General features: G+C 37.1%; 5 protein-coding genes and 3 pseudogenes across 29 annotated transcripts; 4 read left to right on the plus strand and 4 right to left on the minus strand.

Annotated features, from left to right (window-relative positions):
• Window positions 1–723: 723 nt before the first annotated feature.
• On the minus strand, window positions 724–1,470 carry LOC100436144 (large ribosomal subunit protein uL30-like; annotated as a pseudogene).
• Window positions 1,471–1,794: 324 nt separating this feature from the next.
• LOC100453865 (ATP-dependent RNA helicase A-like) lies at window positions 1,795–8,191 on the plus strand (annotated as a pseudogene).
• A 3,001-nt stretch (window positions 8,192–11,192) lies between these two features.
• Window positions 11,193–22,085, plus strand: CLN5 (CLN5 intracellular trafficking protein). 2 transcript variants are annotated; one of them, XM_009248706.4, is made up of 4 exons: window positions 11,193–11,487; window positions 14,655–14,820; window positions 15,484–15,709; window positions 20,011–22,085. In XM_009248706.4, exons 1-4 carry the CDS (start codon window positions 11,255–11,257, stop codon window positions 20,520–20,522), a joined length of 1,137 nt encoding a protein of 378 aa, XP_009246981.3. In that variant the 5' UTR covers window positions 11,193–11,254; the 3' UTR covers window positions 20,523–22,085. The 2 variants fall into 2 exon arrangements, with proteins under 2 accessions (XP_009246981.3, XP_054385122.1); XM_054529147.2 differs by lacking the exon at window positions 20,011–22,085 and adding an exon at window positions 17,618–20,004 and having other exon boundaries at window positions 11,277–11,487.
• Window positions 22,086–24,827: 2,742 nt separating this feature from the next.
• Window positions 24,828–45,265, minus strand: FBXL3 (F-box and leucine rich repeat protein 3). Its single transcript, XM_009248707.4, has 5 exons — window positions 45,072–45,265; window positions 39,791–40,139; window positions 36,855–36,977; window positions 33,653–33,824; window positions 24,828–27,366 (listed from the first exon to the last, which is right to left on the minus strand). The coding sequence occupies exons 2-5, from the start codon at window positions 40,136–40,138 to the stop codon at window positions 26,723–26,725; spliced, it is 1,287 nt and encodes a 428-aa protein (XP_009246982.1). The 5' UTR covers window position 40,139; window positions 45,072–45,265; the 3' UTR covers window positions 24,828–26,722.
• Window positions 45,266–63,072: 17,807 nt separating this feature from the next.
• On the minus strand, window positions 63,073–339,838 carry MYCBP2 (MYC binding protein 2). Of its 21 annotated transcripts, none has more exons than XM_054529137.2 (86): window positions 339,526–339,838; window positions 309,538–309,613; window positions 300,948–301,163; window positions 291,481–291,634; window positions 286,180–286,376; window positions 283,026–283,268; window positions 282,722–282,793; window positions 280,561–280,657; window positions 276,602–276,675; window positions 276,324–276,462; window positions 274,716–274,792; window positions 273,833–274,037; window positions 273,087–273,251; window positions 270,313–270,471; window positions 264,629–264,833; window positions 257,630–257,775; window positions 256,889–256,990; window positions 246,474–246,581; window positions 238,674–238,793; window positions 237,689–237,770; window positions 230,918–231,035; window positions 225,048–225,252; window positions 224,259–224,412; window positions 219,769–219,941; window positions 218,612–218,737; window positions 218,395–218,522; window positions 213,316–213,407; window positions 210,855–210,989; window positions 209,432–209,515; window positions 208,129–208,225; window positions 204,832–205,024; window positions 204,057–204,331; window positions 200,665–200,886; window positions 199,064–199,255; window positions 196,678–196,884; window positions 195,413–195,544; window positions 193,206–193,384; window positions 190,377–190,519; window positions 188,501–188,601; window positions 187,610–187,828; window positions 185,524–185,749; window positions 184,470–184,588; window positions 183,650–183,737; window positions 181,074–181,123; window positions 177,096–177,268; window positions 175,223–175,367; window positions 169,891–170,106; window positions 164,925–164,980; window positions 163,207–163,322; window positions 159,587–159,684; window positions 158,780–158,896; window positions 157,924–158,064; window positions 147,907–147,981; window positions 145,072–145,296; window positions 144,090–144,222; window positions 140,433–140,555; window positions 137,392–137,547; window positions 122,691–122,792; window positions 116,858–118,501; window positions 115,796–115,965; window positions 114,838–115,082; window positions 112,639–112,806; window positions 109,565–109,722; window positions 108,279–108,478; window positions 106,936–107,085; window positions 102,295–102,455; window positions 101,098–101,254; window positions 100,688–100,912; window positions 98,111–98,176; window positions 96,436–96,675; window positions 96,039–96,137; window positions 90,015–90,095; window positions 87,972–88,238; window positions 86,983–87,266; window positions 85,380–85,476; window positions 84,001–84,120; window positions 81,987–82,088; window positions 81,059–81,187; window positions 80,566–80,698; window positions 78,913–79,016; window positions 77,605–77,793; window positions 75,473–75,580; window positions 74,051–74,260; window positions 70,239–70,346; window positions 69,425–69,590; window positions 63,073–63,905 (listed from the first exon to the last, which is right to left on the minus strand). In XM_054529137.2, the coding sequence occupies exons 1-86, from the start codon at window positions 339,825–339,827 to the stop codon at window positions 63,790–63,792; spliced, it is 14,370 nt and encodes a 4,789-aa protein (XP_054385112.1). In that variant the 5' UTR covers window positions 339,828–339,838; the 3' UTR covers window positions 63,073–63,789. The 21 variants fall into 21 exon arrangements, with proteins under 21 accessions (XP_054385112.1, XP_054385111.1, XP_054385110.1 ...); XM_054529136.2 differs by having other exon boundaries at window positions 96,048–96,137; window positions 137,392–137,571; XM_054529135.2 differs by having other exon boundaries at window positions 137,392–137,571.
• LOC112128680 (U2 spliceosomal RNA) lies at window positions 264,483–264,613 on the plus strand (annotated as a pseudogene).
• Window positions 339,839–339,959: 121 nt separating the features above from the next.
• LOC129049565 (uncharacterized) lies at window positions 339,960–340,043 on the minus strand. The gene has a single exon (XM_055078516.1). The coding sequence runs from the start codon at window positions 340,041–340,043 to the stop codon at window positions 339,960–339,962; it is 84 nt and encodes a 27-aa protein (XP_054934491.1).
• A 51,864-nt stretch (window positions 340,044–391,907) lies between these two features.
• Window positions 391,908–433,161, plus strand: LOC129049689 (uncharacterized). Of its 4 annotated transcripts, XR_008512942.2 has the most exons (5): window positions 391,908–392,332; window positions 392,439–392,488; window positions 397,065–397,120; window positions 428,648–428,839; window positions 432,867–433,107. XR_008512942.2 is itself a non-coding variant. In XM_054529576.1 (4 exons), exons 2-4 carry the CDS (start codon window positions 428,231–428,233, stop codon window positions 432,993–432,995), a joined length of 369 nt encoding a protein of 122 aa, XP_054385551.1. In that variant the 5' UTR covers window positions 424,849–424,922; window positions 427,983–428,230; the 3' UTR covers window positions 432,996–433,161. The 4 variants fall into 4 exon arrangements, 2 of the variants coding, with proteins under 2 accessions (XP_054385551.1, XP_054385550.1); XM_054529576.1 differs by lacking the exons at window positions 391,908–392,332; window positions 392,439–392,488; window positions 397,065–397,120 and adding exons at window positions 424,849–424,922; window positions 427,983–428,293 and having other exon boundaries at window positions 428,648–428,824; window positions 432,867–433,161; XR_008512943.2 differs by lacking the exons at window positions 391,908–392,332; window positions 392,439–392,488; window positions 397,065–397,120 and adding exons at window positions 427,131–427,721; window positions 427,983–428,293 and having other exon boundaries at window positions 432,867–433,161.
• Window positions 433,162–563,014: the final 129,853 nt, after the last annotated feature.

Consider the following 563,014-nt stretch of genomic DNA (forward strand, 5'->3'; position numbering starts at 1 on the left):
GGGCGCCAGGGAGCCATAAGCTAGATTTCTATTAATAGATAACTTTATTTGAAAATTATCTTTAAACGAAAGAGCAAGGGGAAAAAATGGATTTTATCCTTTGCTGGACTACGAAAAAGTAACTTCCATTCAACTTATTTCAAAAGAGAACGTCGATATTGATATGCAATATTTTTAATTGTTTTAAAATATTTAATTGTGTGCAATAATTTTTTTAACTGCTCAGTTCCAAAGCTGGAAGTTGAAGTGATGTTTTTGACAGGGAAGACTAAAGAAGAGACCCCATTGCATCTTCATCGGAGCTGGAGGACAAAAAATATTCTTAGGACACTTAACATGGAGAGTTTGAGATCCAGATACAGCGTGGGTTGTAACTAAGGGCAGTGGAAGCAGGAAGCCTTGGCTAGGATGCCTCTGCTCCTCATGACATTTTGTCTCACACACTTAGCAAGTTCTTAGAAAGTCCAAAACGCCATATGTGTTGCCTAGTTTTCTTATATGATCACATGAAATAAATAGGAAAAATGCATATAATTTGCATTTTATTTGATAATGTTTAAATAAAAGTTACTGTTAATAAAATTTCAGGTAGGATGCTCCTGAGTTTCTTCTGTACAACATCATTCATTGACCAGATATTTGAAGAAAAGTTATTCTTTGTTTTTTTGAGAGCAGGTACTATTTATTAACTGACCAGCTTAGAAAAATAATTACAGTAGACACCTTAGTTCATTATTCTAATAAGCCTGTTGATCTGGTCCTCCCTGTTGCCAGCATCTCCACCTTCTACAAAATGGGTGGTCTTTTTCTTCTTTCCACCTCATGGAGAAGATAATTTGAAGGACCACAGGAAGTTATTTGCTTCTTTGAAGCATTTTCCAACTGTATAGATCTCATGAATCAGATCTTCCATGCAGATGATGCCATATTTACCAAGAGTTCAAGCAATCAAAGCGTTATCTGTCAAAGCAATTCGCTTCTTATTGATTTTGCCATAACCCCGCTTGTAGATTAGCTTATTTACTGACTTCATATTTGTGTACCACCTGCAATATATGGTTCTACAGTCCTCAGCATGTTAATTGAAACCTTGTTAAGCTTCACAAAGGTTCCACTGAAGATCTGACGAAGGCGAAGAAGCTGCAACACCTGTCGGACCTTTGGGCTCACACCACTGATACCTCTGATCCTGATGACAAATGCCAATTTGGTTTTTGCAGGTACATAGAAGTTGCCAGCTTTTCTTGCCATCCTTGCCATTCAAATTTCAGTTCCGCATATCTGCCTATATTCCTTGTGATAGTGCTACGCTTTTTCATAGATAAGCTTCCTCCTTGACTTTCGAAGCATCTTTTGGGCAAACTTCTTTCTCAGGCATTTGATCTTCTGCTCTGCGAAATTTCTTTGCTTTTTCTTAAGGGTTTCTGGTACAGCAGGAACCTTTTTCTTCTTCTCTTTGACACTCTCCATGGTTCCAGTGGGAAAAGAGGAACTATTCTTTTATTATTAAAAGATGAAATCTGCAATATCCAGCAAACATTACTTTCCCTACTGGATCTTTAAATTATTAGTCCCATATTCCTCCGATAAAAATTCACTAAGCCTTTATGTCCTGGGTGCTGAATAAACCCTGCATTTACTTTCAAGAAGAAACCTACCTTTCTTAACCTAGAGGTAGATTGCTGCTCGTAAGTGACAGATGGAGTACTGTAAATCCCCGAGGGTGATTCTAGCCCTTGACCCAGTAGGATATTTACTGTCAATGATGCCTGGATTTAGAAAGAGGACGTAAACATGGTGTCGACACCAGACAGGGCAAAGAGCAACTGCTTGTGGAAAACGCACATGCATCTGTCATCACTGCAGATGAGGAGGAAAAGGAGGACGAGGAGGAAAAGGAGGACAAGGGGTGAATTTGAAAAGCAGGATAACTTAGTGTAGGTCTGAGTGCCCAAGATCAAATCTGACTCCACCCTCACTGCCTTATATGATCCCGAGAAGTTACTCAAAATATATGTATCAACATTTCCTCAGGCTGAAAGTAGGAAGTAGCACCTTTTTCATAGGGTTGTTGGAAAGATTAAAAATAGTAAATGTCATCTGTGTCAAAACCTTGATACTAGTGTATTTCTGTTCACTGAATGGTTTGCACCCCTTTAGTTTCCTTGATATACGTTGATTAAAAAAAAAATTTTGACTGGGACCGGTGGCTCATGCCTATAATCCCAGCACTTTGGGAGGCACAGAGGCAGGCAGATCACCTGAGGCCAGGAGTTTCAGACCAGCCTGGCTAATGTGGCGAAACCCCGTCTCTACTAAAACTACACAAATTATGTGGGCCTGGTGGCACATTCCTGTAATCCCAGCTACTGTAGCCTGGCCTACAGAGCAAGACTCTGTCTCAAAAAAAGAAAAAAAAAATCAACAAAATTGATTAAAATGTCTAATTGGCTTTTATTAGTGACTCATAAAACAGGCAGTTGCTAATCAAAATAGAGGGAGCTTCAATGAGCCTGGCAGACCAGTTAGTTTTCCTAAGGTAGCTTGAACAGAAATAGGGAAACAGGAATACAAAAAGTGAATTGGTTAACATCAGTTTACCTCAGGTTACTTTACTTATAAAGGGTTAAAGCGGAGAGGACTTCCTTATCATGCTGACTTAGGCTGACTGGGCCCTTTCTGATTGCTTGCTGTGAATCTCTTGTTTTTACTAAAAGCCAGTCTATTTTGGGAATTTTCCTGTGTACGTTTCAGTTTGATTACGGTTTGATTACTTAGCACAAGCGACCCCATTTTGGTTCAATCTGTTGCGACCTAATGCAGGGGCTCAGTCCAAAACCATGGCCTATCATACATTTTATTTAACAACACAAATAAAAGAGTTTTTGTTCTGAAGCCAATTTTCTTGAGGCTATTGACAAACCGATCATAACAGAACTAAAAAATATATTCAATAAACAAGTACAAGATTAAAGAATTGTCTAAAAAATGTAATGTAATAAGCAAAAGATTATAAATCCAAATCACTTGATTTAGGATTAGGGTGAGGTGTTCATTATGGCTCCACAGTTTGTTTTTAAGTATCACCTATTAAGTAGATGTCTCACTCTAATCTCTGCCTTCAGTGAATATTATAAATTTTAATTTTATTAAATTCACACTTAAATTATGCTTTTAAAATTATCTTTGGGTCGGGCACAGTGGCTCACGACTATAATTCCAACACTTTGGGAGGCTGAGGCAAGAGGATTACTTGAGCCCAGGAGCATGGACAACAAAGTGAGACTCTGACTCTACCAAAAACATTTTATTTAATTAGCCAGGCATGGTAGCACTGGCCTGTAGACCCAGCTACTCAGGAAGTGAGGTGGGAGGATCGCTTGAGCCTGAGAGGTCAAGGCTGCAGTGAGCCATGATCATGCCACTGCACTCTAACCTGGACAACAGAGCGAGACCCTGTCTCAAAATAAAAATGAAAATAAAATTATCTTTGAACTGAAATAAATTACGCTTTAGGCAAGTGAAATTGTCGAAACTCTGAAAATAGGATGTACATATAGTTGATGTATTTGTTTAGCCCAGTTTATCATGTAAACAACAGGTAAGTATACCCAAGTTTCAGAAACACTTTGGGGGTTCATTAATTTTTGGTTACCTTCAAGATTTTCTTAACCTCTTACATGAAAATTTGTGTCAGGGCCAGGATCAGTGGCTCATGCCTTTAATTCTAGCACTTTGGGAGGCCAAAGCAGGAGGATCGCTCGAGCCCAGGAATTCGAGACCAGCTTGGGAACATAGCGAGACTCCTTATCACTACAAAAAAAAATTAAAATTATCTGGGCATGGTGGTATATTCCTGTAGTCCAGCTACTATAGGGGCTGAGGTGGGAGGATCACTTGAGCTAGGAGGCTGTGGCTGCAGTGACTGTGATTGCACTACTGCGCTCCAGCCTGGGTGGCAAAGTGAGACCCTGTCTCAAAAAGAAAAAAAGGAGTAGGAAATTAGTGTGTCTAGGGCCAGAGCTCTTAGGCAAACTGGTGAAGCCACTTCTCAGAATAATGTTTTTAACGCCTAAAATGAAAAATGAGATTGTAAATGAGAAACTAAAAATTAGCTTGGACTTTAATCTGCCCTCATATTCATTAGCCTGGACTGATAAAACCAGCCTCAAAATTACCAGAAAACAGTATTTCTCTCAAACCACAGTAAATCATAAAGTGTCATAACAACCTCCTTTCTTTTCTACTTAAATTTTTTTTTTTTTTGCCAATTCCTTTATGCAAGTTGTTGTGCGTGTCTCTGTTGTCTTCGTGGAAGGCCAGAGCCACACGGTCCTAAGAGCTGGGAACCAGGAAGCGTAGGCTGATCTGAAGAAGACACTTCAATCACGGGTGATGTTAAAAATTTTCTGTATGCCTGGTAAGGCAAAAGGAAGATGACTCCATCCTATGAAATTAGAGCATTGGGGAACAAAAGTAGGCAGAAATTCTTGTGTGAGGTTCAGGTGGAAGGGTACAATTACACTGGCATAGGAAATTCCACCAATAAAAAAGATGCACAGGGCAATGCTGCCAGAGACTTTGTTAACTACTTGGTTCGAATAAATGAAATAAAGAGTGAAGAAGTTCCAGCTTTTTGGGGTTGCATCTCTGCCCCCACTTACTGATACTCCTGACACTACAGCAAATGCTGAAGGAGGTTTACCAACAACCATGGGAGGTCCTCTTCTGCCACATCTGGCTCTCAAAGCTGAAAATAATTCTGAGGTAGGGGCCTCTGGCTATGGTGTTCCTGGGACCGAGGAGCCAACTTGAAGGATTACTACTCAAGAAAGGAAGAAGAAGAAGTGCAAGCGACTCTAGAGTCAGAAGAAGTGGATTTAAATGCTGGGCTTCATGGAAACTGGACCTTGGAAAATTCTAAAGCTCATCTAAACCAATATTTTCAGAAAGAAAAAATCCAAGGAGAATATAAGTACACCCAAGTGGGTCCTGATCACAACAGGAGCTTTACTGCAGAAATAACCATTTATATCAAGCAGCTGGGCAGAAGGATTTTTGCAGGAGAACATGGATCAAATAAGAAATTGGCAGCACAGTCCTGTGCCCTGTCACTTGTCAGACAACTCTACCATCTTGGAGTGGTTGAAGCTTACTCTGGACTTACAAAGAAGGAAGGAGACAGAGTAGAACCTTACAAAGTAAACCTCTCTCAAGATTTAGAGCATCAGCCACAAAACATCATTTGAGAGCTAAATCTTGAGATTATGCCCCCGCCTGAAGATCCTTCTATGCCAGTTGCACTCAACATTGGCAAATTGGCTCACTTTGAACCATCTCAGCGACAAAACCAAGTGGGTATAGTTCCTCGGTCACCTCCACAATGTAAATGGAATCCTTGGACTAGTAGCAACATTGATGAGGGACCTCTGGCTTTTGCTACTCTAGAGCAAATAAGCTTGGACCTCAAGAATGAATTGGTGTACCTGTTAGAACAGGATCATGATTTGCAAGCAATCTTGCAGGAGAGAGAGTTATTGCCTGTGAAGAAATTTGAAAGTGAGATTCTGAAAGCAATCAGTCAAAATTCAGTTGTCATTATTAGAGGGGCTGCTGGATGTGATAAAACCACAGTTTCCCGAGTTCATTCTAGATGACTTTATCCAGAATGACCGACAGCAGAGTGTAACATTGTAGTAATTCAGCCCAGAAGAATCAGTGCAGTTTCTGTGGCAGAGCGAGTTGCATTTGAGAGAGGAGAAGAGCCTGGAAAAAGCTGTGGCTACAGTGTTCAATTTGAGTCTATACTTCCTTGTCCTCATGCCAGTATAATGTTTTGTACTGTAGGTGTGCTCCTAAGAAAATTAGAAGCAGGCATTCGAGGAATCAGTCATGTAATTGTAGATGAAATACATGGAAGAGACATTAATACTGACTTCCTTTTGGTAGTACTGCGTGAAGTTGTTTCAGCTTATCCTGAAGTTCTCATTGTTCTTATGTCCGCTATTATTGATACCAGCATGTTCGGTGAATATATCTTCAATTGCCCCATCATTGAAGTTTATGGGAGGACTTACCCAGTTCAATAATATTTTCTGGAAGGCTGTCTTCAGATGACCCAGTTTGTTCCTTCACCGAAAAACAAGAAGAAGGACAAGGATGATGGTGGTGGTGAGGATGATGATGCAAATTGCAACTTGATCTGTGTTGATAAATATGGTCCAGAAACAAGGATGAGCATGTCTCAATTGAATGAAAAGGAAACTCCTTTTTTACTCATTGAAGCTCTCCTTAAGTACATTGAAACCCTTAATGTTCCCGGAGCTGTGCTGGTTTTTTTTTTTTTTGCCTGGCTGGAATTTGATTTATACTATGCAGAAGCATTTGGAAATGAATCCACATTTTGGAAGCCATTGGTATCAGATTCTACCTCTGCATTCTCAGATTCCTCCAGAGGAACAGCACAAAGTGTTTGATCCAGTATAAGTTGGAGTAACCAAGGTTATTTTGTCCACAAATATTGCTGAAACAAGCATTACCATAAATGATGTTGTTTATGTCATTGACTCCTGCAAGCAGAAAGTGAAACTCTTCACTACTCACAACAATATGACCAACTATGCTACAGTATGGGCATCAAAAACAAAGCTTCAACAGCAGAAAGGGCGAGCTGGCAGAGTACGGCCTGGATTCTGCTTTCACCTCTGCAGCCGAGCTTGTTTTGAGAGACTTGAAACCCACATGACACCAGAGATGTTCCAAACACCATTGCATGAAGCTGCTCTTAGCATAAAACTTCTGTGTCTAGTTGGAATTGGCCAGTTTCTGGCCAAAGCAATTGAACCTCTCCCTTTGGATGCTGGGATTAAAGCAGAACACACTCTTAGAGAGCTTGAAGCATTAGATGCCAATGATGAGTTGACTCCATTGGGACGAATCCTGGCTAACCTCCCCATTGAGCCTTGTTTTGGCAAAATGATGATAATGGTGTGTATTTTCTACGTGGGAGATGCTATCTGTACCATTGCTGCTGCTACCTGCTTTCCAGAGCCTTTTATCAATGAAGGAAAGTGGCTGGGCTACAACCATCGAAATTTTGCTGGAAACGGATTTTCTCATCATGTAGCCCTTTTATCAGTATTCCAAGCCTGGGATGATACTAGAATGGGTGGAGAAGAGCAGAGATACGTTTTTGTGAGCACAAAAGACTTAATATGGCTACACTAAGAATGACTTGGGAAATCAAAGTTCAGCTCAAAGAGATTCTGATTAATTCTGGGTTTCCAGAAGGTTGTTTGGTGACACAAGTGTTTACTAACACTGGACCAGATAATAATTTGGATGTTGTTATCTCCCTTCCTGGCCTTTGGTGTGTACCCCAATGTATGCTATCATAAGGAAAAGAGAAAGATTCTCACCACTGAAGGGTGTAATGCACTTATCTACAAATCATCTGTTAATTGTCCTTTTAGTAGCCAAGACATGAAGTACCTATCTCCCTTCTTTGTATTTGGTGAAAAGGTTCGAACTCGAGCCATCTCTGCTAAAGGCATGACTTTAGTCACCCCACTGCAGTTGCTTCTCTTTGCCTCCAAGAAAGTCCAATCTGATGGGCAGATTGTGCTTGCAGATGACTGGATTAAACTGCAAATATCTCATGAAGCTGCTGCCTGCATCACCGCTCTCCAGGCAGCCATGGAGGCTCTGGTTATTGAAGTAACCAAACAACCTGCTATCAGCAGCCAGTTGGACCCCGTAAATGAAAGTATACTGAACATGATCTGTCAAATCTCTAGACCCTCAGCTGCTGATATCAACCTTATGATTGGCAGTACATGGTATGGAGATGGTCCAGGTCCTCCTAAGATGGCCCGATATGACAATGGAAGCGGATATAGAAGGGGAGGTTCTAGTTACGGTGGTGAAGGCTATGGCAGTGGCTATAGCAGTGGAGGCTATGGTAGCGGAGGCCATGGTGGCAGCTCCAGCTCCTATCAGGCAGGATATGGTGCAAGTGTTGGTGGAGGCTATAGAGAAGTTTCCCGAGGTGGCTATAGAGGCAACTCTGGAGGAGACTACAGAGGGCCTAGTAGAGGCTACAGATGATCTGGGGGATTCCAGCGAGGAGGTGGTAGGGGGGGCCTATGGAACCGGCTACTTTGGACAAGGAAGAGAAGGTGGTGCCTATTAAGGCTTGGTTATGTCAGTTCCTGTGTGTAGACAGTAAGAAAAAAAAAAGGCATGCTATGTGTTACATTTTTTTCCAATGTTTATTTGCCACCAAAAAGTAAATGCATTTTAACCCACTCTGTGGTTCACTGTAGCTTAAGGAAACCAAGCATATGGATGCATTAGTGATTTTGTTTATATTATGTAAAAGGTAACGATCTATCTTAGAAATACCACAGTTTGTATTTTTCTTTAAGGAGTAAAGATTTGTCTTTAAAAATAACTTGATATTTTCCTGGCTTTCATTTAATACAATGGAAAATAAAGTATTACACGAAAAAAAAAATTTTCTTTAGAGACAGTGTCTCATTATGTTACCCAGGCTGAAGTGCAATGGCTATTCACAGGCACGATTATAGCTCACTATAGCCTCAAAGTCCTGGGTTCAAGCCTCCTGAGTAGCTAGAACTTCAGGTGCATGCCACCTTGCCTGGCTTCCTGCTTTCTTATTCACTGAGAAACTTTGTTCTCTAAAATCATAGATTAGAGACAACTTCATGTTTGAAATTACATCAGTAACAATAAAATATCCCACCTTTGCTTGAAGGACCTCAGTCATTCCACACAGAGAATTGGCCTCAATTTACAACCCAGATGTCAAGCTTCTGATAAGGGGTTTCCAGACACAAAACTCCATCGCTATTTTAATTTCATAGTCTCCAAGGCCATAGGCCCTTCATCCACTTTGCAGTCTAAACCTAGAGCCTGTGTGTTGATAGCAGCAGCAGGCCGTCTGGAGCAGCCACTGCCATCATTGACATACAGCCTTGTTTTGCTTTGAGCCTACCAAAATATTGCTTATTTAAATTTCATCTCAACTCCACACGTCCCCAGAATCCTATCACTCTGTCTGGGGAGATGCCATGTGGTCCAGGCAGTCTTAGGCTGAATGGGCAAGGACCCAAGGGAAACCAGTTAGATTGAAATTCAGTTCTGTCTGTGGGCCGTCAAGATTTAAAAGCCATGGACAAGGGAGAAGCAACCAGTATCGGCCAACGATAATCTATGAGCCCCTTTAGCTTGGGGTGTGGGGTCATAGACAAAAAGAATGGGGTTTAATCAGTGTTCCCATCCAAGGCAAAACCAGACCAGAAGAATGGGAGCTACCAGGAGGCTGAGTTAAGACCAATACTAGGGCCAGGCACGGTGACTACTGCCTGTAATCCCAGCACTTTGGGAGGCCGAGGCGGGTGGATCACTTGAGGTCAGGAGTTCGAGACCAGCCTGGCCAACATGGTGAAACCTCGTCTCTACAAAAAAAAAAAAAATTACAAGTGGCACACACTTGTACCCAGCCACTAGGGAGGCTGAAGCAGGAGAATTGCTTGAACCTGGGAGGCGGAGGTTGCAGCGAGCCGAGATCACATCACTGCGCTCCAGCCTGGGTGACAGAAGGAGACTCCGTCTCCAAAAAAATAAAAAATAAAAACCAATACTAGGAAGTGCTTTCTTACCATGAAAGCTCCCTGCACACAGAGTGAAGAGACAGATGGCAGAAGCAAGACCAGAGGCCTCCACCACTGAACAAGGTCAACCTGAATTTGTTTTTGTAGCTCTGGGAAGTCCTGAACTGAATGGGAGGTTCTACTGTGGCCCTCTAGTGTATGGTTCCAGGATTTGTAAACGCTCTAATTAATGTTTTTTTTTTAAAGCTGTTCTTGCTGATTGCTTTTTAAGCCAGGCTCAAGTGTGGGGCCACAGGGAATCCTTCAGGTGCCCTTCAAATCAGACATTACATTTCAGCTCTCAGGGCTAGAATGCTTCCCCCTCTTATCTTTGGCAGGTCTTTGAAGAAGCCAGTTTAGCCTTGGTAATTTTGAATTTGGCCATAGTATACGGAGGAGAACTAGGTAGCTATCAAAACGCTTAGACAAACGTATGGTAAAATGCAGCCCAGCCTGAACCTCCGCAAAACCCCCAAACCTGGAGCAGCAAGTGGGCAAAGGAGTGCGTGTTTGGGGCAGGGTACTGAGTCCCATCTGTAATCAAGAGACCTGGAGGGCCCAAAGAAGTCAGTGACACCCCCACAAGCCACATACCCTCCAGTGGATTGTGGTGGTCATCTCTGGCTACCGAAACCACCTTGCTTATTCCCATAGCCTTACAAACATTATGATGCTTCACATGAGTTGTGGTTGAAGTGAAGGAGTTGGAAAGTCCCGGTCTAAGGCTCTGCAGAACTGCTCTCTGGTAAAAACAAGTGACTATGGCAAAGCCTTGAATGTACTACGTATAGACTTAAGTCAGTATTTGTGCCTAACAGCAAAGCAGGCCACGACAGGCTCCTCAAAAGCCGGGTAATTGATGCCATTGTTTTCTTGACGTAGTTGAAGAGTCAAAGAAGAGAAGGTGATGCAGAAACTTCTTCCCAGTGAAGTGACAGATCCAAGCAAGGAATACCTGCCGGTGGGGGCAGCGGTAGGGGAGGGGGTGGATTCGGCAGCACTCGGGTAGTGGCAGGGACCACATATTGTCGGTGTTAACCACTGTTATCACTGGCCCAGGTCGAGTGAGGACGAGTCATTTCCCCACTAAGCACTTGGGGAGTGGCAGGGACCACATATTGTCAGTGTTAACCACTGTTATCACTGGCCCAGGTCGGGTGAGGACGAGCCATTTCCCCACTATTGTCCCTTCTTCCTCACTGCACCCCCAGCCCTGCACCCTCAGCCCCAAATACACATTCTCATTCACTCAACGTTTGTTGACACCTAGCGTGGGCCCTGTGGGATGGGGTAAAAGTTCTGTGTTGGGAGGAGCCCCGGTGACAGATTTTTGGTTTTGGTTTGGTTTTGGTGGTGGCTGTTGGGCAGGGACAGGTCAGTTCATAAAAGATGACGCCCCAGGTCTGGATCGAATTCTCCTGGGAGCCAGACCAAAGCACCTTCCTGGACTGCAAAGTGTGGAAGCCGCCGCGGGCCGGGCGCGGGGAGGCGTCACGCGCCGGAACCTGCGCTTGCTGCCAAGCTCTGGAGCTGACGCGCAGGGGCAAGGCGCCCCGCGTCCCGTGCTGGCGGCTCCGCGCATGCTCCTCCCTCCGGCGTCGCAGGCCTCCGGAGGCTCCGGAAGTACTGGGTGCAGCCTGATGGCGCAGGAGGTAGACACCGCACAGGGCGCCGAGATGCGGCGGGGCGCGGGCGCGGCTCGGGGACGCGCTTCCTGGTGCTGGGCCCTGGCGCTGCTCTGGCTCGCGGCGTTTCCGGGCTGGCCCCGGGCCTCGGGCATCCCCTCCCGGCGCCACTGGCCGGTGCCCTACAAGTGAGTGCAGCGGCGCGCGCACTGTCAGGGTTGGGGTCGGCGTTGCCGATGGGGGACGGGGTGCTGGGGCGGGGACCCCTGCGCACGGTGGTTTGTGTCGGGTCACGAGATGGTGCGGGGACAGCGCCGGGTGACGCTCGGAGCGCAGTTGAGAGCAAAGTTGAGGACTGGGGAGTCGCAATCGCTCGTTACGTGCAGCCCTGGGAGCTTTCCTCCCCCCTGGCCACTTGTGGCAGACTCAGGACAGTCCTGAATCGTGGAAGAAGAAAAGGAGAGTAATGTTATTTAATGGAGGGACTTCTGGGTACAAGTAGCCGGTTTCTTGAGTAGTTTAAAAACACTGTCTATCGCATTTATTTATATCATGCACTGTCGTTAGCTATTACTGCGGAACATTTGGTACAATTTACTGGGCGACCAACTCGCTCTGCTTTGAACCTGATCAGAACCTGATCCGAAGTCCTTATTGGGACTTCCCAGTTTTGCCCTCAAAAGTCCCGCATCCCGGGAATCCCCGTCTGCTGCAGTCCTGGTTAGACCGGGAAGATTGTCACCGCTTTTGTCCAGTCTTCAGCCTGGAGGTAGGACGCCGGTCCTAAGTCGGGGACAGAGCCCGCACACCTGGGAGGTCGATTCCAGCCTTTGACAGAGAAGACACAGCCTCCGGCGGTCAGAGATAGCTAAACACAGAGAAAGAAAACATGGTGTTAACATCAGGCAGGAGAAAGACCAGCAGTTTTTGAAAACAGCTATTTTTCTTTAAACCAAAAGCATCATTATTTTAATTCAATTTATAATGGACATAATTTTAACTTACTAGCATAAGTAATCAACAGCTAAAACTGCACACAACAAACCTGAAAAGAACAGCTATTTTGCATGACAGTATGAGTGGGAAGGCAGTATTTCCTCTTTGTGAGGAGCGAGTTTTAGGTTCTGCCTGCTGCGGGTCAAATCTGGCTCCGTCATCACCAGGCATCTTGGGAAAGTTACTCAGAATCTCTGTGCCCACATGCCCTGAGTCAAAAAATAGGAATAGTGGTAGCACTTACCTCATAGGTTTGCTGGAAGGATTAAATCTAGTAAAATGCCAGCTGTTGTCAAACCTAGATAGTGTATTCTGCTCACGGAAAGGTTTACAACACTTTTTTGTTTTGTGTGATATACTACGTGGAAAGAGAAGTTTGTGGCTGAAGCTAGTTTTCTGGAAAATGTTAATAATAAAATGTTTGTAAGAAGTCAGAATTGGCCGGGCGCGGTGGCTCACGCCTGTAATCCCAACACTTTAGGAGGCCGAGGCGGGCGGATCACGAGGTCAGGAGATGGAGACCATCCTGGCTAACACGGTGAAACCCCGTCTCTACTAAAAATACGAAAAATTAGCCGGGCGTGGTGGCGGGCGCCTGTAGTCCCAGCTACTCCTCGGGAGGCTGAGGCAGGAGAATGGCAGGAACCCGGGAGGCGGAGCTTGCAGTGAGCCGAGATCACGCCACTGCACTCCAGCCTGGGCGACAGAGCGAGACTCCGTCTCAAAAAAAAAAAAAAAAAAAAAGAAGAAGTCAGAATTACTCAATAGAACAAGAATTGTAAATCCAAACGATTTGATTTAACATTAGGGCAAGGTGTTGACTATGGCTTTTTAGTGGATTTTTTTTTTAAGTCTCAGATATTAAGTACGTGCCCCCATCTAATCCCCTCAATTGAATATAATATTTAAGTTTATTAAGTTCACACTTAAATTACCTTTGAACTAAAATAGATTTTGCTGTGGGTCAGTGAAATCTCTATGGGATTATGTATTTGTTTAAACCAGGTAAGTGCCTATAAAACACTGTACCCAAGTAGCAGAAACTTTTGGGAGCGTTGTTAATAGTTTCGGTTAGCATAAAGATTTTAACTTCTTAAGTTAAAATAGAAATTTTTGTTGATTTGTTAAGATTTGTTAGATCTGGCTACAGCCTTGGGGATCTAGGATTCTTAGATAGAAGCTGTTGTCGCCACTTCTTTCTTTCCCAGTGCCAGATTATAGGTGACCAGTGTGTCTGTTGAGCTGAATTCAGCTGCAGTGCCCCTCGAGTCCTATTGCTGTGGCCTTCTCCGGTCTTCTTTTCTTGCCTGCATTGTTGAGGTCACCTTCTAACTGATCTCTCATGTTTAATTTGGCCTCTCTCCGTACCCTCTTTGAATTCATGAAATAAGGTTTACTTTATAGCAAATTCAGTCCTATCAGATCTGCTACTTAACATCCTTTAAACCTAGCCCCCCCCCCCCCATTTATAAGGCAGGGAATTCCATGCACATTCTCCTAGTGACAAAATGACAGCCCCTGCCAGTCTCTTCTGTCTCCACTCCTGCGTCGAAGCTTGAATTCCAGTCTTCCGTACCTACTGGAGACCAAATGTGCCAGGCTTGTCTTATAATACTTAACATTTCCTCTGCCTTTCTGTCTTAACCTTCTAGCCAAGTACATTAAAAACCTAGGTCCAGCCTTCATCTCTTTCTTTGCCCTCCCCACCCCATTCATCCCATACCTGGTTAACAATGATTTGTCCTTCCTGTGTGCCCATAGGACTCATTTCTTTAGTCTAGCACATACCACACTCATTACTTGTTCAATGTCTTAACAGCTCCCACCCACAGTTCCGTGAGAAAGGGAACAGTGTTTTAATTTTTGTTTCCCTCCTTCTTACTATAGTTCCCTATATACCTAGTAGAGCCTCAATAAATATTGGTTGAATGAATGTTAATTCGTAAGTAAATATAAAATATATTCTATTACTCATAATTATCTGAATAATCTTAATGTATGGATTGTTTGTAAAACTGAACACATTGGAAAAATGTTCATTTATTCTGTAAACATTTGCAAATGTCTACTATGATCTGGAGCTATAAAAATTTTAAGGCAAGATTCCTGTCTTCAAAATTTTCACAGTAGGATCAGGGAACAGGGAAGCGTGTATTTATCAGAGTGCTTTTAGTTTATCATTTGCTATTAAAAACATTATTGGAAGTTTGTTCACAAGATAACAAAATGTGTGTTTATATTTATTAACTATGGTCCGACCTTTGAATGGTCCCCTAAAAATGTTACCGGATTCTAAAAGATGTGAGAAGAATCAGATTCCTTTTAGAATCTAAGTAGATGGTTTCTTTTTCTTTATTAGACGCTTTGACTTCCGTCCAAAACCTGATCCTTATTGTCAAGCTAAGTATACTTTCTGTCCAACTGGCTCACCTATCCCAGTTATGGAGGGTGATGATGACATTGAAGTTTTTCGATTACAAGCCCCAGTATGGGAATTTAAATATGGAGACCTCCTGGGACACTTGGTAAGGATGCATCTTGGTCTTATAACTTTGGTTAATTCAATGATTTGGTTTTTAAGTTGATTTTTAGGGAGTAATCACTATTTAGATGGCTGACTTTAGATCATGTTGGTGTTTGTCTTAGTACATTTAAAATGAGTAGTCAAAAATAGTTACTATCAGATTTTGTAATCTTGACAACAACAAATGTAATCACCATTATCCATTGTAATATTATGAATCTGAAACCAGCTCCTGTACCTAGCTCCTGGAAGGTGAGAAGAGGCCCAGAAGGGGCAGGGCAGGCAGGAAACACCTCTTGATTTCCATACCCTGTTGTAGTCACTTTTCCAGGTTAACCCATCACCATGTAAGGTCTGTAGAGCTCCTTCCAGAGACTGGCATGGGGGCTCCTCACACTTATTCTAAGCTCTAAGGAAATTACGAGCTTGCCCACATAACATGCAGGCCTTCTATTTGAGATGAGCTGTAGTGGCTAAAGCCGGGGTGGATGAGGGCCTGGAGTTTGGGGCCACAGAGTGGATATGATAATAGCAGCATGGAAGAACAGCTGAACACTTGTTCTACTTGATATGCATTTGTGATGTGCCACATTTTCTCCTATCAGGTTACCTGGACCCATGGTTATGTCACAGTTGCTTTTATACATGTACTGTCTTTACACAGAAAATTATGCATGATGCCATTGGATTCAGGAGTACATTAACTGGCAAGAACTACACAATGGAATGGTATGAACTTTTCCAACTTGGCAACTGTACATTTCCCCATCTCCGACCTGAAATGGATGCCCCTTTCTGGTGTAATCAAGGCGCTGCCTGCTTTTTTGAGGGAATTGATGATGTTCACTGGAAGGAAAATGGGACATTAGTTCAAGTAGCAACTATATCAGGTAAGTTTTGAAAATATAGCAATATTTGATCATTGCATCAAAAACAAAATGAAAGAAATTGTTATACTTCCATTGAAACATTTCAGTAATGTTTTACTTAGAGGTCATTTGTAAAATGTACTTTTGGAACCATTAAACTTTGGGAATTTTTTTCATCTCTTATTTGTATTTTTTATTTTATTTGAATAGGTTTGTGGGGAATTGGTTATGTTAGGTTACATGAATAAGTTCTTTAGTGGTGATTTCTGAGATTTTTGCGCACCCATCACCTGAGCAGTGTACACTGTACCCAATGTGTAGTCTTTTATCCCTCACCCCTCTCCCTCCCTTTCCCCCGACTTCCCAAAGTTCATCATTCTTGTGCCTTTGCATCATCATAGCTTAGCTCCCACTTATAAGTGAGAATATACAATGTTTGGTTTTCCATTCCTGAAGAGTTACTTCACTTGGATGGAATTGGAGACCATTATTCCAAGTTGCTGCAAATGCCATTATTTCATTCCTTTTTATGGCTGAGTAGTATTCCTTGGTATATATACACCACATTTTCTTTATCCACTCATTGATTGATGGGTGTTTGGGCTGCTTCCCTATTTTTGCAGTTGCAAATTGTGCTGCTATAAACATGCATGGGCAAGTATCTTTTTCGTATAATGAGTTCTTTTCCTTTGGGTAGATACCCAGTAGTGGGATTGCTGGATCAAACGGCAGTTCTACTTTTAGTTCTTTAAGGAATCTCCACACTGTTTTCCATAGTGGTTGCACTAATTTACATTCCCACCAGCAGTGTAGAAGTGTTCCCTTTCCCCCACATCCCGCCAACATCTATTTTTTTTAATTTTTTGGTTATGGCCATTCTTGCAGGAGTGAAGTGGTATTACATTGTGGTTTTGATTTGCATTTCCCTGATCATTGCATTTCCCTGAGCATTTTCATGTTTCTTGGCCATTTGTATATCTTCTTTTGAGAATTGTCTATTTGTGTCCTTAGCCACCCCCACCCCGCTTTTTTTATTTTTTTTATTTTTTGAGGTGGAGTTTTGTTCTTGTCGCTCAGGCTAGAGTGCAATGACACGATCTCGGCTTGCTGCAACCTCCACCTCCTGGGTTCAAGGGATTCTCCAGCCTCAGCGTCCCAAGTAGCTGGGATTACAGGCGCCCGCCACCATGCCAAGCTAATTTTTGTATTTTTAGTAGAGATGAGGTTTTGCCATGTTGGCCAGGCTGGTCTCAAACTCCTGACCTCAGGTCATCTGCCCACCTCGGCCTCCCAAAGTGCTGGGATTAAAGGTGTGAGCCACCACTCCCGGCCGTTAACCCACTTTTTGATGGGATTGCTTTTTTCTTGCTGATTTGAATTCCTTGTAGATTCTGGATATTAGTCCTTTGTCAGATGTATAGATTGCAAAGATTTTCTCCCACTCTGTGGGTTGTCTGTTTACTCTGCTAATTGTTCCTGTTGCTGTGCAGTAGCTTTTTAGTTTAATTAAGTCTCATCTATTTATATTTGTTTTTGTTGCATTTGCTTTTGGTGGAACCACTAAACTCTGACCCAAACTATTACTCGTGCAGAACTTCACCTGTAGGTGATGAGTAGCTTATCTCTGATCTTTGAATGTTTCCCTAAAAATGCTCTTTTCCTATTATAAAAATGAATAAAATGATAAAACATTTTGTACAATTAAATTGGTCTTTCTAAACGAAATAGTAAGAGAAATCCATAAAATGCCTGATTAAAGGATATATTAACTATATCTGAAAAAAATTTTAGTGATGATATTTTTATGTTGAAAAGTAATAGCTACTAATATAGACTGGTTCTGGCACTGTTCTGAGTACTGTACATATATCACATCATTCATCATCACAACTTCTGCAGGTAGTTACTATGATTTTGCCTATTTTACAGATGGAGAAACTGAGGCACAGAGAGGTTAAAGTTACACAGCTTAGTAAGTGGGACTCCAACCCTGGCAGTTACGCCCCATTGCCCATTCTCCTAACTACTTTGATACATTGCCTCCCAAAATGTATACGAGACCCTCTTGAGCAGTTTAAATATTTTATCTTTGAGATTTTTTTCTTCTTTTGGATGTATTGGAAAGTTGCTGAAAGTTGGAATTGTTGCAAGTGCTGCATTGTTGGTTAGTAATGAGAAGAGTTCAGCAACCCTTTCATCGGTAACTCCTTATGTGACTTGGGTCACATTTTATATCTTATCGGCCCATTGCCTCATGTGTAAAATGGAGACAATATACCATAGCATTTGAGAAGTAAGGAGCTTGTCCATATGATTTATGAAGCATTACATTATAAATTGCTGTTTCCCAGAACAGTAGAAACATCTGAAATGAAAGCACTGCTGTGATAATAATTATTCAGTGAACCCCAGGACTTGAGGAAGTAATCATGCTTCCTATTTGTATAGCTCTTTACAAATGATTTGGAGGTATGTTAACTCACGGTTCAATGGAGAGGATAAGATACTCATTCTCTACAAATAAGGAATTGAGGCTTAGCCAGGTAACATGACTTACTTGCCTCTCAAGGTCAAAGAGCTGGATGTAGCAGAATCAGGAATAAAACTGAGGTCTTTTAAATGTAACAAGGATCTTTTAGCCGAATGCACCATGTTGTTTCCTAATCCTTCCTGCTGCTTTCTAATCAATGCGCCTTAAACCATACCAACAATACGAAAGTCCATCATTAGCGACTTTCATTCCAGGCCAGTTCACACCTTTCCCCATTTCCACCTACATCGTTATCTGAAAATCCTTTCTTCTGACATAAAGTCAATGATCATATGAATAAGTGATCACTATTTTTTGTTAAATAGTTCATAATATGCCAGTACTTAAATCTTTTAAGTCATCTATTTGCCTTGTGAATAATCCTGTGATTGACAAAATAGTGTTTTGAAGCATTCTTGTCTCATAAGGATAGTGGTGGCATTTGAAAGTTGAAGAATGCTAAGAACAGTATCCCCAGTTCTAATACAACAGGCTTTATTCTGTTCTACAGTTTTAATTCCATAAAATTGATAAAGGCAGTCACTCTATTCATTTTACAGAACATGAAGTATTTATTTTATGGACTCAAGTTGGAGTAACCAAAGAGGTCTGCACACAGTGACAGGATGCAGTGTTTGGGGCCCTGCTCTATTAGGCATTATAAATGCCCAAGATGAGAGTTGTAACCATGCAGAGTAGTGTTTTCTGAATATTTGGAAAGATTCTTCTGGTCTGGTACAAGATGGTAGTAGAGAGGGTTAGCCATCCTGGAGTATGAACTCGGCCTAAAACATTTCCAGTTTAGTTGATTTGTTGAAAGAACTTATGTGGCAGGTGGAGAGGTCATCAGCAGCATCCCAACAACTCCAAGTACAGGGAAGAAAGAGACGTACCAAACACGGAAGGTGGACAGGGTATGGTGCCTGTTCTCATAACAGTAATAGCCAGCCTTCTAGAGCAGCAGCTCCTCAGGCAACCATTCATACTTTATGCGTAGCATGCTTTGCAACAGAGAAGCTCCACATTTCCCACACCTCCATTTTCCTTACACTGTCTTTGCCCATTCTGTTTTTCCTCTTTCGCAGTTCTTTTTGTGCTTTCCTTTTCTCTTTTGCCTCTGAATCCAAGATTTGGTGAGTTGGGTAGAGAAAGAGAGCTTCTGCATTTGTATAATTTCGCTTTGACTATAGCTTAAATGATTACACAATTAGTATATAAGACGACTTCTCCTTATACACCTATTATATCTAATGTTTATAATTCAGAAATATCTTGTGCCTTGAAGAATGGAATAAAATTGGCTGAGCTTGGATTCCTGTTGTGAAATGCAAGGGTGGAAATTCAAAACCATTGTTTACTCACAGGCATCCATAGTCTTAATCAAGTTAGAACATTTTACTTAAAATTAATATGATTAGGCCAGGCATGGTAGCTCACACCTATAATCCCAGTACTTTAGAAGGCTGAAGCAGGAGGATCACTTGAGGTTGGGAGTTTGAGACCAGCCTGGGCAATACAGCAAGACCCTGTGTTGCCCAGGCTGGTCTCAAATAAAAAAAAAAAAAATTAAGAAATTAGTTGGGTTTGGTGGCCAGCGCCTGTAGTCCCAGCTACTCAGGAGGCTGAGGTGGGAGGATCACTTAAGCCCGGGAGGTCAAGGCTGCAGTGAGCTGTGATGGTACCACCACACTCTAGCCTCGGCAACAGAGGGAGACCTGTCTCAAAAAAAAAAAAAAAATTAACATGATTAGCTTTGTTCACTAGGTGACTTTATTTTGTTTTTTTAAACTAGGAAACATGTTCAACCAAATGGCAAAGTGGGTGAAACAGGACAATGAAACAGGAATTTATTACGAGACATGGAATGTAAAAGCCAGCCCAGAAAAGGGGGCAGAGACATGGTTTGATTCCTACGACTGTTCCAAATTTGTGTTAAGGACCTTTGACAAGTTGGCTGAATTTGGAGCAGAGTTCAAGAACATAGAAACCAACTATACAAGAATATTTCTTTACAGTGGAGAACCTACTTATCTGGGAAATGAAACATCTGTTTTTGGGCCAACAGGAAACAAGACTCTTGGTTTAGCCATAAAACGATTTTATTACCCCTTCAAACCACATTTGCCAACTAAAGAATTTCTGTTGAGTCTCTTGCAAATTTTTGATGCAGTGATTGTGCACAGACAGTTCTATTTATTTTATAATTTTGAATATTGGTTTTTACCTATGAAATTCCCTTTTATTAAAATAACATATGAAGAAATCCCTTTACCTAACAGAAACAAAACACTCTCTGCTTTATAAAACATCTTAATTCTACTGCTCTTTTTTCTCCAATCACCAGCATCTGTTTTTCAGGGGGTGATTTTACTTTTGTGAATTCCTTAGCCTTTCTTCCTTGGCGCATAAAGTTAAAATGCACATCAGCAGAATTGCTGCATATTAACATCTCAGGACTTTTTCTCTTGCAAAGAAGCTGAAATTCGTACTATATTGGCCAAAGTGAGCGAGTTAGGTGATCTTGGTTTCAATTTCCGAGCCTTTGTTCATATGGAGGATTATGGTTCATATCAGTTATGTAGGACCTTTGGACCCAAGGTCCTACAGATAGATATGGTTTGCCGAGATTTTAAAAATACCTTCAAAAATAAAAAATACCTTCAGTGACATTTTCATGGTGGGAGCTCTTCTTTCTGGTATGGCAGTTACACTTTTTCACTTAAGTGCTTTAGTTTAGGCTGACTTTACAACTTTTATAACTTTTGGAACCAAGTTTAGTATAGTCTGATTACATTCCATTCACCTAACTTTAGACATTCGTTTAGACACCATAACTGGAGTGGTTGTGCTTCTAGATGTGGCAAATCCAGTGTTAACACATATTTCTGGCTGGGATTTTGGAACTAGCTAGTAACTGGCTGGTGTTCTTTAAGCAACCTAACATCACTAAATCCTAGGATTTAGGGTTGCCGTAAAGATATAAGTTGTGTATGTTTGGCAGGTCACATTGAATGGCAGTGATAATGATTAATCAAAGAACAAATGTCATTCTTGATCTTGCCTAATGTAGTTTATGCGCCAAACTTTCCCGGGTTTTATAGTCACCTAGACTTTAAGCTGATAGCATAGTGCTTCCGCGGTTCTTCCAACCGGGGTATGCAGGTACATGGCTGCAGACACGTTTGGGTAAACAGGCACCTTCTGACTTCTTCACTGTTTCCTGTAGTTCTCCCTCTTCCCACAGAGCTGTCAGCACAGTGGAAGAGGCTGTGCTTCTCCGAGAGAGGACAGGTTTCTGTTAAGATCACCAAGTAGCTGTGCTTAAATTAGAGCCAGACAAGCTTTCAAGGTCCTTTAAGTATTTGATGATCAACTGAACACGTTTCTATTCAAGGAGAAAACACCAGTCAGTAAGAAGATGGAGTAGATATCAGATAAAACAATTCACGTTTAATATGTAAATGTACCAATTATGTGATTCAGTTTCAACTAACATTCAAGTACTTCCTGAGAGGTTAGTACATTATTATTGAGCTCTCATAGAAAGCTTAATCATAGATATAATTAACCTGATCCAAATGAGTAAATTGGACCTTAGAAAGGCTAAGTGATCTTTCTCTGGCTATCCAGCTAGTAGTAGTGAAGTCAGGTCTTGAACCCAGGTTCTGCTGACTGAATTGGATGCACTATAGTACAGGCTTTTTAGCACCAAAGTGTGGTCCTCAGACCAGTGCCTGCCAACCAGATGTTACTGGTCTGTGAGGAAATAAGTACAGATACTGACAGGAAGCTTTTATAAAATTTTAAAGCAATTTGTTGGAGTGTTTTTGTTTCTGTTGGGCCTAATTAAAAAAATTGGCGCTTGTATTTTATGTGTCTTTGGTCTTATTTTGTCTAGGAATTCATTTTTACTGGTTTTTTTTTTTTCAACTGTAGTCCCACAACAGTCTGAAAATAACCCAGTCACCAGATAGCTTCCTAAAATACAGAGGGAGAACTTTCTTTCACGCCTCCTTTTAGCCTGTCTACTCCTGATAATAATGCTAAACATTCCAAATTAATACTGCCTCTTTAACCTGCTAATTATCTTCACAATGTTACAAGAAAACTTGGATCTGTGCATTATCACCATCTAGTGGCTAAACTCGGCAACACCAACTTCTACCAAACTCAGGAAATTGCTCTGGAAAAACTACAGGATTTTGGATTTCCAGAACTGCCTTGAAGAGACAAAGATTCTTGTACCAAGTTTTGGTCAACTGCAAATCAAAGAACTTGGTTATGTAGGAAAAACAAATGAAGATATCTGTACCTGGAACTTTTAAACAAGATTCTAATAGTTATGTGAAAAAAGCATTCAAGATTTTTGGGTAGGCACAGTGGCTTATGCCTGTAATCCCATCACTTTGGGAAACTGAGGTGGGAGGATTACTGAAGGTCAGGAGTTTAAGACCAGCCTGGCCAATGTGGTGAAACCCCGTTTCTCCTAAAATTACAAAAAAAAAAAAAAAAAAAAAGCTGGGTGTGGTGGTCCATGCCTGTAATCCCAGCTACACGTGAGGCTAAGGCAGGAGAATCACTTGAACCCAGGAGGCGGAGGTTATAGTGAGCTGAGATGGCGCCACTGCACTCCAGCCTGGGCGACAGAGCGAGACTCTGTCTCAAAAAAAAAAAGCATTCAAGATTTTTCATTGTTCCTAAGAATCTTAATTAAATGAAGACAGAAAGCACCATAGATTCAGGTAACTACAGGATAGACAGCATTAACATTTACAGAAGTATTTCTTAAGAATTAAACCTGTCAGCTCTACTTACAAGATGTAGAGCTTTCAGGTGAAGATGATTCAAGAACATGCTTTCAAAATAGTAGTTGAGAAACCAAAACATAGCCACGCAGAAATCTGCCAGTTAAGTTTTGCTGCCCTTTGAGCAATATGACTTAATGTGATTTACTTTAATTATAACAAGTACAACTTAAATGCAGTTTCTATTTTGCTATTGTTATAGATGTAGGCTGGGTGCGGTGGCTTATGCCTGTAATCCTAACACTTTGGGAGGCCAAGGTGGACGGATCACTTGAGGTCAGGAGTTCGAGACCAGCCTGGCCAACATGGTGAAACCCCGTCCCTACTGAAAATACAAAAATTAGCTGGTTGTGGTGGCGCACGCCTGTAGTCCCAGCTACTTGGGAGGCTGAGGCAGGAGAATCACTTGAATCCAGGAGGTGGAGGTGCACTCCAGCCTGGCAACAGAATGAGACTCCATCTGAAAAAAATGTTGATGTATAAAATTTATACATTTTTAGTCTGACTAGGGCTTTAGAGTGAATATATCCTCTCATTAATCTGGCACAAAATTAGGTAAGTATACCCACAAAGTGTCATCTAATATATTGTTGCAGGTAGAGGAAAACAGAAAGTGAAAAAATCTACTAAACTTTATTTGGAACCCTCAATATTGGAGGCTCCTTAAAAATCGGAGAAAAAAATCAAGTCTTAGGAAGTCTTATCCAGTTTTATGGTCTGCTGTGGTGGCACTTAATGAATTACCTGGGATTATAGTTCCTGTAAGATGTTTTATTTTTTAAATAAATTGTTGGCAGGCTATACAAAGAGTGATGTTCCAAAACTACACACATGCTTTTTCCCTGTTCACAAAGGCAAACAGGCTGGCCAAAGTGTTTCCAGCATCTTCGTCATATTTACCCTTTATTATCCAAGTAGTTTCCTGCTCTTCAAACCTTCCTTTCAAAATTTTGTCTCCTACTTAAAACAAGTTAGGATTATTTATCCTTTTATTGGACTGATTATTCTAAGGATAAGCTCTTAACTTTTGGAGTAAAAGGCTTTGTGCCCTTTTTAAAGTTGGGTGTCAGCAAGCAGCTGGAATTTTCCTGACTGCCTGGTAAAATTAAAACCAGCCCCACAAACTGGGGTTGGAGTCTGCAAAGATCATTACTATCTATGTGTGGAGTAGAAATTAACTATAGTGTGTTAAAGGACCTAGTGTAAAAAAAAAATTTTTTTAAAGGACCTAGTGGAGGCTTGAACCTTATTCACACAAACTTCTTCCTTTCAGCCTAAACTTTTCCACAAACACAAAAAAGTTCTTAAAATGCACTAAATTGACTTTATCTTCAATCATACCTATTTTTTCTGATATGGTTAAAACAGCCCAAATTACCAAGATAAGTTGAAAGCAAGTAAGACAATGAAAATAATTTCAATAGTTGAAAAACTATTCTAATTTATATAAAGACATTTATCTCTAAAAAGACTGGTTGGGTTCAAGGACCCTTAACGACTGATTCTATGTCTAAATAATGTGTTTTATAAGTTCTCATTCTGAATGCAGAAAGAACCTATTATTTTCTGTATAAAAATTTAAAAATTTATATTTCATGGTAGGTTTTAAATTTCCTATTTCTTTAGGCATCAGAGCTTATTTCAAGAATAGGTTCCATGAGCCTAACCTTGTATCTTCAAAAAAGCGGGTCTATCATAAACATTGTTTAATATTAAATATTATATCCATCAAATATGGATTTGAAACAACATTTTTAAGTTTAAAGTCAAATGTTTGTGTAGTTTTTAAAAAGTAAAATACAACAGCATTAGTAACTTTTTATTCTCAAAGTGATAAAAGCATTTAACATATACTTTACAGTATAAACAAATTAAGTACTATGCATTTTGCTTATAAAGTGACTTAAAGTATTTCAAGCATTATATAATTCAATTTGTACAAAAAGTAAATTTCCAAATACAAGCTTTGGTTAGTAGAACTGATTATGTTCTGTCAAATCCATTTTTCCAAAGTTGTTCAAGGAAAAAAAAACACTTGACTAGCACAGGTAATTCTTGTACAATCAGAGCTTTTTACTATTTAGAAGGAGAAAAATATTACTAGAATTGCTGTTAATTTTCCAATCTAGATAAGCCGTTTTTCTTCTCACTTATATGTTGCTGCAGGAGAGCATATCATCACTTTTGGAAAGCATAAATTATGTAGAAAATCGCCTTTTGCTTTATTCTTAAGAAGGCCATCCGTTTTAAAAGTACACCTAAGACTGTTAGCTTCCTTAACTACTGAGATACTTTCTAAAAGTCACACTACTGAAAAGAGACGCTTCAAGAATTAATGTATTCCATTGGGGTTAAATCACTTCTGATTTCCCTCAGGAGGGTAGTAATATCTACTAGCACTAGTGCCCAGAATCAAAGTTTATATCATCTAAAAAAACTCAACATTTTATAGACTCTACAATGCATGGATTACCTTTATTCATATGAAAGTAATATAAAATGTTACCTAACTTAAATAATATATCAGTTTAACCAAATTAACAATCACAAAACTGCAGACGTTTTTCTATTAGTTTTCCAGTTCATTGAGCAATATTTACTGAAAAATATAATTATGAACTTAAATATATCCTCTTTAAAATCTGCTGTTTATGCTAGACTGTACCAATGGTGCTCCCTTTATGATTTTTAAAAATTCTACTTACATAACTATGTAATTCCAAAATAGAAAAGTGAGTGAGCCATCACTAAAATTTACTGGAAACTAATATTCTTTCATGGAAACAACTGATAAACATTTTAAAGTTCTATATTTATTTAAATTTGGCTTTTTAAAATAGGTAAGCTTTTCATTTCAATTATTGTTTATACTTTAAAGCTAGTTTAAACAAAGATAAAACCAAGAACTAGTAAAGCATTCCTTTACATACAGTGCCTCAAGTGCCACATACATAGTAACATATCACAAAAGAATGTATATGGTTTAGCAGATTACAGAGCAAACCTAAAAATTTATACAAAGCTAAACATTGTCTCCCTTCTGTTCCATTTATTGTCTTTTAATTTGATCTTGGCTCTGTATTATCCTTCTATAATACCACTGTGTGACATTTATCAGTTTTCTAAGTGTTCCGATTACTTATATATACCTTTTTCTTTAAACAGCTTTGTAACATTTGAGAACATTCATCCAATCTTTTCCATTAGATATGATATATTCATTTTTCTCACAAAATGCTCACTTTCCTGAGCTATATTAAACACCTTATAACAGGTGTATGTGTAACTGAAGACCCTAAAATGTCAAGTTTACATTTTTTAAAAAATGCATAGAGAATATAACATTTCAGAAAACCTATTAGTACTTCTTGGATATTACAACATATAGGTTTTGTTTCCTTTAGACTGTAAACTGTTTAATATGTATAACTGGTTATTACTTTCACATCTGAACCACATTAAAAAGAAAAATTCGGAGATATGATTGCTATTACACTAAGGAAACAAATGGAGTTTTCTGACCGAAGCTCATTCATGGGTCTTCCAATAAACAATCTTTACATATACTGACTGAAGATATCAAATTTCTGTGCCACAAAATAGTAGAATTATATCAGAACTACAGCAAATAGAACTTTTATTATAATACATTTGCTTAAAGTTAAGGTGCTATTCATCATGCCCTACATCATGCGGTTTTTACCAAGTGGGCATCATGTCGGGAAACCACACCCTACCAAGATGCTTGGACACTTCCCAGTGAATCTGCTCCAAACTATACTTTTGGTCAGGAATTAGTACTTCTTCCATAATGGATAACTGAGATAGGCGGCCACCACACATCTTCACAAACTCAACAAAGGCACTACATGAGACTTCACATTCCCCTAGTCCAATAGCTGACAAATTTTTGCAACGTTCTGCAATGCGAATTAACTCTTCATCAAGTGGCCGTAATCCATTTGCACACACTACGAGTTCAACCAGTCTAGGGCATGTCATTCCCACACGGCCAAGCACATCTTTGCTTACTGATCTCCCAAAGTACAGATGGGTGGCAGGTATTTCATAGCGAAAGAATGGGTCAAATTCTTCTTCATATAAAAAAAAATACATCACTAAGTTCACTTTGGGTGAATGTCTGATGAAAGCATCCCAGCTGCTCTTCTGAATAGTATGGAAGTGTGTCTGTCCAGGATTCTCACTGACTACATCAATGCGCAAATGTTCTAATCGAACATGTTTTTCAGAAGACAAAGCAAGTAACAACTCATCACTCAATAAGTGGTAGTTCAGGGCTAGTTCTCTTAAGCCATGACACTGATCAGCCACACAAAGGATACCTTGAAAGAAAAAAAGAAATTATTTGCAAGTTTTTGTAAAAGTTTATCTGTTCAAAAATTCCATCAAGTACATGTCCCACAAAAGTTTGTCACAGTTCCCTTACCACAAAACTATATAATTTAAAATTTGTATAGTTGAATTAGAAGGGAAGTCACAAACATTTAAAATCTATTACTAATTTTGTCTACAAGAAAATGAAACCAATTCTAAATCCCATCTATTAAAAAGAAATAAAACTCAGTTAACTCTGTCATTTAAAAAATACACCATCACTAAGGTTAGGGCATTCCAGTAATGCACAGACAGTGCCATATTTTTAAAAAGTTATTACTAACACTAAACTTATAGGTTAAGTAATTACATGACCACTGCAACGGAGGCCAAAGAACATTTTTTGAAGTTCAAAACCTAATCCTAATACAAACAAAGATAGAACCATATAAAACTATGAATTAGGTAATGAAATAAAACATTTACAAACTAGAGATTTCTATCAAATGATCAACAGTCTAATTGCTAATAGTATATAAGCAGCTTATTAAACTTTTAAGAAAAAATACCAAGATATCACTAAATAAGTATGTCAAAAATAACTACTCAATTCACATTAATGGAAATATTCATTATGACTTTTGAAGCTCTAACATACCCAGAAAGCACTTCCCTTAGATGATTCCCTATACTTAGGGTGCTATGCTTTATAACTTACCAAAACTATCATCCTAGCAACAGATGATATTGCAAAGGTCAATGTCTGATCTCTCTATAAGAGTTCTGTTTTTGTTTTGTTTTGAGTCAGAGTCTCGCTCTGTAGCCCAGGCTGGAGTGCAGTGGTGTAATCCCAGCTCACTGCAGCCTCTGCCTCCCGGGTTCAAGCGATTCTCCTGCCTCAGCCTCCTGAGTAGCTGGGACCACAAGCGTATGCCAACACGCCTGGCTAATTTTTGTATTTTTGGTGGAGACAGGGTTTCACCATGTTGGCCAGGATAGTATCGAACTCCTGACCTCAAGTGATCCACCCGTCTTGGCCTCCCAAAGTGCTGGGATTACAGACATGAGCCACTGCACCCGGCCTACTATAAGAATTCTACCCCAAAGAGGCACTTTATATTACCTGGTAAGTAACCCACTCAATCCATTTCTTCCTTATGTTTAGAAACAGGGATAGGAACAACAAAACATACACCATACTTTCATCTACTATTTATTGTTACAAGTATAATATGCCAGGTACTAGATGTTATCCCACAAATAATTTTAAAAATCTGGAAAAGTATTATTTCTACTTTGAAGTGAAGACAGCTAGCTAAAAATAGCAAAGCTGCAATACAAGCACAGGCTCAGTGACTCTTATGTCCATGCACTTAACTACTGCTTAGGAAATGACAAGACAGAGGCCACCAATAAGCTATCGCTTTATAACAGTGGGAAAAGATAGGCATTAGAATTATCAGAAGAGATAAACTGAATTGCCAGAATGAGTCACCAGAAAAGAGAGTAATGTCTCAGTATTCAGCAACCACAAAGTTTCTGTTTTCCGCAAGGTAGGTATATACTTTATTTCTGTTTTGAGATGGAGTCTAGCTCTGCCACCCAGGATGGAGTACAGGGGTGCGATCTTGGCTCACTGCAACCTCCGCCTCCCTGGTTTAAGCAATTCTCCTGCCTCAGCCTCCCAAGTAGCTTGGGTTACAGGCACACGCCACCACGCCTGGCTATTTTATATACTTTGAAATATACTCTAATTACTCAAGGTAACCTAAGCACATCTCCGTTCTGATACCATCTCACGCCAGTTAGAATGGCGATCATTAAAAAGTCAGCAAACAACAGATGCTGGAGAGGATGTGGAGAAATAGGAACGCTATTACACTGTTGGTGGTAGTGTAAATTAGTTCAACCATTGTGGAAGACAGTGTGGCAATTCCTCAAGGATCCAGAACTAGAAATACCATTTGACCCAGCAACACCATTACTGGGTATATACCCAAAGGATTATAAATCATTCTACTATAGACACATGCCCATGTATGTTTACTGTGGCACTGTTCACAATAGCAAAGACTTGGAACCAACCCAAATGCCCATCAATGATAGACTAAATAAAGCAAATATGGCACATATGCACCATGGAATACTATGCAGCCATAAAAAAGGATGAGTTCATGTCCTTTGCAGGGACATGAATGAAGCTGGAAACCATCATTCTCAGCAAACTAACACAAGAACAGAAAACCAAACACCACATGTTCTCATAAGCGGGAGTTGAACAATGAGAACACATGGACACAGGGAGGGGAACATCACACACTGGTGCCTGTCAGGAGTTGGGGGGCTAGGGGAGGGATAGCATTAGGAGAAATACCTAATGTAGATGACAGGTTGATGGGTGCAGCAAACCACTGTGGCACATGTGTATCTATGTAACAAACCTGCATGTTCTGCACATGTACTCCAGAACTTAAAGTATAATAATAATTTTTAAAAAACGCACACACATGGGAAATGGTAACCAACAATTCAAATGAAAGAAATTTTGGAGTATCATTTAATAACTACAAAAGCAGTTGTGGCAGGCGTAATTCTCAAAATGGCCTCCAAGATCCCACACCCTAATGCCTAGCATCTGTGAATTCCATAAGATATCATGCCCATGATTATGATATATAGTACAGCTGCTCATATATGTTAGCAGTGTTAGAAGACACTGCTAGTGGATATGTAAAGTGGTACACAGCAGCTTTGGAAAACAGCCTGGCATTTTCTCAAATGGGGAGTTACTATATGATCACTAGGTATATACCTAAGAGAAATTAAACCATATGTCCACACAAAATTTGTACATAAATGTGCACAGCAGCATTATTCATAAGTCCAAAGTTAGATTTCCATTTATATGAAATGTCCAGAACAGGCAAATCTATAGAGACAGAAAATAGATTAGTGGTTGTCGAGGGATGGCTGGGATGGAGGTTTTGGGGCAACAGCTAAGAGGTATGTGGTTTCTTTTTAGAATAATAAAAGCGTTCTAAAATTGTGGTGATGCGTGCACTACTCTATCAATACACTAAAAATCAATAAATTGTACATTTTAAATGAGAATTGTGAATTATATGCCAATAAAGCTGTTAAAAAATTGGTGATTAGTGGTGGTACTATAAATTCATACAACTCATTTGGAAAAAAAAAACATGGCAAAAAGCACAAAGACCCTTTGTCCTAGGACTTCCACTTCTTAAGAATGTACCCTAAGGAAGAAATTAATACAAGCAAACTGCTATAACCCAATTTTTTTTTTTTTAATCACAGCAAAAAAGGTAAAAACAAGTGTCCAACCTTAGAACTATAATGCAATGTTGGCTTTATAGGGAACTAAGTAACTAAATGTTCATTAGTTCAACCTGATAATTAATATTAAGGAAGCAACAGGCAAACTAACCTAGAGGTCCAGTTACAGACAATTATAACAACTACATGAAATGGAAAGAAAATTGATTAAATGTTCAGTGAGGAAAGCAGAATACAGTCCCTAATTTCAACTTAGAGAAACCGTCCAAATATGCAAAATATAGATAGAAAATATGTAAATATGACATTTCAACTGAAATCTTATGTGGTTATACTCTTCAAATAGAAAGTATTACAAGCGTTCTTTCTTTTTTTTGAGACAGAGTCTCGCTCTGTTGCCAGGCTGGAGCACAGTGGTGCGACCTCGGCTCACTGCAACCTCCGCCTCCCGGATTCAAACGATTCTCCTGCCTCAGCCTCCCAAGTAGCTGGGACTACAGGCATGCACCACCATGCCCAGCTAATTTTTGTATTTTTAGTAGAGACAGGGTTTCACCATGTTGGCCAGGATGGTCTGGATCTCTTGACCTCGTGATCTGCCCGCCTCGGCCTCCCAAAGTGCTGGGATTAATAGACGTGAGCCAACGTGCCCAGCTGTATTAAAAAGTATTCTTTCTCTTCCCTTCCTTTCCTGAAGAACTAGTCCAAAAGTCATTATGAAACCAACTTTGCAAAATTATGACCGTGAAAGAAATCAGACCTAACCGACTCTATCTTGCTTCTAAACCCTTAAGCTGCCCTTGTTCATTCCTGGGCATAGGCCGAGCTAACTTTGGGAAGGAATTCGGTTCATGGTTTGACTCTGAAACAAAACTGGTAACCGCCCTTTCACAAAAAGACCCCTCCTTCTTGCCTGGGGTCCAGTCTGCCTTTGCAGGACTTCCAAACTAGCTACAAGATTAGAAATTACAATGTGGGGGTCATGAAGCCTCTGGCTCCAAGAGTCTGAACCTCCCCAAATTGCTCCTGGCAATAACATCATTATTGTAAAACCTAAGAACAGTGCTTGACATATTTTGCAAACCCTGTGCTAGATGGATCAGCTGACACCATCCAGACTGGTAATCTGGGCCAACCAGTTCTGCCATGGCACCTAGGAACAGAAGACATTAAGAAAACCTAACTCTGACCCCCTATGATTCCATCTCCAAACTGACCAATCACCACTTCCCAAGCCCCTACCTGCCAAATTATCTTTAAAAATTCTGATCTCCAAATGCTTGGGAAGACTGATTTGAGTAATAACAAAACTCTAATCTCCCACACAGCCGGCTCTGCGTTAATTACTCTTTCTTCATTGCAATTCCCATCTTGATAAATCGGTTCTGTGTGGACAACGGACAAGGTGAACCCATTCGGCGGATCCCACAATTAAGTGGGATCAGGCAAGCTTATACTATACTATCAGAACTGTTGTGTATATTTAATAAAAATGAATGAACACAGGATATACCAGAATAAAGAGAACTATGAACTCACAGTTTTACAGAGAAATCAGAGACATAAAGACTCATACAATGTGGTAAATGCTAGCAATAATGTTCAGAGTGTTCTGGAAATACACAGGTGGGAAATCTCAACCAGAAAGGAGAAGTTCCCTTCTTCTCCTATGTTGACAGGTGGGTCAACACAGATCACATCTGAGCTGAATTCTGAAGCCTGGGCTGGCTGGAGTTAGCAAGGTGAAGTTAAAACATTTGAGCAATTATTCCACAGGGTAAAGTGTACTGAGCAACCACAAACAAAGGTACAAACAAAAATCTGTAGTTCCATAGGACCCAAGTAAAAGCTCCACGTGAGTGACCAGCAAGAGACAGGTGGAGGTCAACATACAAAAGGACCTTGTACACTATGAAGCCAGGAAGCATGAACTTTACTCTGAGAGCAGAGCTATACAGTAAATAGAAAAATGTAATCAAGGTCATATAAGAACTAACTGCCAAAGCCTATTCTTAACTTCTGTTTTATAATAGCTTCAGTGGTAATCTGTAAGTGGCAGCGAGGGCTAAGAAAATACAATAGACCTAGCCATTCTCATCACCAGGAGCCTCCTGTGGGAGAAAAAGAGAATGAGCAAGGAGACTTGGGAGAATGAGCAAGCAATCTCCATCTAAAATGGAATCATTTCTTGGGAGAAGGCTGACCTTTGGCGATGGCAAGAAGGTTGGAAGTGTTTTTTTAAAGATCAAAGATTTGTCACTATACCTTAAAGAACAGGTTTCCCAAATAACACAGCTAAAGGATCAGCAAATATGTCAATAGTGGGAGGAGTCAGAAATGAAGCAGCAGACAGTAGTATAATACAGTAGTAGGGTTTATACTCTCTTTTCAATACAAATCACCTGGAATTTAAGTAATCTCAAACTGAATAATGTAGTAATGCTCAGAAAATCCTATGTAAGAGAAACTGGAAAGAGCTTTTATAATGCTCTTCTCGCATTTGATGGGTTCTTGGCTCCAAAATTCAACTTAAGAAAAACATCATCTTGCAAAATCTAAGGCTACCACTTAGTACAACTTAGTTGTACAACTTAGTACAACTCTTCTCCCTCTACATAGTGAGAAGAAAAGCAATTATATGACTGCTCTGACTCAAAACCTACCCTATTAGCTCAACTACAATGAGAAAAAACTCTATTGTAATTAATGGGGCACCTCAGACTGACCTCATACTGTCCTTTCCTCTTTTTTTTCCTGTTCATTTTCTAGCATGTGCTATTCATAAATTTATCAAATAAGATTAGAAAATAAGCTGAAAGTCAGTGTCTAGGCTAGTAACCCTACAGAACTTATGCTATTCTATTACCACATTAAAAATATTTTAGAGATGAAGCAGTCATGTGAATCCACCTTCAAGGTTAATGATCATAGTTTTTTCTAATTTGAACATAGCAATGCATTTTACTAAAATGTGTCCAGCAAAAAAACACAACATACCTGCTGGAGAGACATGAGGACAGCTGCTCATTTTCAACAGCTTGAGTGTATCACTATTGTTGGCCACTAGTACTTTGAGAGATGGATCATCTACTGGAGTATCATCTATCTTAAGCGAAGACAGGGATTTGGAGTTTACGAACACAACTGTCAGTGCAGAGATAAAGTGAGACTGAAAAGCAAAAAAAAAAAAAAAAAAATTATTTCAATTTTTAGAAATGAGAATCAAGGGGTTTCCTAGTACTACAGTTTATCTGAACCATAATGACATATTAATATTTTGTAAATGTTTTAGGGGTGGCACACCTTCACTCTGTTGTTGGGAATATGGTAAAAATAGGTGACTATCTGTCATCTTTGAGAAGAGTCTATTTATGTGTGGGGGAAAAAAGCATTTCAAGCCTCAGGATAAATGTCTCTAAATCAGAGAAACCACTGGTAAGTAAAAAGAAGAATTCTGGAACCCAGGATGAGACTCTCTCTCAGACACTTCATTTTGCCATATCTGGAAACCCTAGTGTTCTATAACACTAAACTGCATTTCTTTTCTGTTTGATAGTTATGACCACTAAATAGTAACTATTAACACCATCATTAAAAATTAATAATTTATTCAAAATCTATGACAGACTCATTTGAGATATGAAAACTCATAGAAAATTTGATTATAAAACAATCAAAATACTTAAAATTCCAAGTTTAAAACTCTGTCAAATGTTATCTACAATATTTTCAAGTCTTCTATTTTATTGTATTTTGATCCACAAAAGCACCAGAGTATCATTCATCATATATGTGTATATGTGTATTTGTATGTATGTACATATGTGTGTATACACACATACACACACACACATATATGTATATATCTGTTGGACAGAATTTGACCTAAAGGAATCAATGTAGGCAAACAGGAATTAAAGCATTCTCAAAGTATGCAGCTCTCAATCGGAGCTAAGATATGAGCTGAAACCACTGGGCAAAGAATCCACGAGAGTGAAGAAAGGCTAATACGTGGTCTAACACATTCCTCTCTACAAAACCAACTTCATGCTCCAGTTAGCTTTATAAATTCTCTACAGGAGTGAAAAAGGATGAGGGCAGGCTAAGAGACAAGAAAGTATAATGAAACATTACTTTTTTTTTTTTGAGACGGAGTATTGTTCTTGTCACCCAGGCTGGAGTGCACTGGCACCTCCTTAGCTCACTACAACTTTGAACTCCTGAACTTAAGCAATCCTGTTTCATCCTCCCTAGTAGCTAAGACTACAGGTGTGAGCCACCATACCCAGCTAACTTTTTTTTTTTGTAGAGATGGGTCTTGCTATGCTGCCCAGGCTGATCTCGAACTCCTGGCCACAAGGGAACCTCCTGCCTCGGCTTCCCAAAGTACTCTGATTATAGCTGTGAGCTACCACACCCAACCAAAACACTACCTTCTTGGTCACAATTCCCTAATTTACTTTTTCCCTACTGTGATTAAATAACTGGCTAACTAGATTTTGATTAAGTAACTATTTAACTACTTAAATGTTCACATTTTTCTCCTAATATTTTCATATCAAACTCAATTATATCTTGTACAAACATATTTCATTTGCAGTCTAATGACTGCATCACTGACGTCTTTCCCCATTTCCCCAATTTAGCTGTGGACAAAAACATTTCTTCTATGTTCTCTTCAGTTCTCTCAGGATTTCCAAAATATTGCAACGCCCTATTTCAATCTTCTACCAAAGCCATAAAAAGAAAAGAAAAAAAGAAAAACAGTATTAAGTATCCTAGACTCACTTAATAAAGGAAGAAGCATTCTTTCCATTAGCTCCATTCATGGTTCCCAAATTAGTACTAGATATATGCATAGTGATAAGAAAAAAAAGAAAATTAGATTATGTTCAACATATCTTTTAATATGGTATACATACATACCAAATGAGTCAGTATGTATATTTGTATTTTAGCTATGGTAGGTACACTAAAAATCAATTCAGATTGTTTCATTTCCTATTTGAAGCTTGAAGGTGGCATTATACCATATACCATGTAACTAGTATTTCTTAGCATGAGTTCCTTTAACCATCTTAATCAGAATCACCTGGACTGCTCACAGGAAGAGGAGACTTAGAATCACCCCGAATTTGAAAAAGGGATAGAAATCCAAAATTTAGGAGGCTATTCAGAAGATTTTTACACATTAAGTCGGAGTACCACGATCATCTAACTTCTGTACTTAGGATCTTAAAATATTAAGATAATCAGATTCTCCTGCCCATTTCCCTTATTTTATACAAGAAAAACATTTTATCTCAAAATATACATATGTAATGAAAATATTTCAAAATCAATTAAGACTTTGACATCAACTGGTGATTTATTTGGTACAGACATTCCACTGAAACAACCACTTGGGTTATATATTCAATTTAGTCATATTCCCTCCTCAATCATCCTAGTACATTAAACTACTAGGTACTTAAAAGGGTGTCTATATTTTAGTTTTCAGTGTCTTCTGGGAAAAAAATATCAAATTATTGTTGGATACTAACCTATTAACCATTAGCTAACATATTCAGACACCTTTACCAGTTGCCTTTCTAAAAATGCACGCTTCTTATTTTTGTATTTTAAGAGAACAGTTGTGAGAGAGAGACACGATCTCTGATTATGTGCAGGATCATGTTAGAACATATATATGAATATATGTTAACTTTTCACCCAAAGAAAGGATGTCTTTAAGTCTGTAAATTAATCTAAACTGTGCTGATACTAACTTTGGTCAAGACTGAATCTTTACAGAACATTTGCCAAAAGATTTTAGAAGCTATACCTGCTCTCAATACTGGCACTCTCTACTTTTCTTTGATTTTAACTTCACCAATCTGCTCTGGAAGCCCCAAAATGAGTATCTATTGTCCCTTTTTTTCTAATATGCTTGACTCTATTTTACTTACTGAATTTCTTTTAATACTTCCTATAGACGCCTCTGTAAATTTCTTTAACCATACCAATTTAGAAGTATGGTGATTTAAAAAAAAAAAAAGCTTAAAAAAATACTATTTATTTTCATTCTAAATAGTAACTGGTTTTCCATTATGTATATATATTACTTTCCTTATACTCACACTGTCAATACAAAAAAAAAAAAGGTTAGACTTTTACTGGATTTCTCAGTAATAGATAATAAAACACAAGGAGCAGATACCTTTGGTAAATCCATAAAGCTTGGTCGAGCAGTTGAAATAAGTCCAAGTGTTTTTAAAGAGCAATTCACAAGTTGCGATAGTATATCACAAGCTGCTTCAGCTGATTCCTTGCTGCTGTCCACCTTAGAAAAGAAACACCGTTTACTCATGAATATTTTATTTTTTTTTACTTTTTTCCCCAAATACCCAGACTTCAAGATTACTCATGTATATATTTATATTTCTCTGTACACATATTCATTTTATAGAAGTATCATTACTAGTTTATTGCATTATAACTTAAAGAATAGTCTTTCAATCATCCACCCTCCACCCTCACCTCCAACTTAGCCTTTTCTGAGTCTCTCTGAAAAAGTATAAGGGCAATTGTCAAGAGAAGACCTAGCTTTCATTATGATGAGACATATTTAATGTTGGCTTTTACAATGATTTATTCCAAAGTGACTGTATAAACTAATGGAGTAAATCAATTTATAGTCTTTAAAAAATAATTATGTATTTGGTAGTGGATCACATAATAGATGTAAATACAGTGTCTATGGTATGCACTAGAAACTGAGTATTTACTCAAAATGTTCAGGTGTATCACAACCTGGGATTCATCATTAATGTTATTAATGGAAAGATGAATGTGAAGTAAAATGAGTGTACTGGACCAGTCAGGTATGAAAATCTAAACTAAATAAGATGTAGCTATTCTCACACATACTTCTGCAAAGACATTTCCTAAGGGAAGGATAAAGGGCCAAAAAAATCCCTCAAGGATGTAAATAGGAGTTCATCCATCAAAAAGTTAGTTGTTTCCTGGGAAGCACCTTAAAACAATAGTTAAAAGGATATTATTAATTTCCAGATTCATATACACTACTTTATCCCAAAAATGTTAAGAGGGGATTGTAAAACTAATGTGCTAATTATATTAGTTTCAGAGCTACTTATAGATAATATGTGGTCCCTGGACTAGCAGCATCAACATCACCTGGGAACTTAAATGGGAACAAATGTTCATACCCAACCCAGTCCATCTGAATCAGAAACTGTGGGGGTGGGACCAGCAATTTTTGGCTTTACGAGCCCTCCAGGTGATTTTGATGCACATAAAGTTAGAGAACCACTCTTCTAGACTAAAAATTCTAACTATAAGCCTCCTTGGTCTATAATCAGTGAAGACTATTAGGAGAGCCCAGAAGAATCCTGTGATGTGACTCTTTTTTGTAAATCGTAATTATTTCCTCAGGAAAATTAAAAAAAAAAAAAAAACCCTAATAAAAATGTTAAACTTTTGCACAAATGATTTTATGAGGGTTATACTAGATACACCTGAATTGTATCACATGGCTGTAAAAGAATAAAAATGACCCAGCAAATCTACTAGGTGGAACTGGACTTTAAGACTATCAGAGGAATGTATTTGTATTATACTCATCTTTGTTTACGATTTACCATTAGAACACTCTTAGACAACTCAAAGATAACTAAAACCAAACAGAAACCTCTTTAAACTTCTTCCCTGGGGGTATGGGGATGACTCCTGAATTTTTGTTTGATCCCCCTACCCTTGCCCCCAGTTAGGATCGCAAGATAATATACTAGACATCCAATTAAATTTCAGGTAAACAACAGATATTTTTTAGTATTAAAGATGTCCCAAACATTAAAAGGGATGTAACTATACTAAGAATTATTCATTGAATATCCAAAATTCAAATTTAAATACTCATCTTATATTTTTATTTGTAAAACCTGGCAATCAGTGGCCTAAGTGCCTTTGTGCATTTTTCTGGGAAAAAAGGCAAAAACATATCCAACCATTCCCATCACCAATTCTCTCCTCCTCCATGGACACACATGGGAGAATAAGCAGGTAATCCCCATCTAAGAGGAAATTACATTCTTCGAGGGAAGACAAGATTTTAGTTATGGCCAGAAGCTCTGGGTTAAGAACTACTGTTTTGCCTAGGTTTGGCCTGGACTGTTCAGCAATTGCTACATCCAGATAAATCAAGTATTCATGCATTGTTTGTTTTTTTTTTCCAGTAAGTTATTTGCTACCACAAAATCTGGTATTTAAAGATTCAGTAAATATGCCCATATTTCATTATTCATCACCCAAACAAAACACGACAAGCCTCACACAAACCACTGTGATTTTTTATTTTTTTAAATAGAGACAGGGTCTCGCTCTGTCACCAAGGCTGGAGTACAGCCGCACAATCATAGCTCACCGCAACCTCAAACTCCTGGGCTCAGGCAATCTTCCCGCCTCAGCCTCCTGAGAAGCTGGGACTATGGGACTACAGGTACCCACATCCAGCTATGATTTCTTAAATTATTCTGGATATCTCAAAAAGCCACCTGCTTCATTTATCTCATCACTGCATGATTTCCAATACCTTCCTTCCAGCAACAAAAAGAAATAAACAGTTCCCTTTGGCATTCTTCCATGTACCTTCTTCTATTTCTCTCTAAAATATATTCATCTATATCTTCTACATAAAGTTTCTATGCTTCCTTTTCATTTGAAGATCCCATTTCAAAAAGCCATCAGTAAGTAACACTAAGTTCCTGTTAGACAGAAATAGCAATTAAGTTCTATTCAATTATAATCTCTCAATTTTTATTTTATTAGATATTTCTTTTTCCTCAAAATCGTTCACAATAATTCAATGTAATTCACGGCTTTATCATGACTTAAGCTTATTTAGTGGCTGCTTTTGCTGTTTTACGAAATTATTAATAATTAATATAGAGTAATTTAGCTCCATCAAATATAATAATTATTTTGTGACAGCTTCTAAGGTATACAATAATTCTAAATTTTTAAGCATTTTCCCTGAAAAAGCAAGTATTTTAAAGGCATGAGAAGATGTACTGGTTTAGGAAACAAAGCCACTAAAAATACTTTATTTTTTAAAAGAAGGATTTAAAATATTACCTTGAAGCTGACATATTGTAGATGGTTTGAATGTCTTTTAATAATCTGTTTGATCAGCTCTGGATGGGTAGCTTTCAAATAAGATGTAGCTGGCTGATTCAGTTCAAATTCAAAACATCTCCACAAGTCAGGCATGTGAAATACCTGGTTCCAGTTGCGGCAAACTTGTGAAGCATGAGCCCGGTCAAGAAGAGGCAAATACTTAAATACTTGGAGAATAATGTCCTGAAGGAGATTACCCCAATCACAAGTCTGAGAATGCTCATTTGTAGTCCTCAGTTTCTTGGATTTCTCTGCAGTTCCTTCTTCTGATGAATTACGGTCACTATCTCTTCCTCCTCGTTTCATCCTATTCCGAAAAATGCATCAGTTTTTTTCCTACTCAACTTTGGAATAGAAATAAACTCAAAATTCATTCTTCTGTCACTGAGATGTGTGTTTATATACACAAACACAAACATGCAGGAAAAACTGGATCAGTAATTCAAGAATACCAAAACAAACTATTATGAAAAATGCCAATGAAGGCCAACAATGGTTTTATAAATTTTATACTTTTTTGGCATATGTTTTTAAACATCTACATTTATCAGTATAATATACAGTACATACTACATGGGAGAAAAATTATTATGATTTTAAACCATGCTAAGAATTTATATTTCAAAAGTTGTGGTGAACTTAACTAAAATGAATATAAAAGGGAACCTACAGCGATACTTTGTAAAGGTTTCTTAAAAGTCATGTAAGGATATTTGTTCTTGAATTCGAGGCCAACTAGGGTCCCAAGAACCTCCAGAAAGGATCTTCCACATTTAATAGTCTATACAGGGGTCCTGTGCTTCTGGCCTGAGGACCAGAACTGGGCCCCATAGTAGGAAGTGAGCAAGCTTTACAGTCTGAACTCCTCCTCCTGTCAGATCAGCATCTACATTCGATTCTTACAGGAGTGAGAACCTTATTGTGAACTGTCCATGTGAGGGATCTAGGTTGTGCGCTCCTTATGAGACTCTTAATGCCTGATGATCCGAGGTGGAACAGTTTCTTCCTGAAATCACCCCCTGCCACGGACAGGCACTGGGCTATGATATGTGTTACTGCCAGACATTTCTTAACTCTGCCTAAAATAAGCAAAACCACCCCTACTATGAATTGTTTGGTCTGGAATGTAGCTGCTTCTTCAAACACATCACTTACTATTGCACTGTTTTCCCCAAGTTGTGTTTCTGAATTATACCTATTTGTTTATTCTATGTATTCTTAGCACTTTCATTCCATTAGTTTCTTTGAAAGATAGATAGTTTTTTCATGGCAAAACAGTATTATGGCTAAAGAGAATGGGCTCTGGAACCAAGCCCCTTGGGTTTGAATTCTGGCTCTACCTCTCACTGGCTATGTGGCTTTGAGCAAATTACTTGATATTCCTGTGCTTCAATTTGCAAAATGAGTTTAATAAAACATAGGGTTTCTGTGAGAAATGCAATACTATTAAGGCTTTTCAAAGGGGAGATTTGACTGTTGAACTGTTGAGATATGACTGTTGTATAGGAAAGCAGTCCAGCATTAACAACATTAAAGTACACAACACGCTAAAAACCGGGGTTACTACCCAGAAGGCAGAGAATGATTCATTCATTCATTCCGTTCACTCATTCATTCCATATGAGGTCTCGCTCTGTCACCCAGGCTGGAGTGCAGTGGCACGATCATGGCTCACTGCAGCCTCGACCTCCTGAGATCAAGCAATCCTTCCACCTCAGCCTCCAGAGTATCTGCATGCAGCACCACACCCGACTCTATTTTTGCTTTAAAACGGAGAGACAGAGAGCGCAAGTGAGCTTGTGTACAAGAAAACATACCCTAGAAGTAGACTCATTGAATTATAGTAACCAACAGTAGACGGCAGATTACAGGTAATTTGTTTTCTTGCAAATATCTTTTCCCTTTTTATGTTTTACACATTTCTTTTACTATCAATGCATTACTCTGTAATTGGACTTTTTAAAAGGTCTTGTTTTGATTTGTTTGTTGGAAAAGTATAGCAGGCTCTAAACTAAATGGCTGCAGACCACTCACTGGTAGTTAGTTTAGAGCCTGTAATACTTTTGCTTCTAGAGAACAGTTCTGGCAGGGTAGTGGTTTCGACCTAAACTTGGGGTCACAACCTTTCAGAAAGATGGCTTGTTGCTCCAACTCTCCTCTGGCCTATCAGCATAAAAGAATTTCTCATTCCTGTGTGAGATGAAGGATATGCATATGCATTACTGTAAAACAAATGTTTCTGCAGACTTTCTCCATCCAGTACCTCGCAAAACTGGTGAAAGAGGATTGAGGGCTGGAGAGTAAAAAGAGAATGGCAGAGGCCTCTGACCTTAATGCCATGAAAGTCAGTCTAAGACGTCTTAGCATATGTGCAATAAACTGCCTATTCTTCACTGCTCCTATTCCCAACTATGTGAATAAAATATATTACGTATACCCTACTGATCAGGGAGAAAACAAGAGAGAAAATAGAATGACAGAGGTGACAGCAAGAAGGTAGTCTGATGGAAGACTGGAAATTATGTGTGACTCTGAGAATAGATTTTTTTTTTTATGTTTAGAGACAAGTGTATAATCTACACTGTAATCTTTAATATTAAGTCTCTTATAATAATCCCTCACTAGAGGCTGAGGTAACACTGTTATTATGACCCATTTTTCTGCTTTAACTTACCCTGAAGGCTTACTTTAATTTTAGTATATAAAATTTGGGTCAAAGAACAAAGTGTTTGCTATCCAAAGCTTATAATTTCTCTTCTGACCACCTAAAACTACTCACGATTTTGAGATACAGAGATTCAAAAAAGAATGACAGTCTTCGCAATTTCTACACCTTATTATAGAATACTGATTGCCTGTTTCTGGAGAACAGTCTTCTAAAACCAGAACTAGACAACTTAAAGACGGAATGATTCATTTTACTTTACAGTATATGGATATATAAACAAAAATAAAATGGTAGCCTTATTCACATAATAGTCTTTGCTAATAAATACTTTGCTGGTCCTAAAAATAGAAACTTTCTTTTGTCTATTATAGTACCGTTTTAAATAAAATGTACTTAAATACCTTTCCAAGTTCAGGTTAAAAAAGTTGACAAAATTTTTTTTAACAGTATGCAACACTAAGGGACAGTATCTCTTGATCTAGATATAAAAACACTGTATGATCACCAAAGCATTTAAGAACTTACCAGTTTACAAATAGCTGAATTAAGTCTGTTAATTGTCATACATAATATGTCTATGTCACAATTATAGTGCATTAAGCAATGGAAAAAAATGTAAGGCCAAATTCCAATAAAAATATCCTCTGCACTATCCTCATTTGTGCATGAAAATAGCATAAGTGAGTGGACACTTAAAATTTTAAATGTCAATTTTTCCAAGTTGGTTTCATTATGTATGAAAAATTTTACACTACTTTAATAGTATCTTATTAAATCTATTTACACATGAAACTCTGCTATACAGAAAATTAAACATCTCAGAGCATCTTCCAGCCTGCAAATAATTTACATCAATGGACCCTATAATTCCTACTTTTGTCAAAGTGAAAACACCTCTTATATTTGAACAGAAGTATGGAGGGCCAAGCTGTACTATAAACATCAATGAGACATTCTAGACTCTAGAAATCTGGAGCACCAAAACTAGGCCTCTTCAGGACTCTGGCAGTTTAATTTCCTGCAAAGTTTCTAGGCCCCAAATAATGCAACTTAGGCCACCACAGCTTTTGGTGAGGGACTGGTATGACTACAAATTGCTAAATAGCAAACTATTGAGGAAAGACCACAGACTAGCTGAGCAGCACAAAGAGTTAGTGAACTAACTCTGTGTTCCATAAACTTTCGAGGTGGGCGCGGTGGGCCACGCCTGTAATCCCAGCACTTTCGGAGGACAAGGCGGGCGGATCGCTTGAGCTCAGTAGTTCGAGACCAGCCTGGGCAACACGATGAAACCCGTCTCTACAAAAAATACAAAAATTAGCAGGGCATGGTGGCCCACGCCTGTAGTCTCAGCTACTAGGGAGCCTGGGGTGGGAGGATCGCTAGAGCCGAGATCGCGCCACTGCACTCCAGCCTGGGTGACAAAGTGAGTCCCTGTCTCAAAAAAAAAAAAAAAAAAAGAACTTTGAAAGAAGCAATCAACTTCATCATTAGGTAAAGACCGGAAGTGAACAGCTAGCCGTGTGCATCGTTGTATTAGGCACTTTTACACTGGGCATGCAGTAATTTTAAATGCCCATTTGTAGTTAATTCTAAAAACCCTATTTTGGCATCAGAGTTCCTTTCTGTTCTGCTTTTACTAATATCAAACTAATATGCATTCTTTGGCTGAACTACAAGAATAAAACACTATAAAGAGGTTAACTCACAACTAAATGGTTAGAGAGCGCACAGTGGCGAAAATCTGTCTACAGGTCATATATATAGATAGATAACTGATAGTTGATGGCATTTTTATAAATATTTCAGAGATAACAGAAACTAAGTTACTTTTTTTTCAAGTTAGAAAAGGAGGATTCTAACTAAAAAATTTGGGTCACTCAACTGGACATCATTAGCAACGACAAAATAAAAATAATCACTCTCATCTCTCAGCTTGGAGATACAGACCATTTACTGCGCTGCTTCCTGACCCCTGTCTGCAAGCCCACCTAAAGGACTGCCCACTCCAAAGGCAGACGCGAAGCCGCTCAACGCAAGTTGACCAAGTTTTTCGCCTGGCTAAGCGGCGGGGGCGTCCCCTCCTCCCTGCGCCACCTCCCCACCAATTGGCTTCCCCTGACATTTCTCGTGCGCCCCACCCTGGGCAGTTTGCTTTGACATTTCAGTGCCTCATTGCTCAAGCTACCAGCACGGGCGTAGCCGACGCCGGGAGAGCCCCACAGAGTGCGAGCTCCACGGTGCCTGTCACCAGCCCCCGCCAAGGGTCATAAAGCCGGGCAGGAGCGCGGCGAGCCCGGGAGCGGCGGCATCGCGGGCAGGCTGCAGGCGGCCGCCGCACACGCACCACGCCTTGTTGACATGTTTGGAAGCAGGCACGGCGGGGAAACGCCCCCAAGCAAGCTCCAAGGTCTGGGTGCCGCGCCCCGCCCGGCACTCCTGAAGAGCGGCCCGCGCGCGCCCCGGACCCCGCGCCCCCTCCCCCCCGCCCCGGCCCGCCCACAGACGGTCCGCGGTCCCTCCCCGGCTCCGCCGTCGCAGCGGGGCTCGGCCTTGCCCCTCCGCCGTTACCTGCTGCCGGGGGCGGCTTCCCCCACACACCACCCCGTGCTCCGGGGACGGCGGCGGCTGCAGGTCCCGCGGCTCTCACATGAGGCGCCCCTGGCCCCCCGCTTCGCGCTCCCGCAGCCGCGGCCCCCCGCGCTCCGCCCGCATCCGAGGCGCTGGTCCCGCGGAGGGCGCCAACGCGGCTCCACCTTTGCGGCTCTGGCTGCCCAGAGAGAAGCTTTCCTTCTCAGTCCCGCGCTGTCTGCGTCCTTGTTCAGGGATCCCCGGCGCCGCGAGAGACTACCTCAGCGAGCGGTGCCACCGCGTAAGCTTCCTGCGCCTGGGCCACAGGCAGCGAGTCTAAAATGGCGCCCAGGGCTCGCGGCCGCGCGCTTCCCTGGCGCGTCCCCGCCCAAGAGGGCGGGGAGGGGGCGGGGAGGGGCGGAGCCCGGCGGGAGTGGGGCCGCGCCCAAGCGGGAGCGCGCGCTGCGGCCGCCCCAGCCTCCTCGCTGTGGGACGAGCCTCTGCTTTCCTGCCAGAGATGTGACTTCCGCTTGAAGGGGATTTTTTTTGTTGTTTTGAGATGGAATGTGGGAGGGCTGAAGCTAGCTATATGTGGAAGAGACTATCTGTGGCTGAAACTGGAAGGTTTGGGGAGGTGGAGCAGAAAAAAGAAAGGAAGGAGTGTCGCCGGAGCCTGCTGGGGACCGCGGCCCGCGGGTGGCCGCCCCGGATGCCTGAAACCGAGGGGTTAAATACGGTCTCCGAAGATCCGCGCATCGATGTGCATAAGTGGTGCTTGAAAGATGCCGAGGAAATGTACCAGAATAGTGACAGTATTAACGCTGGGATTGCAGATGGTTTTTGTTTTTCAAATATTTGTATTTCCCAATATTTCTAAAGTAACTTTTATCATTAGAGTTATTACATTTTAAAAACGACATTTGCTTTATGAAATAGAGTCCTGAAATTTGTAAATAGCTCTTGAAACGCAATGGGGAAAGTAAAGGATTACAAAGCTGCTGAAAAGAAAACCTCTGGTGAATCCTTTTGTAAATCAAGGCATCTTTTTGTGTAACTGCTACCTAGTTGACTTGTTTTCAAGTTTGGGTTTTTTGATGCTGCGTTTTCTTAAAGTTAGAAACATTCTTAGGTGCAATATCATTAAGTTGAATCATGCGCCATTCCTCTCTACACCTCCAAAAAAAAAAGAGAGAAAGTAATTTTCCATTCAAAGTTGTCTTAGAACACTCAGACCCATGTATGAGAGACTGAAAAGCAGCGGTGCCCAGAGAGCTCTCCGTTCTTCCCGTTTTCCCAAGAAATTGAGCTAGGAAGCCATGTGTAAAGTTACACCGAAGTTCAGTATGAGGCGAGGAGTGGTACAGGCTTATGCCTGTAATCCCAACATTTTGGGAGGCCAAGGCAGAAGGGTTGCTTGTGGTCAAGAATTGGAGACCAGCCTGCGCAATATGTCCAGACTCTTGTCTCTACAAAAAAATAAAAGAGTAATAATTTAAAAAATCAGACGGGCTTGGTGTAATCCCGGCTACTACTCAGGAGGCTGAATCGGGAGGATGGCTGGAGCCCAGGAGTAGGAGGTTACAGTGACCTATGATGTCACCACTGCACTCCAGTCTGGGTGAGAGAGTGAAACTGTTTCTATAATAAAATGAATTCAATGTGGGGAAATGCCAGTGTTGTTTGTTCGGTGTTTTTTAAGGGCCTGCCAGCTGTCAGATCACTGAATCAAACTGTACAAAGCCTCTGGTAGCATAAGAATGTGGATTTACCTGAACTGCAACATTTGTTTAGGTCCCTCAGTGACTGGATGATGAGGAACAATAGGAAGTTCTAAGAAGGACAGTGATAATTATTAAAGAAAAACAAATAAGTCAAATACAGGCCCATTTATTTAAAGTTGGGTGAACAGTATAAATGATCAGCAAAATACATTAAACCAATTCAGTAAACATGATGAGCATAGGTTGCATTACGTTAATATTGTATCACATTACAGTTATATCACATTCCAATCATAGTTCTTTTTTTTCTTTTTTCGCCATTATGATCTATTCTCCTCCTGAACAATACAAGGACCTTGGCACACTTGACCTATTGAATACCCCTTTTCTTCCCTGTTACTGGCAAAGATTTTATTTCACCTCATTTTTTTTGAAAAAAGAAACGTGTTTATTTTTTAATCAGTCAGTACTTATTTACATTTATCAATTGTATCATCAAGATCAGTGGCATGGTAGGCGGGAGAAAGGATGAGTGTGGAGCACATTGATCCAACAGGGAAAAATAATTTATTATTGACCCTGTTTGGAATTGCCAGTGCATGTGGTAATAAAAAGCAGATGAACAATTAGTCTCTTTATTATTGTTTTAAATTATCCACAGACAATGTACTCCCTCCACCATGTAGAATGGTGTAGACTATTCCCACACCACCCCAGCCTTGGTACACCAATGATCAGGATAGATTAGATTATGTTGCAGTAGTTCCTTAAATACCATCTTGTAATTCCTCGTTTTTGATGACCTTTACAGTTTTTAGGAGTACTGCTTTAGTATTTTTGTAGAATGTCCCTCAATTGGGGTTTGTCTTAGGTTTTTTTCTTATAATTACATAGGGACTATGGATGTTTTAGAAGGAAAACCACAGAGGTATACAGTACCATTCTCATCACATCATATCAAGGGTACATCTATTAATACGACTTATCCTTGTTGATGTCAACATTAATCAGAGGTTGAGATCAAGTTATTCTACTTAAAGTTACCCTTTTCCCTCTCTTTTTGTACTGGAAGAAAGTCACTATGTGTAGCCAACACTGCAGAATGTGGATTTACCTGAACTGCAACATTTCCTTGAGAGGGGAATGTGTATATAAATTATTAAAATTTTTCTGCCTTGGGAGGTGTATCTACATATCTCTTAATTGTATATGTTTACTTTTCTGTCTGTAATTTCTGTAGATCTGTCTTCCAAGTCACTAATTTAGTCTATTTAGTCTTTGCTAAGACTACCTTTGCCTGCGTTTTTCATTTCTAAAAGTTTTATTTCGTTCTTTTTCATATCTGCCTGATCTTTCTTGATATTCTTTTCACTTTGTAATTTCTTTTTTTCTTAAATCGTTTTAATCCTATGAAATAATTGGGGGTCTAATCATGATATGTGTCAGTGTTTGCTCATGGTGGGTTGTTCCTCATGTATTTTATAATTTTGGATTGTGAGTTCATCTTCTGTACAACTTTAGCTGCAGGAATTTTGCACAACAGGCAGAAGCTGGAAGGGAAGGAGATTGTTAGTGAGTGCTGGAAAGACAATAAGGAATTGTTAATGGAGTCCAGAGAAATCAGGATATCTTTAGATATCTTTCATATAATGATGGCAAGCCCAGGGAAACATTTGTCTATGGCAACATGGAAAGTAGAGAAATGCATTTATTTAATTGTTGGACTTGGCTAAAGAAATTTCCAAGCAGGCTGGGTGTGGTGGTTCACGCCTCTAATCCCAGCATTTTGGGAGGCCAAAGTAGGCGGATTGCTTGAGCTCAGGAGTTCAAGACCAGCCCGGGCAACATGGCGAAACCTCGTCTCTATTAAAAATACAAACAAATAGCTGGGCGTGATGGCATGCACCTGTAGTCCCAGCTACTCAGGAGGCTGAGTTAGGAGGATTGCTTGAACTTGGGGATGGAGGCTGCAATGAGCTGAGACTGCGCCACTGCACTGTATCTCTAGGCTGGGTGACTGAGCGAGACCCTATCAAAAAAAAAAAAAAAAAAAGAAAAGGAAAGAAATCGCCAAGCAGAAGGTTGAGAGTATCTGCTGGTTTCTTTTGGTTGCATATGAAAAAGTTCAGATACCCAGCACTTTGGGAGGCTGAGGCGGTCGGGAGGCTGAGGCGGTTGGATTGCTTAAACTCAGGAGTTTGAGGGCAACATGGGAAAACCCTGTCTTTACCAAAAATACAAAAATTAGGCAGGTGTGGTGGTGCATGCCTGTGGTCCCAGCTACTCAGGAGGCTGAGGTGGGAGGATCACTTGAGCCTGGAAAGTCAAGCCTGCAGTGCAGTGAGCCGTGATCGTTGTGCCACTGCACTCTAGCCTAGGCGATAGAGGGAGACCCAATCTCAAAAAAAAAAAAAAGAAAAGACAAAGTTCAAATAGAACTTAAGTACAGAAGTAACTGTTTAGTTTTTGAGTAGAATTTAGAGGAAAGACAGAGGGCCTGGAACAGTCTTTCCTTCCATCAGAAGGTTCACAGAGTTTAAAAAGACCTTTAGGGAAATGATAAATGCCTGGGTGCTACCAGTAAGACATGGCCTCAGAGTAAGGCTCAGATCAAGAGTCCACCTATTGGACTTTAGAACAATCTCAGGTGGTACCTCTTAGACATCTTAGCTAGTTAAGAGGTCTTTTAAGGATTTTATATGTATGCTTCCTAGACTTCTAAGAATTTTAAAAGCATTGGGCCATAGCGTCTTGAATCTCAGCCCTACCAGAGAGGAATATATCTCAAAGAGATTTATGGGTGTGGCTTTTTTTCTGATGGAGTGAACCAAAGTAAGAGTCATAGGAAACATACAATATGTTTAAGAAAATTGTATTAACAGAAACACTGTGAATTTGAATAAAAGATACAGAGACAGTTGAAAATGAAGAGTCCTTGGGGCTCCCATCTTCTGTCATTTAAATATAGGTCCATAAAACGACTTATCAGCAATCATAGACCATTTCTTATAAAGAAGGAATGATGACTCAGAGTGCGGAGAAAGGACCCCAGAGGGCAGAGCCAAGAGCTACTGAAAATCACTTCCAGGAAGCAGGACTGGGCCTTAATTAAGAAACTGGTTACATGTTTCCAGCTAGATTTCAGAATCACTATGGACAAGTGACTGCTATTGTTTCCTCTTCTCCCCTTTATAAATGGGAGAATTTACTATCCTATGCCTATTTCACCATTGTATATTGGTTCTACATGAGTAGATCACGTGTCTCTTTAGTTCACAAGTCTTTAAGAGGAAATGCACTTGAATATGGGCTGGACTTTGTGATTTGCTCCATCATGAAAATGTAGAGGAAGTAACATTCTAGGACTTCCAAGGCTAACTTATGAAAAGCCTTGCAGTTTTTGTCTGGATGTCTGCATCTCTTGGCATGTTTCTTCCTTAGCAACTCCCTCTTGGAACCCAGTTGCCATGCTAATAAGAAGTCCAAGTCACATAAAGAAGTGTGCTGGTTTACAGCCCCCACTGAGCTCCCAGCCAGCAGTCAGCATCAACTGCCAGCCATGTGGGTGAGCCTTCTTGAGCATCTGTCCAACTTAAGTATCCAGATGACTCCGGCTCAGCTGCTATCTATTTGCAAACACAAATCCAAACTGAGAATCCACCAGCAAAGCTCGGTGAACTTACAGAACCCTGAGAGATAATAATAAAACATTGTTTTAATCCATTAAGTGTGGAGTGCTTTGTCATACAGTAGTAGATAACTGGAAGATAGTTAAATAATAAAGACAAGAGGAAGAATCAATAAGATAGGAAAAATAAATAGAGGAATTAGCAAAAACAAAAGCTGGTTTATACAAAAGGCAAATGAGGTAGACACTTATCTGGTCAAATTGATTAGTGAAAGGAGAGAAGTTGGAAATTAACAAAGTACAGAAATTTTTAAAAGCGGAACTAATATAGCCACTACAGAGATTTAAAATACTAGAAGTATGTTATGAATAATTATTAACTAATAAAATAGAGAGCATAAATAAAATGAATAAATTCTTTTAAAAATAACATGTCAAAATTAGTAACAAGGAGTAGAAAATTTGACTTCATTATAGACATTGAAGTAATTATCAAAGCCTTTTCCTCCCAAATAACCCTAAGCCCATATGGAATTAGAGATGAGCCTTATCAGATTTCTAAGAGTTTAATCCTTTCCTTCTTTTCTTTTTGTTTTATTTCTTTAATTTTTTTCTTGACACAAGGCTATGTTGCTATGTTGCTCAGGCTGACCTCAAACTCCTGGCCTCAAGCAACCCACCTGCCTCAGCCTCGTAGCTGGGATTTTAGGAGTGTGCCACCATGAACAGCATGACCTGATCCCGTCTTATACAATTGAGAAAAAAGATAAAGAAATAAAGTGGTCCAAGTCATCTTAATGAAGCTACTATAATCATGATTCCCAAACCAAATAAGAAAGGAAAACTATAGCCCCATGGCCCACAATGAAAATAAATGCAAAAATGCTAAAATAAATACAGGTTCAACATCTTTAATCCAAAAATCTGAAATCTGTAATGTTCCAAAATCCAAAATTTTTTGAGTGCTGACATGACTTCACAAGTGGAAAATTCCACACCTGACCACAGTAAAAATGCAGTCAAGACTTTATTTCATACACAAAATCATTTAAAATAGTGCATAAAATTATCTTCTGGCTAAGTGTATACAGTGTCTGTGCAACATAAATGAATTTCATGTTTAGGTTTGGGGCCCATTCCTAAAATATCTCATTATGTATATGCAAATATTCCAAAATCTGAAAAAAATCTGAAATCCAAAAGACTTCTAGTTCCAAGCATTTCAGATAAGAGATATTCGACCTTTATTAATCGAATCCAACAGTGTAATAAAACGAAGAAATAAACGAAACCAAAACAAAACAGTGATAATAACGTGCCTGATCCTCTTTTTCCTCTTTTTCTTTTCCCACGGCATATATCACTTCCTAGCTTATTAGGTATTGTATGTCAGTTGTTTAGTGTCCATCTCCCACCTGGAATATAAGCATGGCAAAAACATGAATCTGGCTGGGTGCGGTGGCTCACACCTGTCATCCCAGTACTTTGGGAGGCTGAGGTGGGTGGATCACCGGAGGTCAGGAGTTTAAGATGAGCCTGGCCAACATGGAGAAACCTCATCTCTACTAAAAATAGAAAAACTAGCTGAGTGTGGTGGTGGGCACCTGTAATCCCAGCTACTCAGGAGGCTGAGACAGGAGAATTGCTTGAACCCGGGAGGCAGAAATTGCACTGAGATTGAGCCACTGCACTCCAGCCTGGGTGACAGAGCAAGGCTCCGTCTCAAAAAAAAACCAAAAAAAACAAAAAACAAAAAACAAAAACATGAATCTTAGTCTGCTTGGTTCACCAATCCTAGGCTCCTAAAACATTCTGTAAATGTTTCTTCCAAGGATGAAAGAATGTGGCAAAACAGGACTTATGGTTTATTACGTGGCGTAGTTACCTGGACTTAACCCAAAATAAATCTGTCCTGAGGAATAGGTAGGGACTTAGATGTCACAGAAGAGGGAAGAATCTTAAGAGGCAAATGGGAAGATGATGAGAGAATACAGTCATAAGTTAGTTTGTGAGTCAGAGAACCCATATCATACAAAGAACCCTGTTCTTTTGTGATTCACCAATTTCTTATGTTCCACAGTGAATGGTAAACCTCCTTATAGAAACAGGGGCCATCCAAGCTGGGACAGTCTTTCCCCTGGGAATTTGGAATTAATACCGGCAGAAAGAGAGTAGTCTGTTCCTTGGGTCCTTAGACTTGTAACACATCAACCCAAGAGCTATAGGTGATCTTTTTACCACATGGCCTGCAAAGCAGAGAAAGGTGCTCTGCACTGAGAAAGAAGAAGAGAAAATAGACGCATAGAGAGGAACATGAGGAGAGATGGAGCCAGTGCCTCCAGCCCTGGTTCTGCTCTATTCCCACAGCCTGGAAGAGTTAGCTCAGCTCTCACGTATTTTTTTCTTGCTTTTCAAAGTTATTTCAACTTTGTTTTTTTTTTTTTTTTTTGCTTGCAATCAAAACTCCTTACCATTGCAAATTTGATCTGGAAAGGGTGCTCCTTGGATCTCAAATTATGTTGCTTTTCACTGAAAGGTGTCATGGAATTTGGTCTTGCTGTGTCTTGTGTCCGGGAGTGGGGCCTTGCATCCTCTCCACAGCTGCCCTTTAACCAAAGATGATTCTGCCTAGTCCTAAAGGGGTGCTGGTGGCTGTGGATGGCCCTGTCTTGGATGGAGCCCCAGAAAAGTCACTGGGCATGACTACTGCCCCTTTTGAAAGATTTCTTGTTTTCCAAGTTGACAGATCAACCACAGGGGCTGGAGGCAGGGAACCTAAGACCGATTTATGCCAACTTCCTAGAACGAAATCAAACTTAAAGACATCACTAGAAGAAAGATGCATGCAGTTCTTTCCTGAGGGGCTGACACATCTCTAAAGAGCAGTTAAGTTGGGGAGGAACAGAACTTTTCACCCAAATTTAGTCATTCCTTTGAGTCATACAAGGCAAGGGCCTTATGGACTTAGGGTTTTATAAGGAGCATGTTCCATGTGTACTTTCCCACTCTCTGACCTCTTTTTCCCGAAGCTCTCTTCTTGCAGGTCCTTTAGTCTGGTGTCGCTTCAGCTTCTTCTCAGGCTTTGCAAATTTGAAAGCCTCAAGCCTCCACTGCTCAGTCAAAGCTGCTCTAGAGTGGGATGGAGAAGATGTGGATTGGGTTGGAGCTTAGGTCTCATTCTGCCATTTACAGGATACGTGAGCTTGCACAGGTTACTTAACTTCTTCATGCTTCAGCTTCCTCATCTATAAAATGGGAATAAGGCTGTTCACAGTGGCTAACACCTCTAATCCCAGCACTTTGGGAGGCTGAGGTGAGAGGATTGCTTGAGCACAGGAGTGCAAGGTGGCAGTGAGCTAAGAAAGTGCCACTGCACTCCAGCCTGGGTGACAGAGTGAGACCGTATCTCTAAAATAATAAAATTAAATTAAACGGAATAACAATAATATATACCACATAGGGTTATTGTGAAAATTAAATATGTCAACATCCATAGAACAAAAAGGTCAGTAGCAGGCGCACAGTAAATCCCCAGTAAATGCTAGCTACATCATTGTTGCTATTGTTACCAGTGGAGGGTGTCCAGGTTCTTGGTTTCTTGAACAAACAATTGGACAAAACACACAAAGCAAGGAAAGAATGAAGCAACAAAAGTGGAGATTTATTGAAAACAAAAGTACACTCCACAGAGTGGGAGTGGGCCTGAACAAATGGCTGAAGAGCCCGGTTACATAATTTTCTGGGGTTTAAATACCCTCTACAGGTTTCCCATTGGTTACTTGGTGTACACCCCATGTCAATGAAGTAGTGGTCTGTGATCAGTCTTATTGGTTGTGGGAGGGAACCAATCAGAGGCTGAAGTGAAGTTACAAAGTTAACACTTTATGCAAATGTCTGATTGGTTGTGAAAGTGACCAATCAGAGGCTGAAGTTACAAAGTTATACTCCCATACAAATAAGGACTTGGCCCATGACCAGCCTGACTGATTGTGGGAGGGGACCAATCAGAGGTACTTTCAATTTTTCATCTGCCACGCAGAAAGGAGGGTTGCAAAAGGAGTAGCCTTTGTTCCTTTTGTTACTTAGGTGTGGAAAGTTGGGGGTTTCCTTTTGATTTGGTTCTAGGAAGTCAGCATGAATTGGCCTTGGGTTCCCTGCCTCTGGACTTATTCTCCTGTCTCACTATTACTTTTGGCCCTAACTTGATAAGTGAGGACAGCAGTGGCTGTTTCAATTTTAGGCCTTCATAGCTTCAAGAGCTGTAATGTTTTCTCTCTCACTGGCTCAAGCAGCAGGAACACCACCAAAGGGGCACTAACAGCCTATGTGAAAAATGTTTTTCTTGCCAGGACTGGCTTTGTCCTTGAAAAACAGTAACCCAGGCAAGCACTAAAATGCACTTAACTATTTTCTGGACTTGGCATGCATTTCAAGAAACAGCACACTAGCTGCAAATAGTTCTCTTTTAGCCTTGCAGATAGAAAAAAGATTCTGTTAAATTTCAAATTGCCCCCTCTACTCCCTTCCAACAGAGGATGGTTTCCCATTCATTCTGCCATTGTAACACAGCATCCCTGACAGATGTCTATCAGCCTAGCCTCTGTTTGAATAGCCCCCGTGATGGGCTCGCTAGTTACCAATAATATTTGTTTCACTGCCAAGGATATTTGTTCCACAGGGATTCATTAGAATATTTTTTTGTAGGTGTAACCAAATGGGATTTCTTTGTTATTTTTACCCCTGGCCTTACTTTTGCCTTTAAAGTAAATGATATTAAGCCATGCTCCCTTTTTAGGCACGTGGCATTTTTCCTATATGACATTCAGGTTTAAGGACCTCAGCTCCTGTCATGTCCACTTTGCCAATCAGTTCCATTCTTGTTGGTTAAAACTAAATCCAGAAGAGCAAAAATCTCTTTAGCTGCCTGTTTTTCAAATGTACCCCATATTACTTCACTGTGACACAGATATGATTACTTTTGATCAGGCCCCAAGTTGTGCGTAGGTTTTGAATGTCCACTTGCACACAGTTTACTTACTAAAAGGCATGGACATTGATACAGTTTGGTTTTGTATTCCTGCCCAAATCTCATGTCCAGTTGTAATCCCCAGTGTTGGAGGAGAGGTCTGGTGAAAGAATACTGTATCATAGGGGTGGTTTCTAATGGTTTAGCACCATTCCCCTAGTGGTTCTAATGGTTTAGCACCATTTCCCCCAGGTTGTTTAAAAGTGTGTAGCACCTACCTCTCCCACCCCAGTCAATCTGTCTCTCCTGCTGGCCATTGAAGATGCCCTTGCTTCCCCTTTGTCTTCCATTATGATTGTAAGTTTCCTGAGGTCTCCTCAGAAGCAGAAGCCTGCACAGCCCACAGAAACATGAGCTGATTAAACCTCTTTTCCTTATGAATTACCCAGTCTCAAGCTCTTTATAGCAGTGCGAGAACAGACTAATACAGACATCTTCAGCTTCAGCTGGAGTTATTCTTTCCAGGTGGGCACTTTCACACAGCTCATTAATTGACCCCAATTGACCTTCTACAATTCCATCAGATTTTCTTATTTCCTGTTCACATCCTCCATGTGGACATTTAGGAATTAAACACCATACACACTTGCAGCATTGTTTCATGCTGCCCCTTCTACTTGTCTGATAGATATGACTCTGAGACAAAGTGCACTTTCTAATTGGAGTATTTTGGTGCTTGATTCTTTCATGTAATATCTTGGATATAACCGTGAGATTGTACTTTTTTGTGTTAAAATGTCCAGGTCACATTCTTATGCATGCCCCATGCGGTGGGACATCAATATTGGACCCATTTTTCCATCAGTGCACTTGGGAATTACTGGACCCCTTCTCTTCTGGGCCTTTGCATGAGGTCCCTCACTCTGTGTGTGAAGCCAGTGAATCTCCTACTAAATCCCCTTTCTAGGCACTGGGAACATATTTTTTCTCTTTCTAGGAACTCACCATTCTGGTATTATATGCTGCGCTCCATTAAATCAAAGGTTTTGTATTGACACTACCTTTATTCGTCACCAGACACCAAGTCATTTGTTCCCACTTCAATAATTGAGGGAAGTGACTGATGTATTTGCTGGGCCTTGGAAGGCTGGTCAGTGTTGTTCATCTTCATAAAGCACTGATTGCAATTATTCCTGTTGTTCGAAAGCATTCTGTGCTTCCGTCTTTGCAAGGTTGAAGGGAAATTCTTAGGCCTGCCATTATAAACTAATGTATAATCTGGTCTGTATCCAAGTCATCTTCTATGACATTTTTTCTTTTTGCTGAGGTATAATTTATTTATTTATTTATTTGAGATGAAGTATCGCTCTTGGTGCCCAGGCTGGAGTGCAATGGCATGATCTTGGCTTACCACAACCTCTGCCTCCCAGGTTCCAGCAATTCTCCTGTCTCAACCTCCCAGGTGCCTGCCACCACGTCCAGCTAATTTTTTGTATTTTTAGTAGAGACAGGGTTTCACCATGTTGGCCAGGCTGGTCTTGAACTCCTGACCTCAGGTGATCCACCTGCCTCAGCCTCCCAAAGTGCTGGGATTACAGGTGTGAGCCACCATGCCCTGCCGAGGTATAATATATAAACGGTGAAGTACACAAATCTTAAGTGTACGGTGTGATGGACTGCTACACTGTCTGTGCTTGGGTAAGCACCATCCTGATTATGACAGAAAATACTCCGGTAACCCAGTGATCCCTCATGCGCCATCCTAGTCAATGCCCTCTCAAAGGTAACCACTATTCTGAATTCTATCATCATACATTCTTTTTTTGCCTGTTTTTAGAACTTTATGTAAATGGAATCATACAGTATGTGCTCTGCAAGTCAGCTTAACTAAACCCTTTTCATTGTAAGCCACCTGTTTGTGTGTTAACTCTATCTAGGATTCGATTGTAAACTCTTCAAAGGAAGGAAGTGTGTTTTGTGACTCTTGATTATAGCCTTTATCAACTCTTTCTGAGATTACAGCCATAACTTCCCAACTGTCTTATCCAGGGGTGGTGTTTTTCAAGCCACCTTCTGACCTTCATCCTGCCTCATCTTCCTAGAGCACACATTCGTGCATACCTCTTGCTAAAAAAAAATTCCAATGATGGATGATAAAATCAAACTGTTGAGAATGAGATTCTAGACCAGCACTGTTGATTACAAATGCATGCAAGCCACATATGTATTTTACATTTTTCTAGAAGCCGCTTAAAAAAAAGAACAGGTGGAATGAATTTTAATAATTTATTTTATTTAACCCAGTATAGCCAAAATATTCTCTGTGTAATCAACATAAAAAAGTATTGAAATACTTTCCATTCTTTTTCTCGGTGAGACTCCGTGGCCTCATCTGATAATATTTTGGATAATATTTTGTAGGTTTGTGGAAGACGAACACATCATGATGCTTGTGAAGCCCATTGCATTCCTTTCCTATTGCTGCGGTAACAAATTGCCACAGACCTGGTGGCTTAAAACAACACGTTTACGACTGTGTAGTTCCGGAGATCAGAATTTTGAAATGTACTAACAGCAGAGTGTCAGCAGAGCTGCATTCCCTTTGGAGCCTCCAGGGGATAATCTGTGTTCCCCTTTGCCACCTCCCAGAGGCCACCTGCATTCCTTGGTGCCTGGCCCCTTCCTCCATCTTCAAAGACGACAGTGTAGCATCTTCAAGTCTCTATCTCTGGCCTCTGCGTCTATCCTCACATCTCCTTCTCTGACCGTGACCCTCTTGCCTCTCTTTCCCGTATTAGAACTCTTGTGATTACATGGGTCCATGGGGTCAATCCAGTGTACTTTTCCCATCACAAGATCATCTGTACCCTTAATCGCATCTGCAGAGTCCATTTGCCATGTGAGGCAACATCTTCACACATCCCAAGGGCTAAGACGTAGACAGATTTGGGGGGATGGTTATTCTACCTGCCATGCCTGTGCTGGGCCACCGTAAGCCCTCAATAAATGCTTTGTCTAATGGTTATAAAACCTAGATTAAAGTCCTTAATAACATTGAATTATTTACAGGATTCTGTATTTGTGTTCCATGGCTGTCTCATCCTACCACCTGGCAGAGCGTGCCACACATCTTGACAGACTCTCATGCAGTTCATTCATCAAGCACCTTCTCTGTAGAAGTCATGGTTACTAAACACCCTCATGAGAGTGTACCGTCAAGTGTGGACCTAGACCAGGTGTTCAAGTATTTATTAAATTAACGAAGCCAAATAGCTTACCTGATGCTTCTGAGGAACACGTTAATGCCTCAGTTCTCACCATCATCTCTCCCTGGAATGCCCTTTTCCACTTTTGCTTGTCAAAACTGATCTATCCTGAAAGACTATCTGCGTTGGCTTTTTTTTTTTTTTTAATTAAGATGAACATTGTATGTTTTAAATGAAGATATCTCTGACCTTGCTTGTTACTGGAGAAACTTACTGTAAAATTGATGGCCTTTTCTTTAGCAATTTGATAACATTGTATGGTTACAGCGAGACACTAATCTTTACCTTGGCTTTTTCTTTCATAATTTTTCTTCACTGTAACGCCCTCCAGTATATATCTTTTTGTAGCCTTGTTATTTTTTTCTAAGCCACCCTAAGACATTTGAGAAATGAGGCCATAAGTAAGTCATTTAAAATGTATTACCCTCCTGTGTCAGCCAGGTCCTCTAGAAAGCAGATGCCAAGATTAAGTTATAAGTGCAGAAAATCTCTTGGGGGTAATCCCTATGAAAGATAAAGTGATGAGGGAGCAGGAGTGGGCAGGGAGAGCCATTAGACTGTGATGCAGGTCTGGCATCTAGGAAAGAAGAGAGAAGGAAAGATTGGGTAGGAAAAGCCTCTGACTGCAGGGCAGCTCTAAGGCGGTCTCAGTCAGCCTGAGTTCTTATGCAAGACTGTGCACGCAGGAGTGCTGCTTGGGCAGAAATGGCCAGGCCTGAGAACCCCAGCTGAACTCTATCACAGGCTGGGGCTGCCCTGGAGGAGTGTGACATTGGGTCCTATGTGGGGGTGATTAAAGCTGGAGGCTGTCAGCTAACTGGACTCCTTGAGGTGGGGCCTCCCCTGAAGGGAAATCTGGGTAGAGGTACCTCCCGATGACACTGAACACTCCTGGAGACATATGCTGTCTTGTCCCCTGTGCAACCTTGGCCATACAATAAGTGTCCTGTTACTACACGTTGAGCATCCCAAATTCGAAAACCTGAAATTTAAAATTTTGAGTACTGACATGCATGACACCCAAATAAAATGCTCACTGGAGCATTTTGGATTTCAGATTTGGGATGCTCAACTGGTAATGCAAATATTCCCAAACCTGAAAAAACCCGAAATCAGAAACACTTCTGGTCCCAACCATTTTGTATAAGAGATACTCAACCTGTATTTCATAAATTAGTATTTCTTTTCATAGAACTAGCAGTAATGTAACAATAATAGCATGATGTGATACAGCTTGGGCTTTAAACCCAGAAAGCTGTGAATTCACATCTCAGGACTTTTTTTTCTGAAGCTAAACTACAGCTGGAATCTAGTGTGAATAATTAATTTCTTTAAACAGCCAAAATGGGATTAATAATGCTTTACTCTCAGAGTTGCCGGGAGGATTAAATAAAACGCTTAATTTCAGTGGCTGCCTTTTAGGTGTTGAGTAAATGTCCTCTCCTTTGCTCTCTCTTGAATAGTTTATTGTGGGATAAAGCACTTTTGTATATACCTTCTCATTTGATTTAGATTTGGCATAATTTCTAATAAATTGAGATTTTAAAAGGTATGTGGCTGACTCAAGGCCACCCAAGCAAAAACGAGGCAGAGCCAAGGCTTGAATTCAAAGCTTCTGGTTTCCATCCCAGCACTCCATGCACTATCGGCAGTTTTCAGGAAAATGAGTCGCAGTGTTCCATCATACAGCCAATAGCAGAAACACGTGATGATGTATAGGTAGAATACAGTGACACAGTGGGCAGGGAGATATATTGGGCTGAAAATCTGAAAAACAATACAAATTACTAAACATTCTGAATGAAAAGTGAATAAAGGGAGCATTGCATATATTTTATCAAATAAGCTTATTGAGGTTGGGTGCGGTGGCTCACACCTGTAATCCTAGCACTTTGGGAGGCTGACGCAGGTAGATCGCTTCAGCTCAGGAGTTTGAGACCAGCCTGGCCAACATGGGGAAACCTTGTTTCAATTACAAAAATTAGCCGGGCATGGTGGCTCGTGCCTGTACTCCCATCTACTTGGGGCTGAGGTGGGAGGATCACTTGAGCCCAAAAGGCGGAGGTTGCAGTGAGCTGAGATAACGCCAGTGCACTCCAGCTGGGGTGACAGAGTGAGACCCTGTCTCAAAAAAAAAAAAAAAAAAAAAAAAAAAAAAACCCAAAAAACTCAAAAAACCAAAAAACAAAAACAAATAAGCTTATTGATAAAATAGGGAGATTTTAGGCCTAAACAGTCTAGCCATAATACTAAGAAAAATGGCTTTTCCTAGGCTTGAAAATATAACAGAAAAACAATTTCTTTCCAGAAAGATTCACTGACATCTACCACTGTGATTCTGCTTTCTGTCTCCTACCTTGGATGTTACATGCAGTGTTTGAAGGATGGTCCTTGTGTGTGTAGGATGGTCCTTGTGTGTGTAGGATGCTTGAGCTAAAAATGCCTGCCAAAGCCACCCCTTCCTGTGCTTTGTCATAATTTATTGCTAAGATGTTTAAGTTCTCTGGTTTTGAGATGCTAGAGATCCTGACTAAAAGTGGCTTCCTCATAAATGAAGATAAGTTAAAGTCATTGTGAGTATACATTACACGGCTTTGTTGCTTTTATCCCTTTCATAACTTGAGATGACTTTTTTAGCCAAGCCATCTCAATAGTTTATTTCTTTTCCTCTACAATTTACAAGCTGAGCTGACCAGTTTGCCAGCAAAGTTTGACACAAGATGGTATTCTTCACGGCTGTTAAGTGTCCATAAAGTCTCTTATCTGTGTGGCATTCTCAAGGTTAGTTTCATTCCTGTGGCCTGTGAGTTTAAGTCAAATATACTGACAGTGTCCTCACTGCATTCTCCCCTCCAGTTTTCTTGGGGATAAACCTAGGAACAGCTTTAGTCTCTCTACCTACTTTGTGTTTTCTGGAAACATTTTCAGTCAATCCTAAGCCTGAACACTCATACTTACTGTTCTTTGATCATATTCTAGATTTTCCTACTTAGGTATTTCTCATGCCTTTCTCCACATCTCTGCTCCTTGAAATGCTACTTATTCTTCAAAAGGCAGCTTAAATGGCCTCTTAGCTACACTCCCAACAACAAAACAATAATGATTTATCCTAAATCCTGAAGAATTTGGCTTGGATATTTTTATGAAACTTATTAGAACATTCTGTAAAATAGTTACCTGTGCTCAGATCTGATCTTTATTTTTTAAGTTCCTTCAAGGCAAAGATTGTTTTAAATTTCTCATAAATGCTTAACACAAATGTCATTAAATTTGTCAGTAATTTCTATATTGACAAATTAAGTTCTATATTTCCCACCATTGGAATTTAGAACAAAATGTGATTAAAACTTTTGCTAGTCTTGGCCAGGCACGGTGGCTCACGCCTGTAATACCGGAACTTTGGGAGGCCAGAGGCAAGCGGATCACTTGAGGTCAGGAGTTCAAGACCAGCCTGGTGAAACCCCATCCCTACTAAAAATACAAAAATTGGCTGGGTGAGGTGGCACACGCCTGTAGTCCCAGCTCCTTGGGAGGCTGAGGCAGGAGAATCGCTTGATCCTGGGAGGCGGAGGTTGCAGTGAGCCGAGATGGTGCCACTGCACTCCAGCGTGGGCAGCAGAGTGAGACTGTCTCAAAAACAACAACAAAAGTTTGCTAATCTGATGTATGATGAGTCAACAATCAATAATTTGGCAATTTCATGACTCGAGTGTCAAAAAGATGTATCTAAATACACCGTTGTCTATAGAAAATGAATAAAAAATTAGTGATTTTATTACTTTATATAAAGTTCAAAAAGGGGCTGGGTGCAATGGTTCACGCCTGTAATCCTAGCACTTTGGGAGGCCGAAGCAGGGGGGATTGCTTGAGTCTAGGAGTTCAAGACCAGCCTTGGCAACATGGCAAAACCCCATCTCTACTAAAATTACAAAATTAGCTGGGCATGGTGCTGGTGCATGCCTGTAGTCCAGCTACTCAGGGGGCTGAGGCTGGAGGATCGCTTGAGCCCAGGTGGAGGCTGCAGTGAGCTGAGATCACGCTACTGTACTCCAGCCTGGGTGACAGTGTAAGACCCTGTCTCATAAATAAATAAATAAATAAATAAAAGTTAAAAATGCTGCTAGTTAAAATAGAAGTTGATTAATTTCCTAAATGTTTTCTTCTGTCTTTGGTATGAATACATTTACCTATGAATATATATATTTTTATATATATATTATATAAATATATATATATATTTATGATCTTCTGCTTAGGGTTTAAGATTCCAACATTGCACTTCATTACTATTCTTATTTTCCCTAACAGTTATGAAAATTATGAATGTGTTGTGTTAGTAAATTTCTTTCTGAGGAAAACTGGACTTTTAGACCTTGAAGGTGTTTAAATTTTGTTTCTTAAACAATACCTCCCACAGTGGTAGACTTTATCACTGTATAAAAATGTACAGTGGTTTTATTGACATGTACATTCCAATATGTTTACAGCTGCAAGATAATGAGGCACACTCAGTATTGCACTTCATTAAAATTTCAGGCTCAAACTTAACCTAGAAGTTTAAATGAAATTGCATTTGTAATTTAGTAATTCTTATACAGGACAAACATTGATATCTTTATATACAGTGTGATACTTATTACATTTATATGCTGTCCTAACACAATTTTTTTTTTTTAAATAACAGTCTAGGAAATAAACCAGAATATTCCTCTTTTTATCCCCACCCGTGATGCAATTGTACAGGATTACAAAAAGGCAGTATACAATAAACAATGATTATTTTTCTTTTTTGCTTGAAAGCCAGCATCGTTCTTAGTCCATGGGCATGGCGATTCTTTTATATCAATTACCTATAAATGTCCAATGCTTCACAGGCCAATGACGGTAATGGCCACATGCAAACACCTCACAAGTTTGATGTCATTTGTTCAAAAGAAGATAAACCAAAATAATGGGGAAACTTTTCATAGCAAGAATTATGTACATGGTATTTGGCATCCTTCTTGCACTGTGAATGGTTCATTTTCATGGATGTAAAAATGGTCCCGTCCTTATCCTGAGCAGAATTTAAACTTCACCGCATCCTCTTGGGGGATGAAGGCAACTTTTCTCTCTGTAGACAAAGGATCTGAGTGTTCTAAAAAGTGTGGGCATTTCTGCACACTCCACATCCCAGAGCAAACTCTTCTCCAGTGGGTGGATGAACAACATGGAGTGGACATTCCGTTCCTTCTAACTGCTTGCCTTTGGGACCTGTATAAATTTGAAGGAGGCAAAGGAAAATAATGTTTTAAGAATACACACATATAAACCTCACAGAAATATAAATCACTGATAGGTTATTCAAAGAAATAACATGACTATGGTTATACAAATATAACATTTAGAAATTTTTCTTCTGATCACAAAAGTAAAAAATGTTCACTATAAAAAATTCAACAGAGATATGTATAATGGAAGAAGTGATGGGGTCTCTTACTCACTATATCCTGCCTAGAGAGGATCACTTTGAGCTACAGATCTTTTTCTATTAATAAATGCATCAGATATATCATTTTAAAACAGAGTAATGAACAAAAAAGGTCACAAAACCCCTCAATTTAGTCTGGCAGAACATTATTTTTCTGAATAGAAAACAGGGAGATTTTTGTGTAGAATGTTTTTCTATAAGTAAAAACAAATTTAAGTTTAAAGAAGCCATGTTTTCCCTTTTATTTTTACTGATGAAAAAGCACACACTGGTAAAATGGGAAGGCCAATGATTCCTGTAATTTTTAAAAGTACCTGAAGGATATTAGCAGGAAAATGAAAGTTGATCAGGTTAAAAACATGAACAATATTATGAAATACAATGTGGAAAAAACACTTTGGGGAAGATATGAATTTGTTGATAACAATCAAAGTAGGCCTATAAAATGTACCAAAAACAGTATTTTAAAAAAGAAAATTATTATATTAATGTGCTTCACATCATGGGTTTCATATCATTTAGAAAAGATTTTTAGTTCTTTTAGAAACGAGGAGGCTTACTTTGTCAGGAAAACACACTAGGCTTATACTTGAAAGCAGAGTCCCTATTTAATAGTAGATGAAGGAAAAGGAACTGTGCATTAGTTTTCTACAGCTAGTTTTCAAAATAATAAATGTAAATTCTGATTGTGCTTGAGAGAAAAATATCATGAGATTGGATGGAATGAGCTTACACTGATCAATGAGGAATGACATCTCATTTACTTTACCTTTTCTAGGTTTAAAAACATTTCTGACATAAGAGAAGGAAACCATGATGGATGAAAGGCTAGCATTTGTAAAGCTCTTAACCTGCACAGTATAATACCCAATAAGTGTTGGCTATTACTACTATTACTGAACAATCACAAACTGAGGCCTGATCTAGAGGAATAAAAAGTAAGTTCCGTATAAGAGTAAAACCAAGACATGAGAGTGTCAAACTGAAGACAGCTAATTTCAGAGAAGTCAACTTCAGGTTAGAGCTAACAGGCATGAGAGTGGCAATGAGTGCCACCTCAGACAAATGCAGGCACAGACCCCAGGATGGGTCAGCATGGGAGGATGCCAGAGGTTTGCTAGAAAGTTAATTATTCCTGTTAGAAAGTAGTTCAGTAGCTCCTGCTCCAAATCACACTGCAGTTTGGTGCCCACCCCACCAGTGGGTGGGGGAGAGTGGGCAGGATGGGGACACTCAATGGCAGATCTAGTTCAGATACACAACATATCAATGGTGGTGACACAAACTGCAGCTCTTGGGTTTTTTCAAGGAAAAAATGAGTCATTTACTCAACAAATATTTACCGCATGCCTAATGTATGAAGGGCATTGTTAGGTACTTGGGATTAAAGATGAAAAGTGCATGGCTCCCATCTTCAAGGTGTTCATAATCCAACATGATGGTGAGAAATAAAAATAGTGAAAACACACCTGCAAACATCTGAGTGCTTACTACTGAGGCACTGTTCTAGTATATCAACTACTTAACCGTTTAACAGTCATAGGAGGCAGAAACGATTATCCTCATTTTGTAGATATGAAACTGAAGTAAAATTAATTTTTCTGATTCTTAGATACCTCATCTTTAAAATAGACACAGCAATACCTAACTCATGGGGTGCTGTGAAGATTAAGTATCCTGGCACGAGAAGGTAGTCAATAAATATTTTAGAAAGAAATGGATAGAGGGATTATGCTATGGTCTGGATGTTTTTGTGCCCCTCCAAATTTATATACTGATGTGTTAATGAAAGGAGTTAGTTTGCCTCAGGTAGATAGCAAGGGAAGGGTCCCCAGAGAGCCCCAGGTCCACAAGTCAGTGCCTCATCCTCATATAACATAAAAAGCAGCTGGGGGAAAAAAGTCAAGCTGCAGGCACCGATGAGGGAACTAGCACAGGGCACTGTGCCTAAAGACATGCCCACGGCTGCACAGATAGAAAAACCTTCAATCAGATAAAGGACAAGACCTGGGATAGAAATGCCTTTGTCCTTTGTATAGTCGGGGGCTCTCTCCTTTTGTTGGCATAGGCACAGTGGGCTCCAGTGGGTTCCAGTGGGTTCCTGGGCCAGGGTCCCGGGCCAAGCTGAGTCACGCTGCAGGCCAAGACAGCCCGCAGACTAAGCACATTCCTTTCCCTTTCCAGTCCATAAAAATCCTGGGCCCCAGCCTCATAGGGAGCATCCTGTTTGGGCCACCCTCTCTGCTGGCAGAGAGCTTTCTTCTTTTGCTTATTAAACTTTCGCTCTAACCTCACCTTTATATCTGTGCTCCTTAATCTTCTTGGAGGTAGGACAAAGAACTCCGGGCATTATCTCAGACAATGAGAGACTGTTATATCTTGGTGCACTGCTGAGACTACAACATTAACACCAATGTTATGGTGTTAGGAGGTGGAGCTGTGGGAGGTGATGAGGTCATGGGGTGGAACCCATGAATGGGATTAGTGCTCTTCCTATCAATGAGACCCAGGAGAGGCCCCCTGCCCTTCCACAACAGCAAGAAAGCGCCACCTATGAGGTTGAGAGTGGGTCCTCACCAGACACCTCGACTACTAATTCTTAGATCTTAGACTTGCTGGTCTCCAGAAGTCTGAGAATAAATTTCCACTGTTTACAAGCTACCCAGTTTACAGTATTTTGTTATAGCAGCTTGAATGGATGAAGACTGATTATCTAAAAATATTAGAATTAACAGGGTTGAGAGTGGTTAGAGAATTGCTTCTTCTGTCCTTCTAAGTAAACTGTATATGGTCATCTTCCCTACTCACATCCCTGTGGGATCTCCTTTATTCTACTCCAGTTCTCTAAATGAATGGATGAGTTAGAGGGATGTGTGAGGCTGGGAGAGTATACCTCAATCTCAGTGTATGTTCTTAGGCCAGTTCATTAACCTCCCTAGCCCTCAATTTTCCATTTGATAACATAGGGATAATACCATCTACTTGTAGATTGTAAAAATTGAGCAAATATGTGTGAAGATGCCCAGGACCGAGGTCATTCCTTCTTTCTGCCAACTCTGGCTCCTCCCCTGCCTCCCTCCTGTGATTCCTTTGTGTTGGCTGCCCTGATGCCGTGAGGAAACCTGACCCTCCTCTCTCAGCTACTACCCACCACTGAGTTCTCTGAAAGTGTTTCATTGTTAACTTCCTTATTTTTAGCATTCTTGTTTCTGTTTTTTAACATAGAGGAAACTTTTAGTAAAATCTAGATTTCCCCTGAAGACACTGCTTGCCTTAAATCTTTCTCAACTGGAGGCTGGTTATCTCCCAAGCTCCTCCAGGTCATATGGCTACAATGTGTGACTGGTTTTTCTCTTGGTTCCTATTTCTTTCCAGACCACAACCTACAATGTTCATTCAATAATTGCCCTTCCTCCAAGCTCAAGTCATCTAGAGTCATCTAGAATACTGCCCTTTCCACACTCCCTTCACTTGCTAACCTCCAGCACATTACCCCCTCCCTCCAAGCATGGCTCACATCTCTATTCTGTCCATTATCCTCCATAACCTGGCTTCACATCATTCTGACCTTGCTTCTTTCAAAGCCTGCTACTTCTATTAAAAAAATAGTATTTGAGGAGAAACAGTAAAACAATTTTTATTTGACAATGAGCAAATGGTAAAAAGCAGTCATACTTGAAAAAACCCTATTTATCTTTATTTTGAAATGGATAGTATATGTTTCACATGGTTTAAAATCAAAATGTTAAAAATGATAACACAATTGGAAGCCACTTTCCCTAGTCTCTACCCTCATCTTTTTCTTGCTTTTCCCAATAGTTAATCAATAGTATTAGTTTCTTGAGTATCTTTCCAGGAGTTTCTTTATGTAAATATAAACAAATATGACTAGACAGTCTCATTTTCCATCTTACAAAAGGCAGCATACTACATACTCTGTTCTGCAATTTGCTTTTTTTTTTTTTTTTTTGAAACAGCTCTGTCACCCAGGCTGGAGTGCAGTGGCACAATCTTGGCTCACTGCAACCTCTGCCTCTCAGGCTCAAGCGATTCTCTGGCCTCAGCCTCGTGAGTAGCTCGGATTACAGGCGCCCGCCACCATGCCTGGCTAATTTTTGTATTTTTAGTAGAGATGGGGTTTCACCATGTTGGCCAGGCTGGTCTCGTACTCCTGACCTCAAGTGATCCACCCGCCTCGGTCTCCCATAGTGCTGGGATTACAGGTGTCAGCCACGCCACTCGGCCTAATTTACTTTTTTCATCTGATGTTATCTCCTAAAGATCTTTCCAAATCAGCACACAGAAACACCATCCTCACTCTTTTTTTTTTTTTAACTGATGCATAATATTAGCCACTACCCTACTGGATACTAGCATTGTTTATACATTTTCATTATCATAGCAAAGCTGTAGTTAATAACCTTGTTTATTTGCCCTTTTTTATTGTCCTCACATTTGTAGCTATATCCCTGAAGAAGGAGTGCTGAAGGGTTGATACACTGGTAATTTTGAGAGGCACTATCCAGCTGTTTTCCAGAGAGGTCTATCACTTGCACTCTGATAAGCAGCAGATGGCAGTGTGTGTTTTCCAGCTTTGACAACATGGTATATTGTGTTGTATGTACTCGTGCATGTATTTTCACTAATTTCAGATATATCTTGTGTAAAATTCTCTCCTATGGTTGCACGGACCTCTCCTTCCACTTCTCTAACTTCTGTGAAGCCTGGTATTCCACCTCACTGTTACCACCAGCCTCCTGTCCTCTTCCAGTATTTTCAGCTTCTTTTTGGTTTCATACTTCTTTCCCCTCAGCCTGCTTTCCATAGACAATAATTTCTCCTGTATTCTGAGTGGTTTCTTTAATTCCCTTGACTTTCTGATGCTCACTACACTGCTGATTCCCAGCCATTCTAGATTAAATCACTTGTTCATTTTATGGCAATGGTTCCAGGCTTCCTTAAAAAAAAAAAATCACAGAATCCTTTTAAATGGTTCTGTAATATTGAACTTCATATGACTTTTTAGTGCTGAACAGCCATCTTTTCACCAATCCTTAGTAGACTTCATTCTCACTCCCCAAGAGATTTGCTCCATCACAGCTAACTTCTCACTCACGATGATGAGCTTGCTTCCTAATTCACCCAGAAAGTCATAAGCTTACAAGGATCAAGGAATTCCTCCTGCTTCTTTAGGCTAGTTTGAATTGAGTTTCTGTCACTTGAAACACAGCTTTCATATAATGTTTACATAAAACTATGGTATATAGATAATAATTGTGATTTTAAAATATTAAAAGCATACCTGCAGGACAGTGTGGTAGTTCTTCCTTAGGAATGCTAGTCATTCTTTGAAAATCATCATGACAAGCATTACAAAAATGTGTTGTTCCAAAACAGAAAAAAACAGCCACTGAACAGCAGTAGCGACATTTATATTCCAAAAAGTCTGTGCCATGTTTGGGACACATCTATAGCAAAAGAGAAGAGAAAGACACAAGATCATAGTGAGACTATTTCAATCTCACTTAAGATAGGCATATACATAGACAGCTCCTTAATTCATATTTTGAGGGCCTAGATAACTCTAAAAATTGATTGAAAAACTGATGATACACATGTTTGAAAACTAACAAATAAATATGTGGCTCTGCCCAAAAGGTCTGGACAAAGATCCAAGTTCTAATCCCATTTCCATCATAATCTATCTGATTTAATAAGCAAGCTACTTAATTTCTTTATGAATGTTTTATGGCCTGTCAAACTGAAAATTAATGAAATTAACATCTCTCATAATCTCACAGATGTACTGTGAACATTTCACTGAAGAGGGGAAAACCTAAAAGTTTCACTGCAGGTTTAAGAAACTAATAAAATAAGAAAATTTATTACATTGTTTAACTATGGTGATCATTTCATGGAAGACAAAATTATAAAATAAAAATATCACCCAAAGGAAATAATATATATGAAATAATGTGAAAAATTATACAACATGAACAAATATCAGAAAATACTGAGGAGAAAAGCCTGATTTACATTCCCACCATATTATTGTTTAAAAAATAATACTATTTAACATTTCTAAACTGTTGTTTCTAATAAAATGTTCTGCCTACCTGAGCCCTGGAAACATCAGAACAGGCACCACAAATGAGCTCTCTAGGATCATAATCATCTCCCTGTCCAGCCTCAGCATCGCAGCGAGCTTCACCACCAAAATATGCCTGTGGAGAAAACACATCTAGATTACAGCAGGAAAAAAGAAAACTCTGGCATAGGAGATACAGTATGGGCATAGTGAAAGTAAGATCAAGGGGTTTTAGAAAATACTACTATCTACTAGACCATCCCTTGAAATGCCACGTGCATGCCCATATTGCTTGCTGACTGTATGTAGGGTGGATCAGGGTAAGAAATAAAGCTATTTCTTCTTTCTTCCCCTCCTACCTTTCTTCCCTCCTTCCCTTCCTTCCCTTCTCTTCTCCTCTTCCTCCTCTCTCTCTCTCTGTTTCTTTGAGACAGGCTCTCACTCTGTTGCCCAGGCTGGAGCATAGTGGCACAATCATGGCTCCTGACAGCCTCAACCTCTTGGGCTCAGGCAATCTGCCCAACTCAGCCTCCTGAGTGGCTAGGATCACAGGTGCACACCACCCCACCATGCCCGGCTAATTGTGTAATTATTTGTAGAGACAGGGTCTCCCTATGCTGCCCAGGCTGGTCTCAAACTCCTGGGCTCAGGTGATCCTCCTGACTTGGCCTCCGAAAGTGCTGGGATTATTGGCATGAGCCACATGCCTGGCCTAAAACTATTTTGACTCTCAAATGGATTCAAGCTTAAAGTAGGGAGTTATATTGTCCTGTCAAAACAAAAAAGTATAATATTCCAAATAAATATCAACAGAATATTAAGTAGTAAAAGCTGTGCTTTTTTCAGGGTAAAGTTTGAGAAATTTTTCTCATTTTGAAATATTAAAATACATATCCCCTTCTACTGTTTTAATAAATATGCTTAGCAGTTCCCAATTTATAATACTGTAGAACAAAATATGCATAAAGTAATTAGTATAGAATTATAATTCCAAGGCTAATGGGAAAGAAAAAAGTAATTTTTTTTTCTTTTTTTATTATTATTATTATTATACTTTAGGTTTTATCTTCTGATCACACATTTTTTAAGAAGAAAAGGCCAGCTGGGCATGGTGGCTCACACCTGTAATCCCAGCACTTTGGGAGGGTGAGGCAGACAGATTCCTTGAGCTCAGGAGTTCAAGACCAGCCTGGGCAACATGGCAAAACCCATCTCTATCAAAAATACAAACAAACACAAAAATTAGCCAGGCGTGGTGGTGTGGACCTGTGGTCCCAGCTACTCAGGAGGCTGAGGTAGGAGGCTTGTTTGAGCCCAGGAGGTGGAGGCTGCAGTGAGCTGAGATCATGCCACTGCACTCCAGCCTGGGTGATACGGTGAGACCCCGTCTCAAAAAAAAAAAAAAGGCAAATTTGATAATCCTGTTCAGAATTCTGCTCATAGTTATAAAGTTATGCAATAGGCAGGAACTCAACAGTTTCCAGTACAGACACTTGAATAAATAGAATTTGAATAAATAAAATTATTATGAATAAATAAAATTATCATGATGGGTGATTTATCTGTATTTGCCCTGGGCAGAGGTTAAGTGAGGCCAAGGAACTGGGACAATTTGCATGCACTGATTGTCTCATAGTCAAAAAGCTATGTCCGGATTGGGAATAAACAAACTGAGTCAATATAAATCTATTATCTATACTAGAAAAACAGGTCCAAAGACAGGATCCATTGATGCAGAGGTTATAAACAGTCGGTCATTCACCAGCTAAACCTAACCCTGGAAGTATTTCGGTTTGTCTTGGGGACTGCTTACTCCAGCTGTTTCACTTTTCTATATCCTCTGCTTGGCTTCCTAAACATTTGACTGCTACCCTGTAATAGCACAATATTCATTTATAATGTTTAGTACATGAAACACACAGAAATACTATTTTATTGTTTGTAACAATACAAGCTTCATAAATGTGCACTATTGGGTGTGCATGTATTTATCTGCCTTTCTGGCTATCATCTCTCTACTTAGACATCCATTCATCCTCTGTATTTTCTTTTTGCTACATTGGGGGACTATGCACGTTTCTCATGTTGTCATTCTTTCACTCATTTATTCATTCTCCACTTAATTTTGTATCTAGTAAGTGCAAAGTACCAGAGACGGAAAAATGAAAAAACACAGTCTTTGTCCTCATGGAACTTATCAAGTAGGGCAGAGAGATAAGTGATCCAGTAGTCATAATGCAGAATAGGGAGTACTATGCTAGATGCCTGCAAGATACCAAAATCATGTGGTGGTGGTGTTGATGGAAATGAGATGGGGGCATGTTACAGAGGAGGTGAAACCTGAGCTGAAGCCTGAGGTATGACAAGACAGATTAGGCTCTGCATGACAGCATGTGTGTATGGGGTTGGGGGTGGCAGGTCAGAGTAAAATATGCAGGGGGAGGTAGAGAAGAGCATCCTTTGAACAGCAATGGCTTGTGCAATGGCATGCGGGTGTCAGTGGGTGAGCAGACAGGGCTGAGTTTGGGAAATGCAAGTTATTTGGTATGTGGCAGCAAATGGAGAGCAAATGGTAGCATCTTGGGAGATGAGACTGGAGAGTGAGACTGGGTTACCGTATTATAAGTAGAAGAGTGATCCAATTAGATTTTAGATCTAGAAGTATTAATTAGCAGCAGTGTAAGGGATGCAACAGAGGAATTAGAGGTTCTACACCCGAGCTCAGGAAGAAGGCTACTGTAATTACCAAGGAAAATGATTAGGTTTGCTGGAGATGTAATGGAAAGAAAAAAGGACTCAAGAGAGATCTGGAGACAGAATTGATAGGATAGGATTTTGTCAATAAAGATCAGAGATTGGTAAAGTCATTTTTTTTTTTTTTTTTTTGAGACAGGGTCTCACTATGTCACCCAGGCTGGACTGCAGTGGCACGAACACAGCTCATTGCAGCCTCAACCCCCTAGACTCAAGCGATTCCCCTGCCTCAGTCCCCCAAGTAGCTGGGACTACAGGCAGATGCCAACCTACCTGTCTAATTTTTGTACTTCTTGTAGAGATGGGGTTTTGCCATCTTGCCCTGGGTGGTCTCAAACTCCGGAGCTCAAGAAATCTGCCCACCTTGGCCTCCCAAAGTGCTGGGATTACAGGTGTGAGCCACTGTGCCCGGCCAAGATAGATGAATATAATACCTGACATGTGAATTCTGAAGTATGTGTGAGAGATCCAAATGTCTGGTACACAGTTGGTTATTTGTAACTAAATCTCAAAAATTTTGGGAGGTCATAAACGTATACATGGTACGTGAAGGTATAGATGTAAAAGAGGTCACCCAAGGTAAGGAAGTATTTATTAAGTAGGCAAAAGTGGAGCTCTAGGAAAACAAATATGTAAGGGGTAGGTTAAAAAAAAAAAAAAAAAAAAAAGAAGTAGTTAAAAAAAAAAAAAAAAAAAACCCAGAAAGGAAGGAGGACAGAAAAAGAGTGTGTTGTCCTGGAAGCCAAGGAATTAAGAGTTTTAAGGAAGGCATGGTTAGCAGAGTCAAGTGACAGAAGTTTATTCGAGAAGGAATTGCCCTGGGCCAACAGGTTATTACTGATGGGAAGCAGCTTGTATACAGAAATACTGCATGTTTTGAAAAGTTTGTTCAGGTTAAACAAAGAATCCCCAAACAAGTTAAGTAAACAAGTTTTACTGGAAACATTGGGAAACATTGTACCAAGCTATCTTATTTTTAACTTCAGGCTTAAGATGGAATAATTAGATATCACTGTACAATTTGAATTCTTAATCATATAGGTAAGCTCTAGTTTTTAAAACTTCTCAGTATAATTTATAGCATACCTTTCTGCATTTGTAGCAGACATAATATGCATATCTATTCATTGCATAGCCAGCTGGGTCATTATAAAACCTCACACCAGGAGTTGTGATAGCTTCACTCTTATGCAGACCTTCATATTCCAATCTCATTAAGGCTTTTCTTCTGACATCCTCATAGAGTTCTTTTATTGGATCAAGTAGGTCTTTTAGTACTATGTGATTAATTTTGTTCTGCAATAAAAAATGAACACTTTTTAGCAGAATCATTTATTAATCAACTCAACAAACACTTAGTATGCACCTAAGTGCCACGCATTGTGCTAGAAGATAACCAGACAGCACACATATTCTAAATAAAATGTCATTTGAAAAACATTCTGTAAAATCTTTAGAAGCCCATATTTTTCCAAGAGCAGGGAAAATGGGGCAAACGGGACACAGAGCCTGAAAATTCCATTTTATTAGCTTTATATTTCCTGAGTCTGAAATATATCTCCTGTTGCCCTAGCTATTGTGGAAATAAAGTTACCTTGTTGCCACAAATAAGACACGCTCTGTGTTTGTTTGTGTGTGTGTGTGTGTGTGTGTGTGTGTGTGTGTGATGCTTCCTTGAGAGAAGGCAGACGCCAGGTGACAGAAGTGAACAGGTAGTATTTGCTGTAAAACCTTCATGTATCTATTAATATTTGTAGCACCGTATGATAGGGGAGAGCAAAATACTACAATCTTTTTGATTATTCCTCAGTCTAGCTAGACAATGATTGTGCTAAGTCTTTCCATATTCTACCCTTTATATTAGTTTGCAAATACGAAGATAAGAAAATAGGGAGAGCTTAACAGAACAAAAAGGAGCGATGAATTAATAGGGAAAGTACTGCCACATTCTTCAAAAACAGCTTTTCGTTAATCATTATTAGCTTGCCAAAACAGCTTCCTACTTGCTGACTACCTTTGGTAGAAATGTGTCAAAATGCCAAGAACTTTCTCCTTATTTTAACTAAGCTCTAAAAGAATCTGTTCTAGTGGTACTGAGGGTTCTAATTTCACTGTTTAATGGCAGGTTTCAGTTTCTACAAACACCAGAGGATCATTCTTCTTTTTGGTAGTCGTTGTCATGTTATGTCAACTGAGCTCTCTGGTGGTCTGAGAGTAGAGATGCATGCCCTTTAATGCATCACGATGTTTAAATGAACTTTCTCATGTAATATGTTTAACAGAATGTAATCAGTTTTAAATGGACAATTACTGTTTTGAGATGCATTATAACAGAGAGATTATATTCTCAGGTTCCACATGAATGAGAAGGGAAAAAACTGCTAGGGGCTGGTGGGTAAAACATAAACTGGAGAGGAAACCAAGAGATAGTGACATATGTTTATTTTGAAAGGTGAAAAGAAAGAACAAAAGAAAAAGAAAGTACATGATTTCAGATTCTTTCCATACCTTGCAAATGGGACAAGATATAAATCCAAATGTTATCCTTGGGCCAAGCCATCGATTTTCTAATACTCGCCGACAGCACTGTAAGTGGAATATGTGACTACAATCCAGCTTAAATAAACAAAAGAAAAGGACATAAGCAAATATAATAATGACAGTTGAGTGTTTACATCAGTTTAACAGGGAGATTATTTAATGCAAGGCACTACTTAAAGCAGGTAAGAGAAAAATCAAGAAATTTACTATAATGAAAATTCATTGGGACACTGAAATTGGGACATTATTATTTACTAAATTTCATTATAGTAAATTGGGATACTATTAACTAGGCCTTCGGCTTCTCCTGCTTTTTAATATTCATGTATTAATGCCACCTACATAAAGTAAACCAGGTTAGGAAAAAAAGTAAAATTATTCAATTTTGTATCTCACAGAAAGAAGAAGAAATTACTGATTTATGATTTTCTTTTTTTTTTTTTCCAAAATTAAATATTTTTATTTGCTACAAGCAATTAAGGTTATTTATTTTATACTATCAAATGATGAAAATAGAAAAACCTTCTCTAATTTCTAAGTCAAAGAAATTTAAAACAAAACATTCATAAGTTTTAGCATCTAAATTTGCTCCCTGGAATGAACCATAAGCTATAACAATATCTAGCCCAAGAATTACTATGAAATGTGTTCATAAGAATTAAACTTATTTTTCCTGATGAGTACTAGGTTAATAAGAAAACAGAAATTACAACCAGATTTATTTTTTTCCTAAAGTGACCAAAAACTGAAGATGTAGAAAAACTAAACTGAAAGGCTTACAACTTTGTTTGCTAAAGAACAGGTGGTATTATGTTTCTGTTTATAAAATAATTACTTGGAGATTATTAAAAGAAACATGGAAAACCAAGAAAATTGGCAAAATTAATCAGAACCCATTATCTACAATGCAGAAATAATTACTATTTCTGTATTTCATTTCTGTATGTCTAAGAAGTATGCAAAAATGTTTTTATATAATACATATTTAAACTTTCACATGCTGCTTCAATGAACTTCAACTTTAAATCATAAAGATGTTCTTATGTCATTCATTTTCTGTATTTTCACTTTTTAGTATTATGTAATATGCCAATGAATTGTAATTTATTTGAGGACTTCTTTAATTTTTGGCCTTTAGGGTTCCAAGTTTTTACTGTTTTTTTTTTTTTTTTTTTTTTTTTTTCTTTTATTATTATTTATTATTATTAAACTTTAGGTTTTATGGTACATGTGCGCAATGTGCAGGTAAGTTACATATGTATACATGTGCCATGCTGGTGCGCTGCACCCACCAACTCGTCATCTAGCATTAGGTATATCTTTCTTTTGGAGACTATTATTATCTTGGAATCATGAGAACTGAAAATACAAGCAATGGGCAAAAGTTAAAAAAACCTATTTAGTGCACAGTAACTTATGTATGTATAGAAGTATGTATCATTATGTATAGATCAATTATATAATGTTGTAAAAATACCATTCTGGATTTTGGAAATTAAGAAGAACCTTAGCTACTGGGGGATAATCTAATTATTTTCCCCTGGCTTCTGAACATTTTATACATTCTGTTGATTACAGAGGCTCACACAAATCACAAATTAAAGCTGAGCATACAACATAGAAAGCACAGCATAAAGAGGCAGAATTTGCTCCTCATTAGCCTGGTACATGTATAGATTAAAAGAACACTTCTGCCTAGTGATATAAAAAAAGATGTCAATCAACTGCTTTTTTCTGAGACAGAGTCTCGCTCTATCGCCCAGGCTGGAGTGCAGTGGCGCAATCTTGGCTCACTGCAAGCTCCGTCTCCTGGATTCACGCCATTCTCCTGACTCAGCCTCCTGAGTAGCTGGGACTACAGGCACCCGCCACCGCGCCCGGCTAATTTTTTTGTATTTTTGTAGTAGAGACGGGGTTTCACTGTGTTAGCCAGGATGGTCTCGATCTCCTGACCTCGTGATCCACCTGCCTCAGCCTCCCAAACTGCTGGGATTACAGGCGTAAGCCACTGCGCCTGGCCTCAATCAACTGTTTATTTGACAAATATATTCCCCATCTTAATGTCTGGATACATTCAATACTTTAAAAGCTGAGGCAACCTGTATGGCTGGTGCTGCCGAGAGCGCTTCGGTGAAACATATCATGCACATGTCATCGGCGTCTTGCTTCAGGCTTGTGGCACTTTTGTCACAGCCGTGTAGACAGGGCAGACAGTGCTCTTCGTTTTTAACACCCCCGCATGGATGGCCACAAGGATGCGTCTTACTACAGGCTATCTTAGCATATTCCTGTTAAAGATGAATTACAATGTTACACAAGTATGTAAAAAAGCACACATTCTGGTAATTTTCCTTATTATATAAATTTCCAAAGATTATTTTCCCACAGGAAGTATCTATGCAGACCAAATAACAACAAAGTAAAGTTATTTCTAATATTTGTTTGAATATAAATTAGGCTTCTTAACAAAGTTCTTTTTTTTTTTTTTTGATGCGATTCTTAAAAAATGCCACTCTCTATAAAGGGAATGCTGATAAGTGAATTATAATTTCATATTTGTCATCATGCACAGCTATAAAGCAAAAAGTTCCTGGCTGGGAGTCGTGGCTTACACCTGTAATCCCAGCACTTTGGGAGGCCGAGGTAGGCAGATCACAAGGTCAGGAGTTCGAGACCAGCCCGACCAGTATGGTGAAATTCCATCTCTACTAAAAATACAAAAATTAACCAGGCATGGTGGTGCGCACCTATAATCCCAGCTACTCAGGAAGCTGAGGCAGGAGAATCGCTTGAACCCGGGAGGTGGAGGTTGCAGTGAGCCACGATCGCGCCACTGTACTCCAGCCTGGGCGACAGAGCCAGACTCTGTCTCAAAAAAATAAAAAATAAAAAAAGTTCCCCAATGTATAATTTCCTAGTCACCACTCCCCGCATCACCAAAATGTGGATTTTTTTTTTAAAAGGTACCTCTCACTCTCTGAGCATATCCACATTCTTATTAAATGAATTGAGAAACCAAAAACATTTGGACAACATAGAATATGTTTATATATGTTCAGGACTGAAGAACTCTTAGATGTTGAAAATGTATTTTAAGGAAATAAGTGAATAATGTGTGTAAGAGATAAAGGAAATACAGTTCATAAATTTTTAACTGTTTCTAATACAAAAGCAGATATTAAATACATATGATCATGGTCACTGAGAAACACAAAAAGAGTGTGGTTTGGGCTTGAGAGCCTTATGTGACCCATTCTCCAACTTTGGTAAGGCATTTGATGCTTCACATAGGTAATACACTCATTTAGGAAGCTGGAGTGACGCTGAACTAAAACTCTTATCTGTATGAAGTAAAGGTGTCACAGGGAACATGGACAATGGGATGGCCTGTGTCACTATATACCCACCTGGCAATCTGCATCAGAACAAACACTGCCAACAGCAGATAACTCTGTTCCACTCCTGGAACCACAGAAGCGACATGCTTCTGAGCTACTCGTGGTGGGTTTGCCTAGGTTCAAACAGAAAAATAAAAATCCTTCTTGTGGATATGTTTTCTAGATATTTTAACAGAACTAAATTTTAAAAAGCAAACTAGGTTTGTATCAGTTGCTATCCTTGGGAAATCAGCCTGACAGTTTTAGAACGGAAGGTTTCTAAGTTGTCCTAATTATAAAGTAAATAATGACACACAAAAAAAGAACTTAAAGACCTATCTGAAGCCAAATACATTCTCGACTAATATTTTTTTTCAGCGAAAGAAACAGACTAGACTTCTAGTCGAGTTACCAGACTAAGCAGATGTGACAAGCCCCTGACTCCAAATGTACAATACCATAAAAAATACGATAACCAAAAATTAAATAAAAATACACAGAAGTTAGGGAAATCTTTAACTATCTTTATATAACAAAATCATAAGGCATAGTATAAAGCCTATCATCAGGGTATGAAACTTGAAAAACAGAATTCCTACCTCAGGAATGCTGCAATTTGAAAAGGAATTTAAATATGTTTGAAATACTTAAAGAAGAAACAGAATCAATAAAACAAGAACAGAGCAATAAGAAAAAGAACGTGAAGATTTGAAAATTACAGACCAAGCTGATTTTTAAACACAGATATAAAAATCTAACTATAATTAATATCAATATATTGAATTCAGCAATATTTACAGAAAAATCTATTTAAAAAGGACGGTTTACAAGGATGGTTTGACATTAGAACATTTATTAATGTAATATACAGCACTGACAGATTATAGGAGGAAGAAATCAACTATGAGAAAAGAAGGTCATGCTCTTGCAGCATGAAAAGTCATCCTAGAATTAAATTGATTCCGATTTACATCTAACTCCAACACTGGAAGTTTGTGTCAGTCAAATGGCAGACTGCAGATGTGCTGAAAACTGAGAATTTGTAAGATTCAACATAACTTTGAACTAGGAATATACAAAATTTACTTTAGAAAAACAGCAAAATGAAAACTATGTTTTAGAGATAAAAATACATTTAACATACATAAGTTACTTTTTGTTTTATGCCTATTCATTTTTGTTAATTATTTTATTGCTATCAATGGAAACAGTACCATTCACAAAAACTTCAGAAGCATTAAGTCTACAAAAACCTCTAAATATCATAAAATCATACAACCTTATAATAAATAGAGATCTTAGTGATCATCTAGTGCAGCAATTTTTATTGTGGGGCAACAACTAGCAGAACTAGAAGAGAATTATCAATAGAAATGTATTTTATCTATGGAGCCCCATTAGTTGTGACCCTCTTACTTTATAAATGAAGTCAATGAGTTCCAGAGAGGTTAAGTGACTTGCTGGACACCACACAGCTAGTTAGTGGCAAATCAGGTTTCTTGACTTTTGGTCTAATGCTCTCTTCACCATACAACACTCTATATATTTAGTAAATATATAGATCAATGATGCCATAATTAAACAGCAGAATATCACTCAAAATTATTCACAATTTAATCAGTTGGCATGGTTTAATCTTTTTTGTGGGTTTTAAAGGCATGGCTCAATCTTTAAACCTTTTACCTGTGTGTTCTCGGAATTCCACCATTGCCTTCATTGTTTTAGAATCTGCCAGTGCCATCAACCAGAACAATTTGGTTCTACCACAACCTTCATGAAGGTCAACCTTTATAGCTTCTTCTTCTTCTTTGAAGACCTATTATTTCATTAAAGAACAGGGAAAAATATGCTTATTTATCACTCTGAAAGGAAGAGTATAAAATTTAATTATTCAATAATAATAATGGCTTTCATTTAAGCACCCTAAGAAGTTTTGAATATTTCCAATCTTCTCTTTAATCCTCACAGCAGTCCCTTTTTTATAAATGGAGAAATTAAGTGTTTCTAAGGATAAAACAACTTGCTATTTATAGATGGTAAGCGAGACAGCTGTGAACTCAACCAAGGTCTTTGATTCCAAAGTCCACTTTTTCCCCCTACTACACCAAGCCTCTTTCACACATTTATTTCAAAATTCACTGAACATATTTTATGCTCCAGAGACAAAAATCTTCACCTGTCTTTGATGAGTTTTGGTTCTTCGATGAAGGTGAAGGAATCTGTCACAGTCTGTACATAAATTTCCACAGACATTGCATAAAATGATTGCTGCAGTTTCACCATCATCATGGTTATCACACATAGGCTAAAATTAGACATTTCCACATGTTACATTAGATTAACAAGAAAGTCTGAGACTCTCACACAAATTGAATGTAATTTATTTACAAAAATAAACTGTTATTCTGAAGTCTATTAAGAATTTAGAATCTGACTATTAAACAGAATTATTGCAAATGTACTTAACTATAAAAATCTCTCAAAACTCCAAATCCAATCATTAATGTGCTTTGCAGGTTCAATGATTAATACAATGAACAGGTATACTTTGTTACTTAGAGACTTAAGAAATGTCTGCCCCATTATATATCTAAACATTCTGTATGCCAAAGGAAGAAACTGTTTATTTTTGAAACTTGAACGTTAATAAGAAAATGGTGAAAGGGCCTATATAAAGTTTTCCTTTCTAGTGAACTTAAAGATATCCATCAAACCTACTTAAGTATATATGTGAACAGGTGGTGTGTCATGTTGCCTGTGTTATTGCTTTATTTCCTTCCTACCATAAGACTGATTACATTTTAGTAAAGTATCTAGTCACTGAATCAGACTCTGACTAAAAATAAATTTTGATATGATGCAAACATGACTCAGAGAAGAAGAAAGCTCTTTAATACACTTAAATAAAAGCCCCTAAAGTTTCCATATACTATGAAGAAAGGACTCTCTGAAATAGACTTGTGAGATGAACTTGGCCGACACAATCTTTCAAGAGATCCACTAACTGTTTATGTTGATGTGTTTTTTGTTTGTTTGTTTTTAACCTAAGCTAAAGCTTACTGTAAAGGACAGCAAGATAAATTCTTACAAAACTCTGATCTTACCATTTGTTTTTGTTGTCCATCCTTTCCCATCCATCTCCCCGAGGAGAGACGATCTACGTGGTCCTGATCAAGAACACATAGGGATGCGAGAGCAAGCCAGAGCTGTTGAAAGGGAAGGCTGTTACACCACTGAATTTTTAGGAAAGACTTACGAAATGCTGACTGTGACACATCACAACAGCTCAATAAATGCTGGCTGATTTTGAAAATACATAGATACTCAGTGGCACTCACGTCTTCCTGATGTGGTAGCAGGCATACACGATCACTGCCCTATGTGCCATGTACACAGGAGGCACTCAGATATCTACTGAACAAGTGACTGTTTCTCTGATGAACCACCCTGTCTTCTATCTGACAAATAAAATTATCCTTTATTGGTCTACTATATAAACAACATATGAATAAATGAATTGGCATATTTAATATTTACTGTACTAATGTCTTCTGAATATTTTTCCATTTAGTATCATTAAATGCCAAAGAAGGTGGTACAGCAACTGCTAAATTGTGTACAGTCCCATGAGTAGTCAGGTACACATTAAATCCTTCTAGATAATAAAAGTTCCTCAGAAGTCTTTGTTGCCCCTTGTTACCCCAGAAAGCCTAATACTATACTCGGTACACTTTGTCAGAAATACATACATGTCTAAAAGCTTTAGAAAACCGTTCTCCAAAATAGGGCCGGGCACAGTGGCACATGCCTGTAATCCCAGTACTTTGGGAGGCCAAGGTGGGTGGATCACCTGAGGTCAGGGGGTCACGACCAGACTGACTAACATGGTGAAACTCAGTCTCTACTAAATACAAAAAAATTAGCCAGGTGTGGTGGTGCATGCCTGTAATCCGAGCTACTTGGGAGGCTGAGACAGGAGAATCGCTTGTACCTGCAGGCGGAAGCTGCAGTGAGCCAAGATCGTACCATTGCACTCCAGCCTGGGCATCAAGAGTGAAACTCTGTCTCAAAAAAAAAAAAAATACAACTGTTCTCAGAAATAGTTAAAAATTTCTGAGGCTTAAAGGGTAAGCTTCAGTTTTATATCAAATGATATATCCCCTTCATTAATGAAGAATAGAAAATGACTTAACTAGCTCAACTCTAAGAAGTGCATGTGAGTGTTATTGGATACAGAAAGCAAGAGATGTTAAAATAGGGACAGAAAAATAGGAAAAGAAATAATGCATGCAAGGAGGAAGGGGAATGCAGACTGAAAGAAAGCAATACATGAGTGGTGGGAAAGGATTACTGTCAAAAATACCTATTTCAGGTGTCACAGTCAATAATAGCAAGATAGCATAAATGGACTTTTTCTGCCCTAGAGATACACAGTTTATCTTCTTTTTCAGATTTCTGAGGATTAACCTAAGCAATTTTTACCAGCATTCACTTCTTCCTAATGTTGTCAAACTGCCCTGCTTCAAGGAAATCTCAAATTTCTTGTGGAAGTATATGGGACATGAAATCTAGTAGGTTAAAACTTACTATAAATGTGTCATCTGAAGAATGCAATCTCATTTCCTCAAAGATTTCCACCCTGACCCTGCCCTGGATAAGCACTTCTTGCTTTTTAGAAGTAAGACCTATAAATCCTGTAAGTAAGTTACAGGGCTCTACATTAGGAACAACCAGGCATAGGCAGGGGTCTCGTCTCCAAAGGACCTTCGGTCTATCACGGCATAATGCTGGCACTAAACTTACTGTGGTAAACTACAGTAAATAGATCATTAGAAAGACAACACACAAACAATGTACAATGTAATCAGCCTTTTCTAACCATGTATCCTCGGCTTCCTAAACAATAACAAAAACAAGTGACACAGAAGACATAACAGTGAGAAGTAATGACTAGTTCATAATATAAAAGCCCTTTATACTTTTTCAATAAATACAGTATTTGGTTAAAAAATAATTACGTTGACTTAGTGATTAAAATTTGTTTAAATCGATTACTAAAAAAGAACACGCAATGATACAGACCAAATTTAAAACAAAACAAAACAAAGCAAAACCTACTCTAGTTGTTGCAATACATCTCACTGGAGACCTAAATTCTTCTTCCATCTTGGTCAAGGCAATGATGGTTTCTGCAATAGCATTTTTTGTCACTCGGGACCAAGCTTCTGACAGATGACCCTATTGAGCAGAACAGAATATTTTAATAAGTGACCAGAAATGTATTATCATAGTAAATTCTTTTTTCTTAAATAACATCTCCTATCAAAGGAAATATTTGTTTTTAGTGAGACCATGGAATTTTAGATCATGGGCACAGACTTTTGAACTAAAATTTCTTTAGTTCAATTTCCTATGGAAAATTCAACTTCTAATCATCATTTTGATATTTAAAAATAAATAAATAAAAAAATAAGTTCTCAATACTCTTTTCCTGGAAATCAAAGGCAATTACTCTCACATCTGATAAAAACATAACAGAAATACTAAGGTTATCTATGTTTGAGAAGTTTGTCACTTAGCATAAAATTTACACAGTGAAGCTAACTGCTTTAGATGAGTATTACAGGAACCTAAAATATAAACAGGTTCAAACTGCAACTACCTTTATTTGCTACCTTGATTTGTAATGAACATTCAACTATCATATAATTTAGGTGTTCCTAAATATTACTCCTAAATATTTTAATTCAATGAACACCCTGAGAAAGTCTGTTTGCCACAGAGGTTGAGAAAATATCCACGCTGTTGGGAAAAGTGATAGAACTTCATCTTTCCCCCAGAAAATCCTCCCACTTCTCATATCCACGTGATTTAAGGGGCAGTTCAATTCCTCCTCCTTCTCCAAGCTGCCTTCTATTCCTTCTGACTCTACATTCCACACTATCTTGTCCTTCTCAGGCTGCCCTCCTAGAAATACAATACAATGTGTGGAAAACGACAAGGAGCAACTAATCAGAGCCAGGCATTCTGTAAAGTAACTCCCTGTCCTCCACACTCCCAGATCTCCTTTGGAAGCCACCATCTTAAGACAGAGGGTATAGGACATTAATAAAGAAGAATAAAGGGTTTAAAAACCATGAGGACTGAGGAGAATGAGAAACTTCCACTTTCGAGAGCTCTCTTCCTCTTTTTTTCCTTTAGGTTTTTTGAATCAAGTTCTTTCTTAGGGTCTGAAAGAGCATATTTTATTTTATTAGATTTTAAAGTCACGTAACAATTCCCACACAAATTAACTGCAAAATTTGAAATGAACATGGTTTACATAAATGACAAATTATCACTCACTGAAAAGACAAACAGCATGATAGTTAACATACTAAAAATAGTCTTTAAGTTACACTAATCTACATCTCCTACCAGTTCAGCAGAGTAAGCTGCTTTGTGTCAGCTTCCTGCCGCACTTCACTGCCAAAACAGTCAGAAGAATGGGAACTTACTGCTGCCATATCCTTGATAAGTTTAATGATGATCTCTGAGATCTGGGTAGGGGTTGAGCCCTTCATCCACCAATGACTTTCGCCTCGTCGGAGATAACTACAAGAAAAATTAGCACTTAAAAAGCCAATAAATTATCAGTAGTAGTAACAAATGAAAAAGATGAAAATGTTATTTCAGAATGCAGCATTTTAGATTTTTAAGTGACTGAATCAATTAAAACATTTAAAAAGAAAATTCATCAAACCATTACCCCAAACCCCAAGACAGCAGTTAAGGTGATTTGAGTTCCCCTTCAAGTATTTCTTTGTTTGCACATTATTTCTGTGTGCATCTTTTAGAAGTACAGTCCAGGGACCACACACGACTTATTTCTAGGGCACATGCGGATAATGTGGAGCTTGTGCCAGAATATAAATTCACTGTATCACTAAGCACACTACTATTAGTTCAGCTGACTTTTTTCCTAGCAAGACTACGATGTTATCTGCATATTGTCATGGATTGGCTCTACAAGTAGCACTGTTCAGATGTCTCGTCTCTAATTCTCTACTGTTACACACAATTACAGAATATTCTTACATATATACCTTGGTGCACATGCATGAAAGTTTTAGAAGTAGAATTGGTAGGTCAAAAGATATGCATATTTAAAATATAGTTAGATATTATTAAACAGATATCCAAAAAGGCTGCAGCAATTTATATGAGATAAAAATGCCTACTTCCTCATAATGTTGCCAAAGCATCAAAGATATTTTGCAATTATTTTAATCTACATTTCTCTGATTGGTAGTGAGGTGTTTTCATTTGTTTACTGGCATTTATAAGTTTTTTTCTGTGAACTGACTACTGGCATTTATAAGTTTTTTTCTGTGAACTGACTACTGGCATTTATAAGTTTTTTTCTGTGAACTGACTGTTCTTGTCATTTATTATTCTTATCAATTGTTTGCCTTTTTAAAATTGATTTGTAGTCATTCTTCTATATTATGCTAATAAGTCATTGTCTATTATATAGGTTTAAGTATTTTTCTAAGTTATTTGCCTATATTTTAAAACATTTAAATATTATCACCTATCAAGTAATTTTCATTTTTATATAGTCAAATCTATAAATATCTTCCTATATGACTTTGGGTTCTGTGTTTTGTTTAAGAAGGTCTTATCAAATTGAAGATTACAAAAATATTCTTCCATAATTTGTCCCTGTACAGTTTTAAAAAGAAATGTACATAATGCTTTAATTGACCTGAACTTTACTTTATTCCCCCATGTTTATTTCTTTTTATTGTGGCAAAAAAACATATTAACTAAAACTGAAGTTTAATTTTGTATATGATGAGAGGTAGGTTATTTAGAATTTTTTTTAACGTGGATATCCAAATATTCTGACATCACATATTCAGCCTACTTTCTATTCCCTACTAATTGTGAATGACACTTTTATTATATACATGACATTCTTTTTAGATATTAGCCAGTTGTTTATGGATTTTATTTGGTGAGTAACCTAACAAGGTAAAATTTGAAATTATATCTTAAATTTCTGAACAGTAGCTCACTCTATTCTGTTTTGGTACTAAAATAGAGGCAATAACTAACCTGGAATTGAAAATCATCGGAAGAGTAACTGTTGTAACTCCTTTGCCCACAGTGGTACCAGCTGTTCCAGTGATGGTGGTTCCTTTGGCTTTTAGCTGTACAGTGAGTGCTTTGGCAATGCATCCTAGAAACATGTCCAAGATACCCAGCTTATTCCAGTCTCCTTTCTCTGTTGAGTGAATGATATCACTGATATCTGCTGGGGGGAGGGATTTCACTCCTATGATGCTGGCCAGACGACTAGGGGTTACTTCAGGCAAAACTCTTCTTAGTAAAGAGGTTACCTGGTAAGAAAAATAAAATGAGAGAATTCCATGTAAAGACTAATGTTTTAACGTTTTCTTTTCTTTTTTTTTAAGACAGGGTCTTGCTTTGTTGCCCAGGTTGGAGTGCGGTGGAGCAACCACAGCTCACTGCAGCCTTGAACTCCTAGGCTCAAGGGATCCTCCCAGCTTTGCCTCCCAAAGTGCTGGGATTATAGGCATAAGTCACTGTACCCTGTCCCAGGCTTCATTTTTTAATGTACCTAACTACCATTCTGTAACTTCAAAATCTTTAAGAAAAGAAATATGATTTAAACACTATTTTACATTTTGTGAAGGAAGAAAATATGATATACATACTATTCAAATGGTAATAGTAGTGGTAATTACTAACCCAAGGCAGCACGAAAAAAAATACCTTTTCTTTCTGGTCAGGGCTAAATGACACCATATATTTCATGGTAATATGGTAATCAGTAGCCAGAATACTCTTTTATCACAATACATTAATAAAATGGAACATATTTTACTATTCTATACTCTCACTATAAACAGTAAAAAAAAAAAAAAAAAAAAAGGAGCAAAATACAGGCCCCAAACAAAATATAACAAAATACAAAATAAAAATCTATACTTAGGGTCCTTAGATAATTCTCTTTGCATTGCAACTTTTAACAATGTTTCAAGTAACAAAAGCAATGGAAAGGCTGTAGTGTGATCAGTCACCTGTCTCTGGACTCTAGGAGAGGCTGTGTGAAGCAGTGAGAAGAGATCCTGAAGCAGAGTTAGCTGTTGAGCCAGATACTGCCGGCCAACGTTAGAGCCACTCAGTGCTAAAACCATAGAGAGCAGCTCAAAGCAGTAGGCATCAGAGGAGGCATCTTCATCATTTGGCTGAGAATTGGCATTTTCTTTGCTTGATATAGCATGTTCCCATTCTTCACGGACTCTGGTAGCTTCCATGCGAATAGCTTGGACAATATGAGCACACACCTATTTAAAGTTAACACAGAACATGTAAAAATATAGGGAAAGTTTGATTTACTACTCCTAGCAAAACAAGCAAACAAAGGAATAAGACAAGAATGTAAACTGATACTCAATTTAATACTATTCTCCCAGTTAATTCTCCATCATATGTCATTCTCTTAACTCATCTGAGAAACAAGTAAAGCTAGGGGAGCCACAATAAAAATGGAAATATTTAAATCAACTACTATGTGCAAACTGATTATATACAAGTTATTAATGCCTATGCTTACAGTTTAGCACATCAAAAACCAATCACCATATTTTATCACTGAAGGCACTTTTTCTTATGGTTTACCATTATGTTCATAAGGTGCTTTATAGCTGATAAGATTCACAATACTGAAATTATACATGACATTTTACAATTGAAAGCATCTAAGATTCAGTGAAACACTGCTAGAAAGATAACGCAAAAATAAATTCATGTTGTAGTTCATTGAAAAGAATAGTAGTGTAGAAAGTTAGAATAGGGCCGGGTGCCGTGGCTCACGCCTGTAATTCCAGCAATTTGGGAGGCCGAGGCGGGCAGATCATGAGGTCAGGAGATCGAGACCATCCTGGCTAACACGGTGAAACCCCGTCTCTACTAAAAATACAAAAAAATTACACCTGTAATCCCAGCATTTTGGGAGGTCAAGGCGGGTGGATCATGAGGTCAGGAGATCGAGACCATCCTGGCTAACACGGTGAAACCCCGTCTCTACTAAAAATACAAAAATATTATGCCTGTAATCCCAGCAGTTTGGGAGGCCGAGGCAGGTGGATCACGAGGTCAGGAGATCGAGACCATCCTGGCTAACACGGTGAAACCCCGTCTGTACTAACAAAAAAAAAAAAAAAAAAAAATAGCCAGCCGTAGTGGCAGACATCTGTAGTCCCAGCTACTCCGGAGGCTGAGGCAGGAGAATGGTGTGAACCCAGGACGCAGAGCTTGCAGTGAGCCGAGATCACACCACTGCACTCCAGCCTGGGCAACAGAGCGAGACTTCCTCTCAGAAAAAAAAGTTAGAATAATACATTAATTTAAAATCAATATTTTATTTGACTTTTGAAGTGATATTTTTATGTTATGTAGCACCCCATTATATAAACAATATAGTGCTATTTCCTCACCTGGTTATATTTAAAAATATTAACACTGGTATAGTTAACACTGTTAATTGCTCAGCCAACACACAAAAGAATGGGGGAAAAGAAATATGGGAAATGCAAATTAAATCTGATATAGCTGGGTATTTGACACCAACTAAAAAATCTACCCATAACAAACAGCAGCAAGGTAAGCAAGTTTTCGTAAGTAAAATCTTTAAAATGATGAAGGTATGCCAAAATACTCATTCCTCTCTAAAAAATGGCAGGCACATTCTGCAGGACCTATAAAAGGGAGAGCATAAAAAAGCCTTCATAAATTTTTCAAAATACTTTATACCAAGCTCATCCAACCTGCAGCTGGGGGACTGCATGTGGCCCAGGATGGCTTTGAATGTGGCCCAACACAAATTCATAAACTTTCTTAAAGTATTAGGAGATTTTTTTTCTTGCAAATTTTTTTTTTAAGTTCATCAGCTATTGTTAGCGTTAGTGTATTTTATGTGTAGCCTAAGACAATTCTTTTTCTTCAAATATGGCCCAGGGAAGCCAAAAGATTGGACATCCCTGCTTTATACCCAACAAACAAACAAACAAACAAACACACACACAAAACTAATGAAGACAAAGAAATAGCTATTAACCAACCTGTTTTTGTAAGTTAGTCAGCTTACTCCTGCTGAATATGATTCCAACCATATGTTCTTTCAGGTCAGCATCTGATGTTGCCTTTACATAGAAAAAGAGAAAAAAAAAAGAATGAAGTGGTCTCTTTAAATAAAATTTGTATATTTGATATTTCAAAGTATCTTGAGAAATAATTTTGTGTATATATTTCTAAAGTAAATTTATTTTAAATTGAGGCTTATAATACTAAGACAAAGGATAAAGTTTGAAATAAAAAGAACAAAATCTCAGAACTTAAGAAATTCAGAGAAGTATATTCTTCTTTCACAAATTTCTTTAATGTAGTCAATTTGAGTCGCTTTGATTAAATCTATTTCTAAATGGTAAACATTATTAGTTCACATCCCACATTTAATTGTTTGAAGAACAATCCAGGAAAATAACATTCGTTTAAAAGGAAAGTGTCCTAACAAACCTCTGTGATGATGGTGGTCTTAAATTAAGCTATTGGAACACCAACAGTCATCAAAGAAATGTATCATAAGGAAAAAAATAAAGGCTAAAATTTTATAGGGCTTATTATGTGCACGCTGTTCTTCTAAGTGCCAGATATGTATATATATACATGTGCACACGTACACACACACACACACAAATCTTATTTAATCTTCGCAACAACCCCAGAAGGTAAACTGTAATATTTTGCCTACTTTACAGGTAAGAAAACTGAGGTAAGAAACTCTTTTGTTTAAGAATCAAAAATGATGCTTGGTTTTACATTTCTTAGGATAGAGAGCCAGAAGAGAATGTTCCTTTCGCCCTAACAATGAGGAAAAACCTGATCATCTACAAAACCAAAACTTTTTTTTTGGAGTCCATCAGAATGTTGAGATCAGCTACCAGGTAGAATGAATTCCAAATAAACAAATCCAGTTAGTTGGATACTTCAAAACTCTTCTTTCAGTACTTAACAGAACAAGTAAACAAGCAAAAAATCAAAAACCAGTAAGGCTCTTAAAGACTTGAATATTAAGGCTCTTAAAGACTTGAATATTATTGATCAACTTGAACTAACTGATATTTATAGAAACCCTCAGAGAACAACTGCAGAGTTCACATTTTTTTGAAGTGCACATGGACATTCACTAAAATAGACTACATTATAGGCCAGAATCCAAATCTTAACAATTTTAAAAGGACTGAAATTATATCAAGTATACAGTTTGACCACAATAAAACTGAACCAGAAATTAATAATAGAAAGCTAACAGGAAAATTCCCAAATATTTGGGAATTAAACAAGGTGCTTCTAAATTACCCAAGGGTCAAAGAAGAAATCAAAATGGGGCTGGACACAGTGGCTCACGCCTGTAATCCCAGCACTTTGGGAGGCCGAGGTGGGTGGATCACGAGGTCAGGAGATCGAGACCATTCTGGCTAACGTGGTGAAACCCCGTCTCTACTAAAAAAATACAAAAAATTAGCTGGGCATGGTGGCGGGCACCTGTACTCCCAGCTACTTTGGAGGCTGAGGCAGGAGAATGGCATGAACCCGGGAGTCAGAGCTTGCAGTGAGCCGAGATTGCACCACTGCACTCCAGCCTGGGTGACAGGGCGAGACTCCATGTCAAAAAAAAAGAAAAGAAAAAAAAAAAAAAGAAATCAAAATGGGAATAAGAAAACATTGTGAATTGAATGAAAATAAAAACAGAATACCCCAAATTTGTGAAATGCAGCTAATGTAGTGCTTAGAAGAAAATAATAGCATTAAATACTTAGATGAGAAAAGAAAGGTCTTGGAGTCTATGATCTGATCTTGGACCTTAAGAAGTCAGAAAAAGATGAACAAATGAATACAAGGCAAACATAGCGAAAGAAATAAAGATGTGATCATTAAAAGAAGCAAAAATAGAGGAAAATCAATGAAACAAAAAGCTAGTTATCTGAAGAGATCAAACTGATGAATCTTTAGAGAAACTATTTCAGAAAAAAAGAATGAAGACACACATCACCAAGAGACATCACTACAGGTTCTACAGATATTAAAAAGACATAAGGGTATATTATGAACAACTTATGGCAATAAACCCAGAAACTTAGATGAAATGGACAAACTGCTTGAGTGTCAGAACTACTAAAGCTCACCCAAAAAGAAATAGATAACTGAAACAGCTCTGTTATCTACTAAAGAAAGTGAATTTTTAGAATAGAGCATTTATTTTGCTACTTAAGTACTAGTTAGATTATATATGAGTCTCTTTTAGATAGTTCTTTCATCTTACTCTTGTTTACTTCTTTCATCATTTATTTTTGCTTTTTAAAAACATCTTTATTGAGATATAGTTCACATACCATGCTATTCATCTATTTAAAGCATAGAATTCAATGGTTTTTAGTACATTCAGCTATGTGCAACTATCATCAGTCAATATTACATCATTTTTATTACCTCTAAAAGCAGCACTATATCATGTAGCTACCATCCCCTAGTTTTTTTTTTCACTGAAGGAAAATGAACTGTATACAAGCTAGTATCACATGTTGACTAAAATGCATAGCAATATATGGATTATCTTACTGAATAAAAGAAATGAAGAAAGAGAAACATATAAAGGTACCACTGTGCTCTTGTATGGGTGACAGAGTTAAGACCAGGTCTCTTAAAAAAGAATCCATTCTGATAGAAATTCTCAGCAAACTAGGAATAGAAGAAAACATTCTCCAATCTTATTAAAAACATTCACCTCCAAAAAATCTACAGTTCACATCACACTTAATAATGAATGGTTTATACTTTCTTTTCAAGATCCAGAGCAAGTCAGAGCTATCTGTTCTCATTACTTCTATTCAACATGGCACTTAAGGGCTTAATCAATGCAATAACACAATAATATAAGAAAAGAAATTTAAGGCATATAGTTTAGAAAGGAAAAAACCCAAATTTATTGAAGACTACATGATTATCTAAGAAAACCCCAAAGAGTCTATAAAAAGTTTCTGAAATTAGCGAATTTAAGATCACAGGGTAGAAATCTAATATACAAAAGTCAATTCTATTTTTATATACTAGAAATGAACAATTGGGAAGTGAAATAAAAAATACCATTTACAATAGCTTTACAAATGTTAAATGTTTACGAATAAATTTAATAAAATATGTACAAGATGTGTACAATGAATTACAAAACACTGCTGAAATTTTAAACAGATGTAAAAAAAACCCCTGATACATATCATGTTCACAGATATGAAGACTCAATATTATTGACATGGCGATTCTCCCTAAATTATCAATTTGGTGTTAATTCCAGTCAAAATTCCATCCCCACCCCCCTTTTTTTTTTAAAGAAACAGTCAAGCTGATTCTAAGCTTTATATGGAAATGCAAGAGATCTAGAATAGCCAAAATAACTTAGATAAAGAACAAAGTTAGAATCTGATATCAAGACTTTTTATAAAGCTACAGTAAGAAAGACACTTTGATGGATCAATGGAGCAGAATAGAGTCCAGAAACAGACCTACGCATTTACGGTAAATTGACTATTGATAAATGATAGTCTTCTCAACGAATCGCAGTAGAACAATTGAACATCTATATGCAAAAGATAAGCCTCAATTCTTACACTGTACATAAAAATTAAAATGTATACAGTTCTAAACAAAAGAACTAAAACTATAACATTTCTAAAGGAAAAGAAGAGAATATCTGTATGACCTTGGGTTCTAGACCACACACAAAAATCATGAATCAAAAAAACCAGAAAAAACTGGACTTTATCAAACTTAAAAACTTCTGTTCTCTGAAAGATAAGCCACAGACTAGGAGAAAATATTTGAAAACACATAATTGGTAAAAGACCTGCAAAGATCTGTATGTAAGTGTTCACAGCAGCTTTACTAATAGTAGCCAAACAGCAGAAACAACTCAAATATCCATCAAAAAATGAAAAGAGAAACAAATTACGGTAAATCCACATAATGGAACACTTCTCAGCAACCAAAAGAACGAACCATGGCTATATGCTACAACATGGATAAATCTCAAAAGCATCACACTAAAGTGAAAGAAACAAGACAAAAAGGGTACATTCTGTGTGGTTCCATTTATATGATATCCAGGAAAATGCAACACACCACTGGCAGAATATAGTTCAGTAGTTGCTAGGCTCTAAGTGTGAGGTTGGGGAATTGCCTGCAAAGGAACATGAGAGAAATTTGGGGGAGTGATGTGTTTTAAAACTTGGTTGTGGGCTGGGCATGGTGGCTCATATCTGTAATCTCAGCACTTTGGGAGGCCAATGCTGGCAGACTGCTTGAGCCCAGGAGTCTGAGACCAGCCTGGGCAACATGGCAAAACCACATCTCTGCAGATATATTAAAATCAGCTGGGCACGGTGACGTGCACCTGTAGTTCCAGCTAGGGAGGCTGAGGCAGGAGGATCCATCGAGCCTGGGAGGTTGAGGTTGCAGTGAGCCGTGATCATACCACTGCACTCTATCCTGGGTGACAGAGAGAGACCCTGTCTCAAGCAAAACAAAACAAAACAAACTTGATTGTGATAATGATTTCACTAGTGTACACAAGTAAAAATTCATTGAATGATACATTAAACTGTATCATTGAGGAATTTCTCTATGTAAATTGTGCTTCAATAATCTAACTTAAAAAAAAAGATTCTCTTAAAAATCATGTTATTTCATGGGCACGTACATGACAGTATAACCTTTCCTATTCAACCTTAACTCCTCAACATACACTCTCCCACTGTTAGGCCAGTCTCTCTGATCAGTCCTTGCTCCCATTCTCTCTACTAATTTCATTCGAATCCCTTCATTCTCTTTCAGATCTAACTCCAGTCCAATATCCCCTAAGACGCCTTCTCTGACCACTCCAGGGCACAATGATCTCAAGGTACTCTGAAAGCCTATGTCATTTGCAATTTTCTTCACACATTTAAGATTTCTTTTTGGGGGGTGAGGGGAATGCAGAGGGTTCATAACCAAGAACAGAATGCAAGCTTTTTGAGGGCTTGCCATTCTCAGAATTGTTTCGTACAGAGTTGACATCTGCTAAAATTCAATTGATTTAACAGGGTAGTTACACAGTCTTGTAGTCATTCAAATGAGATCTCCAAAAGATGTTGAAAGAAGTTACCAGCATTTAAGAAATCTTAATTTTTTTCAGACCTCAAACAAAAATAGGACAATGATTTAGATACTACTGTATTAGGAAACACAGGGTGAGACAAGGGAAATCCTTGAAATTTATCTTTCAAAGGGCTGTCAAGGTGATTATTTGTAGCATTTAAAGACACTAGAATATTGAGACTAGTCAGAGTTGACTTCTCTTTTTGGAAATGGATGAGGTACAAAAGTTTTAGGTATAGTGTTTTAGTCAGGACCGAAAAAGTAAAGCAACTGTATTTTTAGAAGAAATTTCAAGAACAGTAACAAAAAGTAGTTATTCTAACAAAAATTTACTAAACGTGTGTGATGCTACCATGATGGATACAAAGACAAATTAGACATGGACTTGGTCTTTAAGAAGCTATGGTTCAGTAGAAGAGATAAAACATCCATGTAGATAAACATAAGAGAAAAATGAAGAAGAGACACATACAGATTATTATGAACTCCAGCAGAGAGAAAACTGCTTTTGTTTGGGGAAATCATAAACAAGTTTCATGAAGAGGATAAATCGTAAAAAAGTTTCATGAAGAAGACAGTACTTTCGAGCTGAACTGTGAAGGACAGGGACAATGGAGGAGGGAGAAGATAATTGATGGGGTACAGCACAGAAATGATTACAAATGAACGCAAAAACCCAAGGTATAGAGCAAATTTGCTGTTACTTAAAATACTAGCTAGATTATACATGAATAATGAATTTCTTTTAGATAGTTCCTTCATCTTTCTGAGAAAAAATACGAACTGCATAAAACTGTTATTACATATCCATCAAAATATACAACAATAAATGAAATATTTCACTGAAAAAACGAATAAAAAAGGGAAATAAATATCTTTAGAATACAAATAAATACATTGTATACTTTTTCTTCTCCTTCAGGTGATGACAATAGTGCTTTTTCCTCTTGTTCTGGTGTAGGTTCAGCATCTCCAGAGATGAGCTTTCCAAATACCTGATGAAGATATGCATGTGAAAAGGAATTAATGACAGGCATTAACACTATATTGGCCAGAGGACTCATTAGCTGATTCCGCAGGTTTTATAATATGCTACTCTTGCTAACATACACCACTATTTTTCTTAATTACAAATGCAACATGTAACTCAGGTGTTTAGGGCTATGAAAAGAAAAAATGGGCAACATTTGTAGCCAGAAATTTCTATAATAAGTTTCACAAAATATTTTGTTACACTCTTAAAATATATTACGGCAATTATCCTGTGCTAGAATATGTCATAAGGACACTCACTTGAGACGTAATCAGTCTGAATACTCGCAGAGTCTCAGCTTCACAGTTCCTCTGCTGGGCCACACTGGCTGAAATCTGGCCAGCTATTTTTGTGCTTTCACCATCTTTCCAGCCCAGGACTTTGACTTGTCGAACTCTCAGTGTATTTTCTGGGCCTTTTAATTCAATTTTTATGATGTGATTATCCCCTCCTGGAAGTTCACTTGTTACCCAGCCAATGTGCCTGGAATCCAGATCAACCTGGTTGAGTAGAAAAGAGGCAGGAACCTGATTCAGGTGGATCACTTTTATCACTGTGCTGGACTTAGCATTGATATTAGCAAGCTCAAATAACAAAGAATTGTACAGAGTAAAGGTTATGAGGTTATTTCACACTGATTTTCTTATTTCAACCAGGTGAAGATAAGTAATATTATTTATAGTTGCTATTACACAGATGAAGAAACCAAGGTTAACACAGGTTAAGGGATTTTCAGTAAATGGTGGAATTGAGAATTAAAATCCAGGCCTGACTACGATATGGCTTCCGAGCAAAATTATATGAGTAAAATAATTACAAATAATTTATATGACTGTACCTTATCTGTATTATCTGTAAGAGGAAACCTCACAAGATCAGAAAAGGGTTCTTTTTTTGTGCATCCTCACATTAAAGTACAATTTAAAGATAAGGGACTTTAAAGTGCAGTTACTTAATATGTTTTACTTTTGAACAAAAATTATATAATATGTAACTTCACACTTGTGATTCCTTATTTCACTAATTTTCATTGAGAACATGATTTTTTTTTCAAGGATTAAATGTTAATATACTGTGAAATAGTTCTTGACACTATTCCCTTCATAAAATAAAAACTGTTCTTATGGCATTTAATAACCAAGAAATGACCTGGGGATTTCTATGTGATTTACATAGACATTAAATTGATATTATTTTAATTAATAATGTCAATTTTCAAAAAGGGGTATTAAGTATAAACAAACACAATCTCATTGAATAGGATTATTTTCCCAAATTCTTTAACAATTTAAACAAAATTTATTATATGTTTAGTCCAAAATCTTAATTGATTCCTTCAATGTGATTTGAAAACAAGCAAGCAAGCAAGCAATTGGCCAACTTTTTGTGAGATAAAGTAGCCAGTGAGGAACAGTTTTGACAAAGTTTCACGAATACAAGTAAGGGAGCTTGAGCACAGTCTCAGACACATGCCTAGATAAAACTTAACTTGTTTCTAGAGTTGGTTTAAACTGACTTGCAACCTGGATATAGCTGCAGTGTTACAGGTGTTATAACAGACAGATTTTTCAGGCCAGAGGACAACAACCTGTTTTAACTCAAAGTATAGGTGAAGTAAGGTTTTAAGTGTGAATGGGATCTGTGATAAATTTTAAGATACCCTGAGTCTTTGTTGGGGAGTAGGGTATGGGAGACTGTAGGTACAATATAATTGCTCATGACTGGGGAACATTTAGGAAAATAGGTGAGATGTCTAGCACAGGGATGGTGGTTACTATTCCTATGTATGGACCACTTGTCAATTTAGTGTTCTGTAAATAGATAATTCCCTATAATACTTTGGTTGTGTGCCAAGGGTGGAATTCAATAGTGAAGGCTGAGAAGAAGAAATTTCTCTCTAGGTAGCAAAACACTTAATGACAAAATTTCAATTACCTGCTTTATTCTGCACAAATCTTCTACTGCTTTGCCAGTTAAGAAGGTCATTGAGGTAACTTTATTCTGAAATAGACAATTCACAATAGTTAATATGCTATATTCCTGCTTCAGAACTTACAATGGTTTCTCATGACCTACCAATACCACATCAACTCTTCTGCCTGTCTCTTATGGTCCTTCCTCATTGACACCACCCCATCCCTCCAACTAACCACGGTTCCTACAACTTCAGTCTTATTCTCACAAACTCCATCTTGAATTGCACATTTCAGCCTCTCTCCAGGTGCTCTCTCACAGCTTGACATTCCCTCTCCTTATTCAAAGTCTAAATATTCAGATTCCATCCTCATGAAGCCTTTCAACAAATCTGCTTGTCACTTATGTCAGACTCTTGTTGCTATATTTTCATTACTTTTGGAAGTATAAAGAGGGAAGGTAACTGAATTAACAAATACTTATGAGTGTCACAATGTACCCAGACTTACAGACTTGAAGTAGGATATACAAGAGGAGGTTCTATCCCCCAAGATACTTGCCAAACTAGGGAAGGCAACATTAATACACAAAATAAATGTCAAACAGTACAAGTTCAATACATGTTCAAACTAGTGCCAAATATCTTAAGGCTGAATAAGTTTTACGCAAAGCACACGAAGAAATAGATTAACATTAATTCCTTGGAGAGCTGCAGAATATGAGTGCTGTAGGCTGATACAACTCAAATCAACAAATGCTGTGTACAAGGCTCTGTGGTAGGCAGGTTGAGGAACACGGAGGTACATAACTCAAGGAAAATATACATACAGGTTGAGTATCCTTTATTAGAAATATTTGGGACTAGAAGTGTTTCAGATTAGGGATTTTTTAGGATTTTGAAATACTCTATTTGCATTATACTTACTGGCTGCGCATCCCAAATCTGAATATCTAAAACCAGAAATGCTCCAATATGCATTTCCTTTAAGTGTCACATCTGTGTTCAAAAAGTTTCAGATTCTGTAGCATTTTGGATTTTCAGATTTGGAACGCTCAACCTATAACATAGAGGAAGCCTGTTAAAAGGAAAGTAGATGTCAGCTTACATGTTGGGAATTTTGAAAATGAATACTGTTATGATTATTTCCTCTTAGAAAAGACAGAAATGTTAAATTGATTGCAATCATTGTTCTGAGGGAAAGTATGTCCTTGCTTAAAATGTACCATGAGCCAAAGATAGCTTTGCACTGAACAGTGAGTTCTAGCTACAAAAATGTTTTGCTTTGCTACACTTGACTTTCCAGTAAGATAAAGTTACACTAGTGGAAATTCTTAGGTCTGAGGAGGAAATAGCTCATATTATATTAGCTAAGCCTCTTTTACTTCCTCAATACCAGGGAGGAATAGAACCTGCACTGATGTACAGGAGTTGGAGGTTGCTCTGATTGCAGACTGGCCTGCATCCAGGTTATCTGAGACCCAATCCTACCACTGTGGCTCTTCCTGAGAAAGGAAATATGCAAATGGCACAGGAGGAGCCAGGCAATGGTTCAAGGAGAGCCATTAATACTGTATCTGCTAGCAAGCCACATCCATTCTGAGGAAAAAAATTCTAAATGAGGTAGAAGAAAGGCAGTCTGGCAGTTAGTGCTATTTCTTTCTTGGTTGTTAATACTCAAGCAAATAGGGCTCTTTTTTCTTGTTTAGTGCCTTTTATAAAAGAATATTTAATTCAGTTGAAACACATGGATGAACTAGGCTAAAGAGAATATAAATTATGATTATTTGGGACAGTCTGAAACTTATTTTTTATTTCATGAGGACTGTGGCAAAGAAGTAGACACTTGAAGATAGGCTGGGTGCAGTGGCTCATGTCTGTAATCCTAGCACTTTGGGAGGCCGAAGTGAGCAGATCACTTGAGGCCAGGGGTTCGAGACCAGCCTGGACAACATGGTGAAACCCTGTCTCTACTAAAAATACAAAAATTAGCCAAGCATGGTGGTGTGTGCCTGTAATCCCAGCTACTCAGGAGGTTGAAGCAGGAGAATCGCTTGAACCTGGAGGCGAAGGTTGCAGTGAGCCAAGATTGTGCCACTGCACTCCAGCCTGGGTGACAGAGGGACTCCATTTCAAAAAAAAAAAAGCTAATTACACCATAGGTCAAAGATTATTATTAAGTGCCACCAGAGTAATACAAAAAAGAACCAGCAGAGGGAAAGAGTAATTTTTTAGAGGAGTTACTTAGAATTTCTCGCTGAGTTTGAGAGACCCTGGGAGAATTGATCAGCAGAGTTTAAGGGGAGGACTTCCAGGTCACGGGAAAATCTTAACCAAGGGAATGGCAGCAGAAAATCGTAGAGTAGACTTTCATTTTGCTTAGCTGTAGCCATAGTATATTTGTAATCAGACCTCTTTTCAGAAATGGAATTCCATAGTGCTCCCAATCATATTAATTTGTTTTTAGACTTAAGATTTGGGGATTATAGCAATGATGTTTGTTTGGTGAAATTCCAGGTGATAAAGCTTGTTGCTGAATTCAGAAATGAGAGTGCATGAATACTGAGCTAAAGAGCCATAAATCAAGTTTGCTTTCTTACCCCAAGATCTCGGGAATTGTCCACGTGAACTGACACATAGCGGGCATTGATTCCTTTTACACAGTTGATGGTGATGTTCTTAGTTTTGTTTTTATCTTCATCTCCTGATTCCCAAAAGGTTTCTGTGGAGCCGTCTGTCAAACTGCCAATCATGGCAGGTCGGCTTGAAGTTTTTATGTCAACAATGCTGGTTAAGTCCTTTAAGCACATTACTATGCATAATTCCTATCAGAAACAAATATAAGTACTTATGATACTTAAAAGCAAATCTTCCGTGATGATGAAACAAACAGGTATAAGATAAAATATAATGGAAGACAGGATCAAATCAATTATGAATAACTTATAGTTTCTCCTTTGATGTATTATTAACTAACAGGACAACCAGGATAATAACTGAAATGACTGACCTGACTCATAGCTTCAAAGCCAGACTGTATACTGATGCTAAAACTCTCTTCACTATCGCCATCATCTGATTTTGACAAAATATTGTTAATGTGATGAAAGACGTTGCTCTGGTGAAGGAACTGGTGATCAGATTGCTTAAATTTGAGACTCCAGCACCTACAAAGGCAATATATAAGCAATATACGAAATAATTATTTTCCAGGAACATCTAAGGAACTCTTAGATGAGTACTCTGTAGCTAATATCTCAAGAAATCTTAATGTTCTAGTAACAGACATTTTAAAAATTCAGGGAAGAAAATCATTCCCATTGTTTTTGTTTTTGAGAAATAAAGGTAACTTCTTTGGAACAAGGTAAATTCTAAGGAAAGTTGACCCATTTTAAATATAAAAGAATTAGACAGATGAAGATCAAGGCTACAGAAGCAAAAAGGGTAATGAATCTGTTGTGTAAACAAGTGGTACACAAACTGTAACAACCCCTCAAATTTATTACTCTTACAATGCCATACTAATTCATCAGGGTATAATTTATCTTGTATTTCAAAAATCTTGTGAGGAGGACAAAGAGAAATCTCTCTTCCACTGGTCTTATCATTAGGAACATGGGAAGCTCAAGCATTCCATCAATCTATTTCTTGTATACATTAATTAGGAGAATTTATTTATAAGTGTGAGACCAGTATGTGAATCTAGTAACAAGGTTCACAGTGTAAAAGCAATGCTAAATTCTCAACACATTTCAAATTGAAATGGGAATCTGTTGAGCATCTGTGATGCTCCTTAAGGTGCTTTTAGGACTGGGTGCATATAACCAGGCTCTGTTTTTCCTAAGATTCTTTTCAAGTCAAAATTCTATTTTGGTTTTTTTTTTTTTTGAGATTTCATTTTCCCTCTCTCTTTTTGGGACATTTAAGTGATTTGAGGTAGGAGAGTGGGGAAAGTGAGAGAGATTGCTACAGTGATAATTTAGGGCACTAAGAAGTACATTAGGCACATTTTACAGGAGGGCAAACAAATGTTAACTAACAGGAAGGACTATTCTAAAAATTATGACTGTAAGGAGGGAGGCACCATCTATATAATGTAGGGATTCTATCTTACTATTTAAAGAGCTTTTTTTGGAGCACTTCATACTTTGAACATTCCATAAACTCTCTTGTCCAATGTACCTAGTATATGTGGATACAAAATTACCTCAGGGCCATTTGCTGTAATGAACTGCCGCTGGGGAGAGACATCATAAGGTCTGAGATGGTCTGCAGCAAGCGGTGAAAGGTGTGTGGTAAAGGATGAGCAGCTTCCCCGGCAATCACTATGTCCGAGAGTGGATGTTCACATACTCTTGTATCTTTCTCCTAAGGCAGAAATGGAAACAAGTTTATCAGTTTGTGTGCTGGAAGGAATCTTCTTCACAAAAGACTATTATGTATACTTAAAAAATGGTCATGTAACAGAAATACAAACAACAAAACCAAATTGTACCCAGAAAGATACAGTAATTTTAACTAATTACGTTTGTATTATTTTAGGGAAAAAAGCTGTAAGTTTAGTCACAAGTAAAATCAGCATGCAAATGAATAAATGTATCAATTCTAGTGTACTCACAAATCTACCTGTAGGGTGAATCCACACGTGTATGCATGTGTATGTGTAGTGTGTGTGCATATACATGTATGTGTATGGATATATACACATACATATATGTAGGTATGTTTTGTGTGTATGTTTACGTATAAAAAATAACATATGTTTAGAAGTTGGGGTGGTCACTAACTCATATAGCATTTTTATGTGAATTAGAAAAAAAAAGCTCCTTTCTAGGCAAATGGACCACAGCTAGGAAAGAGAAGTAGGGGTTGAATTTCATTTCTCATTCCAACCCTCAGATGGCTCCATTAATAATATTAACTATGGAATAACTTTTTATTATTTTGAGTAGGTAACATACATCATAATAAAATATTCAAGAGGTATAAACAAATACCATAAAAAGTCTCCCTGTCTCTATAGCCCAGCCACCTAGGTGCCCTCCCACTGGCAATTTCTATTACCAGTTTCTTGGACTGTCTATAAATATTGTTCATTTACACAAATGGCAGCACTGTAAACAAACTGATCTGTACTCTTTTAACAATAATTTATCTTTGAGATTATTACTTATTAGATATGTATGTAACATATATTATCCCACTGCATAGTATTCTGATGAATAAAAATATCACAGTTTATTTCATCAGTCCACTTCAGAACAGCCATTTAGGTTGTTTCCAATCTTTTGTTTTTATATAACATTCTGCAATGAATCAACTTGTATATTTGTCTTTTCACACATGCATATATGATAAGGAGAACTTCATAAAAGTGGAATTACTGAATGATTTTTAATGTGAATTTTGATAGATCTTACCAAACCATTCTCTAAGAAGCTGCTACTCCATAGCAAAGAATGTCTGTTCTTCCATCTTGCTACCAATGTAAGCCCATCAAACTTTTTAAACTATGTCACTGAGCTAAGTAAAAGATGGTCGCTTTTTGCCTCCTTCTTTGTGCATCTATTGATTACTGATATAGAAGTTCTGGTTTATATTATCTTCCTCTACTGATATAGAAGTTCTGGTTTATATTATCTTCTAAAGAACGTAGTTTTGTTCTTACAGGGAGATAGCAGGCCATCTAGATTCCATGAAGCCTTGGCATTCGACTTTGTTAGACTGGGGTTATTTCAGTTTTGCCCTTGATTTTAGGCACTGCCCTTACTCCTAAGGCATGGTCTGTATTCCTTGAGTATGGTCTTTCCGGGGTTTCAAGGGCATGCCAGGAGTATTCATCACACTCACCCTACCTCTGGTTGGACTAAAACTTCAGAACCCAGGTCTGAAGCTAAGAATCTGTTCATTTCTCAGTTTACAATTCATTTCCACTGCTAGGTCCTCCAGAGAAATTGCATGCCCAGTCTAAGAGTGGCCAGGACCTCAGGGATATTTTTATGCAAAAATTTTAGACTCCCTTTCTGCAGCTCTGTACCACTGGTGCCCTGCTTCCCACATCCCAAAGTTACAGTCCTAAACTTTGATCTCTGCCAACACAACTGACATACTCTGCTTGGGCTCTTTTCCCAATTGTGTGGGGCTTACCTCATGTCCTTTTCTTCTCTCAAGGATTACAGCCCTGTACTGGTCACTGCTCAGAGCCTATGAACAATTGTTTTAAATATTTTGCCCAGCTTTTTGTTATTTACTATAAGAACTAATCCTGACACTGGCTGTTTCATCATAACTATAACTAGAACTCTGCCAAACAACAAGTTTTGAGATGTACTATTATTGCCATTCCATTTAAAATATTTTCTGTTATAATTCCTCTTTGATGCAACTCATTTGGAAGTGTTACTTAATTTCCCTATAAATATTTTTCTTGTTATTGTTTTGTTATCTAATTCTTATATACTAGCAATAAAGACTGAGGACATGGTAGGAAGAAAACCAATTATTTCAAGTTTGTTGAAACTTGCTTTATGTGTCCAGTAAATGGTCAATTTCCATAGACATTTGTTTGTATCTGAAAAGAATGTAAACAACTACATGCAATGTTTTGTATATTCTATCAAGACTGTCAATCATTCAAATCTGTGTACTTTCTGATTCTTTTTCTCTGTCTGACCTATCCAGTACTAAAAAGAGTGTTATGGTACTATACACAAAACAGCCACAAATTCTCTGTCGCTCTTCCCATCAACAGGTGGAGTTTATTTCTCAGTCTTTGAATTTGACTGGCTTTGTGAATTATACTAGCTAATGGAAGGTGGCAGAAGCATGGCATATGAGTTTAGTCTTCGCCATTTTAGCTTTGCAGCTTCTGTGCTCTCTTTCTTGAATGCTTCTGGCATCTGAACAAACTTAGGCCAGCATCCTGGAGGATAAAAGAGCTCAGGGGGTACCACTTGAAGCACACCATGTAACCAAAACAGGAAAGAGCCATTCCTCTCAGTGGAGCCTTGCTGCAATTGCCAACCCACAGACTGTGAGCAAATAAACAACTGTTTTAGTCCAGTGAGTTTTGGGGTAGTTATGCAGGAACAGATAGCTGTTACAGGTATATGACAATCTCACATTGTTAACTGCAGACTGTCCTAGTTTTCCTTGCAGTCTGTCAATTGTTACTTTTTTTAAGGTTACAGTATTAGGTAGATACATATCCAGGATTGATCTTTTATCATTTTGTACATCACCACGACATATCATTACTTTTTACATAGTCAATGTTTTTTAAGATATGCCCTCATATTTACACTTTCTTTTCTCTTCATTGACACTCCATGGCCATTTCTCTGTTTTTATTCTGGAAATGTCTTTGGTCTTGTTCTTCAAAGACGCTTCAACTGGGTTAACAAGTATTTTCTTTCACCACGTTGAAAAAAACCAACTGAAAGCCTTTTAAACAAACTCAGCATTTTAACTTGTAATGTTGCTACCGAAAATTAAGCAATTATTCTCACTGTCCCTCTTTTGAAAGCTAATATTTTTTCCTGTGGCTGCTTAAAAGATCTCTTTCTTTGTTTTTGGTGTTCAGGTGATTCACTATAATTTGTCCACCATGATTTGTATTTATTCTGCTTGGGGTTTACTGGGCTTCTTGACTCAATGGGTTGTTATCTGTAATCAATTCTGGGAAATTCTCAAGTATTAACTCTTAAATACTGTCTCTCTTCCATTCTGTCTTCTCCTTCTGAAACTCCAAGTAGGTAAGTTATACATAGATTTGTCCACCATGATTTGTATTTATTCTGCTTGGGGTTTACTGGGATTCTTGACTCAATGGGTTGTTATCTGTAATCAATTCTGGGAAATTCTCAAGTATTAACTCTTAAATACTGTCTGTCTTCCATTCTGTCTTCTCCTTCTGAAACTCCAAGTAGGTAAGTTAGACATCATTTTGCCCTTCATTGCTCTTAGCAACTTGTATTTTTTATTTACTTTCTCTGTGTTGAAGTCCAGATAATTTCTACAGGTCTCTTATATTTAACCAATTTGTTCACTGACATGCTATAAAATGTCAAACTGATTTTTTTAAAAATATCAATTATAGTTAGATAAATTTTTACGTATTTTCTTTAGTTCTTTATCGAATCTGTCATTCTCTTATAGTTAACCAATTTTTTCACTGACATGCTATAAAATCTCAAAAATAAAAATATCAATTATACTTAGATTAGTATTTACATTTTCTTTAGTTCTTTATCAAATTCATCACTTTATATTTCTTCTCACAATTTCTTCTCATATTTTAAAGTTTCTCTTTTATTTCTTTAAGCATATTAACACATTATTCTACATTTACACAGATAATTACAACCATTGTTGAGGGTCTATTTCTGCTGCCTATTGTTTTTGCTAGTTCTTGCTCATGGTGTCTTGTTTCTTTGTGAGTTTTAAGAATTTGACTATGATAATGTTGCTTGATATCCCTGGAAATTATCCTAAAATGCCACTCACATAATTTCAGAGTGACTGGGAATAAGATAAATGCCACCTAGACTACTCTTTCATTTTACAGACATGGAAACTGAGGCCTACAAGTCATACAACTACAATAGGGTAGAAATGAGGCTGAACTCAGGCTCCTAGTGCCCTAGTTCAATGCTCTGTCCATTATACAGGCTGCCTTCTATAAAATCCAGGTCTCATTATTAATACTTTGCCCATAGCACTAAAATATTCTTTTTGCTTTCAAGTTAGATCTGCGAATGATTTCATGCAAATTATTGGACTATTTGAAGGTGTACTACCAGTTTCTATAAAAATATGCACAATCAAAACAAATAAAAATCTCATTTACTTGTTCTGAATTTTCTTTGTTTGTTTTATTTTCTTCATCTTCTTCTTCCTCTGGTTCCACTGGTGCAGGAGTCAGTGATGCCACAAAATGCCACAGAATATCATGGAGAGAAGTGGTTTGGATGACATTACACAGAAGCCAGTTGAAAGCCTGAAGAAATGACGGTTAAATGAGTTCAAGAATAAAATACATGAGTTTAAAAAGTACTCAGAAATAAAGTACCTCCATCGATTAAGGCTTCAAAGAAAGATACTAGAAAATCTTTTTTAATTAAAAAAAAAATACCTTATAGTTTTACTATTTGTTTTTCTTTTTAAGAGACAGTGACTTGCTCTGTCACCCAGGTTGGAGTACAGTGGTATGATCATGGCTCACTGCAGCCTCAAGCACCCAGGCACAAATGATCCTCCCACCTCAGCCTCCCAAGTAGCCGGGACTACAGGTGTGTACTACCACATCCAGCTGATTTAAAAAATTTTTTTTTGTAGAAATGAGGCCTCACGATGTTGCCCAGGCTGGTCTCAAACTCTTGCGCTCAAGTGATCCTCCCTCCTCCACCTCCCAAAGTGCTAGGATTACAAGCATGGGCTACTATGCTTGGCTCCTTGAAAATCTGACCTTTATTTCACTGAAAGCACACGGAACTTGAAACAGTTAATAATTTGGGGTTTTAATTAAAAAAAAAAACAGGAAAAATAATTTATAAGATATAATACCAAAATACTTTTTCAAACCACATTTTACTTTGAAAATTCTTTTTAATATTAATTTATTCAAGCACATTTTTTCCAACTTGCACCTGGATGAACACAAAGTGTATCTCAAGCTCTAGGCAAGCAACCATTTAGTTAAATATATTCATATAATTCCCATCCATGAAGTGGTAGGTTATTTATCACATTCGATAAAAATACAGATACAGGCCTGTAATATACAGCATCCTATTATTTCCAGAGACCAAAGGCCCAGAGAAGTTATTACTGGTCCACTTACAACTCAAAAGCCCTACTCCTTATCTTCTTTCCGTGATTACTCTGTCATTTCATTCTAATAAAATGACATTTTGAGTGTAAAAAGCTTTTTAAAAAAAGATAATCTCAAGATTCAAATAGTAAAGCAATACAGAAATAAATTTCTTCAGAATGCTTAAATATGAAATTCTAAATTCATTTATATTCATAAACTTTAGAGTCTGATTTTTATAGGAACACTTAATGCTTTTAATTGGCTAATGCCTTTTAATTTCACACAATTTCTGTTGGCAAAAAAGTGGCATCGTTAAATAGAATCATCACATGATTTGTATGATCAATGAAACAGTAATTTCATTAATGTCTTCATACCTCCATAGCAAAAACTCGACAAGCAGATTTCCTTAGGGCCTGTTTCATTGCTATTTCAAGACCTTCTAGATCATGATGTTGTATAACAAAAGCTAAAACTGGCCACTGGAAATTTCGTTCTCCTTTAGAAAGAGAGCTGTGGGCTGAGATTAGCCGAGAAAGCTCAGGAGACGGATGTCTCAAAAGGGAAGAACCAACTTCTATTAAAGAAAAAGAAAATTATTAATTTTCATAGGCAGTGCATATATATTTAAGATAATAATATCTAATATATTCACTTTAGAGCCTTTGTCATTGGTTTTTTTGCACATGACACAAATCATAACAATTTCAACTTTTACTGAGGAAGAAACCAAGGTTCAGAAAGATTAAATATGTTACTCTCTGAAAGTCATATAGCTATTAAGTTGTAGAGGTGGGTTTTGAATCCAGAGCTGAATCTAAAGTTCACATTTTCTAAAACACTCTAAAAGCTAAGTGATTTATATTCTCTCTAAATGAAATCTACATCTCATCTGTATCATTTTCTAAAAGATGGCTTTATAAGAAACATTTCTTAACGGGAGGTCAAAAATATTTGTTGAATGAACCTATAAATTGCTGGGCAATTTTCAATAATGTTTTTCTTAAAAGTCTTCAATAAGATAACTTAATCATCTGACTATAATTTTTAGGCCAAACCTTCATTTTAGCAAGTGATCTCTCTGATAATTTATCACTATATTACCCTGTTCTTCTTGGGTTTCTTTAATTATTCTTGAGGTAGAATCCCCAACTCCAATTTGGGGCTGTTGATACCAACTGGTCCAGATCATGTAACTCTTTTTTTTTTTTTTTTTTAAACTGATTAAGGGCTATTTATATGCCCAAAGTTTTATTATCTACTTAGAATGATGGCAGCTCCAAGAGTTATCAAGCTTCAGTTGGGGTGGAGAGATAACTGTGAATGTGTACGTTATTGGAACTCCTGGTCCACAAAAGTTTAGTGGAAGGGATAATGGTTGTAACATTTGGCTTAGATACCTAACAAGTAAGATTGTAAAGGTCAATTTATTCTCGAACAATCACTGAATGATCTCCAGATTTCCCTTCAACTAAGATGCAAAATTTAGAGATGCACATTTATAGCTGTGTCACATAGAAGGAATGTCAATCACACGTTAGAAATTATCCCATGCCTTTTCCTTCAAAAATTAAATTTTAAAAATTGTATGCAAATAAAACCATTTTCTTTTTTATCTGTAGTAGTCAGATCACTCAATATTCTTTTTTATCCTCATACTTACCAGTGTCTCCACTGTTAACTCTTCTTCTAGGAATGGCTTTAACTCTTGCAGGTAAAATGGAGTGTTGTTTATCATATTCAGAAGCAACAACTGAGTATGATCTTTGGAAGACAGTTCTCTTTGCAAGATCAGTATCAGTTATGGGACTGGTTTCTAAACTGTAGATGGAACAATACAACAGATACAAACTCAGAAGAGCTGAATGAAATGTAACTATACTTATAATGATGCAAAATATGTGACTCAATATTTCATGAGGAGAAACAAAATCAAAGCCAAATTGATAATCTCTCTTTAAATCATAATTTGATCTTTTCAAATGCAGTAACATTTTGACTGATTTCAGCATTGTACCTTAAAACTTACGGTTTTCTTAAATCTACTTTGCATTTTAAATGAAAAAGAAGAGAGGTTTCCAAGCTCTTTTTAGAATCAAAAGCACTGGGGTGGAATTCATGTGTCATAATATTCAGGAAAAACAGTCAGATATAATCACAAGTGCACCAAATAGAAAGAAAATGGCTATGTACACATGAAAACCTAATAAAACAGAAAGCAAAATTTGGTTCCAAAGTTTTCTTTTGGTGTCTTCAGTGTTCTGCGAGGTTTCTCACTCTTGGGAAATGTTGCCCAAAGCCCTTGGAGGATGGCTGCATCAAGGTGTCATGAGAGGTAACAAACTGATTTTTGGCACCAGTGTTGTATTTACACTCTATAAAAGAACTTTGTGGTTTTATTCAGGCTTAAGTAAAGTAACAGCTTTTCTACTTATTAAAGCAACATTTAAAAATACTTAAAAAGTTATTAAGAGAGCTATATAATTTCCTTTATTGACACATTTTATAAAAAAAGAGAAATCTCTTCTCTTTCTTATTTCTCTAAAACAAATTTAGAAACTATTCTTTTTGTGAGCTCCTTTTTCTGTCACCTGAATTCAAATTGGAATATTTTTGCTCACCTTTGGTTCTGGAGTTTTTTCCATCATTCAAGCCAGGTTTGAAATCCTGTGTCCCTTGGTAAAATTATCTATTTTCTAACAGATGGCTAACTGCCTGGGTGTTTTCTTTACTCACCACTTCTCTAAGCTTATGTACATTCTTGTTTGAATAGACTATAAATACTGTACATAACTGATTGGCAGTAAATGTCCCTGGGTGTTAGTATAGGTTGTTTGGTTCCAGAATGACTAGAATACAGGGAAACATTAATTTAATTTACTTTATATATGGTGTTACTATAAAGCACAGACATTTGTTCTGTTTTCAGAGGAAGTTTTCTACTAACTTAAAAAAAAAATTACACAAATTTAAAAAGTGACTTTTTACCAAAAAAAAAAAAATATGCTTGTGAAAGAATTCAAGCAACACAAGAAAATCCAAAGAAGAAAGCAAAGATGACATCTTTAATTGAATGGCTACCCTGGGCCAGGTAATTCCTTGTTAGGCTGTCTTGCCTCCTGTAGGATGGTTAGCAACATCCCTGGCCTCAACTCACTAGGATGCCCACTCAACTAGCCCAGTTGTGACAAAGTTATTTCCAAACATTGCCAGATGTCAACAGAGAGGCAAATATCACCCTCAGTTGAGAACCACTGATTTAATGAATTCATTTATTCATCAACTTTTTTTTTTTTAAACAGACGGGGTCTTGCTCTGTCACCTAGGCGGAAGTGCAGTGACACAATCATAGCTCACTGTAACCTCAAAATCCTAGGCTCAAGCCATCCTCTTGCCTCAGCCTCCTGGATTTTGATCCTAAGGGATAATAATAACCCAATGAGAATCACACTTGTCAGACTAGCCTCAAAATAGTTTCTAACTCTTTTAAAAAGTGTATCTCCTTTAGAAATACTTTATCACTTTTAAAGACATAAAAGGTTTCACTACACTCTGGAGAAAATGTCAAGAGCAGCTTCAAAGAAATTCTGACGAGTAATCCACACAGTTGGGGAGGGGAGAAGTTGCATGTATTTTTAATGAAAAAAAAAAACCAAAAAAACAAAACCTCATTTGGATATATATGTCCTATTGTGCTCATTAAAGTATTTATTATATTCGTTTATAATTATAGCTGTATAGTAGTAACACAGTGGCATGCTCTTTTAATAAGCACATTCTCTTTTCATTCAGCAAATGTCTTCCTTTCCAATGATACCATGTTCACAGTTATTCGTGACTGAAATCTTCATGTCATCTTAAACTTATCTTTTTCATTATCCAGTTAGTCAACAAGTCATACTTTTTTCCTACAAAATATATCTCTTTAATCCATATGTCAGCTTCTCAATTGTCACTGTGAGACTACCTTTGCATTTTTATCACATCATTTCTCCTCTAAAAAAGTTTCAGTGGTACTCTATTTTTTTTTTTTTTTCCTCAAGCTGGAGTTCAGTGGTGCAATCTCAGCTCACTGCAACTTCTGCCTCCCAGGTTCAAGTAATTCTCCTGCCTCAGCCTCCTGAGTAGCTGGGATTACAGGTGTGTGTCACCATGCTCGGCTAATTTTTTGTACTTTTAGTAGAGACACGGTTTCACCATGTTGGTCAGGCTGGTCTCGAACTCCTGACCTCAGGTGATCCACCTGCCTTGGCCTCCCAAAGTGCTGGGATTACAGGTGTGAGCCACAGCGCCTGGCCTCTATTTTCTTGTGTATTATATTATTGTAACAAGTTTCTATTCAGCTTTTTGAGAAGCTCTTTACTCTGATACTACCATACCTAAGTTAGGAGGCACTGTAAACAATAATCCAAGAAGTTTAAGATTTATTTTCAGTGCCACTGCTCCCATGAAAACTCAAAGTAACCCTTCCCTACTCTGATTTACTATAGCATTAAGTAATGTCATATAATGTAATCTTTAATTCCTTCATTAGTTGATCTCTTCTCTCCAACTAGTCTGCCTCTCCCATCAAGGACCTTACCTTAGTCATACATGTATGCTTCTTCTTACTGCTCCAACAGTTAGCAAAACTGACTCACAGATGTATTAAAGAACTTCTACAGGACTCTTTTCTAGTTCAAAGTCTTTCTTCCACCAAACACTAGCTATTCAACAGACAGGAGAGAACTAAAATACCTTGGTGGCATAGACTTCATATTGCTCTCTGGCTCTTCAAATACATTAGGACTTGCATCAGGAGTTACTGATATATACGGGGCAGGTACAGATGTTGAACGTAGATATCTCATTTCATCCTGGAATAGGTTGTCATCTTGATAGCCCACAAAATTTTCATGATGATGCCTGCATTAAATCAAACCCAATAACTTAAAGCATGATGGCAACACAGATCCTCTCCATTTTTAATCTCCTTCATAACAGGAAAAGCAGCACATGTAAATCATAGTTAAAGGCAAAATATTAAAATAATCATAGATGTAGGTAGGTGAAAATAAAAGTCTGATAATTTTATTCATCAACATTCCAGGTACCACAAACATTTCAAATCCAAAATTGAACTAAGTTTCTTTCCTTTTGAGAACTTTTCCATCTTCCAGTGTTTTGGTGAATGAGCCCACCAACCATCCAGTTGCTTAAGCTAAAATATTTCCAGTGTTGCAGTAGGCTTAGCCCTCTACCATCATCATCTTTCAAGCCCATGATATTAGGTTTCCTCTCAGAGCCATTCTCTCTTCTCATTCCCTATCATCACTGCCTTGGTTCATGCTTATTATTTCTTCCACAGACCACTGAAATACAAGTAGTTACTTTTTTGGGTAGGAACATACATAAGATCATATTTGAAAAATATTAGATATATGAAATTTTCTGTGGTTCAGGGTGGAGGGGGTGCCCATTCCCCAGAGAGCTAAAAAGAAAAAAATCTATAATTATGCTGTGTTAGCATTTTTCACATGTTTTACAATTTGATTCTTTCCTTTTCAAAATGAACAAATAGTTGCTAACCTAAGTCCACTGAGTGGTGTGATTCACACTAAAGATCTACTGTATTTGGCATACTGATGATTTCCACCTCAGTCTCAAATGTACTTAGTCTCATATTTTCATTTTTGTTGCTTATTCATTTTATTGTAATAGTAAGCACAAAATTTTAAAAACCATACAACTCTGCTACACAAAGAGGACAATTTCCAAAACGGAACTGTTGGTTGGCAAGCCATGTCAGTGGGCAATATCTAGATTATCTTCATTTGTCAGCTGATGAAAAAAACTTGATTTTGGTATATGAAACGCTCTTTTGGAGTGTCAGCGCATAATGTGTGAAAGCACAGGCTGCACCATTGAGGTCCAATATATGAAAATAGAATACTAACAGGTTTCTCTCTATCTCCAGTAATGCACTTTTATCTAGTCTCCACATTAGCTTCCACATTCCACAGTGATCTTTTAATTGCAAACCAGTTCATGTATTTCTCTGTTTAAAATTCTTCCACTGTTTCCTCTGCTCATGGGATAAAATGCAATCTTAACCTGGGCTACAGGGCCCGACATTACTTGGGTGAACCAATCACTTTGAACGGGCTTTCACATATTTCCTCCAGTAGCCAGTCCTTTAACAACCCGTGATTCCTGAAATGTGTAATGAGATTTCATTTGTGTCTTTACTCACCTGGGTTATTCTTCCAAGAGTCGCTTTCTTCCTGTCACTTGCCTGACAGATTTCTATTTATCCTTTGAGACTCTACTAAAGGGTCAGACCCTCTGGGAAGCCTTTTCTGATTTCCTGGGGAAGATTCAGATACTCTCCATCTTTTATGCTCTAACAGCATCCTACATACATACTTCTTTTGTAGCACTCCTCACATGGCATTTCAAATGTTTCACTAACATGTCTGACTTGACATCCGAGTGTGAGTACATAGAAGCCAGGATTTTAGTATATTCATACATTCAGGGCCTAGCACAAGGCTGGTAGATGCCCAGTTGGTATTCATTTAAATGCTAACAGAACGAATAATTTATGAAATAAAAGACTGCTAAGGAAACACCACTTTCTTTCCACTTCAGCATTTCGCACTAACAGAGTGAAGTCAGCCTACCAAAGAGTAAAAGATAGCTATAGTCTTATTTTCTAAGACATGTTTTGTATTAATAACAACGCAAATTGATGAAGCATTTTTATAGTTTTTTAAATACCTACTACCATAAAGTCATTATGTCAGTCAAGGCAACTCAAAAAATGAATGCCTCGAAGTTTCTTTATAGTACACAACATCTAATAAAGTGTAGGTCAAATACCGAACTACCCTAGATATCAATAAAAATCACTGTTAATCCAAAGGTGATTAAAAAACAACAGCAAAATTTTATTACCTAGCTAATGTCTGCAGGTAGAGACAAGGCATTTTCACAGGAAGATCCTCAGAAATGCCTTCTTTCACACTGGGCAACTGAGATTGGAATGGCTTTGCAGGATGGTAACACAGAATGCTCGGTTCTGCCGCACTGCTCAGGGACAGCAGGAAGAGTGCATTGGCTTTAATCACCTGGTGAGCTTCCATGGTGGGCAAGGCGCGAGGGGTCTTGACTTGCATTGGTTTTCTCCTAGACTGTTTGACCTGGCAAAGAAAAAAATCAAAGAAATCTTTTCTGACTTATATTAAAATCCTTAGTTTCTTAAGCTAAGAATTTTGAGTTTCCAATAAAAATTATTAAACACTTGTAAAGCTATTTTAAGATAATAAGATTATAAAAAACAACATTCACTTCATATTCATCCTAGACTGACCGAGACAATTTTGTATCAAACACAAACTATACTTCCTTTCCTTCTTCAGAAAAATCTAACACCTAACTAGTTAAATCTAAATGTAATTCATTTTTTAAAAAAGTAAATCATTTCAGTTCATGTATTCAGTGAAATTTTTTAGTTAGGTGTGCCACTAGAGTGAATAAAGAAAAGAGAGAGTAGATATGGAATAGGAAAACAAAGGAGCCAAAGAAAAAGAGGAAAAGAGAAAGAAGGTGAAAAGGAAAGATCTGCATAGAGAGAATAACAGACAATTAATAACAAAGAGTTACACAACAAATATCTGTCAATAAGACCTATGTAGCAGAGGTTATCTAGTGTTATTCCAATATATAGTTAATTTTTAAAATTAAAAGCAGCTGACTCAGTACAAATATTAAATTTGTATATGATTTCCACTATAAAAGCTGATCTTTTAATATCAACTATGTGGAATTATCTGATGTAGTAAGATCATAACAAAGTATTTTTATAAAGTGTATCCGTATCATTAAAAGTATAGCTCCGAATGGAGTAAAATACCTTCTCCCTTGCAGCAGCCTGTTTTTCGCGGAGGTATTTTTCTCTACAGCGATCACATACCAGATACCAAGTGCTTCCTCCTATGCCACCATCACCACAGTTACCAGCCCATCCTCCACAAAAATGCCCAATGCTATTGTAACCTTGTCCACCAGCATATCGGCCACAACCTTGAAACAATACCAAAAATAAATATTTAACACTCCAAGTGTCCTTAATAGTTTGATCCTTATTACTCATACATTAATGACAGATTTACCTTCTCAAAGAAAGCAAAATACTGAAGTAGATATCTGATTTTTCAGGCTATTAACTATATCAGAAAAATAGCTTACTTGATCAAAAAGCAATCAATTAAATGATGCCCCAAATATGAGAGACACTTAGTTTCTAATCAGGCAGATTAAATGAGAGATAGAATATAGGTACATTTAGATATACTTAATTATGTCAATAAAATTAGACAAAACAAGTATAAAAGTTCTATAACAATGATATATTTTCAGAAATCACATATTCATAAAACATTTGAGGTATAATATGTAGACAAAGAAAAAAATTAACCAAATTTGTATTAGGTGAATTTGGAATATTAGTCAATGTTACAGAAATCATTACATTTACTGAAAATGCAGTCTTCTGATAAAACAATATCACTTCCATAGGAAAAAGCCTATAGAAATCAATCTAATCTAATTTAATTTGCAATTCTGAACAGGAAAATAGTAAAATCAAAGGAGATGCCCTGTGTGTATGGGCATGCCATTGTTTCTGCTGTGTGAGACAGACACATTAACGGCATAACCTTTGGGTAACACATAGAATTTTTTAAAACATGCTACATGAAAGTGAAATAGCACTAAATGACCTGGCCATCATAATATTAGAATTTCTTTATCTGTTTTTCACAAAACCCTGTACTGATAATGTACTTTAAAAATGACATTCTAAGATACTATAAATTCCCTATCCTTTGACAAAATTCGTAGAACAGCTCAAATGAAGTGATCTGGTTCATTAAAGAAAAAAGTACTTATACCTACATTCGACAGTATCATTTACCTGGGTGAGCTTGTCTCATGTGATAGGTCACCGGGTACGGATGTGACTCCCCACACAGTTCACAGATGGTATCTTTCTCTGGTCCTCCTACTGCCAGCTGGGCCATCTCTCCAAACAAATTACCCCTGGGCCTAACTTCTGCCTTTTCTTTTTTCTTTTTTTCCTTTTTGGACTTCTTATTCTCTTTCTCACACTCTTTCTTTTTAAGAACTGCACAGGAACCAGGACTTGGAAAAATCATATTCTGGGAAGCAGCTTTGATAGTAGCCAAAGAGATGTCTTCCCAAAAAGCCACTAAATGTTGTAAAGTTAAGGGAAGAGGAGATTTAGACTTCATTGTGTGATGCATGGACATTTCAAAAGTGGTCTCGGTTTTCCCATCCTCACATTTTTCATGCAGAGGTGGTTCCTTAAGCATAGACAATACCTTGTTTTTGTTGATGCTACCCATCTTAGATATATCTGGTCCATGGGGTGCAATATTAAACATATTAAGTGCAGATGATATTTCTAAGGAATGTCTATTTTTTAACTTGGTTTCTTTTTCCTCTGTAGGTTGTTGGCTATTTAAACTACTCCTTATAGGAGCATGTTCTTTGGAAAGTTCAGGATGAAACTTTAGGAAAGAAGAACAAGCCATTGCATCATGTACTATGCCTTCATGCCAGAGGAAGGAAGCAAACACAGCTCTGGCACATTCGGCCACAGAAGGAGACATGGCTTGCTTGGCTGGCTCTAAAGGCTTGGATCCATCTCCTTTGAAAAGAAAACTCGATTTTTCTTTTTTGGGTCTGGTGTGTCTATTAGCACATTTTCGACTTATTTTGGGGGATGCTCTCATTTCCTGTTCATCTTTCAGTGGTGCTTTTCCAATGCTAAAATGAACTTTATTTGAACCTTCATCCACACTCTTAAATTCACTGCTGTCATCGCAGGTGCTGTCTGTTAGACTATTTGTTTTTAAAGTACTTGAGGTACAGACTTCGACCACCTCACTGTGGAGGTTTTCCTGTACCACATGGGGAGAGGGAGCTCTATTTTCAGATCCAGGGGAATCTGTAGAATCCTTTGGTACTGATTTCGGTTTTGGTGATGTTGACCGTCCCCTCAAAGGTTCTGTGAGGGGCATTTTCTTTTTGCGGAGGGTATCTGGATCAAGTGTGTAAGAGTCTGATTTGGAACGTTCCCGAGGAGGATCAAGCTTTGTCTTAACAGGAGCAGTACTTTTTTGAGGTAGATTTTTATCATGTGGTGAGGAGGAGCGTGGAGAACTAGCACCCGATGGGCTAGATCTATTGGCTGGGAGAGTCTTTGGCTTAGGAGATGACAACCGAGAACCTGGTCCTGGGGATTCAGCTCTGGAGCTAGAAGGCATCCTCCCATCAGATTTCAATGTCTGCAAGGTGTTATGATTGGGGGACAATGACCTACTATGGGAATCTGACCTCAACTTTGCAGCATCAGATTTTAAGATGAGGGATTCACTAGCAGATAAACCTTCTGTGCCCCTTGGCTTCTTCTGATCAGCAGTAGTCCGGCTCATACGTCCATCAGGTTTAAGTGATCTGCTATGTTTAGAGGACAGCTCTGATTTTCCTGATGTAGAGGCTGGTTTAGAAGATGTTGAGATGTTTCCTCGATCACCTGTATGGTCCATTTTATAGTGAAACTTATTAATAAAATTATAACTTACTGATAATTTAGCCACTAAACACTGAAATTAAAAAACATAGCTACAAAATTTATATTGTTTGTCATACATACTAAAATACTTGAAGAATAAAGAAGGGGGAAATATTTCTAATAAAATTTCTACACATCATTATGCAACCATTACCACCAAAAACTATTTTCATGGATGCAAAACAACAGGTTGAACAAATCCAGTGTGAACTATCGGTGATATCTCAATCTCTGCCCTAGTGCAATAACTAGTTAGAATTTAAATTCAGTGAGGGACTAGAAAGAGACAGAAATTAATCTTTTGGGGAATAAGAAATTATTTAATGTTAAAACTTGTATTTTAAATGTACAGCAGAGCTAAATTTCCAGCAGAGTGATACCTCGCATCCTTAGGGCAACAGTATGGGTTTTGTTGAATTAGAGAACTGAATTTATGCATAGACACAATTATGATTTTTAAGTGTATGCATACATACAATTAGGCTAATAAAGAGTTGCTTAAGAGGCACTCTGTTTTATGATCTGATTAGACTAGTTTATAATGAGCACATGAATGCCCTGAAGCTCTTACTTAATTATTGATAAACAGGTTACACTCCAAAAGTTCAGGAAGCTTAGCTGCTTAGAACTCAGAGCCTGTGTCCCCTTGGAAACCACAGAAACGGTGGATCCTCAGAATGAGTGGTAAAAGTCCGAACTGTGGACCCTCAAAACAAGGAGTCAGGAGAATGACAGAAAAACAGGATGAAAAGAAGAATCATCTTCCTTTTCTAAGGCAAAGCATTAGATATTTCTGCATGGACATTGATTGTTTTTAGCACCCTGCCTTCATTCAGTGTCTCTCCTTCATTCTATTTTATGCTTTTCTTTGAGGCATTAGAGCCAGGCTGTCTGTGACCCAAGTAAATGGTACAAACTTCAACATCACCTTTCCTCCTTAAAATAAAAACTTCTACTCTTAGTGCAAGTGATACCAGTTAGTTGTTAGGAGAAAAGCAATCTGACTGAAGGGTTTCAAGTGGTATAAAAAACTGAAAATCCATAATCCTATCTGGAAGTATTTATATTTTTTCAAAGAGAGTTCCTAGGAAATTAAGGTAGATTTGTTAACTGGTTATAACTGCAGGTTATTATTTTTTAAAAGAAAAAAGGATGTGAACAAATTCAGATGACATAGGAAAATGTTTTTTACGTTTCCGTGCATGTGTTAAGTGTGTAGAGTCACGCTCTAGTTCTCTATGGCTCAGGACAGTAGTGCTGGAGAATCTGCCCCAGTCTTTGTCAAGGGCAGGTATTTTTGTCTGTTACTCTTCCCTGATGTAATACCAAGAATGAATCCAGGAATACAGTAGGTATTCAATAAATAATTGTTGAATGAGTAATATATTCCAATTTTCTTGATTTTTTTCTTCTGCTACTCCCAAGTATTCAGCTTCTCCAGAAGTCTACCTTTTATAATTAAGGCTCCCAAGGCCACAGGACAGAGGTGACATTAGTTATTGATGTGTAAGGGTTAGATGCTTGCAAATTGAGTAATTACGTGGTGAAATAATAAGAGTACGGCAAGTACTTTATATAGGGCACACTGATGAACTAAATGTTTAATTGCAACATGCCAATATTTAGGATAATTTTTCCCGTTCTTTGGATGAATAAAAGTAACTAAAACATAATGCTTTTTAGTTTCTTGCAAAGCTTCATTATTCAGTCATTAACCTCCTTTATCATATTATGTGCTCTGTTTTATAAATACAGTATTAACAGATGGGGCTAAATTTTGAAAAAAGGGTTAAAAAAATCCCAATTTAGAATTCTAACTATCAATGCTGTCTTGGGAGAGCACAGATAAACAGATGTGATCTATGAATAAGTACCCTTCAACTGTTCAAAAGTAGTTTAAAAAATTGCTACCCATCTAATCTTACTGACCTAGTAACAGCATATGGCAAATTTGGTAAACAAATTATATTTGGTAGATTAAACACCAGCAGTCATGGCCATTAATTTTGAGTATGTGATGTTTGGAATACTTGTTTGTTATTAATCTGACAGCTGGAGACATGTTTATCACCTTTATCATCACATTTATTGCAGAAACTGAACCACACATAATGGGAATCTAGACAATTAGTAAGTCTTTTATATTTGGTATCCCTTTCTCCAAAAAATCCATCTATAAACTGAAAGAGGTTTTCTCTCTAATTTATAAAAAAGGACAACTTGTGTAGGATTTCTAACAAATGGGAAGGGTTCGTGACAAAGATTACCTACTCCCTGCGTCAGATGTGTCTTAGTGGCTGACCTGCACAACAGCTGCATGCAAAGGAATGGTGAATACCTGCTGATGCTACCTCTATTCTAGGAATGCATATGCACTTACGATGGTAGGTATTTACTCATCATGAAAACAACCTCTGTGGTTGCCTGAAAAATGGAATCTGCCAAATATCAGGAACACCACTTGTCATATGTGAGCAAAAAAGTTTATTACATAGTGTTAGAAAGAATAGGCATTTGTATATCTTATTATATTTCTAATAGTGGTGAATATTTTCTTAAGATCTGTAAGTAGTGACAGCTAAATATCTGTTGAAGTTTAGGCACATAAATAATGGCAGAAATATTTCTTTTTCAGATGTATTTCTCAAATGATAACTAAATCTTTTTGAAAAATTTATTATTCCAAAATGTATTTTATATATTAAAAAAACCTATGCTTGTTAAGTGGGGTAAGCCCCTGTGCTAATTTATGTTATCTTCTTCATTTGTGTTTCAAATGTTTTGCAGCATGTTATTAAATATTACTAAAAATTGTTATGTTGCGGCTGCTCAAAATATCAACAAATATAAACAAATAGTTTGCTAAAAATCTTCGGACTATACATAATACTTTCACATTCATCTCCTAATTTATTTAATGACTGTACTTTTACATTTAAGTGATAATATGCAAACATTTTTCTAACTTTAAAGGAATCCTGTAGAAATAATAATGACAGGTTAGAAACTTAGGGCAAGCAAATTAAATGTTACTAAACATGTTAAATGGTAAGTATTCATTCACTAAATTACCCATATATTTTTTCATGCCAAAATCATAAGTTATCAGGATCATACTATATCATAATACTATATGCATATATCACATGGCATGATATATAGCATATATCAGGTTACATGATACTATATACTATTACACACAATACTATATACTATATAGCACAGGTTGTACAATACTATTTACTATATTTTTATATTTCCTATTTATATGTTTATACCATCAATTGTATAATGAGAAACATATAGCTGTTTTATCTATTTCTAAGAAAAAAAGAAAATCAGTAATTAGTTGAAAAACTTATACAATATGTTAGGCATTGCTGTAAAAGTTCTTTTTGATAAAATTTTATTTAAATACAAGATTTAAAAAGATTTACAAGATTTAAATTTAATTAAATAATACTTTAAGACAAAATATTTAAGTAGGCATCTGTAGTGTTTCAAAAAACCAAAAACATATTTTTAAATTGTCTGAAATTTTGTCAATTGTCAATAGTTTAAACATTTCTAAGTTTAAAATATTAAAACTTAGTCACTAGGAAAACAATATTAGAAAAATTTATGCCAGGCAGGACAGGTAGGTTTACATATAGATATAAATAGACACACGAGTCCTAATAACTAATTTAAACTTAAAAACTTTAAGTTCATTATCAGTGTTTCTCATAAAAGACTAAAATAGCAAAATGATTTTTATATAACGATAAGTTTAAGACTAAAAAATGTGCTTTATGCCTTGCACATGTATCATCTTTTTCTGATAAAAATGATTTAAAAAATTCCCCGGATTAGGTAATTCTTTCTTTATACCTGTTTTAATTTTAATGATCTCATAAAGTTTTAAAATTAAGTAAGAGTAATGTTTAACCTATAGATGTAATAAACATGCATAGCTACTAGGATAATCTATATTATAATACTGAATAGGATCATCATAAATTACTCAAACATATACAAATGTAAATAAAATGATAAACTTTAATTAAAAAAATGGAATGGCATGAACATGACTGAGATGAACGGAAACATCTTTAATGACACTCCCTATGTTCATTAAGAATGGCCCATCCATGAATGCATGTATACCCACCCTTCAGTTTGTGAGACAGAGATGAGAGAGCAGAGGCAGGCCCAGCTACACCATAATTTTTGTAAATGCGCTCACGAGAAGCAAGGTTGCGAGATGGAGATTCTACAGTGGAAAACATTGGCAAAGAAGCAGCACAGATTCAATGGAAAAAAAATTTAGCAGAGAACACAAGCAAAAACAAAGCATTTCAAATGGTATGCAAGTATAAACTGTTATTTTAAATAGTTTATATTCTGCTATATTTTTCAACAAGTTTACACTTCTCTAAAACTGAAAACAAAGGTTGAATTAATTAATTTAGATTAATATGTGTTAATGTCCAAATTTATTAACTTAAAACTTAGTAAGGCTCATATCTCTGATAAATCAAAATTGAGCATTTCATTTTAGACTTACATTTCTTTGGCTCGGTTTTCTTTAATTTGGTGCTCATTTAAATAAAGATTTACAAGTTTTTTTTTAATAGTGGAAGATAAAGAAATGTTACTTATATTACTTATGGCTTAACCTATTGTCACCTGGTTTCCTGAATGAACTGATTACTATAATTTTCCAGTATGTATCTCAGAATGGACTCAGGGTGACACTGTTTGGCTACTTTTCTGGGTCCATCTTCAGTGCAAACGTTAGTACTAACCCCAGTATTTAGTGTTTGTTTTGTAGATCCTACTTCTGATATCAAATCTCATTTACACAACGTGTCACAACACAAACAAAGCAAAGAAAATTTATAAGTCACTGAAAAAATGTTAGGAACATCAATGATTTACTATGCAGGAAATGAAGTACTTAATTTATCTTTTTTTGAAGAATTAACAGAACCTTTAAAGTGTAGTCTTTTAAAAGCAGTAAGCTAAAAAAATCTCTATCTGAATTTTAAAAAACTCACTGTATTTAAAGTTTTTAACTCATAGCAATTAAAACAAAATTAATCGGTTGTGCTGAAATAAATTCAGGTAGTAAGGAGATAGTTGTCTTAGTATTATTGAAATAAACTAGACACAACACACACTTTTCTTAAAATAAAAAAAGTGCTGTTTTCGGCTGATTCATTATTATGGTCAAGATTAATGATGAATGACCCATAAATTAAGAAGTCATTCAATGTAAAGTATGAGTATATATTACGTGTTAGATACTGTTCTATGCATTGCAGACACAGTGGTGAACAGGAACAAAGTCCCTGCTCTCACAGAGCAGGAGACTCTGTGAGAGCAGGGAGAAAGGAGATATTTAGGAGAAAGGAGAGAGGGAATGAACAAATAAGTATACATCACATCAGGTGCTGAGAAACTTGGGAGTCATATGCCTACAGATGTGTCATTCTCCATGACTGCAGAATACCACTTTGGGAGTGATGCCTAGAAGAGGCCAAAGCCCTAGGACATTTCCAGATGAGGATGTAGAAAGGAGACTAGAATTGAGCAGTCAGTAAGGCAGGAAATATCCGGCAGGCAAATGTATGTGTTTCTAGGAAGAAAGACCAACTCTGTCAAATACTGCTGACAGATTAAGTAAAATTGACATCTTAGAATCAACAACTGAATTTGGCAACACAAAAGTCAAGACTGACTACAGCAGTTTCCGAGGATAGGGACTAAAGCTGGAATGCAGTGAGCTCAAGAGACAATAGGAGGAGTAGATAGCAACACACATGGCATAAAACCATCTTAATCTAAGTTTTAAAAAGTTAAATTTTTAATATTTTTGTACATCCTTCATTTTGAACACAACTATAAACCTCAAAAGATGTCAGGTGCTGCAAAAGGAGCTCTTATGCTATTTAAGTGTCATATAATAAGAAGTTTGCAGCTATTGTTAAAATATCAGTTAGGAGGGTGATACAATTCTTCAAGACACAACCTAGAACGGTGGCAGCCTCTGAATGGAAGAGTTAATTCAGGGGGAATTCAACCTGCCAATATAGGAAGGAATACAATCTCCTGGCCTGGCTGCTAAAAATCTGTGAAGACTCCACATAGCAGGAAGACACAGGAATAGGAAATCAGAAGAATACCATCTTAATTGGAAGCACACATAAAACAGAAATGTGAAAAACTACAAGGAAACTTATAAGATGTTAGAGGTTTAAGGACAAACTCCTGGAAAAAAGTTTGAAGGCAAAATGGCCTTCAAGTCTTTTCAATATATTACAAAGGCTAGAGAGACTGGATTCCTAGGTATGATTCAGAGTGAAAAAAAGAAATATTTTTAAAAATGAAAGTCTAAAAAAGGTTAAGTGACTAAAGAAATTAAGCTGTTGCTGAAAACAACACATGTTCTACACATTAAATTTTTACAAAATCTGCTCAAGTTTAAACATACTTTCATAAAGTTATAGTTAATTTTTATGAAGATTTATACTTTTTAATTTAAAAAAGGGAAGCAATCTATGAGATACATTGATATCTATACACAAAAGAAAAAAGTTGATAGATGTTTTAAAAATCAATTGACAGAAATAATAATGCTTTTACAAAATCCTGTTAATACAGATAAGACAACCAGTTATTATATTCATCTCCACAAAATTTTGATTCTTTTTTGGGTATCACTAAGTTAAAGAGAATAATATTAAAAACAATTTTAAAGAATCAGGATTTTTCTCCAGTGCTCATTTGAAGTTAATGTTGTTTGTTTACTATAGTTTGCCCTTATAAACAACATGGTTCTTTATGGGTCATTTTGTTTTCTTTGTTTTGGATCCCAAGTATTAAATTCCCTGAGTCATATCATTTCCTAGTCATAGAAACTTTGAGTTCATTTTAAATTGTACCTTTTAAGTCTTCTCTAAGTACTGATGATAGTAATAAAACCGTGTAACTTTTCTTTCTAATAAGGAAAGCATTCTCATTTCAGTTTAACAAAGACAAATGGTGGTTTTGCTGTATCAGGACCCTGACCTTATCGCTGGAACCATAAACTAGAAGAATCAAGGCACCTGTCAACACCTGGTGGCAGTACACAAATCTGGAGGTTTTGGGATTTTAAAAGTAGCATATATTATTTTGCTACTTTAGTGCTGAGTCAACAACTAAGCAATGACTGGAAATGTTAAATTTCATGAGTAAAAATCAGTAATACATTATTTTTTAAAAGGATAATTTTTAGCATTAAATTCAGTTTGCTGTTCAATTTGTTGATTTCTTAATATGTTCTATAATCAAGCTGTGACATTCAATAACAATTTGCTAAATTATTGGCAGGCAATGTTCAAAGAATTGTAAACAGGCTATTCAGAAGGACAATATACTGGAAATACATTATATTCAGGAGGCTAGGTGTCTAATCACAATGCATATATCACTGTCACCAATACTCAGAGCAGGTGAGATAATACAGATAAAAAAATTTTTTTCCAAAGACATTCCACTGGGATGCTACAAAATTTGGCATGTAATTGTGCTTCTCATGTTGTTTAGTTCTCAGTCTTGAGGAGGTAGTGGAGCAGTCAGAAATTTTATAATCTTAGTAAACCTACTAGATACAATCTTTTTTTCTCTTTAAGTTCCTTTTTTTTTCTTTCCAACTTTTATTTTAGGTTCAAGGGGGACATGTGTAGGTTTGTTATATGGGTAAACTGTGTGTCATGGGGGTTTGGTGTAAACATAATTTTGTCACCCAGGTAATCAAGCATTACCTGACAGGTAGTTTTTCAATCCTCATCCTCCTCCCACCTTAGATGCAATCTTAACTAAGATATTGGAAACAGCTTGAGGAGGTTTTATAAATAAGTTTTATGACTTATAAATAAATAATATATAAATAAATAATATGATTTATTATATATTATTATATATAATAATAATAAATATAAAAATAAATATAAATAAGTCTTATGACAATGGTCAAATAGCACTGTATTCTGTTCATGCTATACATACCTACATTTATGTACATTTATGTATTTATATATATTTCTTTACATATAAGAAAATCTAATTCTACAGATCTGTCACAAACAATAAGATTTTGCCACATTTATGGTAGAATGATGGGAACAGTGTTGCTGACTTTCCTCAACTTAAGTCCCAGTCATTGCACATTTCTATTTTTCTCTGAATAGAACTTCAGATATTTTTGACAGCAATAGGCTCCTATAAGAAACAGTAAATAGGTCTAACTTTATAGTTGAGGATATTTGAGAAATTAATTTTTAAATTATTTATTTAAAATATATTTAGAAACTAGTTTATTGTCTTATAGACAATATATAAATATATAAATTATGCCTTCAACTTGGCCAAAAGATGTGATTAATCAAACAGTATGCAGATTTAAAAACAGGCATAATTAAGTGTGATTATTATTCCCACTTTTATTAATGCTTCATAGGATTTTTCAGAAAGTGACAGGACTAGGCACAGTGGCTCAAGTCTGTTATCCCAGCACTTTGGTAGGCCAAGGCAATCAAATTGCTTGAGCCCAGGGGTGTGAGACCAGCTTAGGCAACATGGTGAAATCCTGTCTCCACAAAAAAATACAAAAATTAGGCAGGTGTGGGGACACTCGCCTCCAGTCCTTTCTACGCGGGAGGCTGAGGTGGGAGGATCACTAGAGCCTAGGAGGTGGAGGTTGCGGTGAGCCTAGATTGCACCACTGCACTCCAGTGTGGGTGACAGAGTGAAATTGTCTCAAAAAATAAATAAATTAAAAAAAATTAAAAAAATAAAATAAAGTAACAGTGATGATTTGTATATACTCTTAGCTATGGCAGCCATTCTTGACTGACAGCTTTAGATGCAGTATCACTGCATGATCAATACATCTAATATTCTTCTTTGTAGTAAACTTATCAGGAGGAATATGGAATTATGTGAATGGTAAAGGAGCTTAGGACATGGAACAGAAACTAAGATTTATTTACATAAATGTTGGTGTACTAAAAGAATTAGACTAAAGATTTATTTACATAAATGTTAGTATTTATGTAAGACTTATTTACATAAATGTTAGTATACTAAAAGAATTATGCTAATAGAATGAAAGAACATTTTAAACTTAAGGATAAAATAGAAACAAGCTTTTTACTAGACTATGACATTAATCCACATGATCTGAATGTGGAAAGAAGATGGGATACATAAAGTGGATTCCCCCCAAAATACACTGTTTCTCTAAATGACATCTACACATAATTGAACTTGAAGAAAACATACTCATAGCATATTACTGAATATATTCTAAATTTCTAGTAAATATGGTTAAGGAAAATAACACTTAGGAAAAGCGTATCATTTCAGGGTTTGTGATGGCTGAGACAAAAATTCTGAGCATAATTTGATGGGTATATATATCTTAGGCCTTAGAAAGAATAACTTCAAAATATAAGAAGAGACACGTATTGCTTCCCGAGCATTAACTTGAGACACAAGAAGGTTGGATATGCTTTTAAAAGTAAAAATCTTACTTTCCACAAATTGCTTATTAGTTGCAAGGGAAAAATATTAATTATACATCAGAGAAGTCAGGCATTTTGATAAAGTGATTAGCATTAACCATAACCCTTTCCTGCCTCCAGAAATGACATTCTGAGAAACAGACAATGCTTACGTAGCACAAAGACAGCTAAAACTTAAACCAAAAACAGAAGTGCTTTTAGGATAAGATACTTTTTTTTTTTTTTTTTGAGATGGAGTCTTGCTCTGTTGCCCAGGCTAAAGTGCAGTGGCACGATCTTGGCTCACTGCAAGCTCTGCCTCCCAGGTTCACACCATTCTCCTGCCTCAGCTTCCCGAGTAGCTGGGACTACAGGTGCCTGCCACAGCACCCGGCTAATTTTTTGTATTTTTAGTAGAGACGGGGTTTCACCGTGTTAGCCAGGATGGTCTCGATCTCCTGACCTTGTGATCTGCCTGCCTTGGCCTCCCAAAGTGCTGGGATTACAGGCATGAGCCACCGCACCCAGCCAGGATAAGATACTTTTAAAGCACTATTTGGAGAAAGAAGGAGAAAGCAGGTGCCAGCAACTCACTGCCTCAAAATGGGAATACGTGTTAATTAGGGAAAGTAGGGAAACTGTTCCATTGTTTCCTTTATTCTTATGTGGCAGGTAGAGGACGGTTTCCTTAGTTCTCTAACACAATGGTCCCCTAACTTTTTGGGACCAGGGACTGGTTTCTTGGGAGACAATTTTTCCATGAACGATGGGAGGTTGGGGAAATAGTCTCAAGATGAAACTGTTCCACCTCAGATCATCAGGCATTAGATTCTCATGAGGAGGTCGCAACCTAGATCCCTTGCATGCACAGTTCATACTGGGGTTTGCACTCCTATGAGAATCTAATGGAAGTAGAGCTCAGGCAGTAATGCTCTCCCCCTGCTGTACAGTTTGGTTCCTAACAGGCCATGGACCAGTATTGGTCTGCGGCCTGCGGGTTGGAGATCCCTGCTCTAACAAACACTGAGAAATACAGACAATCAGAACAGCCTTGTGATATTGTTAACTACCAGCCTGGCAAAAGTTCATCAGGGATGTTGTTGAGGGATTTAAAGTATAAAATAGCAAGGCTGGACTAAATGACCTCTTGTCTTTCTCACTTCTTGCAGTCTATGTAAGATAACTGAGATGCAGTTGGAAAAAACCACTGGAATGAGTTAGCAGACTTGTTGCGGGAAGTCAGGGACCCCAAACAGAGGGACTGGCTGGAACCATGACAGAGGAACATAAATTGTGAAGACTTCATGGACATTTATCAGTTCCCAAAATTAATACTTTTATAATTTCTTACGCCTGTCTTTACTGCAATCTCTGAACATAAATTGTGAAGATTTCATGGACATTTATCAGTTCCCAAATAATACTCTTACAGTTTCTTATGCCTGTCTTTACTTTAATCTCTTAATCCTGTTATCTTCGTAAGCTGAGAATGTACGTCACCTCAGGACCACTATTGTACAAATTGATTGTAAAACGTGTGTTTGAACAATATGAAATCAGTGCACCTTGAAAATGAACAGAACAACAGCGATTTTCAAGGAACAAGGGAAGACAACCATAAGGCTGACTGCCTGTGGGGCTGGACAGAATAGAGCCATATTTTTCTTCTTGCAGAGAGCCTATAAACAGATGTGCAAGTAGGAGAGATATTGCTAAATTCTTCTCCTAGCAAGGAATATTAAATATTAAGACCCTAAGAAAAGAATTGCATTCCTGGGGGGAGGTCTATAATGGCTGCTCTGGGAGTGTCTGTCTTACGTGGTTGAGATAAGGACTGAAATACGCCCTGGTCTCTTGCAGTACCCTCTGGCTCACAAGGCGGGGAAAAAACCCCACCCTGGTGAAATTGAGGTCAGATCGGTTCTCTGCTCTTGAATCCTGTTTTCTGTTAAGATGTTTATCAAGACAATATGTGCACAGCCAAACATAGACCCTCATCAGTAATTTTAATTTTGCCCTCTGCCTTGTGATCTTTGCTTTGCCCTTTGCCTTGTGATCTTTTTGCCCTTTGAGGCATGTGATCTTTGTGACCTACTCTCTGTTCTTGCATCCCCTCTCCTTTTGATAAAAACCTGCTTAATAAAAACCTGCTGGTTTTGTGGCTCAGAGGACATCACGGTCCTACTGATATGTGATGTCACCGCCAGAGGCCCAGCTGTAAAATTCCTCTTTGTACTCTTTCTCTTTATTTCTCAGACTGGCCAACACTTAGGGAAAATAGAAAGAACCTACGTTGAAATATTGGTGGCGAGTTCCCCCGATACAGACCCTCATGTTCAAGTCCTAGATTTGCCAGCTATGACTTTGGGCAAGTCAGCAAGAATTCTCTCATCTCAAAATGAGAGCTGGATAACTTCTTAGGCTCCTAGAACACTTGAAATTATGCCATCATAAGACATAATGGCTGCTGCTGATGCACATTTCTTAAATAAACCAAAAGAGGAAAGACAATCTGATGAGAAGGATGAGAAGTCTGATTATAAAAAATGAACATTTTGTTTTGTTCAGCTTAAGTAATGAGATATACTCATTACTTAATGAATACATTACATTACAGTACAGAAGTCTGAGAGAATAACAAAGTGAGAGATATAGCAGACCTAATCCTTTCTAAATTGAGTGCAAAATCATGAGAATGCTTTAATAATATTTTTTTAATAAAATGTAATATATGAATAATTTTATACTTTCAACTTGTCAGTCAACAATGCCATCTTTAATTATGAGAATGCTAAATATGTTTCTCAATTTCAAGTTATATTATAGCCAATTGGAGCTAAGTCATCCAACTGAACTCATTTTTTCTTAAAAGGTGGTTTTGTGTTTTTATTCTTGGTACTAGCTAAGATATTATCTTTCAAAACAGAGCATAAAAGTGGATGCCATTTGAGACTCGCTCCTAACTTTAATCAGCATGTCACTTCCTTTTTTTTTTTTTTTTTTTTAAGAGGCAGGGTCTTGCTCTGTTCGCCCAGGCTGGACTCTAGCTCACTGCAGCCTCAAACTCCTGGGCTCAAGGAATCCTCCTGCTTCAGCCTCCCAAGTAGCCAGGAATATAGGTGCAGCCCTTAATGCTTGGCTAATTTATTTTTTTTTAAGTAGAGACAGGGTCTGGCTTTGTTGTCCAGGCTGGTCCTAAGCATTTTACTGCCTAAATATTTCTTCTACATTCTCCCTGCAATTAACCTTAGCTTAAACCCTACTCAGCTTTTCTCTGGACTCTTTGCCTCCAACATTCTCCCTTTATACAGGACCTTTTTCATAATATTTTCAGTTATCTGTCCCAAATGTAAAACTGATCATATCACTCTTTTTATTTAAAATTCTACAGAACAACTTCCTCCATGTGCTCCCTCCATTTATTCACTACACATAAAGTCTAAACTAAGTATGGCTTACAAGACCCTTCATGATCCAGCCCCATCCTCTCTAGTCTAAGACACTGTCACTAGGTCACTTAAAGCTGCACATGCATGAAGTTTCTCAAGTGAACCATGTTCTTGTACAGGGATCAAAGTTGATTCCCATGAATGGTGCCTCGCATGTGATAAATATTTGACATATTTAGCTTTTAATATCTCATATCTTCTCTTTCCTCAAACTATCAACGCAGTCTCTCCATGGTAACTCTGAGCCGGTAACTGCTTCCTATTTTACTTAGAAAAAAGAGCTCCCAACAATATACATTCTTCTTGCTTGTTATGATGGATAACTATTTATGATCCTACTTAGCCAACCTTTCCACTTTGCACTGGACTGTATCCCCTCTTCTTTATTTTATATATATATATAATATTTTATATATAATATTTTATTTATATATTTAATATATTATGTTTTATACATAACTATATATATTATATATTATATCTGTATCTATATATATTAGAGGCAAGGTCTCACTCTGTTGCTCAGGCTAGAGAGCGGTGGCATGCAATTATGGCTGACCACAGCCTTGAACTCCTGGGCTTAAGTTATTTGCCTGCTTCAGCCTCCCAAGTAGCTAGGATTACAGGTGTGCATCACTATGCCCGGCTGATTTAAAAAAAAATTTTTTTTAATTTTTATAGAAACGAGGACTTGCTATGTTGTCTTGGCTGGTCTCAAACTCCTCCTTGCCTGATAAATCCTCACAAGTCCTTCAACACTCTGAGTAGGACCTGCCTCTTTTTTGAATGTTTCTCTAACCACTCCTAGCTGAGCCAGAAGCTTTCTCTCCTATGTTTCCACTGCATCCTGTGACTACTGCTCCTGTTGCACTTAAAACATGCCATCATTTTTTCTTTAACTAGGTTATCTCTTAAAATATTCTAGAAGCCTTCAAGATCAGTGATCTTGGTTTTTTTTTTTTTTTTTTTAAACCTTGCTCATCACCATAACCTAGCACAGAGTAGATACTTAATAAAAGCAGGTGAATAAATGGAAGAATGAATAAGTCATCTAAAGAAAGATGGTAATGAAGGGTGAAATAAACACAGTAGCAAATAAAGAGGTGGGGGAAGAGCGAGAGATAAAAGGTCAAATCAAGCCAGGAGAAAGCAAACAAATGCACTGGGACAAAATGTCTGGTAAGCAACATCAGCATTCTTTGTGGTTTGAATTCCTAGGATGAAGTAAAGGGTGGATGAATAAATCACTGATGAAGCAGCAAAACAAAATACCTGGGTCAAAGCTTTTATGTCACTGAGAAGATGGCTCAGCTCAGTGAAGACAAATTCAAGCCCATGCCTAAAATGATCAGTATTTGTAGGGATGCTGGAGATGTTAGCCCCAAAACTAAAATAAATATGTTGGTTGTTATGACAGATGTTATAGGGTCAAGTGGAAAAGTTTTATTAAACTTTGATATTTGAACCAATGCTGATTCTAATTTTCTAAAACAGGGATTAAATCCCACAGGTCCTCCTTCCTAAATCAAGTGCTTCATCTACATACCTTCAAAGCAGGCAAACAACCAACTGACAAATACACTGCTGAGATTATAATCCAGGGTAGAAATGACTCAGTCTAAGCCTTACAAACAAACCTGGCTTTTAAGCTAACATTCACACTAACATCTGAATGTAGTCTAAATACATTAAGAATTAATCTTAAAACAAGTAATCAAATTATATTGCAAAAATAGACCCAAAAGGAACTGGGAAATCTCATTTGTCCCTTTCTAAATTCCTTCCTGCAGCTCATTTCACACTGAGAATAGACTGCTCTCTTTTAGGGAGGGACTTTTTCCATATTTTCCTCAAAGCATGAGAGGTATTAAGTATTTGCATCAAAAGGCAATAATAATATCAAAAGATAACATTTGTTGTGAATCCCATTTTATAATGAGGTAACAAAAATTCAGACCTGTTAGATAACTTAGAGAGCTAAGTAGCTGGAAGGGAAATCTGAGCTGAAAGTCTTTCCACGACTATGTTTCTAGAAGCTAAGTAAATATAGTACTTTAGTGTGTTCGTATTCTCAAATATAAATAAATAGTCATGCAGATATACAAATGGATTTTGGGGTCACATTTAACATTTTTTTTTGTCCCACATAAGAATGTGACTTATGAGTATAACAGAAAAACTCTTGTTGCAAGGTAACCTAGAGCTATGATATCTGTGCTTGAAAGTACTATGTCTTTTGACATATAGTGTATATTTCATGTTTAAAATTGCTAGGAGATGTCTACTATGTACCCATCAAAATTAAAAATAAAACATTCAAAATAAAACAATTATTTAAAAGTTTCTGGGAGAAAAGCAAATTGTCTTCAGTTTTATTTGCAATTTTTCTACCACAAATAAATAAATAAAAGTTGAAAAAACGAACTATTCAGCCTCTGGAGCAGTAGGTAGAAAGTGATAAAATGTTATGTTAAATGAAGCCATTTGCAATACGGTTTTTCAGTTGCAGAATCTTGCTTGGAATTCAATCAACATAAACCCACAATTATCATACATCATACTGTCACAGTTTAGTTGGCTTTAAACTAAGAGAAAGAAAGAAATTCTCTTCTTTGAAGATGTTCTCTGAGTAAACACTGGAATATCATAATAGAAAACACAAGATCTTAAATTGATGAAATGGTAATCTTAAATACCTATAGTCAATAAAAACTCCTTGAATGCCTGTGATGTGTAAGACACTGTCAGAAGGTACAGGGCACAAAATGAAGCTTTCAAGAGAAATGGGGATAATGAAAATAAGGAATGTAATATTCTTAAAGAAAGCAGACACAGCTATCATTCTCCACTTTGGTCCACTAAAATTTTATTGCCAAATTGCTTACCAGTTCTAAAAACTATATAACTAGTTTTTAAATTAAAAAGTAAATTATAGAACAGTAAAGAAAAATTCTATATACATACTTTTTCATGTCTCTGTGCGCACACACATAAGACAAGGGAAATCTGTTAACTTTTACTTCTGTAACATTCTATTTCACTAGAATAACACTTGAAATAATTTCTATGTATATAAAATCAAATAATTTTGCTAATTTAAAAATTACCAAATATTCTATTTTATGGAATAAAATGTTGCCTGATTCTAAAGAAAAGGTATAAAATTAACTTAATGTGCCAGATTATTTTTAAATTTCCAAAGATAGGTGAAAAAACTATGATTCAGAAAAAAACCCCAAAGAATTACAGATACTAATGCTCATAGAAATGCTAGATGAAGTTAAACCATGTTTATGTGTGTCTTTGTAGAATTTTTCTAGTTAACCAGGATCTTGAGTTATGTATGCCATTTAGGAAATCTTTTTTTCCATTCAAACTACTGTTACATTAAAAAAAAATCAAACTATAAAAAGAAAAATAATCAAGCCGAACAAAGCTAATACTCTAGATGTCAGACCTTGTTTAAATATAAATTTAAAAAATATATATATTAAAGTAGATTTTGCATTATTTACCGAGGTAAGGCTGAATATTTAAAACAGCCTTTGCAGTCAACAGAACTGACCTGAAGTTCTGGCTCTACCATTTTACTATGTATGTTTCTGGGGCAAATCATTTATCCTCTCTAAGCCTCTGTTTCCTTCTCTGTAAAACAGACATAAGAGACAGTATCTCAAATGAGGCTGTATCAAAGTGCTTAAGTACAGTGTTTACTACATAGTGGCGACTATCAGTATAAACAAAATTGAGTAAATATGGCCTTCTACATAATGATTTATTTAGTATCACAAAGGTATAAGACAAAAATGATTCTCATTTTCCTAAATAGCATAGGGAAGTTCACTAAGAATAAGCCATCTTCTAAAGTAGAGGTGATATGCTAGTGGGATACACGGCAGTGAGGATCAGGGAAGAATATCTTGCTTGGGGAGTCTTAACAAATGTTGGCACTCTGTCACATTTAGCTTTCCTAACACGATGTAAAAAATACAATTCTGAATTATTTTAAAAAATTAAAACTATTTTCAGATTCCATACTTTTTTTTGTGATGCTAAAGATTAAGACTTCCATTTTCTGGAATTTGGAAGTCAAAATTTAGAGACGTCCTGTTGCGAATAAAAAGTTTAAAACAAGACCTAAGTAATTTCCATTGTTGGACCATAGGCAAGTAATGATTCAGAAAATTGCTAATGGAAACATAGCTAAGCCATGATTTCAAATTTGCTTCAAGATAGTGGTAAATAAAGTGGTGGTACTGATAACACATATGCATAAAATTATATTGACACAATGTCACCTAGAAACTGTTATTCCCTGGAAGAGACAAATCAACTTTTATTACTGTTTATTGTTTCAAAATATTTTATTAATTAAATTTAGTAAAATAAAAATAGTAATTATGCTTGTTTTTGTAAAGACTTGCAATGATTCTTTAGATAGAACAAAAAGGTTCTCCTTTCTCCTTAGTTCTTTTGTCTGCTACTGCTATGACATATGCAATTTTTCGTTTAAAACTGAATTTGAATATGAATGAATTTAAATTTTCTAGTATAAATTTTCTAACCGACTGATCCTGATTCTTTTCATTTATGTTTTTCCCTTTGTCCTTACCCTTAAAACTTCTTGAAACCTAGGTAGTACTTCTAAATGTAAAAAGTCTGATGCAACACAAAATTAATAAACAAACTCCTCACTTCTTTTTCATTCTTCTAAAATAGTATTTATCATAGAAGGAAAAAACTATTTCGCACATGTGACACTTTCGTTTCTTTGAAATTCTTCTCTTAACATTCAAATTAATATTATACATGAATGAAGATTATAAGCTAGAAATTGATAGTACTTATATTTCCAAACTAATTAATTTCATTAATTAAACTTTCCTAATGGATAGTGGAAACCCAGAAAAGTTTATACTCTTGTGTGCCCTTTACCTAAGGTGGATAAAGTAATGAATAATATCATTTGCTAGCTACATACTATCCTAGTTCTTAATAAAAACTAAACCAGCTAGCATTCTTTTACATGACCCTAATAACAGTTATTAAAGTATTTTTGTAAACAACTTAGACCTAAGTGTGAATGTACTTTACCAAAGCAAAGAGGTTGTGCATTTGAATCCGAACAACGGTATACAAGCTGAAACTTTCATAAACTAGCTCATTCAATTAATGTGTTTATATATTGTATAGCCAACATGAGAACTGAATGCCAAGAAGAGCACACTGTTGTCATACTGGACAGAGCTTTGAAAAGTTTATGTGGAAGGTTCAGGAGGTTATTAAGAAAAAAGAACACTCAGTTAAGTATAATTTTTTTAGGTATCTTTTCCAAACCAATGTGAATTACTATCATGAATGAAGGACTACAGCAATCCTAAAAGACAGAACTGGAATCAAATGATCAATTTAACATATTAGGAACAACAACAAAAAAATAAAAATAAAGACAGGAAACAACAATTTGAGAAAACCGGGAAACCTAAATTGTCATACATTTCATAGATATGAAATTCACTTAGAAAAAGCAAACAAACCTGTCCAAACAAGTACAGTCTCTCTTCTACCCACTGATAGAGTGAAATGGCTTTATCCTTTTGGGATATCTTGAAGTAAGAAAAATCCACTGAAAGTTGTCCCTATATGTGATGCTTACCATAGTCATGCATATGAACTTTAAATCAACTTTAAATGTCTTAGCTGCAGAATGTCTTAGCTCAGAATAGCTTAGATATTCAAAAATATGGGAGGGGATAACATCCTAATTAAAAAAAACCAGTCAGGTGAGTTGATAACTAATTAGTAACTGATAAATAACTCAGAACAAAGCTTCAGAAATGCTTGATGAGGCAGGTAAGGCTGACAGACTTACTCTGAAGCTGAGGCTGCTGGAAGGAAAGGGGCTGTCCGAACACAAATGGGCTGTGTACTAGGGAAGAGGGAGGTTTTGCAGCTTGATCAAAGATGGAAGGAGCTGGGAGATTGGGTCGTGACTGAATGGAATTCAATATGGCACTCAGTTGGTCACCTGCAGTGGGTAAAACAGTCAAAACTACAACTCGTTATTCATTAACATCCAAAATGGCAAAGTAAATGGTGCTTTATGACATTCAGATAGAGTTGAACACTAAATAAAACCATGCCAATTCAGAAATGAGTGAAAATTGGTGACTATTAATCATCCTCAAATTAGGGACCAAATTTTGCAAGCTTTTTTTTTTAATGGAAGCACCCCACCAAATCTTATATAGAAGCCCACCTATAAAAACAAATCCATTTAAATTCATATGTAACATCTCTCATTATGTATGGGAGAACGAAGACTCTATGAAGAATCAGTGATAAATTGCTTCAATATTGAACATATATAAATGAAGATTTAAGTAAATGATGCCTTCTCCATAGTTCCCAACAATGACTAATACCACCCTGCCTCATCGGCAGTATATTTCATGCAGAAAATAAGCAATTAACAGTTTTTCTTTAACAAGCAGAATTAATGGGGCAAAGTATGTTATTAACATAGCAATGTGTTTACATTATAGTTATAAATTAATACTTTCTTTTTTAAGTCGTTACTGCCAAAGAAATTCTACTTTAAAAGCATGAAATCTTTTGCTTAGATGAATAATTTAAAAATCTGTAAGTCCTATATGACAAAAAGGATTATGAGCTACCTAATTTGAATAGTATCTAAAATATCAATTCTAACATTTTTCCTTGTACCAAAAGGTTTTACAAAAATTTTTTTTAAGATAATGAAATAATTTGATGGATAATAACTCCTTATTTGTGAGTATACATTAAATAGTTTAAATGAGGCTGGAGGTGGGGAGAGAGAACTACATCCAGACTAAGTGATACAGAAACTGGAAAATAGTATCTTTCTAGTCATATTTCTGAAATATAATAAAGTTTCATATGTGAAAATTTCAACTGAAGTACCTACAAGGGATAGATTTATGTGGAAAGACCTGTACACGAGCCATATATCTTTTTTTTGAAATAATAAATGAATGCTGTAGATTATAGGAAAAAATTTAGAGATCATGAAGAATTTTCTAAAATACTGTTTTAAGGAAAAAAAACTTACAAAAAAAGCTCTTTGATCTTGGACAGTATTAAGAGTTAAAATGGGAACTACTGTTACAGATAATAAAGTTAGATATAGTTCATCAAGTTTAAGTTTCTTATTATTTCTTTGCTCCATCTAAATATTTTAAAAGCTTGTTAACAAGAGCAGGCTTATTATTAATATTTTTTTAAGGAAACAGGATCCTGTTCTGTTGCCCAGGATGGAGCGTGTGGCTATTCACAGGCACAACTATAGCAGACTACATCCTTAAACTCCTGGCCTCAAGTGATCCTGCTGCCTCAGCCTCCCAGGTAGCTGGGACTATAGGCATGAGCCACTATGCCTGGCATGCTGCATGCTATTTTTGAATGATATGCACAAAATCACATGTTTAAAAAAAGTAATACTTTATTATTTGTACATAATAACAAATTTTCTCGGCAATGTTTGTATCTCTTAAACATTTATATTTATTTTAATGATATTTTAATAAATTATAAAGACTGATTTACTGTGATAGCTATCAGTACAATGACAGACATTTTAAAGACTGAAAGCATACAATTTGTGTTAAACAAGGCTTTAAAACATTACTATATAGAGATATAGTAGCAGTAAGCAAATGCTGAGATTTTAAGAGTTGACAAAGGTAAAGAGAAAGGGACATAAAGAAAACACCCAAGCATTTACACTATGTAAGTACAAAGATCTAGCTTAAATTAATGGAAATCAGGTACCCGAAGTAAGCAAGCAGATAATACCCAATCCTATGGGACAGGCTAATCCAAGGGAGTAAAAAAAAATCTTGTGGCTAGGTTTCCTTCATAAAAATACTTTGTGGAAAGTAATGAAGCTATTCAATAGAAGTAGTTTTATTTTAAACGGAATATTCCCTATACATTTTGTTCACTGTTTTATTTTTTCACTTGTTCTGCAAGTCAGGTATAATGACACTGTATTTGTCCCTTGGAATCAAGTCCTGTGAATTAATTTAAATAAAATTAAAGTAAAATTATTTCCACGTAGGCTATCTGCTCCCTTTTACTCATGACCCAGCTGTATGTTACCTGTGGACAATAGGGCTGATTTTGAAGGAGTCTAGATCAGGTACATAGGAAAGAACAAGAGTGTGTGAATTCACATAAAAATGCAATTTCTGATGAACCTCCAGCATAAATTGTTTCAAAATTAACTATTGTTTGGACAGTCCATGATGCTGGTCTCTTCCATTAATGCAGCCAAAACAGCTGTATATATTTTATATTCATATGGCTTAGGGTTTTCTTCTTTTTACAACTTTCTGGTTTTATTATAGATAGTAAAACCAAACATATCATTTCACATAATTCTAAATTAACTAAGATTACTGGGTTAGAAATTCTAAACCACATAAATTTTATAAAGCTCACGTGTAACATTACTTAAAAATATTATTTAAAAGTCATAGTTTGATTTTAAATGGATCATTTGAGAAAGTTCTTCATTTCTCATTAACATTACCGTCCTAATAAGTGGATGATAAAAATCACATTTTACTAGATTTAGTGAAATAGAATCTTTAGGATATGAAACCAAAATGAGTGTTTTTTAAATAGAAAAAAAATAAGCAAGCACTCTCATAAACTTAAGCCAAAACTGGTTAAAAACAAAAAACAAAAAACAAAAAAAACCAACAATATGAAAAGAACACCTTCGTAAACATTTTGTATTAGCTTTCCATGAACAAATTTTAATTTAATAAAGATTTTTGGGTGAACACAAATAAAAAGTGTATAAAAGAGAAGGTAATAAAAAATATTGAAGTTAGGTAAGTAAAAGACTTACTTTTAAACACCTACCTTTGTTATTTCCGAGTCCATAATCAAATCCTTGGGCACTGCAACTTGCCCCTTTATTAAAAGCTTGCACTGAGAAAGGGCTTGGAGGAGGAGTTTGAGAATTCTGATCCAGAAGAACTTGTTCTACAACAAAAGCCATAGCTGTAACATTAGTTTCTTACATGCTATTCCCTATTCATACAACAAAGAGAGAAAATTGCAAAAGATTTTATGATGGTGAGATCTTAAAATAAGCTCACATCTAGATTTGATCAATTTAAATACCAGTCAGGTCATCTTAACATTAACAAAGCACCTGACAAATCTTTGTTTTTATTTATCAAATACAGAGTGAAATTTAGAAATGAGATATGCTCTTATGAAGCCAATTTACTTTTATTGTGGCAGGATACATTACTGAATGCATACTAATATTTCTGGACCAGGAACTCTTTGTATTTGTAACAAATTTATACAAGAGTATTTTGCAAAACAAAACGGACAACGTATAAACCAGAAATAAAAGTATTTTGCATATTAGTATTAGAATAGAGAAAAAAACTAAGTATCTAGTACCAAAAGGAATTTTCATTTGTTAACTGTTCTAAGTTATGAATGTGAAAATTATGGAAAACTTAACTTTTAACTTATTTTATTACATAAAGATATTTTTCCCAAATAGAAGGATAATAATAAACCATGTTACATAATCAGAGTCTATAAATGTATCAGAATTCTTATTTCAAGCACAAAATGGCAAATGTTTTATCCATTTACAAATGGCAAGATGTGACCTATAAAATATGCAAACTAAATTAATCCCCTATGAACAATCAACTGGGTCCAAGATTCTGTCTGATATAAAACAATACCTTAGTTAAATATCCATATTAATGCCAGCCAAAAAAGGCAAAATAAAGTCTGTCAAGTAAAATCAGGAGGAAAAGGTATTTATTCCATTAAAATAACATCATGAAAAATTAAATATCTCAAGTATATTTTTAAATATCTTATTTTAAAAATATCTTTAAGTATCTTAAATATATTTTCTAAAAGTCAATAGTCCTTTAAACAGAACAGGGAACTACAAACAGGGTGTGGTAGAGTGTTTCCTTCCAACTTGTAAATTGCAATTCTGCTGTACCAGTGGTACTGTATAATCTATCCCTTTACCAGCATTTGTAGACTTGATTTAAAAAACCAATCAGCACTTCCCTTAGGCAACACTCTTCAGCATGCAATATTTCAGCAGTAGAATGTTTCTTCAGAAAAACACCCATGAACAGTAAACTGAACGGAAAAGATAGCAGTGCTTCCCTTCTAGACTAAGAATGGTCTAGCACCCAGAATGAAGTCTGTTTTTAACACAGCAGTAACTTTGCCTACTACAGATTTCAAAGACCAATAGAGAATTTTTACAAAGAGGAAAGCTTTTGTTTTACTCACACGACTTCATATAAACTACCATAGTGCCAAATCTTTGTATTTCCATATTAAATATTATCACCAATGAACAGACTATTTGGGCAGCACATCAACTAATCTTAGTGATTTAAAGGCACTAACTTCATATCATTTCTTTCCTTATCACTCCAGGTTTTATATTAAAATATTAAGATTCACATGATCACCAAATATCTATTTGTGTCTGTATCTATATATCAAGAGTAAAAGTTGATTAACAGATTACAGAGAAAAATTTCAACTTCTTTTAAATGATACTCTAATTTAAGAAGCATTTTATCTTGGAAGAAGCTTCTATCTTCTAAGTTTATAAGAATAAAATTTCCCAGGTTAAAACTTGATCCTTAGCATGGAAGGCATTTTGCATTTTAACAATAAGACCTAACTTACCATCCATTAGCTTTATCTGTTATTTGCTCATTTAGTCTTCATATCAGATTTATGTGGTTATGACTTATAAGGTCGTTTTATAAATGGGAAAACTGAGGCACAGAGATATTAGGTTAACTTGGTCAAGGTCACACGAGTAAAAAGTTGTACAGCTGGGATCAGTACCCTGGCAGTCCTGCTTCAGAATCCACTCTTACATATTTTGTTGTACTGCCAGTTAAAAAATTATTAAGCAATAAGCTAGAAAAGTCCTTTGGAAGTCACCTAAGCTGTTCTCATATTTAACTTATCTTAAATAAAGCTGATCTCCCCTTAGGTATTTTCATTTATATCTGAATATTCCTATATAAAGAAAAATGTTTAAAAATTTATGAATATGTAGTAAATATACAGCAATATATAATAAGGACATGGTAAGTGAAAAAGTCATTTAGTAAATGTCTGATTTACATCAAGCGGAACCCTTATCTTTTTCAAATGAATAGTTCTACTGTCTCAGGACATTATTTTATGACCACATCATCTTAGACTAAAAAAAGTCTATCTGGGAAAAACAAGGAGAGGAGGTAGGTTCTCAAGTTGTGCTCAATGTGTACAGCATGGTGTAATGAGTACAGCATTTAAAACACGAATGAAGATTCTGGCTGAAGTCTTACATCTGCTATGTCACCAGCTGTACAACCATAGACACATTATTTTAAATTCTACGAGCTTGAGTTTCCTACCTATAAATTTAAGATTATATCACCTACCTCAAAGGTGTGTTGTGGGGGAAAAAGGTAGACATCTCCAGAGATACTCCATCATTATTGCAAATTTCAAACCTTTTTTGAATCCATATTTATGGACATATTGCCTCTTAGAATAATAAGTATTATAAATTTATTATCTTTTGAATAAAGATGCATGTTCTCCTATTTATCTAACTTCATCCTATAAATTTTGGGATTTGGCAGACAAGTCCATGTTTGCTTACATACTTATTTTGATGTGCTATTATTTTTATAATTCAAGTTGTATTACAAAACTTCATGAGCAACTAGTATGTGTCAAAACTGTTTCAGAACTAGGAATGCAAAGATAAAAACCATGTGCCTGTCCACAAGGGACTCATAACTGGGTATGAAGAAATAAACATGAACTTCACTATGACACTATTGTTCTAGTGGTGAGCACAATTCTTTAGGAACACAAGAAATTCTTGGCTCTGTTGTGATGAGTTAAAGCATCACACAAGGGATAATGTGGTTTCAACTTCGAAGAACAAATTTTTGTCACCAAGATATCAAAGAGAGGGAGACAAAAAGGAATATATTTTATTAAGTGAGATCAATGTTGAAAAAGGTAAAATAAAATTTAAAGTTGAAAATCTAACAACAGGAAACCCTAAAGACACTATGCATTTATTCAATGCTCTTTCCCTAAGACAAAATGCAATCAAATGAAGTTGCCTGGGAGAAGTACTGAGATTGGTAGTTGGAATACTGAACTTTCATTTTATTATAGAAGGGATAAAATGTTCAGTCCTGGACTGGTACGGAAGAAAGAGGTATAGAAATTTATATTAATGAAATAAAAAGCCTGTTTTATAAAGATGGGTCTACATGTTTTGAATTTTCTTTTAATTTTCTTCTTTAATGTGCATTAAGTACTCACGTATTTTACAAACCAATTTTAACAGTTGCAAGATTTTTTAACTTTTAGTTTTTCTTTTTAAAAAACAAACACACAAAAAACTCTTTAAAACAAAAGCAATACAATAGGCATTAAACTTCTGTATTTGAAAGCTTAATTGGAATAAATCACAAATTTAAGCCAACTTGCCATCTTCATGTCGGAGGTACTGGTTTCCGCCTCTGTCTCTAGCTAAGGACCATGCCTCTCCTTCATCACTCTCACAGAACTCTACCATGCTGTTCTGATCCAGTTGCACCCATGTCCCTTCAGAATTGGTTACCTGGTACATAACAAAAAGCATGATTGATTGGCTTGATTCTTTCAGGGAACTCAGTCTGAAAACCAGTAAAAAGCTTACATGTCTGAATAGTGTAATCATTCCAATACATTTCTACTAAGAAATTAGTTTCTGAAATTAAGGCCACAGCCTGAGGTAAGACAGAAGTCAATAAAAAGTTCTGTAAAATACTGCTTATTTATGAATTTGGTTAAAATAATAACTTCCAAAGCACAAAGATAACCCCTAAATAATTTTAAGAATTACCCAAAAACACACGGCTCATTTTCTTTTTTCTGCATCTAAAATGTCCTAACACAGCCGACTTGCTATTACTTAGGTTGAGAGTATCCATAGTGTAATTTGAAAATGACCCTTACTGAGAAATAGCATGACACACTACATCTTCAAGCTTATCAGCTGAGGCAAATGCCACAGTAGCCTAAAGTGTAATTTTATTTGCTCAGGACTTCAGTGAGACCTACGAATGGGAACAAAGAAATGAAACCTTTTGCATATGATCACATCTCCATACCGATCACATAGAATATTTTAAGTGATGATAATCCATGATGGTATAGTACATTTGTAATAATGAAAAAATATGTGCAAATACCAAACATTTATATACACAATACAAATCATTTGTTAAGATATTGTTTACACAAGGATAATTATGCAAATCATTAGACAGAAGCACAGAAAAATTATGTATTTGCAATACAAGTAAAGATAAAATACATTAACATTGAAAAACCTGTGGTAGAAATGGCAACCTTTAGAAGAGATGCTTTGGTTGTATTACATTAAAAATGAGTATCTTAGAAGTCATGAAGCTACAAGAATCCATACCTCTCCCACTGCTTTGACTCTGTTTCCCAGAACTAACATTCCAATTGGGATACCTCTAAGGTTAGGGCAGCTTCTGATGTTGTGACCTGAAGGTCCCGTCTTCACTACCTTGTACATGCCTGGCCCTCCTCGCAAGAATGGCATATCTTGTTCTTGCATTGTTGCTTCCTGTGGGCAGCAGGAGTTTATGTCTTTGAAAAAGTCATCAGTATTAGTTTTAGATTCCTGAAAATTTGAATAGGAAAGAAAAATAAAATACAATCTATTATCACTTTCAAAGCCTTCCTATTAATAGCTTTTATAGCAAGTCTACAGTACTGTCAATATAAAAAAAAACACATAACTAAAGATAACTGAAGAATTAGTCATTAGCACTAAAGAATCTCAGTTTTTCAACAATGCTATTTAAAATAAAGTTGAAGGCAAGAAAATATAGCAGGAAACCAGTCGACCTCTGGCTTCTGCCCACCACAATTTGACAAATATAATCATCCTTGATTTTACTTTTATCTTTAATGCAATATTTAAATTTAACAGTAGGAAAAATAAAAATTCTATACTATGTGAACCACAAGGGAATAATTTTGAATCATTATTACTGCATTACTGTATATTGTTATGGGTCAAAAAAAGTCTAAATATTCATTTCTTCCCATGTTGAAATAATTATTTATAAATAGAGAAAACAGGTATGAAGAATCTGAAAACTGATCCATAAGCAGAGATGATGAAAAATATGCATTAAAAATATAGCTATATCTTGCTATTTGTTAGTTATGAATGAAATAATGATGCTTACAATATTTTAACAACTTATACTTTCTAATATTGTACAAATAAAAATGTCTTGCTAGATTTGTTAAGCCATTACTATGCACTGATATATTAATGCTAGCAACAGAAAAACAGACTATATTTTTAGTAGAAAGGAGAAATTAAACATGGATTTAAGTAAATATAACATAAATTTATATTATTGAAAAGAGTCACTTCTAAAATGAAAGAACCTTCCCTAAATTTTCTGTTAAATTGTAATGCTGTGATAAAATTGTTTCCTATGTGAATGTAATAAAGAGAAATAATAACCTTTCCATATTTTCTCTTTTTCCCAACTAAATGTAAATAAAGGGTCCACACTGGGTGTTCTCATTGCCATCATTACTCCTTTAAAAGAGATTTAAAACTGCATTTTTACATACAGTAATATGAACTCTATAATTTATTTCATATTCAGATAGAGTAATAGATAACCATAAAGAGACACACATGCAAACATTAGGTTAAAACTGATATTTAATAATGTTATAAATAGAATAAAAATTTAAAAACTAACATTATGCAAGATAAAATTGTATTAAATAGTTCTATCCCTACCAGTAGCCTCATAATGAAGAGATATGTATACATGTTCATATACATAGTAACACAGTAGAATATTAAAAATAGAATCCTCAGGTTTAAAAATATGTGGATTCAAGAATTCTGTATACCTGCTACTTTGTTAATTCCACACATGACTGGTCAGGGAAAATGTTAAAGTCACCACTAACTTTCACATAATATTTTGTGAATCTCACTGTAGTGATGAATAACCAATTTTTACTTACACAAATATGTACTAAGAAAAATTAATTTACGTTTACTGTAATTATATTTTATTTACCAATATTCTTTTGTCACATATTGGAAATATAATGGAAATGAGAATTTTAAACACTCAAAAAGCTTAGATTTACAACGGAAAATAAATGTAAAATACGCATTTTATATACTCATCATATATATTTGTAAAAATTTATATATATGCAAACCTACATGAATACACAGAGTGCACTCAAGATAAAGATTGAGAGTAACACAGGTCTAAACTTTACACAGTACTTGCTATTACACTCACAAGATTTTCTGTAAACATTTAAAAATGTCTGTAAATGGTCAATAAATAAATACATCATGCCATTTCATAGTTAGAAGAGGCAAGTTTTAATCCTACTCACAAATGATTCTTAAAAATTACATGGCAACATAAAAAAGCAAATATCCATAGATTTAGCAAAAAAACCCAATTTCACTGGTATTTAATAATATTCCCAGTGCATTTAATTAATTATAACAATAATTCTAACTTTTGATCATTCAGGGTAACACTGGGAGTTAAGCCTTGGCACAACTAATTATAATTGCAAACTAGTCACTGAAAGGCAATTATGAAAACTTGTTAAAAATTTAAAATAATATTTTATTGAAAAGGTAATAAAACTATATTAATAAGTATAAAACAAAGTTTATCCAATTCTTGTGCTAAACAGTATAAAAAACTGACAGACATAAAGTCATAGAACTGTGCCTATCATGCTCAAGCAATAGTAAAATACATGTTTTATTCAATACAGAAATGTAAGACCCAGGTACCAGCATATTAAATTCATGAATTTCAATATTATTATTTTCTCCCTCCAGTCCCATCCCATTCTCAGATGAACATTCAAAGAGGGAATGTGAAAGAGTTGGCAGTAGAAAAAATAAAAGAGCCATAAGGCCAGGACACTGTCACCTAAATAAGTTAGTTGTGAAAACACTAATCTTAGATATAGTCATTGGAAAAGCTAGTCATAAAACTAAATATAGCAAATTTGAAGTCATGTGGAAGTATCACTTAAACTAATAATACATTCTTTTTGGCAGGAGCGAGAAAACTCAATTGCAGCACTTCATATAGATTTTTTTTGGTTAAAAGGTTTTATTAATCTTCAGTAAAGGTTTTAAAGACACAAAATTTGTTATACATGCTGAAATACCTGAATAAAATATTATTGTTCCTTACAGTTAACTCACCTGGGGGAAAAAAGCTTTGGAAGTCCATGAAAATACGTCCAAATCCCTGACTCCTTGGCTAGCATTAAAGATATTCTGAGCAACAAAGTTTAAGAAAGAAAAATATCAACAAAGAAAGGGAACAGGATATCATCTGCAGAAGATGCGTGCACAGTAACATTTTTCTGTACTCTAGCACCAACATGGAAATATGATTTTACTAAAGAGAAACTGAAGCCATCTGAGTAAACAACACACCGAAGAAATTCTGTCTGATAAGTAAGTTTTTGTCAGAAGCTCTCCGTGGATATAGTGTGTCATGCCATTTACTAAAATTAAGAGCCAGACGTTGTTACAAAGCTTAAGATACTCAATGCAAGAAAGAAACCTTAAAATTCTTTAAATGAGGACGTATTTGTTCTAATACAAGCCAGATTTGTTTTATGACAGAAACCAGTCTGCTGTTTTATAATAAAAATGGAAATGATATCGATGTATAGAAAATGCAATTATCATTATGAATAATAATGGCATGTAGTTTACGTGAACTTATTACTTTTTGAAGTACAAAAATAAAAATAAAAAATAAAAAAGTAAAAAATAAAAAGTATGAGTCATTTTTTCAATTTTCCTTCCCTCTATAAGTAGGAAAAAAATCATCTGGAAATGTTTCTGAATGCTACTAACAAGTTTGATAAGAAAAACATAATACATACAATCAATTTTTTATCAAAAGATAAAAATTTAATCAATTTTATCAAAAGACAGGCCTATTTTTCTCCATCTCAAAGTTTAGGAAATGTAGAACATTTAGGATCTCTAAGTTAAAGTCTAAAAATGTTTTGTTAAGGAACAATCAATTCACAGAAATGTTATCCTAGAAAAATCAACATTTTCACAAAATGTTTTACTGATAATTTAAATGATATACATTTTCGTAGTTATCTCATGCTATCAATCTATATTTATCTGATCTGAAATTAAAATCTTTCCAGTGAGTAGCAATTGCACAATTTTATTGCTTATGTAAATATTATGATAAAAGGTTATTTTGAACCAAAAAAGAGGACATTCAAAATGTTAATAAAAAAGATCAACTAAGACTTCAACAAAAAAGAAACATCAAAATTCGCTATCAATTATGTCATTTTAGATAATGAAACTTTATTTACTGTCTCTAGTTCTATATTTTCCATATCCATATATATATGGATGAATGTGGGTACACACCCATGTACATAAATATATGCTAATTCATAAATGTAAGACATATAAAACCCTAAAAAAAGTGCCTAATAATATGTCTACAAATAAATGTAAACCAAAACCAAAGCCAACTGCCCCCTAATTAAAAGCGGATAGTGAATAAGGTCCTTTCTCTTTAGGTAAAGTGAAAAACATATTGCAGAGCATCTTGAAGTGCTATGTTTTAGGGGAAAAATGTCTCTACTGGTTCATCCACATATATAAGAATTTGTAGAGTACTCGGTCAATGGGTTTTTCTCCCTTACAAAGCATAGTGGGACAGACTTTCTGACATAAAACAATATCACTTTTTTTTTAGCATATTCTATTTTTTAGCATAAATTACTCTAGTATTAAAATAACGTGAAAGGCAACTGTTAAAAGTAACGCAGGTAAAGTTAGTGATAAAGAAGCAATGTGGTGACTGGTTGACAATATTTAAAGCTTATGTCTCTCTTTTAAGTCAATGTGCAAACATAACTGCTTTCTCAGTCAACAGCATGTACAATGATATTTTAAAATGATGTTAACTGCTAACTGTGGTAATAAATTGCCAATAAAATCAATTCTGTATATGTTTCTGTGTAAATTGAAACTTTATACTTTTTTGCTTTTGTTCTGCAGTTGTAGAAAATTCTTCATTCACACTGGTTTACCCTAAGATTATTTTCAAAATGTAATGTCCTAGTAAAACTGCATTTATCAAGAAGCAGAAATTTGAAGAACAGAAAGCTGGAGTTTAAAAATAAAATACACTTGAATAGCTGGGTGCAGTAGTGCATACCTATACTCGTAGCTATTCAGAAGGCTGAGACAGGAAGATTGCTTGAATCCAGGAGTTCGAGACCAGCCTGGGTAAGATAGAGAGACCTCATCTCTACAAAATAATTTAAAAATATAGCTGGACATGGTAGTACATGCCTGTAGTCACAGCTACATGGGAAGCTGAGAAGGCAGGACTCCTTGAGCCCAGAAGTTCAAGTCCAGCTTGGGCAACAAGAAGACTTCATCACACACACACACACACACACACACACACACACACACACACACACACACACGAATAGTGTTCTTTGGAAATTCAGAAATGTTTTAGTCTAAAGATATGACCATTCATGAAAATGTTAATTTCTCCAAAGCCCCAATTTCTCACTATTAAAATATGTTAGCTTTCATATAGTATAATTTCACAGATTATTATGAGCACAGCTTGTGTGTGCATGTGTATATACAAACACACATATATATATAAAATAACATTTTATTCTCAAATACTATTTTAAAGGCAGAAAAGTTCTGTAAAGAAAATTAGAAAATTAAAGCATACTGTGAACCTAACTAAATTAATGAACACCAAATTGCAACTCTAAGCTGATAATCTTTCAAGGCATAGGAAAGAGACCAACAAGTGAATAATTATCACAGTGAAAATATGTGACCAACCATGCCAAATGCTCATGCAAAAAAAAGAAAAAAATCTTTCCTTGTGTTAGATAAGCACAAAGCTAAGAATTGCCATTGTTAAAGCAAAATGATAAAATAACTCAAGAAAATTAAGAATAGCATATATACTAATTATTACAGTCTTAATTTAACTGTTTTAATCTCATTCTGTTTACGAAACTTTAACACTAAGCTAAAGAATGAAATAAAGCTGTTCTTAACCATATAAGAACAGTACATTTACTAATGTTGTATTAAGTTAATATTATTAAGATTAAAACACAGGTTATGTATACACATACACACAAAGCTATTAACAAAATCAGGAAATCCGGGGTATGTTAAAGCTGTGACTGCTAAGTGTTATTAGGTAAAAAGGAATGAAATTGGATTTAATGTTATTAGGTAAAAAGGAATGAAATTGGATTTAAAATGCACGAAACATTTGCCAATTTTATCAATTAACCCAGGTGATGCTATACAAACAAGATTAACAAATGATACTTTCTCTTCAACTCTACTTCAAATCTTTCAGGTCCCAAAATTTGGAAAATCAGTATACTTTCTAAATGTGAACACCCATCAGTCTAAAGTAAGAAGTAATCTGTATAAATGCATGGAGATATACAGAAACTCAATTCTGTAAGAATTCAGATTATATGGGAACTATAAAGATACCTTAGAATACTTCCATTTGTCTATCATCTACTTTCCTTGATATAAACTTTCTCTTCCACTCAACTCCCCTCACAATGTTAATTAAAAGATCTCATTTTTGACAGAGTACCCAAAGAATTGGGTGTGTAAGTTTCAAACCATTAACATCTCCTATCATAGAAGTACACTTGTTTTCCAAAAAATTAAGCTCGTGATTCCAGAGAGTCTAATGTTTTCCATGGTAGGTGCATAATAAATTCTCTTTTCATCTTTTCACTTGCATTGTCCCTGAAATTTGAAACATTCTACTAGCTCACATTTTGTAGATTCCACATCTTTAGAATTTTAATTTAAAATCAATCAATGTTCCCCACGTATGCCATCAAGAATAACTCATGTCATCTTCAATACATATCATGGTATTCATCCTCATTCAACCATTAAGGTTATAAGTATTTATCTTTCTGTAGTTTGGCAGTTCTAGTCAAAGTAATAGGATTATTACAGCTATAGTTGCTTCATCCTTTTATAACTATATTTATCCTTATCTCTCCACTAGATTCCCATGCATACTGAACATAAATGCATGGGCTCTGGAATCATATCAACTGGTGTTCCAATACCAGCTCCACTACTTTCTACTTGTGATCCTGGGTGAGTGGCTATCTTTATTCATTGCAAAAATGAGAATTATAATATGCTTAACATCACAGGGTCACAATGAGGATTAAATGAGATAATTAAGGCAAGGAGCATATATATGTTAGAAATTATTTTAAACAGAATGATCATATCAAATGCAAAGAACTAAAATTAAGCATCCACAAATGTGTAAAGCATTAACAAACTGCGAAAACCTACTATAAGCAAAGTGTAATTTTTAATGCTTAGGAAGAAACAAATGTGAGTAAGAAGGGATCCTGAATGAGTCCTTATCCTTAAGGAGCTTAAAAACAGAAATAAGAGGTACATAAACACAAATGGGCTGAAGGCAACAAAAACAAATATTATGGGTAGCTGGAGAAAGAAGTAAGCCTTTTCTACTTCTACAGATTAAGTGCTGCCTGAGAAGGAAGAGAGAAAGCTATTCTCCCCAGTACATATCTGTTTTCCACCCTCAATTCTCTGCTTTACCTGTATCAACTATTCATCATTTCACATACATAGCATGTCCCCATAACTCTGAACATTGATTCTCTGTCTAGAAATTCCTTTACTGTTTCCTGGCAACTTTTCTTCAAGACCTCCTCAAATGTCACTTAAGTGAAGCCATTCCACAACTTATCACAATGCAATTTAATTATGTGAATATGGTATGTCTACCACATTACATGGTGAGTACTCCAAGGATCAGAACTTCACCCCATCTTATTTACTCTGTATCCCTCCCCTCTGCATCTCCACCCAATGCCTACTTTCCAGCTTAGCATTTATTACTAACAAGAATGCAAATAAGAATTCTACGAATAAGAACTCAAATATTTACTAAACGAGCAATTAATAAATTAATGACTATAGCAAAATTGGGAAATAAAGAGAAGATCACCAACCAATTTTTGAGTCTGGACAACTTAAGATTAGAAAAAAATGGAAGTGAAACCATTCTAGATAAATTAGACAACAAAACAAAGACTCTTTAAGATACAAAATTGGAAAGCATGTTCTCAGCCGGGTGCAGTGGCTCACGTCTTTAATCCCAGTCTGTAATCCCAGCACTGTGGAAGGCCAAGGTAGGTGGATCACTTGAGGCCAGGGGTTCTAGAGCAGCCTGGCCAACATGGTAAAACCCTGCCCGTCTCTACTGAAAATACAAAAATTAGCTGGGTGTGGTGGTGTATGCCTGTAATACCAGCTACTCAGGAGGCTGAGACATGAGAATCACTTGAACCTGGGAGGTGGAGGTTGCAGTGAGCCAAGATCGTGTCACTGAACTCCAGCTTGGGTGGCAGGGCAAGGTGCTGTAAAAACAAACAAACAAACAAACAAAAAACAAAACAAAATCAAAAACAAACAAACAAAAAACAAAACAAAATCAAAAACAAACAAACAACAAAAATAACAAAACAAAAAAACAAACTAAAAGGAAAAGAGTGTTCTAAAAAGGGCAAAAAGTTCTACATAATTGATATGAATGCCTCACAGAGGATCTGAACCCTTCTCTATTTAGCTCTATCTTTGCCATTGACTTAAAAATTATTTTGGAAACGATAGTCATAATATGAATGTCTAATGCTATTCTGTCTCTAAACTAGAGCATTACTAAAGTGCTAAAACAGTTAAAGTCACTGTGAACTAAATTAGGATATGAATATTATTCAGTCAAATATGGTGTTTAAATAGAACGACTGATAGATCAAAATTGAGCTAAAGTTCATACTTACGATGAATACACGAATTCTAAAACATGAGTAAATAAACAAAACAGCGTGACAAGATCACTTTAAGGATTATCTAAAATGGGTAATTATAGTAATCTTATTTTTAAAAATAATTCATCCAACATTCAGTCAGTGTTCAAACTTCCAATCTCTGCCCCCACTCCTCTCTGTATAGTTTGTTTGAGTTGGGATCCAAATAAGGTGCACACATTGATGTCAATACAAAATTGTTTTAACTAGAAAAGGTTGAAAAGAGAGACGTAAACAGTGCTGAAGGCAACTTTTCAGAACTTTCACTTCTTTTTAAGTTAGCAGCATTGGTGTTTGAATACTTCTAATTTGATTTCATATCTCCCAGGTTTCATTTTTTTATTGAGTCATGTTTTACAATTAACAGCCATGATTAAAGTTCATTTACTTTAAATGAACTGAAGTAAGAAGGGAGAAAGATAGTTTTCCCAGCAGTAAATGCATAAGACATACAAAAGAAGAGGTAGCAAGATGCAACTATTTAGGTGTGTTATTTCCTTGAGAAGATGAGAGGGAATCATTATTCTATGTCCTATCATGTTTAACCCTGCACAGTCAGATACTCATAAAAAAAATGTACTGACTGGGTAAGGGGTCTGCCCTAGTCCCTACAGAAAATCATGCCTGTCCCTGCCTATGCCAGGCCTCTGACTCTGTATGAGTCCTCAGTTAATACCTGTACTGAAGTAACTTTATCCCAGATCTGTTTAGAGCCCTACGCTAGTTAATTTTGCCATACTGTACCCCCTCTGTCATCTTTGATCACCACCCAAAACATAAATCCTTATGTCATCTACCTGTTCTTTCATTTTTATACCAAACTGCTCCGTTTCTTCCTGATTCAAACTATTCCCATCCCCGCATGACTTTAAATTGTGTCTTATGGACCCCTTCCTCCAATGGTAAACACATTGTTTTTATCTTTTTTTTTTTTTTTTTTTGAGATGGAGTCTCGCTCTGTCACCCAGGCTGGAGTGCAGTGGTGCGATCTCAGCTCACTGCAGCCTCCGCCTCCTGGGTTCAAGCAATTCTCTGCCTCAGCCTCCTGAGTAGCTGGGACTACAGGCGCCCACCACCATGCCTGGCTAATTTTTGTATTTTTAGTAGAGACAGGGTTTCACCATCTTGAACTCCTAACCTTGTGATCCACCCGCCTTAGCCTCCCAAAGTGCTGGGATAATAGGTGTGAGCCACCCTGCCCAGCCTGTTTTTATCTTTAACTTTGTGAGTCACATCATCTGTGTGTCTTCAAGTCCACGCAGATGATCTTCCACCTGCCTAGCTTCTTAGTTCCTAGACTTAGGCACTTGTAGTGACTTCCATGTGCACTGCACTTCAGCCACCCTCCCATGGCAATGTAATAGAGCATCTCATTCGTTAAAGTGCCCTACCTATGATATCAAATACAAATATTCTACTTTATTGCCTGCATTTTTCCAACTCTTTAACTATAGTGCATTCACTATATTGTTCTAGGATTTTATTAGATCTTCTAAATCCCTTGGACCTTCCATTTGTCCTTTCCCATTTCCAAATTAGGTCTGAGTCCACATTCCCAGAGCTGATGATCTTAATTGCTATTTCTGTCACAGCAGCTTAGCAACTAGTACTATAATTTGCTTTCTTGGCTCTTTCTTGGCTCTTTTAATTCCGGACACTTAGGGCAATAAAGAACTAGGCAGGGGATTCCAGTTGGGTCTATACAGTGGTCTAATTGAGTCTTTAGTGGCCCAGTAATCCTTCAAACAATATTCCAAATATCCATTGCATTTCTCAACCCCCTAACTTAACTCATTCTTTTCATTCTGAACTGATGGTTTTCGTATCTTCTATTTTAAGGGAACTTGTAGTCTCCCTCAACCTCTTCCCTTCGTCCCTCCCTCCTCCAAAACATAACTACTGCCATGCATATTCCCCTCTCTTTTACAGAAGCAAGCTCTCCAAGGTGCCCTTAATTCCATTTCCTCCTCCTGTTTTTCAGTCTTCAGCCTTGTCATCTATATCTTTAATTTCTCCTTTTTTTTACTGGTATTTTTCTTTTAACTTATAAAACTCTCAAGTCACTACTACTCTTAAAATGAAGAAACCAAAAAAACCCTAGCTTCCTAACAATACCAGACACTCTTGAGCTGTTTACATTAACAACCTCCGCACTCACATTCCAGTGAAAACCACCCACAAGTATCTGTATGCCTCACTCCACTCCTTACCGCTCCTCTAACCTTTGTTACTCCCTTCTTTCCCTGACCTTAAGGAGACTGTCTACTACAGATTGTCTCTTGGATGGGGTTCAAAAGCATCAAGTAACAGAACACAATACTTTAAAATAAAATCGTGGGATTCAGAATTGTGACAGATGGTGCTTCTTGCTCTTCCTTTCTACTTTTGTTTATTGACTTGCTTTATCTGTGTGAGTATCTTTCTCTCCCAAAAGCAGCTCCTCAAATGAGCAAAGAAATCAGAGAAAATTTGGACTAGGAAGGTAGAAAAGATAATATAATCTGGAATAACGTTTTATTAGGGACTTAAGAAAATTTTCTTAGATAAAACACACAATGGCCAGGTGTGGTAGCTCATGCCTGTAATATCAGCACTTTGTGAGGCCAAGGTAAGATGATCGCTTGAGCTCAGGAGTTTGAGACCAGCCTGGGCAACATAGTGAGACCCCATCTCTATATTTTTATTTTGTTTTTGAGACAGAGATTCGCTCTGTCTCCCAGGCTGGAGTGCAGTGGCACGATCTTGAATCACTGCAACCTCCACATCCTGGGTTCCAGCAATTCTCCCGCTTCAGCCTCCAGAGTAGCTAGGATTATAGGTGCCCGCCACCACACCTGGCTAATTTTTTGTATTCTTAGTAGAGACGGGGTTTCACCATGTTGGCCAGGCTGGTCTCCTGACCTCAGGTGATCCACTGGCCTTGGCTTCCCAAAGTGCTGGGATTACAGGTGTGAGCCACCTCGCCTGGCTCTCCCATCTGTATAAAAAACAAAAACAAACTCCCCCTTGCCCAACAAGAAAGTCTATATTGGAAAAAAAAAAACTGTATAAAAGTGGTTGTTATAATTATCTCTTTAAAATACACTTTCGTAGAGGGTCAAAATCCTTTTTATTTTTAACTGCAGGTATAAATCTGAGGAAAGCTTAGTAAGATGTAATTGATGTAATTTTTTAATTTAAAATTTAGTATTTTACTTATAGATGTATCACTGTTCAACTTAACCTCCGTAAAGCAGTAAGCCAACACTCTAAATTTTCTTGATCACATATCTTCTTTCTCTTTCTTGCTCTCTCTCTATATACAAAGTCTCCACTGTGCTATTATAAAACATACACAAAAGCATATAAAAAAGACCGAGATCAATAAATAGAAATAGAAATTCCAGTGTTTTCTTCACCAAAGAATTGTCTTGTATTATATAAACTACTGCTTTGGAGAACATTATTACAGACAATCAAGGAGAAAGTCAAATGGAATATACTGAATGGTTTGATATAATAAGCTAACTTTATAAACTGATATTTAAGAAATTCAACTGTTTAAAATACTGTTTTTAAATAAAATTTTACCCGTGCTATTTATTAGCTCTGTCCTAAAGAGCACACACATTTGATGGTAATGAAAAAAGGGAAAAATCATTCTTTCCTGGTTAATATATAAAACGAAGCGTGGGTTATTATTATACTTCATGAAGTAGCAATCTTGTGAACACTGGCTCTATTCTACTATACTCAACAAGGAGGTACGATGAATTCTCTCAAAGACTAGGATTTAACTTCAACTAGAATACAACATAGCACCGCAAGTCTAAATAATAGTATTATAAGCCAAGAAAGAAGAGATTCAAAATTAGACAGAACACACAGAACTATTCGCAAAATGTGAACATAACATACATTTATACATGTTTTCGAATGTATAATTCTGAGTTCATAAACTTTAGTTTGGAATTCATTCCAAACAACTGTATAAATAAGAAAGAAAAAAATGTAGCCACTCTCATTTTCTACCTCTTTGAAAGGAATTCAGTAGTTTTAATTAAGTAGTAATTAATTAAATTTACTACTTCCTGCCTATCTGTGATGGATCATAATCTGCACTAAGGGCCTTAACCTTGCCAAACTTCACTTTCATTACACAGAAGCCCTTAAGAATTCAAGAAATTGTAAAGTAAAAGTTACTTAGTTGTGGGTTACCTCAGAACTGAAAAGCCTTAATTAAAGAAAGCCCTGTAAAACAAACAGTGTGTATCTATAATGCTTTTTAAAACCACCTTTTACTTACGTCAACAGGGACCAGAAGACTCTTGCCAAGATGTTGATTAAAAGAGAGGCACCAGGCTTCAGTGTAACCATTCATGCTAGGGACATACTTCTTTATTGTCTCATCATTCAGCCTCAGCCACACACCATCATCATTATGGATCTATAGAAAAAAGGCAACAGAAACAAGCCAGGCCTTCCTGTAAGTCCTATGAGGCTAGCAAGGTCTGAAAGTCTGCAAAGCAGAAAAATGATGGTGGATGTGGAGATTAAGCATCTAGTTTTTGTAGAAAGTAAGTCTGAGAGACCCTCCAGGGAAAAAAAAGCAGCAAAGAGTGCCAACACAATATGATAATTCATGTGGCAAGATTATAAAAACAATTTCACTTAGCAATAAAAACACAAGGAAACCACACTTTAAGATACATAGTTTAAACAGTAAAATCAGATGTTTCCCAAAGGAATATGAGTCTTCCTTCCCTTATATTTATATTTTAAGAATCAGAAGTTACTTGGTTATATTACTAGAAAAATATACTGTCCAAAGTTAAAGCAGTAAGAAACACATTTCAAAACAAACAACATTTTAAAATGTCATGAAAAACTATACCCATTTTCAGTGAATACATGTACAGGTTCTGAGTACTGTGTTGAACATTGTTCTTTTCATGTTCAAAATATAATTTTAGTTATTTTTTAATGATAAAATAAATGAAATGTTTGAAACTCAATGAACACATTCTATAAAATAGTTTTAAAATATTTCCCAAACTGCTTAAAACATATTCTGACAAAAAACTCAGTAACCTTATTATTATACAAACAATGCAAAAACTTTCTGTCCAAAATTTACTACCAAAAGCTCCTTTATCAATTACCTCATCAATAAAAGTGATAGTTCCATTAACTTTCACTATGCCTATCTGCTCACTCTGAAGGGAAGGGTGGCTACGGATGCGAAGCCCTGCGCTGTCCTTGGCCACAAATTTTCGAACCTGAGAAAGGCAAAGATAAACAGTGAGGTAGGAAGAACATGGAATAGAGATCTTACAAGTAGCAAGAAGTAAAATTAAGCAGGTTTGAAAGTATCATAATTCTTAACAAGGTTCCAGAATTATTTGTAGTGAGGCTCCCTCTGCAAATAACAGTGCTTTATAACAACACTAACAACAGAACTTTTAAGCACTGAAATGTGTATTACTGAAAATAAAAGCTTAGACAATTATATATATTTTAACTCATTTCTAAATATTGAAGATACGTGTTAAGAAGGATAAAAACCATCTGTTTCTGTTAGAAAACTAAATTCAATTACCAATATTTCATTTTTTTAACATGCAGTTTACCAAAATGCCTGTACTTATTCTTTAGATTTCAGAAATTAACTTTTCTTTTGACAGTAGGGGGCATTTTCACCTTGCAAACTTTACACTTAATTTCAGTAGACTTTTGTTCATTGTAAATGTCCCATAGCAGGAAGAATACAACATGTACCAAATAAAGAAGTACACATGTTACAGCTTAGAAATATTACCATGAACTACTCTCTAAATATATTTAGGGATATTTAGAATTCAAGTCCTGAAATCAAGTAAAATGTTAGATGTTTACTGGCCATTTTGAAGCATCAGTGACAAACATGTAAAAATTGAATGATTCCGGCTCTCAATTCATTCTGCCCTAACCTTATTAGGCTGAGGTTCAGACTTTGGTTTGACCAACTGAGTTCCTGGTGGTATCATCCCTTTTGGTGGGTCTTTTACTTTTACTTCCAGACCAGCATCTGTCAGAAAAATCAGAGAACTGTAACATTTGAGAAAAAAAGAGAAGGAAGATCCTTAAACCTAATCTTATAAACATCCACAGGCTATTTTTAAAAATTAACACAAATATCTGATTTCTGTCCTTTTAAGGTGATGGATATTTAATAGGCTAAACAAGAGAAATATTTTAAAAATGGCCCTGAGATTCTAAAGGAATGTCTCAGGATGCCAAGGAAAAGAAGGGGCTCCCCATCTTTAACTAGAACATATGAAATGATACAGAAAAAATAGAAAATAATAAAAAAAAAACTCTTGAGAATTAAATCTTATCTGACAATATCCAATCAGAATACCACTCATCATCTCTACCAGTCATCTCTATGACAATGTAGCATGGTTGTGAGAAGCTGAGGTTCTCGTGTTAGACTGCTTTGGTTACTCCGATATCTCGCACTAACTGTTTGACTCTCTGTGCCTCAATTTCTTAATCTATAAAATGGGAAAAATAATAGTATCTAACTCACCGAGCTGCTGTAGGAAATAAATGACTTAAAATGTACAAGGGGCCAGGTGCAGTGGTTCACACTTGTAATCCCAGCAGTTTGGGAGGCCGGGGCGGGCGGATCACCTGAGGTCGGGAGTTCAAGACCAGCCTGGCCACCACAGCGAAACCCCGTCTCTACTAAAAATACAAAAATTAGCCGGGCATGGTGGTGTGCACCTGTAATTCTAGGTACTCAGGAAGCCGAAGCATGAGAATTGCTTGAACCTGTGAGGTGGAGGTTGCAGTGAGCAGGGATTGCGCCACTGCATTCCAGCCTGTGCAACAGAGTGAGACTCTGTCTCAAAAAAAAAAAAAAAGTCTACGTAGAGCAAATTTAGATATATATTAAATACACAGTAAATGTTAGCTATTATTATTGTAATTATTCTAATGAATTATTATCTCGGCTTGTCTATGGTCAAGCAAGGTCGCAGCCCATTGATGGCATCAGAGAAAACTTAGGAAGAAAAGCAGGGAAGTTGAGTATGGAAGAAAATGGATGATTATAAGTAAGCAAGTCTTTTTTTTTTTTTTTTTTTTAATACTTTAAGTTTTAGGGTACATGTGTAAGTCTTTTTGTTCAGCTTCATTCCAAAAAACAAATATAAGTGGATTTTTCTTATCTAATTTATATCAGTTTTCTTCATCCCACTCTTAGATAAGACGATGAAAAAAACTCTATCTACTGAAATTTTACCACAATTTTTAGAGAGAAGAAAATCTTCACAATGTCATTCTTGGCTATTTCTACTTTTGAATTCCTACTGTAATTTGTATCTCTCGTGTGTCACTACTTATATTCTACTTCATATGATTTTTGTTTGCCTGTTTTATTTTCACAATCCTCATTAAAGTGTTAACACTTGACAGAAATTGTCTTACCCAGGAAAATGTATGCTCAGAACCAAAAAACATTTGCTGAACTAAAGGTTTTATGGATATGTTAAAGAAGAGTGCAGCAAAGGCTGCTGGCGAAGGTCTCTAGAATGGTACAGATGAACTGGATATATCTGAGTCTATAAAGTTACATTAATGTATGAGAACATACAATTACATCAATGTAAAGTACCTCTTTACCTCCACTGCCAAAGCAAACTACTTAAAGCAGGGTTTCCCAAATATTTTGGTGAAATATTAATTGGTATTATTACTATCTCCACCCTGTTTCTCTCTTCTCCACTTGCAAGGGGTCCCACGATAAGGATTAAACATAGTTCTTGATTTCAGAACTTCTCAGAATCCCTAATATGTTAATGTACATTGTGTGAATGTCTCAAGCGAGACTACCATATACAAGTGTAGCATCTCTAATCTGAAAACCCCAAATCCAAAAAGATCTAAAATCTAAAACCTTTGGTTGCTTACATGATGCTCAAAAAAAGTGCTCACTGGAGCATTTTAAATTTTGAAATTTTGAATTAGGGATGCTCAACTGGTAGCTGTAATACAACTATTCCAAAATCAGAAAAAGTCCAAAATCTAGAATACTTCTGGTGCCAAGCATTTCAGATAAAAGATACTCATCCCAAACCAGGTTTCTGAAATTTATCTGATCACAGAAACCCCTTTTCTTGAGGAGCATCAGGAAAAATAATGTTACAAGAAATTCACACAGATAAGTACTAGAGTTTTCTCCTTGTTATCCTATTATACAGACAGTTTAAAAGTAAAGAAAAGATTAATGCCTAAAACAAAAGAAATATGTTTTTCAAAGTTAATGGTTGTGATGATTCGTTCTAGGTGTCCACTTGACTGGATTAAAGAATACCTAGAAACCTGGTAAGGCATTACTTTTGGGTCTGTGAGGGTGCTTCCAGAGAAGACTGGCATGTGAGTGTGAGTGGAGTAGGTGGAGAAGATCTGCTTTCAATGTGGACAGACAGCTGGGAACACAGAGCAAACAAAAACAGAGGAGAGGTGAATGTATTTCTATTTTTTGGAGCTTGGATAAACACTTCCTCTACTGTCCCTCGACATTTGAACCCCAGGGTCCCCAGCATTTAGACTCCAGGACTTATTATCAGTGGCCCCCCTGGATTCTCAGGCCTTTGGCCTCAGACTGAGAGTTACATCATCTGCTTCCCTGGTTCTGAGACTACCTGCATCTCAGGGTCTCCAGCTTGCAGGTGTGGCCTGTCATGGGACTTTTCAGACTCCATAATTGTGCGAGCCAATTTCCCTAATAAATCCTCTCATATATCTAATACAGTCATGCATTGCTTAAGGTTGGGGAAATGTTCTGAGAAATGAATCACCAGGCAATTTCATCATTGTGCAAACATCAGAGTGGACTTATGCAAACCTAGATGGTACAGATTACCTGGGTTATATGGTACAGCCTATTGGTCTTAGGCTACAATCCTGTACAGCATGTTACCCTACTGAATACTGCAGGTAACTGTAACACAATGGTAAGGATTTGCATATCTAAACATATCTAAGCATAGAAAAGGTACAGTAAAAATCTTATAGGACCACCGTTATATATGCTGTTTGTCACTGACCAAAATGCTATGAGGCACATGACTGTATAGATATCCTATTGGTTCTGTCTCTCTGGAGAACCCAGATTAACACAATGATAGATTAAAAAATGCATTCATTCATCCATATTTACTGTCATTATGTGCCAGGCACTGAGCTACACTGGAAGATCCAAACATGAATGCTTTCTGCTCAGTCAGGAGAGGCACAGACACACCCACAAGGGAGAGACAGGGTAACACAGCAGCGTGGAAGAGAGCACACCTGACTAGCCACGTCAGGGAATGGAGGGAGGGAGTCATGAGGGCTACAATGCATGGATGGACACCAGAAATTATTACAAAATGTTAATGCACTAATTACTCATTATGAATGAGAAAACAAGGCCTCAAATAAGTTATGAAACCTATCCATATGTATAACGCAAGTTAAAGGGCAAAACTAGAAGATAAAAATAATTTTGATTCTAGTTATTTGAAGTAAGTAGTAGCTCATGGCTTTAAAAAAAAAATACCGATTTCAATGCCATCAATGGTAACATGAATAGTGTAGAGTCCAATAGCCCCTGGAGTCCAATTTGCACAATAAGTCCCATCATTATTGACACGGATCAGCATATTCTCACTGGGTCTGAAAAGAAATAAGATGGATATTGGAAATTTTACTTTTGGTTAAGCAGCCAACATCATTACGATAGCTCAGCAAACATTTAATTTGTTTGCATACCTCCTGGCAAATCCTACCGCCCTGCCATAGTACACTTGCCTACTCTCCAAAATGCTTGAATTTCACTTCTTTCTTACCTCAAACCTGCATCACCTCTTCCTCACTGTCCGGTGATCATGACCTCACCTCTTTCTTCTGTGAGACAATAAGCAATCAGATACAACCTCAAAGTTGCAATGTGATTAATAAACCTACTTTCCCCTGCCTTCTCTCATGGTAGAATGGAGGAAGTGTCCTGGATCTGATCCAGAGCTAGTCCCTCCCCTTGTGCTGTGAATCTTATTCCCTCAACATTTTTATGCTGCATTCACCTTGTTCTCTCTCATGCATCATCAATTACTCTCAATTTACTGAATCATTTCGATTAGCATACAAACTTTAGAATCTTCACTAACACCTCCCTTTGGTATTACAGCCCCCTCTAATAAGGTCTTACACCTCTTCTCTTATTTATATCAAACTCCATTCTCTCACCTCTACTTCTTTTCCACAATTTAACCTTCCTAGGCGTTTGTTTCCAACATTTCCTTACAACTGCTGCTGTCAAAGTCACCAATGCCCACCATGTCCCCAAGTTCAATGGTCACTTCATCCTCAGCAATCTCTCAGTAGCATTTGATAGCTGACAACTCTTTATATCTTGAAACACTCCCTTCTTTTTGCTTCTGTGATGTTTTCCTGGCTTTTTTCTTATCTCACTGGCCATTCTTTGTCAGTGTTTTGTTGCTTTCCCTTTTCTGACTACCGTTTAATTTAAGGAATGCCCCAGGATTTGGGTCTGGGTCATCTTTTTTCTACCTATGCCATCTATCTAGGTGACATCCATTCCTCAGTTTTAAATGCCGTCTCAATATAGATGATTCCCAAATTTATTTTCCCCACGAGTTTCAAACTGGTATTTCCAGCCTATACATAATTCTGCTTTCTCAGATTCACTTCCGAGATTTTTCTAAATTCTATGGAGGTGATCTCTCCAAACCATAATGCATCTAATTATTTTTTCCAAGTGTCTATTTTAAGAAGTACTGTTCCTAACAAATAAGATATTAACTCAAAAAATGTGTTTAAATCTGAAGTTAACAGAATTACTTATGGGCTGAAAAATTAAGACAGTACAATCAAATACAAGTATACCACATGCTGAAATCTCTCCACAATTCATTGGAAGGAGAAAAGGAATAATTTTTAAATAGCAAACAAATGAAAAACAAACTAATCAACCCTAAACAAGTCAACTTAAACATTTTTAGATACTAGATATCTACCTCACATACCTACTTTCACTAGTAGGTAGTATTATGTAACATATTGGCAGTATTACAGTTGAATGTAAACACATTCTTTCTGCAAATCTATACATTATTATGTGACAAATCTCTATCGGCAGCCTAGAAAAATGCTATAAAGTATTTATTTATAGAAAATAAAGTTGAAATGCAGGATGATTTTAGTTGCAAGCAGCTGACAACTTATGTTTTGGTTATACTTTGAGAAAATGATCCTTACCTCTTAGGAGTTGGTGATGCAAAACGTAGTTCTTCAAATGAATAATTTTCATAAACCTTTAAGAAAGGACCAGTAACAATTGTAAAATCATTTAGAAACATTCTCAATTAATAGAGTAATACATTATTCAATAAATGGTTGTGAGACAACTGGTTATCCATATAGGAGAAAAAGAAAAAAATTACCTACATTAGACCATTTATTAAAGATAAATTCTACGTGGTTTGAAGATCCAAAAGTAAATACCAAAACTTAAAAAAAAAAGCAAAAGAAAAAAAAACAGGTAACATCTTTTGAGTACATTAAAATTTTAAAGTTTTCCAAAACAAAGATACTATGAAGATAGGAAAAGCTTCCACCTTGGAGAAGGAGATTTGTAACTCGTACGACCCAAAGGTAATATGCATCCATAACATATAAAAAATAAATCCATACAAAAGAGATAAACAACAACAAAAAAAGAGAGTCAAGACAATTCTCTGAAGAAGAAATCTGAAAGGTCAACAAAGACTGGAAAAGTTATTTAACTAAACTTGGAAGAAAATATGAATTAAAACAAAACTAAAATAAATCATATCATGGTCATCAAATTGTGTTGGTAAGAACTAAGCGCAGAGGAGAACATGCAGCACCTGCTACTTTCATACATTGCTCGTGGGAGTGTGAGTTTTGGCAATACTTAATGTAGTTGTAGTTGTGCATGCCTACAACTTAACAATTCCACTTCTAAGTATGTATCTTAATACAGAATGTTTATTTCAGTACAGTTTATAGTAAGTGTCCATCAATGGGAGAATGGACAGATTATGGAATAGTAAGTAACCCAATGGAATACTTTAAAGCAGTTAAAATGAATGACCTATAGCTACATGGCTGAACCTCAAAAACAACATTAAGCAAAAATCTGGCAAAATGATATATACAATATGATATTATTTTATAAACTTCTGGAAAACATATTGAACAACCCAAAATATACTGCTTATGAATAAATTTGTATTCAGTAAGAGCCTAAAAATACATACAGGAATGAGAATCACTACACTCAGGACAGTGGTTACCTCTAAGGAAGGTAATGGGTCTGAGGAAGGGTTTATGCAGGCTTCAATTGTACCTGTAGCAATCTGTTTCTTAATAAAAAAATAACAAAATGACTGAAACAATTACGGTAAAATGTAAAGACAGAAATTGGCTGTAGGTACATGAAACTTGGCACATTATTCCCAATACGTCTGTATGCCTGCAACATTAGCAAAGAAATCATTATCTTTCAAGGTTCAGGTCAAGATGTCCAACTGCTCATCTACTTCTAACTCCTCCCGTACTTACAGTAAAAGGAAGCAAACTCAAAGCCCCCTTCCTTCTCTCTACCCTGTTTGTTTTCATAAAAATGAATTAGAAATGATCTAGCTGCCTTTACCTACTCAAAAGTTACACATGAGAAAAAACGCAAGTTAAGGCTGAGTCTTTAGCCATACAAAGGTGAGAAAAGGAAATCCATGTTTCTAGACTTTCAGTACAATGTATTTTCTATTTCATCACTTTCCCTCAAATACATATTATTAACACACTTAGTAATGAAAGAAGAGCCCATATCTCATCTTTCCATCCTCTACAATACTTGGCTCACTACTGAGTGAATACATAGTATCTGTGAATGGTTGATAAGGAAAATTTCCTTTCCTGGGACCTGAATTAACATTTCACAGATACTGTTTGGGAAAGGTATTCCATACCTGCTCTAAACCTAGGCTACTCAGAACATGTTTGAAATATTGCATTCCGTTGTGGTAACAAAATCTGCAAAAGAAATTATACAAATTGAAGCATGTTCATAGGAAACTAAAAGATTAGGGAGGTAAGGAGACTAGAAACTAAATTCCTTAAGCAAGTGTTGGAATAGAGAATTTTTAGCCTTGCTTTTTTTTTTTTTAATAGTAGAAATGATTTTAAAATTTGATGCTAAAATAGCCAAACGTGTAAGATGGATTTTTTTTTTTAAATGAGACAAATATTTATTTCGGATGTAGAATTCATAATGAGATTATTAATTTGGTGAGTAAAAAGTGAGAGAAGAGAATTCTTTAACAGCTAGTGGACAATTCACCTAGAACTCTAGTTTCTCATTCCCTTATTTCTTTAACCTCAATAACTTCAACTTTTTTTCCAGCCACTCACACCAAAAGTCACAGACCTGTGACATTACTCAGAATTGCTCTGTCTCTGAAATCAAAATAAAATGGCCTGTTCAGTTTTTTACCTCAATAACTATTCTTATATCTACTTTGATGTCTAGTCCCTCTTACTTCCTTGACTCTCTGAAATTTCTTCCCTTCCAAACTAAATTAGGTTCCACTGTCCTCTCTTTAGCTATCATATACTCAACTTCCTTGTTCCACTGTTCTTTTGCTGAACTATCTAGCAAAATTTTAATGCTAGATCAATCCAAATGATTGTTTTATCTATGATCATATGACTCACACTGTTATTCACAAATAATCTTCAATTTCAACTGATTATTCAAAGGCATCTAATAAATCTTTTCTGATCAGTGCTTTCTTTTAATCTCTAGAATAACAATTTCATTTTATCCCCTTTGTTTCAAAACCTTGACCCTAAGATTCATCACTTCCATTTCCACCCCAAAACATATAATTACTGTTTTAAATAATTCCTTTGGCTACAAAACCTACAAATTTACTAGCATCTGTATTAAGCTTTCTTTTCCTTCTCCTGGTAGAATGAAACAAGCACTACTGCTCCTCCTATTTAAGGCCAATGCTACCACTTGAGCTCTAGATTCTATTTTTATATTCAGAGTATCTTTGTTGTTTTCTTTCTCTCAGTTACCTCCTAATCAGCACTCAAATATGTAAGTCTGTCTCTATTAATAAGACCCCATACTCCAAACCCTTCACTCAATTCCATTTCCTCTGGTTCTTTCTATAGCCAAACATCTTGAGAGGCTTATCTACACTCACTTCAGCCATTCCCTTAATTATGTGTTGCTTCTTTGGCTAGTATTCTTACCAATGTGAATTGTTTTTCCTTTTCCTTTCTTTTTCTCTTATCTATCTTGTAAATCAATATTTCTCAAAGTTTAGGTTTTGAATTTGAATCACTCTGCATATTTGTTTCAGGTAAATTCCTGAACCTCTCTCCAAACCCACTGAATCTAAATCTCTGGGTGCTTGGAAATCTTTTTTTTAAAGTAAGTGCTCCAGATGCTTCTGATGTAGAGAAGAGTCTGAGACTCAGTGATATTGGTGTTTCTTAGGATCCTATCCTGGAACTTCTGTCTTCACTCACCATAGAAGGTATCATCTATTCCCATGACTTCATAAGTAATGTAAGTGCTAATGATTCCCGAATCCTTTTCTTGAGGTCAGACGGTGATCACTCAGGTCTGTACATCTAACTTTGTTTTATACATCTTCACGTAGGTATTTCAGAAGTATCTAAAACTCACCTCATCCAAAACTGAATCTGTTATCTTTTTCAACCAAAACCTGCCCCTCTTCCATTATCAATTGGACACAAGCTCAAAATGTGAATTTCATCTTTTATTTCCTACCTTTCTTCTTTACTCCACCTCCACTAGCTACCAGGTTCTACTGATTCTATTGAATCTATCCTGATTGACAACTCACTCGTCCAACTGATCAGCATATCTCACCAAATTAGGTCAACAGTCCCCTAAAGAGACTAAAACCAAGCCATGTTTCTTGATCATCTGCCCAATTATACTGTCCATATTCCACCATAATCGTTATAAAACACAAATCTAATCAAGACATTCCTCTACCCAAAGGCCTTCAATGGCTCACCATTGCTCTCTGAAAATGCCAAAATTACAAACTTCAGCTTCAAATAATGACTACCTTGATAATTTAGACTAACATTGCCTCTGAAGATAACTAAAACATCCAAAATATATATTTTTTAAATGTCTAAAGGTATTAGAGAGCTAAAAATCCCAAAGAGTTCTAGGAGATACATCTGGCATTTGAGAGAACCCAAAATTGAAGGGGGCATAGGTAAACCCCAAAACCCTGAAGAGATACATTCTAACAAGAATAGTAAACTGCAAATAGACAAGTACTTAGAAATTTTATTTTATTTTTATTTTTTTGTAGAGATGGGGTCTCACTGCGTTACTGAGGCTGGTCTCGAACTCTTGGCCTCAAGTGATGCTCCCTCCTTGGCCTCCCAAAGCACTGGGATTATAGGTGTGGGCCACTGTTCCTGGTCAAAAGTAGACAAGTACTTTCACAGGAAATGAAACTCAGCCTAATCCATCTGTATCTCTGATTCGATTAATGTGATCTGTAATTGGTGATCCCCTCTGGACATCTGCCAAAAACCAATGAAAATCCTCTCTGTTCATGTCCTTTGTAGGGACATGGATGAAACTGGAAACCATCATTCTCAGCAAACTATCGCAAGGACAAAAAACCAAACACTGCATGTTCTCACTCATAGGTGGGAAATGAACAATGAGAACACATGGACACAGGAAGGGGAACATCACACTCCAGGGACTGTGGTGGGGTGGGGGGAGGGGGGAGGGATAGCATTAGGAGATATACCTAATGCTAAATGACGAGTTAATGGGTGCAGCACACCAACATGGCACATGTATACATATGTAACAAACATGCACATTGTGCACATGTACCCTAAAACTTAAAGTATAATTACAAAAAAAAAAAAGAAAGATTTGGAAGCAATCTAAGTGTCTATCAACAGATGAATGAATAAATAAAATGTGGTACATATTAAAAAAAAAAAAGAAAATCCTCTCTGAAGATAGGATAACATCATCTTAAAAGTGTTGCTGCAAATTTAATATCCATCAAATGCTCTTTGGACTTATAATTTCATGTCTGCATCTGAATCACTGAAATGTTGGTTAAATAAACAAATGTTGAAAACTAAAATTTTTCTGATAAGTAAAATAAATTACCTTCATCATTGTTATGGCAATATATCGAGCTTCCTTCACTATCATTGGTTCATATGAAACATCTAGCTTTGGTGATGCCAGCCCTCCATAAGTCATGTCAGTATTAGAAGATGCAGCTGTTACTGCAGGACTGCCAGGAATCCTTTGAGGTTTCTTTGCTTGATCTTGTTGTAAAGATGTTTTTTTCTGAGAAACAGGGACAGCTTTCACTTCCACCTAAACATGGTATTATAGAAACCAAATACTATTATTATTTAATTGTCATTGACATCAAAATAAGCAACTTACAATTATAAACTCATAATTATGTATACTTTATGTTAGCATTGGTCTATCTCTGGCATTCCCTTCAAAGGTATCGAAAAGAGTTCGAATGACCTCAAGATGGGTTGACAATACAAACCATGAACACAGTGTAAAACAAGGCCTCATAGTTTTGGAATAAATAATCAGAGATATCAAAACATAAAAACAAATGCACCACTAATAAAGTACAGGAAAAGATAGTGGAATGAATCTACATTAAGTTATTGCAGGGACTAACAAATTATTTTATCAGGTAATGCAAGTGTAAATGCTTTCCCACAATCTCAGCACATTTTAAAGCACTAATGTCCGTTTGAGCTGCACTGTTCTACAGAAGAAAATGTACTCTATTGATAGAAGTTTCAAAAATTAACACTTAATAAAACAAATCTTATACCTACAGCCCAAATATGTTTCTTTACTCTGGTGAAGAAAGAATATTATTAGACAGCTCTATCACCAACATAAACATTTGATTTAAGCAATCTATTAATAATTAAACTTTGCAACTCACTTTCTTCAACAATAAAAGGGGACTATCTTTCATCCACTAACTCTACAGTATAGATGCAAAAAACAGATTCGTTAATGGATGTTAATATATTGAAATTACAAATTGTCTTATAAAAATGCCTTTTAGATATATGTTCCAGGAATTATAACTTTGCAGCTCAATTTCTTCAACAATAAAACGGGACTATCTTTCATCTATTAACTCTACTATTTCATCTACTAACTCTACTATTTCTGAAAAATACTTTTCAGAAATATTTCCCAGGAATTATAAGAAAACATTGTTTTTATTTGTTTATGCATTGGCAGACAAACGCTTGACCCCTAGGCAACCACAAATGTACACACAATTTGAATACCACTTTAGTTCTTCAGCAGGTATCACCATTCTGAGCTTTACTCAAAGTTTCTGCTGCTCCTTACAGACAATAGTTTTGTGGTTGGCAAGAACAGGTAATTCAACAGGATTGTCACAGAAATAGAAAAAGTGCAGAGATAAAAGTGATAGTATTTTTAAGAAATTGAGAGCTACCTCAGAACTACAGACTGTCTTTAATGTTTATTGTTCTTAATAATGCGATTCTACGGAATCAGTAATTTGAGACTTTCACTATTTATATAATGTTAGGCACAGGTGACAAATATGTTCCATTAAGTGACCACCATCTTCAGGTGAGGTTACAAGAGATCAGTATTTGGACTGACACAAACCCCTGGAAATATTAAAAACCCATTCTTATATTTAAAAAACGGCAGTTTACAGGTATATGGTTAAAATTTCAACTCAAACACATGTGCCAGCATAAAAAGCTTTAAACTTTAAACATAATTAAAAAATTTGAAGATGATACAGACAGGAGTCAGGGATATGCTGGATAGGAGAAGGTGGTTCCCTGGCAAAGCCCCCACCCTCAAGCCTGGAAACCATGGCCCTAAATGAGAACAGTTTATTCTTGTATTCCGCCTAAATGTTGCCTTTTTGGCCAGCCCTGCCCCCCCACCCTATGCCCATATAAATCCCAGACTTCAGCTAGCAGAGAGACAAGTGGCGAATATCAAGAGGAGAAGCAGCAACTGATAGACGCGCGGCTTAACCTCAGACGGCACCACTTCGGAGAGGAGCGTGGCTGGAGACGGCTGGGCTTCAGGGAAGTATCACCTTCTTCTCACACCATGCCCTTTCCAGCTCCCCTTCCGCTAAGAGCCACTTCCACCGTTTGATAAAATCCGCCGTGGCTGGGCGCGGTGGCTCACGCCTGCAATCCCAGCACTTTGGGAGTCTGAGGTGGGCGAATCACGAGGTCAGGAGATTGAGACCATCCTGGCTAACATGGTGAAACTCCGTCTCTACTAAAAATACAAAAAATTAGCCAGGCGTGGTGGCGGGTGCCTGTAGTCCCAGCTACTCGGGAGGCTGAGGCAGGAGAATGGAGTGAATCCAGGAAGCGGAGCTTGCAGTGAGCCGAAATCGCGCCACTGCACTCCAGCCTGGGCGACAGAGGGAGACTCTGTCTCAAAAAAAAAAAAAAAAAAATCTGCCGTATTCACGCATTCATCACGTTTCAAACCGTTCATATGACCTGATTCTTCCTGAATGCCAGACAAGAATTCAGGACACACTAGGTGCGGGAACCCAGAAAGGCTGTCATGCTGATTCTTCACTGAGCTGTTAAACACTTAGCCATCCACAGACAACAAAGCTAAAAAAGCATTAATTGTGACACACCCCTAGATGCTGCTGTGGGGCTGGAGCCCAAAGGTGCTTGCCTGGGCCCTGGCACCTGCTTGCCTGGGTGCTCACCATCCTGCAAGGGGTTTGAGCGAAGCAGTCAAGTAAATGAGCCACACCACACCCACATCCCAAGTCCCACAAAGGGGTCAAAGGAACTCTCCTGTCTCCAACATATTTGATATTAAATTACAGACACTATTTTATACATACTATGTTAATTTAACCTTTCTGTAAGCAACTATATTTACCCTAAGTATTTAATAAATTATCATTAGAGTCTATGTGTGTATGCACCATGAACCTTGAAGTAAATCACTGAATAATTTTATACTCTAAGAAAATTGAGACATTATAGAATAACCATTCTGCCTTCTTTTACAAACTGTGCTACTTTAAAAAAAAGTTATTCTTTTATTTCCTATGTGACTTCCTCTTGTCAATAAGTAAGATTTCCTTAAAATAAACTTTTTTTTTTTTAATTCACAGGAATTTTCAAAAATAGATGAAATGTCCTATGTACCCTTCACTCAGGTTCCCCCAATGGCTACATTTTATCCAACACTGTCAAACACTGATGGTACTGAACCAAAACCAGGAAATTGACATTGGTACAATATGCGTGTTTAGTTCTAACTCATTTTATCACAGGTAGGGAACAGTCATTTTAGAAGTAAAAAATTATAATAACACTTGTTGCTTTTGAAAGCATTTTGGAATTCACTGAAATATTAGCTGCAAATCAACTTTTATATTTCAAATAATTAGCTATTACTGCATAAAGATGTTAACAATTTATGAACAGTCTAAAGTATTCCTAACACTTCATACACTAATAGGCTGAAAGTAAAATAGGTTAAATTAATTTTGTTTCCAGCTAATATAATATGATATTAATACATTAAACATCAGTAGGAGCACAAATCACTTCTTCTAGATAGTATTTAGAGTGGTCTTCTAGAAAGTTTCTAAATTGGATAAATCTGACATGAATTTAGAGCACACTGAGTAAGAGGTTTAAGGCAAGGAAAGATACAAAGTAAGAGAAGCAAATATATGGAGGAGAAAGAAGAGGAAGAAAAGAAGGAAAAAGGAGAAGGAGGTGAAAGTGAAAGAGGAGAGGGAAGGAGAAGAGAGGGAAAAAAAGCAGATCCATCATATGGTTAAAAAAAGAACTCTAAGATGAAAAGAAAAAAAGATAAAGTCTTTCAAATGCAAGATATAAACACATCAGATATCAAAAGAGATAATAAAAGGTGCAAAGGAGAAAACACAAGAAAGAAAATACAACTAAAGAAATACCAGAAGCATAACAGTATGAACACGGTATTAGAATGTTGTCACATGAATAAAAAACTTAATCTTGAGGGTTCAAAGACTGGATTTAACAACTCACTACACTGAGAAATTCATCAGTGAACACACAATATACAAGCCCTTCAACATCTTAATGTGTATTATACTGTGATAAAAAATCTGTCCTTGAGTAGTAATTTTTTTCATATCACTATCAGGATAACTTTATTTTTAATTCATTTTTTTCTTATAATTTGTGATGCTTTTTGCATTTTATAGAATAATTCCAAGTAGGCATGAACTCACTTTGTGAAGGGTATGACTTGTCTTAAAAAATAAGAAAGAGAAAATATCAGAGTATAGCATATTATGTATGTATGTGTGTATGTATATATAAAGTATATTATATGTACTTAATATATGCTATTACATAGACACTATTCCATCATATATTATATTTATATCTTTGGGTTATAATAAAAATTCTAACTATGGATCATGGCCAAATATTTGAAAGATACTGCTAAAAGACTGATTTTGATTTAGTATCAGGGTTGAAAGCTTTTCCATACAGTTTTATTTACTGGTCTTAAGTCATGTAAGCAATGTGCTCTTATTTTTTACTTAGGTAAGATGTTACATTAGCATTGTACTTCTTCACGCTATAAATGAAAGAATGCATGAAGTAGTTGAAATAGTTCTACTGAAAATAATATTAAGGCAAAATTAGCTACCCAATGAGCAAAAAGGATTTTATGGCTTAATCAGCTCTAAGCTTCAAACAACCAATCACTCTATAAGACAACTTTGAAGGAGAAGAGGGCTGGGGACTGCCTATATGAAATTTTATTCAATATAACTTTTTCAGAAATAAAAGTTTTAAATGAGATATTCATATTAACAGATTAAATCAAATAATTATGTATAATATGCTCTGAAACATCATTATTAATTAATATTTCAGGTAAGAGGTATCCTAAAAACTCTATATTCATCAATATGGTATACAACTATTTCAATTCCTCATTCTTTTACAATCTAAACTCATATATTTCTAACTTATTTAATAAGTATGAGTGTTATTTTTAAAATGTGCTTTCAATAATACCAAACACAGAATGTACTTGAGTCTTTCAAAACTATATACAAAATTTAAAAATGTATTCTTTCATGCATTTTTTTCAATCAATACGTATTGAGGGTCTTCACTCTATGTGTCTGGCACTCTTTAGATGGATACTTTCTTATCCCTCCTTTGAGTCACCGTAACAGGTAGCAAAATGTAAAGAACAAACTCACAAAAAAAACAGGTGTAACTTGGACACTTGGGGACTAATTAATATAAACAAGTCATTAACAAACTTTCAGCATCACCCATTATATAAAGAGGTAGAACAAATGGACTCTCAGCACTAGGCATTTCTAAAATTTTATCAGTCACCGCAGCCAGTATATAGATGTCTGCTAATTTAATCCAGTTATAATTACCTTCATATTGGGAACATGTACCACATCCCCATACTGGTCTTTCGTTTGAACAGTTATGGTGGTAGGCCAACCACAACGAATATCATCCTTATTCAGGATCAAAGATGTTTTCTGAGGATCAGCATATGAATCTGGCTGAAGCCACCTAACAGTAATGAAAAACAAACAAAACCCCAAACACTGATCAGCATCTTTAACGATTAATATAAAATTAAGCCAAATGAACAAAACTTGTATCAAACAAAATGCTAAAACATTATCTTCATTTCCAACTCAGTGATAATCATGAGTGTCTCCCTCGGAAACTGTTAAGGACAAATTCATTTAAAAAACATGCCTAAGCACAGGAGATTTCTGGTATTTAAATACAGTATAAAAATACTTTTTAAAACCAGGAAACTTGAAATTTTAACTATGGCTAATTTAAAATCACCAAGAACACGAATGTAGTTTGTGTATAATTTGAAGTCCTGAGCAGGCTCATTCTCTCTGAAGGAGCTCCACCTTACTCTGCCATCCTGGAAGCCTGGAAAAAGCAGTGTCTCTGTAAAAGCAGGGGTAGAAATGGCCCTCTGCTTGCCTGACAGCAGCCAGGTTCAAGGTGTACTGCCCACCTTTTTTTCACACAGTTTCTCAATTATCTTCCTCATTACCTTGCTTTCCACCTAAAATGCATAAATGTTGTGTAATTTGTGATGTTCATTCCTGAATTCATTCTGTGATCTACACATTCAAGTTGTCCTGTAAGCTGAGTAATAAGTAATTGTACCATGCATTACATAAAAATGTCTGCATAGTATAGTAGTGAGGCTGACTTAAGTGATTTGATATTCCTCTCCAATCACTATTTTGTGATTTTTAAAAACTAAAGAGTAATCTCTGCAATTTTAAAATTAAAACCAGAAAAAAGTTGAGATTTTTTTTTTACTAGTAAAATCATGCAGGCCAGCATGTTTTTTTCCCCTTTTCATCCTAAAAACAAAAAGCAACAAAAATAATCAATTAACAACTATAATACATTTAATTTAATTAATTTTTTTTGAGATAGGGTCTTGCTCTGTTGCCCAAGCTGGGTTGCAGTGGCACAATCACAGCAACCTCCGCCTCCAGGGTTTGAGCAATCCTCCCACCTCAGCCTCCAAAAAGCTGGGACTACAGGTGTGTGCCACGATGCTTGGCTACTTTTTGTATTTTTTGCAGAGACAGGGTTTCGCCATGGATTGCATTGGCACAATCACAGCAACCTCTGCCTCCAGGGTTTGAGCAATCCTTCCACCTCAGCCTCCAAGTAGCTGGACTACAGGAGGGTGCCACCATGCCTGGCTAATTTTTGTATTTTTTGTAGACACAGGGTTTCACCATGTTGGCCAGACTTGTCTCCAACTCCTATGCTCTAGCAATCCACTTACCTCAGCCTCCTAAAGTGCTGGGATTACAGGCATGAGCCACTGCACCCGGTCTTATCATATACTATCATAACTATTCCAGCCTGGGCAACATGGTGAAACTCTGTTTCTACAAAAAATACAAAAAAGAAAAATAGCCGGGTGTGGTGGCATATCTGTAATCCCAGCTACTTGGAAGGCTGAGGCACAAGAATCGCTTGAGTCCAGGAAGTGGAGGTTGCAATGAGCTGAGATCATGCCACTGCACTCCAGCCTGGGCAACAGAGTGAGACCCTCTCTCTCAAAAACAAACCAACCAACCACCACCAAACAAAAATATTAACTATCATTTTATATTTCAGCAAGTTAAACATACATAAACCAGACTTTTTTAAAGTAGCATTTTAATATTCTAATGACTCCCCTCTTTCAGAAATGAAGAAAGACGAAAGCCCTAAAATAAAGTAAGTAACTTAAAGTACATTTACCTTGCAAGCCTTCCACCACTTGATCCTGGAACACAGGCAATAAAATCATCCAGAAAAGACTGTTCATTGCTTTGGATTTGGAGTGGTAAATTTCCCTCAAGTGCTTCTAATATAGTCGGTGAATGAGAAAGAGCTAGACCCTTTCCAAGAATTCCAGAATGGGTTTTGCACACCTGTTAAGTAAAAAAGAATATTTATATATTCTTAAAAATAAAACTTTAATTACATAAAATTTTTCAACCTGCAGATACTTTCAGATAGGCCTTTACGGAGAAATCATTTTCTCCATGTACCCCACTGTTCCTTCTTTTAACCCACAGAATAGGAAATTCCTAGGAGAGAAAAATATGAGACAATATTTCCAGTCTCTTTCCTCCCTCAAAAATAAATGCCTTGTCAGAGATCTGCATGCTGGATAAAATGGTGTATCTCCTTCCACGCCAGTCCTCTATATGTTATGTAGTCATTTTTCAGGGCCAGAGCTCCCTTCTGTCAGCAACTGTGGATGTCTCCCCCTTTTTTCTTTTTGAGACAGGGCCTTACTCTGCCACCCAGGCTACAGTACAGTGGTGCCATCATAGCTCATTGTAGCCTCGACCTCCTGGGCTCAAGCGATCCTTCTGCCTCAGCCTCCCAAGCAGCTGGGACTACAGGCGTATGCCACCATGGCTGGCTAATTTTTTTTAAACTTTTTGTAGAGATGGGGTCTTGCTATGTTGCCCAGGCTGGTCTTGAACTCCTAGCCTCAAGCAATCCTCCCACCTTGGCCTATCAAAACGCTGGGATTATAAGCCTGAGCCACTGTCCCCGGCTTCCCTCTTTTTAAGTCCCCCTTACAGGCAGCTATCATGAGTAAGGTGTGTCTGTTCTCTTGGGTGTGTGGGCACCAATGTCTTGACTTGGGTAAAAAGTGGGTGGAAGCCTGATTGTGGCAGCACACACATCTCATTAGCCTGTCTAAGCCTTATTAAAGTTAAGAAGAAGAGGCAGATAAAACAAATTTTAGGTTTCACCTATCTGACAAGCAAGTCTTATGTTTTTGGAAAGACTTGTTTTAAATGCTGAAACTCTGAAAACTTTTTACTGACTATAAAATAAATTCCAAAAACTTTTTTTCATAGAAAATAATTACATTTCTAGTACTATCAAATTTGAAATTATACAGTTTCAAAAATAATCATCTTTGGAATCAAATAGACTTAAGTTCAAATCCTGGCTTTGGACAAATTATTTGCTGTGTGCTCTTAAGCTAAAAAAGTTACCATCCCTGAATCTGTAAAATGTATAAACTGGTGGTCAAATAATCTCTCTCATACACAGTTATAAAATTTAAACTAAATAATGCATATAAAATATACAATACATTGCCTAACAAATAGTAACTGTTTAATACGTTAGGTTATCACAATAACTACCTTACATGCCAAAAAGAGGCAATTTGGGACATCATTTTTTTTTTTCTTGAACAGTAACATAATAAAGATCTCTCCATATCTGGTCTAGATGACACTTTATATACCATAATAATCCCTGAAATTATAAACAATATATGAACTCTGATATGGTTTGGCTCTGTGTCCCCACCCAAATCTCAACTCGAATTATAATCTCCACGTGTTGGGGAGTGACCTGGTGGGAGGTGACTGAATCATGGGGGCAGACTTCCCCCTTGCTGTTGTCCTTACAATATCTGGTTGTTTGATAAGTGTGTAGGCCTTTCCCCTTCTCTCTCTCCTGCTGCCATGTAAGAAGTGCCTTACTTCCCTTTTGCCTTCTGCCATGACTGTAAGTTTCCTGAGGCCTCCTCAGCCACGTAGGGAACTGTGAGTCAATTAAACCTCTTTGCTTTATAAATTACCCAGCCTCAGGCAGTTCTTTATAGCAGTGTGAAAATGGACTAATAGAAACTCTTTGATAGCTCTCCTTCACCTAGAATGTTGCCTGACACATATTGTTTATTATATATCTGTTGAATTTATTTTTATTTTTGAATTTAAGGTACAAAGATTTAACTTTAAAAAAGGAATACACATAAGATGCCAGTGGCTTTTTAAAACGCAGAAGTTTCTTAACATTACTGACAACACTACAGCTCCCTATGATCAGAAGATAGTGTTCAAAATCACGAACTTTTTTTTTTTTTTTTTTGAGACGGCGTTTCACTCTTGTTGCCTGGGCTGGAGTACAATGGCGTGATCTTGGCTCACCTCAACCTCCGACTCCCGGGTTCAAGCGATTCTCCTGCCTCAGCCTCCTGAGTAGCTGGGATTACAGGCATGTGCCACCACGCCCAGCTAATGAGACAGGTTTCTTTTGTCACCAAACTGCCAGCGAACAAATCCCAGTGCAGTTGCTCACTAGCTGTGTGATCATGGGCGAACTGCCTAAATGCTCTATGCCTCATTTGTGAATGGAGATAAAACTTTTTAATTCATTGGGTTGCTGTGGGGAGTTAAAAATGCACAAAATGTTTAAAATAGTGCTTGATAAAGATGAAATAAATGTTTTCATTATTACCACTTTGATTAATTCACCTCAGGAAATAAATAAAATGTAAAGCACTAGCCTTAGCAATTACAAGGTGTGGGTACCAGCCTTTGTTTCCCATCTGAGTCTTCAAGAAGTTACAAAACTTCTTTGAACTTCACTTATTATAATTGTAAGATGCAAGACACAATATTGATTTCAAAGTGTAATTATAAAAACAGAGAGATAATATCAAAGATGCTGAAACCTATGAAGTGCTCTACAGATATTATTTAAATCACTATTACTAACTACATATACCTAGTATAGAAAATAAGTATGATCTAAATTGGTGTTTTCCAAATGTGGGCTCAAAGTTCTCTGATCCATGGCAGAATTAGAAAAACTCAGGATATAACAGAGTCTTCCATTCTAAGACCTTTCCATTTGGGGCTATTAAAATGTCTTATTTTATAAGACATTGCTGATAAAAAGTAGTACATTTTTAAAGAGTGTTTTTACTTAATAAGTTCTCGGGAAAAATATTTTTGGAAAATTTTACAAATCTATCAAATCCTAGAGTCTGAGTATCACTGATCCAGTTGAGAGACTCTCAACTTTTCTTCTATCTTCACACCACTGCTAGATGCAAAATTTTCCCCATCACTGATGTTCTCAGTGTGTGGTATCCAATGGGGCTCACTTAGCAGTACATCAGAATCTTTGGTTTGGCCTAAGTAGGTATTACAATTTGACAAATGCTGCCTACAGATTCTGACATTTCCATCCTATTACAGATTACTAGCTAGCTGAAGTCAGACTAATGAAGTAAGAAAACAATATAGTCATCTCTAGGCAATTTTGAAAAATATTAGGTTGATGTAACAGATCCAAAGGGGTATTGTGCTGAAATATAGTACTCATGTATTTCCATTCAGTGCCAAGTGTGCTAGTTAATGCCTAAACGAGCAAAAAAGGTAAAGTAAACAATAATAAAAACAACAAATGATGGCTCCCAATTGTCTACAGGCAACTAGCCCTAACCACTTAATATGACATACTGGTTTGTCACAGACTGAGCTCACCAACTGTACCGACCTCACCTTTTGCTACCTCTTATAACACAACTATACATCCTTTGTGAAATGTCTTTCCCCTTTCTCTAGCTGGCAAAAAAACAAAAAAGAAAAAGAAAAACAAATTCTTTCAAGACGCAATTTAAATGGCCACAGTTCTGCAAGCCATCCTCCGCACCCTTGGCACTTGATTTGTTTTTTCTCCTGAAGGATTTTTGTCTAACTCCAGAGTCAATTACCCACCAAATACAAAGGGCTCACATGGGTTTCTCCCACCAAAGGGAGCAATTATAAGTTATTTATCTCTATAATGCCAATGAATAAAGTGAAGTACTTAATGAATGAACCCAATGGTCAAGACAAATAGGCTGATCTGAGTGATAATACTTTTTAAATTAATGTACAAAGTTTATCCTTAAAACATTTGGGACAATACCTGCAATGCAGCCTCCTCAAGAATTTCAAGGTCTTCCTCTAATTCATTACCTGTTGTGTAAATAAAGAGTTTTACTAAAATATGTCAATATTTAGTTTAGTTTAATTTTCTAGTCCTTTGCATTCATTACACTTTTTTTAAAAAATAATTCTGCTATTCCAGATTGAAAAGATTTGTGATTCTGGAAAAAATCCCAGTGGCATACATTTTAATATATAAGATACTTCCAGTGGGAATATACTACAATTCTCAAGGCAATACTCAAGAAGCATCCATGAGTGATTTGCCAAAGATATATCCTACATTTATGAATATAAATGTATACTTTCTGAACTTAGTGTATTTGTTTTGTCTAAAAAAAGAGGGAACAAATTATTTCAGATCTGGGCCTTTATATTTTGGTTGCCTTATAGAAGAGCTATAACTTTAGTAAACAACAGGGACTCACAGAAAAACATAAGGCAGTGACTGCATCCCCTAGCCATTTTCTCCTTTATTAGTTAATATAGAACATATTTTATTTATTGATCTTTCTTTGATAGTTTGATTATTAAATGTTACTAATAAAGTAATACTTGTTCAATGGGAAATACTCAAATTGTATAGGAGTGTAGAACAAAAAATTCTAAACCTCTAACCAGTGCCATGCCCACTTAAAACTATCCAGTGTCAACAGCCTATGTGTTGTTCTAGAAACTTGGTGTGCAAACAAACCAAAAATGTATATGTGTTTCAACCACATATAAACATACTCTTTTTTTTTCTTTTGAGATGGAGTCTCACTCTGTCGCCCAGGCTGGAGTGCAGTGGCACGATCTCAGCTCACTGCAACCTCCACCTCCCAGGTTCAAGTGATTTTCCTGCCTCAGCCTCCTGAGTAGCTGAGCCTACAGGCATGTGCCACCACACCCGGCTAATTTTTGTATTTTTAGTAGAGACGGGGTTTCACTGTGTTAGCCAGGATGGTCTCCATCTCCTGACCTTGTGATCCACCCGCCTTGGCCTCACAAAGTGCTGGGATTACAGGTGTGAGCCACAACATACTTTTTGTAACATACAGAGTAATGTATGCAAAAATGGGACCTTCTTCTGCAACTTGCTTTTCTCACTTAATTTGGACAGCTTTCCTTGTTAGGCTATATAGGTCTACTTTTTCAAAGAGCTGCATAGACTACCATTGAATGGCTATGCCATTACTTATTTAACCCGTTCCCAACTGAAAGACATTTTGGTTGTTTCTAGGTTTTACAATCACAAGCACTGCTATATTAATCCATCCTTCAACATACACTTTTTGAGTATTTGTGCAAGTATGTATAAAAATTTTCTATGTCAAAAAGTATATATAATGTAAAATTTAACAGCTATTGACAAAAATAGGTTGCTAGCAATTTTCCTCATATGGCTAGAATACAAGGTCTCATTTCTGTACATATATACCGATATTAAGTGGGAGAAAAGGAATGGAGAAGAATAAAAGGGACCAGGAAGAGAAAAGGGAATAAAAAAGGAAAGGCAGAGGAAGACAAGGGAGGAAAAAATAATAGTGGGAAGAGTAGTCTTAAATGAAGGAGTAAAGATGGATTTTGGGGGGGGTAAGAAAATAAAACTTTAAACCATGTATAAACATTATAGAATCAGTAAGCATTTTTATTTTCAACTTTACTCCCTTGATTATAGATTAATCTGTATATCATACAAATTTGCTCCATATAAAAAGTACCATTTCTTTCACTGCCTCATCTCTGTTCTGCTTCAATGAAAAACTCTTCTAAAGAGCTATCTATATTCAAATGGACCACCCTTCCTTACTTTCCATTCTCCCTCTCTATTCTGAAAGTACTTACAGTTCTCTCATTTGACTAACATATTTCTTATTGCATATACAAGCAACCAACAAGTCTTCAAGTCCAATGATAGATTTTAATTCACCTCCCAGAGCATGCAAAAATCCCAGGAACATCCCCTCTCCTGGTTTTTCTCCTACTTCACTGATTGTTCCTTCAGTCTCATTTGCAGCCTCCTCTTCCTGTTCCGTGCATCTTTGAAATTTTCGTAAGTCACAGCTTTAATCCTAAGCTATCTTCTCTTTCTTATCTACATTCTCTAGAATATCTTGCATACAGTCCCATGTCTTTAAATAACGATCGTATTCAATTACATTTCTATCGACCTGTCCTCTGATCTAGACAATGAATATTCAGTTGTCTACTTGATATTTCCACTAGAATATTTAAGAAATATCTAGAACTTTTGGTTTAACACTATATATTCAGTGCTTGGCTGAATATACACACTATACCCACTGCCTGGCTCAAAGCATGTATATGCATAAAAAGGGTGTCCATGTGCGTGTGTAAGTTAAAAAAGGCCAGAGGATACCCTTCAGTCTCTAAACAAACTCAAATTACCAGTACATGAAGCAGTTATTACTCATGAATATATGAAATTGCAAAATTCATTTTGCAAATCTATTTTCAGACCTTTTATAATACATACATTCTACTCTTAAAATACAAACAAAACAAAACAAAACAAAACCCTATCAAAAAACATCCAGTATTGGCCACACTTACCAATAGGAAGTGCTAGGTCCTTCTTCATCAGAGCTGCCGCACAAACCCCACCAAGATTGGCTAATTCTTTTTCTAACTGGATGACTCCCTATGGAATTGCATAAAATTTGCTGCTTAAAAAATGTTTGAATGATAATACGGATTATCAACAAAATGTGATTTGAATTCATGCATTACTTTTGAAATCAGAAGGAAGCACGTGAAGCTAATGGTTAAATTGAGAGTAGATGAGATTCAGTACTCAATGTTGTGGCTCAGGCTGGTCATAAGGTTCAGGTTTAAAGGTTCATTGTTCAAATAACTGTTCATTCCTGACTTTGGTCCACTATGTCCTTGGTTTTATTTTATTGTATGATTTAAAACATTTAGACAAGATGATAGTCCCTTTTTGAAAACAGGCTCTACTGTTTACTCAGAAAGGTATAGCCAACTGAGGAGGTTCAGGGCAGATATAACTATACTTCAAAGGCTGGGTCATGTTGCACAAACTCCATCCTCTTCACGTATTAAAAGTAGCAAAACAGACCACTGCACATAAACTACAAAATATTTAGAACTGCACACCCCTAGGTTAAAATTAATTTCTTTTTATTTTTTTTGTAGAGAAAGGATTTCGATAGATTGCCTAGGCTGGTCTCAAACTGCCTCAAGGGATTCTCTCACTTCTCGAAGTGCTGCAATTACAGGTGTGAGCCACTGCACCTGGCCCCGACTTTTCAAATAGAGGCAACAGTACAATTTAAGTCAGTTAGAAGCACAACTCACTAGCCTTTAGAAACACAATCTTCCTTAAAAGAATGAAAAGATAATTCATTCTTACCTCATCAGGTCCAGGGCTAAATTCATATCCAATTGCAAAACACTTAAAACCATAGAAAGAAGCTTTGTCATCTTTCACATAATCTGATGCAGTCTCCAATGAAAAAAGGGCCTCATTTCCTAATAAAAATGCCAGAATTGAGTTCAAACTCTAAAACAATTTTATAAAATTTTCCCTGTCTTTTATCCAATGGACTTTCTCTTTTATCACAAGATAGGTAAAAACACAAATCATATACTACATAACTTAAATAGACTTGTGGCGGGGAGCGTTCCTATATCTACTTGAGGAAATTGTACCAAAAATAACACTAGAAACAACAGGTCTATCGCAAATGAATTGTTATTTTTTTCATAATCAAACTCTCCTGCTTAATAAAGTACTTAAGTTACATGGGCAATCATTTTTCAATTATTTGGCAGATAATGAGGTTAGCCTTTTTATTTTTCAAAGTGGGCAATCCTCTACCCTGGCATGTGGCTTTTTCTGATCTTTTCCCAAACAAACAAACAAACAAATAGGCAGGTCAGAGTGGAAAGAAGAAGTTCCTGAATTAAATTGCCTATTAGTTTGAAGGATCACAAGAGTAGTCCTGGTTAACTGGTTAAGAACGCAACAAACCATAAGTTTTAAAACATAGTTTCTCTTCACACAAGAAAGTGGTTTACGAATTCTCTTACAAGGAAGGACTTCAGTCCTTAGTTAAGTTCTGAAAATTTAGCACTTCCTGGGAAAATAAAAGATCTAATCCATTGTTTTCTATAATTTGGACCCAACTACACAGACAGCTAGCTACTCCTCAACATTAACACTGCTTTGCTCAAGCTAATCTTTTTTTCACAAAATCCTTAAAACATTGTCTTCTCCAAAACTTGGATCAGGCTGTGCCCCTTGCCCAGGGTACCTTATTTATTCCTCGAATGCAATCCAGATACTAGTAGGTCTTTAATAAATTTCTCTAAAAATTAGATAAACATTTTCAATGATACACCCTTACTAAATATACATAAATGCACTTATTTTACCACATAAAACAGAAGAAAAAAAAACTTACCTGGCAACACCAAAACCATAGTAGGCCACCCAGAGGATCCTGAAAATTTCTTTAATTCTATCCATGAATTAAGATTTTCATGAACAGATGTCAATTTTGGTCCATATCCTGAATTCTGAACAGTTCTGACAGGAATCAACAAACGAAGGACATCTTCTGACTGTGCAGTACCACACTGAGGGTCAAATTCGATTGTCATCCACCTCACACATTCTGGGAATGTCACCTGAGGTCAACAGGCAAGGTGACATGAATACAGATATATACACACAAACATACATATCTGCATCTGTATGTGTGTGTGTGTCTATGCTTTTATTAAATGACAAAACAGGATAAACTACAAAATTAAAATAGAACAAAATGTTACCTATGACAGAGAAGGAGGAACAGAGTGAAGAGGACAGAGATAAAAGCTAGATTTGTTTCATAAATTTGACTTCAAACTATGTAATTATGTAAAGAATTATAAAACAAAATCCAAATTTAAAAAGCAATTCCTAAAATCTAAAATAAAATAAACGACTCTCTAAGTGTATATCCAATGAACGCATAATCACTCAGAGAGGGAGCATTCCAACTTACTTTAAACACAGTAATTTGACATACATTTAGATGGGATATACTTCAAAGACAAAACACACACACACATACACACACACACATACACATACACACCCCAAATTAAATAATTTAATGATTTTCTAATTCTGATATTCCCAGTGTCACTAATAGGAATTTTAGATATAAGAGAAAGGAGACTGAGGTGTGTCTGTGGTCCTTATTTGAATTAGTATCAACAGTATAAACTCATGAGGTATTTTATCTTTAAAAAACTATATATACACATAAATCTATCTATACATAAACATATATACATTTATCTATATACATATATAAATATAACATGTGTGTGTATGTATAACAGAAATCAGGACACTTTGAAAAAATGGTTAGTTCCAAGTCTGAGGCATCAAACATATAAAGGGAGCCTGGAACATCTTATCCTACCAGAAAGCAAGGAAGCTAGGAATGACTGCAAGAGGGGTGTCTGAAAGACCCAGCAGGTAAGCTGAAGAGGCTCCCATCTAACAAATACATAGGATCCAGTTTCTTCAACAAATAGAACTCAAGGGAACAAAAAGAGAAAGAGACAGAGGGAGACTTATAGATTTAAAGGGACTTAAGATTAAAGGGGACTTAAGAGACATACTAATCACAATGTATGGATTTTATATGGATTCGAACTCAAATTATTAAAAATTTACATGATGTTTGAAGACATTAAATTGTTTTCTTCAGTGTGATAATACTATGGTTATTTTTAAGGGTCTTTATATTTTGGAGACATTGTATCAATAAATATCATAAATGTGCTTTAAAACAATATAGGAGGTTAGGAAGTAGGTTGGGAATAAATAAGACAGGTCTGACTAAGAGTTGAAACTGCTGAATCTGGGATGATGGATAATCAAGTGCACTGTACTAGCTTGTTTACTTCTACATGCTTAATAGTTTCTACCATGAAAAGTGGAATATTTTACAAGCACACAAAATATAAATTTATCCTTCTCTTCCTTAATTTGCATGATACAATGAAAAAACAAAGAATATGGATTTTGAACACTCTCTAATAACATTAAATTTACACACATTTTATACATAGTTTTTTTTAACATTATGTGTAGACTACTTTAAATCTTACATTGGGGTTGTAAATTTTCAGAGCTCAGGCTGTGGTACAAATAATGTTAGTTCAAAAAATACAATTTAAAATTGTTAATGCTTATATCTACTACTATTGCAAATCACAGCCTGAAGTTTAGCATTATATACCACACTATACTTGTAGGAAGATTTAAGAACAACTCTCATAAACCAATAAAATTTTATCATCTTTGAGATAAAAGTTCCATCTTAAATTATTTTATATATCCAACAGGGCCTAATCACCTGCTGATTCTCTGTATGTAAATACTATAAAAGAAGCTACACTCGTAAATACAGGCCAGGCATTCTTTAAGATATCACCAGAGAACCTCATGCAAAGTTTTACATTCGAATCACACTAAGAACCGGTGCCTACCTTGTAATGCATCACACACGCAGGTTTATACGGGTGCTCACTCTCTATGACAGCATAGTGACTGGAGGTTGTACAAGCAGAGAGGCCCTGTTCAGGCTGGTTTCCTGTGGTGCTATCTGTCGACTGATTAGGGTTGAAGGCAGGGGGTGCATACTTCTGATTCAAAATGGCAACTGACGGAAGCAATTGTTGGACAAGGCCAAAGACTTCTACAGCCACCTAGTACACATATAAAAATATGGTTAAATGAGATACACGTGAAAGTGGTTCTAAAATTATGAATTACAATAATTGTTGGTTACTCTAATAACAATTTCCATCTAAATTTTCTACTAGTTAAGTTTTTGTTCAAAGAGAAATCTTTCGATTAAAAAAAGATTTATCTTAGATGTTACATGACAATATCTAAATCTATATTTTTAAACACTTTTGTTTTTTCATGATCTGAAGTAAATCAGGTTTTACTTAATTATGCCAACGAATCAATAGTTTATCATTTCTTCCATCTCTTGAATGTGTCACTATTTTAAAACACTCTTATCCTTTAACATTGCTATTGTTATTAATGAAGACCATTTGGCATCAACCTCATAAATTTGAAAAACCTCAGTTAACATAATCTTTCCTTACATATCATATTTCTAAAATTTCTAAAATCTATTTCCCATTCACAAATTCTTCAAATGTAAAGCCAACAAATAAGCACAGCAATCCAGTAAACAATACTAAGAAGAACAGAGAAGTTTAATAATTAGCAGATCTATCTCTGCTTGTTACCTATATCCCAGATGCCTCAAAGATACAAGTTTTTGTAAAGACAAGACACAACGTCTTTTTTTAAAAAAGGTATTTAAAAAAAAACATTCAAAGCTATAGAATTAAATTACACACCTTGGGAATAGCAGCAGCTACTGGTCCTATGTAGGCTATAATAAGGGGGAGCAGCATGGAAAACAGACTGGAAGAACTCAGCAGTTCTGGAATGTCATCAGCTAAAAAAGGCATAAAAGGCATTAAAACTATAGTTAGAAGATAATTTCATTGTACTGCATACATGCTATACTAAATCTATATTCTGTTCTTTTGAGCGAAACTATAGTTGACACTAATTGGGTGCTTGTCAAGGGCCTGGTACTATTCTAAAGGCTTTTGAGAATATATGCCTTATCTCAACTAATACGCAAAATAAGATACTTTTATTATCCCCAATTTTTAGAAAGGAAAACCACGGCACATAGTGTTTAAGTATCTTACCCAAAATACTTAATATATAAGTACATGTACCTGTAAAATAATAGAGCTGGAATCAGAACCTAGGGTAATGGAACCTTTATTTTAAATTACCATTCTGGCACCAAACACGGCTGTATCAGTGACAATAGGCAAATTACTTACTCTGTATCTTAGGATCACAACAGTATTCCCCTCATTTGGATGTTGCGAAGATTAAACGAGGTAATATATGTAAAACACTTAGAACAACACCTACACATATTCAGCACTCCAAAAACGTTTACTGTTATTAAGCTACATTGCTTTCTGTTTTTCCAAGAAAAGCACTTTGCTGATTAACATTTTAGTCAGTTATCCGTGAACATGGTGCTGGAAAGATAAGCTGAGCCTATACTGTGAAGACCTTTATTTTATAGGCCAATTATTCTCCCAAATACTGATTCCTAGGTCTGCTGTTACATCAAAACAGGCTGCACACTTATTTAAAAAATAGTTTTTTAGCCTAGCTTCAGGCCCTGGGGATAAACCTAATAGTCTTTATTTTCAGCAAGTTTTCCAGGTGGTTCTGATGTTAAACTAGGTTTAGGAATTAATGTTATATAATAAGGAGGTGGAGGTAACAATTTTTTTTCTTTTTGAGATGGAGTCTCACTCTCTCACCCAGGCTGGAGTGCAGTGGCGCAATCTCGGCTCACTGCAGCCTCCGCCTCCTGGGTTCAAGCGATTCTCCTGCCTCAGCCTTCTGAGTAGCTAGGATTACAGTCACCAGCCACCATGCCCGGCTAATTTTTGTATTTTTAGTAGAGATGGGGTTTCACCATGTTGCTCAGGCTGGTCTCAAACTCCTGACCTCGTGATCTGCCTGCCTCGGCCTCCCAAAGTGCTGGGATTACAGGCATGAGCCACTGTGCCCGGCCATAACCATGTTTTCATAATGATAACTCTGCTGCCAGTGTGAAGAGTAACTAAACAACTAGATGGAGAATGGGGGAAATGTAGCAGTGAGATTATTGGGATATTAACCCTATATTAAAAAATGACATGTACTTGCACCATGGCAGTCTAAATGACGGCAGGAGAAGAAGTGAAAGAGAGGAGAATACAAACTAGAGAGATTCCAGTGGAAAAACTCATAGAGCTGAATTTAGACAAGTGCCTCTGAGCAGACGGTTAGGGTTCCCCAGAGTTTTGGGTGGATAGCGATACACTACTGGAAACAGAACAGAGAGGAAGAAAAAGCTTTTTGACTACTTAAAGAAGAAGAAAGACCCAGTTTAATCCAAATACAATTTTTCTTTTACTAAATTAACTAAGAAAATAAGAATATATGATAACTCCTTTTGAGCATTCTAAATAATTCTGCATTACAGTATGGAGAGTGTGACTTATACAAAATTAATGCATGTGTGGATCTATAAATAACACTTAAATTCTATAAAATTGTATAATAGAAGGTTCCTCTTCAATAATTCTACGCAAAAATTTAGCGAATAAAGAATCTAAAATATGACTACTGAGAAAAAAAAAGTCTTACCATCCACAGCAAGAGCTCTGTGCAGGAGGTCCTTAGAGGCTCGAACGACAGTGCTTACAACAGACAACGCTCTGCTACAGTTTTTATCTTCTTCATTGGCTTTACTCAGAAGTTGGGATTGTAAATCTCCATCAAATTCACTCCTGTAGCATGAGCAAACATGAGATTATTTTACAATGGTAAGTAAAACATGATCCAATGCCAGAAATCATATCTGGATCTGAGATCCTCATTTAATTTATAGCTTTTTAAAAGTTAAAAAAGTAAACATGCAACTATATAATTATAGGGAATGGTAAGGGCTTTGAAGAAAAATACAGCAGCATAAGGCATAAAGTGAAGGGTGTTATTTTAAATAAGATCAGTTCTCCAAGGAACTCATATTTAACAAAGATCTGAATTAATTAAATTATTTACTTATTTGAGACAGAGTCTTGCTCTGTCGCCCAGGCTGGAGTGCAGTGGCATGATCTCGGCTCACTGCAACCTCTGCCTCCCAGGTTCAAGTAATTCTCCTCCCTCAGCCTCCCAAACAGCTGGGATTATAGGCATGCACCACCATGCCCAACTAATTTTTCTGTTTTTAGTAGAGATGGGGTTTCTACTAAAACCCCATGTTGGCCAGGCTGGTCTCGAACTCCTGACCTTGTGATCCACCCATCTTGGCCTCCCAAAATGCTGGGATTATAGGAGTGAGCTGCCGTGCCCAGCTGACCTGAATTTTTTTTTTTTTTTTTTTTTTTTTTTTTTAAAGACCCATGCGAAGAGCTGAGGGAAAACTGTCAGGGCAAAAGGAACACACTGGTGTATTAAAGGAACAGAATGAAGACATGTATGGCTGGAAGAAAAGGAGAAAGAGTGAAGGGTGATGGGTGGGAAGGGAAACAAGAGTCAAATTGTGTAAGGTTTGTAGGCCACATAATGACTTTACATTTTATATCGGTATGAGAATGGAAAGCTGGGTTTGGAGCAAGGGTGGAACTTGGTATGATTTATATTTTTATCATATCACTCTGGCTGTGCTGTGGAGAACTGATTGTAGGAGACCAATAGTGAAAGGAGGGAGACTAGTTTAGAGGCTTATTACAGTTAGCAGCTAGAGGTTGCAGTGGCTTGGTCTAGACTATTAAATATGGAAGTAGAAGAAAAGGTCACATTTAGGATATTTTAGAAGTATAGCTGACAGGACTTCTTGATGAACTAGGTGTAAAGTATGAGGGAAAGAGAAGTCAAGAATGACTCCAAGGTGTCTGGCTGTAACTGTGGAAGGGAGATGAATATTCTGGCCACATGAAACCTCAGATGTCTACTAGCCAACTATAGCGAACATCCTTAAAGAGAAAGTGCAGCATACTGGTTAAGGTTGTATCACCTGAAATCTGACTTCCTGCCTACAAGTCGCAGTAGCAGAACTTACCAGAGGTGTGACTCTGGACAATTCAGCGTCTCAGTTCCATCATCTGTGAAATAGGGATAAGAAAAGTACCTACCTCCTGGGGTTACTGCGAGGACAAGCTGAGATAACACAGGTAACACACTCAAAGCATGGCCTGGCACACAGCTACTAACACCATCTCCACTAGTGTCATCCAAATGAAGATGTCAGAAGAGAGACCTGGAGTACAGGGCTCAGAGGTCATGAAGGCTAGGGATGTAAACTTGGGAGCTATCAGAGCAGGATGGTATTTAAAACTAAAGGACTTTAATATTTTTCATTTTTTAAAAATGTAAAGCTAAGGGTATTTAAAGCTTAATAGAAAACATGAAAATACTCAAAACACTGTACTTTGTATAAGATACAAAGTTTGGATGGCAGATGCTGTTAGTGGCTCTCCAGCTTTCTGAAACATGTAACTCTTAACGCACAACAGAGTTTTTAATCCATAGTTTAAGAAAGAGAATAATGTACTATTTATTGTAGGGCTTATGTAACAAAGTTTTTCCTGACTGGGGCAAAAGACTAGACAGCTTTTGTATTTCAGCAGCAACACTGAACTACATAGCTATTTACTGCCTGCTATTTCTATTCTATTTCTCACGGAAAGAGGAAGCAGAAAATCTATATCTAGGGAAATTATTTTATACTATCTACCTAGGCACCATCCCTAGACTCTTTATGAAGCAAAGAGAGGAAGCAGCAAGCCTCCAAAAGTGACATGGAAATTCAGTGATTTAATGCCAAGTCAGGCTAAGGACAAATGTGGTAAATGGTACTCATGATTACCTAAGACGCCAGCTTTGCCGCTACAAGAAAAATTCAGACTCAGTGAGAAATGTGTATTTAAAAGATTTTTTTAACCCAAGGGTTGTTATCATTCTTTTATTTTCCAAGGTTTACATAAGGAATGGTTTTTGTTAAAAACATTATAAGAAACACACTATTATATATTCTAGGGCCCCAGGGGGCAGGTCCAAGATTCACAGACATCAAAATATTCTGTGACTAGATAACAGGATCAAGGCAACACCACTATCTGAGTACAGTCTATCTGATCATCAGTTTGAGGTATTTTATAAAAATAAATGAATACCCTTTAAATTTGAAATTGCAGACCAGAAATTATAGAGTGACAGCAACAGCACATATGCCCAGTGCACAAACATTTCAATGATATTGAAGAAATAACAGCAAAAATATTTTAAAGCATTAACTTTTGTAGCAAACATTGAATTTATATATTAAAATGAGATTTCTTTATATGAATTTGTGCTAAGAAGATACACTGTACCATTTAATTATAATTATCCAGTTAGTAACTTTACCTGGTAGTAGACTGTGTATGTTCTACCACTGTAAAGTATTTCCCTTATCTCTATACATTCACCCACCTATAGTAAAGTATCTGTGGGATCTGTCCTCTGGTTTGGTTTGTGCCGTTACTGCTCAAGCTGCACGTGCTGAATGTGAATGTCACACCATCAGGGCACTGAACCGTGGTCATTCCTCCATCTCCATTGGCTGTACGGCTTCCATAGTTCCTCAAGCGCACAGCATATTTAACATTTTCCTTTATTATAAAGACGTAAAACATGTTTACTTTTATTCACAATGTACAGAGGATATACAAAAAGAACTCCAGCAGTAAAATAGGCAAATATACTGAAATTCTTTGTTGTATTTACAGATGATATAATTAAGTTTTTAATGAATCAAACATGATGACGGCTAACATTTACTGAACACCTGTTGCATAAAAGCAACTGTCCTAAGTACTTTATGGAATTTAATTAATCCTTAAAATGACCTCATGAGGTAAGTATCATTACTATCCCTATTTTACAGACGAGGAATCTGAGGTTCAGAGAAGTTAAGTAACTTGTTCAAAGTCAGGCAGCTAGTAAGTGATGGAACTAGGTCTGAACACAACCAGTGTAACTAGTGCCTGCTCTTAATTTTACTGCTAGAATATTAGCCATAATATATACATATATATTTTATATATATATATTTTATATATATATATATAAATTTTTTTTTTTTTTTTTTTTCCCCCTGAGACAGGATCTTGCTCTGTCACCCAGCCTGAAGTGCAGTGGTGCAATCTTGGTTCAATGTGGCCTCCTCTTCCTGGGCTCAAGCAATCCTCCCACTGGTGCGTTCCGTCACACTCAGCTAATTTTTTAAGGTGTTTCTGTAGAGATAAGGTTTGACTATATAGCCCAGCCTGGCCTCAAACTCCCAAGCTCAAGTGATCCTCCCTTCCTGGTGTCTCAAGAGTACTGGAATTACAGGTGTGAGCTACTGTGCCTGGCAATAAGAGATTTTAATTGCATAAGCTGATACTTTTCCTTGACTAGTTTAACTTTTAAAATAATTTTAGATGTGAGAAAAAAATAATGGTGAGTCTATTATATTTTTAAGAAAAACTCAGAGATAGAAATATATAGGCAAACAGACATGAGAAAAAAAATCCATAGGAAAAAAGCTGTCCAAAATATAATGCACTGTACTTTGAAAATGTGAGCTATAGAAACTAATGCTTTATGACCCATGATATAAATTTCACAATAAAAGCTTTTTGGTTTTTCATTATCTAAATTCTTCCTGATGAAATCTCTCGTGTACCGATCTTATTCAAAATTTTGCTCTATAATGAAATTTATTTCAGTTGAATTCAAAAATATTTTAATTTTATTTTAACATTTATAATTACTTTGATGTGGTAAAATTTCTCTATTTTGCCAAATATTGTTAGAAAATAGGCTGGGCGCAGTAGCTCATGCCTGTAATCCCAGAACTTTGGGAGGCTGAGCGGGGTGGATCACTTGAGGGCAGGAGTTCGAGACCAGCCTGGTCAACACAGTGAAACCCCTCTCTACTAAAAATACAAAATTAGCTGGGCATAGTGGCACGTGGCTGTAATCCCAGCTATTTGGGAGGCTGACACAGGAGAATCATTTAAACCCGGGAGGCGGAGGTTGCAGTGAGCCAAGATCACGCCACTGCACTCCAGCCTGGGTGACAGAGTGAGACTCCATCTCAAAAAAATAATAATAATACTAATAATAAAAAAATAAGGGAACAAAGGCAAAACAAAACAAAACAAAACAAAAAGACACTTGTTTTTTTTTAAATGAGTTAGGGCACAATAAGAGAAGAAAAGACAGGAGCTAATATTTATTTTTCATACTGTGCTAGACACTGAGGCAGGTGTTTTATTTCCATTATTTAATCTCAATGATACCACAATGCAGGTATTATTCTTCCCAATCTACAGATAAGTCTCAAAGTGGTTAAATAATGACCTGCCAGTGTCTTAAAGTTAGTATGTGGAATAGCAGGTATCCAAAGCTAAGTCTGTTTGACTACAAAACTTCCTACTACTCCAGACTTTAAGAAACATTATGCAAAAATATAATATAATGTGGTACAACATCAGGTACATAGTAGGTACTCCATAAATATATGAAGTACCATATAAAGGATAACCTACAAATAGCTATAGCTAACAAACAAAATTCATGCAATACTCTTCACTATTTTAACTACATAATAATACCTCTTATTCACAATAGAAACATTCAGTTGAAACTACCTTTAAAGGAACCACTTTGTCAAGTCTGATCTCAGCTATATCACTGGGTGAGTCATCTGTTGTGTAAGTTCCTTTCACTAATTCCAGAGATGTCCATCTGTGGGAATGAGTTGAATCTCCTGCATGTTCACTCTAAAAAAAAAGGAAACACAAAAATTCCACCAGACTCTTAATTTTATTGTATGAACAATTTTGATTTACAATTATTATTTTTAAAATTTATTTTCTTGAATATAAAATTAGCCATTAGTATTTTCCCATACATATGAAAGAAAAAGTTGGGGGTACTGCATACATTTTTATGTGATTTCTTGAGAAGACTACAACATAAATAAGCTTTTCTCTTCTGATGACTTAAACTATTTCTACTTCTTCACATTTATAAAGCCTAATGAAGTAGGGAATAAATTCAAATTAACTAGTGAAAGGAATCAAGTTAGAGATAGAGATAGACTTGCTATTTAATAGGCAATGATTTACATGCTACCCCATCTGTCCCATTTTAATAAAACTCAGGTACTTTAAGTAATTTTAGAGAATATAGAAAGATATAGCTGAATCAGTCAACCAATACTGTCTTCGCTAAGAATCACCCATTAGTACTCTATGACACAGTCCATCTGAACATTGTGATTCTTGAAAAATGACAATACAAAAAAAAAACTACTCAAGACTTGTCATCAGGGACTTAGCTAAATACTTTTTAGTCTTTAATTCCACTTTAAATCTTTCTCTTTCTGAAAGTACAAAAAATATGAAGCAGTAGTGACCCAAGGTGGAAAGATGGAACACAAGCAATCAGGTAAAATCATTATTTTTCAATTTCTTTTCTTTCTTTTTTTTTGAGACAGGGTCTCACTCTGTTGCCCAGGCTTGAGTGCAGTGGCATGATTATGGCTTACTGCAGCCTCAACCTCCTGGGCTCAAGTGATCCTGCCACCCCAGCCTCCAGAGTAGCTGGGATTACAGGCGTGTGCCACCACACTTAGCTAATATTTGTATTTTTCGTAGAGGTGGGGTTTTGCCATATTGCCTAGGCTGGTCGTGAACTCCTGTGCTCAAGTCATCCAACTGCCTCAGCCTCTCAAAGAGCTGAGATTACAGGTGTGAGCCACTGTGGCCAGTCTTTTTCAATTTCTTTAGTGTCATTCATCAGTGATTGATCTAGTAAACCCCTGAAGGTATGGACCCATCATACTATGACAATGGTAAATCCTGATACACAACCCACTAATCAGGATAAATGCTAAAAGGGTGATACTTACATCATCAACCAACACCTCTAATTCATATTCATGAATTCCACCTCCTCCATAGACAGAGAAACCAACCACAACTATTCCAGGTTTGTCTACTGAAAAACAGATTGCATCAGGGGACCCGTTCCCAGTGTTCCAACTTCTGCCCTGACTTGTTTTTGTAAATCGGTTAGCACTAGCTTTTACAGACTGAAGAGAATTAAGTCCATCAACCTGTGAACAATAAAAGCAATTGTATCAGTAGTTTGTACACCTTTAACAAAACCATCCAAAGGTTTCTAAGAAGTCTAACAAAATAATCTTTATTTAATAAGTGGATATAAACATTCCTAAAGGTATGTTCTACTGAGAGATTAACTCACAATAAAACCAGATTTTATCAATCTAAATTCACAAATCAATGTCACTTGACAGTATTTTCTTCCTTTAGCCATATGAAACTATACTTTCCACTTAATTTATAATGTCAGAAGTACAAGCTTGTCTTATCAGTCATAACGTATGAATAAATCATCAGACTTTGAAAAGAGATGCTAAAAATTTCATCAAAATTCTATAGATCAACAGTTTTCAAACTATGCAACACAGAGCTCTAGAAATTCTGCAGACATAGGTGTGCAAGGAAGAGGTAAATTTATGGTTCCCCTCTTCAACCAGACTATGTCCTCTCTCTCCTCACCTGTGAATTTGCAAGTAAGACTTCATTTGAAGAAAATGGTCTATACCCTAAGATTGAATACTATGAATATATACAGTGATATTTTTGTAACAGCATTCAGTATTTGAATACATACACACACACATGTGCAACCATACTAATTATAGACTTTCACTAGAGAGGATCAGAGAACTTATTTTGGGTTGAAACCGCTCTTTTTATTTACAAAGCCTACTTCTCATCTAAGTTGGCTGCAGAATTTTGGGAGACTAAATAGGAAAAAAAAATGGAAGTTTATGATTCTAACAAAAATTGCAAACTGCTCTGAGAAAGAAATATTCATCTCTAAGCCAGGACCTGTGGAAACTCCCAAAGTTGTATACCAGGCACTCTGTAACTTTTGGTATTCCTTTTCATTGGAAAGGTAAGTTTAAAGGGGAGAACTCTTTAGTAAACTTTGGAAGGGGATCTACGCATTATAGACTCTCCTGCATCCTGCAGAGTATACTACCAAAGGAAGGTATTATAGACTAAATGAGTAAATGTAAAAAATTTAAAAATTTCTGACAAGGGCTTCAATAATCTCCGAGGCCAAACTCAAAGTTAACCAAGAAACTTAGAAAGTGCTTCCCAGGATGAGAGACTAAAATTAGCTCAAGTGTATGCGATGAACCATATGTATGCGAATTTCTTATGTATGAATTTCATACAATGAAATTCTAAAGGCTAAACTGTCACAATGAATCAATAATGTGTATATATTGGATGGGTTAATTCAGAATAGGTGTTAAAATAAATTTAAAAGAAAAAGCAAAGATTAGGAATTATAAAAGTAAAATAGAGAAAGGAAGTTCCTTGACAAGAACTTGGGAGCTAGGGCCACTGAATATATGCTGATTATTAAACATTCATTTGAATGATGTAAGATATTTCACATTAGGACATGATTTTCCAAACCAATCTACTGTCTGTTTTTTAGGAGGAAAAAACAGAAACATTCCCCAAATTCAGTCAAAACATTCAGTTAAGTTATAAGAAAGAGTAAGGCAGTGAAATGGAATAAAATAATGTTACTTTACAAAATGTAAAGGCACTTTCAAAGTGATTTTTCTCAAACATAGTATTTGATACTTTGAAAACTTCGCGATAATGTACAACTAAGCACAACAAAGTGAATGCATTTAATGCCACTGAACTGTACACATAAAAATGATTAGAATGGCAAATTTTATATTATGTATATTTTATTACAATTTCAAAAAACCTGTGATAGAGGTGAAATAAAAATTATTATTCCAATTTTAAATATGTATTTCTCTAATGTCAGTTGAGTGGGCAGAACTGAAGTCTAAACTTCGTTACCTTTCCCACACTACGTGTGCACTATGAGTAGGGCCTGACTTCAGCAACGTTACTCATCTCCCAGCAGTGAGAACTATCTTTGCTTTTCACGGGGCATGGTGGTGGGCTTGTGCAATGGGGCAGATGACAACCTGCTCTATGAGGAAAACGTATACTTTATATTCCTGTGGATGCTGGGTAAACTGGTGAGAGAAAAGTAACAAATCAGAGCAAGTAGGAGGTAGTGAGAAAGGCAAAAAAGAAAAACAATGCATTGAGGTTGCTAATCCAATGTGAAATTAGCTTCCACAAAGCCAAAATAGTTGAAAAAAGAAACTGCGTAAAAAACTTACACATGTGCTTTTTATCCAGTGTCAAAATATAATGTATTACCTCAGATCCCAGGGCTGACGCTGTCAGTTCACTGACAATGCTGGCCAGTAATCCACAGGTGTTAGAGACGAGGTGGGAGGAGAAGAGCTCGTTTTCTCTCCTCAGGCTGTTCCTGACTGGTAGTACAACAATGACCAGCATTTTCTCCAGAACTTCACGGAAGCTTGTCATCCCTGAGATATTCTCTTCACTCTATGATACATAAGAAAAAGTTCTAAGGTATTGTTTTATTTTCCTTCATAGGAGTACTCAATTTGAAAACCTTGTCTTTCTGATACTCTTAAAATTCAGACTTGAATCAGAGTCAATTTCTACAAATCTTTCTGGTTATATGTGGAGCCACCTTTCACTTAGAAGTTCTTTTTTGAATTATCTGTCTCTGTGTATCAAAGTACCATACATTTACAAAATGTTTTTATTAGCTTTGAGTCCTATTTTATTCTCTTATTTAACTTTCAATTTACAATCCTATATGACAGACAGAAAACTATTCTTTCCATTTAAAAAGCTTTTTTGGCTGGGTGTGGTGTCAGCAATACCAGCACTTTGGGAGGCTGAGATGGGAGGATCACTTGAGGCCAGGAGTTTGAGACCAGCTTGGGCAACATAGTAAGAACTTGTCTCTACAAAATGTTTTTTTAAAAAGTTAGCCGGGTGTGGTGGTATGTGCCTACAGCCCCAGCTACTTGGGAGGCTGAGGTGGGAAGATCGTTTGAGTCCAGGAGGTTAAGGTTGCAGTAAACTGCGATGGCGCAACTGCACTGTAGACTGGGTGACAGAATGAGCTCGTCTTAAAAAACAAAAATAAAAAGCTTTTTCTATAGGACAAGATCTTAATCTGAGATAATAAATTCTAGTATATTTAGCTGTAATGCAACTCTAGTCTGTGTAAATCAATTTTTTAACAAAATTCTTTTTGTACACACATATGATTCCTATGTAGTTTTATAATTTCTACTGTATTTGTTTTCCTAAGTGGAGATAAGAAAATTCCAACCCCTACTGGTAGAAAAATTTCAAAAAGTCACAGTCTCAATAAAGGAAAAATACTTTATTTTTCAGAAAAAAGGGAAAAGGTGATTAATTTAGCTGATTTCCAGCATGAAAATGATTTATGTAAATGTTTCCTATATCTATTATTTACAGTGCTTATTTTAATATACCAAAGTGTTATTAAGTAGATATTTTAAAAATCCTTTATTTTCTTATCATTCTATCTTAGAAATCTAAAATATTATATTAGAATGTAAAGTATCTGCAACTTACCTTCAAATGGTTCAGGAAAAACAAATATGTAGGTATTCATTGTATAACTGTCAAATTTTTTTAAAGGTGAGTGATTAAACCGTTAGAGCAAAAAAAACTTCATTTTATAGGTAAATATGAACATTTTTCAAAAATATTATTTCAAAAAACAGATGTCATTCATTAAATAATCATTTTGTAAATATACTTAAAAATACAGAAGAATAAGCACCAAGCTAAACACGCTTAGCTTGGTTTGTTTACGGTTTTATTGCCTCTGTATAACAGAGGCAATAAATAAAACCATTTACAGTTTTATTGCCTCTGTATAAAAGAGATTTCAGAGACAGACCTACCTGGCTGAGTTTCTCCATATGTGCCACCAAAAGGGGAAAACGATGAACTAGTGTTGAGTCGTTCTCTGTACTAACTTGTTTAACAATTGATCGTAGTAATACTTCTCCATCATATGCAATCGGGAAGATGGAAGTCAGCTTAACAGACGTGTGACACAGAGCTGACATAACAGCTGCAAGGAGTCGGCTACTTGATGTCTTGAAGTTTGCTTCTTGGATATCCTTTTAAAAACAAAAATATGCCCCCCCCCCCACCAAAAAATATAGCATCAGTATAATCTAAGTTTCTGAATATATAAAAGGTAAACCATCTTTTAAATTATACCAAAATTTTCTGTCACTCGGTCATTTAAATTGTCTTGTTATAGAATAATACTACATCTATACATTAAAAAACAATTGTTTAAGTTACCATTCAATGAAGATGAAAAATTGAGTCTGGTCAAGAAAAATCAGGCTCCTGTCCTCTAGTAAATGAGCATTTTTATATTTTCATATCCTCACAATCACAGTACTCTCTAGTACTGTTTCAAAGGAAGATGCCAAAAAGGCCCCAATTAGAATGTATCTAAGGTATTTTCAATAAGGACTGAGACTATTTTTCTCAAATAATAAATGATGCAAATTACAAATCTGTGCTATTACAAGCACATTTCACTAAGGTCACAAAATTACATTATCACATTCCACAATTTATCAAGAAAAATTAGTAGCATACTTATAAAATTTTATTAAAAAGCATTAAAGCCAACACAGGATATCCTAATTCACAAAATTGTGTACACATTACCTAGTTCTTCAAACATCTGTGTTACAAAGTTAAACATAAAAGCAGAGTAATATTCCATATGTTAAACCAACATTTGCTAAATCTAGCCTGTTCTGTAGCAAAGAAGAGAAGAACCATATCAGACTGGGAAGGTTCAGAGTGAGAGAGTAATTAAGTTGTGCACTAGTCCAGGCAATAATCTTGCCCCTGGAAATTGAGTGGTAAAATATACTACTCTGCTACATGGATGCAAAGTTGCCTGGGATGCATTAGTGATGACAATGATTTTTTCACGAAGGAGGGCGGGAAGGCCTAGGACTTCCAGTACACTGCTGAACATAAGTGGTGAGTGTAGATACCACGTGTCTTGTTTCCAAACTTAGGGGCATATTCAGATTTCACCAGTAAGTGGGATGTTGTTAGTGAAGATTTTTTTGTAAATATCTTTTTATCAGATTTAGGAGTTTCCTTATATCCTACTTTCCTGAAAGGTTTTCATCATTGAGTAACTGCTAGTTTCATCAACCACTGTTCCTGTAGCTATTGAGGAAATCATCAATTTGCCTTCTTTTTTCAGTTAACATGGTAAATTACATCGATTTTCAATTATTTAACTAAGCATTTCTAAGATAAATCCCACTTGGTCATGATATATTGTTTACATGTTCAATTTGGTTTGATAATATTTTTAAGAGCATCTATGTTTCTGAGTGATATTCATCTGTAATTTTTCCTTGTAGTATCTTAGTTAGGTTTTGGTATAGGATAAAGCTAACCTCATAAAATTAGTTGGGAAGTGTTGCCTCCTATATTTTCCAAAAGACTTTGTAAAAGGTTGACATTATTTCTTTCTTAAATGTTTAACAGAATTCGTAAATGACAATATTTGAACTTGAAATTTTCTTTGTGGCAAAGCTTTTGATAATTTTTAAATGGATATGAGGCAATTCAGATTTTTCTACTTCTTAATGTGTTAGTTTTGATAAAATTATATTTTTCAAGGAATTTGTCAACTTCCTCTAAGGCTGAAAAATTCACCGGTATAAAGTTGTTTATAGTGATATTCCCTATTTCTTTTTTTTTTTTTTTTTTTGAGATGGAGTATCACTCTGTCACCCAGGCTAGAATGCAGTGGCACAATCTTGCCTCAATGCAACCTTCACCTCCTGCCTTCAAGCAATTCTCGTGCCTCAGCCTCCCGAGTAGCTGAGATTACAGCTGTGCGCCAACATACCTGGCTAATTTTTGTATTTTTGGTAGAGACTGGGTTTTGCCATGTTGGTCAGGCTGGTCTCGAACTCCTGACCTCAAGTGATCCACCCACCTCAGCCTCCCAAAGTGCTGGGATTACAGGCATGAGCCACCATGCCCGGCAAACCCCTATTTCATTTCTGATTATGGTATTTCATGTTTTTTTCTTTCTCTCTTCTCTCCCAATCAGGTTTGCTAGGAGTTTACCAACTTTTTTCCTTCAAAAACCAACTTTTAGCTGTGTTGATTTTCTCTACTTTCTATTTCATTGATTTCTGCTTTTATCTTTATTATTTCCTTCCTTCCTTCTAACTTTGGGTTAGATTTGCTTTTCCTTCTAGATTCTTAACATAGGTCACTGATTTTAAACCTTTCTTCTTCATATAAGCATTTAAGGGTATAAAGATCTCTTTTAAGCAATGCTTTAGCTAAATCCCACAAATTCTGATATTATGTTTTTATCCTTCTATGTGAAACATTTTAAAATTTCCTTTATAACTTCTTCTTTGATCAACTGCTTACTTAGAAGTGCTGTCATTTTCCAAATGTTTGGTGCTTTTTCTTGATATCCTTTGCTACTGATTTTTACTTTAATTCTATTGTGGTCTGAAAATATATTCTTTCACATTTTAATCTTTTGAACTTTATTAAGACTTATTTTATGGTCTAGCATACGATCTACCTTAGTGAACGGTCTGAAATATTTCTTTTAAAAATCATGTGTATTGAAAAGACTATATATTTTGCAGTTTCATATCCTGTTTTATAAATGTCAAATCAAGGTGGTTGACAGTACTGTTCAAATCTGCATCACTGATTTTTTTGGCCTAGTTCCTCTATTAATTACTGAAAGAGGAGTGTTAAAGTCCCCAGCTGTCAATGTGAATCTATCTCTCCCTGTAGTTCTGTCAGTGTTTTGCCTCAGGTGTTGTGAAACTCTGTGACTTGGTGCATAAAGGTTTACAAAGGTTGTGGCTTCCTCATGAATGAATGAACAATGCTAGTATGCCTGTTCTCTCAGCTCTCTCTACTTCCTGTTCTCACAGATGAGGGTGGCGGGGGCCTCCTGGTGCTATCCCTCCTCTCCCCTGGTCACTATGGTTCTTTTCCTCTCTCCCTCTCTCAGAATCACTCACTCCAATTCAAAAAGCAATCAGCAACTGTACAATGTGCCTACCAATTTTGTAACTAAAAGATGATGAAGCAGATTTAAAAAATGTTAAACTTTGCTTATATAAGTCATGTACACCAAATGATTTCCTAATTTATCTTTTACACAAGTTAAGAAGATAGGGCAAATGCAATTTATTTTCTTGAAGAGTATTAAGCAATATATCAGATTTTCAACTAACATTTTACAAACTTAAATTACCTGATCCAAACAATTCAGCAGATCACAAAGGCAAGCCCACTGTAAGGCAGGAGTTGGGTAGAAAGAATGAAAGCAGGCAGTGAAAGTATTATGACATTCCTGAAGGACAGCTTCTAGGAGACTCAAGGGTTGACTGAGATATCCTTGAGGATCATTATCCAATTTCACCATGCAGTGATCAACTCCTTCTGATAAAATTTTTCTTAACAAAGTTCTGGTTTTTCCAATACACTCTGCTAATTTGCTAGTTTCTTCTACAACTGCTTTTCCTGTAGCTTTGAGGGGGAAAAAAGCAGATTGGTAATTAAGCAAAATATTAAATATGCATGAAAACAATCAATATAATTCAGTAATTCCCTATACAGCTAAGTATCACAAGTACTAATATCTTAGAAATGAAACAACTTAGAGATTAAGTGTAGTCCCAAATTATTTTTTTAATCTAAATGGGACGGGGAATAAAAACCTAGTTTCAGCATTTAAGTCCAAATTGCTTGTTCAAAATATTTCTGTTTGACAGAATTTGTTTAAAATTAAACTTTATTAGATTATTTAACTTTGGCCCACTATTACTTTTTGTATCAGAATGACATGTAATCTATTTTATTCTTTATAAGCAAATACATAAGTATCATAGCAAGCTGACTTTCTCCCCTCATTTTAGAAACAGCTTAAACGCAGCTGGGGGTCATAAACTCTCAGTTATCTCAAAGTAAATCTTCTCAATGTCTCTAATATTTTCTCCCTACAGTCATTTAAAAAAAATGCATCATACCTGACACTGGGTAAATTTCACAGGTATAGACACGCAATAACCTCAGACAACAGGTACCCACAAAGCGCAGTCTCTCTAAATCTAGAAGTGTAGCTGTGAACTGGAATCCTTTTAATCCTCTAAGTTCTTCAACTCCTAAGACTAAGGTGGTCCAGCTCCAGTGAAGAATACTCAACAATGACTCAAAACATTCCTAATCCAGAATATGAAAAAACAGACAACAATTAATTCAAATGATACCATAAACTGAATCAAATGGAAAGGCAATGGTAGACAACTTCAAAACTTTCTCTTGAATTTTTTTACTGAGTTTTTTAATTGAATTTTTTTACTGAGCCCAAGACACTTTTATAGTTCATTTATTAAATTACCCTTAACAGTAACTTTGAAGTTTGTTACAAAAAAGGTAAAGTAGTTAAGCATTTATAAAAACAACATTCTTCAATATTTACCTATTTAAAAATAAATTTTTCAGTGTTCCTGCTACCAAGCCATCTAGCTTATCATATAAACAAGGGAAAAATGAGAAACACTTATAAAACAATGCATGTTTACTTGAAAGACAAATAAAGCTTTTTACAGTCACTGTAGTAAAAAATAAAATAGAGTTTTAGTGTTAGATATCAGTGACAGCATCAAATAACTTATGTCTATATATTAAAATTTGCAATACAAACTATAGTCAATTTTTGATAAATACATTAATAGAAGATAAAAATTGACTAGAAAATACTAAAAAATTTCTATTTTGATTATTTAAAATTCTAGCATGTGAGTTTAAGATGGTAGATTTTCTTTGCAGTTCTAGTCTTCTGGTTTTATCATGGTTACATGATGACAGATACCACCTGAATCTCAAAGCAGAGCACTTACTGCCCCAATCCCACCAAATCCCAGAGCTCTTGAAAACGAGTTTATAGATTCAATTTTTTTTTTTTTTTTTGAGATAGAGTCTTCCTCTATCACCCAGACTGGAATGCAATGGTGTGATCATGGGTCACTGCAACCTCAACCTCCTGGACTGAAGCTATCCTCTCACCACCTCAGCCTCCCGAGCAGCTGGGACTACAGGTGTGCACCACCATACCTAGCTAATTTTCAAGTTTTTTTAGATGGGGGTTTCACTATATTGCCCTGGCTGGTCTTGAACTCCTGAGCTCAAGCAACCCTCCTGCCTCGGCCTCCAAAAGTGCTGGGATTATAGGTATGAGCCAATGTGCTCAGCCCTATAGTTTACCTTTTAAAGAAATGACTGAATAAGTTTTGTATATAAAGTCTACAATTACCTAACGACCACAAAACCACTTAGACATAAATACAAAGGGGTTACCAAGCACAGAAAAATGAGATCACTAAAGAAAGCATAACAGAATCAAAGATCCTTATTTGAATCAAAAGACACCAAACTCAACTTCATACTAATAGGATGCAAAGTTACCAAGAAGCCAAAGTTCTCATAGTCTTTTATTCAAAGCACAAGCTCTACAAACTGCCATGGCTCTTTAGGAAGGTCAACTTTGAGAGGATATACCAAAATTTAAATGGGCATATTTCCAGTAGAAGTATGCACATAAGTACACAAGTATTTAAAGATACATGTGTATAGATGCTCACGAAGCAAGATGAAATAGTAAAAAATGAGAATCAAAGTGGTTCTTTGATAGGTATCAGGTTGAATAAATTAGAATAATGATACGCAAAAGGAAAAGATTGACAGAGCCAAATGTACTGCCAGGGAAGGATGTCCATGATATATAATAAGAAATTTTCTAAAAAAGATGAAAACTGTTAAGTATCATAAGAAACAAGCATGTTGTAGAGCATCCTGTATTTGATACACACTAATAAGTTTTTTTTTTAATTTTTATTTTATTTTATTTTTTTATTTATTTTTTTTTTTTTCTTTTATTATTATTATTATTATTATTATCATCAAAAAGTGGGCGAAGGACATGAACAGACACTTCTCAAAAGAAGACATTTATGCAGCCAAAAAACACATGAAAAAATGCTCACCATCACTGGCCATCAGAGAAATGCAAATCAAAACCACAATGAGATACCATCTTACACCAGTTAGAATGGCAATCACTAATAAGTTTTTTTGCATATAAAAATGGTCTGGGAAGGCCGGGTGCGGTGGCTCACGCCTGTAATCCCAGCACTTTGGGAGGCCGAGGTGGGTGGGTCATGAGGTCAGGGGTTCGAGACCAGCCTGACCAACATGGTGAAACCCTGTCTCTACTAAAAATACAAAAATTAGCTGGGCATGGTGGCAGGCCCCTGTAATCCCAGCTACTCAGGAGGCTGAGGCAGGAGAATTGCTTGAACCCGGGAGGTGGAGGTTCCAGTGAGCCAAGATCGCACCACTGCACTCCAGCCTGGGTGACAGAGCGAGACTCTGTCTCAAAAAAAAAAAAAAAAAAAAAAAAAAAAAGGTCTGGGAAGATACACACCAAAATGTAAATAGTAGAAATAGTAGGTATATATGGTTATCATGAGAATGGGGGAAAAAGCTTTCATATACTTTTACCATACTTTTATCTCATTCCTATCAGGAATATATATTCACCTGGTGGGTTAAAAAATAAATTTAAAACGGAAAGAAACATTCTTCCTATGCATTTTACTAATATGAAAGACTACTAGCTATATTAATAAATCACATTCAGATGGTGCCTTACAGTTCCAAAAACATCTTATACCCCTTATCTCATTAGAAATTCAAAATGCTATGACGTAATTTACTTAGGTAACATACATAAGAATCCTCAATTAATACATGAGAGATCAAGACCTTAATTTATACTTCCATTTATTTACATCATGTTGGCTTTCCATTCTGCACTGTTAACCTCAATGGCACTGTGCTTCTTCATGTGTACTATGTGGATGGCAAGTGGTTCAACAAACTTCCTAGTTAGATATGCAACTCTTCCACCTAGTTCCTCAAGTAGTAACAATGCTTTTTTGGGCCAGCACCATACTTAACTTTTCCTTCATTTTCTAATTCATTCAGCAGATGCATTCATATATGATTTATTAGAAAAGCAAATAGTTATTTATTTCAAAAACAGCAAGGCCAATTCATCTAGTCATGTTAAAATCATAGGCAACACCTCCATTTTTCTATGATTTAAAGTATACATTATCTGTGGTCTAGAATATAAATGCTAATACAAAACCAAATCTGAGTTTATAAATCTAGGCTGAGATAGAAGAGCAGCTAAACTCTAAACATCAAAATGTATCTGAGGACTGAAGACAAAAGCTGAAATTTTTTAAAAAATGGCTTACCACTGAGACAGTTCTTGCAAAAGACCTCTTTAAAATGTGTACAGGTTCACTGGTTTGCTGTTTGCCTTTTGAAGCACTGCCATCACTGGTTGGAAGTCTAAAGGTAGTAGACACATATAAAATTATGTTAGAAAGTCCAATGTCATTTTTTCCTTTTAAAGTATATTATACATTTTTGAATGGGAAAATAAATTATATATTTAATTTTTTTTTGCCAGGTAAAATGCCAATACAGGGCTTTTTTGAAACATTTTTCCAAGCTAAACAAAGTTTTTAGCATATGGGCACTTCCTTTAAATCCTACCTTTGCAAGACTGAGTAGTAGAGGCTTTTTCCTCTTATTAGAGAACATATATAACGTATATAACATGTAACTTATATTCTCTAGTAATGCTACTATCAATGCTGTTATTTAAAAGTTATTCAACCAGTGAGTACCTGGGAGTAGTCCAATGCAACACATTATGTTTGTAGAGCTACATACTACAAACAGTAACTATAACAGATTGCACATTGCATAAAAACCAAACAAACGAAAATCCCTTTTGGGGAAAAATAAGGTTTGTAACCACTAAGTGATTACCAGAAAGAAAGACAGGGAGATAGAATCACTGTTCTAGACCATTTCCTTTGATTTTTTACTGCTTAATGAATGACAACATTTTTTAGTGACGGTTTATATTTGTTGAATTCTTTATTCTAAAAGTATTGCCGTAGTCTAGAAATAAATAAGGCACACACAGGCATACGCCTTTATACATGCTTAAATTATTGTAAGTTAAAATTTTTAAATAATATTAAAAATATAGTAAATATTATATGAGCAAGTTATTATTTGGTATTTCAGCTAAAGGTGAAAATTTACCAACAGTAGGGAATTTTCCAACTCATTTTATCAGTCTTATAAGACTTCAATATATCAACCAGGCCTGCATCTATAGTCCTCCCCACCTTCCCTGCAATCTCACTTCTCCAAGACAAATTTTACTCTTTTATAACATTTGAAATTAGTAAGACAATCAATGGATAGATTTTTTTTAAAGTCAACAAAATATTGTTATTGGTAAAATACAGATAATCTGAGTAATCAGGCAAAGTTTGAAATTAAGCCTGTGTGGAAAATGTTTAAAAATATACAAAATATTAACTGTTTTTGTTAAATATATTTATAGTTCTACCAGCATATTATAATTTGCTGAATGCTTCAAATAATTTCTCCCTATTATGCCACGTTTTGTAATGATTCTACTTCATTATAGCAAAATAATAAACCATACTAATTCAGTATAAATATGCTAAATACCTGTATAATAACTGAGGTATCTGACCCGCATTAACATCTGTACCATTATTTGATTTCTTTGAACTCTTGAACTGGAAAACAACCCTAAGAAGAGAAAACAATGATACCAAAAACAAGATGATCATTACAGGAAATAAGAAATTTAAGAAACATGTTTTCAAATCTTATGTCAATGAAAATGATTCACTCTTTTAAATAAAGAAAAGCAAAAAGGTATTTTCTAGATTTTCATTCTAGCTCTGAATGGGTTAGTAAAATGAAAGAACTGAACGTGATTGGACTCCTAAATGAGTAGCTGTCCTGTCCCTCCTAGCTCTCCAACTCAGCTTTAACCACAGCAGTAAACTTCTAAAATTTCTGCTTACAAGTAGTAGTATAATATCTGCTTGACTAGCTGCATGATAAGCTTTAGCCTCAGTGTGCCATGACATTCCAAGTCTGAATGAACTGTCTATGAAAATCATACAGTCCAGGGTCAAAGTAGTCTCTTAGTTCTAAATACATTCTTAAGTTGATGCACACAACAACAGATGTGATTCTTCTACAGTAGTCTCCTTGAATATTCAGCAACAGGAAATTCACCTCACAAATAAGTCTACTTCTTTTTTGGTCAGCTTTGTTATGAATTGACCTGCACTGGAATATATACTGTTATATAACTTCAACCGATTTCAAATAGTTTATGCTCAGGAGTAATCAAGAATAAACTGAATTTATCTTGCAAATGATAGTCCTTTAGAATACATAAATCATAGTAATAGAATATTTGAAATGTTGGATTTAGAGTCAACAGGTTACAGGTCTGACCTTGGTTTTAACCACATGACTCTCAGGAAATAGCAAATAATTTCACCTTTTTATTTCTCTAGTCCCTGGAGTATAAAATGGGGCTAATAACTGCTTCACAAAGCTATTGAGGGCATCAAATCAGATAAAACATAAGGAAGTATGAACTGAAAAGTACTCTATACATGAAAGTTATTTTAAAACAGCAACATTTTCCCTACATTTTATTAAAATAACACACATTGCTGAAGCTTTGAAATTTTAAACTGTTTTCTCATGCACTATCAAATTTAATATCACATATCTACTTCTTTTTTACGGTTCCAAACTCCTCATTATCCTTGTCACCTTCCTCTATATAATTTCTAATTTGGTAATCAAGTTCATAAACAATGTAATACCCAGAAATATATACAAATACCATCTGACAGGAGCAAAGTACAGTGGTCTTATTATCTCCTTGTTCTGTCTAGACCTCAATTTGGCATGAGGTTACATGAACTTAATTTTTAGCAGTTATATTATGCTCTACTCTTCCTAAGCTTTTGAATCCTGCTGAAAGTCCTCTGAATTTTCAAAACAATATTCCTCTAACAAAAATAAGAATTGCTTAAGTAACACTTGGGCATTTACTTACCCATCATCTGTGGTAATAGATGCCTGTCCATGAGATCCACAGTCACTGCTGGGTCCTGACACTCGAGCCCATGCTACATACCACCACCCAGCTTGCAGGAGAACAGGCTCATCAAACATCATTGCATATTTTTCTCTGAGAAAAAATTAGTGAGCCAAAGACAATATTTTCTTACTTCTCTGTCACATATATTTATTTTTTCAAAATCCCTTATGAACAAAAACATGAAACTAACTGTATTATAAAATTCTTATCAAACAACATTAAAAACACTCTAAGAAGTCTGCACAAGAACGCAAGCAAATATAGTTATTTGTGTTATGGTGATAGAATTACATTTCTTCCTCTTCTTCTTGAATTCTACAATAACCTTAAATGTTATAAGACTTTCATATTAAAATAAGATAGAATGTTTTAAACTGATATTAAAAAACATGCAAATTTTGCTGGAAAATAAAAATCTGAACTTTAGTTTTAAAGCTCATTCATTCAGCTAAACTGTTTTGAGAGGCAGCATATTAAGAAAATGGCCCTGGAGTCAGGCGGCCTGGGTTCAGGGCCCAGCTCTGTGACCTGCTAGCAGGGCAACGCAGGGCAAGTTACTCTATCCTCTCAGTACCTTAGCTTCTTCACCTGAAAACTGGGGTGAAAATAATATCTTGCTCATAGGGTTGTCCTTTAGAATGAATTAAGTCAGATAGGTGTTTGGAGTCTGTCACATAATATCTATACAAACATTATTAATTTAGAAGAAGAAAAAAGACAATAAATAAGGGCATCTTCTAAAAGATATAAACAAGTTACAAAGTACTAGGTAACAGAGTGGAAAGAATGTTTATTGGTTGTAGCTGGAATTGAAAGAAGAATAAAGGGCATTTAAAGAAGCAGGAGAATGTCATGAAAAAATCTGTAGAGGTATGGAAGTACAAAAGAGGTCAGGAAATGACAAGGTGTTCATTATTAATTTCATTAATGCATTAAGACAGCTATAGAAGAGTAGCGGTAGAAAGTCAAAAAAGATGCTGGATGTTATGGAAATCCTTTAATGCTCCCAATGCCTTAGGAGTCTGGGCTTTGTATATAAGCTAATGAAGAAATCCTAGATGATTCTGTATAAATGAAACTGTGCTTTATATTTTCGACTCAAACTCATATGGTCAAAAACAAATGGCAGCCAGGCACAGTGGCTCATTCCTGTAATCCCAGCACTTTCAGCGGCCAAGGCAGGACAACCACTTGAGGTCAGGAGTTCGAGGTCAGCCTGGCCAGCATGGTAAAACCCCATCTCTACTAAAAATACAAACATTAGCCAGGCCTGGTGACATGCAACTGTAGTCCCAGCTACTCAGGAGGCTGAGGCATGAGAATCGCTTAAGCCCGGGAGGCAGAGGTTGCAGTGAGCTGAGATCACACCACTGCACTCCAGCCTAGGTGACGGAGTGAGACTCTGTCTCAAAAATAAAAATAAATAAATAAATAAATAAATACAGCAAATGACAATGGCTTTGCTGAAAATTAATCAATTGGCTTTCTTAAAATTTTCCCTAATATTCATTTGTATAAAACACTAAAGGTTACTAAAAAAATCTTGCGATATTAGTTAATGTCTAAGGAATAGTCAAAATTTTCTTTAGATTTACTCTTTTGTTTTCAAAAGTATTTATATCTTGTACAAGCAAAGTCAATATCTTATGATCATCCTTGTTTCTGAAAATATACATTTTCACTAGCAAAAAAACCTACAAGATTTTCTTAAAATAGTTATTGTTGGGAAACTTAGCACACTATTACTACTATGAAGCTCAGTTTATAATTTTTCTTATAATATTCCCTGCTTCAAACCAGGGAATACTGATCATAACACAATGTTGAGATAATTCTTAGGATTACATAGAGAGGACTGATAAACTGTAAGTATCTTCTTACTTAATGGACCTTCACAAACAAACATACTAATTTTTATAAACTCCCAAAAGGTTTCAGTAAAGCTAATCACCTCCCCAAGTGTGTTATTTTCAAATATATTCTACCAGCATGATGTCAGAGTACATGGGTAATCTGAATTATGGTCAAATATGACCACTTGACACCAATTATTTATTACCTGTAATGTTAGGAGTAATAAATAACTGTATTATTACTAGAACACCAGCACACTAGGTATTCTGTAAGAGATGCATGAAAGTAAAGGTGTGTAAAATATATGCATACTTCCATTTTTATCTTCAATATTGAAACAGTTGAATTAACTTATGAAATAAATTTATGAAGTATATTATTAGTTTTAATTCAGCATTTTTGAAAGCAATACTTATATTGCTTAATATATAATTTAATTTCTCAAGCATTTCATATTCATAGCAGATTTAAAACTTCCTTTTAAAGTACGTTTATTCATTTATAATAAATTTTTAATATTAAGTATGCAAGAGTTACAATGAATAATGCACAAATTATTTACCTAGCAGCACAGTCATAAGCCAATACATCAGTCTCTGCAAGAAGGTCACCATCGGTTTCATGATCTCCTCCATCAGGACCCAATTCAAACAGCTAAGGAAAGGAGAAAGACAATCATTTATATAAATCAGCTATACATATCTGATGAACAATGTGTTCATAATTTTGTGCATGATCAATGTATGCTGGACCATACCAAACGTAAGAAATCAGAGTACCTGCTTTTTTAACATTACTATGTGAAATACACAAACAGATGTATTTAAATTAGGAAACAAGGTTTTATGGCCTACATTAATCTCTGTTTTCCTAATTTATATATTCATCTATTTACATCAAATGCTCTAAACAGTTCTATACAAGTTTTGTACCTAATATATACAGCTGAAAAAGGTGAGAGAACTCAAACAAAAAAATTTTAACTAAGTGAGTCTCTCACTAAGTGAGATTCGACCTCATTCTAAATGAGGTAGAATGTTGCTTCATCACTTACTAGCTGTGAGATCCTGGGACCTAGTTTCCTCATCCATAAAAGGTGGGTGGATACTAACAGTTCCCATCTCACAGTACTTTTAAAAATTAAGTGAATACTGTAGAATTCTTAAAAAAACAAACAATAAAAAAGGGTAGAGAAATATTAGCTACAGAGAGAGAAGAGTAACGTAAGAATCCTTAAAAACAATAGGTAACAAAATATAGTTTGAAGTAATATGGCATGAGAAAAAGATAGATGAAAAGCATGAAAAAAATGGCTCTTAAAAAAGAGGGGAAGATCCTCTGGGTAAGAAAAAAACAGAAAAGATATCCAATACAAAAAGGTTATGAAATTAAGTGAAAATAAGAATTATGAGGAAGAGGTCTTTTTAAAAAATGTCTTTTTTTTTTTAAGAAAAAAAACCTTTTTCCTCTGGATAATTATGGAAGGTGAATTGCAAGAGAGGCAGATAAAGATTCAAATGCATTAAAATTTACTGGACAAGTACCGTGCTAGGTGTCTAAATTTTTAAATTATATGCTAATGACTTAGAAATCTTTCTCCAGCTCAGCTCTTATTCTCAACAGTCATTGGATTCCCTTTGTCCTACTAGTTCTATACCTTCCTCCTGCCTTCTCTGTTCTGGTTAATGGTCTTTCATTCACCTAATCTCTCAGATAAAAAGTCTGAAATAGGCCGGGCCTGGTGGCTCACACCTGTAATCCTAGCACTTTGGGAGGCTGAAGCAGGCAGATCATACGAGGTCACGAGTTTGACACCAGCCTGGTCAACATGGTGAAACCCCATCTCTACTAAAAATACAAAAATTAGCTGGGCGTGGTGGCACATGCCTGTAGTCCCAGCTACTCAGGAAGCTGAGGCAGAAGAATTGCTTGAACCCAGGAGGCAGAGGCTGCAGAGAGCTGAGATGGCATCACTGCACTCCAGTGTGGGCTACCAAAGAGACTTCAAAAAAAAATAGTCTGAAATAATCCTTTTTCCATATTTCTCTGCCATTAACGTATCTATTCTCTTACTGGTACCAAAGCTTGTCAATTCAACCATATTCCCTATTGCTGGCTGGAATATTTTAACAACTAATTAGTCTTATCTCCATTCTCTCCTTCTTCTAACCCATTTTCCACAAAGTTGAGGATTTTTGCATTTGTTTCATGACCCTTAGTACCCTTATAAAAAATATCTTATCAGAATACTTTCTTCATCTAAAATTATTCCTCGGTTTCTCATCTTCTCCACAGCATGATATGAAGGTGCTTAATAATTTGTCCCCAACCTGACTCCTGTATTTACATTCAACCAATATTTTTGAACACATACTGTATGCCAAGCACAGTTCTAGAAACTGGGCATAAAGGGGCAAACAATACAAACAAAGAATTAGGGGCTATTGGGAGTAAGTCTATGATTGGGAATCGAATTTACAGTTTTAAATAGGCTTACCAGGGAATGAAGCTCTGAAGGTGATAGGGAAGTGGGCTATGTAGGTGCTGAAGTCAAGAGAGCTGTAGTTAAGAGGAAACAGTAAGTGAAGAGGTACTGAGATTTCACTGTGCCTGGAATGTCTGAGGAACAATAAGCAGGCCAGCGTCACCGGATTAGAGTGAAACAACTAGTAGAACAAAAGGTCAGAGAGGTGATGACAGCCAGTTCTGATGGGGACTTTGTAGGTCCTTCTAAGGCTTTTGGTTCTCATTCTAACATAGGAAGACACTACAGGATTCTGAAGAGACAATGACGCAATCTGTTGTACATTTTAAGAGAATCACTCTGCCACACTCAGAACATAATAAATGGGGCGAGGACAGACGTAGAACACAAGTTGGGAGGCTACTGTAATAATACAGATGAGAATGGCTGTAGCATGACCCAACCTGATACCAGTGGCAGTTTTCAGAAGTGGTTAGATTCCGGATTTATTTTGAAAGTGGAACCGACAATATTTGCTGCCGAAGTGGATGTGTGTAAAAGAAAGAGCGGAATCAAGGATGACTCCAAGATTTTTGGCCTGAGGAAACAGAAGAATGAAGTTAACTCCATGCTAAGTCAGTTAACTGGGATGGGGAAGAACATGAGGATAGCAGGTTTAGGCAGATCATCAGAAGCATAGTATTGAATATGTTACCTCCGAAATGCCTATCAGAGAGTCACGTGGAGACACAGCATAGGCTGTTGTACATATTGGTTTAAAGGTCAGAGAAGAGGTTTATAAATTTAAAAGTCATCAAAGATAAATGTCCATGAGGCTGGACCACTATGAGGAACAGAATACTTTTAAAAGATGTCAAAAACTGAGTTCTTGGCACTCCAACATTTAGAGCTCAGGAAGATGATGAGCAACCAGCAGGAGACTAAGAAAAGCAGTCAGTGGGACAAAAGAAAAATGAAGTGTAGTGTCCTGGAGGACAAGGGAAGAAAGTATTTCAAAGAAGAGCTCAATTGGGTTAAATTCAGCTGACTGCTTAAGGAAGATGACAGTTGAGGCTTGACTACTGAATTTAGCAATATGAAAGTCATAGTGTCCTCGACAAGAGCAATGTCAGTTGTGGGGTCAAAAATCTGACTGGAGTAGGTTCAAGTAGAAATGGTAAGAGAGAGAATGGAGACAGAAAGTATAGAAAGAATATGTACAGAGACTATCTAGGTGGCTAGTCCAAGACAAATACCTTTGCCTAGGGTAGTGGTAGAAGAGCCTTTTTTGTGGAGAAGAAAGAGATATAGGAGGCCTATCAAGAAAAATGTCTAGATTTCTGGCCTATGTATCAAGCATATGGTGGATGGTACTTATCATGAGAGAGATCGATCAGTGGAAGAGCATGAATTCAGTTGAGATATCATGACTGATGACTGATGTGCCTTTAACATATTTACATGAAAATGCATCAAAGAAATCTGAGTTGGAGATACAAATTTGGGGATTATGGTATGCTGATGGCTATTAAAACTCTGGGCTCAAAAGAGAATGCATATGAGAATATGTGAAGAAAGAGGTCCTAAGGCTGGGTCTTTCAGGAACTCCTATATTCAGTGGCCAGGTGGAAGGGGATGAACCTACAAAGAGATAGAAGAAACAACTAGAGGTACAAAAACAAAACAAAAAAAATAAAGAAGGGCTTAACAAATGTATACATTACAGAGAGGTGACGGGAGGGGAAAAAAAAGACTGACTACTGTTGAAAGGCCTTAGCCCACTCACTGGGTAATTGAATACAAAAGGCAAGATCATTTCCAGAGTATAGGAGGAGTGAGGTAAAATTTGAGTTTGAAAAAGAAAAATAGGGCCAGTATAAAAACAACATATATGGAAGCCCTCCATAATTCTATATACTACAGTGTTTGAAGATAAGGTCCACTATGTTGTTCACTATTCCGAAAATAAAAAATCTCTTAGAGCTAGAAAAAAATATATCCTCCTGATGAGCTTATTAGACGTTGTCAAGTAGAACTACACAACACATTGAGGTTGCTTCTCTAACGTGAGGATGAATCAAGACATCCTAAAATAACCATTTTAAAGCAGTTGCACTGAAATGAGCCAAACTACTATTTTTCTTATTATCAAAATATATGTGCTACAAAAGTCCTTAATCATTATTCTATCACTATACTCCATATAACTATAGGAGCTTTAAATTTTTACTTTATTCATTCTTACATTATCTGCTTTTTTAGCGTATGTATTCCAACTATAACCAGAAATAAGCAAATATTTCTTTAAGTTTGTCAGTTCTGGTTGGGCCTCCATGGGGAATGTCCTTGGAAACTATCATTATGAAGAAGAGTGTTAACATATTGATATCATTTTTAGATATTATTGAGAGAACTAAGAAAATACCTCCTGAACAGATGACATTTAATCGAGATTTTTTTGTGAAGCCTGCTATTGAAATTCAGGCAGAAACTATAGTTTTCTCTTTCACTTTTAGAGCAAAATCAGGTAATTTGAGAAGCAGAACATTCAAGCTATTAGTGCATATTCAAAGAATGAACATATACTTTGTTTAGGATAATTTGTTGGCCCTTTTGGACACGAATAGGTGTGGTAACATATGACTCTCAATGATTTTTAGTTTGCCTACCAGATGGAATCCTCCCCTAACACTATCTCTCACTCATCCCTGGTCTCTACTCCTGGGGTGAAGATGTCTGTTTACATACTATTTGGCACTAAAAATGCTCAAAACTTTTTAGCTACATCAAAATGTCCCTAAACAGTTGTGCCTCCTCTGTCATTAAAATGGCCATAAGAAAGTAGCCACATAAAAAGGCGCTGGTATGGCTAGGCCATCAGAAGTTCCATACAAAGGACTGAGATACAGCTTTCTTCAGTCGTAAATTGTTGAAAATAATTTTCCTTTCATTTCTTCCCTTCTTACAGAATTTTTGATTTTTTAATGAGTTATTAATTTAGTATTATTGTATTCGATTTTAGCAATGTTTCCTCTATCGCTTTTTAAAAAGAAGCATTAAAAACAAAATAAACCAAGTTAAAAAGGAAAAAAATTAGACATTAAATAATAAAATAATAAATTAAGTCAAAATCAGTATGTTCAAACAAAAAAGGACAACATTGTTGATGAACTTTACCTTAATTTTAGCAGTATATTCTCCTCTACCTCCAAACAGACCAAGACCACCAAGTAAAATATCAGTGTCGGCACTGAAACGTATAGCTTCTACTGAATGGGCAGAATAACCCCAGCCTCCTCCATGACCTAGAATATATAAATCATAATCTATGTTTTAAAAGATCCATATATATTTCAGTTGTAAGACAATATTTCCTAAACCTAAGTATACATACTTTCAAACCTGTTTACCACACTATAATCTTCTTTAGAATAAACCTTCATTACTGCTTGAGTCTCTTCCTCTGTGCTTGCAACACCCATTTTTAAGTCCTGCATAGCTGCCAAGGTATCAAGACAACCTAAAACAACAAATAAACAAAATTTAACTCCTTGAAATTAAAATGTCCTATGGTATTGATGACATTAAATGCTATGGGGATAAATTAAAATAAATAAACTCAGAATGTTGCTCCAAGCTTTAAATATCATTTCATGGAAGAATGCTTAAAACCAATACAAATTATCCCTTATCTGATTAATGATCATATTTAAACATGCCATACGACAACCTTTTACACAAAACTGGATCTCTGAAAAGTTGAAATCACTTAACCTTTGAATTCTTACAAGGTTCTTCCTTTTATGAAACTCTCCAAATTAGTTTGATTCTTAAAATACTATTTGAGGAAGACACATTAGTGTCACACAAACTTAATCAACACTAGTTTTGGATGTCTACAATAGAAACCAAAATGAAATTTGAGAAAAAAGAAACAAAGAGTTATATTTATGATACAGTAATTATATTTAGGAATATGATTTCACAACTGCAAGTGCTAGTCTTAAAATGAGTTTTTTTAAGGATCATTTTTAAAAGCAAGAAAATACATAGTTATGTAGAGTGATATAAAATTTCCAGCTACAAAATAAATATATTGCAAAAGTACTACATCTCAAAGTAATTAAATAAGAATGAAGTTGATATGCTGTGGAAAACTGTGTTATATAAGAAGAAACAGAAGACGTATATAAAATTAATTACATTTTATAGAATTTGTTATTTAAAATAATATACATTAAATATTATATATTTGAACATTTTATCATATCTTTAAAAGTTTATACATTCAAGTTGAGCAAAAACATTATTTTTAAGGGTCTACCTCTGGGAAAATTAAATAATTGGGCATACATAAATCTTTGATACCGTTAGTACAGGTCTCATGTATTGTTTTCTGTGGAATTAGCCTCTTAGAGGATTTAACTTATTTTGTATATTATTATTATTTAACAAACAAGACAGAATTACATACAAATTTAAATACTCTAAAAAAAACCCTGGACAGCACACATTAATGTGAATTAATGGTACATCAAATCGCAACCCTACCTAAAATGTGCAAAGCTGCATGAGATCGGGTAGTGAGGGCCCTTGATCCTGTTGGTAAGGCAAGTTCAGGACTTAGGATACTACATCTGGACTGCATGTCTGCTGCTGAGGGAAGCCTGGCATCAGCAACCACTGCATTGTAACACCACAGCTCTCTAGTATTTGGTCGAAACCTTTAAAGAAAAAGAATAATTACAGCACCTCAATGTGGTTTTGTTTTTAAAAAAAATTCCTAAAACATAACTGATGATACAAAGAGAATAAATAATACAGTCAGCTTAAAGAGGACAAATGTAGCTCATTATCTTCTGGATCTAAGCTAAACATATAAAAACTATATCACTAAAAGTGAAATAATTTGAAAATAGTAATGTAGATTATAATACTTAAATAATACAGAAAATAGTAATGTAGATTATAATTCTTGACTGTATAAAGTTTTGATACATACCTATAAATATGAAACTCAACAAATACCCCATTAAAAAAGTTTAAACACAAAGGACAAGTTGAAGAAAAATGTGAAGTGTACATGTGAGACAAAGCTACAATATCCTCAATGTATAAGAGCTAGAAACAATCAATTCATAGCAAAAATTGGAAAGGACATGGAATGCTATCCATAGAAAGGAGGCACAAACAGAATGGATGTGGATGTTCAACCATATGAATAAACAGTAAAAACCAATTAAAAACTATTAGGAACCCACAACATCTTCATCATCCCATTTCTCTTATCTCTTTTGTAACAAAAACTTCAAAAAACTATCTCCACTTCCCGACCTCTTTTAGGGGTTGGGAAGTGAGGGATGCAAGCTGTTGTTTAATAAATATAGAGTCTCAGTTTTCCAAGAAAAAAAAGTTCTGATGATCTATTTCACAATAACATAAATATACTAAACACTACTGACTGCAGACTTTCAAAATGATTAAGATGCTAAATTTTACACTGTATTTTTACCACAATTAAAACATTTTAAATTATTTTTAAAAAGCACTTAAAATAGCATTTGGGAGAAAATATATGATGGTAGCTTCTATAATTAGCAGCATTAATATTATTGCATTATTGCTTTTGGGAAGTTCTGTTGATCTCGTTGTTTAGGTGATCATTCTTTTCTCTCTGGTTGCTTTTAAGATTTTCCCTTGGTCTTTAGTGTTCAACAGTTTCACTAACTCTCTTGATGGTAAATAATGGAAACACATAGTTTCTAATATCCTTGGATTCAAATCTCTTTTTGGTTCTGGCAAATTCATGGTAAGAGACAAGAAGAGACTAGAAATTATCTGCCCATCCCCTCACCAAGCCCCATCCGCCCCAGATGAATGAGTATGACTGCTTCCTCTACTCTATGTTTACTTTAACTCCAAATACAAAATTCACTGTTCCCTCTACCCCTTCCTTTTCAAGTGCAACATGTGGATTCAGTAAGCCTAATTGAAACCCTACAAGAATGTGACCACATCCTCTCATTTTTTCTTTTCCCTTTCTCCTTCTGCTCGCTTTTCCTCTTTAAATGCTGAAGCCCTCAAACCTCTTCAGAAAAAGTACAGGGCACAGATCCTACTGTGGCTTGTCTTTTCTTCCCAGGCATCCCCTCAACCTTGACAAAATAAACTTCTAAAGTGATTGAGACTTACCTTAGTCATTTTACAATTCTGTGAGCCTATCTTTTAACTCAGCAATTCTACATTTTAAAAGCTAGCTTGCAGAAATACTTCCACACGTGTGTAAAACTCTGTGTGTAGATACCTGTGTATTTGTTCACTGTAGCATTGTAGGTAATATCGTAATATTAAAAAAAATCTAAAATGTTCACTGATGGGCAAACAGTTAAGTATATTTGGTATATCCAGACTACAGAATTCCACAATTTTAATAATGAAGCTGTTCTTTAAATACTGACTTGGAAAGATCTCTAAATTATTTTTGAGCAAAAATCTAACTTTTAGAGTAGGCATTTTATTTACATAAAAAGAAAAATACATGCATTTTAAAAGGTGTCAGACAATATAAATCAAACTTCATACTTGTGATCCACAGAGAAGGCTAGTGGGATTCGGTATGGGAAAAGTAACAGACATAGAGTATGACCATCCTTTTTCCTGTATGTATTTTTGTTTTGTTTTTAAAAAATAACACAAATTCACATATTATTTGTGTAAATTTGTATGTGGGAAATAAAACAGGTGTTCTTAACATTTATCTGCTCCTTATAGATGTTGTTTCAAATTACTCAGGCAAAGTTGGCTCTTAAAGAATATAAAAGGAAGCAGACGCAGGCCAGAAGGAAAGTCAAAGTAAGTTAATATTGGATGTGCAATGCATATGATAATTATAAAATTTAAGTGCCCCACTGAAAAACACAAACAACACAAAGCAGCCAGAAGTCAGGATAACAGAAATTCTGATCCTGATTTAAAGAAAAATACCTCTCAGTTGTTTTACCAAAACATCTCTTAATCTCTGTTTTCCAACAATGGAGAAATTGATCAAGGAGCTGGCAAGGCATTTGAGATCATCTGTCCCATTGCTACTACCATAAGTGAAAAAGACAAGGTTCAACCAGCTGAATATCATACTTGAGAGTTCTGTTAAGACCCCAGGGAAATGGTTCTAGTTCAATTAAGTTTTTACCATTAGACTTAGTTATACTGTTATTGCTAACTTAGTGAATGCATCCAGAAACAGATTCCACATGCCAATTTTTACTTTTGTTTTGCTAATGCAAATTTACTTCATTTAAAAATAAAACATGTAAGAACTACAAAATAATAAAACATCAATTTACACCTAAGTCCAAACCAGAGCCTGCTCTTTGGTAACTAAGTCTCTTGAACATTGACTTCTAATCAGTAAGTAACTGCAGCCAATTCTATCTTTACATCTATTCTCTCTATCCCCTCCATTCTACCCCACTGTGACCATTCTAACTTTGGTTCTTAATACCTCATGTCTTCATAAGAATGATCACAAAAGACCACTCAGCCATAGTCTCTTGTTATTTCATCTACCCCGCACAATGCTGCCAGGGAGATGTAATTGATTTGAGATGTACTCAACTCAATACTGGCCACTATGCCTTCTCATAAAATGCACAAATAAGACAGTAAGCTGGCCAGCAACCTGGGAAGTGCAGCAGTCTCTTCACTCTGAATGCAAGCCTCATGATTAATCTCTATTTTGGAACACAGAAGAAAATTACCAAGGAGTTGGCAAGGCATTTGAGATGATCTATCCCATTGCCACCACATGGCCTCTTAGAACTTGGCTGTCTGATGAGAATGCAATCAGGCATGGGTAGAAGAAGGAAGACAGAGAAAAAGTCTCCTCACTCACACCACTTCAACCTTTCAACTTACTGGAATCTTGCCTTCTAAGGCTGGCTGCAAAAGGAAAGAAGTGCTCAGCCCTGTGATGAGCCACTGTGGTGATGGCAGGGTACACCTCCTATTAGTATCCAAAGCTAGAAACGCTAAGAAGGGTAACTTATTTTTTCATTTTGTATATAAAGCACCACAATAAATTTTTTTTTCTTGAGACGGAGTCTCACCCAGGCTGGAGTGCAGTGGCGCCATCTCGGCTCACTGCAAATTCCGCCTCCTAGGTTCACGCCATTCTCCTGCCTCAGCTTCCCGAGTAGCTGGGACTACAGGTGCCCGCCACCACGCCCAGCTAATTTTTTGTATTTTTAGTAGAGACAGGGTTTCACCGTGTTAGCCAGGATGATCTCGATCTCCTGACCTCGTGATCTGCCTGCCTTGGCCTCCCAAAGTGCTGGGATTACAGCCGTGAGCACCGCGCCCGGCCCAGCACCACAATAAATTTTAAACAAATGCAACATAATAATTTCTTGAGTTTCTTTTGTGCCTTATTTATCTGTACGTTTTAATAATTTCCAGAATGCATATAATCCTGTATATTTCTCTACCAGTAAGAGTGTTTTTTAATGCACATTCTTAAAGGGCAAGCTCAATTATTTTCTTTATTTTTTATTGTCTTTGGCATCATTTCCTCCTCATAGTAATAATTATGAGAACAAAAAATAGAATGAATTCTATACAATATAAACACGATTGATGACAGACTAAAAATAACAACAGAAGTCTCAACAGTAAAATTAATAATTATAATGATAATAGCAAACACTTCTATGGCACCTACTATGCATCTCTGTAGTACTAGCATCCCCATTTCATAAATGAGAAAACTGAGGCACACAGTCAAAGTAACTTCTCCAGGGTGACACAGAAAGCAAGTTGTGGAGCTGGGATAAACCTAGGTAGCGTTGCTCAAAATGCATGCTCTTAACCACTATGCTACACTGTAAAGGTCCCTGTGAATCACTGAGACAGAATTGCAGTTATGAGATAAACAGCAGAGTACTCATGTGTGAAAAGTCCGCCTGTAAATAAAGTTTATATTACCATAAGAGTATAACTGCATCAAAACTTATTTACTACTCTGTTTTATGAACTGAGATGCTTACCTCCAAATTACATCATATACAGGATCAAGACACACACCAAATCCTTGCAGATCCTCTTGTTCTGAGTCATTAAAAGTTTTACAACTCCCATCCACTTTATTTATCAGAAGGCATTTAAATGGAGGAGGTTCTGATATAGAAGCAGGTACCAAGCCTTAAGAAAAAAATATTTATATATAATTTTCATATATATTACCCTTTTATATTCTCCAAAACCCATAAAGTAATATTATCTCCATTTCTCAGATGAATAAGCAGAGAACAAAAAAGGCTAAGTAATTAAAAAATCTTTAAGTGGGAGAATTAGGACTAAAATCTCAAGATGTCTAAATCCACAACACATGCTCCTAATCTCTTGCTATACTACTCTATTATATAATTATTCACAGTATCATGGACACAGTATAGATTGATACCTTGGTCTTCGTGAAATTTCAAAGTTTGATTTATATAACCTCCCATAAAAATTAATTTCTAACATTTATTTAGCAAGAAACAATGCATAAAACTCTCTTACTCTAATATGGATTTTATCCTACTAGAATTTAGTTTATAGTTCTACCACTGTCTAGCTCACAAATACTGTGGTTTCCAGATCTCCCAATTATTCCATTCTTTCAGCACATAGACACATATAAACAGAGACATTTACAGGCTTTGTTTAAATTTCTTTGAGCAGAAAGGAAACAAAAAGCTACAAAAGTACATTTCATTACAGGGAAAGATAAACCATTTACTATCAATCAAGACAAGAGTTTGGAAGGGGCATTTGTTTATTTCTGGTATTACCTATTATGTGTTTACTGGCAAAAATTTCTGATGTAGCAAGTACATGAGAATTAATAAGTGCTTCATCAATTCGTAAAAAAGTCTGGTCCCCACTTGCACCTATCCAAGTAGCTTTTCTTCCATATTTTGATCCAATGTTAGGCATGGGAGCTGGCTTTGCATTCCAATATGGCATATCCAAAATTGGTCTGCCCAGTTGTCCTTTCTAAAAGATTAAATAAACCATATTAGCAATATTGCTGTGTAAACAATCTAATTTTCATAAAGTTAAGGAGGCAGTAGATAAAAATCAATCTATGAAACCTTATTTTTCACCAATTGTTAGTTTGGGTTTTTAAAATAAATACAATATGTAAGAAATTTGGACCAAATATTTATAAAGTAATAAAACAATTTCTATTATTCCTGGAAAGTCTTATAAAGTGCATTTTTTTTTTAAAAAAAGTTTTGAAATATTTTCCATGCAAGAAGTATCTCCAAAATACTTTGTCTTCACCTACATTTAAATGAAAAGTACGATAAATACACACAATGTTAAAATATTAGTATTCCAAATTGTTCATTTAAAAAGTCACTTTGACATAGTAAGCTGATAGTATAAAAGAAAGTCACTATTGAACTCATATAATCTGAGAATATCCAAGTAAAAAGACCAAAATAAATACTGAAACTGTGAATACAATTAGAAAAATATGTAATGTTGTTTTCACATGATATGTCCCTAAGTTATTTCATTTATGTTTTAAAATAAACAGCACAATCAATGGTAAGGTATGATGTTTTAATAACTATTAACCAGTTTAAAAGTATGGCTGTCTATAGGGACCTGGTCAGGTAAGAGTTTAATTTAAAAAGGAATAGGAAGTTTCTCACTAGTAAGCCTGTAGCTGAAAAAGAAGAAAAGAAGGCTGACATTGACTCAGTAGATATTCCTCCACCCCTGGCTCAGGACCTCTCTCCCCCCAACAGCATTCTGGAACAAGGGAGCCTGGAGCACTGCAAACACTCTGGTCACGTTGTCATCCAACCACCAGGTAGCACAGCAAGAAAACACAGCCACAAACTAACTGTGGAAGCAACTGAGCTTCAATCCCTGGACAGAACCAGGGAAGGAAACATGGCAAGCACATGATTAGAGAAGCAGCCAAAAGATTCAACATTTATTTCTCACACTCTTTTAAGATCTGTCCTTATTTTTTGACAAAAATAAGAGAGCACAAAAATGTAAACAGGGGCCAGGTGCAGTGGCTCACGCCTGTAATCCCAGCACTTCGGGAGGCTGAGGTGGGAGGATCACCTGAGGTCAGGTGTTTGAGACCGGCCTGGCCAACATGGTGAAACCTCGTCTCTACTAAAAATACGAAAATTAGCTGGGCATGGTGGCATGGGCCTGTAATCCCAGCTACTCGGGAGGCTGAGGCATAAGAATTGCTTGAATTTGGGAGCCAGAGGTTTCAGTGAGCTGAGATCATCATGCCACTACACTCTAGCCTGGATGACAGAGCGAAACTCTGTCTCAAAAAGAAAAAAAAAAGTAAATAGTGAGCAAAATATATCATATTCAGGGATATACTCTGCTTTTGGAGGAAAAATAAGTTAGTTATCTTTTTCATTGACTATTGAAATAAATATGTATTCCCTTACTACCAACTAATATGAAGAAAAGCAGTCCAAAAATGTGTTAGATACCTGGACAACCCCGTAAGGACCAGAATGTGGTTTAAATAAGCTACATTTAAATTCATAAAAGTTCACAACTAGGACTGCTGGGACTGGAGGACAATGACTGTCTGACTCCAAATCTTATCACTCACATAACCACCTCAAAAGACACAAAAATATGCTGTGCAAACAAATCTACATGTGACTCAAACCTTCAGCAGTGAAAGGAGACAGTGGGTGTCATGATCTCTATGTTTCCTGTAAGCAGAAGAGCCAAATTCCAAGAGTTCTCTCCACCCACCCGCTACTGCAAACCTGAGCATGTGCAAAGCACGAAAGGGGAAGTTCTTAAGAAGGAGAACAGAGGCATGTGGAGAAGTTAGAAAAAGCACAGGGAAACGCATGCCCCCAAAAAGAAAGTTAACCTTCAATGCCAAAATACTAAATATGGATCCAAACGTTGAGGATCAGAGCACCAACTAAAGGCAAAGGAACTTGGAAGTAAGCAGGACCATTCCTCACCCATCAGACTGGCACAAATTAAAGGTACCACAACACATTCTGTTGGCAATTCTGTGGAAAACAGGCAATCTCGTACACTGTTAGTGTGAAAGCAAAATACAGGAGAATTGTTAATATCTCACAAAACTACACAGGCATTAACCTTCAACACAGTAATCTCACTTCTAGGAATTTATCTCAAAGATACACCTCTAACAATATTCACTACTATCATTACAAAGTATTGGAAACAGCATAAATATACAAACATAAGAAACTGAATGAATAAACCCATATATACACACAATGGGGTATTACATGGAGGTAAAAAAAATGAAGAGCTTTATGAACTGATATGGAGTGATTTTTAGAAGAGATGCTGAAGCGAAAAGAGCAAAGTGCAAAAGAGCATATATAGGCTATTACCTTTAAAAAACGGGAAAGGGGAAATATATATATTTATGTACAGTCGCATGTCACTTAATGACAGGGATATGTTCTGAAATATGTGTCATTAGGTGATTCTGTGATGCTGCGAACATCAGAGTGGACTTATACAAACCTAGACGGTATAGTCTACTACATACTTAGGCGATATGGTGTAGCCTATTGCTCCTAGGCTACCAACCTGTACAGCATGCTGGTGTACTAAATACTGTAGGCAACTGTAACCCTTTAGTAAGTATTTCTGCATGTAAACATAGAAAAGGTATAGTCAAAGTACTTATTATAATCTTATGGGAACACCTTAGCATATGCAGTCCATCACTGACCAAAATACTGTTACACAGTGCATAACTGTGTATACACATATATACATATATGGAGAGAGATATATATATAGTGTGTCTGCACGTTTATATATCTTCACAAGAAAAAACACAGGAAGAATAAACTGTAAAACAATGACATTCATTACCTCTAAGTGTGGAGTGAAAGGTGTGGGGAGGCAGGAATGTCAAGGATATGGGAGGAAGTGACACCTCTTGAGTACACAATTTTTGTATAACTTAACTTTTAGCAACATGTAAATGTTCTATATATTTTAAAAATGAAATAAAACTTAAAGGATAGGGTGAGGGGAATCTTAAACTGAAACAAATGAGCCCCACTCTATTCCAAAGGAATCACAATTTCCACTGAAAGGGAGTGAGAGAGAGAATCCAGGCCACTTATGGACAGTGCTTGACTATACACCTTCAGACTTGGGGTGGGGAGCAGGTGGGAGGTGAAAGAGCAAGAATGACCTTTCAGTGAGTTTGTTTTTTTGAACTTGTACAGGCAAAGCAAATATAAAACTATTTTAGACATATTTGGGGACTAAGTGAGAAATAAATATATTGATGTTGTTGAGAGGAAAGATTCTTACTGAGGAAGAAAGAACATAAATATAGAACAGGACAGGTAAGAAAGAACCTTGTGGGAATGGATTGGAAGTAGAAGTCACAGTGTGGGCTTGTTTTTCTTTCTTTCTTTTTGAGACAGGATCTTGCTCTGCTGTCAGGCTGGAGGGCAATGATGGAATCACGGCTCTTACTACAGCCTCGACCTCCAGGGCTCAAGTGATTCTCCTACCTCAACCTCCTGAGCAGCTAGGACCACTGGCACGTGCCACGACACCCAGCTAATTTTTTAAATAGAGATGGGGTCTCACTATGTTGTCCAGGCTGGTCTCAAACTCCTGGGCTTGAGTGATCCTCCTGCACTAGCCTGCCAAAGTGCTGGGATTATAGGTATGAGCCACCACATCTGGCCTATGATTTCTAAAATACATACATATATGTGGACATATAAATATATGTGTACTAGAGAACCAAAGACGTCCTGTAGCAATGAACACTTCTAGTACCCAGTTAGTGTCTAATACTATTCCCCACTAAAAAGAATCAGGGTTCTTGGAGAAATGGCTAATTCTAGGACTCATACAGGGCCTCTACAAGATAAACCCTGAACAACTTGTTATGCTGGAAAGAAAGGAAGTACTCCAAAAAATGAAGGGGCATGTCACAAGAATACAGGAGCCAGCTTGAAGGGGCTCCTGCTGGCCAAATCGGAAATAATCTAAGCACCCAAATAATTAAAGATGATAATGAAGAAAATACAAATACCTGAGTCTATACCAATAATAAGTAGAAAAACAAGTAAACAGGAAAGGAGGGCTCTTGCTTAGAGTAAAAGGCAAAGTGCCTACTGGAGTTGAAAAAAAAATCACCATTTTTTAAACATTACAGTAAAGACTAGCTCAGGAAAGAATGATCAATGGATGCTAAATCTAGAGGGAAATTTTGATGAGAAGCAGGCATCTTTAAAGTGTCAACCTACAGGCTCCTTATAGTTTCAAATGAGAAACAGTACAGAAATCAGACATTTGATCAGGTGATCAAAATGTCCATAATCAATGAGGAGCAGATGGACATTCTGAGCCTTCAGATGTGATGCAGTGAGGGCAAACACAACATCACTTACAGAGTATCTTGGCCTGGGTGCACAACCTGCATCTAAACATTAGGACATATCAGAGAAACAAAAATGAGGAGGATTCTATTTTTCAAAACAGTACTATAAACTCTTCAAAAATGTCAACGTCATAATAGACAATACATAGCTGTAGAAATGTTACAGATTAAAGGAGACTAAAGACACACAACAAGCAAATGTAATGCCTGATGCTAGATTGGAGGGGAAAGAAATGCCAAAAAATAATTATTAGGTCAATTCACAAAATACAAACTGAAGTATGTAGGAGGTAACGGGCCATAATGTACACAAGACATTCTCTAAGAATTTGAGGAAAAAAAATGTTTTATATACATACGTACACACACACATTTGTGCATACACACACACTGTGTGTGTGAGAGAGAACAGCCACATGTGCAATAATACAGCAAATGCTGGATCAAAATCTTAACAATAGGTGAATCTGGCTAAAGACACTAACCAGATATTCTACACACTGTTCTTAGTTGTGCAATCTTTCTGTAAGTTTGAAACCATTTTCAAATAAAATATTTTAAGTACACATTAACAGTTTTTAAAAAATCAAAAGCTGTAAATGTCATCTCAGACACTTAGGTTCGAGAGTTCTTAGTAATTACCCACGTCAGAAATGGTACAAGAGTATTAGTACAGTCTCGCAAAGATTTTTCTTGATATCTACTATGCCCAGACTACACAAAATTCTTAGAGCATTTTCACTCTTTAAGCTTTGGTGCAGAGAGAGGGAGAGAATGCGCACAAGCGCCTATGTAACAAACAGGCGGATAGACTCAGAGGGTGGAAAAGGAAAAAAGAAAGTATAATTTTAAACAAATCGAATTAAAAAACTAGGCTTTTAAAAGGTTACAAAATAGCATAGTTCTATATGTTAAGAAAAATCCATCTCTACAAGTTAGATGAGAAATAACCTTTCATATGACAGAATTAGCTCTATTGAATGCTTAAAGGACTTTAATCTGAAATAAACATGTCCAATTCTAACAAAGTTGTTAAATTCAATAAATTCTAATGCTGAGCTAGAGAGGAAAATTACTTCAAAGAATATCATCCAGGTTTAGTGTGTGTTGGGGATGAAGGCATGAAATATGCATATGTAACAATTATAATATAATTGTTATATTATATTCTGGAAACAAAAAATAGCTAAATAGGCAAATTATAAGGCAATGGTATAATGCAATATTATTAATGTTTTAAACATTCCTTACAGAAAAACTTCCAAATGTGAAGACCTGTCCATCCATTAAAAGTACTGCCGTATGGTTGCTGCCTGCAGTGACTTGTGTGCTAGGGCCTGGTAATGCTTGAACAAGAGTGGGACATCCCCTAGGTTAAAAAAAAAAAAAAGTAAGTCAATTTCTTACAAAACTCAACTGAAATAAAAACAATAAGTAAACAATGCAATAAGGAGTAGAAAAGATAAAAGGCGCTAATAAGAATATTCAGTAAACATTTAAGTGCTAAACACCTCTCTCCATTCCAGGTACTAGGTAAACAAAGATGAAAAAGACAGTTGCTGACTTTAAGGAGATCATCAAAAAGATCTTCTAAATGTAATTACCCTAATTATAGACACATAATAATTTCTGAAAAACTGGTGCTAAATTTATTTTTAATCTGGTACTCTGTATACTGACTGGCCTGTTAGAGATCTTTATAAATATTTATTGGATGAAATAAAAATCATGTAATGCCTTAACAGAAATTCAATCCAGGAACTAGATGAAATAATTTTATGATCCTCTTTTCTAACTTTTCTCACTAAGCTGTAAGTTTAGAACTTAGACTCATAGTTCATGAGTCAAAATACAGTATCATGAGAGGCATTAGAGCAGTGACTACAAGCTCAGGCTTTAAAGCTAGAGCGGCTGGGTGTGAATCCTGGCTCCCCAACTTAATAATAATGCGACCAGACTTCAAACAAATTTTTCATTCTTTCTGTATTTCAGTTTTCTCTTTATCACATGGAGAATACTAACAAACAGTGTCTACCCCCACAGAGTTCCTGTGAACAATAAAGAGGCCCACACATGTCAAGTGCTTGGATCAGTGTTTGGCACACAGTTAACACTCAATGAACAATAACTATTATGATAAATGACATCCTAGTATCCTTTCCTACTTTTAACAGCCATTTTTAGTAACCATTATCTGTAATTAGAAACACAACCATTATAGAAATAGTCCACACATAGTAGGAGAGCTCTGCTTTTGAGACAATGTAATTATGACACTTTAAATTTTAAAAATTATACAGAATATATATTTTTAGTGATTATTGAGACTGTAATGAAAAATGAATTGGAAAAGGGCAAGACTGGCAGCTGGAAACCTAGTTAAGAAAATTTTATAGTAGTTTGGGTAATTTATGATGAAAGCCTTAACTAGGAGCAGTGCAGAGTGAAAGAGATGGTGACTTTGATAGCTATGTAAGGAACAGAATTGACGAAACTTGGCAGATGATCGATATGGGGCAAGGAAGATTTCTTTTGCTTAATCAACAGAGTAGATAGTGGTAATATTCACTTAGGCTATGAGAATGAATGAGATCTAGGAAGACTCTATGAGAGAGAAAAGAAGAGATCCTAATTTCCCTTATGAGTCTCTTCTAATATTTTAGATATAGACTGAGGAAGAACAGCTCACAGACATCTAGAATAAACCACACAGAAAGAAAGAACTCAAGGAGACTCATTGGAGGAGTAGGTTTCAAGCGTGGAAAATAAAGTACATGCCAAATGCTCTAAGGAGACGTACAACTAGCCACTTGATTTAGCAGAAGGAGGTCTCTTTGGTGGAAGCAGGCACCACAATGCAGTAGATAAGGAGTCAGAGAATACACAAAGTAGCTCTAAGTATCCCAGCACTAAGGGGAAAAAGAAAGGAGAGCCAGCAGCTAAAGGAAAAATGAAGCTGAAGGAGAGGATTTTTTATTTTAATGATAGAGATTTGAGGAAGTTTAAAAGGTGACTCAAAATAAAGACGCTAAAGATAAAGGTTAGAGGGAAGACAGGAAACAGAAATAGATCTCTAAGGAAAAGGCAGCTAGGTTTCATAGCATGGACACGACAGGTTCCTCTTTAATTGTAACAAGAGGAAAGAAGCAGAGAAGTGGTATGGATGGAAGTAGGTTTGCAGGGTTGGTGGGCTGAATAATTTCTTATATCTGTTGCAATGTACATGGAGGTCCTATGCTAAAAGGAGGAAACAGGTGAGTGGAGAGTTTGAAGATTCAAGAAAAGGTGTGGTGGTAGATGGAATAGATACATATCGAGGGCAGGAGTTTTCATCTCGGATATAAAGGACTTCTAGGAAGTCCATGAGTGAGCTTCAAAAGATCTCCTAAATTTGCAAGCAAATTTTTAAGTGTATATTCTTGTATTTTTCTGGATAGAGACCCCATTTCTTTCAACAAACTCTCAAAAGGTATTAAGTCAAATAGTTCAATACTACACAACAGGAGGATTAATGACCATTGTAGAGGAACTGGTTGAATCTGGAAATTAAGTATCAATCTGCATAGGTATGGTGATTTCTTGCCTTCCAGAAGCCTAAGTGTAGGCATAGGAAATATTAACAGATTGATTCATGCTTGAGGTTTTATCATGTCCTAGTACCACGACCAAGAGAGTGGGAAAACTGAAGAAATTGGTAAGAGTATAGGTGAAGAAATTAAGCAACAGTCTTTAACTTGAGTAGGAAATAAAGTTAAAAAAGGGTGAAAAAAGAGTAAAAAAGTAGAGGGTTGTGGGGCATAAAGTCAAAGGGAAGTAAAGTAGGGCTGCATCGCAGAAGAAGAAAGTATCATCAGATTATGGATATTTAAACTTGAGAAACTGAGACACAAGAAGATTAAGTAACCTGGCCAAGATCATATAGCTACCAAGTGACAGAATCAGGACCCAACCTAGAGACTGAACTCAGTCATTCTGGCAATATAACACATTAAATAAAGAGAATATCAATAACATTTTTCCATCTTCATTATCATGCACACCACAATATTGATCTTAAACAACACCTTATTAATGTGTGCTATACAGTAAATTCCAGTTAACAGCTCTTGATTACTAGAGACTTTTCAAACATATTCTCCAACTGTAACCCTTTATTTCAACTATCTGGAAATGTTTTGCTTTGTTGTAGTTAATACATATGCTATAGAAGCTTTGTTCCTCCCAAGATTGTTCCTCCATAGACATAATCAATTCCTTTCTGAATTAATAACAGAGTTCTTGGTTGCTACTTTCCAAGTCCCACAAAAGTCCAGACAGACAGGGTAACTGAGTGCTTAAGACTGAAGCGGTCTTGATGAATATCTAATCCACTAGGCACAGTATATAGGTATGACTACTGCATTATCCATTTTAGCTCTGCCCACACTTCATGTAATCAGTCTTTCAGTTACCACTCAATGGAACAAAGACCAAAACATTCCATGCTGGAAAAGAACAACTTTGGGCAGTTAAAACAAATCCCACCAGTGTTTAATCTTAAGAAATTATAGTCATATGGTTGGTAAGAAGTGAAGAGCTGAACCTTGCCTCTACAGTTCCAGGTTCGATGACTATGTAGCATCTACCAGTTACTACACCACTGTGTAGATCCTACCAATGTTTAATCTTCATAAGAAACCCTGATATTTTGTTTCAACATTAAATGCTATCATATTTCATGAAGATGATAAATTCAAGCTATTTAAAATACTGAGCATATTGCTACAATATTATCACCTGAGGAAGTCTGGCCTGAAACTGCCCTATATCTCTTCAGACTTGGGAATCAAAGAATAGTGTTCACTGGTATAATCAGGACCACGAAGTAATGTTTTTAGGTAATCTCTTCATTTTAAAAGCTGACATGAACACCTTCCCTCTCAGCGGCCAACACACCTCAGTGCGGTGTGGAAGGATGTTGTGCTCAAGCTGCTCATTCTTCTGAGTGTCAAGTGCACAGTAAGATAACATAACCTGACTATAACATGGCCATGTTTTTCACTACTTCCCTTTCCACTCTGGCAAGACCATGAAATACTGCTATTTGTCAATTATTTTCTGTGAAGTGCCCTCTTTGCTGCATAAATGACTGAGACTCCATCTTATCTAACTGCAATGCACCTTTCCCAGTTTCTATGGCTCACAAAATAACCACCAGCTAAATAACAACAACAATAGCCACGATGATACAAATAAACCCTCTTCTTATGTATCCCAACTCTCAAATGAGAAACAGAACAAAAAGTTGCCACGTTCTTCCCCACACAGGTTATAGTCATCCCTCAGCATCCATGGGGAATTGGTTCTAGGATCCCCTGCAGCTACCAAACTCTAGGGATGCTCAAATCCCTTATATAAATTGGCATAGTATTTGTACATAAACTATGCACATCCTCCTGTATACTTTAAAACATCTCTAGATTACTTATAATACCTAATACAATGTAAACACCATGTTAATAGTTGTTATACTCTGTTGTTTAGGAAATAATAACAAGACAAAAACATCTGTACATGTTCAGTAGAGATGCAATTATCGTAGGCCTAACTATGTTTTCTGTCAAGATTGACTGAATCCACAGATGCAGAATCCACAGGTACAGAGGGCCAACTGTAATTACTACCCAGATTCAGCCTCTGCATTTCAGTAATGTCACTCAATTGCAAAGCAAAATATCAGTTGGCATCTAACACCTGTGACAGTAATTGCTCAACACTTGATATTATGTCATATCCAGCAGACACATCTGATAAAGTAATTCTGCCAAACATATCTTTTGCTCTTTGCAAGTATGATATTCGTCATTACATATTTATGATTGTGATAGTTTTACAAACCTCTTGATAGTAGTATCAATTTTATGTTTCACTTGTGTTTTTAATAAGAAGTTCAACTCGATATCTCAATCGTCTCATCATTAGCAACAAAATTCATAAACATAACTCAGGACATTCCCTTTCATTGCCATTTTTTATGCAGTGCCCACGGATCTGACCCTGCCTCAGCTCGAGGGGTAGAGAGTGGTTCTCATCCTGGATACATACAGAATCTGGGGACCTTTTAGAAAAAACTCTGATGCTGGCATCCTATCAAGGACCACTCCCCACCTCTGTCCCACCCACAAGCCTTCCAACACACACATCTCTCAGAAATGCTGGATGTAGAATCCACGTATGGTATTTTTTCAAATTCCCTAAGTAATTCTAATATACAGCCAGGGTTAAGAATCACTAATCTTTACCATGTAAATGGCAGAATTCCATCCCTGCCACAATAGTAGAGTGAGTTCAAGACACAGTGACAACCTTGAATTTTATTTAATGACTACGTGAAGATAAGTTCTCTTTCTTTCACTGTATGTAAAGGAGAAACCATAAAAGTCCCCTTGATTCTGGCATATACACTGTGACTACAAGGAAGAATAAGGCAGAGTAGAGGGTCAAAAAGGTAAGTTTTTGCAGCAAAGTGAATTGCTGAGTGAAGTCTGGCTTGAAGCTACTCTGTATCTTTCCAGACTTCATAAATACTCCTGTTTCCATGGTGAGACAACCACAGACACAGACCACTCAGATCTCCTTCAAGACAATCTGCTATAGAGAGCAGAGTTAACTATTATAACAGCCTCAGGTGCTGTCCCTTTGGATGCATGAGGACATTCGTCCCCTGGGGTGCTACCAGCTGTGACTGAACATGGTGAAGGTACGAATGTTGGTCTATTCCTGCCCAATGCAGGACCCTTCCAAAGGTATCCTCAGCTTTGGGACACATCACTGGCCTGGCTAAAACTCTCTTAATGCTATGCTGGAACCTAGACTCCTACCCAATTCTTCCTTCTCTTTCTCCTTTCATAGGGTCAAAACTACATTGTATCCGAAGGCCTTCCCTGTCTGTGCTTGCTCTTTTCCCCTTTATCTCTTTCACAGGAGTTTTCCCCTAATAAATTCTTTGCACATCTAATCCTGTCTTGGCATCTGCTTTCTGGAAGACCTGAACTAATAAAGATGGATTTTCTATTACTTTTGACCAAAGTATTCTGACTGCATTACGTAGAATACAAACTCGGCTGCTGTAATTAAAGACAAGTAAGAGGGACTTCAAGATAGAAGTTTATTTCTCACGCAAGAAGTATGCAATTTAAGAAGCTGATGAGGCAGTTCATGGTGTCAGAGACCCAGTCTATTCCCATCTTATGGTTCTGCCATTCTCAGTACACAGTCTCCAACTTATCTCTGTGACAACTTCTTTAGTTTCTGCTACCACGTATTCATTCCAGCCAGCAAGCTGGGAAGGGAGAAGGAAAAACGGAAAGGTACACCCTTTCCCTTTAACAGCAAGATTCCAAAGTGGCACCTATCACTTAAGTTCACATGGCCACATCCTGCTGCAATGGAAGCTGAGAAAGGCAATCTTTAGCTGCACGATCATGTCACAAACTAAAACTCCACTACCAAATGAAGTAGGGATATTAGGAAATTACTACCAGTCTCTCTACTACTATTCGCAATAAGTCAAAATAGTTAATCAGAGAGACCAATAGGTTCTGTCCAAAAATTATTCAAAAGCTTCAATGACTGCATGTTATTAGACCAAAATTTCAAAACAGACAACAGGAATATGTTTGAATCCATTGCTGACATTTTTAAAAAATACAATTCACTATCTTTTCTATTGCCATGCACAGCCTTTAAAAAGATAATTGCTAAGAATATAGTGATATTTTGTGATAATCATAATCACTCTCCTATTTAAAATATATATCAACTTTTCTCCTGAAACTACAAAATCCTTTATCCCCACAAAAGCACTCAACCATAAGATCAGAAACCACCAATAATTCATGGGCCACACTTTGCAAAGCAGTGGTATAATATTATTTTAATTCTAGAAATATATACTTAAAAAGAGAAAAGAAAGAAAAAAGAAGGAAAAGAAAACAGAAGAAAAAATAACTCTGGATCTTCAAATGAAAAGTTAGCAAGTACCTGGAGTTGACATCTCCATGTCCTAGCTGCCCATGCTGCCCATAACCAAATGTATAGACATCTCCATTTTCCATTAAAACCACTGAAACCAAAACACACAGCTTTATTTTTTCATTATATGCATTTTACATTTCTATCACAACTATACTAAAAGCAGTGTAATTTTCACTATTAAACATTTATAGCACCATTAAAAATAGGTAACTGAAGGACAAATTTATATTTAATGAGAAATTAATTTTAGTTCTGAAAAATATTTTTGTAGGTCATATAAATGTATAATTTTTTCATAATACATACTTAAAAATTCTTATAAATGCCATTTAATAACATTAATTCTTATTAACACACTGGTTCAGGTCAACTGTAAAATCTTCTTAATAATGAGTAACTACATATAAAATATTGTTCTCTCCCATCTAGGATAGGAGGTCTGCACAATTACATACAACATCAATGAAACAGCAGATCTTTAATGTCTGTTAATACCTTATCAAATAATCTTCAAGGAAGGAATTTAACATTTTTCATTTTTATAAAGGTTGAACAGTACAGCATAAGATAACCCAAATGCCAATAATTTACTAAGAATTTAATTATTTTCTACATTTTAAGAAAGTAAATTTGTTGACATACATTTATCACTGAACATTAACAAAATATGGGAACATGTTACAAAAACCACATTATTCTAGAATTGAAAGAGATTTAAAGGATTATTTCATCTTCCAGGATGTCTTGAATTATAAAAGAAGTTCATAGGAAGACAGACTAGAAGTTAGATCTCTAGACAAGTACCTGTTCCATCATGCCATAGTTGTTTAAAGAGGTTCTGTAATAAATACAAAGGTCTTACAGATTTGAGAGATTGCCATACTACAGCTTTTAACACACAGTTAACAGGCTATGTTCATGAAATCTCAAGAAATAAGTTATGGAGCACAACTGTAAAAACGCAGTTATACCCTAAAGTTCCAGCCGCTACCTGAATGGTGAAATCCACAGCTGACTTGGACTGCCCGGAGCTCACAGTCAAATCGCACAGAGCCTGGAGGGTATGTTGTGATTTTGCTTGCATCCTTTTCGCCTCTTTCTCCACTTCCATCTGCAAGTGTTATAATTTGTGAATTATGAATAATTAAGCCATTATTCATCTTCAAAATAAAAATTTAAATCAGTTTATTATGGAAGAACAAGAGAAAAATGTTAAAAGGAACAAGCAAGAAGAATCTGTAGCTGTTAGAAGTGATAGATCAAGAATCTACCTGCAAAGAAGCAATTTTGAAAAGATAGACTATATACTTCCATTTGCAAATATCACTAAATTAATAAAAACAGATAAAATCTGGTTATGGATACAACCTTATATAATAAACAGGTCATTAAGTTATAGAAATAACAAAATTTAAAATGTAACAGTTTATATGGGAAAATTTAGTTTGCATAAAAAATTACTGCATGCAAAGTCATTTAACAATTATTTTAAACTTAGTGATATTGTTAGTACTAGCCATTTTTTAAAAATTGCTAATGGATTCACAAGTGACTTAGATTTCCTAAACAGATCTTAGAAATGCTACACTGCCCACAAGTATTGTGAAACTCAACTGAACTTTTCAAAATGTATAAAGACCAAAGAGCTTTATTCAATATATTGCAGTTCAAAGGCCTATTCTTATTCATGTTTCCTGTGCCACCATCACCTTCAGCCATATTGCTTTGTGGTTTTCTCCCTGTCCCCAATCACTACCCTCAACCAAACCTTTTTTCTGCTTTCACTCCTTCTTTCCTCCTCCCGTCTTATAATTTCCTTCATTGAGCTTGCTTTAAGCCTTTTCTTTACCCCTGGTTTTTGCAATCCAACTTCGAATTTTCCAACAATTTAACCATAACATCAAAAACCACATTCCAGAATATAAAAATTTTTGTTTGGAATGTGTAAATAACAACTTACTTTTTCTAATCACAATGTACTTCTCCTATACATCACTAACATATGACCTTTATATCATCAAGATTCAAATTCCTTGTACACAGAATAAACGTAAATCTGGAAGGAATTTCACAAGTTCAACTAGTCTAAACCACTCTCGAGTGGTATAGCAACTCTAAACAAGTGTGTATTATATGAAGATACATGTGTGAATCTACAGACACACACTTTCTATCCTGTATTTTCATTGTGCATTTTAGAATGTTAAACAGAATAATATTAAATCATTTTGTGTTCTTTTTTTACCTAAACTTTAGTAACATCCAGGTGAGACAAAATCCACCTACATTATTACTTTCCTTTCCATAACTAAATGACTATGATTTCAAGAAGCCTGAAACTCTTTACGACACTAGGACAGTAAAACCTCACTAATTCGGAATAACATAGAACAGGTAGGCCTGTGTGGCTTACTGGAAACGTCTTAATCATACAGAACACTGAAGTAAAAATTCAGTTTTGTTACCTTCAAGCAGTACAGATTACAGATTAAACTAAATGCTACAATAAATAGAGTGTGGTTACCTACATTATATTTCAAAATAGGCCAATATTACATTTAAAATGTACCATAAACATAAAAGTCCTTTAACATACAAGAATTAACTGCTGGACCCAGAGGCTGAAGGCACGTTGAAGGAATCCTTCATTTCTTGAGCCCTTGGTTTGAAAAGCTAGTGATTTTAGACAGGTTTCCCCTTATAAGTATGACCCTGAAAATTCAGAGGAAGAAATTATTTTGAATTTTTTACTCAAAAAAGATCACAAATACTGCATCTCAAATATCATAAATTCAGAATTAGTGAGAGGTTTTACTATAATAGGATGAAGAATATAATTCCTCTTCTGTTAAATTATCTAATGTGGGTTTGCCAAATTAAATCAAAGAATGGATGGACTAAAAAAAACCAAAACAAACGAACAAAAAAACACAACATTTAGTTTCACTCCATCCAAAATAAAATATACTCAGTTCAAAGCCTCCTCATGTTGGAAAGATAGTGGAATGGTAAAAAAGGCCTACACACACACACACACACACACACACACCACACACACACACACACACACACACACACACACACATATCTTCCAAACACACACACACACACACACACACCCCCCCCACACACACACACACACCCCCACACACAAATACATATCTTCCAAAGTCTATTTAATAAGATGCCAGATGTAAAGAAATTTTACGGCTTTATCTCAATTGGTAAAAATGTCTATTAAAACCAAATGAGATTTAACATAGAAAATACATTGTGTTCGTATGATTCTGCCAGACTTAATTAAACATTTCAAGTATCATTCCACTTTATATAAATGTATTGATGCCTAGTTACAAGGTTTTATCTTTGAATTTAGCATTTTGTCTCCTCCCTTGAGTAGGAGATTAAATATAGGCATAAATCCCACAATAGAGACATAGCATCAAGGAAGGAGATTATTTTTAAAGGCTGGTAATTTACTGAATACAACCACAATGACTAAAAAAGTAGCAGCTATTATTTAGAGGTCAAAATAATACTAGAAACGTTTTGTTCATTGAAACAAACTGTAACTGTACAAAACAACTTCTCAATTATTATAGACAGTGAAAATTTTACAAGTAAAAAAATTGAGATGAGGGTCTTAATCATTATCAGCAGCAGTGGCAGAATTAAAATATATAGAATATATATATAAATCTGTATACGGTATTTGATGTCAAAAAATTGAGTATAATTCCTATAACTCAGACATTAACCAAAGTTTATCAAAGAAAAAAGGCACTTAGTAAGTGGTCAAAAATTCAGTGCAAATTCAAGAAACAGCAAGTGAATTCAGCAAGATTAATTCTGCTCAAGCTGGGCATGGTGTTTCACACTTGTAATCTCAGGGCTTTGGGAGGCTGAGAAAGGCAAATTACTTGAGCCTAGGAGTTCAAGACCAGCCTGGGCAAAATGGTAAAACTCTGTCTCTACTAAAAATACAAAAAACTAGCTGGGTGTGGTGGTGAATACCTGTAGTCCCAGCTACTTGGGCGGCTGAGGTGGGAGAATCACCTGAGCCCGGGAGGTCAAGGCTGCAGTGAGCCGTGATCATGCCATTGCACTCCAGCCTAGGTGATAGAGTGAGACCCTGTCTCAAAAAAAAAAAAAAAAAAAAAAAAAAATCTGTTCAAGCTCATTATTCAGTAAAGTGTTAATAAGCAGCAATAAGACCAAAGCTTAGATCTATATAAAAAATTAAACATTGTCAATAAAAAATTGACAGATGTGAATAATCTTATAATTGGCCATTTAAGTATGAGCACATCTGTATTTTCCCTAAGATGAATATGGTGTGTGTGTGTGTGTGTGTGTCTGTGTGTGCGTGTGTGTGTGTGTGTCTACCATGTAACACTGAAACTACAGTAGCTACAAAGCCTTGGCAACTATGTAACTAAAATATTATATGTATGTACACATTATATATAATTATATACACATATTTGGATACACAGAGAAAAAGAGGGTTCAGTATCTAAGGGACCCTAACTTCTAATTTTAATTTTTACTAAAATCTATACTTTTGGAGGGTAATCCTACAGTCATGCATATAACAGAAACTACCACAGAACACAGTGAGTACTTTGAGCAAAATCATTAAAACAAATCACCAAGGACAAAAGTAGTTGCAATTTACTAAGCACTTGCTGTGTGCTAACTGAACACTGTAAACAATTAAATACCACAGTGGATGAGTGCTTGGGAGTACTGGAACTTAAGAACTTGGACTGGAATCTGGGCTCTACCGCTTGCTAGATGTATGACAATTGGACATTGGACCTTCTGGTCCTAGCTTTCCTATCTATAATATAGCAACAATGATATATAACTCATCAGGTTGCTATGAGAATTAAACAAAATATGAAAAGTGCTCAATCAACATTTACTATTGTTGCTTTCTTTAATGAATAAAGCAATCTGATAATATAGGTATTCTTTGTCCATCTTACAGATGAAAAACCTAAAGCTTGAAGGGTTAAGGGGTTAAGTAACCAGCCCAAAATCATAAATGGTAGAACAAATTTAGAGTTTGATCATAAATAAGGCTCATGCATTTTACCACCACCAAATGGTTGAAACCTTAAATCCTTTGTAAAAATAAACTATGCATTTAATAAATCTCAAATATTGTACCTTTAAGATAATTCTGAAAGAGAAAACAAATAATTCAATTCAAAATATTAAAGCTAGTATTCATGGAGGATTTATATATGCAAAGACTACATATGTGGGTGTGCAAAGATTACACACATATATTTTAATCTTCATAGCAACACAATCAGTTAAGAATTACTATTCTTTTTAAAATAAGAAAACTGAAGCCAAAGAGATTAAGACATTTTGCACAGCCATGTAGTTCTAGTAAATGACAAATTCAGAAATAAAATTGAAGCCTAATTCCAAAGGCTATAATATTTTCATCACACTGTACCATTTCCAAACAGAAAGTAAGTGTAAAATAGACTCAGATGTTTATCAGTGTGCCTTCAATTTTCAAATCAGTCATTTTAAAATAGATCTTAGAACTATCTCTAAAACAATTCAGATGTTCCTATGTACACTATTAACACATTTTTCTGTGTAAGGTACTGAATAGCTGAAACAAATGTTAATTCTGCTTCAAATACAGTTTATGGGCACATTTTAGAATAATTTACTGTATTTTATAAGAAATTTTACTTATTGATTCAGTCTATATACTCTATTTTGCCTTTAGTCAATATCTGCCTGCACAGGATGAATTCTGACCTTCTCTGAATTTTCTCCAATCACCCAGAAGTTCTCCAACTTTCCATCTTAGAACTTAGTCCTGTTAACAATGAATCCACAGTTCTTACTCTCCATACACCCTCACAAAAAAGTCACAGTCTAAAAAATTTTAACTATTACCATCCTATAATTTGTACCAACATAATTAAATGTAGGATAGAACATAGCAATCAATACCATAAACTTCTCAGTAGATAAACTAGAAGATAAACTGGGTAAGGTGAAGAGAAAAATATATGCAGAAAAAATATTTATTAAAAGACTATGAAAATATGTACAGGTTGAGCATCCCTTATTTGAAATGCTTGGGACCAGAAGTGTTTTGGATTTTGGATTTTGTTCAAATTTTGGAATATTTGCATATACATAATGAGATATCTTGGGGATGGGACCCAAGTCTAAACATGAAATTCATTGATATTTCATATACACATTACTCACATAGCCGAAAAATAATTTTATGCAATATTTTAAATAATTTGGTACATGAAAATTTGTATCCCTGCACTATCAGAAAGCAAAGGTACCTCAGCCACCCAGCCACCCATGTAGACAAACTGTGATTGGTGTCACCATCATGCTGTGCATGGAAAAGCTTTATCACAGCTGAAGACGGCTGAGAGGATTGCTTTCACTTAAGGACAGAGTAAGTTGTGTGCTGGGACTGCAACCTGTTACAGGAGGTCAGGTGTGGAATTTCCCACTTGGGGGCTTCATGTTGGTGCTCAAAAAGTTACAGATCTTGGAGCATTTCGAATTTTCAAATTAGGGATGTTCAACATGTCGTAAAAGTAAAAGCAGTGAATGGAGAGACAATTAAATGACAAGACAGTGAGTGTAAATGGTTAGTGGCTGGAGGGAAATTAGTGAGCAGTAAATTAATACTCTTCACAAAAAAATAGGGTACCAACTGATAAATTATTACTTGCATTGTAAATGTATTTGGGGAGTAAAAAGATAAAACTATCTCACTCTATAAAACCCTAAAATCCAATAAAACTGGTCCTACACTGTGATATTACAAAGTAGGTCCTTACAGAGTGGTTACAAGTATACAAAGAAACTTGTTATAAAGTAACCCCATGACAAACAAACTTGAAGACTAGCTATCATTGAATAATTTGTTTTTTTTCACTGCAACCTCTGCCTCCCAGGCTCAAGTGATTATTGTTCTCGTGCCTCAGCTTCCTGAGTAGCTGGGATTACAGGCATGTGCCACCACACTGGGCTTATGATTGTTATTATTATTATTTGTATTTTTAGTAGAGATGGGGTTTCGCCATGTTAGCCAGGCTGGCCTCGAACTCCTGACCTCAAGTGATCCACCCCCTCAGCCTTCCAAAGTGCTGCAATTACAGGCGTGTGCCACTGTGTCCAGCCTCACTGAATAATTTCTATAGCCAATCATTATGTGACATTGGGAAAAGTCTGCTTTAAATATGTAACCTTGGTCTTCATTTAATGTTTCATTCAAAAATCTGGAAAGGGTAAATAAAGATACTTGTCCATGAGATACTAACATGGAGCTGAAAAGGTTTTAAACTGTTTCATGAAATGTGAATATTTAACCTCAGTTAAACTATTGGGAAAACTTCACTTTCATATATTTGGGGGAAGAAAGAAACTGAAAAAATCTGTTCTAATTGTGACATAGTAGAAATCATAAGAGATCACACATTCTGGCAATAACAATTTCATTGCATACCCCAAATATTATTCCTTATATATGTATCTTCTCTTTTTGGAATCAGCTGTCTTAGGTTGAAAATTCCTTAAATATTTATGGCATTGTTAGAGCACTCAGTAAATAAACTAATCACAAATTTTACTGTGGTTAATTGCATTAGATTTAAAACACTATTTTTATTTCTGCAGAGTATATCTTAAGTTGTGCTCTATTTACACCTTTACTAAAGATGAGTTTTGTCTATTTTGTTTATGTTTTTGTTTTGAGTGGCAAACTGACAGACTGAAAGAGGCAAATAAAAATAAAGTTGATTATACTGTACTGCCTATGAAATTTTTTTAAATTAGACTATGACAATTTTGCAGCAAAAAAAAGAAAAGGATCCAAACATTAATTAGGTTAATTTGTCTACATGGAAAGCATGTTTTTAAAACTTCCTACTCTATTTTGCAGGACCTATCTTAGGCATTTAAGTTGTGCTAGCTAAGGAAGAGCACTGGTTCAAAGGCCAGGATACAAGGCAAAAATTTTATATAAATTTATAAATTCCTTGTATTAAATGCTTTTCTGATCTTAGCTGACCCATAATTTGTGGTTTACAAGAAAATAAGCATGCTTTAAGAATATATTTAATTAACCCAGAACTCTGAGGTCTCAAAGGACAACACCAAGCTAGATTCCTACTTCCTCACAGACTAGGATAGCCCTCCGACCATCACCAGAGACTAGAGAAAGTCTTCATGATTCGTGCTTTGCTTGCACTTATATCTACTTAACCCACAACCATCAAATATTTGTATATTCATTTGTTGTATATATAAACTTAATTAATAAACAGTGGAAAAGTATAATGGCAGTCTTATTATCATCATTTAATATACCGAATTTAGTAATATTGTTCATCCTAAAGCATATAAACAGCATTCAAAAAAGAATTGTAAAAGGCCAGATCACAGTCATTAAAGAGCAAATAATAAAGGATGTAAGATAGAAAGCAATAATTATTTTTTCCACCTTCCCTTAACTTTTTGAAATTTGAAAAGAAACGGACAAGGAAAAGATATACTGTAAAATATATCCTTTATGAAAGCTAACGACAACAAAAAAAGAAACAAGAAGCATGACAGTCACTGACAAACGGTATCACTTTCAGCATGTTCTTTCTCCTCAGGCTACATCATGACAGAAGCAAAGTAGAAGAATCAGGTTTGTGCATTTTCCCAGAGACAAAATTCAAATGAGTGGAAGAAAGTGGGAAAGTATCCCACCTAGGTGATAAGGAAGACCAAATACCTTTGTGCTTGTCCCGTTTATGCTTTAGCTGTGCTGGATGGGATCTGAGTCTGGCTAGAGCCTGTTCTCGATGGTTCATAAAAATAGGACCAGCAAATACAAGGGGGCCTGAGGAGAAACATTTTGTATGTGCATAGAAAAACTCACAAAATGAAAACACTATAATGAACAAAAAATAATTCAAACTAAAAAGCATAAAAATTTATTCTTAACGGTTTTGGACATTATACTTTTCTTCCAATTTCCCCACTCCACCCCATCATCCCCACCCATAACCTACTCACCATTTCACATAAAAGTTAATATCTTCAATATAATTTATAAAGTACAAATCCAGTCTTGTATACTTATAAAATTATTGCGTAGTTACTAATAGTCTCAAATAGATAACCAAGAAGTTCAATTTAAATCAATCAAATTATCTTACAAATACTTTTTTAATATCATATATATTCAAAGTCAGTAAACCATGTATTCTTTGACGACAAATATCTTTTCCATTGAAACAAAAAAACTAATTTTTAAATTAACCATTAAGTTATAACAAGGTCTTCCAGGTTTAATATTTGTATTAATCTTGCTACAAAACCAAAATAAAAATGTTACCAAGTTTACCACACATCATAAATAGAGGTTAAGAAAACCAGATGATCAAAAACAAAACAAAAATGTCTATATTCTGCATATAGATATATGTATACACAGAGAGAGAGAGAGAGAGAGAGAGGGAGAGAGAGAGAGAGAAAGGAGCCTGGGCTTTATATTGATGGTAAAGGGGGCACCTAACCCAAATAACATTTTGGAAACATCTTTCATTAAATCATTTCTTCTAAAGTGCCACTATGTACATATATATATATACATATACAAATACATACCCACACAGATTATAGTTCTTTCCATTTATATGGTATTTAAGGAAAAAATATACAGCCAAATTTATTTTAATAAAATAAAATAAATCATTATCCCATTAACATTTATTTACCTTGAAAAGAAAAATAAATTTAAGTTATAACTTAAAATTTTAGGTTTTTTCTTATACAGCAGAACTATAGTTTCCTTGAGTTTTAACAACATCAAAAATGTCTTCAAATTTGAAAACACTCTAAATTTGACAGGTTACCATTAACTGAAACAGGAATTATGACACTATATAAGCACCGAACATTTTTATTTAAAACAAGTTTTTTCATGATTCTCTATTGATCTTCAGTTTAATTTTTCTAATGATGGGACAAACTGAGCTATTGCCCTCTAATAAAATTTCATAAATGTCAAATTAAATACCAAAGTACCCTTCATTAAACGTACAAGTGGGTAAAGGAACCATATTTCAATTATGTTTCTATATATAAACAAAAATGCAAATACCTCAAATTGTATGAAAAACCATGAATAACATATTCTATGACTATCACAGATAGAAACATGCTAATTTAATGTTAAGAGAAGAATAAGTTATTTCTCAGTAATGCAGTACCAATTATTTTCTCAGGCTAAGGTTATGTAAACTGAGTTCCATTTCTAAAATGTAATAAAATTGATATTTCAAATATGAACAAATATGAACAAAATGCCTTATTTTCTTAACATGCATTATTTCTCAATTGTTACAAAGCAGATATATAAATTACTATAAAAAGTATTTTCCAACTATATAAAAAAGTTATAGATATTAAGGTAATAATATTGTTATATTACCATTTTCTGATTTCTATGGTCTGCCTACAATATTGTTTCTTCCCATGAAAATACATTACACCCACACCCATTCAATGTCTTGCTAAATTCAATCTTTTTAGAATATTTTGATTTATAAATCAAGAAGGCCCGGGGGCAATCATGTCTAAAAATTAAAGCAATTGGGCTCTAAAATACTATTGTATCCCATGGGCTAAAATAATGTTTCTTTAAATACAGTTGAGTCACTAATTTATTCACCAAATTTTCTGATTATCTTTTATTTAGCAGACACTAGGTGAAATGAATATAATGACAAAGATACAGGTCTCACTGGAATTCAGTCCACTAAGAAAAAAACAGAAATAAAAACACAAACTATGAAATATTACAATAAATACTATAAAAGAAATCTATACACATTATGTCCTGAAGGATGAAAAGATATTAAATAAACTCAGGACAATCAGCAAGGTTTCAAAGGATGACAAAAAGTTTAACAAGAGAAAAGGAAAGGAAGAGAGGTCATTCCAGTTAAAAGGAATAGGATATAAATTAGGATTTTATAAAAGCATAAAGATGTTAAACAATATTGTATAGTCATTAAAAATACATGCAGCTGACTTTAACAGAGTATATGTGATGGAGCTAAAGTCTTGGGAAATTTCCTTGGAGAGGTATGCAAAAAAACAGATAATTAAAACCTTTTTATACCATAAAACTTCATTCTGGAGATGATAAGTCCCTAACCTGCTTTCAATTAGTTAACAAAGACATACTACAAATCATGGTACTAACAGGTACCATGTGAAGTTCTGGGAACCTTGATAAATAAGATACAATCTCTGCTTCAAGAAGCTCACATTCTAATGAGGGGAGGGAGGGTTTACACACAACTAACCAAGAAATTACGACAGTATGCTACAACAAAAGGAGGCACACAAACTGGAGGAGGAGCTAACAAAACTTTAAGGTGGGAAGGTAGACAGTGTAGAGATAAAAGAAACCACCACATAAGATGAGGTCAAATAAAGGAAGTAGCAAGTAGCATAAAGGTTAAGAGTTAGGGGAAAAAAAGAGGGGCAAGGGAAAATAAATGAGAATATAGAGAGATGAGGCTGTAGAGATAAAAGTATATCCTTCATCCTAAGGACTATGAATAGCCCTTTTGGTTTTAAACCAAGAAGTGTTACTGATCTGATCTGTATTGCAGAATGAATATTCTGGAAAGAAGGTGGCTAATGGCTTAGAAGATAAGACTGGAGGTAAGGCCAGTTAAAAGGCTTTTTGCTGTCAGATAGGCAAAGAAAAGAAGCGGCCTCAGCTAAGGAAACAGTAAGATTCTGAAAAGTAGATATTAAAAAGCTATTAAAGAATTAAGAAGGCTGAATAAATAGAACTTGGTGATTTATTTCTTTAATTGGGAGAGGAGTGAATAAAATAGGGGTATGAGATAACCAGGTTTAGATAGAAGCTACACTCATGTGTAGACAATGGGTAATTCAGAGTTCATCTGTAGGCAGGTAGGCAGAAAAAGCATGGAATAAGTAGCAGTGTTAAATAGTACAAGCCTTTCAGAAAGCCCTTGGTGATATATTTCAAGATCATAAAAATTATTATTCTTTGACCTAGTAACTGCACCCTAGGAATCTATCCTAAAGAAAACTCTAAAATATTTTTAAAGGATTTCACCTCAAAGGTGTTTACTACAACTTTATTCATTATAGCAAACATTTTAAAAATACCCAAATGAAAGTAATTAATTAAAAACTATAATACATCTACTCAATGGAATAATATGCAGCCATTAAAATGAGATTTATGAAATAATTTTACACAGAATATGATTTTGTGTTATTTAAATTAACAATGAGATAACATTGTTCACCACTGTTTTCCAAGAATTAAAAAGAATAACTAAACCCAGGTGTGGTGGCACATGCCTGTACAGTCCTAGCTACTCGGGAGGCTGAGGCAGGAGGATCACTTGGGCCCAGTTGTTTGAGGCCAGCCTGGGCAACATAGCAAGACCCTGCCTCTACAAAAAATAAATAAATAAATAAAAGAATCATGAATACAGGTGATGCTAGAGGAAAACACTACTCTTATACATTAGTCTAGGGAGTATAAATAAATTCCTATAACATTTTTAAAACAATGTGAATTATGCGTTAAAATTTAAGACAGATATATACTCTCTGCCCCACACATTCTATTTTGGGAAAGCTCTACTATACAAACACTAATATGTAGCTCTAAGTTTAAGAATATTTATTACAGTAAAACCCACAAAAACCTACAATAACCTGAATGCCCATCAATAAATAATGGTCACATAAACTATGGTATAGCCATATTATGATATTAGGTAGTTACTGTATAGAATGTGGTAGATCCACATTTACTGACCTAGAGTGTGTTCTTCTTGTATTGTAAAATGAGAAAAAGATGTTGCAAATGTATATACATAATACTACTTTTGTAAATAAACATGTCTACACTTTCACATATGTGTAAGTCTCTGTACATGATTATATTTTAATAGAGTAAGATATTAGATATTAACATTTACTTTGTGGGGGGATGGAAATGGGAAGGTGGGGGTACAATACTAGCAAAACATAAAAATACATGTATTATAACACTAAGCAAAAATATAAAACAAAATTCAGTCAATGATGTAACTAGAAATAAGTAAAACTTGATTAGAAGATGACAATGAAATAAAAATAATAATTGAATTAAGGAATAGGTTTATGCAAAACCTTGACCTAAGTTCCTATATTACTTTAATATGGCATTTGCAATAAAGCACAAAAAAATTTTCATGATATAATATTAAAGAGAATACAAACAGGACACCAATATCTATCACAGTATGAAATTATATGAAATAAGTAAAAAAGTGTGAGAAGTTACACCAAAATTCTACTAATGGTTCTCTTTGTATAAAGGGTTATGCTGATCTATTTTTTCTTACTTATACTCTCTAAATTCTTCATATAATACTTTAATTTAAAAAGAGACTTTTATGTGTCACTGGAATATCAGCTAACATTGGATTTGATGCATCAAATCAAGAAAACCATAATGGTTTTAAGGGCTTAAAAAGTAATAGCAACATGCCGGGCGCGGTGGCTCACGCCTGTAATCCCAGCACTTTGGGAGGCCGAGGAAGGCGGATCACAAGGTCAGGAGATTGAGGCTATCCTGGCTAACCCAGTGAAACCCCGTCTCTAGTAAAAATACAAAAAATTAGCCGGGTGTGGTGGTGGACGCCTGCAGTCCCAGCTACTCGGGAGGCTGAGGCAGGAGAATGGCGTGAACCCGGGAGGTGGAGCTTGCAGTGAGCCGAGATAGCGCCACTGCACTCCAGCCTGGGCGAGAGAGCCAGACTCCGTCTCAAAAAAAAAAACTCAATCACTTTGAAATAAGAGGCTTTAATAAATTTGTTTCTAATTTGTAACTAATTTTTTCCTATGAAAACTGAATGTTTTATTCTAGAAAAGCTATTGTGGATTTTTCCCAATAATAAAGTTTTGTGATTAGCATCCCAATGTTGTAAGAAAAGCAATTAAGTCATCAAGGCCAGAGCTGAAAGAGAATCAAGCTCAAAGAAAAGTATAGACTACTAAATAGCCTCCCACCACCACCACAATCATCAGCAAGCATTTATTTAGGGATTAGTACATGCTAGGCACTTTCACCCATATCCCTTAATCCTCATAAACATCCTTAGGTAGGTAGGTAAAGTTATCCCCATTTTGAAGGTAAGAAAACTGATGTTCAGGGTGATTAAATTTCCAAGGTCATATACAGATGGCAAAACTTGAGAAGCCGGGATTTGATCCCAAGTCTAATAACTTCAGAACAGATGCTCTCAACCACCATACTCTATAGTGAGGCTAACCATATAATTTACTACCCAAATGAGACTCTACTGAGAATAAAAAAGGGCACTACTAAGAAATATGCCTGGACACCTATAAAATGGGACTCTCCCACGTTAAGCCAGGACATGGGTTTAGCCCATCCACAGCTCACAATTATGAAACTTGGATACTTAGAAGAAAGAAGAAAAAGCTAACATTATTGTAGTTTAATTTTCCTTACGAAACAGAGTGCTGAAGAGGAATATAAAGATAAAATCATTGATATGATTATCCACTAGTTCTTCTGATGACTGACTTCAAGAGCCCTACTTAAGAATTTCACTGAATAAGCACTTCACTTACACAGTTAAATTAATACATCAATCAACCCAATATAATCTAAAAAAGACAAATTATCACAAACCATTGAACTAAAATCTATAAATGAATACTATTAATACCTAAAAAGATAAATTTACAAAATTAACTAGAATACTAACACAAAGATTTAAAATTAAAAAGTTCAAAATTTATGAAAAAGCAGTAATATCATTGCTTTCTTGGGTTTCAATAACACATTCCATTATAGGAGACCTGGTGTCATAAAACAGTAACTAAATTATGTTAATAGGCCTGAAGCTGTCTGAGCAAGGCTTTAGTAGAACTAGGGCCCAGGCCAAGCACAGTGGCTCACACCTGTACTCCCAGCACTTTGAGAGGCTGATCACCTGAGGTCAGAAGTTTGAGACCAGCCTGGCCAACATAGTGAAACCCCATCTCTACTAAAAATGCAAAATTAGCCAGGTGTGGTGGTGCATGCCTATAATCCCAGCTACTCAGGAGGCTGAGGCAGGAGAATCGCTTGAAACCGAGAGGCGGAGGTTACAGTGAGCCGAGATCGCACCACTGCACTCCAGCCTGGGCAACAGAGTGAGACTGTGACTCAAAAAAAAAGAACTAGAGCCCAGAGTTCTGATCAACTATGAAAAACTTAGTTCAGACTTGGTAAATAAGATGAGACAGAAAAGTCAAGTAAAATAATCTAATATAATCTAATTCTTAAATTCTAAAATGTTAACACAGGTAAAAGCCAATTACTAGTAAGTATAATTACTAACATACTACTAAATTTTTAGTTTCTAAAAAGTATCAACAGGCCAAAGAAATAAAAGACCTGTATGTATGGCAGCCAGAACACTAACATTTTATTTGATGTTCCTATTCCTCATGGGAGCAAAGCCAATACAATCTTTTCTAGCACAGTGCCAGAGAAAAACCTTAGAACACTGTGCAAGTGACTCAGATCTATTTCCAAGGCCCTTGACCCATAAATTCTGATTCGTTAGGCCCAGGTGATTCTGATGCAGAAGGTCATTGGATCAAACGGCAAAGTGCAAACAACTGACCTAGCGCACTAAGTCTCACACTTTGGGACCATCAGAATCACTTGGAACACTATTAAAGCACAGTTTACTGGCTGTACTCCCTCAGTTTTTGGTTCAGTAGAGATCTGAAGTGGGGCCTGAGAACTGGTACTTCTAACAAGTGCCCAAGTGATGCTGGTCCCTTTGAGACCACCTTGAGAACCATGGCCAGAAAGTAATGAAAAGCACAGCACCTGAAAGAGAGTCCTCCATCCAATTAAAATAAAAATATTTTTTAAAAAGCAAAGGTAGGCAAAGTATAGATGCCTTAAACCTAATCAGTATTTTTTTTAAATGGCTTCAGTTGTAAAACATAACTTTTACTCTATTTATACACTAATATGCTTATTGAAGAATATTTAGGAAACAAATTGTAAAGAAGAAAATAAAAAATCATCTATAAACTCACCTGTCAGGAAAAAGCATTGTTAATATTTTGGCATTTATCTTTCTTGTTTTATCTCTATGGGAGTGTAAGTATATCATATTCATCTAATTTTGTTTTCTTATAAAAATTTGTTTTTAAATAAAAATTGCTTAATGGAGTGCTAAGAATAATATAAAGATAAAATCATAAAAGTGTCATATCAGAATAGTTTTTTAATTACTTAATACAGTATAAGGATTTCCAAAGTCACTGAATGACTCTGAAGTTTGATTTTTTAAAAAATGAATATGTAGTTAGAATTCTTGTCCAAATGCAAAAATATTCACTTAAAATAAAATAGGTTGGGCGCAGTGCCTCACACCTGTAATCCCAACACTTTAGGAGGCTGAGGTAGGTGGATCATTTGAGGTCAGGAGTTCGAAACCAGCCTGGTCAACATGGTGAAACCTTGCCTCTACTAAAAATACAAAAATTAGCCAGGTGTGGTGGCGGGCACCTGTAGTCCCAGCTACTCAAGAGGCTGATGTAGGAGAATCGCTTGAACCTGGGAGGGAGAGGTTGCAGTGAGCCAAGATTGTGCCGTTGCACTCCAGCCTGGGCAACAGAGTGAGACTCCATCTCAAAATAAATAAATAAATAAATAAACAAACAAAACATACAAGCAGGCACCACTTTGCATAGTGCTGTGTTAACTGAAACACAGGCATATGGGAACTCTGTCCTCCTTTCGCATGATTCTAGGTAACCGTGGTGACTGTGAAAGGGGAGGACATGGTTCCAATGTGCACACATTTCTGTTCATTTCAGTGCCATGGAAAGCAAGGACTGCCATAATTGAAGTTCATACTGAAGATTCCACTCATCAAGAAAAGATATTCACTATATATTGTTTTAACAAACATGAAGGAGGGTGATCTAAGAAAGAGTTCTACCAAAAAATTTATGTAACCAATAATCTGAACAAAGTGTTTCTACTGATGTTCTATATATTTAGGACTGCAGATGAAACCTATTTGTCACAAAATATACACTAAGTGCCTAGAACCTCAATCTATCTTTGGAAAGTCAGATACAACAACGTAATTTCTTTAAATATTTAGCTAGTGGAGGATTTTTTTTTTAACTTTAAAGGGTTAGTGTTTACAATTATGTTTCACAGGTTTATGTCAAATTTAAAAATAAATGGCAAAAGAATATTCTGCAATCACCAAGTTATGTCAAGTTATCAATGCACAATTCAATGTTCCTTTATTTCCTATATGCACAAATATTCTATACCTAGAGAAGAATAGCTTTTTTAGAGGGAAGAGAAAAAGAGTAACAAGATACACAGCATTAGGCAAGTAATTAAATGTGAATAATTAAATGTAAGGATGTGCTATACTGTAGTTTAAATGTAAGAAATAGCTGCATTTTGTAGGTTCATTCATGTCACTCAACCTAATATTTCTAAAGAAAGAAAAAATAGGTAGCAAAGATATAATGGTAACTAATCTGAAAAAATTATATCAACATAAAAAATTATTAATTACCACATGTCAGAAACTTAATTCTATTCTGTTTTGTAAGAAATATTTAACATGCAATTTTCCCATATACTTATATAATGTAAATACTGAGAGTATCTATATTAATCTCATTAAAATATCCTTTAAAGGACATTATGCAAGCAAAGCCAAACAATAGTAAACATTCACCTTATCAATCAACATCACTTATCAGATGCTATGAAGAACACTCTTCATGTGCCAAGTATGTTTTACAATTTAAGTTTAGTAAAACTAGAATTCACCATGTGTATTATACATTTTACTACTTATTCCATATATTAACAAAAAGAATAGCTAGAAAAATATATAATGATGGTTAAATCGGTAAAAGGTTTATTTCATGCATCAAACATCATGCCATTTCTAATAAGCATTTAAAATATGCAATATCAGTAAACATTTCTGATCAAAATTTTGCCTATTGGAGGAATAAAATCATAGACTTCCATAACAATTTGTCTTAATCCTACAAAAAAAATTTACTGAGCAAGGAAATCTTTAGTAATACATATATTTATCTCTGTGTATTCAAATACCAATTATAACCACAGTTAAATTTTTTTTGTTTGTTTTCTTTTGAGATGGAGTCTCACTCTGTCACCAGGCTGGAGTGCAGTGGCGCAATCATGGCTCACTGCAAGCTCCACCTCCCAGGTTCAAGTGATTCTCCTGCCTCAGCCTCCCAAGTAGCTAGGGCTACAGGCGCACAACACCATGCCCAGCTAATTTTTTTGTACTTTTAGTAGTGATGGGGTTTCACCATGTTGGCCAGGATGGTCTTGATCTCTTGATCTTGTGATCTGCCTGCCTCAGCCTCCCAAAGTGCTGGGATTACAGGCGTCAGCCACCATGCCTGGCCAGTTAAATGTATTTTTAAGCTAAGAAATTATCATAAACAATGAGGAAAAGATAAACAATAGACCTATCTTTGCAAATGAAACCTGGAGTCCTGTCATCTTACTCTTCCTGTAATTAACTAGAATGAGCTTTTTCCAAAAAAGGACACATGAAAGCATAGTTATGCACTGAACTGGAGGGCAGCATAGCAGGACTATGTCCAAATGATAATAAGCATAAATGAGTAAGAAAATAGAAATGAAAAAGACTAAACTGAATTTTGTTCCACAGTCCAATAGCTGAGTCCAAAGTCTGGGCGAAGGACAAGTTGTGAGAATATCTATTTTTAAAAAGTTGCCATTTCTAATACTTATTGATACTAGGCAGATGGCACAGTTCTTAATATGGTTGACTTATGCCATAAACACCCTGCTGAATTAAAAGTATGTTATTAGCACAATTATAAATACCTAAACATATGTTATTAGAAGAATCATGAATACTCTGAATATTTTCACATTATATGAGTTATCAGAATATTACTAATTTTAATTTTGATGATTTCTTACCAAATTAGTTTATTGTGTGAACTTTTCAGTGGTTTCAGGATAGGGTAGGAAAGTGGATTTTCATGTACTTTTTCTCTGTAGCTACATCTTACCTCTTCCTTCCTCTAATCTGTGCCTTCTGATTACACGTTGCCGTTTTTCTTCTTGTCGTAACTGAAGGTGTTCTTCAATGTTAACCCCGGGCACTGGGACAGCTAGATGATTGGCCAAAAACAACAACAACAACATATATGTTATATAATAGCTATGACAGAACTACATAAAATTCAAGAAAGTAAAAGCTAGCAAAAACATGGTCTAAAACACACAATATTTTTACTTTAATAATTCTTAGCTAAAAAGGGAAAAAGAATCTCATTCTGGCTAGGCATGGTGGCCCACACCTGTAATCCCAGCACTTTGGGAGGCCGAGGTGGGGAGATCACCAGAGGTCAGGAGTTCAAGACCAGCCTGGCCAACATGGTGAAACCCTGTCTCTACTAAAAATACAAAAATTAGCCAGGTGTGGTGGTGGACACCTGTAATTCCAGCTACTCGGGAGGCCAAGACAGGACAATCACTTGAAACTAGAAGGCGGAGGTTGCAGTGAGCTGAGATTGAGCTACTGTACTTCAGCCTTGGCAACAGAGCAAGATTTCATCTCAAAAAAAAAAAAAAAAAAAGAATCTCATCCCTTAAACAATGTCATATTGTCAGTTACCGTAAAAGCAGTATTGCATACATTAATTATTATCCTAATTTATTAACATATATCTAAAAGAAATTGTTTAAACTGTCAGACTTACTGAGTTGAGGACAACTCAGTGTAGCATAGTATAATCAATCAAAATTACCTAAAAGAAGATCTAAAGGTATCATTTCTTTCACTGCATCAAGAATTCCTCTTTGTCTTGCCTCTTGACCATCTAACTCTCTTGCACAGGCCTTGCAACATCCACACACAGCACAACCAGATTCTCCGGAACCACAACCACAGATCCTAGGGGAAAATACAAAAAAAAAAAAAAAAAAAAAAGACAACTGAGATCTTCCTAATTTTTCCTTAAAACTCTTTTCTATAACTTATTTTCCACATTTTTGAAATTGTTAAATGAGTAAGCAATGAAATCACCTCTTTAGATCACAATTGTTCATTTTAAGGAAAGGATATAAATAGCAGAATAATTAAAAACAAGACTGATTAAGCTCCCAATAGGCATAATTGATATATTTCTACAGAAAATACACACAGATTCGACTATCATCAAAGCCACTACTTTAAAAATAATCTTTTAAAAGTTTTTTTGCAGTTAGTGAAGGACCAGGAGCTTTAGGATTAAGTGACCCAGATGGGTTGGTTGGCTAAAAACAAACAATGTTGTTGTCCAGCAGATAAGTGAAGGCAGGTGTTGGTAGCCTTCAGCAACAGAGCCTAAGCTTGCCAGCTTCATGTAATATGTCTCCTTCCCATTCACTATTTAATAAATGGTGTTGGGAAAACTGGCTAGCCATATGCAGAAAACTGAAACCGGACCCCTTCCTTACACCTTATACAAAAATTAACTCAAGATAGATTAAAGATTTAAACATGAGACCTAAGACTATAAAAACCCTGGAAGAAAACCTAGGTAATACCATTTAGGACACAGGCATGGACAAAGACTTCATGACTAAAACACCAAAAGCAATGGCAACAAAAGCCAAAATTGACAAATGGGATCTAATTAAACTAAAGAGCTTCTGCACAGCAAAAGAAAGTATCATCAGAGTGAACAGGCAACCTACAGAATGGGAGAAAATTTTTGCAATTTACTCATCTGACAAAGGGCTAATATCCAGCATCTATAAAGAACTTAAACACATTTACAAGAAAACAAACAATCCCATCAAAAAGTGGGCAAACGATATGAACAGACACTTCTCACAAGAAGACATTTATTTATGCGGCAGAACTTAAATTTACAAGAAAACAAACCACCCCATCAAAAAGTGGGCGAAGGATAAGAACAGACACTTCTCAATAGAAGACATTTATGCGGCCAACAAACGAAAAAAAGCTCACCATCACTGGTCATTAGAGAAATGCAAATCAAAACCACAATGAGAAAACATCTCACGCCAATTAGAATGGTGATCATTAAAAAGTTAGGACACAACAGATCCTGGAGAGGATGTGGAGAAATAGGAACGCTTTTACACTGTTGGTGGGAGTGTAAATTAGTTCAACCATTGTGGAGGACAGTGTGGTGATTCCTCAAGGATCTAGAATCAGAAATACCATTTGACCCAGCAGTCCCATTACTAGGTATATACCCAGAGGATTATAAATCATTCTACTACAAAGACACATGCACATGTACGTTTATTTCAGCACTATTCACAATAGCAAAGACTTGGAACCAACCCAAATGCTCATCAATGATAGGTTGGATAAAGAAAATGTGGCACATATTCACTATGGAATACTATGCAGCCATAAAAAAAGGATGAGTTCATGTTCTTTGCAGGGACATGAATGAAGCTGGAAACCATCATTCTTGGCAAACTAACCCAGGAACAGAAAACCAAACACTGCATGTTCTCACTCATAAGTGAGAGTTGAACAATGAGAACACATGGACATGGGAAAGGGAACATCACACACCGGGGCCTGTTGGGGGGTGGGGGCTAGGGGAGGGATAGCATTAGGAGAAATACCTAATGCAGACGACAGGTTGATGGGTGCAGCAAACCACCATGGCACGTGTATACCTATGTAACAAACCTGCACGTTCTGCACATGTATCCCAGAACGTAAAGTAACACATACACACACACACACACAAAGGAAATGAAAACATCCACACATTGGAAAGGAAAAAATAATACATATATACACACACACACACACATATATATACACACACACAAACACATATATGTCTCCTTCCCCCTCTCTTCTTTACATGCCATCACCTCCCATTCTCTCCTTTCACAGAGTCCAATTACCTGTTCTTTTTCTCCTTCAGCCCTTTCATATCAATTGTGAACCATATAGGATATATGTTGACAAAGACACTCCCAGAAACTGACTTGGGGTCAGGGAAAGTAACTTCTTAGTCATGTATTTTGTAGAAGGCATAGCTTTAATGTAGTTCATCAGATCAGTCCTTGAAACTTTTGACAGCCTTGTTGAACCCCAGGTTATACAGATTTCGGAAGGTACAAAAGGAAGAACATACCTGGCAGCAGTTTAAAAGACATAGCTAGACACCCTGTGAAATGTGTCAGTTTTAAAAGCAAGCATTATAAACAATTTGGAAGATCACTTACTACACAGTAAAAACTATGACACAGTAATATGCCCAACTGACACTATTTTTAACATAGTGTTTATGACACCAATTCTCAAAATTTTCCAAAAAATTGAAGAGGAGAGAACACGAATTCATTCTTTGAGGCCAGGATTACCCCAATACCAATGTCAGACAAAAGATGAAGAAAAAGAAGAAGAAAGAAGAGAAGAAAGGAGGAAGAAGGAAAAGAAGGAGAAGGAGGAGGAGGAGGAGGAGGAGGAGGAGCAGGAGGAGGAGGAGAAGGAGAAGGAGGAAGAGGAGAAGGAGGAGAAGAAAGAAGAAGGAGAAACAGAAGAAAGGGAGGAGGGAGAGGGGGAGGGGGAGGAGGAGGCAAAAAAAAAAAAAACCCTACAGACCAATATCCCTTATGAATAATGATGTAAAAATCCTCAACAAAATACTAACACAACAAATTCAGCAGGATATTAAAAGAATTATACACCATAACGAAGTGGGATTTACTCCTGGAATGCAACAAACGAAAATCAATCCATGTAATGTAACACATTAACGGAATGAAAGAAAAGAAACACATGATCATCTCAATTGATGTAGAAAAAGCATTTGACAAAATTCAATGCCCTTTCATAATGAAAACACTAGACAAACTAGGAATAAAAGGAAATGATCTCAACATAAAAACCACATATGAAAAACACACAGTGAACATCATAATGGTGAGAGACTGAAAGCTTTTCCTCTGTAATATCAGGAAGAAGACAAGGATACTCACTTTGACCACTCCTAAACAGCACTAGAAGTTCTAGCCAGAGCAATTGGACAGGAAAAGAAATAAAGGTCATCCAAAGTAGAAAGGGAGAAGTAAAATTATCTATGTTCACAGATAATACAATCTCATAAGTAGAAAACCCTAAAGATTCCACTCAAAAAAACCAATAGAGAAAATGAATTCAGCAAAGTAGGAAGAGACAAAGTCAACACACAAAAATCAGTTGTATGTCTACACACTAATAATGAACAATATGAAAAGGAAATTACAGAAACAATTCCATAGCATCAAAAAGAATACACTTAGTAATTAACCAATGAGGTGAAATGAGAACTACAAAACATTGCTGAAAGAAATTAAAGATGACATAAGTAGAAACATATCTATGTTCATGGATTAGAAGACTTAATGTTTTTAAGATGTTCATACTACCCAAAGCAATCTACAGATTCATTGTAATCCCTATCAAAATCCCAATGACGGTTTTTACAGAATAGAAAAACCTATCCTAAAATTCACAGAAAATCTCTAAGGACCTCAAATAGCCAAACAATCTTGAAAAAGAAGAACAAAGTACTCAGTTTTGACCTCAAAACTTACTACAAATCTACAGTAATCAAAACAATGTGGTGTGGCATAAAGACAGTCATACAGACCAATGGGATAGAATAGACAGCTGAGAAATCTTCCTTCACATATATGGTCAGATGATTTTTGACAAAGGAGCCAAGATGATTCAATAGAGAAGGGATAATCTTTTCAATAAACATCGCTGGGAAAAGAGGATCTGGACACTTCTCCAACAGTATATACAAAAGTTAACTCAAAATGAATCAAAGACCTAAATGTAAGACCTAAAACTATTTAAAAAAAAAAAAAAAAAAACTCTTAGAAGAAAAGGAACATCACACACCGGGGCCTGTTGTGGGGTTGGGGAAGAGGGGAGGGATAGCATTAGGAGATATACCTAATGTTAAATGACAAGTTAATGGGTGCAGCACACCAACATGGCACATGTATACATATGTAACTAACCTGCACGTTGTGCACATGTACCCTAAAACTTAAAAGTATAATTAAAAAAAAAAAAGAAGAAGAAAAGATACAGTAACCCTTCACAACACTAGATTGGGAAATAATTTCTTGGATATGACACCAAACGCACAGGCAACAACAACAAAAAAAAACAAACAACTGGACTTCATGAAAATTTAAAAAATTTTCTGCTTGAAAAGACAATGTCAACAGAGTAAAAACACAACCCACAGACAGAACTTTTTATTTTCAAATCATATATCTGATAAGGAATTAATATTCAAACTATATAGAGAATTCCTAAAATTCATCAACAACAACAAAAGAAACTGACAACTTGATTCAAAAATGAGCAAAGGACTTGAATAGCATTTCTCCAAACAAGATCTACAAATGGCCAAAAAGCATACGGAAAGATGCTGAACATCACTAATCACTGGAGAAATCCAAATCAAAACTATAATGAGATACTATCTCATACCCATTAGGATGCCACTACCAAAATAACAGATCATAAGGGTTAAGAAGGATGTGGAGAAACTGGAACATCTGTACACTATTGGTGGGAATGTAAAATGGTTGGCTGCTGTGAAAAATAGTATGGCAGTTCCTCAAAAGATTAAAAATAAAATTACCATATGGTCCAACAATTCCACTTCTGGGTATATGCCCAAAAGAACTGAAAACAGGGTCTCAAAGAGCTCCTTGTACACTCATCTTCACAGCAGCATTACTTACAATAGTTACAATGTGGAAGCAACCACAGTGTTCATCAGTGAGTGAATGGATAAGCAAAATGTGGTAATATACATACAATAGAATATTATTCAGCCTCAAAAAGCAAAGATGTTCCGACATATGTGACAACCCGGATGAACCGAGGATATTATGCTAAGTGAAATAAGCCAGTCACAAAAAAGACAAATACTCTGATTCTCGTTATATGAAAGGTACCTAGAGTAGTCAATCAGAGACAGAAAGAAAACAAGAATAGTGGATGCCAGAGGCAGGGGAGAGGGAAGAATGAGGAGTCATTGTTTAACAGGTACAGAGTCTCAGTTTTACAAGATGAAGAGTTATGGAGATGGATGGTGGTAATAGTTGCACAACATTATGAATGGATTTAATACCACAGAACTGTCTACTTAAAAATGGTTAAGCTGGTCAATTTTATATGTATTTTATCATAATAAGATATGTAGTCACAATTTTATAATAAGTGAAGTCAGCTTAATAGTCCTTAATATTCTGATATATTCAGTTTGCTTCATTAATAAAGCAATTATTATACTTGGTTAGTACTGTCCATGTAAGTCTATGAATAATTACTATAAACTATATAAGTCTCTGGGGGAAAAATATATGAAGAATAATTAATTTCAAAAGGGACCAGATAATTTATAGATTTTGTTCATGATATATACTGGCTGCTTAAGCTCAGAGAGTGGGGATATTAAATTTTATTTTTATTATATATTTTTTGAGTTAGGGGTGTTGCTATGCTGCCGAGGCTGGTTTCAAACTCCTGGCCTCAAGTGATCCTCTGGCCTCAGCCTCCCAAAGTGCTGGGATTACAGACATGGGCCACTACACCCAGCTAACACTGAATTTTAATGGAAATAGTGTTGGAGAGATCCAGGAGAATAAATTTCAATTCCAACATTGTTAAAAAATAATCATAGAATCTTTCTGCATCCAAATTAAATTTAAAAATAAAGAAATTAGGTGCTTAAAAAACAGAAAACAGAGCCAAACATAAAGCACTACAGAATAAATATTATCCTTTGATAAAGATTACTGTTTATTTCTTATACTAATAATGTAAAGAAAATTTGTTTTAAAAAAATCATATCTCAGCAACCTTAAAGAAAAGGCCTGTTATATATGACCTATTTAACTATGAAAGGCCAAATATAAACTTAGAAATAAACTCCTATTAGATACAGACAATATTTGGGAAGAAGCAACTATTACAGAGTTGACAAAGAGGAAGGTGAAGATGCAGGGATGGCTGTCTTCCTTCTGGGCTTCTCTTCACAAAATTTTCTCTACTCCCCCAAATCAGCCAATTATCAGAAAGCTGATCATACAAAGAATATTCCATCATGTTATAGTGGCTATAACTAGCAATGTAGAAAACAGATTCAAAATTCTTCCTAACATCCTAGCAGGAAACCTGCACTCTTATTCTGCCAAACTTACATATTAACTTTAAATTGACAATAATATAGAATCCTGAAAAATGTGGTCCATTGAAAACAAGGATAAATATAACAGGTATGATGTAACTTTAGATGCAAGCATACAACGTTTCTAAATTTATAAATGGTAAATTTAATTTAAAACAAAATTATATATCTAATCAAGTACTCTATATGATATTGATAATTTTATTTAGAAAAGATTCATGTTCAACAGAAATATAATAGATATCTAGCATTAAATAGGCTTAGAAAAATAATACAAATAAAAGTACAGCCCCAAATCTTGAAAAACTTATGACCTGTTTTTAAATAATGGTTAAATGAATCAAATGAAAGAAAGGCAACCCTAGAGATGACATTAAATTATAAATTATTATAACAGAAAACAATTATAAGAATTATAATACTTTCTTGGCCTTTTGGCTAAGATCAAGTGAAGATGCCACTGGTCTTTAAGAAAAAAATATTAATAGTAGAGTATACTCTGGAATGATTTTGCAAAGAAATGTGTTCTGCACATGTTCTTTAGTAGGAATCATTCTCTCTTACCCTCCGGGGACTCTGTCTGGCCGTCCACTACTGACACAGCTGGCTCCATAACCTGTACAATCTCCACAGACAGTACAAACCATGCACTGCTCCAGCTTCCATTTGTGCATGCCTGGAGGGCACATCATAGACTTCTCATCTTTTTCATCTAGTTCTTCTTCCAGGTCTTCATCCATTGCTGTTGCCATATTTTCAACTCCAAACCCTATTTGACAGATCAATTTGTAATTTTTATACAGATTACTTTCATGTATAAAAGATGGATGACTATATTTCCCAGTTTAAAAAATGACAGCATGCTAATCCAAGCAATTATACAAAGAAATGCTTAAATCTGAGTAACAAAAATAAATTTTAATTTAGGGACCACTAATAAACACTCTCCCCATTTCATTTCTGCAAAAGAAGACAAGGAAGGCTATTGTCAAATGTCTCTTGGCTGTTACCTTCTGTCAATCATACTTTTAAATCTTTTCCTGTTTTCCATCCTCACTACCAACACTTTCATTCAACAGACCAAAGAAAGCCTCCCAACCATGCTCCAAGCCAAGAGTTCCCCACTCTAGATCATCCTCCTACTGCCACCAATCATCCTCCCAAGGCACATATTTGATTCCACAACTTCATAATTTACAAACCTCCAATGACCTTCCAAGGTCTTCAGAAGAACAAAACTCAGCAAGAGGCAGTAGGCACAAGATGGCTCCTAATTTTCTCCAATCTCATTTCTTTTCCCTCTGCTCTCCAAACACCCTGTGTCCTTCCATATGCTCAGGGCCTTTGTTCATTCTTGCTCCCTCTGCCTCTTCCTTCCTCATTTACAAGATGTCTCATTTACAAGCTATGTCTCAGTACATAGCTAAAATGTACTGAGCACTATTTGTAACTAGCTCTATAAGCATTACTCATTTAATCATTCTAATACTGGAACTATTATCCTCAAATTAATCTTTACAGTCAATGGAATCTCAATCACAATGCCAAGCAGATAAAGCCGGTTCTAATTTATATGGAAAATAAAATCTCCTACCAGGCTACATTCATCAAAAATTTATAAAGAAAAAGGTTGGAAATTTTGACATCAAAATTTCAAAATTATATATAACAAATGAAACTGTAAACCATAGGTTAATCAAAGACATATAAAACATAATACGCAAAAAAGCTCCTACAAATCAATTTTTAAAAGTAAGTAAAATAAAGTTTGAAGAGATGTTCAAACTCAGTATTAATAATCAAGGGAATGAAAATTAAAAGAAAAGTGAGAGAACCAGCAATTCTACTCCTAGGTATATACCCAAAAGACATGAATAAACACTTTCACCAAAAGACATTTACTAGAATGTTCACAGCAACATTATTCATAATAACCAAAACTGGAAACCGTCCAAATGCCCAAATACTAGAAACAATTTTAAAACTGTAGTATCTATATATAATTTAATAGAACAAAAATGAACAATCTATAACTACTTGTAACAATATGTATGAACTCCATAAACATAAAACAATGAAAAGAAACTGGACACAAAAGAGTTCATACTGCATGATTTCATTTATATCAAGTATAAAAAGAAAACTAATTTATGGTAATTAACTGAGGGGCAGAGAGGAACATAAAGTGGGGCTTTCTGGGGTGCTGGTAATATGTGGTTTCTTAATCTGGGTGCTGATTACATGAATACAATCAATTTGAGAAAATTCATCAAGATACTATGCATACTTTCCTGTATGCATATTATACTTCAATGTAACAAATAAAAAATTACAGTATCATTTCATAGCCACCAAATTGACAAAAATCAGTCTGTCAATATCAGATGTGATGTGGAAAATCCAACTCTACTGGTGAGAGTATAAACTGTTACAATCTCTTTCAAGAAAAATCCAGTAAAACTGAAATCCACAATAGAGCAATTACACCAGAGAAAGTCTCACAGGTTTGCCAGGAAACATTTATAAAGGAGGTTTTAAACTCATTTATAACAATGAAAAATTGGAAATAAGCCCATCCATCAACAGAAGAATGGATACACTATAGCATGTTCACTGTGTGGTATATTACACATTAGTTAACATGAATCATTTAGATTTATATGTACCAACATGGACATATTTCTAATAGAATGATGAGAAAAAAACAATTTGTGGAAAAATATAAATAACAGATTAACACGTATAAAAACACATAAAACACTAGTATATTTTTATGTGTAAAACAGACATCATTATGCAATATTATTTTACACATAAAATATAAAAGAACTTGTGAAAATATATAAGAACATGACTGAACGTATGCTTATCAAAGTCATGATCGCAGTTAGCTCTGGGGAGAAATAGAATATGATAATAAGCCTTGGAAGGGGGATATGGGGCACTTGAATCTTATCTGTGATTTTTTTTTAACTGAAAAAAAATGACAAGACATGGTAGAGACACAATTTTTTAATATTTCAATATGTTCTGTACTTTCCTGGTTTAATAAACTTTTAAAATATTCCTTTATGTTCTTTTTAAATTGATACATAACTGTTATACCTATTTATGGCATGTGAGTTTTCATACATGCATACAATGTCTAATGATCAAATCGGGGTAACTGGGATCAAGTCAGGGTAACTGGGATATTCTAAATCCTCTCTTCTAGCTATTTTGAAATACACAATATGTTGTTGTTAATGACATTCACCCTACTCCGCTCCTGAACATTAGAACTTATTCTTTCTCTCTAACTGTATTTTTGTACCTATTAACCAACCACTCTTCCTCTCCCCCTCCCACTATCCTTACAAGTCTCTGGTAATCACTATTCTATTTACTACCTGCATGAAATCAATTTTTTAGTTCCCATATATGAGTGATATTTGTCTCTGTCCCTGGTTTATTTTATTTCAGTTAACATCATGTCCTTCAGTTCTATCCATGTTTCTGCAAATAACAAGATTTCATTCTTTTTTAGGGATGAATAATATTCTATTGTGTATGTACCACATTTTCTTTACTCATTCATCTGTTGATGGATACTTAAGTGGATTCCATATCTTGGTGTTGTGGATACGGCTATGATAAACCTGAGAATGCAGGCATCTCTCTGACATACAGATTTCCTTTCTTTTTGATACATACACCCAGAAGTGGAATTGCTAGATCATGTGGCAGTTCTATTTTCAGTTTTTTGAGTCACCTTCATACAAATGAAAAATCTATGTTTTCCATAGTTGCTGTACTAATTTACATTTCCACTAGCTATGTATGAGCATTCCCCTTTCTCCACATTCTCCCCAGCATCTGTTATGACTCTGCAATCAGTATGCACTGTATGTGTCTTACTTTACTCATCTGCTTTCTAATTCATTACTTACCAACAGGGTAGGTATGATTCTTATTAAAAAAATCTTTTAACATTTTACTTTGATTATTACAAAACGTCACTGAAGAATCTAGAACATAGGTGTAAATGTACGCTCAATTTTCACAAGAGTTTCAGAATAATAAGGAAACAATGTTGTTCAGTTCAGACTTCTTACAAAACATAATCTGAATATATATTCATATTATATATTTAAAAAAACTGATTCTCCCCTTTGTCCTAGCAGTTATTATCCAAAACAAGTTCACTAATTTAGTAATAAATCAAAGTATTTCCATTGTGAAGTAATCCATTTCTTTCTTTTGTTCCTTCTTCATTTGCCAATATATTCTAATAACTTACTCATTTTTAAAGTGATGCATTTTAAATACACACACAGACACATGAATAAGGCAAAGACAAAGAAGGGTGGGTTTCTGAGATCCAGATGAGTCTGACATCAAAGCCTCAAAAGAGAAAAACCAGGTTTTGTTAATTTATACAGCATTAATCTTCGAAATTATTGGTACTTTAACCAAAGTTCAATGCTTAGTTCTAATAATATATATGTATGGTTTAATATCTTGCCCAAAATCAGAAATTGGAGTGAAAGGTATAAACGTAACGATAGCAGCTAGATATAAAAATTGAGGGCAAGAAGTAGACATGCTATTTAAAACCACAACAACAAAACAAGACCACAGCAAACAGGGCAATCAAAGGAGAAAGCCCTTTGTTCTCTTCAATGGCCTGAGGGTTGGAGCAAAGGATATTGTGAAGAAGGTGTGTCTACAATTTAGTCTTTTCTTGGTAAGGTGTCAGATATTCATAAGGATCATTCTTAGTTGTCAAGAATAGGTTAAATTACAGGTAGCATGTGCTGTTAAATGGGAAGATAATATTTGCCAGATAGATTGCTGCCAAAAATGGCTAAAATTTAAAACATGTCGTATAAAAGCAGCTAATAAAAAATGTTTGGAAAAGACTTTTCTGGAGTAATGTAGTCATCAAAGATGCTAAGTCAAAGAAGCGCTATTTTATGTAGAATTTAGAAGATGATTTGAGTAAGCCAGCACATTTGCTCAAAAATCAAAAATCTAAAGTGTATTTGTTTTTCCAGTGATATTTTATCAGTAAATATTATCAAATAAATAAGAAATTCAGTGGTTTTCCTAATTCACAAATATAAAGTCAAAGAGCCACTCAAATCCAATTAAAAAATGTGAAAAAGTTCTGAATAGATGCTTTTCAAAAGTAGACATACAAATGGCAAACAGGTATATGAAAAGGTGCTCAACATCATGGATCATCAGAGAAATGCAAATCAAAACTACACTGAGATATCATCTCTCCCCAGTTAACATGGCTTTTATCCAAAAGACAGGCAATAACAAATGTTGGAGAGGATGTGGAGAAAAGGGAACACTCGTACACTGTTAGTGAGAACGTAAATTTAGTACAGCCACTCTGGAGAGAACAGCATGGAGCTTCCCCAAAAAACTGAAACTAGAACTCAATATGATCCAACAATCCCACTGCTACGGATATACCCAAAAGAAAGGAAATTAGTACATCAAAGAGATATCTGCACTCTCATGTTTATTGCAGCACTATTCACAATAGCCAAGATTTGGAAGCAACCTAAGTGTCCATCAACAGATGAATGGATAAAGAAAATGTGGTATATAAACACAATATAGTACTATTTAACCATAAAAAAGACTGAGATCCTATCATTTGCAACAACAAGGATGTAACTGGAGGATATTATGTTAAGTGAAAGCAGCCAGGCACCGAAAGACAAATTTCACATGTTCTCACTCATTTGTGGGAGCTAAAAATTAAAACAATTGAACTCATAAAGATAGAGAGTACAATGCTGGTTACTAGAGACTGGGAAGGGTAGTCGGGGAGAGTGGGTGGGAAATGGGATGGTTAGTTGGCACAAAAATATAATTAGATACAAGAGATCTACTATTTGATAGCACAAGAGGGTGGCTACAGTTGGCGATAATTTGTTGTATACTTTAACAACTGAGGGAGTATAATTGGAGTGCTCATAACACAAAGAAAGGATACATGCTTGAGATGATGGAGACCCCATTTACCCTGTGATTATTATTACACATTGTATGCCTGTATCAAAATAACTCATGTACCCCATACATATACCTACTATCTACCCATACAAATTTTTTAAAAAATTTAAATAGGAACAAAAAGAAAAAGAAGAGCTACTCATTTTGAAAAGAACAAGACTTTTCACTATGTTGTTCTGAAAAACTAATGAAAAGACAACACAAATTTTAATATCTAAGAATTAAAGACCTACCTTTCCCGCCTTGGTTCATGGCACCAGTGTCTCGTCCACACTGTCCTTTATTATTTACACCAAATGTCCACACCTCTCCATTCTTCATTAAAACACAAGTGTGGGCTTTGCCCATAGCTACCTGAGTTACAAAATGTCCCTTCAAATCAGTTACCAAACCTATAGGAAAGAAACAAATTTAGTAAAAACAACAAAAAGGCCCTTCTGAGCCTAGTAAAAGAACTACCTCAATGCAGAACCATTTATTTCTGGGGCAAAATAACTCAACAAAATGAGAAATAAGTAGCCAAAAGACTGGCAGAGTATCACTGAATTAACTTTGTAACTTTGAAATGTAGCTTCAATGAATCCTAAAATATTATCATCCAGACTTGGGACATATTTTTACTGCAGCTTTCTCTCAAGCTTATTTCTCCTGAATGCTTCCTCCAAATGGCAACACCTCTCCACAGTACTCTCAAACTTTTCTGGTCTAAGCACAAAGGAGTCCATAAATAATTTATTTTACCTGCTTTGACCTGCCTCAGCAAAACAAAGTAAAATACTTGCCATAGTATATTGACATGAAATTGTTTATGCAGAAACCAGTGAGACTTTCCAAAACAGTTATTTTTCAGTCCTTTTCAACCTACAATGCTTTCTTCCACAATCCAATACACAGCTATTTTCTAAACTTCACTTATTCATATATTACTTTCATTATACTTGTCATATCCAAGTGCCACTCATATTATCTATTTAATATGTTTTCTATCAACTCTAAATTGATTGAAGCATCTTTAACCTTATCAAGTAGTAATAACATTAACAATCAAAGATTATTATTTTTCCAATATACATTAAAATAAAAACATGTTTTCAAGTATTTGTTTTATTTAAATTACAAATAGTATCAATCTCATATTATGCTTTGGGAAAACTGTTCTACATTATTAGCTCAGATATCACTACCTTAAGGTGGCCTTCACTTTCACCTTACACTAGTTTAGGTCTTTTTGTTAATTATACCTCAATAATTTCCACTTTTAATATTTACCACATTTGAAAAAGGTGTGTGTGTATACATATAAAACAGTAGTTATTTATTATTATTATTAACAGTACTAGCTAACATGTTTTGAGACCTTACATGATGTGCTAAGCATTTCTTAAGCTCTACCTCCTATAATCTTCATAACAACCATATGAAGCAGGTGCTATCATTATCTATTTTTTGCAGGTAGAAAAAAACAGAAAGAAAACTCTTAAACGTTTAGTAAACTGTTACCCAGTTAAAGGTTAAGTAAACTGTTACCCAATTAAAAGCGCTGGTGCCAAGGGCCATGCGCGGTGGCTCACGCCTGTATTCCCAGCACTTTGGGAGGCTGAGGTGAGTGGATCACTTGAGGTCAGGAGTTCGAGACCAGCCTGGCCAACACAGTGGAACCTCGTCTCTACTAAAAATACAAAAAATACAAAAAATTAGCTGGGCGTTGTGGCACATGCCTATAATCTCAGCTACTTGGGAGGCTGAGGTGGGACAATCTCTGGAACCCAGGAGGCAGAGTTTGCAGTAAGCTGAGATTGCACCACTGCACTCCAACCTGGGAGACAGAGTGAGACTCCATCTCAAAAAAAGAAAAAGTGTTGGTGCTAGGATCTCAGTCTATGTCCATAACCATTCAATACCACTTCCCCAATATTTAAGTTCTGTAATACCCAACTGTCTCTCAGATCCTCAAAAAGGCAGTATCCAGGTCTGTCAGGTCCATCAATCACTAATGTATCATCCCTGCTCAATAAATATATGTTGAAGAAATATACAAGTTTCCATCAGCTCTACCCAGTGGATGTTAGCATGCAACAATTATACTGAATATTATTTTTAAACTGTACAAGAGCCCACTCCCAAATTTTGATTTACTCTGATAGCTGCAGCCAATTGAGAATCTAAATATTACGACATTAAGCCAGTTCACTTATCATCTGGGTATACCTCGACTTAATAATTAATTGCTATAAATGTTCTACAGGTGTAATTTCCCCAGCATGGGACAATCACATAAATTTCTAATCATAAACTTCATTAATTCTAGTTTCCTTTTTACAAAGAAACTCAAAGGCTTTACATATTTATCGCACGTAAAATCCTTCCAAGTGGGATGCTTCACTCATTATGTTCATTTCTAGCTGCTAGAAAGAAAATCTAGTAACCAAATATGACAAGTTTTTGAGATTATCATTTATAAATATAAAACAATTTAGCTAGTTCTACCCCTCATATGCACTTCTTAAACTTTTGGTTTATCAGTCACCCAGGCACTAGAAAATAATTCTTGAGACCCTACAATGTGCCAGACACTGTGCTAGGCACCGGGGATAGAACAGTAAATAAGACAGATCATCCCAGCCAAACACCCTAATGGGGGAGATAAAATACTTCAACAATTATAAACTAGCTATGTCATGAAAATCACTTCTTCAGGATACTACCACTGTCCCAGGGACATGTCCCATAAGCACCTGAGTCTAGGGAAAATATCCACAGAAGTCACAGCTACAGCAAAGCTTCTCTTGCCAAGCTCTATGATTAGCTCTGCATGAAACTAGGGACAGTGCTCCTAGTGACAAGATATGACAGAAAATTTCTCTTTCGAAATATTTCACATTTGGAAGGAAATGTAAAAAATGTAGAGAAAGCTTGCTACAAACATAAATTTTCTGGATATGTCTTTGTCATACATAACTAGTATTGAAACTTCTTTGCATAAAAGTAAAACTTTTTATTAACTTACTTGAACTATCAGAGTAAATGGCATCTTTTCCAAACATGTAGAGTTCTCCATCTTTAGAAATAACAGAACTACTTCCATTATTGCAGGCTGTATACACCACAATCTTTCCTTCCATCTTAATTATCTTTTTAGGTTTATAAGGTTTGGATTGCCGTCTGCTCTTAGCTTTAAAACAGAAATTAGATTAAATCAAGACCTCTATGTACAAATAATAATAATAATGGTTTGTATATAAAGCTCAAAAAAAACAAGTATTATTTGCATTTATGACACTATTTGTTTATTTTCACAAAGGCCTGGGCTTCCCAACATGTCACTTAAAATTAGTGAACCTGCTAGCCTCATCTGGTCAATTAATATTTACACTATCATTGCTAGATCCTCATTCCGTGAAGTACATTCAAATTCTCAGTGAGTAATATTAGTTTTCTACCAAACTCCTGGAGGGCCCAATCTCTAAATTAGCTATTGCATTATTAATACCATTCTACTAACACATATCTAAAATCTCCTTTTTTTCCCAACTTGTAATTCACATGTATTCTTGTTAGATCCTGGAAAGTAAAATAAGTTCCTCACTCATTCAACATATACTTATTAAGCAGTTACATCAAGTCAATGATATATATATTAAGTTGGTGAGGTTAGTGTTATTGAAATAGATAAACTTTATCTTAATAAAGTTTTATTTTTACTAAAATAAAGCATTTATATTTATTAAATGCATAGTTGATCACTCAACTTACTTGATTCTCCATCTTCTCCTTTACTAGCAGATCCTGTAAAGAATATGCTCCCATCTTCTGCAACTAAAAGGGCGTGAGAGCCATCGTGTCCAACTGAGAAGTGTACTATCTTTGGAGATTTTGTAATTGGTAGCTCAACCCATTTTCCTGCTGAAGGACCACCTTGTTTGATTCCAAGACTCTGGTATTTGCCAGTGTAATATATCTTATGTATTTAAAAAAAAAAAGGAATTATGGTACTTTTTGGAATAGTGCATCAGGTTTCACATGAGGAAAAAAAGGGACATCAATATTTTATTGAAAAACAAAATTCACATAAAAACAAACTCTTTTTTACACTATTCAACTTTTGGGAGTTGAGCAAGAAATACACATATTTTGCCAAGAAGACACAGTTCATAATAGCTTTTTCATATCTTTTATCCATTAAGTTTCCTGTCTTCTATAGGCACAATTCACAGCACCCTAAAATAATTACAATAGTAACATCAAAGATAACAGATCACCATAACAGATACAATAATAATAAAGAAGTCTGAAATATTTCGAGAATTACCAAAATGTGACACAGAGACACAAAGTGAGCACATGCTGTTAGAAAAATGATGCCAACACACTTGCTCAACTCAGGGTTGTCACAAACCTTCAATTTGTAAAAACAGCAATTATTTGTGAAGTGCAACAAAACTAAGCACAATAAAATGAGGCATGCCTGTACTGTTCCCGATATGAATAAAATTTTATCTTATAAAAAATAATTTTAAATCAAAATTTAAAAGATGATTCTTCTTAAACATGCAAACTATATAAACTAATCAACAGATTGTACTTTAATCTCTTAAATCAGAGAATGCTCATTTTTAATCCAAAGAGAATAATTTACCTTTCCATTTGCTGTTTTCATTAGCGCAAACTCTCGTCCTGCACCAAGAATTGCTGACTCCTCATCAAATCCTGTACCTGAAATACAACGAGACTAATAAATACTATTGCATTTCTAATATGAAGAATTCTAAATACAACATGTACTATTTTAAAGTGATTGCAATGTCAATTCAAAATCACTAAAAAACAAGGATGACAAAATGTCATGTGCTCAAATTTTTAAAAATATTAACCATAGGTATAGTACTCCAAGGAAAGATAAAGTTATCATAATCTGTTTCTCTTGTTCCAAACCAGTACCAAATTAATTTTTTAAATATACAACAAAAAATTTTAAAAATTCAATGTCAGCAATATTCCTTGAATTAATGTATAAATGCTCAAAGTTTTACTGAGCATTTATTAGGTACCAGGCATTATACAATTCACAAAATGTATCTCATTTGATTCTCACAACCATACCACTTGGTTCACAAATAAGCATATACAAAGGTTGGAGAGGTTAGTCCAGACAGAGTCATTCGAGCTTGGAACAATGCCATGCAGATATTTGAATTGAAGTATTTCAGATTCTCTGCCTATGTCTTTTTCTACAGAAGAACATCTTATACAGCTACTCCATCAATTCAAATATATATATATATATATATGTAAACATGCATATACACACACAGATCCTTATACATATTTTCAAATCGTAAAACTATGAGTAATTGTAGCTTTACATATGGTACATTTTATGATTTTGTCCAGCTATACAAACTACTAATTAGTTTATGGGCTTTAAAAATTTTAAATCTGTAATTTCAATTCGAGATTTTTCTAGGAAAGAATTATAAAAATACTACATAATTAGAATATAGAAAGTAAAGCACTAATGCCAAGTTTATTAAATGTAATGAGATAACAGTCAAAAAAGGTGGATCTTGCAAAGAACCCTACCAGTTATGGAAGGTCACTATTAAACCTGGAGTGGCATGGCAAGCCAAAACTAAAACTCTCAGGAGAACTCATGATCCTAATTACTTTTACAACATTACAAAAGTAAATAATCTAAGCCCAAGAAATACTCTGTGGTTATCTGTATTTCTGTATCCAAATGAAAGATTACTGATCCGTGTGTAAGGCCAATTACCATTTTCACAATCTATAAGATCATTCTATAGTTACCTTGAAAATCTGTTCAAGTAAAAACTTAAAAAATTTCAACGAGAGAACTATGTATATTGTTGTAATAATATTTACAACATAAGTTTTCAAATTTTTAAATAGTTGAATAATGATGCAGCATATAAACTAATGACATTCACCAATATCCATCCATAATTCTCATTAAATTTTATTTTCTTTTGCTCTATTCAAAACGAAAATGAGAAATTATTAGTAAATTCCTTAGAATGGTCTTCAAATATCATACTTTGTTTAAAGACTGTGTTTTCTAGTTATTTATTCACATTAATTCAAAATTATCCTTTATATTAATAGTAACAGACACAAAATAGCTGCTACAATATAAGCTAAACTGGTGAAAACACAATGTTCATTTTTAAGAGTATGAAAAATTCAAAATTAAAATATGGGGAAAGCACTTAATTTGCTATCTTACTTATAATATGCAAGTCCTTTTCCAGATCGAATAGTGAGATACCACAGGCATGTAAGCATTTTCTAGCCAGTTTAAGTTGCAATTCTTGCTGTAGAACAGGTTCAGTGCTTGTGGCAAATATTCTGACAACAAAGCCATCCTAAGAAAAATAAAACATCCACAGGATTACATTACATGAAGAGGTCGTTCAAGACTCTACAGTCTATCTAATAAAAGCTAAATAATTTAAGGAAAAGGAATTCCATTTACACTAGTTACTTAAGATTCAGGATACTTACATCTCTTGAAGCAGCTATCTGATTAATATATTCTCCATCAGTGAATAAAATATTTTGACCTTCAGTGTGGCCATCTGTGCAAAAGGAAGAAAAAGTATTTATATTACAATACAAGCAAACACCTCACCAAATGAACTTACTCCTCTGTTGAAGTCAAAATGAGAGTTCTCCACGCAATAAGGATAAACTTAAACTCAAAAGGAGACTGTGCTTTTTAATAAAGAATTATAAATTAGCAGAGACTAACTCAACTAATCAAACTTATTACATTTTTGCTTATATTTATAAATCTTCCATAACCAAGGACCTGAGATCCTACCTAATTTCAAAATGAATTAGTATTAGATATAGTCTGATAGTAAACATGCACCACGATGAACAAACTATAATGTTGGTTACAATCATTTCAATACAATCACATGCAATGGAGGCAACACTCTACTCTCAGACATACGTCACAGTCATTAGTGTCACAAAAAAATACAGACCTAAAGCTTCTGTATTTGACATCTATTGTGTCCAACTACAGATATCCCTTGCTTTGTAAAATGGATATTCAAAACCAGTTGTACATTTCCCACTTAGAAATTCAATGTGTATTCACAGCATTTTTAGCATTTAGTATGCTCTAAACTTTTTAAATGTTTGTCCAACACAGAGCAGACAAATATATGCTTATGTTTTTATTTTTATCTCAAAGCAGTCATGTATCTTGGCTAGAATACCATATTTCATCAATACTGCATGTATCTCCATAGAATAGTACACCATATACTTTGATCAAAATAATGCACAAGCTCAATTGTAACAAGGGATACCAGTATTACAGAAGGACCATAGGAACATGTGTTAATGATTGCTACTAAATAACACAAAACTACAAGCAAAATCAACATCAAGTATAAATTCTATCCTTTTGGAAAAACAAATTTTCAGCAAGCAAGTTAAAAGCACACACACACACATACTTCCCAAAACAACTGCAGAGAACTAGGATGAATCTCTCCATTAATCACAATACCAAAACAAAAAATAACATTTCATTTCTAGTTGCACCTGAATCAACAAAACATAAAATTCTGATTTTGGAATGCAGTAATGGAGCCCACCCGAATAAGCTGGATTATTCTTTATCTTTGCCCAGGAGCTTCATACTAGCATACTTCCTTATCATAAATATGCAAAACACAGGCAGACCCTTACCAAATAGAGAATTCAGGGATCACAAACTGGAAATAGAAACTGGGAGACAAGGCCCACTGGTAGCCCAAGAGACTTGGTAATCAAAGAGAGGAGAAATCAAAAGAAAGAGTTCCTAGTCCACTGTACAGAACACAAAGAGGCGCAAGAAAGATGCTTCTCAAGCTCTAAGCAGTAAGATTTTAAACTAAAAAGCAAAGAAGAAAAACTCATTATAATTTCAGATAAACGCAGGGGTGAGGAGTGAAGCGGCGCAAGAAGAGTAGCAAAAAGCCTCATGAACTGAGGCAATCTGTCACCAGACATCGAGAGAAAATGACATAAAGATACTATCTGTAAGATAAGCCGAGGTTTAAAGAATAAAATGACAATTATCAGAGAAAAAAAGTATGTTTTAAGTTCATCAAAACTAGGTTGAAATACTTTTTAAATAAAACTATACTGTAAGACAAGCTGGAACATGAAGCTCAAGGAATTACCTGATTTATGTCAACTTGAAACATGGTATCCATTACCATCTATAAACCTGACAATTTACTTCTGCTCCTTGATTGGAAGGCTACAGAGCAGAGCTATTCCTACCCAGGAAAAACAAAAAGTGCTATTTGATGAAAATTCAGTCCAGGTCAAAGAAACGAGAAAATTACAAAAGGCTTCTTCAGGCTTGAGGGAGAAGTCTTCTGCCACGTGATTTCAAGAAATCCAGGTCAAAGAAATGAGAAAATTACAAAAGGCTTCTTCAGGCTTGAAGGAGGAGTCTTCTGCCATGTGATTTCAAGATTTTCTCTTTATCCTTTCTTTATCCATCATGTAATATTTTAAGCTTGTATCTTCAGGAATATATCAAGCAACATCTGCCAGTTCTGAAGACAAATACAGGACTATCTTCCTGAAGTTTGGTTCATTCTTCACCACTAATACAGCACACACTTATGAAACACAGAAAGCCACGCTTGTATTGTTCAAAGTTGCATTTCACAAGTTAAACAAAGCAACGAGATTTAAACTGAATAAAGACATTAATGAGTAATTTTTTTATCAAGGCAGAATAAATAAAACAGCTGTAGGCAGATATTTTCAAATTGTCTTATCAGTCACAGTCTCTATTAAATGTGCAGGGTTTCTCAGAAGTAAATCCTTGATATTAGTACCCATGTGTTATAGCGGAGGGGATGTGTCAATTTAGAATTTTCCTTCTATGTTATTATCCTAAAATGACTGGCACAAAGATAGCACGATAGGAATGCTCATTACAGTGTAATTTATATAGCAAAACCCTGGAAGGCTTTCATTCTCAAACATTAATCAGTAGAATATATTTTGTAACATTTAAGTGACATTGTAGAGGACTATTTAATGACCTAGAAATATTTTCAGAATATTAAGTGAAAGAGATAGATTAAAAAAGCAATATGTAGCATATGATCACACTTTTTTACAAGTATGGACAGATACACAAAGGAAAAATACGAGAAGGATATTTACCAATATGTTCACAGTGTTTATATATGGGAAGTAGGATTATAATTATTTCAATTCATTCTTTTTTGTTCATATGATTTTTATACAACAAACATGATTACTTTCAATATATGTATCAATATGTGGGGGGAATGTGCATGTTATTAAAAGTATTTTTTAATATTATTGTCATTTGTTATTATTACGACCAAAGACATGGTCCAGGACTTGTAATGAAAAAAAAAACAAAAAACCCTGTAGACATATCTGAAAATAGATGGTTATTTTCAAAATGATTTTATTAAGTCATCCGCTTTCCAAAGCTCCTCTATTTCTGAAATGGACATGAAATGTCGTATTTACTTTAACATAGTGTCATGTACACTAATATGTATCTATGTATAGGTAGTAAGGTTCAAATAAATGTCTGATGAAGTTATTAAGATTATATTTAAAAATTAACATGCAGCCCAGGAGCAACTATTCTTCTCAATGCACTCTTCAGAAGTAGCTCTCACTTTCAGATGGTCAAGCGCTTACAAGTAATATTGCTACTATGAAATTATTGACAGACACATTAGACATTCAAGATTTTAATATAAACAGCTTCAGAAAGTATCAACATTATAAACAAATTCAAAGATCTTACAATAAAGAATATGCATTTTTCCAGCATTCGACAAAATTTGAGACCTACTGCCTGATAATTTAGCAGTGATTTAAGTGAATATATAAAAGCCTCAAAATTAAAGCAAAATAAACTGTGTCCAAAGACCTTTATCAAAGTATTATTAAGAAGCATAAGAAGCATAAATAAATGATGAAATTAAAAAAAAATTCCTGACCCACCCTAAACTCTGTCTCTGAAACCCCTTTAAAATAAAATAAAATAAAATAAAAATAAGGAGGAAAACCCAACTGCACTGTTGTTAAAGTAAAAATAAACAGAAGGTTCTTTATACTGAGTCACATGAGAGCCAGAGTTCTGATTTTTATTAAGAGCAACACAGTTACATCACCCCACTAACTCAGCAGTGGTGGGGTGAGGTCAGAGATTAGGCCATAGATGGCCAAGTTTGAAAACAAATATTAAAACTTGTTATACTATATTTCCATGTCTATTGTCTTGGTATAATTAACTTTACATAGACTATAAAATGCTTTGTATGTCAAGATTTTTAAAACCCTTTTATAAGCAAGCACTATCCCTTGCTAATCATTCTTTATGTGTCTAAATAGCCTAACATGCACATTTTTTAAAATTGCTTGTGGAGAAAAAATGACTACTTGAAACATACCTGGTAACATCACAGTACCATCTTGCTCCAGTGTTTCAGGGCTTATCCTTATGGCTGTCATGCTGTGGTTATTCACATCTCTATATAATAAATAACCCTGATAACAGCAAAAAATTTTCCTGTTAAAATATTTATTACTAATTCAGCAGAAACAGCAGCCATACAGCTCCATATTACAGGTTTTTGAGGTACAATAATACATCAATATTGATGTCTAAAAGATATTAATGATTAAAAATACAAGAACATTCCTCTCAATTAGAGGAAAAGTCATATATTATTGAAAATTGATTTAACATATTCCCAGAAACATAATCAGGTATACTAAACAGGACAGTACAGGTACAAACATTTTGTTCAAAATGACCATATCACTTGCCAAGTAAATAATATGAATGATCACTGTTACTTTAACAAATACTTTAAGAAAAATAACAAGTATTGAGTTTGCTATTTGAAAATGAATAGCATAGTGGTTTCAGAAGGTGTGGTATGTCATTGAACACACTGCTATAATAATATATTTTCCATGGTATTATTTCTTAGATAAAACACAGTAGAGTGGCAAATAAAAATTTGATGAGGTATTTTAAACTAAGTTCAACTTTTAAGAGACAATTACTGAGAAACTAATTTGTTATCTAAAATTTAATTTCAGGCTGGGGGCGGTGGCTCACGCCTGTAATCCCAGCACTTTGGGAGGCTGAGGAAGGTGGATCACCTGGGGTTAAGAGTTCGAGACAAGCCTGGCCAGCATGGTTAAACCCGTCTCTACTAAAAATACAAAAATTAGCTGGACGTGGTGGTGGGCACCTGTAATCCCAGCTACTCGGGAGGCTGAGGCAGGAGAATTGCCTGAACCTGGGAGGCGGAGGTTGCAGTGAGCTGAGATCACGCCACTGCATTCCAGCCTCAGTGACAAGAGCAAAACTGCATCTCCAAAAAAAAAAAAAAAAAAAAAATTTAATTTCAAATTCTCCCCAATAGTTGATAGAGTAGAATTATTCTTCATGTAACAATAATAATTTCCATAGTTTTCAAAAGACTTTCAAATATCTTTTATTATTTGATCCTGACAACAAATCTCATGAGCTCAGCAAGGCAGGCATGCAGGGAAATCTTTATTCTCTATCCTTATACAAAGGAACTTGGGCTTCACTGTTCAGGTAGGTACTGTATGGAAAAAAATATTTCTAGTCCCTCTTGTCCATCCTTCATTTGCTTTTCTCCATAAGAGGAGGAGTAATATATCCATCTGGCTGCTGACCTTGTAAAAGGCTAACACCTATCTGGCTATGTTGGTCAGGAGATAAGATCACAGCATTAAGAAAGACACACCAGCTCAGGGCTTTTCTCTCTTGGGATTCTTTGCATATTCTTCATGCAGGTAGCTGTCTACTGAGCAGGCCAAACACTGTTTCCTAGAAAGTACTGAATCTAGACTAAAATGAAAGAGTCTGTGGTAAGAAACCCTAATTTGGCCTCAGGACACGTACACCTTTCCAATTTAAACGTGCTAATGAGGCTGGGTGGGGTGACTCAGGCCTGCAATCCCAGCACTTTGGGAGGCCCAGGCGGGTGGCTCACTTGAGGTCAGGGGTTCGAGACCAGCCTGGCCAAAATGGCGAAACCCTGTCTCTACTAAAAATACAAAAAAAATTAGCTAGGCATGGTGGCATGGGCCTTCTCAGGAAGCTGAGGCACAAGAATCACTTGAACTCAGGAGGCAGAGGTTGCAGTGAGCCGAGACTGTGCCACTCCACTCTAACCTGGGTGACACAGCGAGATTCTGTCTCAATTAAAAAAAAAAAATGTGCTAAGGATAAAGGTGGTCTTCAATTCTTATCTAGAGGCTCACTTAAACAAGAACTCTAAAGAAGGTATGTTTAATCCCATATTAAAGCTAAATAACAGAGGACCCAATAAGTTAACTGAGTTGTCCAGTCATACAGCTAGTAAGAAGCAGGGCCAGAACTAAAATTGAACCTCTTATGAGTTCTGAGACAGTGTTCTTTACACTACACTATTCAGTTGTTATGGCCATATTAGTAAAAATATTATCATTTCTGTTTAAATAGAAGTGATATTATTGATTAAACAAGGACAAGTCACACGTTTTAAAAGATAAGAAAATTTTGGTTTATTGTGGATAGTCTCTTACCTGAGCATACCCTAACCAAGACTTTTTTTCTTTTCTGTTTCTAATACGGGATGTAGAATTGTATATATGACCCTGTAAAAATAACAAAAGTTAGTATATCAGTGGTTTCATAATTAATAATCAATGAAAAATAATACAAATGGGTGAATGGCATTTAATGCATGTATTTCAATTATGGTTTTCAAATAAATATTATTACACTTAAATTAGATCATATTCTAGAAATGAAACTAGAAATACACAGAACACAATTCATTATGGTTATAACTCTGTATAATTAAGGAACTGTAAGGAATCACATTACCCTAACTGTTCCACTGTATCCAGAGCCTATTTTATATAATCCATCCTTGCATAATAGATAAAGAAAAAATCCATCATTCTGAAGTAGACATTGGTCATCTTCATCAACAGATATTTCTTTTAATGGCCACTTGTGCATTAAAGCTGCTTTCTTAATGCCATTACTAAACCAGTCCTGAATTTGAATTTTTCCCACCAAAACTGCTTGTACACTTCTCTGTAGCGAATTTAGAATTGTTGGCACCTAGTCAAAAGAGAAGAAAAATAATGAAAAAACATTTTTAAATGTTACAAACATGGAACAAAGATACTTTGGTAATATATCATTTATAAGACAATAAATTGTTCAGAATGATATTTCGCATGCCAGCAAAAAGTACCAACTAAAAGTTCATCTATAAGAAGCAAATCTCAAGCAAGGTAGACTTCCTTATTCTTGGGATTCCATGTCATTCACCAATTCTGTAAAACCTTAGCCATTATTTCAAGTACTCTATCTCCACAAATCTATTATTGCCTTGTGGAACTCAGATTGTATTACATTAGATTTTGTCATTCTCGATCCATGTTTCTTATTTTATCTTCCATATTTCTCTCCTTGTCTCTCTGTTGCATTCTAGATAATTTCTTCCTCTATCTTTCAGTTCACCATTTCCATCTTCAATCATATTATACAATAGTTAACCCATTTTAAGTTTCTAATTGTAATTATTTGGTTTTTCATTTCTAGGAGTTCAATTTGTTTTTTTTCCTAATGTCTGACTACTTTTTATATTCTCACTCCTTAATCATACTTTTGATATTTTCTTTTATTACTTTAACCATACTTTATATATTCATACACATACACATTCTATATCAAATAATTTCAATATCTAAGGATTTGGCAGGATTGATTCTACCATATTTGCTTCTGCTAATTCTTGATAATGGTGCCTTTTTCCATGTGCTCTTTTTATTAATTTGTTTCTGAGCTCATATGCAATAAATAGTGTTTTATTTGCAGAAAGCCTTTGAAGTCAAGAGTTCAACCCTCCAGAAAGGATTTCAGTCTCTTTCAATACAGCATCTTGCAGTACTACCATGTCTACCCTGCTTTAAACTCTCTGTTAAGCTTTATGAAATGGACAAGTAATATGCATTTGGGTGCCAAAACAAATCTGAGATGTGAAGAGTTACACATACTCATATGGTTTGGTTGTGTTCCCACACAAATCTCATCTTGAATTCCCACATGTTGTGGAAAGGACCCAGTGGGAGGTAACTGGATCATGGGGGCAAGTCTTTCCTGTGCTGTTCTCATGATAGCGAATAAGCCTCATGAGATCTGATGGTTTTATAAAGAGGAATTTCCCTGAACAAGCTCTCTTTGCCTGCTGCCATCGATGTAAGACATGACTTGCTCCTCCTTGCCTTCCACCATGATTGTGAGGTTTCTCCAGCCATGTGGAACTGTAAATCCATTAAACCTCTTTCTTTTGTAAATTGCCCAGTCTCGGGTACATCTCTATCAGCAGCGTGAAAACGGACTTAATGCACACATTCTCAGGGAAAGCTTTTCTCCCTCTACCAACAGTCAGGCCAGGAGAGTTTTGGGAAATGAAGTTGGTAGATAAAAGGCCAAATCATGAAGAGCACTGTAAACCATGTTAAGATAATGGGCTTTAATACGGTGTTTAGGCTAGAGTTGGGGATGTAGTGATGTGGTAGGTCTGTAGAGAACTGCAGCTATTGATTCAGAGGATCAAGTAGTTTTGTGTTGTCTAGTGACTGAGCATAATATTGGAGACAGATAAGCCCTTGAGTCCTGTCTCTGTTATTTGCCAGCTCTCTATGCTGTGGCTACACTATTTGACAGCTCTCTATGCTATAGCTATATTAAACTTCTTTCAGCTTTCAAATATTTCACTCTTACTCTCACCTCCATGCCTTCGCATGTGGATACTTAGAGCATTCTCTCTCTACACCACCAACACCAAAAATTTCTCCTGGCTAATTTCAACTCATTGTTTAGATCTCACCTCATATCCTCTGGGAGGCTTTCCATGAACGTAGTTCATATACTCCTGCTATGAGCTCTAATGGCATTCCTAAGTCCCTATATAAAAGCAAATCATAGCAAAATTCATAAGCTCATATGTTGGTGGTCACTATCCTATTAAAATCTGGTATACGGTATCTGAATGTTTGTGTTATTTTATTACAATTTTTAAAATATTTGCATATTTTAAACATATATTTAAACATTTGCCAAACCCTGAAAGCATGTCTACAGAACACAGCTTGAAAACCACTGTATTAGAGCAACTTCAAAATAATTAAGGACCATAAAAAGGGACAAAAGGATTCCAAGCAAGGCAGAAAGGAAGAAAAAAGCAGAAATCTAGAGTAAGGGAATGGGTTTTGTTTGACCAGGAGAGCTCAAGATCACTGAATAAGACAGAAAATGACCAATATACTCCTTTTGCTATCTTTGGACTGCTAATAACAGGATTGAGGAATCCCTTCCACCTGCTCTGGGGTTGCCCAAGGGGCCAGAGAAGAGTAGACAGTCAGGTCTTAAAATCATAACTTCTTTTTCAATTTCCAGAGCCTTCCCAAATAATTAAGTTTGCCTATAAGGATTATTTTTCCCACCACTAAAATGGTGACGAGCTTGTTTGTTCCACAACTGCATATTAAAAGCCTAAAATGTTTTATACATAGCTGAAGTAACTCAGAAACGAATCAATTCATAAAAAAAATCAACCAATCAAAAATATATCAGATTGATACCATATCTTTTTCTTTCAATAGAGAAAAGATATTTAAAACAATGAATGAATTCCATACTAAAAAACTCAGGGAAAGATGGGAAGAGGGGAGAACGCAGAGAGCAAGACAACAGCAAGGAAAGAGAAGGCTATGGTGTTAAGGCAAAGACCAGCTTAAAGATTTAAGAGGTCTGGCCAAAATTCATTTTATTATATTCAAAGCTTCAGAGTTACACATACATATCAATCAACTGAAATACTGTAGATTATTTATATCTCAATCTTGGACAGATCAAGCTACTGTAATGAGTGAGAAAAAGCAGAATTCCTATTGACAGAAATTGAGATGAAACTGTAACTTGTCATCTTATAAATTTCTAAGCAGATATAAATATGAAATACCTGAATAGTTTGGCAAGCATGGCTTCCATTGTTGGTGAGGATAGCAGAGATGGCCTGAAGTGTCCTTCCTGTTTCTCCCCAAGAAGCCACCAGACTAAAGAGGCAAGCACAGGAAAGTGCTGTTAAGGACTGTCCTGTGCTGTCATTCATCCCAGTACTTCGAACGGTGATTTCCAAAAGAAGCTGGAAGAGAGACTCTGTGGATAAAATAGAATTCGATTATATTCATCCAACATACAGAACATTATATGCATATATTTATTTATTTTTACTTTGTCTCATTATAAACAAAATTTAAGGAATCTAGAACAATTACTTTGCATTAGTTTCTTTCTAGTTACTCTCTTCCCCAAAAGTTAAAATATTTATGTAACAAGGGTCTTAAAGAACATTCAGTTCAACTCCTTACTTTTCTTAGTAAAAAAAAGAAAATCTAAGGTCTTTTAAAACAAGCTTGCCTAGAGGAATTCACATATTCAAGAAACTCATCCTATCAAGTAATAGACTACTCATCATACTTATTTTACCTTTTAGATTAGGAGGCTTCTTAAAATGTTAAGTGTCCAGGAAATTATGTATATATTTTCAAAGTAATAGAAACACAAAACATATGCAATAATGTACTTTAATATAAAATTGGCTATATTATTAACAAAATAGCAATTCACACTTAGAGAGGACGTAATTCATTTATACCCTAGAAAAACCTCCAAGTCAACAGGACAGAAATTCTCCTCCTTTAATAATGAAATTGAGATATGGGGTAGTCAAAAGATTTTTCCTAAATCATAAAGTCATTTAGCGGTGAAGATGAAACACACACACACACGCAAATGTTTTACAACCAGCAGAGGTCTCCACACAAAATTCCCTGAATACCTCCATCTAAGATTCAATCAACAGACATCTGGGTATTTCTTCCATAGAAGGGAGATTTGAAAATCCTTATAGAGTGAATAATCAGATGGAGAGGGAAAAAGAGAGTTAGAACAGAAAAACTGAGAAAGATGAAGAGAGGGAAAGGGAAGGGAGAGAAGGAGGAGAACAAGAGAAAGAGGAGTAATGTACTGCAATTCTCTAAAAACTAAAATGCCACCTGTGGGTTATCTGGTAACTCACAGAAACCCAGGCAGCCCCTACCAATCCCTCATCTTTCATAGCTAATCCCAAATTAAGTCCTGTTTATTTTACTTCCTAATGGATAACTCCACTTTTCCCTATCTCATCGTCATCTTTCCAATCCATGCTATCATCATCTCTTTGACTAAAAAGTGTTAAGAAATTATCTCTTACCATTCCCTTTTGCCCCAATAGCCAGGGAGAATTTCAAACCAAAAATCTAATTGTTTACTTAAAATCCTTTCACTCCTTTGTTAATTTCTTTCTCCCTTCTGTCTTCCTTCTTTTCTTTCCCCCTTCCTCTCTTCACTTGTTTGTACATATCCTATACTTTCATTTTTTTCCATTTATCCTTTCCTCTACCTTTTCCTGCAGCTATCCTTCCTTCCCTCCATCCTTTCATCTATCCCTGTTTGTCCATGTTTCCATCTACCCATCCTTCCTCCAATTATTATCCTTCAGCGAGTACATCTGTTGATTATTCAGCAAATATATACTGAACTCTCACACATTAGCAACTATTCTACATTAGGGTATTGGCAAACATGACAAAGAATGTCTCTACCCTTTCAAAAAGGTTAAGAATCCAGGGAAAGAAAACAGTCAATAATTTAAACAAATAATTTAAGAAAATAAGGCTATTTAAAAAACAATATTCTTAATGTAATGAAATAGAGAATGACTTTCTATTCCTCCTAGCCCGCTAATCAAATTCTTTAACATGGCATGTAAAGCTCCGCATGTCCCTGCCTCCTTCCTCACCTGTCACAAGACTATTCCCTTCACTCTCCACATTCTAGCCACATTGCTCTTCTTTTCATTCATTCTCCTTTCTGTCTCAGAGCCTTACTACATGCTGTTATTTCTGCCTGGAGCCCTTATAATCTAATTCACTCCCTCCTATTCACCCTCTAAATCTCATAGGTCACATCTTCAGGGAGCCTGTTAAAGACTCTCAGAAGGAGCTGGGTGCAGCAGTGTGTACCTACAGTCACAGCTACTTGGGAGGTGGAGGCAGGAGGATCACTTGAGTCCAGGGTTTGAGTCTACCCTGGGCAATATAGTGAGATCCTCTCCCTAAAGACAAATAAATAAAAAATTTTTAACTTAAAAAAGGAATCTTGGCCAGGCGCAGTGGCTCATGCCTGTAATCCTAGCACTTTGGGAGGCTGAGGTGGGCAAATCACCTGAGGTCAGGAGTTCGAGACCAGCCTGGCCAACATAGTGAAACCCTGTCTCTACTAAAAATACAAAAATTAGCCGGGCATTGTGGCACGTGCCTGTAAGTCCAAGCTACTCAGGAAGCTGAGGCAGGAGAATAGCTTGAACCTGGGAGGTGGAAGTTGCAGTGAGCCAAGATCGCACCACTGCATTCCAGCCTGGGCAACAGAGTGAGACTCCGTCTCAAAAAACAAAAAAGGACTCTCAGAACTCCTTCTACTTTCCTCCATACGATTTATCCACATTTGTAATTATACACATATCCAACTCTGATGCTAAGTTCCATAATAACAGCAATGGTATCACACATTCTTAGCATATAACAAAGGGGGTGCTATTACATTTCAGTGAGTACTTGAGAATATAATCTAATTGAACAGAATATATGGATATAAGGAAATACATTTTTAAATAGATAATTTAAAAATCACAATCTATTTGCAGAGAGAAGAAGCTTGGTGTATACTAATCATCAAGATATTCCACAGTAAGAGTTATATAAATATACACATATTTTCATGAATAACACAAAAACAACCAAATGGGAACAAAAGGATAACCAAGAAGATTGTGATATTAGATTAAAAAAAGGAGGAGAGACAAGTTTCAACAGAAATTTAGATAAAAGAACCAAATCAGTGCTTTATCTTTGAGCTAATTTAACCAAATAGAAAATATGAAGTGATAATAAATCCCTTACATAGAAAAATAAGCCAAAGCAGTGACGAGATCAGCAGTAAACACTGAAAGGATGGAAGACAGACGAAAGGCAGTACAGCAGAATTTGAAACTTTTAACAAGAAAATAAAAATGAACAGATTAATAAGGTGAAAGGTTTTTGGGTTTTGTGGGATTTTTTCGGTAGAGATGAGGTCTCATTCTGTCACCCAGCTAGAGCGCAGTGCAGTGGCATGATCACAGCCCACTGTAGCCTCAGACTCCTGGGCTCGAGCGGTCCTCCCACCTTAGCCTCTTGAGTAGCACTCATTGCCATGCCCAGGTTTTTTTGTTTTGTTTTGTTTTGTTTGTAGAGATAGGGGTCTAAGTTGCCCAGACTGGTCCCAAACTCCCAGCCTTAAGCTATCCTCCTGCCTCAGCCTCCCAAAGTGCTGGGATTACAGGCATAAGCCACCACACCCAGCCAATAATGTGAAAGTTTTGATGGAAGATAATAAGACTAAAGCACATATTATATTTCAAAGCTAGTATTAAAAACAAGTTCTAGTTTTAAAAGAATAAAGGAAAGAATGTATATACAGAACGGATACAAAAGAAAGTATATAACAACTGACATGAGACGTGAGAATGGTAGAAGACTTAGCAGGAAAGAAATAACATGTTCAAAGTAGGAAATATGACATACAAGTCTTAGTGGGTATTTCAACATTCCAATTATTTGCTAACTAACAAACCAAAGCCAAGAAAACCCAGCAAAATATTGTTAAACAAAATAAATCAAATCTTCAGTAAAATGCTGTCAAGCCAAGCAGCACTTCACAATATTAATATGATCACTGGTGCTATCATAACAATAACCAACACAGTGCTTGCTTGTCAACATGACAGCTTCTATTTGGTAATAGCTTTTAATAACTGTGTATGTGAGGGGGGTGGTTTTAAAAAATCCTCAGCTTGTTTTAATGACCAGCATCCTCCCTCCCATTAAAACAAACAAACAAACAAACAAAAGTCAAACACAAAAACTCAATCACCACATGCGACCAAAAAAAAGAAAAATCTGACATGTAGTTAGGTTCATGCAATTTGGTTCTCACAGGTGGGTCCTACAAAATCTAAATAGCCAAGTAGGAAAAAAAGGACCAAGCTTTAGTCTAAACCAGCAGTGTAGTCCCCAAACCAGCATCTGTATCACCAAGAAACTTATTCCAAATACAAACTCTTGGGCCCCACCCCAAGTCTATGGAATCAGAAACACCATAGGGAAGTCCCCGATAACTCTGATACATGCTAATGCGAATTGAGAACCACATAATGAGAACCACAGCTCTAGTACTTCTGAGAATTTTCCTATAATACTAGAAGGATCTAGAAAACTTTAGATAGTTTAAAGACCCATAGTTAGCATCGGAGAAAAAAAGCAATTAACCAGTTAAAAATTATGCTTCCATCTATATTTCTATTCCTTAATACCTTTTAAGTAAAAGCTCCTATCTTATTTAAAGGATTACATATTGAGCCTAGGTCACTGATACGAAAGGCAAGAATCAGAACATACTTTAAGAAAAGCGAACACTTTATTTACTTAATGAAAGCTGCTAAGTCAGAAGTTTAATCCATAACACAAACAGATTTTTATTTATGATGAATACAAAAAAAAAGTCCCCTCAATTTAGAAACTAATTGTACTGTTTTGGCTTTGTGGCATTTATTTCCTTTTCCCGTTTTTTAAAATTATTGAAAGTAACAAGTTAGAAAAAGTGAATGTTAGCTATTTTGGCCAAAAGTTTAATAAGAATGATTTCAGTTAATAGTGACCTTAAGATTTGAGGATTATTTCTGGATTCCAGGGATTTATGTTTTGTTTGCCCCCCGCTTCATCATACTAATTGAGAAATGTGTGTGCACGAACCTCAATTCTTAAACCATAACTTCAGTGGAACACAGAAAAAAATACTCTAAAACTTATACCCCTGCTGTTTCCATACCACAATTAAATAAAGACTGCATTATAGGCTATTGTGTGTGCATCATAAGAGAAGCTCTTCACTTTTTAAAAACTGCAAATTGACAATTTATAATTGTATAAATTTATGGGGTATAAAGTGATGTTATGATTCATGAATAAAATGTGGACTAATTAACATCTATCACCTCAAGTACTTAATATTTTCTGTAGTGAGAACTTTAGAAATATTCTCCTAACAATTTTGCAGTGTACAATACTCTATTATTAATTATATTCACTTTTAAATGCTTCACTGAATCAGCCTTGGCTCTTACCTAGGACCTCAGGTGGCTCAGACTGGAGGCCTTCTGGCTGCTGGCCCTGCAGCACGTTGAGCAGGGCTTGGAGACTCCTGAGACACAGGGATGGATGAGAAAATCGTGTCTCCTTGATCAATTCAAAAACTTCACAAAGGCCAACCTCAATAATCTATTTAAAAGGAAAAAATATATATACTTTATGACATGTAAGCTAGTAACACTTTCTAAGCAGTTTAGTTGGTACAAGTTACTTCCACAGCAAATGATAACGTATATGTATAATGGAGCCATAATAAAACATCATGAAAATGGCTTATAACAATGAACTAGAGACTAGATTGCATTCACTCGGAAGAAATAAACTATATTAATTTGCAAAGTTCATTTGATTGTACTCAAGGAAAACTCAGTACTCTTTTTGTCAAAAGTCATGTTAATTGTTACCTATAATCAGAAATAAAGTCAACACAGCACATATAGTAAAAAGATTTTATAAGGAGCTTTTCATCTTAGCCTTTTCTATAATGGTACAATCACTATATTATTATTTATAGTTGGTATCCCTTCTTGTAGGATGATCACAAAACAATTTAAAACTGCTTAGCTAAAAATATCACTGGTGCTTTTCCTTTAATTATCTTACTATTCCTCATCAGGTGCAAGAAAAATCAGACTCTATATCCAGCAAAAGAGATAAATCTGTTACTAAAGATTGAGAGAGCAAATTGCAATGAATGAGTTTAAGGATACACCTTCATAAGACTGATAAAACAAAAGACAAATTCCATTTCTCAGGCAATGTCAACATTCTGAGAACCAGTTCAGGAAGTATTAAGTAAATTGTTTGGAGAAGTAACAGAAAAATTGAAATAAGACTAATTAGTAGAAACTCCCAAAACCATTAATTCTATTGAACACAACAGTGGAAGAACAGTCTCTCTGCTGATATTTTTGCGTTAATTCATATATTACATAAATACCTCCTAAGCACTCATATTGTGCAAACTCACTTTAGGAAATATGAAGGTATCCTAGACCCTGTCCTACAAGAGTTTGTAATCTAATAGGGTAAATTAGTCATGCTATATAATTCATACTCAGTACAGACCTCTGTTATAGCATTTATTACATTATAGTGTAACTATTTTTGTTCATTTTCCCAACCATGTTGGGATCTTCCAATATACAAGGAACATGTCTTAAAAGGCTTGTATATCTTCCAATATACAAGGAACATGTCTTAAATGGCTTAATACCTCCCATGCCTAGCCAATTACCTAGCATATGGTAGGCACACATTAAATATTTGTTTAATTTATTCACTAAATTGTTTGCTAACAACCACTGCATCTCAGAAGTACATTTTCTAAACCAGAAGCAAATCGGCTGAAGGTAAGTCAATTGTAGTTCTGATTAACATTTACAAGTTTTCTGGAAACAACAGATATAGCTGAGAAGTCAAATAACTAGGAGGACTGTCTTTAGAGAAGTTATCTAAAATGCTAACAGACTTGATTATAGCTAACATTACAGAAGAGCCTGCATAGAGTTTCAATTGATTAAACACATTAAGTGATTCAACTTTCACATTTGATATAGTTTCTTTTCCTGGAATGGACTAGAAAATAAAAACATGCTGCCCAAGATTTCTATCTGCTTATGTACTTACAGGAAAGAGAAATGTGAAGTCAAAGATCTCCAGAGTACAAAATACAGGGCTCTATTCTCAAGCCAATGGAAGACTACTATATTCTGTCATTCTTTCAGATTGCTTACTCTGCTACCAACCATGATTTTTCATAAATCCAAGAGGATTCTTCACAGATGACATTTTTGGCTAAGGTTCATTTATTATAGATACAGTTTCCTACAGTGACAAAGGAATTATTGAACCTTGCCAGAAACAGTAAGACTGCCTAATAAACAGGTTCTTGATCTCTCTGGTAAGTTTAAGGTGTAATAACAAGTAAATGGCAATAGGCAACTCAGGTGGGCTGCCTAGAAACAGAGCTAGCCGGTTGTAGTGAGACTGGCCCATAAAACTTTGGTCACAATGATCATGATAGAGAACTCTTCATCTGTCTGGGTTAAACACTGTGAGAGTCTCACTAATCATCCACGTCTTGGTTCATTGTAGACTTTTTGTTTAACAAATGGGAAAACATTCATTTTCAGAATAGTAATATATATTCAATACACAACAAAAATCAACCTCAAGTTCTGCAACTATTAAAGAATTTTTAATATTTAGCTATGGATTATTGCACAGAGATATCAGACATGTTCTTAAATAAGTATTTTTCTGCTGTTTGGCTAAGTATAAGGTATTTTACCAAAAGTTTGAACTTTGAAAGTAGACTTTAAAACAGTTTGAAGTCTTACAGTCAATGAAAACACATATTTCTCCCTCCTCCAGTATCAGGAAGGAAGAGTGTAAGGAGAAAAAATATAGTCCTGCCAATATAGTATTATTTCATTTGTGTGTAAAAAACATTTTAATGTGTACATAGAAAAAATGACAAAGGAATAAAAATGTTTATATTGGGGTATATTTTGGTTAATGGTATTTCAAATATTACTTCTGATTTTTAATACCTCTTTAGAAAGACGTTCTGATTTTTCAAATTATCTACAATAAATATGTATAATTAGCAAAATAAATAAATAAATGTGATATTTAAGAAAAATAATAATTATAACAATAAAAGAACACAAGAAGCTTCAATACTTTCAATAACGAACTATAACTAATTACCCAACACATGCTTTCGCACTTCTCTTCAGAAAATAGTCTTTTGTAAATTTACTGAATTTTACCTTTACTGCTGCTCTCAAATAATTAAATTTTGAAGGTTATCTATCATATTTGAAAGATAAAGAAACACAAAGCCCAAATAATTACCTGATACAGCCAGTCTAATATATTAGGAAAGTGAGATAAAAATATATCTGGCCAAAGAAAAATGATATATAATGAGTCTTTCAAGGTTTTATTTTGCCCTTTTCAAATCATATATTTCCAAATGTGACTTTATTATTTCATGAATAAGTGTGATCATAAAAGTTTAGTTACATCACATTTGGATTTAATAATTAACTCTTTACCCTTAAAAATTGTATCTTGTTCAGTTAAAAGGTCCTAAAATCACTTCTGATACTTTTATATTTGAAAAAGCTCAAAAGGAAATCAAAATTATATTTACATATTACCATAGAGTGAAGTATACTGTCTTTTAAAATTGTTTGTATAAAGCAAATATTTGGTACAGAGAGAATATCTACAAATAATAAAAAATTTAAAAATCTAGAGACAAAGAAAAAAGGAGAGGGAAGAGGCAGCAGCAGAAGGAGAGGAGGAGAAGGCTAAGGTGGAAAATTCTGAATGTGAGGCTGGGTGCGGTGGCTCACACCTATAATCCCAGCACTTTGGGAGGCCAAGGTTGGGGGATCACCTGAGGTCAGGAGTTGCAAACCAGCCTGACCAACATGGTGAAACCCCATCTCTACTAAAAATACAAAATTAGCCAGGCATGGTGGCGCATGCCTGTAATCCCAGCTACTTGGGAGGCTGAGGCAGGAGAATCACTTGAACCCAGGAGGTGGAGGCTGCAGTGAGCCAAGATCGCGCCACTGCACTTCAGCCTGGGCAAGCAGAGTGAAACTCCATCTGAAAAAAAAAAAAAGAAAGAAAGTATGAGTGTGAAGTTTGTGAGTTCCTTGCCTAACAAATTTATCCATGACTACCACCATCTTCTTCCCTTCTCTTCACACCTAGAGCAAGAGAACTTTTCAAAACTTTTCAACTTTTCAAAGCTATTTTTTCAAACAATGTTCTTGATCCCACCCCCCCCATCTCTCATAGAAATTTGTTTCAACTTGTGCCTACATAGTGATAACTCCCAAATCTATTTTTCTAGCTGACACTTATCTTTTGAACTTCAGACCTACATAGCACACACTGGACACTTCGCATTTACCTCAGAATCAGCATGTGCAGAACTAAACTTGATCATCATTTCAGCCAAGCACTGTTCCTCATCCAGTTTTCCCTCTTTCAGTAAAGGGCCTCACCACACAAAACCTTTAAGAATATCTTTAGATTCTGCCTTCTTTTTCAGTCTTTATAGCCAATTTATTACTAATTCCTGTCAATTCTGCTTAACATTTCTTATATCCAAAACACTGTCACTACCGTAATTCCAACCCTCATTAACACTCTCTAGACAACTGCAATAACTGCCTAAATGGTTCCTCTGTCTCCAATCTCACTCACCACCCTGTAGTTATGGATATGCCTTACTAACTGGAGTACAAAGTTACTCCAGTGTTAGTAAGGCATATCCATAACTACAGGGTGGTGAGTCTGAGGCACTCATGTAAGTCTGATGATATTCTTTTGCTTAAAATCTTCAATATTTACTAATCACGAGATAACATCTGAATCAATTACATGGCACATAAGGCCCTTCATGATTTAGCTTCCTGCTCTCTCTCTCTTGCTCTATCTCAGCCAGTGTTGAGTCCTTTCTCTAACGTGTTCCACTATATCTAGCACTCCCTATCAATCCTTAAGGCACTAGAGAATACTTATTAACCTGGTTCTTATCCCTACAAGACAATGCTTTCTTGAGGGCAGGAATTATGTCTCATCCTTTTGTTCTCAGGACCTAATATAATGCTGGCTACAAATTCAAAAAGAATATACTGAATTAAGAAATAAATGATCCTACGTAAGTCTAAATCTTTTAATAATGTGGCATGACTGGCTTCAAATGGGTTCAGATGGGAAATATGAATTCTAAGCGTTACTATTTAAAAATTATGCACCAGGCATGGTGACTCATGCCTGTAATCCCAGTACTTTGGGAGGCTGAGGCGGTCAGATTGTTTGAGCTCAGGAGTTCGAGACCAGCCCGGGCAATCTAGCAAAATCCCATCTCTACTAAAAATACGAAAAGTGTCCTGGGGTGGTGGCAAACGCCTGTAGTCCCAGCTACTTGGGAGGCTAAGGTGGGATGATCGCTTGAGCCTAGGAGGCGGAAGTTACGGCGAGCTGAGATCACGCCACTGCACTCCAGCCCCAGTGACAGAGCCAGACCCTGTCTCAAAATGAAAATAAAAACAAAAATAATAAAAATTATGTAGCTATAAAATCTGTAAAGTTTTAGAGGATATAGATTTTAGTGACAGTTTGAGCTGGGTAAAAAATTTAATGTAGAAGCATTCAGGGCATAGAAAGCTCCTTTAAATATATCAATGATTACTGATCCACAAAACACAAAAACAAAAGCAAAAAGCAAAAAAAAGGGTGACAATCAAGGTCTATATAACAGTCAAACTCAATTTATTAGTAACTAAATTTTAAAACTCAAGAATTGGAAAAATAAAACTGTATTTCAACAACACTTCAACAACAGATTAAAAACTGTCTTAATCATGTTAAGGAAAAAAAAAAAAAAAGAGTAGGAGAGACAGAAACCTCAGGCAAGAAGGAATGGGACAGCCACACACTTAGGAGGAACAACAGAGGAACAAAGAAAAGGAGCAAACTAGGATAACAGACAGCAGCATTTGAGGCTGAGGCACAGGGACGGTCAAAGGGAAAAGAAAAATGCCAACATTTCCCACTTGCCTTCAAATCTCATCACCTCAAACCTTAAGAGACTAATTTCGTCCTCAGTGTCAATCCTTCATGTCATGGAAATGGCTGCCAAAAAATATCACCTGAAAGTTTCACTCCCCACCCATAGTATCTGCTTGCCTCTGCATAGAGGCATCTCATCACTTCTTCCTCTCCCCTCACCTCTCATTCATCAGGTGATTGCACTGATTCTCTAGAAGTTTCATTTGCTTGCATAATTTTTTTAATAAACTGAAGAGTTCCTTGACAAGTAACTCAAATTCATTTGCACCTACACATTTTCTTGTTTGCACCTAACCTGACACTTATAACTATATATATCATTTAGCGAGCACTTCTTTCTGCCAGGTACTGTTCTCTCAAGCACTCAACATCCATTAATTCATTTAAATTGTCACCACAACCCTATGAGGTAGATGCAACCCCCAATTTATAGATGACAAAACTGAGGCACGGATGTGTCAAATAACTTCCAGTATCACATAGCTAGTAATGTTAATGGTGTTTGAGCCCCAGCAGTTTGGCTCCATTACCCATGCTAACCCTGTTTGCAGACAGGTCAGTACTTGGTGGAAAATTCAGTATTAATCACTTGGGCTATCTGATCTTCTTTAATTTTCTTTGAAAGATCCCCCTTTGACTCTGTTAATTATGCTGCAAAAGGTTATCTTAAGAATGCCTGATATTTCATTTAATACTCACTAATCCTGATGTTTTTAAACACCCTAGGAATCCATTGTTCTTGTTTATGCAATTTAATTTGAACTACAGTTTACTATTCAAAATCTGCATACCTGTGTAAAAAATTTACCCAGGCTTTTGTCTTCTCTCACAATATTGAACTTAAGTAGCACAATTACTATAATACAGTGTGACTCACATACACAGAATTGGTATTCTAACTAAAAAGTAAATTATACAAGTCCTCCAGCCTTATGTCCTAACTCAACTATGTTTTTTATCTCAATCTCTCCTAGTTAAGCATAAGAAATTACAATTAGAGACCATAATTTCTACGTAGAGCAGCTCCCATATTAAAGATAAACATGTTTGTTTTAGGTTAAAGAAAGAAGCTATTGGCCAGGCACGGTGGCTCACACCTGTAATCCCAGCACTTTGGGAGGCCAAGGTGGGTAGATCACCTGAGGTCCAGAGTTTGAGACCAGCTTTACCAACATGGAGAAATCCCATCTCTACTAAAAATACAAAATTAGCCAGGCGCGGTGGCACATGCCTGTAATCCCAGCTACTCAGTAGGCTGAGGCAGGAGAATTGCTTGAACCCAGGAGGCACAGGTTTCAGTGAGTCAAGATCATGCCATTGCACTCCAGCCTGGACAGCAAGAGCAAAACTCCGTGAAAGAAAGGAAAGGAAAGGGAAAGGGAAAGGACAAGGGAAAAGGGAAAAGGAAAGGGAAAAGAAAAAAGGAGAAAGGAAAGGAAAGGGAAACGGAAAGGACAAGGGAAAAGGGAAAAGGAAAGGGAAAAGAAAAAAGGAGAAAGGAAAGGAAAGGAAAGGAAAGCAAAGGAAAGGAAAGCAAAGGCAAGGAAATCAAAGGGAAGGAAAGCAAAGGAAAGGAAAGCAAAGGAAGGAAGGAAGGAGCTATTAGAGTAGGTACAGTTAGGACACTGCAGACAAAGGAAATAAGAAAAAGAAAAGGGTCCCACTCTAAAATAGGAGGCAAAAAGGACATGTGAAGATGGCTGATCAAGAAGCTGAGTAAGCTCACAAAACCTGTATTACTCTATGAAATATGAAGCGAGCCATCTGCCAAGAATAAGGTGAGAAGAACCTGACGATATGATTAAGGATGGTGGTGTACTCAGGAACAGCCACCATAAAACGTGCAAAAGAACTCAGACCAGGTTCCATTTATGCTGCTATTTCCAAGTAGTAAAAAATATTTACACAATCCCTTGTGGATATGTGTAAGTTTTCAAGGAATAAATTTAAGGTATCAGTTTAGTAAAAAGGCAATAGTCATAAATCATTTATAATTATAAAATCATTTTGAATATCTCTGTTTAGAAAAAAGCAATATGCATAAGTCATATAAAGGCACCATTTAAAAATGCCTATATTTTCACCTATTCTTTTGTTATAAATATTAACTATATCTACTATATAGAAAAAATATGTATAACAGGGCGGGCGCAGTGGCTCATGCCTGTAATCCCAAGCACTTTGGGAGGCCAAGGCAGGAGGATCATGAGGTCAGGAGATCGAGACCATTCTGGCTAACATGGTGAAACCCCATCTCTACTAAAAATACAAAAAAAATTAGCTGGGTGCGGTGGCGGGCGCCTGTAATCCCAGCTACTCGGGAGGCTGAGGCAGGAGAATGGCCTGAACCCGGGAGGCAGAGCTTGCAGTGAGCCGAGATGGCACCATTGCACTCCAGCCTGGGCGACAGAGCTAGACTCCGTCTCCAAAAAAAAAAAAAAAAAAAAAAAAAAAAATATATATATATATATATATATAAAATAACCTTCCAGTCTTAAATACACCAATACTTACACAGAACAGAGTACATTGAGAATAGTTCTACAACACAGGTTTTTTTTTTTTTTTTTGTAAATGGAGTCTTGCTCTGTCGCCCAGGCTGGAGTGCAGTGGCGCGATCTTGGCTCACTGCAAGCTCCGCCTCCCGGGTTCACGCCATTCTCCTGCCTCAGCTTCCTGAGTAGCTGGGACTACAGGCGCCCGCCACCACACCCTACTAATTTTTTTTTTTTTTGTATTTTTGGTAGAGACAGGGTTTCACTGTGTTAGCCAGGATGGTCTCGATCTCCTGACCTCGTGATCCGCCCGCCTTGGCCTCCCAAAGAGCTGGGATTACAGGCGTGAGCCACTATGCCCAGCCAGTTTCTTTTTTTTTTTTTTTTTTGAGACAGTCTCACTCTGTCGCCCAGGCCGGAGTGCAATGGCATGACCTCGGCTCACTGCAACCTCCGCCTCCTGGGTTCAAGCAATTTTCCTGCCTCAGCCTCTAAGTAGCTGGGATTACAGGCACCTGCCACAATGCTGGGCTAATTTTTGTATTTTTAGTAGAGACAGGGTTTCACCATGTTGGCCACGCTGTTCTCAAACTCGTGACCTCAGGTGATCCACCCACCTCGGCTTCCCAAAGTGCTGCGATTACAGGTGTGAGCCACTGCACCTGGCCTACAATACACACTTCTATTATAGAAATACCAACTAGTTTATACGCTCCTGGTAAATAAGGGAGTAATATCAGAATAATGCAGAAGTTCAGTTGGTTCATAGGTGATTTTTTTTTTTTCCTAATCAAGGGAAGCTACAATATCAAGAGTACAATTATAAGCTTAGGCAGAAAGGAAAAGGCTCTCAGCCCAGCTACTACACAGCCGAGAGGCTTTGTAGTTCTATTTCAAGAAAAATAAAAACGCATACCTGCATCCCAGGCGAGGAGCACCTCCCAGCTTTCCAGGGCTCTTGGCTTTCTCTTGTGCCCACCTTACTCTCAGCTCACTGGCTCAGAGCTCTACTTCCATCTGCCATGGCTCAATGCCTCTATACCAGCATTTCCACCCTACTGCTTTTGTACATTTTTTAATTGCCCCTATAACAGACTCCAACCCACTGATCTCCCTTCCTGCGCTTTCCAGTGAATTATCAATTATTGACTTTGTTAGCACCTTAGTTATAAAGTTGTAGAGTTTTCCTTTTCTGCTCCAAATCTATTTTTGCCCATAAGCCGTGTTATTTTTAGTGTGCAATTTTACATAAAGCAATGTATTTTAGCAATGCATATATATGCATTATAGCCAGAACACCTGCAGGTTATACATCTAAATATTAATAGAACTCAGTGGCTTACCTTTGGAAGCTTGATAGGGGGCTCTTTGGATTCCTCTTCTTCATCACTATCTGATTCTCCACTCTGCACAGAATTCTTAGATGCGGCTGCCAATGATATTTCCTTTTTCTGCCATTCCAGAACACAATGGCGTACATTACAGTAAATATTGAAAGCAGAAGGATTGCTATGTAGTTTGATATCTGGTACGATTACTGTATTCTCCAAGTTTTCAGACTGAAATACAAAACAGAATATTTCCATTTCACACTCTTTTCTATCATCAAGTCCCATTTTACATAAAAGTAAAGATTAGACATGCTAACTGACTTGCAGAAGACACATTATGTGACACAGCAGAGACAGCCTAAGTCTATGGACCCAACTTCTAGTCCCCTTTTCTATACCTCACTATTTTTTGAGTAATGCAGCAATAACCAACCAATCTGACAAGGGCTGGAAAGGGATAGGCAAAAAACTTAGAAATATTCTTGTATTGCCATGACAGGAATAGACTCAACAAAGCTTAACTCCTAGAGTTCTGTATCAAAGGAAATTCATTTGATGACTTCCTAAGAGACACCAGACACACTGTAGAGTCTCATTGACCTACTACAAACATTAGATTGCATTTTGAATGCTTTTAAAAGTAGATATAGAAGGGCCCCCCCCCAAAAAACACTTAATTTTTATCAACTCATTTCATTCTCATTCAAATAACAGTAATGCCAAGTAAACTGTAGATGCTTCCCTAAGCTCTCTCTCACCTATCAGTATTGATAAAGGCTAAAAATCATGTGATTGGTAATTTGTTAAGACTAAACAGTTTCTCTTTTATGTCCAATATTTTATTTATCAGACAGCAACTACAATTTCAAGATCAACATTTACATTATAAATATAAAAAGCTGTTTTAAAACATTTTAGAAATTCAACTTCCAATAATTAGAGTATGTCCAGGAAGTATCTAAGATAAACAAAATGATACCTCAAGTAGCAAAAACACTTGGACCCAAATATTCGACTCTTCTTCCATAAAGAATTGGAAAAAAACAAAACAAAATACTCTTGTTAAATAAGAAATACATCAAAAAGTTAAATTGGCATGGCATATAACTTATGAATATATGCATAAGAGATATTTGTAATATCTCTTATGACTTAAGAGATTTTAGTTTTTACATCATACATTATACATTAACTTATACATTGCTGATGGTCATGTAAAATGGTACAGCCACTCTGGAAGAAAGTACAGCAATTTCCTACAAAACTAATATATCTCTTAAGTCTTAAGATATTTGTAATATCTTAAGAGATATTACAAATATCTGTTCTCCAAATATCCAGAGATATTACAAATATTAGCTATTCAAATCCAACAATATATAAAAAAGTAATACATTATGACCAACTGAGGTTTAACCCAGGGACAATGTTGGCACAACACTGGAAAAGCAATCACTGTCGTGACAGAGAAAAAATATATTATACTGCAAATAAACACAGAAAAATCACTTGACAAAAATCCAGTATCGATTCATGATAGAAAAAAAAAGTCTAAGTTAGGAATAGAAGGGAATTTTCTCAACTTGATAAAGGGTATCTACAAAATAACCACAGCTAACGTGGTAATAGACTGAATGCTTTCCCTCTAAGATTGTGATCCAAGCAAATTGGTCTACTCTCAGCAACTCATCAACATTGTACTGGATATCCTATCTAGTACAAGGAAAATGTCCTACCCAGCCAAGGGAAAAAGGCAAGAAGAAGTATTTTCTTAAAAAGAAATGTTTTTACTTGTAAAAAAACATGTAGAGAATCTTAAGGAATCTGCAAAAAAGCTACCAGAAATAGTATGCAGATTTAACAAAATCACAGGATATAAAATTACTATATAAAAATGAGTAGTATATCCACATACTAGGAATGAACAATTGAAAAATGTAATTTCAAAAATAATAGCATTGAAGTCACAGACTGGGAGAAAATATTTGCAAACCACATATCCAACAAAGGATGAGTATTCAGAATACATAAAGAATTCTCAAAAGTCAACAGTAAAAACAAACAAGGAATCCAATTAACAAATGGGCAAAAGATAGGAATAAACACATCAATATAGAAGACACACAAAGGGCAAATAAGCACATGAAAAGAATTTCAACATCATTAGCTACTAGGAAAATGCAAATTAAAATGAGATACAGTACACACCTATCAGAATGGCTAAAATAAATAGTGACAACACCAAATGCTGGTGGGGATGAGGAGAAACTTATACATTGCTGATGGTCACGTAAAATGGTACAGCCACTCTGGAAGAAAGTACAGCAATTTCCTACAAAACTAAATATGTGCTTACCATATAATCCAGCAATTATGCTCTTGGACATTTACACCAGAGAAATGAAAACTTATGTTCACACAAAAACCAGTACACGAATGTTCATAATAGCATTCTTTTAAAATAGTCAAAAGCTAGAAATGACTGAGATATCTTTTAATGGGTAAATGGTTAAACAAACTATGGTACATCCCATACCATGAAATGCTTACTCATCAAGGAACAAACAATATGCAACAATGTGTGTGAATCTCAAAGACATTTTGCCAAGTGGGGAAAAAAAGCACCAATCTTAAATGATTACATACTGCACAATTTCACTGGATAACATTCTTAAAATGGCAAAATTATAAATGCTGAACAGATCAGTGGTTGCCAGAAGCTAAGGAGAGGGTGAGGAAGGAAGATACCTGTGGCTATAAAGGATATCACACAGAATCCTTGTGATGGAACTGCTGTATATCCAGACTATGGTAAGAGTCACATGGACCTACACATGTGATAAAATTACACAGACTTAGGGGCACACAAACACATACACACTGCATTCATACTGAAATCATCTCAAAGCAAAATAAATTTTCAAAAATAACTGCATTTACAGTAACATCAAAAATATAAAATAATTGTAAATAAAAGTAATAAAATATGTGTAAGCCCTACACACTGAAAACAAAAAAGTGTTGCTGAGTGAAATTTAAAGACTTAAATAAATGGAGATATATACCATGTTCATGGATTGGAAAATTCAATACCATTAAAATGGCAATTCTTCCCCCAAAAGCAAGCCACAGAATAGGAGAAATGTATTTGGAATGCAGATATCTGACAAAAGACTTGTATTTAGAATATATGAGAAACTCTGGCAATTCAATAAGAAGAAGACAATTACAAAAATAAGAGGCAAGATCTGAACAGATATTTCACATCAAAAAAATAAGAATGGCAAAAGGTACATGAGAAGATTTCACATCATTAGTCATTAGAGAAAAGCAAGCTAAAACCACAATGGGAAACCCCTACTCAGTAGGCTGACTAAAATTTAAAAAGCGAATACCATATGTTTGCAAAGATATGAAGCAACTAGATTGGTCATATACTACTGGTGTGACTACAGATTGGAACAACCACTTTGGAAAAGAGTTTTCTAGTTTCTTAAAAAGCTAAACGTACAGGCCGGGCACAGTGTTTCACCCCTGTAATCCCAGCACTTTGGAAGGCCAAGGCGGGCAGATCACCTGAGGTAAGGAGTTCGAGACCAGCCTCCACATGGAGAAACCCTGTCTCTACTAAAAATACAAAATTAGCCGGGCATGGTGGTGCATGCCTGTAATCCCAGCTCCTCGGGAGCCTGAGGCAGGAGAATTGCTTGAACCTGGGAGGCGGAGGTTGCAATGAGCCGAGATCGTGCCATTGCACTCCAAACCTGGGGAACAAGAGCAAAACTCCGTCCCAAAAAAAAAAAAAAAAAAAAAAAAAAGCTAAGTTAAACGTACATTTACCGTGCCAACTCTGAGGAAAAAGTTAATGCTGTAGGCATGATTGCTTACTCCTTGTATTTCCCCAAGGAAACCATTATTGACCCTTGGCTAACCTTTGGGAATGTGGATGTTTAGAGTTTTCTTTGTGGTAGTGATTGATGATTGTGTTATGAACACATGGAGCAATGGACCATGCCTCCTGGCCTGTCAGACTGCTCTGCATGTACAAACATCAAGCTTTACGATGTGTACCTGAGTTTCACTTACCATGTCTGATTGACTAACAAGATATGTCTATGTGACCAAACCCACAAAAAGTCTTGAATTCTAAAACTCATCTGAGCAAAAACAATACACACATTTATCTGTAGTTCACTGCCAGAGAGAAAGCATGTCTTTCTTTCTGACATGAAAGCTCAGTCAACGAAGAACTAGGAAGCCTATGCCATAACTCCCTATACATCACAAACACATACCTTTTTCCTGCTGCTTGCTCTGTATCCTTTGTTGTAATAAATCTTAGCCATGAGTATAAATTGCTTGTGAGATTTATAAGTCCTGCTGGCAAATCAAAGGAAAAACCACCTAACCATTCCACTCCTCAGTATGCACCCAAGAAAACTGAACACACACACAAGTGCATATATATGTATATAAAATCAGCAAAAAAAATGGAATGAATTATTGATATAGAACAACATGAACACAAATCATTATGCTGAGGGAAAGACACCAGATTTAAAAAAAAAAGAGTACTCACAATATGATCACATTTATATGAAGTTCTAGAAAATGAAAATTAATCTACAGTGACAGAAAATATATCTGTGGTTGTCTATAGCCAGGGTTATAGGGAGGGATGGAATCAGCAGAGGGTAAGAAAACCGGCCGGGCACAGTGGCTCGCGCCTGTAATCCCAGCAGTTTGGGAGGCCAAGGCGGGTGGTTCACCTGAGGTCAGGAGTTTGAGACAACCTGGCCGACATGGTGAAATCTTGTCTCTACTAAAAATACAAAAATTAGCTGGACATGGTGGCTGGCACCTGTAATCCCAGCTACTCAGGAGGCTGAGGCGGGGTGATTGCTTGAATCCAGGAGGTAGAAGCTGCAGTGAGCTGAGATCGCACACCACTGCACTCCAGCCTGGGAGACAGAGCGAGACTCCGTCTCAAAAAAAAAAGAAAGAAAGAAAAAAAAAAGAAAACCCCTGGAGATGATAGAAATGTTCTGAACTTTGACTGCAGTAGTGCTTCTATGCATGAATGTTAACTTTCAAAACTTACTGAACTGCAAACTTCAAATCTCTATGTCAGGCTCAGCTGCTGAGAAGCCTAAAGACAGACACATTTGGGATCAGGAAGTTGAGGAACTTTTCTGAGTAATGAATTTGATTTCTCCTGTAAGACAGTGAAGTCATATGCTGGAAGGCAGAATTTATCAGAGGTTTGAGGAGCACGGCAAAGGTCTGAAATAATCACAGAAGAAAAGAGAACTATTTGACCAGAAAAAATAATAAGATAGTCCGGCTATGGTATACTTGAGATTGATGATCATGAATGTGTATTGTTATCAGTTAACTCTTGTATAACTCTCTTTGGCAGCACATGGAACTCACCTTAAGGGAGGGACAAAATAACTGGATTCACGCAAGACTGAGTTTTGTCAGATTAATGCAACAAATATACAAGGGAGATATGGTAGGTAAATAATAGCCTCCAAAAACATCTACACCCTAATTCCCCAGAACCCAGGTGAATATTACCTTACATGGCAAAAGGGACTCTGTATATGTGATTAAACTAAGGATTTTGAAATGCACAGATTATCTGGATGGGCCAATGTAATCACAAGGGTCCTTACAAGTGAAAGAGGGAGGCTGGACAGTGAGGAGGAGATAAAACAACAGAAAACTATCAGTGATGCCGCATGAGAAAACTCAACCAACCACCACTGGCTTTGAAGATGAAAGGGGGCCACAACCCAAGACATCTGAGCAGCCTCTATTATAGAAACTGGAAAGGCAAAAAAAGATTCCGTCCTAGAGCCTCCAGAAGGAATACAGCCTTGCTGACACCTTGATTTTAGCTCAGTGAGATCCATTTTGGACTTCAGATTTCCAGAACTGTAAGATAACGAGTTTTATTTTAAACCACCAAGTTTGTGTAATTTGTTACAGAGTAAATAAGAGTTTTTTTAAAAAGAAAGACTGTGGTATCTAACCTGGGTAAGATGGAAACTAAATAAAGGAGATGACTGATGGATGAGGAGAAATAGAGGGGTTGATGATAGCCATAAAGTAGATATAATGGCCATAGATAGATAGATAGATAGATATAATATAAAGGAGATATAAAGTAGATAAAATGCCAGCTAAATGGCATTTTAAAAATAACTTTCAAAAAGAGGGTAGATGAAAAATAATCTGGAAAAAGTAATACAGGTCAAGGAGACTAACAACACCATTTTACTACTTTATATGCTTTCCATGAGCAAAAAATGCCTCTTACTCATCTTTGTATCCCAAACATCCAGCATAATGCCTGCACATACTCAGCATGCAATTAATGTTTGAGGAATAAATGAATGAACTTACTTATATCACTGTTATCTCAAACTACTCTTAAAAAGAAGATATAGAAATACTGAAGGCAAGAGGAAAAAAACTGAATTACTAAGGGCACAAAGCTAGTTGGAGGCTGAATTGAAGGGGACAAAAGACCTTGACTTCTCCTCACCTCTTCCTGGATATCATATGCCACCACTTCAGGAAAATCACCAAATGAAACCTTAAAAAAAACTTAAAAGATATTCAAGATTCCCATACTCTGATTTGCACATAGCACCAAAAAGTTGAAAAGGGATAGAGGTTGGAATGACTGTATTTGTTAGAGGTTTTCTGTATATTGACAATGCGCTCCACTTCCCTCCTCTATCCCAGAAGCAGAAGTAATGAGAAGGGATACAGTGAACAGACATTATTTTTCTGCCTACCCGGCAACACTTAGGGTAACTATTCCTCCCTCATTCCATGTGGCCTATTCACCAGGGTGCTCACCCACTGCCCATCTCAGGGTTAAAAATATAACTCAGTCTAACCAAAGTATCCCATATCTCTGTGGTCAAAGCAAATGATGCAGGTAAACCGAAAATCCTACCCAAGACTTTCTGCTATGACTAGTAGAAGAGATTGTCTCTTGCTCAGAGCAAATGGAGCTGGAGCTGCTGGCAGCCTCAGCCCTCAGTCACAGGTAATAAGTCCATACACAGAGGAAGGCAGAAGCAAGAGCTGAAAATACGGGTTTGATTATTTCATTTATTTATTTATTTTTGAGATGGACTCTTACTCTGTCGCCAGGCTGGAGTGCAGTGGTGCGATCTCAGCTCACTGCAACCTGCTTCTTCCGGGTTCAAGCAATCTCCTGCCTCAGCCTCCTGAGTAGCTGAGACTACAGGCACGTGCCATCACGTCCAGCTAATTTTTGTATTTTTCGTACAGACAGGGTTTCACCATGTTGGCCAGGATGGTCTCGACCTCTTGACCTCGTGATCTGCCAGCCTCGGCCTCCCAAAGTGCTGGGATTACAGGTGTGAGCCACTGCGCCCGGCCGATGATATTATTTCATCCCTGGATCCAGCTATGTCTCAAGATAGAGCCACCAAATAAATGCCATCCCCCAACCTTTCATTTTATTTTAGGTTTGCTACTTTGAAGTAGATTTCTCTCAGTTACAATAGTAAAAACACTAACTTAAAAGTGTAGGAAACAATTGCTTCTACAGTTGCTATACAGGCCCAGCAAATCTATTGTTTCTTTAATTCAGAGTGAAGCTGTTCAGGAATCATAGTTATGACTCTTCTCTTCCTTCTGTCTAGATGTTCAATAGAAAAGAGACTGTAATATAAAGTGCTCTATTCACTGAAAAATGTTTAGTATAAAAAAGATGGATTTTATAGAGATCTCTGCATTAGGTGAAAATAGATTCTTGGTTTCTAAGGTCTCACCTAATTCAAATATTCCATATTGCCTTTTCTGTTGCACAGCTACCAACAGTCAAAAGAGGCTCAGAACAATATGGACACACCAAGTTTCCCTAATTCCTGTCAAGAAAGGCACATGATAAACCCAAATCCAAGTCCCAGTTTACAAGCTAATTTTACTCAAGTTTCCAGTACCTGTAGTCAGATTGAAGAAAGAGAACAGAAATGGATATGTTCCCCCAAAGGACTGATCAAAGATAATAAGAATAAATAACAAATAATTTTCAACATCCAGATATTAACTTCCAGGCTACTGGTCAAGAAACTCCCAAAAATAGGCTGGGCACAGTGGCTCATGTCTGCAATGCCAGCACTTTGGGAGGCTGAGGTGAGAGGATTGCTTGAGCCCACGAGTTCGAGACAAGCCTGGCCAATACCGTGAGACCCTGTCTCTACAAAAAATTTAACAATTAGCTGGGTGTGGTGGCATTTACTTGTAGTCCCAGCTACTCAGGATGCTGAGACGGAAGGATCACTTGAGCCCAGGAAACTACTGGACTCCAGCCTGGGTGACAAAACAAGACCCTGTTTCAAAAAAGAAAAAAAAAAAAGGCAAGAAAGAAAAAAAACACCCAAAAGAAAGATGAAACTAAAAGAGGAACCAAATCATAAAGGGCTTTTACAAAATTACTTCGGCACATACTAACAAAATGGTTTAATTATACTTATATTTTTTAATCTTGGCATTTTTATTCAAATCACCATATGAAAAAGTCCTATTCCTTATAAATTACCAGCAGCTTTACCTTGCTTCTTGTCTTCACTTTTGATTTGCTCTTCTGTTTTCTTTTCAATTTCTTCTTATTTAAAATTTTCTTATTCCTAAATGTTAAAAGAAAAATGGGAAAAAAAAATGAATGTTCACAGTAGGACATACAAAGCTATCAAAAATGGGTATTTCCAAAATAGACATTTGGATCTTTTTCTTGCAAACTTTCTTTATGTGAAACAATATACTTTACATACACATATAAGATACTAACATATAAAGTAGCTATTGAGAAGATAACACGGGGCAGCTAAGTAATATATAAAATATATTAAATGATAATAAAAATTTGAATATGCAAAAACATATATAAACTTAAAACATTAAAAAGGCATCAAATGAAGTGTTTTATACTTTATCCATAGTGGGATGTTTACAAATATCAGTGATGTTTCCAAGAAAAAAAACCTGCTCTTTTTGGTAGTGAGGGCTACAGTGCAAAGGGACTTAAGAGCCACTTTTTACTAAACTACTATAGGAAAATCCCCAACTCATATACTTTATGTCTCCAGCAGCTAGTCTGGATACATTCATTATCTCATAGTCCTAAGACCAAATTATTCTTTAAGCAAAAGGAAGCCCCTGAATAACTTTTGAGAAACAGAAAAAAATATGTGATAAAGAATAAGAATTATGGTGCAAGAAACAAGCAGCAAGGCAAACATTTTATTTTCATTTCACTTAATATGTTTTATGTTCACCATGCTGAGATGCAAAGTAGTAAAGACACAAAATGAAAAAGACAGTTCTTGTCCTCAAGGAGCTCAGAGACTTGAATGGAAAGCACAGTTTAGTGATCTAACAAGAGGATACTACTGCTGTAATAAAGAAAAAAGGATGAAGGAGGAGGGGGAGGGAAAAAAAGAGGGAATGGGGGGAGAGCGAAGGGGAGGAGGTTGTTTCAGATGCTGAAGGGGTCAAGTCCTTAAGATTTGGTAACTAATTTAGTGACACCAGTGACAAAAGAGAAAAGTTTTAAGCCTAGGTCACCTGGAGGTAGACAATGTCACTCATAAAAATAGAGAAGTTAGAAGGAAGAGTTAAGCCTGCTGGAAAAAAAGTAATGGGTTTGATTTTGAAGATGTTTAACTTCAAAATGCCAAAATGTCAACAAATAGACAAGAGTAACAAGCAGATGAAAATGTTATCCTTGACATTTCCTTCAGTTTCACTCTTGAAATCAAAATAATCACAAAATCTGGTCAATTATATCTCAAACAGTTCTTGAATCTGTCCACACCATCTTTACTGCTGCAATGCTAATAAGCTAGGTTACCACCACCTCTTACCTGGACCACTGCAAAAGCTTAACTCATTTCTGCACATCCATACCCTTCAATCCATTCTTCACATAGGAACCTAACTCAACTTTTAAAGACACAAACCTGAGTGGTTAATTCCCCAGCTTAAAAATCAGTATCTTCTCAATTCTCTTAAGATAAGTCCAAAAGCACTGACATCATTTAAAAGATCCTCTTCCCATAACTGACCTCCATCGAGCTCTCCTGCCTCATTTTGCATTCTTTTCCACCTGATTCATCATACTCCAGCAAGAAGGATATTCTTTCAGTTGTTTGAACCTGTTAAGCTTCATCACAACTTTCACAAAGGTTTTCCCTCTTCCTGAAATTCTCTACCACATCTTCTCCTGCTAATCACTACCTATCTTCGAGGTCTCAGCATAAGTGTCACTTAAGTCTAACTCCCCACACTGGATGAGTTTCCCTAATATACACTCTCATTCATCGTATATTTATGTTTCACTGTACAGCCAATAACTGTAATTATGTATGGAACTGTTTAATGTATTGCTTCCTCACCAAGCTAAAAGCTCCAATAGTGCAGGGGCCCTGTCTTTCTTGTTCATTGCTCTAGCCTCTGTCCAGAAAAGTTCCTGGGATATAGTACTCAACAAGTATTTTAAGAGAAAGAGAAAGTATAAGAGAAAGAGTGAGGAAGGGGAGAAATGAGGAAGTTGAGAGCTACAGCTACATGCCTTACTCAGAGATTAAAATAAGGTATCTACATCTATGGTATTGATACATGAGTGCATTTAAAGCATATCTAGCCAGAAAGGCCCACTAAGGAGTTATCCTTGGGATTATTTTGCACAGACTTTAGTACAAAGGAGGTCATGGAAACTATGTATGTGGATGAGATTTCCACAAGATAGTATGCCATAAAAGTAAAGAGAAAGAAAGATTAACAGTGCCAAATGCTAAACATAAATATATATACCTGCTTATAGAATCTACTCAACTACTAGCATTGTGAGGGCATGACGAATGTCTATTTCAACTGTGTACTTTCAGCACCTGCATCAATGTGAAACATCATGGATGGTCAATAAACATCAGATGAACAAATAAATAAAACACAATAAGTATTCTTCATACTATTTAGGAAACCAACTTTCCTTTATATTAAAGACTACCTGAGTGAAATCAGATATTTGAGCAACAGGAATACATAACTACTAAGAGGTTAGCCCCTTCTATATAACTTATAAAAGCATCAAAATTTATTCCAAACCAATTTTCAGAGAAGTAGAATATATAAATCCAAATACAGATAGATTTCCTAAAGACTAGTTATAACTGACTTAAATTTTCCCAATTAGAGACCAATGTTTGTGTCTGTTTTATCTAATGGAACTTCTTTAAAGTTCAAATGACTTTACGTACATTTCTAAAATACTTCTTTCTATGCATGATGGCATTTAATTGGTTGTAACAATTCTTATAAATCTGAACCCATCAATTCTTAAGTATAGACCATCCAAGAACTGGCTATTCCCAAATTAATTATAAATTACTTTTACTGTATTTTTTTGTTGTTGTTGATTTGGTTTGCAGAGGTAGAGGTAGAGGTTTTCTAAAAGAGCCAGTAATAAGTTGAAAATTATATAAACAAAATTTGTATTCAACATTAGAAAATTTTAAAATGCCATTTGCTAGTAATATAACATACCATTATATCTCTATATTTGAGAACTAAGCTTAAACCTTTCACAATATCTGACGATGGGAATATAAAAGAGAAACTCTAAAAACCAGTCTTACACATTAACAATTTACCTTGGAATTTCTGATGATTTAGGGCTTTATATTCTAAATCAATCGAAGCTTAATGAAGAATGTATGGAATTGGTCCTGTAAGACTTTTAGTCTTCTCACAAAAATAACTTCATATCCATGAGATTTGAAAGAATTGTGGTTGACAATAAAAGGGAAAGACTATTAACATGCCTTAAATATTTATCTTAAAATATTTACTTTAAAAATTCCAAAAATATTTTCTTAAGAGCTACGCTGTTTAAGAAAAACCAAATGCTTCTGCAATATAAGAACAAATCAATTTTGCAAATTGTTCAGTGATATAGATCAATAGTTTCTCTATCAGCTTATTACTGAGTATACTTTATACCAAAAATGTAGTCATAATTTTAAAACCTCTTTCACTCAAATCTGCTTCACATTTGCAAAATAAAGAGATGAAGGAGACTGAGGTTCCTTCTAAATCCTCTAAAATGCTAAGATTTTAATAAATCCAAATTTACAGAACTTCTGGAATAAAATGGTTTCAATCTTTTGCTTCATTTCTCTTAGTAATAAGAAATAAAAAATTCCTGAGCCTGTGATCTAAAGCAGGAATAGGGAAATTTTTTCTGCAAAAGGCCACACAGCAAATATTTGACACTTTGTGAGTCACAAGATCTCTGTTGCAACTACTCAATGGTTACAGAACGAAAGCAGCCATCGGCAGCACATAAAGAGAGGAGTGTGCATATATTAAAATAAAACTTCCAAATTTCACATAATGCTCACAAAACATTCTTTTCCTTTTTTATTTTCTTTTCAACCTTTTAAAAATGTAAAAACCATTTTTAGCTCACAGGCTACATAAAAACAAGAATTGGGCCTCATTGGTCTGTGGGTCTTTGTTTGCTTGCCCCAGATCTGGGGCATATTTTGATAAACAGGCCCATATCAGAAAGGAAAAAAATGCTTTATAGCTATGAGTATGCGACACAGATAAAACTATTCAAAACATCACTATGCTTATAAAAATAAGCACTCCTAAAATTATCTGCATTTTCTTTTTATAAAGATAAACTTCTGACTTCCACTTCCCTAAAGTAAGTGATTAGATAGGAGGCAGGCCAATGCGCCTGCTTCAAAGACTAGACTAACCAACATAAGAAAGCTGTGGAAGCAATGAGGACTAAAAGAACGAAAAATCCAGAGGTGGAAGAGCACTTCCAAGGCAGCTGAGACCACTGGCTTGTTCTTCCATGGGGGTAATTGCAGAGTTTGGGCATGAGTAAGGACTGAGCCTGGCTTAAGCAGAGGAACTCTAATAAAGGAAACAAGAGACTAGTAGTGCTTTAGATGTCCACGTGGGCTGAAATGACAGACGAGAATCTAGAAAAGCTCCAGATACACAGACAGCTTTCCCAGTGGTATATCTCCTCAGAAATGGAACTGGAACACTGAAGGATGATAGAGAGGCTGGGTCAAGGCTGGGCGCGGTGGCTCACGCCTGTAATACCAGCACTTTGGGAAGCTGAGGAGGGCAGATTACTTGAGGTCAGGAGTTCGAGACCAGCTTGGCCAACATGGTGAAACCCCGTCTCTACTAAAAATGCAAAAAATTAGCTGGGTGTGGTGGTGCGTGCCTGCAATCCCAGCATCTCGGGAGGCTGAGGCAGGAGAATCGCTTGAACCTGGAAGGCAGAGGTTGTGGTGAGCCAAGAGCCAAGATTGCGCCACTGCACTCCAGCCTGGGCTACAGAGCAAGACTCCATCTCAAAAAAAAAAAAAAAAAAAAAAAAAGAGGCTGGGTCAAAAGGGAAGAGAAAACTTCCATAAGAAGACAGAATCCTAGTAGAGGGAGGGAGCAGACTATGTAATCCCTCACTGGATTGAGATAATCAAACTCCTCATTCTATCTGTCTGACATAGCAAAGAGCAAACCTCTCTAGGAGAAAACACATCATCTGAAAGAAAATCATGTTCATTCATACACAGTGTTAGTCTAGTTTGGGGACACTAAGTAAACACATTAAGAGACATCAAAAGAAGCAAAATATGTGGCAGACACATAATCAAGAGAAAACCAGAAAATTCGTCAGACTCACAGAAAACCCAGATATTAACGTTAGGATGCAAGTACCTGAGATGCAGAGATTAACAACGTGTAAAATAATGCAATTGGCAATTTTCAACATAATTTATAAAAAAAGAACCAAGTGGACATTCTGAAACTGAAAAATAAACATCTGAAATTAAGAACTTCTCATATGATTTAAAAAGCAGAGTAAGTTACAGAAAAACAGGTTTCACAGACTTGCAAACAGCAAAAATAAATAAATAAATAAATAAATAACAGAATTCAATCACGGAAACAAAAATGGGATGAACAAAAGAGAGAATGAGACATGTGGGACAAAGTCAAACGGTCTCATATTCATATAATTGGGATCCCAGAAAGAGAGAAAAAAGAATGGAACAAAAGCAATATATGACAAAATAATTACTGACAATTTCCCAAAAGTGAAGAAAGAAATCAACTGAGAGATTCAAGAAACTCAGGGAACTTTAAGCAGGAAAATGCAAAGAAAAGCATACCTAGGCACAGCATGGTCATACTGCTAAAAGCAAAGCATAAAGAGAAAATCTTTAAAGCAGCCAGAGAAGAGATACACTTAAAGGAACAATAAAATTGATAGTTCCATTCTTTGTGTTGAAAAGTGCTGGGGGGTGGGGAGGGGGAGGTGGTAGAGTGGAGGGATGGGGGTTAGAGGTAGGGGAAAGTAACCTGGAATCATATAACCTTTAAGAATGTATCTTTTAAGAATGAAGACAAAAATAAAGATGTTTTTAGATCCATGAAAGCTGACATAATTCACTGTCAAGAGACCGATATTACAAGAAATACTGAAGGAAAGTCTTCCTTTAATAACTGTAATATCATAATTTTAAATGAAACGATACATGCTAAAAGGACAGAAAAAGATGTATCTCAAGCACACTCTCCAGTCTCCCAAAAAAAGTTGGAGTGGCTATTTTAATATTTGACAAAGTAATTTTTAAGGCAACAGTATTAAAAGAAATGAAAAGAGCATTTCTAAATGGCAAAAGGGTCAAATCATTAGGAAATCATAACACTCCTAAATTTGAATGCATCCAGTAACACAGCTTCAAAATATATAAAGCAAAATTGACAGAAGTAAAATGGGAAAATACAAATTCACAATTGAAAGAGTAGATTCTAACATACCTCTCTGTAATTGATAGAACAAGTAGAGACCAAAACAGCACTGACACAGAAAAACTTGAAAACATGATTAATCGGCCAGGTGTGGTGGCTCACGCCTGTAATCCCAGCACTTTGGGAGGCCAAGGCAGGTGGATCACGAGGTCAGGTGTTCGAGACCAGCCTGACCAACATGGTGAAATACCGTCTCTACTAAAAATACAAAAATTAGCCGGGTGTGGTGGCACGCACCTGTAATCCCAGCTACTCAGGAGGCTGAGGCAGGAGAATCGCTTGAACCCGGGAGGTGGCGGTTGCAGTGCGCCGAGATCACACCACTGTCCTCCAGCCTGGGCGACAGAGCGAGACTCCGTCTCAAAACAAACAAACAAACAAACAAACCATGATTAATCAACCTGACCTAATTGGTATACATACAGAAACATATCCAACAACAGTAGAATGCATATTCTTCTCAAGTGTATATAGAACATTTACCAAAATAGATAATATGCCGGACCACAGACCAAGTCTAAACAAATTTCCAAGGACTGAATGATAAGGTAATTCTCTGGTCATGGAAAAATTAAACCAGAAATTAAAAAAAAAAAAACCAAAAAACTAAGAAATTCCCAAATGTTTGGCAATCAAAAAACAAGACTTGTAAATAAACTATGGGTCAAAGAACTAGTCACAAAGGAAATCAGAAAATATTTTCCATAAAATGAAAATGAAATATGACATAACAAAATTGGTAGAATGCTGCTAACGCAGTACTTCCACAAAATGCATCGCCTTTTGCATACACATAAATGCGTATATCGAAAAAAACACTGAAAGTAAATTATCTAGACTTACAACTCAAGAAGCTAGAAAGAAAACCACAAATTAAATGCAAAATACTTAGTAGAAAGGAAATAAAAATAAGAGATACCAATGAAATGGAAAGCAGACATTCAATAGAGATTATCAGGGAGCCAAAAATTGGTTCTCTGAAAAGATTAGCATACATAACAAAAAGACAAAAAATAAATGCTATTGAAGATGTGGTGAAAGTAGAACTCACACACTGTTGATGGTAATGTAAATTAGTACAACCATTGTGGAAAATAGAATGGAGGCTCCTGAAAAAACTAAAAACAGAACTACCATATGATCCAGCAATTCCACTACTGGGTGTATATCCAAAGGAAAAAAATCCGTATGTTGAAAAGATTCAGAACTCCCATGTTCACTGCTACACTATTCACAATAGCCAAGATGTGGAATCAACCTACGTTTCCATGAGCAGATGAATGGATAAAGACAATGTGATATATATACGCAATGAAATACCATTTAGTGATTAAAAAAGAGTAAAATTCTGTCATTTGCAGCAACGTGGATGAGCTTGGAGGACATTATCTTAAGTTAAAGAAGCCAGGCAAAGAAAGATGAATATGGCATGTTTTTACTCATATGTGGAAGCTAAAAAAGTTGATCTCATAAAAGTAGAGAGTAGAAGAGTTGTTGAAGAGTAGCCAGAGGTTGGCTAATAGATGCAAAATCAGAGCTAGAAAGTAGGAGTAAGTTTGAGTGTTATATAGCACCACAGGGTGACTATCATAAACAACAATGTATTATACAACTTCAAACAGGTAGAAGAGAGGATTTTGAATGGTCTCATGACAAAGAAATGATAAAGTGATAAATGTCTGAGGTGATAAATAATGCTAATTATCCTGATTTGATCATTACACATTGCAAACATGTATCAAAATATCATATTATACCCCATGTATATGTACAATTATTGTGAATTAAATATATATCAAATATCTTAAAATAAAATGAAATAAATATAACAAACCTAGAGCAAAAATGGTCAGGAAAAAAGTAAAAGCACAAATTACCAATACGAGAAATAAGAAAGGAGACATCACTACAGATGCTGCCCATAAATCTGACAAATAAACTGGATAAATTCCTTGAAAAAATGTAACTTCTCAACATTAAACAACGGAAAAAAATGTAATATCTGAATAGTCTTCTATATATTGAAAAAAAACTGGATCCCTAATCACAACCTATCCACAAAGAAAACTGTAGACTCGGATGGCTTTGTTGGTGAATTCTTCCAAATACTTTAAAAATTCACTGGTAGTTCTTTCAAACATTATCAATGTTAGACTCTTTTAGACAATATAAAAAGAACAAACATTTCCCAACTCATAAGACAAGCATAACTCTGATATCAAAATTTGAAGAGAACATTTCAAAATACAAAAATTTCAAACCAATATCTCTTATGAACATAGAAGCAAAAATACTGCACAGCCAAAAAGTAGAAACAAGCCAAATGCTCACCAACTAATGAATGTATAAAGTGTAGCACTTCCATATAAGAGAATGTTGTTTACCCATAAAAAAAGAATGAAGTACTGACTCATGCTACAACATGGATGAACCTTGAAAACATTATGCTAAGTGAAAGAAACAATGGCAACAAAAGGTCATAAATTGTATAATTTCATTTATATGTAATGTCTAGTTAGGCAAATTCATAAAAACAGGAAGTAGTAGTTGCCAGAAACTGATAGAAAGGAGAACAGAAACTGACTGCTAATAGCTTTGGGATTTATGGAGTGACAAAAATGTTTAGTTGTATGACTTTGTGAATATACTGGAAACCAATAAGTTGTATAAAAGGGTGAATTTATGGTATGTGAATTACCCCTATTTTTTTTAAAAAAAGAGAGAGCCATTTACCTACAAATAATTTTGTCTAACAACATGTGGGAAGAATAAATACATAATCAACATAATTCAATATAATAACAGAACAAAAGAAACAAAACATATGATCACTTCAATAGAAACAGAAAAAGTATTTTTAAAACTCAACAACCACTAGTGATGAAACTCCTTGGTGAACCAGGAACAGATTTTACTTAATCTAATACAGATTATCTACAAAAAACCTACTTTTAACAGTGTATTCAACTATACTGAATGTTGAAAAATTAAGTATTTCCACTTAAGCAAAGGAGGAAAATGCAAGGATTTGTACTATCACCACTTCTGTTAACACAATATTGAAGGTCAGTAAGTGACGCAAATGAAATAAAAGTCATAATGATTAAAAATTAAAAGCAAAGCATTTTTTATTTGTAGATAATTATATTTATAGAAAATACAAAATAATCCACAAATAAAGAATTAACAAGTGAATTATCAAGGTCACTCGATACAAGACCAACTTTTAAAAATCAATATATGAAGCACCTTATGTAAACTGAAACTTTTCCACAGAAGCCAGACTCATTCTGTGTAATTAATGTAATGATACTCCTATCATGTTCAAGCATCAATGAATAAATTAGGGAGGAATAGTTATCTCATTACTAAGTAGAAAACTTTTCTTTACTTAACCTAGCCGGCTAATTAGTAATAAAGAGATTTTAACAGTTCAACTTGATTTAGGGGAGAGATGAAAACAGATTTCTTATATATAGCTTCAGTCTCTTGATCTTATTTGGAAGTCTTCACATGGGGGGAGCACTATAAATAAAGCTACCCTGGCAATGGGCAGAGAAGCAGAAGGAAAAAGAAAAGAGGGTAGGGGAGGGTAGGGGAATATGGAAGGGAGTATGAGTGAGGGAAGGAGAAGTCTCTGAAAAGTTGTGACTATAGACCCTGCCTCATGCATATTTGTACTCTAAGTAAACATAGCCTAGGTAGGCCAGGGAAACTCAAGCCTTGAAGCAATTGTAAAACTGTAACACTTTTCTAATGATATCATGAATGCAATCTATTTATCCCAGGCCTCAGAGAACTACAAGAGGAATGAGAGCAAGCAAATAACTAAGAACACAGAGATACAAGGCACTCTGAGTGAGAACAGCAGAACTAGGCAACAGAAAGACACCCAAATAGACTTCAGATGGTGAGATTTTCGGAAAGATTGTAACAAGAATATGCGTATCGAATTTAAAGAAATAAGACTATCATTAAAATATCTGCAGGGAATGGGGAACAACCGAGCACATTTGAAAAAAAATCAAACCAGACATGAAAAATAACTGACGCTACAGACTCCATAGGTGGATTTAAGTGTACAGGACACAGCTGAATAGAAAATTTAAGATCTAGAAAACAGATCAGAAAAAAAATCTGGAATTCTTCACAGAAACATAAAAAGGCTAAAAATATATCCCTGAGACCTTTTCAAATCTGAAACTTCCTCCTTCCCCCACCCAAAGAGACAGCCCTTACTCTATCCAAGTATGCACTTCCTCTCATACACCAGATCCCATTTCATTCACCATCCTTGAGATTTTGCTCAACCATACATCCCTCTCTTTGTTTACCCTTCATGCTTTTTTTTCTGTGGTTTCTAACCTTAGAGGACTACTGTCATTCTCCAATTCAAAAGGGAAAAAAAGTTTAAGTAATCCTCTATCCCTCTTCATCACTAAATTTCTTGAAGAAAAAAATGGTCCTGGCCTAGGCAACACAGCAAGACCCCATCTCTATTAAAAAAAAAAAAAAAAATCAGCCAAGCATGGTGGCATGTGCCTGCAGTCCCAGCTACTCAGATGGCTGAGGTGGGAAGATCGCTTTGGTCCAGGAGTTAGAGGCTGCACTGAGCTATGGTCATGCCACCGCACTCCAGCCTGGATGACAAAGTGAGACCCTGTCTCAAAAAAAAAAAAAAAAAATCTTCATTGTATTGAACTTTTTTAACACCTTACTATCAAACTCATGCAAGTCTATGAGACTTCTCAATACCACAAACTTTCTAGTAGCCAATTCAACTGCCCATCTTCAGTCTTTATCCTTCACATTCTCCCACATACGATAACTACCAAACAGTGCCTACTTCTTTATATCCATGCCCCCTGTCCCACCAGCTTCTAGAACCTCTACTTTAGTGTTCCTTCTACCTCTGATGGTGGTTCCTTCTCAGTCTTCTTTACTGGCTCCTTTTTCTTCCTTTTCCTGTCCCATAAGTCTTTACTACATATATCACTTCTAATGTGGGCTATCTGCTCATGTTCTATATTCACTTTTATACTGGTTACAAACCTTGTTCAATAAGCTGTAACAACCCTAAACAATAATAGCTATTGGAGTTACTGAACATCATTAGACTGCTGGTCTAAAGTCAGTTAAGTTCTCTATCAAGGTACATCTACCATAAAAATCTAGAACCTTTCCAGCTACTTCAAAATCCCTTCCTTACCCATCAACTCAGAGCAGAGACTCTAACCATCTATTTAACCGATAAAATAGAGACACCATTACAAATGTACTCCCTTTACTTTTCTTCCACCCACCTTGAAATGATCGCTAACCCAGGGCCTTACTCTATTTACTCCCATTCTCTCCCTCTTTTTTACTATCCCTGCCCTTTTCCTTCAGCCTGCTATGTCAAGATAGGTTAAGAGTACAGAATTTAGAAACAAATGACTTGGGTTCAAATACAGGCTCTGTCATTTACCAGCACTGTGATCTTGGCATTACTTTAACCTCTCTGTGCTTCAGTTCTCTCATCCATACAATAGGGTGAAAACAGTACCTACCCCATTGGATGATGACACACTTAGAATTATGCCTGGTATTTAGTAAGTGCTAAACACATTTTTATTATTATTCCCACGCCAAATTCAAATGTCTACCTTGGTTTGGGTTTCCCCAGAAGCAGACCTCAATTCAAGAATTCAACTGCAGTAGTTATTTTGAGAGGTGATCCCAGGAAAAGCACCAGTAGGGAAAACAAAAGTAAAACAGGGAAAAGAAGGAAGTCAAGAAAGGACATATTATGAAGCCAGTTACCCTGATGGGGAACTAGGGCCTGAACCAGTGGAGAACTCTGGTAGACAGCAGAAAACATGGCTCAGGTATCCTAAATGCAGGTGAGACAAAGGTATTTATCTACCAAATCCCCATCCATCACTGGTGGAAAGTTTTTCTGAAGGCATTAACTCTCTAGGGTGTGTGAGCTGCCCTGCACACAGGCCAAGTGTGTTTCTTTTCAGGCTGATAGTCATAGATGTTTGCAGAAGACAGTATGCAAATGGATGCCAAAGGCATATGGCTAGGACACTAAGAACATCTGCCATAGGTATCTAATCCAAAAGACAAATTAATTATTTGTCTCCTTCCTTAAGCTACTGCTTTCCTTCTTTCCCTTTAAACATTATTAAACACTATTTCTAAATAACTCCCATGTCCAGCCTCACTTTCCCACTGAAATGTGACTTCTCCCTGCCTCCTGAAAAAAGGAGGTGAAGTGAGTGGGTGTTGGCTCATTATAATTTCTTACTGCCAACCTCAAGAACCTATCTCAGACTTCGGTTTCACTGGCCTAAAGGAAAAGAGGCAGTTTGTGAGTGACAGTATGTTCACGAGGAGATTATGAATATACTGAACATAATGTATCTGAACAGGACTGAGAGAATCCTAGCAGTAGACTTTTCAAAACACAGGCTAGAGCTTAAGAAAAGAGGTTTTACCTAAAAACCACAGACCAGGAAGTCAAATGCATATCTGAAATCATAAGCCTGAGACAACCAAAGAAGAAAGTTCAGAGAGAAGAATCCCAAGAACAGACTCTTGAGAAACTAGCTCTTCCTCCCTATCTAGATGAAAGTCATTATTATATTTGCACTTGAGATCTAGTCACCTGCTAAATATATCATTAAATCCACTTTATTCCATCTTCCCATTGTCTTTTCTCAGCATTTATTTTCACTTGTCAGAATTACTGCAACTGCCTCTTTAAAGGTAGCCCTGCTTTGCAGATCTGCTCCTTTTCATTCATCCTCTATAATGCTACTAGAGATTATCTTTATAAATTGAAAGTTTAACTCTACCATTACATTGCTTAAAAACCTATGATTGGCTGGGTGCACTGGCTCACGCGTGTAATCTCAGTACTTTGGGAGGTCAAGGTGGGCAAATCACGAGGTCAAGAGATGAAGACCATCCTGGCCAAGATGGTGAAATCCCATCTCTACTAAAAATACAAAAATTAGCTGGGCATGGTGGTGGGCGCCTGTAGTCTCAGCTATGCAGAAGGCTGAGGCAGAAGAATCTCTTGAACTCAGGAGGCGGAGGCTGCAGTAAACCAAGATCGCCCCACTGCACTCCAGCCTGGCAACAGTGAGACTCCGTCTCAAAAAAAAAAAAAAAAGAAAACAAACAAAAAAATACCCTATGATTGTTTCATACTATTTTCAAATAAAGAAATACATGGAACATAATAACCTAGTCCTAACATATCTTTCTAGTCATATCTCCTACCTCCTCATATTTATCCACCCCGCTCCCTACATTGTAGTTATTTCCAACATTTCTGTTCTGCACTTCTTTGATTCCCTGAATTCACAATGTAGCTCCAGCAACGATTACCACCTACTCAGGGGTCAGCAAACTATAGTCTACATGCCAAAAACGGCTTCCTGTCTTTGTAAATAAAGTTATATCGGAACACAGCCATGCTTATCCATTTATATATATTGTCTGTGGTTGCTTTCAAACTAAAGAACAGAGCTGCATAGCTGCAACAGAGACTCTATGGCCCATAAAGTCTGTTATTCACTATCTGGTCATATAAATATGTCATATATATGATCATAGACACATATGATATCAAACAGTATCATATATATATATATAATTGGATTCCCAGAAGGAAATAAGAAATTGAGTCTGAAATAATATTTGAGGAAATAAAGGCCAAAATTTGCAAGTTAAATAAAAATTAACATCACACAGATCTAACAAACTGAATGGATACCAAGCAGGATACACACACACAGAGACACAGACGCACGCACGCACACACACACACACACACATACACACACACCATATTTAGGTACAATACCATCAAGCTGCTAAAAATCAATAAAAGGGAAAATCTTTTTTAAAAGCCAGATAAGAGAGTTCTGGTTCCAGTACATTGGCATAAACCCCAAAACAGCCTGTTTTCCCCACTGTTTACAACTACTTTGGGCAAAATTTTTAAAAGACCAAAAAAAGTACTCAGGACTCTGAAAAACAAATAAAAGCAAATTCTGGAGGGGAGTCAAAACTTGGAAAAGTGATTCACAGAAGAGTAAATTTCCCAGTTTGGTTGTTTTTCTCCTTTCACTAACAGCTTTGCCTGAAGGCCAGGAAGAGATCACTGCATTACAGGGCTACAACCCAGAAGTGAAAACTCCAAGTTAAAACTCTTTCTGGCCAGAGGAACTGAGAAAAGAAACTGATATGATGGAAAATGTGCAGGAAGTCCTGAAAAAGAGAAAGACACAGAAAGGGATCCCCTAAGCAACAAAAAACACAACATCCTCCAGAGAATTATAATAAACCCCAGAGTTTACAAAATATAACATTAACCATGTCCAAGATACAATCCCAAATTCTCACAATGCAAAACATAAGAAAAATGTGAACAACTTCAAGGGAAGAGACAATCAAAAGATGCCAACCCTAAGACGATGCACATGTTGTAATTATCCAACAATGACTGGAAGGCAACCACTATAAATATGCTACATCGAGGAAAGACAAGGACAATGGAATGGAATGGAAAGAGGTTCTCGGCAGGGAAAGAGAAGTTTTGTTTGTTTGTTTTTTAAAAAAGAACCAAACGTAAATGTTAAAAGTGAAATAAACAATACATAAAAAGTTCACGGGTTGGGCTCAATAAGAAAATGGAGATGAGAGAAAACAGTCTGTGAACCTGAACGTGTATCAATAAAAATAACCTAATCTGAAAAACAGAGAAAAAAATTGATAGGAGACTGAACAGTTAGAGACCTGTGAAACAATCTCAAAAGTTTTATCATAATTGCCACTAGAATTTTGTAAGGTCAGAAGAAAGACACAATGGTACAAAACATTCTAAACTTAGTGAAAGCCAAAAATTTACCGATTTGAGCAGCTCAGTACTCTCCAAAGAGGATAAACTTAAAGAAAATGACTAGACACACATCAAATTAAGCTGCTGAAAACCAAAAACAAAGAAAAAATTTTTGAAAGCAGCTAGAAAAAAATTACACACCACACAGAGGGGAATAAGGTTTACATTACAAAGATTTTTCACCAGAAATCAGAGAAGTGAAAAGACAGCTAAATGGCATCATTAAGGTGCTCAAGGAAGCAAGCATCTACTCAGAATTATATATCCACCTAAAATATCCTTTAGGAATGAAAGTCAAATAAATACATTCTCAAAGAAAAACAAAGAGAATGTATCCCCAGCAGACTGATCTGCTAGAAAAGCTAAGGTCAACATTAGGCTGAAAGGAAATGCTGCATCTTCAGGAATGAAGAAAGAGCAATAGAAACAATAAATATATAGGAAAACACAAAATACTAGATTTTTCCTTTAAGTTCTATAAAGTACACATGACTGTTGACAACAAAAACTATAACATTGTTTGGTGATGTTTGCCAAGTATAGTATGCATGACAACTATAACATAAAGGTCTCTGGGGGAGGGGAGAATAAAAGGATCTGTATGGTTGCAAGGTTTCTGTGTTTTAAGTGAATTAGTATAATAATAACCCTAAGTAGCCTGTAAAAAGTTAGGTATGCATACTGTAATCCCTCGGGCATAAAAAAAGTAAATACAAAGAGATATCGCTGAAAAGACCAACAGAGCAACTAAAATGAAATACTAAAAAATAATCCCAAAGAAGGCAGAAAAGGAGGAAGAAAGGAACAAAAAAAGAGAAACAGAAGACAATAAAGTGGCAGACCTCTCACTGTTGATATGGTAAATATGTCAATAATTAATCATATTAAATATTAATGATCTAAACACTCCAATTGAAAGGCAAAGATTGACAGTGGATTTCTTTTTTTAAGGGCAAGGTTCTATACTAGTTGCCTAAGAGGAGAAACTTTAAATATAAAAACATAAACATCCAAACAACACTTATCATTCAACTTTAACTGGTATTTATAGAACTTCATGTCCAAAGATGACCAAACACATTCTTTTCAAGTGTGTATAATACAATCACCAAGACAGAACATATCCTGGGCAATAAAACAAATCTCAATAAATGTTAAAGATCAAAATCATACAAGGTTTATATTAGAAAGTAATAACAATAATACATTAATATGTAAGAAAACACCATATCTGAAAGTTATAATAATTTTAAACAATAAATTGGAAAATAATTTGAACTAAATGACAAATATATAGCAGTCAAAATTTGTGGGATGTAACTAAAGCACAGCCCAGATAAAAATTCATAGCTTTAAATACTTATATTGGAAGAAAAATTTAAAATCAATGGCCTAGGATTCCATCTGAAGAAATTAGAACAGCAAAGTAAACTTAAAGAAAGTAGAAAGAAATAAATTACAATGATGATGGAAAAGCCAATGAAATAGAAAACAGATCAATAATAGACAAAATTAAGAAAGCCAAAAGTTGGTTCTTTGGACCACATACAAAGAAATGAATCTAGAAACAAACCTTACACCCTTCACAAAAATTAACTCAAAATGGAAAACGGACTTTATATGTAAAATGCAAAACTATAAAACTCTTAGAAAATAACACAGGAGAAAACCTAGATGACTTTTTAGCTACAACACCAAGGTACAATCCATTAAAGAAATAATTAATAAGCTGAATACTAAAATTAAAAAACCTCTGCTCTGCAAAAGACAATGCCAAGAGAATGAGAAGACAAGGCACAGATTGGAAGAAAATATTTGCAAAAGACACATCTGATAAAGAACTGTTATCCAAAATACCAAGAACTTTTTTCCCCATCTCCTCAGTTATACCCTCACAGAATACCAAGAACTCTCAAAACTCTAACAATAAGAAAACAACTCAAAGATGGGGCAAAGACCTTAACAGACACCTCCCTGAACAAGATATATGGATGGCAAATAAGCATATGAAAAGATGCTCCACATCATATGTCATCAGAGAAATGAAAAAAAAAACGAGATTCTACTACACACCTATCAGAATGGCCAAAATCCAGAACATAGACAACATCAAATGTTGGCGAGGCTTTAATGCAACAGGAACTCTCATTTATTGCTGGTGGAAATGAAAAATGAAACAGCCACTTTGTAAGACAGTTTGGTGATTTCCTACAAAAACTAAACCTACTCTTAGCACGTGATCCCAAAATCACTCTTTTTGGTATTAACCCAAAGGAGCTGAAAACATGTCCACTAGATTTAGCCATTCCCCAATGTATATGTACTTCAAAACATCGTGCTGTACATTATAAAAACATACAATGTCATTTGTCAATTTCTAAAAAAGAAAATGTATGTCCACACAAAAACCTGCACACAGATGTTTATAGCAGCTTTATCCATAATTGCCAAAACTTGGAAGCAACCCAATTGTCCTTCAAATTCATCAAATTGTAGGTGAACAGACAAATTCTGGTACATCTACATGGTGGATTATTCAGTGGTAAGAAATGAGCTATCAAGTCGCATACACGAAAAAAGAATGAACCTAAATGCACATTACCAAGTGAAGGAAACCAATCTGAAAAGGCCACATACTGTATGATTTCAACTATATGACATTCTGGAAAAGGCAAAACTATGGAGACAGTAAATGATTACCTGGGGTTGAGTGGCAGAGAAACAGGAATAGGTGGAGCACAGATGATATTGAGGGCAGTGAAAATATTCTGTATGATACTACAGTGATAAATACATGTCATTATACATTTTTCTGAACCAAAAAATGTATAACACCAAGAGTGAACCTAATGTAAACTCTGGACTTGAGAGTGATTATGATGTGTCAGTGGAGGCTAAACAATGGCCACAAAAATGCCACTCTGGTGGGGGATGTTGATATGGATGAGGCTATGCATGACTGGGGGAAAGGGATAGATGGAAAATCTCTGTACCTTCTTCTCAATTTTGCTATGAACTTAAAACTGTTCTTAAAAAAATATTTTTTTTTAAAAAAGGAGGGAGTTATTATCATAGATCTCATAGACCTTAAAGGATAATAAAAGAATGCTATGGATAACTTCATGCTAAAAACTTCAACAACTTAGATGAAATGAATGAATTTCTCCAAAAAAATACAAGTTACCAAAATTGACATGAATAATAACAGAAAATCTGAATAACCCTCTAACTATTAAAGAAAGTGAGTTTGTCAAAAGCTTCCCCAAAATAAAATTCCAGGACCAGATGGTGCCACTGGTGAACTCTATCAAACATTCAAGAAGAAATAACAACAATCTTACGCAAACATTTTAAAAATTGGGTAGGACCGGGTAGGGTAGGATTACTATGTAACTCACTTTATGAGACAAGGATAACTAATTCTTTTTTTTTTTTTTTTATGTTTTCAGAATCTTTTTTTTTTTTCCTTTTATCATTATTATTATTATTATTATTATTATTATACTTTAGGTTTTATGGTACATGTGCGCAATGTGCAGGTAAGTTACATAGAGTGAACAGGCAACCTACAAAATGGGAGAAAATTTTTGCAACCTACTCATCTGACAAAGGGCTAATATCCAGAATCTACAATGAACTCCAACAAATTTACAAGGATAACTAATTCTAAAGCCTGACAGGATTAGCAAGAAAAAAGAAAAAAAACTGATTACAGACCAATATCCCTCATGAATATAAACCTGAAATTTCTTAGCATAATACCAGCAAATCAAATTCAGCAATACATACCAAATATGATGGTTTTATCCCAGGAATGCAAAGTTGATTTAACATTCAAAAATTAATTAATGTAATTCAATTTTCCTTTTGTTCTCTTACTATATGATCATTTTAACAGGTAGAGGAAAAGCATCTGACAAAACTCAATACACATTTATAATTAAAAACTATCATCAAGCCGGGCGCGATGGCTCCCGCCTGTAATCCCAGCACTTTCAGAGTCTGAGGCAGGTGGATCACCTGAGGTCAGGAGTTCAAGACCAGAGTGGCCAACATGGTGAAATCTCGTCTCTACTAAAAATACAAAAATTAGTCAGGCATGGTGGCGTATGCCTGTAATCCCAGCTACTCAGGAAGCTGAGGCAGGAGACTTGCTAGATCCTGGGAAGCAGAGGCTGCAGTGAGCCGAGATTATACCACTGCACTCCAGCCTGGGCAACAGAGCGAGGCTCTGTCTCAAAAAAAAAAAAAAAAAAAAATTAAAATATAAAAAATAAAAACTATCAGCAAAGTAGGAATACTAGGGAATATCTTCAAATTGATAGAGGCCATTGAAATACCTACAGCTGATATCATACTTAATGATTAAAAAAACTGTAAGATTAATTTGTAGTTGTTTTTCTCTCAGATTAAAAACAAGGAAGAATTAGGTAATTGGAATAAAGTAGGGGCTGAGGGGTAGGGAATCTAGAGATCAGAAAGAAAGACAATATGATTATTTACACAGAACATCCCAGGGAATTTACAAAACTATTAAAATTAATAAATGAGCTTAACAAGATGAGATACAAGGTTAACATTCAAAAGCAACTGTATTGTTATATATTCATATCAAACAACTGAAAAATAGGAAAAACTAAACTAGTTACAGTAGCACTAAAAACCATAAAATGCCCCAATCAACCGGTTCATTAAGGCTGCCCCCAAGAATGATCCATCACCTAGGGCCATCACCTATTGCCAAAGGCAATGCCTATACTGGAACTAGGCAAGAGTCTGTAGCCAACCAATGTTCCCAGCAGTTGTGGGGGAATTTTGAGCACATCAGTGCTAGGCAGGGGCTGTGGGTTCCACAATACAGGATTCACTATATTTCGCCTATTATACAATTAGGATTCACTTGCTTCAAATAAATCATGGAAAAAGTTCCTCCAGAATTCTGGTGAGTGTCATTTCCTGGAGAAACTTTCCAGAGGAAGGAAATTGGGTCAAACCACAGCCTCAGTCACTACAGACGGTAAAACTGATATCAACAACTCTTCTCTACTAGCCATTCTAGATTCCTTTAATCTATGGCTAGTATTTCTATTGGTCCAGGTGGCTGACTTCAAGGGGTGGTCACTGGGCCTTTCTCATGTCCATTTACCACAAACACTGGACAAGGAAGTACCAAGAGACACCTATAGATCACCTGTGTGCCAAACCTCCATGCTCCATTGTGGAACACAGCCCTATCTCCTCCACATGAACAAGGACATTAGCCCTGTCCAAATGGTGACTTCTTTGTTTTTGAGACAGAGTCTTGCTCTGTTGCCCAGGCTGGAGTGCAGTGGTGCAATCTCGGCTCACTGCAACCTCCACATCCCAGGTTCAAGCAGTTCTCCTGACTCAGCCTCCCAATTAGCTGGGATTACAAGCACGCACCACCACAAGCTAGGATTACAAGCACGCGCCAACACGCCTGGCTAATTGTTTTGTATTTGTAGTAAAGACTGGGTCTCATCACGTTGGCTGGGCTGGTTTCGAACTCCTGACCTCATGTGATCCACTCGCCTCAGCCTCCCAAAGTGCTGGGATCACAGGCGTGAGCCATGGTGCCCGGCCTGGTGACTTCTTTATTTAGAAAAGGGGCCCCAAATCCTAGTGGCAGCTGTACTTTAAAGTATAACAGGATTCTCATAGCGCCCTCTGTTGGAAATGTTTCTCTTCTGAGAACCATGATCTTTTAACCCCTTGCCATCAGAGCTATGGAGATGGGAAGCAGAAAACTGCCCAGGTGATTCACAGAGTGATGCTATGCAGAGCCACTCCACTCTCATGTGTTCTTCCTACTGGGAACACTGGAGAATGGACACCTCACCCTTGCAGGGTATCATGCCCAAGCTCCAGGATCTCATCATCAGTTGTGCCATCAAAGGACTGTTTTACTGCTCTATCAAGTCATCAGCTTCTGGATGGTATGGTGCAAGATGGGACAAATGATTCTCCTATTCTATAAAAGTGGGTCCCGGCTGGGTGCGGTGGCTCACGCCTGTAATCCCAGCACTTTGGGAGGCTGAGGTGGCCGGATCATGAGGTCAGGAGTTAGAGACCATCCTGGCCCACATGAAACCCCGTCTCTACTAAAAACACAAAAATTAGCTGGGTGTGATGTACGCCTATAGTCCCAGCAACTTAGGAGGCTGAGCGAGGAGAATTGCTTCAACCCGGGAGGCAGAGGTTGCAGTCAGCTGAGATCACGCCACTGCACTCCAGCTTGGGCGACAGAGCAAGACTCCATCTCAAAACATAAAATAAAATAAAATAAATAAAAGTGGGTCCCTTAGTCTGAAATGATCCCTGTACTAGAGGATCAAACATCCTGCAAGCCCTCAAACAGTAGTCCTGGGTGAGACCCTGCTGGAAAGACAAATTTAGACCCAGAATATGTCTCAAATCCAATCAAAATGAATCATGGTTCTTTCCACAGTACAAGGACTGGTTGGCCTGCTTGAAGGATGATCGATCTCTGCTACTGTCAGGCTGGATATTCAGCAGCAGCAGTTGCTAGATCAGCACTGGTGAATGAAAACCCTTTTACTGGGCCCATGCACAGCCATCATCGGTAATTTTTCCATGCACTCACAGGCCAAAAGAAATACCAAACAATAGTGTTTATTAAGTAGTTAGATCCAAATAATAAGAATACATGTCCTAACAAATGAGTAGACATTTGAAAGAATAACACATAAGTTAGAAAAAAAATATTTTTATTTCCTTCTTAAAAACTATAAATACTGGGCCAGGAGCAGTGGCTCACGCCTGTAATCCCAGCACTTTGGGAGAACGAGGCGGGCGGATCACAAGGTGAGGAGTTTGAGACCAGCCTGACCAATATGGTGAAACCCCGCCTCTAGTAAAAATACAAAAATCAGCCAGATGTGGCGGTACACGCCTGTAATCCCAGCTACTCAGGAGACTGAGGTAGGAGAATCACTTGAACCCAGCAGGCGGAGGTTGCAGTGAGCCGAGATCATGCCACTGCACTCCAGCCTGGGTGACAGAGCGAGACTCTGTCTCAAAACAAACAAACAAACAAAAATTTCAATTACTTGATAATACGACATGTGTGCCTGTTAGACACAGAACAACTTCTCAAACTTGGAATCAGAGTGAACACGCCACCCTCCTTTCCTCTTCCACACTGATTTTTGCGCAGTGCTTGATCTGTATCACAACTACTAAAAATCCAACGCTGCAAAAATATGACATCATCAAAAGAAATGTGGCATGAGCTAATGTCAAAACTGTGAACTACCTCGAGCTAGTAATTTGTGACAGATATTGCTGTGTTTCCTTTAAAATTCTGAAATATCCCATGGTATTCTTGTGTGTCCATGGTGGTGCTTTGGGGTGCCTTGGTGCATTTTGGGAGTGAGAGTGTGTGTGTGTGTGTGTGGGAGTGAGTGTGTGTGTGTGTGTGTGTGTGTGTGTGTGTGTGTGTGTGTGTGTGTGTGTGTGTGTGTGTGTGTGTGTGTGTGTGTGTGTGTACAGTCCCTTCCTCCCTTCGCAGATCCAGCACCCCAAACTAGGTGTTCTTGTGACTTAACCCTAGTTGTTGGTTTGGTGATAGTACGGGAGAGAGGCGGAGCTGGGGGTAAGAGGGACAGCACAGTCTGCAAGCAACTACCTTCTAGCTAGTAGAAGAAGGCCACTTCTGCAGGCCCAGAGGGTTAAGAGGAATTTGGGGTTTCAGGGTTTTCAAGTGCACTCAGATGCCCCATCCTAAGGGTCAGGATTCCTTCCCAACCAGAACATTGACCTTAGCATAGCTGAGAGAGAATTCTACCCACCCTGGCGCTCTGCTACCCTTAAAATTAAGTTTTGGGTCGAAGCCTTAGATTTTTCCTCTTACTGTATATGTGTTTCTTTACATGCTGCTAAATAAATTTCCTTTTACATTTTTCCCCCAATTATCTTCCACCTTGCATCATCTTTCTCCAATCTATCAATGTTATTTACCAAAAGCCATCTGATGATAGTCCTCATAATTAATAATTTCTCTGAACTTCTCAAAAGCCTAGTGCACCCACCAGTGCATTCCCTTCGACAGGAATAGCATTCCAATTCACCAGCAGTGAAAGTTTTAAGTTGCACAGCTACAGTGCATGCCAAGCGTTATCAGTATTAGTGCTCCATCTAGCACCAAAATCGATTCTCATTGCCAGCCAGCCAGCCAATAATCCAGCTTCAAAACCTCACTGTAAAGTCTACTTTCTGAGAGCACTCCTGGCACCAACTGTTTTCGGTAGGAGGGTTCCCAGGAAACAGACTCTCAAATGCAGATGTGCACACCGGAAGTTTATTGGGGAGTGCCCTCCGAACCAACAACTGCGGGGCAGTGAAAGACGTAAGACTGAACAGAGGAAGGAGTTGATCTGCAATGCAGTCCCAGGAAGCCCTCAGCCAGACCCATGGGGGAGCTCTCTGGTGTTGGGATAGACTTCAAGGTTGGCTTGTCTTACAGCAAAAGCGCCAGGCATTTATATCCCTACACTGTATAGATATTAGATGTAAACTGCCCCTGAAGAGGAGGCATGACTTTGAGGGAGGCAACTCTTGGCTCAGGGCAATGCGTGGAGTGGGACTCAGCTGCAATCAGTTTTAGCTGCCAATATTCCCAAGAGCTAGGGGAACATGTGCCTGAAAGTGGGACCTGAAAGCCTAACCACAGCACCTGCCACACTACCACTGGACTATTACACCAATTTGGCTAATGAGGGAAGAGAATTAAGCATTTATGCTGCTTGATTAGGAGAAAATACATTTCACTGACAGTCAGTAAAGGCCAACTCTTCTTTGCAGAAGAGTACCAGCTAATAAATATAGAAGAAATAACAGAATTATTTTTTAATTCATCATTTTGCAACCCCTAATGAAATTATTGACTCAGACAAGGATTATCAAAGAATGCTAAAAGCATTAGGTAAAAGGCATTCACAATGTGCTCAAGTTTTTACCCTGTGATTACTTGCTCTTTACAAATGGAAAAAGCATACATTTACAGAGATGAAATCTAGTAGGTACCGTCTTACCCAAGTAATCAGATTTAACATATTAAATAGTGAGACAACCTCACAACCTCTGGATGGGATGCAACATGCAGTAACCAGCACCATATACAATATTCTTGCTAAAAAAATTTCTAACCAACACCTAATAAACCCTTAAGGTCTAACTTCCACTTACAGGAAATACAGATAGAAGACAGAAAGATGAACAATACCTGGGGGCCCTGCCCTTAAGGAGCTAGATTTATATGACATTCTAGAAAAGGTAAAATATTAGTGACAGAAAACTGATTTGCAGCGGTCAGTAACCAGGGGTAGGAGGGCCTGACGGAACTTTTTATTTGAAGTGATGGAAACAGTCTATACTTGACTGTGGTGATAGTTTCAGGATTCTTCAAATGAACATTTAAAGATGATGAATTTTATTGTATATAAATTAAACCTCAATTAACCTAACCCCTCCTCAGAAAACCTAAATGTTTAATCTGGTTTTTGAGAAAAAAGTGCGACTATTCTGTTGCTTTTTTAAACAAATATTTTAAAGGACAAAAGTATTTTTAGATTGACATTTTTATTTTCCTTTTAAGCCCAGAGGCAAGATTTTTCTCTTCTCTTGAGTTAGGAAACTAATTCATTTCACATTTCTACCTATCAGTATACCAACAGAGCATTTTTTGCCTTAACGTGTTTATACACTATACAGGATTCCATTGATATAACAGCTACATGAAGAAAACTACTACCTATGCACAAATACAGATGTACATGTACAGATTCAATCCCGCATTACTTCCTGACATATTCCTACAATAAATAACGTCTCTTCATAGCTTAAAACCATCAAGGGTGATCAGTGTCTACTGAATAAAATCTAATTCTTACCTCGGTCTTCAAGATGCCCCATCCTAGCCAAAGCCTCCATTTCCAGAATGAATTCCACTACTGTCCTTCATAACACCTGCATTCTAGCTCTAACAGAATTCCTCCTGTTACTTACATACAAACTGTGCTTTCCCATCTCTGCTGATGCTTTTGAGCCAGCCTAGAATGCCATGCCTTTGTCATAGTAGGTTATACTTTCTTGGTCATTTCATTTAACACTTCTATAAGTATCTGCCTTTGTATCTTGCACTTCCAGATAGACAGTAAACTCAAGTCTAGAATTTGTGTCTTATGAATTTGTGTCTTATAAATTTTTATAGGGCCAATGGTTAGTGTCAAATAATAATCCCTGAGCAAGCTGAGCATGGTGGCTCACACCCGTAATCCCAGCACTTTGGGAGGTGGAGGTGGGAGGATCACTTAAGCTCAGGAGTTCAAGACCAGCCTGGACAACATGGTGAGACCCTGTGTCTACAAAAAATAAAAAACAAGCCGGGCGTGGTGGTGCATGCCTGTAGTCCCAGCTACTGGAGGAAACTGAGGCAGGAAGATCACTTGAGCCCAAGAGGTTGAGGCTGCAGTGAACCATGTTCGCACCATTGCACTCCAGCCTGTCTCAAAATAAGTAAAATAAAATAATCCCTGAACTTTTGCTAAAATGACTACTTAACCTCTTACAACCAAAATCCCATGCATCTGAAGGATGGACTCAAATACCATTTCTAACAAGAAAGAGATAAAGCAGCTGAAAGAACTAAGGGGGTTAAGTTTAGATTCCCCATTTTGGTCACAATCCCCTCTATTGTTTTCACTAACATTGTTCTTCTACGACTTCAGGACCCAGATACCCTGACTCCTCTTTATCTTCCAGTCTATCAGTTCCCTCTTGGCATCACTTTCCTTTTTACCATATAGTCATTGTCCCCAAAACCTTCCATTTCTTTTTTCTTTAACCCTAAATCAACTCAACTAGGTTTTCTCCATTTCTATTTTGTGTGGAAAAACATACAGTGCCATGCTGGCTGGAATTTAAAATGTGATTTTAATAATAACAACAGGTAACATTTCATGGGCACTTACCAGGTGCGGACATAATGTCCTTTTGATAACGCTACAAAGTTACAAGTAAAGAAACAAACTCTAATTAACTTGCCCAATTTAACACAAGTAGAAAAAGGTAGACGTGAACTAAGGGAGTCTACCTCCAGTGCTCTAACATTTAGCCACTGTGCTATGGTGCCTCCCAAGTGCATGGTTATACCACCATTCACATTCAGAACAGATCAAACATTCCTTTATACATTTCCTGTCCAACCCCTTTCCCCAAGAAAATGTTCCGATTTTGATTGGCCTCATTCATCCAAAAATATATCTATTCAGTCACTGGATAAATGAAAGAGTTATTCCCACATTCTACACAGTCATTGAGACCAAAAACAAAAGAGTAAGACATGATCCTTGCCTTCTCTTCAAGTCCCCAAACCCCTCATTCTCAGCAACAAACCAAAAAACAAAAAACAGTAACTAATATTTCACAGCAGTCAACATGCCAAGCACATACATTGATTCATTTAATCTACAAAACAATTCATGTTAGTATTATGATCCCCATTCTACGTATTTAAAAAACTGAGGCATAGAAGTTATGTAACATACTCAAAGTTACACAGCTAGCAAATGACAAAACCAGGATGCAAAACCAGTCTAGCTGCTGTGCCCAAGCTCTTAACCACTTTGTTAGACTGTCATCAAAGTCACTGAGTCCATTAGGTTTGAAACTCTCAACTTCTCAACTGTACACCTAAAGCAAAGAGTAATTAATTCATTTGACATTGACTGATAACTCACTCATCATGTTTTTGTTTCTTGAACACAAGCTTGTTCCCATTTCAAGGCCTTTATAAACTCCCAGCACATTCTTCCTCTACATCTGCCTCCTCATCATTGCAATTCAATTTAAATGCCAACTCTCAAAGAGACATTTCCTGACCATGTTACCTAAAATAGCCCCACTACAAATTGCCCTATCACATGAAATAGGTTTTATTGCCTTCACGGTTACTTATTACTAAGTGAAATTATGAGTTGCCTATTTCTCCCATTGGAGTGGATTTTCCAAGACAGCAGAGACCTTGTCTATCTTGCTCACTGCTACATCTTCAGCATCTGCAATACTGCCTGGCACGGAGCAGGCACTTGATGTTTACAGAATTCATGCCAAAAAATGTGCTAGACATTGGGATTATCAAAACGAATAGGATATGATTCCTATCCTCAATAAACTCACAGTCTTTATATTTACAAGTACTCACCTCCACCCCTTCTATATTAACCGCTCCTTTTTTCAATGGCTAACCTCTCCACCTGTCACCTTAACTCTGTCCCTGAGATCCCTTTGACCTCTTCCTGTCCCTGAGATCCCTTTGATCTTTTCCTATCAATTATCCCCTCTCTCACTTCTTCACTCTGTCTCTCCATTTAGCCTCCCATATTTGCATATCCCACTCAACCTCCTATACTTGAATATCCTTCCCTCAACTTTGAAATCCCCTTGAGTTACCAAAAACACATTCCATTCACTCCTCACCACATCCCTCTATTCTGATCACTTCCTCAAAAGTTATCAATGACCTGAAAACGGTTCTCACTTTCTTCAACATTTACCACTTCTGTTCTTAATTTTGATTCCGTTTCCTTCACTGTCTCCTTTCTCTAACACCTTTAAACCTGATGCTCACTAGAGCGTCATTCTCTATTATTGCTCCATTCAGTCTCTCTAAAAGACATCATCATCTCCTTTAACTTGTGTCCCTATACAAATAATTCTATCATATATTCAGAGCCAAAACCCCAAGTCCACTTTCCCCAACATCTTTAATAAGAAATGTGATTTAATTCTTAATCAAATCATCAATAGAGTAGTTGCAGGCTACTTTTTGTAATAAAATAATGTGAACTTTAATAAACAATAATGTTGTGTTGAACAAGCATTAGCAGGAAATATCATAAAGTAAGGCTGATTTCCATGAGTAGTTCTTGAAATACTTGAACTAATTCTTCATTACTTTTCATTGACAGCTTGTACAAAAATGGACCAAGAGCTAAAAAATCATTCACAAACGTTATGTGATTAATCTATGTTAATTTTGTCTAAAACCGTTAATATAGTTCTAGATACACAGAAATCATATTACACTAGTAGAAAGTCAAAACAGGAATATACCAGTCAAAAATTATTGCATAAGTCTGGAAACCATACACAAAATAAATTTAAATTCTTTGAGAGGAGTTTGTAAAGATGTTCCAGCGGTGCCATAATTTAGAGATTCACAGATCAAAATTATACCTAATTATCAGGGCAAACTGTCTCACGTAGTTTTGTTCTATTTTCAAAAACATTAGCAAGAAACAGACTTGTGCCATTCTGGCCTTCAGTTCAGATAGCAAAAAGTAGTTACACACGTTTACATCCATATGGTAAAACTACTGCTGTGCCCAATCCTGTAAACAATCACAGACATGAGAAAACTGGTTAACCTAGAAAAAGTGTGAACAAAGCTCCAGCTTTACAACTGTCTCCAACAGATAAGCCATGATACCTAGTGTTAAACTACAAATACCTGACTTACAGCCTCGTCCTTTTCATAACGGGAGAAAAAAGACATCTAACAATTGCCTAATAAATTGCACATTCAATAAATAACAGTAAACTCTTTCACTCATTTTGACAGTTTCCTACTATGTTTTCCCCATGTACTGCAAGAAGCTGTGGGAAAAAAAAAGATGAAGCCAACTCCCAATTACCACTGTCAAAGCTGGTGAAACAAGTCAGTCACCATCCTTCAGGGTATGCGGCATGTAAGGGCATGGAAAAGAAAACAATAGGAGAGCCCTCAGCAAAAAAAAAGCACCCACATTTTAAGAAAAAGAAAATGAAACTAACTGAACATCTCCATCAAGGAAGCTGAAGGTGCAGCCAACTCAAGTAAAAGAGAGAGATCTACACGCTATTCAGATTTTCTAGCTAGTGGCAATTGAACGCTGTACCAGGTGTCATATTCTGAAGTTCTGCAGTTTTCCCCTTTTCCCTACAAAACCCTCTTCTACTCTAAAGCCTGTAAGTAACAGAGGAAATCGAACAGAGGATGAAGAGAAATGGCCGATGGGACATCGGATCACAAGAGTAACTGCAACCTCATTTCTAGACCAAAAGGCCCGGTTATCAAAGTACAGCTCTAAAAATCTCTATCAGACACCTTTCGCATCTACATAGATCTCCATCTGCGTCCCTTGTTCATAAATCTTTTCAAAGCAAACCTCACGCCTATCCCTCGGGCCTGCCTATCCAAAACTCAACCCATCTATACCATGACTCCTCTTGGTGAAAGGCAGATTGAAGGGAGGTGGAAAGGGCTGGAAGGAATGTCATGGGAGAGGGGGCATGTGCAAATAACATTGCGGCAGAGACACTGAAAACGCCACTTCCCTTGCCACTCTTGCAATTCTCTTCGTGTATCATCTTCTTACCCTCTCTACCCATGCCACCTCCTACCTCAACGATACACACACGTGTCACAGTCGACCAGCACCGTCGCCTTTTCCAGCATCACAGGCTCCCCTACCACCCCTCACTATCCCCCAACATAGGCAGACAGACACACACACACACACACAGACAGCAGAAACTGCAGCCACCGCACCCTCTTATCTCGGTGCTACTACCAACCGACATCCAGAGCGGACTGAAAGCTCAATAAATGCGCAGGTACACACACGCAAGCACACACACACGCGGGTGCACGCGCGGCATGGGGCGCAAGGAAGGGCGGCATGGGGCGCAAGGAAGGGCACCCTGGGGACGCACCTGGAGGCTGGGTGTCCAGCGCTGCCGCCCCCCTGGTCCCTGTCATTGAGCGCAGCTGTATAAATCCTCCGGTAGCGGTCGGCCAGGGCCCGGCCTGACAGCAGCAGCTGGTAGTGACCCCGGGAGTCCGCGGCGGGTAGCCCCAGCCCCAGCCCCGCAGCAGCCACGGAGCCGTCGGGAACCGGCATGAACAGCGCCCCCGGCGCCGGGGAGGAAGAGAAGGTGGCAGCTGGGTAGAATCCGTCCCCGCCGAGCCCCGAGGAGGCGGCGGCGGGGGAGGCAGTCGCTGCGCACATCATCATCCTTGCCGCCGCCGCCGCCGCCGCCGCCGCCTCGTCCCCGCGGGCCGGGCGGGCAGACACGCGCGCGCACACACAGCCCTTTTCCAACGACGACGGCTCCGGCGGCGGCCTCTGGCTCCCGCAGCAGGGAGACTACAAAGACAGCGACCTCCTTCTCCTCCTCCTTCTTCTCCTCCTCCCCCCCGCGCCGCCCTCGCCGCTACTGGGGCCGCTCATCTAACCCCGCCACCCCGGGAGTGTGAGGAGGAGGCGGTGCCGCCACTGCCGCCGCCACCACCGCTACCACCGCCGGGGCTACCCGCAATGGGAAGCTGCCGGCCTCACAGAGCATGCGCCACTCCTCGCACATGCTCAGTAACTGCCGCCCCTTTTCCTCCCCACCCCCTCTCCGCCACCACTCCCTCCGCCTCGGGGCTTTGGGTTTGGGGCTGTTCGGTTGTGCGGAATCTGAAGTAGTCCACTTCTCCGGGTTTTACTGGCAGCTTGAAGAAGAGTAAGGAAAGTGCTGGGGAGGCTGTCAGCTACTGGCGTTCGACTTCAGGTTCCCTCCAGGTGGAAGAACGAGGACCAGAAAGCGAGAGGGAACGTGCCCATCGCCAGAGGAGGAGTGGCACGCTCTCCTGCTACCTCTTCTCCAAGGCTCTGCTGCCAACAGGAAGATTTACTGTGAATTGTGCTGGTTAATTCAGAGTTTAAGGCAGAGAAAACCATCCCAATTAGAAGTGCCTTTAGCGATCTTATTTTATATGGTTTTTGTCATTAGGATTTAAGCTTAACACAGCTTTTACTTACAAAGACAGGTAGTAACCTAGCACATTCTTTTTCGTGTGTGAAAGTAGAATTAACAGATAAGCTAGTATTCACAAGCCAGAGTCATTCCCAAATTCTTGTTCTCAACGGAGCAATAATATTTTTTAAATTACTCTTTTTTGTTGACTCCTCACTCACCTAAGAGTGCACTTTTATCTCTTGGCAGTGGTCATTTAATGGTTTATTTTTTTCTGCCCAAACTTACATTTTTAAAGATAATTCTTGAATACGATCTGAAACAACAATTGTGACTGAGACTGTATAGCATCTGAAAATGTCAGATCCATCACAGATCTTGTTGCTATCTATAAAAAAGTAACATTTGCTCAGTCCTTTGTTCCAAGCTAACCTACGAACCCCGTCTAACTATATGCTCTAGAAATATACGTGCCAATGCACTTTGATTCCTACTACGTTTTATCCTTTGACTCTCAGTTTGAAGAGTTTCCTAATTTATAGTCCTGACAGAATAATTTATAAGTTCTGTCATCCCAGTACTGTATCTTTCATCTGTGTACTAGTTCTTATATCTGTGCCTCTTCTTCGGATGGCCTTCTCTTAAAATAAAATAAAATAAATTTTTTAAAATCCTCCTTAGTGTTTGAGAAGTGCAAACAACAAGGAATAGGAAAGTAAATTAATTCTAGTTTTAGGGTCGAAGGTTGCTGAAAGCAATGCATTTTTTCTGAAGCTTTAAATAATAGATGGATTTCATTTAGTTTTTTTGAAGATAATTAGCAGTGGGATAAACATAGGAACAAAGGACAGACGTGTGGAATCACAGTATTTTAGTACTGTAATTAGCCCTGTTAAGTTTTTGTATTTGTCTTGTTTCCTTACCTATCTTAAGTTCCTTCAGAGCTTGCTGCTTTTGTGTCTTCTTCAGCCACTTCAGGACTTTGCATGTAGTAGGTATCCAGTAAGTATTTATTAGGCTAAATTTCTATCCTAATGCTTCAGCACAGTTAAAGACCTCAGTGTTGACCAGGCAGCCTCTAACCCTGGAGTGAGAACCAAGACAATGGTGTAGAGGCAGCTAAATTCTAAGAATTCTAAGGCCTGACAGGTAAGCAATGAGAAGGCCAATTACTATTGCAAGACCTAGCAGGGTAGCTAAAAGGCTCTGAAATCAGACAGCCCAGGAATTGGATCCTGACTCTGCTACTTAATACTTGTCTGGCTTTGGGCAAATTATCTCCTCTGAATAATGCTCAAAAGAATACCCACTACATGAGATTGAGGGAGGACTTAAAGGATCTAGGATGTCCAGCTTGGCACATGAATTTTCACAAATGGTAGCACATACTAAACAAAACACTGGGTTTTCCGTAGGGTAGCAATGGTGTCTGTTCAACCATCACAGGCTCCTAGCACAGGGTCTAGCCCTAAACAGGAGGGAAATAGATGTTGGCTGAATGAATGAATGTTGCTTGCACAGAAAACATTTACAGCGCAGGCTCAGGTGGTGGAATGTGCAGTCACTGCCCATTTAGAGTTTCTAGTGGACATTGACCCGCGTGGCTGCCCTGGTCTCCGGGCTCTTCCCATCATTCATTAATTTCACTTCAATCTTTAGTGCTGTTCAGTCCGAGACAGGCCCCTTCGGAGCCTCATGGGTACACTCAAAACCCGGAAACTGGATAACTTCCTAAGAAGCCCGATGTCATTGAGCTGCGCAACTAGGCGTGCGCAGAGTCGCACACATGCTCACTTAGGTATCCGAGAGTGGCATTTCTGTTGCGGTTGGCAGCGTTTCCTTCCACGGCAGCAGCAGCGGTCGCTCTCCTCAAAATTGATAGCCAGTGCAGCGTTTTTTCTCCTCCTCCTTCTCTTCCTGCCTCCGCACGGCGCGCTACCCGGTCCCTTCAACTGCCACAGCTACCGCCTTGGCAGCTGGGCAACTTGGAAGGCTCCCCTGGGATGGCGGGGGAGTGGGGCGCATGCCAGAAAGAAAAAGGCATTTGGAGTCACCTTACTTCTACTGTCAAGGGGACGTGAAGGGGAGTGTGGTCACAAGTCGCGAGGGTCGCCCGAACCGTCGCTGCAGATCGGAGACGTGGGTTTCTGGCAATATGCAAAGCAAGCGTCCCCTCCCGCAGCTCCTACGAGCTCTACTACTGAATGCCTTACGCAGCCCTTGTGTTTGGGGAAAGAGGGGGACCTATACAGAATGAAAAAACACAGACGGCTTTGCTTTTCTTTCCCCACCCCACCGAGCTCGGCCCCCGTGCTTTCGGCGCTGCCATCTTAGTTCCTCCAGCGGCCGGGCTGGGCGTGTGTGCATTTGTGTGTACAGGGAGGGCTGCAGCCGGGGGGCGTGGGGGCCGCCTGGGCGACTTCGGTGTCGGAATGGGCTAGACAGCAGTTCACCCACGACGCATTCGCCCTCAAAGAATAGCATTGAACTACGGCAAATCCTGCCTGTGCCCATTTTATTACGGGCGTAGTATGTTTTAGTCTTTGTGGTTGATATGCTCATTTCGCAAAAGAGATCTCTCTGTCCTGTGCCCATGTAATAAGACTATGGCTTCATCTTTCACCTTGTGATCACAGATTTAGTCGTTCTTTTCCACTTAACATTGCAAACCTGGACGACAGTTTTTTGAACTCTTATCACATTTACATTTTTCCTACTCTCATCTTTAACGATTTTGTTTTTAAAGGAAGCTACCCGTGCTGATGTAGTAAGTAACAGGGCAGGAACCATAACGTGTATATAAGAGGACAGATTAGTGTTGTTTGTTTCATTTAAAGGGTTAATATTGTACTAAAGCTACAAGATTACAAACACAGGAAGTATGTATATTATCAGGTACATCAAGACTGCTGAAAATGCTGTGGTCAAGTCTGCGTTTGTTTCCTGGATTTGTACAACAATGTATTGGGAAATTTAAAAACAAAATTGGTAGCTGAGAACAATTTGGGAAAAAAAAAAAAGAAAAAGCTTAGGCTTGAAGAGTGAAGACATGCTTTACTCTTCAGTGACCTTCGCTTTTTAAGGGTAATAAGATGGTGCATTCTTAACAAATATATTGCACTTTAAAATAAAGTATATTTCATAGAATATATTTAGTACTCCAAGCTGACGGGAAAAATTCAACATGGCGATCGAAATTATTTTAAACATAAATTACATATTGCATCCCCTGGCGATCTTAACCTCGTGCTTTAAACAACTATATTTCTAGGGCCTTGGGATATTCAGTAATTTGTGAGCATGATGAGTTAATGTTTTTCTTTTTTATTCATGGTAGTTTTAAAAGATGTAAATTATATGTCCAAGTTTTCCCACATCCAAAAATTTAGGTTCCAGGGATCCTAAGTTATATATTGACATTTTCATCCTTGAAAAATTATTCTAAAATATATTAGTATATGTTTTTAAGTATGTGAATTCAATACTATATATCTGACTGTAAATCACATTCTTTCAAAATCTCATTGTTGTGATGCATTTAGCCTAGAAGATGTTTTCACAACTGATGTAGAAAGTTATATAAAGTATAATTGTCCTAAAAACAGAAAGTTTAAAACTATAGCATTTCAACCTTGAAAACTTTAGTATAGTTTATAAGTTATTAGATTAATCTTTTTTAAATTTTGTTATTACTTTAAAAAATTTTTGTGGGTACGTAGAAGGTGTATATATTTATAGGATGCATAAGATATTTTGATACAGGCATGCAATGTGAAATAAGCACATAATGGAGAATAAGGTATCCATCCCCTCAAGCATTTATCTTTTGAGTTACAAACAATCCAGTTACATTCTTTCAGTTATTTTAAAATACACAATTAAGTTATTATTGACTATAGTCACCCTATTACGCTATCAAATAGTAGGTCTTATTCATTCTTTCTGATTTTTTTTTTTTTGTACCCATTAACCATCCCCATCTCCCCTCCCCAAATTCTTCATGACTCTTCCCAGCTTCTGGTAACCATCCTACTCTCTATGTCCATAAGTTCAATTGTTTTGATTTTTAGATCCCACAAGCGAGTGAGAACATGTGATGTTTGTCTTTCTGTGTCTGGGTTATTTCACTTAACATAATGATCTGGAGTTCAATCCATGCTATTGTAAATGACTGGATCTCATTCTTTTTATGGTTGAATAGTACTCCATTGTGTATGTGTGTACCACATTTTCTTTATCCATTTATAGGTTGATGGACACTTACATCAATAAGTTTGCTTCCAAATCTTGGTCATTGTAAACAGTGCTGCAACAAACAGGAGTGCAGACATCTCTTCTATGTACTGATTTTCTTTCCTTTGGGTATATACCCAGCAGTGGGATTGCTGGGTCATACGGTAGCTCAATTTTAAGTTTTTTGAGGGACCTCCAAACTGTTCTCAATAGTGGTTGTACTTATTTACATTCCCACCAACAGTGTTCCAGTGTTCCCTTTTCTCCACATCCTCGCCAGCATTTGTTATTGCCTGTCTTTTGGATAGAAACCATTTTCTTTGTTGTTGTTTGTTCGTTTTTTGAGACAGTCTCACTCTGTCACCCAGGCTGGAGTGCAATGGCGTGATCCCAGCTCACTGCAACCTCCGCCTCCTGGGTTCAAGCGATTCTTGTGCCTCAGCCTGCCAAGTAGCTGGGATTACAGGCACGCACTACCGCACCTGGCTAATTTTTGTATTTTTAGTAGAGACGGAGTTTCGCCATGTTGGCCAGGCTGGTCTCGAACTCCTTACCTCAGGTGATCTGCCCCCCCCTTGGCCTCCCAAAGTGCTGGGATTAGAGGCATGAGCCACCGCGCCTGGCCATAAGCCATTTTTAACTGGGGTGATATTAGATTGATCTTTATTACTAAAATTAAATAGTAAGAGGATAATTGAAATTCTCACATAGAATAGCAACTGTGTCGTATTAATGTTTCTGTTAAATATATTTAATAGGGTTATTGCCAAATCCAGATAACCAGATATAACTAAATGGCTCTAAAATGACTATATTAGTCATGGTCTTTTTTTTCAAAGACTTTTACCTCTTTCATGCTACATCTTCTCATCAGTAAAGTGAATAATAATAGCACCTACTTCATTAGATTATTTCAGGATTAAATTAAATAATCTGTATGACTTACTTGCTTAACATACTACATAGCAGGCCATAGCTATTATTGTCAATATTATGTTAATATATTAATGATCCCTTATTTGAGGGATGTCCTAATCTTGTGCTAGAAGAAGTAACAAAACAGTTATACAATTTGAGTTATATAGATTTGGATTTGAAAGTTGGTTTTCTTAACAAAGAGTCCTGTCCACAAATAAAGATTTACTGTGTCTTGACATGACAGGAAGAATAGAATCCAAAGACAATACTTGTTTCCCTAAAATACCCATTCTTGTATAATTTGTTAACTCACAAAACACATTGCCTACCTTCATAAATTCAATAAGTGTTTTGAATTTTTACTGATGGATACATTTTGACATGGAACAGCCAAAACAGACTATAGTTTCTTCTCAAAAGGCTAATAGCTATGGTATCTCTCCAGGTTCAAAAACTATAAATCATCTATAATTTACATTTTCTGTAGGTTAATCTGAATTTAACATCAAAATCTTGACCTTGCCTAGTTTGACTTTCTATTTTGATGAATATTTTTACATTTATATTTAGAAAGTAAAAAGGAGCTAATTTACCAGTTCTTCATAAAAAATTTTTCTTAAGAATATTTTGCCTCTTTTTTGATATCATATCAGGTTTGCCTTCAAACTAGACCGGAAGCTATTTTAAAAGTTTTTAGAACATAAAAGTCACAAAAAATATTTCACAGTCTTCCTAAATTAACTTGTGGTGACAGAATTTTCTTGGATAGACAAAATAATCTTGCCTATTTGATGCCAAATTGTTTGTGAACTGAATTAATTACTAATTTTTGTGGTGCAGCAAAGACAACACTGCTTGCAGAGGTGGCATCCCTGCAGGTACTTCTAAAGTCTACCTCGGTGTTGGTGGGGTGGTGTGCCAGGAATCTGCTTATTTGCTCTTGAGTCCGTTCCTGTCCATTCTCCTGCTCTGCTCTGTACAGCAGGGGAACGATCCCTGCAAATTCCATTTGTCAGACTTCCCTTGCCAGCTAGTTTCAAATTAGCTTCAGCCTGGGGGCGAAATGGGTGACTGGCAAGTAGGCAGCAGGAGAATCAATCTCTCTCTCTCTCTCTCTCTCTCTCCCTCCTTCCCCACCCCTGCCCCCCCCCCCGCCGCCCCCCACCCCACACACACACTTTAGGCAACATCTCCTCCATGGTTCCAGCTCCTGCTGAACAGCTTCTCCTTTCACGGTCCAGCTGCAATTAGGTAACCTCTTGTAAAGCCAATTCTCACTGAGCAGCCCCAGCTCGTGGACCCTGGTAGCAGCGTTTTCTCCTTGATGTCTCCAGCCCTAGGGATTGTAGATATCGCTGTCCCTTGTTTGGCTTTTCTATTCCTAGAGTAGTATTGCAATTAGTTCCCCATATTCAATTCTCTCTCTTAATGACCTGGCATGCATTTATCTGTTTTCCTGATTGGACCCTGAATGGTACAGATGGTCTTCCATCCAAATAATAAACCTGATTTGGTTTCTCAGCCAAAGGATGGCATTTTATCATCTTTCATCTGGTCTTGAAAGCTTGCGGATCTGACTTCAAGCAGCAAAACAGAAATCTGCTTTGAAAATATTAGTTGGCTCACTCACACCCATTCTAAATCCCCTTCTTCCTTGCCTGCCTCCACTCTGGATGCTGGAAAAAGTGAAGTATTTTCTGTGAGTCTGTCCTGCACCTAGAGTTGGCATTGTGACACAATTCAGGACAGCACAATGAGGGAAAATCTGCTGGTACTACTCTCTCTCTCCCTTTCTTTCTACCTAAAAGATGGACAGAATGGCTGATGTTCATAGCCATGAGACAAGAGGCATGAGATAAGGCCAAGAGCATCACAAATATTGACCCTGACATCATAGAACCATTGAACAAAGTTTCAAACTTATTTTTATACAAGGTAAAAATCAAATTCCCAATTGTCTCAGCTACTGTTGATGAAGTATTCTGTTGCTTGCAGCCAAAGCATTCTACCTGATATACCAACTCTAGCATCTTCTCAGGACGCATTCCCTATCTAGAATCTATCAGTAATCTGTCTGAATGAAATATGTATTTATGGAAAATACTTAAAAGCATAAAAAACCATTCATTCCCCTGGGTCCTAAATTTTCTTCCTTTAATCAAGTCAAAACCTCAGAAAGTTCACTGAACTGTTTTTTATATGATGCCTTTGGATTTTATTAAAGATTACTACAGTGTGCCTCCCAGATACCCCTTCGGGTATGAGGCTCTTATTCCCCAGCTGTTGAGAGTGTTGACTGCTGGCTGCTCAAAGCTAAACCCCTGCCCATAAGTTGCTCTTGGCCTTAGGGAACTGCCTTATGTCAGGTTACAACCCCTCTCCAGAGGGTGCCTGCATCAAATAACTGGTCAAATTTGTATACAAAGACCAGGCACTCTTACCTTAATTCAGAATGATTTCGAAGAGCCATTCCAGCTCCTAAAACTGCAATTAGCTGTAACTGCAATTAGCTAAGGCCTCTGTTGCAGTTACATTACAGTTCCATTTTTCTCTCTCAACCAATCCTGCTTTTCTTACTCATTCACTAGTAGTATTGTCAGAACTCCACAATAAATTTCTTGTATGCCAGTCTACATCTGTTTCCCAGTCTCTTTCCCAGGGAGCCCAACTTAATTCAGTTGTAAGGGGAGTGGTCTGAAGAACCAGACTCTAAAATGGAATTTTGGAGCTGGATTATCCACTGGTTAGGTGGCAGTGAGGGCCCTCTGTAACGGACAGTTTCTAAGGTGACCTCGTGATCTCTATACCCTAATATCTCTGTCTTTGTATAAACTTTTCCCCTTGTGTGTGGGTAGGACCTGCAAATTCCTCCTAAACAATAGAATGTGGCAAAAGTGACAGGATGTACTTGATTATATTTATGTAATTGAGTTGCATACTACTGTAACTATGTTGCTGGGACCCTCTCTCCCTTAGTGGCTTTGAAGAAGCAAGTTGGCATTTTGTAAGCCATCACACAGAGAGGTTCATATGATAAAGGGGTTAATGGTAGCTTCTGACCAGCAGCCAAAGAGGAACTGAGTCCTCAGCCTGGCAGCCTGCAAGGAATTGAATTCTGCCAAATACCATATGAGTTTGGATGTGGTTCCTTTCCAGTTGAGCCTCAGATGAACTGCATCCCCAGCTGACATCTTGATTAGAGCCTTGCAGAGGACAGTGATAAGTCATGCCCAGACTCCTGATACACAGAAACTAGAAGACAGTGTCATTTTAAGTTTGTGGTAATATTGTTATGCAGCAATAGAAAACTAATAGGCTATCACTGATGATGGATGGATAGAATATGGAGCATTGATAGCCCTGACATGTGGTAAGTGTAGCTGTGCAATTGCTGAAACTTTCACTGGAGATGGCTGGGATGGGAGACCTGTGGATGTGAATGCGCCTGCAGGTACAGTAGCTCAAGTTTTGAGAGGTTCAAGGAAGGTGTTAAAGTTAGTGGAATTAGATTCCCCTTGTTGAGTGCATAGATGTCTGAGGCATGCCAGATACCTCCTACAAGGTAGGGGGTAAATTATCTCATCTTGTTCTTTCTTTTTTCTTTATTTTCTGAAGGCACAATATTTACTTGAAAATATTGCTTTGAGACATTTCCTGAATGACACAGATGACTGACAGCTTTAAGTGATGCCCAGAACAGAAAAAAAATTCTGCATCATTTCTAGGCTGTGCGAAAAGCACTTCTGCTCCTTGGGCCATACGACATGACAGAACCTATGAAACTACAGATGTCAGTGATAGGAAAAGATGCTTTGGAATTAATGGGAAGTTTCAGTGGGAAAATCACAAAGAAGAGCTTAAGGACTCTGGAGCAAAACCATGTGATCTTTAGCAAAAACATTATACACTATTTGAAAAATGGCTCTCGGCATACTATTTGAGCTCTGAGAGAGACAGAATATCTCCCCTTGAGATGTCAGGTGATCACAAGATATGTCAAGTGGCTAGGACCACCCACTAGGAGCTGCGTTTTGTCAGACCCACCAACTCATAAGGTCCAGTGGGCCCAATGTCTACCTATGATAAGGTGGAGGTGATATACCCAGAACTGGGTATGGGCAGGCCATAGCACAAGTAAGCTGCATGAGGATGAGGCCAGATACCTACGTTGTCCCCCACTGTTGCACTGGTGCCTGTCTCTAAGCTCAAATATATGGCTGTTTGGGTAGCGGAGGGAAAAAGTTGAGCTTGGTTCATGCGTTGGTTGGCTTGGGAAGTGGGAGCAAGCTGAAAATGGCTGTTGCACTGTGATTCTGACAGTGCAGTATCACTAGATAGTGATCAGGCAAAATCCTCTCAATGGTTCAGACTTTATGTAGTATACATTCTCATTCATTTTACACGTAAGAGAAGTAGTCTGAAGTAAGAATATGTAATACTCATGGTAGTGGCAGATGGCTTGGCTCTTTGGTTGAGGGACTGAGAGTTAGAAGATTGGGAAGAAGAAGGTCTGTAAAAGAGATAGGTGAGTGGACTTGTTGGATTGAGCACAAAGCATGAATATCTTTGAATCAATCACATGATAATGCCCATCAGAGAGCATCTCACCTGGAAGAGTCAGTGAACAATCACATAAACAGGACGATTCCACCAGTTGAAGTTACTCTCTGTTTTTGTCCACCCGCTGGTGGCACAAAAGGCACATGGATGGAGTAGCTCTGGTGCAGAGATGGAGGCTCTGTAGGGTGGCAAGGATGGAGGTTATGCATGGAACTTGCAGCAAGGACTGTCACTGAGCAATGCTGATCTAGCTACTGCTACTGCCAAATGCACAAACTGCCAGCAAAAGAGACTAACATTAAGCCCTTAAGACAGCATGATCCCTCAAGGAGACCAGCCAGGCACTGGCTGGATAGTTGATTACGTTCCATCTTGGAAGGGTCAGTGATTTAACTTGGCTGAGATTGGTACTTATTCTGATATCGGTTTGCCTTCTTTGTCCACAGGACTTTCATTGGCCAGCACCATTATCTGAAGATTCACATAGATATGGGATCCTGAAAAGCATTGTCTCAGACCAAGGAGCCCACTTACCTTATGGTATCTGATGTGTGACAGTAGATACATGTCTGTGGTGGGCTGAATAATGCCCCCCGCCCCAAGATGTCCATGTTATAATCCTCAGAACCTGTAAATATGTACCTTTACGTGACAAAAGGGTCTTTGCAGATGTGATTAAGTTAAGCATCTTCGGATGGAGAGATTATCCTGGCTTATCCAGGTGGGCCCATGTAATCACAAGAGTTCTGATAAGAGGGAGGCAGGCGGGTGAGAGTGAGAGAAAGCGATGTGACTACAGAAGCAGAGTCAGAGAAGAAGATGCCGTGATAGAGTGGAGGTGCAAGAGAAAGAGAAAGATCTGAAGGTGCTACGCTGCTGGCTTTAAAGATGGAGGAAGCGCCAGGAGCCAATGGAGGTGGCCTCTAGAGGCTGGAAGAGATCAGGAAAAAAATTCTCCCCTAGAACCCATGAAGGAAATGTAGCCTTGCTTACATCTTGATTTTAGGACTTCTGACCACCAGAAATACAAGATAGTTTGTTTTAATCCAGTAAATGTGTCACAGCGGCAATAGGAGACTGATAAAATGTCCATTGGATCCACTTATCCTATTACCTAAAATGCCACCCAGAACCTGCTGTTGATGGAATAGTGCTGTGGTCTTTTGAAGGTCTCATTGAGGCACAGCTACACATAGTAGACTTTAAGTGAACACCTATTCTGTGATGCTGTGTTTCTGATAGAATATATGAGTTCAGGAGTCCAGAGTGGAAGTGGTTGTGACTCTACTTTCAGTGACCTCTTAGAGAATTTGTGGTTTCTGTTCTGCTCAGGCTCCTGGTTCCAAAAGGTGTAACACTTCCACCAGAGGACCTAGTAAGAACGCCATTGGACTTTAAATTATGGTTGCTTTCAGTCGCTTCAGGCCCTTCAGTCCAAGAGACCAGCAGACAAAGAAAGGAGTCCTACACTGGCAGGTATAAGTGACCTCTATTAGCAGAAGTAGATAGGGCTGCCATTACATATGGCCACAGAGAAGAATATGTCTGGCACTTAGGTGATCCATGACTGTGTCTCTTGGTACTCCTTACTTAATTTTGACATTAAATGAACAAGTACGGTCACCATGGTCTGAGAAGGGCTTGGTGACCAGGGGCTCAGATTTCTGAGATGAGGGTGTGGGTGATTCTGTTCATAGGCTCTCTAGACTAGCAGGGGTTCTAGCTGAAGAAGAAAGCAATCTAGGATGCATGTGGAAGAAAGGCATTATGAGTTTCAGTTGTAGCAGTGAAACCAGCTATAGCAACAAGGGCTCCAGTTCATACCATGTGTCTTCCTCTTTTAGGCTTCAACAGGAAAAAACAAACAACTACCCACAATCCTGGACATAGGATGAACTCTCTAGAGAAGCAAGTGGGTCTGAGCAATGCTGGGGATGGACTGTAATGGATTTTGCAGTGTGTTGCCCGGATTGCTCTCTTGGGAGCGAGTCCCTTATTTCCCAGCTGTCAGAAGTGTTGGCTGCCTACAGCTCACAGCTGAGCCCTTTGCTGAGACTTGTCCTCAGCTGACGACTGCTGCCTGGCTCATGGTCATGTCACCTCCTCGAGGTGCAGTTTGCTTCAAGTGACTTAACATTGCAGTGGTACGAAGACCTAGTCCTGTCCCCCTAAGGTGGAGACAACTCCAAGGGCCAGGCCAATTCTGGAACTCCCTGTGAGTTTGGCTGATACCTCTGTTTTTAATTGATCCTCAGTTCACTTCTCCATGTATCTAATTCTGCTTCTCTGACATTTTTACAGGTTGTGTTCCTGAGTATACTTGCTAGTAACCTTCCTGCATACAAGTTTTTGTTTCAGAGCTGGTTTCCTGGGGAACTGAAACCAAGACAATTATGATGAGTAAAGGACATAATCTGTCATTTCACCTGCTTAAAATATTGATGATATTATCTATGACATCGTGTCATGACCCAAATTTCTCACCTGAGGATTTTGTTTTAGAATGAAGTACTCAGGAAGACATTATTTTCCTGAAAACCTGTTCTCTCCCTTTATTAATGAAAAACTAGACAATTGATCTTTATTCCCTTTATGTTTGGCTACTGAGAGAATAAACTTGATATTTTGTTATAGTCCTTCTCCAAATTCTGAAAAAGTTGTTAAAACATCTGTAGCAAATGGAAGCAGATATCACTTTTATTACAATAATGGTTAAGTGGGAGGATAGAGCTCAATGTAAAGCTAAGAAAGCTCTCTCCTCTAAACCTCAAATGCTAGCAATTTTATCCATCCACTCACTTTAGTACAGGCAGGGCAGTTCTCTGTATGCAGTAGGGAGGAAATTGCCTGCTCCTCAAAGGCTCCTACCTCCTCACTGGATGAAAAGAGGAAGGGGATATAGGCTATCGATGCCTGATTTCTCCTTCCTAACTCAACAATAAAATAAGTTGTTACATTTCCCTACCAATTTTCTATCATTGTTGTTCTCCCAATGATAGAATGTAGCTGGGCACCATGAAAAAAGGATACCAGTTAGGCAGTTACTGCTGTAGTTCAACATGACTCCATCGAGGGCCTCAATGAAAACAGTTGGTATAGAGAAAAGAGGGCCCTGTGGGAAGTTTCATGCCAGGAAAAAAGTGACTGATCTAACATGGGTGGGGAAAATGGAGGTTCCTAGTAGGACCCCAGATTCTGGATGGACAATGGTTTCATCGAGATGGGGAGTCCAGGGAAAGGAGGAGATTTTGGGATGGGAGATGAAGAGTGCTGTTTATCTTCACTAACTTGTTTCCTCGTCTGATAAGAATTTGAGAAAATATATTTAGAGAACATGATCACTCCTCCACTTATATACATTATACACATACCTCTGCCACTGATTTTGGGCTCAATCCAACCTATTCTCCACACTGTTGTGGTCTTTTAAAGCTGTACCATATGCAATGAAATGTAATTTGGCAATAAAAAAGAATGAAATACTGATGCATGTTGCAACATGAATAAACTTTGAAAATATGTTGCTAAGGTTGAGGCCAATCTCTCCCAGTCACTGCAGACCCTGTTGTAGTTGTCTCTATACCTATTGAAATCATGCTGAATACAGTCTTTCTTACCATGGGAAAAAAAAAAGAATATAATGCTAAGTGAAAGAAGCCAGACACAAGAGGCCACATATTGTGTGGGTCCACTTATATGAAACATCCAGAGTCAACAGATCCACTGAAACAGACTGTGTAGACTGGTGGTTCCAGTGGCTGGGGTCGGGGGAGGGGATGGAGAGGAGTTTGGGGAATGACTGCTTCACGGGTATGAGATTTGTGTGTGTAAGTTGGTGGTGGCGGCAGGGTGGTGATGAAAATAATCTACAATTACTGTGTATGACTGCACAACTGTGACTATACAGAAAGCACTCAATTGTACTTTAAAAGGATGAATCTTTTGGTATGTTTTGAAGTATTTACTTCAAAATTCATCTCAGTAATTAACTCCTCCAGGAAACTTATCCTGACCAGCCCTTCCTAAGCTGGTTCTCTGTGCTACCACAGTCCCAGGAAGACGTCTCCATCATAACATTTCCTTTTTTTTTTTCTTTTGAGACAGAGTCTCAGTCTGTCACCCAGGCTGGGGTGCAATGGCACAATCGTAGCTCACTGCACCCTCAAACTCCTGGGCTCAAGTAGTGCTCCCACCTTCAGCCTTGGGAGTAGCTGGGACTACAGGCTCACACCATCATGGCCAGCCTATTTTTGTGTCCTTTTTTTGTTTTTGAGGTGGGTGTCTCACTTTGTTGACCAGACTGGTCTCAAACTCCTGGCTTCAAATGATTCCCCTGCCTCAGCCTTCCATAGCGCTGGGATTACAAACATGAGCTATGGTGCCCGGCCAACATTTACTATTTTGTGTTATAGTTTGACATTTGTTTGCCTCACCAATTAAATGTTTCTTGAATACATGGACTATAATTCATTTCTATCTTTACCACTACCTACCACCGTAGTCACTATCTAAATAATTATTTTAGTCAGAGTCAGTACCATTGCCTAGAGAGCACTTTAGAAATGTGTAGAGATGGTTTTGGTTGTCATAATAACCAGGAAACACTACTTACATTTAGGGTAGGTGCCACAGATGATAAACATCCTTCATTAAATGGGACAATCACCAATCACTCATCATGAAGAACTATCCCCTGTCCTACAAGACTTTCAAGTGTCCCACTGAATTTTCAAATAGATTAAAAGCCTATTTATATCTTTCTGAAACTAGAACCTAATTCCATTTTACATATAAATGCTGTTTTGGTTGTCTATTGGTGCATAATAAAATATCCCAACAGATAAGAGTTTAAAACCACAGATGTTTATTATCTACTAAGACCCTGTGGGACGACTGGCTCATCTGGGCAGTTCTCCTGTTCCATGTGATATTGATTGGCACTACAGTCAGCGGGGAGTTTAACATAGCTCACTCACATGGCTGCCACTTGAGTTTGGAGCTGTCAGTTAGAGCCCCTCAGGCCTCCATCAAATGGAGGGCTTGGGCTTCTCATTGCATGGTAGCTGGGTTCCAAGAGGTGGCAAGTAAAACAGCCAGTCCTCTTCAGGCTTGGGCTCAGGAGCCCCAAAACAGAACTTCAGCTGCTTTCTATTGGTCAAGGCCAGACTCAGGGCTGGTCCAGACTTAAGGCAAGGACAAGCAAACTCCACTCGTGATGTGAGAGGCAGCTTGCCAGTACAGAGAGGAGAGGAAGATTGAGGGCCAACTTCAGACACTAACTAGTTACCTCACTCAGACACTTAGTAATTTTATCCAGCTGCAAGAATTTTCCAGAAATATGACAAAGGTATAAACCAAGGGAAATGTGACCTTTGTTTGGTTTGGAATTTCGTTTGTTGTATCTGAGTCATCGATATAACATACCTGTATCAGTCCATCTTTGTAGTTGTCACATTCATGGTGACTCAACATTTACATTCAAGTATCTGATTACTTCTTCATGTCTTCTAGTGAAATTTTGCCAAAGTATTGTATATATATATTTTTAACTTTAGTTTTCCTTTGTATTTTTTTTTTACTTATCTAAACTGTATTTTTAAATTTCCCACCAGGGTAGTAAAGAAGTTATTGCATATTTGTTATAAAGAGGAGGTGTACTGATAGGGTTGAAAAAAAAACACTGATTACTAGTCTGGCATTCCTGTTTGGTTTCTAAATTTGTCTTCTCCTTGATTTTAATTTTCTGCTTTGATTTATATTTTACTATCTCAGAATGTGTGCTTTGAGTCCAAATCAACTCAAATCTCCGAGCAATAGCACAGAGAATGTAAGTAAATGAATGAATAAGTAAATAGCTAGCTTTGCATTTTTTCCTAACTATGACAATGTGTAACTTTTGTAGAATATGTAATATTTATCTTTAAACCTGATTTTTCTCCCACTGAAATAGTTCTTTGTTATTTTCTTGTTTGAACCAGATTAATACAATCTAGATATGTGTTACATTAACACAGTTTTGTTTTATTGGTGTACCTTAATATAAATGACTTCCTGATTTATCTGCTACATAATCATATTTTTTGGTGAAACAAATTATATATGACTATTTTAGATTTCTGACATTGCAATGTGCTTTGCCTCATGTTAAGATGTTCTCAAGAAAAATACCATTAGACCACCTTTTAGTGAAGCCAACATATATACAAATATATTTATCACATAGTTTTCCTTAAAATATTAAGTTGAATAAATACTGTACTTAGAATATATTTACCATCTGAAACTAAATTTAGAGATGTATCTACTAATAATCTGTTTCTATAACTTCCTACTGCTTTTGTAAGTATAATGTGTTACTCTGTATTCAAGGATTTGTTTTCTAATATTTATACTTTCATATCAAAATACATACATGGATCTTTGGTCATTAAATCATTAGCATTTTTCACAATACAACCTTTTAAAGCAAGTAGGCAAATACAAAAGCCAAATAAATGCACTTAATGTTGGCTCTGAAAAATGTTACCCTCCTGTACTGGTAGACAGAGGCTACCTTCCTGCTTGGTAGACGGATGTTGACCTTTGGTTCTGGTAGGAAGGTATCACATCTCTGGTCTAGTAGACCATGCCATTCTCTTGGTCTGATTGGCAAATGCTGCCCTCCTGGCTGGGTAGACATTTGTTGCTCTCTTTGTGTAGTATATAGGTTTTACTTTCCTGCTGGTAGAGCAGTAGAGAGGCAAGTCTCCAACTAAAATAGTCTCATAAATCATCATTCAGCGTCTACTCAGGACTGTTAGTCAACACTTGTGTGAGGTATGAATGGCCCCTGAGAAGTATATCATGGAAAGGATGTAGAGGCATAATTACTTAACTACTGTTGCTACAATAGTCTTGGGTAAACAGTATCTATTTTCCTTCTTAACCTATTTCAAGAAGGGCAAGAGAAATCCAGCTTCACATCAAGCTTTCTCTACATGATTTATAAAAACTGAACACTGGTGTGGAAGCCCCCTAAATATTCCACCACAGAGAGAAATTCCCCGCCTAAGCCAGCCACTATGTCTACTTCAGTTTTAGTTTGAGGAACTTGGTTGGCCTCAATTCTAATGTGGAAAGAGAAAAGTTAATCTTACTCCTTATAAGTGGAAATAGTGACTAATTTAACCCATAATATTTAAAACACAGGAAACATACAGTTTTGAAGGCTATTATAAATTTTTTGACATACCCATCTCCTTTGAAAATCCCCTTTTTCTTCCCACACAAATAATAAAATCTTTCTTTAATATGTTAAAAAGTTAACGTTATTTAATATTTGTACCAAGGAAAATATAATGAGAAAACCAGATGATAGTAAACTCTTTTTTTTTTTTCTTTTTTTTTAAACAGGGTCTCACTCTGTCGCCCAGGCTGGAGTGCAGTGGCACAATCTCAGCTCATTGCAACCTCCGCCTCCCAGGTTCAAGTGATTCTCCTGCCTCAACTTCCTGAGTAGCTGGGACTACAGACATGTGCCACCAGATGGTAAATTCTAGAAGTGAATCCACCCAATATTGTTTATAATATTGGTGCATAATGTACTTGAATTAATTGCAAATCTAAAATTCTTTAATTTATCTTTATTTCAAAATAATATAAGGCCTCTAAAAATGAACATTGGCCTATCATAAGGGTGTTTACAGAACGCAAGAGAAAAGTAATTCTTTTGACAAATGGAAGCATTGCCTCAAAGTGTGTGTATGTGTATGTGTGTGTGTGTGTGTGTGTATGTATACAATATCTTGCCCATTAATCCATTTTCTAGCCACCATTACAGAACTGAGGAGCACCTCTAAATTTCTTTTTTTACCCTGACATAAAATAATACAAAGAAAATCATCAATTTCCTCTTCTGTTCAAGAAAAGTACATCCTCCAATTCAAGATTTAAAAACAATAAACATATTAGTCGGTAGTATTATTACAATTCCAAAATTCAGAATATCAGGGTTATTTTGTATTTTTTACTTATTAAAGTTATTGCTTTTTAATAATTGCACATATATAACTATTGAATAAGCTATTATAAACTATGTAAATCCCACTGCAATGGTTTGATACTTTATGTAACTGGTTATAGAACAATACCTCTGTAGACTACCACAGAAACAGTGTGTCCTATATGACATGGATATGTTACCATATGGGCTTATGGTGTAGCCTTATTAATAAATAAATAAAGTTAAATACTTCTGGGGCCATTGTACTTTTTAGTTTATTTGACCATGTCAATACAGGTAACATTTAGAAAGAAGTTCATAAAGGGAAATAATTGGATTGGAGAGAGAAAATGTGAGAGGACAGAGCATTAAAGTAATTAGAGGTTTAGCAGAATTTTACAGAATCAATGAGAACATTTCATTCTGGTTCTTACCATTCCATTCTGCACAGAAATCATCACTGTGGCATCTTGTGCTTTATGATTTTGATAAATTATTTGTCAAAAAAAACTCAGTAAACTGATCCATTGTTAATTTTCAAGAGAGGGAACTTGAAAGGTAGTGATATTTAAACTTTGTTACTCACTACGAGCTCTGCAAAAATAAATGCCTGCTTACAGATCTTTAGTAATGCAGTAGTGCATGTATGCCTAAATACATAGCTGCATAGCTTAGGAATAATAAAAATAATTGGCTAAAGTAAATTTTCAGTTGATATTTGGCTTTATTACATGCCTTCAAATTTAGGATTTTCTGAGTTGTATGCTATCCTCTTTTTAAAAATTCAATTTCTTTAGCACATAAACTGATATTAATACCTCATATTTATATAGCATGCTATAGATTTAAACATAATTTCCAAAATGTAACTGTTAATAGAAAGTATTGGTTGGGTGTGGTGGCTCATGCCTGTAATCCTAGTGCTATGGGAGGCTGAGGTGGGAGGATCGCTGGAGACCAGGAGTTCAAGACTAGCCTGGGCAACATAGCAAGACCCTAACTCTACACAAAATATGAAACTAGCCAGGCGTGGTGGTGCACGCCTGTAGTCCCATTCACTCAGGAGGCTGAGGCAGGAGGTTCACTTGAGCCCAGGAGGCAGAGATTGCAGTGAGCTATGATTGTACCACTGCACTCCAGCCTAGGTGACAGAGTGAGACTTTGTCTCAAAATTTAAAAAGCACTATCCCTATGTTTTAGATGAGGAAACTGAATGTTACCTCATCTAAAGAAATGTGCCCAAGATCACAAAATTAAAATGTGGCTGAATGCTATATTTCTTCCTATTTTCATTTCCCATCATATTTTTAAATAGCATTTAGAATAGAGTCTCTAAACCATGTATGTGTATGACCTTTTAAATAGAACTTGAGTGGATTTTTTTTTTTTAAATAACTTGGACACACTAGCTAATCTCTGTGTCCCTCAATGTCTTCATCTCTAAAATAGAGGTTATAGTAGTACCTGTGTTTGTTCATGGAACTCAGAACAGTGCTCAACACATAGTAAGAGCTCAGTAAATGTAGACCATTACAATTACCAGGACCACTGATCTTTATAGTCCTTTCCTTGGTCCATAAATAATAACCCCACTTTTTTCAATGGGGCTCACTTTTCTGAATTCTAATTCCATTTTCTTTCCTTCAATGGATCCTCAGTTTCATATATTGAGGTAGATTTTTTTCAACCCACCTTTCATCTTTTATTTGTGTGTGTGTATTGTATGTGTATCTATGTATACCTAATTTGGGCTTGGGCTTTGTTTTTTATGAATTATTGTTCAATTTTTTTTTTCTTTTTGAGATGGAGTCTTGCTCTGTTGCCTGGGCTGGAGTGCAGTAGTGTGATCTTGGCTTACTGCAACCTCTGCCTCCCAGGTTCAAGAGTTTCTCCTTCCTCAGTCTCCCAAATAGCTGGGACTACAGGCACATGCCACCACGCCTGGCTAATTTTTGTATTTTTTTTTTAGTAGAGATGGGGTTTCACCATGTTGGTCAGGCTGGTCCCAAATTCCTGACCTCAAGTTATTCACCAGCCTCAGCCTCCCAAAGTGCTAGGATTACAGGCGTGAGCCACCCCGCCCTGCCCTGTTCAAATCTTTTGCTATCTTTTATTGGGTTCCTGTGTCAGTCTGAGTCCTCTAGGAAGCAGAAGCACCAAGATAGACCTCTACAGAGACATTAATTAGGGGGAATGCCTGTGAAGGATAAATGTGATTGGGGTAGATAGGGAAAACCTCCAGGCCTTAATGCAGATTTGACACCTGTGAAAAGAGAGAAGGAAGAGTGTCAGGGTAAAAGTGTCTCACTGCAATGCAGCTCTGAGAAAGTCTCAGCTGGGCCAGCCGGGAGTCCCAGAATAAAGAACACCTGTCAGAGTAATCTGGTATTGGGAGGGAATAGTCAGGCCCTAGATGCTTGCCATGTTCAGTTGCTCTCTGGGAGCTGACCTGGAGAACCTGGCCTTGATATCAACACTACAGTGGATCCAGAGGTGTTGCAGCTATCTGCCAACTACTCTTCTTTAGCAGTACCTCTTGAATGGAGATCTGAGTAGTGCATTTCCATGGCCATCACATTTGCCCATTGATCTCTCATGGATACTAAGGAATCCTTATATATTTTGAATATCAATCCTTTATTGGTTGCAATATTGCAAATATCTGTGGCTTGCCTGTTAACTTTGAGATGTCATTCACAAAAAGGGTATTTATCATTGGGTGAGTCTAAGTGTTTTTTGCCTCATAGGCTGTATATTATGTGAGATGTGGAATAGCCTAAAAAGAACTCTACCTAAGATTGCTGCAAGACTTATTCATATGGCATTTGCTGCCAAGTTCCAATAGTACACATCTATACTGTGCATCGAAATTTGGGCATCTCTGAGTGTTTGTCAAGTATCTGCTGCCCGATTGCATTATTTCTTAAGTCAATCTGTTGTCCACACACTTATTGAGCAATATGGTCCATTTGTAACAGAACAGGGACTTTTCCTGTTAACTGAGAATTAGGCTGGGATTGCTTAGAGACCACAGATCTGGTTCTGCAATGACTGATGCCCATCATCCTTTCTCGGTCTATATAAGAAGCCTGAAAGTCAAGAGAATGAGAAAGAGTTAGGAGTTGTCAGCCTAGTGGAAGTGGAGGGAGAGGGCAGGAAACCAGAGAATCTCTTCTAAAAATTGGGAATAATTGACTAGAAGAAGGGACTGTCATTCTGTTTCCTGGAAGACATCTGTGTTAAGAGAAAATTCCTCATACCCACATTCTCTCACATACCCACATGTCCTACAAGCAAAGCATGGACCACCTTTTCTGGTCTTTTCAAGGATGTTTGTCTAGCACACGGCCTTGAAAGTTAGAGATGGTGTATCCCTCCAGAGCAAAGGGCATGCATGCTTGCTATCTAGTATCATAAAGATACCTGCCTCTAAGCAAAATTTAGGCTCCCCGAGTGCCTGTCTTTAAAGATTTGGGTTCTCAGCCAGGGGCAGTGGCTCACGCCTATAACCCTAGCACTTTGGGAGGCTGAGGTGGGCGGATCACCTGAGGTTGGGAGTTTGAGACCGGCCTGACCAACATGGAGAAATCCCACCTCTACTAAAAATACAAATTAGCCAGGCGTGGTGGTGCGTGCCTGTAATTCCAGCTACTCGGGAGGCTGAGGCAGGAGAATCACTTGAACCCTGGAGGTGGAGGTTGCAGTGAGCCAAGGTCGCCCCATTGCACTCCTTTGCACTTCCTTGAAATGCAGCTCACTTCATGTGTAGGTGTCATCTGCCCCTCTTCATGACTCCTTGTGGGAACTGGGGCTTGAGGTGCCAGCACAAAATTGATGATACTCTGGCTACTGCTCTTGCTGTGAATAAACTGTTTTTCTCTGACCTAGGAGTCTTGTGTTTCTTACCAGCATCCTTGGAGCTATGGCATGCTAACTGCTTAGCTTGCAAGTAGGTTTCAGAGTCTTCAAAGTTCATGACAATTTGCTTAGGCAGTCAACGTCATGCTCTTCCCTTGTGTTTATCTGAGCATAGGAAAAGGGAATCAGGGAAAGAATGCTAGATGGAAAGAAGAAATTGAGTGGACCAGCTTATATAACCACCATTGGATGGAGTATACAAATCGTCTATTGCGACAATAATGTCCCATAACAAACAAAATGAAATTGTGGTGGCTACAACAAGCATTTATTGCACTCAAAAATCTGAGAGTTTCAGCTTATCTGGGTTGGGTTCACTCATTTTTCTGAGGGGTGATGGCTGTTGAGTGACTTAGGAATTTGTCAATTAGGATAGCTTTGGCATTTCAGATCTTGGATCAGTGGGTCAACACAAGCATGACTTTCTCATGGTGATGGCAGTGAGCAAGAGCATGCAAGCCCAATTGCATCAACACTTTCCAAGTTCCTGCTTGTGTCTTATTTGCTAATGACCCATTGGCCGAAGAAATCCCTCAGCCCCAAAACAGCATTGATTAAAGAAAATAAAATCATCTTGGGACAAAGAAATCCAAAGGCAAGCCTAGACTTGAGGAAGAGGAAAGTAAACTCCATATCTTTACTGAAGGAGTCTGCAAGGTCATGTTAAAGGGTGTGGACATAAGGAAGGTAAAAGAACTGGAACTCTTAATGCAACCAATCTTCCAACAGGACAGGATATGTGAGTTTCTGTGAGTCCAGTGAGAAGGAAGGAATAGAGCTGGATTTGAGCCATCTACTCGGAATACCACTTAGGATCACTTCCTTCCAGGAAAGGAGACTCCAATAGCTGGAGACTGTGGGTATCCCACAGATGGTGGGAGTATGTGAGTAAAAGGGACTTAAAGGGGTTGAACTGGAGCCAGGTCTCCCATGGTTTAGGGAACTGTGTGGTGGAGAAGTCCTTCACCATTGCCAAAGAACTCACGCAGGCACCACATGAGAGAGCCAGTGTTTTGGATGCCTGGGACAGTGGGTATTCATGACCAGTCCAATAACAAGAACTAATGTACAGAGAAATATCTTTCCACCTGGTCAATTTGCCTCAATCCCTCTTTCCTCCCTCCTGTCCCCATTGAACCTACACTTTGAAGAAGAAGGAAAAAGGGAACTGAGTGAGCAGACTATACCTGTCTTCACAATATAGGGTCTTTGGCTACTGGTCAAACCTGTACTAGAGGGAGAGGAAGCTGAGAAAAAAGTGACTGCATCCTATGGAATGTGGAATCTGCCTAAGATGTTATTAACAAAGTGTGTTTGATTAAAGGAAACAAAATCATCTTATATTTATACCTCTCCTGAATTAGAACTCTTTAATAACCAGGTACATGATAAAATACGCTAATTATTTACTTTTAGTTAACCAGTCAGCATTTAAGGAATATGATGCTTATTTGTCCCCAATATTTAAACCCAAAAGTAATGTTGTCTATGGACAAATAAAATTTAATATAAAAGAATTCAAGGATCAATACTCTATCTTTTATAGGAAACATCATTAGCAATACATCAATAAAAGATGACTAAACCTTGTCATTTAAAAATCAGGTTTGTAGCCTTTTTATTATAAAATTAATATGTGCTCACTTGTAGACAACTTTGGCAATTCAGCATAAAAACCTCATCTGTAATACCACAACCCAGAAATAACATCTGTTAATATTTTGGTGAATTTTCATTTAATAGTTCTTCTCTATGTGTGTGTATATTTCTGAAGGTATTTTAGATTATGCTGTATGTATATCCAACATTGTAACTTGCTTTTTGAACTCAAAATTAGGTTATAATCATTTTTAGATAATTAATAATTATTTGAGAAATTAATTTTAATGGCCATATAAGAAGTAACATATGAAAGTATCATATTTTATTCAACGATTTCCCCCTTGTTGTTCAATTCTTTCTGTTCTTTCACCCTTATAAATAGTGTCAGGATGTATAACATTCTCCACAAAATTTTGACATGACTTCCAACTCTATTTCTGTTGGGCTAGAAATGGAAATTCTACATGAACGGGTTTTCTTTTTAAAGAAAGAAAACCTTAAAAAAGGAAGGAAAGAAAAATGCATTTGGCAAACTGAATCACCAAAATTGTCTGTAAGTGAGCACATATCAATTTTATGTCCACTGTAACTCCGAAGAACAATCATAGAAGCATCTGTGTCATAGCGTTCTGCTAGCATAAATATAAGTTGCCAAGGTTAAAGGCAAAATTAATGCATAATTTCTTTTGTCATTTTTTGTTTACTAGATGGATGTTTTAAATATATATACAATATACACTTAATTAAAAAAAAAACCAAAATCTTGTCATTTGTGACAACATGGATGAACCTGGAGAACATTAAGTTACATAAGCCAGGCACAGAAAGACAAATACCACATGATCTCACTCATATATGGAATCTAAAAAAGTTGACCTCATAGAAGTAGAGAGTAGAATGGTGGTTACTAGATGCTGTAGGAGCTAGTGGGGAGAGGGGGCTGTGAGATATTGGTCAAAGAATGTATTAATTACAGTTAGATAGGAGTAAGTTCAAGAAATCTATTGTATAGCATGATGACTATAGTTAATGACCATATATTTCTGAGAAATGCAGAATGGATGTTAAGTGTTCTTACCACACACAGACACACACACCCACAAAAAGTGTGTGCATATACCTATTGTACTTTATCTTCTGGGAACTGTTTGTTTTTTGCTTTTCTAACTACCACTGGCAACTTTTAAAAGCTCATTATATTAAAATTTATTTTTCAGATTGATTAGTAATAATCAAATTATCTAATCTTACATTTATTAAGAGCTTGGAAACTCTAGTCTTATGAAAGTTGGTTTAACTTACAAATTTATTTAGGCTATTGAGGTAGTTTAGCCTTGTAAATAAAAAGCATTAAGTTGGAGCCAGAGAAATCAGATTTCAAAAGTTGTCTTTACCCTTATTAATCCTGTCATTTGTATTTGTACTTGATGTCTCTGAGCCCAAATTAACTTCAGTCACAAAATGGAGAGTTTGATCCTCATCTTTTAGAATTTTTGTGAGAATTAAATGAGATCATGCTTAAAAGAATCCAGCACATAAAATGTGTACGACATTTTATCTTTCTTTAAAATCAAACCATGAGAGAGCAACTAGATACACAAGGGAAAACTGATTAATGTGAAAAGCATAATTACTTTATGCCTGAACAGTTTCTCCCCATAATGTATTAGTTTTGTTTTTTTGTTTTTTGACACAGGGTCTTGCTGGAGTGCAGTGGCATGATCCTAGCTCACTGTAACCTTGAATTCCTGGGATGATAGGTGTGCCACCATGCCAGACTAATTTTTTTGTATGTGTAGCGATGGAGTCTCATTATGTTGCCCAGGCTATCTTGAACTCCTAGCCTCAAATGATCCTCCCACCTTGGCCTCCCAAAGCCCTGGGATTAAAGGCCAGAGCCACTGCTCCAAACCCAGCTTTTTTCTTTTCTTTCTGCTTCTCTTCTCTTCTTTTTTTCTTTTCTTTTTTAATGGCCACCATTATGTTTCCTGTCAATAGAGGTAAAAAATCTCAAGTTAATATATAAAAACTCTTACTCTATAAACCACTTTCTCTTCTTATTTCCTCCTTAATAGGACTCCAAGTTTTGACTCAAGTCTTTCTTTCCTTCCTTTTTTTTTTCAATGCTTCTTGTTCTGTTATTCAATGTTCTACTCAGTTCATTTTATTTACTAACTAGAATTTTTTCTTTATCCTCAACTAAGTGCTACTTTTCTCATTAAACTCCGAGAATATCCGTCTCCTGACTGGCATACTTGCATTCTGCTCAACTGGTCCTCAGAACAGAGAACTAAGTTTCATTTCTGTTTTACAAAGAAATTACAGTAGCAATGAATTAACTGAATGAAGCAGGAGGACAAGGTCTCCAGGTGATGACAGTCATCAGATATGTTCTGCATTTCATATTAAAATCAATTTGTTTTTGTATAGAAAGAAACATTGTATCCAAAACAATGCTATTTTTAAAAAACTGACCCTAACTGAAATAACAGTATATATTTATTCACAAAAAGGTTAAAAATTGGATGAAGGATTTCCACTTCTGAAATTATGTTGGACTAAATATCTCTGAGAGGATCTTCCTTTACAGAATATTTAACTTATTGATACACATTGGAGGCATTGCTGGTTTTGCAAATGATAAAGCAGTTCTCTAAGGATAACACAGAACATACAACAACATAAATACAAAAAAAAAAAAAGAAACTGCAGAGCTGGGGCTAGAGCTTTTTGTATATGCTTGAAAATGTCTATAACAAATTTTACAGATATGAAGATAGTTGGGGAGAAGTTAGAGGGTTAGGATGAGGAAGAGCATATATCCAGATTTAATGATACTCTTTATGTTCTGGATCTTAGATCAGATAATAATTTTTATAACTTACGTATTTGTCACATATCTTATATACTCGTATTATGTATTTTTATTTTTATTTTATTTTTTTGAGACAGAGTCTCAGTCTGTTGCCTAGGCTGGGGTGCAGTGGTACAATCACAGCTCCCTGCAGCCTCGACCTCCCAGGCTCAAGTGATCCTCCTGCCTCAGCCTCCTGAGTGAATGGGACTACAGGCGTGCGCCACCACACCTGCCTAATTTTTTCTATTTTTTGTAGAGACCGAGTATTTGCCATGTTGCACAGGCTGGTCTTGAACTCCTGAGCTCAAGGAGTCCACCCACCTCAGCCTCCCAAAGTGCTGGGATTACAGTGAGCCACTGTGCCTGGTCGCATTACTTATTCTTAAATTTAAAAAGTTTAAATATTTTTTCAACTTTTTATTTTAAAATTTTAAATGCGGAGAAAAGTTGAAAGAATGGTACAAAGAATATTCGTGTGCCTTCCACTAAGTTCAAAAATTAACATGCTGGCAAAAGATTTCTGTCTATATACATGCATAAAATAATTTTTATTCTGAAATATTTGAAAGTCATTTGCAGACATATGAAACTTCATTCCTAAATATACCACTATAAAGTTTCTAAGAATAAGAATACTTTACTTAATCACAATGTTATTATTATGCTCAAGAAACTTAACAATAATTTTATATTATTTTATATCCAGTCTATAGTCAAATTCTCCCTCGTCTCCAAATTCCTTTTACAGATGTATATTTGAATGTATGGAATTTGATTATTGAGTTTGATCGGCCTTCTTTCTCTTTTAATTTAGAACAGTCCTCGACTGGCTGGGCGTGGTGGCTTATGCCTGTAATCCCAGTGCCTTGGAAGGCCGAGGTGGGAGAGTCAACTGACCCCAGGAGTTCGAGGCTGCAGTGAGCTGTGATCAAGCCACTGCACTCCAGCCTGGAAAGCAGAATGAGACACTGTCTCTAGAAAAACAAAAAAGGAAGGAAAAAAAGAAAAATTCTCTACCCAAATATTTTTTTCATGACATTGACTATTTGAAGAGGCTGAGCTAGTTTTCCTATATAGTATGTCCCATATCCTGACTGTTTCCCATGGTGTTGTTCAACCTGTTTGTCTATCCCCTTCATTTCGTGTATTTAGGTCTAGACTTGATTAAATTCAGGTTTAACCTATTTGTCAAGAATGTTTAATTTTGTTCTCAAGATAGGTAATATTGTGACTTCATATGTTACCAGGTGACACATGTCAGGTCGTCCTATTACTGGTGATACTAAGTTTGGACGGCAACTACCAGATCACCATGTTGTAAAGGTACACTTTACTCTTTGGAATTAATAAATAATCTCAGAGGTGATCCTAGGGCACTGCAGGAATATCCTGTTCTCCCAACAGGATGTTCCACACTATGGTTTCAGCAAACATTTACTAGGTGTTGCAAAACCATGATTTTCTAATCCTGTCGTACCAAATAGAAATTTTTCAGTACTTTTTTGTTTTTAAAAGTATTACAGTAGAGTGCTAGAGCTTTAACACATGAGTTAAATTTAGTGTAGTTTTTATTTATTAGTATTATTATATAGTTAAGTTGACATAGAAACATTATTTTTTAAATATAGCACTGTGGACTGAATTGTTTTCTTCTCAAATTCATATGTTGAAGCCCTAACCTCCAATGCCATGGTATTTGGAGATGGGGCCTTTGGGAGAGAATCAGGTTTAGGTGAGGTCATGAAAGTGGGACCCTCATGATGAGATTAGTGCACTTAAAAGAAGAGATACCAGAGAGCCCTCTCTCTCTCCCTGTGCCCCTCTCTCTTTCTCTGAATGTGAGGCTATAGCTCAAAGGTGGCCATTTGAAAGCCAGGAAAAGGGTCCTCACTAGAACCTGACCATGCTGGCAACCTCACCTTTAGCTTCCAGAACTGTCAGAAAATAAGTTTACGTTGTTGAAAGCCACCCAGACTATGTTATTTTGTATGGCAGCCCAAGCTGTCTAACCCATAGAGTTTTCTAAGTATTACCAAACCCATTGTCCCACCTCCACTCCTAACACATTTCTCACAAATTACCAGACATTTTCTTAGGACCTATGACCCTCCACTATGAATTACATATACTGAAAAACTTCGAGCAGCATATTTATTGCTATTTCTGTGTGTCATTGCAGTGCAGACAAATGTGATTCTAAGCAAAGGTTCTCATGGTTGCCTTCCTCATGGAGTCCAATAGGACTAACTTTTCACTGTTATTAATAATGCACATCATTGAATCTAGGTCTTTCTCCAAGCTTTTTATTCCTTAGGATAAACTCTAAAGATCGAAAAACTTGATCACAGTTATAAGCCTTTTAAAGACTTATGATCTGAATCACTATTTTGCTTTCCATAAATATTGTACTAAGTTCCACTTATACTAGCTGTTTGCAACTGTTCATTTAAATACCACAATCCTCTATGCTAATCATTAGAATTTAAAATATTTTATAAATATAATGGGAAAACATTTAATTTGTAATTTCTTTGATAACATATTTTTTCATTTTAATTAGACATTTGTATTTTTCTATAACTTGTTTTTGTCATAGCATTGTCAATTTTTCTATGACAGTTTCAACATTTTCGTAATGATGAATGTTGAATGACTACCAACCAGGTTATATTTGATTGCAAATTAGTTTTTACATTTTGACTTTTGAAGAAAGCTGTTTTATTAGATACCGTGGTCCTACCAGTATTAAAGGGACACTAGGAAATGTGGGAAGAAAGTGTTTCTTTGTATCTTGTTTCCAGAAAGCTTATTTAACACATACGCATGAGAATCAGGTAGGCTAAGTGTGTTTTAAGTCAATGCCATTTCTAAGAGGATATTTGATTTTAATAAATATTTTAGTAATGAATCTAAATGTATTTATTAAGTGCCCAAAGCATAGCAATACTCAGAGAGCAAGTTTTAAAACTATTCTTCCTTTGCTATTCAGCTTCTTCATCAAGGTTTACTTACGGTATTTTTTAAATATGGTCATGCTATCAATTACCAGAGATGCAAATGCATGATCATAGTGTAGAAATTTTAAAATTAAAACTTGTCTATGCCTATTGTGAATTAGAATTTATGAAATTGAAAGATTAGCTAAATACATTTTCTGCATTTTGCAAGCTACGCTTACTTGAAACCTCCCTTCTCCTTATACGCTTCCTCAAAGGTGAGATAAGAAAATCAGAAATGCTCGGCCTTGGTTACCAACTGTGCTAGATGATATTGCTGCACACCATAGCCAAATGGCAGCTTCTTTCTATTGTCTGTAGTGAATCCATCTTCTGGTCATTCAGCCAAGGTGCAACTTCACTTTGAGGAGCAAACATAGCTCTAAGGGCTGACACATCTGAATCACAGTTTTTGCTACCAATAACATAGCCTGATACATTATCATTACAGTGACATGACTTGGAGAAATACAGGATTTTGCTTTGGTATTTGTCAGTTACACTTTGTATTTTATTTTTATTTTTATTTTTTGGAGACAGAATCTCACTCTGTTGCCCAGGCTGGAGTACAGTGGCATGATGTCAGCTCACTGCAACTTCCACCTCCTGGGTTCAAGTGATTCTCCTGCCTCAGCCACCTGGGTGGCTGGGATTACAGGCACGAGCCACCATGTCTGGCTAATTTGTATCTTTTTAGTAGAGAAAGGGTTTCACCATATTGGCCAGGCTGGTCTCGAATTCCTGGCCTCAAGTGATCCTCCCCCCTTAGCCTCCCAAAGTGCTGGGATTATAGGCGTGAGCCACCTCACCTGGGAGTTACACCTTATTTTGCAGTTATTTTTGTATTTGGCTAATTCTACTCACCATCCTTCCAACTTTGTAACTCTCAGAGGGCAGAGATGTGTCTCACTTATCACTCTATTCCTGCAGAGAGTTGATGTGAATATTTGTTTTAGGAAATTGAGTTAAGTCATCCTGTTTTTAGTTTGAGTTATTTGAAAATAACTAATAACTCCATATTGCTTTTTAAAAAACTAACTCTATAATCATGTGGAAATATAGATCCATGTTTTACAATCCTTAGATTTCTTCTAATGTCTGGTTTAAATTCTCTCCGCTGTAATTTCTATCTGCCACATGGGACTGAGAATAATTGTTTTGTATCATTTATATACAAACCTTTTTATACTCAAAAACAAGACTCAGTCCTTCTTAAACCTTTATTTCAGTTCATATAAATTCACTTCCTTTACTCACTCTTTACTACCAAATTTTAAATTATATCTGTCTTTTTATGATGAACCTCCTCCAGGTTCCTATGCAGAACTTTATGAAAGTTCTGACTAATGCATAGTTGTTTGCCCAGTGGTAAGTCATTTGCATACTTGTGGAATCCAGAGATCAATAGAATCATGAAAACAGGAGCAAACTTTGGACGTGAAAGAAATCAGTAAAGGCCAAATAATTTCCCACATCACCCCTCTAGGTAGAAAATTGGGTAGTAGAGGGTTTGTTTAAGATGATGCCTTTTTGTTAGTCATCTTGTGAACCTAATAGAGGAACTGTTTCTGTTCTTCTAGTTTATTGAGATAAGTAGCAAGAAAGTGCCAATTCAAATTTTGTGAAATAAATGAAATTTTCTACCAGATTAGGTTTTGAAGGACAGATTCAGTCAACAAGCTCTGTTTAACATATATGAAGATAATGAAATTGATTCACTGAACATGCAGTTAGAATGTGGTTTTAATACCCTCAGTGATCCAAATATACGCTTACCCTGGGATTACAGTATGAACACTCAAAACCTCTGTGCCCTAATCAGTGATGTGTGACCAAACTACAGCAAAACCATTGATTTAAACTATAAAGTTTGATGTGATACCAAACTACAGCAAAACCATTGATTTAAACTATAGTTTAAAAGTTTGGTGTGATACCAAACTACAGCAAAACCATTGATTTGGCCACTAAAATAGACAAAAAGGTATCCATGACCTCATTAGTTCCAAGCTCTAATAAACTACCCAGAAATAACTGGCAAAAGGTAAAATCTTCCCTATGACTTTCCAATATTTTCTCTCTGGCATGGCAAAAGAGAATACAAACTTCTTTTGAGCCTGTTGATTTGGGGACTTGACTATATTGTGAAGCAGCAACCCTATTTTTTGTTAGTGTCAGCCATTTTAGCTAAGTTACCCAGGGGACGTGAAGAGCCCCAAATCACTGGTGGTAATTGAGTCAAACTGTATTAATAACCACAATGTGAGTCTGCAGTGAACAGAAAATTCCACTCACAATGGCTTACATATGTAGAGATTGAGGTGTCTCATGCAAAAAGGTATCCACAGTAGGTGAGGAGTTGGTGTAGCAGCTCAGCATTTTCCTTTGTATTTGTCTACTATTCTTACATTATTTTTATTCCCATACTCGTGTTTGCCTTATTGTCACCTGATGGTGGCTACACTGTAAGCCCTGTAGTCACATACCATTCATGATGAAGAAACAGGAAGAAGGAAGAAGAAGAAGCACCAGAAGTCATCTGCATTTTCTTCTAGTTTTCCTTTTCTTCTTCATACATACAAAAAAGTAGGAATACTGATATTGTAAATTCCCAGATTCAACTACTATCAGCATTTTGCCAATCTAGTTTCATCATTTCCCTTCTGGCTTTAACAAGTGTATAATAAAGCAAATCCCAGATGTCATATCATTTCACCCATAAATATTTTAGAATGGATCTCTAACATTTTAAGATAACCATAATATCACCATATCACATAAAATCAACAATAATTTATTTCTTTCTACTTTCTTTCTTTCTTTCTTTCTTTCTCTCTCTCTCTCTTTCTTTCTTTCTTTTTTTTTTTTTGAGACTTGCTTTGTTGCTAGGCTGGAGTGCGGTGGCACCATCTTGGCTTAGGCTCACTGCAACCTCCACCTCTTGGGTTCAGGTGATTCCTCTACCTCAGCCTCTCAAGTAGCTGGGACTACAGGCATGTGCCACCATGCCTGGCTAATTTTTTTTTTTTGGATTTTAGTAGAGATGAGGTTTCACCATGTTGGCCAGGATGGTCTTGATCTCCTGACCTCGTGATCCACCTGCCTCAGCCTCCCAAAGTGCTAGGATTACGGGCGTGGGCCAACATGCCAGGCCTAAAGTCAACAATGATTTCTTAATATCACCTTGTACCTAGAACATAATCAAATTCTCCTAATTTTCTCAAGTGTTTGAATCAGGAGCCAAGCAATGTTGGTTGCTAAGTCTCTTGTAATTTATTGTGATATAGATCCCTCTTATTTTTATGTCATTTACTTGTTCAAATTTTTTTTTAAAGAATTTCCCACATCCTGGAAGTGGCTTTATGTTTTATTTTACATGTTCCTGTAGGGACTTGGCTAAATATGTGACTAAATTCAGTCTTATTTTTGGGGTTAAAAGTATTTCAGAGATGGTGATGATCCTATTGTCTTACATCAGGAGGCTCATACTGGCTGATGGTCTCATTTTTCCAATGCCAGGACTGATGAGTGAGTTCATGTGTGATCAGCCTGATCCATCCACTGTAAATTCCCCACCCATATTTCATCTAATAGTTTTGACACTTATTCTTTTATTTCATTTTCTCTTCTTCTTCTCCTTCTCCTTCTTCTGAGACAGGGTCTCACTCCGTCACCCAGGCTGGAGTACAGTGGCATGATAATAGCTCACTGCAACTTTGAACTCAGGGGCTCAAGCAATTCTCCTATCTCAGCCTCCCAAGTAGATGGGACTACAGGCCCACACCACCATGCGTGGCTAATTTAAAAACATGTTTTGTTTTTGTTTTTGTTTTTTGTTTGTTTGTTTTTTGATAGAGATGGGGGTCTATGTTTTCCAGGCTGGTCTCGAACTCCTGGACTCAAATGATCCTCCTGCCTCAGGCTCCCAAAAGTCTGGAATTACGGGCATAAGCCACTGTGTCTGGCCAATTTTGGCACTTATTAATAATCAAGTCTTAGGTCTCTTTTGTCATTTTGGAATTGAAATGTGATGATTTTCTAATTCTTTCATTCTTTCTGTATTTATTAACAGAAACTCTTCTATAAAGAGAGCTCTTTATCAATCATTTGTTTACCAGAAAAATAAAATACATACAAGAAGGACAGAATAAATGTTTTATGTGTCCCTTTATCTATTTTTTATGGTAATAAGTTAGGTACTCACCACTTCTACTGATAAGCCATGGGATGATTTTCTTCTAGCATTATCATTGACGATTTCATTTGTACATATATGTTGTGTTTTTAGTAATTTGAGTCATTCTTTTTGATCCCAAATGATCTAATCTTTGGACAATGAGAGACCATTCAAGTTGGCTCCTGTGACCTTCTGGCATCCCATTAGCCTTTGACAGATTCCTTGCCTCCTGATACAAGGAAGGACATTCATTTTGTACATTTCTTTACTCAGCTCTACTATTGGTCATTTTTCCAAGGTGCCCTTGTTCATTTTAGTGGCTACTAGGGTGCTCATTGCTACTGGGTTTGCCATTGTTCCTGGGTCTTTTCAGTGGATAGAATTAGGAATGTGTACTTTTTTTTTTTCCAAGAAAAAATACATCATTAATTCTAATATACAGTTGTCTTGATAAATTTCCATCTGTCCTTTTGAAAAAGGCTAATAGATTTGAGATGTGTACTTTTCATGTTGTACTAATTAGAATTAACTTTGCTTCACAGAAGAGATATACTTGTAATATTCGTCCAAATAAGATCAAAGCTTTTATTGCTCATATAAATGCAATCTGATGATGCACTGTTCAAGGGCTCATTCGGCAGCTCTGTGTTATCATCAGTGACCCAGGCTCCCATCTTTCTTGCCATCTTAACATCTCAGCTTCAGTTAGCATGGGCCACCATTCAATCTACGCATTAGTCAACCAATTAAACCAAAAACCGGAAGACTTCAAGCTGTCTAAGTTTTCACAAGGAATCCAGAATAACTGGTAAGCACACCCATATCCACAAATTCAGCCTGACTAAGTTTGAGTCCCTTTTTCCTTGGCATCACATACTCAAAACCTGTTTACATCTATATTCTCCAGATTTTTGCCAACCATATTGATGTGTCCTCTGTATCTTTTCAGTATGACTTTTAAATTGTTCCTCTGAGGAATCCTGGGATCTGACTCTAGGTGTAGGTCTAGAGATAATGTGACAATAATGTGAGGGCATGAGGAAGAATTGCATTTCTCCTTCAGGGTAACTCCTTTATACAGGAATGCTATAAGGTCTTACAGCAAGGCAGGAACCATGTTGTCAGACAGGAGAGGTAGGGGTGCTTCAACTGACAACAAGGAGGTTTAATGGAGGCTTTCAGGTTTGGTGCTGTCTGAGGCCTCTGAATTCTCCCATATGTCTTCCTTCTAATTCTTGAAGTTCTGCTCTTTCCCACTAAATACCCTACCTTTCACATACGAGACCTGGCAGAAACAACAGAGTGTAATTTTGAGCTTCTCGTTCTTTGTTTGATATATCCGTGATTGTTAAAATTAACCATCTGATTAACCCACAGTCTTTAATTTTCCTCATGCCCTTCATACTGTTCTATGGCAGGTCCCAAAGCTTTTTTTTTCTTTTTAAATTTTCTTTTCTTTTTTTTTCCATAACCCCAAAGCTTTTAATGGACTCTTTTAATTAGCTACTTTGCCATCTGCCATGGACTTCTAAGAGTCCCATATCTTAATGTTGAACGTGCTTCCATTATATTCAGCCACAGCCAGGCAAGAATCCTGGATTCTGCCCGACCTTCTTTTTCCTGAAGGATTGTTGATACGACCTCCACACACTAATTTCAGAATTAGTCAAGGTTCTTAGTTGCAAGTAACAGAAATGGCTTTTAGCTGATACAAGCAGAAAAGAAGTATACTGAAAGGATATTGAAAAGAATCATATGGGGGCTAGAGACGTAGGCTCAGAAAATGGGCATAAAAAAGAAGAAACTCAGCAAGGAAAATGGCTGAAATCCTATGCAAAACTGATTTGGGTAGGACATTGTTATCACTTTCACCACACCCTGAGCACAACAACTAGCAGCTGTAATGCCACTGGCACCACCAGCATGTTTGCAGTTGCTGCTGCTGCTGGCACAGCTACCACCATAGCCCTTGAATACTGTGTGCTGCTGTAGCACTGAATACTGATACCACTGTGGCTCTTGAGTACTGGATACTACTGCAGTACTGAATACTGATATCACCATGGCCCTCGAATACCGGATGCTACTGCAGTACTGAGTACTGATACCACCGTGGCCCTAGAACACAGGATGCTACTGCAGTACTGAATACTGATTCCACCGTGGCACTCGAATACTGGATGCTACTGCAGTACTGAATACTGATACCCCTGTGGTCCTTTGCTCTGCCCTCCCACTGATGAATCCAAGCCTCCTTACGTCTTATGTCACTAGCTCCAGATTCAACATCTTTAAGAGGCTTTTTTTTTTTTTTTTGACTGAGTCTTGCTCTGTCACTCAGGCTGGAGTGCAATGGGGACACCTCGGCTCACTGCAACTTCTGACTCCCATGTTCAAGTGATTCTCCAGCCTCAACCTCCCAAGTAGCTGGGATTACAGGTGCACACCACCACGCCCAGCTAATTTTTGTATCGTTAGTAGAGACGGGGTTTCTCCATGTTGCCCAGGCTGGTCTCGAACTCCTGACCTCAGGTGATCCATCTGCCTCGGCCTCCCAAAGTGCTAGGATTATAGGCATAAGCCACCATGCCCGGCCCTAAGAGGCTAATTCTAATGGCTGGCTAAGCCTTGATTACGCACTGATGACCTAACTATCACAATTCCTGGAAAGCAAGTGTCTGTCCTTTACTTCTTTAGGGGGAGGTAGGCTCTGCCATCTATAAAGACTCAAAAGGTAGAGAAGTGCCCCAAACATTAAAAGCGGGTTTCAGATAAATATCTACTATGAGCTGGGAAATGCTATGTATGTTCTGAGGTTGGAAATTATGAAGAAAAGGTGGAAAAAATTCTGGATTGGAAGCTGGGTCCAGAACAAGGGGAGCAATCAAAGAAACCAAAGAAAAGACAGAAAAAGTCACTGGAAATTTCAAAGGAAATTTGTGCAAAGGAATAAAAGGGGGGTTTAGGAATATTAATCTGCAACAGTTAGTGTAGAAGCACATTTGGAGAAAGGAGATTTTAGAGGCAGAGAAACCAAAGAACATTTCAGAGAACTTGCTAAATAGAAGGTGACATGTGCCTGAACTTAGATATTGTCTGCAACAATGAAGGTGAAAAAATAGGAGAGTATTGTAGAGATTAAATTCTAGAGCTCCCTAACATAACCCATGTCTCACCAAATTATTACTATATTCAATTTTCTTGATGATAAAAGTACCATGATCTCATTTAGAAATGTTCTATTCCCAAGTGAACTCAGTGGCTGCCAAGGGCAGCAGCTCTCAGAATATGGACATTTGGGGTTTCTGAGACCCTTGTGGTGGTTCTGCAAGGTTAAAACTATCTTCATGGTAATACCAAAGTGTTATTTGCCTTTTTCCACTGTGTTGAAATTTATACTGACGATGCTAAAGCACTAGTGGCTAAAACTGCTCCTTAGCATGACTCAAGGCAGTGGTACTAAACTGTGGTAGGCACTGATCATTGTATTCTTTACCCACACACTTGTAGCACAAAGAAAAAGAAAGAAAAAATGGGCCGGGCGCAGTGGCTCACTAGTAACCCTAGCACTTTGGGAGGCCAAGGCGGGCAGATCACGAGGTCAAGAGATTGAGACCATACTGACCAACATGGTGAAACCCTGTGTCTACTAAAAATACAAAAATTAGCTGGGAGTGCAGGCATGCACCTATTGTCCCAGCTACTTAGGAGGCTGAGGCAGGAGAATAGTTTGAACCCAGGAGGCAGAGGTTGCAGTGAGCCATGATCACACCACTGCACTCCAGCCTGGCGACAGAGCAAGACTCCGTCTCAAAAAAAAAAAAAAAAATGAAGCCTGTTTTACTGAAGAATATCACTGATGACACTGATGATGCAGTAATAGGTATTAATTTTATTAAATCTTGATCCTTGAGTACACAGATTTTTACTAATCTGTTTGATAAAATGGGAAGTGTGTGTGTGTGTGTGTGTGTGTGTGTGTGTGTGTGTGTACAAAAACCATGTCGACAGACAGGAGAGGTAGGGATGCATCAACTGACAGCAAGGAGATATAGTGGAGGCTTCCAGGTTTGGAGCTATCTGAGACCTTTGAATTCTCCCACATGTCTTCCTTCTAATTCTTGAAGTTCTGCTCTTTCCACTAAATGGCCTACCTTTCACACAGGAGACCTGACAGAGACAACAAAGTATAATTTTGATCTTATCATTCTTTGTTTAAGGCATCCAAGATTGTTAAAATTAACCTTCTGATTAACCCACAATTTTTGATTTACTCATATCCTTCATACTCTTCTATGGCAGTCTCCCAAAGTTTTTAATGGACTCTTTTAACTAACTATTTTGCCATCTACCATGGACTTCTAAGAGTCCCATGTCTTAATATTGGACGTATTTTCATTATGTTCAGCCATAGCCAGTCAAGAATCCTGGATTCTCAAGGATTCACACACACACACAAACACACACATGTGCACATCCACACACACACATATTGAGATAGGGTCTCACTCTGTCACCCAGGCTGGAGTGCAGTGGTGCAATCATGGCTCACTGCAGCCTTGACTTCCCAGGCTCCAGTGATCCTCCCACCTCAGCCTCCTGAGTAGCTGGGAACACAGGTGTGCGCCATCATGCCTAGCTAATTTTTGTGTTTTTGGTAGAGACAGGGTTTCACCATGTTTCCCTGGCTGGTCTCGAGCTCCTGAGCTCAAGCAATTCACCCACCTGGCCTCCCAAAGTGCTGGGTTTACAGGCCTGAGCCACCACACCCAGCTGAGAAGTATATATAAACACTTCTGCTGCATGTCAAAATATATAGAGATATTTTGAGGAAAACAGTTGTGTCATTGTTTAAACTGCAAACTGAATTAGCCTCCTCCATACATTGGAATATGATTTTTTTGTTTCTGGAAAGTATGACTGACAGACATGGAGATTAAACAACTTGCTCCTGAATGACTTTTGGGTAAATGAAATTAAGGCAGAAATAGAAAAACTATTTCACAGAAATAAAAAACAGAGAAACAACAAAACAAAATCTCTGGGATGCAGCAAAAGCAATGTTAACAGGAAAGTTTATAGAGCTGAACGCATACCTCAAAAGGTTAGATTTCAAATTAATGGCATAACATCACACCTAGAGGAACTAGAAAAACAAGAACAAACTAACCTCAAATCTAGTAGAAGAAAAGAAATAACTAAAATCAGAGCAGAACTGAACAGAATTGAGACCCAAAAATCCATACAAAGGATGAACAAAACCAAAATTGATTCTTTCAAAGGATAGACAAGATCAATAGGTGACAGCTAGATTAAAGGAAAAAAGAGAGAAGATCCAAACAAGCACAATCTGAAACAACAAAGGTGACATTACAACCAATTCTGTAGAAATACAAAAGATTCTCAGAGACTATTAATATCACCTCTATTCACACAAACTAGAAGATACGGAGGAAATGGATAAGTTCCTGGAAACACACAACCTCCCATCACTGAATCTGGAAGAAATTGAAACCCTGAACAGACCAATGTTATGTTCCAAAATTGAATCAGTAGTAAAAACCCTACCAACCAAAAAAAAAAAAAAAAAAAGCCCTGGACCAGATGGATTCACAGCCAAATTTTACTAGATGTACAAAGAAGAGCTGGTACCAATCCCACTGAAATTATTTCAAAAAATTGAGGAGAAGGGACTCCCCCTTAACTCCTTCTACAAAGCCAGCATCACTCTGACACCAACACCTGGCAAAGACACAACAAAAAAAAGAAAAGTACAGGCTAATATCCCTGATGAACATAGACACAGAATTCCCCAGCAGAATACTAGCAAACTGAGTCAAACGGCATATCGAAAAGTTAATGCACCATGATCGAGCAGGTTTCATTCCTAGGATGCAAGGTTGGTTCAACATATGCAAACCAATAAATGTGATTCACCACATAAACAAAATGAAAAACAAAAAGCATATGATCATATCAATAGACACAGGAAAAGCTTTCAATAAAATTCAATATCCCTCACGACAAAAACCCTCAACAAACTAGGCATGAAGGAACATACCTACAAATAATGAGTTATCTATGACAAAGCCACAGGCAATGACATACTCAATGGCCAAAAGCTGGAACCATTCCCCTTGAGAACTGGAAAAAGACAAGGATGCCCATTCTTATCACTTTTATTCAGCATAGTACTACAAGTCCTAGCCAGAGCAATTAGACAAGAGTAAGAAATAAAAGGCAACCAAATAGGAAAAGAAGAAGTCAAACTATCTCTCTTTGCTGACAATATGATACTATATCTAGAAAACTCAAAAGTCTCTGCCAAAAGGCTCTTGGAACTGATCATCAACTTTAGTAAAGTTTCAGGATACATAGTCAATGTACAAAAGTCAGTAGCATTTCTATACACTAATAATGTTGAAGCTGAAAGCCAAATCAAGAACACAATCTCATTTGCAATAGCTGCAAAAAGAGTAAAATACCTAAGAATACATCTAACCAATGAGGTGAAAGATCTCTATAAGGAGAATTACAAAATATAGCTGAAAGAAATAGTAGATAATACAAACAAAAGGAAAATATTCCATGCGCGTGGACTGGAAGAATCAATATTGTTAAAAGGCCATACTGCCCAAAACGATCTATAGATTCAACACCCTTCCTATGAAACTACCAATGCCATTTTTCACAGAATTAGAAAAAACTATTCTTAAATACATATGAAACCAAAAAAGAGCCTGAATAGCCAAAGCAATCCTATGCAAAAAGAACTAAGCATATATATACCCATGTAGCAAACTGGCACATATACCCACTGAATCTAAAATAAAAGTTGACCTGATTTAAAAAAAGATTGATGACGAATATGATCTTTCGTCCTTGGCTATTTGGCAGATATTTTCTTCAAACTGAATGAAATGAACATGTCACTTCAATAAAACAATAATACTTGTTTCCTGTGATAAAATTTAGAATTTTGAAAAATTTCTATCAGCCACCATGAACTAGACAGTATCCTAACACTTAACAATTTTTCTAATGATTGTTAGTGAAATTAATAAATGTGATTTTTTTGGTATAGTATAATGAACTATGTCAGTATTTAGAAGATCTATATAGCTCAGTGAGCCAATAATTGCCAAATGACGAAGGCACGATGTTGCAAAATCATGGGTAAGAAATCCACTCAAAGTGCAAGACAGATCAACAGATTTTACTGTAACAGAGAACGTAAAGTTCACTGCTATGATTTTAGATTCCATGTTGCAACTAACCTCTAAGAAACTACCACTTGTGCAGTTTTGATATAGTTACCAAAGAATAATATCCACAATTATCTGGAAAGGCTACTAAAATACTCTTCTCTTTTTCAACTGTGGGTCTACATAAGACTGGATTTTCTTCATGTACTTCAACCACAACAATGTACTAGAACAGATTGAATGTAGAAGCAGATATGGAAATCTGAATTCTTTTCTATTTGGCAAAATATTAAAGAGATTTGCCAATATGTAAAATAATACCAGTCTTATTATTTTTCAGTTTTGAAAAGTATGTTAACATATAAATAGTTTATTATTATTTTTCACAAAAAAACACTTTCCTGATTATTATTATTGTTGTTTTTCTAAATGACATCATTGGCCTTTAGGGAAATACAAATCAAAGCCACAATGAGATATCACTTCACATCCACTAGCGTGGCTACTGAAAAAAAAACAGTAATGAATATTTCTACACTTCTGGCAGGAATGTAAAATAATACGCTGTCTCTTTGGAAAACAGTTTGATAGTTCCTCAAACAGTTAAACAGAGAGTTGCCTATCATATGACCCATAATTTTCATCCCTAGATATATACCTAAGAGAACTGAAGGCATACGTTCACGAAAAATCTTGTACACAGATCTTCAGAGCACCATTATTCATAATAGCCCAAAGTGGGAACAATGGAGATGTCTATCAGTTGATGAATAGATAAACAACTGTGGTAAACACACACAATGGAATATCATTCTGTCATAAAAATGAATGAAGTGCTGATTTATGCTACAACATGGATTAACCTGAAAACGTTATGCAAAGCTAAAGAAGTTAGTAACAATAGGCCATATTCTATGATTCCATTTATATGAAATGTCTAAAATAGGCAAATCCATAGAGACAGAAAGTAGAATAGTGATTTTCAGAGGCTGGGGGAAATAGGAATGGAGAGTGACTGCTAATGGATATATAAGTTTCTTTTGGAGTGAAGAAAACATTCTGGAATTAGATAGTGGTGATGGTTGCAGAACCTTGTGAGTATACTAAAAAAATACACTTTAAAATGGTGCATTTTATGGTATGTAAATGATATCTCAATAAAAAATATTATGTGCCAGGAAAAAAAAAGTGTATCATTAGTGCTCAGTGTGATCTGGGAGACCAAAATAGATGCTCCTTTATTAACTTAGATGGACTCTAAAAAGTTGTCTATTAGTTGAGGGTTTAGAACCCAGCTGGCATGGCAGACTTATAGATTCCCATGGCTACAAGAAAAACAAATTATTGCTAAACTCTCTAACAACAAGAGCTATCATACCCCTCCTATCTCTGATTTACCATCCAGACAACTTCAACTCTGATTGGATAGAGGACTGGCCTTACAAATATTTTTTTCTGGTAAGTGACTGCAGACCTTAAGTCAGTTTCAGTCAATGTATAGAGTCTGCACACAAATTGTCTATGTGTCCTATGATTCACTGTTTGATGTAAGAGCCAAATTCCACCTCATTTTAATGCTAAAATCCCGCCTCAAGGTGAACATGGGATGTATGTTACATATATGTTTACCCATGCATTTGGCTCCCTTCATAAAGTTGTAAAGCTTTTCTCTGAAACCTGCTGAACATGTATGATTTTACTGTGTGATTTGGAGACTATAAAGAATAAAACCCAACTTGTTCTTCCCCTCTTTGAAGAGAGAGCATCTTTGTTCAATGCTGGAGACTTTCTCTTCTGGGCTTGCAAACTGATATCACCAATGAAGCTCTCCTTTCTACTACTTAGCCATCCTGGTGGTCTTTTGGATGACATTAGCCATTAATAATGAAGTTATTTCCATTGAATAGCAGGGTTTGAAGGGTTTAACATTTGATGTAGGTCATGCAAAGATAAGAAATACTGGTGAATTTAGAAGAAGGCAACTTTAAAATTTTTGCTTCTGGCCTTACTAGCCCTAGTGCCTTCCACTCATTTAGATGCTAATCATCATGAACATAAGACAGAATCCCTACCTTTTTCACTTTTTAGCAAGAGTAACCCAAGACTTAGTGGATAAAACTATCCCATTTCATGACGCTTACTGTGATCTGAGGGTAACTGCCATTAGGAAAAGAAGGAAGCCAGATGGAGAGTGGTTGGAAGTTGAGGGTAGCGTTGGAGTGGGAGGTAGTCTTTTTTGTGAGCACAGCAGGAGGAATATCTTGGCAGTGATGATACTCCAACAATCTGTCTAGAAGTGGGATTCATAATTTACTCTATGTGAAGCAGAACTCTGCTCATAGGTCTTTTCCCCTTTTTGGAGGGACCAGCAAGAACAGCAGAGCCCCAGTTCTAGCAGGAGGAGGTTCAGGGTCCTCACTCCCATTGGGAGGAGACAGGAATTGGAATGGAAAATTGAGAAAGTAAAAGAACTTATATTTGAAGAGTGAGAGTCTTTTGAAATGATCAGGCCGAAAATGGAAAATTGAGAAAGTAATCATGTATACTGCCTCCCTTTAGAGCTACCTATTCATCTCTTGAAACTGCTTGCTATTTTCACAAGTAGCTATAAATTAACTTAATGCTGCACTGGACAGTATAACGTACACACAATAGCTTAATAATGGATAGCCAGTCAATAGCTTAAGTTATTTTAATGTAAATTATCAGCAAACAGCTCAGAAATGGCCTCTTCTTTCTCTTTAAACATCTACTTGTAACTCCTGCTAATTAGAGCAATATTCAAAGCAACTTGAATCGATGATTCTGGGTTGGAATCCTCAAGCCAAATAAATTCTTCACTTATATTAATTTTGCCTCAGCAAAATTAATGTCAACAAGATCAACTACAGAGACCAGATGATATTGTTGAGCATAAAGAAAATGCTTCAGTTTTACCGGTTACAGAGTTGCAATGTTTGCCCTATGTACAGACCTTAGAATTAGAACTAAGTCTAGATCCAATCAGCCATGATTAAAAAAAAAAAAAAATCCTAGACTTATATGTTGGCTTGGGAGGAATTTCTAAAAGTGTTAAACGCTTATTCGTCTTGCATTGTGGACTGCTATTTGCTTTTTGTACAAGTTTTAACAAATGATGAGGGTATTTACTATTACTGAAAAACAAAATTACTTAATTACTGAATATTACTGAATGGCAAAAAGAAAAAATAATCAACCAATACAAATTGTGGACACATCGTATACTGAAAACATAGAAAGTGGGGTCACTGAAAAGTATGAACTATAGAAAAACATATTTTGCAATTTTGTTGAGTTTTATTGTATATTTTTAAATTGGTTTAATTTCCATTTTTAAGGATAAAAACTTTCCCTTTTTTCGCTGAGAACAAGACCTAGTTAACAGAAATATAAATAGTGATTTACATAACAATAACTCTTGGCATTAGAAAAGCTGGGCATTTGGTCTTCTTTAAAGGAAAAGCGTGTTCTCTGTAGGATACATCAATGTTTTTACCTTAATGTTTTATAATCTTTGCATTATTTTCTGAAATCTGAATTTGAATACATAATATATCATCACACTCCTTGTCAGCATGCCTAAAAAGGCCTCTTAATTTTTATAATTTAACCCAACCTTACTTTGCAACGGCACCATCTGCTACTTCCTGGTATTTGCCAGCCACAGAGACTGGGCTTCTCAATATTCCCCAAATTAGCCTTGTTTTTCAATGTTTGTGTCCATACCACTTTTCTTCTTTCCTGAGTGTTCCTTTCCCCTTCTTAGCCTGCTCCATTTCTGTCAGTTTTCTCTGTGAACATAGGCTTAGCTCCACCACACAGATTAGTCACTCTGTGTTCCTACCGTGCTCTGCTCCCCCACACAGTGTCTGATGGTGACTTTTCACTATGACTTCTGCACCGGTGCCTCAGGAGTCTCCTCATGTGATGTGTGAGTGTGTGCATGTGTGTAGTAACTGGCATTTGGGTAGGCAGACTTCCTGGCCTTCCAACCAACTCAAGTGTTAAATAATTACAGGGTTCAGAAAGTGCTGCCCCAAAATGTGGCACCTTGGCGTCTGAGAAAACAGCAGAAGCAGGAAGGTCTCTGTGGCTCTTCCCTGCTTCTCTCTCATGAAGCAAGCCCGAAAAGAATTATCCGATCTTCTTCTGAAGAGGTCCTCATTCAAAAGGTGCCTTCCTTAGACCCAGAGAAAAGGAACTTCCTTATCATACTTCACAACTGTTTATGTTTGATCAAACCAAAGAATAAATATACGCAGGTTTCCCTGTTTCTTTGGGTCTTCATTATTGAAGTCTCCTGTATCATGTAAAACGTACATTAAATAAATGTGTATGCATTTCTCTTGTTAACTTGTCTTTTGTTACAGGAGCATCAGCTTGAACCTAGTGATGAGTGAAAAAAAGATGTTTTGGTTCCTACAACGGAGTAAATCTACTTTATTTGTTTTTTTCTACACAGAGTTTCCATAGAAAACTATTATGTTTGAAGAAAGAGTCCATTTTTTTTTTAAATCCTAAAAACCACTTGTACAGAGAAAAGAGAATGAACTCTGGAGTCAAAGAGATCTTAGTTGGCATTTAAGCCTCACCACTCATTAGTAGGGTAACCTTGGTGACTCATTGAGTCTCTCTGACCTTAGTTTCCTATTTGGAATATTGGATGAATAATACCTAGTGGGCAGGATCGTTGTTAAGATTAAATAGAATTCTGTGTATAATGTGTCTGGCCTGTTAATGAATGCTAATTCCTTGCTTCCCCTTTCAGCACATAACATGTATAATATTAACAATGTGTTTACATCCCCCACTAGAATATACAGGCAGGGAGAGAGACAAAGCACAGTGTCTGGCCTAGGCCAGGCACTCAATAAATGTTTGATGAATGAATGAGTAGCTCTGATTTCTTTCCAAATTGTTTTGGAAGTTGTGGTAGCTTTTTACCTGCTTTAAATGAACCAATCTGTATTCAGCCAGACACATACCTGATTCAAATGGAAAACTGAATGAAGTTGGAGCCATTTCAACGTCTCTCACCCCCAATTTGTTTTAGATTCCAAATGATCATACTTTCCAGAATTCTAAACGGAGACGAGGTGAAAAAAGTATTATTTCTTCATATTTGTATCCATTTGATTTATATATTAATTCAATTTAGATTATTTTGCTCTTTGAAGTTCCAGGACACATTCTCCTTGGTTTCATCATGGTTAGTTTTCAAATAAAAAGGTATTTGTTGAGCATCTCTCTATAGGTGCTTCTGTTCTTCTTCTCTCAAAATTAATCTGGCTCAATGGTGACTTGCTAAGTTATGAAGCCATTAGGTATCATGGGTACGCTTAGGAAACAAACAAAAAATACAATCTTAATTATTGCTATGGAAAATCTATGAACAATAAATAAATTATGATTGGGTAATAGCTTTTTATTCAATAAAGAACGAGATTGTTTGATGGGGGAAGAGGGTTTTTCTTTCATTGCTAGATGAAAAGTTTCCATATTTTCAAATTTAGAGTTATTATCTCAGAAGATACAATAGCTATTGCAAGTTCTTATTTTTCTCATCTAGAGACTTTTATTAACCAGGAAAAAAAAATCTCTCTAGGCAATGCTTTTGATTCTGCACAAAGATAGTCATATGTATATTCTTTGACATTTTTACGCTGGGATAAAGAAGTAAAAGAAGACAGAATGTAACTTTCAGAAATGATCATACGAAAGAGGGCATCACTGAAAAGTAACCCTTTTACATCATTTTGGAGGTTAAAGTTGAGAGAAGGGTCTGGCTTTGCCTGGAATATTCAGTAAAAACTATAGAGTTCTTGTTTAAGTGGAGTGTTGAAGAATTCAGTAGCCATCTCCATGACGAGGGAGTTGTGAAAGTGTTTTAGGTGGGGGGATAGCTTCCACCAGTTGAGGTTGGGTTTGGCTATGATGTGACAGTCTTACAATGTTGAAAACAGATGCTATGGCAATGGTCAGTCTCTGCTGTTTGCAGAAAAGTGCACGTGAAGAGAGTAAAAAGAATTGGCAATTTCTCCTTCCTTCACCTTCATTCCTATCCTGGAACAGGTTATCCAGCAAAATAGGCTGGGCAAAGTTCCAGGTTGCTACTAGAATGTTTCTAAGGATGTTAAGTGACTGCCACTCTTAAAGAACATCTTTGCTCTGCAACTTCCTTTTCCTGAATTATCTATAAAAATAGAAAAAACTGCAATTTACACACCAGACTTTCTAAAAAATGTCTTAGAGGAGACACTTGGCCTTGCCTAAACCCAAATCTTCAGTCCTTTTTAGGATCTACAACTTGTTATTTATCTTGCTCCTATTTATGCCACATGTCTTTATCTTACCCTCCAACTAATTTAAAGACCCTGGGAGCAGAGTCCACATGTTATACTGCTTTATATTTTTCTTTTTTTTTTGAGACAGAGTCTTGCTGTGTTGTCCAGGCTGAAGTGCTGTGGCATGATCTCAGCTCACTAGAAACTCCGTCTCCTGGGTTCACGCCATTCTCCTGCCTCAGCCTCCTGGGTAGCTGTGACTACAGGCGCCCGCCACCACGCCCAGCTAATTTTTGTTGTATTTTTTAGTAGAGACAGGGTTTCACCATGTTAGCCAGGATGGTCTCCATCTCCTGACCTTGTGATCCGCCCGCCTTGGCCTCCCAAAGTGCTGGGATTGCAGGAGTGAGCTGCCGCGCCCAGCCTCTGCTTTATATTTTTCTTTATAAATATAGAATAATATATTTCTATATAATAATATAGAATAATATAGAAATAAATATATATTTCTATAGTTTCCTATAATATAGTGCTAAAGTCTGGATAGAGCCTCCTAAATACCTACTAGATTCTTTCTTTGATTTGGCCTCATGGGGATGAGAGAAACTGCTGAAAAACATGTATATGGCTAGTAAAACTGGACTTATAATGGTGGAAGTGGGTATGTGCTGAATATTTCTCATTGGTTTCCAGACCCACTCTCCACTCTTCTCTATCCCGCTTTGACTAACCTTTGTGAACTGTATCAAATGGTTCCCTTGCCTTCTGGCTTCCATTTGGCTTCAGCCAATAGGAGGCATGGGAAAGAAACAGGAGGGGCAGGAGAGTGAGGTTAGGGCATTTACTTACCCGACTCTGTCTCTACAGAGCCTTCTGGCTGCTTTGCTCTACGTGCGTCCACAAGTTCTTCTCAGCGTCTTTCTTCTACGCCTAGGCTACAACCCGCTTCAGGTTCTAGTAATTGTTTGCTACCCTAGCCCCTTAACATATGGAGAAGGGAATGGCTTGCAATTATTTTAGCTTTGGGATGCTTTATTATCACTTGCTGATTTCCTGAATACAGCTCATACTTTTCTAAACAGTCCCTCCATTAACCCCTCTTCTTACTCATCTATATTTAGCTGGGATTCTGACCGATGCAGGTGATGGCCGTAACTTTCTGTGTAACTCTGGGAATAGCACTTTGCATTTTTATTTTTGTTATTGTAAAGCTAAAATTTACTCTAATTTAATGTGAATGTTTACCTCAGACAAAAACAGACATGCAACCTTCTGAGATGGGTGCCTGAAAAGACTACATATAATTTTAAGTTATGACTTTCAGTGATTTCTGAACCAAACCAAAGTTCTTACTCAGCACTGTACTTTTATACACTTGTTTATGTAACAAAGGTGTTACCTGCCCAATAATTTAATGACCTGTTATTAACAAGCCTTGTTTATTCTAACACATTGTGTTAGGAGCTTAATTGACTTAGCCCTCCCATACAAGATAAAACTTGCTCAGGAACAGGTTTGGCTATTATAGTCTTTATGTAAATGAAGAGTGTGAATTAAATGTTTGTGTAAGCAACAAATGATAGTCACACTGACTCCATATTTTTTTCCAATAGTGGACGAGTAATAAGAAAGACTATAATACTATTAGAAATGACAGAAATATATGATCTCCAGGTAACTTTTGCTTTATGAAAGAATAAAGTAATCTTAAGATATTACTGCTTTATTATTTTTAAGAAGGAATTTTCTCTTTCAGCTAAGAGCATTTATTAATCAGATATTTTCTGTTAAGATGTACTTTTACATTCATGCTTCTGCAAGTGAGAGTAATATCTATTAAGTTGGTGCAAAAGTAATTGCAGTTTTTGCTATTATTTTCAATGACAAAAACTACACAATTACTTTTGCACCAATCTGGTAATTGACAGCCATGTTAATTTGACAATAATCTTGAGTTTCTCTTTTAAGATTGTTCTCTGATTATCACTAGGCAGTGTGTACTTTTTGAGGCATATTGAGAAAAACATTTCTCTAAAATTTTCTTTCTTCATTTTTCTCTTAGAGTCGATTTATGCCTGGGTTAATGAGGAAATCTGTCATCGCAGCTGGAAACTATTATAATAGGAGCTTTAAAAACTAAGGTAAAAGAATGAATAAGAGAATTTTTTTATATAGCTTTAGAAATAGCATAACAAACTGTCTGAACAATGATATGAAATTCATGCACCAATCTGTTCTATCAGAGTATATTTGAATGTTTTCTCTCTTTCAGGCATTGACCTAAGCACTAGGAATACCCCTGGGTAAAAGCCAATGTTATGGCAATATCATCTGTAGTCAGTGGTAATGTTCAAATATTTAACAACTCATGCAACATAGTCCCCTACAATCCAAAGAGAAGCCAGCAGTGAACAACTGATTCAGCCGGACCAGGGCATCCCAGCTGAGGGTCCCCAAATCCTAACCCTTCTTGGTTTCATCACTTGGGCCATTCACTGGGGATTTTTATTTGCCCCTCAGTTGAGACCAGGATAAACGATTCTCCTTTCCTTGTCTCTATGTTCTCTGTTCCTGCCATTCTGAGCTGTGCCAAGCCCTTTCACCAGGTGCTGGACTAAATTTTGGGTCCTTAGCTTCCTCAATGTCAGGATATCACCTTGATTTCCTGGCCACATGTCTGATTCTGGGCTCCGATTTTTATCGTAGTGCTGAAGTCTCCATTCCCATCTCCCTCTTAGACCTCACAGGGCACTTTATATCTACTTTTCTTATGATGTTTGCTTCTCTTGGTTATTTAAATAAAGATCTTATCATGCCTTTAGATTGTAAGCTCTTTGAAAACAAGAAACAATTCCTTTTTTTTTCTTTTTTTGAGGTGGAGTCTCGCTCTGTCACCCAGGCTGGAGTGCAGTGGTGCGATCTTGGCTCACTGCAACCTCTGCCTCCTGGGTTCAAGTGATTCTCCTGCTTCACTCTCCCGAGTAGCTGGGACTACAGGTGCACGCCATCACACCTGGCTAATTTTTGTATTTTTTTTTTTTAGTAGAGACGGGATTTCACCATGTTGGCCAGGATGGTCTCGATCTCCTGACCTCGTGATCCACTTGCCTCAGCCTCCCAAAACGCTGAGATTACAGGCGTGAGCCACCACGCCAGGCCCGAAACAATTCTTATAGGACTGGATATATACCAATAGCCTCTAACACCAAGGAATTATTGTTACTTTATTTGATATGATAATGATATTATAATTAGGGTTTAAATATATACTGAAGTATTTATAAGGTGAAATGATACAATTTCTGGCATTTATTTTAAGATACGCTAAGAAACAAATTTTGGGGTCCAGAGAGGATAAAATAAAGATAATAAAATATTGATAATTACCAAAACTGAATGATGGCTACACTGAGGTCATTGTACTTTTTTCTCTATTTTTCTGTGTTTTAAAACTTCCATAATAAAGTTAATTTATATATAAATATAAATAATATAAATATAAATTTTTCTAACATTAGGACCTTTGCACTTCCTAGTCCCCTCTCCTTGGAACACTTTTCCATCAGGTATGCGTAGGACAGTCTCATTGTCATCATTTAGGGCTCAGTGAGGCCTCCCTAGTCTCCTGTCTAAAGTTGCCTATACCCTACCTAGCCACTAGTTTATTCCTGTATTTTACTTATTTGTAGTATTTATTACTAGCCAACATTTTAAACTTCTTTCTACATTGTCTGTATCCCCAATAATTCATATAAAGCCTCATACATATTAGATACTCAGTAATTTTTTTAAAATGAATGCGTATATATGGCTCTGTTCTTGCCCTTGCGGGATTCAACCTTTTTGTCAGCAACTTAGAAAAAAACAGAAAGACTTGCTTATCAAGCCAGGTGCAGTGGTATGCCTGTATTCCCAGCTACTCCAGGGGCTGAGATGGGAGGATCCCGTGAGCCCAAGAGTTCAAATTCAGTTTGGGCATTACAAGGCGAACTTGTCTCTTAAAAAAAAAAAAAAAGAAACGAAAAACAGACATGCCTATCAAATTTGTAGATGACATGAAGTTAGACAAGCGCTGCTAATTTAAATTGAATATATAGTGTGTTGATGTGAAGTCGTGAAGTGCTTGAATAAAACTATTTTAACAGAGATAAAGGTAAAATGAAAAATGTAAGTAAAAAAAATCCACTATAAAAACTCATAGCTTAGCGGCAATTCATGAGCAAAAAGACCAAGGAATTTCAATTATAGACTGTTTCATGGCTAAAATAGGTAACCTGATTTATAGAGATACAATTTCCAGACAATGGTGCCACCATATTCTGCTGAGTTTAACACACATCTTGAGCAGGAATGCTTGTATTGGTTATTTGATCATCTTAATATTTTATTTACACTCACTTCCAATTTATTGTTTTTCAATGAACCATGTAAACTGTTGTGTTCACTGGACAGCAACTTCTGTTTTTGCAGGCAACCTAAATGAAAAAAAATGAAATAGCAGTCAGCCAGCTGATTATTGAGTGAGAATGATACAGTAGTTATCTTTTATGACATCAGACTGTGACAGCCTGAGCTGTCCTCTCCACCCCAGAAATGTTTCTATAGAGGGGAAAATCTTCCAAGGCTCTACCTCTCACTGGGCTTGGGCTTAGGGGTGGCAATGTCTTTCTTCTATTATTGGCCTTTGGGGGACTCAACATCCCTTTTTGAGTCTCCCACAGCTGTCCTCATTTTTGTAAAAAGCCTTATCATCAAGTTCTTTTCAAAATCCCAATTTCTTTTAGGACATGAATTGATACCATAACTTTTGGGATTCATCAGTCTACATAATTATAGAAGGGAAAAAGCTGGTATTTCTTGACCATTATGCACATACCCCTATTGAAGTATTTGTAATAATAATCTTTTAAGTATTTATGTGTGCCAGACATTTTGCATTCCTTATTCCTAATTATTACAACTATAGGACAAGCTAAGTTATTTTTTGCGTTTTACAGATGAGGAACTTGAAGCTCAGAGAGATTAGGTAATATGGTCCAGGAGGTAGTTTGTAAATGACAGAGACTTAATTGAGTCTGATTCCAAGGTCCACATTGCTGTTTCAACTACACTTACCATCTTTTTATCTCTAGCATGCGTATTGGATTCTCTTTTACTTGTCTGAGTACTTAGCTGGAATCTGGTAAGTTTTTTAAAGGTAAGAACTATATTGTATTATTTTACCTCCTCTGCCTAGGGTAGTGCCTGATTAATGGCAGACATGCAATGCATTTTTGAGTAAATGAATAGAGGCAAAATGCCACTTAGTCATTAACCTGTATTTCTACTCTTTGGGAATATCTGTAGCAGGACTTTGATTTTATATTTCTTCTCCATTAAATTCCTTTATGCTCCTTTTCCCTCTTGATCACTGACTCTCATTTTTATGCACTTGTTTTTTTTCCTATATGCATTGCTTGCTGAAAATACAGGTATGTCATGCATCAGAGTCAAAGTTGCATCTGGCAACTAGGAAATGGTGATAAAATAAAGAATGTGAATAATGATACTCTTTGTTTGGCGGGACTGGGGTTAAGGGTAAGGGAAAGACAGTGTTAAAAGCCACTTATATTCACTCACACTCTCTCTTAACATCTTTTGTTTTATTTGGAAACACTACAAGTCCGTCTTTGCCACTAGTAAAATGAAGAGATTCTTTCTCATATATTTTAGCATATATACAGCAAATGCATTGAGTTTAGTGGTTATAGGTTATTATACTCATTAAAGCATATATATTTGCCTTAGAAAATGGCTTAACAAATGTCCAATGAATGGCAACAAATATCATGTTTGAACATTGTAATCCTCTTTATTTACTTAGCCACAGACTGAATATGCTGACATATTTTATACAACGTTTTACAAAAACCCTGGCCAAATTCAAAAGGCACAGTGTTCACTTGCAGCAGGGCATCCTGTGGTAGGGAAAAATGCAATCCCAGTTTACTTTCATTCATATGGTAATCTTTTGCCTTCTGTCTTTGAGATTCTGGTATGAAAACAACAGAATCACAAGTCATGGAACCTCAAAATGTTACAACTAGATAAAGAGGTATTAGATTACGGAAAAAAATTTGAGTCTTTTTTTTTTTTAACTTTGCGACTTGATTCATTCTTAAATCTTTCCCCCAACTTCTTATTTTGAAAATTTTCAAATCAACGAAAAGATTGAAAGAATAGTAAAGTGAATATTCATATACCATCCTCCTAGATTTCGTTATTAACATTTTGCCATATATATTTTATCTCCATTTAAAATAATAACTTTTTTTTTAGAATTTAGGGCACATAGCTAACAAAAATTTCCCTTTTGTTTTATTGTCTGTAGCTATAGCTAAATTTATAAGTTCTACGAGAGGAGAAACTAGGGCTGTCTTGTTCATTGCTGCTTCTCCAGCATTTAACATAATGGTTTGCTGTAGTAGGAGCTCAATACATTTTCACTGACTGATGGACTGAGTTGTTCTTTATACACTTGGCTCTTACAAGATGCAGAAATCACAAAACAAAGCTTGAAAGAAACTAGATTTGATCTAAAGTAGAATTTTTTAAAGTGTACTCAAATATTGAGGGGAATGTCTAAATCCCTTTATTTCTCTCAGCACTTACTACAATGCCTTGCCTCAGGTAGCTGCTCATTAAATATTCCTTGAATGTCAGAACAAATAAACTTGGTAGGAATATCCAAGACAGTCCCAAAGCTGACCAAGCTTTGGAAAATAAGCCAAAATAATAAAAAGTTTGAGATTTGAAGAGTCAGCTTATTCAGACTGGGATAATCTATAAATGGACTTGATATCTCAGCTCATTTCTGAAGAAAAAAACAGTGAATGCAGAACAGAAAAAAAGGAAAATTCACTTAAAAACGACTTTGTGGGAATTCTTAGACATAAAGGAGACTTTTTAAAGAGGCTATTAAGTTTTGAAATTGGGTTGTTTACAGAGGTAATTCTCTTCTGTAGATCTACTTCTGTAGATCTACTTCTCTGGAGTAATCTATTGCAAACTAGAAAGTTTTTAGGATCTTTTAATAGATTTCTGTCTAAAATGACTATGTCTAATTGTGCCAAATAGTAAAAAAGAATGTCGAAAGGATGTTTCACCATTGTCTACATAATAAAGTATCTTAGCATGTAATTCAAGGTCCTTTGCAAAACTAACTCCCAGCTAACTCCATAACTTTACAATTCCTGTCCCACATGCAGCCTGAGTTGTGGTCCAGGGTTTTTTGATTGGGTTCTGTGGAACTCTAGTGTCCCTTAGCATAAAGCATCTAATGTTAAAATTTTTTCATGGTGAAACAAGTTTGAGAAATGTTTAATACCATGTCTCTAACCCTTTACTGGATTTTTTTTTTTTTTTTTTTTTGACAGAGTCTTGCCCCGTCGCCCAGGCTAGAGTGCAGTGGCACGATCTCAGCTCACTGTAACCTCCACCTCCCAGGTTCAAGCAATTCTCGTTCTTCAGCCTCCTGAGTAGCTGGGATTATAGGCACCCACCACCACAGCTGGCTACTTTTTATATTTTTAGTAGAGACAAGGTTTTGCCATGTTGGTCAGGCTGGTCTTGAACTCCTGACCTCAAGTTATCCTTCCGCTTTGGCCTCCCAAAGTGCTGGGATTACAAGCATAAGCCACCATGCCCAGCTCCCTTATTGGATATTCATGAGATACATTAACCCAATTAGAGTTTCTGAAAAATTCTACAGCAAGAAGCCATTCTAATAGTTTACCAAACTTACTTGACCAAGAAATTTTTGAAGTGGCAGACTACGGGTTAACATTACGAGGGACATTTGTACTTCCCAGAATATAGTTTGCAAAGTGCTGCCTAATCATTATAATACTTAGAATTCCTTGAATGTTGCTCATGCCATTTCTGCCAGGAATAATTTAATTTACTCAGAAAAAGCTGCTATGCCCAAAAAGAAAGCCACACAAAATGGGGAGAACTTACGGAACTAATTCTGTAATTTAAACACATGTCTACCTGCCCTATGAGTGTAATCAACTCTACTTTGTAGTTGGAAGCATAATCTTAATATATTAGTGTTCTGTATTTTTTCTTTATATTTGACTAAATTAAATCTCAGGATTTTGTGTCATTTACATTTTCGTCTTTGAGATAGAAATTTCAGAATCAAGAGATATGTGCAAACAATTTATGAGTGGAGTGATGGAACAATATTTGAAAAAAGTAGTTTCCATGAAATAGATAGTACTTGGTATGTTCAAAAGTCTCACTTGCTAAGTTTTGCAGCTTTGCAACATTTATTCAAATGAGTGCCAATGATTGAAAGAGCAACATACATTTAAATTAATAAAACAAAATGAAAATCTTCCTTGGTGAACAGAAATGACCTTTGTTGACATATGCTTGTGTGCTTATTTAGAAAAGTGGCAAATGGATGAAAAATTTGTATTGATTACTGATTACTTTGTCTTTTTCTCTAAGATGTCCATAAACTGTGTCATTCCTTCACTAGCTTTTTCAACTTAAGTGTTGGGAGCCATTTCCCATAGGTTTCTAATGTTTCTGCACATCTTGTGAGCAGAGGCACTGACAGCCATTTTTCCTGAATAATCTTTTAAAAGATATTTGATAGTGAAAACAAGATAGAGATAGTATCTACTTCTGGACACAAACTTCTGGACACAAACTTCTGGAGCAGATTCAGTCCAGCATATCATAAATAATGTCTTCCTTCAGAGCAAAAGTTGGACAGGTTTTCTTGCAGCCCAATTGTTTATTGGACAGGTTTTCTTGCAGCCCAATTGTTTATAATAAAAGATTGGGGTTTCCTAGCTCGGGGTTTCTCAGCTCAAACTCATGATATGAGTAGCATCTACCTAGGGTGCTCCATGTAACTCCCATGGGACTTGAGGGATAGGGGGAGCAACATGAAAATGGAGCTCAGGGTGCTGACTACATCATGAGTAATAAAGTTCTTTGTCTCTGACCCAGGAGACTTGTGTCTTCTGCCAGTATCCAAGAAACATGGCAGGTTAACTTGTTGGCTTGCAAAGCTCAGTAAAAGAGCCTTAACAGTTCTTTGCCCAGGTTTTTGTTTTTTTGTTTTTGTTTTTTTTTTGGATGCCATTAGGCTTGTCTTGGATTGGGGCCCCTAGTGCAAATCATTGCTGGATGGCAAACATGAGGCAGAGGTCAAATCTGGAGGGAAAAGCAGTACTGGTCTAAGGCAAATAACATACATTATCAAGGGGCCAGGCGTGATGGTTCACACTTGTAATCCCAGCACTTTGGGAGGCCGAGGCAGGCAGATCACCTGAGGTCAGAAGTTCGAGACCAGCCTGGCCAACATGGCGAAACCCCATCTCTACTAAAAATACAAAGATCAGCCAGGAGTGGTGGCACGTGCCTGTAATCCCAACTACTTGGGAGGCTGAGGCAGGAGGATTGCTTGAACCTGGGAGGCAGAGGTTGCAGTGAGCCGAGATTGTGCCACTGTACTCTAGCCTGGGTGACAGAGTGAGACTCTGTCTCAAAAAAAAAAAAAAAGAGAGACATTATCAAGGGAACAGGATTGACCTGATATTATCCAAGGAAAGCTACCTAACCTGGGTTCAGAGCAGAACTGAATGAATAGACAAAGTTAGAAATGAGTAGGCATCTGAGGTTAGGATGGCTTGTATTCCAGCCAGATATGGTCAGAAATAGGTTCACAGAAAGTAACTCTCGGTTCCTTTCTGCTCTAGGGCATGGCTATTCACACAGATTGGACTTTTTTCCTTCCTCCAAAAGTGTCCCATAGGTAAGCCTTTTAGTTCTTAAGTTGCCAAGTCCTTGGGCTGTTCTAGCCCAATGCCAGGCCCTAGTCATTATCACTACCGGTGTTTAAGAGAAGGTGATATTCTTGGTCCATTGGGGAACACTGGCTCAGCCCATTTTAGAGTGTGTTGATTCTTGGTGTCTGATTGTCTAGGCTCTTTCACAGAATACTTTTCTGCTCCTGGGACCAGTCACCCTTGGGGTAGGGTTGGAGGTATTGGACTCTGGACCTTAAGAAATCACTCTGGACAAATTTTTAAAAAGTCAAGTTGATAGTGGCTTAAATAGTAACAAATTTCTAAACGATGTGTCATTCAGTTTTCTCAGCACAAACAGTTACAGTTCCCCTAGGAATTTGGAACTGTTGGCCATCCTCTTTCTAAAGGGGGAAGTGGTTAAAATAGCAGCAGTTCATCCAAGCTGGCAAGCTAATGCAGTGGTGGCTACCTCTTTGTACTCATAAATAGACTTATAAAAATGAATATGCCACAAAACGCAATGGCTATGGTGTAATCACATGAAAGTTTATAAAGAAAACTCTCCAAATATTTCAGACTCTTAATTTTGGCTTGATTTATAGTGTTCTTCTAAATGATTGGTCAACTATTCCATCAATGTTATTGGTGGGATCTATCAGAAATATTTTTTAATGACTCTTAGGGGAACATGTAGGAGTGGTTTAATTATCTTCAAAGTGTACAATGTCATATGCTGCCTTTCAGTTTGATTATTCTTAAGTTCAGTGGGAAATATGCTTCTGAAAGTTGAATTTGGAATAAACAGGGCAAAAATGAGTGAATGTGGGCTGGAAAACTCTCAAAGCAAAGTACAGGTCCTGGCCCCAGGGCAGAACAGGCTGTCCTAAACCAAGTTCAGAAGGAGGTGTGGAAATCGAAGGGCAGAGTTGGAAAGCAATCTAGGGGAGGCAGGTAGCACGATGTGGAATCTGAAATGCTGGGCCACATGGATTTCAAGGACAGCTGGTTAACAGGAAAAAGCAGTACTGGCCTAAGACAAGAGACATTATCAAGGGGCCAGGCACGGTGGCTCACACCTGTAATTTCAGCACTTCAGGGGGCCGAGGTGGGCAGATCACCTGAGGTCATTGCTTTAGTGCTAGAATGCAAAAGAAGAGTTTGGCTTGTTGGTAGAGAGACTGAGAAAAGCTAATGTGAGTAAAAGGGATTCAGGCATATTGGCAGCTCAGGGAAGGTAGGATAACTGTGACAAAAACAAAACAGCAGACAAGGAGTGTCTCACCAGACTATTTTAACAAAGCAAACCGGGTGGAGAGCGAGCTACTAATAACCTGCTAAATTATAATCCAGTGTATTCTGGAATTGGGTGGGACTGTGCCTGGTAATGGCAGTGATGTTAGAAGTAACTGGAGCAAGAATGGGTCTGTTTGTATCCCCCTGCTTTGGCTGGAGGACAAAATTCCCTCTACTTGTAGGGTCTCACTAGGCTTGTGTTGGTCAAGAGCCTTTCAACCATTCCCAAGGAGCGTATGAGCAAGAGTAGAGCTAAGAGGTAAATCCAGTGATTCAGAGATAAGGTTTGGGTATCCTACCAAATGGAAGGGCCAGAAGTATCCGAAGTTCTGGGGTGGAATCAGGGTAAGACTTTCTTCCTTCCCTCATTCATTCAGTGTATATTATGTAGAGGTTCTATGCTAAGTTTTTGTGACTACCAAGGTGCGAAGACATAGCCCCTGTCCTCCAATAATTTAGGCTTTTAGGTAAGCTAGATAAGAGGATGATAATCCAGTGTGGTGAGAACCATGATAAAGATAAATACAGGGCTCTGCAAGAGCATGCAAGCTGCTGGTGGGGAGCATAGATCATGAAAGAAGATTTCCTGGAGGAGGCGATGATTGAGCTGTGTCAAAAAGGATGAGTAGGAGATAGGTAGGTAATGATGGAGCTTATTCTAAACCAGGATTTGTGCAAATTCTGAGAGCTGGAAGAGCGTGATGCAGTCAGGAACCCTCAGTATTTCAGGGCTGCTGAGGCTGGAGAGCCATAAGGAGCATTTTGTATGTCATAATTTCTCTGCTATGGTGAGAAATTCAACCACTCACTTTTAGGTCGCTCAGACCACCTCCAATAATGAGCAATAGTGGCTCTCTTAATTTTCTGTGAGCCCTTTCCTAGGCAAGCTTCCCTTCATTGGAATTCCTGTCTTCTTACCAAGAAACAGAGTCTAAGTTCTTTCTGGACTGGCGGGGGTGGAGTGGTGAGGGGGAGTTGAAATTACCTCTTTCTTGCACATAGACCTACATGCTGAGATTCTAGCACTCCTCCCACTCGGGTTTTTGGAACTGGGTCACAAACTGGCATACCCTGGTAAGCTCATGAAGACTCTTTCCTTAAGCTCTCCCCTTAGCAGAAAGAGATGGACTCATGCCTGTCTAACCAAATAGCAGACTCTGGAGCATGCAATTAGAAGAATCTTTGGGTACTTTCACCCCTGGAGGACTATCCCTTAGGTCCTACAGTCTGGGGGTTGAATTTATGTTCAGCATTTCATTTTCTTGCATGAAGATGTTATAGAAAATGAAAATGTCATGTTTTTTAGTGCTGCTTAGATATTATCTATGGTGATGGATTGTTGCTATGAATATTTGAGTTGCTATGAATGCTTGAAGAGGCAAAGTGTGTCATAGTGAAAGTGCCAGAATGTTGTGTTAGCTACCTGACTGATGGTTCTGGTGCTAAAATGCAATTAATGAGGCTTGCCTTGCCCACCTCATGTGGTTATTTGAAAGGTTAAATTACAGAAGCTATGTGAAAATGAAGTGTCAGTAGAATGCTATCCAAGCAGAAGATGTTATTATTTGAGTTGCTTCTGGGGAGAAGAAAGAGCACATTTTTCTTCTGAAATGTATCTTTTAAGTAAGAATGAGTTACCGTGGTATTAGAGACACTTCAATACAAAATTGACAAATAAATGGAAAAAAATTTATAAAATGTCATTTAGAGCTGCTTTTTAATAGTGTCTCAATGCATTGAATAGCATTTAAGACTCTTTTTCCTATCTGTATTTAAGGGCTCTAGTTGCAAATTGATGGATATTTGATTCTGTAATTCCAGATATTTTGAACATTGAAATAGGTAGCACTTTTGTGAAAGATAATTGCTCTGAAAGAGAGTTTTAGCTTTGAATGAGAGAAAGGTATTGGTAATTTCCAAGAGCACTTTAAAAAGTGGCTGCAGAATTCAAATAGAAAGCCATCAAGATCAGGATTAGTGGAAGCAGAAGGAGTGAGCAACAGGAGTACAGCGTCTGTTCTGATAGTTTAAATGTGCAAGGGAGATGAGCAGTGAAGAAATAGAAGGAAATGGGGAGAGATTTGCAAGACGCTTATTATCTTTCAACAAAGGGTGGTGCCTGTTGCACATGTATTATGGAAAGGGCATAAATCTTCCTTTCAACAACGATCAAGGTCTGGGATTAAATATCTGCTCTAAACTCCTTCTTTCCAGTCATCATCCCTCCCTCCCCACTTGCAAGGCTGTTGCAAACTTCCAGAAGGAGTCCCTGGGTGTGTTTCGCAGGAAGAAGGAATGTCCTCCTCTCAAAATAATTCAGAGAACAGTGAGACATTGACTTGGGACTTGGGAACATTCAAGAAGAAATGGCTACAGCAGAGAAATTTATTTTTTTCTGAGTTTCATGTCCTGACTAGAGAAAGAAAACTGATTATAAGGGCTGTAGAGGTGACCTGCTGCCACAGAAACCTAGGTGTAGGGTAGGGTGAAGGTTCTTTGTCCCTCCATGCTTAAGGCAATGCATTGCTTGCACACAATGAGAAGCACTAGACTTTTGATTTCTCAAGAGTATTATTTCTAATAATATTTCTATACATAGGAAAATATGAGAAATGAAGTTAGCCGTTTCACTGAAGAAGCAGTTTCCTACATTTTTGTGTAACAAAACTATACAAATGTACTAGTGTCATACTAGTGCTATAAAAGAAAGCAAGAAAATTATAAAGCTCTTGAATATTTAGTGTGGCTGGGATATATCACATTGATATTCAGTTAATCTGATGTTTTCAATGAAGCCTTCCTAATTGGTACTCACAGATATTCTAATTCTATTTATTTGGGGAATAAGTTTGAATACCTTCTACTAATACACCCATGTCCAAAATACTTTTTCAAGTGAAAAGTCACATGTACATTATGAAAATTCTTTCAGATACATTAGTTGTTAAATTCTAGAACTAAAATACTGAATTTATTGCTTTCTCAAAACAGTATTTAGTTTTATGAATAAGGTACACTAGTATGTCCATTGTAGTACATTGCAGTAATGAAACACCTGCTGCTCAGATAATCTAAAACATGCAACTAAGGACTTTTAACTTTCCATTTTACTGTGTTAGGAAAGGAGGTCAGGTATTGCCTATATAATTTCATACTTAGCAAAGCTTGTTTTGAGGCTAGTGTCATAATATATATGCTAAATAGATATTTCTTGCTATCTGGGTGTGGTGAGATGAATGCCTGGAGAGTAACTAGTTTTTTCTGTTGGCTCAGGGGCTTGTATCTGCCTGTTCTGGAAGGGCAAGTCTGAAGCACTGAGTGCTTTTCTATTCTTTCCTGCTGCAGAGTGGTTCTGAAACAGCTAATCTAACTTTAGAATACATACAAAATTGAAAAAACAAGCAAGCAAATAAAAACCCTTGGGAGATTAGGGTGTGCACACGATTTTAAATGCATGTTAAGGAGGAGCAAGGAGCTGACTGTGGTTTATTAAGCACGTTAAGAGACTTTGAGATCCTTTCAATTAGTATAGAATCCGAGACTGGACTTTGTGGAGTTTTTTTTCTTAAAAGCTTTTTAAAAAGTAAGCTTTAAAAAATTGAAGTAGAACCCACATACTAAGAATCAAAAGCACATGCTTACTTACTGAGATGGACACTTAGATCATTGAATCATACCCTTTTGTTTCCCTAATATCAGCATTTCAGGCTCCAAATTTCACTCAGAGCACAGTTTCGGTTGCATCTCATACTTTTTGATATACCATATTTTCTGTTATAATTGAGCTCAAAATTTTTCTTGTGAGTATTTCTTTGACCAATGGGTTATTTAAAAGTGTGCTGCTTTTTACCCAAACATCTAGCCCTTTTCGAGTTATTTTTATTATTGATTTCTAGCCAAATACCATAAGATTAATGACTTTAATTCTTTGAAATTTTTTGAAACTTGATTTATGGCCCACCACTTTGTCAACTTTGGCAAATGTTTAATATGCACTTAAGAAAATGTGTGTTTTTTTTTCTGCTTCTTTGCTGAGATAGATATATTCAAATCTAATTGTGATGACCCATTTATCCTTTGATTCTGTCAATTTTTGCTTCAAGTACTTTGAGGCTATTACTATTATTTATTAGATGTATGCAAATTTATAATCATTAAATCAATTTAGTAGATTGACACTTTTATCATTATATTCACCACCTTCAGTAATATTTCTTTTTTTCTGATGTTAGTATAGTAATAGCAACTTTCTCTTGTTTTTGCATTGAATATGCCTCTCCAATATTTTATTTTTAATTCTTCTATGTCCTTATGTTTAAGGTGTGTTTCTTATAAACAATACTGGGTTTTATTTTTTAATCCAGTGTGATGCTTTTCTTCAATTGGAAAATTGCATCTAAATTGCTAATATATTTGGGTTTAAATCTATCATCTTATTGTCTGTTTTCTGTTTGTTGTTTTTTAAATTTTCTCCCCTTTCTTACCTCTTTTGAATTATTTTTATGTCTATTTTCTCCTCTATTAGTAATTATTTATGTATTATTTTACAATATTTTCTAGGGGTTGTCATCAACATTACAACAAGAATTCTTGACTTGATAGAATCTACAAAACAATGCTTTTACCACTTCCTGAATAATGTCAGGACACCAGAACACTTTGAATTTATATACTATACTTCTGCATTTTTCTTTATTTTCATATATATATGTGTATATTTTATGTATGTGTGTGTATTTTAGTCCTTCTCCCTTAAGAATATTATTGTTTTCTGCAGTTATAATTATTTATAGTTACCCTTTACATTGCTTTTCATTCTGTCTTGTGTTTCTCTATTTCTACCTGGGATTATTTTCTTTTCCTCTGAATAGCTATTTCTTTTAATGCTGGTTTGCTAATGATGAATTCTCTTAGTTTTTGTTTGTTTAAAAATCTTTTTGTTTCTTCTTTACTATTTTAAAAAGAACTTTACAATTTTCATACCACAAAAGCCACTTTCTCCTTCACTTTATTTTCTCCTGTTCCCTTCACTTTAAAAAAATTGTGGTAAAATACACAACATAAAATTTACCGTTGTAACCATTTTTAAGTGTGTAATTCAGAAGCGTTAAATATAGTTACATCGTTGTGCAACCAATCTCCAGAATGTTTTCATCTTGCAAAACTTCTTTACTTTTGATGGTTATTTTTTCTGGGCATAGAAATATAGCTTGAAAGTTATTTTCTTTCATAATTGATGGTGAGAAGTTAGCTGTCAGTACGATTGTTATTTGGAGGAAATGTTTCATGTTTCTTGGCCATAAATGATAACTCCATTATGTGATTGTCTGTGAATCCTTTTCTTTTTTCTGTCTTTTATTTTCTTCCTTTCCTTTCCTTTCCTTTCCTTCCTTTCTTTTTTAAGATTTGGAGACTTCTTCTGTCACTCAGGCTGGAGTGAAGTGGTACCATCATAGCTCACCGTAGCCTAGAATTCCTGGACTCAAGCGATCTTCCCACATCAGCCTCCTGAGTAGCTGGGACAACAAGCATGGTCACTGTACCTGGCTGTGAATACATTTCCATTGTCTTCTTTTTATTGTCATTGTATTGGTTTTTTGTTTTCAGTAATTTGGTCCTGTCCCGTGGCATGGTTAGTAATTTTCGATTGAATGCTGGGTATTAGGTGCATAAAATTGTTGACATTTGGATGGTTTTATATTCCTTCCAGAGAGGATTTTCTTTTCTGTTGGTAGGCAGTTAGTGTAAGGGTAGATCACCTTGATTTAATCAATGATTAAGATGATGTGTGATGGAATTTAGGTCCATGTAAGGTCTGGAATATTTTGGTTTGTTCTTAATCCTAGGACATAGCCTTTCTGGGGTCTAACTTTAAGCCAAGGCATTTACCTTGAAGGTTCTTAAACATCAGTTTTTATTTTCTCATCCTTGTAAACTTGCTGAAAGCTCTGAGCTTGAAATTTGAAAGCTCTGCTTGGCCACTAGGCCCTGTGGTGCTTAAAAATTGGCAAATTTATCAAGGGGCAACGTGGAGGAGAATGTTGAATTCGCATTTATGTACTTTTCTTCTCCCCGTGATCTTAGCCCTTTAAGTATTTACTACCTGAGTTGTCTCCTAGAGGGTTCAAATAACCAATGTTTTAAAATAGAATTTTATCCAGCATCTTGGTGAGAGTGTCTGTCTGATACATAACCTGTAGATGGATGTCCTCTGGAATTTCCTTAGGACAGATTAAAACTAAAGTATGCAGATTCTCTATCTAGAAATTTAGGTCTGATCAGGACTTGTGGGTGGCTGTTCACCTCTCTGGAATCTGCCATCACTAAGTTTACATTTCAGTGGGAAAATGGGCAAACGACACTAATTAATATTCCACAGTAATAATATGCAGGTGGCCAGGAAATCCATAGACAAATGTTCAACCTTAATAAATGGTAAGAAAATTGAACTTGAAGCAAGGAGATGATTTTCCTCCATCAGATTAGGTTAAAAGGATCGATTTTCTTATTGGTGGGAATATAAATTTACCCAAGCTATATTAACAATAATGATCACTGACATTTACTGATCACTCACCGTGTGTCATGAGCTGTTCTGAACTCCTTATATGTATCGTTTATTCTCATAACATTACAAAGTAAATGAGTTTGCTATTAATCTCATTTTCAGAAGAAAAAACTGATGTTGAGACAGTTAAACAATGTGCCCAAGATCACTCAGATTGTCAGTAACTGCACTGAAATTAGGACCCAGGGAGCCTGAATGGAGTGTCCACACCCTTGTCCACTAACTTAGCCTCTCAATTCTATTTCTTCAGCTTCATCCTACAGACATGGTCAGACACATGTACAAAAAGGCATGTATGGAAAGGTTCCCTGTAATACTGCCTGCAATCGTTGAAAGCTGGGAACAGACTCAATATGTATTCATACGGAAATGTAAAAATAAAAGCATCCACGTAAAATATCCAAACAGTGGAATACTCTGTATCAGTTACTAAGAATAAGGTAGATCTAAATTCACTAACATGGAAAAATCTTCAAGATATAGCTTTAATTTTAAAAAGATTAAGGCGAGGGATAGTGGCTCACACCTGTAATCTTAGCACTTTGGGAGGCTGAGGTGGACAGATCGCTTGAGCCCAGGTGTTGGAGGCCAGCCTGGGCAACATGATGAGATGTTGTCTCTACAAAAAAATATAAAAATTAGCCAGGTGCGATAGCACATGACTGCAACCCAGCTACTTGGGAAGCTGAGCTGGGAGGATTACCTGAACCCAGGAGGTCGGGGCTGCAGTGGGCCATGTTCATGTCACTAAACCCCAGTCTGGGTATGACCTTGTCTCAAAAAATTTAAAAAAAGGTTAAAAAACATATTAGTAAAAAAACTGTGTAATCGGTATATATAGAGATAGAAATGTCCTTATTGATATACACACGGAATTGTTAATAGTGATTTCCTCCTAAGAGTAGGGTTTGTGGGTGGTAGGAGGGAGAATTTTGTATTTTAACTTATACTTGCCTCGTATTATTTGTACTTTTGTATATTGAGAACATATTACTTTTGTATTATTTAAAAAATATTTTATTGTACAAGTTTTAAACATACACAAAGAAGGAAATAGTGTAATGAATATCCATATATGCACCATCTAGTGCATGCAAAACTCATCAGTTTTAACTCACTTACTTCACATATAACCTACCTTTCTTTCAATGCTTTACTGCTCCTAAAATGCTTTCAAGCAAATCCCAGACAGCATATCATTTTACTCCTAACTCAGTATGCGTCCATAAGTGTTACAGAACTTTTATTACATAACCACAAGACCATCATCATACCTTATGAATTGACAATATTTTTTGGTATCATGTAATACTCAGTCCATAATCAAATTGCCCCAGTTGGCTAAAAAATATCTTTTTATAGGTAGTTTGTTTAAAACAAAATTCAAATAAAATTCTCACATGATGCTTAGTTGTTAGATCTCTTTTGTCTCTTTTAGTCTAGAACAGTTCCCTTCGCATTTTTTTCATACCATTGACTTATTTGTAAGTTATTGTTTATGAAAATAGGTAATTCAAACATAGATTCCCATAGATAAATTATATGGTGACCCATGTTACACATTAAATCTTATGGAACAAAGGCATTCTAATCCTACTTGTAAGTATTTATTTCCCCCATCATTCATCCATACTGTACTTGTCAATTCACCAGCATTTTTTCAGTGCCTAAGATGGTTTGAACAAAAGACATTTTAAGGGAATATTAGCAGAGGAGAGGAAAAAATACAAAAGAAAATAGAGTCACCAAACTTTTAAGTTCATTAAGTGTAAGAACTGGACTAATTTTAAAGTTATACTATTTTACTCTAAATTAAAAATTCGGTTTATCAATTTCATAGTGAAAACAGTTATAAATGTATTTTTGTGTGGAATTAAGCATCTAATTTTTTGGTAAACCACCTTCCTCTCTTCTTTCCTTCCTCCCTCCCTTCCTTTCTTCCTTCCTTCCTTCCTCCCTTCCTTCCTTCCTCCCTTCCTTCCTTCCTCCCTTCTTTCCTTCCTCTCTTTCCTTCTTTCTCCCCATTCCTCCCTCCCTTCCCTACCTATCTCCCTGTTCCTTCCTTCCTCTCTTTCTCTTTCTTCTTTCCTTCTCCCTTTCTTTTTTTCTCTCTCTTCTCCCCTTCCTTCCTTCTCTCCTTCCTTCCTTCCTGCCTTCCTGCCTTCCTTCCTGCCTCTCTTTCTTCTTTTTTTGTTAAATTTTAACTACAGTTAGAAGTCATTGGTGTGGAATTCAGCATTTTTTTCTAACGTATTATAATACATTTTAAATATTTTATCTTTGAAAAGATCAGATAGTTTAAGAACTTTTGAAGAAGGGCAAGTTGACATAATTACAATCTACCCAGAATTATTGAGGATAATTTAAATGTATTCAATGCATAATAAATAAAGCTGTGCATCATTGTTTACAGCATTTGAGAGGGAATGCCAAGATGGAACAGCATTATTCTTCTCGATCCAAGGGGACCCAATTAGCACTAATAGGGGGGAAAATAGCAAATGAGAACAGAAACTCAATATGATATCAGGGAAAATATCCTAATGGACATATTGATCAGTTACTGGGAAATTCCCAAGAGAAGAAATGTTAATGCAATTGAAGGATGTAATTGAGAAGGCAGAAAACACTGGAGGAGGCATAAATGTACTGTTTGTAATTCTCTACACAATCCTGCACAGGTTGGTTCCTTGTTAGAAAATTTCATCTTTATTCTGACTATAGATAAAAACTAGCATTGATAGATATATTCTTAGTGAAGGAATGTCTAGAAAAAGAACAGAATCATTAAAGCTAGGCTTTGTTTTCATTTCTCTTGCTGGTGTTAGAATGTGCATTCTAGAAATTCCCGAAGGAGGCTCTTATTTCAGTGATTCACGTTCATTCACTTCAATATTATGAAATTTGCTTCATTACAATATTATAATGATACTACAGACATTTGTATAATAAGGTGCATTGAGTGCATTAGCAAGTTGGAAATAGTATACGATTATCAACCGTAGCCAAGTTGATAGCTGTTTACACTAAAAATGTACTCCAGTAAGCTAAATCAATCTGTATTAATTTAGCTTTGGCTCTTGCTGGTAGAAATAAGTTTGTACAGTAACACAATGCTTTCTGTGATTGATGTTGACTAAGAAGGAGAGAAGTTAGACAAACTCTTAGGAGCTTTCTATCATTATAGTAATCGAGTTACTTGTCCAGTCAATTCCGGTCTACAAAATAACAGGTTATCTTTTATTACTAAACACAGTCAATTTTTCTATTGACTCTCTTCTTATATTATTTGGTGGAAAATTTTAAGCTATAGAGAGAGCTGAAACACCTTCAGAAGTTCACCAAAGCCCTTTTAATTAAGCTTGGACACTGCAACCAGGGGTACAATGCATAATTATTTCTAGTTTGTGTTAGCTGAATCAAATTTTTTACTTAGTAAGAGAGACAAATTTAGGACTGAATAATTATTTAGCTTTCACAGGTCAGCAACATACATTTGAATTACCCAGATTTACTGTATCCAAGTTAACTTCTTCAGATCTTTATTTTGCTTTATGCTGCATTGACATGACCAAAGCATTTAGAATTTAAACCAAGTTTCCAAGGCAGGGTTAAATGCAAAACCTATAATGATTTTTTAATAGGAGTGAGGGTTATTGTGAAAGGTTACAAACTAATTATAGGGAACTGCCTACCTAAGTACACTCATTATATGGGCACTACACCCATCAGAAGATGCATTTGTTTATTTAAACTTGCTGACCATAATCTAGGACACATCTATTCGAATGATGCAAGGTACTTTCTTATTCGAGAAATAAACACAGCAAGCAGTTGATCTTGGTCCTGGAATTTGTGAAGAAAGCCTGGAAATAGGATTTGAAGTATATCACCAAGGTAAATGAATCAACTTGGAAACATTCTGCAGGTGTCAAAAGAAAGTCTATTATATGAAACAGCAATCTTCATATTTGGCAAAAATAAATTCAAGTGAAAGGCAACTTAGTGAACAGATAATTTGCTACACAGTGTCAGGTTTTCCCTCTTTTCCTGTACCAGCCAAGCACTGTGCATAATCTCTTTTATGTCAGAATGTCTGATTCACAGGATGTTCACAAATCAAAACCATAGTCCCATCCAGTAAACCTTTTTCTCTCTGGGCATAAAGCCATATTCCCTACAGATTTCAAAGCAAATATTTCTACAATTATAGAATTACATCTTTTTCTTTAGCAATATGTCTACTAAATTATATTCATAATACAATAGCATTGAAGTAGGAGGCAAAACTCAACTCTGGAGGTGGCACTTGGACAGTGGAACAAATTGAGGACTAGCTAAAAAGAGTCCAGGGCAGAAGCAACACCCCATAAGACATGCCCACCAGGGCCATAAACTGCCCATTAATTGGTATACAATTAAAAGTGGGTATGAATGTGAGTACAGAGTGTGTCTGAGCTGCTACTCTGGGCACACTGCCCATAGGGTAGCCTTGATCCACAAGGAGCAGTACCTCTGCTGCTGCTGTACACTGTTGCTTCAATAAAAGTTGCTGTTTAACACCAAGGGCTTGCCCTTGAATTCTTTCCAAGGGCAAAGCCAAGGAGCCTCCTGAGCTAAGGAACTTCCTGGGCTGAGCCTCAATTTTGAGGCTTACCTGTCCTGCATCACTTTTAAGCTAAAACTTCAGAAGAGTGAACTCCTCATCCAGGATCCCTGTATCAAGTCTTTCTCAAATTGGTTTCAAGACTCTCTTGTTAAAGAATAGCAATTTATCATTTAACTGCTTCAAAAACTGTGGTAATGGCCTGGCATGGTGGCTCATGCCTGTAATCCAAGCACTTTGGGAGGCGGAGGTGGGCATATCACTTGAGGCAAGGAGTTCAAGACCAGCTTGGCCAATATGGCGAAACCCTGTCTCTACTAAAAACACAAAAATTAGTGGAGCGTGGTGGCACACGCCTGTAGTTCCAGCTACTCAGGAGGCTGAGGATTGCTTGAATCCAAGAGATAGAGGTTGCAGTGAGCAGGATTGGGGAATTGCACTCCAGCCTGGGCAACAGAGCGAGACTCTGTCTCAAACAAAACAAAACAATGCAAAACAAAAAACTGTGGTAATTTAACATTTTACTCTTTCACTAAAGTGCAAAATAAGACTATTAGTGACTTGATATAAAACAGCACATAACAAGGCGTTTTCAGAGATAGCTTGTTTCTAGTTTTTAGGGCTGGATATTTGTATGTTCCTGTAAGGGCTCAATAGTCTCGGAAATGTCACCTCTTAGATTCTACAAAGAGTGTCATTCCAAATCTCCATTTACTTTAGGGTTTGCAGATTGTTTAGAAGTTAGGAAGTTGATATGAATGTTAATAATTCTTAATATTAGTGCTAAATAAAGTTAAAACTTCAAGTGATATTTGCTGTTTGTAGTTTGGAAAAACTGTGTGTGTGTGTGTTTCATTTGCTTTTAATAGCATTACTGAGGTATAATTGACATACAAGAAACTTCATATATTAAGTGTGCAATGTGATGTTTTAGCTTATTTATATACCTATGAAACCATTACCACACTCGTAATAGCGAACATACCTGTGACACTCCAAAATTTCCTTGTGCCACTTTGTAATTCCTCCTCTCTTCCGTCTTTCCCATATCCCCGAGAAATCACTGATCTGTTTTCTGTGACTGTGTATTAGTTGGTATGTCTTCAGATTTAAGATACAGGGATTTAGCCAGTATGCACTATTTTTGTCTGGCTTCTTTCAGGCAACATAGCTATTTTGGATTCACCTATGTTGTGTGTCTCAATGAGTCATACTCCATGATATGGAATTGTACTCCATGATATGGACACACTACGTTTTGTTGTCTTTTTTGGGTTGTTTTCAGCTTGGGCTATTATAATAAAGCTGCTATTAACATTCTTAGATAAATATTTGTGTGGGCATGTACTTTCATTTCTCTAGGGTAAATATTTAGATATAGAATGGTGAGGTCCTATGGTTTATGTTTAATTTTTCAAAAGCTGCCAACTTGTTTTCCAAAGGGTTGTACCATTTTACATTCTTACTAGTAGTGGAGGAGAGTTGCAATTGCTCCATTACCTTTGCCAACATTTGGTGTGGTCAGTCTTTTTAGTTTTAGCCATTCTAGGAGTTGTGTAGTGGTAACTTACTGTGGTTTTAATTTGCATTTCCCTAATGACTAAAGATGTTGAAGATCTTTTCATATGCTTATCTGCCATTCATCCACCTTCTTTGCTGAAATGTCTGTTCAAATATTCTGAATGTTTTAAAGTAATTATATGGCTTGGGTTTTATTTCCTGTCAAGCTTTGAGGGTTTAAAAAATATATTCTTTATATTTTCTCTGAGTATGTGGCATTCCTTTCTTTCCCTCTTGGCAGTGGATTTTTATAACACAAGTTTTAAAATTTGACAAAGCCAATTATTTTAGTCTATTGGGGCTGCTATAACAAAATACCGTAAGATGGGTAGCTTATAAACAACATGACTGTATTTGTCACAGTTCTGGAGGCTGGAAAGTCCAAGAACAAGACACCAGAAGATTAGATGTCTGGTGAGAGCCTATCTTCGGGTTCATAGATGGTGCTGTCTTGCTGTGTTCTTACATGGTGGAAGGAGCAAGCTAGATGTCTAGGGCCTCTTTCATAAGGGCACTGATCCCAGTCATGAGGGCTCTGCCATTATGATCTAATCACCCCTCAAAGGCCCTATTTCCTAATATCATTACCTTGGAGGTTAAAATCCCAATATTTGAATTTTGGGAGGACACACACATTTAGATCACAGCACCAATTTATTGATTTTTAAAGATTTTTAAATTGTGTTTCTGGTGGTTTAGCACCTTTGAGCTTCTCAGTGCTATCCTTGGTCCAGTGCCACACAAGACTTACAGGGAATAGACATTGAGAATAGGTATACTTAAGACATGAGGACATTAAGCATCTCTACTTTGGTCTGTAGGCACAAAGCCGAAAAGGAAGAGATGCATCCTCCCCTTTCAGGAGGAAGTACACCATGGCTTTGGCACAATGTAGCTTCCAGAGATTTCTCACATTTAGCATTATGACAACTCAGCATCATGAGGCATGGCTACTGCAGATGTAGGGTCTCCGTGGCTGCTTCTTTGCAGGTAGTGGAAGCAGAATAGATTTGCTCCTGAGGACTCCCAGGTAGAAGCAGACAGATTTCAAGAGAATCTGGGGATCCCAAAATTGTGACTGAGGGGACAAAGTCAGAAGAAATATGAGTTGTTACTATGAATGGGCCTTAATTCTATTCTCTAGGTGGGTACTATATGGTTAAATATGGGCAATATATTCTGATTAGGTTAATTTGAAATATTATATTTTAAATCCAATTTAATGAGGTATGAGAAAGAAAAAAAGATGGTAAAATCAACTGCTCATCAACATGTCTTTATTTTTAAAAAGCCTCTTGTTTTGCACAAAAATTATTTCCTTGCTGCTTGTTTTCAGATGATGAAAACTTTGCTTTGACTTCTAACTGCAAATTAATTCCAAAGCTCTTCTTACAGGTCTGTAAATGGTAAAGAATGCAGAGGACCAGATTAAAAAAAAATTGTCTACCTTTAAGTTCATGTTGGTGTATAATGGATTATCTTTCTATTGCTATGCTTTCCTCATTTGTTTTTGAGAAATAAAACAGAGTCACTGACATGAAAATGTTAAACTAAAGAGATTTTATGTCAGAGTATACTATCAAGGGGTGATAGGCTGTAAATGCTACTACCCACTTATTCGTGAATGGGTGCAATTTAATTATCATAAACATTGATGGCAATGCTCCAAACACGTGCCACCTGAATCAAGCATTGCTTTCGTGATAAATACAGAAGTTGGCTTCACAAATCTTCATTCTGGTGACTCTCACAGTGGCCTTTAGTGCCTACAGCCTGTCAGAATAACTAAAGGGGAAGATGGCTGCATAGAGTCTCAGGGTTGGCTAAGGAGGACACAACCTCCGGGTATCATGACCCCCTAAAAGATAAAATTCTGTGTTGTTAGAAAACATGAATATTTCTCAAATGGATATAGTATCATATGAGAATAATAATAATACAAGTATTAAAGTAATGTCTTCTTAGAAACTTTGGGCACTATTTTCCCCAGGGGACTTCATTAATTACTCTGATATTAACGGCCATTTCCTCAAAACAGGTTTATTTTTTATTTTCACTATTTTTCTAACAGTCTTTGGATTTTTAAACTTTTCACTGGCAGCTTAAACTTAATTTTCACTGTTGAAAACGAAAGATATTATCTTTCCTTCTGAGCTATTACGTTTTCCCCCCGTCTTTTTACCTCTCCTACTCTTGACAATACACTTTTTTGCTTATACTGTGGAAGAGAGGCAGAAGGGGCCCAGTCTGGAATAGGGAGCATATGAAGATTCTGGCAGGTAGAAAAGGACCTAGGAAAGTATTTAGGATTTAGCAACTTGTTTGTTTGTTGTTTACATTTCAACATGTTGATTTTCCTAAAAACTACATTTAGGAAAATCAACATGTTGAAATATAAACAACAACAGCAACAACACCCTTTTAGCCCCTCCTTGCCTTATTGTAGGTTATACCAAGCTATGAGACTACTGTTCTTCTCAGGAAAGGATTATTAAGAATTATGATGTGTCTAAGATTTCACCCTAATTGCAAGCTAACAAGTGAGCCTGTTACAGTTTGATGGAGGCTGGCAGAAGACATTGGAATTCTGGGGCATAGGGTGACACAAATACAGCACAGCAAGCTGTGTGAGCCATCAGCAGACTTGGGTTTGTTCCCTTTGCCCCCAAGTTCCACAGAGGTGACAGATGGGCCCAGGTAGATTCCTTCACAGGCAGTGGGTTGAGTTATAGGAGAGGAATGCTGAGCTTAGGGAACTCGAATCTTTTTTTTTTTTTTTTTTTTTTGAGACAGGGTCTTGTGCTATCACCCAGGCTGGAGTGCAGTGGTGCGGTCTCGGCTCACTACAACCTCTGCCTCCTGGGTTCAAGTGATTCTCTTGCCTCAGCCTCCCAAGTAGCTGGGATTACAGGTACCTGCCACCACGCCTGGCTAATTTTTGCACTTTTATTTCTTTTAGTAGAGATGGGTTTCACCACGTTGACCAGGCTGAACTTGAACTCATAACCTCAAGTGATCTGCCTGCCTTGGCCTCCCAAAGTGCTGGGATTATAGGTGTGAGCCACCGCACGTGACCGGGAACTGGAATCTTTTATAACAGATAACATGCGTGCCTGCTTTTGCTCTGGATAGAGACAATATAACTTTCAAGTTTTGTATAACTTTACAAAAATCATTGAAAACATGGTTCAATATAAATGCTGTTAAGTGCCTTGTTTTGCGAGAGGAGTGGAAACAGGAGAGACTCATGGGGAATTGCCTCCGAACAAGGTTAAAAAGACCTATCTCCTTTCCAAAGCCAGTTGGTCAGAATTTATGTCTTTCTGAAAGCAAATAGAAGACCAATACTCAGTGGTATGCTGACAAATGTTTAACAGCTGGTTCTCTGTAAAATGGAAAAGAAAAAAAAGCTCTGATTTGCAGCACTGGCTGATTTCTATAGTGTAAATACTTCATCATAGCTGATTCCAAGCCACCAATAAAACATCACTGAACTTGGAGTCGGGGAGAGAGTCACAGTAGTACACCATTATATAGTATTTCTGCCATATGCATATAATAGACATAAATAATCTAAAGAGAATAGATAATACTATAATTTAATAAAATAAGTAGGAATTGATGAGTTAAGACTATTTATTGCCTTTCAATTACTCCTCCTGTTTGGTTAATGGAGCTCCATTGGCCTCATTCTTCAAAACCAAGTCCCTTCTGTAGCGATGTTCTTTTTGCTCTACTACCTCATTTAAAACTCCTTTCTCTTATTTAAGGCTAATATAATATTTTATAACCTATTTATTCCTCAACACAATCGGTTAACATAAATAAATATTATCTACTGTGTCCAACTTAGATTATGTTAGAAATAACAGAAGATAGATAATTTTGGGCATTCTCTTTCTATTGATTGTCTTCAGTAGTATAAGTGAGTGTGAGCAGAAAACATTTGACTTTTTCTGAGAATTTGATACAATTTTTCCAGATTTTTTGAGGATTATATAGAACTACCTCTGTATAATCTGTCGCAGATCCTTAGGATATTTCATGCGCTTCAAGCTTCCAACCAAAAACAGTGCTAGGTTTCCTAATGGTGGCTAATTCAGATTCAAATACAACAAACACTTATGAATACCTATTATGTGCCACATATGAGGCTAACCGAATGATTTCACATATGTATCTTGTTTAATCCTTCAACAAAGCTATAAAGTGGGTACTAATTCCATTTTACAGACGTGGAAGCTGAGGTTAGTCTTGAGTTCTTTATATTTTGGGAAGCAAATGTGATTATTATGTGTCCCTACCATGATCAGTATATAGACATTAATTATCAAACACTCACAGCATTTCTTAGTAGGGAACCCTTGACTTAGGTAAATGAGGTTGTTCTAACGGCTCCAAGAAAGGAATTCTGTGTGAATTGGTTATACGTTTACACTATAACAATAATTTAGAATGACTCTGTGGGCCACACATCACTAAAAGTATACAAGAAAATTTCAAATGAAAGTAATCAAATAATGTGTTCATCACATAAGAAGCTGTAACTCAATTTCAGGAAAAGTCACTATCAGTATCATCATGAAAAATAGTGCCTGGATCTATGTAAGTGCATCGATGAATTTTTTTCAGGTGATTTAAACTCAGACTGTATAAAAAAAAAATCAAGCTTTTTGTAGGTGATTATTTCATCTTGACAGAATATCTTCTCTCTCAAGAAAGAGTAAATGGCCATAAAAAATCGGTAAAGACTAAGTTAAGTATAGCTGCAGTGAGTTGTTCAAGATAAAATAATAGACTGACAACTTTATTTGATAATACTAAAATAGGTGGGAAAATGAGAATTATTCACATAATTTGGTTCGTTGTACTACTATCATCTACCTTATCAAGCAGAAAATAAATTGCTCTCTGTCCACAATTAATAAAAATGCTACAGCTGCATGGTAGGAGTCTGGACATAGATTAGCAAGGTTATGTTTAATTTATGGGCATATGGATATCATCATTTCAGTGGATATCTTTCACATCCATTTATATCCATCATTTCTGTGGATGTAGTTTTAATGATAGATATCATCTGTCATCTAAAAGACTGTGGAATGCAATAGAAAATTTGGTATATACTATTATTATTAATTATATTAATTAAAATGTATTAATTAAAATTTATTTAAATATGTATCAGGCATAATGCTAACTAGATTCAATGCATTTTGTTATTATAATTTGAGTTCATATAATCATTGTTTTATATATATTATACATATTTGTATATATATATATGAAGTTTATTGAGTCTCCAAATAAGAGATATTTTGACCTCATATAGATATGGACTCTTTGAGGATTTGTTTAAAGCTATAGACCTGCTTAAGGAAAGATGCAAATATGTACATGAACATAAATGTTTGCATATAGTATCAGGGGATCCATGAAATCCCTGATGTCCATCCCTGAATTTCGACCTTACGAATCCTTATTCTGCATGTGTTAGAATAGTGCTTATAGAATGTAATTGCAATCACATTTTTGTTTCCAAACCCTACTTATTTTAATTAATATTTGGCAGCTTAGAAGTTAAAGGACAGAATTTTGATAAATATGTTAATAATATTGTATGAAGAGTGTATTCTTATCCTGAGGAAACAACTGGAAAATACAATATATGCCAAGAGTGTCAAATGAAGAAGTTTATAGTAAGGTAGAACTGGAAACGATTTAAATGTCAGGAGTGTAGGATAAACAGATTATGCTATAACAAAATGTCATGAAGCCATTTGAATTGGAGATGCACATTAATATTTAATGTCTATAGAATATCACTGTGTCAAAAAGCAGGCTTCTAAGCAGCATATGTACTATGTTTTGAAGTGTATATATATATATGCACATTTATATATATTTATATATGTGAAGTATTTAAAATATATTTACACTTTATACATATATTTATATATATATAAAGTATTTAAAATATATATATATTTTTTCCATAGGTATATGGAAAAAGTCTGAGACAGTCCTTAGTTTTGTTCTTAAAATATTCAAGCTTTCTTGAGTAAAGAGATCTCGTTGACAGGCTATGTAAGAAATTGTAAGAGAAATCTCCTGGGAATCCAGGAGTTGAAGCCATTATACAGCTGATGTCATGAAGTCTGGAGCTAGAGGGAGTTCTGGATTTAAGGAGGCTCCAGGGGATCAGAATTTGGAGCCTTCCCTCTAATACTCCCGTTTAATGTGACCCAGTCACACGGTGACTCCCAGCTTCTTTCTGTTCCATTTTCAACTGGCATGTGCATAATGCCTGCTCCTTGTAAATTTAACTTGCCTGTAGCACAGTACGGTTTCTTTAATTCATAACCTTTTGGTTTCAGAACTTATTGCTGTTTTTTAGTTCAAATTCTCAAGACAGAAATTGTTACTTGGAATCTTATTGATCTGAGTTAGTTGCTGGACAATCAGTCGATTAGTTTTCTAGGGAGACGCCTACTTACAGCTGGAGTAATGGGAGAAGGTGTAAGTTTCACATCGCAGAAGCTATGTATGGGTAGGGTAATTTCATTTAGAAAAGACCTAGGTAGGTAGGCAGTATAAAGTAAGCCTAATGAGAAGGATTATGTACCAGAAAATTAATAGTGGCTATCTCCAGATAGTAGAATGATACAGCAAGTCCTCACTTAACAATGTGGGTAGGTTCTTGGAAACCATGACTTAAATACAACAAGATATAACAAAACCACTTTTACCATAGACTAATTGATATGAACAAAAATTAAGTTCGTATGGCATATCACTGGTCATGAAACATCACCAAACTTCCAAATAAACACCCAAAACACTTCTATTAAGTACTGAAATAAATGTGATCTATATATATATTTAAGAAAAATTAATAAAAGCACGATAATGATTTACCCAATTTTTGATGAATGAGTGAGTGATGACGATTGTTGTGGTGGTGGCTTAAATTAAGGAATAAATGCTTAATTGTAATTGTAAGCGAAATTTGTAAGGAGCGAAAATTGTAAGGAGCGCCTCTTCCCACCATGAGGTTCAAAAACAATCACAAATATGGTGGTTTGATGAATGCTTTCCTACTGCCTCATTTGTTGTCCTGCATTTGTATAGTTAACATAAACTTGACTGATTTTTATCTTACAACAATTTGTATCCATTCATTCATTTCCCAACCTGCTTATTCCAGTTCAGAATTGCTGGTGACTGGAGCCTATGTTGGCAGCTCAGGGTGCAGGGCATGAACTTTTGCTGGACAGGATATCATCCCATTACAGGGTGCACTGACACATAAACACACACACACACTCATTCATATTAGGACAATTAAGACACACCTAATGTGCACATCTTTGGGATGTGGGAGGAAATCAGAGAACCTGGAGGAAACCCACACAGGCATGAGGAGAGCATGCAAACTCCACACAAACAGTGGTCCCCACGTCTGATTCCTTTTCTCATCAATGTTACAACTAAACGACATTATTTGGGTAGCTGCTGTAAATGATTTTTTAAAAAAATATGTATTTTGCATGTTTCTCTACTTTCAAATTTGCCTATAACGATTGTGCATGATTTGAGAAACAGAGGAATAATGTCATTACAATGTGGTTTGTACTTTTTCCTCTGTAGTTTGTAGTTTTGTTCTAATTCTATTTGGTAGAAAAATTTCAAATTCTAGCAATATAATGTTGCTTTAGAAAAGGAGATATATATTGGCAAAAAAAAAGATATCAAGCGTTTGTATTTCAACCAATCTGAGCCAGTACTGGGTACCATTTTTAATTGCTTAGCTTTATTTAGCAAGTGCTGGAGCTGGGGAGATACAGAGATAGATACTCCAAGACAGGGCCTCTGACCTTAAGTTCAGTCCACTAAATCTTTACTGAGTATTTTAATATACAACAGATATCCAGAGGTGATAATATACAATCACTGCATCCTCAGAGAGCTAGGAATACAGTTAATTACAGGAACAGGAAAATAAAATTAATAATGCAAGATAATATATGTGAAGGTCAAATGAGTGACCTGAGAGTTCAGAGGAGTGAGAAATCATTTCAAGTCGGAATGAATAAAAAAGACTTCATGGGAAATGTGGAATTTGAATAAGTCTTATTGGGTGGGGAATTCTTGAGTAAATGGTATGATGGAGGGCATTATTTGATAGGGGGAATAGCTAACAAAAGGTATATAGATAGGAAGGCACAAGGCATATTTGGGAGACATGCATGGACCCGTTTAGTGGGTTCAAGTTGCGGAGTGGTGGTAGATAACACCGGAACGGTGTCTTAGTCCACTTTGCATTGCTGCAAAGGAATACCTCAGGCTGAGTAATTGATAAAAGAGGTTTATGAATACTTGGCTCATAGTTCGGCCCACTGTACATGGCACCAGCATTTGCTTCGCTTGTGAGGGCCTCAGGAAGCTTCCACTTATGGCAAAAGGGAAAGGGGAGTCAACGTCACATGGTTGGAGAGGAGTAAAGTTTTGGGAGGGGGTTTCAGGCTTTTAACCTACCAGTATTCCCATGAACTAATAGGGTAAGAATGCGCTCAATCCTGGGAGAGTGACACCAAGCCATTCATGAAGGATCCACCCGCATGACCCAAACAGCTCCTACTAGGCCCCACCTCCAATACTGGGGATGAAATTTTAACATAAGATTTGGAAGGGGCAAATATCCAAACTATATCAAATGGCAAGTAGAGATGAGATCTTATAGAAAGCATTTCTAATATGCATTCATAAATGTTTCATGTTTCAGGTTCAACCGTGTGTGTTAGTCTGTTTCGTGTTGCTATAATGGAATACCTGAGACTTGATAATTTACAAAGAAAAGAGGTTTATTTGGCTCATGGTTCTGCAGGCTGTACAAGAAGCATGGTGCCAGCATCTGCTTCTAGTCAGGACCTCAGGAAGCTTTTCCTCATTGTGAAAGGTGAACAGGAAGCAGAGCAAGAGAGAGAGAAGGAAGGTCCCAGATACTTTTTAACAACCAGACCTTTCATGAACTTAGAGTGCGAGCTCACCCATTGCTGTCAGGAGGGCACCAACACATTCATGATCGATCTGTCCACATGACCCAAACACCTCCCACTAGTCCCTACCTCCAACACTGGCAATCACATTTCAACATGAGATTTGTAGGGGACACAGAGCCAAACTATCTCACGATGTAATCTTTCTTGGGCTGAAAAGCTAGGCTGTGTGTGACAAGGAGATATTAATCTGTTGTGTTATACCTGCCTCTCAATTCTTGCTCAACCATGAACCCCATTTTAAGAGGTACTTAGAATCCTTTGTAATGAATGAGAGCCAAAAGACCCTCTTCACATCACATTGGCTTTCTTATGTTGTCCTGGGATTTTGATCTAGAACTTTGAATCTGGCTTTGCCACTCCGGCTATTTTCCACGCTGTTTACTACTCTCTTCACTTTGATGGATGCCTTAATTCAGGTTATTGGCCTTGGCCTAGGGCATTATATACCATGATACTAATTTTTGATTCTCAGTTCCAAGGTCTTCCTTAGATCCCAATCTATAGTACTCAGTTATGATCCCTAATGTAGAGAAATTTGGCACAGAATGGAGTCTTCTTTGTTTTATCTCTGAAAATTTATTGGATGAAGTACAAAAAGTGGTTTATATGTGTTTCAATAAATTAGCTCTTGGGAAGGCAATTTCATAGCATACTGCTCAAGGACAATGTTATGCTGATGGCCATTTCATACACTGGTTTAAAAATTTGATGTATATTGTATCATGGCAGCAATTAAACCCCCAAGTCTGTTTTACAAATGTTTTAAAATGCTTTTCCTATTCCACCTACTCTCCTTGTTTGTCCTTCGCAAATCCTACCGTCTGCAAAAGACAAAATAAATATCTTTATAAAGTAGCATACTTGAGCTGTGTTCATAAAATACTCAATTATTCTGATAGATGGTCACTGGATATGAGTGAGATACTGGGAGAGGCCCATTAATGAATGTCATTGGTCAGTTTCCACCTCACTTGGCCCCACTCAGCTGCAGATATAGAAGCTCTTCCCTGCAGCAGGCTTCTCTCCTGCCCGACTCTAAACTCAAGGCAACAGTCTGTCAGTGGGCTCAGATGTAGCTAGTGATGGTCTGGAATAAGTTCACATTGAGTATCCCTAAGCATCTTCCCAATTCTCCCATATCATGTTTGCCCAAGTCTTATGACAGCATTCTGTGCATGATTTCCTTTTCTGTACTCTAGTTTTACCTTCAGGATGAATGTTATGCTTCTAACCCCAGCCCTTTTGGTTAGACCTTATACTCTTCCCACAACTTTCATGTGAATTCTCCTTAGAATCCTCTTAAGAGCAAAAGGACAGCTCAGAACCACAAAATTGACACAGCTCTGGTTCTTAGGAGGGCAGCCTGAGTATTCTTATCAGAGTAATTGACCCAGAGTTTGTCACCTCTCTTTGCGGTGTTTGAAGTGTCGCTTACTGCTCAGTCCTGAAGGTTGTATAAGGAAATATGCATAAGAACACATTTAGTTTAGCAACTACTTATTTAATTCTTAATATGTAGAGGAACAAGCAAGGTAAATGTTTAGAAGTTAGGTGTGCATTGCCTTCCTTTGGCATGTAACATAACAATTATTATTTATCCAAAAGAATGTGAGACATCTGTTTTACAATTTATAGCTACACATTTTTTTTCTGTACAGTAGCTTTACTATTTCTAATGACTGTATCTTTAAACCTTTATCTTTAAAATTAAAATTGCATTTTCAAATGAGTGCTGAGTTTCTATATAGTAATATGGGACTAGATATCCATCTAAACGATGCTATTCTAGAAAATGTTTGATGCTTCATATAATTCGCCTACTGTATTTACTGAGTACCTACTAAGTGCAAGGCACTGTATGCTCTATGCTGTAAAGCATATAAAAATGAGTAAAGCATGGTCCTTGCCCTCTAATATGGAGGGATTAAGACATTACACATAGACATAGAGCATGGTAGGCAATATAATCTTTAAAGGACAACAAAGTAGTTTGATTAATATTGGCATGATCTTAGCTCTTGGCCATGATGCAAATTATGCCTGGCTTAATTGTCTCCATCAGTTTGAAGGAGCAGATGCTCAGGTGTATAGACAGATGCAGAGATTCCCTTGGGGGCACTTAATCTGTGCATTCTTATGGACATGGGGGATGCCCACTGATTTCAATTGACATTACTTTCATTAAGAACAGTGTGGCAGGCCTTTTCTCAAACTGTATTCAGCTACATATAACCTGTGTCTGAACATTCTTCAGCAGTTACAAAGACAGCCTAGTGGACGACAAAATCCACATCTTCATATCAAGCTAATTTGGGGAACATTTCATCACTTAGCTTCACAATGTGATGAACGTTAGTAATTCAGTGGCGTATGCATTTCCATCCATTCCCTTTGTGAAGATGTTTACACTGCGTAAAAATGGTGGAGGGCTGGAGGGTTGAGAAGAGCAGGGTCCTGGAGTGGGCTCATGTTTTTGTGTCGCTTTCACACCCTGTCCCCATGCTTCCTTTCCTTCCAGAATGTCGGTGGCTGCAGCGACAGTGGAGAGAATACCTGGCTTAAGGTGGGGTGGCGGTTTATTAGCCCCTATGCTCCTCGCTGGTGATATCCTTCATGCTAACTCTGTCTGGGTTATTCAGGAATCTTTTTTAAAAAAGTTTCTTTTCTATACTTTTGGCGTTATTCAGACCAAGGTTTGATGTAAAACTGTTTCTTCTGGGTTGGAACAAAGAATTTTTTAAATGCAGATTTTGTGAGGGAAGAAGATTCCAGACATTAGATCTCTCGGGAACTGCCCATCTGTGAAAAAATTATATTCCTGTTGGACTAGAGTGTTGGCAATTGCAAAATGGACTGCTACTGTGAGCCATTTATTCTGTCTCACTGGACAGAGTAAATTACTTCCTAATTGGAGCTATGTCATGACATGAACTGTAAAATGTGGTAGCAATAACCTACTCTCAGCTTAAAGAAATGACAGAAAATCATCTGCTTTCACAGGAAGCATTTCTTTTTCAACTAGAATGTGAGATAATGTTAAAAAAAGTAAAACTTTTCTGCAACATTTTATGTATGTAAATGTAAATTTTACATATTAATTTACAATACTTTTTTGCAATATTTTAAAAGAACTAATTAAAACGTATTTTCTGTATGTGCTTAAAAATAAATAACATCATTTTAAATAAGTAAATCAGTTTTTTGAACATAATCTCATTGATCATTTTATGTCCTATAGATCATAGACATAATTGCTGCCTTTAGGATGAAATCTGTGGTATAGAAAACTTGCCTGCCAGATATTAAAACATATGTATGTATGTAACAAATATGCACACACACACTCATACATGCACATACACATATGCACACACACACTATGTCTGTATTAAAAACATCCATTAACAAATTAGGGTATTTAGTATACGACAATTGTGGAATTTAAGAAGTAATAGACAAAAGGATTATTCTAAAAGATGTTAAGATAATTGGCTATATAATTAGATCTCTATACTGCATCTTTCACAAACACACACTCCAAATTGATTTAAGACCTGGACATTAAAAACAAAAAAACAATCCCAAACTACAAAAGTGCTAGAGGAAAAGGAATGAAACGTACTTTAATAATTTGGGATGATGAAGGACTTTCTCAGCATGATAGAAAACCTAGAAATCACAGAAGAAAATATCAATATATTATAACTTTATTTTATCTTTTATTTGAAAAGATAATATAAAGTTAGAAGATAAGTGAGAGATTGGGAAAAAATATATGCAACATATTTAAAGGCAAAGATTAATGTTTAGAATATTTTACTAATAATCTACTAAGAAGAATAAAAAAGACAATTAGCCACATTAAAAAAATGACAAAGAATATAAACAAGAAATTTATGGAAGAGCAAATATAAATCTCCAATAAACTTAAAAAAGGATTCATTGGCTGAGTGAGGTGGCTTACACCTGTAATCCCAGCACTTTGGGAGGCTGAGGTGGGTGGATCACTTGAGGTCAGAAGTTTGATTCGATCCTGGCCAACATGGTAAAACTCTGTCTCTACTAAAAATACAAAAAAAAAAAAAAAAAAATTAGTGGGGGTAGTGGCACACGTCTGTAATCTTGGCTACTTGGGAGGCTGAGGCAGGAGAATTGCTTGAACCTGGGAGGCGGAGGTTGCAGTTAGCAGAGATTGCACTACTGCACTCTAGCCTGGGCGACAGAGCAGTACGCTGAAGAAAAAAAAAAAAAGAATTCATTTATAAAGGGAGAATTAAACAGTAACAAGATACTGTATTCCCCACCCAACTGGCAACATTTCAATTGATTAATAACATCCACAGTTGGTGAGGAAAAATGGACATTCTCATGTTGTATTGATGAAAGTAAATACAGGTATAGCTTTTACATACTAAAAGCTATATCTGTAAATTGACATCATCTATCAAAATAAAAAATATGAATGACCTTTGACCCAGCAGTTTCACAAGGAATCCTACTTCTAGAGTTCTATCTGACAGAAATGTTAGCTTAATTATATAAAAAAAAGTCACAAGATGCTAATTGCAGTGTTGTTAACTAGTCAAAAATTGGAGAAAAACTCTCAATCTTTGGGAAAATGTTTGAATCAATTACAGAATATTCATCAAAGGAAATTCAGGTAGCAGTTAAGAAGAAAGAAGCAGATTCACATGTACTGACTTGGAAAACTATTCGTTGTAAGTAAAAGAAAAAGCACACTGCAAAACCATATTCATAGCCTGATTCTATTTTATTTTGGAAAAGAATAACAACAAAAATATGTGTTCTTATAAACACAGAATAAAGTCTGGAAGAATATAAAACAATCTCTTTATGGTGGCTACAGAGATGGGGGCTGAAGTGTCAGGAGAGAAAGGAAGGAGGAGTTTCCCTTTTCATTTCATATACAAAAAAAGTGAGATTATGAGTGATTTTTGCTTTTTTGCTTTTGTATATTTAACATCTTTTTTTCATTATAGACACACATTTCTTCTGTATTCAAAAAACAAATGTAACCTTGAAAATATAATTCTTGAAGGAGGGATCAAAAAGATGAGTGACTGGAGACAGGAAAACAATTTAGGAGACTTTAAAAGACCCTGGGGAGGGCCGTGAGGGGCGGACCCAGGGCAGAGAAGAAGGGATTGTGAAGTGGGGGACTGAGGTGAGACTCTGGAAAGTGAAACTTAAGAGGAGAGACCAGCTCTGACACACAGTTGATGACTAATCTGAGGTTGGAGCCTCAACTCCTAGTCCAGTGCTTTCTCAGTATCTCCCAAAAGGCCTCATGTAAGAGGTACCATCAGCCCATCACACAGCTCCACACAGACTCTTGAGCCCTGGGACTTGGGCGTGGATGCACACAGAGCACACTCGAAACGGATAACAAAACCTATGTTAGCTAGTTCCTGTCTGGGCAACAATTTCAATTCTGATTTCCCACTTACATGTTGTCACATGAGACCAGGTAAAAGCAACATCATCTTTTCCAAGGGTCCCTTGGGCTGTTCCGTGTTGCATGGTGACCTGAAGCTTATAGCACCATTGCATCAGCCTTCTCAGGGACAAGTGAGCATCTCTCTGACTGACTCCATAGGAACCCAGAGTTCCTTCCTGCACTCCACTTGAAGCCTGACTATAGTATGTAGTCTGCACAACCCATGCTCAAACCTTTTGGTTCCTATTTACTATGATCTGCTCATAAGCATGAGGCAACCCACACAGAGTCTGCTCTGAAGCCAGCTTCATGATTGCTGTAAACAGTTATTGGGAAAATTTTTGTTTGTGGCCAAGCCATGTCTCACCCTTGAGCTCCTTCCAGGTCCCTGGGCACACCAGCTAATGTGCATAACCAACAGCTCAATATAGGGTAGGCAGTGTCACACAAAGGATATTAATTTCATGTGGGATACCTCTCTCTGGGGCATGCTGACTTTTTATTTGTTTATACAGAAACAATTGTTAAAACATCTGCTTAAATACTGTGAAATCTTTTTGAAAATTGGACCTTTTGGTCTAGCAGCACAGCTAAGAAAGCTCATGTTTATCAAAGTAGAGATAAATTGTATGTTGACAAAATGAATTCAGTGGAGTATCTGTTATATATATATATAACATTTCATGAGAGCAAGTACAATGAAAACCAAAGCTTTCCTGCATTGAATAGGAAATACCTTTGTCTGTTTGAAGCTTTAAAGCTCATTAGTGTGCTATTACCTTGGCTTTTTAAAATTGTATGAATCTATCATATAGAATGCTCCATATAAAGGTTTTGTGGAAAACAATTTTAAATAAAATTCAAAATATATCTGAGGGCTGACCTGGTATGGTAGAGAAGATATGTTCAAAATGTCATTACTTTTTCTTCTTCGGTAGAAGATTGAACAACTTTTCTGATTTTAAAATTATTACATGCTCACATCAGCATCCCTAAGGAGCTGATATTGACCTATGAACAAGAAAAAGCAATAGTCCTGCTGTTTTGCTTCTATAATGCAACAGAAAAACATTTGGCTTATGCAATTAAGATAATCTGATTACATCACAGACCTGTCTTTTTTGAGTTTAAGTGATTTCTGTCTTGTGTCGGATGGAAGAAAATATAATTTTTCCCATCTTTTAGTATCAGATAATTTGCAGATCTTGTTGCTGAATGGCTTACCTTTAGAAGAAATTTTGAAATTGCAACATGAGTACCATTTTTCACATGCAATAATTGATATGATTTACTGGTAGCTTTTTAAAGCAGAAGCATGTGTCTAGTGGAAAGTGAAAATTCAAGCTGTTTGTAGTTTGCCCTCCTTGATATCAATCACGGATTTTAACTGATTTGTCTAGTTGCTTAGGCATCTTGTAGGGAAATTTTAGAATGAAGAAACTCCAGTATATTTAATTCAATCTGTTACCTTGCTGATCAAGACACTTGCTTTTGCTGGGCTCAATTTGCTCCATTTCTCTCTCTTTCTCTCTCACGCACGCGCACGCACGCACACACACAATCAGAATGAAATAACATAGCAGAGACATTTTAATCTACTTTAGAGAAAAATAAAAAGTGTAGTATTGTTTAATCTACTTTAGAGAAACATAAAAATATAGTATTGCTAGGACTCTGTCTTTTCTGCTTAAGTAATATGCTATGCCAAGATTGTGATGCCTAGCTGGTAGCTTGAGATCTGACCTCACAAAGACAATGCTTTATTGCTCCCTTCATGCAGATGCCTGGTAACCAGGAGTCCTAGTTTAGCTCTTCAACACTCTTAGAAAATAATCATTAGTTTCAGTGGATTTGAAAGCCTATTGATCTGCCGCTAGTTAGACCCATAGACTAGACACACCAGGTTCCTTACCCAAAATTTTAACCCTGAAGATCCTACTACTTAATCATTTTCAAAAACTCCATTTAGAAGAACAAAATGAATACATTTGACTATGTAATATTTAAAACCTGGCCTAAAGGAATAATATTAATGTATATGAATATCTAATATTCATAGGTATGTATGCTATAGCTTTACCACTGGGGCAAGCCAGACCATGAAAGAACTGTACCCCACATTATATACATTTGCTTTCTGCTTCACATTTGGGTGTTATGACATCAGCTGCCCTCCCAGACCCACCGTTCTAGTGTACAGCAGAACTCAAAGTGTTTGTCAACTTGGACTTCCGCCTGTCCACTAGCTTGCCTTAAGCAGATTCTGAGGAGCTACACTCAAGATTGATCCCCTGTGTTCTTTTGGTCTCGTATTCTCTAGCATTTCTTGTAACAGGCATACCAGGTCAAATGAGGGACATCTGCCCATTTGCAAACAAGCCAGCCTCATCCCTGAGGTCAGCGATGAAGTGCTGAGTAATGAACTGGAAAAGCAAATAAGTAAAGGAGTTAGGAAGGACACTTTCTTATTTGGAGCTCACCAGAGAATGTGATTGTTCCTGAACAACTGCGTACTTCCTACTATGCCTTTTGGGAAACTACCCAGATTTCCCACAATATGTACCTGATATGCAGACGGAAAAAAGCAAACCATGGTGGTCTAAGCAGCTTAGATTTGATAAAAATAATAAGGTAATTGCATACATTTTGCTTTTGTTTTGTCTCTAAAACCATTGTCTTTCTCATGGGTCAAACTGGGCTAGTGGGCTGGGCATATTTTGTTTTTGAAAGGGTTTTAATAGCATCTCTGACCAAATTTCCTTCACTTTAAATATTCTTTAGTGAAACAAGAATAACTCCTCCCACCTCAATCCCCTACAACCCAGTTTATTAATTATGAGATCTAATGAAATTATTCTCAGCTGGTCCCAGAAAAACAACATACTCTGTTTACCAGCTTTTTTTAATCAACAGGATTAATACATGTAGCTTCCAATTATGCATACAAAAGGAGAAATGGTGATGTTTTTTGCTTTGTCTGAACAGAGTGGTTCCTTCAGTTCATTTTCCAAACCCTTCTGCCAGAACAAGCTGGTTCTTCTGGGAAGACGGAACTGCCTACGGCCATATGCACCCATCTGTTCTTCTCTGCAAAAATGCCTTGGCCTTTTCCACACAGAGCCAGTGGGTGGTGGGGGTGACCACTGCAGGTGGACAGGCCAGGTAAGCCTCTGTCAGGTAAGGGGACATTCATAGTTAAATGTGCAAGTATAAGAAAACCATTAAAAAAGAAGAGTTTGCAGTAACAAAGTTACTTCTCTGCCCCTGCTGTGGGCCATTAGTTATTTCTCTGCAGAGAAATAACTTTGTTACAGCAAACTCTTCTTTGTAATGGTTTTCTTATTGGCCCACAGCCCTCTGCTGGCTCTATACTCTGAATCTTCTTACAGAAATGCTCTTCTTGGTCTTTGCTAGACATTGTCAAATAGCTTGTTTATGTGCTGTTTGCATTGCAGCTCTAAGATCACACCTGTATGCAGTTCTATAATTCTTCTGCCAAGGACAACAATTAGCTTCTGGTTTTTTTTTGTTTGTTTTCTTGCTTAATTTATATTTCAACAACTCCTGGAAAATACACTTGAATTTGCAACCTCCACAACAGGATCACCCGGGAAGCATCTAGGAGCTTGTGGAAGAATGGGTTGAGAGAAGGAAATTGATGTTTCTTTTTTATTTATTTTATTTTTAAGGGTAAAATCATATGAATACTACTGTTTTTAAATATTTTATTTCCATAGGTTTTGGGGGAACAGGTGGTATTTGGTTACATGAGTAAGTTCTTTAGCTATGATTTGTAAGACTTTGGGGCACCCGTCACCCAAGCAGTGTACACTGAACCCAATTTATAGTCTTTATTCCTCACCCCCTCCCACCCTTTCCCCCTGTGTCCCCAAAGTCCATTTTGTCATTCTTATGCATTTGCATCCTCATAGCTTAGCTTCCATTTATGAGTGAGAGCATTCGATGTTTGGTTTTCCATTCCTGAGTTACTTCACTTAAAAGAGTAGTCTTCAATCTTAGCCAGGTTGCTGTAAATGCCGTTAATTCATTCCTTTTTATGGCTGAGTTGTATTCCATTGTATATATACACCACCGTTTCTTTATCCACTTGTTGATTGGTGGACATTTGGGTTGGTTCCACATTTTTTCAATTGTAAATTATGCTGCTATAAACATGCATGTGCAAGTATCTTTTTCATATAAAGACTTCTTTTCCTCTGGGTAGATAGCCAGTAGTGGGATTGCTGGACCAAATGGTAGTTTTACTTTTAGTTCTTTAAGGAGTCTACATACTGTTTTCCACAGTGGTTGTACTAGTTTACATTCCCACCAGAAGTGTAGAAGTGTTCCCTTTTCACCACATCTCCACCAACATCTATTATTTTTTGATTTTTTGACTATGGCCATTCTTGCAGGGGTAAGGTGGTATCACATTGTGGTTTTGATTTGCATTTCCCTGATCATTAGTGCTGTTGAGCATCTTTTCATATGTTTGTTGGCTATTTGTGTATCTTATTTTGAGAATTGTCTATTCATATTCTTAACCCACTTTTTGATGGGATTTTTTTTTCTTGCTCATTTGTTTGTGTTCATTGTAGATTCCCTTGTCAGATGTATAGATTGTGAAGATTTTCTCTCACCCTGTGGGTTGTCTGTTTACTCTGTTGACTGTTCCTTTTGCTTTGCAAAAGCTCTTTAGTTTAATTAAGTCCCACCTATTTATCTTTGTTTTTATTGCATTTGCTTTTTTTGGGTTCTTGGTCATGAAATCCTTGCCTAAGCCAATGCCTAGAAGGGTTTTTTTCCGATAGTATCTTCTAGAATTTTTATAGTTTCAGATCTTAGATTTAAGTCCTTGATCCATCTTGAGTTGATTTTTGTATAAGGTGAGAGGTAAGGATCTAGTTTCATTCTCCCACATATGGCCTGCCAATTATCCCAGCATCATTTGTTGAATAGGGTGTCTTATGTTTTTGTTTGCTTTGTCAAAATTAAGTTGGCTGTAAGCATTTGGGTTTCTTTCTGGGCTCTCTATTCTGTTCCACAGGTCTATGTGCCTATTTTTATACCAGTACCATGCTGTTTTGGTGGCTATGGCCTTATAATATAGTTTGAAATCAGGTAATGTGATGCCTCCAGATTTGTTCTTTTTGCTTAGCCTTGCTTTGGCTATGCAAGCTCTTTTTTTGGTTCCATATTAATTTTAGGATTGTTTTTTCTAGTTCTGTGACAAATGATGGTGGTATTTTGATGGGAATTACATTAAATTTGTAGATTGCTTTTGGCAGTATGGTCATCTTCACACTATTGATTCTACTCATTTATGAGCATGAGATGTGTTTCCATTCCTTTGTGTCATCTATGATTTCTTTCAGCAGTGTTTTGTAGTTTTCATTGTAGAGAGGTCTTTCACCTCCTTGGTTAGGTATATTTCTAAGTATTTTATTTTATTTTATTTTTGAAACTATTGTAAAAGGGGTTGAGTTCTTGATTTGATTCTCAGCTTGGTTGCTACTGAAGTATAGCAGAGCTACTGATTTGTGTAGATTAATTTTGTATCCTGAAACTTTGCTGAATTCATTTATCAGTTCTAGGAGCTTTTTGGAGGAGTCTTTAGGGTTTTCTAGGTATACAACCATATCATCAGCAAACAGTGACAGTTTGACTTCCTCTTTACTGATTTGGATGCCCTTTCTTTCTTTCTCTTGTCTGATTGCTCTGGTTAGGACTTCTAGTACTATGTTGAATAGAAGTAATGAGAGTGGGCATTCCTGTCTTATTCCAGTTGTCAGGGGAAATGCTTTCAACTTTTCTGCATTCAATATTATGTTGGCTGTGGGTTTGTCATAGATGGCTTTTATTACATTGATGCATGGATGTTCCTTTTTTTAAAAAAAAATTATTTGATTTAGCAATCCCACTACTGGGTATCTACCCAGAGGAAAATAAGTCATTATACGAAAAAGATACTTGCACACCTATGTTTACAGCAGCACAATTCTCAATTGCAAAAGTATGGGACCAGCCCAAATGCCCATCAATCAATGAGTGGATAAAGAAATTGTGGTATATATACACTATGGAATACTGCTCAGCTATAAGGAGGAATGAAATAATGGCATTCGCAGCAGCCTGGATGGAATTGGAGATTATTATTCTAAGTGAAGTAACTCAGGAATGGAAAACCAAGAATTGTATGTTTTCACTTATAAGTTGGAGGTAAGCTATGAGGATGCAAAGGCATAAGAATGATACAATAGACTTTGAGGACTTGGGGGAAAGGATGGGAGGTGCTGAGGGATAAAAGACTACACTGTACATTGGGTATAGTGTACACTGCTTGGGTGATGGGTACACCCAAATCACAGAAATCACCACTAAAGAACTTATTCATGTAACCAAACACCACCTGTTCCCCAAAAACCTATTGAAACAAAAAAAGTGCAAGAAATTTACATGTGCCAGGGCTTTTTTTCACTTAATCTCTCTCTCTCTTTCAGCTGTTTTATTTCTAATAATATGTTTTATTTCTAATAATATGTTTTAATTCTAATAATATGTGACTTCCTAACATTTTATTTGACTAAAAATTACAAAACTGATCTGAAATTCACCATAGTGGGGTTTTACCATGTGGGTAAAGTGGACCCATAGACTTAAAAATTGTAGAATCTGAGAGTAAGAAGCAACTTATGCAATCCTCTAATTTAGCTCTTTCATTTTTCAGAGAAGGAAACTGAGGCTTAGCGAAGTTATGTGATTTGCCTATAGTTACAGAGCTAGTAAAAAGTTTAAACTGTTAGATGAACTCTTATTTGCTACTCTACCCAGTGACAGAGAATACTGAATGCATCTATTTACTCAGACATATGAACTATAGTGACTAAAAACAGTTGTGGTGATGTGTGATGTACATTGTTGGGGGTCAGAATATAATACACCAAAATGAGGGTCTTAGAGTAGCATGGAAGCAAAAGTTTTTCTCTGACTTTCTCTGGTCCTCCTGTCTCTAGCCCCCTCATACTCCCTTGAGGCTAGCCATAGAAACTAGAATCCCTCCTCCAAGGTGGGTCGTAGAAAACCAGAACCCTTTTTCCCAAAGCCAGCCATAAAAACCTAAAAATATTACTTTAACTTTACCTCCACCTTTCTGTGTAAAAACTGGTCATAAAGAAATTATCTGGCCTACCTTGTTTGATTGTAGATTGCAAGAGCCCCCATTCTAGAGAGGGTCCTGTCCCATACCCAGAAGGAAGGAATGCTGCACAGAGGCCAAGAAGAATCCAGACAGACAGGCCTTGCTGGGCTTCCCCGCTCATTCTGTTTGTGTTAGACCATGCCTTCTTTGTCCAGTCATATTTCTACAAGCCTGACCATACTCTGCTGAACGAAAGCATGAACATGGACAGTTTGCTCTATATCTTTGGGTCTTCATCCTGAAGGATCCTGGGTCACATATAAAACTATGATCAAATAAATTTGTGTGCCTTCCTCCTATTAATCTGCCTTTTGTCAGTTGATTTTAAGTGAACCTTTGGAAAGCTAAAGGGAAGTTTTCCCTAGGTCCCTGTAACATGTTATATTTTAGAGGTTTCAAAATTATTCAAATGCTTTTGTATGTTTTGAATATTTTCATGGCATGACACACGTTCGTGTGTGTGTGAAACTTTGCGTAATTTTAGTAGTTTTAACTTTTGCTGTCATAAAAATAATTTAGTTTTATATTTAGGAAAAATCTTAAAACTCTATAGTTAGTTGGTAAATAGTGATAAAAGAAAAAATTTCAGCCAAATTAAATTTAAAGGAGTTTGCTTGAACAATGAACGATTCACGAATCAGGCAGCCCCTGGAATTGCAGCGGATTCACAGAGACTCCAGTGCAGCCATGTGGTGGGAGAAGATTTATAGAACAAAAAGAGGGAAATGACATACAAAAATCAGCAATGAGGTACAGCAATGGCTGGACTGGTTACAGGTTGGCGTTTGCCTTATTTGAACACAGTTTGAACACTTAGCAGCCTATGAGTGGTTGAAGTATGGCTGCTGGGATTGGCCACAGCTATTATTACAGGTGCATACTCCTAAATTAGGTTTTCAATCTTGTCTGACTATTAAGTTACATTACAGTTCATCTACAAGGACTCAAATATAGAAGTATGGAGTCCTTCTCAGGCTATATTTAGTTTGCTTTAACAATAGATACTGGTAGAAAGATTAAAGAGAGTCATAAAGTATGTCCACTTCATGCCGCTATAAGGTTGGACTAATTAGGCAAAGTAGATAATACATCTGAAAAATTCTGGCAAAAAATCAAAACAAAACAAAACAATCAAATTCACCATTTATTTTCCAAACCAAAATTTCTTTGGTTTTTGCTTATTTGTGTTTATACTTCTGTAAAATTCCTACTCAGAATACCTAGTTGATCATAATCTCAGAATAAGTTATTAAACTTTATAGTCTGTACTTCCTACTGAGATATAATCATTATATATATATATCTGAAATTTAATGGTGTCACTTTCTCAGCAGTGCCATTAAAGTGATTAAGCTATTATATATCCAATTATTTTGAAATTAAAAATAAAGATTTTGTAGAGATTAGGGGGTCTCACTGTGTCGCCCAAGCTGGTCTTGAACTCCTGGGCTCACATAAATCTCCCACCTTGGCCTCCCAAAGTGCTGAGGTTGCAGATGTGAGCCATCATGCTCAGCCTTTCTTTTTTTTTTTTCTGACATTTTAAAATTAATACACATTGTACATATTTGTGGGGGTAGATGTGATATTTTGTTATGTGCATAGACTGTGTAATGATCAAGTCAGGGTTTTTGGGGTGCTTGTCACCTCCAATGTTTATCATTTCCAAGTGCTAGGAACATTTTAAGTGCTCTCTTCTAGTTATTTTGAAATATACAATACATTGTTAACTATAGTCACACTACTCTGCTGTTGAACATTAGAACTTATTCTATCTAGCTGTATGTTTGTACTCGTTAACCAACCTGTCTCTATTACCCCCTTCCCACCACAGACACATTCTTCCCAGCCTCTGGTAACCATCATTCTACTCTCTATCTCTATGTGATCAACTTTTTTAGCTCCCACATGGGTGTGAGAACATGTGATATGTGTCTTTCTGTGCCTGGCTCATTTCACTTAACATAATGACCTCCAGTTCCACCCATGTTGCTGCAAGTGACATGATTTCATTCTTTTCATGGCTGAATAGTATTCCACTGTGGTGTATATATACCGTATTTCCTATATCTATTTGTCCATTGATGGATACTTAGGTTGATTCCATATCTTTGCTATTGTAAACAGAGCTGTGATAAACATGCGAGTGGAGGTATCCCTTTGGTATACTGATTTCTGGATTATATAATAGTTCTGTTTTTTGTTTTTTTGAGTAATCCCCATACTGTTTTCCATAATGGCTATACTAATTTACTAATATTTAATGATATCTCACTGTGGCTTTGATTTGCATTTCCCTGATGATTAGGGATGCTGAGTATTTTTCATATACCTGTTGACCATTAAATTATGTTTTAATATGATACCTCTGTAAAGGTTAAGTACTTTTTAGGACATGGACCTGGAATGATTGCCAGAATTCATTGTTTGAATGGAATTAATTTTCAAATTTAGCAGGCATATACTTTCCATTTCTCCATCCTACTAAATAAATTAAAAGTTAATTTACCAGGGTGGTGGGCTTGACAGGAACAGGGAACAAGTTTTACTTTCATTTTCTGGGACCACTCCTGAGCTTGATATGCCTTTTAAACACTGACCCTCTGCCTGCCTATCTGCCTTTACTTATACTCACCTTGGAGCAGGTTCTCTTCTCTACTTCCTTTTCTGGGCAGTCTCCAGGGCTGCTTTAGCCTCTTCACTTGCTTCTATTACAGCATGACTAGCCCAGAGTTTGCTCAAATATGTGGTGGGCTGATGAATGGTCCTCCAAAGATGTCCATGGTCCTAATCACTGGGATCTGTGAGTATATTACTTTTTATGGTAAAAGGGATTAGCAGCTATGGTTAAGTTAAGGATTTAGAGAGATGAGGAGATTATCCAGATGGGCTTAACATCATCACAAGTTTCTTTATAAGCAGAAGTCAGGAGGATCAAAGTCAAAAAAAGAAGACGTGATGACAAAACCAGAGGTTGGAGGGATGTCCTTTGAAGATGGGAAAGGGGCCAGGAGCTACGGAATGTAGGCAGCTTCTACCAACTGGAAAAGAGAAGAAAACAGATTCTTCCCTGAGCCTCTGGGAGGCAGCAGTCCCAACAAGACCTGGATTTTAGACTTTTGACCTCCACAACTGTAGGAGAGTAATTTGTGTTGTTTCAAGTTACTCTATTTATGGTAACTTGTTATAACAGCAGTAGGGAACTAATCCAATTACCATATATATAAAAGCTCTTTCAAGATCATAATACCATGTTAGGTATTATTCATAGTAGAACATCGTAATACTTACCGGTCCTTTTCCTTAATATTGTGCTTAAAAATTAAATGTGTTTTTTAAAAATGTATTTCAAAGCTTGCTCTAAAATATTCTTGTAGACAAATCTTGTACTATTTCTGTATTTTAAAATTAATTTGTTCAGTTTATACTTATTAAACATCTATTATGTGCAAAAGAATATGTTGCAGAGGACACAGAAATGTTTAGGACATGGACTTTAATTCCAAGGATCTCATAAGGTTGACCTCTAGAAACTATACTATTGCATAAATAACTGTTGCCCAGGTTGGCATACTGTATTAGCTAGCTACGGCTGCATAATAAAGTACCACAGACTGGGGGGCTCAGACAACAGAAATTTATTTTCTCACAATTCTGGAAGTTAGAAGTCCAAGATCAAGGTGTTGTGAAAGGAAAATAAATCTTAGGACCCCCAAAAATCACCAAGCCAAGGGAAAAGTCAAGCTGGGAAATATGTCAGGCAAACCTGCCTCCTATTTTATTCCTAGATAAGATAGCTAAAAAGGTAAAAGAGCTCCATACTTCCCTCACAATTTTCCTATAAGGAAATTCTTCATGGAGCTCAAGATCTTTGCCCTAACGCAGTTCCGCTGAATTTCACCCTGGCAATGTAAACGGATAGCTTATCTCCACCGGTGCAGGACATAAAGTCATCCCTCTGCTTACCTGAAACAAATGCACATCTATCTGATTGCTTCCTCTACCCTATTGTTTATGTAAAAATGCAGAATCACTGAGCCAGACTAAATTGTGTATTCAGTGGAAGGCTGACCAAGGACTCAAAAGAACGCAACTTTTTCTCTCTTATCTACCTATGACCTGGAAATCTCTGCTTCAAATTGTCGCACCTTACGGGACCGAACCAATTTATATCTTACACATATTGATTGATGTCTCATGTCTGTCTAAAATGTGTAAAAGCAAGCTGTACCCTGACCACCTTAACACATCGTCAGGACCTCCTGAGGTTGTGTCACATGCACGTCCTTAACTGTGGCAAAATAAACTTTATACATTGGTTGAGACCTGTCTCAGATATTTTGGGTTCACAGGATTGATTTCTTCTAAGCTCTGTCTCTCCTTTGCTTATAATGTGTTTCTTCCTTTGTTTTCACGTGGTCTTCCCTTTGTGCCTGTGTCCTATTTTTTTTTTTTTTTTTTTTTTTGAGATGAAGTCTCGCTTTTGTCCCCCAGGCTGGAGTGTGATGGCACAATCTCAGCTCACTGCAACCTTCACCTCCCAGGTTCAAGCGATTCTCCTGCCTCAGCCTCCCAAGTAGCTGGGATTACAAGCATGCGCCACCATGCCCAGCTAATTTTTGTATTTTTAGTACAGATGGGGTTTCACCATGTTGGCCAGGCTGGTCTTGAACTCCTGACCTCAGGTGATCCGCCCGCCTCAGCCTCCCAAAGTGCTGGGATTACAGGCTTGAGCCACTGTGCCCAGCCCTATTCTCCTCTTCTTTTAAGGATACCAGCCATATTGGGTTACAACCCACCCTCATGACTTCATTCAAACTTAATTACCTCCATGAGGATCGCATCTCCAAATACAATCACATTCCAAGGTAAGGGGGTTGAGATTTCAATATAAAAATTGGGGGAGAACACAGTTCAGCCCATAACACATACTAAGGGTATGCTTTGGGAAAATTCAGAGAAGAGTGAGATACTCTAGATATTGCTGACAGTAGAATTCACTTACAAATCAACTGATTAACAATGACATCCTTGCCATGTGTGGTTACTGATAATCCAAGAATGAGCTATCCTTCCCAGAAGGCACGGTGACAAAATGGAGGAATCTTGATGAAGACATATAGAAACAGTAAATAAAATGATGGAACACATTTATGTCTTCATGAAAAGCACTTAGAACCAAGTACAGAAATTCTTTGGCGCAGTTGTTCAATTCCATTCTCAGGTGACAAACAAAGCCAACAGCTATGAGCCTTCTGATGATTCTGCCCTTTTGAGGTAACTAAGTTTGCACAATGACATTTACTATGCTTTTAGGAACTGGCATGCCTAGGCTTAATGCATCTTTGTTGAGACAAAAAAAAAAAAGATATTGTTTCTATAAGAGAATCTGTTCCAGGAGAAAGAGAATGACATATTAGATATGTTAGATAAGCAAAATATGCTAAGTTCCTTGGGGTCCTAATTAACATATTCCAGAGGAAAGTCCCACCCTGAAGTTTAGATTCAATTATCAGAAGTCAAAATGTAATTCTGTTAGGAAAGCAGACAATGTTCACAGCAATCCTTTCATGCCCTTATGAACAAAAATGAAAATGCTCAAGTTGGTGGGAACTCATAGGAGTTAGTAATTTAATCAACATAGTTTGGCCCATCATTGGGCCAAATTCTAGTGCTCTAATGCTGTAGAAGGAAATATGTGGACAAAGGACTGAGCAAGATAAGAAGGTCATTTAAGATAACTCGCTCATTATAAGAAAATATAAAAGTAACAAAACATCATGGAAGAGAGTTTGAAGAAAAGATGAATACGATCTTCTTTGATTTTCTAGGCACAGAAAAAATAATGAAGAAATTCCAGTTTTAGGTTGTTCTTTTTTTGTGCAAGTATCTGCTAATTATGTATCTTATGCATTTCTCATTATCTATCATTTCAGACAAATTGTGCCTCTAGAGAATTTCAAAATAAATGTTTTCATACAAAGAAATAAAATGGGAGAATGGGAAGATGCCTAGTAATGACAGTTAAAATTCTGTCTTTTCCAAAATAGTACTGTTTCCATTGTAGAGTAATTGAATTCAGTTATCTAAACTGTGTGTTTTTGTTAGCAACATGTGAATTTATTTAATGGTAGTGTGCAATTTTTAGTAGGAGTTACTGGAATTTTTCTAAGAACGTTGATTCACCTCAGATCACATTGTTTTTCAGATACAGTCTGTTGGATTTTAACAAAACCCCATAGCTAATCACAGGTGAAAATAATGATACCATGTAACTATTTTCATTGATGGTGTTGGTTTTTGTCTTAGATCTAGCACAACAATGTGTTTCTTAGCAAACACTCCCTGTATTCAAGCAGACATTGTCACACACTTAGAGGAAGAGATGAAAAAGGCTGTATAGGACTATCCATAAAGTACAGAGGGGATACTTGCAGACCAGTAACCAACTTCTACTTTAGTTAAATTGAAAGCAATTTATATCATAACTTGAATGATTGAGGTTGGAAAAAATGTTCTTGACAATGAAGATGCTTAAACTTAAATAGGGGAGATTTTACAGAGAGAGGATGAGTAACCCAGAGTCTCAAGGCCCAGACATATTTAGCAGATAGAGCCAATTCTGTGATTCTGTGTGAGAGAGATGGGGAGGCTTTCTAAAGGGGATCTTAAGTGAAGTCAAGAGATGTAGAAAAAAGGGAAGAGAAACCTGAAGGGCAGTTTCTTATCACTTTAGTTGTATTAGTCCTTCTTCATGCTGCTGGTAAAGACATACCTGAGACTGGGCCATGTACAAAAGAAACAGGTTTAATGGACTCACAGTTCCACGTAGCTGGGGAGGCCTCACAGTCATGGCAGAAGGTGAAAGACCTGTCTCACATGGCGGTAGACAAGAAAAGAGAGCAGAGAGCTTGTGCAGGGAAACTCCCCTTTATGAAACCATCATATCTCATGAGACGTAGTCACTATCGTGAGAATAGCATGGGAAAGACCTGCCCCCATGATTCAATTACCTCCCACTGGGACCCTCCCACAACACGGAATTGTTTGGAGCTACAGTTCAAAATGAGATTTGGGTGGTGGCACAGCCAAACCACATCATTACTCATATGTCTCAGTAATCACATAAAGGCACCCAGCAAATATTTGTGGATCTTCCCTGCTCTGTGCAAAGCCAACAGAAGAGCATATAAAACAAAAACAACACTAACCTTGTGTGTTTACCTAATTGCAGAGGAGCTTCAAGGAAAGCTACTCAATTTACTTTTTTTAGATTACAGTACAGGGGTTAGCAAACCACAGCCTGTGGGCCAAATCTGGTCGGATGCCTATTTTTGTATGGCCTATGAGCTAAGAATGGTTTTTACAGCTGAACATGTCCAATTTATTTGATGATAGGGCAAACTAATTTGGAATCCCAATTAAACTAAATGCTATCATCCCCAAAAGAATTTCATTCTTCTCATTAGTAGACCTGTGTTACAAAATATTATACTCTATTATTAATATTTAATTAAAATATTTTCAATAAAATTTTAATAGCAGTTTATTTTCTCTAAGTACCTACTATATATATATATATAGTAGGTATAGGCTTGGCCTATAAAGCCTAAAGTATATTCTATCTGAGACTTTGCAGGAAATGTTTGCTGACCCCTGTTCTAGTGAACCAACTAGACAGGAGATGCTCTGTGTAATTTCAGCAGTTTATGATATGTCAGATCCTCTTTCACTAATCTGAAAATGATTGGTAACATTTGTCACCCCATACCATTTAAGTACAAGATATCCTTGACTCTTCATCAACTGCTACATTAATAATGAACATAACCCTGGGAAATTTGGGGGTTTCATATGGTACGAAGAGAGGTCACTTTGAAGTATTCAGCTGGTGGATGGCTTCTCTTACATGTCCCCTTGGCAGGGATCACTAGAAGCCTGGCTCAGGTGGGGCTATTCACCATGGTGGCTACATAATGGCTTCTCCAGTATGGTGATCTCAGGTTAGTTGAATTTTTACATTATAGCTCAAGACTAGCAAACATAGTGTTTGAAGAAGCTTGAGTGGAAGCTTCAAGACTTCTTATGACCAAGATTAGAAGTCCTAGGATGTCACTTCTACCATTTTCTACTGCTCAGGAAAGTCACTGAGACCAGCCCAAATCCAAGGAGAGAGGAATTAGATTCCACTTCTCAATGGGAGAAGTACCATACTAAAGACTATATGACCATCTTTGGTAAGGTATAATCTATGATGCCTTCTATTCTTGGTTTTCAAACTTTTTATAGGCTATGTATGAGTATGTTAGATCTTTTCATTCTAGCCTATATGTTTACACTTTTTACTGTGGCTTTTATCATTTTTTTTTCTCCCCATGCTTTAGTGGATATATTCTATGAAACTTCCTTCTGGTTTCTAATTTTTTCTTTTGCTATGTCTAAATTGGAGTTAACCCCATCTATTGGGTTTTAATTTTTTTGTTATTGTAGTGCCTGTTTACAGACCTTTTACTTAGATGTAATTTTTTTTGTAGATGCTAGTTCTCTAGTGAAATTTTCCATCTTGTCATTTATTTTCTTAGATATATTTACAATAATTTCCAAGACCACAAGTAATAACTATAATGTTTGGATCACCTATAGGACTGCTTCCCTTGTCTGTTTTCTCTATTATATGCCAGATATTTTGTCTTTTCCAGGCATACGTTGTAGTTTTTAAATTGAGTGCCAGACATTGTGTTTGAAAAATTATATAAATAATTTGAGGCTTTCATAGATGTTACCTTCTTCCAGGGAGGATTTTCCCCCCTTTCTAATTAGCAATTAGATTAAGAGAAGTTCACCACAGTTTTACCTGAGGTTGAGTTGACTCAGAGATGGTTTCAGTACTTGGTAAAATTAAGTCTAATTGTAGTTCACATTTATTTTTAGAATATAGTCTTTCTGAAGTCTTGACTGGAAGTATAAGAAATTTACTAGTAGTCTTCCCTCTGGGAGGGCCCTGAACTCTAATTTTTCATTAGTAAGATTGTTGAACACTGTTTAGGATTCCAGCCTTTGGACATTACCTTCTTCTTGGTTTCTTAGTGTCTCAATCCTATGTAGCTGTAGCTTAGAAATCATCAAATGCATCAGACTTCCGCAGATTGTTGAGGTCATGTCAACAAGCTTCTTTTCTCTCTGGGATCACGGCTCCTGAAGTATTGACTGCTTTGGTAGCTTCCTGATTTTTCCAAAGAGATTTTTAACTTTTGTTCCGCTGCCCTAGTCATATTCAAATTGGAATGCAGTAAGCTCTTTTACTATTACTGAAAATGACCAATTTTCTTTTATCACAACAATTAATTTTTCTCCTATGTTCCAAATTAAACCAAAAAGATAGTTTTCGGTTTAGTGATTCTAGACGTTCAGTCATCAGCCTCCCAGACTCATTAATTGGCTTTCTTGGCCATTTTCTATTGCCATTCTTCTGTTGTCTACCCTAGCATTTGTCACTTCATGTTACTTTAAAAAAAATAGTTCCTTTAAAATTCATCTATTATTCTCCAGCTACTAGTCTCTGCTCTTGTTACATTTCCTTTGGATTTGCTGTAAACTCTAATTATCTATTGCTGTATAAGTACCTTGAAAATTAGTGGCTTATGGTTTGCTATTTCTCTTACAGGTTGACTGGCAGCTCTTCTGCTCCATGCTGTATCATCTGGGGTCACACAAATATAATTAGTTGGTGGCTGGGCTGGGTCTGGAAGATTGAAAAAGACCCCTCTTACACATCTGGTGGCTCAGCTGGGGTGGTTTGAGTGGCTGGAGCACCTCGGTCCTCTTCCAAGTAGATCTCTTCCTCGAGCAGTCTAAGCTGGCTTCCTTCAAACAGGACAACTGGTTTCCAAAAGAGAGAGCAAATCGATGCTACCAGGGTTCTTAGTCTCAGCTCAGAACAGGAACAGTGTCTATCACTTCTGCTGCATCCTCTCGGCCAAAATAAGTCATAAGTCCATATCAGAGCTGAGAAGACGGGAAATAGATTCTCCTTCTTGAAGAGAAGATTGGCATGCACATCTAGAGATAAGAATAATTGTTGGCTACCTGTGTAGGAGCACTTTCCTTTTTTTGGGTACAATTTACTGAGACTACACTGACTTGTTTGGCTTCTGCCCAGAATTTTCTCCCTAGCAACTGCTAAGTTCAGTTGATTTCCACAGTAGGCTCAGGCAAAGCATAAGCGCTCTGTTCAGTATCAACATCAGACAGAGAGAATTTTACTTGGACTTTTCTAATTACTTGCCACAGTTTTAATAATTATCAGTCTGTCTTCTCCCTCAATCCCTCTGAGCCAAATCTGACTATGCCCTACTCTTATTATCACTTTTTAAATTATTTGAACCTAACTACTTTCTGGGACCACAACATCTTGTCTTTCTTCTTCAAGACATCTTTGCTTTACATCTTCAGAACATTGTCATCTTCTGGTAGTCTCTTTCCAGTATTTTGGAAAATAGTTGCCTTGCTTCCAATGGGAGAGTTGTTGTAGGTTCTACTCTTATTGGTTCTAAGGAAATTAATCCCTTTATTTCCAAAATAAACTGATAGGCCCAAATCAATTTTAAATAGAGTAAAACTTGGGTACACTTGGATCCATAGGCTATGAGGGGCCTGTGTGTATAGAAAGTTTTAGTCATTTTGAGAGTTCCCATTATATATTTCGAAAATAAAAATTTGGTCTTGAATAGAATCAAATTTGGCCAGATTTTCTTAACAATCTGGCATCAATATTATGCTACTGGCATATTTATTTTGGTTTGTCCCAAGCTTTAGCAAGAATAGAGTAGGTAAGTTCCAAATATTTAAATAAATCTATATTTTCATTGAAATAATCTTGAAAATTAATATATTATTCTGTGAGTTGCTTGAGACACTGTAAAACTTACCTAACTAATGTCTAAATGCCTAAGCAATTAGAGGGCCAAATTATGTGTTATCAAATAAAATGTAAACATTCACCTCTAAACAATATCAATAAGCAGGTTGAATTTGTCTTTTGTAATTCAGAATGTTTCTGTTAATGAAAAAAGTTGAAAATTACATAAGTGCATTTATTATTGTATGTCTTTCAAAAAAATGTATTATGCTTCTATTACTTTGATGTGTAAAGAAGGCATAAATACATCTTTTTCTTGTAAGAGATGGGGTCTGTCTATGTTGCCCAGGCTGGAGTGCTGTAGCTATTCACAGGTGTGATAATAGTGTACTACAATCCCAATCTCCTGGCCTCAAGAAATCCTCTTGCCTTAGCATCCCCAGGAGCTGGGACTATGGGTGCAAGCTACCTTGGTGGCCATAAATATATCTTATTGGGACGTCATGACTTCTCTGAGAGGGCTTTAAATATTGTCAGGGTTTTAGAATAGAAAAGTCTCTATTGGCAGTGACAAAGGTTAAGAGCTGTCTTAGCAACAGAAAACTCTTAGATAGTAGGCTACATTTTAGCTATAAGAATGAAGAAATCTTGGTGAGAATCATATATTAATATATTTGTTAACAATGCCTATATCTCACATAGATATTATAAGATTGTCCTTTTAAGAAATTATCCTTTTAAGATTTGTCATGCTTTTCAATTCAAAAAAACTCCCATAGCCAAAATGCAACTGAGATCTGAAATGTCAAATTTTTGCACTCTCTGCTTTGTCAGATTTCCAATTGCTCTCTGGACCTTGGCTGACTTTACCGGCAAAGTCAAATTGATGACTTGCTTGTATTTCTGATTCCAGTTCTATTAGTTCAAAGGGATTCTTTTTGAAGAATCAAAAAGTATTCTCTGTAGACTTACGCAAATCATTACTAGTTATTGCTCTGTGTACTTTTATTCAAAGTAAAATTGAAAAACATTAAGAACTTTCTGGAATAGTTACAAATTATGTGAGTGCTAGTTTTCCTTAAAGTGTGCTCTTTATTAATTTTATTTTTGACAATTCCTATCACCATATCTATGACACAACATTCTTTCCTTAAGTTTAAAGACTAATTTCAAAAACTATTTAAGGATTACTATGGGAAAACAATGCTTAACAATTTATAATTATTTAGCATAGAAACTTAAGTGGTTGAAAAAAATGGAAGTTTTAAAACATTGCTGATTTTGTTCATGGCAAGTCATAATTAAAGTCTCCAAAATGTGTTTTAAAATTTATCTGCTGTTTAAATTAATACAATATTGCATATTTATCAGTGATGTCAAAGTTTTCAATTTCCAAGTAAATATTGGAAAATTTTTAGTTTTCGTGTCTTCATTAACTTCCTTTCTTCTTTCTTATAAAATTAATTTATATCTTCCATTTATTTATTTATTTATTTCTGAGACAGAGTTTCACTCTGTTGCCCAGGCTGGGGTGCAGTGGCACGATCTCAGCTCACTGCAACCCACCTCCCAGGGTCAAACAATTATCCTGCTTCAGCCTCCTGAGTAGCTGGGATTACAGGCATGCACCATCATGCCCGGCTAATTTTTGTATTTTTAGTAGACATGGGGTTTCGCCATGCTGACTAGGCTGGTCTTGAGCTCTTGACCTCAGGTTATCCACCCGCGTTAGCCTCCCAAAGTGCTTGGATTACAGGCGTGTGGAGCCCAGCATACATCTTCCATTTTAAGATTTTTTTTTTTTCACACCACATTTCTCTTCCATATTGTCTAATCTCAGCCATACTTATTATTATCCCCCCTCATTTCATTCATGCCTGATCCTTTTATTTACTCTGCCCCTCCAGCTTGGAGCTCCTGTGTGTATGACTATGTTTGTAGCAATATTTTTGTAATAGTAAGCAGACCTTCCACTGATTCAGCAAAGATTTATTGAGCACCTATTATGTGCCAATCAGAGTGCTAGATTTTGGAGGTAAGATAATGATAATCCTGCTGAGCTCTTTGAAGTTAGGGGTATGTCTTCTTCCTCCTGGTATTCCCTAGAGCCGAACACACACCTGACCCATGATAGAGCTTCCAGAAATCATTATTAAAAGTATAGCCTAGACAATCCTAAGCAAAAAGAACAAAGCTGGAGGCATCATACTACCTGACTTCAAACTATACTACAAGCCTACAGTAACAAAAACAGCATAGTACTGGTACCAAAACAGACATATAGACCGATGGAACAGAACAGAGGCCTCAGAAATAACACCACACATCTACAACCATCTGATCTTTGACAAACCTGACAAAAACAAGCAATGGAGAAAGGAGTCCCTATTTAATAAATGGTGTTGGGAAAACTGGCTAGCCATATGCAGAAAACTGAAACAGGACGACCCCCTCCTCACACCTTGTACAAAAATCAACTCAAGATGGATCAAAGACTTAAACATAAGACCTAGTACCATAAAAATCCTAGAAGAAAACCTGGATAATATCATTCAGGACATAGGTATTGGCAAAGACTTCATGTGTAAAACACCAAAAGCAATGGCAAAATTGACAAATGGGATCTAATTAAACTAAGGAGCTTCTGCACAGCAAAAGAAGATCAAAGTGAACAGGCAACCTACAGAATGGGAGAAAATTTTTGCAATGTACCCATCTGGCAAAGGGCTAATATCCAGAATCTACAAAGAACTTAAAGGAATTTACAAGAAACAAACAACACCATCAAAAAGTGGGCAAAGGATATGAACAGACACTTCTCAAAAGACATTTATGCAGCCAAAAAACATATGAAAAAAAGCTCATCAGCACTGGTCATTAGAGAAATGCAAATCAAAACCACAATGAGATGCCATCTCATGCCAGTTAGAATGGTGATCATTAAAAGTCAGGAAACAACAGATGCTGGAGAGGATGTGGAGAAGTAGGAACGTTTTTACACTGTTGGTGGGAGTGTAAATTAATTCAACCATTGTGGAAGACCATGTGGCAATTCCTCAAGGATCTAGAACTAGAAATACCATTTGACCTAGCAATCCCATTACTGAGCATATACCCAAAGAAGTATAAATCATCCTACTATAAAGACACACGCACACATATGTTTATTGCAGTGCTATTCACAATAGCAAAGACTTGGAACCAACCCAAATGTCCATCAGTGATAGACTGGATAAAGAAAATGTGTCACATATACACTATGGAATACTATGCAGCCATAAAAAAGGATGAGTTCATATCCTTTGCAGGGACATGGATGAAGCTGGAAACCATCATTCTCAGCAAACTAACACAAGAACAGAAAAACCAAACGCCACATTTTCTCACTCATAAGTCGAGTTGAACAATGAGAACACTTGGACACAGGGAGGGGAACATCACACACTGGGGCTTGTCAGGGGGTGGGGGCTGGGGGAGGGATAGCATTAGGAGAAATACCTAATGTAGATGACAGGCTGATGGGTGCAGCAAACCACCATGGCATGTGTATACCTATGTAACAAACCTGCACATTCTGCACATGTATCCCAGAACTTAATGTATATATATATATATTAAAAAAGTATCCTCAAAAGCCCATCTGCCCTGTGAAACATTCCGTCGGTACTGACTCTTTCCTCTTAGCTCCTATAATGTTTATCCAAATTTTCGGGGCTATTCCATGTGCCAATCAGCAAAATATGGGGGAGTAAATATTGTTCTTAGATGGTCAGATGAAATTTACTACTACGGCAACAAACTGCCTGACTACAAAGAACACATACTGTGCAAACATGGCTTCAAGTGCCTCACTGCTGTGTTGAGCCAGGTTGTAATGCAGCATTTGGTTGACCTGTGGACTTTCTGGTTAGGATGTCTGCTGTAGATAAAAAGCCATCTGTGGCAGTGGTAACCTCATGGGACAGCACCTGAAATATGCCTTTTATTTTGTGACCCAGAGACCAAAAAGTTGAAGAATATAGAATGCATAACAAAATTAGGTTGTGTATTTTAAAAATATACAGTGTAATTATTTGTATTCACATAAAAAATTAAGTGAATAAAATGTAAGATATGTAAATCAAGGCACTTGTAAAAGTAATTTAATTTTGATAAGTAAAATTATATATATATATTATACTTTAAGTTCTAGGGTACATGTGCACAATGTGCAGGTTTGTTACATATGTATACATGTGCCGTTTTGGTTTGCTGCACCCATTAACTCGTCATTTACATTGGGTATTTCTCCTAATGCTATCCCTCCCCCATCCTCCCACCCCATGATAGGCCCCAGTGTGTGATCTTCCCTGCTGTGTGTCCAAGTGTTCTCATTGTTCAACTCCCACCTATGAGTGAGAACATGCAGTGTTTGGTTTTCTGTCCTTGCGATAGTTTGCTGAGAATGATGGTTTCCAGCTTCATCCATGTCCCTACAAAGGACATGAACTCATCCTTTTTTATGGCTGCATAGTATTCCGTGGTGTATATGTGCCACATTTTCTTAATCCAGTGTATCACTGATGGACATTTGGGTTGGTTCCAATCTTTGCTACTGTGAATAGTGCCACAACAAACATACGTGTGCATGTGTCTTTATAGTAGCATGATTTATAATCCTTTGGGTATATACCCAGTAATGGGATGTATTTCTAGTTCTAGATCCTTGAGGAATCGCCACACTGTCTTCCACAACGGTTGAACTAGTTTACAGTCCCACCAACAGTGTAAAAGTGTTCCTATTTCTCCACATCCTCTCCAGCACCTGTTGTTTACTGACTTTTTAATGATTGCCATTCTAACTGGTGTGAGATAGTGTCTCATTGTGGTTTTGATTTGCATTTCTCTGATGACCAGTGATGACGAGCATTTTTTCATGTGTCTGTTTTCTTTTGAAAAGCATCTGTTCATATCCTTTGCCCACTTTTTGATGGGGTTGTTTGATTTTTTTCTTGTAAATTTGTTTAAGTTCTTTGTAGATTCTGGATATTAGCCCTTTGTCAGATAGGTAGATTGCAAAAATTTTCTCCCATTCTGTAGGTTGTCTGTTCACTCTGATGGTAGTTTCTTTTGCTGTGCAGAAGCTCTTTAGTTTAATTAGATCCCATTTGTCTATTTTGGCTTTTGTTGCCATTGCTTTTGGTGCTTTAGTCATTAAGTCCTTGCCCATGCCTATGTCCTAAATGGTATTGCCTAGGTTTTCTTCTAGGGTTTTTATGGTTTTAGGTCTAACATCTAAGTCTTTAATCCATCTTGAATTAGTTTTTGTATAAGGTGTAAGGAGCGGATCCAGTTTCAGCTTTCTACATATGGCTAGCCAATTTTCCCAGAACCATTTATTAACTAGGGAATCCTTTCCCCATGGCTTGTTTTTGTCAGATTTGTCAAATATCAGATGGTTATAGATGTGTGGTGTTATTTCTGAGGTCTCTGTTCTGTTTCATTGGTCTATATGTCTGTTTTGGTACCAGTACCATGCTGTTTTGGTTACTGTAGCCTTGTAGTATAGTTTGAAGTCAGGTAGTGTGATGCCTCCAGCTTTGTTCTTTTTGCTTAGGATTGTCTTGGCAATGCAGGCTCTTTTTTGGTTCCGTACAAACTTTAAAGCACTGTTTCCAATTCTGTGAATAAAGTCATTGGTAGCTTGATCTGAATGGCATTGAATTTATGAATTACCTTGGGCAGTATGGCCATTTTCACTATATTGATTCTTCCCGTCCATGAGCATGGAATGTTCTTCCATTTGTTTGTGTCCTCTTTTGTTTCATTGAGCAGTGGTTTGTAGTTCTCCTTGAAGAGGTCCTTCACATCCCTTGTAAGTTGGATTCCTAGGTATTTTATTCTCTTTGTAGCAGTTGTGAATTGGAGCTCACTCATGATTTGACTCTCTGTTTGTCTGTTATTGGTGTATAAGAATGCTTATGATTTTTGCACATTGATTTTATATCCTTAGACTTTGCTGAAGTTCCTTATCAGCTTAAGAAGATTTTGGGGGGAGACGATGGGGTTTCCTAAATATACAATCATGTCATCTGCAAACAGGGACAATTTAACTTCTCTTTTCCTAATTGAATACCCTTTATTTCTTTCTCTTGCCTGATTGCCCTGGCCAGAACTTCCAACACTATGCTGAATAGGAGTGGTGAGAGAGGGCATCTCTGTCTTGTGCCCATTTTCAAAGGGAATGCTTCTAGTTTTTGCCCATTCAGTATGATATTGGCTGTGGGTTTGTCATAAATAGCTCTTATTATTTTGAGATACGTCCCATCAGTACTTAGTTTATTGAGAGCTTTTAGCATGAAGCGCTGTTGAATTTTGTTGAAGGCCTTTCCTGCATCTATTGAGATAATCATATGGTTTTTGTCTTCGGTTCTGTTTATGTGATGGATTATGTTTATTGTTTTCCATATGTCGAACCAGCCTTGCATCCCAGGGATGAAGCCAACTTGATCTTGGTGGATAAGTTTTTTGATGTGCTGCTGGATTCAGTTTGCCAGTATTTTATTGAGGATTTTTCATCGATGTTCATCAGGGATATTGGTCTAAAATTGTCTTTTTTTGTTGTGTCTCTGCCAGGCTTTGGTATCAGGATGATGCTGGCCTCATAAAATGAGTTAGGGAGGATTCCTTCTTTTTCTATTGATTGGAATAGTTTCAGAAGGAATGGTACCAGCTCTTCTTTGTACCTCTGGTAGAATTCGGCTGTGAATCCGTCTAGTCCTGGACGTTATTTGGTTGGTAGGCTATTAATTATTGCCTCAATTTCAGAGCCTGTTATTGGTCTATTCAGTGATTCAATTTCTTCCTGGTTTAGTCTTGGGAGGGTGTATGTGTCCAGGAATTTATCCATTTCTTCTAGATTTTCTAGTTTATTTGTGTAGAGGTGTTTATAGTATTCTCTGATGGTAGTTTGTATTTCTGTGGGATCAGTGGTGATATCCTCTTTATCATTTTTTTCATTGTGTCTATTTGATTCTTCTTTCTTTCCTTCTTTATTAGTCTTGCTAGCAGTCTATTAATTTTGTTGGTCTTTTCAAAAAACCGGCTCCTGGATTCATTGATGTTTTGAAGGGCTTTTTTGTGTCTCTATCTCTTTCAGTTCTGCTCTGATCTTAGTTATTTCTTGCCTTCTGCTAGCTTTTGAATGTGTTTGCTCTTGCTTCTCTAGTTCTTTCAATTGTGATGTTAGGGTGTCGATTTTAGATCTTTCCTGCTTTCTCTTGTGGGCATTTAGTGCTATAAATTTCTCTCTACACACTGCTTTAAATGTGTCCCAGAGATTCTGGCACGTTTTGTCTTTGTTCTCATTGGCTTCAAAGAACATCTTTACTTCTGCCTTCATTTTGTTACTTACCCAGTAGTCATTCAGGAGCAGGTTCTTCAGTTTCTATGTAGTTGTGTGGTTTTGAGTGAGTTTCTTAATCCTGAGTTCTAATTTGATTGCACTGAGGTCTGAAAGACAGTTTGTTGTGATTTCTGTTCTTTTACATTTGCTGAGGGGTGCTTTACTTCCAACTATGTGGTCAATTTTGGAATAAGTATGATGTGGTGCTAAGAAGAATGTATATTCTGTTGATTTGGAGTGGAGAGTTCTGTAGATGTCTATTAGGTCTGCTTAGTGCAGAGCTGAGTTAAGTCCTGAATATCCTTGTTAACTTTCTGTCTCGTTGATCTGTCTAATATTGGCAGTGGGGTGTTAAAGTCTCCCATTATTATTGTGTCAGAATCTAAGTCTCTTTTTATGTCTCTCCAGACTTGCTTTATGAATCTGGGTGCTCCTGTGTTGGGTGCATATACATTTAGGAGAGTTAGCTCTTCTTGTTGAGTTGATCCCTTTACCATTATGCAATGGCCTTCTTTGTCTCTTTTGATCTTTGTTGGTTTCAGGTCTGTTTTATCAGAGACTAGGATTGCAACCCCTGCTTTTTATTGATTTTCCATTTACTTGGTAGATCTTCCTCCATCCTTTTATTTTGAGCCTATGTGTGTCTCTGCATGTGAGATGGATCTCTTGAATACAGCACAGTGATGGGTCTTGACTCTTTATCCAATTTGCCAGTCTGTGTCTTTTAACTGGGGCATTTAACCTGTTTACATTTAAGGTTAATATTGTTATGTGTGAACTTGATCCTGTCATTATGATGTTAGCTGGTTATTTTGCCCGTTTGTTGATGCAGTTTCTTCGTAGCATTGATGGTCTTTACAATTTGGCATGTTTTTGCAGTGGCTGGTACTGGTTGTTCCTTTTCATGTTTAGTGCTTCCTTCAGGAGCTCTTGTAAGGCAGGCCTGGTGGTGACAAAATCTCTCAGCATTTGCTTGTCTGAAAGGATTTTATTTCTCCTTCATTTATGAAGCTTAGTTTGGCTGGATATGAAATTCTGGGTTGAAAATTCTTTCCTTTAAGAATGCTGAATATTGGCCCCTACTCTCTTCCGGTTTGTCGGCTTTCTGCCAAGAGATCCACTGTTAGTCTGATGGGCTTCCCTTTACAGGTAACCCGACCTTTTTCTCTTGCTGCACTTAGCATTTTTTCCTTCATTTCAATCTTGGTGAATCTGACAATTATGTGTCTTGGGATTGCTCTTCTCGAGGAGTATCTTTGTGGTGTTCTCTGTATTTCCTGAATTTGAATGTTGGCCTGCCTTGCTAGGTTGGGGAAGTTCTCCTGGATAATACCCTGAAGAGTGTTTTCCAGCTTGGTTCCATTCTCCCCGTCACTTTCAGGTACACCGATCAAACATAGATTTGGTCTTTTCACATAGTCCCATATTTCTTGGAGGCTTTGTTTGTTTCTTTTTACTCTTTTTTCTCTAAACTTCTCTTCTTGCTTCATTTCATTCATTTGATCTTCAATCACCGATACCCTTTCTTCCACTTGATCAAATCGGCTACTGAAGCTTGTGCATGCACCATGTAGTTCTTGTACCATGGTTTTCAGCTCCATCAGGTCATTTAAGGTCTTCTCTACACTGTTCATTCTAGTTAGCCATTTGTCTGATCTTTTTTCAAGGTTTTTAGCTTCCTCGTGATGAGTTCGAACATCACCCTTTAGCTCGGAGAAGTTTGTTATTACTGACTTTCTGAAGCCTACTTCTGTCAACTCATCAAAGTCATTCTCTGTCCTGCTTTGTTCCATTACTGGTGAGGAGCTGCGATCCTTTGGAGGAGAAGGGGCGCTCTGGTTTTTAGAATTTTAAGTTTTCTGCTCTGGTTTCTCCACATCTTTGTGGTTTTATTTACCTTTGGTCTTTGATGATGGTAACCTACAGATGGGGTTTTGGTGTGGTTGTCCTTTTTGTTGATGTTGATGCTATTCCTTTCTGTTTGTTAGTTTTCCTTCTAATAGTCAGGTCCCTCAGCTGCAGGTCTGTTGGATTTTGCTGGAGGTCCACTCCAGACCCTGTTTTCCTGGGTATCACCAGTGGAGGCTGCAGAACAGCAAATATTGCAGAACAGCAAATATTGCTGCCTGATCCTTCCTCTGGAAGCTACGTCTCAGAGGGGCACCCGGCTGTATGAGGTGTCAGTTGCCCCCTACTGGGAGGTGTCTCCGAGTTAGGCTACATGGGGCTCAGGTACCCACTTGAGAAGGCAGTCTGTCCATTCTCAGAGCTCAAACACCATGCTAGGAGAACCACTGCTCTCTTCTGAGCTCAGCTGGAAATGCAGAAATCATCCATCTTCTGCATCGATCACGCTGGGAGCTGCAGACTGGAGCTGTTCTTATTTGGCCATCTTGGGACGGACCCCCAAATAATACATATTTTTAAACTGGAAATACATTCCAGAAAAATCTTATAACTACTCACCAACCTTCCTGTGGGTAATCAAAATGAAATTGAACTGAGGTGAAATGTGTACATTAAAGTATTCCATTATTGACATTCTGATCTTGCAGACTTAGCTTAATATAATTTCTGTTCAGACTAGCTCCTAGAACAGTGACACCTACAGTCACATTTATACTTGACATAGTCAATTTGTCTATTGTAGGATGTTGAGTCACACATCCTTTTGAAGTCTCTGAAGCCTCATTCTTTAGTTTGCCCAACTTTCCTGTGAAGAGTAAAGATCCATGCTGGCTAATTTTAATAAGCTTCTATTAAAAAAATGTATGATATAGTCTTCATGCTGTAAATAATTTTGCCTTTTTCATGACCAGATTTGTTCAATGCCATTTCCTCCCTTTCATTTCTTTCTTTTGTGGAGAAATAATGCCTTTCAGGAGCACAAGAGTTGATGAAAGAAAACACTCTCAAAGTCAAGTTTGCTGTAGCCTGTATACCTGAAAAGGGTGGGCTTGAGAGGCCAGGAAGAGAAAGAAAGAAGAGGGACAGTAACAACCTAAACAGCAAAGACTTGGAACTTGAAATTAAAAAGATATACACCTATCTATGTATTTCTGATATGTTTGTCATAATTTCAACCAAAGTTCATGATCTATAGAATTTTGCATAAATAAAAAATATCATTTGGTTAGTTTTGACTCTCATTAAAAATAAATTTTGTCAGCCAACCTCTTATTAAAATGTTTTAGAACTAAACACACAACACAATTATATATCCACAAAATGCCACTAGGTTTTCTAACAGAGCATCAACCTACTTAGATTATGAGCTCATCCTTTTTATGCATGTGTTTACATAGATGCTTTTTTTCTACAGGCAGCATGATATAGTGAAAAGAGTATGAGGTTCTGGAATTAGAAGAACTGGGCATGACTCCCAGGCTGTACTACCTGTTGTGTGACCTTGGGCAAGTCACTTAATCTGTTTGAGGCTTGTTTTTCTTGACTGTCAAATGAAAAACAAATGACAACAATATCTCAGATTTGGTGTGCAGATCATATAAATAATATATGTGAAAGTGCTTAGTAAATTGTAAAGCATCATGCAAAGGATATTTTATTTTGTATTAACTAAAATTTTGTTCTAAATTGATGTTTCCCTAAATAAAACAAATGACTGCTAATGCCCATAGTGGCCCTGATTTTATCTAGAAATTTCTTTTTTAAAGTTTGAATTAGCAAACTTTCAATAGGTTTAGAATTTTTATTTAAAAAAAGGATCATTATATACTTGAAATAATTCAATTAGGAAAAATATAAACCTCTGTGTTCATCCATTTTGTGTTGCTTTAACCAAATACCTGAGACTGGAAAATTTATAAGGGAAAGAGGTTTATTTACCTCACAGTTCTGCAGGCTGGGAAGCTTAAGGGCATAGTCCTGGGTTCTGGTGAGGGCATTTGTGCTGTGTCATAACATGGTGGAAAAGGTCAAAGGGGAGGTGGACACGTATGAAGAAACAAAACCTGAGGGGCATCCTCGCTTTATAAAAATGCACTCTCATAAGAACGAATCCATTTCCCTGAAAACTAATCCAATCTTGCCTGTGCAAGAACTCACTCACTACCTCGAAAATGACACCAAATCATTCATGAGGGATCTGCCCCACTGACCCAAACAGCTCCCACTAGGCCCCACCACCCAATATCAACACAATGGGGATCAAATTTCAACATGCCTTTGGTGGGGATAAACTCAAACTTCCTTTAGGAGAATCCCCTGGCAGCTGAATCGCTTGATCCTTATGCTAAGTTTGTCTCATCACCAGATGAGAACCAATTTTGTCCCTCTGCAGAGTAGCCCCTTTAAGCTGTGGACTAATAAGTGAGAAAAATGTCTAAGTCAGGGCACATGCAGGCAGGGATAACCTACCCACTAGATGTAGCAGGCACAGGGCCAAGGGTCCACTATACCTTTAAATGTCCATAAAAATGTTTTAATTTCTTTTGAAATTGGAAGAAAAAAGTGAACTTTTAGGTAGGAGTAAACGTTTTAATATATAATATTAACATATTAATCCTTATACCAATGAGTCATAAAATATAACTTTTAATATTTGCTGTAGCTCTGGGCAACCCAAGATGAATCCTCTGAGAAGCTCAGTTACCTGCAGTCCAAGGCACTGTTCCAACAGCAGTGGTGTTGCCAGGAATCACAGATGTGGAGTGATTAGTTCTATCTTGACAAATAGGGAAGACTTTGCAGACCTGATATTTAAATCAGTCTTTTAAGGATAAGTATGCTTTCTACAGATGGAGGTATTAGAAAGGGCATTTCAGGGAGAAAAAGCAGCATGAACTAAGGGACGGGGCTGTGTGGGAGACAGAGCCTTGGAACTTAGCAGTGATCAATAACCAACAATAGCTTCTTCACTATAAATCCATGGGGGAAAAGTCCATTACTTATATTGTCAAATCTTGCTATGTTTTCTCCATTAATCTTGCATTAAATTATTTTAGAACAAGACCTCAAAATTACATGAACATCTGCAGAAGTGACTAATGAATAAGCAGTGTGTTGTTCAAAGAGCTAATGAGATTAGATGGGATTAATAGAAATGTGTCAAGAACAAGGCAAAGTATTTGATATATTAGTTATTCTCTGGTTGCAAGCAACAGAAACTGACTCTAGCTAATTCAGACCGAAAAGAAAGAAACAGAGGGAAAAAAGAAAAGGAGATAGCGCTGCTAACACATGATATTCTTTTCAAGGTCAGAAGTGGTTTCTTTGTTTTTCCACAGCTGAATCAGCTAGAACCTCCACCTAGAGGTTCTATTTTGTTCTGAAAGCCACTGGACCAATTCCATCATTTGTCAGGACTTCTAAGTCAATACTCAGATTATTCAGCACCAAATATGCAAACTGATCCATGCTCCATATTCTTAGTAACCCTTGTGCCTTGCTAGAAGACTGATATGGATTTTGTGGTTAAATTCTATAAACTGTACTTTATTCTGTTCCTAGAACTAAGTCCTCTATTGTAGCCTAGTTCTATGATTCTCTTTCCTTTGATCTATTTTTCTCTGCTCCACATGAACCATGTCTCTGCTTCTCATTTCCAAGGACCTGTGAGCAGGGCTGATATTTATGCCATATAGAGTGGATTGGGCTGGTTATTTATATGGATATCTGTTCCGATGTATTGAGGCATTTTTTTGGTGAGCCATCACATCTGTTCTGACTAGCTGATGCCTGTATATATCAGTGGCTAGATATTTCTCCAATAAATGAAGATTCTTTTTGTGGTAAAATATTAGCTCTAGCCCCCTCTTAGGATGAGGCTAGAATTATGTGTCCACTAGAAAAAAATTATTTTCAGAAGTGGATTTAATTTCTATCATTTAAAGGGCCAGTCATAAATTACTCTAACCAGAACTGTTGATTGATTAGACTTTCGTTATATGCAGACAAATATGCTCACAGGCCAGATATAAGGGACAAAAGAACAAATTGGCTACATGCTGTGTCTGCAAGGAACTCACTATGTAGAAAGGACTTCTACTCCTGGATTTAGAACCATTCAGTTTTACATTTTTTGTTTTTAAAATTATGGAAGATTGCTTATTAATTTTTGAAATGCAGGTGACTAATTGATTTCAAAATACGCTTAAGAGTATCACAATACCTTTGAAAGGTAATTGAATAGAACTTCAGAAAAATTCATTCAACTATTTTCTCAAATATCCATCCATCCATTCATCTATCCATCCATCCATCCATCCATCCATCCATCCATCCATCCATCCGTCTGTCCGTCCGTCCATCCATCCATCCATCCTTCCATCCATTCATCCACTATCTCGTTGAATTTATCCATCTTCCAGGAGCTGTGCTTGCAAATAAAAAAAGACTGCCAAGAAGCTCACAGACAAGTACAGAAATGAACATACGAACAATTTCTACACCATTGTGGAGATAAGTTCACATGTGGATGAACTCAGGCAAGTTCCACAGGGTCTAACAAAAACAATCTTAGACTCTGAGAACTGCAAATCTGGATTTGAATTCTCGCTCTACTCTTACTAAAGCTATGGCTTTGAGTGAGTTATTGAACATGTCTATTTCACAGTCCCCTCTTCTATTAGGTATGTTGTAGGGGCAAAGGGAAAACTTCCCTTTTACCCTCTGAAGATTCACTGCAAACCACTGACAAAAGACAGATTAATGGGAGAAAAAACATACAAATTTATTTGATCAGAGTTTGGATATGATACAGGAGCCTTCAGAATGAAGACCCACAGATATAGGGGAAACTGTCCGTTTTTATGCTTATGTTCAACATATTATGGATAGCCAAATAGAAATAGGACTGGACAAAAAGGATATGTTCCCCTGCTAATGGACTGAGTGGGGAAACTCAGGAAGACCTGTTTGTTCAGATTCTTCTTGGCGTCCCTGTGCAGCATTCCTTCCCTCTGGATATGAGGCAGAACACTCTCTGGAGTGGAAGTTTTATGACGTACAATCAAACCAGGTAGGTCAGATAATTCTTTTATAACCAATTTTTACACAGAAAGGTAGAGTGAGATTTTTAGGTTTCATGACTGTTTGGGGGAAACAGGTTCTGATTTCTATGATCTATCTTGGGGAAGAGGGATTCTAGCTTCTATGGCTTGCCTCAGGGAAGAATGAGGGACCAGAAACAGGACAGTAGGAGAAAATCAGAGTGAGCTGCTTCTGAGGCCTTCTCTTTGGGATATCATTTTCTGAGCATCAACAGTGTATGATGTCACTTGCCTGACCATAATAGATGCCCGTTACGTTAGCTACCGTCTCTCTATCTCCCCCCTTCCCTTTCATTCATTTCTGGGCTTTGGTTTTCTTATCTCAAAAAAGAAAGGGTTTAAATTGATTTCTGAGTTATTTAAGAATCTAAAGGCCTGTATTTTAGGAACAATTCCCCTAAGCTTAAAAGATGTTCTTTCATTACTTATGGTCAAATATGCAATACTCTTTAAATATGGCAAATCATAATTTAATCACACTGATTGGTCTCTCTAACACACCAAGCTCTTTCTCACCTTGAGGACTTGGTGCATCTTGTTCCCTTGCTTGTAGATTTCCTTCCTCTTTGCTTACCTGGCTAGCTCCTGCATGTCCTCCAGGTTTCAGTCTAGCGGTCACCTCCTGCTAGAGTTTGGATGTTTGTACCACTAAACCTCATGTTGAAATTTGATCCCCGATGTTGGAGGTGGGGCCTAATGTGTTTTGGTCATGGGGATGGATCCCTCTTGACTTGGTGACATTCTTATGATAATGAGTTCTTGTTCTGTTAGTTCCAGTGGGAGCTGATTGTTGAGAAGAGCCTGGCCCTTCCCCATTCGCTCTCTTGCTTCCTCTTTTACCATGTGATCTCTGCACACACCAGCTCCCCTTCACCTCCTGCCATGAGAGGACACAGCCTGAGGCTTTCACCAGATGCCCACTCTTCTAGCCAGCAGAATGGGGAGCTAACTAAACCTATTTTCTTTACAAATTACCCAGCCTTCTGTATTCCTTTATAGCAACACAAATAGACTAAGGGACTTCCCCAAGGATGCATTCCACAGATCATTTCCAGAGGGCTAATCTGTGAATTTTCTTTGGTCTGTACACTCAGCCTGTCAAAATAGCCACCATACTATAGCCAATCCCCCACTTATACATAAACACCCAGCATTTAAGATCTGTAATATTCTAATGCATTTCCCTTTAAAAAGAGTAGTGATAATGACTCCTCCAACCAGAGACCCTTATGGGGCCCAGTTTATGGTTTACTGTAGAGAAAGGGGATCTAACTATATTTCAACATCTAAATGCAAAATGCAGATACAAATTATTAATGACTAACGTGTATAAATCATTTACTACACGCCTGGCACTATGCCAAGCATTGTATATGCATTATTTCACTTATTCTTTATATCAACTTTAAGAAATAAGTTTATGTGTAACATAGGTTTGTAAATGAAGAAACAGTGACTTACAGAGTTTAAATAAATTGTTTATTTAAACAGAAATAATTTGTTTCCTAGACATGAAGATCGTCAGAATAAAACAAAACAAGGCAAAAACCCACCAAAAATTCAAAACAACAACCAAAACATTATAGGTTTAACAACAGGTTTACAGGGAAAGAAGGAAACATGACCTTATATATGCACATTGTAAGACTGACTCTGACGTCAGAGGCCTTAGAATTGAGGAGCAGCAGAGGCAAGTTTAAACTCAGGACTGTCTGACTTCAGAACAAATATTTGTAAAATATTACTCTGTACTTTTCAGATTCAGAAAATCAGCCCTCAACTTAAGGATACCTGAGAGGCTGTGAGAGACTCAAGAGGCAAAGACAAATTTTTTGAGAACTTTGACAATGTGAAAATAAACCAAGGGAGAGTCTAATTGCAAAAACAAAACAATGACAAACCCCAAACAACCTAAAGCCATTACATTCAAACTTAGCAGCAACATGAGATTTGCAACTTAAAAAAAAAATGCAGAAAATAGAGAATATGTATTCATGTATGTCACTTTTTGTGATTTGTTTCATTTAATCATAAGAATTTCATAAGGTAAAAGCATTACATTATTATAATCCATATCTAACAGATGAGATATTGAGGCACAGAACCTGCCGTAGGTCATATATTAATAAAAGGTAGAGTTTGTATTAGACTTAGGGAAACTAATTCTAGAGTCCACAAATTGTGGAATTGGTAGGAAATTCTATAATTTCCCAGATCCCAGCGATGCAACAATGTTTTCTAAATAATTTAATAAAATTCATCAAGAGAAATGTTCACTGTTGGAGCAGGTTTTTAACACGCGAGAATCTGCTCTGTTGTGGAAACGAGATCTCTCCAAACCTCTTATTTTCTACCAGATTTTAATTTTGCCAGGTTTAGTTTTGATAGTCCTGGTAATTTTGATAGTCCCAATAATTTTAGGAACAGAGCCCCATGAAGAGTGAAAGATAATTGCATCTGGTGACAGGCTCCCTGGTCCTCAGACTAAAATCTCTTTGTGGTCAGGCACTATGTTTTGTTTCTGATTGCATCAGTGTTTGGCATAGCCAAAGGACTCAATAAATAATTGCTGAATGAATGAAGCATGTAAGAAATTAAGCCTAAGATTGGGAGGCCGAGGCGGGCGGATCACGAGGTCAGGAGATCGAGACCATCCTGGCTAACACGGTGAAACCCCGTCTTTACTAAAAATACCAAAAAAATTAGCCGGGCCTGGTGGCAGGCGCCTGTAGTCCCAGCTACTCGGGAGGCTGAGGCAGGAGAATGGCGTGAAGCCGGGAGGCGGAGCTTGCAGTGAGCCGAGATCGCGCCACTGCACTCCAGCCGGGGCGACAGAGCGAGACTCCGTCTCAAAAAAAAAAAAAAAAAAAAAAAAAAAAAGTTTACATTTAAACAAAGAAAGTGCATGTCATGAAGAATGTGATCTTTTCATCAGGCCACAGCCAGCCTCTACAGGGCCTTAGAAAAAGTGCTCTCCCTGGGTGGATAAATTAGGAGAAGACACACACTGGTCAGGTATACTCTCTCTGATTTGGCTTATCCACACTAGAGACCCATAGAGTCCAGCTAGGCAACTAGAACTTACATTTCCAACCTCATTTGACCTTTTGGTCAGGCATGTTTAAGCAGTGCACAAATATACAACTGTATATGGTAATCTGGTTTACCTCATCTTCTCTTCGATTTTTTTTTGTAGAGTGATGGCAAATGTCCTCTTGTCTTTCTTAATCAAGACAGTACCAGTTCTGCCAGCTTAAAAAGATATAAAATGTTTGCATTCTATTGATTTATACCATATTCAACATCCATGTCAGTCTTTATTTTTCAAGGAGAGTATGTTAGATAGGTTAGTTCCTTTCTTCTTTATATGGTAAGCTATAAATAAATCTTTTTAAATTTTGGAAACCAAAAAAAGAAATTTGAGCTCTGATTCTGTAGATTTTAGTTTTTGGAACATTCTATAAATTTGTCTAGTGGCTTTCTTGTGTCATACTTCTCAGTTTGTGTAAGGTGTGTCACTAGAAAAACCAGGAGGCGGAGGTTGCAGTGAGCCGAAATCGTATCATTGCACTCCATCCTGGGTAACAAGAGCAAGACTCCTTCTTAAAAAAAAAAGAAAAAAAATTAGCTAAACCCAAAGTCTAAAAAATGTGAATTGCCTTTCTCTTTCAGATACCTGCAGGAATGTATACACGTGAACGCACACAAAAACATACACACACACACGCAAACACAAACACACACACATAAACATACAAACACACACATACAAACACACACATATGCATACATACATATGTTGCTTTTCTGCGCTAAGTGGGAATTTAGAGGCAACCTGATTCATATCAAGAGATGAAGGAATTCTGTTGGACTTAGTGACTCTCTGAATAGCTTTGACTAATTGCAAATAATTATCATCATAATAATTTCCCAGGAAGAGTTTATTAAACTTAAATCTTAAATCTCCATTACATGTCACTTAGACACACACACACTCCAAAAATTTAGGAATTAAATCAGCGTACCTTTCTTAAAACAAAAGCCCAATTAGAAACCTTTTTGCCTCAATCATAGCTCTGCTACAGCATGCCTTTTAGGAGTGAGAGAGTGATATTTTTATTTATTTTTAATAAGGACCACAAAACCATTTTCAAAAAAATTTTAGTCATTTTTAGTGAAAGAGAATGTTTCAATTCAGTTCACAAATCCTCACATTAGAACATTGGCTTCTTGTCCTCAAATGCATTTAAAAATATGATCTCTGCAATGAATCTCAATATCTGTTGTTGTTCCTTCTAGTCCTGAAGTTTCTCACTCATTAACCTGGAGCAACAAAATGGAAAGAATTCTGATGACAAAGCAGAGAACCTGTCCGTTTGCTGGCTCTGAGGATGACTGACTCTGTTGTGTGGGCAAGGTCTGCAGATAGAAGCCAGCTCTGCTCTCTCCATTGGTAAACACGGGTGGGAGCAGGGAAAAAGCCAACAGGCCAACCCTTGTGAGTGTTGGTGAAAAACAGCAAAGTGTTAGGAAGAAAAGTGAGTCCTATTCAGAACTGCAAATGCCCACCAATATTGGTTGCTCCCTGCCTTATTAGACATTTTCATTTGTAGCACCTTTAAAAGATATGATTTCCTAATGTCATGGCACTTTATTTTCTGGGTCATGTTGGCTTCGTAGTTAAGCAGGTGCAAACATTGAATTGGCCAGGTGAGCTGCCAGGATGACTGAAACACAGGGGGTTTGGATCATCTGGACAACAGGACTGAGTGGGAATTAATGGGCGAGGGTTTCAGAGATGAGACTTTGAATCCAAGCTTTGCATTTTACTGTATGAGTTTGGGCAAGTTGTTTAACCTCTGAAAGGTCCCTACCTTAAAGATTATAAAATTATAAAGATTAAGTTAGATAATGCATAAAAAACAATTAGCACCAGTGCCCAGCAAATTTCTGTTGTTAAGATGTGGTCCTACAGAATTTGTTTTTTTTTTTTTTTTTGGTCTGAAATTCCCTTCTCACAGGTTTACTTATTCCCCAGGAATAGTTGTAATGAATAAAACTTTGGAGACTTGAATTTGGGCGCAACAGAATATATTGCCAGGGACATCTCCAAAATCAGCCTTAACATACCCTAACTTGTTTCCAAGGAACTTATCACTTAGCTAGATGTGTACTATAAATAATAATGATGACGATTACAGAAATAAAAATATTCATTGTTTCTATTCATTCAATGCAGACAACTTGCTGGGTGCTTTAAATATACACTTTAAAATACTTATAACAATGACACATATTAAGTACCATTATTCACATTTTATAGAGAAAGCAGCGACAAGAGAGTAAGGAACATCTTGGAGGTCACACCACTAGGAATCAGACCTGGGATTCAAAACCAGATTTGCTTTACTCTGGAGCCTTTGTTTTTTTCTGCTACACCCTGCTATGCTCAGATGGGCTAGGAAATTTGTCCTAGGAATAAGTGTAGTAAATATCAACAGGTTCTTTTGTCTTTCTAGTGAATACCAAATATTTTGCTGCCTATTTCACAAATTCTGAGGGAATTCTACAAACTCTTCTTTGCTGGAATTCAGGATCCCTTTTGTTGATTAAATTATTTCCATTGATGTGGTTGGTTTTGAATTCAGTCTAATAGCAACAAGGCACTGTCTTAACAAAGGATGTGCTGTTGTTGGGGTGTTTTTCTGAGAGGGGCTACTTTCATAACTTTTCAGTTAGGTGAATTTGGAGAAAAGAATTATTAACATCAGTCCAGTCCATGCAGGGAAAAAGTTCTATTCTAGGAAATGGTCTTCTTCTAGTGGATCTAATGAGATTTAAAAAAAAGATCCTAAGAAAAGAAATCAATCACAATATTAGAAGAATCGATCACAGCCTTAGGAGGACAGATCAAAGACAAACATGACATAAACAATTAGGAGGAAGACCCCTAACAATAAAGTTAGAGGCACCAGGAAAAATCACTGTAAAGGATCTAGTAGGGAAGCAAAGAAGGAAATGGTCAGACCCATTTATGGGAATTCAGGAAGTTCTTTGAAGAGCAAAAATCACTAAACTGAGTACTGAACAGTGAGTAATATGATTCCAAATAATGGAGTAGAGAAATGGAGTATACAGTGGAGTTAGAGCTTATATAAAAAGAAAGTGTCAGACAACCTGGACATAGGTCAATAGCAATTATTCAAGAGGGACACAAAACAGAAAATAATCAAAATAGTAGACCTATTGTATGATCTTTTCCCACACCAACCAATTCTCAGTCTCCCATGCCAACCAGACATAATTCAATTCTGACACTATCGGGAATTAACCTCAGATCCCATAAGTTAAAGGGCTCAGTCCCACAAGACTGCCCTCATTTCAGTTACCAGCTGTAAATGGGGTCCCTAGGCTACCTACATTTCTTCCTGGTCATCTACAAACTTAAGCATTTCCACAGCCTCTTCTTCAGGTTTGATAGTTTGCTAGAATGACTCACAGAACTCAGGAAACAGAACTCCTGATGATTACTGGTTTATTATAAAGGATACAGCTCAGGACTATCCAAATGGAAAAGGTGCCTAGGACAAGGTATGGCAGGTGGGTGGTGGTGGTGACACAAAACTTCTCTCCCAGAACGCTGATGTGTTCACCAACTGGAAGCTCTGTGAACTCTGTTGTTTAGGGATTTTTATCAGTTTCATTATGTAGGCACGATTGATTATATCATTGGTATTCGCGGTCAAACTCCCTCTCCAGCCCCTCTCCACTCCCTGAGGTTGAAATTTTTGGCCTTCTAACCAAGTAGGTTTTTTTTTTTTTTTTTTTTAAGCAACCAGCCCCCTTTCTCCTTCAGTCATCTCACTAGCATACAAAAAACACTTCTCACTCAGAAAATTCCAAGATTTTTAAGACCTCTATGCCAGGAACCAGAGCAAAAGACCAAATATATATATATATATATATATATATATATTTCATTATACCACACCTATATCCAACCATATCAACAATTACCTTAAATGTTAAAAAATGTAGTCTGCCACTGCCACATGTGGCGATTTGAATTTAAATTAATTAAATATAAATATAGTAACTAAAAAAGCATTTTTAAAGTTACACTAAACACATTTTAAGTACTCAACAGCCACATGTGGATAGTGGTAGAGTATTGGATATTGCAGACATAGAACATTTTATCACAGAAAGTTGTACTAGACAATGTTAGAAACAAAATGTCAAAACAGATTTTAAAAAGCAAGACCGAATTATGTATTGTCTACAAGAGATACACTTTAACTATAAAGACCTAGAAAGATGTACCATACAAACAGCATAAGAATGCTGGAATGACTATATTAATGTCAGATAAAACAGACTTCAAGACAAAGAGTATAATTGGAGATAAATAGGAATATTTCATAATGATAAAAGAATCAATTCAGCAGGAAATCACAATAATTATACATGTTCATACATCTAATATCAGAGCTTCCAAGTACATGAAGCAAAAATGAGAGAATTAAAGATAAACACAAACAATTCCACAATCATATTTGGAGATTTTGATGCCACTGTCTCACTAATCCATAGAACAACTAGATAAAGAAATCAGTAAGGGCATACATTATGTGAGCAACACTATCAACCATCATAGCATAACCGGTACTTATAGAACACTGTACCCAACAACTACAAAATATATACGCTTTAAAAATGTACACAGTAGTTTTATTATGCTAGGCTATAATATGAGCTTCAGTAAATTTGAAATAATTAAGATCATACAGAGTGTCTTTTCCAACCATAACAGAATTAAATTAGGAATCAGTAACAATGACATATCTAGGGAGACTCCTAATTTTAGAAATTAAACAACAGAATTCTAAATCATCCGTGGATCAAAAGAGTAACAGGCAAATTAGAAAATATTTCAAATTGAATGATAATAGAATAATATCAAAATTTGTGGGACGCAGTAAAGGGCAGTACTTAACAGGGAAACTGAAATCTTTAAATCCTTATATGAGGCAAAAAGTAAGGTCTACAGTCAATGATTTAAGGTTCCATTTTCAAAAGATAGAAAATGAGAAGTGAAGTGAAAATACATGGACAGAAGGAAATAAAGCCAAGAGCAGAAATCAACAAAATTAAAGAAAAACAATAGGGAAATTTAACAAAGCCAAAGGTCAGGAAAGAAGCTGAGTGAACTGGGGTTGTGAACTGTGAGGACCACTGGTCTGAGGGGAAAGAACACTGGACAATGTCATCATGTCTTTGTAGAAAATGCTGGGGCATGTGAGGGGCCTTGTTCACACTGTCTTTCTGTCTATGTACAAATGGTGTTGCAAAATTGAAAATATTTGCATAATCTTATTTGTTCAAAATAGGGAAGTTCTATCCTTCCTTCCTTCTTTGCTTCCTTCCCTCCTTCCCCTTTGTATTTTTTTTTAGACAGGGTCTTGCTGTATTGCCCAGGGAGTGGCAAAATCATAGCTCACTGCAGCCTCAAACTCTCAGGCTCAAGCAATCCTCCTATCTCAGCCTCCCAAGTAGCTGGGACTAAAGATGTGTGCCCCCATGCCTGGATGATTTAAAAAATTTTTTTTGTAGAGATGGGTCTTGTTATGTTGCTCAGGCTGTTTTCAAACTCCTGGCCTCAAGCGATTCTCCCACCTCAGCCTCCCAAAGAGTTGGGATTATAGCTGTGAACCACCATGCCTGTCCTCTCGCCACCTTTCTATGCTTCCAGTCTCTCTTTGCCATTCATTGTTGACAAGAACCTCTACTTGATTTCTCACTGCCATTACCTTCTTTGGTTCCCAGCAATATACTAATCCATGTAGACTCTATTCAAGATGCATTGGTTTTAGGTCTGCATTTGCTCTTAATACAGGGTCTCAGGGTGAATATTGTCTAGATGAGAGGTTTACTTGTTTTTGTGTCAGTTTAACATAATGTTGAAATTTTCAAATGCCATGAATTTGTTGAATGAAAGAGATGTTGGTCAAAGGGTAAAAAGTTTCAGTTATGCACAATGAATAAATTGTGGATATCTAACAAATATCATGGTGACTAGTAATACTGTATTATATAATTAAAATTTGCTAAGAGAGTAAATCTTAAATGTTCTCATCACACACACACAAAGGTAACTATGTGAGGTGAGGGATATGTTAATTGGCTTAATTGTGGCAATCATTTCACAATTTATATATATATGTATATATACACATCAAAACTTCACATTGTTTACCTTAGTTACAATTTTTATTTGTAAATTATACCTTAATAAAGCTAGAAAGAAAGTTACAATTTGGTCTATAGAAAATGGCAATTTGATCAATGAATTGTTTGGTGTCAGTTTCCATTTAAATTTGAATTTTTAGTTTAGTTTTTTTCCTCTTAAGTGACATTCAAAGAGACTCAGTAAAAGTTTAGATAGGGTACAAACGAACAATAGCATTTTATTCCTACGCCATTTGACCATAGCATTCTTTTGGTCCATTATGTTTTATCTTTTTTTTTTAAAATGCCAAATATAATTTTAAAAAATTAATGGAGATTTGTGGTCCCCAATAAAAACTAGAAGAGATAGGAGAACTTTGTTATACAGTAATTTGTGATGTATGTCGATTTACCTCTGCCATAGGTCAAATATTATCCTCTGAAACCTAGCCACATTCAACAAAAAAGCCTCATCTAAGACAGTCTTTGTTCAATCCACCAATATCAGCATTATCTAAAGGCTCTACTTTGTGGAAGATGGGATAAGAGAGCAGGAAGGACATGTGTTTGAGTCAGAAGACAGATCTGGTTTCAAATGCCAGCTCTGCCACCTCGTATTTCTATAATCTTCATAAAGTCCCTTAATGGGTTTGGATGTTAACATTCTAAATACCTCCTTCACAAGGTCACAGTATGCTTTTGAGGAGATAATATATGTAAAGTGCCTAGAAAATAGGAGGCCCTCCTTGACCCTATCATACAAGATACTGTGAATGATTGATAGCTTTCTGTGTTTTCAGGGAACCAGTGTGGCAGAGTGAAAAAATAATAGGTTGGTGCAAAAGTAATTGCTGGTTTTGCCATTAAAATTAATAGCAAGGCCTTTGAAGTTGTGTAAAATCAGGTCTCACTCTCCTTTGCCATTTTTTTGGTGATCTGACTTTAGGCATATTACTTAACCTCTTTGGGTTTCTGTTTCCTCATGAAGACAAAAAGAAAAGCTCTTCTATCTGCAGACACATGAAGAATTAGTGAGTTAAGATATATAAACATCTAGCACAATGCCTGGCATAGTAAATGCTCAGTTAAGAGCAGCCTCAGTTACAGTATTTTATTACTGTGGGATTAAGATTTATTTATTAAGACTTTTTTCAAAGTTCTTTTTATTTCCCTTATGTTCAAATAATCAAAGCCTCCCAGATTACAATTAGCAATGCGAAGGCTCAGATTAATTTCTGAGATGAGTACTGGGTATTTCATTTCATTCCTGCCCCTGTTTATGAAGGAGCAGAAAAGCAAATCTCACAGTTCCACATGCTGCAGAGCAGAAAGATGGTCATCAGCTCCATGGAGGTGATTTTTCATGGCTCCAACAACATAATCTTCATGATTGATGATTGCTGCTTTAAGATGTTTAATAGTTCCTTCCAAAAGAATTTGTATTTCAGATTATTGATTTCAAGTGAATTCCTCTGCTTTTCAATGCAACAGAATATATGATCAGTGAGGTACAGAGCAGAATCTATTTGATTAAAATTTCTTTAGCTGAATTTTCTTGTTGCTAGTAGCAACCAACAAAAGAATAGACCTAAAAGGACAGGCAAGAGCTACAATGATTGCAGCCCATGTTTTTATCTTTCCCTAGTTGTGATTTTAAAATAGCCTTTCTAGTGTTTGTAGTCATAAAAATGATTGCTGTATATGACACTTTAGACATATTGACAAACCATCCACCTAAATAGCCCTATCCCATTAATGAACTTCTTCACAGGGCTTGGACAGTCAACCTCAGGTCACATAAACCACTGCTACACTAAAGACTATAAGGAAGATGATGCTGTTTATATCATAGAAATTATTTCCCAAATTAAATTTGCTATTAACTAGTATGTCTTGGATCAGCATAATATTATGTGTAGCAACAGCATTTACAGTTTGCATTAAAAAGAACTAGTTAGCATCACTTGTTTAAAAAAACTGCATGTTATCTGTTAAATAATTTGGTGGTTATTTAACAGATTACATGCAGTTTAGAGATACACTGGTATAGAGATATATGGAAATCACTAAAGGAGACTAAAAATATACTCTTGGCAGAGCTGTTCATAATACAGTGAAATTCTACTACAGTGCTTTCCAAGGGCAAAAGAAGAACATCTCTGCAAGCAAGGAAATATTAACTTTACAGGAGCATAAAACATCTTTGGGATGTTTGTTGGGTCTTCCAAAATGGAGCCGGATTTGCAGAAAAAAAACCCCTCTGGATCAGCACATTGCATGATACAGTTTCATCCTTCCTCTGACACCTTCCTCATTTGCAAGTCAACAGAGAGAACCTCCTAGTACATGACTGATCTCTACATGCTATGATGCTGTTTGTCTGACTCCTGGGAATATTATGTTAGTGTGGACAGGATTTCCAGAGGGGTGGCCATTGTCAAACTTACAATAAGACTCCTGCTGGTTGAGAAGCCTTTTTGGTGAGAATCATAGGTGCTCAATTGTATTTCTTGAGGCTAAGGAAAGGTCTCCATTCACTCAGTGTTAAAAGACAGGATTCCTTAGGAGGAACACTTCAGGCTGCTAACAATTACGGCACAATTGCTGATCAGAATGTTTTCTAGTCAGCTGGGGATTAATGGAGCCTGTACTTCCAATGAGAGGAGACCCTTAGCAGCAAGATTTGACACAGGAAGCGTGATGCAGGGACAGCCTCTGAGCTGGGAAAGGGACCAGGGCAAGGGAGGAAGCAAAGAAGAGATCCTGGGAGGATCAAAAATATTTTGTCCACTTCATACATTTTCCTGAGGCTGACACTCAAGAATTTTTCTAATTAAAAAAAAAGGGAGATCTTAAATTTGGTCTAGCCAAAGCCACTAGGCACTGAAAGGAACAATTCCCCTTTTGCCTTCCTTCTAAATAGTACAGGGTTGCAACACTCTGCTTGGCTCCTTGCTTACATTTGCCACAGGCGGGGAAGATCAGAACTCCCCAGCGATGTGTACTGGCCAGTGAGTGCTGCCAGGGCAAAGTTGATAAACTAAAGAAATGATGACTAAACAAACTATTAACCAAGTCCTAATCTCTGCTTCCTCCTCCATCATTAGAACCAGAAGAAGATTAGAGCCCTGTGTGTCTCTAGGGCTCACACTGGGTGTGCTATTTATTAAATCAGGAAACAGTTTGTTTCTGGGAAGAAAAATTTGGCTCAGGCTCTGATCATCAGGCATTCATTCATTTATTGAGCGTGTACATTATCCAGCACTGCTCACTGTACCCTGTGAATGTCACGAGATCCCTGGCCTATTGGGGGCCTAAGAGGATATGTCCTCTAGCTCAGTTATTCCCACCCATGATGTTTAATAAAATTCAATCCCACTTCTTTCATGAAATTGAAGTCCTTCCCATTTTCTCTTTGCACTTGGGACACCCACTCTCACTGTATTACTTGGATTTTCTCAAATTGTCTCAGCTAATTGGGAGTGATGGAAGCTCTGGATCTAGAGACAGGGGATTCCCTTAGAAGGCAAACTGCTTTTGGACTGGAGCTTTTATTTATTCTTTTCTTTTTTTTTTTTTCAGTCTCACTCTTGCCACCCAGGCTGGAGTATAGTGGCGCGATCTCGGCTCACTGCAACCTCCACCTCCTGGGTTCAAGCGATTCTACTGCCTCAGCCTCCTGAGTAGCTGGGATTACAGGTGCCCGCCACCATGCCCAGCTTATTTTTGTACCTTTAGTAGAGATGGCGTTTCGCCATGTTGGCCAGGCTGGTCTCGAACTCCTGACCTCAGGTAATCTGTCCGCCTCGGCCTCCCAAAGTGCTGGGATTACAGGCATGAGCCACCGTGCCCGACCTATTTATTCATTTTTAATTGAGTCTGAAAAATGTCATTGAAAATAGTTTCACTGGCATGGGTGAGAAATAAGAAAATCCTGGCTTCAAATAATTCAGTTTTGAGAATGTACAAACTTGACACAATGAAATGGTAATTTATGAAATTAAAGCTGTACCTCTCTGGAATAGTGATGTTCAAAGATGCTTAATGATTGGAGGGTACTTGAGGGCTGAGGAATTTTTGATGCTTCGTGACTGTAGGAACAATATTTTTCTTATTACTCCATCACCTGGCACAAAATCAGCACTCAATATATATTTGCTGAAAGAATGAATGAATCATCTTTTATTTTGTAGTACTTTAGAGCCTACTTCTCTAGAGCTTATATTTATTTATGCATCGAATACTTATTAAATGCCTACTTTATGCTAGTATTCTCCTGGGTCATGAGTATAGAAAAAAATGAATAAAATTTGATGTATGCCCCCAAAGAAATTTCAGTTTGCTATTTGCAATGCTTTGATCTACAGATTGAGGCTATTTGTCTGTAGACTTTTTTCAGCTCATTCCTGGTAGAATTGGAAACAATTTTTTTCTTTATTTTTAAAAATTTGAATAACTAGTCTTCATAACATTTCTCCTCACAATAGTCCATTTCTACAAAATCTTTACAAGCCTTGAATTTTGAGAAACACCAATGTTGGTGTGAACTTGCTGAATTAGATTCACCCACAGCTGCCTTCCTTCCCTCCCCCACTTCTTTCCTTTTACATTGACTATCCTCTAAATATGAATTGTGTGGCAGTTCTTCCAATGTGATTATCATGATGTTATTATCAAGTATTGGGCGAGGGGTGGGGACTATTATTCTGTTTATCATAGACCTACCTGGGCTCTTAAAAAATAAGTTCTTTATTTCTTTCCAGTTGAAATGGATTCTGACTCTCCAAATCTTGGCCCAAATACTGAGCTGATCTTTCCTGCCCTAATTCCAGTAGAATGGCACCTGACACAAGACTTTTGTGGAAGAGTACATCACATGGTATATCAGAATGAATTCTTTATGTGTGTATTTGGGCAGGTCATACACATTTTAGTGAACTAAACATGAACTTGGTTTTGCAAAATGTCACCTTATATTTTGGCACTTTTACTAGTAGTGTCACACTGGCTGATTTTAGTAATGGTGTATGAATGTTATATAGTACACTAATATTTTCTTTCTTCCTTATCTTTTTGTACTTTTAACTTTTTCCAGAGAAACTAGAGGAAAGCTTTACAACATTCTATCTGGAATAGAAGGTGTGGGTTGCAATCACTGAGGTGATGTAATTACCACTATTCTTTTGAAGTGAATTTTAGACCAGGATAGTTTATAAGATACAGCAAATCATCAATAAATATTTAGTATGCCAGTCACTGTGAGTCTATAGGAATAAAATGTGCTCCTGCCCTTGAGGAATCCACAGTTTACTTAGAGAAAAAGGCATACACAGAAGAGATAATTAGCAGCCGGTGAGAGCAAGAATCATGTGAGAAAATTAAATAATGGGGATTCAAATCTTATTGGTAGATAACATTCAGACTTTAAACATTCAAGCAAAGATATTTCTTTGAAAACTGGAGGTGAACGTCACTTGCTTAAGTTCATATTTGGAACAAAGGAAGTTCACAATTATAATACATGTTGAAATGAAATTTATAATGTGGAAAATCTTTAAATTTACTTATATATTTCTTCATGAGGTCATATTTAGAGATTTAGTGACATTAGTGTATAGGAAATAATGTACAGAACATTTAAATGGCTATTTCAGAGATCAGAAAAGAAGTAAAAGCAATTAAAATATGTTTTCAGTGTTGGGACTTTTGTTCATATAAGACCATTGAGTGAACATGCCTAGTGAGTGTGAGGACATAGGTCTGTGGGGAAAGAACGAACAGGATAGTTCTTGCTCTTTTGTTTTGTTTTTAGAGATAGGGCCTTGCTCTGTCACCCAGACCGCAGTGCAGTGGTGCAGCCACAGCTCACTGCCAGCCTTGACCTCCTGGGCTCAAGTGATCCTCTTGTCTCAGCCTTCCAAGTAGCCAGGACTACAGGTGTGCACCACCATGCTTGTTTAATTAAATTTTTTTTTTTTTTTTTTTTTTTTTTTTTTGTAGAAACAGGGTCTCACTATGCTGTGGTGAATGATAATTGCACTATTGCACTCCAGCCTGAGTGACAAAGCAAGACTTTGTCTCAAAAGAAAAAAAGCTCTCTATGTGGATGTGGCGAAAGTTAAGTTGGGGCCATATTCAATGTGGTTACAATTACTGGAGCCAAAGCAGGAATGGAGATATTTAAGAACTGTTACCTTGGGTCATGAGATTTGCATTCATTACCACCTTCACCTAAACCACATTTTATTCCACTTGGAAGCAAGGTTGGTGGTTTCCGATGGGCAATAAAATTCAATGACAGAAATTCCAATCTAATAAGTGACGGCTACCCAGCCTTTAAAATCGTACAAAGTCTTGCTTTGTCACTCGGGCTGGAGTGCAGTAGTGCAATTATCACTCACCACAGCATAGTGAGACCCTGTTTCTATAAAAATCGTACCTATATAACACCAAAATAACTTGCCTTAGGTCTGTTTTGCTTGGGATTTGTTATTCTGGCTTTAAAGTCTTTGTAGTCAAACTCAGGCTGCAAATTAGCCAACAGTAAGTGCTGAAAATAATCTAAAACAAAACTTAGATAAAACTTTTTATTTTAGAAATGAAAACTATAGAGATAAACTAGAGAGACAATGGAATATTGTCCTGTGGCTGAGTCCTGCTGAAACCTGGTGGTGACATACAGAAGCAGGTAATGATGAATCTGCGTAACTAGGTCTTTGATTTGCTTAGGACATAAATATCTGAATGACATGAACCCAGTAATATCAAATACTATTCCCTGTGAAGAAACATTAATTAAGTCTTTTGAAATTGGGGTAATAGACTAGTGCTTGGACAAGCTGAGTCAAAGATTCCAAAAGTTTTACCCTTAAACACATTTTGTGGGGTTGCTGTCCTTTCAAGCAAAAAACAATTTTTACCTTTAAAAATAGCTTCAATTGTTTATTAAGCTGATTTTTTTCATATCAGAAACTTATTTTCAAGGCAAAGACCTGCATTTAACATTGCACATGCCTTCAAAAAATTGAACACATCGAAGGACACTAAAACTGGGTGCATATAATTGACATGAGGAAAGCAGTTGAGGCCTCACAAAATTCCTGCTTGTGATCAAGTAGTTTTGGCTTAAATTTTCCAAATTAGTTGTCCTATTTACCAGGTTATTGTTCAATTTCCTACTTGCATTGCCTGGATCCACTCTCAGTATGGCAGAACTATAGTGACTGAAAATTTGGTCAGTGATTTGTTGTGGCCAATCTATAAATTTGGTGAATGGCAAGAAACTGGGAGTGTTAGTACCTATACTATGCAAAGCAAGCTTTATGTTTTGCAGTGCCTTAGCCCTATAAACTCTGGTCATAACACATTCATTCCTTGTTAACATAGAGCCACTTTTTGACATCAAAGTTTCCTCAAAAGTGATTATATAGTCATAGGTTCTTAATTCACTTGGAGTTTTGATGTGTATAGTATCAAAAACTTTAGTGTATAATATGGTCTATCATTAAAGAAAAATTGGCACGTTAGAAAGCACAAATGGATGATAATTTAGACCTATGTTTGAAGTGTAACAAAGCATTAGTGTAAGAATTTTATAGAAATGTTACATTTTTGCTTTTTAAAAAGAACTTGGGCAACTTACCTGCTTCAGCAACTTTCGGTTTTATGAATACCTTCCTTTACCCAACTCTCCCTTTCCATCCTTTCAGCATTTACGTACCCAAGTGAACTTGTGGATCTGTTTGTAATATTTTTTTTTTCTGAGACAGAGTTTCACTCTTGTTGCCCAAGCTGGGGTGCAGTTGTGCGATCTTGGCTTGTTGCAACTTCTGCCTCCCGGGTTCAAGTGATTCTCCTGTTTCAGCCTCGCAAGTAGCTGGGATTACAGGCATTCGCCACCACTCACAGCTAATTTTTGTATTTTTAATACAGATGGGGTTTCACCGTGTTGGCCAGGCTGGTCTCAAACTCCTGACCTCAGGTGATCTGCCCACCTCAGCCTCCCAAAGTGCAGGGATTACAGGTGTGAGCCACCACGTCAGGCCCTTGTAATGTGTTTCTACATCAACAGTTGTTATATTGGAGCTTGAGTTTTGCAAGATATTTAATTTTTCCTTAAATTCTTTTGGTAAAACAAGAATAATAATACTCACCGTGCATATTTATTTTACTGATATACATAAATGTATGTAAAGTTTCTGCTGCTTAATAAGTGCTCAGGAAACTAATTAGGATGTGTGTTCATCCAGAGACATAATAATGGTGGTTTCTTTTTCTTTCTCTTTAGGGTGAATATTCAAGAAATACTGTTAAATCACAAACTACTCAGATGCAAACACAAGAGTGCATGCTGGAACTGGCTTATGAAACACAAGCCAGCTGGCTGCCCTAGAAAAAGTCTGAGGAAAAAGCCTTCTTCATCTAATTCATAAATGGGAAATTGAATTTCCAGGTTTAGCTGGCTTATTTTTATCTTCTTTTGTTTGTTTGAACTATGTATTGCTGAATAACTGTGACAACATTAAAAAGAGGGTTCATGAGTAAAGCAAGAGTTGATCTTTCACAAAGCAGTGCTATAATCATTTCTATGGGAGAGGCTACAGATGATTCCATGCAGGGAGCACTCTGTATGAATGATGTGGCCTCAGGCTAGAACACTTGAAAAGCAGCAAAGGAAAACTTTCTGCCCAACTTGTTAGAGGTGTGTGTGTGTGTGTGTGTGTGTGTATCTCACATGAATATATTATACATATGTATATATAACATATATGTATACACACACACACACCACTGGTATTTATTTTCACATGCTTTTTTATTTTTATTTTATTTTATTTTTAAAATAGAGACAGTGTCTTTCTCCGTCACCCAGGCTGGAATGCAGTGATGTAATCATGGTTCACTGAAGCCTCGAACTTGAACTCCTGGGCTGAAATGATCCTCTTGCCTTAGCCTCTTGAGTAGCTAGGACTATAGGCACATGCTACTAGGTCCAACTAATTTTAATTTTTTGTGTGTGTGGAGATGGTGGGGGATCTCTCTATGTTTCCCAGGCTGGTCTGGAACTCCTGGCCTCCAGCAATCCTTCTGCCTTGAACTCCCAAAGTGCTGGGATCATAGGCATGAGCCACCGTACCCAGCCTAGTTTCACACTTTTATATACTCTCCCAAGTATCACAGGGCTGGAAGAACTTTGATTTTGGTGTATTGGGTATAATTTATGTTCTGTCAATGAAATGCAATCATGCAATATTCCAAAGGTAGAATAGAGGCTCAGAGAACCCACATGTTAAAAAAATTATTCATTTGACAGATAAATAATACTTTTTCTAATTTATTGATTTTGTAAATTTGGAATTGTGAAGAATCCCCCCTCCCCCAAGAAAAACCTGTTTGTTCAGCATTCCTTGCAATGATTGAATCCTTTACCAGACAAACAAGATGAACGAATTATCTTTTCTTCTTTCCCTTTGGCTTACTTTTTATGTGACATTGTTTGAGAGACTGAGCACAGTATTTTGAAACAGATGACAGGGTTGTCACCTTTGAGTGGCACAAATTTAGTAGCAACAGTAGGGCGTTTTATGACAATTTCTTTACAGTATGAAATCCAAAAGTTATTCTCTGTGCCTTCATGAGGAAATGACATTGAGTGGCAATATTTAAGATGGTGATTGGGAGGAAAGGCGAGTGTGAGAAGGGCAGCCTAATTTTCATGAAACGAAACAGCCCTAGACTTGCAAAATGGTAATCGTATTACTGAACAATGTGATGATTCTCTCACATGAATTGTTCACTTCCAGGAGGCATTCAATCAGGCGAGCTATCAAGAAGATCTGGCCTCTGATAAACACATTCACTTTAATAGCAGTTCCCGAGATGAAATGTTTGGATTTATGGCACCCAATCACTGCAGCTTGAAAATATGAAATAACTTACTAGTGAACTGCCATGAAAAACATTACATTATGCTAGAATCTTCCTTTTAGTAAGACATGGGATGTTATTAATTGATTAATCTCCCTCCCTATTCTTAAAAATGATTTAAGGAGGGTGGCCATTTGCTACGATGGAAAAGCACCGCTTCCTGGTCTGATATAAAATGAGAAATTGCCCAAGATGAGCTCTAAGATGTCTTCTATATAACATCTTCTATGATACAATTTTTGGGAGTCTGTCCTTCAAAACTTTGTTACAAGGGGTCATATTAAGATGAACTCTTAATAATAAGCCTCCTTACATGTGGCTCACAGAGGCCTAGATTTGTCCTAGAATCCACTGGGTATTTGAACTGTCATGATTCTGAAGCTTACATGTATCCACAGAGTTGATGTCAACTTAATTCCTTGGAAAATTAGGAGACAAAGATTTGTTCTCTGTTCTTATTCCTAACTTGGTGAGTTCCACTAATGGTTGTTACCTTTCAGAGGCACAGACTTTGTAACAACAGGGGATGGAGCATTACAATTTCTATGTTACACAAATTCTAAAATTAAGTTTAGTGATTGGGAGGGAAGGTGATTGAGAGAAGTATACTTTTCAACTAATGAAACAACATTTAACTTCTGAGAAGGTACTTGTTGTATTACTTAGCAATGTGGAGTTTCATCCCAGGTTGAATAGATTTCAAGGCAAAGGGTGTCAGTTATAATCTTGTTGAGAAATTTTTCTGGCCAATGTTATATAAGAAAAGGTTTTATTAAAGAAAGTTTAAGCAGCATGATTCACAATAGCCAAAAAGTGGAAGCAACCTAAGTGTCCACAGGCAGATCAATGAATAAACAAAATGTGTTATATCCATAAGATGAAATATTTTTCAGCCTTAAAAGGAAGGAAATTCTGACACATGTTGAAATGCTACAACATGAATGAAACTTGAAGACATGCAATGTGAAACCAGTCACAAAAGGACAAATACTATATAATTTCATTGATTTGACGTACCTGGAATAGTGAAATTCGTAGAGACAGAAAATAGAATGGAGGTGGCCATGGGTTTGGGGAGTGGGGAATGGGGACTTATTGTTTAAAGGCTACAGAGTTGCAGTTTGGAAAGATGAAAAAGTTCTTCCCAAAGTTTTGGGATGGTGGACAGTGGTGATGAATGTACTAAAAGCCACAAAACCACACACTTAAAAATGGTTAAAATGGCAAATTATATGTTTCACATATTTTACCACAAGTATAATACTAAATTTAAAAAGAACAGAAAGAGTTTAAAATGACTTCAACTATATCTTCATATTTATTCCTTTTCCTAATTTAAGAGGGAAATAATTTCAGTTCCCCAGAGTTCTGTGTTTCTGGTATTTTAATGTGGAATAAAATGTTACCAACTCGTTTTTGCTTCTATTAAGATCTCGCTCTTGGTAGGCCACTGGCTTTGAGAAACATCCTGTGTCTTTGAATTCAGATAAAATAAAGTTATAGCTAATTACATCTTGGATTTGTTTTACAATTACAAATATAGAAGGTAGATGAAGAAAAATTATGTTCCAATCTTTGAAAACTGCCATTTGGAAGATTGTCTAGATGATGGTTTACATTAAAGGTGCAATATTAGCATGGCTTTTTATTACTAAATATATTTTAAAATACACATTTGGGCATTAACTTTAAGATACTTATAAAATATTTTCTTATTTGCTAAAGCGAATCCCATTAATTTATAATATACTTCTTGTCCATTTATAAATATTTAATGAAACCTTATTCTTTTTTTGCTTTTTATGGTGCATAAAATAGATTGATAGTGTCTCAAAATTTTTTTTATTTTTCCATTTTCTGTGGAAATGGAAAAATAAAAATAATCAGGAATATAAAAATAATCATGAATACCTTTATGTGTCAAAATTTCAAGCCAATACTACTGAAATGAGAATAATTTTTCTACTTTTTAAAAGAAAAGTCACAATCATCTGTCAAGTGTTTTAAAATTCAGATTCTCATTCAAAAATTTGCATGAGATTTATTTTAAAACAGTTTTTTTTTCTTCCCAGGATGATAGTAAAAGATAGGAGAGAAAAGAAAGAAAAGATGGTAAAAGATGATGGTAAAAGACACGGCTTGATGCACCTAGACATACTTTGATAGACTATATGGCACCTTAATTTTTTTCCCTTATTGATCCCCTCACCTTTTTTTTTTTTTTTTTGAGATAGAGTCTCACTCTGTCACCCAGGCTGGAGTATAGCAGCGCCATCTCGGCTCACTGCAACCTCCGCCTCCCGGGTTCAAGGGATTCTTCTGCCTCAGTCTCCTGAGTAGCTGGGACTACAGGCATGCACCACCATGCCCGGCTAACTTTTTGTATTTTTAGTAGAGACAGGGTTTCACGGTGTTAGCCAGGATGGTGTTGATCTCCTAACCATGTGATCCGCCTGCCTCAGCCTCCCAAAGTGCTGGGATTACAGGCATGAGCTACTGCACCTGGCCTTGATCCCCTTTTTATGATTAATCTGTTATTACATAAGTTTTGAGATAAATTTTCATAAATGCTTAATTTTTCATACATAAAATGATTACAATAATTCTTACAAAGAATAGTAAGTAATTTTTAATAAGTATTTTTAACATGGTGTTGAGGTTAAAGGAGAAGGCATATACAACATAAGCACACACTCATATGGAAGTTTCAGGAAAGTAATAAGCAGAGAAGTCCTGTAAGTCATGAGTTGGGGCAGGGGCAGGGATTGGAAAGGCTGAACTTTTATTGTTAAATATACCTTGGGCAGTAGTGACCTTGGCTTTGGGCAAGATTCCTTAATTTTATTTTATTCCCAAATCTGTTACAAAATGGAGAGTTTGCAGGAGGTGGTTATTTTGGTGAGAATGAATTTCATGGCAGAATGGTCATGTGACTGGAGTCCATCAAGGGTCAGTTGTTTCCTTGTGAGTGGTCTGACTTCCCTTTGGGTCAGCCTGAGTGAATGTCAGGTGCTTTTTCACATGCTGAAAGTGAGCTCTTCTGTAGCCACCTCTGAAGAAAGCTGGCCACTATGGAGCAGGGGGCGAAGGGGTAAAGAGCTCCTCAATTCTTTGTGGGCAATTCCCAAATGCAAACTCCTCTGAAAACTCAAAGACTTTGTTTTTTTAACTTCATTGGCGACAGTACTGGACCCAACCTGATGTGGGACTATTTGTAGATTTAACTGAAAATATTAATATTAGTGTTTGATTATAGGTGCTACCCAGGCCCTGTATGCCATCCCACGTGATTTTCCACCATATTATTCTAAAAGTCAGAATGCTCCTGAATTCCCAAACACCTTTGATCAGGAAAGATCTCAATATTATGCTAAAAGACCCCCTCAGTTGAGGATGAGGATACAAACAAAGACAATCTGTCTTCACCTACTGGATAGGATGAAATTAGTCAAAAGGGTGAAGGAGAAGGGAGACTTGTCCAGCTACCCTACTCCAACATTATAGATAGAGACCCAGAGGGCACAGTCCCCTTACCTGCTCAAGGCCCTGTGACTCAAAAAAGAGAAAAGTAGGATTCTAGTCTATCTATTTATCCCTTGAAAAAAGCCTCAGTTCTAGGCCTGCGGTATTCTCTAGGATGCTTCGGACAAAGCAATTTCCCTGGCTCTGTAAGTGAGACTATTAGCAAACTGAGGTCTCAGGGTTGGGTGATATATGTGGAAGGAGACTGAATCTTTTGGAGACTGTGAGCGATGTTAAATCAAAATTTTCACTGCCACAGCATTTCATCATTGTGAAATGTCATTTTCTTAGACAATTAGGTCTCCAAATTCTGCCAAAGGCCACTTAGTCTTTCCTTTCTCTTCTAGGAAGGAATGTGCCTAAATTTTCCCAGAATAATGGGTGTTTCCTTCAGAGAAATAGATTGCTCAACCTGGCTCAGTGGCAGCCAAATCCAGAGAATAACAAAATTTAGGGCAGATTTTTTTTTTTCATATCATACCAAGAGTACTGTATAGAAATCCAAGGTACTGCATGATGATGGTCTGTGCTTAACTATGACAAAAAAAAAGGGGGGACTCAGAAGTTGCTATTGCTTAGTTATAACGGTGACAAACCCCTTAAGACTGATCAGACACTCAGGTTGTAACTTGGGGCATAACTATGGAGCATCGCCTGGGAAAGAATGGGAAACTACTTCCCTGACCAGTCTTTTAGCTTGTTTCTAGTTTAGGAGACTATAATGCAAACTGTCCATGCAAAACCAGGAACTAACCTAGCTCTTCTAAGAGAGAGCTGAGGCTGAGGGAATGAAATACTTAAATAATTAGATAATTAATGATTAAATGCTGCTGGATCCAAGATTGGTGCTTTCTACTATTTCCTCTTCGTTCCTGGACAGGACCTGAAGGTCCCTTGCAAAACCTCCAGACTGCCTTAAAGAATCTCTCCAAGCCTTGCTACCTACCTGCATTCTATACCGCCTTCTTCTCATGTCCCTGCCTCTTTCTCCCCCATTTCTTTATACCTGGGTTGTTTCTTCCTACTCAGCCCTTAGTTAGTTGTCTTATTAAGCTGTGTTTTTTTCTGGGTCTCTACTCGTTTGTTAAGAGCAGTTGATCACCCTCAGCAGTGACTGACTAGAGGAACATTTTCCATGTTGGTTTCTGGCACAGAGTTTGTGCTCACTGAATGTGTTTCAAATTGAATATTCACAATATCTCCGCCACAGCTCTCTCTCTTTAGTCTGGCATTTCGTGGACGAGTGATGAGGAAAAACCAGCAGGTTTCTACATTCACACAAATTCTCAGCCACTTGGTTTTTCCCTTCCAGCTTGAATAATGAAGAGCTTAAGAATAACATTGGTTTTCTCAGACTGGTGTATTAGCTGGGACAGACCAACTACTATCACATAGAATTTCAAAATTTCAAAGTTTAAAATTGGAATTAAAAATCCAAAATAAAAGTTAATTTGTCACGTGTTTTGCAGCCCTAGCCTAGTTGGCTGACCAGTGGACAGCTTTCCTCCAGGCAGCAATTTAGGCTCTAGATCCTTAGACTTCTCCATCCATTGGGTGCAAAGGGAAATAAGAGAGAAAGAATTGTGGGCAGGAGGATGTCATAGACCAAGCCTGGAGGTTGGACCCATCACTTCTATTTAGGTTCCATTGACCAATACCCAGTCACAGGCCACATCCAACTGGAAAGACAACTATGATATATTGTCCACCAGTATACTCGGAAGAAAGGCAAAGTGGTTTGGTGAACCACTAACTGGTTGCTGGCACAGATGTCATGGGTGAATATCTGTTTTTAGTAATCAAATGATTGCTAAAATGTTAAGAAAAAACATGGTAGCCTTAAAGAGTATATAAAAAGTCCTCAACGATTCTTACAGTTGGGAAACCACTACATTTTGATATATTGAGTTATGGAAATGAAGTTGAATATATAAAAGTATATTAAAGCTTAAAATATACATGGTTGATATACCAGAATTATGTCTGCCAATATGTTAAATGTTTTCCATGACAAAGGAATTTACGGTATTACAGCATATATTGAAGACAGTTCAGTTACATTTTTGCCATTTTTGCAGGATGTTTGACTCCTTCCGATTTCTCTTTTCATCTTTCAAAAGAAGAAAAGCTGCTTTATTTTATACGCTTACATGTATAATCACGAAAAAACAAATGCAGAAACGAAGGAGAAAGGAGGAAGCAATAAAGTAAGGAGGAAAAGAAGGAAAGAAGAAAAGAAGAAAGGAAAAAACACACTAAAGACAGCACCCCCATACTTATTTTTGTAACCATTTTGGTGTTATTTTGTGGTAATTGATTGCATTAAATTTTGAGGGGTTTTTTTGCCCAAACTGTGAAGAAATAAACAAGCAGAATTGCAGTTCATTGTTTTGGCATTGAGTTTGTTTTCCTTTTCTTTTAGTCATATTAGCTCATCCCTCCATTCATCAGCACTCACTGCAGGCAGGATTCACTCCCAGTACAGGAGTACTATGGGTTTCTGGTGAAATGCACATTAAAAATAATCAAAGTGCAAGCAGTTTCACAAACACTGTAACATGGAGGAGTTTCCGAAGAATGGCAGAGCCTGGAGAGAATAAGTAGGAACTTAGCTACAAACCAGACAAGAGATCAAAGAAATCAACTTCTTCCTAAAACATCCAGCTTTACAAAATTATCATCATGGGAGCTGCATGGACAATTCAAATGGCATTATTGAGAGTGAAGATGGAAGAGACAGAAAGGGCTCAGAATGGAACGACAAATGGCCTGCATTAGCAATCTGCCTATATTCAAGAAACTAAGCTTAATGTTTTTCCATCTAGTCCGTCCGCCGTCCGTCAGTCCATCCTTCCTTCCCCCACTTCCTTCCTTTTGTATATAGCATCTTCAATGTGAGAGATGCCTTGTTGAGGAATATCAGTTAACATTGTCCAGTGGTGTTCAAGAACCTCAAGGCTGACTGTCACTGGCAAAGAGGCTGAACAGCTGGCACATCAGGGAGGGGTAGGTTGTGTCAGCACAGACACTGTGAATGAGTGGAAGCCCTGGGTTTTGCCTCTGGATCATGGATTGGAGTGCATTATAAGCAAGGTGCTCAGGTAAGAGTGTTGGGTGACCCCCATCTGTTGCTTACCTTCCGCATTGCAATCTCATTCATTCAGTCCACTTTTATTCAGTTACTGTTGAGCAAGATAGTCCTGGTCAATTGAGAAATGTGTGAGGCATGACTATGACCTGCAGTGAATCCATATGGGTCGGTAACAACTTCAATTATTGCCTCCTTAGAAGAAAGAATTCCACTAAGAGGCATAAGGCAAAAGGAGCAACTAAGTTGTTCTTTTTTTTTTTTTTTTTTAGAGGAGTTTCCCTCTATTGCCCGGGCTGGAGTGTAGCCCCGCGATTTCGGCTCACTGCAACTTCCGCTTCCCGGGTTCAAGCGATTCCGTTGCCTCAGTCTCCTGAGTAGCTAGGACTACAAGCGTGTGCCATCGCGCCCAGTTAATTTTTTGTATTTTTAGTAGAGTTGGGGTTTCACCATGTTAGCCAGGATGGTCTCGAACTCCTGACCCCGAGATCCACCCGCCTGGGCCTCCCGAAGTGCTGGTGTGTCCGGAATTGGTGGGTTCTTGGTCTCACTGACTTCAAGAATGAAGCTGCGGACCCTCGCGGTGAGTGTTACAGTTCTTAAAGGTGGCGTGTCTAGAGTTTGTTCCTTCTGATGTTCAGATGTGTTCAGAGTTTCTTCCTTCTGGTGGGTTCGTGGTCTCGCTGGCTCAGGAGTGAAGCTGCAGACCTTCACGGTGAGTGCTACAGCTCTTAAGGCAGCGACTCTGGAGTTGTTCGTTCCTCCTGGTGGTTTCGTGGTCTCGCTGGCTTCAGGAGTGAAGCTGCAGACCTTCACTGTGTTATAGCTCATAAAGGCAGTGTGAACTCAAAGAGTGGGCAGCAGCAGGATTTATTGCAAAGACCAAAAGAACACAGCTTCCACAATGCAGAAAGGCACCCCAGAGGGTTGCCCCTGGTGGCTCCCACAGCTTGCTTTTAGTCTCTTATCTGGCCCCACCCACATCCTGCTGATTGGTCCATTTTACAGAGAGCTGATTGGTCCGATTTGACAGGGTGCTGATTGGTGCGTTTACAATCCGTGAGCTAGACACAAAAGTTCTCCATGTCCTCACTGGATTAACTAGAAATACAGAGTGCCCCCACAAAGGTTCTCCAAGTCCCCACCAGAGTAGCTAGATACAGAGTGTCGATTGGTGCATTCACAAACCCTGAGCTAAACACAGGGTGCTGATTGGTGTATTTACAATCCCTTAGCTAGACATAAAGGTTCTCCAAGTCCCCACCAGACTCAGGAACCCAGCTGGCTTCACCCAGTGGATCCCGCACAGGGCCACAGGTGGAGCTGCCTGCCAGTCCCACGTCGTGCGCCCGCACTCCTCAGCCCTTGGGAGGTGGATGGGACTGGGGCTGTGGAACAGGGGGCCGTGCTCGTCGGGGAGGCTCCGGAGGCGCAGGAGCCCACGAAGTGCGGGGAGGCTCAGGCCTGGCAGGCGGCAGGTCTGCCCGGCGGTAAGGCAGCTAAGGCCTGGCGAGAAATTCAGCACAGCAGCTACTGGCCCAGGTGATAAGCCCCTAACTGCCCTGGCCAGCGGGGCCCGCAGGCCGCTCCGAGTGCCGGGCCCGGGGAGCTCACGCCCACCCGGAACTCGCGCTGGCCGGCAAGCACCGCGCGCAGCCCCGGTTCCCGCCCCCGCCTCTCCCTCCACACCTCCCCGCAAGCTGAGAGAGCGGGCTCTGGCCTTGGCCAGCCCAGAAAGTGACTCCCACAGTGCAGCAGCGGGTTGAAAGGCTCCTCAAGCGAGGCCAGAGTGGGCGCCAAGGCCCAGGAGGCGCCAAGAGCGAGCAAGGGCTCTGAGGGCTGCCAGCATGCTGTCACCTCTCACTGGGATTACAGGCATGAGCCACCGCGCCCGGCCTGAGGTAAGTTTTAGAGCAGGAGTGAAAGTTTATTAAAAAGCTTTAGAGGAGAAACAAAAGAAAGTAAAGTACACTTGGAAGAGAGCCAAGTGGGCAACGAGAGATCAAGCGTGTGGTTGACTTTTGACTTAGGTTTTTATATGTTGGCATATTTCCAGCGTCTTGTGTCCCTTCTCACATGATTCTTCCCTTAGGGAAGGCTGTTGGCATGCGCAGTGGCCTTCTAGCGCTTGGGAGGTGAGCATGCGTGGTGTGTTTACTGGAGTTGCATGCTTACTTGAGGCATTCTTCCCTTAGCAGTTGATTGCCCCTAGAACCCTAGAGGGTCATATACCAATTAAACTCCACCAATTTGCTTCTTAATGCACATGCTTGAGCCCACTTGCCCAGCCCGTGAGATCTTATTGAGAAGCTACTGATCACCAGTTCCAGGTTTTTTCTTTATATTGGAAGACTGCCTTTCCCTGGCACTGGCTGCAACCAATTATTATTTTAGAGAGACAATTAGCAACCACCTGACCATCACCTAATGATCACCTGACATTCCTGGTGGTAGGTGGGGAGCCCTCTCCTGCTCTGCTCATGCCTGACTAGCTGCCTATGTAACATGACCACACTCTAGGAATGTACAATAATTATAATATGAAATGGTCAGGGCCATCTGTAAGGTAGTTAGAAACCATGAGGGTACACATCTCTCTTCTGGAAAGAGTAAGGAAGCTTCAGAGAGAAATTCCTAGAATCTATTCCACTGCACATTTTGACAGGGCCCCAAAGCATCCCAAACTTGCAGGCCCTTTAGGATCAGAACTTTTACCCCTGCATATGACTGATTTATTTTACAATGTGTCCTGGAAGTAAGATAGTATAGTCTAGGTTCTTTCCCTGCAGTAACTGGACCAGGTATACAAAACCTCTTTGGTACTCAGAACCATTATAGCTTATGAAGACTTCTTCAGGAATGTTAGAATTGCTAATTCGGGTTCTCTTGTCTCTTACAGTAAGTAGAATGACCCCAGTGAATCCAAGTGGCCAAATATTTTAGGCTTGTCTGATTCTACTGCTTTCATGCAAATCTTGTATGGAAGTGGGGAAAAAGGCAAATCCAGGGTCACACAGATTATTAGAGAAGAGGTTAGAATAAAATGTGGTCACAAAAATCCTCATCGGATTCTTACAGTAGATCACATGATTTGCTTTTCTGTGAGCTTATATGAAAAATATGTACTTATTGACAAAAATATATGAGTAAATATGTTCGATAAATCAATCGCAGCTATGTTTTAGATAGATGATTGGAGAAACTGTCATGGACCTAAGAATCACACTTTTTCTCTTTACTGTCAACAAGTTAGGATGAATCAGGATGAATCATTTTACTCTGAAGAATAAGGATATGGTTATTTCTCATCATCGTTCAAGCTTGAGTGTGTCTAAGAGCCTTTTCCTTCAAGGAGTCAGCATGCCATCCACGGAACTCACAACACTGGTTGCCAGAGCTTTCTGCTTTAGAAAATAAAAGTGGGTTGGCTGTGACTTCTGTGCTTATTCATTACACCTATGCCTAGAGTCCCTAAAGATTCTTTGGTTGCTTTTGACACTTGCAAATTGTATCTGCAGCCACATTTCCATAGTCAATTCAGTGGTAGCTGATGAGAACTGCTTCTTGATGTACTAGCACAGTGTAGAGATTTTTCTACTTTGAAATGGCTAAGAGCAAAATTATAGGCTGGAAATATGGAAAATATTGTATGATGCAGAGGACCTTAAAATATTTTCTAGCTTTAAGGTCTAAGATTCTGTAGAGTGCTTAGAATTAATTCTTGATTGTACCCTCCCTACCTCCAGCCCAATTCTCTTTTTGGAAGGATTTTTAAAGAATCAGAGCTGAATGTTTCAATGTCTGTCACCATTTTATCTGCATTTTCACAAGCATTTTAGCGATCATATGAGTCATTTCTTTCTTACCTCCCACAAATAGCGTGGGTTAAATGGAGCTGTGGGAATTTTTTTTAAAAAGTAATAATTCTGACTTCACAATCTTTTAAAAAGACATTGCTTGCATTAAACAGACACACACACACGCGCACACACACACACACACTCAGCAAACAACCTACCAATACCGCTGCTTTTGAATGTTCTGTAAGGTCGAATGCCAATGATTTGTGTTTTGTTGTGTTACGGTTGCCCAGCCTCCTTGATCTATTGTAGGCAGGGTTAAATTACAGAGTGAATTGGGGGACTGACCTCATTACATCATCTGTGCTGAATCACTGTCCTACAACTGTCGTCCTGAAGGCTCGGGCCAGACGTGGTAGTGCTGTCTCCCATTAATGTTACATTAATATGATCAAGAAGATACTTTCTTCTCTTACTTCTACCCCCACCCTCACCCCTCAGGTCTCCCATTTGCTAAACAATCAAATGCTTTCAAAATCCTGCAAAACAGCTTTCATTTTAAGGTTCTGCTCAAAGGACTTGCAGTGCTACATCCCCAGTATTTTCACTGCCCTCTAGTGGCTGTTTTCAATTACATTTTTTTTTTACAAAGAGGATTGTATCTTTTTGTTTCTTTACCGTGTTAGGTCTCAAATAAAAATCTCTGTATAGCAAGTCATCTTTTAAGAACGTGATGCTATTGTGTTTGAAAAGAACAAGAGAAGAATGAGGAATTTTAATCTCGATTTGGCCTCATCTTTGCTGCTGTCTGAAAACTCCAAACCTCTGAAGTGTTAAGTAAATTAACCCACATCTTCATAGCCCCCATTGGTGAATGCAATAGTTTAAGAATACTCGGTCTTTGAAGACCAAACTGCTTTTGTCTGCAACACTCTATTTAAGGGAAAACTAATTCTGGAATCCTGTCCAACCTCATAGTATTCTGAATGATTTCTACTTCCACTCTAATTATCAGCCAGAAGTATTATTTGTAATCATCAGCTTTCAATTATTTAAATAGGTAGTTGTTTGGCCAACTGTTTTTATTCAAAATGCCACAAAAGCTAAAATTCTATGTTGAATTTTATCCAGATGCTGTCTTCTTTTAGGACATGCCAGCTGAGACAAAGCAGTTGTTCATTTTTTTAAAATACCATATCAGAAGCACATTTTTACTTCATGAATTCAACTGCAATCTAAAACGAAGACTACAGATTTATGTCTCAGTTCAGTTCAGTTGCTTGCCAAAACCAGAGGGAGGACATTTTTTTAAGAATTAATTTGGTGGCCAGGCGCAGTGGCTCACACCTGTAATCCCAGTGCTTTGGGAAGCCAAGGCAGTAAAATCGCTTGAGCCCAGGAGTTCAGACTAGCCTGGGAAACCTAGTAAGACACTCATCTCAAAAAAAAAAAAATGTCAGACATGGTGGTGCATGTGCCTGTAGTCCCAGCTACTTGGGAGGCTGAGATGGGTGGATCATTTGAGCCCAGGATTTCAAGGTTACAGTGAGCTGTGATGGTGCCACTGCTCTCCAGCCTGGGCAACAGAGAGAGACCCTGTCTCGAAAAAAGAAAAGAAAAATAATTAATTCAGCATGCTAAATCACCAAACATAACCACACCCAAGCTATGTTATTCCTCAGAGACTATGGAGATGAGCTTTTCATTGTCTTTTTGAAGTCTAGCAAGAACAGTTTTGGTGGTTCCTTTTTTTTTTTAATCAATGAAAACAAAGCCCACTGTAAATAAATGTTTTCATGTGAGTATCACTACTTAATACTTCTATAAGAGTCCTAAATGCCTTTTGTCTAAGTTTTCTTTAATACTTTTCTGTACAAAGTAGATCAACCTCTTAATGTCAGAAAGAACTGAATCAGACAAAATCCAGATTTCTTAACAAATTTCTATTGTCTCAAACTTTTTTTAGTTCAATAATATTTTCCTTCTGGACAGCGAAGGAAATCCCTCTGAAAAGTTCCAGAGCTGTAAAATTGCAAAATTGAAAAGTTAGGTTAAAGGTTCTTCTGTGAAATTTGCTAGAGTTTGCAAGGCCCTGATTTTTCATTGAACAATTTTAGGGAAGGTTTGTGTCCCCCTTTGTCTGGGTCTTTGTTCAAAAAGTGGCTAATTGCTATTAGCAAATGCAAATAAAAGACAGTTGCCTCAGTGCAGCTTGATTGCCAGTTCCCAGTAGGTTCCCTCCTCTGTTTCTAATTGTGGCTTTTCCAAGTTTTCATCCATCTCTGCAAGTCCTCCCCCTCCCCCACTCTGACTCCCTACATTCACTGTCAGCAGATGCCCTTGTCTCTTACCTCACGGAGGAAGCAGGATCTATTTACAAAAACTCCTTCAAGTTCCTTCTATTCAGTAAGCATACTTAACTTTGCAATCTTGCCCTTACCTCCTTTCTCAGGAGTGGGTGGGGTAGAGCAAAAAGACTCCTCTTTTATTTTTTTCTCTTATTTTCTGAGACCAGTTTCTCCACCTCGCTCCCATTTCCTCAGAGCCCTTGCTGCATCCTTGTCTCCTCTCTCTCATGTATCTTTCACCTCCCATTGGTCACTGGCTTAATTCCCTTGACGTATAAACATGACTCAGTCTCTCCCAGGGTATTGATTTAAGTTCTGAGAGTCCAAATAACAGCCCCCAGTTCCCTCCAGAATACAGAGGCCACAAATGGCCCCTTGAACAGAAGCTGTGATGATTTTGGTCATGTGGTCCTGCTACCCTGGCCTCATTGGATTGGATTATGGATAAGGGTGGCAACTGAAGCAGCTCAGATATGAGAGCCAAAACTACATTAATGCCTGAGTTCTGTTTGGGTTCCTGTTTGCAAGCAATAGAAAATAATTCTGGCAAATTTAACCTCAATACGGGATTCCCTAGAAGGATATTTGTGTCTCACATATCTATAGGAGCTTGGAGGACCTTGCTTAGAAAAGAGACAGAAACTGAAGTGCTCTGGGGCTGTGCATGGGAGCACAGCAAAAGTTACATCTGAGGAGCAACAGGTTCAGCTTGATGCCTCTGCTGCTGCCTCTTCAATGGGGTGGCCCAGAGCTGTCTCTACACTTGTCTGATAGGAAGAGGCCAAGTGACATGTGTGTTCCATAGCTGGGCTGGGCAGGAAGAGAGAGTGTTGGCTCATTGGCTACTGTGTGGAATGTGGATTCCATTTCTACATCTACGTAGTTGGAGATTCCTCCAAAAGGAAGTTGGAATGTCAACAGGAGTTGGGTGCTGGACAGCCCAAACCAATGAATGGTGGCTACAGGTGGTTACTCTAACACAATGAGGCGCTCTGTTGGAGAGCATGAATGTGAGACACGGAGAGAGAGGAGTAGAAAGCAGGAGGAACAGAGACGCAATAGCGGAGAGAAGCAAAGATGAGATAGATTAAAAGAGCAACTGGGAGTTAGGGAAGTCATGTCATGAAAATGGTAGAGTCATGTGAGTAGAAAGGACAGATGGATATCCACTCTGAGTAATGGTGACACAATGGGTGACCATAGGTACTGGGTTGCTTGTGACACTGAAGTTGGCACAATTTTGGAGGAGAATGTAGTATTACCTAGTTCACAGGCTCTTGAGTCAGAGAATCATGGGTGTCCCTAGGATTCAAATCCCAGCTTCATCACTCACCTGTCCTGTGACTTTATTTCTTAACCACTGCATGCTCCAGTTTCTTCATCTGTGAAAACTGTAATTACGACATATGGTTGGTGTAAGAAGGGAAAATGCATATAAGTGCTGAACATAATTCCTGACATATTAAATGTTAGCTGTTATTATTGTAATTATTATTTTATGGCTCCCAAAGTTTTGCAAATCCTATTCTAGTCCTTTGTCTTCATAAAATATTTCAATTCATCTTTTATTTTTAAATTACATTAATTAATTTTTTAACTTTCATTTTAGGTCCAGGGGTATGTGTGCATGTTTGTTCTGTAGGCAAATTTTATGTCACAGGGGTTTGATGTACAGATTATTTCCTCATCCAGGTAATAAGCTTAGTACCTGGTAGGTAGTTTTCTTATCCTTACCCTTCTACTGCATTCCACCCTCAAGTAGGCCCCAGTGTCTATAGTTCCTTTTTTTGTGCCCATGTGTGTTGAATGTTTAGCTCCCACTTATAAGTAAGAACATGCGGTATTTGGTTTTCTGTTCCTGTGTTAGTTTGTTTTTCTTTTCTTTCTTTTTTTTTTTTGAGATGGAGTCTCGCTCTGTTGCCCAGGCTGAAGTGCAGTGGTGCGATCTTGGCTCACTGCAAGCTCTGCCTCCCAGGTTCACGCCATTCTTCTGCCTCAGCCTCCCAAGTAGCTGGGACTACAGGTGCCTGCCACCACGTCCGGCTAATTTTTTGTATTTTTAGTAGAGACAGGGTTTCACCATGTTAGCCAGGATGGTCTTGATCTCCTGACATCGTGATCCGCCCATCTTGGCCTCCCAAAGTGCTGGGATTACAGGCGTGAGCCACGGATAATGGCTTCTAGCTCCATCCATGTTGCTGCAAATGACATGGTTTCATTCTTTTTTATGGCTGTGTAGTATTCCATGGTGTGTATGTGCCATATTTTCTTTATCTATTCTATTGTTGGTGGGCATTTAGGTTGATTCCATGTGTTTGCTATTGTGGATAGTGCTGCAATGAACACCTCTGCATGTGTCTTCATGGTAGAATGATTTATATTCCTTTGGGTATATACCCAGTAATAGGATTGCTGGGTCAAATGATAGTTCTCTTTCAAGTTCTTTGAGAAATCACCTAACTGCTTTCCACAATGGCTGAAATAATTTACATTTCCACCAGCAGTGTATATGTGTGCCCTTTTCTCCACAACTTCACCGGCATCTGTTATTTTTCAAATTTGTAGTAATAGCCATTCTGACTAGTGTGAGATGGTATCTCACTGTGGTTTTTATTTGCATTTCTCTAATGATTAGTGATGTTGAGCATTTTTTCATATGCTTGTTGGCCACATGTATGTCTTCTTTTTAAAAGTGTCTGTTCATATCCTTTGCCCACTTTTTAATGGGGTCATTTGTTTTTTGCTTGTTAATTTGTTTAAGTTCCTTATAAATTCTGGATATTAGACCTTTGTCAGAAACATAGTTTGCAAATAATTTCTCCCATTCTGTAGGTTGTCTGTTTACTCTGTTGATAGCTTCTTTTGCTCTGCCATTAGGTTCCATTTGCCAATTTTAGTTTAGTTAGGTCCTATGTGTCAATTTTTGTTTTTGTTGCAATTGCTCTTGGCATCTTTGTCATGAAGTCTTTGCAGGGCCTATGTTCAGAATGGTATTTTCTAGGTTTTCTTCTAGGGTTTTTATAGGTTTAGGTTTTCCATGTAAGTTTTTAATCCATCTTGAGCTGATTTTTGTATATGGTGTAAGGAAGGGGTCCAGTTTCAATCTTCTGCATATGGCTAACCAGTTATGCCCAAACCATTTATTGAACAGGGTGTCCTGTCCCCATTGCTTGTTTTTGTCGACTTTGTTGAAGATCAGATGGTCATAGATATGTGGCTTTATTTGTGGACTCTCTATTCTGTTCCATTGGTCCTTGTGTCTGCTTTTGTAACAGTACCGTGCTGTTTTGGTTACTGTAGCTTGTAGCATAGTTTTAAGTCAGGTAATGCGATCCCTGCAGCTTTGTTCTTTTTGTTAGGATTGCTTAGACTATTTGGGCTCTTTTTTGATTCTATATAAATTTTACAATAGTTTTTTACAATTCTGTGAACAATGTGATTGGTAGTTTGGTAGGAATCGCATTGAATCTGTAAATTGCTTTGAACAGTATGGCCATTTTCACAATGTTAATTCTTCCTGTCCGTAAGCATGGAATTTTTTTTATTTGTTTGAGTCATCTCTGTTTTCTTTGAGCAGTGCTGTGTAATTCTTGTTGTAGAGATCTTTCACCTTCCTGATTAACTGTATTCCTAAGTATTTTATTTTATTTATTATTTTTTGTGGCTATTGTGAATGAGATTACATTCTTGATTTGGCTTTCAGCTTGGATATTGTTTGTGTATAGAAATGCTACTGATTTTTGTACATCAATTCTGTATGCTGAAACCTTGCTGAAGATGTTCATCAGATGATCTAGGAGCTTTTGGGCAGAGACTATGGGATTTTCTAGGTATAAAATCATATAGTCTGCAAAGAGAGATAGTTTGACTTCCTCTCTTCCTATATGAATACCTTTTATTTCTTTCTCTTGCCTGGTTGCTCGAGTTCGGATTTCCAGTACTATCCAATTCATCTTTTAAAATCTAGCTCAGATGTTATCTCCTCTGAAAATCCATCCATGAATCTTCCCTGTATCTTAGGCAGAAGTAACAATGTAGTTCATTCTCTATTCAGGTCAACACTTATTGAGTGATTACTATATGCAAGGCATAGTATTTTCTAGATTCTGGAGATATAAAAAATGTCATAGACATGGTTGGTTCCTCAAAAGCCTGTAATCTAAAGGGAGAAACAGAGACACCATAATTTGAATATCTTGCAGTAAATACCATGTATGGTGGAGCTATGCCAGAGCAGTATCTTGTGTTTTCTTCCACCTAAATCATGCCTCTACTTCAGCAACTATGTCATCATTGTTTAGTTGCTTGCACATCTACCTCTCTTAGCAGGCTACATACTTTTTGAGTTTAAAAATATGTCTTTTTCATCTTCTCATGTCCAGGACATATGAGGCACTCAACATCTGTTGAATAAAGCATGATTTCATTATATTTTCATTGAAAAACTTAATTATTAATTTTCAGAGGTGTCATCCCTAGTAGGTTACTATTATTTAAGAAAAAAAGTTTTATTTAAAAATTCTACAGGTTATTTCCTTACCCCAAATTAAGGTTTGGTCACTGCCCAATAGTGTCACTTTTAATCTGGTTCAATTTTTTTAATTTTTAATTTTAATTTTTGTGTATATATTTACAGGGTACATGAGGTGTTTTGATACGGGCATGAAATGTGTAATAAACACATCATGGAAAAAGGGATGTCCATCTCCTCAAGCATTTATCCTTTGTGTTACAACAATCAATTATACTTTTAGATATTTTAAAATGTACAATTAAATTATTACTGACTATAGTCACCCTGTTGTGCTATCAAATACTGGGTCTTACTCATTTTTTTTTTACTATTTTTTTGTACCCATTAGCCATTCCCATACCCCCCTTCCCCACTTACCCTTCCTAGGCTTTGGTTACCATCCTTCTACTCTCTATCTCCATAAGTTCAATTGTTTTGATTTTTAGATCCCACAAAGAAGTGAGAAGAGGTGATGTTTGCCTTTCTGTGTCTGGCTTCTTTCACTTAACATAATGATCTCCACTTCCATCCATGTTGTTGCAAATGACAGCATCTCATTTTTTAATAGCTGAATAGTACTCCATTGTATATAAGTACCACATTTTCTTTATCCATTCATCTGTTGATGGACACTTAGGTTGCTTCCAAATCTTAGCTATTGTAAACAGTGCTGCAACAAATATGGCAGTGCAGATATCTCTTTGATGTGCTAATTTCCTTTCTTTTGCATATATCCCCAGCAGTGGGATTGCTGGATCATATTGTAGTTCTAGTTTTAGGTTTTTAGGAACCTCCAAATTGTTTTCCGGAGTGGTTGTACTAATTTACATTCCCACCAACAGTGTATGAGGATGCTGTTTTTATCCTCACCAGCATTTTTTATTGCTTGTCTCTTGGATAAAAGCCATTTTAACTGGGGCGAGATAGTATTTCACTGTAGTTTTGATTTGCAGCTGCTGGAGGATGGTGGAGGGGTGGTGTTGGTAATTCAAGGCTGTTTATCCTACCTCTTCAGTGCCTCTTTCAGTGATATCATGTTAAAACTAGGTACTATAAGTGCTCATCTGAGGTTTGGTTCTTATAAAGGTACTTTTTTTGTGTATAGATAGTTGATAAGTTGGTGTCCTTGCTTGGGGAGGTGGGATAATCTGTGAAGGCTTCTATTCTGCCATCTTGCTCTGTTCCTCCTGGTTGAGATTTTAATAAAAAGAGGGAAGTGGGTCTGGGGGATGCCAGGCCAAAGCCACTGGGTTGCTGCTATGAGGTCCTGAGGGAGTCCCACATAGTAAGATAAAGCACCAGGTTTGGGGAAGACTGAGCCATTTTGGGGGCCACTAGGGCCGGAGGAGCGAGTAGTGACAGAGGTGGAGCTGGCAGGTACATGATGGGTGGCATAGTCTAAGGAGGAGCAGAGGAGGGAGGGAGGATGCTCTGAGGCATCCAGCATGTGTGATGGGGAAGAGAGGTTGTGTGCCTGGAGCAGAACAAAGAAGAGCTGAGGCCATATAGGCAATGGCAGTAGAGTAGGTGGCTGGGGCAGGGGAGGGGGGCATTCAATTACCGATTTATTTGAGGTGATGTGAAACACTGGTATGCATAACAAATGCTCAGGGGAGGGTGAATGAACTATTTAATTGTAAAAAAGAGGGATAAATGTGAGGGTGAGAATAGTGGTTCATGGCTGTCAGGTAGAGAAGTGACAGTCATCCTCCCAGTTCCAAGTAAGCCAGTGTGAGTGGGGTAGAGAGGAGAAGAGGACCCCACAAGTAGGGTCCAATCCAGATTGTGATGTCCTTCTGTTACCTGAGTGTTATGTTATACAACTCTGTACCAAAAATGCGTGTGGCTCACACAGTATGATCATTCACTCATAATGTTAACATGTAATTTTCTCTGCTTTTGACCTGTTGGGTGAGTTTTGTCAACATTAATTTCATTGGTCTCTGTGTCTTCTTTTATGGTTTATGACTATGGTTTGTGTTGATTGATGGCCAAACATTGTTTGAAAAATATAATAAAGCATTATGGAAATGCTGAGTAACTATTTTTGCTTATATGACTCAGAATTGGCAACTTTACAATTTATGTTTTATCTCCTGTGGCTGATTACCTTGATTGATCAAGGCAAATGGAAATGGAGCCCACTTTAGGTGGGGGTGGAGCATGGAGCCAGTGGACATTGGCAAAGTAGAGATGACAACCTTTCAGAGCTGGAAAGGTTGTTGTCCAATTTCTTCATTTTGCAATGTAGGAACTGAACTTGGAGATGTCAAGTGACTTGCCAAGGTCATACTGTGGGAGGAGAACTAGGAGGCCATTTTTCGTTTTTTCTGTTGAGGATAGAATCTTTAATATTTGTTAGTGACAGTCGGAAAAAAACAATATTTTCAATCACTGATTAAGTGTAAAGTAAATTTAAAAATATTTATATCAGGTTTCATTTACCTGTGTTTCATGTATAATCTCCATTCTCATAGGTTTAGGGGTCTATTTTGAGAATCAGTGGAGAATTTGAAGAAGACAGGGAAATGATCAGATTTATACTTTAGGAAGTTAATCATCTAGTGGATGTATTCCTCATTATTGTGAATGAGTAAAGAGAAAATTATATGTACTTTAAAATATTTCTTACTGCATTACTATAAACTCAGAGCTAGTCTTAGTGGCATGATTTTTTTATGTGTACAAGAAATGTATTACTCTTTTTACTATTTTATTATTTCCAGATACTGCCATTTGTTTTTCCTTGGGTTGACTTAGTTCAGATAGTTGAAACTTTTTATTGAGTTGTTTATAATAGTGATGTACAGTTGGGGTTATTCACACTTGGTGGTCTTTTAGAGCCCAGTGTGATGCAGAATAAGACATCTGTCATTTTGTAGTTGTCTCAGTTCTTTTAGGTTGCTATACAAACTGCATTAGACTGGGTGGCTCATAAACAACAGAAATGTATTTCTCAGTTTTGGAGGCTGGGAAGTCCAAGGTCAAGGCACTGGCAGATTTAGTGTCTAGTGAGAGTCTGCTTCCTAGTTCGTAGATGGCTGTCTTTGTGCTGTATTCACATGGTGAAAAGGGTAAGGGGTCTCTCTGGGTCCCTTTAATAAGGGCACTGTTAAAATCAATTAAAATGGAAAGCCAGGCCTGCAGAATCCCTGAGCAGACAAAGCCAGTTAGCCTTCGTAACTGACTTAACTCGGCTTGATTTGCAAATATAAGCAAAAGTTAACTTGAGCTATTTCTTATAAGTGCCTACGTTAAAGAGAAATGAAACTTAAGGCTAACCAATCAGAAGCTGCCAACTAAATTATAGTTATGTAACTATATAACTAGGGACTTTCCAACAAAATAGACAAAATAGTAAGGCAACTGTATAACTATAACCAAATTGTTTTACATCTGTATTCACTCTCTAAAAGCCTGTCTTTAATGCTTCTCCAAATGAGCCCCCAAACCACTCGTGGTTTGGAGCTCCTGATTCACAAATCAGTTTGCTCAAATAAACTCTTTAAAATTTTATTGTGCCTCTGCAGAATACCTAGTGTTCAGCACTATACCTCAGTACCTTTTAATGGCACTAATATCATTTATGAAGACTATCTCTCGTGACCTAATCACCCTCTAAAGGCCCCATCTCCAAATACCATCACACTGGAGATTAGGTTTCAACATATAATATTTGGGGACACACAAGCATCAGTCCATAAGAGGAGTCATCAATGGAGGCCCCCTAGAAATCCACTTCAGACTTGCAGTGGAACATACCCTATATCCATATATTGTTTGATTCACTGCTATAGAAGGAAGCATTGCTGTCGCTCATTAAAATGTGTTTTTTAAATTTTTGTGGGTACATAGTAGGTATATATATTTATGGGATACATGAGATATTTTGATACAGAGACATAAAATGCATAATAATCACATCAGAGTAAATGGGGTATCCATCACCTCAAGAATTTATCATTTCTTTGTGTTACAAGCAATCCATTATACTTTTAGTTATTTTTAAATGTACAATAAATTATTGTTGACTGTAGTCAACAATACCCCACAGAACCCCACAGAATGAGGTTCTTGTAAAGTATTGACAAGAGATTAATGCATAGTTTGCAAATATTTTCTCCCATTCTGTGGGTTGTCTCTTCACTTTGTTGATTGTTTTCTTTGCAGTGCAGAGGTTTTTAAACTTGATGTGATTTCATTTGTCCATTTTTGCTTTGGTTGCTTGTGCTTGTGGGATATTACTCAAGAAATCTTTGCCCAGACCGATGTCCTGGAGAGTTTCTCAATAGTTTTCTTTTAGTAGTTTCATAGTTTGAAGTCTTAGATTTAAGTCTTCAATCTGTTTTGATTTTATTTTTGTATATGGCAAGACATATGGGTCTAGTTTCATTATTCTGCATATGGCTATCCAGTTTTCCAAGTACCACTTATTGAAGAGACTGTCCTTTCCCCAATGTATACATTCTTGGCACCTCTGTCAAAAACTAGTTCTCTGTAGATGTATGGATTTATTTCTGGATTCTCTATTCTGTTTCATTAGTCTATGTGTCTGTTTTTATGCCAGTATCATGTTGTATTGGTCACTATAGCTCTGTAGTATAATTTGTGAAGTCAGGTAATGTGATTCCTTTCATTTTGTTCTTTTTGCTTAGGATAGCTTTGGTTATTCTGGGTCTTTTGTGGTTCTATATAAATGGTTAGGATTTTTTTTTCTGTTTCTGTGAAGAATGTCATCGATATTCTGATGGAGATGACATTCAATCTGTAGATCGCTTTAGGTGGTATAAACATTTTAACAATATGAATTCTTCCAATCCATGAATATGGAATAGCTTTCCATTTTTCTGTATCCTCTTCAGTTTTTTGCATCAATGTTTTCTATCTCTCTTTTTATTTTATAATCTGGGATATTAGTTCATTTATTAAGTGCACGTGTATGTATCTGTGTGTGTACTGTTCTGTGGAAATACAAACTAGTATAAAACATACAAACTAGTATAAAACATGATCCCCTAGTTAGGGAGAATAAGCATAAGTAAATGAAAATTTGAATATTTTACCAAGATGAGGCCTCACAAAATATTATATATATCTCAATTATCTTTTCAAGTAATAGCTTTCACTTTTTGAATTATCTTGTCCACATAACTTACTTTTTAATTTCTGCAAGAGAAGGTTCATATCCTTTTTACTTACGAGAAAAAACAAAGCGCAGAGAGATGAACTTGCCCAATGTCAAATAGAAAGTGAAGAAGGTGCACAAATTGAAACTGGGGCTGTCTATATTCACAGACCTTATCATTTCTCATAAAGCCAGTATGATGGAGATTTACCAATTTCTTTTTTTGCCATCCAGGTATCAGAACCCACTCTCTGTGTTTGGGAAATGCTCTCCCTCTGATGCCATCCAGCTACTCACCTCTCCAGGGTTCTTGCTGTTAAGGCATGGGGCTGGGCTCTGCCAGTCAGGTCCATCTTCTCTCGAGACTATGAGAAACTGGGACACAAGGAAGCACACACCACCCAGAATATATCTGGACAACATTTGGGGGTGGAGGCGGCAACCATATTTGGTTCCCAAAGGCAGCAGTGGCAGCAGAGTTCCTGCGGCAGCACCCAGGGTCTGGTCACTGGCTGCTGGAAGGTGCTGTGCTGTCTGGGTCCAGCAGGAGCTCCAATGTCTTTACTTGATAACTCTTGTGGTTTGACTGTGGGAATTTTTTCCAGCTGTAAAATCCATAAGTTTGCTTCTCTAGCCCTCCCAGAGAATATATGGGCTATCCAGCATCTTTTAGATAGTTTCTGTTTCTGCTTCAATTAACCAGGGTCAGTTTCTATTATTTGCATCTAAAAGTCCTGACTGTGACTGAAAATTGTGCCAGAAGTTGTAGGCAATAGATATTCAGGAAAACAGGAGGGCAACTGTACTTTATTCTCTGTCTTGATAGGGTTTAAGGGGAATTGGAAATCAGGTTGATATTAAGAAGCTGAACCTGAGCATCCATTGAAATTTGTGAAGAAAAAACAAAACAGTTAATCAAATGATCACTTGTGTCCACTTGGGTGATAGCCCCCTGGAATGCTAGGTTTGGGAGGAAAAACGTATGCTGCAAGAGAGTGGTTGAAGGGTGTGGAGGAATTCAAGGATTGCAGAGTTAAGCAATGGACACTTTAATGGCAGAAAATGACAAACTGAAAGTCTTCAACTCTCAGCTCAAGTAAACCACTGAAAACTAGTCACTTTCTAAGATAGTGCTGAATTGGAACCCACACTCAAATATTTATCCTCCAAGTTGCTTCTTTTCATCAATGTATAACCTTTCCTAGCCTCTTAAGTCAAAGTTGGGGCTCTGACATAGGATATTAAGTAGGTGCCAACACAGGGTGGAGACATGTGAGAAAAGTTGGGTTGCTCAGTGTGTAAATCTTCCCATGCCAGTGCACCGCCCTCCCCGCAACAAAGGTAGGCATGTCCCAGAGCCTATTTTAAAATCAAACTCCCCAAATTTACAAAATTTTGTTGTTATATTTGCAAAAATCTGGCTGATGCACATGGCAATAAATTCCGAGAATGTTGACTAAAGTGGGAGGACTGTGATTGAGATCAAGTACAATGTGTCAATATATGTACCTGCACCTCACCTATATATAATCTAGGTGCAGGTACCTAGATTGTAACTAGGTTGAACACAATATTCAACTGGGGTTGATTGTAGTTACTTATTGCAGTCGACTGATGAAACTTGGACTCAGTGGTGGCCTAGATATTTGTGTTATACTGTAAAGGAAGAAATGAAACAGATGTAGGAAAGTGGGAGGGAATTTTTTTGTGTGCCATCAATTTCTTAATTCTTAACTCTGGCTCCAAGGCCTTGTTGATGCATGCATTGAGAAATTCATTGGTGAAGAGAATCCCAGCATTAAAAAAATCCCTATAGAGGATGTTCTTTGTGGATCTAGAATGCAGTGCGAGGAGACACGCTGAAGTGAACTCTCTGATTTCACTGGGATACTAGGATCCCAGAGTGGCAGAAGCCCCATAGCAGCACTTAAACATTGGATGCAAATGGGTCTTGGGCAGATGTGGGGAAGGTGGAGGGGGAGTCAGTGTGTCATCAAAATGGTCTAACCCTAGAAATCTTTGACATTTGCTAATCAGTCATAGGTGTCCTAGAAATAAATTATATGTACAACCCAGCAAGAGAGTATTTGATTTCTAAAATAATACTAACACCAACCAAAACTCAAAGACTCTAGGTATGGCCATCAGGGACCTAAATTCAAACCACATAAGAAAGTGTTGACCTTTTACCAATTTCCAAAGTTAAATTTTCAGATACTAAAAGGAAGGCTAGGTACTCTTGAAAAAGAACTCTGTGTTCATATCACATAAGCGTATTTCTTCCAGCCTTCTGCAAAGGGACCTTCAGCTATTGGGATGACTGTGCATTGGGAAACAGAAATGTCTAGACCTTTCAGGGGTAATACAACAGTTGCTCAGAGTTAAACTAGAATTAAGCTAGTTCCTGGAAATACCATTCATTAATCTATTCATTCATTTGAACAATTTTTATTGATTGCCTACTATGTGTCAGACACTGGGGACTGGTAATATTTTAGTGAACCAACCAACCAAAATTTTCTGCCTTAGTGGAGTGAAAATTTTAGAGGAAGAAAAATTAACAAGTGAAGTATATGGTGCGTCAGGTAGTGATTTAGTGTCCTGGCAAAAATAAATTAGGGATGGGGTGAGGAGTGAGGAATTCTTCATTTCTCATGGAGCCAATTGGGATTAGAATAGAGGGAAATAGGGCTGCGATTCTTGTGGTGACCAGTGTAAACATAGATTGAATAAATAATGTAGTAATACACAACACCAAATGCATAAAGTAGTAAATGGAAAACAATTTTACTTGGCTGAAGGAACCAAAAATTTACCAGTAGGGACTTAAAAGATGCAAGGGTCGGCCAGGCGCAGTAGCTCACACCTGTAATCCCAGCACTTTGGGAGGCCGAGGTGGGTGGATCACGAGGTTAGGAAATCGAGACCATCCTGGCTAACACGGTGAAACCCTGTCTCTACTAAAAATACAAAAGATTAGCCATGCGTGGTGGCGGGCGCCTGTAGTCCCAGCTACTCAGGAGGTTAGGCAGGAGAATGGTGTGAACACGGGAGACGGAGCTTGCAGTGAGCCGAGATCGCGCCACTGTACTCCAGCCTGGGCGACAGAGCAAGACTCCGTCTCAAAAAACAAATAAACAAACAAAAATACAAAAAACAAAAACCAAAGATGCAAGTGTCTCCATTTAACTTGCCCATATGACTGATGCAGGAGGCAGACGCGTGTCAGAGAAAGAAGTATTTGTATTTCTAATATAGAAGCTTAAATCCTAATATAGGATTTAAACTAAGCATGCATTGTAGAGAAACTAGCTCATCATGGATGATCCGTAAATACTGCATTATATCCTTGAGTCCTCATCCCCACTGACACCGTCAACCTTTGCACTGCTGATCTTGTTATTAATTTTAAAGCACTTAGCTGCTCAGCAGGTCTCCATGGAGTGGTGCTAGAGAGTCAAGTACTATTCAGTATCTGAATATTATCAGCTGTGAGCGTGATTGATGGTTATATTGTTTGTTTCATGAATGGCTTCCCTTTCTGCTTAGTTTTATCATCATTAATCAGTGGGGTAGCCTGCTGGGTGTTGAAATCTAAACCAAAATTAAAATCTGTTTATTCAGGATGGTTTCAGTGAATCATAGTACAGCAAGAGAAGAATGGTACAAAGGCTTATCTTTCAGTACATTTGTTTCAGAAACCACTAGTTCAATTATATGGAGTGTGTTCACTTTTGGCCTTGAGCTGGGTAACTTTGGATTTGATCCAGAGCATTAAAGTACAAAGGGAAAATTTCCTCCTATTTAATGCAGTTCTTTGTTAATAACATTAAGAAAAATGATGTCGGTTCTCTTTTCTGGAATATATAGCCTGAATTATCCACATTAATTCTCTTTTATTTTTGTTGTAAAAAGTTTTTTCCTCTATTATAAAATAAACATATTTATTATAGATAATCTAGAAAATTCAGAAAAGTGAAAAGTAAATGTGTTAGTTTTCTATTGATGCATGACCAATCACCACATACTTAGTAGCTTCAAACAATATACATTTATTATCTCACAGCTTCTGTGGGTCAGGAATCTTGTCATGGCTTAGTTGGGTCCCCTGCTCAGAGCTTCACAAGGCTGTGCTCAAGGTGTTAGCCAAGGCTATGGTCTCATTGGAGGCTTGGGGTCCCATTCCAAGCTAAGGTTGTGGTGACAGAATTCATTTTCTGCAGCTGTAGAACTCATGGTGGCTTGTTTCTGCAAGGTCACGGAAGTCTCTCCTTTCAGGGAAGGTCTAGGTCCCTGTCAAAGGACACACATGTGTAGGTCAGACCCACTCTGGGTAATCTTATTGACGAACTCAAAGTCAATTGTAGGTACTTTGATTACCTCTGTGAAATCCCTTCACTTTTGCCATATAACAAAATAAAATCACAAGAACAATATTCCATCATATTCACAGGACCAGCCAACACTCGGGGAGGAGGGAATGATATATAGTTGTGGGTCCTTAGAATTCTGTCAATCACAGGAAAGATACTCAAATGAGGTATAATAACAACAACCTCAAAATTTTAAGGTATTTTTTCCTATATTTTCTCCTACACAGAGTGTTCTTAACGTAGTTGGTATTACATTAATATTGCATGACATTTGTTCTTTTATTTTTATTATGGAAAATTTCAAGTGTACACAAAAGTAGAAAGAAGACTGGAGTAAACTCTGAATCCACCACCTGGTTTCAAAAATAATAATTATTCTGTTCTTGGCACAAGGGTGATGATTTTTAAAACTATATCAGAAAATATCACTCCCCTGTTCAAACCTGACAGTAATTTTCATTGTCTTTTGGAATAAAGCAGGAAAACAGTGCTTTACTTAATTAGTCCCCATTGTTGAAATAATAATGTTATAGTACATATTTTTGCTTACAAACCTTATCCATCTGAAGTATTATTTTTGTAGGCTAAAATTCCAGAAGTGGAATGATTAGGACACAAATATAAACATTTAAAATATTTTTGATGCATATATCAACTGGGGTTCAGTCAGAGAACAAAGCCATGGAGAATAATAGAAAAACATTTATTATAAGATATTAAAAGCCTTACAGAATCCAGGGAGAAAGTCTAGATTGAACTTCCAGGAATAATTCTCTGTGCTTTCCTCTGAATCGGGCCAGCAAGGGTACTGATGCCTCTTTTATGAATGGTCAGGAAGCCACCTGCTGAATTGAAAAGTGACCACCAGCACTGCAGGATCCAGAACCACCCCATGCTGGCTGAAACTCATGCCAGCAAATGGATGCCTCAGATTTGACCTATGTAAAGACAGTGAAGGGACACTGTAGTTCTCTCAACTCTGTCATCATAAACCCAAATGCCTGTATATCTATGCTTGCCAAAAGAAATGCCAAGCAGCCAAAAAGTCCTCTGCCTCATGTCTGCTTCTCAAATCTCACCAAGAGGCATTGACTTGTACCAACTCAAACCATGTCAGAATTGCAGTGACCAGGGCATCTGGAAAATGGAGTTTCAGCTTTCCAGCTTTTGCAGTTTAGCAAGTTAGGAAACTATTTTAGTCTAATTATTTTAGAATAAGAGAAATGGCTGTTGAGTAACAATCCAACACACCCATGGCAATACCTTCTAAAGTAATGTCAATTGCTTCTAAAGATGTTATGACAGGTTGTGGTCCCATGAGGAAGGGATCTGATATTGGAATGTACCCATTTCACAAGACTACAACCTATGGTTGGGTTTAGTTCCTTAAAAACCTTTGCAGGAGATACATTTTTGATAGACCATCATAGGACCGTACTGCTCTTGACATTGATTATCCATGAGGTTGACCACTTTCCCAAATGTTTGATAAGTAATGTTTTATTTTTTGAAGTAACCAGCCATCTCTTTCCCATGAATATATTAGGTCCTTAGTTTTCTTCCTAGTGAATTTACACATGTATATATTTTTTATTGTGATAAAATATAAACATAAACCATAAAATTTACCATTTTGACTACTTTTAAGTGCATTAAGTATCTTCACATTGTTGTGCAGCTCTATCTGTATCTGTTTTAAAATAATTAACTTTATTGAATTTGCTGCAAATGTTTTTTGAAGTTTCTTATTTAATTGTTTGACATAGTGTTCAAAAGATTTTATATCAAGTTTTCCAATACTTCAGATTTCTTCCTTTTTCAAAAAAAGGCTTGGACTTAAAATTTAAATCTTTTAACTTTGAAGATTTAAATCTATGATATGGTCAAGGTTTTATATATATATATAAATATATATTTATATTTTTCAGCAAATATGAATACTTACATACTATAGCTTTATAATTTATTGAAATATCTTATGACATTGATCTTTGTTTTTAGTTTTTGTTTGGCCTGCTCATCTGTCCTGAAATAATAACAAAGCTTCCAAGAGGTACTTACCGGTTCACTTAAGCTTTGTAAAAATTGCATGTGCTAATGCTTATTTGTAAATGTGTGAATCTTTATTTATTCCTATAATTTTTCATCCTGAATGTTTTCTTTTGCAGTTGGAATAAATTAGCAGACATGAAGAGAGTATAAATCCCCTGGACAAAAAAAAAAGAGGCTTTTTTTCTGTAGGTTTGCTATACAGGTCCTTGACACACTCAGCAGGACTCTAAATTTCATTTTATGGCAATTGCTTTTAGAATGGGTGGTTATAAATTATTAGTTTTCTTTTTTTTTTACATTACTAGTGTTTTTAGTTTGTATATTTGGTTGTCATAGTTTTTCAAATCCAGCACATTTGGAATTTATAGGTTAGATAGGACAGGGCTGTTATTTGGAATCTCTGTGTAAAAATAGCATTGCCGACACTTTATTTAGGGAAACCTAATCTGCCTAAGTAACTACAAATTTATATTGTAACATTTCTTTTGTGATCATAAAAAGCTCATGATTCGATGTGAATAGATAGTCTGGTGGGAGGGCAGAAAGCAGGTTGACATGAGCAAAGAATTTTATGACTTCTTAAGACATGACACTGGACAATTGATTAAAAAATTGTGTATGGGAAATTAAATTTTATAGATATGATCTCACATTTGAATGAGGAGATAATGCTAATGTTTATTTATTCAGTCCACATGGATTTATTGTTGAATGCCTAGTGTGTGTTAGCATATGGGACAGCAAGGAAGGCACACTGTGGCTAGAAGACACCAAGTAAGAAGGCATTTGACTTAAGTCTGCTTGATTATTTCATTAAAAGTCACAAAATGGGCTGGGTGCGGTGGCTCATGCCTGTAATCCCAGCACTTTGGGAGGCCAAGGCAGGTGGATCACTTGAGGTCAGGAATTTGAGACCACCCTGGCCAACATGATGAAGCCCTGTCTCTACTAAAAATACAAACATTAGCAAGGCCTGGTGTTGTGCACCTGTAATCCCAGCTACTTGGGAGGCTGAGGCAGGAGAATCATTTGAACCTAGGAGGTGGAGGATGCAGTGAGCCAAGATCGTGCCACTGCACTCCAGCATGGGTGACATGAGCAAAGCTCCATCTCAAAAAAAACAAACAAAAAAAACAGTAAAACAAGTCACCAAATGGGAATTTAGTGGTGGTTTCATAAAGATAAAATGTTATATTTTGTTTTAAATACTATTACTAAAGCATCAGCCAAAAATATATCAGATTTTTAGAAGACCATAGGAATTCATCATCCTGGCCTGGGTTCTTCTTGTATGGTGGTACAACACCTGCTTTTTTTTTTTTTTAATTTTCTGCTCTCTCTTTTTATCCTGTACATTCTAGTAGCTGGTGTGCGCACTTTCTCTCTCTCTCTCTCTCTGTCTCTCTTTCTCTCTCACACACACATACTCACTTTCTCATCCAATCCTCTCAATGTGTTTTCCTCCTCTCTATTGAGGCAAAAAGTATTCCACCCACCGTGATTCAAGTTGTATATTAAGCAAACATAGTCCTATCTTCTGTTACATTCCCAGCTCATGCCTTATTTCTTCAGGAGATTTTCATGATTTATGCTCAACAGTTTTGAGTTTATTCAGTTTCTTTAACTCCTATCTACATCATAATCTCATTGCATTCTTGAGATTATAAATATTTCTCTTGTGTCCATATTTGTCTATCTTATCTGTCCTATTGGATCATAAATTTAGAAGATATCCAATTGTTACCTCAGACAAGAAATAAACAGTGCTAGAACTTTAGCACCTTTGGGTATTATATTTATAAAATATCAAAATAAATCATATTATTTTATTTAGGAATCTGTTATCTACAAGGAACAGAGGCACTTAAGCTGTCCTATGTGAGGATGTAATCAGGGATTTCATGGGAATCTGAGAAGAGCTAAAGTGTAGCTGAGAACTGGAGGCCTCTTGGGGTATTGCATGCTCTTTCTCTTTGTCACTCTCTCTGCATCTTTCTCTCTTGAGACTTTCTGTTTCTCTTTGCTTGTGTCATTTATTATCTTCTCTATGTCTGTATATTAGGCTATCTTTATATGAAATTAAATTTCGCAGTGAAGCCACAGGGCCTGACTTTTGATTTTGTGCTCCCAAGCTGTGTGATCCTGGATGAGTTTCTTAATTCCTTTGTGCCTCTGTGTTCTCATCAGTAAAATGGTGGTAGGTGGGGACCTGTTAAGAACAGTAATTTCTTCACAGGGTCAATAAATTAAGAATGTGAAGCACATAGTAAGTACCATGTAAATGGTAGCTCTTATTACTTACATGTTTGATTTTTATTTCCTCATAACTTCAGCTTCCCTGTGGATCATCATGGTTCTCCTGATACTTTCTACAAGATGGAGCTGACCCTGCTGCTACTCAGTCCCACATTCTTAGGAGAGGAATTTCTTTGGCACAGTTCATCTTTTTAAGCTGGGTCACATGGGTGTTGGTTTCTGGAAGGCCAGTGGATTGGTTGCCCTTTAGGGAAGTGCCTTCCTTTGGTACAATCCTGCTTGTCAGGGGTGGGAGGTGAAATCACCATGTGGCTGCTGTCTCTCATCAGGTGTGGTCAGGCAGTTTCCCAGTTTCCTACAGATGCACGGATGGGCAGTTGGTGCCAAAAAAAAAAAACAAAAAACAAAAAACATGTATTGGCCAAAGATGTCAGAGAATATAATGTGTTTAAGAAACATTGATTTTTTTAAAGGCGAGTTTTCATACATGGAATTGCAATTTTCATTGACTTTAAAATCTCAAAGATATAATTCATGGATCTCTTCTTACTCTGACTATCATTGTGCCATTAAATCTAGCAAAGACATGGCTCTGCAGCATTATGGAAAGAACACAAAGTTGCAGTTGGGTGATTTGGGTGAGTTCTAATTCCTGCTGTCACCCACTGGTTAATCCTGGGTGATATATGAAAACTCACTGAGCATCACTTTCCCCATCTGCAAACAGAGAAAGAAAATCCATCTCATAGATTATAAAATATTAGTTCTTGTTATAAATATATTACTTTACAAGGAGTAGCTTCCTTGGACAGTATCTTTACTGTGTCAGCATGAGAAATCAGAAACTGAGTGTGTCATGATTATAATAGATAAAAAGCCTTGTTTTTTCTTTTTTGGAGATGGGGTCTGTCTGTGTTGCCTAGAGTGATCTTGAACTCTTGGGGATTACAGGCATGTGGCACTTGGCCAGCTTAAAAAGCCTTTTTAATGTCTGTATTTGCCAGATTCAAAAGGCTTTCTCTGTATACAGAGAAAAAATAATCAATGGTAGGATGAAAATGACAATGAAGTATAAATGGTATTAAGAACAGCAGTTCAGTACTAAGCTGGAAATAATAAAATTCCAGCAATTTCTTAAAATCAGGGACTTGGGCTTCATAAAAGGGCAAATGAAATCCATTTGAAAGTTTGAATATATTAGGCTCAGGTAGAGCAGAACTTATTCTTATTAATCTCAATTTTTTAAAATGTCAAAATTAACTTATTTTCTAATGTCCATATTGTGTATTAATAGCTCAAGGATGGTTACACATAGGATTCTAATTGAAGGTCAGCTTGTACTACTTGGTTCACTACCTAAAGAGTGAGATTTTTTGAGAGATACAGAACGTTCTCTTCCCCCCAAATTCCTCCATTAGCCTGCTCAGTGCTGTATTACTGATCCTCCTTGAAAAGACAAATTTTAGCTAGGCTTAGGAGTTGTGTTTCTTGGCAGATGTTATCTGGTAACTAACATCTGCCATTTTTATGTTGCAAATATTCCTAAGGGAATGGGATATATCTGTAGAACAGACTCCCTTTGAGCCAAACTGCCTGCATTTGAACTCTAGCTCCATAATTTACTAGTTCTGTGGCTCACATTGTTATCTTTGAAGTGGGGATAATAAGGGCACCTCACAGTCATGTATTTCATAGGGTCGAATGAGCTAATAGATAAAGACTGTGTCAGCTCCTATTATGTTAATGAGATGAGATGAAAGATCTGGAGAATGGAATCGTGTGTGTGTGTGTGTGTGTGTGTGTGTGTGTGTGTGTAGGGGGCAGCCAAGGGGACATCATAAAGACATTAGAGCTAAGAACTGTTGAGCGTGCTAGAAAATAATACTAAGAGGCTACCCAGAAGGGTGGTGGGTATCAATTGTTAATTTACTTTTTTCACATTTTTGCAGAGAATCATCTAACCACTGATTAAAGCATCGTTACTCTGTCACTGTGGCTGCCAGAAAAAGATTAATGTAACCTTTCTCATTTTACAGTCCACAAACACTTTTCTTTTTCAGTAGGAGAGTTTCCTGGCTCCCTACCTACTTATTTTTCCCTTCAGTTCCACTCATTTATCACAACTCTTTGTACTAAGCAAGGAGTATCAAGATTGTTCAGTGACTATGTTATGTCTAGATAAGACAATTTGGTGACTACGAAAAATATCTTAAAGAAACAATGGTGAAGGTAAATATGCTTTATTTTGAGAATGTTAATGTTGCTGCTTAACTTGTGTGTTGCGTTAAACAGAATGTTAAATGGCTGAAACTGATTAGCTAAAACCTGATTTTCCGTGGATTCAGCCTCATTTCCATCATTTTGTACATCAACAGCCACTGTGACCACTTAGTGTTAGTCAATGAAGCAACCAATATGTTATTTTTTAATTGGTTATGACCTCTGTGAAGATGATGGTTCAGTGAATTACTTAGAATGGGGTTTAGTTGCAACCGTCAATAAAACTCAAATGACAGCAGTTAATCAAGAAAGACGTTAATCTCTCTCTCCCATTAATGCCTGGATATAGGCATTCCATGTCTTTAATGGCAGGCAGTTCTGTTTCTTGATGTGCTCAAGCACTCAGGCAAGCACCCAGGCTTCTGTCTGTCTTGCTGTTTCTCTATCTGTAGTCTCCATTCTTTTTTTTTGAGACTGAGTCTCACTCTGTCGCCAGGCTGAAGTGCAGTGGTGGGATCTCGGCTCACTGCAAACTCCAACTCTCTGGTTCAAGTGATTGTCCTGCCTCAGCCTCCTGAGTAGCTGGGCTTACAGACATGCGCCACCATGCTCAGCTAATTTCTGTATTTTTAGTAGAGACGGGGTTTCACCATGTTGGCCAGGATGGTCTCGATCTCCTGACCTCGTGATCTGCCCACCTCGGGCTCCCAAAATGCTGGGATTACAGGCATAAGCCACTGTGCCTGGCCTGTGGTCTCCATTCTTTAAGTCAAGCCATCATATTCTCCTGCCAGACCCTGGGAATAAGGAAAGGGAGACAAGGAAAGGGATGCATGCTCCCAGCATTGAAGGACACTTTTTCGTGCTTCAACCCAACACTACTCACATCTCACTGGCCAGAACTTAGTCACAGGGCAATGCCTATCAGTAAAGGAAACTGAGAACTGTACTGTCTTCATTCTGTACAGCCATGTGGCCAGAAAGGAGGGAGACCAGACATTTGGGGACAAATAGAAGCCTTTGCTAGCTTGGGACTAGGGTGACTATAAGTCAACTTGCAAGACAGACACAATGCAACACGCACTTGAATGTTCATCTAAGAATTTCACAGCCATCTCTAATTGCTCAGTTTCTTTAAACACAGTATTAACGATTACAAAAGGAGCTCATTTACTTCAATCAGTGAATTAGAAGTTCAAGTAAAGAAGACGTAATTTTAGTGATCTGCTCGACTTCTTAAGCTCCTATTTGTTAAATTCTCATAGTGCATTCCCCAGATGCAGGCCTGACTGGAGGATTAACTCCATTCTGAGCTGGAAGACATTTAAGCAAGTAAATTTAGATCTAGTATTTGGAGGCTCAGAATCAGGTCGCTTAGTGGTTTTCCATCTCAGATCCTTTACTTGATACTAAACTTTGACCTTTTTTTAAAAAAGCAAAAAACCAAGCTCTTGCTTTGAGCTTCACTAAATAGGTTATTCAGTACCAAAGTTCTCATCATTTCTATGGGGTACAGGTGCCCTCACACTTTCTCTCAGGTCCTGTAACCGTCTGTCTCTGATGCCAACCACATCTAGTTTTACATTCACCTGATTGTCCCGATACTGTCTCTGATGCTAAGACATCAATTTGCTACTCCCTGCTGAACCATTGTGCTGTTCTGGGCTACTGGGCATTGCTTGGAGCTTTCTGAATTGCTTGTTCCACTGGGGTTTCTTTATCTTCTGGGTTTCCACTTCTCTATTTCAGCCCATTTCAGAAAGCTTCAAATGATACAGCTATGTCTTTACAATGCCTAATGGTCCAGGAGAAAAGTAAGAGGTTCTGTGATTCATTCTAAGTCCTATTTGCATGATATAAATAACAACCAAAAGAAACTATGTACTTGTGTACTAGTCATTCTAGAGACACAGTCCAGGATGGAATAGTTGGCGGCAGGGGCACTCATCATGGCAGCTGCAGCTACAGATTAAATTTGGAGCTGATAGAAGCACAGAGTAAAGGGATTCCCCACGGGAACACACATGCACATGGTCAGAATTAATCATCATGTAAATTAAAGTCAGGAACACTTAGGATTATTGGTGATAAAGTCCATGATGGGTAGCATCACTTCCCACAGTAAGCCAGAAATGCCTTCTAGGCTTGGAAATATCTTATAAAACAGACCTACAAACTTGCTTTTTACAAACATTCAAAAGAAAATTTGAAAATTTGAACATTTGTACTCTTTTCTTTCAGAAGAGGAACTACCAGGGCACAGTGGCTAAGAACTCAGGCTTTGCCTTCAGGGAACACTGACTTATCAGTTATGTTACCTTGGAAAAGCTGCTGTATCTCCTTAAACCTCTGTTTTCTCATCTTAATTTTTTTAATTAATTATTATTATTATTATTGAGATAGAGTCTCACTCTGTCGCCCAGGCTGGAGTGCAGTGGCGTTACCTTTGCTCACTGCAACCTCCGCCTCTCGGATTCAACTGATTCTCCTGCCTCAGCCTCCCAAGTAGCTGGGATTATAGGCATGTGCCACCACGCCCAGCTGATTTTTATATTTTTAGTAGAGATGGGGTTTCACCATGTTGGCTAGGCTGGTCTCAAACTCCTGACTTAGTGATCCACCCGCCTCAGCTTCCCAAAGTGCTGCGATTATAGCCATGAGCCACCGTGCCCGGCCAGCTTTCTCATCTTTAAAATGGGAAAAATAGTAGTAGTTATCGCCTAGGGTTATTTTGAGGAAAATAAAAAACAGTTTATTTAAACAGTAGACAGCTTGATACACTGTATGCCCTTAATAAATGCTGCTTAAAGAATAAGAAAAATACTAATGTAACTACAACTGAATTGCTGTCTTTAAAAGGAGGCAGATGGGGAATCACAGATCAAATAAAAAATATAGTGGGTTCCTTCATAGTGGAACCCAAAATGAAATGGAAAAATCATGATTCTTAGCACATTCTATCATTATGCTGTAATAAATTGCATTACTGTGGTGTTTATATTCTAGTTTTGTGAATGGTGAGAATTTGAGGGAATAAGCCAGGTTAAAAAAAGGGAACCAAAAGAGAAGTATGCTGGAATATTTGCATAATTATCACTACACCTAAACGCCAATGCTAATCTCCAAAATTTCACTTTTGGCCTGTTGTGATTAATTTGATTTCAGGGACAACTGGCTATTGCCCTACCTGCTTCAAGCTGGTAAAATCTGAAAAGCTTCAGGTCCCAAACCTTCATTTGGCAAAGGAGAGGGATGTAGTTCTCACCTGATATTCCAAACAAGAATCAGGTAAGGCTTAGTCACTTACAGATTGGTCTGTGGACCAGTTGATTGGCACCATCTAGGAGCCTGTAAGAAATGCGGAATCTTGCCCTTTGCCCCCGCTACCCCTGCCAATTTTAGCTGAATTAGAATCTGCTTTATGACAAGATCCTCAGAAAAGCATTGAGGTAACACATATTTGACATCATGTATTTCATTTGCATTTTAGATGTAGCTATGTCAGGGTAATGATCTCACTATCTGTTCCAACCAACTTGCTAAAAATCGCATGTTTCCTAATTCTGTCTTCACTGTTTCATTAGTTTTGGTGTTTGTTCTGGGCTTTAGTGAGAAAGTAAAACAGGCCATCACTATTTAAGTTACTGCATCCCATATATTGCTCCTAACCTTGGCTTAAATGCTCTTGATCTAGAAGGGCCGTTAAGCCCACAAGTTTTGGGTTCAGAGAGATGGAGATCAAGTCCCATCTCTGCCAGTGTGAAAATTAGAGCAAATCAATTTTCTTATCTACAAAATTAGAGTAAATTCAGTTTATATCCAAAATGGGATTTAATCATATTAAATCATTAATGTGATTAAAGATCATATTAATGATCTTTCCCACTGAATTTTTCAGTGTCTCTCATGCCCATTCCCACAGGGTCAGGTATGAGGCTTTCAGTCATCCGTCCATTTTCCAGGGTACCGTGACTGGCTAGTTCAGACTAGCTCATATGGGAGTCATCCAGAATTTATGCAATTTAAATTTTTCTGTTGATTTTATTTAGTTGTTAGGGATGATTTCTGTTTCAAAGTGAGGAAAAATCTTCCATTTTCCATTGGTCAAAACTTACTGACATTTATTCAACCAAAATTGAGTGCCCCCCTTGTGCTCAGCACTATCCTTGTGATAGGGAGACAGCATGCAGTAATGCAATAAAAGCTGCTATGCTCGCTCGTGGAGCTTACATTCTAGTAATACCTATATACACTGTTAAGTGTGTTTACAATATGTTGTTACAACATCTTTTTCTCTGTTTAAGGCAAATTTCTACAGGCCATGACTTGTTGCGTTTCTGTAACTATTAGTTGAGTATCTCAAACACAAAACCTGAAGATGAAAAGATAAAATGCTGCCATTATTATTGTTGTTGTTGTTATTTTAATTCTAATAACCCATAGAATTTATAAGAGCTATTAAGTTTTGAAACATGCAAATAGATAAAAAGCAAGCACAATGTTACTTTTTCAGAGTCATTACTATTACTCAATGTTACTTTTTCAGAGTCTATTGCTATATAGAAAATTTTGAGGCACCCGCCAGGCGCAGTGGTTCACGCCTGTAATCCCAGCACTTTGGGAGTCTGAGGGGGGTGGATCATGAGGTCAAGAGATCCATCCTGGCCAACATGGTGAAACCCCATCTCTACTAAAAAATACAAAAATTAGCTGGGTGTGGTGGTGCACACCTGTAGTCCCAACTACTTGGGAGGCTGAGGCAGGAGAATTGCTTGAACCCGGAAGGCAGAGGTTGCAGTGAGCCGAGGTCATGCCACTGTACTCCAGCCTGGCGGTGAAAGAGTGAGACTCCGTCTCAAAAACAAAAAAAACAAAAAAAAACAACAAAAAAAAAAAACAGAAAATTTGGAGGCACCAAACACCACTGAATTTGTAAATCCCCAGATTTTGAAGACTCAGAAAGGACTAAGGACTAAGTTTATACTCATTCAGCCTTGCAAATAAATACCAAATTTACAGAGGTACTCAAAATAAATATATTTTCTTTTTATAGTGACAGTGCACATAAGAAAAAAATTTACCCCTTTGTTTTTCTGTCCTAACAATGTCTGGCTCTAAACAATTCTGTAACATACACATACAGGTACACACTGAATATATACATTTTAAAATCAAGTATTATTTCAACAATGCTTTGAATAAATTTATAGGAACCCAGTGGGTTTTTTTCCTTTCAGTAAGACTAATCCCTAGATTTGAAAATTGATTGGATTGAGGGGTATGACAAGTTCAAATTCAAACACTATCATCACCTCAATATTAAACTAACCATAAAAATATTCCATTTATAAAACATGATTAAAAATAATCACTGGCATAGTAGTTAGAAAATAAGGCTTCCTTCACCTGAAATTTTGTCCATTTGAAGAGGGAAGTGGACCACAGTAGGGAGGGTTGAAGACTGGAGACTCCCCAAAGAGCTCCCTGACATTTATTATCATCAGCAACAGAAATCCCAGAACACGGCCGGGTGTAGTGGCTCACGCCTGTAATCCTAGCGCTTTGGAAGGCCGAGGCAGGCAGATCACAAGGTCAGGAGATCGAGACCATCCTGCCTAACATGGTGAAACCCCGTATCTACTAAAAATACAAAAAATTAGCTGGGCGTGGTGGCAGGCGCCTGTAGTCCCAGCTACTTGGGAGGCTGAGGCAGGAGAATGGCGTGAACCCGGGAGGCAGACCTTGCAGTGAGCTGAGATCTCGCCACTGCACTCCAGCCTGGTGACAGAGCGAGACTCCATCTCAAAAAAAAAAAAAAAGAAATCCGAGAACACTTTTTCTTTATGAGAAGATGGCAATGAAATGTGTGTACTAAATTATAGTGCTTCTTTTTCTTCCATTTCTGAAAGCAGTGACATTCCTATTGGTGCACTTTAGAAAGGAAGCTAAAGTCAGAAGTGGATTGCTGCCTCCTGCTCTTTTTTTTATATTTTAACTTTTAGGTTCCGGGGTACATGTGCAGGTCTGTTATATGTGTAAACTCATTACTTGAGGGTTTGGTGTACAGATTATTTTGTCACCCGGTACTAAGCATAGTACCCAACTGCTTTTTGTTTGTTTGTTTTCTGAACCTCTCCCTCTTCCCACCCTCATAACATTGAAAAATGTGTTCCTACATGTAATTGGGAAAGTAATTTCCTAAAAAGAATTTAATTAAGCCTTAAATAATAGGCTTCTGTCACCTGCATCCTTCTCAAACCTGACTTACTGCTTCACTTTTTTTTTTTTTTTCTGACTTAACCAAAGATAATGGACCTTCTGAGGTTCTGGCTGTAGATTTGTTCCTGGTAAGTGGGCTTGAAGTATTGTGAAATCAAATCCAAACTGGTATTTTTTGAAACTAGGCTACCATGTGAATACCATTTCCCACTAAAAGTAACAGAAGAATTCATTAACATGGGAAAAAAAAAAGTATTCTTTTAGCAGCTTAATACACGAGGCTTCATTATTTTTCTTACTTTGTTTCCCTCTAGTGCCCCAAAGTGAAAAGTGCATGGGCATTTTATATGGAGATGTCCAATTCAATTAATTTATTTGTTAAAAAGAAATTGATTAGATTCATTCTTATTGTCCGTTTTAGAACTTGGGTACTGCTGCTCCTTTTTAGGACATAAAGTTCTGAATCCCCTGTACTTCCCTATCCCACCAATACCACTAAACACCTCTTCTTGGTCTTTCTCAGACTTCAGAACCAAGCAGATGATTATGTTTCCATGTCTTCTGCCTAGTTCTTATTTTTTAAAAATTTTTTTTTGGCTTGGCGAGGGGTGGTCCTGAATTTAATAGGGCTACAAACTATAATCATAGGCAGGCATTAGGCTCAAGTTGGAACAATGTTTAGCTAAAATGACTTAATATAATCACTTAATTTACTTTGTTATACAATAACCCATACTAATTTTTAAGAAGGGGGAAATGCATAAAAAATGGACTACGTGACATCTGAAATCCAATAGATTTCAGATGTCACGTAGTCCATTTTTGACCTGGAGACATCATCCTTTGTCACATTTACAGTTACTCGTGAGCATTTGTCTCTCCCCTAGTTTTAAAAAACAGAACAATGATCAGGGCTTGCTACCACAGCAAGAGTTATTACCAGGGAGAATTATTATCTTGCTGATCATTCTAGGTGAGACTGCATATGCTTTGTGGTCACTGTGGGCTGGTGCTCTGGAGCAGTGATTCAGAGGCACTTACAATTTCTTTTGGCAGAATGCTGGGTATATATAGTGAAATGATATTTTTATGGCTTTTCTAGGGTTTGATGATCTCACATTTCAGGCTGGACAACTTCCCATAGTGATAGACCTATTAATCAGATAATGTAGGTGTGACAACCAGTAAGGGATGCTTTTGTTTTTTCTCAAAGAAGAAGGTACTCAATGGACCATCTGGGGAACACGTGATGTGCTGTGAGGTTGTCCCACCCTGATCTTTTGTGGTCTCAAATATGTGACCAGACGCCTTATATTCCATTCTTGACTGTTCTCCATCGGATAAGAATCAGGCAACACAGTAAAAACAGTGCTCTGATTTCAGGCAGTAAGTTGTTTAATACCTTTTTAAAGCTCAAGGTAGAATTGTTGAGCTGCAAGTGACAGCCTGCTTATTTAGAGTTAGAACGGGAGAGATTGAGATGAAGTAAACCTGGATGGGATGCTTTCTTTGGCATGATTTTAAAGACACTTGGCAATAATCTTCAAAGGAGGGTGTGTGTTTATCTTTCTTGGCGTGGCTTTTGTTTTACTTATTCTGAAGCTCCACCTTTTCTTTTGGGTAATTTTTTTTTTCCCCAGTATGTCTGGCAACTGTGCTGAGGCTCCCCACAGTGCCAACTTATCTGGGTAACTTAGGGAAAAAAATTGAATATGAATTTTTGCTGTCAAGTAGAAAAAGAATATCCAAATGATTGCTTTGCAGTTCAGAGTATTGCTTGCTATGTTGAGATGATCATAGAGCAATTTGAGAACTCCAAAATTTTGGTAACTTATTTATATAGAACTCAGTGAAGTGAGCCTTTAAAACAAGATAAAATATCAATGAACATTCTGTTTTACTTAAAAAAGTTATTCCAGTTCAATTACCATTACCACCAATTTCATTTTTCAATGGAAATCATAAGTACTGAATGCAACAGTTTAGGATTTTTAGCTCTCATGTGGTTGTAGACCCAAAATTTAAGATAGAAATGTATAAGAAGGACTAATTCTTAATCCAAAAATACAGTGGTCAAGTGAGTGAGTTATTGCTTCCTGGCCTTTTGGCTAAGATCAAGTGAAGTGCGTGGGTTTTAAAGGCAGACAATCTTTGAAAACATACTCTACTACTTACTAGCTGGAAGAAACTCTATTAGGCTAAAGATTCCATAAAATTAAGGGTCTTTTCTTTCTTTTATGCCATTCTGCCTTTAGTATCTGGCAGCTTGCCTGACACATAGTAAAAGCACAACTACAGAAGGTTTTTTTTCTTCCTGTGGATGGAAATTCTTTTCCAGTTAAGTGTTTTCACGTAGACAGATTGACCTTTTGCTCCTTTCTGAAGATCGGTTGGGTTCTGCCAAGAATCATATGCTTGAGAAGATGAAACATCACTTAGAAATCTGACATCTTTGCTTCCTGTTTCCTATTATGCTGCTCATTGTTGAGAATGCCATTTAAATTGTTCCTGAACCCACTTCCTTATAGATTGGTTACATGAGGTTAGAAATCACCTAACATTAAATGTTTTAACACTGAAGGAACTCTCAGCATTCAGAGACAAAAGAGGGAAGAGTCATTGAGGCCAAGGAAAATAATTAACTTTTTCTGTTAAAACCTTCTGTTGTATGGTATCTTCTATATTCTATGACATATAATCATCAGGGAATTTTGTCACTACCAAAATTAACTCAGATTTTATAACCAAATTAAACTTTGAGAAGTCAGTTCTCAAAGTCTTCCATGATTGAATGATACTTGTGTGGAATGTAAATTGTACTCATTTGGAATATCTCGAATGGCTGCCTATCAGTTCACTTAATTTCCTCAACCTTATATGAGCAAATACCATGTGACTGGCCTGAGCTAGCATCAGGGGACTAGACATGAATATAGATATTTCATATTTAAAAATTTATCCTGTAGTTTGCCATATTGACATGAAAACAAAGAAAATGTGACATAATGGAAGATGTATAAAATAATGGTGAATATCACAATGGGAGGTGTTCAGAGACTGATAATTGCCCACCCAGTATTAATTCTTCTTCTCTTTCTTATAGTAGAAACCTGATTCTATATCAGGTGGCAAAATATCCAGCTGAAGGCCCCATTTTCTATCCTCTCTTGTAGCTACATGTGACCATGGACTAAGTTCTGGCTAATAATATGCAAATGAAAGTTTTTGGGTTGAATTTGGGGAAAAGTTCCCTTAGCTTGGGGAAAAATGACTGGGGCTTGCTAGCTGGAATGTGGACGTGATGTGGATGTGGAGTGTGGATGTGTTGGCAGTAGCTCTAGCAGCCACCCTGAAGCATGATGTGATCTTAAGCATGGAAGTCATGTACAAAGGATGGCAGGGAACAAAGATAGAAGGACCCTGAACACTGATTACTGAGCAGAACCCTGGACTGACTCTCCCTCAAGTTAGGGGTAGAAATGCATTTCTGTCTAGTTTAAGTCACTGCTACTTTCACTCTATTACTAAAGTGTAAATGCAATTTCAGATAACATGAAAGGTATATTAAGAGTTTCTTTTTAGAGAAAAGTGTTGACAAAGTTATTCATAGAGGAAATAATGCCTTGGCAGACTATTTTAAAGGACAAACAGGAGGAGTTGTCCAGGTTACAGGAGAGAGATGAGGAATCCATGGAAGAATATTTGGTGTTACTGCATACTTCATTAGAATTATTTTGGGTTTTTTTTTTGAGACAAGTTCTCACTCTGTTGTCCTGGCTGGAGTGCAGTGGCATAATGTTGGCTCACTGCAGCCTCGATCTCCCAGGCTCAAGTGATCCTCCTACTTCAGCCTCCTGAGTAGTAGGGACCACAAGCATGCATCATAATGTCCAGGTGTTTTTAAAAAATTATTTCTTGTAGGGACAGGGTCTCACCCTGTTGCCCAGGCTGGTCTCAAATTCCTGGGCTCAAGTGATCCACCTGCCTCAGGCTCCAAAAGTGCTGGGATTACAGGCATGAGCTACTGCAACCAGCCTGATTTTTAATTTGAATTTTTTATTTGGAAATAACTGCATACTTAGAAAAATGTTGCAAGAATGAGAATAACACTAAGAACATCTCTTATACCCTTTTCTCAGGTTCATCTATTGTCATCATTTTACGTCATTTGTTTGTAATTTGCTGTCTTGACTCTTCATGATTTACCATTATATTACCAACATAAATTGTACAAATCATGGCTTTTTACCCCAGTATCACTTTACCCTAAAATGTTTTACTGTGCATTTCCTAATAATAGAGATATTCTCTTTCTTTTTTGGGGGGTGAGGGGGTTTATAAAAAAGTCAAGTTCTAATAAAAATACAAGGAAAGTTTTTCATCCAAAGTCCTAAGGAGTACCAAAGTAGAATTGAAGGCAAAACACCCAAACTAAGCACAACTAATCTTACACAGAACATGTTATTCATTCTAATAAAAACCATTCTGGCTGGGTGTGGTGGCTCACGCCTGTAATCCCAGCACTTTGGGAGGCCAAGGCAGGCAGATCACTTGAGGTCAGGAGTTTGAGACTAGCCTGGCCAACATAGTGTAAGGGAAATGGCTTCGCTTTAGTCAGGAGTAGGCTGAGGTGGCCTTCTGGTGCAGCATGACAGCGTGTTTGGAGAGCAGATGCACGACCCCACACATTATGTAACCAGGCCATGTGAGGCACATTAGATGATCACCCACGTGAGCTCGTGCTTGGCTCAGAGCCACTATTGTCTGTAAAAGGTATAATTACCCTGCTAACATTGTACATATGGCTCGCTCATGCCCACAGAGTAGAGCCATCTTGAAATTGTTTACGATTCCTCAAGTGTTTTTCCAGCTACCCGCCACTCGCCCACCGACTCCCCTTGCACCTCAGAACCTGACACATGGTAAAACCCCGTTTCTACTAAAAAAATACAAAAACTTGCCGGGTGTGGTGGTGCATGCCTGTAGTCTCAGCTACCCAGGAGGCTGAGGCAGGAGAATCACTTGAACCCGGGAGGCAGAGGTTACAATGAGCCGAGATCGTGCCACTGCCCTCCAGCCTGGGCTACAAGAGCGAGACTCCATCTCAAAAAAAAAAAAAAAAGAAAAGAGAAAAAAAATTCTACTTTGTGTTCTTCACACAAAACATTGTCAAACAATAATATGGAAAACTTCTTTAATGCAATGTAGAGTAATTACAGAACATTCAGATTCTAAAATTAAATCAATTAATTCTTTGTGAGGAAAGCTAAGGGCACTAGTAAAATTGTAAACTTAACATTTAAACTCAATTATTAGGGTTGGCTTGGACAGCCTCATACAAATTAGCATTGCTCACTAGTTTCACTATTTTCCTAGTGAAAAAATAGAAAATTTTACATAAATATGGAAAATGTTATAATAGTACACTGTTGATAAAAAAAGATTTTACATGTCAATTGCAATTTTACATTGTAATTAAATACATTCCTTATTCTGACATTATTGTTTAAATAATGAATGAAATAAATAATAATAGTGATTATGATAAAAAGATATTTTCATTCATAACCACAGTTCAGTCATCAACTTCAGTAAGTTTAACTTTGATAAACTAATTTTATCCAAGCTATTGTCCTTATGCAATTGCCCCAACAATGACCTTTGTAGCATTTTCCATTGCAATTGAGGATCCAATCTATGGTCAGACATTACATTAATTTGTCATGTATCTTTAATCGCCTTTAATCTAGAATATTTCCATAGCCTTTACTTGTCTTTTGTGCCAGTAACATTTTTGAAGCCTATACTCTTCTCTTTTAAATAGAATATTCCTCATTGGTCTGCTGGTTTTTCATGAGGGAGTCAAGTTATACATTTTCAACCGAATACTTCACAGGTGATGTTGTACCCTTCTCAGGGGAGGCATGCAAAGGCCATGTGTTCATCATCAGTGATGTTAATTTTAAGCACCTGGTGAAGGTATTGCTGAGCTTCTCCTTTGTATCATTACTTTTTGAAAAAAACATTGAAGGGAATTAGCAATTTGTGGTAACACTGTTTAAGTTCATGGCAAGTTTCTGGTCTTCAACAAAATTTCCCCCTAGATTTAGTATCCATTGATGATTCTTGCTTTATCCAGTCTTTACCATGATGTTGCAAAATGGTGGTTTTCCAGCTTCAGCATCACCTCCGCATTTACCAGCCAGCACTCAGCATTCTACATTAAGCAAGAGACCTTCCTTCTCCTCACCTATTTATTTATTAATTATTGGTATCACTAGTTCATATTTTTTCAGTGGTTTATAATTCATTACTTGATATTTTGGTGTTTAAATTGCCCCTGACCTGGTCATTAGGGGTTTCTTCAAGTTGATTCCTTGGCTTTGTTGCAAGCCCCACACTTTTTTAAAAGCATTTCCTCACTTTTAGACATAATATGTTCCAGACTCATCTTGCATCATCTGGCTGTAGAATCTAGCTCACTGTGGGTAATTAGTGAATACCACATTGTATCTTTGAATTCCCAGCATAATTGATAGTGCAAATCTTTGCACAGATTATTTTAATATTAATTTTAAGGTATTTTAGCAGTTCAGCGTGTTTACATGGAGTGGAGCCTTGATTCTTTTTAGTGGAGAATAGTGATAGAGGCCAAATTCTAGGCATTAGGTGTGCTTCTGGTTATTGGTGTGTGTGTATTAGGGTCCGCCAGAAAGACAGAACAAATAGGATATATGTATATATGAAAGGGAGTTTATTAGGAAGAATTGGCTCACATGATTACAAAGTGAAGTCCCATGATAGGCCACTTGCAAACTGGGGAAGAGAGAAGCCAGTAGTGACTCAATCAGAGTCGAAAGCCTCAAAACCAGTGAAGCTGACAGTGCAGCCTTCAGTCTGTGGCAGAAGGCCTGAGAGCCCCCAGGAAGCCACTGGTTTAAGTTCCAGAGTCCAAAGGATGAAGACCCTGGAGTCAAATGTCCAAGGGCAGAAGGAGTGGAAGCAAGCGTCCAAGACAAGAAGAGGAAGGAAGCCAGGAAAACTCAGCAAGCAAAGTTATCCCACCTTCTTTCTCCTGCTTTTGTTCTAATCACACTGGCAGCTGATTGGATGGTGCCCACCCACATTGAGGGTGGGTCTTTCTCTCCCAGTCCACTGACTCAAATATCAGTCTCCTCTGGCAACACCCTTACAGATACACCCACAAACAATACTTTACCAGCTATCTGGGCATCCTTCAATCCAATCAAGTTGACACCTAATATTAACTGTCACGTGGGGTATCTTTACTTCTTGACCCTTTCAGTGGACAGAGCTAGGAAATGTGTGTGTGTATACACATGCATACAGACACGGACATATATACACACAAACATAGAGGTATATGTGTATACAGGTGGGCATACACATACACATACATAAACACAGCATATTTTAGACATTACAAGTTCAGATCTATACTATGTTTCAATCCACTCGATGGGCTTCTTTCTTGCCATCCTCACTGTATAGTTTACAACCTACCTTCCTCTGTGAGAACTCTCACTGTCAGCAACATAAATGCATTAACTCATTGTGCGATCCTATAATACATCTAGATCAGGGACATCCAATCTTTTGGCTTCCCTGGGCCACATTGGAAGAAGAAGAATGTCTTGGGCCACACATAAAATACACTAATGATAGCTGATGAGCTAAAAAAAATTGCCAAAAAATTTCATAATGTTTTTAAGAAAGTTTACAAATTTGCATTGGGCCTCATTCAAAGCTGTCCCGGGCTGCAGGTTGAACAAGCTTGACCTAAATTGTTTCAGAATCACTTTACTCATACCACTACAATAAGTAAATCTATTAAAAATACTTCTGGATTTATTTGCAGTTCTCCATTCCCACTCCTTGCATACTCCATAAATATTATTTTAATGAGAGAACAAGTTTCAAAATCACCAGCATGGGACTTCCATCTACTGTTGGCCAAGACTACACATTTAGCATGAGAATGGGAATAGTCTTTACTCCAAAATTCATTGTTTCCTGTATTTGACACATTCATATTACAAAGTGCAAATCCTAAATGACTTGTGTGTATACCAAGAGTATTTCTGTTAAAATTTGCTAACTTTATACTTATTTTCACCACTCACTAAATAAAAATGGAACGTTGCACCATTGGACCTTAAATGCATATTGCTAAGTGAAAGAAGCCAGTCTGAAAAGGCTATACACTGTATGATTCCAAACATGACATTTTGGGAGAGGCAAAACTATAGAGACAATGAAAGCATCAGTAGTTGCCAGGTGTTAACGGGAAGAGGAGAGAGAGATTAGAAGGTGAAGCACAGGGGATTTTTAGGGCAGTGTGACTATTCCGTATGATACTGTAACGGTGGATGTGTGATATGCATCTGTCAAAACCCTTAGAACTGTACCACACCAAGAGTGAACTAATGTGAACTATGAACTTTAATCAATAACAGTATATCAATATTGGCTTACCAATTCTAACAAATTCACCACGTTAAACCAGATGTTAATAATGGGACAGCTAAGGGTGGGGGCAAGGGTGTATTTGGGAACTCTGTACTTTCCACTTAATTTTTTCTGTAAACTAAACAATGCTCTAAAAAATAATGTCTTTTAATTAAAACAAAATAACAGGTTGCAGTTCCAGAAAAACTGAGGTGGAGAGAGTTCCTGTTTAACATGGTGAGTATTTAAAACATACCCAGCAAAGCCATTAACTAATACATTATCTATGGAGCTGAACCGATTATTTGCAAAGGTGGTTTTGTTGTGATTGTTGTTTTAACTGCTTGATTGCTTTTTAAGAACTATTGACAGAATTGGATATTTTTAAAGGTAGAAGACAAATATATTTTATTTGCCTTTCCATGACTCATCTTTAAGCTCTTTACAATACTCTCCCATAGAATTGCTAAGACAGACTCTATTGGCATTACCTAGTCTCCTTCATTGTGCATCCCTGACAGCTACTATGCAGAGGTTTCCTAGATTGTGCTCAATGGCCAACCTGCTGAAACTGAGTGCAAATGCTAATATGCAATAATCACCAAAAAGGAGAACAATTCAGGATTGATATACACACCAGCTGCAATTCTGCAACCCGCTGAAAGTGAGTGTTTCAAGTGCAAACTCTTGCTGCTTTTCCTTGAGCCTCCTGGTTCTCCAGCTGTGGAGTTAACAGCCATGCTCTCAGGACTGACTTTAGGGAGACAATCTTTTTAGCTTTTCTTGGCAATGGAAAACACTGCCCAGGGAACAAACTCGTGTGGCTCTGATAGGTGGGTAATATTATGTTTAAGGGCTGTTATTAGTAAGAACAAATTATTCTCTGCCTTTGCTTCTTCATTCAGTACAGTGATTTCCATCAGCTACATTAGATTGAGTCAATTTCCTCCCAGATCCTCAGCAAAACTCTCGAGCCAGTTCCTTATTACTTGGGGGATGGCTTCCCTGACTGAGCGCAGCTTTGTTCTGTGTTCTGGGTCTGTGTATCCTTGTTGCTTAGCGCCTAGATGTTCTGCTCTGTTAATTTCCCTTGGCTTTGAAGGGAAGAGAGAATAGCAGTCTAGAGGGAGCTGGCTTTGATGGGAAGTGTGATTTTCAGGTAGATTTCACTGTCTCATGCAATCATGTGATTTATGTCATTTCTCTAGTAACTATTTCTGGTGACAGAGAGTCACTTCTTTATGCCAGCCATTTTGTAGATTTTATGAATGCAAAGGAGTATTATTTAGCTACTTATAATAACAAGCATATGGGTTATTATCAATTTTTAAAATGCGAATATGTAATAATCACCAAAAAAGAGAACAATTCAGGATTAATACACATGCCAGCTGCAATTCTGCAAAAATTTAATTTTATAATCATAAGATCAGAAGATAATTTGGTGAGAGAGTTTAGAATCTAATAATGTTCATTCATTTCCTTTTTTTCCATAGAAGGCTCTGGTGTGTTTCAGGCTCTGCTTCATTTTCATGTAAACCTGGAAATACGGAGGAGGAGTGGCTCTTGGAAATTCTGACTTGGAGACTCTCAGCCTTATTTTCCAAATAAGTGTGAAAAGCAGCTGGAGATTCCTTCCTCAGGCCAGACCCATACTTTCTGGGCCACCTTGTTCAGCTTGTTTAAGTAGATCTAGAACACTGGAAATCTTTCCCTAAGCTTCTGTCTCCCTCACCTCTCATATCCAAATTCATCACCATCCACCACACCAGATCCTGTGGATTTAAACTCCTTTAATATATTTCAAATCATTCATCTTCATCTCCTCAAGTCATCACCCTTGTTCATGCTAATATTATCTCTCACCTAAAATGCTGCACCACCATCCTAAATGATCGTGCTAAACTCAGGCTTACTCTCTTTTGCAATCAAGTTAATTTTTTTGTGAAACTTGCTATAATGGAGGTAAAACAAACACAGTAAAATGTTCAAATTTTAGTTTTGTAGCTCAATCAAATTTTGCATGCATGCCTATCTATAATTACCATTTAGATCACACAGAACATAGAGAAAGCCAGAAACTCCCAGTGTGGTCCATGTTGGGCTGTTGCAATTCACTGACTCCAGCCAATGGGAAGAGGAAAGAGTCTGATAACGTAAGGCCCAGCATGGTCTCAGCCTGTGTTCTGTGGGAGGAAAGTTAATGACATGGGCACACCCAACTAACATGGCTGGGAAATGTAGTTCTAGCTGGGTAGCCATTCACCCAACACATTCTAGCACCATGGAAGAAAGAGAAAATAGATTGTGATGGACAACTACCAGCCTCAGCCACAATATTATTACAATATTAGTTTTTCCAATCTGTCAGACATTTTATATCTTGCTATATATTTAGCACTTCTTTACTTTCTTCCCACACAGTTAAATAATTTTCTCCACAGAGTTCTTGCATGTTTTTTGTTAGATTTCTTTCTTGATGTTTCATAGTTTTGATGCTATTCTAAGCACTATTTTTGTTTCCTTTTCTGTTGCGACTTATATATAGAAATGCAGATTTTTGTATGTTTATTTTATGCATATATTTTTAAAACCTGACTTAACTCTCTTTTAAATTCTAAACACTTTTATGGATATTTTGGGTTTTCTATATGTACAATCATATCATCCATGAGAAATGATAATTTTGTTTCTTTCTTTTTAATTTTTTGGGAGGTCTGACTGTACTGGCTAAAACTTCCAGTAAAATGGTGACTGGAAGAGGCAATAGTTATCATACTTGTCTTATTCCTAATCTTAAAGGGAAAGGTATGAACTTTAAGTACTGTGATTGATGGAGGATTTGTAGATACTTTTAATCAGATTGAGGAATGTTCCATCTACTCATAGTTACATGATTATCTCAGTGAACTAATGGATGCTGAAGTTTTTCCAGTGCTTTTTCCACATTCACTGAGATAATCATGTAATTTTTCCCCTCATTTAATCTGTTAATGTGGTAAACCACATTAATTGATTTTGTAATGTTAAATCAATCTTGTATTCCTAGGATAAACCCAACTTTCCTATGAAATCCTCTAGACCTAGACTTTTCTTTGTGAAAAGATTTGTAATTACTGACTTTATTTTTGTTTTTAATAATGGTAACAGAATTGTTCAGATATATGGTTTTGTTATTGTTGATCTGTTTGGGTAAGCTATATTGGTCTAGAAATTTTTCCATTTTGTTTAAATTTTCAAATTTATTGGCATGAAGTTTTCATTTTATTCTTTTACAGGTTTACTCCTAAGCCTGCGGCATGAATACAAATGATGGCCCACATACCATATGTCTAAATGTTGATAAGTTATGAATCAAGTTAATGAACTATTAAAGAAAATATGTCCTAGCCTCCTAACTTGACAAATATACCTCTATAACAATCTAAAAAGACAGATTCAAATTTAGAATTCTTTCACTTTTCAAACACCACTTCTTTCTAATCTCCTGTGTTACTGTTTGTAATTTTCTGTTCCCTGCTGAAATGTTCTAATTTTGCTTTTATTTCTTTGAACATCCTATGCATACTTATCTTAGGATCTGTATTGATACTTCCAATCACAGACCTGTGTGTATTTATTTTGATTAGCTGTTTGTTTCTGCTGGTTCTTGCTCCTGGTGACATGTTTCCTGTGTGCCTAGTTATTTTTTGACATTGCTGAAAGTTTTAACTAAAATTTTAATTATAGGAATAATTAAGGCTAAGGTGATAGAATCTCAGAGGGATTTTGTTTGTTTGTTTCTGTCAGGCATCTGGGGCGCTTTCAATCTGGGACCATCTTTTTTATTTTTATTTTTTTAAAAACAGAGTCTTGCTCTGTCACCCTGGCTGAAGTGCAGTGGTGCCATTATAGCTCATTATAGCCTCCAATTCCTGGGATCAAGAGATCCTCCCTCTTCAGCCTTCTGAGTAGCTGGGACTATAGGTGTGCGCCACCTTGCCCAGCTTTTTTTTTTTTTTTTTTTTCTGTAGATATGGGGTTTTATTGATGTTGCTCAGGCTGGTCTCAATCTCCTGGCCTCAGGCCACTCTCTTGCCTTGGACTTCCAAAGTGTTGGGATTACGGGCATGAGCCACCATGCCTGGCCCAGAATTTCTTTCTTTTCTTTTCTTTCTTTTCCTTCCTTCCTTCCTTCCTTTCTTCCCTCCCTCCCTCCCTCCCTCCCTTCTTTCTTTCTTTCTCTCTTTCTTTTCTATTTTCTTTGTAAAATAATATACTTAAAATAGTATTTATGTTATTCTTTTTAATTTATAATTGTGTATTATGCTTTATAAGATCAAATCAGATTTCTGCCAAGGAAACAAGAAGGCTGGAGGAATGAAGGTCAAGCAGAACTGCTGATGCCTTTCATGAAATGGGGAATTTCAGGAACTGGAGGAAATGGTTTACCATGATTCAGTTGTCTGTTCACCACTAAAAAGAAATAATTCACAGGAAGATGCCAGGACGTTTCAGGAAACATCTTATATCTACCGTCTGCCAAAACACATGATCTCTTTTTTTTTTTTTTTTTTGAGACGGAGTCTCGCACTGTCGCCCAGGCTGGAGTACAGTGGCGCGGTCTCCGCTCACTGCAAGCTCCGCCTCCCGGGTTCACGTCATTCTCCTGCCTCAGCCTCCCAAGTAGCTGGGACTACAGGCGCCTGCCACCACGCCTGGCTAATTTTTTTGTATTTTTAGTAGAGACGGGGTTTCACCGTGTTAGGCAGGATTGTCTCGATCTGCTGACCTCGTGATCCGCCCGGACTCCCAAAGTGCTGGGATTACAGGGTGAGCCACCGTGCCCGGCCACACATGATCTCTTTACTTCCAGTGTCTCAGGAATAATATTATGGTTTCTACTTCTCTCCTACCTTTCAAAAGCTTGTGTGAGTATCTCTCACAGGCAGAACATAATCCAAACGTGTGCTGGCAGGCGTTCTGAGATGTAGATCCTAATCTTGTAGCCATTGCAGTTCAAAGATCTTGGAAAGTAGATAGTGCTGGGTTTCCCACAGATAATTGGTACAACACAAAATACACCAAAGTGCAGATATTTAATTAAAAGTAAATAAAAATATCTATATGTGGTACGTGCTCAAAATGTTTTCATGCTAGTGCAATCTAAACCTCCTTGTATAATACTTATCTAGTGCCTATCAGCTCCGGGGAGTCTTTCACTCTCTTATTTCCCCATTACTGTTTCTAGCTCATAATCCTTCTCCCTGCCCTCTTGCTTTTTGATCACCTCCATCCTCACCATCCAGTAGACTTTTAGAGCATATCAATTTCCTTCTCCTCTATTTTGTGTAGGTCTTATGCTGTGTAGCTGGTCCTCCTGAAAATCAACCTGGGAAATAGAGGTAGTAGAGGATAAAGATGAGTGGGCAATGCTCAAATGCTCTAATATGGGCTAGAGAGAGGGAAAAGTTGCAAACCACTATTCACTAATAAAATTGTCTCCAGCACACACACAGAAATGATTACAGACAGAATAGGTTTCTGTCCCTAAGTAACAATAATGTAGTCCCAAAGACCTAGATATTTTGTAAGACTTCTTTCTCCAGCATCCATCTTGTTTTTCAGCTTGCCTTTTTGGCCTCCAGGAACTGGCCTATTATTTCATCTACCCCAACCCATGGACAAGTCAGAGAGCCTTCCTTGCTAAACAAACAAAATAACAACAACCAAAAAAATTATTCAATGCTCCGCCTACTCAACTCTGGCATCCATGAGGGTCATGTGTAGTTCACAGATGATTCACGGGACCATGTCAATGGACTCCCATTTGGAATCAAGAAAGACTCAGCCCTTACCCCAGGGTGACAGGCAGCTCACCTCTGCACTCTTACATGATTCACTCAGGGCAATAGCACCTTCATCACTCAATGGCACAGCCTGCCCAAAGTAAGCAGACCACACATCAAAACAGAAAGCTAGTGCCCTCAGCTTGGGTCTACTAGGATCCTGGTGATAAAAAGATAGAGGCTGGAACCAAATACCTCTTACGCCTTTGACTTGTCTATGACTAATATCGCCTGTGGAAACACGGTTAGAGTGAAAAGGACATTATTATCTCTCTGCTCACAGTGACTTGTAGGATTGAAAAAGAACCCTATTGGAAGCTCTGTTCTGGGCTGAAGCCTATCATCCCTCCTAGCATGAAGGAGATACTTGAGTCATTCTTACTGGGTTCCTGGGCTGCACTGTGAATGCCAGCGTCTGCTTCATGGGAGAGGAAGGAAGAAAAGAGAGAAGCAGAAAAGATATTTATGCAAAGTATCCTGTATTAGTTCCATACTTTACTTGGTTCAGCATTAAGTAACTTCTTTTTTAATATCGTAAAGTAGCAGAGGAATGCTACAGGCATTTTAATGTAAATGTGGATTTCTGGGTAAATACAATTTAATAGTAGTTTCTTCTTTGTGGATGATCCTATGCCCCTACCTGAGGAACTTGTTCTTCATGCCACACCTCATGGGGAAGACACAGCTGCCAAATTCCTTTGCACAATCCCTAAAGAATGTCGTTGCCTTGAGAGCGTGTTTGCTCAGCCTTGTCAGGTTTGGCTGTGAAGGGTGGGTCAGCCCACTGGGCGTGCTGCATACCTTCCTGGAGAGACCCAGGAAGCTGCCCAGCTACGCAAAGGGCAGTCGAATCTCTAGGTGGAACATTAGAATTTGTTTACTATGGTTAGGAATTTGCCCAGAGGTATCTGAAGTGCTTTGCTGAGGCTTTCTGGATGATAATTTTTTGTTGCAGTTTTTAAATGTTTGTTTGTTTACAGAAAATGACTTCACCAAGATAATTTTTAACCTTTCTTGATTTGCCTCTGTGAAATCAGTGAAATATATTGGTGCTGTTTCTAGAAATTTCTGCAGTCAACTCAAGTAGCACCTGAAAAAATCCCACAGCCTGTTGGCTAGTACATGTGAAGGATGTGCAGGTTTGTTACCTAGGTAAATGTGCCATGGTGGTTTACTGCACATATCATCCTGTCACCCAGGTATTAAGCCCGGCATGCACTAGCTATTCTTCCTGATCCTCTCCTTCCTCCCACCCCCAACCCTCTGACAGGCACCAATGTGTGTTGTTCCCTCACATGTGTCCATGTGTTCTCATTGTTCAGCTCCCGCTTGCAAGTGAGAACATGCATTATTTGGTTTTCTGTTCCTGTGTTACTTTACTAAGGATAATAGCCTCCAGCTCCATCCATGTGCCTGCAAAGGACATGATCTCCTTCCTTTTTATGGCTGCATAGTATTCCGTGGTGTATATATACCACATTATCTTTATCCAGTCTATCATTGATGGGCATTTAGGTTGATTCCGTGTCTTTGATATTGTGCATAGTAGAGCTGCTGATTTGACTGTATAACCCATTGCTTCACTAATTGAGCCTTGTCTTACTTCAGTGGAGACTCCTGTGGGTTTTTTTTACCCAACTTGACTCCAGATTTTTCATTTCATTTTCATTCCATTACTGTTGGGAGAAATAAAGACTTGGAAGAAAGAGTCAAGGACAATAGATCTTAAAAAGTTGCTTCATCAGAAACCTGCTGGGGATTACTTTTGCTGTAAGACAGAAATTTTCTCTTACTTAATTTTTTTTTTCATTTGGAACCCATGTATTTCAACAGATGTAAAATAGAGCTTGGTTGGAAAAGGAAAGGCAGAGAGGGAATATCTGCTTATGGATATTAGTGATCTGAGGGTAATGCACTTTATGTATGCCCTTTTCTATAGTTGAAGATAAATAGAATAGTGTGTAGACAACACAACCTTTCCTTAAGTAAATGCGCATATAAAAGTGGCTTATGGCAAAGGGCTAATATCCAGAATCTACAATGAACTCCAACAAATTTACAAGAAAAAAACAAACAACCCCATCAAAAAGTGGGCGAAGGACATGAACAGACACTTCTCAAAAGAAGACATTTATGCAGCCAAAAGACACATGAAAAAATGCTCACCATCACTGGCCATCAGAGAAATGCAAATCAAAACCACAATGAGATACCATCTCACACCAGTTAGAATGGCGATCATTAAAAAGTCAGGAAACAACAGGTGCTGGAGAGGATGTGGAGAAATAGGAACACTTTTACACTGTTGGTGGGACTGTAAACTAGTTCAACCCTTGTGGAAGTCAGTGTGGCGATTCCTCAGGGATCTAGAACTAGAAATTCCATTCGACCCAGCCATCCCATTACTGGGTATATACCCAAAGGACTATAAATCATGCTGCTATAAAGACACATGCACACGTATGTTTATTGCCGCATTATTCACAATAGCAAAGACTTGGAACCAACCCAAATGTCCAACAATGATAGACTGGATTAAGAAAATGTGGCACATCTACACCATGGAATACTATGCAGCCATAAGAAATGATGAGTTCATGTCCTTTGTAGGGACATGGATGAAATTGGAAATCATCATTCTCAGTAAACTATCGCAAGAACAAAAAACCAAACACCGCATATTCTCACTCATAGGTGGGAATTGAACAATGAGAACAAATGGACACAGGAAGGGGAACATCACACTTCAGGGACTGTTGTGGGTTGGGGGGAGGGGGGAGGGATAACATTGGGAGATATACCTAATGCTAGATGACGAGTTGGTGGGTGCAGTGCACCAGCATGGCACATGTATACATATGTAACTTACCTGCACATTGGGCACATGTACCATAAAACCTAAAGTATAATAATAATAATAATAATAATAATTACAATAAAAGAAAAAAAAAAAAGTGGCTTATGTTCCCATGTAGGATACAGGAAGAATAATATTTGATTCTGTGACATGAGCGCATCAACCTAAAGTATAATAATAATAATAAAATAATTAAAAAATTTAAAAAAAAAATTTAGAAAAATTTGTTTCAGCTCACAATTTGCCATTTCGCCTGTGATGGCTTTTTCTTTTAATGGTGAGATTTTAGTTGTGACACTTGACAAGCCTTCATAAGGAAATACATCAATTTAGAAAAGTAGCGTGTACTGCATCTGTCTGTATTGCTTTCTACATTTCTACAGCTACTCATTTGACAGGGTTTATGGGAAAACAAGGTGGGTGAAGTGTGTGGGGAGGTTCATGTAGTGCAATGTTGGGGGTGCCAGGAAGGCACAGTTTTCTAAGATAATCACACATTTTGGCTGTGAACAAAATGAAATTTCAGTCTTTTATTCTGAATACCTGCATTGGAATGAATCACAGAGCTTCTCCAGGAGTCTGACAGTGTAGGAGGGGGCATCAAGTCAACCAGCTTTCCTTATGCCCTGTGGTTGTGGGTCTTTTCAGGCTAGTGTAGTTGCATAAGTAAAGATCAAACAATTCAATTTCCCAGCCTTTCTAAATGGGGTTGGCCATGGGTGTGTAAGTTAAGGACTACTCCCTGTTTCTGTATTGCAGAATTATGGTTAGACTGGCTAAACAAGTCAGGTTTTGTGAGTGTTTCTGAGAGGAAAAATTCTACCCATGACACTGTAGGGCAGATGAAATGGTGAGAACTCCAGTATTAACTTCTAAACACAGAAAAAAAAACACATGCTACCATGACAAGGCTTCTCAAGAGGACCATGGAATAGCATCCATTGGAAAGTAGGCTGGTAAGAGTGTTGCAACAGAAGCACCAGCAGCAGTGGAGGCAGCAAGAAGCAGAGGGTTCAAAGCCCTGGGCTCTTACTGTACCATTTGCCTGCTGTGAAATTGACATGTTGCTTAACCTTTCTGAATCTCAGTTTCTTCATGGGTGAAACAAAGATTATAACAGTACTTTAGAAAGTTGTTATGAGAATGAAATCAGATAAGGTATACGTGCTTAGATGCTCATCAGAGTATGTGGTCGAGAAATGTTCCATAATTTTGAATGAACTCTGACCTTACTTCCATGCTAATTAATTTATTGGATCTTTGCCAAGTCACCCAAAGGAGTCAGAATCTCAGTATTCTTCTCTGGAAAATGAGGTTTCAATTACAGGTTTATGACTCTTTTCTCATTGAGCATTCCCTCCTCCACAGAGAGAGGGTGAAAAGGGAGAGGGATGTTCTAACAGGGTTGGTTAGCACAGACCAGTGGTTGGCCAAGTATTGCCTGCTCCGGCCACTGTAGACCATTCTGCTCACACCCATTCCTTTCCCATGGTGGCTATGGCTGCTTTCTGCTCTGACAGGGCAGAGTGGAGTTTTTGCATATGGCCTAGAAATCCCAAAATACAGTATTGACTTTCAGGCCCTTTAAGAAAACACTGCTGATGTCTAGCCATAGACAAAAAACAAAAAGGATTGATTCTGAGTTGCATCAGTCATGTTAATAGTAAGAGCTTTCATAACATTTTTATTCTGTTTGATGCTTTCATATCAACTTTTGTCTCAATTTTTCCTTAAAGCCAAATATTTTGTTTGCAAAGATTGGATTTGTATGCAAGAATCTTGATGGGTTCTTGGAAATTTGTTGTGATTGGGAGGCAGTGCACAAGACACACCTTGTTTGGTAACTGTCGTATTTTAAACAGACAATGACCTTTGAATGATAGTATTGTGCCTCTTGTGTATAAAAACAAATTTAATCAGGCCTTTATGTTTCTTTTTAGCCAATCTTGGGAATGTGGTTGGTTTGTTAGTTTAAATTTTCCTCATTTTCTTTATATCAGGCACTTAGTAGTAGAACTGGTAAAAGTCAAGATTTGTTTTTATAGAAGACATCTGAATGTATAAGAATATGCCATTTTATTCTTCCTGAAAGAACTGAATATCAAGTAAATAAGTGGAAAATAAAATACAAATCAACAGTAAAAAGTTAAAAACATCAAAAAATTTAAAAAGAGCAAATTACCTCATAGTATTTTCAATGACCTCAAAGCTTCTCTCTCTCTTTCTCTCTTTCTCTCTCTCTCTCTCTCTCTCACACACACACTCCCAAATTATTGAGGCCAACTATTTTTTAATAACTTTTAGTTGGGAGAGGAATGAGGTATTGGCGGGGGATATTGTAAAATTAAAGAAATAATAAAGTATACCAATTCCAAAGTATTTAAAAATCCCTGTTTTCTAGGGATACCATTAAAATTATCACAAATTTTGTTCCAATAGACGGTAGTCCACTAATTTACAATAAAGCTTGAGAATTAAAAATTTCTAGAATTCTCCTCTTTTCTCTGGAGGGTTTATTGTTTGATTATATAAAGTAAAGGAACTGGAGACAATTTGGAGATGAGAGGAGGTGGAAGGGGGTGGATGGAATAAGTGAACTGGAGGAGGAAGTGAGTGGGGGTGGTGAGGGCTTTTCAGATATTGCAGATAATGTGAGTGGGGAGGGAACAAGGACACACTTTTGGGACACCCCAGTGGTTTGAGAGATTCAGTCCATCAGAATGTGCAAGAAGTAAAGGAAAATACCAACAGAAACACTAGCATAAACGAGGGAGACTGTGTGAGCCACATTTTCCTAGCCTAGTCTATTGAATGTTGAGATGCTGAGAAGGAGAAGCGGGCAAAGAAAGAGCCTGGTGATTTCATTTTCTTGTCAGGTGGCTTCTGTCCCATTTCCTCATGTGTCACATGGTAATGCAGGTATATTCATCCTAGAAACAATCCCTGAGAACTGGCTAAGTCAGGACTACCGAAGACTCAAGGATAAATAAGCTCAGGGCTCAGCCTTCAAGGTGTTTACATTATGATAGGGGAGACACACACAGGTAGAGCTGTCAGCGTGTGTGTGTGTGTGTGTGTGTGTGTGTGTGTAGATCTGCTATATATGTATTATATATGTATGAATCTCTTATATGTATTACAGATCCATAAGTATAAATATATTGTGTACATATATGTGGAGGTATATACATATAAGTGCGTAGGTAGTACATACAGCTTAGGTAGTATGCTTTCCCCAGAAGGTCTCACAATCATTGCAACCAATACTCAAGCATCCTGTGATCATTTGAAAACATGCCTGTTAAATGAATATTGTTCATATCACTCATGAATGGAAGGTAGAAAATGACTATAAAAATTCATGTGTTTCTAGCATTTGTTTACATGGCTTTTAAATACAAAATTTTGGAAGCAATCTAAATATGTCGCCTACTTTAACTTAATAAAGGTCATAATAGTATAGAATTCTCTTGTATCTATCTACTAAATCAAATTATTGCATGCATTTTGAACTTCATTTACTTAATGAAATATTTAGGTTTTTTTTTAATTATAAAAATAGATGCAGTTATAGGAAACTGGGGAACATTGTAAAAATATGGTAGGTGTGGTAGATTGGATTATGGTCCCCCAAAGATGTTCATATCCTAATGTCCGGGCTCTGTGAATATGTTCTCTTACATGGTAAAAGGGACTTTGCAGATGTGATTAAATTAATACATTGACATGAGAGAATTATCCTGGGCTATTCAGGTGGGCCCAATATAATCACAAGTGTCCATATAAGAGGGAGATGAGAGGATCAGAGTCGTTGACAGGAGATGTGGTGGCAGAGCAAGAGGTTGAAATGACACCACGAAGAGATCATGGACCAGGGATGCAGCTGACCTCTAGAAGCTGGGAAAGTCAAGGAAACAGATTCTCTCCTTAGAGCCTCCAGAAGGAAATAACCCTGCCGACATTTTGACTTCAGCCCAGTGACACTAGTTTTAGACTTTTGACCTCCAGGACTATAAGATAATAAATTTTGTTGCTATAAACCACTAAATTTGTGGCAATTTGTTACATGAGCAATAGAAAACTAATACAACCATGGGTTATTAGGGGAGAGATAAAATAGATTTCAAGAAAGAAAACTCTGCTGTGATGGATATGGGAACACTGAGGAAAGAGAAGAAAGACTGGGTCTAAGAAGAGAAAAATGTCATGCCAATCAAACAGAAGAGAATGTGAGAAGCAACAAGTTATCATCTAAGAGAAATGAATTATGCAGTACTACAGTAAACACTGCACTCCACAGGGACATCTCTCATTCTGTTCCTTTACATACTTTTTTTCTTGGAAGTTCCTGCATGATGAACCTTTTAGAAAACCATCAATAAGTCCCAGGGACTGACTCTTGAGAAGATCTTCATATACCTTCTAAAACCTGCATTTAGTCATAGAAAACTAATGATGTTCATGAACAACATTGTGTGTTAAAGAGCTTGACCACTGGGCACAGTAAGTGTACCTGAGAAGAGGAGAACTATTAATTGTGCTTATGGGCTTGTTCTTAGATATACTTCATGTATGAATAAATAAAATGTATTAACAGTTTACTAAGAGTTAACTTTTAGGTAGCACCTTAGCAAAATTGCAGGCCCTGTTCTAAGTGCTTTTTCTGTGTTAACACAGTTGATCCTCGCAATGACCCTATGGGAAAGGTACTGTTTTATTATTCTCATTTTACAGGTGAGGAAACTGAGACAAGAGGAGTTAAATGACTTACCAAAAGGTTACTCAAGTAGTCATTGGCAGAGACCATCTGACACCTGAATTTGTACTCTTAAGCAATAGTTAAACTGCCTTTGCTAATTAAGTTCTTTTAGAATGGCATATGGTACGCTGGGTACAACTAGATTATCATATAATGCAGTTGGGTATTATAATAAAATAATATACAGAGTTCCCTTAGAGCAGAGAGAAAGGGGGAAGCTAGCTGTGTTTGGGGTCTGAAATAGTAGGAAAAGCTCCATAGATCAGGTTATGTGTTTGCAGGGACTGAGAAAATGAGTAAGAGATCACTAACGTGCACAAGAAATGGACATTTCAAGTCACAGGAATGGCATTAATACAAATATTAAGAGCCTAAAATATTGTAATATGTTCGGGCAACAGCAAGGATTTTGATGTGGTTAAAGCTTAGGGCACATAGTGGGAAGTGGTGGGAGATAAGCCTGGAATAGTTGAAAGTGACTTAACAAGACATCTTAGACCAGCTTTCTGCATTTCCTATCTTCTCCATCCAATACGGTATTTGAAATGTGGCCAGTGTAACTGTAGAGCTGAATTGTAAATTTATTTAATTTTAATTGGTATAAAAATTTTAAATAGCCACATGTAGAACAGTAGCTGCTACATTAGACAGCAGAGTTGTGTATGAATCTAAAATGTTTGAATTTCATGCAACACGGGGAACTTATGATGGGTTGGAAGATAGGGAGTGACATGATTATATCTGTCTTTTGGAAAAATAGCATTAGGGAATGGACTGTCTTTACTGGAGAGAAATTTACAACTGTATGCAAGGCCATGCTTGTAGTCCACTTTTAGCAGTTCCGAGGCTCAGGGGAACCATGCATTAAACCATCAGTGCTGTTGCTTTAGTCATAGCTAACTGAGATGGTGTAGGTGTCTGTCCTTTTATAGCTAGCCAGAGACCCAGAGACCCCGTGCAAGACCTCTTTCCACAGAAACTCAGTATGGGATGGTGGCTAACTGACTCAAGCAGATCTTTCTCAGGGGATTTAAACTGAAACATATAGAGACTATGATAAACTGGTAGCATGGCAGGAAGAAGCAGGTAGAGAATCAAGGTTAGAGAGCTGAGTCATGAGCATGCGAGACTCAGAGCTGTCCGTGGGTCCCCAGATTTGTGCCAACTAGTGTTGGTTTTGCAAAGTAACAAGCAGCTTGTATATTTAAGATCTAAGAAAGGCTGCTGAGACAATATTCTGTCTTCCTAACCACCCCTAAGTCTTTATACTAAACCCTCTGGGCTGTGAAGGTTAATTCTAGCAGGCCTGAAGCTAGCCTGAGTTGTTCTGCTGAAATGTGAAATGAGCCTGCACAGCCCTGATCTGAAACATACTGGTTGGTCGCATGGCTTTGTAACCAAGCACCCCAAGAGTTTCAGGGTGATTTTTACCAGCTAGTAATTATTTTTTATTGATAACAGTGAGACTGATGATTTGTGTCTGCTGAAACCCCAGGAGGCATGGTCACGTAGCAGGATATGTCTATAGGATCAGCAGGGAATAAGATACTGCAGCTGAAACTCCATTTGGGTGTTCCATTCACAAGTCAGTTGTTCTCCGCCTGAAGGAGAAAGTGGATCCTGAGAAGAACCTTGTGGAGAAAGGATAGTTGGAACTTGCCCTTGGCTCCTTTGACTTTTTGCTATGAGACAGCCCCTAGCTGTGATGCTTATCTCTACTTTAATGCAGTTGTTACATTTCATCTTTTTCTTGTGATAAACTGTAGACTTCGAAGTATCATCATTTTGGATTCTTTGGGTCTGCTCTGCTTAACTGTGCTGCCATTAGCTGAGGTTTCCAGACCTTATCGCTGATCTGTACAACCTGAAAGAGCCTAACTGACTGAGCAGGGGTTAGAGTTGAACTGGAAAGAGACCAGTTAACAGGTGATGAAAACAGTGTTTTCTCAGGATGATGAGGGCCTGAATTAGGCAGTGGTGGGAATCAAGTGGAAGGGAGACTGAATTAGGAGGTAGAATTGATAGTAATGTTTGAGTGATGAACTAAATTGGATGTAGTTTAAAGCAGTGGGGAGAGGGTGAGGCAGGAGGCAATGATGATGGGGGTTCCAACCTTGGGCAATAAGTTTAGCTATGATAATTATTATTTGAGCAATCTCTGTAAAATGCAGAGAAATCTTCCCTTGTTTTAAGAAAGCAGTGAGAGGGCCGGGCACAGTGGCTCATGTCTGTAATCCCAGCACTTTGGGAGGCCAAGGCAGGTGGATCACCTGAGGTCAGGAGTTCAAGACAAGCCTGTCCAACATGGTGAAACCCCGTCTACTAAAAATACAAAAACATTAGCTGGGTGTGGTGGCAGATGCCTGTAATCCTAGCTACTCAGGAGGCTGAAGCAGGAGAATCACTTGAACCCGGAGGCGGAGGTTGCAGTGAGCCCAGATTGTGCCACAGCACTCCAGCCTGGGCAACAAGAGCAAGACTCTGTCTCAAAGAAAAAAAAAAAATCAGTGAGTGTTCTGGGTGAATTGATGAGAATACTGTAGTCTTTCAAGAAAATCAGATTTATAAACCAGATAAACCAGACTTAGGTAAGCAATAAATACCCCTTATGCATGCACACTTGTTGTTTATGATTATTATTCCTTCATTTAATCAACAAACATTAAATGTTACTATATGGATCATATATGTAGATGTCTGAGTAAATATACGAGTCAAGAATTGTGCTATGTGTTAGTATAAAAAAAAATGTGAAGGCCTGGTCTCTGATCTCAAGGGGCTTATGATGTGATACCATTAAGTATTTGGTGATGAAGAGACATGAATAAAGTGAGAGAATTAACTAAATTGAGGAAAATTATGAAATAATCTGAGTTTAAAAGTAAGATTTTAATTATAAAAATTCGCCATTCTTAGTTTTTCAATGGGAGAAAAAAAAATTCTTGCTTCTAATCCCCATGGAATGGTTTATTTCAGACTGCAGCCAAGAGAATTACACTATATTTGCAGTGTGGCTCATGATTGTCTCCAGAAAATGTGGACCCATAACACCCTGAGGAGCTGGGGTTGCTGGGGCTGCCAAGTTGCTATTTTGGCAGAGGAAATGAGGCAGGAAAGTTGCAAAATGGTTCACTATTAAGGGGAAATGTGGAAGACATTAAGAAGATGACAGAGTGGATGAATGGTTCTTCTTCTTCTTGACCATCTAATCATTGTCCACTCAGACTTTAAAACTCTGCATCAAAATCACCTCCCAGATTCTTCCTTCTCTCCAGTATGTGATGCCTGGCATTGAAAATTTCTGTGTATGACTTTATCATGGTGTGTTATAGCTATTTAATTCAATGTCTGTCCCTCCAAACAAATTGTAAATTCTTGGTGAGCAAGACTGGGTCTCATTAATTTTCCTTTCCCTTGGGATAGAAACAATACTAGGAGCATTATGGGTACTTAATGCTTGTTAAATGAAGAAATGATTGAAAGAAGACAAATGAGAATAAGAAGGATAAGTTGGTAAATCCATTACCGAGGGCAATTTGGCAAGATTTGCTCTACCAAAGTTAAAATGTGCAAACACATGGGCCCAGCAATTACATTTTTAAGAATTTATCTTACAGATTCACACATGTGCCAGTTGATTTATGTACAATGTTATTGATGGCAGCATTGTTAGCAGAAGTTTGGAAATAATGGAAATGCCCATCAACAGTGGATTGATGACATAGATTATGGACTATCCATATCATGGAATACCAAGCAGCTGTCAAGAATCAATATAGAAAGATCTTCAGAATATAATCTTAAAGGAAATAAGCAAGATTCAGAACAGTATAATATATCCATATCTTACATTTGCTTGTATATGCATAAATGTCTCTGGAAAGACCCAGAAGAAACTAATAACTGCTTTTTTGTTGGAGAGAAACGTTTGGAGGAAAAGGAAGACTTTTCATTTATTCCATTTTGTACTTTTTAGTTTCCAAACAATGTTATATATTACTGGGTTCAAAATATAGCATAAATATACAAAAAAGAAAACTGCACACACATGTTTATACCAGCTTTATTTATAATTGCCGAAACTTGGAATCAAAGAAGATGTCCTTCAGTAGGTGAAGTGAATAAATAAATAAACTGTGATACATCCAGACAATGGGATATTATTATTATTGTTATTTTATTTTATTTTTTTAAGTCAGGGTCTTAGTGTGTTGCCCAGGCTGGTCTTGAACTTCTGGCCTCAAGCAATCCTACCACCTCAGCTTCCCAATGTGCTGGGATTATGGGTGTGACCTACCATGCCTGGCCTTGGAATATTATTTAACACTAAAAATAAATGAACTATTAAGCCATGGAGAAAACTTAAATGGAAAGACATGATGAAAACTTCAATGCATATTACTATGTAAAAGAAGCCAGTTTGGAAAATGCTACATACTACATGATTCCAACAATATGACATTCTGCGAAAGGCAAAACTATGGAGACAGTAAAAAGATCAGCGGTTAACAGGGGTTGTGGGGAGGGAGGTGTGAATAGGCAGCACACAAAGGATTTTTTGGGGCAGCAAAACTACTCTGTGTGGTACTATAATGGTGGATACATGTCATTATGCATTTCTCCAAACTCAAAGAATATACAAAACCAAGAATGAACCCTGATGTAAACTATGGACTTTGAGTGTTAGTGATGCACCCATGCAGCTTCATTAATTGTAACAAATGTCCCACTGTGATGTGGGATGTTGATAATGGGGACACTGAGGGTATACATGAACTCTTTGTTGTTTATTCTGAATTTTGCTGTGAACCTAAACTCAAAAAAAAACGGTGCTCATTTTGGCTGGTTGTTTCTTTGGATATAACACATAGACAAAGCAATGTGATGTTGCAACATCTAATTTTATGAGACAGGGTCAGCAAACATTCCCCCATCCAAGACCTGTGGTTATTGCCAATTAACCATGACATTCCCTTGTTGAGTCCCTACTTGCTTACAAACCTCAAAATATTCCTCCAGGAAGCCATCACCAATCAATTGGCGTTTGTACCTGAGATAAAACCCATTTGGCATTTCAGCTTTTGAGCTTACGGTTCTAGAGAGATCTCAAGAACTCCGACGCTGAAAGGGAATAGGTGTGGTGAAGCCAAGTTATTCCAAGCATGCCCAAGGCTTCCCAGTTAAACACCTGAGTGAAACTAATGCTTAGGCTATTTGGCTACCTCCACACCCGAAAACATTCTTGATTCAACCTCTTCACATTTGAGATTTTAAATTTTAGGCAGTCATGTCTGATCAGCATGAAGAGGTCTGAATTTTGCTCAATGGTTTAGAATTAGTCCCTTTTTATACTAGAGATTTGATTCTAAATGAAAAACCATTGGTTTGGCTAAGCAGTGTGGATGGTCTGGTGTATAAAGTAAGAGAAACCTTTAATTGCATGCAGAAATAATTGCTTGGAAGCTCAAAATCCATAATTTGGGCAGCTGCACTTTACTTCATTATAAGATAAAAACTTATCTTTCTGGTTCTGTGTTTCATGAAGTAATACAGTTCAACATTCTGTAATGTAAATTACAACTTATCCCTACAAGGGAGCTCTTAAACTGTATTTGCTTTCTTTTTGGCTAAGTTCTAAGGCTGAAGATCACTTCTAGTTTATCTTTTGAGTTAAGTCACATCTTTGTTTTTCAACTTTATCATTTGTAATATTAATATTCAAACCAAGATTTGTGGGCATCACAGAAACTTAAAGCATATTTTAAAAATATTTTGCAGGTATAAAATTCCATAAAAAGGCTGAGTAGACATGTATATATGTTTTACTTTGAAAGAACATTTTCCACTTTAGATTTTCAAATTCCTCAGCCCAGAATAAGGGAGCATCAGGGAACATAAAGGAAATGGTCTCCCAGTCACAATGACCACATACTGCAATTGCCTTGCTCTTCAGTCTGGGTTTCTGCTTCTTGTTACAGTCATTTCAGCGGGCATCACTCAGCTGCACTGTAGTTTTCAGGAGCAGTTGTTCAGGGGGGATTTGGTTCATTGCTGGTGTGACATATGAATGACGATGACCCAGGAAGTTCTGATGATGTGGCTTCTCTCAGCAATGTTTGCTAAGCTACTTTAAAGCCTCTTTGGCTCTTAGGGAAGGTGCATTTCAAAACCTGTAACAGGAGTCCCCGCCTAGAATGGCTCTTCCATGTTACTCCTTCCTCCCAGCAGAAGCAGCCTTTGTTTTGTTTGTTTGTTTGTCTGTTTGTTTTGTTTTTTGAGATAGGGTCTCACTCTGTCACCCAGACTGGAATGCGCTGGTGTGATCACAGCTCACTGTGGCTTGGTCCTCCCATGCTCAAGAGACTCTTCTGCCTCAGCCTCCTAAGTAACTGGGACCAAAGACATGCACTACCACACCCAGCTGATTTTTTAATTTTTAGTAGAGATGAGATCTTCTCTTACTGTGTTGCCCAGTTTGTCTCGAACTTCTTGGCTCAAGTGATCCTCCCACCTTGGCCTCTCAAAGTGCAAGTGAAAACCACTGCAACTGGCCAGAAACAGCCTTTGACGTTGGGTCTACTGCTGCCCTCAGCATTGAAAGAAGTTTCAACCATCTTTTCACATTTTTTTTTTTTTTCCTGATACAGTCTCACTCTGTTGCCTAGGCTAGAGTGCAGTGGTGTGATCTTGGCTCACTGTAACCTCCACTTCCCTGGTTCAAGTGATTCTCCTGCCTCCTCCTGCCAGAGTGGATGAATGGTTCTTCTTCTTCTTGACCATCTAATCATTGTCCACTCAGACTTTAAAACTCTGCATCAACATCACCTTCCAGGTTCTTCCTTCTCTCCACTATGCAATGCCTGGCATTGAAAATTTCTGTATATGACTTTATCATGGTGTGTTATAGTTATTTAATATAGCTGGGGTTACAGGTGTGTGCCATCATGCCCAGCTAATTTTTGTATTTTTAGTAGAGATCAGGTTTTACCATATTGGCCAGGCTGATCTTGAACTGCTGACCTCAGGTGATCTGCCTGCTTCCGCCTCCCAAAGTCCTGGGGTTACAGATGTGAGCCACCATGCCTGGCCCCTTTTCACATCTTTTTATACATGGATAAATAAGATAGAGATTAGAATTCTTACGTGCTAGGTGTATTTTCCCTCTGATAATTTTACAAAATATTCTAGGTGTAGAATGTGTGGAACAGACTTCTTTTGTGTTTTCTAATCCTAGGGTTCCTGGGTTTCTGAGAATTTGTTTGTCTTGAAGCTTCCTTTAAGCCATGTACTCCTTGCATGCTTGTCTGTGCCCCTGCCTTCTAGGTACTATGGGTGTATGGGGGTTCCTTCTATCTTGAGTTTTCAATTTTATTTTTTGAAAGAGAATACAAAATAGGTTGGGTCCTATGCCACCTTGTCAGTGATATGGTTGTGCATATTGTTGATATCAGTTAAAAGGGTGATCACAGGAGCCTATATATACATATATATAGATTTTTTTTTTGCATAAGGCCATAAATTAAACAAAGAATTCAAACAAGACAGTAGGTTCATGAGTGAGAATGCTTTAATTGAACTGGTATTTGTACAAGGTGACACCCTGTTGCATACCACACACCTCCTCCCTGAGTGACTCAGCCGCTGAGCAAGAAACCTCTGAACTGTTCATTAATACAGTCAGGTAGAGGTTGAGACTCCACTGAATAAACTCTAGGTTCCTATTTCTTTCAGCCAGATCCTCCCAGGGAATCACTACAGGCTGGTTAGCCAAAAAGTCCTGGTTTTCTGCTCAATAGAGGTAAGTTGAATTATACTTGCAAACAGAAATACATCTGCTGTATGTGCACAGCTTTCTCTGTGTTCCTTACAAATGATTAAAATTAGAACTTACTGTATTATCTTTGTCTTTTCTTCCTGTAAATTTTGACAGCCTCCAGCTGGCTGTTAGCTCTGCTCTTCCTTGCTGTACTTTTAGGTCACATTGCATTGAACTTCTTGGCAATTTTACACATTATGGGCATCACAGAAATGAGCACCTATTTGATTTTTTGGGTGGGAGCTGTCAGCTGGTGAATCCTGCCACACAAAGGATAATAAATTCTTTAAGTGAAGGGACCAGCACCTGCTGGTTTATTTTCTCAAGCGACTGTACAAACATTTTTTAAAGGATCTTTCTGTTCTCATAAATGATGCTTTTAGTGAAATAGTGAACTCAAATATTGCTTTATAGTTAATAAGTCATATTTATTTTTTTCTCTGCTGCTAAAAATATTGCAAGTTGCTGAGCTATGAGAGAGAGAGAGGTTTATATTTATGAGGTTTTTGTCTCCACTGTATCTTCCCCAAATAAGAAAATCACCATTTCTTACTTGAAAGTACCAAGGAGTAAAGGCAGGATGTGGGGGCAGAATAAGGGTACATGGTTCCTCACAGGGATCTGTGGGCATCTGGCCAACTTCTCTATGGTATATTCTGCATTCTAACCTAAGGAGTGATTAATGTATATGGGGGCAATTTTCAAACTTTATTCATAGCCTAGTCCTGAAAAACCAGTTTTGGGAGACTTTTGATAAGGATAGAAGAGTTCTTTTAACAGAGCTTTCTTTTATAATTAATAGCTAAGCTGACTTGTCTGACTTGTGTTTTTTCTCATCATTTCTATTTATGATACAGAGCTGTGGGATTCAAATGCAGGGGCCTCTCACAGCTTGCAAATTGCAGCTCTGTGTCCTCCAGAGAGGTGCCCCCACAGCATACCTGGCTCTATCTTTAGTACTTGAGTTCTCATGGCTTCCTATTGCTGACCAGGTCACCTGCAGTCTGAGAGGAGGTTAGACACACCAGTGCTCATTTCCCAAAGGTTTACCGAAGAATTTTACAACTTGGCTTTCAAGTGTTTATAGTAACCAGAAAACGAAAGTATAGCAAGTGTGGATAATTTTATTTTTCATAAAATGTGATTACATTTAAAACTGTCGTTCATTTCCACAGTTTATAACGTAGATAAAGCCTTCCTAATATTTGTGGTGCTCCAGTGTTTAAAGTATTGGAAACATCAATTTGAGAAAACTGAGAAATGACAACAGTAAAAATTTTAGTAAAACATTCAGATGATCCTAAATGTCGGGATATGCAGAGAATGCCAAAAACAGGCCAGAATTTTTATTGGAATGTTAGCGTCATATAAATCTTAGATCTAATTGACAGAATATTTCAACCGAAACGGAGCATAGGCCCAACTAGTCTAATGCCTGAATTTTCTAGATGAGAAAAACAAAGCACAAATGTTAAGCAACTTGTGTTAAGATCAGAGTAGCAGAACCAGAATACAAAGCCAGATTGCTTGTCTTTTGTCTTACTGAATTTTCTCAATATTTTTTCAAATGCTTTTTATTATAAAATATATAGTAGCAATAAATGAGCCACACTCCATCATGGACTGTGGTTACCCAGCAATCTGTGGAAATATTATAGTGTGTATGGTATGACTAAGACATAATGGAATACGTTTCCAGCTTGTGGCTTGTGGAATCAGTGTTGCTGTTTATTATATTTATGAGATTTTCATCTCAAGAGCCAGTAGCCCCTCAGCAGGGAGGGGATCTGATGTATGTGTGTTAGCTGTGGTCTGTACAATCAGAGCACCCTCGCCTCGAATGCCATTCTGTAGGTGATGCTTACCTGACTGCCTTCTCAGACTACCAGAATTATAATGAAATACCTGACAGGTTCATATTCTTGGGGACTATGTAAACAAAACAAAGAATATATTTTGAATGACTGAGCTCATACTGTGGAATGAACTGAGCACAATTCATGAAGCAGTCAAATTAAGCAAACATTGTTTAACTGAGAGCATCTTATATGGTTCAGGCATCAACTCCCAGCATTTCTTAAGAGTGAGGGGATAAAATCTTTGGCCTTGCAATACAAGGGAAATCTTTATTGGTTCCACATGGCTTCGCTTTCTGTCATTGTCCTGCTTCTAGACCATTTGTTGATCATTTTCCATTTTCTTTGGCTGGGTACTTTGAAATAAAGATTTTATGTATTAATTGCTGCATACGTAGCTGGAGTTGTTCAAAGTTCACTTCTGAATCCAAAGTCTTTTTTTTTTTTTTTTTTTTGAGATGGAGTCTCGCTCTTTTCCCCAGTCTGGAGTGCAATGGCACAATCTCGGGTTACTGCAGCCTCCGCCTCCCATGTTCAAGTGATTCTCCTGTCTCAGCTTCCTGAGTAGCTGGGACTACACGTGTGCACCACCACACCCGACTAATTTTTGTATTTTTACTATAGATGGGGTTTCACCATGTTGGCCAGGCTGGTCTTGAACTCCTGACCTCGAGTGATGTACCTGCCTCAGTCTCCCAAAGTGCTGGGATTACAGGCATAGCCAATGTGCCCGGCCTTAATCAAAAGTCTTTATCATTTATATTCCTTAAGCGTTTCCAGCTTACTATTGTACAAATGGTAAACTGTGATTTTTTTCCATGAACTTGTGATTTTGGGGCTCGGGAGAAGCTCTTCCTCACATGGATGCTTTGCCAAATGACAGCTACATGTACTAGACTTTCATTTCATGTTGATGACTAAATTTTTTAAGGACATGAGTCATTCTTTTATTGTGATACTTAATTGGAACAGTGAATTTTACAGCTATCTATTCAATGACAACAGTTTACTTCTAGATACAAAAACTGATCATCCTGAATCCTCCTTGTAATAGTATACTTGATAGCTCTAAAAATCTAAATAATTTATTCTTTGTCTGTAGACCCAAGTTTCCCTGACTCTAAAATGTGATTACGTATCCTTCATATGAAACCTCCTGGGGAAAGACAGTGAACTATAAGCTATATTTTTCAAACTGAGATATGTACATCCCAGGAGACTGTGTCAATGTTCTAGAAAATGCAATAAAATTATGGAATAAGCATGGCACATGTCTGTATGGAGAGCTAATTTTAGTTAAAAAGCTTTGGAGAAAACTATCCCTATTGCCCTGCCCTCTCCCCAGTTCTCCCCAGGGTTCCCTCTTTTGTCATTAGAGATGCTGTGTGTAAAAGTTTAAAAGAAATTTGTATGCAAATGCATGCAGGGAGCTGAAATCTAGATAGACTTGAATTTGAACCATGATTCCATGTGGACAAATGGTGACATGTATGAGTATGCCTAACTCACAGCACCAGCAGATAAAAAGAAAAATTAGGATTCTTGATGAATAATTAATAGATATATAAAATTATATAATTATATATTATATACATATTTTATAATATACATAGCAGATTACATAATGAGACATATGTGTATAAAATATGACTCACAATAGCACAAAAATATAAAAATCTAGAAAAAATCTCTACAAGAAAAATTTAAAATCCACATTTAAAAAATAACAACATTTTATAGTAAGACATAAAGGTGAAAGCTGACCTTAAATGTCAGTTCTTCCCAAACTCTTTTTATAGAATCTATGCAATTTTAGTCAAAAGTTCCAATAGAATATTTATCTTGGAAACTTAGACAATAATTTTATTTATTTTTTTTTTCTTTTGAGACAGTGTCTCGCTCTTTCGCCCAGGCTGGACTGCAGTGGCGCTATCTCGGCTCACTGCAAGCTCCGCCTCCCTGGTTCACATCATTCTCCTGCCTCAGCCTGCCGAGTAGCTGGGACTACAGGTGCCCGCCACCACGCCCGGCTAATTTTTTGTATTTTTGGTACAGATGGGGTTTCACCGTGTTAGCCAGGATGGTCTTGATCTCCTGACCATGTGGTCTGCCCGACTCGGCCTCCCAAAGTGCTGGGATTACAGGCGTGAACCACTGCGCCCAGCTGAAACTTAGACAATAATTTTAAAGTTATCTGAAAGAAATGAGTAAATGAGAATAGCTGATAGAATTTCTAAAAAGGAAGTTAATGAAGGGTGCTGTGCTACTAGATATTAAAAATGTATGTATCAGAAAAACACAATAATAAAAGTAGCTTGTTTTTATTGTAAGAAACTAAAGACAGATTTCTTGACAAAAACGGATAGCCACAAAGCACATTTAAGAATATGTAAGAATTTAAAGTGTGACAAAGGACGAATCGTATATCAACAAGAAAGAGATTTATTCTCCCATTACCAAAGTAAATCCACATGGATTAGAGAGATTACATAAAACAACAAAATATATTGTAAAAATTAAAAGAAAAATAAATATTTAGTTAACCTCATGTTTGTTCAACAAATATTCCTCTACAACTGATTATGTACCAGGTACTGTGATAAGTTTTGAAAATCAGCTGTGGGGAAGATGGGCTTGGCCACTGCTCTTAAGATGTACAATGTGTGAATGTGTGCGGGTGTGAGTGTGTGTGTATATGTGCATGTTGGGGGTGGGGGAAGATTATTCAGCCACACACACAGACAGTCTTAGGTGATGTTATGGAAACTCTTTGCTATTTGAACACATAGTAGGGCTTATAACTCAGCCTGGGGAGTAAGGAGTGGGGCAAGTGGCGATGGTATCACAGAATGATTCCTGGAGGATATAGAATGAGTGATCTGGAAGGTGAATGGAAGTCTTTCCTGAAGGAAAATGAGGGGTTGAGGGAAGTTCAGGAAGAAGAGTGTTTCAGGCATAGATAGAATAAGCAATAGCTCACAGGTGATGAAAAGGATGGAGCCCCAGGCACCGGAAGGAGTTGCTGTGGCTGAAGCCAGAGTGTGAGTGGGGAGCGGGGAGTTGGGGGAAATGAGGCTGGAGGGTATGGCCTTGTCAGCCTTGTTAACAATTCGATTTTATCCTGACAGAAATGGAACACCCTTGAACAGCTTTAAGCTGGTGATGACTACTTTGGTACCAGTGAGGAGAATGGATTAAGTGAGGAAGTCTGGAGATTGAGAATGTAGCTGGGAAGCCGTTGGAATAATCAGGAGATTATGGTAGTTTGAATTGGTGTCTTGGAAATAGAAAGATACACAAGATATGTTGAGTTATAGGACTTGACGATTGCTTGGATTTCGAGGTCAGAAAGAAGATTGATGGATGGTCTACAAAGATGGCTTTTAAAGAGTGAAAGTGGAAGAAATTATAAAGGGAAAAATAGGGAATGCAAAATCAAAAGCTTCTGATACAAAATTTATAATTAGAAGCTAAATGAAAATCTAGGAAAGTAAAGATGAATGTTCCTGACATATAACGAAAATGAGAAATCAGTAAGAAATATATAATAATTGTCAATGGATAATTTATAAAATAAGAAAGAAAATGCCCTGTAAAGTGAAGAAAAACATGCAAATAAAACAAAATGATTCTACTTTCACCCATTATATTATTAAAAAGATTAATGAATGGTAATTCTAAATGCTGGCAAATGTATGGACACTCATATGTTGCTGGTGGATGATAAACTACTATAAGGTTTATGGAAAGAAACTCAACAATAGGGATCAAGAATATTTTAGAAATTATACATCTTGGGAAGTAATTTCACTTCTAGGATTCATTCAAAGAAAATAATCAGATACTTGGTGAAAGACTTTTGTATGGTTTTTTAGAAACAACAGAGGAATGATGTTATTTTGTATAAAATGAGATATTTTGTAGCTGCAAAATAAATATTTAAATATTCGTAAATGGCATTGGAAAATGCATATCAGTAGGCTCTAAATAGGCAAAGAAAAACCCTGGAAGAAAATTACAGTGATTGATTAAAGGTGTATGATTTTTTTTTCTTTCTTTATGCTTTCTTGTATTTTCCACATTTTATATATGCTTTCTTGCATTTCCACATATGTTCTAAATATAGTGAGAAAGATTTATGTTGTGTAAAATTGGGATACAGAATAGCTACATGACAGAGCTTTTGTGAATATGAAATACAGTAAAGTATTTAAAATAACTAACAGGGTTTTGGCTCATAGTCTGTGGTCAAAATTTGAGTTTTTACTCATTTAACTTGTATTTTCAGCTAGAACTGAAAATAGCCCCTGAGGGGGCTCAGGTGATAGATAACTTTTATTGGATAGCTTTTTTATTAATGAATATTAGACCAGTGTTTTTTGTAAAATGAAATAATTATAGGCCACTATTCACATTAAAGCTTGCTGTTATCATTCTGCAGAAAAGATGGGCTGTAAGAAAAAGAGCTGGTGAGGGTTGTGTATTAAAAACCAGAATCAGGCTGAGGCAGGCGGATCATGAGGTCAGGAGTTCGAGACCAGCCTGACCAACGTGGTAAAACCCCGTCTCTACTAAAAATACAAAAATTAGCAAGGCATGGTGGTGCGTGCCTGTAATCCCAGCTACTCAGGAGTTTGAGGCAGGAGAATAGCTTGAACTGGGGAGGTAGAGGTTGAAGTGAGCCGAGATCACGCCATTGCACTCCAGCCTGGGCTACAGAGCAAGATTCCGTCTCAACAAACAAACCAACCCCAGAATCAACAGTGAGAAAATTGTATGGTAGGGGCTTTCATTTGTGCTACATTCTGTACTCTGTTTCACCAGCAGTAAACAAGTTTCCCAGTGCTAAGCTTAGATTGTGAGGTTGTGTGACTGAAGAAATAGCTGCTTTCTAACCATCACAGAAGGCTAAATGAATCTTTCCCAGCCTGATGATTTTTGGATTTCCTTTTAGGCTGTGTATTCAGGCTAAACACAGTTTTTTGTTTCTGAGAGACTACTTAAAAATGGATTTAAATAGACTTGTTAATATTTACACTTCATGAAGCGCTGTTTGTTTTCCCCTTACATATATTTCTTGTACTTTTAGGTGGTAATTAGTTGTTTGATGGTTCGTTTTATTTATCTTCCAAAAGATAATGCTTCTGTTTATTGGTCTGTAATGATAGAGCCCCTCTTATTCTTCTACTGAAAATGGTTTTATGGCATTTGTCCTTTTCCAGTTCCTAGGTATTTTCCCTGTTTCATTGATTTCCGGGAAACAAGTAGTGGTGGGTTTGGCACTGTTACCGCACACTGAAACCCTCAGGACTTTTTCAGAAGCAAAAGTGAATACCACCAGGGCGATTTGCCACCCTGTGTCATTTTCTAGACCCCTTTTCTGTATTTGTTTACTTATTCTACTTTAGCTTTTTTATATTCTCCATCACTAAAGAGATTTGCCCTGGACAACTATTGACATTTGGTCTTTTATACAGATAGTAATTTATAAAAATATATTAGAAGCTTGATAAATTGATTGAAAGATTTTGGGGTAGTTAAAATATCCAAATGTCACTCTATGTAGATCTCATGATACTTTGGTAAAATGATCAAAAAAAGTCTGCTCCAATTCTTCTCTGTTGAGCTCCACCATGGATCTCTATTTTTGCCATCTTTATGTCCATGAGTACCCAATGTTTAGTTCCCACTTATAAGGGGAAACACTTGGTATTTGGTTTTCTGTTTCTGCATTAATTCGCTTAGGATAATGACCTCCAGCTGCATCCATGTTGCTGCAAAGAACATGATTTCGTTCTTTTTTTATTCACCACTTTTTAGTCGAGTAAATTTCTTCCTGTTGACTCCTTTTTGTTTCCCGGGCTTCTGAGATAGGTACTCTTGCGTCAGGCTGATTTGAGTTTGAATCCCAACTGGGCAATTCACTAGTTATGTAACCTCAGGCAAACTACTCATCTTGAGACTCCTTCCAGAAAAAAAAATCTGCCTGCATTTCGCCCACTGCCCACATTTCCAACTCCTGCCCTATCCTTCCACAAGAAGACTGACTTCACTGAAACCATTCATCATTAAGTTTCATTTAAAGAAGAAGTATAATAATAGTAACAACCTAAAGGCATGTAAGGCTTAAATGAGACAACACCTATAAAATATAAGCTCATAATAGTTATTATTATTGTAGGACCCCAAATCTCAGCAGTCAGAATTGAAGTCCTTGTTTTTTTCTCTTTTCTTCCATCATCCTTTATTTTGTTAATTTACTTTCTGCTGCACATTTTTTTTCTTTTCTGCCTTATTTCTCCCATTCTCTTTCCTCTATGAGCCCTTCTTTAACCAATTTTAGTTTCTTTGTTCACTCAATCTTTCTTAAGAGAAAGTTAGCAGGGAGTGGTAAAGACTTCATCAGGTAAGCCAGGAGGCATTATGTCCTTGGGTGGGAAGGGAAGAGTGAGATTTTAAAAGTCTTTATGCTGAGAGGACCTAAAAGATGATGAAGATTCTGGCTGAGCTGGGAACTGGCCCAGGAAATTCTTGGCACTGGGACAGGAAGAGCTGGGGCTGAGATCGGGCTGGGGGACTGAAGTGAAAGTTGGCTCAGAGAATTCTTGGCACTGGGACAAGAGGAGCTGGGGCTCAGATTGGGCTGGTGGGGGGAGTGGCAATTGGGTCACCTAATGGACCTAAATGCTCCCAGAGGAAGTGCTGTTATTAGAGATAGAAAATACTGAAGGAAATTGAGTAAGGGCATGGGGAGATGAGGAGAAGCTGAAAAGAAGACAAATGTAAGAAATAGGAGATGCTGATAGTTTCAAATGCTTATACAAAAAGAGCTACGAAAGTTGATTGATTTCATGATTCAGAACTTTAGCAGAGTGATTTCATGTAAAACCTAAAGACAAATGTCCTTGGGCAGAAGCAGTAGGCAGCAGATAAAAACTAGCTCTTTCTGATGTTTGGCCACAAAGAGGAAATGAAAGATGGGCCAATAATTGAAAATATTTTTCCCTCTCTCCTCATAGACTTTGACATTATGATTTCACATCATAATTTTCAACACATGCATTCAGTGCTTCATAGGTAAAGGTTTTTCTACTTCCCAGCATAAGAGAGACAGCGTTCACACATCTTTTCTCATAATATTACACTTCTAAAACACAGTTGCTGGTGTCTGTAATCAGTAGACATATGTACTGGCAACAGCCTTTTGAGAAGCCAAGATTAGAGTTTCATCTTTTTTGTGAGAAGCTAAAAACTTAATTGGAATGAAACTGAAATGTGGCACTTAGAAATAAATCCAATTAGCTGAACTGAGGCTACCAAAGTGTCAATATGTGGGTGTTGAGTAGATTTGAAGCTCAGGATAACCTCAGTACCTGAAATAAGCAATTCCTTTAAAGAATTACAAAACAATAAGATTTGGCTGCATTTATTTTTTTAACACTACCAGTTTGAGAGACTGGTAATCTCTAATCCATTCCACAAAAGGGCATTTTTAACAAGGATATTATTCACAGAAACATATATTGTTGAACTATTTCTAACAAGAAATATCCATGTATATATAAAGTACTGTTTTATATCCTGGGGAAGATGGAAAGAGCACTACTGCAGTAAAATGTCTGTGGAAGTAGAGGTTGATGAGACAGGAATGTTTACATCTTAGAGGCTTTACATGGAAACTTCTAGAAATGGCTCTGGGGCCACCCAATGAGGTGGCATGAGGAGATGATTTGGGTGACATGGATAGTGGGTCCTAAGGGAAGAAGAGAGCAGCGAGGCTAGAAGAGGTTGTGTGAAAGATGTAGGAGAGATGCCAAAAGGGAAAGAGAAACAGACTCAACAGCAGACTTTCTCTGGCTTAGGCCATCTGGCAGGGGCCTCCACTGATTTGGCAACTTGCATCTTTGATAAGAAAAATTTAATTTCCCACAATATTACTCATTTATATTTCAGAAGAAAAACCCAGCATCCTTATGAAACTATTATCACCTGTAAATAGAATACATTATAGTTTCCTCTCTCAGTTAGCTTGATCAATGGCCAGCACTGGACTACGAGAGAGAATGAAACATTATCAAGCTATCTAGTATGAGATAGATTCAGGGAAGGATCCAGTCAGGAACCGTTTCAGGCCACTTCTGGCTGCAGTGTGGTCATCGGGGAGTGAGTTTTGAGGCTGAGCTATCAGGAAATGTTGGGGCAGCCATTCATTCCTGCTGCTCCTCTCACCTGCTCTCCCATGATCATCAATCATCTGGGACTCCAGGCATTTCTCTGAGTGCCTGGTATGGGTCATATCACATGGCACTTTGAGTTACAGGTAGTATCACTTACTGAAAAGAGCTCTGGTGTTGCAGTCATACAGACCTAACCGCAGTTTCTGATTCTTCCTCTAACTGTGTACTTTGGGCAGGTTATTTAACCTCTCTGAGGTTTGGGATCCCCTAATTATAGATAATAGTACTGACCTGGAAGGATTAAATAAGATAATGTGCATAAAACATGTGGTACAGCAGGTGGTACTTGGTAGGGGCTTAACAAGTGACCTTCTTGCTAGGAACATTGAACACATATGTTTTGTTGATAAAAGAATCACACATATCTTTTGTAGACTCCCGTCAACTTTTGGACCTTCTATTTGCTGCACGATGGCTTAGTGACATGGAGGAAGAGCAATAGGCTTGAGTAACAACAACAACAAAAAAAAAAAAAGGAAAAGAAATCTCTTAAACAAATGAGGCGGTTTATTTTTCTCTTGGAAGGAGAAGTTCAGAGATAGATAATACAGGGCTATTGTGGCAACTCTATGACACTGTCAAGGAACCGGGTCCCTTCTAACTTCCTGCTCTGCTATTTTTCGTGTGTGAATTTAGTCCCTATGATTGCCCACAGTCCCTAAGGTCCAAGAGGACTGCTCCTCCCTCCTGCAAGCCACCTGAGTTTCAGAAAAGAGTGGGGGAGCACAAAAGGACATATTCTTCCCAGGGACTTCGACTTCAATCGTAATAGTCAGAACTACAAATGTGTCTACTGCTAGCTTCAGAGAGCCTAAGAAATGTGGCTTTAGATATCAGTAAGAAAGAAGGGGAGAATGGATATCGGATATACAATCATTGTCTGCCACGAGTCCCTACTTGGAAATCTCCAGATCATCATGACTGGACCTTTCCTTATTGTCCTCTCCCATTGGAACACACCGCCCGCAGCCTCCCAAAAATTTAAGATAAATCTTAAACATTTAAAAAAATGTGAGTAATATTTGTAATTTAAAAGAGAGAGGCATGGCATTATGGAGGAATCCTTAAAATAAAATTTAGATTTACCCCGAAGTCTATAGTAATGATTACTAACTGTTTTAAGAATGAAAATTCTTTTTTTAAAATAAAAAAATTTATGATGTTTCACATATGAGACTAATTATATTTTCAGTAATTTACTGGTTGACAAAAAGGTATGATGGATTTGGTATAAAAATGTTTTGATGCTGAGTGCAGAAGGATTTGCAAGCAGACCCTTTGCAGTTAACTCAGTGCCACTGCCCTCCATCCCTCACTCCCTCACCCTCTGCCCATCTGGAGGTTTGCACCCAGGGTTACGTACCATGCTGGGATGGCTGAGGTCTTGGTCAACTCTCACATCATCAGAAATTCCTGCAAAGAGCTGTGTAGAGGAAAACAGATATCTCTTCAGCATTTTATATTTAGAGATAGCTCCAATCAGACCCAACGCTCTGCCATAGGGTCTGATATTTTCATGCCTTTGTTAGCTAGATATTCTCCAGAAGGCCGGTTAAATGAAAACGAGTGAAATAAGACATTTGAACAAGCTCATGGACCTTACCCTCTTTCTCTCTGTTAATGACTAACCTCAGGTATCCTATAAACACCCCCACTGGCTTCATCCCAGAACCTCTGGGATGCTCCCTAGAAACAGTTTCCAGTAAACCCACTTTCTTTCCCTGGGACATCCCAGTTGCCTCTTCCTTAGTATATAGCTCTCTGGCCAAAACCCCAGATGGTTGCTGTGTTTTAAATTTCCTTTGGTATTCTACCCATATCCCACCTCAGTCCTCCTCTGACCTAGGCTTCTGCTGCCCCTTTAGGGTCTGCTAGGTAGGGAGGAAAGTTCAAAAAATAATAATACTTTATATGATTTTATAGGAATTTATAATTTACAAAGCATTATCTCATTTAATTTCCGTAACAACCTTTTAAGATTGCTATAACTTCCTCTTTGCAGAGGCAGAAGCAGAGACTTGGTCCAAGTAGCTAATGAGTGACGAAGCTGGGACACACACAATCTGGGGCTTTCTAGCCCAAGGGCTGTCAATCATTTTTCCGCCTATGCCACTGCTAACACATTAAGATGTCACCTGTTCAGGCATATTTTACTTCATATTGGCTAGCAGACAGAAAGATCCTGAGGCAAGGAGGGTCAGATGGGTTTTGACAGTTTGAGGGAGATGGAAAGTTCTGGAGCATAAAGGGAAGCTAAGGATAAGATCTAACGGGGAAAAGAAGGGTGCTGACATTAAGATGGGCAAGAAGTCTGTATAAACATCAGCGTGCATCTTTAACTCTTTGATATGGTTTGGCTCTGTGTCCCCACCCAAATCTCACCTTGAGTTGTAAGAATTCCCACATGTCATGGGAGGGACCTGGTGGGAGGTAATTTAATCATGGAGGTGCGGTTTTTTTCCATACTGTTCTCAAGATAGTGAATAAATCTCATGGGGTCTGATGGCTTTATGAAGGGCAGTTCCCCTGCACATGCTCTCTTGCCTGCCCTCATGTAAGATGTGACTTTGCTTGTCATTTGCCTTCTGCCATCATTGTGAAGTCTCCCCAGACATGTGGAACTGTGATCCAATTAAGCCTCTTTCCTTTATAAATTACCCAGTCTTGGGTATGTCTTTATTAGCAGGGTGTATAGTTCCATTGTGCATATATACCCTTTTTTCTTTATCCATTTGTCTGTTGATGGACACTTAGGTTGATTCAGTATCTTTGTTATTGCGAATAGTGCTGCAATAAACATGTGAGTGCAGGTATCCCTTTAATATACTGATTTCTTTTCCCTGGGATAGATACCTAGCAATGGGATTGCCGGATCATATGGTAGTTCTACTTTTAGTTTTTTGAGAAATGTTCACATTCTTTTCCATAGAGGTTGTACTAATTTATATTCCCACCAACAGTGTGTGAGAGTTCTCTTTTCTCTGCATCCTTGCCAGCATCTGTCATTTTTGTCTTTTTAATAATAGTCATTCTAACTGAAGTAAGATGGTATCTCATTTGGTTTCGACTTGCATTTCTTTGATGATTAGTGGTGTTGAGCGTTTTACCTGTTAGCCATTTGTATGTCTTTATATATAATATATATTTTAAAATGGCATGTGCTCAATTGAAATAACAGGAAACACACTACCCAATGGTTATGTGTTTTGGTAACATGGTAGAATATCACATTCTCTTATTGTCACATAATCTGCTATACCCCATTGTTGGTTCACATAGACATTCTCTTGGCCGTGATTGACTTTACCCTTGCAACTCTCATTCTGCTTTCCTCTACAATAGTGTGACTCTTTTCAAACCACAAATGGGAACTAAGATCCGATCAGAAGACAGAAAGTTTTAAACTAGGATGTTCCTGAATATGTGTGTTTATATTATTTATGTGGCTTCTGTTTGTGAGTTCCACAGAAGTCTAGGCCTGCTTGTCTTTATTGTATAAGTTTAACAGCTGCTTGCATAGTTCTGGGTCAGAGAGCATATTTTCAGGCCACAATGATGAATGATCCACGGGTCACTCAAGACACCAGTTTAACATTTAGGAGTTGATACAGATGCATACCAGGGAGAGCTCAATTGTTAGCAGTGTATGGAGGTGCCCATGAGGATGGGACTGGGATAATCTTGTGAAATATAATCTGATTCCATTTTATTCTGGCAAAACCACACGGGCCATATAAGAGCGTCTTTTCTGCCTCTCCAGCTCAAAGATGGCCTGGCCTGCTGCCAGTTTTTTTTTTTTTTTTTTAGTTGAGATATAATTTACATGCCATGAAATTCACCATTTTAAAGTGTAAAATTCAGTGCTTTTTAAAAAATATATTCACAGCTGGGTGTGGTGGCTCACACCTGTAATCCCAGCACTTTGGGAGGCCGAGGCAGGTGGATGGCTTGAGGCCAGGAGTTTGAGAACAGCCTGGCCAACAAGGCAAAACTGCGTGTCTACTAAAAATACAAAAATTAGCCAGATGTGGTGGCACACACCTGTAGTCCAAGCTACTCAGGAGGCTGAGGCACGAGAATTGCTTGAACCCAGGAGGCAGAGGTTGCAGTGCGGCAAGATCGTGCCACAGCACTACAGACTGGGTGACAGAATGAGACTCTGTCTAAAATATATATATATATAATATATATATCTCCAAGGTTGTGCAACCATCACCACTATCTAATTCCAGAGTATTTTAATTTTACCCCAAAAAGAAACCTCATTCCCTTTAGCAGTCACTCTTCATTCACCTCTCCCCTTAACCCCTGGAAAACACTAATCCACTTTCTTTTCTATGGATGTGACTGTTCTGTACGTTTCATATCAATGGAATCATACAATGTGTCCTCTTCTGTGCCTGGCTTCTTTCATTTAACTTAATGTTTCAAGTTTCATCCGCGTTGTAAGATGAATCAGTATTTTTGTTCCTTTTTATGCTGAGTAATATTCTGTTGCACAGAGATGCCGTGCTGTGTATCCATTCATCCACTGATGGACATTGGGGTTGTTTCTACTTTTTAGCTGTTATGTGCTACCATGACCATTCATGTACAAGTTTTTGTGTGGACATGTTTTTAACCAAAGGAATGTTGGGGAATACACAGAGAAGGCTATCCTGTGAAGGTTTGTTTGCTGCAGTGGTTCATTGAGAGGCTGCCCTGGTACCAAGCACTTGACCAGAGCTCATGGGACTTCCAAGGAGTGAGATGCTCAGGGCCAGGCAAGCCCCTGCATCCACGTTCCCACTCTCGCTCTATCACCAGGGCAGCAGCCTAGTCTTGCAGTGACTCCTGATGGGCATTAGTACTGTTTGCTGAGGAGGGCGTAGCTTGGTTTAGAAGCCCCATGCAGCCTCTTAACACCTTGGACATGTTGCATCCTCTCTCTGAGCTCCAGTAGTCTCATCTGGGAATTGGAGGTACCAACAGCCACCCTGCAGAGTTTGTGAAAAATGAGAGACAATGCCTGGGAGGTCCCCTGTTCAGGGCAGGGGCTCAACCAGTGGATCTTTATTCTATTAGCAATTGCCCTGTGCAATAGACCATTTGAAGAGGGCACAGATCAAGGGCAGTGTAGACCAAAGCTCTTTGAATGACTTGCCTATTTTATAACTCTTCAAATTACTTTTTTCATAAGGACTCCATAGTTTGCTCAGGCTGTTATAACAAAATACTACAGACGGGTGACTTAAATAACAGAAAATCATTGTCTCACAGTTGTGGGGGCTGGGCGTCCAAGATCAAGGTATCGGCAGATTTGGATTTCTCCTGAGGCCTCTCTCCTTGGCCTGCAGATGGCCACCTTCTTACTGTGTCCTCACATGGCGTTTCCTCTGCTGTCTCTTTGTGTTTCTAAATTTTCTCTTCTTACAAGGTCACCAGTCAGGTTGAATTAGTGCCCACCCTAAGGGCCTTGTTTTAACTTAATCACCTCTTTAAAGGCCCTATCTCCAAATATAGTCAGCTTCTGAGATACTAGCGGTGGAAACTTCAACATATGAATTTTGGAGGAACATGACTTGGCCAATAACAAGCACCCAGGGAGCACCTACTCTCTCCCAGATACTGGGAATAGAAGGAAAAGATTTAGGCCTTTCCCACTGGAAACACAGTCTCTTGGGAGGGACAGAAAAATAAGCAGATAATTGTAAAATACTCTTTCTCCACATACCCTGTCTTTTGTCTCACAATTGCATTTACTGTCTCTGCAGATGTATCATTAATTATGCATTCAGCATTTTGACCACCTGAGAATTCCAGTGCAATCAGCTGAGAACTCTCCAGGTCTTTATCGGCTAAGAGGAAAAAAAATATATCAGAGCCCATTTAGAAACAGGAAAGAGGCTAGCCAAAAGTCCTGAGACACACTACCAGACAGAGGCAAAATAGTCACTAGTTGAGCTCTAAGTTTGCCTTTAGGCGTTTCTTTAGTTTCATTTTGCCAGAGTTTATCTATGCAGCCTCCAAACACAGCCAGCCAGGGGATCCCTGACACTCCCGGTGTGCCCAGCTGCCCAAGTTCAAGTCTGTTCCATCCCTTCCCACATCCAACCATACCTCTCCTATGTCTTTGCTCTCTGCTTGCCAAGGTGATAGAGTATGGAGTTAAAAATTATTGAGCACCTACTGTGTGCTGGGCAATAATTAGACACTTTACATATGTTATCTAGTAATATTTGAACCTCATAATGTTCCTGTTTCACCTCATGATACAAATAAGAGACCTGAGCTAATAACATACCTAAGGTGACACAGTCAGTAAACAGCATCACTTAGATGCAGTTCTTTCACTAAGACCTTCAGACTCTCAGCTATTCATGCAGCAAACAGCTGCTGGTCCCTGTGAAGGTAATGGTCATGATGAATA

Source organism: Pongo abelii, chromosome 14 (genome assembly GCF_028885655.2).
Source record: "Pongo abelii isolate AG06213 chromosome 14, NHGRI_mPonAbe1-v2.0_pri, whole genome shotgun sequence".
NCBI lineage: Eukaryota > Metazoa > Chordata > Mammalia > Primates > Hominidae > Pongo > Pongo abelii.

Bases quoted from the DNA above. Each gene is read 5' to 3' on its own strand.
- LOC129049565 (XM_055078516.1), bottom strand. From the start codon at position 340,043: ATGAGCGGCCCCAGTAGCGGCGAGGGCGGCGCGGGGGGGAGGAGGAGA.
- MYCBP2 (XM_054529135.2), bottom strand. From the start codon at position 339,827: ATGATGATGTGCGCAGCGACTGCCTCCCCCGCCGCCGCCTCCTCGGGG. The intron at 118,502-122,690 runs GTGGGTATACAT...TGGACCATACAG, and splicing joins TCTGTCTCACAAACTGAAGG to GTGATCGAGGAAACATCTCA. The intron at 100,913-101,097 runs GTCAGTCATTTC...TGTTTCTGATAG, and splicing joins GCTTTGAAGCTATGAGTCAG to GAATTATGCATAGTAATGTG.
- CLN5 (XM_009248706.4), top strand. From the start codon at position 11,255: ATGCTCCTCCCTCCGGCGTCGCAGGCCTCCGGAGGCTCCGGAAGTACT. The intron at 11,488-14,654 runs GTGAGTGCAGCG...TTTCTTTATTAG, and splicing joins CACTGGCCGGTGCCCTACAA to ACGCTTTGACTTCCGTCCAA. The intron at 14,821-15,483 runs GTAAGGATGCAT...GTCTTTACACAG, and splicing joins GAGACCTCCTGGGACACTTG to AAAATTATGCATGATGCCAT.
- LOC129049689 (XM_054529575.2), top strand. From the start codon at position 428,231: ATGCAGACGGAAAAAAGCAAACCATGGTGGTCTAAGCAGCTTAGATTT. The intron at 428,294-428,647 runs GTAATTGCATAC...TTGTCTGAACAG, and splicing joins GATTTGATAAAAATAATAAG to AGTGGTTCCTTCAGTTCATT. The intron at 428,840-432,866 runs GTAAGGGGACAT...GTTTGATTGTAG, and splicing joins GCCAGGTAAGCCTCTGTCAG to ATTGCAAGAGCCCCCATTCT.
- FBXL3 (XM_009248707.4), bottom strand. From the start codon at position 40,138: ATGAAACGAGGAGGAAGAGATAGTGACCGTAATTCATCAGAAGAAGGA. The intron at 36,978-39,790 runs GTAATATTTTAA...TTCTTTTCTAAG, and splicing joins TACAATATGTCAGCTTCAAG to GTGGACAGCAGCAAGGAATC. The intron at 27,367-33,652 runs GTATGTTGTGTT...TTTTCTTTCAAG, and splicing joins TCCTCATGTCTCTCCAGCAG to GTATCCTTTGTGTGGCTGAT.